Source organism: Ambystoma mexicanum, chromosome 5q (assembly GCF_040938575.1).
Source record: "Ambystoma mexicanum isolate Mex_15411 chromosome 5q, UKY_AmexF1_1, whole genome shotgun sequence".
NCBI classification, from domain to species: Eukaryota; Metazoa; Chordata; class Amphibia; order Caudata; family Ambystomatidae; genus Ambystoma; species Ambystoma mexicanum.
Genome location: NC_090933.1, coordinates 996,296,915 through 996,873,630, shown reverse-complemented (window position 1 = coordinate 996,873,630; position 576,716 = coordinate 996,296,915).

Below are 576,716 nucleotides of genomic sequence, written 5' to 3'. Positions count from 1 at the left end.
TCTGTCACTGCTGAAAACTATAGTGTTGCCTAAGCTGCATGCGCTGGTATGGTGAAAACATATAATCAAGAGGTTCTGATGGTCCCAGATTTTGAATGATTTTACTTAGCCGCCCAGGCCCAATTCACAGCACTCTGCTATGCATTATCTCTTTTCACCACCTTGTAGAAATTGAACAATTCAGAGCAAGGCCGCTGAACCTGTGCTCTGTGATGATCGGTGATCAGTATGAGGATAACTGTACTTTTGATTCTTTCCAGTAAGTGCCTAGCCTAGACGATTAGAGATAAAGGGTCCTTACAGTATGAAAGCACAACTATGGGGGTTCCCAGGAAAAATAACCACTCAAGACAAGAGTATACAATTCAAATGGGATTCCAAAGTGTACACTTATTATGGGAGACATGACTCCTGAGGGGAAGTGTGTTAATATGCCGGAACTCACTGCTAAACTGGGAAATAATAAAATGTTACTACTGCAATACATTCACATGAGCACAGCTTTCAGGCGCAGGTGGCCATCATTCTCTGCAGTACCCGAAACCCATGCACTGGTGCTTACCATTACAGAAGATGCAATTAGTCATAAGCTAGTGGTGACACTATACAATAAATCTCAACAAGCCCTTCAGACCACATCCCGGGTTTGCGCCCAGTGGGTAGCTAATATTGGACTTGACCAATCTGATGAAACATGGCCACAGCACTATCTTCTCACCAAAGAGGTTTGCCTTACCGCCAGATACTGCTTGATCCAATTTAAAATAATCAACAGACCTGTAAAGATTGCTAGATTTGTTATAGAGCACCTGCAGATTTCATACATATGTTCTGATCATGTCCACGGGTGTTGGAGGTTTGGTATGTGGTAGCGGGCACATCAGCAGACATGACAGATATAACCCCAACATTGTCACCAGTGAATTACCTTTGGAGAGATAAAGTTAATGTTAATGTCTAAAAGTGTATCCCTAACTTTTTGAAATCACATTTAGCTCCTAAACACGCTTTGTGGTTAAAAGTATTGACGTATTCAAATGAAAGGGAAGAGACTTATATCTCTGCCATCCCAGCATCTCAGTGTCCTCAGCATATATGGGAAGGGTATCCGAGGTTTTTGTATCATAAAAATGCTGATGAGATTGCTGCCATTCAATGATTCTAAAGTCTGTATACAGGGACGTCATTTCACCAAAATGCCAGGGGTAGCGGAAGTGACATCACTCGATCCTTGACCCCCTGATGACATCACAGGAAGTGATGTCATTTGACCCCACCTCGAAGTGATAGCACGGGAAGCAATGAAACACATACTTTCACCCGTTGAAAAAACAGGAAGTGGCATCACATAGCATTGTACACAAAATATGGTTACGATATTACTATAATGTGATGTACATTTCATACAAGAATGGATCACCATAGCATTGTACACTACAAACGATATGGTTACAATATCACTATAATGTGATGTACATTTCATACAAGAATGGATCGCCATATGTATCGTTAAGATCAGTGTGTATAGGCCCATATTACCAAATTACTGTGAATGCAACCAGACGTCCATGACCAAATGATAATGATGTGTTATTATATAGCACTTACACGTAAGCGCTTTATTTAGAAAAAATATACACCCAATATCACCTAACCTGTGTTGGTACTCATTTATCGACCTCAGAAGGATGAAAGGCTTTGTTGAGGCATTTGAGAAAAGACTAAATCAGTGACTCACCTCCTGAAGTGTGCCTGAAATAAACCTTTATTAAGTATAGCAATTATTGTATAGAATTCCAGAAAGACACATTATTTGGTATTCCTATTATTTCTTATTTAGGGTCAGTGCTGAAAGTGTTAGACTTGTGGTACTCTTGTTCTTATTTTTTTTCTTTTTTTTAAGGGGCCTGAACAAGAAAGCCAGCCACTCCAGAACTAAAAGAGCCAAATGCTGCGGGCCACAGCCCAGGTGCTTTCATAACCCCCAACAAAAAAAACCTTTTTGCTTTGTTTTTAGAGGTTGCAAGGGAGACCTCAGAGGTCTCAATTGCAACCTCTGGCGACCCATAAATGACGCCCCTGTCTGTATACCATGTGAATGTTTGCATTATTGCTTGTACCCACTGCAACTATCATGTAGTGTAGAACGGAAGCAACAAAGTATGATACAAGACTGATGCACCACAATTGTTTGTGAAGCTAACAGATGGAAAAGTACCTCACTGAGGCCTAAATAAAGTTATTTAATAAAATAAAACACGCTGCCTCCAATAGAAACCCCAACACACTAACAGACCAGGGGTATGTCCCATCCTAGCTTATTTGATCAGGCTGATATATTGAGCAGAACCCTACTCATTTTCAGCTGCACCAAAGCAAGGCCTGCAAATAGTGCATTGTATTGTTAGCAACACCCTGAAATATTCATATATATATATTCAGTGAAAAAAACGTTGTTAAAGGGCCAATTAATAACCATTACTTTATATGTACTTAACATATTTGTTTTAACAGACAAGACAACCAATAAAACTTTTATACCAAAAGAGATAATAGAAGATCCTCTCAAACGAATGGAACTGAAAATTAATTTATTACTATAACACTTCAATCAACTAAAAGTGTGTATTGTGGACCGCATTAAAGAAAACATTAAATACCACTGTCCCACATGTAGCTGTTCCCCCTCTTCATGTCCCAGCCAACTAGCCCCAAACCCTCCCCACCAAGAAAAACGGAACAATGACATTTCCATCACTTGCTCCCCTCCCATACATCATGTCCAAACCCCTAATTCCCCTGTATTTGTTTCCGTTTCTGCTTCCCCCTCTCTTTCCTAATTTTTCTACTGTTAAACAATACTAACATTTTAAATGTTCTTAGAATATACACATGTCTTATTTTTTTTTAAAAGGCAGTCAAGGTGTCCGTGGACAGCGCCCGTACTGTCCGTAATTAAAATGGAGGTGTCCTTAGAACACACAAGAGGTCCACCTGTCTGTATTTAAACAAAATGGGGTTGTCCTAAGGACAATATACCCGTTCGTTTGTAATTGAAATGCCGATGTCCTCAGAACACACAAGATGTCCGCCTGTCCGCAAAGTTTTGACGCACATTTATTTTATTTGGGGAGTTCAACATTGTTTGTAGAACACCCACACCCACGCACATGCGCATCACACACTTGGGTCCTAAGAAATCTGCGCCTCTCAGCAACTGTCCGCCGCATGTGTGTCACACTTTTAATTAGTTCGGAGACCCAAACACTGTCCGCAGAACACCCGCACCCATGCGCACAACCGGCACTGCACATTTGGTGTCCTGCGGACAGTCGTCCCATTTGCGAATGTGTCCGCGACGTCATCATGTGACCGCGCACACACTGAGCGTCTGTCCTTATTTCCGGACACTGTCCGGGTCCCCGAACATTTAAAACAGTGCTTTTTGAGCAATCCAAGGTATTTTACAGTAAAAGTTCACCATTGCACATGGCACAGACGATGTCCCAACCAATCTACATACTTTTTGAGCCCGTTTTTAGTGTTCAAAGTGTTCGGGGATCGTGCGCATGTCCGCGAAGAGCGCCCCATCACCCCTATAAAAGGCCACACCACAGAACTGATCCTCATTCTCCATCTGAATTTCCAAGATTTACAACAGGACAATGGTGCAAGTTGCTGTTCTTGGTCCCTAGTTCCCAGGTCCTGGTTATTAACCTTCCAAATGGCATCCCAAATTGCGTCTGCTGCTACTGCCTTTGCATCAGCATCCCCACCCCCTCCACCACCACCACGTCCCCAAGGGCCTGCAGAGGGGAACAGGCGTGAGGATGCAGAGGAGACGGATGAAGAGGATGAAGAGGATGAGTTAGTGGAAGTCCCTACTACTAGCACTCATCGTGAGTCTTGGTTGTGGCAGTTATTTACCACCAATGATGGAAAGTCAAAAGCTCATGCAAACAAGGTGAGGTGCACTCAGTGCTGCATGGTGCTGAGTCGTGGCAGGCCTGGTTCGTATAGCTATGCTACTACATCAATGAAGCGACACCTAAAGTCGTTTCACAATGGTGCTATTCGTAAGGTTGTACCTTGCGATAAACGTAGTAGGTTGAGTTCCTCTACAGCATCCTCTGTTTCCGCTCCTGCCACCACAAGAGACACTCCTGTGGGACAGCGCATCCCTCCAGCTGCCTCACAAGCCATTCATGATGCTGTTGACCCTTACCTTTCGAGGATTAAATATTGTGCATGTACTGCAATGCAGTACTCTGCAGGGGGGAGAACCTTCGGAGTGTTTTCAAGACTGCGGTCAAGGAGCACCAGAAGAACTGCTACCTACCTAAGTAAGGCCCACCCAACATCTGCCTGTCTCTACCTGCCCTTTCCTATCCCTGTGGTATGTGTCCCTTCATTACCCTCCTTTCCCCTCCTTTCCTTCTGTGCCGTGTTTAAAAACCCCAAAAAAATAAAACAACAAAAAAACAAAGGATGTTTTCAGAGCCGCCTTTCACAGTTTAAAAATAGAAGTGACAAATAAATAGTGGAGGGCCCTGTGCATTTTTAGAAGTCCGCAGACATCTAAAATTTGTGCAGTGCTGCCCTGTCACAACCATTGCACTTTTCTATCGGAGGAAGTGGTAGCTCTGAAAAGTGCCTTTTTGTGGTGTTTTTTTGTGTTTCAAAAACGTCAAATGGTCAACACCTACTGCAAAATGGATTGCTCTAATTCCAAAAAAGGTTGCAATGCATTTTGTATATTTTGCAGAAAAATCTGATTGCCAGCATAAGTAAGATGTACTCCATCTCTGCAAAAAATGTGTGTGCTACGAAACATAATGTTTTCATTCTGAAAAGAGAACATACCAACATCTCTCAAAAAGGCACAAACAGCCTTGTTAACATTGCGCCTTGCTTTCTCCATTTGTGGACCAAATGAAAAAGAACACAGCCACATTTGTCTTTGCGCAATACAGGAAAAAATTACCCTGAAGTTTGGATACATGCCCATGACTTTCCCAAGTCCTTCTTTCATTGCAAATTGAAAAAAAGATTCCAGACACATGTCCTAAACTGTTCCCTCCACAATGAATAATAATAATGTCTGGATGACGTGTCACCAAAGAAGCACAGAGAGGTACCAAATCCACCCACTTCATTCCACACACTCCATGCCAGTGCACTTCCGCATGAGAGAATCCAAGATGTGCAGCCACTCCACAGTGACCTGCATGCACCTCCAACCAATTTATCCATGAATCTCCCAAAATCCAAACAATCTGCTTTCTGAAACACACAGCCATATCTATCTGCTCTTCTATCAGGAAAAAGACCTACTGACAAACTCTCTCCTCACACAACACACCCAGTAAACCTTATTGACCAATCCCTTGCCCTCCTCAGTTTCATTTGCATGCCACTCAACCCCAAAAACCATGTGTGTAATACGTGCTGTCCTTGAACAACCGCGCTGTCCAGGTCCAAATCGAAAAATCTGAGCGTAGTGGATGAAACATTAATTAGTGTGCCCCATATCCCCTTTGAGGTTGGCTCTGAAAAGAGCCTTTTTGGGGTTTTTTTTGCAGATGCTTCAGAAACACCTTTTATTTTCTATTTTGTTGGGGGTATTTACCTCCAAAAATCTTGACATTAGCTTCTCCAAAGAAACCCTTGTGTTCCAAAATAGCATGGCATTTCCCATATTAGATAAAGAAATGCCATCTTCCTTAAAGTAATCAACATTAACAGGGTCAATGTTGTCCTTGTTGCAAAACAACATGCCCAATCTAGTCATAAAACCGAACATGCCTCGGTTGACTAATCACCTAGCCGGGCACAAGAGCAGGTAAGGCTGGGGTTTCCGGTATCTATGTATTACATGAGCTACGGCCTCGTACCCACTGAGCTTAGCCAGATGGACTTAGTTCATACTCCAGTCCCTCCTGTTCAATTTTTCTTCAAATGATAATTTTTGGTGAAGGTGGGGCAGATGTGTCGATTTCCCTAAATAGGGCCTCATTTAATTCTTTACAGTTAGATCGCCGGGGATGCCTCTCGGTCTCATAGATTTCCCCCGCTAACCTCAGGAGTCTGCAGGACGGCTCTGCTCGTGCTTTAAGGTAATAAATTGCTCTTGCGCGTGATGCCATACCTCTCAGGGATATGAGGCCCAATTCAAGCCATAGGTACTGAACTGAGCAAGACAGGCCCAGCCCCAGCACTGCACACCAGAAGTGGCCCTCAAGAATGTTCAACCACTTCAAGTCTTGCATAGCCAGTCCCTCTAGGACATAGAGATTCTGAAAAAGACTGTCCAGTGTGTTATAAAATTACACGCAGCCAGGATGAATACATACATCTTCATTCAAGCACACACACAGACAATATCATTAGAAATGCTCCCAGATCAAACAGCACCACTGCCTCTATATCAAATCCGTCTGCTTTATTACCCACACCTTAACAAAGGCATACATTGAATGCTTTTCCGTACAATGTATGCCATTTACCCTGTAAAAATAGCACAAAATGCATATCTTTATTTCTTCTATCTCTTAACATCCATTAACATAACATTAAAAAACAAGTGTGCTCTATACGTTTACTATTAGACTCATTCGAAAAACATATTCAACTAACAGATTCTAAATAAAATATACAGGATGCACATAGGCAAAGAATAGTGCAAAACAATGTCTACATTAACAAAACTGCTTTAAACACACATATGCACTAACTTCTTTCTTTTACACTTTCAGTGAACACCTCGTTCCTGAAAGGCAGCAGTGTCTGAAGTACGAACAAGGACTTAGAAGAAACCTACTCTTTCCATAAAAAAATAAGTACACAACTAACATAATGTTCTGTTACTTAAACACACTAGCATTTTAGTGTTGTAGAAGAAACAAATATATTAACCCTTTACCATTAGATGTAGTATTAGTGCTTCCCCTTGCCAGCTACATACTTTATATTGTCATCTGAAACCCACTATATTAACACACAAATACAAGAATAGCCTCCCAACTTGATGTTCCTGACCATTGCACAATCACACACCTCCACAATCATACTTACCATCATACTCAGACAATCATGCACAAAGCACGCATACACTGCTCAACATCTGTGCAGGTGATTGGAGTCACACCACGAACACAGAACCATATTTTAATGAACAAGCATATAAATAAAAGCAAACAAACCCAATTGCCATACATAGCAGTGGACGAGGGTATAAAAACATTATGGAACAAGATACTCACAAAAATATCCCCAAAAAACTCAGTGTCACCTCCCCAATCTCCTGAACCAAAACGTCCAGTCTACAAACGGCCGTGAACATCAATGTGTAACATTGCCAAAAAATCTTTCAAATCTTTACGCCAGTTCCTCAATCAGTATGTAAAAAGCAAAGACAAATTCAAAATGAAACTACTACAAAATATGGATGCCTGTCCAGTGAGCAAATACAACAGGACTACAAGGACATTCATTAGCCTGCATTTCAGGACCTATTTCCAAAAGCACCTTCCATCATATCAAAATGATGTCAAAACATCATTCAACTATAAGCAATATACTCCAAAAACTCTTGATTGATAAAAGTCCTGCTTTAGCACTAGCCAACTTAAATAACAATCTACTACATGGTACAGCCAAACAACTACTCGAAGAAATAGACCATATCCAGAGAAAATATTTTGGAATTGAAAGCCACTTACAAAATACAATAGATGTACAACAAACTAGCAACTACTGTAGAAAAAGCAACCTTCTATTAAACACATGCAAAAAAGAAATACTAAAGTTTAAAAGTACCTCCGCTGAAGTAGTGTGTGTTGCCGCAGGACTTCTTATAAAAGTACAACACAAACTAGAGACATAACATACAATATAGAAGACAATGAAGATTCAAAATGGTTCCAATTAGCTCTCTACCTTATAGCAGATAACAAATACGAAGTTACTGACGACCTTAATACTTTGCAATTACTTTCAAAACTTGACACCAACCAAAAGCCTGCACGTGCTATCACAAAAACTCGGAATTATTCCCACTACCAAAACCCTGCACCAACTAAATTTATATGAGAGCATCATAATTCAAACAGTGCACCCATTTCAAGCAATAATACACCTTCAACCAAAAACAGCAAAAAGTACCTCACTCTGAATTAGTCAAAGGCATTCGTGGCAAAGTAGTTTATTTACCATTAGACCTCACAGAAAATGTACACACTCTAGGAGTGCAAGAGCCAATAGATCAATCTTTAATTGTCTTAGTAAATGGCGTTCCTACAAAAGACAAAATAAATTGGCAACCACTCGTGGACTTACATAAAGTTAGGCAAGCCTGCACTATCTAAAAAACAACAATGAATACTACAAAGAAATTAATATTGAAGAAAACCTGAGAAAAACCATTGAAATAATTCAAGAGTCACCAGAAACTGGTCAATTTGAACTTCTAAATCCTACTACACAATCCAATATTTTAGACAATTATGCAATTCATCCTTTACACTCTAAAGACACTATAGATGATGCAATTGAAACTTACCAAATTCGACAACCCAAAGGATCTCCAATCAGCATATGGGAAAAAAGTATAGGCACACGGGCCTTTCCGCTACTCTTTCCTACTGGAAAAGGAGGAAGGTACAATGATAGACCCACACAGATAAAAGCATCAGAATATTGCTCTCTACGAATGTATTCTGATGACGCCAGATTCAGACAAAATGTGGAATACATATTCCACCTTCTCTTTGAAAGTGAACTAGCAACTCTATGCTACAGAGTTGCACACACATTAAAATCAGGTCCCCATTTTCCAAATATGTCAGCTATGCAATTATTACAAAAAGTGCAAGAAAAAGATGAGGTTTTACAGTCAAGTATTACAAATCTTTTGGCAAACATGCGTGGTACAAAGGAATACTGGTTCTGAAGTCACGGAGATGTACGCTGTATTATAAGAAACCTTGGCCCATCCACTTGGTTTGTAACATTAAGTTGTGCAGAATATGCATGGGAAGATTTACAAGATTTCCGACGCATAGCAAACAAAAATAAAACAAACATAGATATAAAAACATCAGGAGAACTCTGCTCTCTAGATCCTGTAAATGTATCAAGATATTTCCATCATCGCTTCAGTGCTATGCTACACTTTATTTGTAATAAGACTGTTCCTCCCATCGGAGAAGTTCAACACTTCTTTTGGAGAAAAGAATACCAAGCCAGAGGAGCACCACACATCCACATGCTATAATGAATTAAAGATGCTCCTAAATTTGGTCAGTACAGTGATGCCACTGTTTTGCAGTTCATCCGAAAATATGTCACTTGTGAAATCCCTTCAAAAACAACACATAGTGACCTTCATGCACAAGTTTTACAATTTCAAAGACCCAAATGTGGGAAATATTGTTGTCGCAAATATTTTAAAAAAAGGGAAATACTACACCAAATGATGCTTTGGTTTCCCTAGATCAGTTTCAACAACAGGTCACGTAAACAACTTCATGTCTTCAGTCAGACATAGGGCCTCATTAAAAGGTAGGCGCTAAGGGATTACCGGTAAGGTCACAGGTGCCGGTAATCCCTTAGCGCCCTACTACGAGGTCCCTCAGCGGGTCCTGTCCTTAACGCCTGGTCTGACCAGGCATTAAGGACGGCACCCACTGAGGGACTTCAGAGCTAATAACGATACCGCAAATTGCGGTACCGTTATTAGCTCCTTCCCCATTCCCATTGAGCCCTATGGGGGCTCAAATGGGAATGGGGAATGGTATTTGGAATGGGGATTTACTGGGTCCTCCAGGGTTGGAATGACCTGGTAAGTCCCCATACCACCTACCCGGAACCCGGTATGCTGTAAGGGAGTAGCCATGCCGCTAATAGTGCCATGGTTACCTCCTACCGTGTAATGAGGCCCATAGTGTCAAAGGTAAATCACCTAAGAACACATATTACATAAAAAGAACGGAAGAATCAAAATACATAAATGATTACAATGCAATCATTGCCCTCCCATAGAATGCAAACATAGATGTGCAGTACATTGCAGACAATTCCACTGCAGTTGCACGATATGTCACAGCCTACTTAACCAAAGCAGAGAAAACAGAGCTTCAGGACCTCTGGGACGACATATCATCTGACAAAACACTACCACAGAAATTGTACAGTTTAGGCATAAACATGCTGCTCTCTCTTAGAGAATGTGGCTGATATGATGCTGCAGACAGCTTAACCGGTACTGCCTTGTATGGAAAATCTGACAATATAGTATGGCTAAGTCTTGGTCCTGCTAAATCTAGAAAGAGTTCTCAGATCATATGAGGACATAGAAACAATAGCCAAAAATGATCCTAGCAGTCAAGACATCCTGAAAAACAATTTACTAGACACATACTACCCAAACAGGAGTACCACTTTGGAAACCATGTATCTACTACGTAGCCCAAAACTTCACATACAAAAATAATCTTAAACCAGATGAAAAGAAAGGTAGATACTGAGTGCTAAATTGTGAAGGCAGCTTAGTGTAACTTGCCAAATGCAGCTTAATTAATCATATCAAATTGTCATTAAAAACTCAACATAAAGAACTGTATTACATGTACCTGCTACAACTTTTTAAACCTTGGAGAAAAGAAGAAGAGTTACTGGTTTCATATGACTCCTATGAAGATGCTTTAAAAGCAAATGAAAGCACTATAACAGACATAAACTTTACATAGTACCAAACAATGTTGCACAATGTACAGCAACACGAAGAAGAACTCTAGGCCCAACTACAAGTGGACACTCCCGACAGTAGTCAACCTTCTGTAACAGGAAGCCAAGAGCAACTTGGACAGCCACTAATAGCAAATGAGGCAGAATTAGCCATGACAGAAGTAGAAAACACCATGTGTCAGTATGAACAAGCTACAGAAGAATTTGCTGTACTGAAATCACAACTGAACAATGAACAGCGTAGCATTTTCCAAGAAATAACAAAACAAATTGAACATGGTGTGGAACATGAAAATAAAAACTGTACCTGCCAACTACAAACCTATACTGCTATACTTGAGTGGTGAAGCTGGTTCAGGCAAAGCATTCTTAATCAAAATCATCAACAAGTTCCTTCAACAATTGACAAACAACAAACTGTCAGCTGTTGGTACTGCCCCCCACAGGTTTAGCTGCCTACAACATAGGCGGTGTCACTTTACACCGATTACTACTCCTTCCAGTAAAACACCAAAACACATTAGACTATTACAAACTTTACACAGAAGTTGCAATGGAACTACACAGAGTTTTCAAACAAATGGAAATGCTGCTAATAGATGAGGTGAGAATGGTCTCCAACCTAATGTTGGCTTTGATTCACCTCAGATTACAAGAGGTCCTCAAAACAGACTATGACAGCTCTTTGGAGGAAAACACATTATTTTTTCAATTGACACCAGTGAAAGCTGAACCTATTTTTAAAACCTTAGGGCACAAACTGTGCCGTAAAACTCTGGGCAGCATAGGAAATGTAAACCTTTGGCAATATTTCCAATACACAGAATTAACTGAAAACATGCGCCAGTCTGCAGACCTCACATACGCCAACATTTTAAAAAGTATTAGAGTTGGTTTACTATCTCAAGAAGCACAATCAATATTAGAAACCAGGCACATCCATACACTCTATGGCCATAACTCATGTGCTACTGATGTCATGCACCAATTAGCACACCAAAATGTCAATTTTATGTCCTTGATGCCAACTCTTGCAAACTGTTCCAAATTCAATGAAACAATGTTGAAAATAGAAATTCATCCAATAATTCAAATTTGCTCCACAGATAAACTAGATGAACATGGTATGACACTACCCACGTGTCAACAGGCCACAACAAGACTAAATACCTTAGAAAACTCTATCTCCAACACAGCTGGTTTGGCGAAAATATTAAAATTATCTTTAAACTGTAGAGTAATGCTTAAACGTAACCTTGTCGTGGAGCAAGGACTAGTTAATGGAGCACTTGGTACAGTTGTTGGCTTTCAACCATAGCCATGTGACAACATTCAATTGGTCAATATTCGCTTTGACAAACTATCAGAAGTTAAAAGGATAGGACGCTCAACAGTCTGCTTCATTCTTTTGAAAGACATATATGTATGCAGAGAACAATTTTCACTAACTCTAGCATATGCAGTGACCATTCACAAATAACAAGGTCTTACTCTAGATAAAGGATTAATTGATATTGGGAACACAGTCTTTAAAGAAGTCATGAGCTACGTAGCACTATCACGCTTACGTACACTTGACGGGCTATTTCTAATCAACTTTGATGCAAGTAAAGTAAATGCTGATATTCCTTGCATTCTAGAATACAATTGGCTGCGTTCACTCCACACCCCCATCTGAAAAACTATCCTGTTCCACAACAAGCGAAATGTTGTAAAAGAAAACTACTTCAAACTGAAATGATACAGGATATCACTACAATTCCTCCAAAGAAAAAAAAAGAAACTAATACTTCTTCAAGTACCACAATCAAACAAGAATCTAATGGTCAAAGTCACTCTACTTCTCTTTAAAGAAGCAACACAAACTCCAAACAAATGACTTCCACACAGAACTATCAGGTCCATTTAAATTTTCTAATGTAACTGCTGTAAAATGCTACGCAAATGTACCAATAAATATTCTATTCCAATTGCCACCAATTATTGAGATCATTTACTTACAAAGTACAGACCAATTGTGTTTGTAAATGTTAGTCCTTCATATAAACGCAACCAACAATCCTGACAACACTTACAGTGTTCATGGAATAAGACTAGAATTGGACTACTGTGCTGGAATTGTCAAATTCACTATACACTCACAAGAATATCCACAAGAATGTCTAATGTACTTAGTACAAGTACTGGAAAACAAAAACATACCAATAAATGAAATCTTTAAGATTTCATACATGTGGAAACATACATACACTCTCTGCAACCATGTCGCACAGAAAGAAGTCCCTAATGAACGCTTTGTGTATGTATCCATACCTAACTGTGAATCCATTCCATTTAAGCAACTTGTACAAAATGCAAACCATGGCAGATTATGTACTACCTGCAATTCAGATAATCGCTCCACCTTACAAATACATACACATAGTAAATACGTAATAGTAATGCTTTTATGTTAAAATGCAGATGGTACCAAAAACAACTGTATGCTGACTGGATTCACACATGGTCAAGTATCACTTGGTAAGAAAACCTTCACAACAATAGGTATAGTCTACCACGCAGGAGCCACAGCCAATGCAGGTCACTACACTGCAGAAAAAGAATTGTGGATGGTTCAAATGTAATGATCGTACCATTACTCTAAAGCAGAGATTGCCAGCAAATCTTGTAAACGCGTACTTAATATTCTTAAAACCAAACTTTAATACGTAATCTATGTATGAACATAAGCAAAACTTCAACTTCAAAACTGTGCACAGTTAGAATACACCAACAGGTATCTAACTGCCCCAAGATTCTGCAACAAGCAAACACATAAATAAATACCACTAAAATCAAACAAGGAATATACAGTTGGAATATGCCAACAGGTACCTAACTGCCCCAAAAAATCTGCAACAACCCAGCAGATACATGAATAGCATAAAAGTAAAAATAAACAATTAGAATACTCCAACAAGTATCTAATTGCCCTGCAATGTCCAACAAGCCAAAGATAGAATATTAGCAAGAAACAAGAAATAAACAGTAAAACAATGAAAGAAATGTATTATACCACACCATAAAAGGTTTCTTTTTAATCCAGCATGGATTTTTTTTCCCACAGACCCAATGATTTTGAAAATAAACACAGAAAATGAGCAAATTGCACAGTACACTGGTTTGAACTATAGTACTTGTTAAGTACAAAATATGAGGATAAAAAATATAGAAATGTCTATTATGCAATGCAATAACTCATTATGAACTACCTGCTCTAACATATTATTATCTTTTCTTTTATCACAGAGATCGAAAAAGTATGTCTGGTCCAGTTATCCATGTCATGAAAAAACTGCATACAACCACAGAAAAACTCAACCAGTAAGTATCCAATAAATAAACTCAGAAACACTGCACTCCTTGTTAGAAATAATCTACAATCTTAACTGCATAACCTAGCCAAACCTTCACATACAAACTCTACAAATGAAACAGTACACAAACTTTTGGTTTGTGGACATTTGATGGGTGTTTTATTCTAAGGGTGTGTTATGCTGCGTTGGTTGTAGCCAGGGGCTAGAGTCTTGGGTGCATGGCCTACAGCCTACGGGCTTCGGCCATGCACCCAAGACTCTAGGCCCTGGCCACAACCACCGCAGCATAAAACACCTATAATACCAAACATTTTGACTGTGGTATGTGGGCTGCTTATAGATGAAATTAATTATAATCAATGCTGTACTAACAACCCAAAACCAACATCATACTGAAGTAATATAGCCAGCAGTGCATTCATTATGTCCTCGGACAACCGCTACGACCGTGGGCATGGTGAACACATAAAGGCACCTGCCACCTAAACAAATTCAATATTCGACCCATCTCTTACTCCTCAACCCTCGTCAAGCACTCCTGCAGACCAACACACTCCCCAAAATTGCATTTTCCCTCTGTCGCCACTGCGCTGTCGGAGGATCCAAGATGGCGGGCACATTGAAACAATGTGACGCGCCTCACGCCTCACTCCAGCCAATCAGCGAAAAAGTTGCATGTCCGCGGACATGACGCAAGCTGATCAACCAATCGGTGTCCTGTCCGCGACGCGAACAGGGAAGTGTATCTAGGGGGGGACATAGATATCACACATTTTTTGCCTTACATTTTGGCCATTTAAAAAAAACTACTGGACGGTTTTACACCAAATTAACAAAAGTACACTTTCGGGACTAAGCCTCCTCTCCTGCCACATATTTGGTGGAAATCCGTCCAGCGGTTTGAGCTGTAGCCGTGCGCAAAGTCTTTTCCCATTATGTCTATGGGAAAAAAAGAAAAGTTGTAACCCCCCCTATAACTTTGCCCCCCTGAACCAAACATCACTAAAACATGCAAAAATTCAGAATGGGCCATATACTTTTTTTTTGCAAAGTTTGGTGAGGATTCGTCCAGGGGGAGCGAAGTTATAAGCCACCCAAAAAGTGCTCTTCCTATGGGATTAGCAACTTAACCATAACTACACAGCCACTACCGTAGCTGTGTGGTAAATATATATATATATATATATATATATATATATATATATATATATATATATATATATATATTCAGTGAAAAAACTTTGTTAAAGGGACGTTATGGTTAAGTTGCGCTACTAAAAACCTATGAAAATCAGTGAAAAAACTTTGTCAAAGGGATGTTATGGTTCCAAGTAAAACCGAAAAACCCTTGAAATTTGCCAGTTATGGTAAGCTAAGCAACCATAACTCGCGCCACCACTGTGCACTGCTAAGACTAACACCCAGGACATCAAAGATGACATCACAAATGTCATTGATGACATCACTGATGACATCACATGTGTATGTACTTTTCATGAAATATGTGTACAAGGGATTCTTATTATAATTTTGCAAAACAAGTGTCAAGGATCATTGCAATAAATATCATACCCTAATTAGTGCATTGAACGATGCATTGATAAAAATAGCATTCTATTATGGGGTCCTATCTAGTATATTAAGCTACTCATACAGAAACATAACATTGTGTGCAGCGTACAAGATGAAGGTATAATATTCGTAATGTTAATATGTTGAATAATGAAATGATAATTGTTTTCTTAATAGATTTTTGTGTACTGTGAAATATGTAATAAGTAGCTAATAAAACACATGTATTACATAATTGCATTACTATAGACAAAACACAAAGACACAAGAACACATACCAATATGGGAATATACAGGGAAAATGAAGTTAGCAAAAAAGCACAAGTAGTAGCAGAAACAATTCATAACTTAACTGATTATTTTCATGCAAATTATTGCTCTGTTTCAAAGCTGCTATTTACCCTATGTATATGTATCACTTGATGTGATTGGACCCTAAGGAAAGTAGTGTGAGTACAAAGTATACAAATATAATCATATACAGGGAAAATAAAGCCATAAAAAAAAACTATCAGAAAGTGCTCATTATTCTATTGATTATCTTTATGCACATAAAGGATTGCTGTCTTTCAAGCTTGTGTCTTCCCGTATGTATATGTTTCATATGATGTGACTGGACTCTAAGGGAATTACTGTAAGAACCTACTTGAATGATACGTCTACAAATAAAATAACATTTTTAGTTTGACTGTTACTGAAGAAAACCATGTGGCCTAGACATGTCAGCAAAAGAAAAAAGAGCAAGCCAGACATGTGATGTCATCAGTGATGTCATCAATGACATTTGTGATGTCATCTTTGATGTCCTGGGTGTTAGTCTTAGCAGTGCACGGTGGTGGCGCGAGTTATGGTTGCTTAGCTTACCATAACTGGTGAATTTCAAGGGTTTTTGGTTTTACTTGGAACCATAACGTCCCTTTGACAAAGTTTTTTCACTGAATTTCATAGGTTTTTAGTAGCGCAACTTAACCATAACGTCCCTTTAACAAAGTTTTTTCACTGAATTTCATAGGTTTTTAGTAGTGCAACTTAACCATAACGTCCCTTTAACAAAGTTTTTTCATTGAATTTCGTAGGTTTTTAGTAGTGCAACTTAACAATAATGACTTTCACTTTATATACATATCATATGGAACTGACTGAATCTCTTCTACTGTACTTGATGTCCGCGAACTCATTTAATGTTCGCGGACATGTTCGAAGAACAGTACCACTACCTAAAAAACTCTGGGGGGGTATGTTTGATTGTTATATCATAACACAGGAACATTTAACACATTCAAAAAAAAGCACACAAACACATTATATGTACTAATACATAATAAATGTAACCTGTATATACAACACACTAACCATTCATTTAAATGCACTATGTTCTAAAATGGAATATACCACAAGAAAATAAATTGGCTTCCAACATAATTACCTCACAAACACAACAGAACTGAGAACAAGAGCAGACCCACTGAGTACATAGGACATATCTTACCTGAAATAGTAAGTGTACTTAATTTTATTCATATATTTATAAACTTTCTGTACTAGATACAAAAATATATTATCTTTTTTTTTTCTCTCACAGAAATGTCTGGTACTCTGGAATGGCTAGAGGAACATTTCCCACATGAAGAAATGTTACAGGACAGTGAAACTAAAGGTAAACACTTTATAATATAAACCATTTAATTATTATTATTTTGTATACATTTAACATATATATATTTTTTTTGTACAGAGCATGACAAAATAGAAACTACCTCTGAAGAAGCTGTTATGGAAAACACGCTTGACAACATAAAAGAAAAAATTGATTTATTGTTGACCAATTTTAATAATTTGAAAACTTTTGTTGAAGATCATTTTGAAACAAAAACGTCATACCATTGCCCCACATGTACTTGTCCCCCCTCACCATATCCCAGTCAATTATCCCCAAACCCTCTCCATAACCCAAAATGTTTTGATGAGACTTCCATCCCTTCTTCACCTAATAACAATCATGATGAAACCCCTAATTCTCCTGTTTTTGTTTCTGTTTCTGCCTCACCTTCTCTGTCATAAATTATTAATATATGTTAAATAAAGTTAAATTTTTATATTGTGTTGTAAATAGTTTCGTTTTTTTTTTTAAAAACAATGTAGGTGTCCGCGAACAGTGCAGGTGTTCTAAAATGTTCATAAATAAACGAAAATGGAGGTGTCCTGAAGAACACTATACCTGTTCGTACTGTTCGCTAGCAAGATGAAACTATTCTAAGAACAGACGCGGTGTCCTGAAATGTTCGTAAAAAAAAAAATTAAAATGTCCTAAAGAACACTTTATCTGTCCGTAGTGTTTGCTAGGAAGTTCAAACTGTTTTAAGAACACACGCGGTGTCCTGAATTGTTCGTAATTAAACAAAAATGGAGGTGTCTTAAAGAACACTATACCTGTCCGTACTGTTCGCTAGCAACTTGAAAATGTTCTAAGAACACAATTGGTGTCCTGAAATGTTTGTACATAAACGAAATTGAACGTGTCCTGAAGAACAGTATATCCGTCCTTACTGTTCGCTAGCAAATTTAAACTGTTCTAAGAACACACGCAGTGTCCTGAAATGTTCGTTTCACGTGTGACGCAATTTTAATTACTTCAGGACCCGAACAGTGTCCGTAGAACATCAACGCGCATGCGCTAGCCAATCTCCGTGCATTTGGTGTCCTGCGGACATGCGCTTCTTTCGCGGACTTGTTCACGAACGGATCATATGACCGCGCCCACGCTGATCGCGTGTTCTGAATGAGGACACTGTTCGGGTCCCCGAACAAATTAAAAGTACATTTTCAATTAATCCATAATATTTTTCAATAAAATCTTACCATGGCACAAGTCCCACATAGTAATCCTGAGTTTCTACATACCTTTTGAAACTTTTAAAACTTTTTTTTGTGTTCGATCTGTCCGCGGACAGCGCGCATGTCTGCGAACCGCGCACAAGCACCCCTATAAAAGACCACGCCCTAGAGCTTATTCTCATTGTGTTTCTGGCTATTCTTCAGAGCACAGCTATTTCTCCAGCAACTTGCTGATTACACCATCGAGATGGCATCCCTGGCTGCAGAACTGCCACCTGGTGCTGCACCTGCTTCAGCACCACCCCCACCCCCTCCACCACCACCACCTCCCCAAGGGCCTGAAGAGGGGAACAGGAGTGAGGATGCAGAGGAGGAAGAAGAGGATGATGAGAATGAGGTAGAGGAAAACCCTACTACCCGCACTAGGCGTGAGTCTTGGGTGTGGCGGTTATTTACCATTCATGGTAATGTTCCTAAGGCTCGTGCGAACCGTGTTACCTGCAATCAGTGCAAAATGATACTCAGTCGCGGGAAGCACGGTAAGTACAGCTTTGGGACCACTACTATGAAGCGACACCTGAGGTCATTTCACTCTGGGGCTATTTGCAGGGTTGTACCTTGCGAAGAACGTAGCAGGTTGATTTCCTCTACTTCATCCTCTGTTTCTGATCCTGTCACCACAAGGACCACCTATGTGGGACTGCATCTTCCTCAAGCTGCCTCACAGGCCATACAGAATGCTGATGACCCTTACCTTTCGAGGGTCACAGTTATATGTATGTACTGTGACACAGTACTCGGCAGGGGGGAGCGACTTCGTAGTGCTTTTGAGACTATCGTCTCAGAGCACGAGAAGATCTGCTCACTACCCAAATAAAACCCACTCTACATCTTCCTCTCTCAGCTCGCCCTTTCTTATCCCTGTGGTTGGTGTCCCCCCCCTTTACCTTCCTTTCCCCTCCTCTCCTAGTGTGTCGTGTATAAAAAACCCAAAAAAATACAAAATATCAAAAACCAAAAAAAAAAATAAGGCTCTTTTCAGAGCCGCCTTTCACAGTTAAAAAAAAGAAGTGAAAATAAATGAAGCAGGGCCCTTTGTGTTATTTTAAAAGTCTGCGGACAGTTCGCGAACATTTAAAAAATTGGGTTGCTACCCCATCACAAACATTGCAATTTTCTCTGGGAAGAAGTGGTGGCTCTGAAAAGAGCCTTTGGGTGGTGTTTGTAAGTCAAAAATGATAAATGCTTAACACCTACTTCAAAATGGTTGTTGTAATTCCAAAAAAGGTCGCAATGCATTTTGTACATTTCTCAGAAAAATCTGATTGCCAGCATAAGTAAGATGGACTCCATCTCTGCGAAAAATGTATGTACTACGAAACATAATATTTTTATTGTGAAAAGAGGACATGCCAAAATTTCTTAGAAAGGCACAAACAGCCTTATTAACATTGCGCCTTGCTTTTTCCATTTGTGGACCAAATGAAGAAGAACGAAGCCACATTTGTCTCTGCGCAATCCGTGAAAATATCACTTGAGAATTAGGAAACATTTCCATAACCTTCCCAAGTCCTTCTTTCATAGCAAATTGCAAAAGAATTCCAGTCACATGTCCTAAACTGTTCCCTCCACAATGAATTACAATTATGTCTGGATGTTGCTCTGTCTCCAAAGTAGCACAGAGAGGTAGCAAGTCCAACCACTTCATTCCACGTACTCCATGCCAGTGTACTTCCACATGTGGGAATCCAAGATCTACAGCTACTCCACAGCTTTCTGCATGCACCTTCAACCAATGTATCCACGAATCTCCCAAAATCCAAACAGTCTGTTTTCTGAAACACACAGCCATAGCTATTCTGAGAAACTCTCTCCTGGCACAACACACCCACTAAACTTTCCTGACCAATCCCTTTCAGTGCTTATTCTCATTTGCATGACTTCTGAACCCAAAAATCCCTGGATGTAACTCCCGATGTCCGTGAACTACCGCCATGTCCGTGGACATATCGTAACATGAACAGCCCTCTACCATTTCCACTTCACTCTCTCTGCCATTCCCTCATTGGATGTAGCTAAAATATCACATGACCATGCACCAATCACATTCAAGACCTCTAGATCTAACTGCATCATCATAGATCAGCACTGCAAATGTACTGTGAAGCCCTCTGAGTACAAGTGTCATATCATTGGCAAGCACCATCTACCAGAAATACTGTACAAGTCTCCAAGATTTCTACTTGCAGCTCCATGCATATCCATATGCACGAACACAAACTTCAGGTATGCATATTTTCTGTACAGTAGATGAACACATTTTCAAACAGACTTTTACCTTGTGTAATCTGTAAAATGAATTTACTGTATTTTTTTCAATATCCTAAAATCAACTATCACTTATAAACCTTTATACTATTTACTTTCTTTATACACACACACTCAAATCATGTTAAACTAACATTTTTTAAATGAAATATATAGACTACATATATTCAAACAAAATTGCATGCAAGCACAATCTATGTTTAAATCTTTAAAAAAATACTTATACAATTTCATATTTTTTTGTTTTTATTTATTTATTTACTTAATTACTTTAATTTAGACATGACATTGAGGCGCTATTACCTAGAACAGCTTACATACAGAAATAGTAGTATTCACTGGTATATTATAAATTTCACAAGACATAGTAAAGATATTTGTTTTTGCTACAGTTAGTCATTCAATACAATTTGTTCATTAAGAACATATCATATGTTCTGAACTGATGCAATGTATCTTATGTAAATAAATTAGTTTAATGGTTTTAAAGAAGGCACTGATGATTTCAATTAAAAAAATGAATATCTAAATTAAAAACAGCGCTATATACAAACAAAGTTACTAATTTGAAGCTTTTACAATTGCAGTGAAGACCAGTCTACTGAAAAGAAGCAGCCGAATTCGAAGAACAAAGAAGAACTAAGAAGTTACCTGTTAATTTAAGAAAAAAAGTAAGTAGAATATCACCATAATATTTGTATTATTAATCAAACATACTGTAACATTAATACAAGCTATTTTGGTGCCTAAAAATAGAGATTGTGTACCAATTTGTCCAAAAATCTCCATGTCTTAAACAGCGATTTACAGCCAGAATGGCCCACAAATTCCTATTTTTGGACACATAAATTACCCAACTGAACCGCTACAATTTTCATATTATAGAACAAACAACTGTTTTAATTGTATACATTAGATTTACTATTTGTACTTTTCCACACCACTAGCTTACTTTTTTTTGTCATCTGAACCCCAGTTTAGTAACACATAAATTCAAGAATACCTATCCCTACTAGTTGTAGTTCCCAATGCACAATCATACACCATTACATACATCTTTATCATCTTACTCAAACACTCATGCACACAGCACACATACTTTCCAGAACACCCCAACCCATATCTTCTTTATTTTTTTCAACAAACCCTAAAGAATGCCTTCCAAAAGTCAAGTCCGTAGAAAGCAACGCAAAAGTAGAGCAAATGAAAATAAAAGCGTCCAACATAAGCATCCATCTCTAGCAGAATTTGTAAAAAAAGTTGAAACACAACAGCTAATACAGTCATTTAGTGAAACACAAGAAGTTTCAAGTACAAAAACTTTGCCTCCTCTATCAAAATGTAAAACAAACCAAAAAACAATTAACAGAAAATCAGCTATCACTACAGATAAAACTACTTCTTCAAATTTTAATATAGTGCAAAGTAAGCATACCAAGAAAAGTATTGTAGCCAAAATGTACCGTCACAAAGTCCTTCAAAATCTTATAAAAACAGGCGAGAAATCAGGTTCAATGCTTAAAACCTATCGTAGGAAATTAATCTTAGAAGCGTTGATGGACAGTGCAATTCTTCTGAAAAGAAAGTTATTTATTTTACTGTTAAACAAAATGAAACCACTAACAAAACTAATAACTAAATTACAAAAAAGACTTCTCAATAAGCGAAATGACAACAGAAAGAACTTCTTAAGTATCTGCGGAGGTGAATGGAATCACACTACGAGCACAGAACCATATTTTAATGAAGAAGCGTACAAACAAAAGCAAACAAATACAATTGCCATACATAGCAGTGGTCGAGGTTATGAAAAAGTGAATAATACCATAATGGAACAAGAAGTACTCCTTACAAAAATATGCCCTGAAAACTTAGTTACCCCTCCATTCAACTGAATCAGAACGTCTAGTGTACAAATGGCCATGCACGTCAATGTGCAACATTCCCAAACAATGTTTCAAATCTTTACGCCAATTCCTCAATAAATATGTAAAAAGCAAAGACAAAATCAAAATTAAATTACTGCAAAATTTGGATACCTGTCCAGTGCGCAAGTACACAGGACTACAAGGACATTCATTGGCCTGCATTGCAGGACCTACTTGTAAAACCACTTTCCATGATATCAAAAGGATATCAACACATCATTCAACTATAGGAAATCTAGTCTATAAACTGTATTATGCTAAAAGTCCTGCTTTAGCACTAGCAAAGTTAAATAACATCCTTCTACATAGTACAGCAAAAGACCTACTTGAAGAAAATCACCATATCCAGAAAAAATATTTTGGAAGTGAAAGCCATTTACAGAATGAAATAGCTTTAAACCAATTAAGCAACAATTCTAAACATGGCAACCTTTTGCTAAACACATACAAAAAAGAAATACTAAAATGTAAAAGTACATCAGCTGAAGTACCAAACCATGTATGTGTATGTAGCAGTAGAACTTTTTATAAAAGTAACACAAAAACTGTAAACCTATCATACAAAATAGAAGACAATGAAGATTCTAAATTGTTTGAATTAGTTCTCTACCTTGTAGCAGAAAACAAATACGAAATAACTGAGCCCTTAAGACTTTGCAGTTACTGCACTACAAAACTTGACACCAACCAAACTCCTTCATGTGCTATCACAAATAATTTGGAATTATACCCAGTACCAAAACCCATACAACAACTTAATTTATATGAGAGCATCATAATTCAAACAGTGCACCCATTTCAAGCAATAATACGCCTTCAACCAAAAACAGCAAAATTACCTCCTTCTGAACTGGTAAAAGGCATTTGTGGAAAAGTAGTTTATTTACCATTAGATCTAAAAGAAAATGTGCATACTCTAGGAGTGCAAAGTCCAATGCAGCAATCTTTAATTATCTTAGTAAATGGAGTACCTACAAAAGACAAAAAAATATGGCAACAGCTGGTAGATTTATATAAAGTTAGACAAGCCTTCCAATATCTTAAAGAGAATAATGAATATTACAAAGAAATTAATATTGAAGAAAACTTGAAAGATACAACTGAAATAATTCAAGAAACACAAAAAGCTGGTCAATTTGAGCTACTAGATCCTGCTACAATATCAAATACTTTAGACCATTATACAATTCATCCTTTGCACTGTAATGACACCCTAGAAGATGCACTGGAAACTTACCAAATGTGTCAAACAAAAGGATCGCCAATCAGCATATGGGAAAAAAGTATAGAAGCACGTGCTTTTCCTCTACTCTTTCCTACTGGCAAAGGAGGAAGGTATGATGAAAGACCTATTCAAATATCAGCTTCAGAATACCGCTCATTACGGATGTATTCTGAAGATCCCAGATTTAGACAAAATGTGGAATACATATTCCACCTACTCTTTGAAAGTGAACTAGCAACTTTATGTTACAGAGTTTCACACATATTAAAATCAGGATCACACTTTCAAATATGACAGCTACACAATTATTAGAAAACGTGCAACAAAAGGATGAGGTTTTACAATCAAATATTACAAATCTATTAGCAAATATGCGTGGTACTAAAGAGTACTGGTTTCGACGTCATGGAGATGTACGTTGTATGATCAGAAACCTAGGCCCACCCACTTCGTTTCTTACATTAAGTTGTGCAGAATATGCATGGGAAGATTTACATGATTTCCTACGCATATCAAATTAAAACAAAACAAACATAGATATACTAACACCTGGAGAACATTGTTCTTTGGATCCTGTTAATGTTTCAAGATATTTTCACCATCGCTTAATTGCTATGCTACATTTTATTTGTAATAAAACTGTTCCTTCCCTTAGAGAAGTGCAACACTTCTTTTGGAGAAAAGAATACCAAGCCAGAGGAGCACCACATATCCACATGCTTTTATGGATTAAAGATGCTCCTAAATTTGGTCAAGACAGTGATGCCACTGTTTTACAGTTTATTGAAAAATATGTCACTTGTGAAATTCCATCAGAAGCCACAAATAGTGATCTTTATGCACACATTTTACAATTTCAAAGACACAAATGTGGAAAATATTGCCGTCGCAAATACAAAAACAAAGGGAAATACTACACCAAATGCCGATTTGGTTTCCCTAGACCAGTTACAAATGCAGGTCAAGTGAACAACCTCATGTCTTCAGTTAGACATAGTGTTAAAGGTAAGTCACCTAAAAATACATATTACATAAAAAGAAAAGAAGAAGAAAAATATATCAATGATTATAATGCAATCATTGCCCACTTATGGAATGCAAACATAGATGTGCAGTACATTGCAGACAATTCTACTGCAGTTGCATGATATGTCACAGCATACTTAACTCAAGCAGAAAAGACAGAGCTCCAAGACCTCTGGAATGACCTGTCATCAGATAAAACAGTATCTCAGAAAATATACAGCTTGGGCATAAAAATGCTCACCCATAGAGAATGTGGATCATATGAAGCAGCTGATCGTTTACCTGGTACTGCATTGTATGGTAAATCTGAAAATATAGTATGGCTAAGTCTTGGTCCAGCTAAATCTAGAAAAAGAGTTCTAAAATCATATGAAGATATAGAAACAATAGCCAAACATGATCCCAACAGCCAATACATTTTAAAAAACTATTTATTGGACACATACTACCCAAACAGAAGTAATACTTTGGAAAACATGTGTCTATACCACATAGCCCAAAACTACACATACAAAAATAATATGAAACCTGATGAAAAAAAAGGTAAATAGAGAGTAACAAACTGTGAAGGCAGCTTAGTTAAACTCGCTAAACCAAATTTAATTAATCATATCAAATTGTCATTAAAGACTCCTCAACATAAAGAAGTATATTACATGTCCCTGCTACAACTCTTCAAACCATGGAGAAAAGAAGAACAATTACTAGATAACTATGACTCATATGAGGATGCTTTCAAAGCAAATGAAAGCACTATAACTGATGTAAACTTTACACAGTACAAAACAATGTTGCACAATGAACAGCAACACGAAGAAGAACTCCAAGCCCAACTAGATAAGGACACTCCTGACAGTAGTCAACCTTCTGTAACAGGAAGCCAAGAACCACTGGGAGAACCACTAATAATAAATGAGGCAGAATTAGCTATGATAGAAGTAGAAAACACCTTGTGTCAGTATGAAGATAAGGAAGACTTAACTATACTACAATCAAAAGTAAACAATGAGCAAAGTAGCATTTTTCAAGAAGTAACAAAACAAATTGCACATGGTGTAAAACATGAAAGTAAAGAATGTTCCTGCCATAATTATAAACCTATACTACTGTACGTCAGTGGTGAAGCTGGTTATGGCAAAACATTCCTAATCAAAATCATTAGTAAGTTCCTTCAACATTTGACAAACAACAAAATGTCAGCTGTTGTCACTGCCCCAACAGGTTTAGCTGCCTACAACATAGGTGGTGTTACATTACACTGATTACTACTATTACCAGTAGAACACCAGAACAAATTAGACTATTACAAACTTTCTGCAGAAGCTGCAATGGAATTATGCAGAGTATTGAAACAAATGAAAATGCTACTAATAGATGAAGTGAGCATGGTCTCCAACCTGATGTTAGCTTTGATTCACCTCAGATTACAAGAAGTACTCAACACAGAATATGAAGAGCTCTTTGCAGGAAAACACATTATTGTTTTTGGAGATCTGCTTCAATTGACACCAGTAAAAGGTGAGCCTTTTTTTAAAACATTAGGACACAAACTCTGCCGTAAAAGTGTTGGCAGCATTGGAAATGTCAACCTTTGGCAACATTTCCAATACAGAGAATTAACAGAAAACATGCGGCAATCTGCAGATCTCACTTATGCCAACATTTTAAAAAGTATCAGAGTTGGCATACTTTCTAAAGAAGCAGAAGGAATATTGAAAACCCGGCACATTAATGCACTTTATGGCGATAATGCATGTGCTATAGATGTTATGGAACAATTAGCCCACAAAAATGTCAATTGTATGGCCTTAATGCCAACTCTTGCAAGCTGTTTCAAATTCAATAAAATCATGCTAAGTAAAGAAATGCAACCAATCATGGAAATTAGCGCCACAGACAAACTAGATGTACATGGTATAACACTACCCATGTGTGACCAAGCCACAACAAGACTAAATAGTTTAGAAAAATCAATCTCAAACACAGCAGGCTAGAAAAGATATTAAAATTATCCTTAAATTGCAGAGTAATGCTTAAACGTAACCTTGATGTGGACCAAGGACTAGTTAATGGAGCACTGGGTACAGTTGTTGGCTTTCAAACATACCCACGCGACAACAAAATTCAGTTTGTCAATATACTCTTTGACAAACTTTCAGAAGTAAAAAGGATAGGACGCTCAACAGCTGGATTCCTTCTCTTCAAAGATATGTATGTACGCAGAGAACAATTTTCTCTAACTCTTTCATACGCAGTCACGATTCATAAATCACAAGGTCTTACCCTAGACAAAGCAATGATAGATATTGGTAACACAGTCTTTAAAGAAGGCATGAGCTATGTAGCACTATCACGCTTACATACACATGACGGTCTATTTCTATTCAACTTTGATGCAAGTAAAATAAACGCTGATATTCCTTGCATTTTAGAATACAATAGACTTTGCTCACTATACACCCCCCACCTAAACACATATTCTGTTCCACAAAAAGTAAAACGTTATAAAAGAAAAATAAATCAAATGCAACAGGATGTCACTGCAAATCCTCCAAAGAGAGTAAAAGAAACTAATACTTCATCAAGTACCACAAGCAAAAAAGAATCAATTGGGGAAAGTAAACCAAGTACTTCTTTAAAGAAGGAAGACAAACTCCAAAAAAAGCAGTTAGATACAGAACTACCTGGACCATTAAATTCTCAAATATAGTTGGTGTAAGTTGCTACGCAAATGTAGCAATGAATATTCTATTTCAATTACCACCTATTGTTGACAACATTTACTTACACAGTACAGACCCATTGTGTTTGCAAATGTTAGTACTTCACAGAAATGCAGCAAACAATCCTGACAACACGTATAGTGTTTTTGGAATAAGACAACAATTGGACTACTGTGCTGGAATGGTGAAATTCACTATAAATTCACAGGAAGATCCACAAGAATTTCTAATGTACTTACTACAAGTACTGGAAAACAAAAACATACCTATAAATGAAATCTTTCAGATTTCATACACGTGGAAACATACATGCACTCTCTGCAACAATGTGACACAAGAAGAAATCCCCAATGAACGCTTCATATATATATCAATACCAAATTGTGAATCCATTCCATTTCAGCGACTTGTGCAAAATGCAAACCATGGTAGATTATGCTCTACCTGCAATTCAGATAATCACTCCACGTTAGTAGTAAAAACACATAGTAAATACATAACACTAATGCTTCTACGTTACAATGCAGATGGTACCAAAAACAACTGCAAGCTGACTGGATTCACACATGGTCAAATATCACTTGGTAAGAAAACCTTCACAACAATAGGTATAATCTACCACGAATGAGCCACAACCAATTCAGGGCACTACACTGCATATATAAAAAAGAAATGTGGATGGTTTGAATGTAATGATAGTACCATTACTCTAAAGCAGAGACTACCAGGAAATCTTACAAACGCTTATTTGATGTTCTTAAAACCAAAATTTGATAACTAAACTGTATTTAAACCCTAAGTAAACTTGTGTTAAAAAAATATAAACTGTTACAATACTCCAAAAGCTATCTAACTGCTCAAAGATTCTACAACAACTAATCAGATAAATGAATACCACTAAATTAGACCAAAGAAATATACAGTTAGAATACGCCAATTGGTATCTAACTGCTCCAAAATGTTATAATATCAAAACAAATAAATAATATGTTACTGCTCCAAAGAAATACAACAAACCAAAGTATTAAGCATTAGCCAGAAACAACAAGTGAACACTGAAAACAAACAAATAAACTGTAGCATAACAGAAAAAGTTGTTTTTTTAATCCAACATGGATTTTTTTTCTCCCACAGACCCAATAATTTTAGCAACAAATACAGAAACTGAGCAAATTGCACAGTACTCTGATTTGTAATCTACTAAATATGAGGGTCCAAAAAAAAAAGTATTTTGATTATACAATGTAATAAGTCATTACACCCAAGACTCTATGCCCTGGCAGCAACCATCACAGCATATCACATCCATAGAGTCAAACATTTCAACTATGGTCTATGGAAACTTTTAATATCCGCGGACATTATGAGTGTTCTTAGAACACTTTCAACTTGCCAGCGAACAATACGGACAGCGTTTTCAGGACAACCCCTACGAACATTTCAGAACAACGCGATAGTTCTCAGAACACTTTCAACTTGACAACGAACAATACGGACAGTGTCCTCAGGACACCCGCATTTTGTTTATTTGCGAACATTTCAGGACACTGCGAGTGTTCTTAGAGCACATTCAACTTGCCAGTGAACAATACGGACTACGCCTTCAGGACACCCCCTACGAACATTCCAGGACACTGCGAGTGTTCTTAGAAACGTCTTCAGAACACCCCCATTTTGTTTATTTGCGAACATTTCAGGACACCGCGAATGTTTTTAGAACACATTCAACTTGACAACGAACAATACGGACAGTGTCCTCTGAACACCCCCATTTCGTTTATTTGCGAACATTTCAGGACACCATGAGTGTTCCAAGGACACATTCAACTTGACAGAGAACAATATGGACAGCGTCCTCGGGACACCCCCATTTTGTTTATTTGCGAACATTTCAGGACACTGCGAGTGTTCTTAGAACACATTCAACTTGCCAGCGAACAATACGGACTACGCCTTCAGGACACCCCCTACGAACATTCCAGGACACCGGGAGTGTTCTTAGAAACGTCTTCAGAACACCTCCATTTTGTTTATTTGCGAACATTTCAGGACACCGCGAGTGTTCTTAGAACAGATTCAACTTGGCAGAGAACAATACGGACAGCGTCCTCAGGACACCCCCTACGAACATTCCCCGGACACCGCAAGTGTTCTTAGAACATATTCAACTTGAACAACTTGAACAACTTGAACATATTCAACGAACAATACGGACAGCGTCCTCAGAACACCCGCATTTTGTTTATTTGCGAACATTTCAAGACACTGCGAGTGTTCTTAGAACAGTTTCAGTTTGCTTGCGAACAAAACGGACACATATTGAGTCCTCAGAACACCCCCCATTCAGTTTATTTAGAACATTTCCGAACACCCGTGATGTCCGCAGACAAATCGAACACAAAAAAAACGTCTAACACATAAAAAACACAACTTTCATCCTATCTCATACACTCCCACCCTCCCCAAACACTCCTACACACCAACACACTCTACTAAATACAAATTTTGAACAAAGTTTCACCGCGCTGTCCGCGGACGACCGCGAATCCAAGATGGCGGGCGCTACCGAAAATCTGACGCGCTTCACGCTCCACGCCGTCCAATCAGCGAACACGTTGCATGTCCGCAAACACCACGCAAGCCGATTGGCCAATCAGGACACTGTCAGCGGAGCGAACAGGGAAGTCTGTCCGCAGACCGAACACAGATATCACTATTTTTTTTTTACCTACTTTTTGGTCATTTTAAAAAAAACTACTTGATGGATTTTCACTAAATTTGCAAAAGCACGCTTTCGGGACCAAGCCGCTGCTCCTGTTCCAAATTTGGTGAAAATCCGTCCAGCGATTTGGGCTGTAGACGCAAGCAAATTTTTTTCCCATTCAGTCTATGGGGAAAAAAAAGTTTTGGGACCCCCCTATAACTTTGCCCCCCCTGGACGAATCCTCACCAAACCTTGCAAAAAAATTCAGAGTGACCCAAATACTTCTTTTGCAAAGATTGGTGAGGATCCGTCCAGGGAGAACGAAGTTATAAGCCGCCCAAAAAGTGCTCTTCCTATGGAAACACCAACTTAACCATAACTACATGGCCACTACCGTGGCCATGTAATGTATATATTACACAGCCACTGTAGTGGCTGTGTAGTTATGGTTAAGTTGCTGTTTCCATAGGAAGAGCACTTTTTGCAAAGTTTGGTGAGGATTCGTCTAGGGGGGGAAGTTATAGGGGGGGTCCCAAAACTTATTTTTTTCCCATTGACTGAATGGGGGAAAAACTTTGCACACGGCTACAGGCCAAACCGCTGGTTGGATTTTCACCACATTTGCGGCAGGGGCTTGGTCTCAAAAGCGTGCTTTTGTAAATTTGGGACAATCCGTCCAGTAGTTTCCTTAAAAACGATCAAAAAGTATGTCTCTAAAAATTAGTGATATCTATGTCTGCTCCGCGGTCACACTTCCCTGTTTTCTCCGTGGAGAAGATTTCAATTGGCTATTCCGTGGCGTGCTGCCTGTGACACTGTTGCGCTTTCACCGATTGGTTGTGCCACAGCGTGAAGTGCATCATAATCTTTTGATATGGCCGCCATGTTTACTTCGTTTTCTGTTGTACGCGCTCATCGCCGTAAACATACATAAACGAAGAAGACACCAATGCACTTGTTACACTTATGGAACACTATTTCAAAAGGTGAGCGTTAATAAGATGTGGCAGTACAAAGTCAAACATTGATGTATTCTTGTTACCACTGTCGTACGGTACAGTGGGACTTGCTACTCATTGTACGAAATGAACTTACTGCGTCCATGTTAAAATACATAAATAACATTACTACGGTCAGACTGGCGGCCTACAGTTTAACATTTAAGCCAGCCACCTGCACTATTTCGTACACACAGCATTTCTGCACCTGTACGGGAGTAGCGGTTCTCATGAATAGCTGCTGATATGTTGTTGCAAAATGAGAATGTATTTCCATTCGGAGTGAAGGTCACTTGATTTTCGCTTTTCAATACGAGCTCAGTACAGCCACACATTTGTCGGCACCCATAAGGGTCACTTGTTTTTTAACCTTGAGCTACAGGGAAAAAGTACAAAGAATGCAGGGAGTAACAGTTAGAAAAACATATCGTTTGATAAGGTTATGCTTCAAAAACGTTTGTACCGACCATGAAATACCAGTTCCCGAAGAGGCACTCTTCCAAATACAGTATTGGCTGACTGTTCTGAACACAATGGAGGCGGTCCACATCACGTAAGTTTATTTTTGACGCCTATATACCGAACTGGCTTTATTTACTTTCGAAAAGAAAAAATGTATTTTTCCTAATGAATTACAAGGGTTCTGTGCCATTGAAATTTTTCTTTTCTTTTCTTTTCCCCTATGGAGATAGCACATTGTCGCCGTTTGTAGGGTTCCACTACATTTCCCCAAATTTAATTAATATTTTGTAAAAATAATGAAGTTATGTTCAGAGGTTGCGTATTGATACACGTTTCATTTCCCCTTTCACCGCTCAGCTACTTCCAAACAGAAATTTGATTAGTAATAAGACGGTCCACCTTTCTGTGCTGTTGAAATGTTTTTTTGACATTATGAAGATAGCACATTGTCGCCGTCCATAGGGTCCCACTCCATTTCCTCCTATTGCAATAATTTTTACTGAAAATGTTATTTATTGCAACTTTGTTTTGTTCAAAGCTTGCTTATTTATACATGTTTAATTTCCCTTTTCCCCCTCAGCTACTTCCTTCCCTATTGTGATTGTCACGGATTGCAGCTGCCGAGTGACGGGTTTTTTAACCGTCAAATGCAACTGTTCGTCATCGGTTGTATGTGCGTCATAATTCAGTGGGATGACCGTGTCAGACCTCTATGCCCTTACGCTGCTACTGCCATAAGAAGTAACATTCCATCCTTTCCGGTGGTGTAGATCACAGCGATTGACTTCGTCTTGCAAATCAATGTGCGAGGAAAATGACTACTGTGCCGGCAACGCTTACTTTCTGTGTGGGAAAACAACAACGTGGCCATTACCATTAACATTTTCATTGTCGACCAAAGAGACAAACTTACTACTTTTATGGAAATGTGAATAGGGCGATCATTTCACACAGTTTATTGTGAAACAAACCTACTTTACTAATTCCATAGGGCGATGATTTTGCTCAGTTTATTGTGAAATAAAACTACTTTACTAATTCTTAAATGTTAGTGTTTTTTTCCAATTTACTCTCCTATTTCAAAATGTGGCGTGCTAAGTTGCAGGTCCTAATGTGTTCTTTTGTAGGTGATGCATCATGGCACGTAAGTCCTTATGGACGTATTTGGTTACGCTGCCAAGGAACGTTATGGAGAAAGGTATTGCATACCACTTGCTTTGACTACGGGAGGGTCAGGCCAATCTCATATGCTTTAGTGCCGTCAGGCCAATTTCTGTCACCGTCAGGCCACTTTCTGTCACCCAGATGCCCCATTAACCAACATTAGATCAGAATGATTGGTATCTTTCTGAAAGGGGATAGATGAGTTAAGGTGCACTCAAAGTGTTTGCTGTACAGAAATGTTTGTAATATAATACATGGTTACACCCTCCCAATACACATATTTTCACACCTTTCGACCTGTGCCACTTACGAAATTATGTGTGGAAAGGTGAGTGGTAATGGTGTTGCTTGCAGTATTTCTGACGTGATTGCGCTTCTCATCACAGAGACAAAAATTACTGCATGTACAACACATGTATGTAAAGGTCATTGACAGTGACGGAAAAGCTTTGTGTTGTGCATGTGGTAGTGTTTTGCTCTTTAACAAGTGTTGTCATGTACATAACAAATCAACGGTATAGCGTCCGTCTCTGAGGGGTAGGTTCTATGTATGGTTAGTGGCCACAATGTCGGGGAAGTGGGAATTGCCCATTACTGGAAGGGACAAAACATTACTTTGAAGTCGCCATGTCCACCAGGGACTGGCTTTCTGGTAAAGGTCTTGGTCATAACAACACATTTCTCAAGGAACAAAAATGTGGTGCTGCCATTACGGTCACACGATTTCATTATTGCTTTCTGCAGGCTGTAATGGAAAGCAAAGAAGGGTTTCTATCCACATCCTTTTTCCATTTCTATGGTGGCCATCTTGGAAAAGGATTTGTTTTCTTTAGCCGGGAACGCCAGAGGCGTTCTGGTTGAAGACAAAAAAAATCCTCTTTTTAGTGCTATAAAATCTCGATTGCTAATGGCATTCATCCCCCATTTTTGGGGGAGGAATGGGGGATAATGATCCAGAGACGTCATTATGCACTCTTGCTTCTATTGTACTGCAAACTTGCCCTGTGGAGTTCTGCGCCGGAAATTTTGCAGTTACAAGTTCCTACAAGAATATACATGAGGTAAATAGAGAATTTATATGGCATAGAATGTTGCACGAGAATTCAGTGATACTAAAAATTTGGGTTACTTCTTTTTTGAGAAACATTTGTGATTTATGTTAGTGCGGAGAAAGGTTGTTAACTTGTTTTGGTCCTTTTTTTAATTGTTTCCTGCTACTTTTTTTTATGGATCTATTGTGAAATGCTTTTAGGGTCAATGTACATTAAAGAAAGCTGTTAAATTGAAAATATATTTATGGGATATATTTCATTGAGATTATGTATATGAATTGAGTCAATCCCATTAGTTGTTACCTCATTGTTTATTTGGCTTTATTATCTTTACTATCTTACTCTGTGGTTTTTAAAAAGATCTTTTATAATCAATTATGACTCATATTTTAAGAAATAATTGTTTGGGTTATTAGTTTTAGATTTGTATGCTTTTTGTTCTGATCTAGAATCAATTGTGTTTTAATCCATTTAAGTTAATGTGTTTTCTTTTTTTGTATTTTGCTGTTCTGTTTCATATTCTGTAAATTTGTATAATGTTGTTTTTATTTTCTCTTTTTTGTAAAGGTTTATTATAAACCAAGACAAATAAACAAATTAAAAAAAAATATACAATGTACTTCTGCACTATCAACCAGGCACACGTTATTGTGAAGTGTGTATGAGTTTTCAAACACGCACCCATGCTGTGCGCCAGCATATGATAATGTAACATTCTAACATAGCAGTCATTTAGGCTGAATGCTGGAGACATGGCACTGTAACGCAGCGTGAATTACAAAATGTAGTACAGTGCACACGGACAAAGCCAACGGGATGGTACCTTCACACTAAAAAAAGATTCAGGTGTCAATGTGTTATGATTTCAATGTGCATTTCCGAATGTAAGTAGTGCAATTACGTAGAAGTTAGCATTACATACATGGAGAGATGATGGTACCTTATACAAGGTGCAATGAATGCACAGATGACACAATATAGAAATGCACATTTACGGGCCCTATGTACTATTTATATGTGCGGTGATTTATGAAGCAGTGTATGTTGGCAGACTGTGTGTGCGATGGCTCTGCATATGTGGGTGGCAGGGCCATTTTACGCACTTTGGTGTCTTTGGGCACAGATATATTTCAGGCTCTCATTCATGAAACAAAAGGAATTACTTTACAACTTCTCCAAACATTGTAAGTGTCGTATGGTTTTCACATTGTATCTCCATTACACAATAAAAAAGAGAAGCAGAATTTTGAAATTTTAAGGAGTACAGCAGACTTTGAAATAAAGTTGCCGAGTTGTGCACTGTGTGCTCCACTCTATTGTGTGTTCTATACATTCCAGTATAATGGTGTACATAACAACAAAGATTAACTAATGGCCTAAACGTTGCCAGTGGCATGCGGGGAGGCAAACCTTACAGAAGATAGGACAGTTACGTAGGACGTATGGATGCATTTTTGTGTTTGGGTTGTTGTGATTGTGCAGATTATTCGGTGGGTTACTGTACTATAGTGCTTTGAATGTGTCCAGTTATTACAGGCTTGGGTGCAGAGGGCATTCAGCAGGTTGTCCATTGTGTGGAAGTAATGTAATACTATATGAACTGAAGTGGCTAAGGGGTAGGTGACTGTGTTATGTTTCGGGTTTGTGGTAAGTGGGTAGATGTTTCTATGCATGTTGTATTGTGCTATGTTAGTTGTGGCCAGGGTCTACAATATTGAGTGCATGGCTGGAGCCGGTAGACTGTACGGTGTGTAGTGATGAGTGTAGGCCGTGGGTACAAGCAGCACAGTGTAATATAGCTGCACATTTTACATTGTGACATTGGTATGTGGATTGCAGAAATATGTGGACACATTACACTTTGCAGATTATAAAGAAGTATGACATCAATCATTTTATACTTACTATTTCTATTGTGCAGGGCCTGTGCAGTTTTTGGAATTTGGGATTTGAAATGTTGTAGTAATCGTTGCTTCATTATCTGTGGAAAAAGAAAACATAATAACATGTTAGAGCAGGTATTTTGTTATTTTGCAGTTCAGTGCATGGCAGGTATTTCTACTCTTTGTGGACCCTCATAATGAGTACTTCAGAAGTATTATGCTTCAAACAAGTGTACTGTGCAATGTGCACAGTTCCTGTGTTTCTTTGCGTAATCATAGGGTCTGTGAAAAAAAAAAATCCATGCTGGATTTAAACAAGCCCTTCCAAATGTTCTTACCTATGCCTTTAACCTGATGCTTAAGCGCCCATATACCTCTGGGTCAGGAGCGCTATACAAAATAAATAAACAAACAAACAAATGTATATGCTGTTACGTTGACAGTCCATTACAGTAAAGTTTGCACTGATTATAGCAATGTTTAAGGTGCACTGTTGCAGTAGGAGGAATTGCAATGGTGTATGATTTCTGTTTTTTACGTGTTGTAGTATGTTTACAGTCATATAGCAGTTGGTGTATTGTAACTGTTTACCTGCTTCCTTTTTTTAGCAGTATTTCTTTATGCGTTTGGTTGCTGCAGATGTTTTGCAAGTATTGTGCCATTGCACTGTGATACTGCACAATTGTGAGGGCAGTTACGTACCTGTTGGCGTACTGTAAAGGTTCATAGTTTGGAGGTTTTTGAGGATATGTTTGTAGCATTATGGTTGCTTAAGATTCTTTCAGACTTTTAGCGGAGTAAAGAGACTGTATTGCTGGTAGCAATCCACCTGGGCAGCTGCCCTTCCATAATTTGTCACACAACAGCTGACGGGCGACTAAGTCGAAAGCCTTTTCCAGGTCCACGACCGCCAAGTATATATTTTTTTGAGTCACCAGAGCCTTTGTCTTCTGGATATTCAAGAGAAATACATTCAGTGATTACCCAACCTGTTTGACAAAGCCTGATTGATGGAGGTCAAAGCTTGCAGAGTCAGAAATCCACTGCCTCAAGCTCTTGAGCAGCAGTGACACATAGATTTTACCAATGACATCTAGCAGAGCGATGGGCCGGTAGTTGGCAGGATTGTCCCTGATGTCCTTTTTAAAAATTAGGACTATTATAGATGTTTTCCAAGAGTCCAGGACCTTCCCCAATATCTTGATCTTTCCAAAGTGAACCTCAAGAAAGAGTGCTCAGGCTTGAGGTTCTGCTTTGAGCATCACATTAGTCAAACCATCGGGTCCCAGAGCTTTTGAATTGCTAGCCTTGGTTATTAAACCATAGATGTCTTTGTTGTCAAATCCCAAGGTCCCTGGGTTAACTATGGAGATAGGCGGGACCCGACAACTTTCCTTGGGCTCCTAAATTGTCTGTATAGTGTTTCACCCATTGTTGCTCGGTTATTGCATTGACTTGGATTGCTTAGGATCTCATTGGGTTTATTAGCTTCTACATGTCGGCTACGTTTTTATTTCTTATCTGAGATAGCATGCTTTCAGCATCAGCTTGATCCAACCTCCAATTATACTTCCACAACCAGTTGCGGTATTGCAGATGACGTTTCCTCAGCTTCTCTCCCATTAAATGGCCCTTCACTACCTGAATATGTCTAACGTCGGCTCTAAGTAGCCTCTTTTCTTTCATAACGTCCAAGTTATATTTATGTTTTGGAGCAAAGTCGATTTTATTTGTTCTGCCCACCACAGATGAAAAACCTAACAAGAATCTGGGATAGTTAATGTACTCCTTAGAGGTCAGGCCCGCTGAGACCCTCCCCGTTCCCCATAGTCTTGTGGGGGGCATCTCTATCTCCCTAGATGTCATTAGTAATCTGTTTCGGTTTTGAGAAACCTCCAAATCAGGGGTGAAAAGTTGAAGCCGGATTGGTAGACCAACATACATATAAGAAGTTGTGGTCACTTCTTGATGTGTCTCTGACTTCAAATCTCTTGACATAACTTAGAAGGCTCTCATTTACAAAGCCATAGTTAGTTGTGCTAGACTTTCCCTCACCTTTCCCTGTGATTTTTACTGGGATGTCACGTTCCACCTGACCATTCAATTTGTTAAGGTTTCTCTCTGAGGTTTCTTGAGCCCACAACCTTATCTTAGACCCCTCACGCACAACATTGCCGCCCCCCACTCTCGAAATCTGAAAGATTGAAGTCACCACACACTATAATGTCCGAGCCAGGATGGGCTTCCAAGCATTTGTCTAAAGTGTCTGCAAAGGTGTCCATAAAAAGCTTGACATCCTTGCAACCAGCCTTTCAATAGAGATGACATATTATGTATGAATCCCTTCCCTGACAATGGGCAACTTCAATAGTCCGTATATAGGGGTCAGGGTGTTCAGTTCCCACCACCACTAAATTACCACCCAGCTCCACTGCCAGCAATAGGCCCAAAGATTGTGTACCTTTAGGCACCTTTATGGCCGAGTTTAGTGTAACTGAATAACCTTCCATTATCATGGGCTTGCACAATCAAGTTTACTGTAAACATATAACCGTTACATTTCTTACATGGGGTATTCCTAATCCAAAGAGTTACTTAAAGCCCCTGGTGTCCCATGAGATTAAGGTTATTTCGCCCTCCCTAGATGTTACTTCATGCTAATTCTTTGGATTTTTAACCACCAGAGCTTCAAACAGCCATGACCACGAGGTCTTGTTATCGAGGCCCCTGTTAAACATATCTCCGGGAGAAACGTTCCTCTGCTGCTTCTGACTACCACCAACTGTAATAGTAAGTGCCCGGGGCTGGTCCTCTTTTCCTGTTTGGGTCGTGACAGTTCTCACCTCCTTAAGCACCTTTGATCTTTCGGGTCTTCCCTCCTCACTGAGATCATCAACTTGCTGATCTTGGCTTTGCACAGTCTCACCGCCAACCTTTCCACACATCCCCTTTCTCTCCACCCCCTCTCTTACAACTTCGATCGGAGGGGCGACCAGGTTTGTTAGGTCAAACCCCGGTGAAAGCAACCCTGCAAACTCATCTAATAGTAATCCTTTCACATGGTTAGATGACAGATAAATATGCACTTTATCTACACAGTTGACGTACGAAAATGCCACCAAATCAATGTCCCATGTTTCAATAGGCCTCAATTTCAGGATACAATTAAAAAGTCTTAGTGTATTATATCTGTTCAGAAGAAGGCCATCTGACAGACTGAACAGATGTTCCAGAGGGACACCATTCTTAAGTTCCTTCAAGGTCTTGGGACGACCACCACTGGCACCCCCTCTGTGTCTGTCTGTTGGGTACATGTCATTCCCACAGCCAAGGTTCAGACACCCATCCTGGGCTGTGGCGATTTTAAGATCTTGAATGTTCCGTTGATGTTGGGACACCTTTGGGTCAGAACTGTTAACGAAGACCCCCATTTGGCCACCTACCGACCCCCCTGATTTAGCACTTGATGGATTTAGTCATGCTTCTTGGTCAACCTGGTCTAGTATATTTATAAGACTGTTTTGACCACCCGTAGGGCGTTGTGCTTTTGCTCCATCAGCAGGAAGGGCTCCCCGATACTCAGTGATTTCTTGGATGCACCCTCCACCACCTTATGACTTTTCCCATTCGCTTCACCCTCAATAGGTGTTTCAGAGTGTGGGGGGACTCAGCCCTCCACTTCCTGTGTTGTGTCAATGGTATTAAGTCCCACAACATCCCACACCACCAGGCCCCAGACTGATGTTCCTTAGAGGCCAATCCCTTTGCACTAGCTGAGCTGGCTCAGACTACTCCGTTGAGTCACCCTGCTGTGCTTGATTATTCCAAGAGGTGTGAGATAAGCTCAAGAGCTTGACTGAGGCTGTTGGGGATGGTGCCCACTCAGATATTTCTCCGCCCTGTTTGATGTGAACCAAGGTGCTTCCCTGCGATCCTTCCTTAGGACCAGACACCATCCCCAATGGTGGCCTCCCAAGACTTTGCACAGGGCAACTTGGTAGGGATAGGTTCCTCAGAAATGTCCTTGCACTGTTCGATTTCTTTTGTTGCCAGGGTTTTTTATTTTTATTTCTATGTTAAGTGGTGTTGAGGGCGTCTCGTGATCTGCTTTTTTGGCTTTTTCCTTCCGAAATTAGGATAGTCATTATACACGGGGTCAGCCATTTCTCCTCAGGTTCATTTATAGCCATCAGGGCTTCAGTAGCCTCACATAGGGCTAACCTGTCAGCTAATTTCCTGTCGGGACCCCATTGGGTCAGACTGCTTCCTTTTGTCACGACTCCAGTCCTTTGGGCCTCCACCTCCAGCCCTGTAGCCGGACTCTGGGTTGCCAGATAAGCCACCTTAGCGCCCGAGCCCTCCAGCGTGCATGAGTCCTCCCCAAGCCGGAGTTCATAACCCCCTGCAACCAATCTCTCCACCCTTTCCACCTGCATTTGAGAGAGGCTACTTACTTCCACAGACTCTGGCCCAAGCATCGATTTAAGGAAGTTTGCATTTGCCTCCAAACTTTTCTCGTAGGCTCTTTGGGCTGAGGTCACAAAATCCTTCCAAAAACACCAGCTTAGAGTGCATCATGGCTAGCATTGGTGAGTGATCTTTTAAGTTGTTGTTAAGAGCCTCGTAAAGTTTCAGAAACAGGGCCAGCGATATGTTTAAAGCTGACAACATAACCACGTGCAGGCCTCCGCTCCCCGTTTCTTCTCTTAGGTTGCATTTGGCGTGGGTGTAATTGGTCCTCCTTTTTTTCCTTCTGCAGTCGTAGCAGGGATAGTGTAGACACTGAGCTTTCAGAGGAAGATAATGATAGTTGTGGTGGGCTCTGACCTTGGGTCCACTCGTCTCTCAATATGACAGATGGCCTTCTCAAGGACTGATGCTCAACCGGCCCCAGCCCAGAGAAATCTCCACTAGCTAGAAGTTGTTGGAGCACAGGCAGACCACCTGAGGGGGTGCCTGTTTCACTGCCACCACCATCTTCCAAGGGGCAGTCCCCCACTTCACAAAGGACCACCCTAGAGGACTGCATCTTCGCAGACTCATTGCAACCATTTGGTATGGGAACTGCTTCAAGAGGCTTACCCAAAGAGTGGGAGACCTCCTCTGGCCAAGCATGATAGAGCTAGATTTCAATGCGACCCTCCTAGCACTGTCATTGTCCTGACTCCTCTCTTTCGAGACCGCTGAAGGGTGGGGCTTCTGCAGGGCTGACGTCCCAACCGCCAAATCATCCTCCAGAATGTTTTTGTCTATAGGCCATTTGGAGCCTCCTGGAAGTTGAGCATCACAATTGGGGAGATAGAGGATACACTTTATTTTTAGGATAAATCTTCATATTTCCAGAGTGCACAGCGCCTCGATGCATATCCCTTTTCACCATTGCCGCCAACTCAGAAGAACCCTATCGGCTATTTCACTGCAGACGGACTCCTCACTGTTTCCCAAAGGTTTTTTGAAGAAGAAGTGTTTTTTCTTCATCCAGTCACTGTCCCCATCTGAAAGGACCAGTCATTTCCACTTAAACTGGAGTGATGAGCTCAAGGACATATGGTCCTCCCTCAAACACCTACTACTTGTTGGGGGAGCATCCCAGCTATCTCTCCCCTCTTTTTCTCCCATTTCCTGAGATCCCAAAATCCTGTCAGCTTCAGGTCCTTTGATGACTTTTTCTCCCCTCCTCCACAGCAACAGCGCTAATTTTTCCTGGATTATTTTTAAGTCCAGCATGTCATTATTAAGAGCCCCCCCTGGCACACCACTCTCATGCCCCTCCCCACTTTACCCTGCTGTGTACACACAGATGGGCATTGTTATTTGGGGCATAGTTAGTGGCATATCGTATAGCTACACGTCCCTTACCTCCACTTGTTTCCATTCTGCTCGCATAGGTGCCAAGCCCAATTTCTTTGGGAGGGCTGAATCACTAAGGAGGCGGAGCTAGCCTCTCATGCAAGGGGGGCCTCAGTTTTCCAAGACCACAATCCAGAGTAACTGGGTTCACGACACAAGGGGTCGAGGGGCACTCAACATCCGGCCCCCCACAGACCACAGGAGTCCAAACACTGAACACAATTCTCGCATGCTCCATGCTGGAGTGGAGTTTTTGGAGGGGTGGGTCTCTGAGGAATCAGTGAAGAGTGAAGAAAGACTCCTGAGGCAGCAGCTCAGCACAGCAACTCACTCCATAGACCTGAGACCACACACTCAACACACTCCTCAGAACTGTAATTGTGCAAACTGTGTCCAAAGGATTCAGAAAAAACAGGTGGTCTTGCAGATGCTGACTTTGTGTAATCTGGGAAAAAGCACATTTTGACAGATTCAAAAATGCAGCAGTAAACATGGGAAAAGATACATTGACATGCTGTGCTTTGGAAAAAAGGAGGAATTGTGACTTACATTTCAAAAATGAAGCCAAGCACTTTGCATTTGTTCATGATAAAAAAGGACTTATTTTCATCATATAAAATGACAACATTTTAAGGGAAAGGCCTATTGCATTTTTCTGTAAAAATTAACATTGATTTATATGTAAATGTGGAGTATGTGTAAATAAGAAAGTGAACTTATATCTGTTCAAACATTATGTAAAGAAATGTTGTATTGTAGTTACAAACAGCAGGACTAGATGCGATACAAACATGTTGTGTTGAACTCATCTTTTCAAGTGAAAATGCTATTTTGTTAGAGTTATGTGTGTAGCTTGTTTTCCAAACTGAACTGAAAGGTCTGTGCCTCTGAAACTTTGACCTCAAGATCTTTGGGCTGGGCCCACAAGGAAAAGCAGGCCTGGTTTTCAGTTTAAATGCTAAGAATGACAAATAATTATATCTGAAATGTGGGGGGTTCAGATAAGACCGCCAGGAGAAATGACCTTTAAGGTCAGGCCTCCCCATTGACCGTGCATTAGTGGCCAACAGAAATGACCTTTTTAGGGCTTACTCGACCTCAAGAAATAACCCAGAGCCACTTATGGATATTCAAACACTGTAGAAACAGGCCCTGCTAATAAACAGATGTCATGTCAGGAAACAGAACCAAAGAAAGAATTATTGCTGTGCCCGAGGTTGGTTCAAATGGGTTAAATTATTTGGTAACCTCTTTTTGCCAAACCTCTACAAAACCAAAAGTTCTTACACATTACATTCAAACATTTGACAGGAAAAAAGAAACACCTAGTAGCCAAGACCCTGAATTGATTCTGTGTTAAGTTAAACAAACAGGTGACTGTTAGACAGATACAATAAGAAACAGTCAAATAATATGTGCTAGTGCAGAAGTTAACGATTTGTTAAAAACATCTAAATACACATGTTCAAAATTCATGAAGTATTAAACCGGAACAGAAAGAGGGAAGGAGAGGGAAGGGGGAACAGACATGTGGAAAACGGCAAAATTTACAAGTACATAGAAAACCTAAATAAAAAGACAAAAGGTGGAAACTAAACCAATAAATCATTTCCAAGTCTAGTTAACAGAATGCTGTTGTAAGCACACAGTATGTAACAGATAATCTAGGTTGTCACTTGTCAATCCTGATTGTATTATGGACATAGGTTCAAACATAGAGAATCAAAAACAGAAGTTATTTCCTCTCATCAGAGTCATTTTCTTGTCTAAAGAACGTGAGTGGTAGATGGATTCAAACCGTCAATGTGCCTCGGAGACAATTTTGTTTTGCGAGATTAAATCTGCCAAAGCAGTGGGGGAAATGGATAGAAACAAGGGCTTGCGTATTAATGTAAAGGCTGTATTCCGAAGTCCAGCAAATACAGTGTAGATGTATAGAAAAAACCTTTGAGCCCCTCGGAGATATTGCGTTTCGGCGGGATAGACACATTTATGGAAAGTAAAATGTTCCGCCTTCATCAGGTCATCAGTCAAGGGACCCTGCGATACAAAAACAGAAAAGAAGAGGAAATGGTGTATCACGAGTCACGTTATCTTGGCGGGTGTTTAAAAACATGTCAAAAGTATGCTTAGCTTAGTAAAGAAGAAGAATTTCTCTAGAAAGAACAATAACAAATACTCAGCTCCATGCTCTCTAAACTGTGACAACCTTGCCCACAGGAAGAGAGAGATGGGGTTAACAAATCTTTCTTGCCACCCATGCAGGCGTACCCCACCACGTGCATTGTCCAACAAAGGTTGCATGTCCCATTGGCCACCGTACATGCTAAGATGCAATTAGTGTTAAAAATAAAAATACCAATTCAGGAGTTAGTTATATAGGGGTGCTGAAAGAAACATTGCCTGCACCTATTGCGTAATCCGGAAAGGACAAACACAGGGCAGCCGCCTGGAACAGTGCGAAATGCCAAAAGCAATCATTGGTTTGGACAGCTGGATGTCTGCAAATCTGCATGGCTGCAGGCAGAAGTGATAATAAATGAAAAGAAACTGACTAGTAGGTCCCAATTTTACATTGTGTTCGTGTGGCAAGACAAAATTTCAAAAAACGGGACAATCCTGTAGAAAGTTACCTTGAGGTGGTCTGAGCCCGTATATGCTTGTATCGCATGCAGACACCACACTTTGAGAATTTCGCGGGGGCCGATGGAGAGATGAACGTTCAGGCGATAGTGCCTAAGCAGTGCATCACATTAAGGAGAACCTGCTGAGTGGGGAAATAAGAATAGCAAGGTTGCTTTCTTATTTGCTGGTGCTCCCTTGGCAGTGCAGGAAGCCGGCACTGTTTTTCCCCATAGGGAAAGATGGAGAAAGGGAAGTATTAGCTAGTTTACCTGTAAGTGAGTGCTGACAAGTGCGTCTCTGCAGCCGTCTCTGCTGGTGTCTGGCTTCACGCAGCCCAGTGTTTTGCAGAAATGCAGAAGTGAGCTCACCAGTCAGTGTAGGGCTGCAGGGAGAAGAAGGGGATGCGGCCGGAATCTGATGTGCCTATTGGTGCACGTCACTAATGGGAGGGCTAGTAGTGTCGTCATTCGCAGTCCATTATATCTGAAGATGTAGATGGGCTGTTCCATACGTCACTTTCAAGACATGTATGGCGGCACCCAAGGACTTGTCTGCTCAAACTACATAAAGGTATAGAAAAACAAACAGAAACCGTGTGTGGCGACACCTGAGGACTCATTGGTACGAACTGCACAGAGTCTGGAAAGGTAAACATAAAGACTGTGTATGCGCACAGTATAAATGTGTACAGTTAGGGCACCAAATGTGAGCGTTTATTGAAAAAAATGGATATTGTTGTCCCATACATTGCAAACAATACTAAATTAAGGGAATACACCAGCCAAAAAATGCGGAAGGGGGGTGAACGGACATAGAGAAAAAAAAAAGAAAAATGTACCATGGGTAATACGGTCAAATAGCCGATAAATGGGTTGACATCAAGATCTTTAAATGCATGGCACTGAGAATGTGGTGCAAAGAGAAGTGTATCAAGGATTGGAAGCCCAGTGTATATAATGTGCTAAAGTCAAATCATGGCAATTGTTGGAAGGGTGATGGACCAACACAGGGGCACATTCCCCAGTGGGTGCAAAACTACAGATACCTCAAATATTGAAATGTTGGTGAAAGCACCAAGATATTTGGAGTGGGTGCTGTACCACATGCAGTCGCAAAAACGTCAGATTATTTTGCAGTATGCCAGTTTGTTTGGGTGTGTGATCACTCCCAAACAGATTCATGTTAGAATTGTTCATATATGTGGATCATCATGTTCACGTCTGGGGGATGAATAACTCATTAAGTCCATTTTCATGAGTGTCCATCCTGTGTATCCATCTACTTTCCAGGTTCAGAAGTCTGGTCTGTATATTCAGGCCAAAATGGATTTTCTCCAAAACCCACCACAGAAGATCATCAGCTGTATGATGGTTAGTCAAATAGTGTGCTACCATGGGTGATGTAGTATGCTTACACCGGATCCTGGAGCGATGCTCTGAAATCCTGGTTCCTACCTTCCACATGGTTTGACCTACGTAGCGATAGCCACATAGGCATTCAATGCAGTATACTACCTGGCTACTTTTTCAGTTTGATTGGTGTTTTAGGGTCCAGTGTCTTTCATCAATTGGGAAAGCTTGAATTTTCCCTTGTAACCCTGCAAACAGAGCACGACCCACAAGGGTAGTATCCTGTTACCTTACAGAGATTCCAGAGCCCTGAGCGGGGAGTGTCCCGAATGTACATTGAGTGGACTAAATGTTCTTTGATATTCCTTGCTCACTTAAAGGCAAACCTAGGTAGCGGCTCATCTGGCAATTGTAGTTTAACTATCGGCCAGTATTTTTAGATCACCTTCTTGATATTGAAAGAGTTTTGACTATGTGTGGTCACGCATGTGACTCTGTCTAGTTGTTCCTGATCTCGAGGCGATCCGGGTTCAAGGAGTGTATTTAGGCTGGTAAATCTGGCTCTTTTCCTGGCAGTTGAAATTAGTTTTCTTGGATACCATCTTAGCATGAGTCTGTCAACCAAAGTGTCAGAATTTGTATAAAAATCCTGCAGCGAGGAACAGTTTCTGCAGACCCGCAAGAATGGTCCGTATGGGAGGTTTTGTTTGGCATGTCTGGGATGATCACTCCTGTAATGCAGAAGGGTGTTGCGGTCAGTGGCTTTCTATACAAATTGCATTCAAGTTTCCCTTCTTGGCAGGTGATTTGGAGGTCCAAGAAATGTACTGAGTTCTTGTCATACCCCATGGTAAATTGAATGTTGCTGTTGCACGTATTCAGCCACTCTTGGAAGGATATGAAGGATAGTTTGTCACCGGTCCATAGAAAGATGATGTCATCAATATACCTTCGCCATCCTAAGATATTTGTTTGCCATGGATTTGTCTGGCTGTAAATGTATTTCTCTTCAAAAGAGGCCATGAAGGGAATGGCCAGCCTTGGGGCAAAAGTGGCACCCATCAAAGTCCCCTTTATTTGCAGAGAAAAATGATTATTAAAAGTAAAGATGTTTTTTCAAAGACCTAAAGTCTTGAGTTTGATTATGAACTCTGACTCGAGATTGGGTATTGTCAAAAGTTAGGTGTTCATAAATGCAATTTATTGCAGCCTCCTGTTGAACGAACGTATATAATGATTTTATGTCCATAGTTACCAAGTATTGGTGACCAGGATCAATGTGAAGCCCCTCAAATATTTGAATTGTATGCGAAGTGTCCCTCATGTATGTTTTGGTCTTAATGCTCATGGGTTTTAGGAAAAAATCCACGTACCTGCAGACAGGTTCTAGTACCGACCCGCAGCCCGACACTATGGGCCTCACTGGTGGAACCTGGGCATCTTTATGGATCTTCGGGAGGGCGTACAGACATTGAGTATGCCCTTGAGATGTCATCAAAAAGGCTGCTTCTTTTTCTGTTATCCATTCGGACTATCTCTGAAATTTCTGTTTTAATTTTATTGGGGTCCTTCTTGAGTGGGCGGTAACTAGTGTGGTCATCCAAAAGGTTCATAACCATCTTGGTATACTGTTTGTTGGTCATAAGGACAATACCACCACCTTTGTCCGCTGGCTTGATTATTAGGTCCCGATTGTCAGTCAATTGTTTGAGGGCTATTCTTTCACCAGCCGTAAGGTTCTGCGGGCAGAACTTTTTCTATTTCTCTTAATCTTGCGGGGTCTGACTGTCAGTCGGAGTAAAAGACGATGGTGGGTGTAAACCCGTGTCTAATTTACTTTCTTGTCTGCCATTTTCTTAAAGAACGCACATAGTCTCAAGGTTCTGAAAATCGTCGCATTTCAACTTACATTGTGTACCAATCAGTATCAGTTGTAGGTACAAAGGATAAACCCTTAGACAAAACAGAAATGTGCCATGGTGTAAGGGTCATTTCTGCTAAATTAAATATTGGTAACAAATGATTATCCGGGATTATGGTTGGTGTCTCTGCTGTCTGAAGCGCCTGTGTTGTCCCGGGTAAGGCATATTCCAAGGGGGTGGTTGCAGGGCTGGCCCCCACCCTACTCCTTGTCCTCCTCTGCCTAAAAAAGGGAACTGTGAGGGCAGGGGTGATTGGAACTGCGTTTGACCAAATTGTGGTAAGTATGGTTGAAAATAGTAGTTTGACCCATCTCCGGATGAGCTACTACTTGAGCCTGAGAAGGTTACCCTTCTTCTCCCACCCCTCCCTCTTGTTTGGGATGCACCTCCCTGTTTCTTCAATGAATTGATGTAATCATCGGAAATGTAGGGGTAGATGACCTCAGTATTGAAATCCTTGATGTCTTTGTTGAGCTTGTTGGTTTTCCTAGTAAGCGTGTTTGACTTGAACAGCTCAAACTGTCTATTAATCTCATTCAGTTGCTCTTGAGCATTGGTAATTAGGGTATTGGCTTTGAATTTAGTTTCTTCTGTTTCCAAAAATCTTGAGTAGTTCTGCACTTATGCGTTTGGCGGTAGTTATAGTCAGCACCATCAAATCTCGACTGCACTTGGTTGCAATAAAACTGAAATTAGTCGTTTATTCCTTATCCTCTAAAAAGAGTCAGGGTTCATTCGAAACAACTAAGCCAGCAGGTATAATGCTGGATTTCAAATATTCCCTAAGGAAGTGCAGTTTGGTTCGGAAGGTTTTCTTTTTGAGTTTCAATAGATCTTCGGTGGTGTTGGTAGAAACACTCGGATGATGAGGATCCGGAGGATCAAAAAAGGAAGGACCACAAATTAGTTCAGAAGTTTCCTCTTCAGAGTCGGTCAGAGGGCACTTTATGCCATAGTAGCTCACTCAGCAGGTAGGTTGGGTACAAGCGGTGGGAGCTGGTGCATGGGTGTGCGTATTGTAGAAAGAAGAGTTATAAAGAAAAACAGGATTATCTCTAAATAGATCAATCAAAATGTATTACCTCCGATCAGGGAAAAGCTGTTCTCTAAATAAATCCCCTATCTAGGAGGTTCCTGAACCGAACAGACAACTATTGTTGTCCAAAAAAGAATCATTAATACCTAATCACCCTTGGGTGGGGTCGGTTTGCCCTTCGGAAAGCAACAGCAATATGGGGCATGCATATACTGAACCAAAGAAAGAATTATTGCTGCGCCCGAGGTTGGTTCAAATGGGTTAAATTATTTGGTAACCTCTAAAACATTACATTCAAACATTTGACAGGAAAAAAAAAACACCTAATGCCCATATATACAGTAAGAAACAGTCAAATAATATGTGCCAGTGCAGAAATTAACTATTTGTTAAAAACATCTGTGTCAGGTCACAGAACAGAAATGAAACTTTAAAAAAAAGGTGTGCGCTACATAAGAAACCATGAACTCCCATGTAGTGCAGTGCCATAGATTAACATTGGGCTACCTTTTCTTTAATTAAAAGAGAATTGTGTGTCCCAGTGAGCTCAACCTGAACTCATATTAAAGGGGACAAGAAGCATGTAGATACCATGTAAATATACATTCTGTGTGATGTACACAATTTGAGTTATGAAGAAAATGATGACTCTGGCCTTCTCATAATTCAGAGTAAATGTAAAGTTGGCATGGTGATAAATTGTGAGCTTAAGGTTTGAAAAAATCGTAGCTCCTCCTGGGAAGGACATGCCGAAATAAGATTGGTATTTGCAGACTTGCCATAAAATGTAGAACTCAAATATATATATATATATGTGCTTGCAGTTATCAGAAAAATTAAGGTAGCTGTTACATTGTGAGATTGTTAGGAACACTGAAAGGTTAAACCCACTTGTCATTTTGGGATGATGAATCTTTCTTCTCCCTCAGCCTCCATCATCCACGCCACCCAACTCTGTGTCCTATTAGCAGGCAGTGGGTGTATTAGGGGGAGGGGGAAGGGAGAGAGTGAGCCAATCCGTATTGTGGGAATTATGATAATAATTGTCACCAGCCCTATAAGAGATCAGTTTTCAATCTGAGGGGGCTTTTTTTACTTGACTTTTCCACTCTATTCCTAGAGGTAGGCTACTTCTGGACTCTTGTGAGGAAAAACTAGCAGAGAGGCAAGGAGAGCTACCAATTCCATTTGGGTTAATCTTGCCAGGAGAAAGGCTGGTTATCTGAAAAAACCTTAAACCTTCCATGGGAGACAGAGACGGGGAAATCTAAAAGCTAGCTGGGCCTGCCATTTGAGGAGCCAGAGGGAGGCTGGGTGCTGGGGACTATCCTAGACCAAAGCCTTTGAAAAGATATGTTCTGTCCTCAGAGGAGCCCTGCTGTTTCCTTGGCCGCCCCACAATTAAGGCCTTCATGTAAGTAGATTAATCCAGATGTCAACAAAAGTGTGGTGGGCCAGCCTTAATCTCCATCTCGCATAGCGGTTAGGGGGGGAGGACTGGGGAGACACTTGGCACATTTTATTAAATGAACTCTAATTAATTCCCTCATAGAAAACCACCCTTTCCATTTAATCTGAATTGTTTTGGGAACTGCCTGCCTTAATCCTTCCCATTAAATTGTGCGGGTTGAAACTGTGTAGACCCTTAGCACATTACATACAATTTCAATCAATTAATTCCCATATAGAAACATCCCAGGATGAGTGTTGTTAGAGTTCAAAACTAACAAAGCTCATGCCTTGTGTGTTAGAGCCAGTATAGCCAATAGGTACTTGGGTGACTAGTTTTCTGGAACCTCTGACTTTCGTACACAAGGGAGTGTCCTTAATCCCAAATATGTATGTATGTTGAATGTAGAGTGTGTTAAACCAATGTTCCCATTCATTTCAAACAAGAATCCTAAAGCATTGCATTTCCATTATATGAGTGGTGAAAAACAACATTTCTCACTTATTCACAATTATCCTGGAACCAGAATTCCCAAAGGCTTGCATTGCACTTTATTGTGTGTTGAAAACTGATTCCAAAACCCTACCTTTCTAATAAAAAGCCAAAAATGATTGTCCTACTGTTTTCCCACTCCCTGTACCTTGCCTTCACATTAAGGGGTCATATATAACTGATGCCTGTGGGCGTGTGTCATGTACGTGTGTGGGTGGTGCCTTTGGTGTCAATGGAGGGCTTGCTGCATTAAACTACTCCACCACGTTCCCTCGCATCACGCTCGAGCGGTCTAGTTGCATTCCAAGTTGCAACCTCAGAGTACTTTCTCTTTGCTGTGGTACCAGATGCTTGTGTTTTTCACTTTGTTCTGCACCAGAAAGCCCTATCCTTTGTTCTTTTCTCTTTCTCTCCTCGTCGTCAGCCATCCCAATCCTTGTTGGTGTGGTGCATCCCTGCGACCACTTGCTCTCTGGATTCTCTCTGTTTTTCGCTATCCGCTGGTTTCTACGAGCTCCCAGGTCGCAGCCCGCCTTGCTACCCTTCGCTTCACTTTCTATACCTATTCCCTTTCTCCTGTGTCTGTGGGGTGCTCTCCCTGTCATCCCGCACACTCCCTCCCTCTCTCCTGGTCCTCCGATTACATCACCTTATGCCCGGAGTTCCGTCTCTTCTCCATTTCTTCTGATTCCATCTCCCATCGGTCGGACCCCGCGCAGAGCCAGTCCTTGACCTGCTCCCTCAGCACAGAGCGGTGCCTACCTTCCGGTTGGAATTCTCCAATCAGATACAAGCCTCTTCTGGAGTTCTTTGGAGCTCACGCTACTCAAACAGCCCTCCTGTCAACTGGATTTTCGTTATGCCTAGTGAGGCCTTTCCCCACGTTGTCTATCTCAGAAGCAGGCCACATAAAAAAGAAAGACTACCATTCAAGAAGATGCTCTGTGAGGACCAGCTTGGACACCAGCAAATCAGGTGAGGAGGAGGAGATCAGTGATTTAGGGGAAGAATCCAAGGGAATTACAGTTGCTGGGAGAAAAGAGCCTGATAACAAACTAAGCAATCAATGTGTGAGTTATATTGTTGTATTGGTTCCATTGCAAGAAATATGATGTAAGGTGATGACTGTGCATCTCTAAATCGTACCTGTGTTTTGTAGTATCTGAAAGTCCATTAGAAATATGTCAGTCAATTGGTGGAAGTCATTTGAATTTGTGATATTGTGTAGTGTCACAGTGTTAATGTCTGATGTGTATTTGTTGGTTCTCTTATTCTTTCTTAAACCTTAAATAAATATATATTCTTGCTATATACCGGCCTGGTTCGTAGCTCATTTGTGCTAAAGAGGGTATTTGCTGAAGGGTACGATATAGGTTGGAGACCTCACTAAATTTGAATCTACAAAGTGCTTGTTGTGCACCACTTGGCTTGGGGCGGGAAGGAACACCCCGAGTTGAGAGTGACCACCCAGTAAATCCGGGATTTTTTTGAGAGTCTTCATTTGTGACAGTTACAGTAGCAGCAGACTGTTCATTTGGGTGTAATTGCATTGCAGTGGATGGCAAGTTGTGTTGCATTGTTAAGGGGCCATTCAGACCTATACCCTGGTTTCATGGGCGGTGTATAGATAAAAAAAAGTGATGATTTTAAGTTGTCATTGTGAGTGGGAACTAAGCAGGAACAGGTATCAGATTTGTGCCCCTGCATAGAGAGAATATAAGGTTGCAGAACACATTTCAGAATGAGCACTGTAGAAATCAATATGGCCAGGAAGCACCTCCTATCCAAATTATTTATCAAAGGTGAATGGGTGGAGGAAAAACATGAAATGCGGCAAACCAGAGTGATGTTGGAGGTTACCTCTGCAAATGTTGACATGTGGCAGGATAATGAGCTCTTACATCAGGCCCTGACAGCCTTTACATGACACAATCTGGCAAAGACAAGAAAATTAAAATGGCTCAGCTCACAGCATACATGTACTGATCATGGAAGAAAGAGACCAGAATAGTGTGCCCTCTGTGCAAAACCAGGCAGAGCTTTTGAATCAAGGCCAGAAAGAGCTGAAAGAATTGGAAGTGAAAGCCCAACAGAGCCAATATTTAGAGTTAAAATTAGAAATTCTAATTGAACAGCTTAAAGATTAGTTGAAAACACAGCATCAAGAACATGTGGATAGAGAGACTCAATGTTCTGTACTGCAAGGTGAGTATAAAGTATGTGTTGAAAATCGGAACGCAAGTCAACACAAATTAAATGAGCAGGTTGTTCATAATACAGCTTGTTGAGAGGACATTTTCACATTTCAATCACAGGTAAAACAACTGAAAGCTGAAAACAGCCAGTTAATTGGCAAAGGGGTTGGCTCTCAAGGTGAGTTCGATCAGATGCACCAAGATCTGAACACCTTGAAACAACACAGAAAGCAGTTGAGTGAAGAAAATAACACATTAAGTCAAGAGAATAGTGCCTTGTTTCAGGAAATGCATCAGTTAAGGATGATGTGGAGAAAATCGAGTCATGTTCTTAGGAACTGGCTGACAGTAGGTTACAAAATGCACAATTAATGGAACATGTGACGCAAGCAGAGATTTACCTACAGCAGACAACATAGGCCAAAATTGCACAATGGGAGGAGATTAGTCTCCTGAAAAAGAAACACTCAGAATATACACAGATGATGTAAGCCTCACAGAAGGAAAATGAGTCCCTTTGTGAAGAGAACAAGGGATTAAGAGAGTGATCAATGGCACAAAGTAAAGTGCTAGATGCTAATCGAGCACTGGTGTCAGAATAGAAAACTCATGCCTCTGAAAACCACTAAGAGATAGGGACTGAGAAAAACAAGTGTGAGAGGTTGAAAAGTGGAATAGCCAAACATAAACAGGCTTTGAGGAACCTAGGCCAGTCAGGGTATGGAAAAGTGCCCTCCGATTACAGCATGATGACACCTCTACCAGGGACCTCAAGCCAGCTCAAGCCAGCTCACCACCTCATATGTACAGAGTGCAGCTGACATCATTCATACCACTTCTCAAGAACAGGGAAACATGAAGCAGCTTGGCTCACCCAGGCCTAGTCCAAATGATCCAGAAGGCCAGTCCTTATCTGACATCGATGAGGGTTCAGGGTTACCAAGTAGAAAGGAAGGTGGCCAGACCAGTGGGGTCTGGGAATTATAAAATACCCTGGCATGTACTTCTGGCCAGGAGGGCTCCTCTGGTGAAAAGATCAAGGAGTTGGGCTGGCAGAAAATGAAGTTACAAAGGGACCACCTGGTCTGCTTTTCAGAATGAGAAGAAGCAGAGTTTAGGCCTCAAAAGAGCGTCTTAAAAACCTCCATACATTCAGGGAGGTGGGGGGAATTCCCCACCATACCTAGAAGGAGGGATGAGGAGGATGAGTACTCTGTGGTGCGAAAAGGCGAGTTCGAAGGAAATGACCCCTGGAGCACACAGCACCACAGGAGAAACCCTGTAATTCTGGGAGGTATTCAGAGTCTCGTAGAGGTTGGGAGTGACCAGAGAACAGGGAATGGACCACCACCAGTAGCACCTCTGAATCAGAGCATGAGTGGACTCAGGTGCAGCAGAAAGGGAAGTCTGCCAAACAGAAGAATGGTCTGGTGAAACCTGCAGTGTGGGGAAAACCAAGCACTTAGAGAGTTTGTGCAGGAGCTGACATGATTATTTGATTTCTAGGTGGGTGAACACCGATAGCAGGGAGTTCATCAATACATATTTTTATGCGCTTCCAAAATACATAATGACCCAACTAGTAAGGGATTTCCATGAGCGTAGGACCCTGGATTGGGTGATAGAACATGCCACCAGAATCTATGAAGTCCAAAACCCCTCTGAAAATAGGAATAACCTAAAAGAAACATACCATCAAACATACCTGCTCCTGCAGAGGTAGCAGAGGCTAAATATATTCCCCCATTGTACTAGGAAACAGGGAGGCCTAAAAAGACTCCTCCGACCAATAAGCAAGACGAGAGGCAGAGTACACCCTTGGATCCAACGCAGTTGGGTTGTAGGCAGGCAGGATACCAGCCCAACGCTGCATCTGACCCTGCCACCTACATCAGTCTAAGATACAAGGGTAACAGACCTATCCAGGGGTATGTCCATACTCCCCCAGTGCAGAAAAGGGGGCCCAACCAGGTAGGTAACGCCCAGAAAACTTCCCTCAAAACCTCCCTCAGGAGGGAAGTAATACTCCACGGTGTCCAGTTAAAGTACCGAATTCAAAAGGATTGAATAGCAAAGGTTCGACTCAATTTGACCTAAAACACAACGGTCGAATAATTTCTTTTAAAAATATTATTTTTTTGGGTTTCCGTTTTGGAAAAAAAAGTGGTTTTTACCACAAAAAAGGGGGGTTTTGGGAGGACCCCCCAAAAAAAGAAAAAAAAGAAAAAAATTTTAAAAAAGTAATTTGACCCTTTTGGTTTTCAGTCCTTTTGATTCAACCCTTTGGTCATTCGATCATATGCATTCGAAACTTTGACCTAGAACCATACTCCACCACCAAACCTAAGCTTTTTTTCCCAGATACCCCCCCACACCCTAATTTCCAGAATAACCCTCCTCTCTCTCCCTGCTTTCACAGCAATAGATTCCCAAATCTGGCAGAAGCAAGACCTAGGATGGAATGTTATCAGGGAAACTCTCAACCTATTCTAGGAACAAAGATATGAATCCAAACTTCCCTACCAACCAGAAAGAATGTCACAACCGGAGCGACAAGTCCAACAATTAGCACATGAGGTGGGTCACATGTTGAGGGCTCAGCAGAACCCTCAACTGGAAATTGCTGCCCAGAATAACTTAGCACCCTGGTCTAGTGCCCTGGGGTTGCAATGACAGGAAGAAAACTCTGACAACCAACAGGATCCAGAGGAGGGGACCCAGGAGGAAAGGGGGATGCGAAGCCCTAGAAGAAGCTTCCTTTCCCACCAGAAGAAAGCCCCTGGAAACCTCTGAGCCTGAACGTGAATCTTCTACCCCTGAATGCTGGAACCTAAAGAACAGAGGGTAAGTAGGACAAATCGAACGCCAAAGACACCCACTTTGTGGAGAAAGTCTACATCATCCCTTTTGAAGGAGAAGAATCCCTGGAGGATTCAGGGAAGAATTTTCTTTCTTTCAGGGATGCAGGGATCCCTCCCAAGGACAAATGGGTCACAAAAGAACTTGATTTCGATGAGGTAAGTATGGAGACTGACCCAGAGCAAAATGTTCTTAAACCCAAACAATGTCACCCAGATGATCCAGAAATCCCATAGGTATCCTCCCCCAAACAGGTTCAGGAAACTGTCCCCACAAAAAGAGGGACAGCAAAGAATTGGGAGGAAAAGGGGACTTCCCAATCCAACCTGTTTCGGGGTGTAAAATCTGTTTTACAGATTCCCGGACTCCGACACAGAAAACTGTTCAAAATCACAGTGCCGGAGATCAATATAAAAAAGTTAAGCGCCAAGCTTGCCCATAATGCACATTTTCTTTGAGGAGAGAGAAGGAATATTTTATGCTTCCGTCAAGGTACAGGGTCAGCGTTGGTGGATACTGGATCCCAAGCCACCCCCCTGTCCAAAAGGGCCTTTGATGAACTGAACTCAGGAAGGGGGAGAGTCACCAATTCCCTCTAAAACCTATTCCCAGATAACTCCAAAACTTCGATGGGAGTCATATTTCGGTCGAAGGGACTGCAGATCGGGAGATAGAAATTGGGCGACATAGGGTGGAACACCCAGTGATAGTCGTGACTACAGAGAGCACACTTTGTCTATTGGGGAATGACCTTCTTCAGAGGTTGTCACCTCTGATTGACTGCGTGAACAAGGTCCTCTGGACTCAGACTAAATTAAGACAAAGCACACATTATGTGAGTATGAATGGAACATGCCACATGATCGAACAATGGTTCGACAAAATAGAATGCCATTTTAGGAAAATCAAGTCCCAGACATCACTGTCATCAGGAGAACAAACTGGTGATGGGAACCCTTCTCTGTTCTTGAAAATCAACCTCCCTCCCAGTTTTAAGTGGCATTCCACACTGGAATGGAATACTCTGAAATGTTATACTATTCCAAAATCAGATGAAAACCCTAATCCCATGACTGACAAAAGATGATGAAAAACCGTCTCAAAGTCAGACCAACATCCAGATAAAGGTTGAACAGCTGTTTTTCCCCATTCAGATAAATGAGGCGGAGGAGCCTGTTGTCACCAGAGTATGACTAAATAAGGGAAGAAGCTTCATCAGCAAAGCATTATTCACAAAACTCCCAAAAGATCAGACCATTCCCCCATTTCAATTGATTGAAAAATGGGAAGAAGGCCTGGAAACCCCAAATTCCAAACATCTCCTGCCTAGCCGATGTATGATAAAAATGTCCATTGGTGACAAAAGCATAGAACATAATTGTTGGGTCGTGAGAGATGTCCCTTCCACCTTCTACTTAGGCAGTGACATTGACTAAATCGATTCTCAACTAATTTGGAGCTAATTAATAACAAAGTCTGGTCCCAACTGAGGGGTAACCCTGTGGGCTTTCACAACAGTGAGAAGGTATTCCGGTCAGCTCAATTGCTCCCTTATGCAGTTGAAGTTCAAGTGAGATAAGAGGATACCCTCCCAGGATAGGTGTGACTATTACAATTCCCCTAAAAATTAAGCAAAGACAAGGCCTCAAAAATTGGGATGCCTATATAAATTTGAATGATCATCTCCAACAACAAGGTTTGTATTTACATCTGACATCCCTTGTTGACCTAGAACATGACACCATTCAAATCTTGGTGGATAACACCAACCCTTGAAGTATCACTTTGGGTGTAGACAACTTTATTGGAATTTCGATTGATGCCCAACATTATTCTATTGATTTACCAAATTAGATCATTGGACCAATTCCAAATGACTGCTTCCATATCAACAACGGTATTCCTCCAGAACAGATTTTCACCAGTCAAAGGGGGAATTTCTTGGTGTACTCTTTCTGCCCTTATGGTGTGGAAGAGGTTACCTGTGACATCAGAAAGGATGAGGTGGTATTCTGAGTAAACAGTGACTACCTCCCATCCTTGGAACCTAATGTCCAGGCCAACACCATAACAAGTGATCTCTCCACCCAACTGGAGGATACCGCTAATTGCTAAGCCCAAGGTCTTTCCAGGCTTTAAGCAGATGGTCAAAGAACAAATCCATCTTGCTGATGCCAGTGACACTGAGGAGCAAAAACAAAAGCAGAAACAGGTGTTTCTGGATTTTCAGGATATCTTTTCAGTGGATTCACATGACTTGGACGCACAGAGATACATTCAACCACTATACACATGGACCCTGAGATGGCTCCAGTATTTGTGAAGCAATACCACTAACAGAGATTATTAATAATGTATAATCCCATGGGATAATTCATCTAATCCACAGTACCTTTAGCAACCCAGTACTGGGGATACTCAAACCCAATGCCCAATGGAGACTTTTCGCAGACCTAAGGGTGTTTAACAAATGTGTCCACATGTTGAGATGGCCCCTCCACTACATCGATCAGGAACTGGCCCAGATTCAAGGGTCAAAGGAGTACACCGGCATTCACCTGACCAATGGTTAATAGACAGTACCTGTGAGTAGGGAAGACCAGTATGTGAGTAGGGAAGACCAGTACAAACTTGCTTTAACCTTTGGGGGGCAGCAATACATGTGGACCCAAACCCCCTTTGGATACATGGACTCTGACAATAAATTCAACATCTTCCTACATAAGATTATGCCCGATTTGGGCGAAAGGGGAAACATGGCCTATGTAGATGATGTCTTCATCAAGACCTCAACTGTGGAGGAACATATAGCGGAAATACAATATGTTCTAACCCAGTTGTAGAAAGCTAGAGCAAAACTGTCAGTTCAGAAGGCACCGTGGTGTAAGACCTGTGTGAACTTCTTAAGGCACAACATCACCTCTGAGGGTCTTGGTCTCCAGGCGAAAAAAGGTGAAGCGTTATTGAAATTGAAATACCTTACTACTCTGCGAGAACTAAAAAGCCATCTTGAACTCACCAATTTTAGTACAATTATCACAGAAGACTATGCAGAGTTCACTCGACCTTTAGTCCATTTATTAAAGTCTGGGGTCAAGTGGGAATAGTGTCCGGAACAATCTGAGGCAGTAAGACAACTAAAGAGAAGCATTTCCCAAGACTCTTGTTTGGCTTACCCCATAAAGAACAGGGAGATCTTCTTGGAGACGGGGTTCTCAGAAATCTGCTTAACAGTTGTATTATACCAAAAGCATGACAAGGTCAACAAAGTAATCTTGTACGCAAGCAAGACTTTGTCCTCTATGGAGGAAAAATCGAATGATTGCAAAAAGGAACTCCTTGGAACGGTTTGGGTATTTAAGAATTACCGCCCATTCATCTAGGGCGAGCACCTCATAGTGGAGACTCCTCACCAACCCTTGCAATACTTATAAAGCAACTGAATCTGAACAGGGAATGTAAGTAATTCCAGAATAATTTCCTGGATTCTGTCCATGCAAGGCTTTCTGTGGAGGTCAGATATGGCCGAAACAAGAAGAATCCTCTAGGGCAAGGATTGTCTGACTTGCATGACTGTGCTCAAGAAAACTGTCTCGAGGACGAAAGTCTAAGGACCATGGACAATATAGAGGCGTATCTTACTTCCCCGCACAAAGTGTATGAGGAATACATGTGTCAGGGGATGGGTGCTCCTACCATGTGGACAATCACGGGAAAAAGAACTAGTGGCTGGCATTGGCAATGCCTGAGTGAATGGTGTGACGGAACACTCTGCTGGGTACAAAATAGGTCAGTAGTAGTCAGGTGGCAGGGTTGATGGCAGTACATCAAGCTATTATCACCGCAGCACACCACCAACTCAAACAACTGGTCGTAATCACTGACTCTGATTCTGTAAGGAATGTGTTTGTGGAACACCTAATTAGCTGGAAAAATTGAGGCATGCTGTGTGCAAACAAACCGCTAAAGCATGGGAAATTGATTCAATAAATTGATTATCTGACAACCTCTAATGAGATGACCATTTATTGGAAAAAGATCAGAGGTCATTCCAAAATAGAGGGACCTGACAAGAGTGGAAATTACTTGGCAGACAAGTTGGCAAAAACCGGAGCCATTCACAGGGATCTCATAGAAACCGAATTCCTGTTGGGGGAAATCCAGGTCACAGTTGTCAGCAGGTCCCAAACCCATGCCAATAATGAACTCCCAAATGCAGATCCGATTACTGCACAAAAGGAGGATCCGATTATTGGGAAATGGTATCAACATATTGAAGACTTTGTGAATTTTCCTCTGATACAATCTGATTATGTCGGGAAAGAGGATCTCCGGGTGTTGATGACATTTTCCAAAATGTTCAGAATCCAAGACAGTTTGTTGATACGGAGATCCCTTCCTGGATGTGATCAATTGGTGGTACCTACCTCATTACAAAGCCAGATGTTAAGTCACCCCATAGGGGGTTTCATACAACATTAGAAATTGTGCGCAAGGTTGCATACTGGTCCCATGTGGGTCTGGACCTCGACAGCTTCTTGAAGGGGTGTCTTGTGTGTACTCAGTTTCAGACAAGTTCCCTCACACACAGACCCCTCTTACAAAAAAAGGTGAATGACACTGCCTTGGTCAGGTTTGCAAGCCAATTTAATTGGGCCAGTGATTTGCTTCTCTAGAGGAAACAAGTACATGTTGACTGTAAAATGCTTGTTTACCAAGTGGGTAGAATGTCTTCCGTGCCAAAAATGTAAGATGGAGACGGCTGCTGCACTGATGATCAACCACATCTTCTCTCATTTTAGCCTTCCCCAAAGGATTGAATCAGGACAAGAAAGTAATTTTACCAGCGAGGTGATGACGAAGATGTCGGCAATACTAGGAGTAAAAAGAAAACTCCACATTGCCTACCACCAACCCTCAAGCGGGGGAGTTAAGAGGTACAATAAGACAATTGTGAGCATCTTGAAGAAATTTTTTGGTGGATTCTGGGCCTAGTTGGGACATCCGATTAATGCTTGTCCTAATGGGCATTAGGTCCACAGTATCTTCTGCAAAAAAAAATTCTCCATTTGAGCTCATGACTGGACGGAAAATCATGCTAACTCGGCATCTGCTCTCCAGAACTTACCCTGATCAATGTGTCCACTACCCACGAGTATATTGAAAATGTAAGGAAACACCTTACCTTCAGCATGCTTTTGCTTATGCTCAGCACAATTTAGAAAAGTCAACAGAAGGAATGAAAGCCTACTACGACTTAAAAACTACCAAGAAGGAGTACGAAGTAGGACACAGGTTCTACCTGTACAATTTCCAAAGCAACCAGACCAAGGACTCTTGGTGCAGTGGCTTTGAAATCATTGATAAAGTGTTCTCAGTTTTCTATAAGATCTGCATCCCTAAAGGGGAACTGAAGAGAAATGGGTCCCTATCAATCCGTTGAACAGCTACCACCCCAAACAGGCACTACGACTGATTGAAGAGCCCACTGAAGGTAGAGCCCAGGAACCATCTGAAGAGTGAAAGGAAAGAATGGAAACCCAGATTGAGAATATCAACCATTCACAGGGAGTCAAGTTTTTTTTTTTTTATTTATTGTTCATTTAGTTCTGATTTTCAAAACTTTAAGCACATTTAAGAAAAGAATACATTATAATTCATTTAACAATACTAAGATTCAAAATACTAAAATTCAAACTAAATTTCCATGAAAGAAAAACATACCAACACATCCTATTGCATTTCTACATTAAAATAATACAATTTACTCAGTACCATAAAAAATAAGGTGAAAAAATATGTTTATAGCCTTACTAATCCTAATTTCTTTCAGTCTTCCCAATACGTATTAAAACTTGGAAATTGCCATAGAATACACACTTCTACAGGTCTTATTTCACCATTGTTTACTCAAGATACCTAGAAATGGTAAGTGATCTTCTTTTGTACCTCCCTCCATATGTCATATACCGCTGTTCTAACTACCACTTATGTTGCACCATGTATATTAGACCAAAGAACAGTCTACCAGATTACTAATAAACTTTGCATTCCCTGTATGTAGAGATGCTCTAAAGTATTACAGCTTGTCAAAACGTGGCGACAAGTTTCAATCTCATTATTACAAAACCTGGATAATCTTTCCACATAGGGAGTTTTTGACCAAGAACCTATACCAAGAACCTATAAATTCCATAGTGGGTAATACGTTCATACGCCAGCACAATAAAAACCATTAATCGATTTTCTGTAATAAAAATGCCCAGGTAATTATATTTTACTCAAATGCAGAGTTTTTGTTTTAGCTATGTTAATAACCATAGCATTATCCTCTGCGTATTTTACCAGTGCATTTAACGATCTTTGCAAACCTATTTGCGTTTGTTCTAATATGATAATATCATCGGCGTAGGCCAACCACGGTATCAGACATCCTGGGAGGGACATTTTTTATTTGAGCAAATATTGTTTTCATGTCTGCAGTAAGCAAATTGTACAGAATCACCCCTAAAACACAACCTTGCTTTAGGCCCCTATTAGTATTTTGAAATTCCAAACAATGTCCTCGCAAGATTCAGCCGTATGGCGATGGATGTATTTGTGTAAAGTAGTTGTATATAGTACAACAAGTTCTTATCTCTACCCCATTTTGTTAATTTTTTCAAAGACTAGCACGAGGAATAAGGTCAAAAGCCTTCGAAAAGTCTCCACAACTACTATAAAGAAACAAGCTGTTTGTGTTCTCTGTCTCTGCCCTCAAGTATTGTATCCCACATATATTAGTCAGGGTATTATGAAGTTTCTTAAAACCTGTCTGATACAGGCTAAATATTTCATTTTCCTCCACCCATTTAGTAAGTTTCCTATGTAATATACTAGCAAAGATCTTTCAGCTCATATCCATTAAAGATATTAATCTGCAATTTTGAGCATCATTTCTATTCTCTTTTTAAAAACTGGTACAAGAATGGCTTTATCCCAACTCTCTGTAATAGCACCTGTTTTTTCTATATGTTTGTAAAACAATGCAAGTATCCGGGCCCATAACTGAGTTTGTGCTTTTAGTACAATATTGGATATCCCATTGGGTCCTGGTGCCCGGGAACTCTTTAGTCTCAATATCAGGTTACTCAGTCTTTCTTCATCTATATCAAAAGATGACATATTAAATATAGTTTTATCCTTCTTAATTTGGATATAAGTAGCCTCTGAGTTGTAATACAGCTTAGCTATATATTCTATCCATTCTGTTACGGAAATGGGATTCAACTCAGTAGGTAATATATCCCTCTTGTAGATGTTAAACTTTGACCAGAAGATTTTGCTATCATGCGCTCATAACCACCCAAACAAAAGTAACCAATTGGAGTTATGCGTTCTCAATTTATGTTGTTTGCGCCAGTTTTTGTATCTTGTGGCTAATTTTCTCATTTGTAACTGTTTTTCTATTGTATCAATTCCTACATTATTTTTTATTAGGTTTCTATCTGTACGATATGCCTTCTTTTTATCTGCAATCTTAGAGTCATATGGTTGCCTAACTTTGTTTCTGATATTATTATAGGCCCTTTCTGCGCTCATTAATATACCATGAGTCTTTGCGTATCTTTGTATCAGTTTTATAATATCGCCTTTTACAGAAGCTAAATCCTGCAGATATCCATTTTCTATTTTCTTGCAGTATCTCATTAATGCTCTTAATTATATTAGCTGACCAATTTAATTGCAATCCACTAGGCTCACCGCCCACTCCCACAATAGTTTGTCTGCAGATTTTCTTTTCTTTTAACAGGCCTTGTATTTTCCAAATCTGACTAGTATGGTCACCCAATCTATTAGTAGTGATCACTACCTCATCATATTTTATCTTTGTATCCAGGTCGGTAATAATATAATCGATATGCAACCTCACTTCACTATTTGACCATGGTGCATGTGTCTTTGTGCCCATTCATAGTTTTGCACTTTAGTAAGACCAAATCATGCCTTACCAAAAATGTTACCCCGTTGTTGGCACACTTTTGAGTCCAGTTATTATAATCATGCGCATTGTTCACATTCAAATCGCCAATCAATCAAGCTATTATAACAGTGCACTTTTCAAATTGAATAAACCATTGAATTATTACATCTTCTATAATCTGAATAATCACTTCTCCAGGGATCGTATGTGTTAATTAGCAAAATGGGATTTGATTGATTCCATGCTAATCTAAGAATGGTTGGTAGAACATATAATATTGGAGACTCTGTTTTAACTACTTCCAGGGAATGCTCCGGTCGTGTGCCAATAGCTAGGCCTCCACTGGGTCGACCATGTTCAGACTTCTTTGCCAAATTGTGGCCTATCTGATAGCCATCTAATTAAAAAGGCGCTTAAAACGAGGTCTCTTGTAACAGAAACACATCACCTAATCTAATGATCTCATGACCTTCGGAATGAAAAAGAAATGAATTATAACCTTGCGTATTCCAAGATACCCAAAATAATACATCAGCTGTGGTCACATGTCAATTTGCTCCATTGTTAATGCGAGTAGGCTGCCACTCTTCTTCTTCACAGGTATTTATAATGGCTGCATCTTTTTCTTTCTGCAAAGCACGTAGCGAATCACTCTCTGTTGTAAATTCCTGTGAGATCTTAGTACTTGACATTTTCACATATCTTCTGTCATTAGTTTGTACCATCCTTTTCTTCTTATGTGTTCTGATCTTGGTGGTCGTGCAGATTAATGTACCTCCGTCCTCAAGTACCGCACAGACAGAAATGATACACTGCCTGTGCAATCTTTGAGGCCACAGGTGTGTTGAGCCGTCAATCAGGTAGCAGGAACGCCGGAAGGACCCCCTGACCACTGTAAGGCAATGGGTGAGGGTTAAATAGGAGCAGTGCGGATGGTACAGGTAACAATCAGTAGTAACAAGGCTTACCCAAGTGTGCTGTAGGCAGTACCCTAAGAGTGGCGAGGACAACAGTCTGCTGATGGTGGTAGAAGAGACGTTCTGCACGGCTCGTGGGTGTGTCACACCTGGGTCTGATGTGATGGACCAGCAAGGCAAAGGAAGTCGAAAACAAGTTCCAAGATTCAAGGTTCAAAGGGGTTGATCAAAGGCAGTCCGAGAGAGAGTGTTCCAAGGTCGAGGAGCCGGGGGAAACAAGGCGGGGACCCAAGAGGCAGAAATCCAAGGAGCAGGCAAGACAAGTCCGTTGAGCAGTCCGACGTCGCACGGTCCGTGATCAAAAAAGGTAAACCAGAAGCGCTAAACAATCCTCAAGAGATCAGCTGTGAAGCATTGCACCTGTGTTGTCAGGATGCTTTTGAACTCGTTAGGCAGTCACGTGATGTGTCCCACGGACGTGCGAGGCATGACGTGATCACGTGGTCACGAGACGCCAGATGTTCGGGGTTACTATGGGAGTCTCTGTGGGCGTGGCCAGCCGTGAGTGCGCTTCCATGGCAACTGCCAGCGAAACGAAGGACGGTAGACGCCGGGGCTGCAGGCTGGTGTCCTCCCACGCTGGGCGAAATGCCGGTTCCATCTGTGTGCAGGGACTGCTCTTGCGGGTAGGTGTGGTGCAGTGCGTGTGATCGTGTGATTCCTGGTAGGGCGAGCAACGGGAGACGTGACATTATGACAAAGAATCAAGGTTGTTATCAGTTATCATAGAGGACTGTATATCTATATATGATTTTTGTAGATGGCCTAAGTTCTGATTACCACTTTCTTTCTCAAAGGTTTGTAATTTTGGAGGCACCTTTTTTTTCTGTGGACTTCTTAATATCGTACTACGTACAGATCCGTCTACTAATGTGTTTGTTACCTTTGTTAGTCCTGGTTGAATGGGCACTTTTTAAATAGTTGGAGTAACTCTGTGTTTGTCTATTGCCTTTGTTTTCCCAACTTCCTTGAATGTAGCCCTATGTCTTTTCCTTTGTTTCATATCATTTGACTGTACTGTACTTGAACAATCCATGCAAATTACCTTAGTAGGAGAGACAAAGATTTGCTCATAGTCCCAGAGGGGCTATGTCTCGGTATCTTTCTGTCGATGGATAAAAGGGCAAGGAGCTAAGTTCAGGAAGCTTTAACATCATACATGAGAATTCAGGATTATGTTATTGGTTTAACCAATTTCTTTTTTGGTATATGTTTAGGCATATCCCGCGTTGATATTATTGCATCAAGGTTTTTTAAAGATAAAGCTAAAGCTGTCTTCATATCAGCTTGATCTTTAAGTAAGATGGATGTCAAATGAGACAGCGCATCCACTTTTGCCGTAATACCATCCATGCCTTTAAGTATAATTGCTTCTCTGGTTATTTTTATAAATTTTTATTTGCAACATTTTGTGGTTCTGTATCACTGCTCATATCAAAGGAAGTTTCCTCTGCCTCTGATGAAACCAGTGCCACGAGGACAACTGAGTCAGAGAGGTTTATATCTATAATGTTGTCATCCTGTGCTGTTGCTTGGGCTCCGTGTGTCCCTCCCAGAGATGCACGTCTCAGACCAACCACTAACTTTAGGAGAGAGTTATCTATTGACCCAAAATGTGACTGATTCTACTGTGTCATTAGGTGACAAAGACTGCTCGGCAATGTCCGGGGATAAAATGTTCTTCTCCACTGAAAAAAACTCAGAAATAGCAGGTTGTTGGTTTGTACTTCAGGTATTTCGAGATAGAAGAGATTTCTTTTGTTTGTGAGAGGTGTTAGATCAATTATCTCTCATCCCACATTTGGCGCTAACCACGGCGCTACGTAATGTAGCTCTACAATTTGGTTGTAATTTTGTTTTGGTTAGAGCACAAGCTCGAGGGCCCATTTTTTATGAATACTATATCACTCTTACCTCTTTCCTTATGATGAATTTGGCATCTTATCTGGCAACAGCAACAAGCGACAACAGCACAAGACACAGGACACTCCTACTCACTCACAGACACGACGCGTGTGCTAACACACTCGTGCTATGTTTTTCTGTTCCACCCCTCGATGAAGAAGATGAATGCTTTCCAATCACTTCTGCCTGATTCAGTCAAATTAGCAGATTGAATATTGGCGCATGGCGGCTGTAGCATTAACACGGAAACCCAAACACTGTTGTCGCCAGGAAAGGCGAGCACTGCACTGGTTCGTGACCTATTCCAAGAAAGATCAGAACGCAGCCACAGTAACACAGGACACTCCTGCACATTCACGAGCATGATGTGTAGTAAAGTAATTTATACGCATAAAGAATGTATAAACATCCGGATGAGAAAATAACATATGTAGAAATGTTCATGTAAAGGAAATTAATCTCAATAGGCCTCATTACGAGTCAGCTAGTCCGGAAAGAACGGTGGTGGTAAATCTGCCACCACCGTTCTTTCCGGACCAGCTGATTAAGAGTCCTGCAGGCGGGAGGTGTCACTCCCGCCAGGTCTGACCTGGCGGGTTTAACACCACCCGCCTGCAGGCGAACATGGAAACACCAGCACCATTACAGCATGGTGCCGGTGTTTCCACTTCCCCATTCCCATGGAGTCCCATGGGAGTGGGGATTAACAGAATTCCTCCTCCGGAATTACCAGGTCACTGGGGTTGTAATGCCCCGGTTATTCCGGCAATCACGGAGGCGGAATGGTAATACAAGTCCGGCAGTAAACTGCCAGAATTTCCGGCACATTAACCGCCAGACTCGTAATGAGGCCAAATGTGTTATGTGATGTTGCTTTGTTTTTCAAATTGTAGTCCTATTTAAAGGGGAAGGAAGTACTGTATAATATACTTAGACTCTCTTTTACTCTCTGCAGACTCAATAACTCCTTACCTTCACAGCTTGGTGGTAGGAGGTCATGAACAGCTTAACTCAGTGCATTACTGTGGCAAAGCCCATGAGCACATACATTTTATATGATAAGGGATTCACAATGAGAAACAAAATGGCATTATGGGGTACCGAGATAAGCTGGTCATGACATCCCACATCTGTTGAATTTCAAGGCTTATTTTGTATTAAATCTGTGCAACTTAATTGCACCTTAACTAAAAAAAAAACAGTGAATATATATAAAAACATTTTGATTTATTTATATATTATAGGATGGTACTAGCTGCCCCATAGTTATGGTGAAACCTTTCATCTATAGGAAATGCAAAACCTCTATGTCTAGTAATGCGTGAGCCACAGGAAAGATCACCCTGGTATTTCACCCTCCTAAGCTAGGGGCATGGCCCCCAATAACTGGAAAATGTTGTGCAAATCCATCTAACAGTATAAAAGATATAAAGGGTAAATTAAAGGGTGTGTTTTCCACTTTTTTGTTCATGTTCCCATAGGACACATGTCAAATTGCTACTCAAGAACACAGCCCAAGCTGCACCAAATAAGATACAGATTGGGCACAAAGTGCTCAAAGGTAATTCTTTGTTGGTTTGGCACAACTCCGTCCAGTATTTTTTGTATTTTTCTTATTTGGCACCTTGTGGGGTGCTCTTGTACCCAAAAAGTTAGTTATATCTCCCATGATGCAATACTGGTGCAAAGGTTTTTAATCTCTGAAAATCTGCCATTACCTGATTTGAGAATCAAGTTTTCAAATCGATATTGGAAAGTGCTTTAAAATGATATACGTGGTGTAAGTTGGGCAGTTTTGAGGCTAGGGAGCATGTAGGCAGTACAAGAAAGGATCATTGTGAAGGTATGGGGCTTGGGGACAGTGTCAATTTTAATGTTTTTAAGCATTTTTCCCAGTTCGAGAATCGGCACAAACAGTAACAAAAAGTATGAAACTTCAAAACTATAATATATGCACACGTGGCAATCACTATGATTTCTAGTTAGGGTAAGATGGGTATTTTAAGTTAATTTAGGAAGCACTTACTTTTTTGATGTAAGAAAGTAGAGGGATTGCTTCCTAATTTAACTTAAAATGTATGGGAGAGGGAATAAGGGTGGTATTATTGTCTCAGGGTGTTCAATTATTTAAAAAAAACATTTGTTTCATTTATTTGGTGAAAATAAAGTGCGTGACTGAGACACGTATTCTGAATGGAGGAGCGTATCACGTGATTCGTGTTGCCAAGATTGCCTTGATAGTTCTCAAATCAGCATGAACGGGAAAGGGAAAGAGTAAATACTTCATAATCATACTGTGGGGTGAAAATACAGCCCCAGAGTGACAGAGGTTTAGAGGCAATGCTAGGCCCCTAGAGTGAGAGTGAGGCTGGCTGATGTTGAGGCCCATTGGAAAATGCATATCATTTCCAAACTAAAGCCGACAGAAGGGTAGAAAAAAGGCCTTCCCTCAACTTTGTCAAAATGGAAAGACACTCAGCTGAAGGAGAGTGTGCTTCTGAACTGTAATATTGTGAACTGTGTCCAATGAATTCCAAAAAGACAGGTGGTGCTGCAGATGCTGACTTTGTGTAAACTGCGAAATGGCACATTTTGACAGCAGCGCACATGTGAAAAGGTAGATTGAAATGCTGTGCACTCGAAAAATACAAAGGAGGAATTTCATCATATAAAATGACAACATTTAAAGGGAAAGGACTATTTCGTTTTTATGTAAAAATGAACATTGGTTTATATGTATCTGTGGCCTTTGTGTGAATAATACCAAAAGTGAACTTATATCTGTTAAAACAGTATTTAAAGAAAGATGTTATTGTAGTTATAAACAGCAGGAACAGATGTGATACAAAAATGTTGTGCTGAGCACATCTTTTCAATTGGAAATGATATACTGTTAGAATTATGTATGTAACTTGTTTTCCCCACTCAACTGAAAGGTCTATGCCTCTGAAACTTTGACCTCAAGACCTTTGGACTAGGCCCATCAGGAAAGACGGGCCTGGTTTTAAGTTTAAATGCTAAGAATGACATAGAATTAGATCTGAATTGTGGAGAGTTCAGATAAGCCAGCCAGCAGAAATTACTTTTACGGTCACGCCTCCCCATTAACTGTGCATTAGTGGCCAACAGAAATGACCTTTTTAGGGCTGACTCCACCTCAAGAAATGGCCTTCAGATGGCTCTTCAAACACTGTAGAAACAGGTCATGCTGATAAACAGATGTTTGTGTCAGGTCACAAAACAAAAATTAAACCATGACCTCCCATGTGGTGCAGTGCCATAGATTAACATTGACCCACCTTTTCTTTAATTACAAGGGAATCATGTGTCCGAGTGAGCTTATCCTGGACTCATGATAAAGGGAATAAATAACCAGTCGGCACCATATAAATATGAATTCTGTGTGATGTATACAATTTGGGTTATGAAGAATATTATGATTCTGCCTTCTCATAATTCTGAGGAAATGGAAAGTTGGTGTGATGATAGATTGTGAACTTAAGGTTTGAATCTTGAAGGGTCAGGTTTGTAAATATTTTAGTTCAGGAGCAAATCGAAAAAAAAATTGGAGCTCCTCCCAGGAATGGTATGCCAAACTAAGATTAGTATTTGCTGACTCACCATAAAATATAGAACTCAAATATATATATGCGCCTGCAGTTACCTGAAACATTAAGGTAGGTAGCTGCTACGTTGTGAGATTTTTAGGAACACTGTAATGTTAAACCCATTTGTCATTTTGGGATAATGAATATTTGTCCGTCCTCAGCCTCCATCATCCACACCTCCCAAATCCTTGTCCTATCAGCAGGAAGTGGTAAAATTAGGGGAGAGAAGGGGGAGATAGAGAGCTAGCCAATCCGTACTGTGGGAATTATGACACTAATGGAGTGTCACCAGCCCTATAAGAGATCAGTTTTCAATCGGAGAGCCGCTTTTTTTTACTTGACTTTTCCACTCTGTTCCTGGAGGTAGGCTACTATAAGGCTCAGAAAGATCCTCCCTTTGGCTCTCCTCACCTGGGTCATCTGTGGAGCTGTCCTAGGTGACCAACTTGTTCTTTTCTTCTAACCTTCTTGGAACCCTCTTCTTCCTTTCCTTTCTTTTCTTTCTTCTCCTTCTTTCATTTGGGAAGATAAGAACGAGCTCCCCCAGAGGCCACCTTGTCCGAGATAGGTACTACAGACAAGGGAAACTCTGAGGAGCCACCCCCAAACAGGAAAAAAATCCAATGTATGCAGAAAAAACCATGTGTAGTGTAAAGGTACAGCAGGTTGTTTGATGGTCCAAGAACATCTGCGTTAACTGGGAGAATGTCCACTACAATGTGGATGAGTAAGGAGGTTTGAGAGAGTATGGGAAACAGAAGAAGATGGTGCGGAGTGGAGGCAGTAGTAAGAAGGGAAGAACAACCCGACCGCATCCCCAAACAGAAAGTCAGAGAAAATAACACAGGCACAGCGGACTAGGTCAAACAGCCACCTGTGTGAGAGAAACTGTACAGAGTCCAAAGAGAAAGAGAAAGAACACTGAGCGTGTTGGCTGACTCCATGGGTTGGTAAACAGGGAAGGAGTCAAGCCCAAAAAAGAAAGAAGGAATCCCAGAGAAGAGAAGCAACGAAAAGAGAAACAAGAATAAGAGACTCCACGGGGACCCACATTAAGTGTGCAAGTCCAGTTACTGCAACAACGTAGGAATGGAAAGGGAGACAGACCAGGAAGCGCCGGATCGGTAGAGGAAGAGAAGGAAAGGCAGGAGCTGGTAAGCACACTCCATGAGTGCGGGGGTAACACAGAGCGAGCGGCATACAAGGGTACCTGCAGATGCGGGGGAGGACCAAGGTAAACAGATGTGTATCAATCGAATAGAGTGTAGCAAGCCACGAGCGCATAGAACTAAGAAAGTTGCAATGCTCGGAGTGGGGGTGCAGCTTGTCTTTAACGTGCCAGAGCAGAACAAAGACTAGACCACTCGCACTGGAGGAACGTAACAGCCCTTCAATGGAGCTTCCAATGATGCCATGCCTTCCAGGGACGAAGCGTGACAGCATGTCCCCTCTTTATCGGGTGCCCCCCCGGCTTACCCGGATGGTGTTTGTGAAACAGGTGGATAAGACGAGAAGCATGCATGTGGCTTCTGGGTTCCCAGGTCCTTTCCGCTACTGAGTTGCCTTTCCAGCATACAAGATACTGTTAAGTGCTGTGCTTGTCCCTGAGTCCAAGAATATGTCTACCTCTTATTCTTCATGTTCTGGATCCTTGGGAATCGGTAGATTAGGAACTTGACGTCCGTGGGGATCTGGTTGATAGGCCTTAAGAAGGGAGGTGTGGAATACTGGATGTACTCTCTTCAGCTTTTGTGGTAGGCGTAATCGAAAGACAACCGGATTGACCTTGGAGATAATGGGAAAAGGGCAAATGTACCTGGCCGAGAATTTCCCTGGACTTACCCAGCGAGGAAAGTACTTGGTAGACTACCACACGAAGGTACCGGTGTCCCAGGAAGGTTTTGTCGTCTTCTTCTGTCTGCGCATATCTTGTTTCTTGTGGAGGGCCTCCCTTTGGGTGTGTTTCAGATCATCCAGATGTTGGTCTATAGTGGGAGTAGTGGTAGGTGTTATCCCAAAGAGAGGAATGTGTCTGGGGTGAAATCCAAAAGTGAAAAGGAAATGGCTCACTCCTATAGCTGAGTGCTTTGCGTTATTGTATCTGAATTCGGCCATTGGCAGAAAGACCACCCACGCTTCTTGTTCCTGGTTGCAAAAAACACTGGCGATATTGATCCAGGGTAGCGTTAAGGCGTTTTGTTGGGCCGTTGTTCTGAGGGTGATACCCGGAAGATAGCGCCCGCTGGATAAGTTTAGTAATCCACAAGTGTATAGAACTAAGAAAGTTGCAACGCTCAGAGCGGGGGGACGTGTCCTGTTTTTAATGTGCAAGAGCAGAACAAAGACTAGACTGCTTGCACTGGAGGAACGTAAAGCCCCTTCAATGGAGCTTCCAATGCTGCCATACCTTCCAGGGACGAACCGTGACAGCTACTTCTGGACTCTTGCGAGGAACAACTAGCAGAAAGGCAAGGATAGCTACAAAGGCCAGCCGGGTAAACCTTGCCAGGAGAAAAGCTGGAAACCTGGAAAGGCCTTAAACCTTGCATGGGAGACAGAGAACTGGGAAATCTCGAAGTAGCTGTCCCTGCCATTTGAGGAGTGAGAGGAGAACTGGGTGCTCATGACTATCCTAGACCGTAACCTTTGACCAGTTTTGTGCTGTCCTCAGATGATCCCTGCTTTTTCCCTGGACACCCCAAAACCAAGGCTTCCCATGTAAGTAGATTAATCCAGATGCCAAAAAATGTGTGGGGGGAATCTCCCAGCCTTAATCTCCATCCTGCATAGCGGATAGGGGGATGGAAAGGCGCAGACCCTTGGTACATTTGATTAAATATAACTCAAATTAATTCCCCATAGAAAACTACCCTATCCATTTAAATGTAATTGTGTTGGGCACTGCCTGCCTTAATCTTTTCATTCAATTGTGGGGGAGGAGGGTGAAACTATGTAAACCCTTTGCACATTAAATAAATGTTAAATCAATGTATTCCCATATAGAAATATCAGGGGATAAGTGCTGTTAGAGTTTGAAACTAACAAAGCTCATGCCAAGTGGGTTAGTGCTGGTGTAGACAATAAGTACTTGGGTGACTCGTTTTTTGAAACCCTTGACTTCGGTACAGAAGGGGGAGTCCTTAGTCCCAAAAAGAGGTTATCCTAAAACTCTGCATTTACATTGAATGTAGTGTGTAAATCGAATGTTCCCATTAATTTCAAACAAGAATCCTAAAGCATTACATTTCCCTTGCATGAGTGGTGAAAAACGAAATTTCTCAGTTATTCCCATTTATTCTCGAACCAGAATTTGCAAAGCCTCGTTCTGCGCTTTATTGTTTGTTGAAAAAAGATTTTTCCCAGAGAGTTCATTTCCCAAATCCTGCCTTTCAAATAAGAAGCCAAAACGAATGTCCTACTGTATTCCCACTCCCTGTTCCTTGCCTTAACATTAAGGGTTCATATATAACTGATGCCTGGCGGTGGGGGTTGCTTGGAGAAAAGAGCCTAATAACAAACTAAGCAATCATTTTGTGAGTTATATTGTTCTATGGGTTCCATTGCAAGAAATCTGATGTAAAGTGATGACTGTCCATCTCTAAATTGTACCTGTGTTTCGTAGTATCTGAAAGTCTATTAGAAATATAAGTCTGTCAATTGGTGCAAATAATTTGAAATTGTGTGTCTAGGGCAATGCCGTTGGTGGTTGGTGTTTTGGTGACAATTCTATTATTCTTTGTCAAAACTTTAATAAATATATATTCTTACAATACACCGGCCTGGTTCCTAGCTCATTGGTGGTAAAGAGGGTATTTGCTGAAGGGTATGATATAGGTTGGAGGCCTCACCAAAGTTGAATCTGCAAAGTGCTTTGTTGTGCACCACCTGGCTTGGGGGGGAAAGGGACGCCCCGAGTTTAGAGCAACCGCCCAAAAAATCGTGACAATACAATATAGAGATGTGGTCAGCACAGTAACTGATAATTAAGATACATTTTTATTAGAAAAGAAAAATGTTTTGTTTGACTTGTAAATTAACTGAAAACGTGTGGGGAGGTAGGATATGGTGGTTATTTTGTTTTCACCCTTATTTAGGTTTATTAATGTCACCGAGATACGATTGCAGCTTTGTCATGTCTATATTGTGGTTTGTTTTGATATGAGAAGGTTTTCAAGTAATGTAAAGTTTCGATTCTCGATTTAGTATATTCCTCTGCATGGTTGTCGAAGTTTGTGTTTATACTGAGTTTGTAAAAGTTGATTTTAGGATTTTTTAATGTTTGATTTGGTTGAAGGGATAATATGATGGGTATAAAGGTGGTAGATGCGTGTTTTTAGTGAATGGAAAAGTGTGTATGGAGATGAAGCCACAATATGTTGCATGATTTCTCAATTTGTAAGGAGTTACTGATGAAAAGAGTATACAATATAAAACCTCTACCTCATTTAGATGTGCTAAGTACACAATACACGATGTGTAATATTATTTATGTTTTGTACATTGAAATTGAGATCTAATAAAGTACTGGGATGAGTAAGAGGGAAGACAAAGACGAAGGGATGCAAGGATATTAGTTCAAGATTTGTGTTGAGGGGAGCAAGTAAAGATCAGACAAAGGAAAGGATCAGTTTTACATATTGAGGGTACTGTGCTTATCAGATTTGAATACTATCTTGTGTTTGTAAAGAACTTTGATTCATATTTCAAACTGTAGATTTGATGTTAGAAGATGATAGTGTTGTGTTCACTTTCTTATCTTTACATTTAAACATGTTGGCTCTTAAAAGAGCCTTTGGGTTTTCAGTGTGTTTATAAATACTACTCTGAGAGGCCTTCAGATGGCAGTGTGTACTGCCATGTATAACTCTATAATGTAACTCTATATGCAGTGTGTTACAGCCCAGAAGAGTCAAGCATTAATTTATATTGGAAGGAGAGGTAGGGGGCAGGCCCTGGTGATTACCCTCAACTTGCACGCAGGCACATGGTCCATACAGTCGGTGTCCATATCCAGTGAGTGGTTAGTGAAAGATTTAACATACAAAAGCATTGCTATCATTGATATACTTTAATACTTATATTGCATGTGTTCATTAATGCGTTTTAAAATTCTTAGCTTGATTCAGATTCGGTTATACTCATCGTGCTGTGCATAGTCTTGAAATAGATAGCTCTAACTGCTCGCTACGTGCATATGATGTTGTCAACTAGCCCTAGAGCCGCTGATATCAGAAACAAAGAGCTGTTGAATGAATTACCCCCAGTAACAGTAAACCGGTCATTAAGTATGCATTGCAGCTGCATTTACTAAAGCAGACCTTCCTTTGGAGGAAACTGGATGCCTTTGTTTACCATGATAAGCACCTGAAGACAATGACAATGGCATGGGGGGCGCGGTATAAATCACAATAACATAACATTATGCCATCAGAGGAGGTTGCCATGAAAATCACATGGCAGAAGAGTGGTAGAATGACTGGCTGTGGCAACCGTAGAACTATTCAAATCAAACTTGTATTCAACACGTGTTGGACGGCAAACTGCGACCATTCATCTTTGGAAATTAATCATATTTAAGGAAATCGCGCATTTTTTGTTCTTGTAATGAAGTGGACTGTTACTAAAGATCACCATGGGAACAAGTTGAGCGCAGTGGCTTTACCAGGAGTTATAGGTAGGTGGGGCACACCGAGGGCCACAGGCAAAATTCGGGGGGAGCGGCACCTATACATTTCAGTAAGAATGGCCTATATCATTAATGATTAAACACACACCTGTGAGCATGCGTGTGTGCATATATGTAGATTTATTTAAAATTACAATATCGAAATTGTTTCTATCCATGAAGAAAAAACACATAGATACTGCATCCTTTTAAGTCGTTTAGTTTATTATTTTTAAGTCGTCAATGGAAGGATGAAAGGGTTCGAACCTTCAGATCACAGATAGATGTCATCAGTGAACACTGAACCTGACGCTCTGCCTTGCCAGCTATTTCTTCTTAATGTGCATGCCAGCAGATTTTGGAAAGGCCTTGACGCAGGGGATTACCTTTCTTATTTCTAGAAATAGGATGAATATGTCATGAAAGAGTTGTTATAAACGCGATAATATTAATGTTCTATTTTGTATTTAAAAAGGAGTGTAGGGGACCGAGCACAGGAGAGGGTGGTGTATAGGCATAAAACATATTTTGTTTTCTTTTTAACTGCAGCTTGACAAAGAAATCGCAGTGCGAGTAGATAGGGTGATGTTTTAAACCCTTCCCTCTAATATGTGCCAGCTTACAATTTCTAAGTTCAAATTTCAGCAGAGCTGCATCAGCCTTTCATCCTAATTAAGTTAATACATTGAGTACCATTACATTTAGTAGTGTAGCACAAAAGATGGGATGACATCTAAGTCACAGAAACGATTAAATGTGGGATTTTTGGCGTACACAAAAGGATAACGCGGGCCTAGATTGAAAGCGTTGGGGCTGCGGCATTCTGACCGCCTGTGTTATATAGACAAGCACTATACGGCATCTAGTCCTTTGTGAATATAGTACAATGGTACCAGCCAAACTAAACGCCAAATGAGGACAGCGCCCAGAACAGCACCAGGATTCCGGCTTCTCACTGCTGAGGGCCACAGTGGGTGTTGGGCATTATTAAAGGGGGCCTGAATCCCCGCCCCCTTTCCCCACACCCTAGAGGCACTAGCTGTCCCTTCAATAAATAAACTGCCTGCAAAAGTAGCTGTGAGACCTCCACAGCTGGAATGCGGAAGCAGCCATGTTGGTCACTTCTTTTCTATCATTTCCTTTCCAGGCACTTTTAAACTTCAACTAAATAATGCTTAGATGCTAGTGGCACTAAAGAAATTCCAGCGCCTAGTAACCATATGACGAAACATTTAAAGAACCAGTAAGCACCTCCACATTAGTATCATTAGGAAAATATAAACTAAAGAGTTAGGGGCCGATTCATGGAACAAACGTGTGCCGAAAATCTTCGCGCAAGCAGGCGCAAGCGGAAAAAAACAGGCGCACGCGTGCGATTCATGGAAGTCCCTGCGCTTGTTTACCTCGGGATGTGCGCCAAACCCGTGCATGGCGCACACGTCACTGCAACATCCCGAAAGACGTGCGCGACGCGCACAGTGAAAGCGCACAACCTCGGCGCATACACTAGAAAGTGGGCGGAACACGGGGCGTAACGCGCGGAATGGGGAACAACTCGCGAAAACAAGGGCGTAACTGGGGATATACTGCAGGGAAGCAGACGGAACGCCCACACGCACCCGAACCACACGTATTCATGGAATCGAATAGGGCAAAGCCACGCACAGCGAAAGACACACACAAGCCAATACACGTCCGCCACACGAAGGCAGGCGGTAGCGTCCCTGCGCATTACAAAAGTGGCAACATACAGCAATTGTGCGAGCGGGGCACGTGTATTTCGGGGTTGCGCGGGAAGTTACACACGCGATTGAGCGGGGTACGTGTATTCCGGGGGTTCGCGGGAAGTCACACACGCGATCTGGCCACGTGTATTTCAGGGGTTCGCGTGAACTTTTTCACGCGATCGGGCCTGGGGGAGCGGGCTACGTGTATTTCAGGGGTTCGCGTGAACTTTTTCACGCGATCGAGCCTGAGGGAGCGGGCTACGTGTATTTCAGGGGTTCGCGTGAACTTTTTCACACGATCGGGCCTGGGGGAGCGGGGTACCACTCACCGTCTGCCTTGCGTGTAGAAGAACGCGTAGCCAACACCCGCTGTGAAGTAATAGCGTGTGAACCCCAATGGATGGAAAACACACGCACTGCACGAAAAGCACGTACAGAACAGTGTAAAGGCACGCGGGATCTCCAAGCCCTGCCAGGGCAACGCCCGTGCGCAAAACGTCACAGATGCGCTTATGCTGTAAGGGCCTTTGGTCCAATGAAATCACGTACGCGTGCTGACGCGCTTACGCGCTAAGGGCCTTTCCTCGATTTTCACGCTGACGTGCAGGATTTTCACGTGCCAAATCACTCCGTATCAAGCTGGCCACGCGAAAACAGACGGAAGACCACGCTCCTGCCCAGAAGGCCGAATTACTGCCCCCCAGTGCCCCGAGCAGCCTCCCACGTGCCATCTGCTGCTGCCTGCCTGCCTGCCTGCTGCCACCGTGCCCTGCCATTTGGTGCCTGCACATCAGCCATCTGCAGGGGTCCAGTTGCTGTGTCCACCCCTGCTGGAACAGAAGACTCCCGACTCAGATAACATCGCTCCACAGCCCAGCCCCAGGACCCAGTTGCCCACCCACTCCTGCCCCTGGGGTTGCCATGTCGGGCACATCCACATCTGGCACCAGTGGCAACCCCCGGCCAGAGGGGCAGAGGGGCACCAGCTTCACTGCCACCGAAGTTGGTGTCCTGGTGGAGCAAGTCCTGGGGCAGTATGATGCCCTCTTCGGATCGTCCCGCGCCAACAATGAAGGACGGGAGAAGATCTGGGCCGACTGTGTGGTTGCCATCAACGCGGAGGGGGTGGCAACCCGCACCATCCAGAAGGTCAAGAAGCGCTGGGAAGACATGAGGTCCAGGACCCTCATGAAGGCCCGGCGCCTCGTGGAGGGGGGCCGGGGCCGCATGAGTTCCATCCAGATGGGGGTCCTGGAACGCGTACACCCAGCGCTCCACGCCCAGGTCCTTGAGAGGGAGACCCGTCCGGAGTTGAGCGGTAAGTGGCCAAGCATTGCTGTGTGAGACAGGGCATGTTGCAGTGTGCTGGTTGTCTGATACTTGCCTGTATGTGTGACATAGGCCATGTACGCATGTATGTGTGCAGGGACATCATGGTAATGCATGTGCGACCAGTAATGTGTGAACCGCACGGTTGTTGCATGTGTTGAAATGCGACATGGGGAGCCCTATGCAGATTGTACACATGAGAGCATGGCAGTCTCTGTTCCTGGACATGGGTGGGGGTGAGGGATGGGTGCTGATGCCAGGTACATATATGGTGTCCATGTCTGTGTGCCTGACCTGCGTGTCTGTGACTTGTGGATGCCATGGATGCATGACACATGTCTGTGACAATGTACAGATTCACTGATGCAGCCTAGTCATCCTTGTATCCACTGTGATTGGGGTGTACGGGGCCAGATGGATGTGACTGAGGTGAAGTGTGTGCATGTGATAGGCATGAACCATGATGCATGTGAGTTCCATTACATTGTATGTTTCGAGAGTCCATTGGACATGTATGGAAATGTCCATGGCATGCACCATGACTGTCACTGTGTGTGTTTTGCCTGGACTGACACATGTGTTGTGGAGGGACATGATGGAAGTGTACTTTGACAGTGGCACTCATCTGCTATTGCTTCCTGTCTAGGGGACCATTGTACAGTACCCTGATGCTTGTGTTCTATGTCTCCCTCTACGCAGCGGCTAGTGAAGAAGAGGGCGGAGACGGCGCTGTGGAGCAAGGCGGCGGGGATGCCCCCACGGCTGCAGCGGAAGGGGTGGGTGAGCCCCCACAGGGGCCTGCTACGGCGGAAGACGGTGAGGAGCCATCCAGGTTGGTGGTTTCCACAGAGGAGGAGGAGGCCGCCACTGAGGCGCACATGGGGCCTGGTGGGGGCATCCCTGCTGGTGCAAGTGGTGCAGTCCAGGGGCAGGGGCAGGAGGCAGCACAGGTCACCGTGGAGGGGCCTGTGCATGTTGCTGTCCCTTACCCTGTGGGTGCACCACCATGCACCAGCAGGGATGCCCCGTCCCAGGCCCATCCGCAGGTAGAGGGGATGTCCATGTCATCTGACTCCCCTCCACCTGCGGACGAGGGGACCCCTGGCCGTATGGAGAAGGTCCTGATTGGAGTCGCGATGCGCACGGCTGTGATTCGTGATGTCGTGCGTGCTTCCCAGGAGGAGCACGCACGTCATCACGAAGAGCACCGTGCCGACGTGGCCCAATTGGGATCGTCCATGTTCGGGGGTTTCCTGCATGTGTCGGCCAATCTGGCGGCCCTCTCCTCCTCTGTGGAGACTATACGCCAGTCGTTCTCCTTGCCGTCTTCCGGCCCAGATGCCACCAGGGCCCCCTGTGGACCTGCCCTGACCAATGCAGCCAGCTCGGTGGGGATCCCATCCCTGCCACAGTCGGGAGTCAGAGGTCCAGCAGGGGTGGACACCACAGCAACTGTACCCCAGCAGATGGAGGATGTGCCGGCATCATCAGGCAGGGCACGTGCACAACGGCGTCGGTGGATTCCATCAGCCTGGATGCCGTCGTGCTGGCAGAGGCAGTGGCGTCGGAGGCAGCAGCGGAGTCAACGTGGGAGGCATCATGGCTCGGGGCCATCAACATCGGAGGGGCAGGCATCGGCCGGAGGGCAGGAGGACCCAGGACGGGAAGTGTCTTCCGTGTGGCAGCGGTTGGGCCAGCATATAGGTGCGGAGCGGCGGCGGGCGGAAGAGGCGCGGCTCACAATGGTCAGGGCGGAGAACTCCATGCGGAGGGCCCTGAGGCGGGCCGAGTGCCTCGAGGCAATCCGCAGGGGGTTGGAGGAGCAGATGGCGTCGTCCCTGCGGACCCTCGGGGCCATGGAACAGGACCGCCTCCGGGACATAGACGAGGAGTTTGATGATGCCCTGGCCCGGAACCCCACGGAGTGAGCCGCTGGACTTGCCCGCCGCCTTTGTATATAGTTCTTTAGTTTTAGGTTTCCTTTGTTTCTTATTATGATTTGGAGTCGACGGACACTGCTCCACTTTTTGTATATAGTTGAATTTAGTTAGGGTTTTTTGTAGGTTTCCTTTGTTCAGTTGGGCTCATGGACCCTTGGATGTTTTGTACATAGTTCTTCATTGGATTGATTTTATTTTTGATGTGACTTTGGACAACATTTTTTTGGATTTGGATTTGTAGTTTTTATTTTTTTAGACGGACATGCAGCTTCTCTTTTTTTCATTGCCATTGTAGTTTGTTTCATTTCATTTGCATTTTTTTTTTAATACAATTTTGTTTTCATACTTCACTGTGTGGTATCATCTCATTGGTTTCATGCATGTCATGTTGGGTGTTTTCCCATTCAATTGCAACCATTTTGTGTGACGGACATGGGTTCATTTGCTTTATGAACATTGGGGGTGTAACATGTAATTTCAATTTCCATGTGGGTGAATGGGTTACTTGGTAGGGCTTTTTGGCTGTGGAGGCTGACCATAACGCACATGATTGGGGATTGTGAGGACCTGGTGGAGGCTGCCCATGGTGGCTGGGGGGTGGGGGTGGTGGGAGACATGGGTGGGGGCCTGGTGGAGGGTGCCCCACACTGCTGGGGGGGTGGGGGTGGTGGGAGACATGAGTGGGGGCCTGGTGGAGGCTGCCCATGGTGGCTGATGGGTGGGGGTGGTGGGAGACATGAGTGGGGGCCTGGTGGGGGCTGCCCCTGCACTGCTGGGGGGTGGGGGTGATAGGGGACATGAGTGGGGGCCTGGTGGAGGGTGCCCCACAGTGCTGGGGGGTGGGGGTGGTGGGGAACATGAATTGGACATGGGTGGGGGCCTGCTGGCAGGTGCCCCACAGTGCTGCGGGGTGGGGGTGGTGGGGAACATGAGTTGGACATGGGTGGGGGCCTGCTGGCAGGTGCCCCACAGTGCTGGGGGGTGGGGGTGGTGGGGAACATGAGTTGGACATGGGTGGGGGCCTGCTGGCAGGTGCCCCACAGTGCTGGGGGGTGGGGGTGGTGGGGAACATGAGTTGGACATGGGTGGGGGCCTGCTGGCAGGTGCCCCACAGTGCTGGGGGGTGGGGGTGCTGGGAGACATGGTTGGGGGCCTGGTGGAGGCTGCTCCTGGTGACTGGGGGGGTGGGGGTGGTGGGAGACATGGGTGGGGGCCTGGTGGAGGGTGCCCCTGGTGGCTGGAGGTGCAGGGGGACATGCGTTGGTGGGCAGTAGTGCAAGTTGACATGTGGGTTGGCTGGGGGCATGGCCATGGTGGATGGGTTGCCTGCAGGACATGTGCAGGGTAGGCCCCTGTGGTGTGAGCCACCTGCAGGGGCCGTGGAGGGTGTAGAGGGAACACCTGGGAGGGCCCGTGCAATTCACGTTTGGTGCTCCCCGCGCACCCCTGTAATACACGTACCCTGATGGAATCACGTGTCGAACTTCCCCCGCACCCCTGAAATACACGTACCCTGATGGAATCGCGTGTGGAACTTCCCCCGCACCCCGAAATACACGTACCCTGATGGAATCGCGTGTGGAACTTCCCGCGCACCCCTGAGATATGCGTATCCTGCTCGCACGGGCCCAATCGCGTGTGGAAATTCCCGCGCACCCCTGAAATACATGTACCCTGCTGAAATCGCGTGTGGAAATTCCCGCGCACCCCTGAGATACGCGTACCCTGCTCGCACGGGCCCAATCGTGTGTGGAAATTCCCGCGCACCCCTGAAATACACGTACCCTGCTGAAATCGCGTGTGGAACTTCCCCTGCACCCTGAAATACACGTACCCTGCTGATATCGCGTGTGGAACTTCACGCGCACCCCTGAAATACACGTACCCTGCGGAAATCGCGTGTGGAACTTCCCCCGCACCCCGAAATACACGTACCCTGATGGAATCGCGTGTGGAGCTTCCCGCGCACCCCTGAGATACGCGTACCATGCTCGCACGGGCCCAATCGCGTGTGGAAATTCCCGCGCACCCCTGAAATACACATACCCTGCTGAAATCGCGTGTGGAACTTCCCCTGCACCCTGAAATACACGTACCCTGCTGATATCGCGTGTGGAACTTCCCCTGCACCCTGAAATACACGTACCCTGCGGAAATCGCGTGTGGAACTTCCCCTGCACCCTGAAATACATGTACCCTGATGGAATCGCGTGTGGAACTTCCCGCGCACCCCTGGAATACACGTACCCTGCTGATTTCGCGTGTGAAACTTCCCCCGCACCCCAAAATACACGTACCCTGCTGATATCGCGTGTGGAACTTCACGCGCATCCCGAAATACACGTACCCTGATGGAATCGCGTGTGGAACTTCCTGCGCACCCCTGAGATACGCGTACCCTGCTCGCACGGGCCCAATCGCGTGTGGAAATTCCCGCGCACCCCTGAAATACACGTACCCTGCTGGAATCGCGTGTGTAACTTCCCCTGCACCCTGAAATACACGTACCCTGCTGATATCGCGTGTGGAACTTCACGCGCACCCCTGAAATACACGTACCCTGCGGAAATCGCTTGTGGAACTTCCCCTGCACCCTGAAATACACGTACCCTGATGGAATCGCGTGTGGAACTTCCCGCGCACCCCTGGAATACATGTATCCTGCTGATTTCGCGTGTGAAACTTCCCCCGCACCCCAAAATACACGTACCCTGCTGATATCGTGTGTGGAACTTCACGCGCACCCCGAAATACACGTACCCTGATGGAATCGCGTGTGGAACTTCCCGCGCACCCCTGAGATAGGCGTACCCTGCTCGCACGGGCCCAATCGCGTGTGGAAATTCCCGCGCACCCCTGAAATACACGTACCCTGCTGGAATCGCGTGTGTAACTTCCCCTGCACCCTGAAATACACGTACCCTGCTGATATAGCGTGTGGAACTTCACGCGCACCCCTGAAATACACGTACCCTGCGGAAATCGCGTGTGGAACTTCCCCTGCACCCTGAAATACACGTACCCTGATGGAATTGCGTGTGGAACTTCCCGCGCACCCCTGGAATACACGTAGCCCGCTTGCTGTGCTGGTACAGGGTTAGCGCAGCCCTTTGCGCTGGATTGGGTATATTGATGGCTTTTCCCTGCGCGAGAGGCGTTCTTGGGGGCGTAACTGGCGCTGCTGCTGGGTCGCTGCACCACTGTGCGCCACGGCTGGTTTTGGTGGCTGGAATCCATGAATACGCTGTGCGCGGAAATGGATTTTAGCGCACGCGGCTGGCGCAGGGATTCGCACGCGCACACTGTGCGCCAGCCGCGTGCGCCACTTGTGCGCTGGATTCTATGAATTACCCCCTTAATCTCAATACTCAAAAAAGTGGTTAAGGCGACACCTCGTTGAAGCCCTTAGCAAGTGTTCAATCATCAAGAAGAATATGGTCAGGCGCACCATCTGAACACAAAATCTCCGGGGAGTAATGCATTCATTCATGGAAATCACAACTTATTTCTTTGTATCATGCTGTCAATTCCGACAACAAACAGTGATTACTCTTCCAGGTCATTCCCAATACTGTGTTAGGAGGACATTCTATTAGGCTAAAGGCAATCTTCATTAGCATGGAATCCCCAGGTTACCATCACAGCAGGCATATGGCACGGTATTCAGTGGAGAGATCCTGACACCGATGGCTCATAGACACATATGGCAGGCAAGGTAATGGGGTCACGAAATTCATTAATGGAACATGCATCAGGCATATGTCAGTATGCAACCGGTAACCGCACCCTCTAAGTAAATGGACAAAATGTATGCCCCTTTTTTTATGCAGAAAACTATCAGGTCCCTTTTTGTCCTCCAACAATACCAATAAAGGAGGCATTGACAAAAACTAACATCGATGACATATATCTTCCAAAGCACATACAGTCACCAACAGCACCAAGAAAGCCACCGATCCTCGATGTGTCTGCATCTGTGAGGGAAATGTCCAGATAGGTTCTTTGGTGGAAGCGCAATGTGTATGCTGCTTCAGTACTGGTTTCTGCTTCGGTGGTTTTATTTGATTTTCTGTGTACGACAGTACTATGACTTGAGTATCTGTGGTTGTATGAGTTGATTATAGGCAGAGTTTTTCAAGGAGAGCCTATCCTGCCTGGGGGTGTGCAGGCAGCTTAGGGTTTCCCGGATTCAGGTGCCACTCATCTCAACCACCAATCAGAGAAAAGGTCTGAGTTCTTTCAATGAAACTTGCAGCAGGACTGCCGAATGTACTTAGGGGCACCTGAACTAAACAGAGAGGTGTTCTACATTTTCCCCAGCATGAAGTGCATTTGGGTGGGTAGAAGAAATGGTTACAATCCCCCAATATCATTTTCATGTAGGTGTGTGTGTGCTTTTATCTCCTACCAAAATGAAAGGCGACTTTAAAAGGAGCCATAATGCTCAACTCCCCATTTTTAATCCACGAACCATGCAGTGAGGTGTTCAATGTGAATACGAGGATTTGAACATCTGATTCATATATATACCTGCAGGCAATTTACAAAGTAGCTGTTTTAAAGTCAAAGGGCTTGCTGTGGGCACTGCCCTCTACTTGTTAAGTTCCACTGCCAGCCACAGTTAGGGTACATCCATGCTTGGCAAGATGACCTGTGGACCATTGCTGGTGTCTGACCTGCTGTGAGCTATGGTCAACTAGACGATTTCAGTACAGAAAGTATGAACTAAGTCTACTCGGGACACAAAACTCATATCAAATTACTACCCTAACAGTGACAGTAACCCCTCTTTGCTTGCAGTGCTATGAAACCACATAAGCAGCTCTAAGCACTGTATAAAAACGGTACATTGACAACAAACTGGTTAACAGTCCAACAGTCTCTGTTGTCCAGATATTGACCAAGCTTCTCTTGAATGAGGAAGATTACCTCAAGCCTCTCAGCATAGATTAAAATACGCTCCAATTCTGCAAGAATAAAATACAGATGTTGATACTAAAAGAATTGTAAAATGCAACGAACAACTACTAATGGCAGCACTTTTGGCTTTGCCACACCTTGTTCTGTGTGCCTTCATGCTTGTGGTCCTGTTAGCCTCTTCTCCTTGAAAGAGATTTGTCTTTTCCATGCTGTTCACACTCCTCGTTGCTACACCGCCCGAGAGGCATTGAGTGCAGTCTTTAGCAAGGGGATGGGGAGACCTGACACTTAGAGAGCTGTGGTGGCAGACGATTTCAACGAGCAAAAAAGCACACATGTGTCAGGAAGCGTTTACGTGAGTGCATGGCCCCACAAACACACCTGGTATGTGTGTACACTCTCCTTTGTTTTTTGGCCCATTCTCCCTGCATCTGACCCTGTGTTCCTCTGCACAGACCTCTTCTTGTCAGGTCTAACTGCCCTAAAGTGGAGCGAGAGTGTTCAGGAGATGTTGTGTACATTGGACACAGTGCCACTTGTGTTTTTGCAGGCTTATATATCCTTGGAGGGGTCATTGTTCCTTGATAAACTTCAGTACTTATTGTTATATTACTATTCCCATTTCTAAAGCAATTTAACATTTCCAAGCACTACATTTTTATAAATCTCTCATGAATTCCAGAGCGCACATTCCTTGCCAAGGCACACTGCTCTCAATGTAACAATTGAATGCAATGCAATTTCATCTTCAACTGTTCAACATGGCAAATTGAATTATAAACTGTGATACAATTATGAGAGATGTATATTTTTGTCTGAAGTACAATATCTTTTTAATAATTTGTACATCCAGATTGTTATGTGCAGCCGCACCCCTGACACAGACTGCACACGGACACGTCCTTTCAGTTCGGGCTCCCCGGTCACTCTGCGCAGCCGGGAACACCCCCTTTATTTATACTGCATGCAGTGGAGTCCAACGTCACTCTGCCGGGTGCGTGCAGCCCTTAAAGGGGCAGCATCACACTCCTCCTTTTTCATAAAAAGCAGAAAACATGAAGAAAGGATAACTACCTACTACATGTATAACTTCACTGCAAACATAACCCCGGAGACCCCTTTAATAACAACCACCATGATTTCCTGGATGTTCTTAACCCAAAATGACAGTGACTATTCAAGCACATAGTCAGTGAGACGGGCAGGTTTCCCTCACCCAGTCCTCTGGGGGTACCTCCTGCCAGCCTCCTGGATCAGAGTCCCTTCACCCATCAACTCACGGGGCTGGAGGTCCAGGCAGGCTCACGGAACCACCGCCCTTGTCCGGTACCTCCAACATGTGTCCACTGGGTGCAGTCTCAGTCCTTTCTTCGCCCAGCCATTTGAAGAAACTGGCATTTCGGGTCACGGGCACAGTTCCATCAGATGCAGTCACCATTGACCCTTTTGCCGCCACCACATCCAGGGGCTCTGGCTCGTAGGCCATGGACAGCTTTCCTTGAGAGTGCCGGTTTCTAACCAGCACCTCATCCCCGGGAGCCAGCCTCTGAGGTCTCAATCCTCTCCTGATTTCTCCTGCTCTGTCCTCTCTCTTCGCTCCCGCTCGACTTGATCATTGTCAATCACGGCGGGCTCCTGCTCACCTGTCTCTGGCAGAATATCTCTCGGACACCTCTGAAACATGGCTTCTGCCAGGGTCACCCCGGTAGATGTGTGCAGCGTGGTTCTGTACCCATGCAGGAACTTATACAGGGCCCTCTGTAGAAACTGGCCCTGCCAATGGGCAATGCAAAACACCTTGTTTAGAGTTCGCATCATCCTCTCCGCTTCCCCATTTGCCCTTGGCCACAATGGGGTCACTTTGCAGTGGTGCATGCCATACTCCTCCATCAATCAGGCAAAGCTTTCGCCCTGAAAGGGTGGGCCGTTGTCAGAGCACAGCACCCTGGGCAGTCCATGAGTGGCGAAAATGTTCTCGATCAACACCACCACCTTGTCGAACGCCACCAACTCGATGATTTCCACCTCTGGGTAGGGGGACCACTTGTCCACCACCACCAGGAAATGCGTGCCTCTTGAAGTGGAGCCAAAGTCTGCATGCACCACCTCCCACAGCTTCGTCCCTCGTGGCATGGTCTCGATCTCTGTCTCTTTTAGCACCGATGACGCCGCCTGGCACCAGACACATGACATGACACCACAAACTCCTCCACTTGCCGCTCAAGGTGCGTGAACCAGACTTTCTGGTACAGGTGTGCTTTGGTCTTGGCCACGCCTTGATGTCCCTGATGGGCCAGCTCGATCATCTGTTGCGTTCTGCTCTGATGGATTACGATACGGTCTCCCCTCAGCAGTAGGCCAGTCTCTGAGAAGGTCAACTCACCACGTACCCTCCGCAGTTGTTCCAGGGCCTACTTGGCCTGCTGCGTTCTCACCACCAAAGAGTCTATCACCATCCTCAATGAGTCCTGCTGGATGGCCGCTTTGAGGATCAGGAAACACTCGTCCATCGCTGACGCCTGTTCCAGTTCTTTCACCGTTATGGAATTGGGCATGGCCGCCTCCACCACGTGCCAGACGTGCTCATCAGCTTCACCGCACACCTGGACTATACCCCACCAGTGTCCTCCTGGGGGTGTCTGGAGAGATAGTCTGCATCATTGTTGCTGCCTGGCCTGAACACAAGTGACACCCCGTATTCCAACAGAGCCAGCATCCAACATTCTATCCTCGCCGTGGTTTGGAGGACGAACCCACCAATGTGGGCAACAGTGGAGTGTGATCTGTTACCACCATTACCGGCCTTCACAGCTTGTATAGTCTGAAGTGGGGGCAACCCCACAACACAGCCAGTGCCTCCCGCTCAATTTGGGAGTAACGCTGTTCCGTCTCCGATAGTGCCTTACTAGCGTATGCAACAGGACGGACCTCCTGATTCGCATCTACTTGGGTCAGCACCACTCCAAGCACAAACGGGCTGGTGTCCACCACTATCTCTGACTGATGGGCCGGATTGAAAAAACGCCATAATGTCCTCCACCGTGAGAGCTCCCTTGATGTCATCAAACGCTGCCCGTTCCAGCGGTCCCCACTGCCAGGTCAAATCTTTCTTGGTGAGGGCCCGCAGGGGCTCAAACCGGGAGGCCAGGTTCTTAATGAAGTGGCCACAATACATGACCATCCCCAGGAAACTCCTAATCTCCGAGACATTCTCAGGGGGGCGGGCATCAATGATATCTTTCACTTTGCGCGAGTCTGGCGACATGCCTCCCTCTCTGAAGACAAAACCAAAGAATTCAATAGTAGTCTTCAGGAACTCACACTTGTCGTGGTGTAATGTAAGACCCAGTGACTGGAGGCATTCAAATGTCTTTGCCAACTTGACCAGGTGTTCAGCTTCAGACTTGGCAAACACCAAGATATTGTCGCTTATGTTTAGCATGCCCTACAGATCAGCCAGCGCCCCTCGGATGATGTTCTGAAACACATATGCCGCTGAAGACACCCCGAAGCTTAGACTCTTGTATCGGTATAAGCCACGATGAGTGGTGAAGGTGGTGATATACCTCGACTCAGGATGCAGCACCACCTGATGATATCCAGCACGTAGCTCAAGTATCGAGAATAACCAGGCACCCTGGAGCTCTGTGATGATATCATCTATGGTGGGCGTCAGGTGTTGTTCCCTCTTGATGACCTTATTGTTTAAGCGCATGTCGACGCATTTCTGGACAGAGTCTGGTTGCTTCGGTTTTCTGGCAACGACAATTGGTGAAACCCATGGGATCGGCCTTCCACCTTCTCAATTATGTCCAGTTTAACTAGATTGTCCAACTCCTGGTCCCCCAGGTCCCGGAGGTGAAATGGGACCCGTCTATGTTTGAGGGCAATGGGCTGAACAGAATCATCAATGTGCAACTTCACCGGTTCACCATTCATGTGCCCGATCCCCTCAAATAGAGCCGCATACTTTTCCAACAGTACCTGAATGTCTTCAACATAGACTGAATAGACAAAGCTCACAAGGCCCAACGCCTCTGCAGCTGCACAGCTCAGAAAGGTGTTGCTGCTGACCGGCGTGATGTAGAACCGGGCTCTTATCGCTGACTCGCCATGTTTCACTTCTGCGACGAATGCGACATCCAGCGGAATTGGCTCCACGCCCCTAAAGGTAAATATGCGCGCCTTTGGCGTTGTCATGCGGGGCGGACATACCATAGCTTGTAGTGTTCTTGGGCCATGACATTCACCGATGCACCAGTGTCCACCAGGACGGGAACAGATGATTTGTTTACTTGCACTTGACATCGGGGTTGTCGCCTTGTGTTTGCTACCAGGACGCCACACTGGAGACAAAGAAAACATTCTCTTCTTCGTTTTCCACTACGTCATCCAGAGCTGAATTTTCCTCGGCTTCATCAATCTGGGCGACATTCAATGGGTGCTGCTGCCTGAAGAAACCCGCCCTCACTGGACCTCTTGGGACCACCACTGGAAGTGGGGCCCGACACATCCGGGCGGAATGGTCCGCACCACCACACCTGCCACAGGACTTTTCCGCTGCTGGGCACTCCGCAGGGTGAGGCAGGTCATACCCACACTTCAGGCATGAGTTGACTGGGGCTGACCCTCTCTCACGTGGACCGCTCACTGGGCGTCTGGTCACGGCCCTCCGCAGAGATGTCCTCCGGTTTAACAGGGCGTACCCCAGCCTCCATGTGGGATGCATGTAGTTCAGATCCCTCTTGGCATCGCTCCAGCGCCAAGATGCGAGGAAGGGTGATGCCCAGTTCCCTCAGGACTTGCCTGCACAGTTTTCCAGATGCGCACCCCTGGATCAGTTGGCTCCTAATCATTGCCTCTGGATTGTCCCACGCACAGGGCACCACCAACCTGCGCAGTCTCCCATAAAAATTGTCCAGCGTTTCATTGACCTTCTGTATAGATGCACCTATGATGAACCTCTCATAGTCTGCGTTTGCCAGTGGAAGGAAGTAATCATGGAGGGCATCCTTCGCCGCAGCATAGGAGCGGTCACGAGGTTGAAGAGACAGAAATACCTCATACACCACCGGCCCAGCGCAGTACAACAAAGTAGCCACCTTGCTGTCATCATTTGTCTCCATCCTGGCCCTGAAGTACATTTCAAGTCTGTCCATCTACATATTCCAGCGGGGTCCCAGACTGGAAGGCGCACCTGAGATATCAAACTCAGCATTGGTGGATGACCACCTGGAGGTCTTATTCCAGGGGGTTGTTGTGCAGCCATTGTAGGGGGCTGCGCCTGAGGCTGAGCAGGTAATGCAGGGGGCTGCACCTGAGGTAGAGCTGGCGCAGGAGGTTGTTGGGTGGCCACTTGTCCATCACCATCCATGGCAATGAGCGCACAAGCACCCTTATTGGATCACAAAAGGGCAACAACTCACACCACCTTCCCTGCAGCATTTATGTTCCTCCACTTCCCAGGAAGACTGCTGACCCAGTAGAAAAATCCTGCAGTTCAGGGAGCACCAACCACGATATGCCCCCCACTATGCACAGTTCATTCACCCAGGTGGGTGGAAGTCCCAAAAATTGAGCTAGGTGGGCCCCGGGATCATCCCAGTATCATAGCAGGCTTCCCCTGGATCCTCATCTTACACTCAATGAAACATGATCAAAATTTCTGAAATTCTCATCAAAAACCACTTAATGTGGTGTTAGCAGCCCTCTGCTGCTAGAGGTTCCAACAATTGGCCCTGAATGGCCCACCAACACTTCAAAATGAAGCCGCAAACTTCCTATGCCCTTTTCACAAAATAGGCGCTGACCCCGTGGTCTGCATCATCTCCTTCGGCATTATCGAGCAGTGAAACTTTCATCGAAAGAAAAAAAAATCTCTGCTAATGTCACCGCCCGACCCGGGATGCATTTCCGCTTTGTCACCACTGTTGTGTGTTACCCTGCACCCTCGCGGGTGACCGTGAGCCCCACTCCTGACACAGACTGCGCACGGACACATCCTTTCAGTTCGGGCTCCCCGGTCGCTCTGCGTGGCTGGGAATGCCCCCTTTATTTATACTGCAAGCGGCAGAGTGCAACGTCACTCTGCCGCATGCATGCAGCCCTCAAAGGGGCAGCATCACACAGATGAGAAAAGTATTGCCGTTGACACTTTGAAATAATATATAATGTACAATAAAAGTGATTTTATTTTTTGTGAGGTAAATCGACACACTATTTCTGGTTCATACATTCTCTCCTTGAATGTATCTATCTATCATATTTATGTTTCTTATTCATTCAGCCTGGGACCTTCCCCAAGTAAAATAATATTTATGATAATAGCAACACACGTGCTCTTGTATATAATTTAAACCCCTTTTCTTCCCCAGAGCAGCTGCATTGTGTGGTATAGGGGACTAATAGAACACATATCAACATCTTATTTTTTAACGATTCTCACTACAGCTAAACTAGAACTTTGTTGCAAAATACATGCAAGGAAGCATAATGATATAATTGTATTTAGTCCAGTAACCTGAAAAGTACCACATACTTGGTAATGCAGACTGTCACTTTGCCTATCCATTATGTCATGTGTCCTTCTTCATTCGGGTGAAAGCAACAGAATGTTCCCATCAGCTGCACTTCCTCAATCACTGAGGAATCGTACAAAATGGTATTCACACAAATACTGTTAACCTTTCTGTTTGCTTCTACTAGTGATGGTCAAGCCAAATACCTGGCTCTGGTTTGGCTTTAAGTCCTCTGAAAATCAAGAGCCAAGCACACACCGATCCAGACGTGCTATCCTTGGCAGAAGTGGGAGCTTGGAGGAGGCAAAATAGAGACAGACTGCGAGATTTGGTTAGAAGGCTTAGGGAGGGCAGGGCTATATGAAGCAAAGACAATAAGGGTGAACAGATAAGGGAGAGACAAATAAGGCAGAGAGCAGAGACCAAAAGTAGGACATTTAGTTCCCTCTATGAAGCCTGAGTCAATATGTGTTCAATGGTACTAGGGTGACTAATGTTCCTAGGAGATATCACACACTTAGAAAGAGTTTTTTTTTGTGTAGCCCATTAAACCCAATAATTCTGAGATGCATGTACGAAATATGTAGGTGATATCCTCTTTTTGAAACATCAGTCCGCTAAATGTGGGCCAGAGTGCAGCAAACACTGTAATCTCAGAATACAACAAACTGTCTAATCTCGCTGTGAAAAAAACATGAACATAAATCTTGGTCTGAGATAGACTCCAACAGAACTTATTGAAATTACTGATAATTAATATCAGTAATTTTGCCCCAATGAAATGCACATCTCACACTTGAGAATAAGGTGTCCTGTTAATTTGTCAGACTATCCTCTGCCCTTTTTTAATTTGCATTTGTTCCTGAGAATCTGCCCCTTTCTCTATGCAATCCATCTAAAGGTGCCAAACATTCCACAGAGAATGTATGCACATGCAATAATGTTAGGCGCTCAATGGGTTGAGCAGGTATCACAAAAATCTACAACCCATAATCACGGGTTAAAATCCCAGCAAGGCTATCCAGCCATTATTCTTCAGAGGTTGGTCAAATGAGTACCATTACATTGATGAGTAATAACAGTGATTTCTGCAACACTTAGAAGTGGGATGTACCATACATGAGGCACAAAAACAAAAGTGCTCTTATTCTATCACACAGGCCACTGTCAGTCTCTGTGACTACTGTTCAGTGGTGTGTTAATGAGCACTGACATGGTAGGCTCTAGATAATTAAAATGCAGTCTTTATATTGTATAGTATGATGATGGTAACGACAACATATTTTATTATGTCACTTCTGTTACTTACTACACAAGGCTGCCTAATTAACATGACTGTTTTTCTATTGGATTAGGTGTGTCTGGGTTCTACATTTCTCAACCCATCGAAGCTGAAATGCGTATTCACGTGAAGATTCTTGCTTAATTTTAGATGTATTACTGTTCCGTCACCCCTTTCTTGCGTTGACACTTCAAAATAGTCTGCAGCTCAATTATGAAGCCTGGCAAGCTTTGGATTTGGCTTGCTGTGAGATTGGGAGTGAGTGATTTCATGAACATGAATGGGTGCAATCTGAGTTGATTGAAGAGAGGAGTTAGTCACCACTTCTCCCGCCCAAATTATATTGTGTACTTCAATAGACACAGTCTTGAGCAGGATTACAAAGATGCAAAGGTATCACGTAGTCAGAAATTCAGTAATGTTAATTTGTATATTTAGGAAGTGTGCGTACCCTGACAATATTGCATCCCCCCTGCGAACCTGCAATATGACAAAACTCCCCAGACTTAATCTAACCCCAAATCTGGTACATAGATCAGCTATTTAAATGTGATTAATGATGCTTTTGCAATCATTTAAATTGTATTGGACTACACCACAGTAATCACGCATGCTGTACCCTGTTCAATGCAAAAAGGGGGCCAGAGTTCATAAAGACAGGGTTTCGCTAGGCAATACTGTTTTTAGTGCAAGCAGCTAATGTTAATGATGTGAGTTAATCAGTGTTAACTCTTTCTGGTCCAGGTTTGCTTGCAGACAATGAAAATGTATCAACAAACACTGGAGGGTAAGTCCAATAATCATTCATGGGGTGTGAGGTATCATATGACAACACTATAACTAGCAAGGAGTAGACCTCTTACCAATTTGGTTTCTATAAACAGAAATACATTTTTTATAGAAACATATAGGTAGATATAGGTAGATATAGGTAGATATTGTTATATCCGCCCTTTGCCCCGCTACGCGGTGACGTAGGGCGTCTGACTAAAAGCCCCGCCCCCGCGCGAGGGAGGCAGTTCCGGGCACAGACCCTAGCAGCGTGTGTCATGTTGTTCTTTCTCGCTCTGGCTGGAGCTGCGTCATTGAGGCCTATTGCTGCGGCCTACCACGCTATGCCTCCGCGCGGGGCAGGAACATAACACTGGCGACGAGGGAAACGGGACCCAGCACAGGCGCTCGGCACCCAACCATCTCATCCCTCCTGCATCGCACGACTGACACCTCCTTCCAGCGTGCCGATGGCACCGAGTGTCGACATGTGGGCCGACCACGTACGAAACACGCACGTGCGGCCACGGCTGTAGACAGTGGAGGACAGGCAGCGGCCCTATCCGCATACAGACTTCAAAGGGCAGCCTTAACTGGAACCGTCAGGGGACATCGTCACACAATATGGCGACGGGCACGTCCACTCCCGGCCCTGGCACGCCGTCCAGAATCGCGGCGAACCTGCCACTGTCGCCACCGCCGGTTCGCCCACAAAGCAACTCGACCACGATGATTCAACCTTTCGATCCTTTCACAGATCCATCATCAGTTGGCCCCCGCTGGCAGCTATGGCTCCAAAAATTTGAAATGGCCATGGAGTGCAAAGATGTGACATCGTCAAGGAAGATGAGGTCGCACCTACTTCTGAACGTAGGGGACGAGGTGCTACGCATTTTCAATGCGCTCACCATCGCGGATGGCCTGGACGTCTACCAGCGAGCGAAGGACGCATTAACGGCCCACTTCCTCCCACAACTAAATCCCGATTACAAGACATTCATATTCTGCACCACTTTTCAGATGGAAGAGGAGACGTTGGATGCATTTCACACCCAGCTCAGGAAGTTAGCGATGTCATGTGAGTTCACGGACGTTGAGCAGGAGATCCGAACACAAATAATCAATGGCATCCACTCCGAGAAACTACAGAGGTTGGTGCTGGGTGAGAGGGGCATCTCTTTGACCCACATTTTGGAGTTAGGCCGGCAGAGGGAGCTAGCGCACACCAGGGCTGCCAACATGGGCGTGACTCTGCACAAACTACAGCCGGCTCTCGCGTCGTCCATGGTGGCCCGGGTCACAAAAAGTCAATCCACAAGGAATGAATACGGTGGAAACTACACACCGCCCAGATGGCAACCACGGACCCCGGGGCCCACAGAGTGTGGGTGGTGTGGTGGACCGCGTCACGGACGGCGAAATTGCCCGGCACAAGGCACAACGTGCGGGGCATGTGGCAGAAAGGACCACTATACAAAGGTGTGGCGCTCCCAGGCGCTCCATTACCGCCTACGCAAAATCCTCAGGAGAGAAGTAGTACAAAGAAGAAGAAACAGGGAGTCACGAGGCGTGTCGAAGCAAACAACTCCTCGACTGAGGAAGATGGTGATGACATCACAGGGACTCCATTAGACCCTGGCAGAGAGCAGCAGATCAAAGGCAGAAAAGTCTACCTAGTGTCAGCCCTGGATCGAGGACGAGGGACGCAGAAGAGAGGGCTCTGGAGACGGAAATGTCAGGTCACCATCCAAAACCAACAGATATGGATGACCATTGACACGTGGGCCTCAGCGAATGTCATGCCCACGTCCACGTTCAAGACACTGCAACCGCAACCGTCCCTCAATAACACGGACACCCTCCTGTTTGCATATGGCTGCAAGAAGCCGCTGCCAGTTGTCGGCAGTTTCCGCACGACCCTCAGCCATGGGGAGAACTACCTACCGTCAAAAGTCTACGTTGTGGACGGCAGGATCAAATGTCTCCTGAGCGGCGATGCGGCGGACGACTTAGGGCTCATACAATTCATCAAATTGGGGAAGCCCACGAGGTCGAGAAGCTCCTGGCGCGACATCCGAACCTGCTGAACGGGATTGGGTGCCTGAAGGGAAAGACAATTAAACTCCACATCGACAAGTCGGTTCAGCCAAGGGCCGTCAGGCACCGGAGGACCCCCGTCCACATGCGCGAGCAGGTCGAGCTGGAACTGAAAGCGCTGGAAAAAGCCGGCATCATTGAGGAGGTAACAGAGCCGACACCATGGGTGTCCCCGATGGTGGTCACCCGGAAACCCAAACAGCCGGCGAAGGTCCGCATCTGCATAGATATGCACCTCCCGAATACCGCCATCAAGAGGGAGCGCCATATTACGCCAACCCTCGACGAGATCGTGGCTGATCTCACGGGATCCAGAGTCTTCTCAAAAGTTGACCTGAAGGCAGGATACCACCAGCTGAAGCTACACAAAGACTCCCGGTACATAACGACTTTCTCCACGCATTTGGGTCTGCAGAGATACAAGCGTCTGAGCTTCGGCATATCGTCAGCAGCCGAAGTCTTCCAACAGACTATACAGGAAGTCATCTGGGACATCCCAGGTGTCCTCAATGTCAGTGATGACATCCTGATCCACGCCCAGGACAAGGAGGAACACTCGAGGAGGTTGGAGATGCTGCTGGACTGGTTGGAGGCGGCGGGCCTACCCATCCACGAGGAAAAATGCGAGTTTTTCAAGACAGACATAGCTTTTTTCGGCTACAAATTCAGCAGTTCTGGTGTCTCGACGGACCCCCAAAAGATTGCTGACATACAGGCCGCAAGCCCACCCCAGACTCCCACTGACGTCCGCAGCTTTTTGGGGATGGCCACGTACTGTGGAAGATTCATTCGAAACCTGGCCACACTGTCGGAACCCCTCTGTGAACTCACGAAGCTCAATGCGAAGTGGGAGTGGGGAAAAGTTTGCCAAGATGCTTTCGAGAGCATAAAAGAGTCGCTGTCCGCAGAGACAAAAATGGCGTACTATAACACTGCCCTTCCGACGGAGCTCTACGTCGATGCCAGCCCTGTCGGCCTGGGGGCCATCCTCATGCAGGTCACCAACGAAGGCGAGAAGAGACCCATCGCCTATACGTTGCGTGCTCTCACGGCGACGGAGCAGAGGTACTTGCATATCGAGAAAGAGGCAATCGCCGTACTATGGGGGTGCCACCATTTCCACCTGTACCTATATGGCCGCAAGTTCACAACCATTACGGACAACAAGCCCCTCCTCCCCATCTTCATGGGTACCTCATCACACCCACCGGCCAGAATAGCCAAATGGCTGCTACACCTTCAGCAGTACAACTTTGAGATCCAGTATCAACCGGGATGTGGCAACCCGGCAGACTTCCTCTCCAGGCACCCGAGAGAGGCAACGCCACAGGAAGTCCAGGTGGCCGAAGAGACCGAAGAGCACATCTGCCAGGTGGTGCGAGCAATGAGGCCGAAGGCGGTCAGCACTGAGGACATCGCAGAGGAGACATGCAGCGACCCTTGCTGCGATCTGGTGAAAGACGCCATCATTTCGGGCGACTGGAGGTCATTCATGAGCAACACGCATAACCGGACGGAGGAGGCAAAAGCGTTCCTCACAGGAATGTTCACCGTCCGCCAAGACTTATCGATAACAGACCAGAAGCTGTTGCTCCGCATCGTCATCCCACCAGGCCTGCACGACCGGATAGTGGCACTCGCCCATGAGGGCCACCAAGGGATGGCTCGAACAAAGGCGCGCTTCCGACATCGAGTGTGGTTCCCTCGCATTGACGAAAAAGTCAAAACTCTGGTCAACACCTCCTGCCGTGCTTCATAACCGGAGCCCCACCAGATCCAGAACCCATTTTATCGGCGGAAAGGGGCTCTGGCAGGTGGGACGCAATAAGCATTGACTTTTGCAAACTACGGGAGGGCATGTACCTACTGGTGGCAATCGATGACCACTCTCGATACCCCGAGGTTGAGGTGGTGGAGTCCACAGCAGCGGACGTGGTCATCCCGGCCATTGAGAAGATGTTCGCGACACATGGACTACCAACCACGATCAAAAGTGATAATGGAGCCCCCTTCCAAGGGGTGGAGTTCAAACAGTACCTGCAAGATCTAAACATCCGGTACCACCACATCATGCCCAGATGGCCACAGGCCAACGGCAACGAAGAACGCTTCATGAGAACACTCAATAAAGTGCTGAGGCTGTCCAAGGCAAATGCCCGCCCGTGGAAGGTTGACCTCTATCGATTCCTGAGGAACTACCGGGTCACCCCGCACTGCACAACGGGCGTCCCCCCAGCGGATCTCATGTTCGGCACCGTCATCAGGTCGTCCATCCCACACCACCCCAGCAGGGGACCGGACAAGCTAGACGAGGTGCGCACTGACCGACGACGCAGGGACGCCAACACAAACATGAGCACCAAGAGGAGGTCGCGACCATCTGACCACCAAGTGGGTGATCAGGTGGTCATGTTACGGAACCCGTCGAAGTCCAAAATGGACTCCCGTTACGAGACTCTCCCATGGACTGTTTGTGAGACACGAGGGACCATGATAACTGCACAAAGGGGACATCGCCAGGTGATGCGCAATGCATCATGGTTTAATGCGGTGCCGCACAACCTATGGACGGATGGGGAGTGTCCCCAAGAAGATGAGGAGTCTCAGAGGTTTGAGGATGGACCCGAAGATTTCCAAGGCGAAGGACACATGGATGACAGAACGTGGGAGCAGGGGAGCGAACCGGACCTGGGTCAGCCGGAAGTGGAAGGTGAGAGATCCCCTGAGACTGTAGCAGCCGCCCCACGGGGTGGACGGTATGGCCTGTGGGATGCCATCTTGCCGCCACCTCTGCTCAAGGACCATGTGTGGTAGGTTGGACTCTGGACATTTAGAAATGGGAGTGTGCAACTGCGATTCTGTTATGAGTAGGAGCAGTAACATTTGTGTTGGTGTGTTATTGTCGTGTTTTGTTTATAATAAAGGAGGAATGTTATATCCGCCCTTCGCCCCGCTACTCGGTGAAGTAGGGCGTCTGAATAAAAGCCCTGCCCCCCCGCGAGGGAGGCAGTTCCGGGCACAGACCCTAGCAGCGTGTGTCATGGCATTCTTTCTCGCTCTGGCTGGAGCTGCGTCATTGAGGCCTACTGCTGTGGCCTACCACGCTACGCCTCCGCGCGGGGCAGGAACATAACAGATATTTTCATGAATAATGTCTGTGAAGTACATCATGCAATTTAAAACCATACACAATATGCACACAATTTCACAGATATACTGTATAAGGAAATAAACTCTTAGAAACAATGAACAGAAATTATGACATTATGCAAATCATATCAAACCCTGTGAGAGCACCATCCCCACATACAAAATAGACACATACATATATACAGTGCAAACAACTTCGAAGTTGAAACATACTTCGAGTTACAACCAGGAAGTAGTCAAAATTAAGAATCCAGACTACACAAATCCAATCTAGGACTAGTTTCAAACAACAGGGTAACTCTGTGTACTTGGTGTTACACTAATTCCCCGCTTTTCCTCATAACACATTGTTGTGGATCTGACCATATTCATTCACATCAAGTGCATCTTACGTTCAGCTGTTATATAATTTGATGACATAGTCTTCTTCAGGGTAGATCAGATTGAAGGGGTGATGTGTAGCATGGAGAATCAATCTGTAGTCAATGTACAGGAATAGTAATAAATATTTCTATTAGGTATGTAAGTGTTTATTATAGAACATATTATGAAACTTGGCAGAGATTATCATAGGATGAGGTGAGTCTCATCAATTCATACATTTCATTTTGTGTTGAACCTGTGGGGTGCATTTAAAGGCCCAAAACACAAGTCCCTTTCACACGAATAACAAGATTTTAAACACTGAAACAAAAATGGCCTGGCTTTTGTCTTTGTTTTTCAAGTAAAGTTAAAAAGCCATGTGGAAAGGGGCTTATCTGTCCTTACCAATGGACATGCATCATTTTAATTTACAAAAGGAGGAATCAAAGATCCCTGTCACATGGAAAACAGGATTTTTAAACATTGAAAACACAAATGGCCTGCACATGTGTGTACAAATAAAAACGGCTTTAAAAAGCAAAAGTGAAAAAAATATTGCTGCTCACAGAACATTGTCAGGTAAACAAAACATGATGTGTGGGTTGACAAAAGCAAAGTATATTATGTTTCACCTACACAACTCCAATGACATTTGAAGAGACACTTTGTCTGCATGGAAAATGTCAGATCAAGGCAGACCTTGTTTTAGTTGTGGGCAAATCTTCACAAAGGAAAACTCCCACTTCCAGCCTGGATGTCACATCTCCCATCTAATAAATAATGACCACCCAAAATAAAAATGTGCTGCTAAAGCCATCAAAATTCAATGTTCTCCATACTTGCTGGTTATAAAAGCAGGGACTTCAAGGAAATTCACCCTTGGCTGGAGCACGACTGATATATGTGAAAAGGGAGTCACCCACTTCAAAGAGCAAGCTTCCAACACAAAGGAGATTGATGAAGGTACAGGCTCAACCAGTCAAAACAAATGGTAAGAAGGCAGAAACTGCCATTTGTCCCATATGAAAATTAACAATTAATTTAAAAGTACTATTATCATTTAGGCCTTTTTCTCAGCAACCATAATGTGATTGATTTAATTTTTGTTCAATTTTTCATGTAATTTCCAGGCAATTTTAGGGATATAAAATGCATCTACCTGTGACTCTGGGAACTGTAATGGCCAGATAGACTAGGTTTCTGGCTGATTTGAACATGTTCCAAATGTGAGAGTTGGTGAGCGGGTGGAAAATGAAATTAAGTATATGCTTAATAACTTACATCTTCATAAATGCTGCGCTTTGTATGGTCACAACAGAAATGTGCCATGTGGCTATACTACATCGTACGGATTTGGTGATCAGCTTATCTAATTCTCCAGGATCAGCTGAAACAGAAAATATGTTTAGTATGGCAGTTACTCCTAAAATTATGAAGATGTGATACATAACTAGTTTTTGCCAACAGGTTGAAAGTAGAACACAGGGGCAATTACAAATGGGAATTGCCATATGGTGCTCCAGACCCCTAAACCAATCCTGACTTGGAGGTGGGGTTGGGTGGAGAGTGAATGGCAACTGTCCAATCCTAGAGGCAGGGACTATTGCATGGTATGTCCTCAAGATTGGAAAATTAGTGATGTCATTACTGCTATATAAGGGGGACTGCACTAGGACAGCGAACACACAAAAACCGGGGAAACAGAAAAAGGAGAAAGACAGCAGGACAGAGAGAATAGACAGACCATCAGTAAGGCTGCAGAAACTTACCATCTCACAGCTGTAAGAAGACACCTGAGGATATTGTTGATGGTGCATCTGGTTGGCTCTGTCTATTTCTAGGAAGGCCTCAAAGCTGACCCGGTCCTGTGGTCGAGAGCGGGAGGCCATCTTTGAGAGTGAAGTGACCAGACCCCTGCCCTATCTTTCCAGAGTGTCCTGGGATGCAGCTGGCTTTCCTGAACCTTAAACAGAGGCTTGCTATGTAACTAGAACTAAGCCCTGGAAACCAAAAGGTGGGGGGTGTCTGTTTGCCTAGAATCCTTTCCTTTTATGGGGGCAAAACGGTGTAGATCCTTAACCTATGTAACCAAAAATGTTATGTAATTAATTCCCCATTTGGCAGAACACTACAGGGTGAATTTTGTTGAAATTCAAAATTAATAAATTTAACTTCCCAGTGTGCGCTGAAAACTGTAGCCTATAATTTAATTGGGTAATCTTTGCTGTCCATCTGACCCAGATGTCATTAAGAAAGAGGGGTGCCTTTGTTCTAAATCAGTCCAAACTTTTTATCCAGCTTCCTCAACACAGGCCTTTTCAGTAAGTGCGTTCTAAAATCCAGAATTCCCCAAAGCATTAGATTTTTTCTGTCTGACTTCCCATCATAGACCAAAGCAAGGGTGAAATTATATTATTGATCAGTGTAATTAGTTTGTGAAGTAAAATTGGCAGAAAGTGTACAATTGTGTTTGTGCTCTTTTTAACAGAAGTTGATTGTTTTGTGCCACGGTAAAGTGGTGTTTTCGATATTTTGTGCTAATTTCTATTACTGTTAATTTAAATAAATACCAATATATTTCCCATACAGCAGCCTGGTTATTAGCTCATTGTTAGCTCAGGGGAGAGGGATCCAAGGGGCATGATATGTGTCTGAGATATGGCTAAAAAAAAGAATTTGTTAGATAGTTTGTTGCATAACCACTTGAGTGGGGAGGGAAGGAACTCCCCGTGTTGAGGGTGGCTTCTCAATAATTCGGGTGTGACTGACATCAGCTGCCCTAGCAGGAAGAAGACCATGTGACTCTGAGTCAGCCAAGCTTGGAGGCGGGCCAGACTGGAAATGTGGATTGGAAACTAAAGTAACTGTATGTTTTGGGAAAAGACTTATGAAATATTGTGCCCAACTGACAAAAATATGAAACTTAGAGATTATTAAAATGAAAAATGCACTCACAGTTTAAAACTAATCTGAAATCTGTGCTACATTCAGAGACTGAACCACGAAATGTTTAATATTGTAGCTATTGTGATCATGCTAGGAACATGAGAAATTACAGGAATATGCCCAGAGGGTATGTGCATGTATGTATAAAAAATTGTACAGATCTGAAAATGTGTAACCAACCAAAAGCGTGAAAAACTGTCATTTATGAACCAAAACTCATAGGAACATGAGACTTTGACAGAAACGTACCTTAGGCAATCTATTATGTTAATATGTATTATGAACAAGTTGTGCATATTGGAAATATGTTTTCTGGGAAAAATAGTTTTGCTGGGTAAAAGCAAAGGGAAGGGATTTCCTTTGGACCCTAAACACAGTGTCATTCTGACACATGATGACACATCATGACACACTGTTCCTTTCTCAAATCAAGAGAGGGGGAATTCTCTGACCTCTCAGATCCTTAGAGGGTTGGCATAGACAGTCAGCCTTCCCACCCACTTTTGAAAATGGATAAATAGGGACTGTTGAGGACCCACACAGACACACACTTTCACTCATCAACTGATCCACTCTGCAGGAAGAACCCATCGCTAGAACCCATCTCTAGAACCAGACTCCAGAACACTGAAGCAGAGGCCTAACCCAAAAAGCTGAATCCTTTTCAGCAGGTCTTTAAAATCTTGCAACCTGATTTAACCCCTATACTTCCACGGGCCTAATCTAACTAATTCAACAGCCTGGTTGAACTGTTTTGCTGCTTCTGGCCAAAACCCGTGATAGAACCCAAGATCCAGATCAGTCCAGCAGAGCTGTAACCCAGAACCCGTCAGATCCATTCCAAGAGGCCGTGCAGACCTGAGTGCCTTGCTGAGAGCAGAACCAAGTGCCTGAGACCTGTCCGGTGGCGAGCGAATCCCAGCCAAACCCTTGACCAGATCTTTGACGGGTCCATTTTAAACCAGAGTTGTGAGTATTTAGCGTCTAAATATCGTCCATCTAATAGTCAGATCTTAGTTTAAAGTAATGCATTCAACCCATTCCAACATATCCAGACTGCATTGTAGAATATCTCTGGTCCATTCTGAATCCTTTCTCATCCATCTAATCATGTGAGAATTGTTAGTGTAAGCCAACCTGTTTGTAATTCAAAGCGGAATTTCATTTGAAATCTTGACTCCTTTTGAAAACAATCGACCTCTACTAAAACCTCTAACTTTTGAACCGTATGTGCTAGGAACAAAATTTAAATGTCATTTTGAAGCTAACATCCTCAGCTTTCACAAACCCAACATGACATTGCCATTCCTTATAGATTTTCTGTAATCACGTTTCTCACACGCAGAAAAGTTGCCTCAAATTTGCATTTGGCTAAATTTCACCACATGTAAAAACAGCTATTTCTTGGTTTCAATTTATGAATTTCGTCTTCAATCCGCTGATCATTCTACAATCGTTGCTAGTGCCTACCTGAACCAATCCAAAGCAACTCTCACTTGTTCTGAAGCCATTTAGTGTATTAAAGTCATTTTTAGCATTTTTCCATACATTAGTAAACCACATCTAAAAGCAATTGACCTGTTTTAAAATCATTACTGTTCTGCCTAAGCTTGCTGGGGGGAATCAGGATTGAAACTGAAATTGTTGATTGTTATTCCTGGAACCTGTGTGCCCTCATTCCATCTATTCATATTGCATATTGGGAGAAGTGGGAAATAACAGGGGGAAAGAGTGATTACATTGTCTTTGGTTGAATTCATGTCAAGTTTATTTCTGTGTTGCATTCTTTCATATCACTGCATTTCATTCAACCCACACAAAGTATTCCCTGCCACATTAATCTTCCTATTCCTACTCCTAATTGATTAAATAGATTGTTGATATTGTAATATTACCCATTGCTGATCATTGTTCAGATTCATAAGTGTGATATTCAGATATTATTCATATTCATAAAAGTGTAATCTATATATTGTTCAATTCTTCAAATAAATCTTTTAATTTGCAAAACAAACCTACTTCTTGTTTCATTGAGGCCGGGGGGATTCAAAGATAGGGACGTTATATAAGGGTACATCATCCGGAATTTAAAGAATTTTTGACGTAAAAATATATAAATAAGGGTTTCCATTGGGCATCCCATACTAGGCATTGACTTAGTTGGAGTGCTGGATTGAAATCACTTACAACCAACAGCAACCCCAGACACGTGTTTCGGCCTGTTTGGGCTTCGTCAGTGAGGTGGAGCTGTGCCTCTATAAGAACAGTGAGTTCAATGCAAAATAACTCCCCCATCACTGTCCCAAATTTAGCCAACTGATATGCTTTGTCATTCCCCTCTTTGTTTTCCCCTGGTGTCTTCAGATGACCTTGTATCTTTCTCCAGTGAATGACCATGTCATTCTCTGAAACAAGATTATCGATGGCCATCCTTTTTCTGTGTTTGAGTGGCTTTTTTGCTACATGTGACCATTCCACTCAGCTTCCACCCGGTAAGTATTAAGTATTCTAGAAAACAGTTTCGGGCATAATCAGAATTGGTAACTAAAACTATTTCTTTACTTTTATTTTCTGCTGCTGTGGATATTGCCTTATAAATTGCAGCCAATTCTGTCACTTCTCTTCTCTCGGAACCAAACACAATTTTTTCTCCTGGGAAACCATTACATTTGACCCACACATTCACTATTCCTGCCACCAATTCTTTTTCAGAATCACCCCCTACATATGCACATCCATCCATATATACGGTTGGGAGATCCCTGCATGCTTCTTCATCAAAGGTAGGTGTGATGATTGTTCAAATTCAGTCACATAGAACTCTAATTCTGCATCATCTGTGGTGCCCACAGATGCCAAGTCATGTAAGTCTGCCAGCCCTTGAGCAACTGGACTCTTTTTATTCTGCCCATATCTTACTTCCACTGGACATCCCTGCAGTGCCAATGTCCAGGATGTTACTCTTGACTAGGTTAAGTTCCCTGATCTGAATTGCAGGGGCTGATGATTAGTCTCAACAATTACCTGTTTCCCCTGAATAATGGGATGGGACTGTTATAATGCCCACACAAAATGTTGTTTCTATCTGTGACAATGCTTTGCTGGCATGTGTATGGTTTTGTTATTTGAATAATGTTTTTGATATAAGACTGCTGACATACACTGTGAACCCTTTCGATATGAAGAAAACTTGGTTCTTCTTTGGATAAGCTAAACATGGGCTTTTATCAGACAATCTTTCAATTTGGCTACCGAATCACATTGTTCTTTTCCGCATTTCCAGGGCACACCCTGCGTCAATAGTCTGGTTAAAGTTTGTGTGATTACTGCATAATCTTCAATACATTTCCTGTTGTAACTTGTCACACCTAACAAACTCCTCAAGCCCTTCATATTTTGGGTTTAACCCTTGCTGTGTTACTTCATGTCCCAAGCAATTTACACTTTTCTTACACCACTGCACTTTCTGCAATGACACTTTTGCACCAGCCCCTGCAGCCGTCTGAGCACATGTCTAATTTCATTGAAATTACTTTTTATGTCTTCATCAGGATATAATCCACATAGATCACAGTTCCCCTCTCTCGGTAGCATCCAGGAGTGCTTTGTTCATGAAGTTCCCAAACTCGCTATCACTAGTTGAGTAAACAAAAAGGCAAATAGATTTTGTATTCTTTGGCTAGGGGCACACACCAATACCATGCTGTTAGATCCAAGGTTGTAAACACCTTTGACACATGGATCTGGGCAAGGCCTTGATCAATACATGGAAGCAGCCACCTTGACACAGGAACCCTCTTATTTAGTTCTCTCAAGTCTGCACACAAATACCATTGACCACTGGGCTTCGGCACACCTAAAATGGGAGTATTTGATGTACTTTGGATGGGTCTAATGATTCCGCTTCACTCTAATTGTTTCATTTTTTCTGACAAGGACTCTAAACAGGCCAGGGATCACCTATATTGTCACATAAATACAGGCTCCCTACCATATCCTTCTGGCAGTGTAGCAACTCAGTATTCCCACAATCATGGGTATCTTTGGCAAATACCTCTTTGAATATTCCATGAGTATTTTCCTCAACTGATCTTTCTCTTCTTCATCGGTGCCAGCATCTGCAGCTTGAATTTGCTTATCTACCATCATAGAGAATACTGGGAAATCCACTAAAGCATGAATCTCAGTGCTTCCTTCTAAATGTGATGCCACTCTTAAATATCTTGGAACATTAGCCTCCATTTCAATTTGCTGTTTTTCATCTTCATGTTCGCCCACCTGAAGCAGGGTGCAGTCGTCCTGATGACAAAATATCACAACCTTTGGTTCATACGTGCATACTGACTGAATTTGAAAAATCCCTTTTGGTTTAGAATCTAAGGACTCAGGCAGTTCACCCTGTGAGGTGACATCACTTTCAGGAATATTCCCAATGATTGGGTTGTTTAAATGATATGATATGATAAGTCATTTATAACACGCCTGTACACAATTGTTTCAAGGTGTGACAAGACAAAGGAGGGAAGGCAGAGTGAGGACGAAGCAAATAATCTTATTAAGCCGTGTATCATTCAGATCATGCAAGTGCAATATACAAAGTGGAGGTGGCGGGGAGGGGAAGTGCCAGGGGGAGGGAAGGGAGAAGTGCAATCAGGGCAGCATTGCTCTGAGTAAGTGCAGCCAGGGTAGCATGGCTCTAAGTAAGTGCAAGGAGGCAGGGGACTGTAGGGTTCCGGATACAGCCCCTAAGTGCGTTGTAGGCCTGGAGGCAGTGCAGGGGCTACTGGTCGTGGAGGGGCCTGCTAACCAGTAAGACTCTGGGGGTACCCAGACAAACAGTCAGCACAGCAGACAGGTAGGTCAGCAGAGGAGAGAGAGAGAGAAAGCAGAAGCGAAAAGAAAAGGAAGTTCTTGAGCTGCTTCCAGAACTTCAGGTGGTCTGGCTCAATTGTGAGACTTTTGAGAGGGGCAGGGAGGCCATTCCAGAGGGAGGCACATGCAGAGGAGAGAGATCTGCGCCCCACACTCTGCCTGGAGAGGCGTCTGACCCTCAGAGAGTTGTTAGTGTGCGCCCATGTCCCAGAAAGCCTTGTGGATGAGGCAGAGGGTCTTGAACTTGATCCTTGCAGCCACCTGCAGCCAGTGTAGAGACTTCAGGGCTGGAGAGATACGGTCCTTGGGCTTGAGGCCAAGGACAAGTCTTGCAGTCCTGTTCTGGATTAGTTGCAGTGGGTGGAGAGTAAAGGAAGGCAGGTTGAGAAAGAGGTTGTTGCAGTATTTCAGCCTAGAGAAAACCAGGGTCTGTAGATAGTGAGCTTTTGGGGGAAAGTGAGAAGAGGAATAATACCTCTGAGGATCTGCAGCTGGTAGTGGGCCTTCTTGGCAAGGTATGTGATGTGAGGAGTGAAGGAGAGAGTGGAGTCGAAGATGACACCAATGATTTTTGCTTCACAGGAAGGCGAAGGAAGAGGGCTCAAGGATGGCAGCCAGGGTGAGAGAGGGAAAGCAGGAGCAGGTCGCAATGAGAAAGATCTGAGTCTTACTAGCATTAAGGTAGAGATCATTAGAGGTGCACAATTCCTGAATCATGGATAGACAGTCAGGAATGAGCGAGAGAGTAGAGGAAGTGGACGGGAGCCTGAAGGGGTGCTCGGTGTCATCCGTATAACACTGAAAGTTAAAGGAAAATGTAGGGATAAGCTAGGCCAAAGGGGCAAAAGTTAGAGCCCTGGGGAACACCATATGTGGAGAGAGGGGTGGTGGGGAGGGTCGGTCCAGGAGGAAGGAGATCAACCAAGCCTGGGCCTGATAAATGATGCCCAGGTTCTCACGGATACGATTGATCAGGATGGCATGATTGACCTGTCAAAAGCAGCGGCGAGATCAAGGAGGATGAGTACAAAACGAAGGCTAGAATTGAGAGTAGTGAGCAGATCTTCACAGGTGTTCAGAAGAACAATTTCTGTGCCCCTGGCTGCTCTGAAGCCAATCTAATTGTCATGGAGAACACCTACAGATTCACAGGAGTTTGCCCAGGAAACGAGTGATAGAGTTCAGGTGGTAGTTTGCCAGACAGAAAGGATCGTCAGAAGGCTTTTTCAGGAGGGGGTGAACAAAGGAGTGCTTGAGGGGAGAGGGGAAAGTTTGAGTGGAAAAAGCGTGATTGCAGACATCGGCCAAGGCTGGAGCAAGGGTTCAATGTAGTCCTTAATGGTTCTGGAGGAGCAGTGGAGCACCTGCTTGGACGACACTTTCACAGATCAGACTTTTCTAGAAACATCACCAGGTGTGGTCGGAGAGAAAGAGGAGGAAGGAGGAGGAGAAGGAGAGGTTGCCAAACAGGGACCAAGAGAGTTAGAGGAAGAGGAGAGAGAGGACAGGATATCCTGAGTTTTAGTGGTGAAGTGTGAAGACAGAGTCGTACAGAGGGCCTGGGGGGAACAGGAGAGGTGGAGACTGCAGAAGGATTGGCCAGCTCCTTGCAGATTTTAAAGAGTTGTTAGAGGCCGCCGGATGCAGGCTCTCTTCTTGGACAGGACAGAGAGTCTGTATTGCCTTAGAAGCAGGCGGCAGGCCAGTTTGTCAGAGGATGCACCCTATGCCTTCAACCTCCTCTCAGCCACCCCATACTTGCGTTTCAAGGTGGCAGGGTCAGAGTCATACCAAGAGTTGCACTTGGAGGTAGGCTGCAGAGGGATTCTCATGACAGGGGTAAAGACATCCATAGTGTTGGAGATAGAAAGATGCAGGTTAGAGAAGGGTGTGTCAGAGTGTGAATCAGCCACAGGTGTAGGAGGTACAGAGAAAGAAGTGGCAAAGGCCTTTAATGACACAAGCTTCATTAGCCGAATAAACGAGAAGGTTGGTGGAAGTGCCTGGGGGATAGAGAGCTTCAGGTAAGAGCAGAGTAGTACGTGGTCAGTCCACGAGAGAGGAATGGTGAAAGGGTACGAGAGGGGGATGTCTGAAGAGATGAGAGCATCCAAGGGGTGCCCGGCCAAGTGTGTTAGACCAAAGGGCAGAATGGAAAGATGGAGAGTTTCATAGAGGTTGCAGAAGAGCCCCAAGGAGGGATTAGGAGCATCCATGTGGATGTTGAGAGGAAGAGTCAAGGAGAAAAGAGGAGCCGTCAACCTATTCTGAGAGGAAGATGGCGACCTGGCCAGGTGGCCTGTAAATGGTGGCCAAAATAAGAGAGAGGCCAGGAGAGAGACAGAGCCTACAGACCAGGCACTCAAAGGTGAAGTAAGCTTGCGTATAAATGACAGAAGCAGGGACCCATTCTGGGAAAATCAGGGCTACTCCACCCCTGGGACAGTTGGTTCTGGGTTCAGAGAGGATCTTGTAGCCATCAGGGAGGAAAGTGTCAAAACTTGTGACAGAGCTGGCCATGAACCATGTCATGGTGAGAGCAATGACATCCTGGTCAAGTCCAGGTCAAGTCCATCAAGAGGGTGTCAGGTGTCAGAGGAGTGTTTGACAGCAGAGTGAGAGTTGAGAGTAGCAGCGTGGAGCAGATTGCCACATTTGAAAGACTTCTGTGCAGTGTAGTGTGATTCTTGCATTGTCATCCCTAATGGTGTCCCTTCTTCCAAGTGAACATCCTGATATCCTTTGTTATCTAGCATTATTTGAATGTGATCCCTAACTTCCACTGATGGTGTGCATTCAGATGCTAGCCCTTGCTGCCTCATGGATTCATTGAGACATTCAAATGCATTTGGGCCCCTTTTCTGTCTCTTCCTGTACTCTTCCTGTACTTTAATGCAATTGCAAATTGCCTTGTGAAAGCAGGAATGGTGACATCCTTATTCACTCGAAGATCAACTGCATATAGCATTCTTTGTGCACAACAGTAGGCTTCTCTTCTGTCCTCAAATTCAGGTTCTGCTCCACCCCGTCTAGACCAAACCTTTTGATTCAAGAAATCTAAAATCATACACATTCTGCACATGATGTTATTTACCTAATGGAATTTGGATTTGGTTCCACTTACAATCCATACATTGTGATGCATGATTTTGGACACTATTGTGATTTTCAACATGGATCTCCCTCTAATTCGTTGTCTCAAATCAGGGCCAAATTAACCAAAAATTTGTTTTTTTTTATTTTGAAAGTTAGTGTGTCTTCACTGTCAAACATTTGCCTGAACACTTTCTCATCAATAAAATTCCTTTCCTGTTCCAGGGCCAAAACTGCCTCAATCATTTATGTGCATGCAAATTCATTTGTGCAGGTATACAGATGTGATCTTCCTTCAATTGTATTTAGGCAATGGATGCAACATACTTTTCCTGATCTAGCCCTGGAACAAGATTTTGTTCACAGTCTACATCACTTAGGTATAACCGCAATGTGTTTTCATCTATCTGTGTCTGCCAGTATTTTTTTGGGGTCCAAGTAAATCTCTAACGATTGTTTTTCTTTTTCACCTTGCATTCCACCCAGGCACATGAGAATGACAGTGAAGCTAGGTACACAACCATTCTGGAGATACATTTACACTGCCCTCTAGTTGATCTTGCAATGGTATGACATTTGTTTGCATTGCTAACTTGGCTCATCACTTTGTTAGGTTTCAGTGGGCTTTTGGCCAAATACCAGAATACCACATGTACCCATTCAATGAGGGGGACAGTCTCTTGAGACAAATTGTTCCTAATAGGAACATGGTCTCCTCAATGGTTGTGACCACCGCCTCTTTCCTCAGTCTATGTTTCCTTACCTTGATATCAACTTCAGGTCCACCTTCCTCCTGCATGTCTTCCCCATTGAAATTGTGCAAGGGGCCATCAATTTCTCTGAATTTCAGCATGTCTTGTGGGGGTCTCCCTTCATTTATACTGTCCAACAGTTTCCTTGACCTCACAGTTGCCTGCACACCAGTATCCACCATTGCAAAAACATTACATTTCTCCTCAATGGTAACAGGGGCGTAATAAATGTCTTCACATTCAACTATGCGAAGGAAGTGTGCATTGTTGTTAATCTCAGGGCTTATTTTCTTTAGGCCTGCCCTGCTTCTTGCTGAGCAAAGGGGCATATGAGATTACATTTTACCCCCTTTTTGTTCATCTCTTTTCCAATTTCTCTGTTTATTTTTGTGTCCTGAGAATTCATTTGGAGCTTTGCCACTGATTGCCCCCCTTTTATACCAGGGCAGCCTGTGTTCTCACCCCATTGCCATATCTCTGAAAGAAATAAGAAACACCAAAGACCACCTACAATTCAGAAAATTACTAAAAACTTGACTCTTCAACTTCAACATCCCCGATTCAAACTGAAAAACCGAAACAACCGAGCAGGAAACACAAACAAATGGATGACAACATTTAGGATGACACTGGTAACACCCATAACTGACTAGAGAAACTCCCACTACAACAAGAGAGACAATGCTAAGTCGAATAGGACACAACAGACACCCATGAGGACAGAAATCTGCACCCCTATCCAACTCCAGACAATAACATCACCCACTTCATAATTGCTACCAGGTATCATACTTGGATAGAGTTGTGTGATTGTCAGCACTTGCCACACTTGAACTAAGTTATGAACATTGGCATGGGCACCGACCAAATTGAGTTGTAAATGAAGGCAGGTGCCGCCCCTGGATGTAATTGCAAGCGTTTGCATGTGCCAGGTTTCGAAGGGGCGGGGAGCGATAACCTGCATGAGTAACTGAATAAGATGATGAATGCCAACCAGCCAACACATACGGATGGAGTAGCCTTGGCTAGCCGGTGCTGTGCACCGACTGGATTGGGAATGCTCTCTGGGCCAGGTTTGAAGGGACGCACATACGCCTGCCTGCCCGCATACAGACAGATGTCACAGAGGTGATCGAGGACGAACTTGGGCGAGGTGATGAATGTGAGTGGATGCCATGTGTGAAAGGGACTGTGAGTATCGAACGGCCCCAGATCAGGACGGAGACGCAGAGATGCTCACGCACCCCACCTGGAGAGAATATCGAAATTTAGCTCCTCACTTCCAAACAGCAATGCCAATTAACCAATCCACTAACAATTTCAACCCTCTACATACACCTCTCAAACTCTAACCAAACACAACCCCAAGCCTACAACACAACAATCTACACAAACTTCCCTACACTGCAACAACAAAACAAACCACACATAGACTCGGACAACAGCACACAATGACTACCGACTGTAAAACACCCCAAGCCCAGCCAACGGACTCACCGGGCTGAGGCCACCAACAGCACCTCACTGCTCTCTTGCACTTTTCCAGCTTATTCCCACTAACTCACCCTCACCCCTCCCTTTTTCAAGGCCACCAGAGCGCCAGGGGACCACTCCGATAGTGATAGTGCGCGGTACAAATATCCTTTAACATTAACATTTGCATTATGTGGCAGAACATCAGCATTTGGTGTTTGAAACTTACCTGTCTCTTGTACCATACTTGTCAACTCTGCCTCTTGGAACATCTGTGGTATGACATACTCCTCGGGGGACTCATTTCAACATGAGTTTTGTAACATTTTCATTTCTGTGGCGATATGATCACTATTAGAATTGGCAAGCAATGAAACCCTTTTATTTGTTTTTCTATTTTCACCTACTATTTGATTCAGTTCATGTTGCATGCTCTTTTTAAAATTGTTTTCTGACCCTTTGCTCTTTGGGTTCTATGTGTGTATTTCTCTTTTCTCCTTTCTCATCTTCACATACCTGAATGGTTTGGTTCAACTCTATATTAAACAAAGGGGAACCCGCGTCCCTTGCACGCTGTCTTGGTCTGAATCAATCAGACAAATAAGTTGTATATAGTATGACAAGCCTGGGTGATTACTCCTAAAAAGCGGGGTAATGTTTTCACAATTTAGAGTGTTAATGTTGTTTTGGAATACAATTGTGTTCATTTTATGTCTGTAAATGAGAAATATGGACTGTTGGTCTTTCCTAAAGTACTGTATTAGACTATTGCTAAACACATTATTAAGACATATATTTTCTTGAATATTTTTTGTAGATATTGTTGAAAAATCAATGTGCCCCTGATGAAGAGTGAAAATACGTGAAACGCATTGGCCCAATTGCACAATAAATTCTGAGATCTTGTGTTATCACAAAGTTGTTTATGGAATTTCTAATGTAATATTTATGTGTTATCAATATTTTTGCTTAGATCATCTACTATTGTATAAAATAACCACACGTCGGAACCATTACCCCGTTTTTTAGGAGTAATCACCCAGGCTAGTCATACTATATACAACTTATTTGTCTGATTGATTCAGACCAAGACAGTGTGCAGGGGACGCAATTTCCCTTAATAGGGAACTCATCTTTTGTTTAGTTTATTCTCTCAGCCTAGATGCCAAGTCTGTTCCCCTCTCTCCTGCACCTTAAAACTCTAATTACGATAATCTGAACCAATGACTATTCTTTTAATACTAATAAGTCAGATCTAAATAGGTGTGCTTTGTGTTTATCCTCATTTGCAGTTCAACTCTATATTAAACCACACTCCATTATTTTGTGTGTTCTTACTTCTTATATCATCATTATTTACATGTGTTCTTAGTTTTAATAGGCTATGCAACTCAGTTTGTTCATTTGATGGTGGATCATTGTCAGATGGCTGATTAGTCATTTGTTGATGCCCTGTGCAATGTCACTCTTAAGACATTCTGCATTCTCACTAAGCTGCTGTTTTTGGCCTGCACACATTTCTGCTGAGCCAACATTTTCACTTGTGCCTCTAAGCACTGTAATCTGTCCTAATTGATCAGGTCTGTTTTGTCTCCTTTTAGGAGACTGATTTTTGTTTGTGTTTCCCTTGAAGTCCCGGGACAAAGGAGGTGGAGAACATACGCAGACCGTCCTCTGTCCATGGTCAACCTGTGGAGAGGCCTGAACAAAAGGGCAAGATCTATATGTTACATTTAGTCTCTGATTTGGTTGATACTGCTCTCTTTGGTGATTTCCATTTTCAATAAATATATCTACATATCTTGGCCCTGTCTGATTGGCATATACCATTGTAGGGCTAAGCCTACTCTGGTCTCCCAATGCCTGATAGGGTCCATTATGCTTTTGAATTTGGATGTTATTAGGGCCTAACATATCATAGTGAAACTCCACCTTTGGTTAACTACCAAGATACTGAGAACTAATGTAACTGTCTCTTTGGCTGGGATCTATAGATTGAAACGCAGCAGCCTGGGATGGTGATGTCTTTCCCTGCATGGCCATACCCTTCTGGGAATGTTGTGTGTCATTCTTTATTTAAGCAGTCTCCAATTGCATGCCTAAAATTTTAGGGGAAGATTCTTTAACTTTTTGCTCACTTGTCTCCTTCTTTCTACCCTCATCTGAGATTATCTCATAGACGTTGGTCACCTGCTCGAGAATACATTGCAAGCTTTGTCCTCTAGTGAATTCACAAGCTGGCTGGGCGATGACTTCTCATTGCAGGCCATAGAAGAAATGTGGCCTTGAATTCTACTGAGCCAGTGTCACAGCTAGTGAACATGAAAAAGCTCTTTTTAGGTTTTGCAAGAAGTCCTGTGACGATTCATCTTATTGTGCTGTCAAAGAATATGCTGCCTTTTTCACATCTTGGATGGAGCGATATGTAGAGAAATGGTTCCTACCCTCTCAAATTCATCCCATGATAACTTCACTTGTTAATTCAAACTCGGTATAAAGCTAGCAGAACTTGGTTCCATCGTGAGATGAAAACATCTACCATACTGGGCCTTAGGAATCTCCAGAGTCCAAAATAATTCGACAACTGATTCCAAATGTTCCTCAATAGAAACATCTGAACATTTCTTAAAAGGTTTGATCAGACTTCATATTTTTCATGATTATAAATGGGCTATAATATGCCTCATTCTGACCCCCCCCCATTCTCTGCTCTGAGTAAGCAGGTCCATTGTCAAGAATTAGAGATTAGCCAGCTCTTGCTGAGTGAGAATCGGCTGGCAAATTTCCAAGACTGTGGCTGCACCCAGCCACAGTGAGCGTAATGCCCTGCTGCCTACGGGGATTCGAGAACAACTGCTTCTGACACCCGAATGTTGTTGTTTTATGTCCCTAAACTGCACGTATAATTCTTGCATTCCTCATAAAATGCAGAACTTTTTTTTCTCAGTTTAACAATTCATTCATTCATATCAGTGACTATCATTTTGTAATCTTCAATTGCTTCCAACGTTCTATCATCTTTACACATCAACCTGAATACCTCATCTTCCAAAGACTGTCCTTAGAGTATTGACAACTACGTGTTTGTAGTGCTTGCACCTATGATAAGGCAATATCTCTTATTTTTTCAAATAAATTGTACAATACTCTTTAGAGGATCAATTTCCCCTTCACATTCCACCATATGCCTCTCTTTCTGTGCAAACTGCATGTTTAAATTATCATATCTGGTCTGTAATAGTACAGTAAATTCACCCCATTTTGAATTCTCTTCTAATTGTAACATTTTCTCAGGCATAGTTGCCAATTCACATTGCAAATCTGCAATGATCCCACCATCCTTCGTTCTCAGTTCAATTACCCTATGTAAAGCAAACCATGCTTTCGCACCAAGGTGAATCAGGTAATCAGTTTGTGTCTTCCGGTCCTCGGAATTAAACAGTTTCAATAAATATGACTGCAATGTGGTCCTGTCTACAAATAGCTGTTCGGGACATTCTTCACTTAACTCTGACACTATTTGCTCTTGCCAACTTGCAATATTTTACTGCACATGGTAAAAGTGGCCTAGATATATTTCCCTACATATTTGGTGTAAAATGCAGGCACACTTTGGCGAGGTGCATTTGCTGGGTGTAGCCTCTTTGCAGCATGTTCATACTGTGTTGTGCTGGAGGCACTTTACATTTATTTTTCTTCTTTTTGAATTGATTCAGTGACGTTGTGTGAAAGTGACAGTGATACATTGCATATATGACAGAAATGGAAATATCTGATCTCTGCACATACGCAGAAACTAGTTCTATACTTTAGCAAATTGGACATCAGAGACGATCTCGGGTTGGTGAAAGTGTATAGCCTCTGAATTAGATAAGGAATACACGGAGGCACTTTATAATCTTTCTGCAGACTAGGACAAGTGCACGCAGAGAGAAATATCAACATTGCATGTTAATTGAACACACGTAAAACAGAGGAAGAAAAGCATGACCCAGTTTAGCAGAAAAAAACGCTTACACAATCTGTCAGTGTGTTTATATTTCCAGTTACTTTGGCATCAGCTCGCTTGGCATCCACCACCCCAGACAATGATTTTCCCTTTTGCCTTCAGTGTTGGTAGCTACTCCTATGCATACTTTTTATACGTAACCTTAGAAATGTGACTGAAAAACGTTTGCAGTGCTGCAAAACACTCCAACACACCACCCCTCCAACCCAATGAATTTCTCTTTTCACATGGGCAAACAGTTTCCAAAAGAGCAAATGTGTGTGTGTCCCCTTCTGTTTTTTTGTCCTGATTTGGCACTCTCTTTTTTATCATTCACACTCACCAACAGCCCAGCACCTGGTGATTCTTCCTGCATCGAGGGACCCGCTTCCATCTCTCAGAGACTTCCTTTTTCTCTCTACTCCCACTATCAGCTGCTTGCAGGAAAACAGCAAGATCTACCAGACCCCTCCTCTCTGTTGTCCGGCCCAGAAAGCCTGCCATCTCACAGCACAGCGCTGATACAAACTCCTTGAATTGTCTTTTTATTCCCCCTTATTTCCTCTTCATCTAGCTTTTAAGCTCTCTTTTCTTCTTCCCCTCTGCCTATATTGTCATAAAGATCCATTTGTTTCACCACCCACTTTCATGCATTTTGTTGTGAGATCATCAGTCAATCATCACCTCCCCTTTTAGCCAACACCCAGTAACTTTTCAGTTCTTGTGATCTTCTTCTTCAATGACCCTTGTACTGCACTTTTGTCCAGCACAGATGAAATGTCTTACATGGCATCCTGACATCTTCTCTGACTTTTCCTGTTTGAACAAAGGGATTGTTCTTGCCAGTGCACGTTCTTCAGTTTCATTGTGCTCTGAGCCCAACGTTCGCAAGACACACTGCAGCTCAGCTTTCAATTATCATATTTAACATGATATTAGAGTGTGAATGCCAATGTGCCTACAGTCTGCAGTATGGGCTATGGCCTAAGCACCCACTCTTCTTCCCCCAGTCTAATATCCCCATGCTAACAACTAATGTCAGTATTTGTTAAGATAAGTAATTAGAAGTGTTAGTATTTAGTTGTGTTAAGATTGTTAGAACCCTACACTACTCTATGATAAATCTCAAATCTTTAGATTGCCCTCCATGCCTCACATTAGCACTAAGTCACACACCTTCTAAATGTTGCAACATTAGCATAATTTTAAAATGGTGCACATTACCCCTATTTTAGTCAGTGGTGCCGCTGAAGTTAGTGTATTGTTTGAAATTCATGCAGTAATTATCTCAACAATTATGACAGAGTTTTGGATTTAGTGTGACAAGCTCAAAAGGACAACCCTGTACAAGCCTCACACCAAATGTACAGTCCAGAGGATGAAAAGATGCTAGATGTACGCCATGCACATGTCAGAGGAGTGGGTTTGAGTAGGAAGGATGCACTGTTGGAAAGGGTGCAGGGCTTTTGTCTCTTTCCCCATGCTATTGCTAACCTCTTTGATTTGCGGAGGAGAATGAAAGGCCTCAGGTGGGTATGATCCTATTGGTTGGGACATTACAAAATGGTTTGCATGGATGATAGAGGATAATGGGAAAAGTTAGAGGCCTGCAAATGAGATCCACGGCACAATGAAAAAAGATGTGCCAAGTGTGCAGACATAAGGGTTGGTTATTTAGTGAGGGTTAAAACACTTCCAATCAGTCACAAGGAAGACACAATCTATGGTGATAAAGTGCATGTTATAATGCTACGGAGCGATGTGTGGAATTTGAATAGGGATACTATGGTTTAGCTGTGACACAAACGTTTTAAAAAAAGGGACGATTAGGATGTGAGGTGTGTTAGGGTACTTTCTGCATCTGTGTGTTGTGTTTGGGTAATGTTATTGGTATACCATACCAGTGTTTGAATCATCGCTTAATATTGATATAGTGAAAACATGTCATGGATCTGAAGGAAAATAAGAACATCATAATATGGACAATAGCTGCTTCTAGTCGGACTTAATTTAATTTGAGCAAGTCCTGCCCTGCCACTATAACATAAGGCTCCTGTATTTTGAACTGGTTCATAACTCGTTTATCCAACTGTTTACCTGTAAACCCCAGAGAAGAGTCCCTGAGCAGGAATTTATTCTCATCAGTAAATGCCTGGGATACCACTTAGGCCGATATTTATGTCATCTGCTTGTCTCAGATATTCAGATCTTCACCTAAGAGAAAGCATTAGAAGGAATCCGCAAAATTTGAATGTACCACACCCAACCTCTTTGGTGACAAAATGCTTGAATTTATGTATTTTAGTAAGCAGAGCCCATTTCCCCTTGGATGGTCTACCTTGTTACCTTTTGAAACTATTTTTAAAAGTCCCAAAAAAAGAAACATTCTCCAACTTACATACTGGATGTGAGAAAGTGTGATTCTGCATCCTTTCAAGACCGTCTTGATGGTGACGATCTGCGATTATGCTAACGACTGCACCAGATGTCTGTCTACCAGAGTGAACTGAAACCTGGGGCCAGATTATCTAAAATGTACACGAGTTCTAAAAAGTTAGCAAATGCTTTGATAATATTGAATGGAGCAAACAGGTTTTGTCACAATTGGTATTATCTCAAAACATGTGCACTGGGGCAAACATAATTCATACTGTTCTTTGTATTATGTTTGATGTGCAACATACAAAGAAATATATTTGCTACATTTCTTTTCATGGTACTCAGCAAACATAGTAAATACGATAGTCGGTTTCCTTTTTGCCCTTGTGAAAACATTTTTAGATAATAAAATTGAGGCTAATTTTGTTTGCTCCTTTCCCAATTATCTAAGTAGTAAAATCGGTGCTAAATTACTTTGCTCCACTTTATTGCACCAGTGCAAAGCTTTGATAATCTGGCCCTTGGTGCCTACTCCCCTAGGCCCATGGGGACCAACTAAACCAATATTACTGCTGGTTCCCTGCATGGACACGGACATGAGTCAATAGCGTTGGACACCAAGCAGACATGCAACCTACAGGCTAGAGAAGTACAGCTGCTAACGATCAGAACTGAAACTCTAAAGGAAACCCCCAAGTGATTGCAGGCACTCCCAGGAGTGCCTCTCCTCCCTGTACTAACATTACTGAGCTCAAATGCACTTTCTTCTAGCAGGACTGTGCCTCCATTGGACCAGACATCTTGGACCTCATTTCACTTTCAGATGCTCTTCTCTACCAAGTCTTTGCCTCCATTGTTACCTCAGCTGACCTTCTTGCTTGAAGATCACTGACTGATGCACTTCTACCACCAGGTCACAGTGGAAAACCAGCAGCAATCACCTGCAAACATGAGTGCTAGCTGGCAGTGGTCAGTACAGGCTGGAGATTTGTAACTGTGAAGCATGGTGCATTTGGATAATCTTCGCAAGGTCCCACAAGTGTTCTCAAATGCAATATCCCTTTTGTAACATTGTCCTTATCTTTAACATATTGGTCAACATTACATGTTATGGGACCACGTAACATCAGGAACAGTATACCGATCAGTTAATGAGAAGTCTGGCCATCTCTTCCTGATATGTCCTCATATAATAATCCACAGTTGCGCAGATGCAGGCACAGAAATACCACTGAAGCAACCTAGAAAAAAACTCTATTTTAAGGATAGTGTTGACATTGGGCAAATCTCTATGAAGACATGTGCTTATTTAATGTATTACTCTGTATTTTTGTCTGTACTGTGTTGCACCTTTAAGAAATACATGTTATGGATCGGGCAACGCTACAACTAGATGATCCAAAGAATGTAAGGAGCAGAATGTTTGCCTAGATTTGGAAAGGTGACACCACTCCTATTCCTAGAATTGACACAACACTCGAGATTTTGAGATATGTCCAATGTTATGATAATTGCATTTCGTAGTGTTTTATTTATACTTTGTGTTCTTTCTTTCTCATCAGTCATTGTGTGTGATGTGTCATCTTCACTCATTTCATCAACCCATGTGTTTCCCCACAACATGTCTGAAAGATTTCAGAATCTTTGCTATTTATTAACTCCTGACGCTTGCTAATTTACACACTCCTCTCTAAGAGCCTTAATTTGGTCATCTTACTTACCCCCACATTCAATGTTGTGCTTCATCGAATTATCCATTTTTAAAGTATGCATTTCTCAGATACAGGTCTGTATCGACATACCAAACATGCCTGGAAATGTAGAGAAACATCCTCAAATCAATGTAGCCAGAAAAAATACACACTTGGTACAGCAGGAGTAGGCATAGATAAAAAGGGGGCTGGTAAAGTGAAAGAGCGTAATGAATGAGTGGGGGGCTGATACATGGAAATATAAGAGGCAGTTTGTTGATAAATGTAATCAAGGAGAACAATTTGGCTTCCATTCGTATAGGAAAACAGGCATAGATTAATTAGTTAATTATAGTGGTGTAGAGGTGCATGCGTCCATCTGTTTGACAAACCCTATGTATTTCTTGATAATTGTGTAGGGTACACAGCTGAGGATCTTTAAAGAAATCCTTACCAGTTTATCAATCATGCCCCATCACAGAACTAAATATGTTGTTTTTGTTGCATGCAATAGTGGCATTATTCCTCAAAGGGTTTCTGCACTCTGCACCCCTTCTAAGGCCCGTATTAAACATTGTGTAATGGTGTTTTGTGTTAACAACATAACATAGTATCTTGAATATGTCCAGTTTTAGAAGAAAGCTAATAAAAATGATTGATAACAGAAAGCATGGTTCCATCATAAACATTTAGAGACACTTGTTAGGTGCCATTAAGTGCTGTTAGGTGTCCCAGTCAAGACCTATATGTCCCCTCTACCCAAACCCCTGGCCTGCTGAATCCCACCGACTGAATACTGCTCCCACCGCCCCTTCCACCACATGCAATCCCACCAACTTTGCCTCTTCTCTCTTCCTTTGCCTGCCTCTAATCTGCTCTATAATGGGGGTTTCACACCGCACACCTTTGCATTTCCCCCTGCACCGCAAACGCCATGCTCCCTCCCTTTACCGACCCCAATGCTTCGTTCACATCTTTCTTCACCACCCCCACTCCTCTCCTCTTCCCCCTTGTGCCTGCTCCTTCTTACAGCCTGCCCCATGCCCATGATCCCACTCCACCACCCCATGCCCCAAGGCTCTCCTTTCCTCTTCCTCCTCGGCACTCTGACCCTCTTCCTGTCTGTGAACATTGAAAACTGGTCAGGGAAACATGGACAGCAGGCAAAGCTTTCTACAGGCTAAGCTTGACATGCAGAGCAGTCTGCATGCATGCTGTGATTCTGGTGAGTCATGTTCGGCAAGAATGGATTTGGTAAATCCATTCTCGTCGCCACTGATGATAAAGTCAATTTCACAGTCTGTCCTCGATGTGAGCAGGACCGTTGCTCAGCAGAACACAGTAAACAGAGAACAGCAAGATTGTGTCCTGCTTGAGTTGACACAAGACAAGTACCAGCAGAAGGCTAATGCTAAATATTTCCCACCAGAGTACAGAGATGCAGATGAGCGATTACAAATTTCCCACATATAAAAAGACACTTTTACTATACGAAAGAGAGCAAAGGGATTATTACAAGGGACGTAGGGGGTCATTATGAGTTGGGCAGTACGTGAAAAATTTGGCAGTATTGCAATGAACTCCATTTTACAGCTCTGATGAATTAGTGATTCCAGAAAATGGGTGAACATTACGACAGCGGAATTAGCACCGTCGGAATTACCGCTGGCACGAAAAGCATGCAGAATTAGCCCCAGTGGTCATTCTGCCAGCAGAATATACACCAGCATCAAAAACAGTAATTCCACTGTATTACACGTGGAAATACTGCGGAATTACCTCTAACATGAGAGGTAATCCCACAAATAAGAAAGTGCAGTTACCTCCCCCCAAAAGGTGAAGGTAAACACAAACAAATGAATCAAATGAAGCCACCAGTGCACCCATTGGACTCTGAAAGGGTATATAAGGCCACCCCAAGTACACTTACCAACACCATTCTGCCACTAGGTGTTGCAAACCTGAAGATTCAAACCTCCTGCTCTACCCTTAGCTGCAGAGGCATGAACAGCAGCACCACAGAGGACAAGCAGCAGGCGCCTTGCAAAGAGAGCGCCATTACCCGGCCAGCCCATCACCCTGGGCACTAAATTACATGCTGATAATTGCACTATACTTCCTACCAGGGAGACCATAGCATAGTTACTAAACCTGATACAGGATGACCTACAAAGCAGGATAAACATCAGAAATGAAATACCACGACCGCTGAAGCTTGTGTCGATGCTACACTTTCTCACCACATGCACCTCCAGCAGCACACTATGGACATGCTGCATGGCATGTTGCAGCCCACGTTTTCTGCTTAGCCAAGTGTTGGAAATGCTTATGAACCATCCAATGCAACATATCGCTCTGCCGACCACCCCGACCCAAGTAAATGCACATTTCTAAGCAGAAGTTCACTTCCCTAACGCCATTTCAGCTCTGAACTGCACATGTGTGGCATCAGAAGAGGTATACAGGACCAGGAAGCAAGAGCATTTCATTTATGTGCAGGTGACTTGTGATGTAGACCTCACATTGACACACTGCTGCACCCTTCTCAAATGGTACAAGCACCATCACAAAACACATACATGCTTCACGAGTGGAATTGTTCCTGATGATGGAGGGGACAACTATTTTATGTCAATCCAATGCGTGCCATGACACACCCGTGTGCATGAAGGACCTGGCCTGACACAACAAATAAGAAGCACCACACCACAATACACTGCCCTGCAGAGTAACCCCATACATGACAGAAATGCATGATCCCAAATTTAAGATTTCAACGAAGAGTGAACTGCAGGTATCACAATGCACAGGGAGGCCATACCTACACATGCAACAGCACAGTGTTCTAGTCCACAATGCCAGCAATAACTGATAGGCAGGGATGACATTTGTGGTGCAAACCATGCATGTAAACCCAAGAGCAGGAACACTTACACAAAGTGTACATGGTTACCAGTACTCTCATCAGAGATCGTGCATGAGAGCCCGGCAAAGACAACAGGCCTCATTACGAGTATGGAGGTAGCCATGGTGCTATTAGCGCCATGGCTAGCTCCATACCGGGCTCCAATACCGAGTTCCTGCATTGAGGAATTACAGGGTCATTCCGACATTGGAGGACCCGGTAATTCCTCCTTGCAGGAACCCATCACCATTCCCATTTGAGCCCCCATAGGGCTCAATGGGAATGGGGAGGGAGATAATAACGGGCACATTACAAATGGCCCGTTATTAGCTCCCTCTTCCCCTCGCGGGACCCGGAAAGGACGTCTGGTTTTACCAGACGTCTGTTCCAGGTCCCGCAAAGGGAACCTCGTAATAGGCGCTCCCGTAATAAAGGGAACCGGTCCTGTACCGGCACCCTTCCTTACGGGAGCGCCAGGATCGTGATGAGGCCCAACATGTTAATTGCAAATCCAGTTACAGTGTGTGCCTGTTAGGTCTGTTTTTTCACTGATGTGTGAAATACAAGATTCCCCATGTGACATAGCCCATTTCCCTCCTGTAGTACATGAAACATCAAATAATGTAGGATAGACAACCACAGTGATCCCAAATGTGCCATAAGTATAGTAGAAGACTGTTTATCAATATGTAATTACCAATTGACACACTTGCTCATATTTCTGTAAACAATACCTATGTCCATTACCTTTGCAAGTGACTCTAGATATCCTAAGCACCCTTGGCTGATGACATCCCACCACCCCAGAACTCACTCAAAACACAGGAGGAGGCCTATAACAATCCACATATAAGGACCAGGCTTTTCATAGAGCACTACTTTAGCCTTCTAAAGGGACAGTTCTGATGTGTTCTTAAGAAGTTTTTCATACTTCATCATTACTTACCTTCCTTGCATACAATAACGTATTCAATATAAAGAAGGCAAGTAGTGATGAAGTAAGAAAAACCAGTTCACAAGAATAATGCCCTAACTTTATTAATCCAATCCCTATGCTGAAGGGGGCCTTGTGCCCAAAAGTCACAAAGCTTCTTCTAGGAGAAGGTACAAATGTAGGAAGAGGATTTGAGGTGGTGAAAAATATTTCAGATAACTTCTCAACAATATTACAGCTAAGTAAGATTGTACTTCTAACCTTTAGAGCAGCTTTTAGAAAGAATTTACAAAATGTGATGTAACGGAATAAACCATTTATTCTAAGGTTTATTATAGGGGAGACAGGGCCAGATGATTGTATTGCAAGTAGTCACCCCCTTACTCAGAGTTTCCCTAGTGACTAGGAAGATCGACTGGGATTCACTGATGAAGGTTTACCCACCATTTGATCCAATAGAAGATGCCCAGGAGTTGTGGGCGCAGAGGTGATTATGGTTGGTTCCAGGAGCTGTATACAACCCTTTTTGATGAGGAAATGCAGCAGGCACTGGTGCAAGCCTCTTCAGGACATTCTACTAGATGGGGGAAAGCTGGATCCAGGTGACAGTCACAGCACACGGGTGAATTTAGGCAGATCTCCAGTCATGGTCGAAGAAGGATTTACAGGATAATATCCCTTAAGGCTGGGAAGCTGAAACTTGGCAGGAAGGTGACTGGTGGGACATGCTGAAGACCACTGAAGTTCTGGATGAAAACGCAGAACAGCAACGCTTCGTTCCAGGTAGCCCACTGGAGAGTTGGTCTGAACACTGGGGTCCAGGGGCAATTGTGAGGTCTCAGGACAGTTGGATCTCGAGAAGGCATCAGGACTGATTGGTTCCCCCAGTCCAAAGGTGGAAGCACCACAGAAAGCCTTCACAGATCAGGTAGTCCAACAGGGCTTCAAAGGGCCAAATGCAGGAAGGGTCACCAGACCTGTTCGGGAGTCGTCCAAGGATTTCAGTCAACTACTTTTCTGCACAGGATACTTGGCTTCAACACTGATCTGCAGAAATGGCTGCAGGAGTCCTCTTCTTATCTTATATCTTGGCTGGAAGCAAGTCCAAGCCCAATAATGGTAAGGATCTGCACCATTCAAACAGGCATCAGTGGTACAATCAGGGGCCACTGTGGGTTTCACGCATGCATGCATCAAGACTCTCTGGAACCACAGATGTGGAATCGGACCAACCAGTCCCACATCCTTTGTTGGTCCCACACAAATGGTATGCACTATCCTGAGAAGACAGCAGCTTTCCCAGGAAAATGCATGACCATATTAGGGATTTCCTTACCTGAGAAGGCAGAAAGAAGGCCAAGAAACAATATGGCCAAAGAACAAGTGAACAATCCCATGGCACTAACTATGCTTAGTAGCCAGACACTGTAAATGTGAATGTTGTGGGATGTTTTACCCATGCATCCAAGCCCTACCATAAAACTGTGCATTACTGGCATTGAAAACATCATGATGGCCAGAACCCCCCCAGAGAGCGCACAGGGAAAGCATGAAGAATAGGCTGCCACCCATTTTTGCCTATGTTGTGAGCACATGAGGGCACTGTCTAAAACCACCATTGGGCTACACACACAGTAGCCTGAAACCATTGGGAATGGCAATGCTGATTGCCAAAAGCAACCCAGAACTGTGGGGAATTCATTTTCTTAATGTCAAAATGGATGCAATACTGGGGCTCACCACTATCAGAAAGCCAGCGTTTTAAAACCACCAGACTTTTGTGTAAAACTGAACAAATGAACCCAAACCAGGCCAAGGAAAGACTTGCTAAGAGGTGGATACAATGTAAAACTATATTCTGAAATGACTTGAAGGAAGTAATTATTTAATGTATATATAAAAAATAGCTGGGAATGTCAGCAGCTTAAGTGAATTTGGGTTTAAAGCCACTAAAATCAAAATGTTTAGAATAAATGAGTGACCTACTTGTGAGTGTCACATAGGTTGCAATTGTTTAAATGTCATATTGTTGAACTTAGAATCAGCATTCTAGCTGCATGTGCAAACATTGTAAGTTGGATTTGAATGTAGAAAACTGGGAACTAAAGGGACATTTAGCTGAAGCCTGGCTGAAGAGAGTGAATTCTGCCCGGCAACTACCCCCGACAGGAGGGAAACCTGCTCAGCCACTCTTCCCAGGCCTGGCTGCATTCTGCTGCCCCTGCCAAAAGGAGATGACACCTCTCTGATTGAATTAGGGGAGTGGCACCTGGGGACTACAGGAAACTAAACAAAGCACTGTCACTGGCTCAGGCAAATGTTATATTGGGGGGGCCGTAAAGTGGCTTCCTCTTGGGAGAACCTGGGAAAGACAGTGCCTGTGAGAAGCAGGCTGAGCTTGGGGGAAGTGGATAAACCAGAAATCCCGCCATATGCGGACTTGTCAGAATTATATAAATAACATCATCATTCTTGCGATTTTTCTGTGCACATTTTAGAGGTGTTAGGACCCTGTGGTATGTTCTTGGGAATAGTAGCAGAAAAAAAGGTTGTTACTCCAAATGTATGCATGTTAAAAATCTGACACTTTATCATCTGAAACCCATATCCCTGGTGCACATTTGTGTAAAATCTGGAAAGGTTTAGAGGTCGTTATCTGGATGAAAAGGGGAGAATTCTGTCATAAGTGGACACGACATCGTACAAAGACAGGGATCGGATGGTTTGGTGCTACAGAAAATATGTTAACTGGACCTATAATATTAGAAAAATGGTACATAGATAAATATGTGTTTGGGTCAGAAATAGATTTGTGTGCAATTTGACAAGGGGAGGTTCCTCTGACCATAAAACCTACAGCATCACTCTGACACTCCATTTCTTTCCCCCAATCAAGGAAGAGAGGAGGAACTGGCAATGATAAGTGAGAGGGGCAGGCTTAGGTAGGCCCAGGCACACACCCATTTTCAAAACACATAAAAGGAACATTGAAACCCAGGTAGAGACATTCACTTTCCACTTTCTTGCGGGACGCTTTGCTAGGAGACTTCAGACTTCACATCCAGAGATCCAGACTTCAAATCCATCAATCTCCAGAGACCAGACATTAACTCCAGAATTTCTAGCAGAGAGGCCTGAATCCACAAGCTGAATCCTCTTCAGCAGGCCTCAAAACCAACCAAACTATTCAACAGCCAGGCGAGCTATTTGAATTCTTTGCCAAGAACTTTTGCAAGAACCTGTAAAACAGTGCTGTATCCGGAACCAGATAGAACCAGAGAACAGATCGCTGTGAAGAACTGCTAGCAGAAGTCCAGCCAATCCTGACCCGATCGGGGACGAAGTCGCATTCCTGTCCAAAATCTAGTGTGAGTACCCAGCTAGCACTGTGCCAAAACCAATCTCATAATTTAAAATAATCTAATCCAAAATATTTTAACCTCTTAGAACTGCCTCCTAAAATCGTGTCATTCTGTCATTTTTAAAACTGAAAACTGTCATCTGTCATTCTGAGCTTTAAAATTTAAAATCCGAAAAACTACCTTTACTAAATCGGCCGTATCTCCGGAACCGTTTGTGCTAGGAGCGAGTTTTAATTGTCATCTTAAAGCTAAGATTCTAAGCTTTCCAATGACTTCCCACTCCTTACAGTGCCTCCGTAATTGCGCTCGACGCACGCGACTAAATTTGCCACGATTTGACATTTTGCTTAATTTCAGCCACGTGTAAAAATATTTGTCCTTGCTTTCCTTGCTGAAATTTGTGTGCAACCTGACAATCATTTGTAGAGCATTGCTAAAGTGATCCTGAATTAATTTAAGTATCTTTCACTCACCCTGAACCTCCTATAGGGAATTAAAAGCAATTTGAGTATATTTTTCAGTTCATTGCCACCACATTTAAAAGGATTTTGCCTGTGTTTAAAACTCCTACCTGTTTTCCTCTAAACCTTCTAGGGGGGAACTGAATTATATTTGATTGCATTCCTGAGAACTGTGTGCTGTCCTCCCATCTCTTTACATTGCATTGCATAGAGGAGGGGTGGGGGTGTGAATTGTCAAAGAAAAGTGATTACATTGTCTTTTGTTGAAGTCATATCAAGTTTATTTTCTGTACTGCATTTTCATTCATCATTGCATTGTCCTTGAAGCCATAAAAGCATTCTCAGCTACTTCATCCTCTCTATATCACTTCTAAGCTATCAAAAAGAGTGTACCACTGTAACATTATCCATTGTTGATCACTATCATCCTCACAAGTATATTAATTTTCTATAAAAGTGTGATAGATATATATTGTTTAATTTTCAAATAAACCTTTTGAATTTGCAAAACAAACCTACTTCTTGGCTCAGCGGAGTCGGGGGGATTCTGAGAGAGGGGTGTTATATAAGGGTTGGCATCCAGAGTAAATGAACTGGACATAAAAATACATCAATAAGGGCTAACATCAGCATCCCAGACTAGGCATTGACTTAGCTGTAGTGTTGAATTGAAGTCGCTTACAAAGTGGGGGCTCGGAGCTGGGAGATTCTGGGTTAGATTTACCACTTGTGCAGCTTAATACAGTGTGTCAACTGACCGGATACACATATCCGGTTAGATCACCACGCTGTTTTACACTGTGAAAGCACCCCTCAAAGGAACGCTCTAAGGAAACGGTCTGTTTTGCAAAATAAAATACAAACTTCTGTAAGTCAGGAAGGAACTCAAATTCCAGAATGACGACACTGGTAGACATCAAAATAGCCAGAGAGCACTTCTTACATAAGCTATTTGTAAGAGGTGAATCGACTGAGCAGGGCCAGGATGCGTGGTTGCAGGCAATCACACGACAGGTCACTGCAACTGGGTTAGATATCTGGAGAGATCAGGGTCCCTTACATGTGGCCCTGAGTGAACTATACATGGCTCCTAAAGCTAAAGATGAACACGACAAGATGGTTAGTATAGCAGCATATTTGTATCTATATATGGGAGCCATGCAGGACAAATGTGCTGAAGGCCAAGATCTGACAAATAGGCAACAGATTGCGTTAGAGAAGGCCCAATCTGACCTGGTCCCTTCTGAGCAGAGGATGCACAGAAGACAGGAGTCAGAAAATGAGAGCAGACAGTATCTCATTAAAATCAAAGAGGACATGTGCATCCTGCAACAGGAAAAGTCTGACCAGGATACCAGATTTCTGGCCTTGCAGAAGGAGTACCAAGAAGGTTTGGACTCCCTACTGCAGAGCCAGAAAAAGCTGGAGCAACAATTAGATTTCAATAGGTCATGTGCTCAGCAGTTAGTCACCCTGCAAAGTCACCTAGATAGGGAAAGATCAGAGAGCAATAAACTGATCCTGAAAGACCTGGATACCCAGGCAGAGTTTGATCAGGAGCGCCAGAAAGCTGGTGCCCTTCAAAGGCAAAGGGGCGACCTGGCGGCACAGATGCAGACTCTTAGTCAGGAAAGGGACACCTTAGGCCAGGAAGTCTGCGATTTAAAAAGAAAAACTGAAGAAAATCACTTGGCCCTCCAGGGGCTGGGTGACCTCCAAAAAGAGCATCAGAACCTGTTAGAGCACACCAGGAGGGTGGAAGAGGCTCTGGCAAGAAAGGAGCAGGCCAGTAGGGATGGGATCAGGAGGTAACCCTCCTGCAGCAAAGACTGGCCCAGTACTCCAGGACCAATCAGGAGGCACAGAGAGAGAATGAGGTTCTCTGTCAGCACAATGATAGGCTCCAGCAACAGGTAGCCATGCAGGAGAGACTGATAGAGTCTAGCAAGGCCTTAACTGAGGAACTGAAAGCGCAGGCTCTTGCATTGCAACAGGGAGCAGGGGCTGATAGAGATGAGGTTCGCTGGGAAAGGGAAATGCCTGAGCATAACCTCAGGAGCCCTAGTACCAGAGGCCTTCATCTCTCCCAGTCCCTGGACTCTGCCACCCTCATGTCCCCTGGCGCACATGAGCACAGGGCCATAGGGATGGCAGATTACTCATAGGCCAGTACCACCCAGGAATGGATGGGCGGGCATCCGGGTATGGGCACCTAAGTACAGTGCAATTTAGTGGGGAACCCCAGGAGAGTAGGCCCACTTAGGGCATCCTGAAAACATCTGCCCAGTTAGGTCAGTGGAGGGGTACCCATTAAATCCTGGTAGCAAGGAGGGAGCTGAAGACTCCTCTGAGCCTCACAGGACACAGGAGACCAGGTCCCCACATTCTGCCAGCTATTCCCAGGCTCGCAGAATCCGGGAAAACCTGGAAGATCAGACGGGCACCTCTGGGAGCAGTGCTTCTGAATCAGAGGATGAATGGACCAGGGTTACCCGAACCAAAAAGGCCAATAAGGTGAAAAGGGCCTTGCTTAAGGACCCCTTAAAACAGATTAAGGCAATCAGGAGTGTCATCACGCCTTATCATAAGAAAGCCAAGTATCTGTTTGGGAACACTTGGAGCTCTATGAGCAAATAATGGAGACTTTCCATTTGAAGGACAGCAGTAGCTGCATCCAGTATGTCAAATGGACATTCTCCCCTGAATACTCCAGTTTCTTTGCGAGGCTGGAGGACCAAAACCATTCAAGATGGTGCACATATAGGGCGGCCATCTTGAAACATTTTTCTGTACATAGAAATCCCCAAGAGGCTTGCAAGGCAGCCTACAATTTGCAATGTGGGGAGGATCAGGCCCCACAAGAATTTGTGCAAGAATTGAAGCGTGCATTTGCGCAGACCACCAGAAGGGTGCGCACGGACAGCAGAGAATTCATCAACACATTTTTCCATGCTCTTCCCAAATACATAATGACCCAGCTCGTGAGAGATTTTCAGGAGAAAAGATCTTTAGACTGGGTCATTGAGCAAGCCACCCGGATCTATGAGGTGCAGAAGCCCATAGAAAATAAAAGTAATGCGCAGAAAAACCCCAAAACCAACAGCACCCCTGCTGCTGCCAAGGTGGCAGAGGTAAAGGTTGCCCCCGTTTTAGATTTGGAGATGGGAGGGCCTAAAAACCTGCCTGCACCAAATAATTCACAGCCCAAAAGGCCCTTGGGCCAGTCACAGACAGGGAGTCGAGGAGGTAGTCCCACAAATGGGGTCCCCCGCTCCCCTGACTATGTAAGTCCCCGCTACAAGGGAAACCGACCAATCCTGGGTTATGTGTGGACTCCTCCAGCCCAAGGGGGGGGATCCAGCCAAGCACCTGACCCACGGAACTTCCCTCCTAACTTCCCACAGGAGGGCAGAACAAGAAGAGTCCCCTCACGCAAGGTCTGGCTGACTTGCATGATTGTGCCAGAGAAAACTGTCTCGAGGACGAAAGTCTAAAAATCAAGGACAACATGGAGGCATACCTTAATTCCCCACACAAAGTCTTTGAAGAAGACAAGTGTGAGGGAATGCCCACTGTCTATGTGGATGGATGCTCTTACCATGTTGACAACAACGGGGAGAAAGAACTGGTGGCCGGCGTAGGGAATGCATGGGTGAAGGAGTTTCCAGAACCCTCCGCTGGATACAAAATTGGTCCCCGAAGTAGTCAGGGGGCAGAGTTGATGGCTGTGCATCAGGCCATCCTCACTGCTGTCCAACATCAACTACACGAAGTGGGCATAATCACAGATTCGGATTATGTACAGAACGGGTTCGTGGAGCATCTGGTTAATTGGAAAACCAGAGGCATGTTATGTGCTAATAACAAACCTCTGAAACATGGGAAGTTAATCCAAAATATTGATGATCATCTGGTCACATCGAATGGGATGACCATCTACTGGAAAAAGATCAAGGGTCATTCCAAAATAGAGGGACCAGACAAAACTGGAAATGACTAAGCTAATCAGCTGGCCAAAACCGGGGCCATCCAAGGGGATCTAATAGAAATAGAGTCCCTGTTGTGGGAAATCCAGGTCACTGCTATCACTAGGTCCCAGACAAATGCTCACAATGATCTTTCAACTGCACAATGGAGTACGGAGACCCCTGATGCTGATTTAATTACGGCTCAAAAGGGGGATCCAATAATTGGTAAGTTTTACCAACACATTGAGGACCCTGAGAACTTTCCCCTGACGGATACCGATTACATTGGGAAAGAGGACCTAAGAGTGTTGAGGAAATGTCCAAAAAGGTTCCGAATCCAAGACGGTTTGGTGGTAAGGAAATCCCAAGCTGGCCATGATCAGTGGGTGGTTCCAACCTCATTCCGAAGCCTGATGTTAAGTCACTCCCATGATGCGGCCACCGCCGGTCATAGGGGGTTTCACACAACCCTTAAAATCTTAAGAGAGGTTGCATACTGGCCGCACATGGGGCAGGACCTCGACCAATACTTGAAGGGGTGTCTTGTGTGTGCACAATTTCAGCCAACATCCCTCACACACCGGGCGCCTCTCCAAAAGAGGGGGATGACACTGCCATGGTCAGATTTGCAAATCGACTTTGTAGGCCCTGTGATTTGCTCGTCTAGAGGAAACAAGTACATGTTGACCATTACATGCTTGTTTACCAAGTGGGTGGAATGTCTCCTGGCCCCAAATTGCAAGGCAGAAATAGCAGCTGCCCTGATGATTAACCACATCTTTTCCCGTTTTGGCCTACCTCAAAGGATTGAGTCAGACAGAGGTAGCCACTTCACCAGTGAAGTAATGACAAAGATGTGGGAGATACTGGGGGTCAAAAGGAAGCTACATATTGCTTACCGGCCAGCTTCTTCTGGAGCAGTAGAGAGATACAACCGAACCATTGTGAGCATATTAAAAAAGTTTGTGGCAGATTCTGGGCCAAGTTGGGATATCCGATTACCTGTGGTCCTAATGGCCATCAGATCTACCCCTTCATCTGCAACTAAAATGTCACCATTTGAGTTGATGACCGGATGCAAGATGGTGCTTCCCCAGCATTTGCTCTACAGGACCCAAGAGCAGACGTTGATAAATGCCTCCACAACTCATGAGTATGTGGAGAATTTAAGGAAAGACCTTCAACATGCGTTTGCCTATGCTCAGCGGAATCTAGAAAGATCAGTTGATAGCATGAAAACCAACTACGACCTGAAAACCACCAGGAAAGTATACGAGGTGGGGGACCGGGTCTATCTATACAATTTCCAAAGGAACCAGGCCAAAGCGCGAAAATGTTTGCCTACATGGAAGGGACCGTTTTAAATTATAGACAAAATCTCCCCTTTAGCTTACAAGATCTGCATCCCCAAAGGCAGTTCGGCAGAGGGGGAAGACAAGTGGGTCCATATAAATCAGCTAAAGTGTTGCCATCCTAGGCACACTCTGCAACAACTGGAGGAATCCTCTGGAATCCCAGAGGGGGCCACCCCAGATCAATAAAAGCTCCAACCCTAAAATATTCCACATACCAAAAATATAGTAACCTAATGTCAATATTTCCTGTTATATCTTGTTTTTAAAACAAGACTGAAAAATATAACCGGATGTATAAAATGTATGTGTTCGCCACACCATTAATAGTGGTGGAGAAATGTCTACGAATAGGTATTGCCACTTTTGCTTCATCATCCTAGGAGAGATGAAACCACGGAGACTGACAAGCAGGCGACCTGGGGACCGGGTGCGAAGATCCGAGGGGCCCGGGGTACCGCACAATATTCCCATCAGGACAGGCAAGGAGAACCGATCAATCCAACTGGATGGAGGAAAAGATGCTGAACTGTGCCATCTACGGAACTGGAAGAAGATGAGGCGAACATCCCAGATCTTGCAAGTTCCATCAGTGAAAGTTCAGAATGCCCATCGCAAGAGGGGGGGCTTGTGGGATGTTTTTACCCATGCATCCAAGCCCTACATAAAACTGTGCATTACTGGCATTGAAAACCTCATGATGGCCAGAACCCCCCAGAGAGTGCACAGGGAAAACATGAAGAATAGGCTGTCACCATTTTTGCCTATGTTGTGAGCACAGGAGGGCACTGCCTAAAACCACCATTGGGCTACACACACAGTAGCCTGAAACCATTGGGAATGGCAATGCTGATTGCCAAAAGCAACCCAGAACTGTGGGGAATTCATTTTCTTAATGCCAAAATGGATGCAATACTGGTGCTCAGCAGTATCATAAAGCCGGCGTTTTAAAACCACCAGACTTTTGTCTAAAACTGAACAAATGAACCCAAACCAGGCCAAGGAAAGACTTGCTAAGAGGTGGATACAATGTAAAACTATATTCTAAAATGACTTGAAAGAAGTAATTATTTAATGTATATATAAAAAATAGCTGGGGATGACAGCAGCTTAAGTGAATTTCGGTTTAAAGCCACTAAAATCGAAATGTTTAGAATAAATGAGTGACCTACTTGTGAGTGTCACATAGGTTGCAATTGTTTAAATGTCATAGTTTTGAACTTAGAATCAGCATTCTAGCTACATGTGCAAAAATTGTAAGTTGGATTTGAATGTAGAAAACTGGGAACTAAAGGGACATTTAGCTGAAGCCTGGCTGAAGAGAGTGAATTCTGCCCGGAACTACCCCCGACAGGAGGGAAACCTGCTCAGCCACTCTTCCCAGGCCTGGCTGCATTCTGCTGCCCCTGCCAAAAGGAGATAACACCTCTGATTGAATTAGGGGAGTGGCACCTGGGGACTACAGGGAACTAAACAAAGCACTGTCACTGGCTCAGGCAAATGTTATATTGGGGGGGGCGTAAAGTGGCTTCCTCTTGGGAGAAACTGGGAGGGGCAGTGCCTGTGAGAAGCAAGCTGAGCTTGGCGAAGTTGATAAACCAGAAATTCAACCATGTGCTTTGGAAAACCACACCCCTTTGGGGCCAGAGCATGATTTTAAAAAGATGGATAATTCACAGTGCGGACTTGTCAAAATTATATAAATAACATCATCATTCATGCGGTTTTTCTTTGCACATTTTAAGAGGTGTTAGGACCCTGTGGTATGTTCTTGGGGATAGTAGCGGAAAAAAAGGTTGTTACTTCAAATGTATGCATGTTAAAAATCTGACACTTTATCATCTGACCTAATAAACTTCAAAGCTTGATCCCGATTAGCAGATAGTCCCATGGGCTTTGATGATTCAGAAAAAAGCATTTAGGTCAGCTCAATTGCTACCTTATGCAGTTGAAATTCAGCTTAAAGAGGAAGTCACCATCCCAGAAAGGCGCCGACAATTCTCCCTGGAAGTGAAAGTTAAAAAAGGACAAACATTGAAAAACCCTAATGCTTATATTCATCTAAATGCTTCTCTCCAACAGCAAGGGCTAGGGGTAAACCCAACACCATTAGTCAACATAGAACATGACACCATTCCAATAGAGGTGGATAGCAGCGACTTAAAGAGTATTACTCTAGCCGCAGGCACCATTATTGGAATGGCGGTTGATGACCGACATTTCTCCATTGATTTAGGAAATGAACTGTTAGGACAAATCCCCAAGGACTGTTTTGACAGTGACAGTGAGGACAATACAACACCAGACAGGATTTTCACCCGGCATGGGGGGAACTTCCTGGTGTACAGTTCTTGCCCTTATGGTAAGGAAGATGTGACTTGTGACTTCAGGAGGGATGAGGTGATTTTCCAGGTCCATGACGGCTGCCATTCCCAACTGAAGCCTCCAGTCCAAATCAGCACTCGGACCAGGGACTTCTCCACCCAGCTGGAGGAGGCCGCTGAGATAGCCAAACCAGAAGTCTTTCCAGGCTTCAGGCAGATGGTGGAAGAGAGAGTCAACCTAGCTGATGCCTGTGTGACTTTGGAACAGAAGCAAAAGTTGAAACAAGTTTTCTTGGATTTCCAAGAGCTCTTTGCGGTAGACTCATATGACTGTGGTCGCACCGACATTCACACAACAACAATTCCCACGGACCCTGGCATGACTCCAGTGTTTGTGAAGCAATATCGCTTGCCTCTCGCATCCATGGAGTCCCTTACTGAAATAATTAAGAACCTTGAGTCCCGGGGAATAATCCGTCCAGTCCACAGCACCTTCAATAATCCGGTGCTGGGAATATTGAAGCCAAACGGCCAGTGGAGACTCTGCGCCGACCTTAGGGAGCTCAACAAACGGGTCCATACTTCCCGATGGCCTCTGCCCTTCATTGGCCAAGGGCTGGCCCAGATTCAGGGGTCACAGGTATTCACAGCAATAGACCTGACCAATGGATACTGGACCGTGCCTGTCAGTAGGGAAGACCAATACAAACTGGCTTTTACCTTTGGGGGCCAGCAGTACACATGGACCTGGACTCCCTTCGGATACCTCAACTCCGGCAATGAATTCAACATTTTCCTACATAAGGCCATGCCCGACGTGGGTGCGAGGCGTAACCTGGCTTATGTAGATGATGTCCTCATCAAAAGTTCATCTGTAGAGGAACACATAGCAGAGATCCGTTATGTTCTGACACAGTTGAGGGCCGCCGGAGCAAAACTTTCCTTTCAGAAAGCACAGTGGTGTAGAACCCGTGTTAATTTCTTGGGGCATGCGATTACTCCTCAGGGTCTCTGTCCCCAGGAAAAGAAAGTGGAAGCACTTCAGAAACTGAAGGATCCCACAACTCTGCGAGAACTAAGGAGCCTCCTTGGACTGACTAATTACAGCAGAAAGTTCATTGAAGGCTACGCAGAGATCACTAGACCCCTGATTCATCTCTTGAAGGGGGGGGGTCAAGTGGGAATGGGGTCCAGAACAATCGGAGGCAGTAAGACAACTCAAGAGAAGCCTCTCACAAGCACCCTGCCTAGCTTACCCTGTCAGAAACAAGGAGTTCTTCCTGGAGACCGGGTTCTCTAATACGTGCTTGACTGCAGTATTATACCAAAAGCATGACAAGGTCAATAAAGTAATCTCCTATTCGAGCAAAACTTTATCCTCTGTGGAGGAAAAATTCAACGATTGTGAGAAGGCACTCCTGGAAACGGTGTGGGCATTGAAGAATTACCGTCCGTTTATCCAGGGGGAACACATCATAGTGCAGACTCCACACCAGCCTCTGCAATATCTCCAAAGTGACAGAATATGGGCCGGAAATGTGAGTAATTCCCGAATTACTTCCTGGATTCTGTCAATGCAAGGCTTTCCTGTGGAGGTCAGATATGGGCAAAACAAGAAGAGTCCCCTCACGCAAGGTCTGGCTGACTTGCATGATTGTGCCAGAGAAAACTGTCTCGAGGACGAAAGTCTAAAAATCAAGGACAACATGGAGGCATACCTTAATTCCCCACACAAAGTCTTTGAAGAAGACAAGTGTGAGGGAATGCCCACTGTCTATGTGGATGGATGGTCTTACCATGTTGACAACAACGGGGAGAAAGAACTGGTGGCCGGCGTAGGGAATGCATGGGTGAAGGAGTTTCCAGAACCCTCCGCTGGATACAAAATTGGTCCCCGAAGTAGTCAGGTGGCAGAGTTGATGGCTGTGCATCAGGCCATCCTCACTGCTGTCTAACATCAACTACACAAACTGGTCATAATCACAGATTCGGATGATGTACAGAACCGGTTTGTGGAGCACCTGGTTAATTGGAAAACCAGAGGCATGTTATGTGCTAATAACAAACCTCTGAAACATGGGAGGTTAATCCAAAATATTGATGATCTGGTCACATCGAATGGGATGACCATCTACTGGAAAAAGATCAAGGGTCATTCCAAAGTAGAGGAACCAGACAAAACTGGAAATGACTTAGCTAATCAGCTGGCCAAAACCGGGGCCATCCAAGGGGATCTAATAGAAATAGAGTCCCTGCTGTGGGAGATCCAGGTCACTGCTATCACTAGGTCCCAGACAAATGCTCACAATGATCTTTCAACTGCACAATGGAGTAAGGAGACCCCTGATGCTGATTTAATTACGGATCAAAAGGGAGATCCAATAATTGGTAAGTTTTACCAACACATTGAGGACCCTGAGAACTTTCCACTGACGGATACTGATTACATTGGGAAAGAGAAACTAAGAGTGTTGAGGAAATGTCCAAAAAGGTTCCGAATCCAAGACAGTTTGTTGGTAAGGAAATCCCAAGCTGGCCATGATCAGTGGGTGGTTCCTACCTCATTCCGAAGCCTGACGTTAAGTCACGCCCATGATGCGGCCACCGCCGGTCATAGGGGGTTTCACACAACCCTTGAAATCTTAAGAGAGGTTGCATACTGGCCGCACATGAGGCAGGACCTCGGCCAATACTTGAAGGGTTGTCTTGTGTGTGCACAATTTCAGCCCACATCCCTCACACACCGGGCGCCTCTCCAAAAGAGGGGGATGACACTGCCATGGTCAGATTTGCAAATCGACATTGTAGGCCCTGTGATTCGCTCGTCTAGAGGAAACAAGTACATGTTGACCATTACATGCTTGTTTACCAAGTGGGTGGAATGTCTTCCAGCCCCAAATTGCAAGGCAGAAACAGCAGCTGCCCTGATGATTAACCACATCTTTTCCCGTTTTGGCCTACCTCAAAGGATTGAGTCAGACAGAGGTAGCCACTTCACCAGTGAAGTAATGACAAAGATGTGGGAGATACTGGGGGTCAAAAGGAAGCTACATATTGCTTACCGGCCAGCTTCTTCTGGAGCAGTAGAGAGATACAACCGAACCATTGTGAGCATATTAAAAAAGTTTGTGGCAGATTCTGGGCCAAGTTGGGATATCCGATTACCTGTGGTCCTAATGGCCATCAGATCTACCCCTTCATCTGCAACTAAAATGTCACCATTTGAGTTGATGACCGGATGCAAGATGGTGCTTCCCCAGCATTTGCTCTACAGGACCCAAGAGCAGATGTTGATAAATGCCTCCACAACTCATGAGTATGTGGAGAATTTAAGGAAACACCTTCAACATGCTTTTGCCTATGCTCAGCGGAATCTAGAAAGATCAGCTGATTGCATGAAAACCAACTACGACCTGAAAACCACCAGGAAAGTATACGAGGTGGGGGACCGGGTCTATCTATACAATTTCCAAAGGAACCAGGCCAAACAGCGAAAATGTTAGCCTACATGGAAGGGACCGTTTGAAATTATAGACAAAATCTCCCCTGTAGCTTACAACATCCGCATCCCCAAAGGCAGTTCGGCAGAGGGGGAAGACAAGTGGGTCCATATAAATCAGCTAAAGTGTTGCCATCCTAGGCACACTCTGCAACAACTGGAGGAATCCTCTGAAATCCCAGAGGGGGCCGCCCCAGATCAATAAAAGCTCCAACCCTAAAATATTCCACATACCAAAAATATAGTAACCTAATGTCAATATTTCCTGTTATATCTTGTTTTTAAAACAAGACTGAAAAATGTAACCGGATGTATAAAATGTATGTGTTCGCCAGACCATTAATAGTGGTGGAGAAATGTCTACGAATAGGTATTGCCACTTTTGCTTTATCATCCTAGGAGAGATGAAACCACGGAGACTGACAAGGAGGCGACCTGGGGACCGGGAGCGAAGATCCGAGGGGCCCGGGGTACCGCCCAATATTCCCATCAGGACAGGCAAGGAGAACCGATCAATCCAACCGGATGGAGGAAAAGATGCTGAACTGTGCCATCTACGGAACTGGAAGAAGATGAGGCGAACATCCCAGATCTTGCGAGTTCCATCAGTGAAAGTTCAGAATGGCCATCGCAAGTGGGGGGGCTTGTGGGATGTTTTTACCCATGCATCCAAGCCCTACCATAAAACTGTGCATTACTGGCATTGAAAACATCATGATGGCCAGAACCCCCCAGAGAGTGCACAGGGAAAACATGAAGAATAGGCTGCCACCATTTTTGCCTATGTTGTGAGCACAGGAGGGCACTACCTAAAACCACCATTGGGCTACACACACAGTAGCCTGAAACCATTGGGAATGGCAATGCGGATTGCCAAAAGCAACCCAGAACTGTGGGGAATTCATTTTCTTAATGTCAAAATGGATGCAATACTGGTGCTCACCACTATCATAAAGCCGGCGTTTTAAAACCACCAGACATTTGTGTAAAACTGAACAAATGAACCCAAACCAGGCCAAGGAAAGACTTGCTAAGAGGTGGATACAATGTAAAACTATATTCTGAAATGACTTGAAGGAAGTAATTATTTAATGTATATATAAAAAATAGCTGGGGATGTCAGCAGCTTAAGTGAATTTGGGTTTAAAGCCACTAAAATCAAAATGTTTAGAATAAATGAGTGACCTACTTGTGAGTGTCACATAGGTTGCAATTGTTTAAATGTCATAGTTTTGAACTTAGAATCAGCATTCTAGCTCCATGTGCAAAAATTGTAAGTTGGATTTGAATGTAGAAAACTGGGAACTAAAGGGACATTTAGCTGAAGCCTGGCTGAAGAGAGTGAATTCTGCCCGGCAACTACCCCCGACAGGAGGGAAACCTGCTCAGCCACTCTTCCCAGGCCTGGCTGCATTCTGCTGCCCCTGCCAAAAGGAGATGACACCTCTCTGATTGAATTAGGGGAGTGGCACCTGGGGACTACAGGAAACTAAACAAAGCACTGTCACTGGCTCAGGCAAATGTTATATTGGGGGGGCCGTAAAGTGGCTTCCTCTTGGGAGAAACTTGGGGCCAGAGCATGATTTTAAAAAGATGGATAATTCACAGTGCGGACTTGTCAAAATTATATAAATAACATCATCATTCATGCGATTTTTCTGTGCACATTTTAAGAGGTGTTAGGACCCTGTGGTATGTTCTTGGGGATAGTAGCGGAAAAAAGGTTGTTACTCCAAATGTATGCATGTTAAAAATCTGACACTTTATCATCTGAAACCCATATCCCTGGTGCACATTTGTGTAAAATCTGGAAAGGTTTAGAGGTTGTTATCTGGATGAAAAGGGGAGAATTCTGTCATAAGTGGACACGACATCGTACAAAGGCAGGGATTGGATGGTTTGGTGCTACAGAAAATATGTTAACTGGACCTATAATATTAGAAAAATGGTACATAGATAAATATGTGATTGGGTCAGAAATAGATTTGTGTGCAATTTGACAAGGGGAGGTTCCTCTGACCATAAAAGCTACAGCATCACTCTGACACTCCATTTCTTTCCCCCAATCAAGGAAGAGAGGAGGAACTGGCCAATGATAAGTGAGAGGGGCAGGCTTAGCTAGGCCCAGGCACACACCCATTTTCAAAACACATAAAAGGAACATTGAAACCCAGGTAGAGACATTCACTTTCCACTTTCTTGTGGGACGCTTTGCCGGGAGACTTCAGACTTCACATCCAGAGATCCAGACTTCAAATCCATCAATCTCCAGAGACCAGAAATTAACTCCAGAATTTGTAGCAGAGAGGCCTGAATCCACAAGCTGAATCCTCTTCAGCAGGCCTCAAAACCAACCAAACTATTCAACAGCCGGGCGAGCTGTTTGAATTCTTTGCCAATAACTTTTGCAAGAACCTGTAGCAGTATCCAGAAAGCAGTGCTGTATCCGGAACCAGAGAGAACCAGAGACCAGATCGCTGTGAAGAACTGCTAGCAGAAGTCCAGCCAATCCTGACCTGATCGGTGACAAAGTCGCATTCCTTTCCAAAATCTAGTGTGAGTACCCAGCTAGCACTGTGCCAAAACCATCTCTTAATTCAAAATAATCTAATCCAAACTATTTTAGCCTCTTAGAACTGCCTCCTAAAATCGTGTCATTCTGTCATTTTTAAAATTGAAAACTGTCATCTGTCATTCTGAGCTTTAAAATTTCAAATCCGAAAAACTACCTTTACTAAATCGGCCGTATCTCCGGAACCGTTTGTGCTAGGAGCGAGTTTTAACTGTCATCTTAAAGCTAAGATTCTAAGCTTTCCAATGACTTCCCACCCCTTATAGTGCCTCCGTAATTGCGCTCGACGCACGCGACTAAATTTGCCGCGATTTGACATTCTGCTTAATTTCAGCCACGAGTAAAAATATTTGTCCTTGCTTTCCTTGCTGAAATTCGTGTGCAGTGATCCTGAATTAACTTACGTATCTCTCACTCACCCTGAACCTCCTATAGGGAATTAAAAGCAATTTGAGTATATTTTTCACTTCATTGCCACCACATCTAAAAGGATTTTGCCTGTGTTTAAAACTCCTACCTGTTTTCCTCTAAACTTTCTAGGGGGGAACTGAATTATATTTGATTGCATTCCTGAGAACTGTGTGCTGTCCTCCCATCTCTTTACCTTGCATAGGGGGGGTTGAATTGTCAAAGAAAAGTGATTACATTGTCTTTTGTTGAAGTCATATCAGGTTTATTTTCTGTACTGCATTTTCATTCATCATTGCAGTGTCCTTGAAGCCATAAAAGCATTCTCAGCTACTTCATCCTCTCTATATCACTTCTAAACCATCAGAAAGAGTGTACCACTGTAACATTATCCATTGTTGATCACTATCATCCTCACAAGTGTGCTATCAAATATTAATTTACTATAAAAGTGTGATAGATATATATTGTTTTATTTTCAAATAAACCTTTTAAATTTGCAAAACAAACCTACTTCTTGGCTCAGCGGGGTCGGGGGGATTCTGATAGAGGGGTGTTATATAAGGGTTGTCATCCAGAGTAAATGAACTGGATATAAAAATACATCAATAAGGGCTTCCATCAGCATCCCAGACTAGGCATTGACTTAGCTGTAGTATTGAATTGAAGTTGCTTACAATGTGCACGCTAAAAGTACTGCAAACATTTTACAAAAAGTAACTGCTGCCACCAGCTTGTCTTTAGACATATATAAAAGCAAAACATCCCCAGTGTAAAAGATTAGGGTGATACAAAAGTATCCCTACTGCACTGTATGATTTGGTGTGCACTATTAAAATGTTACGGAAAAATGAAAACAGGTAAAAGGTAAAAAGACAACAGCAAAACATAGTTTACCTGCACTGATAGTCTGAAGCACTGATCAGTTTCCCCATGACAAATGAGCAACAAGCCAGGGGAGTGAAGCTGAAGAATTTACTTCCCTGTGAAAAGTCAGGACAGGTTCAAAAATAAAAGCAACATTTGAGGTTCATAGAATATGGAGGGAATGTTGCCTGAAAGACAAATCTTTCCTAACACTCACCTACCCAGACTAGGGACAGGGGGATCTAATCCTGAGTGGGTTTCCTGTTCCAGTCCGTTATACATTCTGAACAGGCCATCAGCATTCCTATGTTATGCATCTGGCCTATGCAAAATGGTAAAGTCAAAGCCTTGAAGACTTATGGACCACCTTAGAATCTTAGGATTCTCCTCCTTCATGTTCATTAGGCACTTTAAGGTATTATGGTAGTTTGCACAATGAAGTCAGTCCCATAGAGGTAGGGTCTCAGCCTCTGAAGGCTCCACACTATAGAAAAACTCTCCTTTTCCAGTCGCCCATCTGAGCTCTTTGTCCTTAAGCTGGCAGTTAATAAAACATATAGGATGTTCCCTGCCTGTGCCATCTAACTGTGAAAGGACAGCACCTATTCCAGTGTCAGAGGCATCTCTCTGCACAATAAAAGGTCTCTGTTAATCAGGTAACCTGAAAACAGGTGACTGACAAAGAGAATCTTAGAAGGCCTTCTAACACTCCTCCTCAGACCAAGAAGCTTTCTTAGGTTTCTCTGGAGTAGTGAGGGCAGTCGGAGGGGCAGCTATGGGGCTATAATCTACCATTGAATTGATCTCAAACTGCTTTGAATCTCATTTTATATGAGCCTGTAATTCGGTGGCGGGGAGCGTTACATGTACACGGCTCAGAAGTTTCATCATTTGCATGGCAGAGAGCAAAAGCGAAGGGCAAAATGTGGTGTGCTCTACCATTTTACACTCTGCTGTGCAAATTGAGTAAATGCTGCCTTCCATGTACCCATGCCAGGCAGCGTTTACAATGGATCCCTATTGAGCCTGCCTGATTTCTGTGGTGCAAAAAGAAGGTAGGCTCCATAGGATAGGGATCACCAGCATTTGCACCCGCATTAATATGCATGCGTGCGCAAATGCTGGATTATTTATATGGCGGAGAGGAATGAAGCAGCAGAAACATAAGTTACAAACCTCCCCTCTCTGACATATAAACAGATGAAAATGTGGCATAACATTAATGAACAGAAGTAGGCTTTTACGCCTTTTATTAACGTTGAATTGACCCATTTTGAGTATATCTAGTCTTGAATGTGAGTGCATTTTGTGGTTTATTAGCGAAAATATTAATGTGGTTGTCCATTGCTACAATTTGTACTAAGTCTTGGCCTTTTCAACCCAGACTCTTAACATGTATGTGAATACACATGCAATGTTCCCTTAGACCTTATCTGCTGACTGCAGTGAATTTGGCAATTTTAACCCTTACACATTCTGCCATTTGTTATGTAAAGTAATATAATCTTACCATATGTCTAACAGAAAAGAAAACACATGTGGATATTCATATTACAACACCTATTTAAAAGTGAAACATTTACACAAATACTTGAGTATGTGTATTGCAGAATGCTCCGTTTTCAACCTGTCAGCGTGCAGTGAATTGAAGATTAAATAAGAATACATTTCTGGAGATTATTGTAAACTCGGCACTGAACGTGATTCGACGGTTAACCCCTCTTCAAACAGTCAGTTTTGGAAGCGGCAGAAGAGGGTAAAAGAAATCTCCACTCAGAGTAAATAACGAGAAGGAATGATGTTCCACGTGGCAGGACTCCCAATGAGCAGGTCATAACCTCCCTCACACGCTCAATTGTGCCGCGTGCTGAATTTTCAGCAGACAGGAAAACAAATGGGATAATAGAGAAGGAGTGGGAACGAGAATTTAACGAAGATCATTGTTTGAAATTTGTTACGGGCAATGTTGAATGTTCATGGCTGGGTAAATGTGCCCTGACTGAAGGCCACAGGAGACACTGAGAAGTCTGAAAAGAGTTAAGTGTTGAAGAAGGTTTTCCTTACCACTTTGGATGAGTAGGTGTACCCAGGGTACTGAGAGAAACGTTGATAACTATGGCAAACTGTGGGCAAATTCATAGCAAAAGCATTGCTGAATGCAGAGTGCTGTTGGCCAGATTTTGAGGCAGAGACTGAGAAGAGCCTCAGAGCGTCAGTTAAATGAAAAGACAGTGGTACGGGACAGATTGTACATGCTCAGCTGTTGGTGTTCTCTGATCCCCCAAGGGCGTGTGGGAGGATGTTGGGATTGACATTCTTCACCCATTGTAGATGGGACAGGTAGAAGGGTGGTTCATCATTGCCCTGATATATTTGTACTTAAGGTGAGTGTAGGTAAATGTAGTGCAATAAACTAGTTTACGCGTGATAATCACATTTTTAAAGGAAGTGTTTGCACGTGAGTGTACAGATGAGTGTCCCCTCTGAGTGTACTCATGGCCAATGGTATGTGTAGGGTGATAACAGAGTTTTGGCTGAAGAGTGACAAGCACAAAGGGACAGCCCTGTAGCATCATCAGACCAATTGTACAGTTCAGAGGATTAGAATATGCTAGATGTAGACCATGCACATATCAGAGGAGTGTGTTTGAGTGGGAAGAATGCAGTACTGGAAAGGGTGCAGGACTTTTGCCTCTTTTGCCATGCTATCAGAGTAGTTATCCCCTTAGATTTTTGGAGAAGAATGAAAGACCTCAGGTGGGTATGGGACATTAAAAAAGTGTGCGCGTGGATGATGGAGGATAAGAGGAAAAGTTAGGGGACTGCAATTGAGATCCAAGGCACAGCACACTGAAAAAAGTTGTGCCAAATGTGCAGACATAAGGGTTGGTTTTTTAGTGAGGATTAATACACTTCCAAACATGCACAAGGGAAGACAAGCTCTATGGTGATCAAGTGCATGTTGTAATGGTACTGAGAGGTGCTATTTGTCTTGAATTGGATCATGTGTGTAATTTGAATAGGAATGCTAGGGTTTAGCTGTACCACAGAAGTAAAATAAAAAGATGATTAAGAAATGAAGTGTGTTAGGGTACTTGCTGCATTTGTGTGTTGTGTTTGGGTAATGTTATTGGTATACCATACCAGTGTTTGAATCATCACTTTATATTAATATAGTGAAAACATGTTATGGATCTGAAGGAAAATAAGGATACAATAATGATATAATAACATGGATAATAACTGCATCTAGTATGACTTCATTTAATTTAATTTGAGCAAGTCCTGTCATTCCTCTACAACAAAAGACTCCTGTATTTTGAACAGGTTTATAACTAGTTGATCCAACTGCTAACCTGTAAACCAAAGAGCAGAGTCCCTCAGCAGGCATTTATTCTCATCAGTAAATGCGTGGGATACCAATGAGGCCGATATATATGGTTATGGCATCTGCTTACCTCAGATAGTCAAACCTACACCTAAGAGAAAGCATTAGAAGGAATCTAAACAATTTGAATGTGCCACCCCCAACCTTTTGGCTGACCACCAAAATGCTGGAACATAGTTCTTAGCGAATATTAGTATGCAGGGCCCATTTCCCCTTGAATGGTCTAGCTTGTTACGTTTTGAAAAGTCCTAAAAGAAAGAAACATTTTCCAACTTACACACTGGATGTGAGAAAGTGTGATTCTGCATCCTTTCAAGACCCTCTTGTTGGTGACAATATGCCATTATGTTCGTTATTGACTATGTAAGACTTACCTGCATTACATTACATTTCATTACATGGTACTGACTACACCAGATGTCCTTCTACCGGAGTGAACCCAAACCTGGTGCCTACTCCCCTAGGCTCAGGGGGACCAACTGAACCAGGAAATATTGCTGGTGGTTCCCTGCATGGACACAGACTTTAGGAGGCAAGAGCGCTGGACACCAAACACATATGCAACCTACAGGTTACAGGCGTACAGCTGCTAAAGATCTGAACTGAAACTCTAAAGGGAAACCCCAATGACTGCAGGCAATCCCAGGAGTGCCTCCCTGTGATAACATTACTGCTCTAATCTGCACTTTCCTCCAGCAGGACTGTGCCTCCATTGGACCAGATATGTTGGACCTCATCTCTCTTTAAGCTTCTCTTCTTCTCTACCACCTCTTTGCTGCCATTGTTACCACAGCTGTCCTTCTTGCTTGAACATCACTGACAGTGAAACAAGTGTGAGCCAAGTGTTGGAGGCAGTTTGGCAGGAAGTTTCTGGGACTGAGTGTATGACTTTGCCTGCGCGGTGTAATCTGCTGATGCTACATTTGCCTGGGAGCCCGGCTCGGCGTTCAGCAAGCTACTTCTTGGAACTGATAAAACCCTCTGACATGTGCGAATGTGTGCGCGAAGCAAGTGTGAGCCAAGTGTTGGAGGCAGTTTGGCAGTTCATCAGCTTCAGGGAGCAAGGGAAGAGAATTCTCTGGTGCCTGTTCTTGTTAAGGTAATCCTCACAAGCAATACCCCTAGTGACCCTGATATTTTCTGTGGGAAATGTTTTTTTGTGATCTTGCCTTTGCAATCAACACACTTTTTTTGCTCACGTACAGAAATGGCGAGCATATCTATTAGCAGCATAGTCAACCTTCGGCGCATGTGATTTCTAAGTGCACAGTGTGGGTTAATTACTCTCCAGATTCTTTCACAGCACCTACTAGGGTAGAACAATCGGGTAATCAAATTTTGAGCGAGCACCTACTGGCACACAAAACAATTGGAAATGCAGAGCCAACCCCTGTCTTGAACGGGGTTGGCTCTGCAGGGTTGGCTTCAAAAGAGGACATGGTGAATGAACGCCACACGAATTTGGGTGTCCTCGAAGCAAACCCAGAACCTTGTAGGGAGGCCATGAGAAAGCAGAAACAGTTTGCCTCGGCTCTTATGACGCTGATAGCAGGCCATAAGATCACAGGGATGTGTATGGGCCTATGGAGGTGAGACCTATTGCCACTAGTGTGGCTGTTGTGAAAATTTCGATTGCCAACATTAACGATCACAGCCTTTTGGAAGTCACTGAGAGATTGCAAAACATTAACCTTACCAATGACACTGATAAGGTTGATGTGCATCCAAATAGTATGTGAGACAGTTCAATCTACTCAATACATGAAGATCTTCACTGATGGACCCCTACTTTGCTCATCAAATTATTATCCTCGACTAATATGCCCCTGGTCCAAAGTCTTAAGGACAGGTCTGATGTTCCTTTTCATCATACATTGAAAGATGTGGACTACAGAATTAAGCTGACTTCCCCAAATATTGTGGTGCTAAATGTTGTCCTTAGCGCATTTGTTGAGCTATATGACAACATTAGGGATGAGGTGAGAAATCAAAGGGAATTTGGAGGAACTAGATCTGCGCACCAAAAACTTCCTGTGTCCTGAAATGGGCATTGCCATTCAGAAGGGTATTAATGCAGACTCAATAACTCCTGAACCGAATGTGATCATTATAGAGTAATTATCACTTGAATCCGATCCTCCAGTACTAGTAATTAACGGAGGAAGGGACAGCTCACCTGATGATGATACAGGTCTTGACTCTCATGTGAAGATGGAACCTAGTAGTAGAGTTATATTACAATCTGGCCCTGGAAGGGCAAACAATATTAATCTAGAGGTGGTAATTGCAGCTCACGTACATGTTTGCATCATATACACAGCACAGAGAAAGCAGCGATAAAACATCACAAAAGGAATTTCTCCCCACTTTTAGTCGACAGAAAACTATAGAGACATGTGCAAGCAATCAGAAAGAATCTGTAATGGCAGATACCTCATGTCAAACAGTACAAATTCCTAAGAGTTGTGCCACACAGAAAGGTGATATTTGCTTACAAACGATTATTCTCTCCGCCAGCAGCAGTGGTATAAATATGAATTGAATGAAGGTTGGAGTAATAAAAAAGCTCAGGTCAGGCCAAAAGGCATGCGGATTACAAACTATATCTGCCGGTGAAAGGAGAAGTCTTGCCAATTGTGTGTTAAGTAAAAAGCATGATCTAGCTACGCAATTGAATCAGAATTTAGGGCAAAGTGATGAGTTTTTAATTGAATCTGAACCAGAGTCTGCAATCAGATGCAGTCCCCGGTGCACTAAGCATTGCGGTGTGGATTCTAAAACCGCAAAGTCTTAAAATCCTTCCTTGTGAAAAATGAAATCCGGCAAGAGCATATAGATTTTACTGGTGGTGTTACCAAAACAAACTTGAATAAAGAGATCTATAATGTTAAGTTTGGAACTAAAGGACTGTCCATCGGTAATCACAAGTTATGTCCAACAACTGGGGGATGATATGAGAGTGTGAGGGATGCAAATAATGGCATCTATACGCTACTGTGTCAAAATAATGCTTATTCACATGACCACTACACTGGGACATACACATTGTGAAGTAGTGAGGGCTTTGAATGCTAAAGATCTGCCTGAGGAAAGCATATGTTCCACTGTTACGCAGACTCGAGACTTATTAGTACATCATTTGGTTTCTAGAGGAGTTATTGGAAATTTAAAGCAGGGGGGGGAATCATGCAATGATGGGGAGCCCCGGTCTATTAAAACCTGGTGCACTGAGGACCTGGGTCTTCCCCTTTAGACCATAATACTTGAATATGTGTTGAACCCTAATCACAACTCGGACATAATACTACATTGATCAAACACTTATGCCCTATTCAATGAAATGCCAAGACTACACCTAATTTCAATGAAAGACATGGCATGTGTAGAATTCATTGATGAGAATAGAGATTCTGGATGTGCATCAGTCAGGATTCAGGCCAGGAAATGGGACTGAGACAACACTTATCTCAGTCTGGGTTGACATCTTGAGGGCTACTGGTGAGGATGATATCAGCATGCTGGACCTATTGGTAGCCTTCAACATAGTTGACTTTGACATCCTTATTTCGAGACAGTCTATGATGGTTCAGGTGTCCAAGGAATCCCTGAAATGGTTTATTTCATTTTTAACTAATCCTATGTGGGATATTTTGATCCACACCACTGTGCCACATTGCATCCCTTTGCCAATGGGCAAAGGAAACTGTCAAAAATGGAGGAAATAGCCCCGTGCGCGCCAAATCTGCAAAATTGCGCATGGTGCATAAAACACCAAAATAGCTGCACACCCTGCCACACACACACAGGCAAAGTCGGTGTAAAAACAGGAATCGCTGCTGTCATCTGTCATCTTTCACTGTCACTTGAAACAAGGCCACAGAAGGGCTAAAATCCGAAAATGCCCTTAAATACAGTTTCCTGATCAATGGCAACCCTCAAAGTGCTGTTTTGGTGCTAAATTCAGTCATTTTCCCCAGTGAATTATTGAAAGGAAAGTGTGCTGAAATCATGGATTCTCCAAGCAGTCATAGGAATCCAGGCCTCACTGACTGACAGCTACATCAGAAAATTAGCTGTGAAACCCAGTTTAAAAGTGTTTCTGTTTCCTGATTAAAATGGGAAAAAATCGCCTATATTTATGAAGGGCTAATTCTGTTAAAATGTCCAAATCCCTTATAAGCTGTGCTTGTATTGTATATGTGAACTGAAAAGACTTTAATGTATAGGAACCCAGTCTGGAGCGAATCAACATTTTAATTCTTATCTGACAGTGCCTGGCCTGAGAAAATTCACATGTCAGCTTAACACTCAGTTGCCACAGGAAGGCTTAAGTGATGTTAATGGTTCCTGCATAATGAAAACAAAGAAAGCCTCAGACCTTTGTCTCCTGGCTGACCCAAGGACAAAGGGAGGCTTGGACACCCACCTTCCTAAAGGAGGGGCAGGATGTGGAGGAGGTTTCTCAGTGAACTTCAAAGGATTGGCCATTTGCTCACTTTGAAAGTAAGAAAAAAAACCTGGCCTGGATTTTGAATGGAAATTACTTGTTTTTGCTCAGAACTTGATGACATTGAACATGACAGCCAAAATAAGTAGACAAGTGAAAAATTCAGACTTATAAATCTTAACTCATACTAGACAGTTGAAGATGTGGTAGGAGTTTGTACTACATAAGGAACCAAAGATACACTAAAACACTGATTATGGAAAAACTATTAATATTGCAAGCTTAAAATTGTATGTACATGATACCATGATCAGCGCCCAGAGATGTATCAAATTAGAAATGATTGATCCAAAGTGTTATTGGTAAAATTGATAAAAATCCATAGAATTACCAATGCAGCTCTCACAAAGATGGGAAGTGAATGTAAATGTAGATAATTGAGTATACACTATATGTGTACAATTTACTGAGGATACATAATGGTAGAAATGTACAATTGTGCAAAAGTATGTTTTGGGTAAAAATCAAGGTTGGAGTTCCTAAATTCTGTCATAAGATGACACCTCTGTTTAGACTGCCAACCAGGACAAAGCACACACCAGTAGCCACTCACAGACATGGGGTGTATTTTGAAGTTCTGCCCACATCATAAACTGGGGGTTGGCATTTGTAATGTATAAATATAGAAGTTTCACTACACAAAAGACACACTGCTTCCAGAATACCCTGCTTCCAGAACCCATCCAGATGTCCGCGCAGCACCTTATTCCAGAACTCTTCAACTTGTAGCTGACCCCAGAATCCTTGAAAGATCCAGATTTCTTTGCAGAATCTAGACTCTAGCATTGCAAACGTATTGCTAGCCTGACCCAATTTCAACCAGCCCAAACTTGAAGGGATTTAATTCTGATTCAGCTTGGCTTGCTACCATTAAGGCTCGCCCACTGAAAACTTGCATCCTGCTATCTACCGTGTCCAGTAACCAGAAGGGGCCCTTCCAAATCCAGGCTAAGATGCAGTCCAAATTGACCAGAACTGCCTTGCTGATCCAATCCCGCTAGAGGTGCCCTGCTGCCAGTAGACCAGATCCAATTCATTGACCAGAGCTGACGGTCCCATTTAATAACTTCTTCTGTAAGTATTAACAGGAAGAACAGCGACCCTTAGTATATCTGCATTGTATTATCCCTATCTCAAACCCATCCCATCTTTAATTCAGAACTCCAGTATTATTAGAATCCTTCTTGCGCTGATTGTCTCACCTGTGTTCCAAAACTATAACTCCCTAGTGATTTTGAATAACTAAAGTAAATCCCAGGAAGAAGTAGAGTATCCACAACGGGACAGGTTACGCTGATCATGTGACTGTAAGATCCATCTGTGGCATTCTCAATTTCATAGTCATAATATAATGACCCATCTGTCATTTTCTAAAGCACATTTCTGTTTTCATTTTCGCGCCTATTTTGCAAAAACGCCTCTCACTAAAACCTCTATAACTCCTTCAGAGTTCCTTTAAAGATAGAAACGAAATTTCAACTCTCACAGATACTTAACATCCTTAGCTACATCCACAACTAAAACCTGCATCGTAAAACAGTCTATTTGACCAGTTTATTTTCAATATCGCATAGTAAAACTTTGCCTCGAATTTGCAAAAAATTAACAAGTTTACACGTGTCATTTCCCCATTTCAAAGTGCTTTTTCCATCTCATCCTGATCTCAAGTGAATTGTTGTTTATATAATAGCTCATGTGTGTTAAGACCTGATTAGTGTTGTTTTTCTTAGAATTTCTAGCCATTTAAATATTTTTGCACCCTTTTGCAGTATTTCACAAAGCCATTTTTCATATGTCATTTTCAAAGTGTCATTTGCCAAAATAAGGTTTCCACTCTTGTTTGGGAGGGAGGATTGCCTATAAACTTTAGACCTTGTCTTTAAATCCTGAATACCTGCTGATTACTCACATTGGTGTATGATTGCTCATTTGTATTTAAACAAAACTTTGCAGGGGGAACATTAACCTAAACGCTATCTGTGTGCAAAACAAACTGTTCTTTTTCCCTGTGTTTTCTATTTTGCCTCCTTATAAGTGAATTCAATTGCTTTGCTTATTTCTGAATAGTATTGTCACCCTTTGGGTGATTGCTGCCCCATATATATATATATATCTATAGTAAACCTTTGTGTGATTTGAATATTAAAAAAATATATATATATATATTTACCTTTACAAACTAGCCTGATTCCTGGTTCAGTGTTACCTGGGGGGTATTTTGAGAAGGGTGTGATATGAGTGGTATATCATTCAGAATATTGAACTTATAGACAAAAATAAAACAAGGGTTTCATTTGCGCACTACATGCTAGGCAAGACTTGGGTGTGTGCCTGATTGAAATCCCTTACACCTACTCAGCAAGTTAAGTTGGGTTCATACCGGTCTGATTTTCTTCTGGCCAAATGTGGCTTGCCCCGGGGTTCTTCCTTGTCCCCATTACTGTTTAATGTTTATATACGTCCACTGGTGAGTATTTTCTCTCAATTGGATTTTCAATACCACTGGTATGCTGACGATACACAAATGCATGTCCAGCTAAACAATGGATAGCGTGTTATCTTGTGCAGGTAAATTGAAAAGTTGGATGCTGGAGAATAAGCTTAAATTGAATCCTTCTAAAACTGAAATCATTGTATTTGGGCCCCAAGAAGAAACGTGCCAATATTTTACAGTGTGTTTCCTGTCCAGTGCTTTTTGAAGTCCCTGTCAATCTTTTCATCGAAGGTAAAGAATATTGGCTGCATTTGGAAGGCAAGCCTCAATTGCAACCTGCAGGTAAACAAAACTGTTAAAACTATCTATTTTCACAGTAACTTATTGAAGCCTCTGCTACCTCTTAACTCAGAGAGAGACCGTTTAGTGGTAGTCAGGATATTAGTTCATTCTAGGTTAGATCATTGTGATGCCCTGTTCTTGGGGATCCCGAAAAATCAAATGCTGCGCCTGCAGGTTTCTCAGAATGTGGCCATTTGGCTTATCTTTTCTCTACCTAGGAGAACACCTATTTCTCAGTTTTGCAGGAGTCTGCATTGGCTTCCGGTACAGCAAGGGTACTGTTTAAGACCCTCTGTCTGGTTTTTACGTATCTTCATGACCTGCTCCCTCTTTTCTCTCCTCAAACATTGCTGTTTACCACCCAAACCATTCCCTTCGATATCTTTGGGACAACATATCTTGGTAGTTCCATCAGCCATAACTATCTCTTGGGGTAATAGATGTGTTTTATCGGCAGGCCCACAAACCTGGAATCTGCTGCTAAATGATCTTCAGAAAGTTGAATCCCTTGTTGGTTTTAGGAAAAGATTGAAAACGTTCCTTTTTTAATAATGGCCTATAATGACTGTTTGGCTTTCTGTTCAATTACTTACACCACCTGTGCCCAGATGGAGTCTCTGCTTGGTTCTACGGGACATGCACAATATAAGTTTAAAAATCAAATGATATTGTGGCACTCTCCATTCCATCTCGTGCGGTATACACTATATTTCTCGAGGAAGTTTAACCATTGAGATCATTAGGATATGACTAAGACTAACTCTCTAGTCAAGGCAGTTACAACAATTTCCAATAGATTAGCCTATAGTTAGTTAGGCTTCAGTTCAGCAGGTGTCCCTGATCTGAAAACACCATTAACCATTCAATTCTGTATGCAATCTTTTAGTATTGCATCACTACCCTTGTTAGGGTCTAGTTTATCCTGCACGTCGTACCACGTTTCCTATACTCGGCACGCTGTGCAGGATAAACTACACCCTAATAAGGGAAGTGATGTAATACTGAAAAATTGCATACATAATTGAATGGTACATTTGTCATTGCGGAGCAGGACAAGGAAGTGTACTCAATGATTTCAGCTACGGGACACTGTCTGAACTGGAGCCTAACAAACTATAGGTTAATCGATTGGAAATTGTTGTAACTGCCTTGACTAGAGAGTTATTTGATTATACATTTCGAGGGCATGATGTTAGGGGTATGACAGCTCTGTAATAGGATGGAATTTAGCGTGTGAAATTGGGGGAAATAAATCCAAAATATTCAATAAGACTATATTAGTCGATTTCAAGATTTCATGGACATGACAGCTCTTTAATATGTGTTAACATACTTTGTGAAATTTGGATATCAAATCCAGGATATGTTATATATGGTAAAGCATAACATTATAGCGTCTGTCTCAAATTCTTGTGCACCTGGACCAAATGGGCTCTCTAATAGAGTGCTTAAAGCAGACTCTTTGATCTCGCCACTGATTTTGTATATCCTGCCCACAACATGAAATAGATCTCTAATCGTTCCCACATATAAAAGAGGGGATAGGGTAAACCCCCTTAGCTATCGACCGATTGTCCTTCTGGACTCTGAAAGCAAAATCATGTTTGCCTGTATTCTGCAGGAGATAGAGAAATGGATTTCTCAAATTAATAGGCTCTCAGGATTTTGAGAAGGGGGGTTGGTACAGATGCGAATGGCCTATTTATCAACTCCTTAATCAAATGTGCAGGCATTACGGGTGCAGATCCTCTTTATGTTGCTTCAGTGGATCTAAGTCTGTCTTTTGATACAGTAGATAGAGCAATCTTGAGGACGAAACTTCAAAGTTGTAACTTTCCGGGGTCCCTTCTCGATTATTCTTGTTATTTGTTTATGTTTATGTTTATGGATTTGCAATGCGCTCCCGGTACCCAAAAGTTTAAGGGCGTAGACAGAAAACAACACAAACAAAAGACACATAGCCTAAGAGATCTGATTTATACTAAAGAGGACTGGCCTAGATGGGTTTAGGAGAACAGGAAAGTCTTCAATTTCTTCTTAAACTCTTCCGTAGAGACAATATTTCTAAGGGCAGGAGTAAAAGCATTCCATGCTTATGGGGCTTCTGTACTAAATGCTCCATTGCATGCTTTGTTTGTGTTACATCGTGCTGTTTTTAGAAGATTTGTGTTATCAGATCTCAGAGATCAAACGTTGGGTTTTTTCACAATGGCTTCTTTGAGATAAACTGGCATCTGACCCCCAATACATTTGTGTGTTATGAGTAGCAGCCTAAAACATACCCTAGCCTGAATACATTTGTGGGTTGTGAGTAGCAGCCTAAAACATACCCTAGCCTGAATAGGGAGCCAATGGAAGCTACTTCTTGCTTCCATCACATGATCTCTTCAGTGAAGTCCTTTATCGACCCTCACTGCCCCATTCTGGATAACCAGGAGCCGGTGGAAATCTGTCTGAGTGATGCCAATTAAAAGACTCCCACAATAATCAAGTTTGGAGCCAATAATGGCTCTGACTATTGTCTCTGCATTTTTCTTGGAGATCAAAGGACGAAGATGGCGGAGCAACTGTCACGATTCCTGCCCCCAGCCCTCCGGCATATCAGGCTGGAGTCAGGTCACGGCCACCTAGTCGGCCCCTAAGGACCTCTCCATCTCCCCAGACACCTACTTGGACTCAGACTTGGCGCCTTTGGCACCAAGCTCACACACAGTCCTGAGATCCACTTAGTATTGGACTTGCAATGTATTATGGGGCAATGGATGCCCCCATGTAATTCATTTCCTTGAACTGGATGAGCAGTCTAGTCTTTCGGGTGTGGTTCAGCCCAGGGATACCTGGGAAACCTACAGACTATTTAAACCACACCCAGCCTGAGAAACATGCTTTGCGTTTCTCTGCACCTGCAACGTGACACTCACTGTGCTCGGATCTCCTGAAGAGGCCCACTTCTTTCTTCAGCGCCAGCGCACCTGCAAGAATAAGAACTTCATTGCCAATACTCAACCAACTTCTGTCCAGCTCTTCCCAGTCTTGCAGTCTTGCGGATTCCTACGGCAGAGTCATCTCCATCTCAGAATGCCACGCCCTACCAAAGGGGAGAAGAATAGAAGAAAAGACGTTAGTAAGCATTCTGCAATACTTAGCTCTCTTGAATTTGCAAATAGAGTTTAATGCTTACCTGAACTCCTGTCGATCGGACAACTTCTGCTCCGGAGTATCCCGCCAATCTGAAAAAGGGGAAAAGAAACACCAGGTTAGCGCAAAACATTTAAGAGGCGCCGCACATCGCACTTTCTCACCGCAGCTCATCTCCTCAGCTCGCTTGCATGCTGGGTTACTGCGGCACCTAAAAGGACATGAAAAAGACAAACATTGGTTAGGGCTAAGGAAGCCAATAAGCATCACGCTCCGCATTCCTACTTACTTCAGCAGCGCATCACCATCCTCAAGACCTTCATCACCTAAGGAAAGAAAGACACAGTGGGCCTCATTACGACCCAGGCGGTAAGTTACCGCCTGGGCCGTGACTTTACCACCATGGCGTAAACTACGTTTACGCCATGGTGGTTGGCGGACTTACCGCCCCATTCCGAGGTCGGCGGGGCGGTAAGTCCCCAATCCCCATTTACCCTTCCCCATTCCCATTTTTGCCCCATAGGGCATAATGGGAGTGGGGAAGGTGTTAATTACGCCACCGTAAATTACGGTGGCGTAATTAACTCCATGGTCCCTTAGCGCCATGGATTTTAACACCTGCTAAAAGCAGGTGTTAAAAGCGCCATGGCGCTAAGGGACCTCGTAGTTGGCGGTAAGGGGTCGGCGCAGCTAACGCTGGCGTTAACCCCTTACCGCCAGGGTCGTAATGAGGCCCAGTATTAAAGGGACTAGAGCCATCAGAACTTTTGTAAGACTCATTCCAATTACCGGTCGTGCTGAACCCGCATCAAGCCCCGTCCGCCGGGCCCGTGCCAGTGAAGCAACTAGGCACCCTCCAGCCCGCATCACCCAACGCACCGCTGCATCAAAGGCAGGACGGAGATCACCCCACATCAAAAAACAAGGCCCAGTGCTTGGTTGAGCAAGTCCAGGGAAGGGTTCGAAGTGGTCGGAAGTCCGGACCAGCTGAGTGGCGTCCCCGTGGATATCAGGTGAGCATTACAGCAACTTGATAAAATAAGAAGATGAGGAGACCAAATTATTCACATGACCCTTCATGTTGAGGTTCTTATCCAAGGTGATCCCTAATGTCTTCATCTTCTTCTTTACTTCAATGGTACAATTATCTATGCTAAAATATTTGTATATCGGGCCCAGTTTCTCCAGTTTGGTGTCCGAACCAATTATCATAATTAGGTTTTGGCACTATTCAGTGCCAGCCCGTTTGCCACCATCCACTTTTGGATTTTCTGATATACTTTATTAATGTGTATTTCATCATCACAATGAGAGCCTTGATTGGAATAACACACTGCGTATCAATGGCGTAGTTGGCGAATACAATCCCTTCTTGTTCTAACATAAAAAAGGACAGGATCATGAAGATATTATAAAAGCACAGGGATATGCAAGCTCCTTGCAGGACCCCATACACCTGTCGGGGGGAAATTCTGCCGGGGTCAGCTGGCCGTCCGCGGACCCCCGGGCAGGGAGGCCCCAACTCCTCCCGCGTATCCCAAAAATGAGTATGAGGCACACGCAAGAAGCAAGGTGGTTCTGCTGTTTATTAAAAAACGGCTGGGATGGGTCAAGGATCGTACGCGTCCGTCCTGACTCCCTCTGTCTTTTCGTGGGGCTCGCAGGCCCTTTTTACCTCAGTATGACGCGCTACTCGCGTCACCTGGGAAAGTTAGCAAAAACCTATCGCCACTCTGGATTGGTTCCTCGAGTGGTAGGGTTAGTATAGTATACGTATAGAGAACGCTGTTAGTGGTTGAGGGTCAGTCAGGTGGTATACTTGGGTTGTCCCTTCAATTAGATACATGAAAATTGTTACATGAAGACCCCTGAGGATTGGCTAATGTTAATGGCGTCAGTGATAAGTGCCCCATGTTCTGATTTGTCCACTCGCGAGCCCCCCAGTCTGGGACCATCGCTGTTCCCAGCTCGCGGTGCATCTGTCATTTGCAACAATGTATAACTATGGGTATGTGCAGACAATGCGAGGATTTGTTCATATGCTGGAGGGCAGACTATTCCCACCGCCGCAGATGTCCATTGAGTCACTTCATTGTTGCTGCCTGTGTCTCAAACGTGGGATCCAGGCGCCTCCTTCCTCCTGGGTCTGGCACCCTGTCAGGTTCGGCTTGGTCACGTGAGGAGAGACCGTGGTTGAGGCAGAATTCTGCACATTTAATATTGCATTTTCCACTGTGTGTCTGGCTTAGTTTGCAGGTGTGACCTTGGCTTTGGCTTGTGGCATGCGAGTTTGCAACATTGTGCCCTTGACTGTCTGCTCTCGCCGGGCTCACTCTGCAGGGTCAGCAATTGTACTCTTGCTCGTTCAATGTTCATGGAGGCTCTGGCTTGCGGCCTACTTGGGCCTGGTGCATAGGTGGGGATGTTTGATGCACGGCGCTTTAGGTTATGGTATCATATTGTTTTATCCCCAGTATCATGTCTTCGTTATATTTCTCATTGCAATGTATGGGTTAGGAGAAGTGTCAGCAAGCATTTTAGATGAGTTTGTTGTGCGTCTTGCGTTTCTGCATTTTGAAAAACCTATGTGAAAAATAATAAAGATGTGCGTCAGTGGGTGTGCCCGTCACCTAGGTCATAGCACTGAATATGTTCTTCGTGTGGATTGGTGTTGGAGTGTCCAGTGTGCATGTTTGCACGGGTGTGCTGACCATTGGCTAGGTCGTCATGGCATCTCTAACGATGTGTTTATTTACTGTTGAATGGTTCAATCGAGTTCATCCATGCCGCAGGTGTCGGCATGGGCAGGGCAGGCTGGTGGGCACATCCGTATGTTCCTGTACCAGGGTATTTGGTTGTCTGGTAGATGGGCAAACTCCTCTCGTGGTGGGTGTCTGGGCCGCGATCCTCTAGGCCAGGGGCGTGAGGGGATTGGTGGGAGCCTTTTGTTCCATTTGCCCACTTCAGTCCCCCCTCTGGTCGACTTGTCGACCACAAACATATCTTTTTCCTTATCTCCTCTCACTCTCCATATTTTAGTTACTCCTCCCAAGTGTCCATAGTAGTTGACATGGTCTTCAAATGACCAATACATATATACACAGGTTCCTCCAGGTGTGCAGTATACCCACTTCCCTATGTAGCTTTTTGGGTTTCTTGGGCTTTCGAGCTTCACAGAAAGTGGGTCCAGGTGGTTGGTGATGATCTGTTTGCGCAGTTTTTCTCTTTCTTTTATTATTGTGTCCGTGTGCTGGCCATCATCTGCCGGCATCAAGGGGTGCATACCAACCATTTCGATCATTTTGTCTGTAGTGCGTGCCTTCCGGGCCTTCCAAAATCGTAGTATGATCAGTGCAGCTCCAGCCAGTATTATGCATCCAACTATAATCTTCAGTCCGTCCGACAGCCAAGATGGCATCCATGACCATAACATTGAAAACCAGCTGTCATCCTTCTTCACTCCTTTACTTTCTTCCATCATTTTGGAGTGCATCTGGGCCAGTTGTGATACTGCTTCTGTCAGTGTACCATTGTCAGCATCATTAGCAGGAATGAATGTGCAGCATGATTGTCCTATCTTTGCGCAAACTCCTCCTTCCATTGCTGTAAGGAGATCTAATACATATCTGTTCTGTAGTGCTACCATCCTCACTGCTCGCAGCTCCTCTTTTATTGCGTTGAATCCATTTACTGTGGAATTAATTGTCATCATTAGCTCCCATCGAGTTAACTGGAGCCATTTTGCGTTTGCGTAAGCTTGTAGTCCCGGATGTATTATTGACGAGAAGAACATTGCTGCTCTGCTGAATAGTCTGTGTTCTGGTGGGATTGAAGTGAGTGCTGTTTCCGACCTTCCCCTTAGGTAATTTCCTGTCAGAGGTTCTCCTTGTCTCTTCTTTCTACTCAGGACATCGTTGTTGTTGTTGTTTTCGTTCTCTGATCCCTTCTGAGGTTTTACAGATCTCTTCTTCCTCTTGTTTCCTTCATCCATTTTAGGGAAGTTCGCCACGTTCACATGTTTCTGGGGCACCACTAGTGATGGTACATTAACGTGTACCATTGTGCATATACCATTCCACAGAGGGGGCAGTGTGTGGTATGCCTTGTTTCTGCAGGCCCAGTAATGGTCCATTAATACTGCTGTTCCTGCTCCCCCCTCAGGTAACTCTGTCACGCTTGCACAGTTGGTGTTGTATCCCACGTCCACGTCTCCTCTATGTTGGTAGCATACCTTAGGTGCAGACAGCGGCAGTATGCTTATTGGGTCTTCATCCTTCTCCATCCATGTCAGCATGGGTACGTACTTGCCCCAAATCGTCCAACATCTGTGATTGTGTTCATCAATAGTTGTAATATTTTCTCTTGTTACCATGTTGCTGCCAATCACTCCTATGTCCCATTTGTTGTCCATGTACACCTTCCCTGTTATTGTTACCAGTGGTCTTTCCCAACATCCTTGTTTACCAGGAACTTCAGTGGCGTACCAGTCACATGGTAGGTATTGTAGTGTTACTTTCTTTGTTTCTCCCTTTTCAGGACCACTTGTCATGTATCTGAATGCTTCAGCATGCAAACTGCTCTTGTGGTAACTCAAATAAGTCTTGAGGAAGTTGTTTTCGTATGGATATGTGTCTCGTGTTTTCCACACCAGTTTCACCACCGTCCCTTGAAATCTCCCTTTCGTTTGGAACAGTGCCAGGTATATTATACATCGTGCTGTCTTCATCTATTTCCGTGGCAACAAATGTTCGGGAAGCGCTCATGGCGTATGGGATCAACAAACAGACGTAGCAGCTGTCTTCTGTTGTCTGCTTACCTATTTGGGTCATGTGTTGGTACCACATGTTGTTCGAGACGTGTGCTGAATATGTTATGTAATTGTCAATACCTTTATTATCTGAGTATGTGCTACGTTTTACTCTATTTCCCTTATGTGGAGGCTTGCTAGTACCACCTGACGTGACACCTTTTGCAGCCGTGGGTGGGGGTACATTAGGTTCGGGTACAGCCAAAATATTGATAGCATAACTTTTCTGCCATACAGAGGCAGCCAAAAACCCAGTGATCATCAAAATCCCTATCATTTTTATTACAGAAGCTAGTCTCACGGGCATTTTGCTCTTACCTTGCTGCAGTCCGGCAGCTTATTCTTGCGACGTTAGAGTTGCCCGCCTGAACATTCTCAATATGCTTGTTATTAGTGTTAGTTGTTGTTTTCAAGCTCTCCCTATCAAGTAGTCGTTCAGTGCCCAGGCGAAGAGCTGTTCCCACGCCAATCTAAGCGATCTGTCTTTTAGGGCAAGCAAGTGTTGGTGAAGATGGGGCATTGATTGTTCTATGGCCAAGATAAATGCTGTGTAGTAGACACATACCCTCCTTCTTTTTAGGTACTTTGGCCTTTTTATGTGATAGACAAATTGGTGTGATAGGGCTTCAGGGTAGCTATCGTCTGAGGGTAGCATCTACTCCTGGGCAATGAACTTTGTTAGTTATCTGTTTTCTTAGCAATACAATATTACGCGGTACCTGCATGTGCGAGAAAGAAAGAAGAGAACATTCAAGTGTTTCCATGTGTATATGTGCAAGACAATGACCTTCAATTGGGTGGTTACTGTAGTGGGTAGGGGGTCGATGGGCAGAAGGTTTGGGCTCAACTGGCGGAAGTCTCTTTACTCTTTGATCGTGTGACCATGGGGTGGGCGGTATAGGAATTACCAGTTTCAGTAGTTGTCTCTGGGAAATCTGGGGGGGTGGCAGGGTATGGGGACACTTAGGTCGTCAGCTGTGGTAGAAGTCTCTTCCTCCGCGGGTGACGCTGTCGCTGTTCTTCCAATGGCCCTGTCGGTGACGCTAGGGCGGGTCGGGAGTTTGCAGATCTTTACGTCATGTAGGTGATTCCAAGCACGCTTATCCTGCAACTTTACTGCTCTCGTAGATACCTCCTCTACAAGGTGGGGACCAGTGAAGCGTGGGCTGTTCCACTTTCTATTGAAATTGCGGAGTAGCACGTGGTCACCTTTAGCAATTTTGCATAGTTTTTCCTTTTCCGGTCCTTGGTCCTCGTCTTCTTGTTGGTAACTCTTAGACCCGCCCCGCATACACTACACTAGTAACCAAAGAAGACACATATTGGTACATTTCATCACCAAGAACAGTTGCAGTGTTTTCATAGTCTGTGAATGCCCTTGATGTTGGCGTTAGAGGAAGGCGCATTTGTCGTCCGGTCACCACCTCATGAGGAGTGAGGTGGTGGTCGGAGCCTCGTCTATTCCTCAGCTCAAATAGAGCTAGCGGAAGGCAACACAACCAACTCTTCTTTGTTGTTTGCTGTATCTTTGCAATTGCCTCCTTCAGTAGGCCATTCAGGCGTTCGCATATACCGTTGGCCTGCGGGTGATATGCACATGCAAATTTATGCTTGATGTTCAGTAAAGATGTGATGTGCTGGAACATTTCATTAGCGAAATGCGGGCCGTTATCCGACCGCAGTACCTCGCACACTACCCACCTGGGGAAAACCTCCCTCACTAGAAATTTAGCTGCTCTAAATGCATCTGGATGTGAGCAGGGTCCTGCCTCAATCCACCTGGAGAATGGGCATACTACTACAATCATATACCTATTTCCTTGACATACATTGATCATATCAACATAGCCAATATGAATGTGCAGGAAGGGTCCCTCTGGCCGGGGTATAGTACCTTTTATCACTTTCAGCGTGTGACCGGCCGTAAACTGTTGACATGTGAGACAATTGCTGATAAAATTTGTCACATGGGAATTTAACTCGGGACAGAACCAATCTTCCCTAATTCGTGCTGCAATAACTTCCTTGCCTGTGTGGGCTGGGTGGTGGAGTTGGCTCAGGGCGGTGTTCAATAGTGCCAATGGCATTACCATCTTTCCAGTGTTACCCTGGCGCCATAGTGTGTCAGTTGGTGACATTGTACATCCTCTTTTTACCCATATTTCTTTTTCTGCCATTGGTGCAGCCGCTTGTAACTCCATTATCTGTGTGGCTGGGAGATGGGTGTACCCTTCTCTTATCAACATCTCTTTAGCTATCCCCCTCCCTCTCCCTTACTCTCGGGGGTTCCATATCTCACCAAAATATGCGGCATACTTCGCATGTGCGTCTGCTGCTGCATTTCCTTGTGAGATATGATCTTCTCCATTAGTGTGTGCAGTACATTTGACGAAAGCTAATTTTTGGGGGTCATTTATTACTTCAATTAATTCAGCTAATAAGAGAGCATGTTGCACTGGGGTGCCGTCAGCTCTCCTAAACCCTCTTCTCCTCCATTTGGACAATCCTGAGTGGACAGTAGACGTGACATATGCGCTGTCAGAATATATAGTTACTCTTTTGTCAAAGCTTTCCTTCAACGCCAAGATCAGTGCAACCAATTCTGCTGCTTGAGCAGAGTAATGTTGTGGTAATTGTACGCATTTCACCGCCACATACACCAATTCCTCTGTCATTTTTACCACTGCTGCCCCAGTTCTCCTTATCCCATCACTTTGGTCTATTGTTGATGACCCATCAATGAACAAGAGCTCTCCTCCATTTAGCGCGTCCTCTTCAACTTTTCTAGTACATGAGTACATTTCGGTAGTCTGCGTACAATCATGTGCATAGTCGCCTTCCTCAATCACTTCCGCTATAAACCTTGCAGGATTAACTGTGCTGCATCTAACAATTGATAATTCTGGTCTAGATAAGATGATCTCATAACCTGACGCCCTCTGTGTGGTTAGTGTGGACTTAGGCTTGTTCAATATTGCAAATAGTGCATGTTCCACAAATAGTGTGGTTGGGCACCCCATTGTAATTGATGATGCTTTCTCTACCGCGAAGGCAGCTGCGGCGAGACCTTGTTCGCAAAGGAAATGTCCTAACATTACAGGATCTAATTGACCACTGTAAAATGCTACTGGTTTGTAACCCATGCTTGTTTTTGAGCCAACACTGCTTTCATTACTGCTGAGTCGCAATGTGAAAATATAAAGAATTGTCGTTCATAATCTGGGGTGACCAGTACCGGAGCAGTTGATATTGCATCTTTCAGTTCATCAAAGGCCTCTTTCATTTCCATTGTCCACCCCAATTTTTTCTCCCCTTTGTTAACTTCTCTTAATGCCTCAAGTAGGGGTCCTATGTATGAGCTGTAATCAAATACCCATGCTTAATAGTAGTTTCACAGTCCCGGGAACTGCTGCAGTTCCCTCACTGTTTGTGGCAACGGCATTTTTGATATGGCCTGTGCTCTTTGTGGTGCAATCTTTCTTCTGTATTGGGATATGAGCTGGCCAATGTTTAGTACCTGTTCCTGATAGTACTGTAACTTCTCTTTGTCTACCTTGTAACCCTTTTCAGCCAATATTGTCAGCATCTTCAATGAGTCCTCTCTGCATTGTTTTTCGCTTGTGCTGCAAACTATTATATCGTCAACATACTGCAACACTGTGCTTTCCACTTCAATGTTTCCCAAGACCATCTGTATTACTCTGTTGAAAATTGAGGGTGACTCGCAGTACCTTTGTGGCAATCTGGTGTGTTTCCATGTTGTGTTCCTGTACGTGAAGCTTGTTAGATCTTGTGAGTCTGGATGCAGGGGTATTGAGAAAAAGGCATTTTTGAGGTCAATCACTGTAAATCGTGATGCCTCTGCTGGAATGCCACACAATATTGTGGCCGGGTTTGCTGCTATGGGGTATTCTGCTTCCACTATGTTGTTCAAGGGCCTGAGGTCCTGGATGAAACGCCAAGACCCTCCTTTAGCTTTGCACACTGGATATACAGCTGTGTTACATGGTGATTCTGATGGTACCAATATGCCATTGTTTATAAGGGCCGTTATTGTTTCATATATGCCCTCATCTGCCTCTTTTGATAGTGGGTATTGCTTCACTCTAGGGAGTATTGCACCTTTTTTCAATTTTATTCTTACTCCCCCTATACTCTTTATGCACCCCACGTCATAGGGACTAGTAGTCCATAATGATGTTGGGACTTTTGCCATATCCTCCTCAAAGAAGGGAACTGGGGTGGATGTGGGTGCTTCAAGTGCCATTGCAATTTTCTGTGCCACTTGTTTGTATGTTACTCTTAGCCATATGTCTACACTCATCATAAATACCATTTCACCTTCTTCCTTTTCTTCTGAAAAGAGCTCCTCGTCTGACACCTGGGTGAGCCTGCATCCCTCTGCTAGGGATATCACTGCCCTCCATGCTCTTCCTTCTCTGTCTTGGGCATGTACTGCAATATAATCAGCAGTTGCTATAATGCTCTCCATGCTCACTGAAATCACCTTTCCTTCTGGTTCATTGGCTGGTGTTTCTGGTCTAAACAAATAGGCTGTTGGTCTCCTCCAGATCTTCCCTTCTATTCCTGGCATCCATGCGAATGCCATGTCTGTTCCATACTGGAACAGTTTGCCATCTACTGGCTCAGCCCTAATCACTGTCTGTCCACAGTATGCTTGCATAATTTGTCGTGCAGTGAGCATGTTTATTCCTGGAGTGGAGCAAATTATGCCGTCCTCCGTAAAGGAGATCGTCATATTCAACCTGCTCATTATGTCTCTCCCCAGTATGTTTACTGGTGAGACCCTAGAATATAAAAGCGGGACGGACATGTCATAATCCCCTATTGATAAGGGAATGTTATCAGTAAAGGGAACCAACCCCCTAGCCCCAGAGAATCGTTGGGTGTTCATGGCTTCACCTGACATCTTAAATTTACCTTCCCTTATGCAAGACCGGGTCGCCCCAGTGTCAACAAGGAATGACAATTTTTTGTCACCTATCGTTACCTCTATGCGTGGTTCCTCCGCACTATTAGGTGTTACAGACAGGATGGGACACACCAAGGCCGTCTGTGGGCTGTCCTATTGTGGGTATAATGATTGACCACTTCCTGTGTAAGGGTTGTGTCCCAGGACCGTCACCCTTCCCAGTTTTGTTTGCTGTAGTTGTGTATTGGTAGAGGTTATTTTATAGTCTTGAATTTGGGCAGGTTGCTGTACTTGCTGCACTTGACGTTGTTGTGTTATTGCTACCTGTTGTTGTGGTAGTGAATATGCCTGTGGCTGTTGTTGTGTTACTAGTTGTTGCTGCACATTTCCCGGTTGCAGTGTCTGCTGTTGTTGGGTGTCTTGATGTTCCCTTGTAGGTCCTTGTTGTCCCTGTTCTCCCCATGATGGTGTGCCTGGTCTCATTCTACATGTGCGTGACATGTGCCCTAGTAATCCACAAATCCAACATACCGGTGGTTCCCTGTTCTGCCATGGAAAGCTCCCTGAATTGTCCTGGTATACTGGTTGCCCGGAGGGGTAGAAATTTCTGAATCCTCCCTCTTGCTGTTGTGTGTTATAGCCGTATCCCCTCCCCCTCATCATTCCTCCCCTTCTCCTGTTGTAATTATAATATCCAGCTCCTTGCGTTGAGTATCCTCCTCCCATGTTAGTCGTGTATGGTTGGGGTGGTGGCAGCTGTTGTGCTACAATCTGTGATGATTGTATTTGGGAGGGATCTTGTGCAGCCACTACTTGTGTGGGGTTTTGAGTCATTGTTGCAGTTGTAGTTATTAGTGCACCTTCCATCGTGTATTTAGTAAGTTTTTTCTGTACCAATTTAGCCTCTTCTGCTTTTCTATCCTCTTCCTTTTGTTTCATCTTTTCTTGCCATGTCCTACAATGATGTACTATCGTCAGTTGTATTTCTGGCCATGCTTTTGCTTCCATCCCCACTACCTTCTTCAGTTGTTTCTGAACTGCTTCTGGGAGCCCTTGTATTAGTATATGATAGAATATTGCTGGTGTTTTGTCCCATTGTTCTCTAGTTTCCATACGCCACTTCTCTTGAATTTCCTGGATATAATCAACATGATCTTCGTTCTCACGCATCTTGCGTGAGGTAATTGCTCCTATGTCTGATGTGTCTGGGTACTGTACCCTCAGCGCTTGCCATAATGCATTTCTACAGTTTGCGAATGGTGCCCCATGGTGTGATGTGTTTGTTATTGTGACCCCGGGGAAGCCTGCTCTCTTCCAGATGTCATCTTCTGCATCCCCCAATATTGATATTAGAAGGCCCTTTACATCCCCCACTGCCAGTTTCTGTCCTGCGGTGTGTTTTTCCATTTCATATATCCATTTTCCCGCACCTCCACTTAATGATGGGAGCCTGCACTTTATATTTTCCTTGTCTGCATGCTTCCAAGGGACGTATTGTGGTCTAACCCCTCCCCTCTCCAGAAGTGGCATTAAGTTGTGTCCTGTTTGACCCCCTGAGTTCCACAAAATCGAGTCCGTGCACCCCTCCTCTTCTTCCGTGTCTTCTACATCGTCAATTGCGTCCATATTTCCCCTGCTCGTAACTGTTTCTCCTCCATCTCTTCCCCTTCTTTCATCATTTCCTTTATTTAATGTGGGTGTGTGTATTCGTTCTCCCTGCCTGCGTCCAGGGAGGTCTCTAAGCCTGCTTGCATAGGGTGTCAGTTCGTGGGAGAAGGGTGCGAGTTTAGGTGGGCATGTTGCACGTAATGAGTGTGGGGTGGTGGAGCATGTTGGACGGGATGATGAGGGGTAGCTGCACATGTCTGCCTTCCCGCCATTCCCTGCTCTTCCCCCTCACTTCCCTCCAGTTCTTCCTTTCTCCTGCAGGCCCATGGTGATTCTCTATTTGTCCGGGTGATGTATAATTTATCTAGGCTTTCCCTTTCACTATTTCTTCCTTCCTTCTCCATTCCTTCTTCTTCCTCACTACAAAAGTCATTCAGGAATGGCAACCCCCAATCTGTCTTTTTCCCCCTTATCGTTACTGTTTTTAAGTCTATTAGATCCGTTCCTCCCGTTTCTTTTTTACCAATTGCTCCCCTTTGTGCTGATGTTGTTGCTACTTCTGTGTCTCTGTGTACATACCTCCTTACTTCACTCTCCCCTCTCCTATCTTCTCTTTCCCCTTCATTTTTCTCCGCTATTTCTCTACCAATTTCCTCTCTTTTCTTTTTCAATTCCTCCATTACTTCACTACTCATCTTTTCCAATATCCTTTCATCATCTTTCTTCCTTTCCCATCTCGCTCTTTCCTGTTCTAATATACTCTCTATCATCCTCCCTTCTTCGTATTTCCTTGTCGATTCTGATAGTAATCTCCTCTTCCATATTGCCATTTCTTTTTCTTTCTCTTATTCCTCTCTTTTCCTGTCATGCAGTGCTGCTCTGGATACCCTTTCTGCTACTGCCTTTACCCTTTCGGCTTCTCTCTTTTGCTCCTCAGTTCGTTCCCTCATTTTGTCCAATTCATTCTTACTTTCTTTCCTTTCCCGTGCTCTCTCTTTCCTCTCTCTCGAGCTGCTTGATCAGTGTATTCAGCTCATCCCTTAATTCTGCTAATCGTTCCTCCAAAATCTCTTCATCCTTTCTTTTCCCCTCTTCCCCTTTCATTTCACTGTTCCTGGTATTATCCTCGTCCATTTTCCTTACTACCTCCTTCTCTTCTCCTGTTAATGAACCTCGTAATTTTAATAGTACCTGCGCAGCTACCCACTCATCATGTCCTATTTCCGCGATCTGCTCTTCGCCAGTCCTCCCCTCCCCTGCGGGCATCTTCCTATGAGCTGATCCCGTCGTACTAGTCCGCTCCCCTCCCGTGTGGCCACCTGTAGCTGTATATGGTGGCGGGCTGTACGCCGGGTTCGAGTACCCCTCAGCCGTCCTTAATTGTTCTCTTGCTATTTCTCCTAGTTCTCTTAAAGGATACAACCCCCTTCCCTCCGTTTTCACTACCTTCGCTAGGGGTATATCGTCGCTCTGTTCCTTTTTTTATTTCATTTTCGTTTGAGTTGTTACTCTTTTCTCCCCCCTCTTGTCCGTTCCCCGTCTTTTGTGTGCCTTCACTCTCTTATTCCCCATTCTCTCCTTCCTCCTTAATCTCCGCTTCCGTTGTTTGCCCCATAGTGAACATTCCGTTTGGTCCGGGTCGGGACCCTTGGAACATCCTCCATAAATTAAACACCTCCACGTGGTGTGTCAACTTCTTCCCCTTGTATGTGTTATGCAGATGGGTTAATAGTGAATGTTGGGTATATGGATCGAAACTGCCATTAGGCGGCCATGGTGTCATCATTTTGTTGTCCGTCCCCTGTGTCCATTCTATGCTGTATTTGATCGGTTTCTCCCTATGGGGTGACAGTGTTTTACATATATGCTGCAGCGGGGTAGTGAGGGTGTTTCCCCACCCTCCCGATCCTGTCCCGTGTGACATAGTAGCACTTCAATTGTTATTCTCCCTCTATATAGTAGTGGTTACCTTGCTAATAGTGTACGCTATACAATTTCAGATCTTTACCTGGCCCCGTAATTTTGGGGACTTGCGATTGTCCGCTAAAACAAAATAGTAAAATATAGCATTTGCATTTGTATATTCTTTTCTTTCTTTTCTTCCTTTACCGAACACCTTTACGGCCCCCTGCGGCCGAGGCACACGTAGCCCCCTGCGGCTGCGTGCCCTGTGTGACGTTCTTGTACAGCCGTCCCACTTTCTTTTACCCCTCCTCCTCTTGCTTCACTTGTCGTGGCGGGCGTTCTCCATGCGCGGCCACGTCCCTCTTTTCACCTTGCCCCGATCTACTCGTTAACGTTTATCTCCGTCTCCATTCCCTTACCATTATTCAATGGGAATGGGGATGTAGCTAAGAACGGGCCCCCTAATAGCGGGACCGTAACTAGCTCCCTGGTACCTTAGCGGCTCCCACTAAGGGCGCCTAGTAGGGACCTTGGAATATGGAGGTAAGGGATTACCGGCACCGGCACGCTTACCAGTGCCGGTTATCCCTTACCTCCTACCTCGTAATGAGACCCAATATGTCCAAGGAAAAAGTGAAAAATGTCATGGCACAGCCATTTTAGGGAACTAACTATTTTTAGTAGCCATACGCAGTAAACGTGAATGTGCACACTAAAAGTACTTCAAAAATGGTAAAAATGTAACTGCTGCCACTAACTTGTGTTTAGGCATATATAAATGTAACCAAAAATCCCAACTATAAAATACTAGGGTGATACAAAAGTATCCCCACTCACTGTATTGTACGATTCAGTGTGCACTGTTAAAATGTTACCCAAACAGGTAAAAAGTATCAAGAAAAAATTGAAGCATAGTTTCCCAGTACTGATAGTGTGAAGGGCTGATCTGTTTCCCCATGACAAAGCAGCAAAAGGCCTAAAGGAGTGAAACAGAAGGCTTCACTTCCCTGTCAAAAATCAGGACAGGTTAAAAAACAAAAGCAAAACGTCTGAGGTCGATAGAATATGGAGGGAAAGTTGCCTAAAAGAGAAATCTTTCCAAACACTTGCCTGCCCAGACTAGAGACAGGGGGATCTAATCCACTCCTGAATGGGTTTCCTGGTCCAATCAGTTATACATTATGGATAGATCATCAGCATTGCTATGTTGTGCACCTGACCCCTGCATAATGGTGAAGTCAAAGCCTTGAAGACTTATGTCCACCTGAGTATCTTATGATTGTCCCCCTTTATGTTCATTAGCCACTTTAAGGGCTTATGGTCAGTTTGCACAGTGAAGGGAGTCCCATAGAGGTAGGGTCTCAGCCTCTGGAGGCTCCACACTATGGAAAGACATTCCTTTTCCACAGTCTCCCCCCAGAGCTCTCTGTCCTTAAGCTGGAGGCTAATAAGACATATATTATATTCCCTGCCTCTGTCATCTAACTGTGAAAGGACAGCACCTATCCCAGTGTCAGAGGCATCTGTCTGCACTATAAAAGGTCTCTGGTGATCAGGTGCCTGAGAACAGGGGCCTAACAAAGAGAATCTTGGAGGTCCTTCTCACACTCCTCAGAGCAAGAAACTTTCTAAGATTTCTCTGGAATAGTGAGGACACTCAGAGGGGTAGTTGTGGTGCTGTAGTCTACCATAACGTTTCTGCAGCCCAGTAAGGCCTAGAAAAGCTGTCACCTGCGTTTGGGTTTTTGGGGTTACCCATTCTTGTGCAACCTGTAAATTGCTGGGAAGAGGCTGAATCTTGCAACTACAACCTCATGCCCAAGGTAGGTCACTTAACCCTGACCAATCTGGCACGTGGTAGCCTTCATGGTCAGGTGGGCCTTCTGAAGAGCCTGAAACACATTTCAAGGTGTCTTACATGTTCCTCCAAAGTGGGGCTGAAGACTGCTTTATCATCCAGATATGCAGTGCAGAAATCATCCAACCCATTTAGAACATAGTTCACCAGCTTTTGAAATGTGGCAGGTGCAGTCTTCAGACCAAAGGGCATTATCCTGAACTGGTAAAGACCCTCAGGTGTAAAAAATGTTGTCTTCTCCTTGGCATTTTCTGTCTGACAATACCCTTCAGTAAGGTCAAAGGTGCTAAGGTATTTGGCAGCACCTAGCTTGTCCACCAACACATCTGTCCGTGGAAGGGGGTGAGCATCTGTCTTGGTCACAGCATTCCGAATTGAGAGCTTGATAGTCCACACATAATCTCAAATCAGATGTACCTGCTTTTGGTACCAAAATCACAGAACCCCTAAATACAACATTTTGTTGACCTCAGACTTTATGTGGGATCTCACTTTGTCTGACATCCCATAGCTCCTACATTTGGTAGGCACACGGTCTCCATTATCAGTGTCATGTTTGTTGTGAAGTGATTTGAAGGGACAATCTGACACCCTCAATGGAGCCATCAGGAGGGCTGCATTGGATCAGGTCAGAGGGAGGTTTGGATTCCTCCTCTTCCCTATCCAAAGCCAGAAACAGGGCTCCCATTTCAGCCTATTCACAAGAAACACTTTTGGCACCTGTCCAGATCTCCCAAGGTCCACCAAATAATAAACCTCACCCGGCCTTTCAACAATACAGTAAGAACCTGGCCACATATCCTATAGGGCCCTTTACCTTATATGGTTCATGATCAGAATTGGCTGTCCAAATAAGAGTTCAAAGGGGCTGACTCCAACCCCTTGTTGAGGTACCTCTCTGTTGGCTAAGAGTAAGCTTGGCAGCAGGAAATCTACCTTTCTCCTCTCTGGCTCCTCAAGAGCTCCAGTCATGCATTTTAGAGTTATGTTGATTCTCTCAACTAGGGAAATGGTTGTGGATGATAAGCTGATGAAAACGTATAGGATACCCCACGTTCCTTCCACATGGCCTGCATATGCTTGGACATTAAGTTGCTGCCTCTGTCAGACACCCCTTCTTTAAGGAAGCCAACCTTAGTAAAGATGCCCAGTAATGCTCTAGCAACTGACTTGGCAGTTACTGTCTTCAGTGGCATGACTTCAGGATATCTTGTGGCATGATCAACTACCACAAGGATAAACCTACTGGCCAAGGTTGTAGGAAGATCAAGGGGAACAACAATGGCAATCCCTACTCTTTCAAATGGTATACCCACTACAAGTAGTGGTGCCAATGGAACCTGGATTTTTGCACCACTTATACAAGAAATCTGACATGCATGCACAACCTCTTCTTTGTCTTCTTGATACCAAGATGACCTGCAAGGGGGACCTCATGCGCCCCTTGCAGGAGGAAGGGTCTCACCTCAAGGGGAACCACCAACCTCTTGTGGTCTCCTTTGGAGGACACTGTACAGGAGCTCACCTTCCCAATACATGTTGTGCTCCCCAGGGGCTTCACCCTCTAACTGGGAGTAGGCCTGTCACTTTAGGCCTTCAAGTGATGGACACTCAGGTTGGCCCTTAATAAACTCTTCGTTTGAGTAACCCCATTCTGCAAGTAAACTCTGCAGTTCAGTGTGAGGCAGCCTTGGTCTGAGACCTAGTGAATGGGCATTCTGCAGATTCCCCCACAAGACCTAAGTCTCTGAGGCCATTCCCTAACAGAGGTTTTCGAGGGACATGCGTCTGCACAACAACAGGTATCGTGACAACCCCACCATTCACAGCTAAAGTGACAGGCATAACTAGAAACTTGATAAGGGAGACATCAGCTAACGTTGTGGACATCAGAGAGGCTGTCATGATGCCTACCCCCGGGCATCAGGTCCAAGCCCATCAGCTCCGGGAGCAGGCATCCAGATACTTATTAAAACCCCAACTGACCCGGCTGGGGGCTGCTTGGGTTCAGTCCTGGCGCCTTAGTCGCCAGGCTCATCATGGAAATCAGTCCTGGCGCCATAGGCGCCAGGCTCATAGACTTTACTTACCTGATGCAGACCATGCTGCTAGTGAGTCCAAGCCAACGTGAGGCCTGGATGGGACTATTTTTCTACAGGGACTAGTTTTTACTCGGGCGTGGTTCTAGGGAACTTCTTACCTGGAACTACTTTGGAGGCTATTTAAACCATGCCCGAACAACAGCACACGCTTCGCGTTATTCTGCATCCAGCAGCGTAACTCTCACCGTGCCTGCAGTCTGCATCCAGTCTTCTGCCACATCCACCTCGAATCTGGAGCTCCTAAAACCAAGAGGAAAGAAAAGGACAAGATTAGAAAACAAACTATTTCGATTCCTCACCTGATTTTGGATCCATCTCGCCTCCGGACCTGGAAAGAACATCATTTCTGTATACGGCGCATCTCCAGCTACAGCGCCGCGTCATACTCACCAGTCATACTCGCAATATCTTTCGATTCGGCGCTGCCTCCATCATTTCTTCGCCGAACTCCGGCACCTGAGGGACAAAAGAAAACAACAAGGTGAGCCGAGAAAACCAACAAATAAAACACTTATCATCATAGACTTACCTGATTACCACCAGAGGCATTATTCTATAACTCTCCACATCTTCATGTGCCGCACCTGCAAAGGGAGAGAAAACAACACGTTAAACACCGGCAACATTTACCGGATGGCGTCGGGTAGTACAGACTCTTACCTGAGCGCCACCAACTGCCACAAGGGGTATCTTCTCACGATCTTAGTTGCAAGACAAGGAAAGAAGGGGGACAAGAGTGAATCATCGTACATATTGAACTCTATGAACTTGATACTTACTGAACCTTGCCAGGAACCTCAGAGTCAATACTCTCCAGAACTCTCCCACGTCTTCAAACCAGTGAAGTAACTGGCATCAACGCGCCCCTGCAATCCACGCAGGATGGAGAGCTCATCATTTAAAAACATAAGGTGAGGTTCCTAAAAGGGGATATCGGAGGTGACTAGAAGGGAGAACGAGAACAGTGGGAGGGGGCTATCACTCATATCCACGGGTGGCTAAATCCCTTCCTCCACTTGCAGGAGAATACTTCTACGGATCAAGCAGATGAGATTAGGCGGGCCAGTCCAGACAGTCATCTCGGCACTACGTATTACGTTGGTGGAGACCGCAGCTGTCCGGGTCCGATCGACGCCCCTGTGGGAACCAGGTGAGCGTAACAGAACGCAAAGCCTATCTACAAATCCCCACCCGGGCGTCATGGAAACCTCAGAAACTGACCAACTAGCCCTATTGTTAAGGGAATTTAGGGCAGAAGTGCACTCTGCGCGCCAAGAAACTAATGCTCTCAGGAGAGAACTGATTGTGTCAAAGGAGCGCACTGATGACCTTGCTAGACAATTGCTGCAAAACCAAGCTGGGCAAACACCATTACCTGGGCTCGGGGGGAATCCAACTCCTGTTTCATCGAGCAATCCTGTGGAAGTGGTTCTACCAGGGAGCATTCCTTTAGCTCCACCCAAATGTTTTGCAGGGGACCCGAAAAAGTTTGCTGTGTTTATGAACCAATGCCGATTGCACTTTTTATGCAGACCTGGAGCTTTTTCGAACGACCAAGCCAAAATAGCCTTTGTACTATCATACCTTAGTGGCAGCGCAGCGGATTGGTCAATTTCACTAGTCAACCAGGATGACCCTCTTCTTCGGGATTTCCAAGGGTTTCAATTGAGCATGGAGAGATTATTTGCGAGACATTCACAGGGACAGGCCCTGGATAACAAACTCTTATCCTTACGACACGGTAACCAGGATCTACTAACCTATATCGCAACCTTCAATAGGTTGGTGGTGGAAACCGGATGGCCAGAGGTAAAACGAATTACATTATTTCATCGTGGAATTTGGGGTGAACTAATGATGTTTTGGCCCAACTTGTGACCCCACCTCAGGATTGCGCAGAATATATAGACTTAGTGGTCCAGTTAGACCACCGACTTCAGGATAGAAAGGCTGATCAAGCTAGGTTTGAGAATCGGGTTTTGGTTAAACCCAATGTTACCCTCAAAGGAACAGATGTACCAGAACCGATGCAGATCGGGGGGGTCAAGGGACCCTTAACTCAAAAGGAAAGAGAAAGGAGACGGCAGATGCAATTATGTCTGTACTGTGGGGCCTCAGGGCATTTTCTACGGGATTGCCCTATAAAACCATCCAAAAAAGTAGTCGGAGTTGCTGATAAAAATCAAACTGAGCCTGATTCGGGAATCGACCATGCCCGACAAGCATAGAGGTCCGCTTGCCGAGCTTGAAGAAGGATACTCAGACCTTGCACTTCATCAAACCAATGGTCCTTGTGGATCCAAGGCAGCCATCACGCATGCACGCAGTAAGGGCATACATTGATACCGGGGCCATAGGAATCTATGTGGACCACACATTGGCTACTAGGATGAATCTACCTCTCTGCAAAAAGACCACTTCGGATGTCATCACCATAGTCGATGGAACTGAAATTGCCTCTGGGCCTGTAACTCATTCCACCGCAGAGATGACATTATTGGGTCAAGATATTGTGTTTGATTTAATCAAAGCCCCGCAGTTCAAAATAATACTGGGGATACCTTGGTTGGAAACACATAATCCTTGTATTGATTGGCGAGAGAAGAGAATAACCTTCCCGGATTGTGCACATACTTGTTACCCAGAAAAACCCTTGAACCACGGCATGGCCACAGTTGCTACTCCAGTCATGCAGTTACCTCAGGAATATTAAGAATTCCAGGATGTTTTACAAAAAGAACAGTCCAACACCTTACCACCTCACAGATCATACGATTGTCAAATCGATCTCATACCCGGTGCACAACCTCCATGTAGTAGGATCTACGCCCTTACAGAACCCGAAAACCTTCACCTGCGACAATACTTGGACCAATACCTTGCTAATGGCTTCATTCGTCCATCCAAGTCTCTTGCATCTTCAGCTTTGTTCTTCATGCCTAAAAAGGAGGGTGCCCTCAGAAAGTGTATAGACTACCGCGCATTAAATCAGATCACGTTTAAGAACCGATACCCATTGCCTCTGATCCCCGAATTACTAGACCAAGTAAAGGATGCTTGCATCTACACTAAATTAGATCTCCAAGGGGCATATCATCTGGTACGTGTAAAGAAAGGCGACAAATGGAAGACTGTCTTTCGCACTAAGTACGGGCTATTCGAATACCAGGTGATGCCCTTTGGGTTCTGCAATGCACCACAGCCTTCCAGTATTTTATGAACAATGTCCTTTGTGAACTCATTGACGTATGTGTTGTCGTATACATAGACGATATTCTAGTGTACTCCTCCTCAGAATCAGACCATGTGAAGCACGTTCATGCAGTCCTTGAGAAACTATGCCAGCACAAGTTATATGCAAAATTGGAAAAATGCAGTTTTCATGCTACGGAAGTTGAATTCCTTGGATTTATCCTGACTCCAAAAGGAGTCCGAATGGACTCTCGAAAGGTGGACGCAATTCTCAAGTGGCCATCACCCAGTTCAGTTAAAGGGGTACAAAGCATGCACGGATTTGCTAATTTCTACCGCAGATTCATTCCGGATTTCTCACATGTTGTACACCCTATCACAGCACTTTTGCGAAAAAACAAACGCTTCTTGTGGACCGAAGAAGCTGAAAAGGCCTTCCAAGAGCTGAAAGCGAAATTCACGTCTGCACCTGTCTTAAAGCATCCACGCCCTGAACTTCCATACATAGTTCAAACTGATGCATCCAGTTTAGCCATGGGAGCTGTCCTGTCCCAGAAGGATCCTGAAACCGGTCAACTTCACCCAGTAGCATTTTGGTCCAGAAAGTTCTCGGCACCCGAATTAAACTATGTGGTTACAGATAAAGAGTTATTAGCCATCAAATCCGCCTTCAAGGCTTGGCAGCACTATCTTCTCGGTGCCAGGCATACCATTACTGTAATCACCGATCACCGAAACCTGTAGTATTTAAAAACAGCCAAGGCCCAATCGTCGCACCAACTTCGATGGGCATTGTTCTTTGCCGAGTTCGATTTCGTGATCACTTATCGACCAGGCTGTAAAAATGGCAAGGCAGATGCCTTATCCCGAATAGGGATGGGAGAAGCATATGCAAACCCGGAACCGGTGCCCATAATTTCAGAACAAAGAATTCTTGGCATCACTACTCTACAGACACTAGAGGATATTCAGGTAAAGATCCAACAACTCTTCGATCCAACAGCCCTGTAGGACAGGTAAAGAAAGGCCCGGACTACTTGGTCATCATTGACCTACCTTATTATCAAGGGCGATTATTTCTACCACATAAGGAACTACAAGAACTAGTCATCTCCAATTATCATGACACCCTGATGGAAGGGTACCCAGGTATCGCAAAAACTGAAGCTAAAATTAAGAGACAATTCTGGTGGCCTACCTGGCGAAAAGACGTAAAGTCATTTGTGATGTCTTGTGGCATTTGCACCCAAAACAAAACTCAGAAGTAAAAACCAGCTCGCCTTTTACAACCTTTGGATATTCCACCTACACCATGGCACACCTTATTTTTAGACTTTATTACAGATCTACCTCCATGTAATGGATTTAACACCATTCTAGTTATTGTGGATCTTTTTTCCAAGATGGCCCACTTTATTCCTTTAAAGGGATTACCTTCTGCTTCAATTCTGGCCAAGGAGTTCCTCGAAAACATTGCTCGAATACACGGATTTCCTTCCGTATTGGTCTCTGACCGAGGTAGTCAATTCATTTCACATTTTTGGAAGAAAAGTTGTCAATTGGCGCAAATCGACGTGAGGTTATCAACCAGTCACCAACCCCAGACCGATGGTCGGACGGAGAGGACCAACCAGACCTTTGAACAGTACCTATGTTGCATGCTACACCAGACCGAAAGTAATTGGAAAGATATTTTATGGATTTCCGAGTATGCATACAATAACTCTGTACATTCAGGAACCGGACAAAGCCCCTTTTATACCATATATGGACATCACCCTCGAACCTCAGAACTAGATTCGCCTCAGCATTTCGAAATGCCCGCAGTTAGTCATTTGCCCTCAACTATTACACAAGCCTTTAAAGAGGCAACAGAATATTTGAAACAAGCAAAAGAGAAATATAAGCAAAATGCTGATCAACATAGAAGTGAAACTCCACAATACCAGATTGGGGATCAAGATTGGCTGGCTACAAAACACATACCTCTGAAGGGAACTCAGACTTTTAACCCTAGATATTTGGGACCTTACACCATTAAGGATAATATCAACCCGGTGGCCGTCAAATTGGAATTACCCTCTAATATGCAAATTCATCCTGTCTTTCATGTTTCACTTTTAAAACCAGTTCAACCAGGAACAAGATTAACCAAACCACCCAACCCCATCTTGATAGATGGAGAACCTAAATTCGAAGTAAAAAATATCCTGGACTCCAAGATGGTTAAATCAAAACTTTTTTATTTAATCGATTGGAAGGGCTACGGACCACAAGAAAGGTCATGGGAGCCTAGTGACCACGTTCATGCACCTCGGTTAGTGAAGAAATTCCATCGGGACTTCCCAGACTAACCAGGGCCAAGGGGAAGAACAACTTTAGGAGGGGCCTTGGGGGGGAGTGCTGTCATGATGCCTACCCCCAGGCATCAGGACCAAGCCCATCAGCTCCGGGAGCAGGCATCCAGATACTTATTAAAACCCCAACAGCCCCGGCTGGGGGCTGTTTGGGTTCAGTCCTGGCGCCTTAGGCGCCAGGCTCATCATGGAAATCAGTCCTGGCGCCATAGGTGCCAGGCTCATAGACTTTACTTTCCTGATGCAGACCATGCTGCTAGTGAGTCCAAGCCAACGTGAGGCCTGGATGGGACTATTTTTCTACAGGGACTTATTTTTACTCGGGCGTGGTTCTAGGGAACTTCTTACCTGGAACTACTTTGGAGGCTATTTAAACCACACCCGAACAACAGTACACGCTTCGTGTTATTCTGCATCCAGCAGCGTAACGCTCACCATGCCTGGAGTCTTCATCCAGTCTTCTGCCACGCCCGCCTCAAATCTGGAGCTCCTAAAACCAAGAGGAAAGAAAAGGACAAGATTAGAAAATGAACTATTTCGAATTCCTCACCTGATTTTGGATCCATCTCGCCTCCGGACCTGGAAAGAACATCATTTCTGTACGCGTCGAATCTCCAGCTACAGCGCCGCGCCATACTCACCAGTCCTCGCAGCATCTTTTGATTCGGCGCTGCCTCCATCATTTCTTCGCCGAACTCCGGCACCTGAGGGACAAAAGAAAACAACAAGGTGAGCAGAGAAAACCAACAAATAAAACACTTATCATCATAGACTTACCTGATTACCACCGGAGGCATTATTCTATAACTCTCCACATCCTCATGTGCCGCACCTGCAAAGGGAGAGAAAACAACACGTTAAACACCGGCAACATTTACCGGGCGGCGTCGGGTAATACAGACTCTTACCTGAGTGCCACCAACTGCCACGAGGGGTATCTTCTCACGATCTTAGTTGCAAGACAAGGAAGGAAGGGGGGAGAAGAGTGAATCATCGGACATATTGAACTCTATGAACTTGATACTTACCGAACCTTGCCAGGAACCTCAGAGTCAATACTCTCCAGAACTCTCCCACGCCTTCAAACCAGTGAAGTAACTGACATCAACGCGCCCCTGCAATCCACGCAGGATGGAGAGCTCATCATTTAAAAACATAAGGTGAGGTTCCTAAAATGGGATATCGGAGGTGACAAAAAGGGAGAACGAGAACAGTGGGAGGGGGCTATCACTCATATCCACGGGTGGCTAAATCCCTTTCTCCGCTTGCAGGAGAATACTTCTACGGATCAAGCAGATGAGATTAGGCGGGCCAGTCCAGACAGTCATCTCGGCAGACCGCAGCTGTCCGGGTCCGATCGACGCCCCTGTGGGAACCAGGTGAGTGTAACAGAGGCTCTGGCCAGAAGCTCAGAATTTACCACTGTGCCATCCACTACAGTTCTGCTGGCCCGAGTGTCCCTAATGGTAGAGGTGTCTACACCATCTACTAGCACACTATCCTTGAAATAATGCTTAGTGTTATCAGGTATGGAGGCATATGCCTCAGCAACTCTCAGCTCCCAGGATCCCAGGGAAACTAGAACTACCTCAGACCCTATCCCACAGGGTAAGGGTTCCCATGTAAGTATTTCTTCCTCTTCATAAGGAACTGCCAGATTCACAGAGTAGACCCCCAAGGTCTTACGCTTACATTTGGGGTCCCCTCCACGTGGTTGCTTGCTCCACAGGTTACACAACACCAACTGGATCTGTGAATGTAGGTAGGCTTATAGTGTCCACTTTCATGCTTGGGATAGTTAGTTCTACTACCCTTTCTATCCTTATGTGACTTAATCCCCTTATAAAACCTGTGAACCTAATGGGAAGAGGTTTTATCAGTAGACCCATCCTCTTTCTCTTTTTGTTTATTCTCCACCTCATGTTTACCTGAAGCCTGCCTGTCCGTATGGGACACTCTATGGGAAACCCAAAGATCTGCAGCAATGGACAGCTTCTTAGGAACTAACTCCGTAGAATCAGCCAGATGCTGCTTCAGCTCAGAGGAGCAAGAGGCAAACAGGTGTTCCAGCATGACCAGATCGATCATGCCTTCAAACGTTGTTACTTTATAGCCCTCTACCCAGCCACTTAGGTTTTTCAAGGAATCTCTAACAAAAGGCATGTAAGCATTATTTTCTTTTTTCTTGTATTCGCTGAATCTCTTTAAGTATTGGGCAGAAAATTTCCCAAACTTTAAGAGGAGACCCTGCTTCAATTTGTCAAAGTCCACTGATGAGTCCAGAAGGAAAGCCGGACACAAAGTTGTCATAATTTTGCTTAAAGACTTTTGTTCACAAAAACTGGGTTGCTAAAGGGCCTGGTCTATGAGGGATTTCTCTATTTATAACCAAAACTAAGGATCTGTCTTTATCGAGATGTCAAACTTAACAGTCCTTGTGTCCAAAAGTTCTATCCCAACCCTCACACTAGAAATAAAACTATATGGTGAAAAGGGAAATGTAAATAACATGGTGATGCAAAAAGTGTTCATAAATGAAAATTAGAACAGCGCCAATATAAAAGTTCTCCAAGATAACAGAATCTTGGTTCTAGAGGTTAATTCCCTTCCCCTAGATTCTTTGATACAAAATCAATATTCAATGGTCTAACAGTTATTTGTGTCTTTCTTGGCACATAACAATACTGTTAGTTACAAAGATTCTTATCCTTGTAGTTCCTTCTTTAAAAACGTCCTTCTTTATTCAACCAACACAGTCCTTGCTGGGGACTTCCTGTAGATTTGCAGCTGCCTGGTATACTTCTGTTAGGGAGAATTCTCAAAATGTGCTAATTGCCCTTACCTTTTGAGACCCCCAGCAACTTTGCAGGAAGATGAAGGAACCAGAAGCAAGGTGGACAACCATTGAGCGTGAGTGCTTTGCTATTGTGTGGTCACTGAAGAAGTTTAGACCATACTTGTATGGATCTACTTTTGGTGATTCAGACTGCCAAACAACCCTTGAGATGCTTGATGCAAATGAAAGGGGGAAAACTCTAAATTAAGATGGTCAATCAGCCTGCAAGGGTTTGATTTTACCATTGAACACAGGTCTGGGTGTCACCACCAAAATGCTGATGGTCTCTCCAGGATGTTTGACCGATTGGAGTAAGGAGATTCATCCAGGAGTGAATTAAATCCTCCTGTCCCTTAGTCTGGGGGGGACGAGTGTTGGGGAGAATTCTCAAAATGTGCTAATTTCCCTTACCTTTTGAGACCCCCAGCAACTTTCCTGGATTTCTAGGATTTGATTTTTCTACCTGGGAAGAGTGTGAGCCTTTTTCTCCCACTCTTCCATGTATTTTGATGTGTGTTTTACTTTTGTGTTCTTTGGTTATGGAGTTTTAAATCAATCCAGACTTCCGAAGGTTTAACTACCTTCTCTGGGACTGACTACTGTCTCCCAGTGCATGTAAAGTTAAATTGACTTTACTAGTCTCTTTAAATTTACTGACCCAGCACACACTATCTTCCTATAGAGTATTTGAGAGGTTGCCTATCTTCCCCTGAGTCAAAACACTCATGTAACAGTCAAATGTTACCCTTTCCTACTTTAAATGGCTGGTGGCAGTGGTTTAGATCAAACTACCATGATTTTTCCCGGCCACGAACAACGGTAGCTAAAAATCGGATTAGCCATGTTTTTCAATATGGCGCCGCAGACCTATCTGTAAAAACCGACTCCAGTCAACTTTTTTAGCTTCTTTAAATTTAATAATTAAAATAGACTTGCTTTTCATATTCAAAGTGATGCCCCAAGAGACCTGCATCAGTTAACATCAATGGACTCCAATTCTCATAACCACTCAAGTAATAGGAAGAGGAGGAAGAAGGGAACAATGCAGAACAGAACAAGCCAGAAACAGAAACCAGAATGACGTGGAAGTAGTCCAGAGCCGGTGAGCCTGCACAAGCAAAGTGGGGACCCCAGGGCTTTTTCGGCAACTGCGCCAAACAGAACTTGCAGATAAACTGCTGAAGGCCCAAAAGAAAATTGAACAGGAAACATTAACTTTTCCACCGTCTGATCATTTGCCTATACCTAAATCTCCTAAAATAGGCAATTCCAACAATCCCCCAGGCAATTTCAATTTTATAGAACCCAATTTAACCGAAATGGCGGAGTTACTAAAAAATATGCACCCCACAAACTGCCCGTGGGAAATCTTCCCCTTAAAATACATATTGGAGCATCGAGAACTGCTTGCACCGTTCCTTTGTCGGTTTGTTAGTTCATCTTTCTGTACTCGTTCCATCCCCCAATCCATTAAAAATGTGGCATTTACCCCTTTGCTAAAAAAACGGCTGGACCTGTTAGATGCGGCCAATTTAAGACCTATTACAAATAACGTGTTTTTCCTTAAGCTTATTGATAAGGCAGCCACCACACAGCTCCAATCTTACATATTTAATACCAGTAAATTGCATTCGAAGCAATCAGGCTTCCGGAGCTTCCACGGAACTGAGACCGCACTGCTGGATTTACAAACACACATGCTTTGTAAACTAGAACACAGCAAGTCAGGGCTGCTGATGCTATTAGATCTTTCGGCAGCCTTTGACTTGCTGGACCACAAAATTCTGCTCAATAGGATGGCAACTGTTGGAGGTCTCTCCAGTAATGCCATTCTGGTGGGTCGCCAGTCACGTGTTTATTGGGGCGACTGTGCTTCTGAGCCACAGACAATAACATGTGAAGTTCCCCAAGGGGCATGTCTTTCACCCTTATTGTTCAACATTTATATTTTACCCTTATGTGTTGAGTTAGAATCCCTGGGGATCTTTTTCTGTAATTATGCAGATGATTTTCAGTTGGTACTGAACATAACCGGGAACTACGATGTTGATCAACAAACCCTAACTGTAGCATACCACGTCATAAAACAATGGATGTCAGCAAATTGGCTTTGCTTAAATGCTGCCAAAACTGAGTTGGTGCTCTTTGGTTCTCAGCATGCTCAATCCAAACTAAACCAAAAATATAATTGCTTCTCCATTGAAGGCAATCAAATTAAGATTGTGCAGAAAGTCAAGACCTTAGGCACTTACATGGAGGAAAGTCTTGATAGTGAGGCACACGTCACAGCCATCTCTACCAACACCAACTACCATTTAAAGGTACTTAGACAAGTAGCTCCGTTAATATCAGTGGAAAACCGTATAAAACCCGTAACAGCAGTGATTCTGCCACGTGTGGACTATTGTAACGCCTTACTTGGAGGAGCCAATAAGGCTGATATGCAACAGTTGCAGAAAATACAAAATGCAGCCATGTGAATCATCTTTCAGATGAAAAGTTTTGAACCCACTAGCGCTGCAAGAAAAAAACTCCACTGGCTCCCGGTGGCAGCCCGCATTCAATTCAAACTGCTTACTACATGTCACAAATGTATTTTCGGTAATGCTCCCCTATATTGTAAGGAGAAAATCAGCATCTATCAACCGAACAGATGCTTAAGATCAACGGAAGGCTCCCTGTTGGCACTGCCACGGATAAAAAGATCCCGTGGCCTAGGGCGGGTCTTCCATGTTTAGGGTGCACAAGCCTGGAACACCCTATCACCTTGGATACGTAAGATAGAAGATAACCTTCTCTTCCGCAAACAGTTGAAGACAATCCTGTTTAGCTAGGATAAATCTCCAGTTTTCTCGTGCTACTTCTGTCTTTCGGCGCCTGGATGCCTGCGGGCTTTGGCGCATTATTAATCTGATTAACATAACATAACAAATCATTCTGGTTTCCATTTCTGGCTTGTTCTGTTCTGCATTGTTCCCTTCTTCCTCCTCTTCCTAGTACTTGGGAATGGGGACCATGCTAACAACGGGCCCTTTAATAATGGGCCCGTTGTTAGCATGCTGGTCCTTTAGCGGGTCCCGCTAAGGGCACCTGGTAAAACAAGGTGCCCTTAGTGGGACCGCTAATGGACCTCGTAATGCGGCGGTAAGGGTTTGACGGCTCCGGCACCTTTACTGGCGCTGTTAACCCCTTACTGCCAACCTTGTAATGACCCCCAATGTGTTTCCAGGTGCCACAAGAGAAAAAGGGGGTGTGGGGTCGGAACAAGGGTATTAAAAACAATAACAGTCCTACTAGGCCTTGTGACATTTGGATTGTGCAAGTGTTGCAGCAAGAATTGCAGGGGCAGGGGTAAGGGGAATGGGGGCAGGGAAAGAAGCACCCAGGGTTAGGCAAGTGCTATAGTGAGCCCAAGAGGGAAAGTGCCGGGGTATGACAGGGATCACCGGCTAGTGCATGGAAGGGAGGTGGACCGGACTCAGGGCGGGTGCCAACCCTCCACACTGGTCAGGGAGGGGCCCGAAATGGCTGCGCGAGGTAGGGCGGGTGCTGAGGCAGACTAGACAAGGGGGGCCTGATGCTCTGTAAGACTCATAAGGGACCTGGGCTGCCAGTCACAGCTGACAGATTGGGGGCTTAACACAAGAGGGCAAGAGGGAAGGAAGAAGAGAAGAGCAGGGTCTTGTGCCACTTCTGGAATTTAAAGAGATCTGTCTCAAGTCTGAGAGATGCAGGGAGGCCATTCCAGAGGGAAGTTCCTGCCAAAAGATAGAGATCTACCCCCCACTCTCTGCTTGGAGAAGCGACAGACCGAAGTGCTCCAGCCACGAGGTATTTAGGGAGAGAGAGTTGGATGTAGCTGGGTTCCAGGCCCCAAAAAGCCTTGTAGTTGATGCAGTGTCTTGCATTTGACCCTTGCAGCTACTGAGAGCGAGTGGAGAGATATTAGGGCTGGAGAGATGCAATACCTGGTCTTGAGGCCAATGAAAAGTCTTGCAGTCCTATTCTGGATTAGTTGGAGGGGGAAAAGAGAGGAAAGTGCCAGATTGAGGAAGTGGCTATTGCTGTAGTCCAGCACAGAAAGGACCAGCACTCTGGAGACATTGAGCTTCTGGGGGAAGGTGAGGAAAGTGAGACTGCCTTTGAGGAGGTAGAGCTGAAAGTTGGCCTTCTTGGCAAGGGCCATGATGTGAGGGGAGAAGGAGAGAGAAGAGTCAGGGATGACCCCAAGGTTTTTAGCCTCACAAGAGGATGAGGGAAGGGGATCTAAGGAGGGCGGCCAGAGAGTGCGAGGGAAAGAGGGAACAAGCGTCCAAATGAGAAGGATCTTGGTCTGACTGCCATTAAGGCAGAGATCATTGGCCATGCACCATGTCTGAATAGTGGTCAGGCAGTCAGGCATGAGAGAGAACAAAGGGGGTGAAGAGGAGGGAAGCTTGAAGGAGAGCTGTGTGACATCAGCATAATACTGGAAGTAAGGAGAGAAGGTGGGGATCAAGTGGCCCAAAAGGGAAAGGTAGATGTTGAATAGCCACAGCGATAAGATCGAGCCCTGAGGGATGCCACAGGTAGAGTGAGAGGTGGAGGGGAGGAAACGGCCCGTTGAACCTGGGAAGGTCAGTTTGATAGGAAGAAAGGCAGCCAAGCCAATGCCTGGTCCGAGATGCTGAGTGTATCTCAGAGACAATTTATAGAGTGACATGATCAACTGCATCAAAGGCAGAAGAAAGATCAAGGAGGATGAAAATGGAGGGGTAGTTGGAATCAAGATTGGGGAGCAGGTCTTCATGGGTGGTCAGGAGAGCAATGTCCATGCCTATGGATGCTCTGAAGCCCTGAAGCCCGGTGGTCATGCAGACAGCCATCAGATCCAGTGTGGTGGATCAGTTGGGGGATGACCAACTTCTCCAGGAGTCTGCCCAGGAAAGGGGCGATGGAGATAGTTTGCTGAGCAGAAAGGGTCAGCAGACAGTTTTTTAGAAGAGGGTGCACAATGAAGTGATTGTGGGGTAGTGGAAAAGAGCCTGTGGCAAAAGAGTATTTACATAAGTCAGCTAAGGCAGGGGTGATGGGGGAGATGTTGTCATTGATGGTTATGGAAGAGCAGGTGAGCACCTGTTTGGAGGAGACTTTCATAGAGAGTACTACTTTAGAGACCACATCCAGTGAAATGGGAGAGAAAGAGGAGATTATAGGGGATGGAATAAGGGGGGCCAGGGGAGGATTGGAGGGATAGGGGTGGGGAGGGAAGGAGAGGCGAGTGAGGACAGGGTGTCATGGTTTTGGTGGTGAAGTGGGAGGACAGTGTGGTGCAGAGGGCCTGGGAAAGTGGAAGAGAGGTGGAAACTGCAGTAGGATTGGCAAGTTCTGCAATGAAATTGGTGGCCCCAGAGATGCAGGCTTGGACATGGGCCCTCTTCTTAGAGATAATGGAGTCAGGCGGATGGCCAGTGTGTCTGAGGATGTACATGAGACCTGCCACTTCGGCTCAGCAACTCATACCAAGAATTGCACTTGGAGGTAGGCTTCATGCAGATACTCATGACAGGGGCAAGGATGTCCAGAGTGTTGGAGATGGAGAGATTAAGGTTAGCAAGAGATGAGTCAGTATGAGAGTCAATAGTAAGGGTGGGAGGAGGAATAAAGGTGGCTGCAAATGCTGTGATTGACACTTGTTTCATCGGTCGAATGACGGAGAAGGAGACTGACAGTGCGGCCAGAGGCATAGCCAAGGTGGCCGATAGCTCCAGATTGGCGGAGAGGAGAGCATCGCCAGACCAGGAGAGAGGTATAGTGAGGAGGTTAGAAATAGGGATGTCTGTGGAAATGAGCGCATCCAAGGTGTGCCCGGCTGAGTGTGTCGAACCAGAGGGGAGAATTGTGAGGGAAAGAGAGCCACAGACATCTCAGAAGAGTATAGTGGCCACATCAGGAGAGTCAAGAGGAATGTTGAAATCTCATTTGACCTTTGGAGGAGGCAGAGAGAAAAGAGGTCGGCCCATTCTGAGAGTAAATGGGAGATGGGTGCTGGGATCCTGGAGATGGTAGCGAGAGTGAGGGAGAGGGTAGGCGAGACACGAAACTTACAGACGAGGCATTGAAAGGAAGAGTAGGATTGAGTGGGTATGATAGTAGCAGGGACCCATTCAAGGAAAATAAGGGCCACTCAGCCGGTTTGGCCTGGGATTGGAGAGGATATTGGAGCCATCAGGGAGAAGGGTGTCTATAGCAATGATGGAGCTGGCCTTGAACCACGTCTCAGTGAGAGCAAGGACATCAATGTCAAGGTATTCAAGGATGTGACAGAAGTCAGAGGAGTGTTTGACAACAGAGTGAGAGTTGAGGGTAGCTAAGTGAAGCTGAGTTTCACCATTAAAGGTTTTCTAAGGAAGGGTATAGGTGCGGGCTGCAGCTCTCAGAGTGGAAATGGGTGCTAGAGAGGTGGTGGAGGGGGCGGGGAAGGAGAAAGGGGGAAGTTATAGAGACATGGGAGACGCCTATCCAGAAGGAAGAGATTGTATTGAGATCCCTGGTCCATGACAGTGCCATTCAGGTACACATTAATGATGCACCTAGATGATATCAAGTGAGTCAAGAGCACTTCCCATCTGGTTGCACCATTAATGGGTGAGGAAAAGAAAGGCAAAAGGACATAGTGATAGCCTGCCTGGAGGAAGCATTGACATAGGTGTCAGCAATGGACAGTCCGGGATTGGAGTGCATTCTTAAATGTTTTTCTTCCTGGCTTTGAGAGAGAGGTAGGAAAGGAGATTGAGAAACAATTAGAAATGATAGGAGAGATGGAGAGAACTATAGTTGAATAAAAAGGGGGAAGCCCAGAGGGGAGGGGTAGCTGCACAAAGCACTAGGAACTCACCAGGCGGCCTAGCAGAAAGTCAGGAAAGAAGGAGTCAGATGTACAAAAAAACAGTATATCAAAGGTTATTGAGGGAGTTGCATTTCAAGATACAGTCAGCATGTAATTTAGGGCAGCAGATTCAAAAACAGCCAGATTCGAATTTCAGACATACAGGCGAAACACAGCAATTTGGGAAGGCCGGCAAAGACCATAACAGCCAGATTCCATGTTCAACATACAGACAAAATGCAGCAATTTGAGTAAGGCAGCAAACGATCATAACAGCCAGATTCGAATTTTAAACATGGAGGCAAAATGCAGCAATTTAACTAGGGAAGCACAAAATTAGAACAGCCAGATTTGAGTTTCAAATATGTAGGCAGAAATGCAAAATGCAGTTCTAAATGAAGGGAAATTAGAAATGGAAAAGGTATTTTTGGATCCTTTACTTTTTAGAGCAGGGATGGAGATTTGGACAAAGGGGTTTTGGGAAAAGGTTTCTCTATTTTCCCTAAGGGGGGAATTGATGCATGGTAGTAGGCCATTAGGGTGTGTGGTATCACAGGGTCATGGGCAAATGGGGAATACCATGTTTCATTGAATGAAGCCTTGACATCTCCCTGGTGGCTATCTCCTCCCATGTGATCCTCCCTCATATAACTGCCCCCACTGTCAAGATCAGGTAGCGGCTGCCGTCCCCTGGCGATGGGAGCAGGCTACCACGCGGGGAATCCATGATGACTCCAAAGAATTTGTCACAGTCCTTTCTGTCAGCTTTTGCCATTTCCATAATGGCACTGTAGTCAGAATGGGGCAGTCTGCTGAGCAACCACACAATCTTGTCAGACCCACCCACTTATTGCACCCCACAAGCATACTTAAAAGTTGAAAGCCAATCCATAATGTAATTCTTCTCATCATACGTACTGAGCAGATCTGTGGGAAATCTAGGATGAGAAGAGGATCCAGAACCATTTCCAGACCCTCTGTAGGAGGAGCCTTCGAGACCCCTGTAGTATGGCCAGCCCTGTCAAATTCGAGATTGGCCTATTTAAAATCAAGCTCTTCCTGACTGAGCCTGAGCTTCTCTCTCTTAAGCTCCCACATGACCTCAGCTTCAGAGGTTGTCAGGGAAACATTGGTAGACTCATCCACTTCTTCCTGTACACTTTCAACAGTGGGAGTTACCACAAATACATTGCTACTGCTGGGGTCTGCTCCAGCACCTACCAACTTCAATTCACAGTGTTCTGTGTAAGTAGCATTAGGATACTACACCAGTGGACAACATTGGGGTACACAAGACCTTATCCTCTCTGCTGTAACACCAATTTGTAATGATGGATTTCTAAAATCTGGGCTGGTGGACAGATTTCAGGAGGCCACCCTAGTTATAGTGAACAGGGGAACTCTGAGAGGTTAGCCAAACCCAATTAGGGTAAGCATGGAGAGTATTCAATGCTTAGTCTCAGGAGTGAGTGAGTGTGGTCAAGGGTCCACAATGAGTCCACACAGTGAAGCACACAGCAATTCCACTTAGACAATGTAACACAAAAATACTATAGTTATTATAGGTCCACAACAGACTAGAAAAATGAAACAAGCAAGTAGTATTTTCACAGAAATCAACCCTATAATGTAAAATCATAAGTGACGATTTTGTGTAACGTTTTTATGTAATGATTTCTGTAATGCTTGAAATTGGGGTCCTTGTATGTCCTAAAGATATGGGTCTGCTGTCATTCTGTCCCACATTTCTCCAACTTTGCTGGTATACTGTTCAACTTTCCGATTCCCCAAAGGGACAGGGGTGTGAACAAAGCGAGCCGTTGGTAGAGCATCCCTACAAGCGACCGAGCTGCTGAGTTCAACATGCATCAGTTGCCAGGGGGGAGCAAGCATTTTGAGCCCTTTGGGGGGTTGGGCACCAGAGGTGCCAGGGGGGCAGAGCCCCCGAGGTTGGGTGCCTATCCGCACTAGTTATAATTATAATGTATATAGATCCTCATTGGCAGATGGTTTGATCACATTGCATTTACACATGTCGGCCCATTCATGGTGTTGGTGTATCCCACGTGAGTGTATTGGATTCTGGATGTTTCTTGGATGAATGTGGGTACAGAGGTTTATTTTTGGCACATAGCCATGGCCTGCCTTGATTGGTGCAGCTATTGATTGCATGTGGTCCCATACCCATATATGAAATGCTACATCAATTTTCAAGGTCATGTGGACCTGGTGTTCCACCTTGGATATCAAAGGTATTTTGTTGCTGTGCCATTGGTCACATTGCCATTTGGTAGGCCATTAACCTGTAATTTGTGCCAATCTGATTAGGCAATGTGATGAACCATATGGATTCCTCACTAAACCCCTGCCTAAAGTCTCCTCCCAGGTAGCCAGAGAAAGGCAGACGCTTTCTCTTCTTGACCTTGGTGGTGGTGTTCTGTGGGAGGATCACCTGGAAGGAGCAAGGGCCCAGCGGATTGAGAGGATTCTGTGGGGTGAGACGTAGAATTTCTCTACCTCTAAGGAAGCCATCTCCTCCATACCAAAGTCTCTAATGGCTTGTTTTCGTGACAATCTTTTTGTTCCCCAAATCTAACACCTAAATGTGGGTAAAAACACTTCGGAAAGACTAGAGACTTATAACACTAAAACCTTTCAAAACTCCCAGAGGTACAGTGAAAGGAAATCTGTGAATAAAGCAGATCAAACCCTTAAGAACTTTATTCCTCTTTTCTATCTAGTCTGATCACTGATCCTTATGATATTTCTTTAAAGAATATTGTGGGGAACAGAAATGAGGTTAAGAATGAAAATTAAACCCGAAAAACTAAGTTTATCATTAGGGACTTCAAGTCCCATAAACACTGGGACTAGGAAGGATGCTGCTAGAGTGGTCAGATTCTTAACAGAAATGACCCACACATGAAGGAGACTGGGAGGTTTAAAAGGCCCCTGCAGGAGCAGGCCATTGTTGAACAGAACGATCAGAAGGAGAATTGTGATCGTTGTATGCAGCCGACGCAGAAACTGGTGGAGGGAGAAAACACTGGGACCACTGTTAAGTTGAAGTTGACAGTAGCCGGTCCGGAGAGGGTCTGTGTCTCTAGAAACCAGAAGTGCAGAGATTGCGCAGCACGAGGCATGCAAGAGGGAGGATTTCCCTCTGAAAGCCCATTTTGGAGAGGCTGCGCGGCAGGAAGTGAAAGTGATTAAAGCTTTCCTTCCCAAGAGGCTGTCTCTGGTGACTGGTGAGCACCAGAGAGCCTCCGGAGCAAAGTAAGCTCCTTTCTCAAGTGCTGCGGGTAACGGCAGACCAGGTGTAGCCAGTTGCCGGGTCACGAGGAGCCACTAAAGTAGAGCACACACGAGCAGTGGGGGGATCGGGCGTGCATGCCTTACCCGCAGAATTCACGATAGTCAGATAGTGACTCCAGAGTGCTCTGACACTGCTCGCATGTACGAAGCAAGTGTTTAAGAAGAAGAAAAACTTGCATATGAGAGGAAGTATGATTAAGAGAAATTTTGAATGCCGAACTATAAAAAAGCAGTGCAAGTCATATTTGTTGTTAAATGGCTGTTCCTTTAAGCATATAAGCTTGTGGCGAAGCCAGTAATGCAATGGGGCTGTATGTGTAAAATCGAATACATACAACCATTGCCCAAGCTAAGAGAAATTTAAACCACAGCAACTTAGCTCCACCTGAAATTGCCAAAGACAAAAGGGCACTAATGAGAGGTCCATAGGTTGTGAAGCTTGTTGCCCATATTGTAAGAAACATATAGTAAATGCTGGTATAAACACACATTGTCAAATCCAAGGGAGCAACAGAATAAGACTCTTTCATTGTCAGTATTTGGTTGCTTATGCACTGGAGAAACAAGAGTGGCAAGAAGGCTGCCCTTCTGGAAAAGGTTATTCAGAAGGAGAGGAGCGTAATTTGCAGAAGAATATAAAAAGCACCCATGTGAATCTTGTTCTCCTGAAGAATTGCTAACTCTTTGATGTTGCAAAATGATAAACATTGTGAAGCTGCTGTAATGCTATTCTAAATTGAAGTTAACCACAGAAGGACTTACTGTTTGTGAAATGCTGTTTGGCAGGGGAGTATACCCCAATGGCAACCCTTTGAATTAGTAGGCCTTGCATGAGATTAAACCAGGTGTGATGGAGGTAGTGGGCCTGTCCTGGAAGTAAGCAAAGTAGAAGTTATATATAAAGTGGTCCTACGAAAGACAATTTATGTTGTGTGTGATGCTGAAAGAACTGCATAAACCTGCTATATATGAGTTACATTTCTTCAGAAATATTCAAAAGTGGCAAACCACCCTGACAAAGACAATCATTGTTGCTTATGTGAAAAAGATAATTCTGAAACTCGAACAATTCAGTTGTGGCAAATCATATTGACAAAGTCAATTATGGTTGCTTGTTAAATGTTAAAGGTATTTGTATGCCGCATCATCACCAACGGATTTGGTCCCCAGGCGCTCAGGTGGATCTGTAAGTGAGAAAGCGGGTTGGGTTAGTAAGGTGAAGAGGGAGTAGGATAGTGAGAGAAGAGGTGTCCTGTTGGCAGCTTCAGTACGGTTTACACTGTGTGCTGAGCTTTGGTGCGAATATCAGATCGAAGTTAGGCCTTATGTGATGTTGGTGCAGCTTATCTGTTGTTTGTTTTTGATGCAGTGGGTGAAGTGCGTGCGTCTTGCTGTGCAGAGGTGGTTGTGTGGGTTTCTGTATGAGTTATGTATGCAGAATTTTAAACTACTTTTGGTTAGTGGGTTATATGTCACAAAGCTGACCTTCACAGTTTTGCTAAGTGCTTTGAGTTAAGAATCGTGAGTGGTGGGGCAGAAGCCCACGTCTTATAATACACTACATTTCACCATACAGTAGACAAAGATGGAGGCTATAACTAGAGTTGGGAGTCCTGTAAGGTGGGACAAGGTCCCGGTTCCACAGTAAGTGGGTTTCCACATATGATAGGCAGAGATGGAGACTACACCGGGATTCGGTTACACCAGGCTAATATTCACAGTTCTAAGTGTGGGACTTGCTAACCTTCACAGCGCTTTCTATATGCAACGCAGGCTAATGTTTATAATTCTATCTAGGTGCGGCACATGCTAATATTCACCAATATATCTAGATGCGGTGCACGCTGATGTTCACAATTCTATGTAAGTGTGCACAGGATAATATTCACAATTCTAAGTGTGGGACTTGCTGACATTCCCAATTCCATCTGAGTGCAGCGCTTGCTAACCTTCACAGCCCTATCTAGATGCAACGAAGGCTAATGTTCACAATTCTATCTAAGTGTAGCACATGCTAATATTCACAGTTCTAGGTGTGGGACTTGCTGACATTCACAATTCCATCTGAGTGCAGCACTTGCTGACCTTCATAGTTCTTTGTGGATGCTACGTATGTTAATATTTACAATTCTATCTACGTGCGGCACGTGTTAATATTCACCAATCTATCTAGTTGCGACACAGTCTGATGTTGGCTATTCTAACTAATGTGGTACATGCTAATATTCACTGTTCTAAATGTTGGACTTGCTAAAATTCCTAATTCCCTCTGAGTGTGACACTTGTTAACCTTCACAGTCTTATCTAGATGCGACGTGGGCTAATGTTCACAATTCTGTCTGAGTGTGGCACATGCTAATATTCACGTGTGAAGAAGATAATTCTGAAGCTCGTCATTCTTGCTTAAGGAAGAGAAAGACCCTTCTATGTCTTTCTTTGGTACATCATGAGAGTGTTGGAACTTTCTGTTGTCAAGTTGAAGTTACAAAGAACTGTGTTTTAACTTTGTTACAAACAAGGAATTCTCTATTTCGTTTTGAACTGTGGAGCAGCTTCCTGCTTGAATCTTGGGAAGGGGAATTCACCCATTTTATAAGAAGGCATTGTGGTCATATTAAAAATTCAATTCTTATATTATTGGTATGTTGTGTGTGAGGGACAGATATCCTTTGTTAGAGTATTTCCTTTAGTTTATTTTAGGCACGGAAATCCTTGTCAGGGTAGGGATAGTGAGGAGTTTATCCAACCTTGTAATTTAATAAAATGGCATCCTTTGAAAACCCTTCACAGAGTTGTCCGCCTCACATTTCTGACCCCTCACAGCCGCCAGCCTCATCCATACGCTAGGCAGACAGGTCATGCATTGTCATTGGAGAGGTGACATTCATACTCACCAGTCTCAGGTTGACTGGATGCTCCGACTGCAGCTCCTCCTATGCCCTGCTTGCCTTTTCCTCCCATGGTGTTAGGTTGTGTGGCTCCACTGTGCCGCCTCCTGTAATAGCTGTCTTTGACTGGTGGATGGAAAACAGGCTGCAGATCCTGATTTTGTGATCCTTTCTTTGCTTCCTGTAGTCCTCTTTGACACAGGATACAGTGCCAACTGTCACCACCTTATACCTTATTTCAATGCAGATGTCATTTTTCCTCTGGCCTGAGGTTTGCATTGGTTTGCTTTAAACAACTCCTTCTCATGGCTCATTACCTTTTCTGCAAAGCTATGTAGCTCTGCCTCGCTTAATTTAGGCTTTCACAGCCACATATGTGACATTTTGCCCTTCCCTTTATCCAGGGACATTTTTGGCACAAGTTCTGCCCTCAGATGTGAAATTGAAAGATGAGAATTTTCTCACTGTAGCTTGCAGATTTGGACACAGCAGAAGTGATTTTCCAAAGTCTTTACAGATGTAGCCCACCTTATAGCAGATTTTCCGTGTTCCTCCTCTGTGCAACAATTAAGATTGCAGCCCCCCCTACATTATGTTGCTTTCCACTCCAGAAGAGAAAGATGAGAATCAGGATTACTCCTGCAGTAATTATGTAAAACATTGGTGAAAAGCCATTGCCAAGTCTTAAAATAAAGTCTAGAATGTCTGATCCTGTAAGGAAGACAGAGTGTGGGACCTATTCTGTGGATGTTCGTAGAATTAAAGTGACTCCCCACAAGATTTATCTTTTCAGGATTGTGCTCAATCCATCAGACCAGGTTTGAGTGTCTCACAAGATGGATTTTGTCAGGTACCTTGCGTTATGAGCTGCTTCTTAAAACATCTCAGCTGTGCTGGCAATTGTTATTTTGAGGTTCTTGAGGTATGCCAACATCAGTGACAGTAGTTCACATTGCAGATGCTTGAGTTTGGCTTTGGTCACTGCAGTTTCACTGGTTCAGCCTGAACTGGTGAATGGAAAATTACTCCACACAGTTGACCACATGGGAGACATTGATCAGGCTGGCAATTCCCACATGCACAAACAGAATGTAGCATTGAATTGAATGATGTAGGACCCATTTGGTAGCAAGTAAGACATGGTCAGAAAACAGTCAACCGGTACTGAACTCATTGTGCAAACCATAGAATTTGAGGACAGTTCATAGTGCTGCGTTTTTGTGATAATTTGGCATTTGGTGCATCATGTGTGCACATCACAAAGTGCATTATCAAGGGCAGACGTTGCAGACAGACTGCAGGTAGCGACAGTGACTGTGCCAGGGATAGTGATATTGAATTCCACTGTAATATTTTAACATCTCAAATATGCCATCTAGAGGTAAAGGTTATCCATTACGCAGTAGCGGTTGTCCTAAACATCCCTTTAAAGAACAGGTGAAAACTTGAAAGCCTGGGAGTTGTATGAACCAAACATCGAATAAGAAGGACTTGGGAGTTTAAACTGTGCCAACAGAGCCTTATGACCTATCAGTTACTGACCTACCCGATAAAAGTAAAATCACAGATTATTTTTATGCGTGCAGTGACGGCATGGTGAATCCTAATATTGGTGAGGAAGATATTCATACGAATCCAGTGGAGATATCTTATGGGTAGGAAAGTGATGTATCCAATAGTTCTGCTGTAGCACATGTCGATCATTTGTTGTTACCTCCTATTGACAATGATTCCCTGCTGAATCTTTGTTTTAGCTTACATCGGAAGTCAGTGGGGTGTACCCTGCTGAGCTCTTCACCACATCACTCATTTCCTATGATTAACAGTATTGGTTTACCAAATTCTTCGCTTCAACATTGTTCCCCTATGAGTAACAAAACTTCCTTGCTGAACTCTTTGCCAGAGACACCCCTGTAAGTAAATAACATTACTTACAGGGGTGTCTCTGGCAAAGAGTTCAGCAGGGAATGATTGTCAATAGGAGGTAACAACAAACAAATTGCAACAAGATCTGGAGACCCTAATAAGTCATAGCCAATAGACTTATTAGGGTCTCCAGATCTTGTTGCAATTGCAAATGGCATTAAGACCAGGGTGTGGACTGTGATTCTTCCTCTAGCTCTGAGTGAGATATTGATAATGAGCAGAGTGAAACATTGTTTTTTATGAAAGCTCTCTTCACGCTCTGCATAAATAAGTCAAATAAGCAAAAGGAGCACTGTAATGTGATCAGTCAAATTGTTCATGTTAAACTCGCTAATAGCATGTAGGAGTCAATTTCTGAATGCAATACGAATCTGAGCGAACCTGACATTGTTTTGGAGTGCGATATTTTAGATAATCCAGGCATAATTGAGATGCCCTTAGCTCAGCATAGTATGCAACTGGCTAGGGACGCCTGGGGTTATCTCAGCCTGAGGAATTTTCTCCTCCATTGTCTGTTTTAGGAAGTTTGCCTGAGGGAAGTAATAAGGTTAGTTCAGTAACCTTAGCTCAATTAATACATAAAAGAAACAGGAAAAAGAATAAGAGTAGGAGAAATAAAGCACGTTTAACATCTTAAGTGTCAGTAATACAAAAATCAGTCAAGAAAAATTGCTCTGGCAATTATTCCCTGAAGGGATGTTGAATGTATTTCTATAGACAATACATTTGAATTAGTTGGTGGCTCTAAAAAGAAACAAAAGTTAAAGAATGTTAGGGGGTCTTCATCAGCTGTCCCTACGAACAATTGGTTTAAGAGATCAGTGATAAATGGTTTGCTGAATGTTTCCACAACTTTGAAAAGCAGTTTTTTTGGGGGATGTTTCTGCTTCTCCTAGTTGCTCCAATATCATTGCCTCGGGATTGATCAAGTCTGGTAGTTGTATACTTCAATTTATGAATTTTTTTTACAACTAATGAGAGTCCTTGTCTTAGTAGACAGAATTTGTTAAAACCTCTGCACTGCATTCCAGAGCTGGATTGAATTCCTACAGACGATATTGATTTAGTTGAGATACTATCATCTTTGAACTCTGACAACTGGGCGAAGGTTCATTTGACATCTCCCTTTATAGCTGAATATGTTGTTTCCTTTTCATACTTTTTCTAAAAAATAGGACTACAGATGTATTTGCCCCCTGAACAAGGTAATGATTACCATGTTCTATTGGATGCTAGAGGGAAATACTAAGAAGATGGATGAACATTTGATGTATTTGTTGAAGTCAGTATTTGTCCAATTTGCCCAACCATTGAGTAGCCAATCAAGGGCTCATGTATCTGTTCCCTCTTTGGATGATCAAGAGTTAACACAGTCGATTGATATTGGTGGCTCAATGAAAAAGACATCTCTATTCACCATCTCTTATTGGAATACTCTAGGGCAACTCCCAGCGATCAGACCAAGAAAATACAAACCACTAGGGAAAAAGACTAGGTGCACCCACTTTTGAGAAAGAAAAGAGTTTTATTTTGTATACAAAAGAAAAAGGGTGACATACAAGATTCATATTATAAACACACAAATCTCATTCTTTAGCTGTTCCTGGCACCAAACACAGATCATGTTGTTCTTTGTTTTCCTCTTTACCAGTTCCCCCTCCCCAAAAAAGAACTTAGTGTCCCACTAATCAATCCAGTTCAAGAAGGATTTATGGCCTGTTTCGCTGCACATGTGGTAGTTCAAATAGAGTGACCATCATTCTGGGGGGCGCTAGTGTCTTCAATCTTGGTTCATGTTTTGCATCCCAAGACCTCTGCCTTCGCTCCCAAGAATATGACCTTGGTGCTAAGCCCCAGCCCTTCACTTCTTCGTCTGTTCACATTCCTACCTAATTAATTCAAAGACCTTAACTGATGTGGGGGCATATTTGTGTTCTTTGTCGTGCCTGGGAATCGGGATGCAATGGTGAGATGAGAAATGAGGCCTTATTGTTCTGTGTTGTCTATGAGCACATGGCCTGCAAGGATTCAGGCCTACTCGTAAATGCAATGTTAGTTATCAAGCAGGAAGGATTTTGAAGATTTGCCAGCCCTATGAGAAAGATAAGAGTGAAACCAAGATAGGACAGACACTGTGAGACCGAAGGAGTGTCCTCAAGTGCTAACATCCCCTCAACTCCACCAAACCCCCAGGCAGCTCCCATAAGTCCTGACATCGCCCACCATCCCCACTCACCTACTCCACAAACCCGAGGCAGCCCGATCAAGTCCTGACATCACCCACTACCCCATTGACCTCTGCTCCAACCCCCAGACAGCTCCCTCAAACCATGACAGCACACATGTGGGATAGGGTTTTCAATAAAGAAATAAGTGTTCACATATAATAAGTCAGGATGTGATTGCCAGGGGTCTCCCTTCCCCATGTTTTCAGCACGGGACAAGGTGGGTCTCCTGAGCACAGTACACACTCGAGCTTTCCCAGAAGGGGCCGACAGTACCGCTCCAGCTATCAGGTTCTCTGATGGTTAAAGTCTCTTTTCCATCAAAAGTCTCTTGCCTTAGAGGGCCTGATAGTTTCAACAAACAAATACAAAAGTTCTGTTCCACAAATGGTTTTGGGTGACGGCTTCACCCCTGGTTCCCCCTCTTCTGGGCGCAGACCCCTCACAGCCATACTTAACAAATAAATTAGCCAAGTCCTTTCTCAACGAACTATGGGTGATGACTTTCCACCGCTGGATCTCCCTCCTTCGGGTTCAGACCCCTTTTCAACCGCCAGCCTTCCTTCTTCAGGTTCACAATGGCTTTTCTTGCATTTACTAATCACAATGGGCCTCATTACAAGTACACCGGTCTGGAGTTAACGCCGCCGGTAAAACCATACCGGCACCGTTTCCACGTCTGCCCAATCATGACCCGCGGCCCCAGAAATAGCACCTCCCCCAACCGTCACCGCAGAGTTAAGGGTCCCGTAAAGTCCACCTGCACGGAAACCCCTCCGTTACCGGCAATACGAAACACCACGAGCATCACAGCTAGCGCAGACACGGAAACACCACCAGAAAAATGGCGTTAAAACCGGGATAACGATGGCGGTACAGCCGCCACCGTGAACATGACGTTAAACAGTGCCTGCTGAACTGAATCAGGGCACAGGTGCACCAAATCAGCCCAGCTGGACCCAGCAGCACACTGGGAGACTACAAAAGTACCACACCTAGCCCAACACAACACAGAACCATGCAGGCAGCAGCTCTAGTAGCACTTGGACTGGGCCTACTCAACCAACAGGCAGCACTGCACATGATGGCAGTAATGGTGCAGAGGAGGAGGCGGAGGAGGCGCAGGCGCCAACCAGCCAACCCTGCACCTATGGCAAACCCCATTGTCCAGCCAGCACAACCCCGCAGGCAGCCTGCAATACCACGCATCAGGGACTCACCCTGGAACCTTACCCCAGGACAGATCCACACACTATACCGGCTGGACCGTCCAACAATCCTGTACATCACTGCCATGATTGAGGACAACATCAGCAGCCACATAGACACCCCCACCGCCATCCCCCCCTCCTGAAGGTTGTGTCTGTGCTGCATTTCCTTGGCACTGGCACCTATCAACACACGGTCGGTGAGCTTCACGGCATATCACAGCCCTGTTTTTCAAAAATCCTGGTACAGGTACTGGATGCCCTGTTGCGCCATGTGTCGGAACACATAGCCCTACCCCGTACCCTCCCCGATGTCATTGCCACCAAGTTGGCCTTCCATGCCATAGCAGGCATGCCAAATTGCATAGGTGCAGTTGACTGCACCCACATTGAGCTGACAGTACCACATGCAATTGAGATGGTGTTCCAAAATAGTAAACAGTATCACTCGTTGAATGTACAGATGATATGTGATGCCACGCTACTGATTACACACTGCTGCGCACGTTTCCCTGGCTCAACCCATGACTCAATGGTACTGCGGAATTCGACGTTGCCACTGTACATGGAACGCTATGCTGGACAAAGCACATGGCTATTAGGTGAGTACAGCTGACAATGCTCCGACCCTGTTGAAGTGGTGAGTGTGTCTCCAGTCCAATGAGCAATGTGAGTGTGCCGCTGTGACTGCACATGCCTCACCCCCCCTGCCATCAACCAAATAGACAGCGGATCCCAAACATCACAAAGGACGACATGATAGGTCAACACAGAGTGCCCGTACACACCCTGCCACATGACACACGCAGCCGATACTGTTGCTGTCCCATACACTTTGTGCCACTGCAAACACCCACGCACAAATGGAACAATGCCCTCCCAATGCACATGATGCCTGTAAATGAGACGCCCTGCATTAACTACTTCATTACAGTGGAGTGACTCTGCCATGTGTGCACATCACTGCACTACGCCATACTCACAATCAAATATCACCCGCAGGGCAGAGTACACATGCACGTAAATGTGTAGGTCAATATCCATTTGGCTACATCCACTGTGATGGCCAATAAACACTTCCAACCACTGCATGGCACACATGCATGAATGAACAATGATACAAGATAGCACAGCATCAGATGGACATGATACCACAAACACTGACATGTCCCCCCATCTACATCCCATGTAGGTGATGCTGGATATGCACTCACGCCATGGATGATGACACCTGTACGGAGACCAAGGAACAGACATGAAGAGGCGTACAATAGGGCACATGTCCGCACACGTGGAATGATTGAGAGGACATTCGGACTGCTGAAGGCCCGGTTCCGCTGTTTGAGCAGATCTGGTGGATCACTGCTGTACAGCCCAGTGAAGACGGTTAAAATCACGCTTGTATGTGCCATGATGCACAATCTCTGCCTGCGCAGGAACATCCCAATGCCCCCAGACGCAGATGAAGAAGATGGGGATGGAGATGGGGATGGGGATGGAGATGGAGATGGGGATGGGGATGGGGATGGGATGGCACCACCTCCCCCTGGGGGTCCACTTGATGGCCAAAGAGCACGGGATGAACTGATTTGCATTTATTTTTGAGACACAGCACATTCACAGCAATGCTGGACATGGTGATGACAATAAATGATTTGTAGTACTGCAAATGAAATGATAGATGTCCACACATGTATGTTTTGATTTCAAATGATGATATATTGATGAATTAACAACAGGGAAGGAGGTGCAATGGTTAGGGAAGCTGTACACCCGTGCCCACCCACCACCCAAACGTACCCACCCCCACCCAGGCCCCAATGTTCAAACACCCAAAACAACCTCCCCCACCACCCAAACGTACCCACCCCTCACACCCTTCTAGTCCACGTGTGTCCTGCAGTGCCCCACACCACATGCCATCACTTCTGTGCGCCCTGATGTGCCTGTGCATCCTTGCCCGAGAGCCCCGTTAGCCGACTCGAGCGCCTCCTTGGACTGGCAGTAGTGGAGCTGGATGGGGTGGTGGTATTGGATGGCACAGAATCAGGTATAGATGCCATGCGTGCAGTATTTGCCTGTTGCCCAATCAACATGGACTCTATGAGCCTGGAGGTGTTGACATTACCCTCCCGCACATGGCGTGCCAGGGTGACAATAGTGCTGGCAAAGAGTCCAATGGACCTTGATAGGCGACATACTGACATGCTGTAGCACTCCCTCTGCAGCCTAGATTCCTCGAGCTGCCTCTCCACCAGCTGGGTGGGGGTAGCCTGCTGCTCCTCCATACGCTGCATGCGGGAATTAAGCTCTGCCATAGATGGGGTGGATGACCTCATGAGACTTCGGAGTGATGTGGGGCTAAACTCCAGCTGATGGAAGGATCCGATGTCATCAAATGTGGGCATCTCCCCCTGTGGCCCAGTATCAGAGTGCTCTGCCGGGGCACTGTTGTCACTACAGGCTGCCTCCTCTGCAGTGCAGCTGCCTTCTGTGTTGGTTTGGGTGGGCATGATGGGTTCCCATGGCACCTGTGTTGCCTCAGGCAGCGTGGAGACGCTGGGGATGTTGGTTGTGGTGGCCGGCACATTTGTTGCAGTTGGTACTGGGGGCAGAGATGCCGAACTGCTGGCAGCATCCTCTTGTGCAGGGGCGGTGGCTTGGACACGTGCCGGTGCAGATTGCCTGGCCTGTTGTGCAGTATCACTGTCACTTGATATGGCTGTGGGGACACAGAGGACATGCAATTAGTGTTGTGGTGGTGGCAGATGGGTGCATCACATGCATCATACAGGTTGATCATTCAATAGTGTTAGTTACATGGATCTGATCGTTGGGGGTATGCATTGTTGTGATATTGGTTGCCATACGGATCATGATGGGTCCTTTGGCCCAGTCATGCACTGCTTGGGGGGGGTTGTTAACGGGTCCTTTGGCCCAGTCATGCACTGCTTGGGGGGGTTGTTAATGGGTCCTTTGGCCCAGTCATGCACTGCTTGGGGGTGGTTGTTAACGGGTCCTTTGGCCCAGTCATGCACTGCTTGGGGGGGGGGGGGTTTGTTAATGGGTCCTTTGGCCCAGTCATGCCATCAACATATTCTCATGTGGCATTCAAGTTTCACCACTTACCAGCATCTGCAGGTGGGCTCACTCCTGCCTCAGCTTCCCCGATCCCATGGATGCCCTCAAGGTGGAGGACTCTGCTGCAACGCTCCTCCCATGCTTGCAGCCTCAGTGGGGAAGGTGGTCCTCCACCTGTCCCGCTGCTGCGTTGGCGGTGTGTGGAGATCAGGTTCCGAACCCTCAGCCTGAGGTCGTCCCACCGCTTGTGGCAGTCCTTGACGCTCCTCACAGTCACACCCACAGCGGTGCACTTGCGTGCTGCTTCCGCCCACACTGCCTTCCTCAGCTGCTGTGTGGCACGCCGTTGATCGGCACTGAACAGCATCTCTGCATGCTCAACTATATGCTCCACCAGAACAGTTAGCTCCGCCTCACTAAAGCGCTGTTTGCGCTGCCTCTGAGCTGGAATCCTGGCAGACATGCTGGTGGTCCCTTTTGCCTTCTCACAGTGTGGATTCTGCTTGTGCGGACTCTGGATGGCAATGGATTGTGCTTTATATGATGGCCGCCTCTCTGTTTCCTGTTTTGGCGATCATGGTATTTCCGGTTCCATGTCCGTGGCGACGGTGGCGGACACGGGTTTTGCGCTACTTGTGGCAGCGCAATGTCCATTTCTGTGGCTTTTTCCATGATGGCGGTAACAACGTTTCCGTGTCCGTGTGGTGCGCGCGACCGACAGCACGTAATCGGACGTTCTTTCCGCAACCTTGCGGACACGGAAACTTTGTTATCGCCGTCACGGAATCACTGCGGTACAAACCTGACAGGTTGTGATGAGGCCCATTGTCTTTTCAAATATTTCACTGTGGACATCCCTCCGCCGGGTTAACTCCTGTCAACAGAATGTTTATGGGACTTCTGACTTCATCCCTTCTTGTTAGCATCCCTCCGCCGGGTTCACTCTTGCCAACCTTTACAACACAGTGTTCATGTAAAACATTTACCATGGAGGATTTGTTCCCCTTCTCTTCACAACCATCTGTTGGTCAAAGTCTTTTGATTGTACGGAGGATTTGACAAGACCCTGTATGACCACTTTGACCCCCCCTTTGCCTTTTCCTAAGGCCTTCTGGTTACTGTAGTTCAACAGCAGTGTCATCGCCTAACGTTTCTCAAGTGAACACCCACATGGTGTTTGATTCTGTCATGCTGGCTTTCACCCTTCCTTATATCAATAGATATGTGTTAATTCAAAGTTCAATTAGCCACCTGCTACTTTTGTTGAACACAATTTGGTTTCTTTTTTGGCTCTCCCCTCGACTCACCGGCTGTGATGAACTGCTTTGCTTTCTTGTCTGTAGAGTCAAGGCCGATACCATTGGGCCATGCGTCTCTCTTCGGCTTGGCTGTCAGCAGAGGAGGCGCCCGGGTGCTATTGACATCTGCTGCAACACACACTGACTATTGTTTGTGATATTACGTTTCCTCCTATTAAGGCTTCAAGGGTCTCTGTCGATAAGGGCATGGTCATTTCTCCCCTTGGCATCCCCTCGACTCACGTCAACTTTATCGTCCACTTTAAATGCCGTGCTGAGTTAGCTATCACGTACTGCGGTCTTCCTTGTTTATCCTGTGTTTTGTGCTCCACCTTTTATTTCTGTGGGGAAAGGAAAGGGCCGTAAGGTGTGTGTGTGATTCTGGTCAATTGCCTGACTCTGCCTGGCCCTTGGGTTAGGACATGTCAGGTAAACAGCTTTGGATTTAGTCCATTGTTTTCTGTGGTGTAAAAAAGTGTTTGTGTCAGAAGAGAGGGGGTTTAGAGTGTCAGAGTATCCTATGGGATATAGAGAGAAAGAGGTGTTGTATGGGATTATAAACCTTGTGCTAGAGGAGTTTGTAGTGATCTCAGAAGGATGGTTTTTGTAGGGTTTGTGAAATGAGTAGTTGTTGGTCACATTCGACTGGGCATTCAGAAAGTGACAATCAGAGGGACGGGATTGGTAGGGTTTATGAAACACGGGGATAGCCAGGATCGTGAACTGAACTGAGGGGATTGTGGGGGTGGTAGTATTTTATCTGAGCAGGTTAGGAGTGTGGGAAATTATAATCAGAGGGACGGAAAAAAGAATGACTGGGAGCATTTGAGTAAGCAACAGAAAACCAAGGATTCTCCAAATTGTGATTTGTGAGGGTAACAGAGTTTGGGCTACTTGTTGGTTTACCAGAGGTGTAAGGGTGCTTGGATTTTACTAAGGGAGCTTCTTTGGCTGGACCTGAGGTAGAGGTGGACTATCCAAGAAAAATCTCAGGGACTTCAATCTTCTCTCCTTCTTCCTTGGTCTAGTACCGTGTCTCACCTGGGGCATTCCTCCAAGCATAACCCCGGGCTCCCCTAACCAGGTGATCCTCCCTCGCTTGTCCACTACCAGCATTGGGATCTGAAAGCTGCGGCCCTTCCCTGCCCACCTCAATAAGGGACTCTGAGGTCTACTTGGGAGAATACCCTCAGGTTTTTCACATTAGGCAACACTACTGCATTCGGAGCTGCCTTTCCGGCACTTGTATATTGACAATGTTGACATGCAAGATAGATTTGCCTTATATAGGTATATGATTGTAGTGGCATACCATCGTTCACATTGACTTGAGGCAGGACCCTGTGCACATAATGAGGCAAAATCAGCAGCTACTTTTCTGGAGAGGGAGGTGTTCCCTGGGTGGAGAAAATGTGATGAATTGAAGTCAGACAATGGGCAATAATGGCCTCTTCAAGGAGGTTGCCGCCCTCCTGGGGATAACACACCATCTATGTTCAGTGTACCACCCGCAAGCCAACAGTTTGGTTGAACATTTCAATGGCTGGCTTGAAGAGCACTTGGCCAAGCTGACAGTGACACTTGGCCAAAACTGGCTGCATTGCTTACCGCTCACTTTATTTGCATTACACAACTCACCTGGCGCGGATCATCACTTGACAGACGCTAACAATTCAGCTCAGAAGAGGTAATAAAATGCATATCTCATCAGGTGTGCCTTCGCGCAAGCCAGCCGGCTGCAGAATTATCACCAACAGGCACACAAGAAGAGGACAGTTTTCAACCACCCTGGTGACAAAATCGTCATCAGGAACTTTACCCAGAAGTGGAAATAGCCTTGCTTCATGGGACCATGTGGTCTACCGAACACCTACTGCAGTGAAAGTGACTGGCCGAAGGCCAAGGATCCACATTTAAGACGTCCACAGAGACAACAGCGCCTGCTCCCACAGAGAAGAGGATCACAACTTGAGGGGCAGTGTTTAGGCAGCCTTCATTGACTTTGGTTTCTGCTATTAGGTTATACAGGAGGCCCATGGATGAGATGGGTGATCTACCTCGCAATAGTGTTGGTAATAATAGAAAGCAGAAGACTAATGTTTTGTGGTTTGTTTTGTCATTTTTGTGTGCTCTTCTGTCTCTTTCTGTTCTCTGGTTTCAATTATATAAAGGATCAGGAAGCATTATCAAAAATAATGACAAACCCATGAGGACAAAAAGAAGCTTATTTAATACAGATGTGTTTCACAATGGCATTGGAGGCAGGCAGGACATGGCATCTGGGAATGTGTGCTTTGATGATATGAGACGGGTGGGGTGAGTGAAGGCAAATTACACTTGGTATGTGTGCTCTCTCACCCCACATGTCACAGGGGCACCGAAGGATTTTCTTCCCCAGGAGGTTCCAGTAGCAGAGGGGAGGTGCTTAATGCCCCTGTCACTCTGAAAAACAAGGGGCAGTGCCTGTCCACTGGATTGATGAAGGTGAAAAGGTGTACGCAGACAATTATATACCGTTTGAGGGAATGGCCAAAAAGGAAGCCACCATTATACTGGAATATATTACAGAGGGGGTGAGAAGAGGGGAACAGCAGTTAATGCATAGCAAGGTTCAATGCCAAAATGCAACAGGCCAGGATATTCCATGGTACCATACAAGGCCAGCACACATTAGTTATATAGTCAATATAGACTATATTAGCAATCTGGCCTCTAATAGCTCATACTATTGTTTGTTTTTAACAGTTCAAAGACTCAACGCTGATATAACTGAAGGAAAGGAAGACTAAAGCTGAACTTCCGAATAGCCTATGTGACTAATACTTTTTCTCCTGATGAATGTTCCAGACTAAAAACAGTGAACAGAAACATGTTGAGAGCTATACCCTGTATACATTCTTGTATTAGGGTGTATAGAACATTAGTTGTAAACATCAACAACCTAAACAATAATTAATGAGTTGTTCTATACTTGTCAATTAACTTACTCTCATTAACAAGAGTACAATCAATAGGAAATATATTGTCACAGACTTGTTTTTATAATAGTTTTTATTTGTACTAATGTATGAATGTTCATGATTTATTCACTGTAACTTTTAAAAAATGTGTTTAATAAATATTTGATATATTTTGTCTACCTTTCGCCAGACTCTTTGAACAGTTTTTCAATTTCCATCTACCTTTACTTTATACTTCAAATGTATCCTCACCCGGAAAAAGTTAGGGATTTCAATAAAGAATGTGTGTCTATAAGGACTCACTTTAGAGTGACCATGCAGGGCCCTTAATAAGGATAAAAGGATCTGTCTATCATAACGGGAAATGGGGAGGTGGAATGGTTCAGTGATGAGCAGAGGGATTAGTAGGGTTTAAAGAAGATGTAGTGGCAAAAATGAATGACAGTTCTAGGGCAACATGGAATAAATATGTTCATGATTTAACATGGATCGATGAGAGACATCAGCCAGTGCACATAAAGCCTCTTATACTATTTTTCCCGGTGGTAACACATTTGAGGTCTAATGCTGGATGCATCATGGTGATGAGTATTCCAGCACTGATGAGCGGGACAGCAGCAGTGATGGACCACTGGTGGGCATGTGTGACTCAGGAGCATGCCCAGTTCCCTGCCAACTGGGTGGGGGCTCTGCTCTCTTGTCACATTGCACAGCCTGGCCCTGGTAGTGCCCTGTGCAGAGCTGATGCCCTTCAGCGACCATGTGGTGGTGCTTAAAACAAAAGTGGCAGGAGAAGAAGAGATGCAAAGGGCCAGAGCACAAATACTGAGAAGAGACAGGCCCAGCAAATCATCCGAAAATTTGACTGACATCCCATCCAATTTTTGCCTTTTTTCTAAGGCATCGACATTCTTCATGTCTCTTCTGCTTCCATGGGTCCAAGTGGTCACAAATGCAAAAGGGTTGCAAGTGACCAGACACAAAGTCTTGCAATTAGCAAACTCGACTGAGAAAGGAATAAATGAGATAAGAGAGGAGCTAAGAGCAGTTCAATTGGTGGCAATCAAGAACTTCTATATCTTTGACATGTTGACCGCAATGGAGGGTGAAATCTGGAACAAGATTGGCTTACACTTCCTGAGACATGGCCAGAGAGACAAGTGCAGTTTCATTGGACAGGTAGTTTGACTCTCTTTTTGCTTGGGTCCCTATGTGGTAGGCAAACATTTTCATGGGTACTATCCCGGTGCTCGTGCAGGTTCTCATCACCTTCAATGTGGGCCAGCTAATAACGTGACACTGTAAATGCACAAAGGGGAGGAATATGATGTCCATGAATGTGGGTGTGGAAGGGGACAAGACACAAAGCAAGTGCTTGGATTTGTCCCAGCATGCAGTGAATAAGTGTGATGAAGTAGGGGTGATTACAATGCCACCTGCAAATGTGGAGGAGTTTGACTTCTTTTGGGTGGCCTGTTTGAAGGATGGCCAAGAGTTTGTTGTAATGTAATCTTCCCTTCAGCAGTATGAGGAACAAGGGAGGAGCGTGGACAGGGAGATGAGGTTGTGGACTCCCAAGACGAAGTACAAATATGTGATTGACAGGGGAGGGGACAAACCTAGAGGTGGGGACATCATGGACAGCTGCACAATGTAATGTATGCGTCATGTGTACAGGTGCAGCTAGAGAAGTCCATGGGGAAGAGCGTGGTTGGGGGCACCAAGAGGGGCATGGGGAAAAGGGGCATCCTAGGGATAGAAATGAGGGGCAGTGGTAGAGGGTAGAGGTGGTAGTAGAGCATGTAATAAACAACATAGCAACCATATTGGAGCAAAAGCCATAGGTAAGTAAAGCAGTGGTCTTTTCAAAGCCCCAGGCCAAGGGACCGGAGCTAACATGAATTTCTCAAAGCGCTCAGCTGCTGCAGTGTGCTGAAGAAATGTTGCAGGTTGGCGTTCCCAGGAGAATGTGGCTGCAGGGAAATGAAACCAAAATATACATTCAATTACAGTGAGCCAGGCACCAGGGCACTCACTGGGAAATGTAGAGAAGTAACAAATAAATGCAGGCAAATAAAAAATAAATCACAGTGGGGTGTGGCAGATGGAAGAAATATGCAGGGGATTAAACCGTACAGTGGTGCGCTAAGTCTTCTAATGTTAACCGGTAAGCAGCAGCGGCAGCACTCAGATGAAGATCCCCTTGCCTCTGCCCAAAAAGACTCTATAATTGCTACTTGTGCTGTCACTTGCGCTACACCCTCAGATTAGAGATAAGGCTTGCAAATTGTCATCCACATTTCATTCTGCCCTCTGCTCTTTGCCTAAGGCAAAAATAACTAATTTTAAATTGGCCCATAATGCCTATCCTTGTTATTTCTCACCTCCAAAATATCTATATGGCCACACCTCAGACAATTGTGCTCTCCTGAGATCAGAATCCTCTACAGTCCAAAAACCAGAGAGAGAAAATGTAAGCCTTCTTATATCTCGCTGCTAACCTATGGCATTCCCTATCAACCACACTTTATCATATATCTGCACACCTCTAATTTTGCAAGGATCTGAAGACCAGATCTTGCAGAACTGACTTTCCGCGGTTAACCTCTGCCGGGCTATATTTACTAATATCGTACTCTATTTGTCAAAAGCCATTTGGGGCATCAAGCATGAAAACAAATAAAAATGCCCACATATACTTTGGCAATGATATTTATTTTTCTATTACCCAAAGACATCGGTCTTATTTGTGCACCTTGAAAAGGGGGTTCCGTTTTTTGTTTTTAGATTTATTTTGATAATAAATCAGAAACTGTTTTGTCTCTTTTTGTTCCCAGAATCCAGTCCTTTGTGCCATTTCCTTTGAGACCTATCCCCTTATTTATATGATGATAAGGAAATGTTCCTCGTGAGGATCTGTATGAAAGATGACCCGCATGTTTTGAACGTTGTTCCAGTGATATATATTTCCATTGCTACTAACAGCAAATGTACAACTATTATGTTTGTTTTAAATTCTGTTTGTTTCACAGTTTTGTGATTTGTAGGTTTAAAGTCTTTTAAGAAGAACATTTTATCATAAATGATAGTATGTTTGCAGCCAATAAGTTAAATGAAGAATTATAAGAGAATGAATGATGAGATTAAGATATGTGTATGCATGCACTGTGTGGCAAACTGCTCTAAAACAAGGGGAGAGAGTAATGCGGTAAAATAATGTGTATGATTAAAATGCTACAATAATATTAAAGCTGTACTCCAGTGATATTCACACGATCTGACATCCTGAAGTGCGCAGAGTCCCTGGGACTCTAGGTCCGCTTCCGCCATTCTCCCCCATGGCTTCTCTTGCTATCCATACCTCCATATCACCTATTCAACACGCCTATTTAAAATTCTACAGCCATCCCAAATAGAAGGCTTATTCTACTCCGTAAATTAATAGGATAGAAAAATGGCGGTTTGCCATTCACCTCAAAAAGTAATGACTGCATGTTAGATGTCTCCAAAATTATTTTGAATTGGTGTAGTAGCGCTTTTACAATATGTCGTGCGCTGAAAACAACCCAGAACGCTTCAACCTAGATAACATTTTATATCCAGCTGCTGTTATGATAATTCTGTAAATATCAATTTAGAAGGCTAAAGTTTAATTAGCATGGAAAGCAAATATGTTTCAGCTCTCATGGTTGTCTCGATAGTTTGTGCTACACAGCAGATTAGCAATATTGCTGTTTCTCAGTTATGGTTATGAGTTTCATAATTAACCTCCTGTGGGCTGTAGATGGGCTCCAGCGACAGTAACCAAAGCTTATACATGAATCTTTTATCACAGTTTAGACAACAAGACCAGAAAACTATACTATAGGAGGGCAATGTTGTTTTGTTTCTATTACATTCATGTTTTTCACTTGTACTTAAAATAATGATAAACAACACCCTGGGTGATTAGCAGCATTGTTTGACAAGTTGGAATGTTATATCAGGTCATGTACATTCAGTAAGTGCTTAATACAGATTGGGGCTAGCATGTTCTTAGTGAAATAAGCCTTAAGGATGCTGTTTAGATGTTGCTGTGTTAGGAAAGCAGGAAAGACAAGAGCTGTTTATTGGATATTTAAGGGATATTAGGAAAGCGGAATTAGAAGTCTGAATCAGGTGTCTGAAAGGTGCAAGGACAGGACAATCCCCCTCCAGAGAATTTGTCACAGTATCTGAATGTTCACTATTTGGATGAATGTGTTATGCTTTAAGTTTCTGGGGGCAAATTTGATAAAAATACAAATTGCATGCACAGGATCTCCGACGTTTGCACGTGTGTGTTGTGGGAGTCCCATGCATGCAATTTTAAACTTTTGCAAGACAGAGCACAAAAGGAAAGAGTAAAATGAGGCAAAATTGCGTTTACTGCTTACTTTTACTCTCTGCTTTGTTGTAAAAACTAAATAAAATGCAATATAAAAGAAGAAGTAAATACTGCCTGCACATTATGCTTTGCAGACACCGTTTACTAATGGATTTCTATGGAATCGCCTGCTCCCTAACAGGTGCTGATGTCAGATGGAATCCATTTGTTTTACAACTGCATGAAAATATCATGCAGGCATAAAACCAAGTGCTAATGTAAGACAGCTGAGATGTTGGACAACTCTGTGTGGACATTGGAGACTGGATGCTGGCTGGAAAAGGGGGTGATTTGGGGTGGATTGAGTAGTTCAAGATGGCTACCGCCAGAATTATCGTCCCCGCGGTGACACAATTACCTGCACTGGTAATACCGGCCCCTGTAATATCGACAAATTTGTGGCAGAAAGGGTATTACCAGTGAAAGTTGCCAGTAATTGAGGCTGATGGCGGTTGATGCCAGTAATACCAGTCTGGGGTTATTACCGTTACCGGCAGGGTGGTGTGTGCACCCATGCAAGGTCATAATATGGCAGTACTTCTGCTGGTCACCCTGCCGTTAACAGTAAGACCGCCAGGCCGGTATTACCGTCATTTTACCAGCAACATCATTATAAACCTGATTGTATGGTAATGAGGTGCAGATAGACATGGATCATATAGAATACACGCTCCAGAATATTGACTACTGTGCATATCTGCCAGCAAAGAAGAGAATTTGTGTAGCCCCATTACTGTTCAGGAACTAGTGCAGACAATCTCACAAATTCCAACTCAAAAACTCCTGGGTACGATGGGCTGCCTGCTGATTTCTATACATTTGTTGACCGAATGATTTCTGGGAAACTGCTAGAGACCCCGAATGCATCATACAAAAAAGATGCCTTACCGCAATCCATATGAGAAGCAGTGATAGTACTAATGTTAAAGGAAGGGAAAAACCCTGCTCTTTGTGAATCATATAGGCCGCTATCAGTGTTGGACGTGGATGATAAGATCATTAGCTCTATATTGGCCGAACAGCTACAAACAGTACTGCCTCACTTAATACATCCTGACCAGATTGGCTTTGTGCCATGTAGGAATACCTCCCTTAACTTTAGCAGACTACAACACGTCATCTCCCAGAGTAATGTATGCAGGGAGGAACTGGCATTGGCATCCTTGGATGCGGTTAAAGCATTCGATTTGATGGAGTGTAAGTGGATGTTCATAGCGCTGAGCAAATTTGGGATAGGTGAAGGACTCCTTAAATGCATCCATCCTATATACACGGAACTGTGGCAAGGGTTAAAACGGGAGGTAGAATTTCTGGAGAATGGCCAATCAAGACCAGCACGAGGCAAGGCGGTCCACTCGCTCCAATTCTGCTTGTAATGGTCTTGGAGCCACTTACTGCAAATTTGAGGAAGGGATTTTGAAGCAGCTATTGAGGCGGGGGACAGGCAACACATGATTTCAATGTATGCCGATGATATACTGCTGTGTGTCAATACTCCATGAGCTAATCTCATTTATCTATCCGGCATCAAGATGAAATGGAACAAGTCTTTTCTGTTTCCCCTAGCTGCACTAAGAAATGAAGGGAAACAACAGGAGATGGCCCAACCACTGATCTTGGCTAATGTATCCCTCAAATATCTGGGGATAGATGTTCACAACGTGATGCGGGATATCTATCTCCATAACACGGATAGGGCCTTACGTAAAAAGGCTCCATCAATAGAACTTTGTGTGGGAACTGCTGCTTTCTCTGAAGCGGTGGGTTGCGCTGACGAAGTTGGTCTTTTTACCTAGAATGCTGTATTTTTACAATAATGTAATGCTTGAGGTTCCCCGCACAGTTCCATGTGTTAAAATTGTGGCAAAAATTGCTGTTCACACAAAAGATTGCGGCAAAAAAGGCTGTGGTATTGCAGCTGCAATCAATGTAATGGATGAGGGTGACACCCCCGCAATCCCCGGACCCATTATACCATTTAAAGGGAGCAGGGGAAACCCCTGCACCCCACTCCCCTTAAATGGTATAATGGGGTACACCTTTAACGGGTCAATCCACAGCATTTTTTCTGTGGCTTTTTTGTACAGATGACTTTTTTTGCCACGATTTTATTACTGCATACCCCCCGCACGCACTACAATACATTACATAGCATGATGAGAGGTCTACTATGGGCGAATTCTATGAGGAAGGTAGCAATGAAAACTTTACTGAGATCCCATGGAAAGGGAGGGTTGCATCTCCCTAACTTTGAAGTTTATTATCTTGCGGCGCACTGACGATATGTGGTGTTATGGCTGGCTGATGATATTAACCCTAAAATTTGATTACTGGCTTCTCTGATAAAGCCATCTACTATGAAGGAAATACTTTGGAAAGACTCCAGTGACACTGTTAAGTTCCCCATGTTGGCACAATTAGGCAAGACAATTTGTAAGCAAGCACTTAGGGTGCTAGCAATTAAAAACCTGTACTCGCCTTGGTGAAACACATTCAAAGGATGGATACAAGCTTGAGACCTAAGATAAAAGCATGGGAGGATCTGGGGATAGCCATTTAGGAGGATGTGTTTTACCAGGATGCCCCTTTGCTGTTCATAGAATTTAGGGATAGCTATGACCTGCCACTGGGACAATTCCTGACATATGCAGCTGTGATGAATTTTGCGATGTAGTGACACTTATCAGAGAATGTCCTTGGAAAGGTGTTATTGAATATTGTACTGTAAAATGTTTAAGATATGCCCTCCGGTGAAAACTATGGTGATCATAAGTAACCCATGATAGTGGCAGGATAATTTCTAAAATATAGCCATGCCTGAGTTTAGGCATAGTGCATGGTACTACTTATCATTATGACCACCAGATACCAAAGATTACAGAAATGATCTGACAAGCTGTCGGTTGCCGCAGCCACATCTAAGTAACCAGCAGATTTGTCAGGAACCATCTGCCTCATTACGAGTGCAGCGGTAAATGGTAAAGTGGGCAGTAACTCTGTTACTGCCAAATTTACCACTACGCCAAGTTACAAGTTCAGGCCTGGAGTGGAGAATTTGCCTTCAGGAAAATGCTGGAGGTAAATCCCCACACTGACCGCCACAAAATTGGCTGAATTACTGCAGCGGAAACTCTGCTGCGGTAATCCAGCCCAAAAAGCCCCATTGGGTCCTAGGGTTGCTAGAGAGACCCTCACTCTTCCTTTTCATGGTGGCTGATAAACCATGGGACAGGTGTTCCCCTTCATTTTTTTGAGGGGTCTCTCTTTGAGGAGGGGTCAGAACCTCTGCAAGTTCCCTAAGGTCTGTGATAGCCTTGTCCACAAAATGCTGGTGTCACTCCATCTCACATTTCTCAAGGATACTCTCATATGCAATCAAATTGAAAGTGTCCACGTTGCTACCTGCAATCAATCTGCAATCAATCTGTTCAGATATTTTAGGGATTGATGTGCAAACGTCTCAAATGTGTGTCCTCTGTTATTGATGAGTTCTCTGAAGCTCCTGAGGTACTGTACATGGGTTGTGCAGTACTTCCTTATAATGATGGCCTTCATTTTCATTCAAATGGGCCTCTCCTCAGGATCCAACTAAATTATCACGACAGTACCAACCGTCGATAGACAGCTAATAAGGGCTGCAAAACACAAATCTTCTTCCACCTGTGGCATGCGGAAGGCAAGCTTCAGTCCCCCAAACCAATCAATTTTGTTCTTACACATCTCATAAGGAGGGACTAAGTCAGCGCCTAGGCTTCTCTTGGGTGCCACCACTGGAGGTATTCCCTTCACCATTGAAAGACCTCCTTTGTTCCCTTTGCTGCTATACTGTCCCCCATCCACTTCCACATCCCCAGAGAAATAGGATCTTAACCTGGAGGCTCAGCACTGCTGTTGGCCACCAGTGAAAATTCCAGCCACCAGTTCCCCCAAACCCTGTGCCGCGGCTTCCTCAAAAGCATTGAGACATTTCAGCAGTTCAGTCTTTTTTTGCCTTATTGCCACAGCGGAGACCCCTGGCCTGAGAAAGCACTTGTATTTCACCTACTGACAAGGTAGTGCTGAGCTCGTATCAACTTCCACTGTGCACTTAAAAAATATGCCTTGGCAATGAAACATGCCAAATGTACACACTTATTTCATCACTTATTTCATCTGACTAGGCTCTAAGCATAAACAGTTCCAAATCCCAACCACTACCCACCAATGTGACAAATTGACCTTTGCTCAGCACAAGGATGAGTTGAGGCTGAAGCTCCTCTAAGCTCTCACAATTCTACAAACCAAGCGCCAACAGAATTATAAAGGTAAAACAGGCACAGTTCAGAGAAATACCCCTTTTGCCTTATCTGGTAACTTTTGCCGAGGGAAGGAAACACTCTCAAGAGGAGTGTGAATGTGGTTCGAAAGCAAGTCAAACAGCAAAGTTTAAAAATACAAAATAAATGAATGCCCAATTAAGGCTCGCTACAAATATATACTTTAATCAAACACACCATTTAAAACAATAACTAACGAGAAAACACTATAAAACTCAACTCTGCAAAATGATCACAGAATAGGCAAAGATAGAATAGACCAAGCACTCTGGGCAATGAGACAGGAGAGAAAGGCCAATAAAAGAACACCATTTGCGAAGGATATGTTCTTTAGGTTGCAAAAGGGATTACAATGATCTTTCCAGCCTCTAGGGACCAAAGATGGACCATGGTTGTAGATATTAGTTAATAATACCTTTGAAAAGGCCTTTGTGGTTCTACAGTCACGAATCACGGCGTAGATCACTGGTTATCTTTAGTTCAAAGATGCTGCAGTTGCGATTCACCAGCAGCAAGATGGTGTTGAGTCGCGGTCGAATGTAAGCTAGCTTCAGTCTCAAGTCATTTACTCGAGCCATGCGGATTGGCCGGTCATCAGGTTCAGTTTGGCGGTCGAGGATTGACAGCAGTCACGCTGGTACCAGGATGTGTAGGAGAGTCAATTCTATGCAGGGCTTGGGGTTGCAGCTCGTGTGGCTCTAAGGTCGGGTTAATCAACTTATAGTAGCAGCGATGAAGAGTCTGATGCTTCGGAAGGGAGCACACACAATTCAAAGCAGTGGTGCTTTGTTGGTTCGAGCCGAGGCAATGACACGCCTCAGTGGCATGGTGTGGCGGCAAAGAGAGTCTAACAGGCAACAGCATTTCGAAAAACAATTAATAGCAAAAACAGCAATGAAGGGTCCTGATAGTTCATTCGTTGTTGGGAACACTTGAATCAAAGCTCACAGTGGGTTGATGTCAAAAGCAAGGTTTTGGCTGTTCTGGCTTCCAGGTGCTGTGAGTATAACTACAGGGTCTCAAGGGCCAAGGCTAGTCCTTTCTTGGGCTCAAAAACACTAGGGAGTCTGACAAACACTTCAGGGTTCTTGCAACAGTGCGTGGTCCCAGTCAACAGGGTGGCTGGCAGAGATGCCATCTTGTTCCAGCAGCAGAGCTCAACCCGAATGGTCCCTGGGGATGGTTAGGGGACAGAATTTGCCTCTGCCTTGGAACACCTGCCATCACCACCCAACTGGTGGACTCTAGAAAGAACTGCTCTCCTGGCAGATTCAAACAAAATATATAAGACCCCTTATTTTAAAGGTGAGAACCCAGGAGTGATTGGACTAAAGCTAGCCTGCTTTAGGGGTCCAATCTCTGTGCTTGAGAGGAGTGGGCTTTGCCCTTCTGACATCACACCCGAAGTGCTTTGTACTACACAAAGTGAAAGGGACAGGAAAGAGAGAGAGGCAGAGAGAATCATGATGGCAGAAACTTCTACAAACTTTACAGATTTCTCCCTGGCTACACTAACACCACCCTCTTCCCTTCTCAATGGAATCAAAGGCCTTTGTGGATACAGCACCATGGTGCAAGGCCTAGCCCTTTGTGAATGGGCATTCCCTTTGATTCCTGTTTCCAGGTCTGCTTCCTGTGTAGTGGCTCTTTTAAAAGGATGCTACCTACCCTTACGTAATAGGGGCCATCCCCAAAAGGCTACAGTCTGGAATTAATTAATATAATCTTTCAACAGCTGACCTGGGCCCACAGGGATGAGACATCTGTATATCCCTTTATTGTGGCTGGGATAATTATGAGTGATGCTGGCCACCTAACATAGGTACTGCTTATATTTACAGTTTACCGTGCCACCAGGACAGTATCCTCAGAATTATGCAGTTTCTGGAACAGGGGTACCTATCCTAAAGGCAGCCCTTGCTCTGCAGATACTTGGCTGTCACTGCAGTTGTCAAGGGGGTACCTGTGACCTCCAAACCTGCTCTGTGCAACTGGTAGAGCAACTGGTAGAGCAAAGCTGCAAATCGGGATAGTGATGCAACAGGGCTCAAATACACACTGGCCCTCATTACGACCCTGGCGGAAAGGGTTTACGCCAGCGTAAATCATGGCGTACCCTTCCGCCTTACTACGAGTTCCCGTAGCGCCATGGAGCCTTTTTCGCCTGCTTTTTCCGGGCGGAAAAATCCATGGCGCTACGGGACCTTGATGTTAATTACGCCACCGTAATTTACGGTGGCGTAATTAACGCCTTCCCCACTCCCATTATACCCTATGGGGCAAAAATGGGAATGGGGATGGGTAAAATGGGGATTGGGGACTTACCACCCCGCCAAGGTCGGAATGGGGCGGTAAGTCCGCCAACCCCCATGGCGGTGTTGGCAGCTTTGCGCCATGGTCCATGGTGCAAATTGCACCATGGATCTCCGCCAGGGTCGTAATGAGGGCCACTGTGCTTTTGGCATGAAGCTCATGAAAGAGGAATCTGATCAGCAGATGTTCCTTTCAGAGATGGAATTACCTGCATTATTTAATTATTTAACCAAACTAAAAACAGGGTTTTACTGCCCTTGCCAGATGGCAATTCATCACAGTCTTTTCGAGTGTGGTGCTCTCTGCACCTTTCCTCACTCTCCCAATGACCCCATAGTCATTGTGTTATCTATACCCTCCTCCTTACATTTGTATTGTGCTGTCATGTTCTTCATAGTGTGTTACCCCCCTTCTCTTACTATATGCAATGTTTTGATTAGCTGAATAGGTCATTTGGGGATGCCAATAGAGAATGGATGGTTTTCACATTCTTGCTATATCTCTGATGTATACAAATGTATAGCTAAATACGACTGTCGTGCTGTGATTCTTTGATTATTACTTGTAAAATAAGAAATACATATTACTTAGAGACACCCGCCAGACCATCCATTCCTATTCCAGGCAGTCCCTAACACAACATTCATCCATAACCTGCACCAAACATTCGATTCACCTTCACATCCAGACCACCATGTCTTCAACATTCTATCAGCATTCCCTCATCCTAGCAAGAGGCATGATAGCACACTTCTCCCCTCTTTACCCGACAGCAATAAACACTAGTCATGACACAAAACCAGGAAGAACACAGATACCGTGTTCCAAGACGAGTATACCATGGGCAGGGAAGGTGATTAAATAGAACCTGTGTCTCTAGCAAGGTGGACATCATTGGGCAGCATTGTCCCTGGAGACTTGTCCACTATCACCAATCTCTTGGCTAGCTGGTGGTGGTTTGTATACTCTGTCTACAACTGGTAAACGTGTTATATTATGTCAGCTTCCTATAGTTGCCTGTCGGTGAACAACATGCATGTGCTGCAGCACCTCCTCTTGCATGCTACTTGAAGAGGAATGGGCCTTGTGTGGTCCATATGTCAGTGGTGAAATTAGCTTTCCTATACAGGGACATGTCCAATGCCTTTGTCAGTGCAAGAACTATTGTGTCATACAACTGAAGTGCATCCTTGCATGCCAGAAATCTGTGGCTGGTGATTTCCTAGCAGCAGCAATTGCCATTTGCTTCCTCAGAGATTCACTTTCTAAAAAAGGAGTATGCCGGAAGGTCTACTGCTAACATTATAATGGTACATACTCGAGGTTGGGAGTCTTTTTTATTTCTGACTGCTAAAATGATGCTCTGTTTATGGCTGGATCATATTGGGGATGCTGCTAGTTCCAGTAGTATGACTCGGAGTGCTGGTACAAGTAAAAGATAGAAGTTCTTTGCACTATCACCCAACCTACAGGGACTATAAACACAAAAAGCAAAATGTTGTCACGTGTCTGTGGCTTCGCAGAGAGCAGCTGTGTGTGCCTGCCACACTCTGGTGGGTGTTGTCACGTCATACGGACAAAAGTAGATGAGCTGCCCAGAATAATCCATGACTTCTCATGTGATATTTTATGACACAGAATGTAGGGGTAAAATGCATCTGTCAAACCTGCACGAATAAAGTTCACACCGTAGATATTCACTGGAGAGGAATAGGTCTTGCTGCCTGTTAGAAGGAGAACAAACAATTTACTCAGGCAGCTTAGACGTACAATGCATGGAAAATGGTGATGATCTGGGTGGTGCTGATGTGGTGGGGGTGGGGGGAGGATAATGCATTGCACTCACACTCTATGACCCATATTAGGAGTGTGCTCAATTTGTGGTCTCCTTCTTCGCCTCTGTCAGGATCAATATCAAATTCCACAACACTGGAAGGGATGAAATATGAAATGAAGACAGGTATGTTCTGCACATCAGAAGTGGACTGACCCAGGCCCTTGTCCTGTCCTACTGCTGAGAGGTGCCACTCAATGCCTCCAGCGCATCCCTTAATGAAACAGATTCAGAAGTTGGATTGTCAACTTTCACCTGTAAAGACCGAGGCAAAACCTGGAGGTGTGCTCTGGTCTGAAACATGTAAATGTGATTTTCATTTCCACTTGTGACTGAATCTGATGTTAGTTTGGGTGGCCTTGGAGCTGCCTGTGATAATGTGCCAGACTCCAATGAGCCAGTGACAGCATTCAATGTACTAGCAGTAACCATCATTCATGCTTTCTGAATGCTTGATGTGCTTTTAGACTTGTCCAAAAGGCTACTTTGGTTGTTGCCCAGAACTACATTGTCCTACACACAACGTAGACATGCAGCGGCAACTGTTTTGTGGATAACACTATTACATTCCCCTGTCTTCTACACGCTCATTAATTTCAACCATTGATAGCATATTAATTAGTGTGGCTTTTGCCTCATAACAATTTAACATTCCCCAAAAGTAGTCTGTAAATCAAAACCAAGTGTAAGTAGAGTTCTCTCTGTGAAGCTGCAAAGTATTCAATGATGCTTCTGATGCACAATTGTACAAAAACAAATCACATACCAAAACATCATCCTGATTGCACAGCTTACCACCACCACCTTTCGAACAACATACAACTCAAGATGTAGTGTCAAAATAAAGCGCAAACAGAATAGTGAGTGTTCTTTGTAATACCCTGTCTTCAATAAAGGGCCAGGTACATGTTCATCAAGCAGGGAGTGCTCTTTCCCACTGTCCCCGTCTATCACCAGCACCTTACAACTATGTACCACTCCTTTACATCAGTGAGAACATCGAAGGCATGCAAAGCCTAAAATAATGTCTGTAGTTCAAAGAACTCCAGCAAGCGGTGTTGTGTCATGTGTCGGATCAACCTGCGATACCACTGTTCACGCCCACCCACCTTCCAAATATGATACAGTTCCCCAAAGATGTAGTTTAGTTATAAAGAGAGACATGTTTAGTGCTTCGTATGATGTGCTATCAAAGACGAATCTGACATAAAATTGGCAAGCAAACTCCATGCAGGCAAAGAAGCAGGTCTCAAATTGAATTAAAAGACACATCCCCACCTGTGAACTAGCCTGCTAAATCTAAATTAAAAAAAAAAGTAAAATATATTTTCTTCCATAATCTCTGTAAGCATATGCAACTCTGTTCTGTTCTGGTCTGCCATACCTAAATTACGATTTACAGAGAATAACTCTACTCCTGTTCTCTAAATCAAAGATAAATCTTACATATAGTAAGAGGAACTCTGGCAAAGCCCTGAATAAAATACTCATTTTTAAAACAATGATGCTACTACCCCTGACTTCTAAGTACGTTTTTAAACAACAACTACCACTACTCTCTTTAGTGTCTACGCACTTACCCTAGACTGATGAGAGGTTGCAAAAGCATTTATCGTCCATAGCTCGACAACTAAAAATACCGATTCTGCTTTACATAGACAGCTATAACATTGAATAGTAGAATGTGTCAATTGCCCGGAAAAGGTAGATTCGGGGTCCAACTCACCCTAATCACTGATGCCTGCCCATCTTATACCAAGCTAACTGTGCCAGTTGATTGGAACTTCGTCAAGTAGAGCAGCAACCAGATTGAGCCAGGCATATAAGCAAACCCTATAATGGTAGCTGGATTAATATGTTTGCATGTTCCTGGCCCCAAAGGTGCCTCCATAGTGGGCAGATGCCATTTAGCAAAAGTCTCTATGATGCTACTAAGCAATGTTCAATCAAAGAGCACAGTCAAGATATAGACCAAAACAAAGCATCATTACCTTTACTGCGATTTGTAATGACAGTAGGATTCATGTAAAAAGTTATTGAATAGGACTGAAAATAATCTCTCTAATGAGCCCTAAAAAATGCAAAGCTGCCTTATAGTGTCTTTGGCTCGCTTCTGCTAAATGATAGATGTTTTGAAGCTGGGCTTGGTTTCCTTACCTTTCCTTGCACTTCTCACAGTCCCTCTGCCCAATATTACAGGGCTGTAGGTTTTGGCAGTGAATGCAGATACCCAGGGCCAGGTTCTCAGGAAAAGAGTGCAAATTAAAGAAATGCAGAGGGTGTGCCTTTTTTCATGTGCTCTTGTTTGAGAAATGTACAGGTCACCTTATTCCCAATGGTAATCTGTGCACTTGAGTGGGAGGGCACAGCAGCAACAAAGATGTACTAGTCGAGCCACCATGTCCACTCTTATGTCGGTAGCACCTTTCTAACACTAACTTATTACAGGCTTCCAGCATGCTAGTGGGTACTGGGAGTGCTTATCACAGTGAAGGGTCATTGAAGGGTACGTCACATTGAAAGGTAAACAAATACAATAAAAAGCATTTCTATCCCTACTTGAGGGGTAGATATGCAAATGGTACAGCAGTGATTCATACTGTTGCTGTTCCACTTAAAGAACATGCATGAGGCTCAGGAGTGACTATTTCATGTGCACCTCACCCCTTGCACCACAAATAGTTTTGAGACTCTGTCCCACTGTTTTCATTGACATGCATGTATATGGACGATATGTGCAAACGCACATATCTGTTATTAACATTTCCTCCTTTGTGTTTTGGATTTTGCAAGTGGTTTGTAAATGAAAAGCCATGTTAGAATGTGTGCAAATAAGTTGTCCATAAATGCTAGATGGTGTTGCTACACATGCACCGTTCACTCTTTGTTTTTAATCAGAAAGGTACATTGCTGTTCCACTTTGATATATGACATGATATAATATATGATATGATGTGGTATTTATAACGCGCCTATACACAAGTGTTTCTAGGCGCGACATTTTGGCAAATTCAAATGCAGTCTTCAATCTATCCACGTTGTCTGAAGCCGAATCATCAGTTCTATTCCAAGGGCGAGTAATGGATGTCTTGTGTGCTTTTCATTTGCACAGGCCTTATCTAACACTGAAGTCCAGTGTATCGAAAGCTTGGCTCGTCACGTGTGCAAAACTGCCTGTTGTCCGCACTGTTCCATTTTGACAATATAACTTTTAATTTTCTGCTTTCCATTATGGTAATTAAATATTGGCAGGCGACTAATACAGCATTAGTTGCAAACCTCAGCAGTATAATGTCTTAGTGCATCACTTCAAGTGATAAAGAATGTATATATTTTGTGTAATTTGTAAACCTGCGTAATAATCTCTTATAATTTAACACTATACATCTAAATTCATAGTTCTTAATTTGTAAGACATTTAAGTATATTTTCCGCCAATGTCCTTTACAAAAAAGATACGATTTGATTCACATAATTCCACCGATAGGCAAGGAATTGAATGTAAGATTGCCCTGTGCATTGGCTAGCCAACCCCTCTGGCTCTCTCGTTGCCCATTGTGGCTCAGGGGTATGCTTTCAAATCATTCAAAATTATTCAAACTAATATTCTGCTGCTATTCCCATACCCATATGGCACTGGACGTGTGGTGAGGATCAGAGGAAAAATTAGAGATACCGTGGTTGCAAAAAATAGAAATGGCCGTGCATAAACGTACATCCCAGTACATGCATAGATCAAACTGCTAGTCATTAAAAGGAAGACGCATCGTTTCATTTCTCCAAACGCTGGCAGCGGGTGGTGCAAGACTAAAACCCACACTAGACAAGGCAGCATGTTGGGCAAACATAGCACTATCCACTATCACCGCCTTGGAAGCAAGACGACACGAAGCAACACAGGTTCGATCCCCGGGTCCTCGCTTAGAAACCTCTGGGTATTTAAGCGCGTTATAAAAACGCAACTAAGACAAAAAAAAATAACAATTACGCAACAAAACAAACAATTCCTGTAAAAGCGCTTTAAAAAAATGCAAATTAAAAGTTCTGTTGCCAGCTTCAAGGTGGAAGGTGGGCACAACTCGTGCCATGTGACGGTTGCATTCATTCAAAGGGAGTTCCAGAATGTTCAGATTCAGCCTCAGATACACAAGCGTTATTTCAGTCGAAAGCAGCCTAAAAAGCATAAAACAGATCAAGTTAAAACGATCAACATCACCTGTTATCGTACAAAAATGAATGTTTATACAAGAACAGACTTTTGTTACTTTCCCTCGTAGCCTCAAAGGTAGATGTATCAAGAGCTCAGCTAACCATCGGACAGCCCACTAATGTAGAAGGTGGGGAGGCTGGGCAACATTGGCTACATTTCATAGATTTTCAAAAGTGGTACTAACAGATGTTTCCTTATTCTTTTATACGTGAGATAAAAATGCGCATTTACGTGTCAATGTTTCCAGTAAAAAATGGGCAAAAGCTCAATGTAATATAACGTGCAGCACCTCCTGCCATTACAGAGCTGGGCTACATCCAATTAAAACTCATGGTGATGATATATAAAACGATTCTTTCAAGTACTGCACCAACTAAAATAAGGTTGAGTTCATGGGTTAACAGAAATAAAATAGTATTCCTGATTAATTATTTTTAGCTAATGCCACTTTCATTTTCTTCGCACACCCCATTAACACATCCTTCTTAATCTAATTTCATGAGCAGTCAGATTACAACTTTAAAATCAGTCATCTGGTTTATGCTGGCGATTTTAAACAGTTAATTCTACACTTGTGCGAACCAAAGTATTTAAAAAGATATAGGGCCTCATTACACTTTAGGCGGTAACCACGGCACTATTAGCGCCATGTTTGCTGCCGGTATTTTACCGTGTCCGCCTTGGTGGATGGCGGAATTACCGCCCTACTCCAAGGTGAGCGGGAGCGGTAATTCCCCATTCACCAAGGCACTTCCCCATTCCCATTTTTGCCCCCATAGGGCATAATGGGAATGGGGAAGGTGCTAATTACGGTACCGCAAATTGCGGTACCGTAATTAGCTCCGAGGTCCCTTTGCGGCACCCTACTTTAACGGCTGGTAAAACCAGCCGTTAAAGTCGGGTCCCGCAAAGGGAACTCGTAGTAAGGTGGTAGGGGTTTACCGGTACCGGTAAGGGCACCGGTACCGGTAAACCCCTACCGCGTACCGTGTAATGAGGCCCATATTCTCAAATGGCCAAATGTGCCCAATAGTTTGTTTGTGTTAGCATGGTTCAATAACAAAATCATCAGTTAAAAAACGAAGCCCTAACTCACGATGGCAGCCAGAAATATGGGCTAATTCTGGAACCATCAACATTTTCATTTTAATAACATCAATTTTTAACACCCTACCGTTTCTCCCCCTTCTTAGTAAAACCCCAAAACACACACCCATTTGGAGCAACAGTGATAACCTTTGATCACCTATAGGGATGGCAAACATTGAAAGTTCGACACAAATCTAAAAATGCCAGAAATTCACTGCCTCATTCGAACACGTGGTTTTACAATATGTTCAGAATATGATAACTTCTGATAAATTTCATTCTGAGACAATCCAGCGTAGTCATCATTGATATCCGGATAATCCTGGCCACAAAATTACGTGAAGCGCTCAGTTGTTTCCTATTACAAACCATTGTTGCTGACTTATTGACATTTACTGTAAGCCTTAGTTTTGTCATATATTTACTTTACAAATTAATTAATTACTGCAGAGATCTACCATGAGGTGCAAATAACACACAGATATCTACAGTAACCCCAATGGAATGATCATACCATCAATAGTAGGCACATCATTTCTTAGCTAGGGAATACATACACATTTAAATTAATTGAGGCAAACACACAGCCTTGCCAAACACTAGCAGTGATTAGAAAATATTTTGTTTACGAAAACGAGTGGCCAATATCTAACCACAGCTGTATTGTTCTCATGAAAAGACCAATCAATGTACTGTGTAAGGTGTGGGAATTTCCTAGTTTGCGTAACACAGGCCATAATTTAGCTCTGTGTTCCATATCAAAATTTGTGGGAAGGTCCACACGGTCTGCATACACTGATTCTTTTTTTTTTTTTACTAAATTAGGACCGGGATAACAGGCGACATAAGTTAAAGCCTTGATGTTGAGGGTCCACACCTATTTTAAAAATCCATCTGTGTGGTTGACAATACATTTAGATTTTTATTCCAGTTGGTTATTCCAGTAGACTGCACATTTGAGTACATTTTCAAGGAGCAGTCAAGTCATTAAACTGGTAGCTAGTTGCTGATAACGCTCAATCACCCCTTTTAAAAGTGGGGACAATTATTGCTCCCCCTCATGAGGCTGGGAAAATCCCAACTTAATCATTTCATTAAAAACTTGACAAAGATAGGGACCCCAAACATATTGCTTAAAAATCGCATGGTATGAAATCAGGCCCTTGGTTCATATAATGCCTTTAAAGATTTTAATGACTTCAGTTGGACTAAAAGGATCACACATTTCTTCTTTAAACTCAATCAAGGAAGAATCCATAAGGTTATTGGTAACAGCATTTCCATTAATTTTGCACTTCAGTGTGTAAAGGGCGGTAAAATGTTTGACCCATACATGATTTGGTATATTATTTTTAATAGTAGTGTTAAAACCTGTGCCATTACTAACCAATTCCCTTTGTATTCACTATGGATTTCACTAATTAATGAATGGCTGTATGCTAAACAAGTTGTTCTAATACGATTTCTTATATAACGTTAGTTAATCAATCTTTCCACTGTACATAGCTTTGTTTCCCTACTGCTGTTCAGAGTAAAAGATCTGGCCTTCCTTTAATGGTTTCAAAACGGAATAATTGCACTTACGTGCAGTGCCGATCACCAAGCTTCTTCCTACCAAGTTACTAGGCAACAGTAACTCAGCCCGGTCACATGACCGTAGTTTCCAAAAGCACAAGCAGCACGGCTATTGGTTTAACCAGCCGCACCTTCATTTCGCCCAGAGAATCGCTGCCTGCAGGCAGAAATCACCGTGCAGGAACGCATTCAGGCGTGTCATGGTAAGCGCTCTGTGATTGTTCAGGAGATATTGCTTTATCACGTTCAGCAAGCACTATCAGATATCTGTGACAATATTCCCTACGGTTTTATTTACCCTTCTGAAATAGATGACGCTCGTATTTCACGGATATTAGACTTGCAGCTTAACACTAGTTTCGGGATAACGCTTTCCAGCACTCTCACCAGCGGTAAGCAGTCTTTAGCATTTTATGTTAATACTTGCCGGAGCACACATTTCAGATGCCACCATCTCTCGGAGTATTTAGTACTCAATAGCATGTAAAATATATTTATATATATATTTATTGCAGGCATTAACCGACTCGAACAAATCCACCATACTGAGACGACCTATTGGGCAATGTTAACCATTTCAAGGTACAGCACACCAACTGACTATTTACTGCCTCCTAGGTGTAACGACTTCACTAAAACAACAACAGCTTCTTAATTTCTTCCAGTATACAGTATGTGGCAACTAAGTGATCATGGATTGTGAACACTAACCAATATTTGAAGTTCAATTCTAATTTTTTGTTTTTGTTTTCTTTTCTCCTCTCTCCCCTTCACCCCTTCTTTTGTCTCCCACCCTACTCCTCCTCTACACGTCATGTACTATATGGTCAATGCAATTTACTTTAATTCTATTTAATTTTGTAATTTGGTTTTTTGAAACTCTGATCTAACATTTGACAAATGCATTTCAACATGTTTTTTGAACAGTTACACATAATTTTAATGTGCATACGCCCTGAGGACGGCCCAGAGAGGGCCGAAACACGTGTTGGCGTGTAGTGTTGTATCTTTTTGTGAATAAAATACTCACTATATAACCCACGTGAGAGTGGCATTGGACTAACTACTTGTACAAGGCAAACCTTAGACCACTATTCTGATTGGGAAGCGCAGACTGGCAGGCTGCTTTTACCTTACCTACAATTCCCAAAAGAGCCTGGTATTTTGACTGGAGTCAGCACTGACCAGTTCTTCCCAAGATGCATCTCGCACTTTCTCTTTGCATACATTCAATTGCACTTTATTGGTCTTCCTTTTACTATTAATTTCTGATTTAGAAGGTTTTGAATTTTTAGAATTCACTAAGAGTTGTTACTTAGCATGTTTGACCATTCTTATTTATCCAATAAACTCTGTACTTAGAACTGGTAAATCTGCAGTTCTTGCTCAACGTATAGCCTATGTTAGTAAGTAACCCATCAAACATATTTAACAAAATGAACAGGTCACCTACATTGACTAACTAACAATGAGTACAATTTTTATTTGAGCAGAAAATTCCCTCCACCCTATCCCATTTAAAATAGCATTTACAATTAGTTGCAACACTGTCCAGCGTCCTGGTAACTATGTTTAATTAATTGATCTTACATATTCCTCAATGTAAATAAAAGCATAGAATGATCACTGTCTAGATGAATATCCACGATAAGGCCAAGAACATGCCTCCAGTAACTCCTAATAATAATCAAATAAGCTGTCATTGTGGATACCCAACTCACATGAAATATTACTCTTTCTGGGATTCTGAGAAGGATCCATTTAATAATTGCAGGTTCCAATCAATAGTGAGATTATTTTAATTGAAGCAAGCTATATAATTTCAGGTTCCAATCAATACTCAGATTATATTAACTGAGGAAAGCTATATCATTTTGAGGATCTAATATAACTGACTGGGGAATTCACAAGCAGCTATATTATCTTCCCCCAGATTGTAGGGTATTTTGTGTAGATTTGGGGCGTAGCGGTATTTTCTTACCACCAAAAATAAAGTAATTCAGCAATAATCACTCCTTGCATTCAGATTGGGTTTGGTATTATAGTAATATAGTGGATATGCATTATTTCAGTACACAGATACATTTAGTTGGTATGCATTTCGTTGTGGTATAGTGATGAGCATAGTTTCTTTGTTTTATTTGTGGCTCAACATACAAAACCCCTTTCTTTTGTTTAGACTGTTCTTGTGATCTCTAGAGGCCTCAGGCTTCTACATTATTCAAGAACACCACATTTTCATATGGAATGCCACTTATGGCTGTTATCACTGATTTATCTACACCAGTGAGCTATGCTTCCATAAAGTATTCACAATAACATATGGTATAATCACTAATTTATTTTCATTAGTGAAACTATTTCCAGAGGCCTCTATTTCTGCTGACTCATATACGTCCAGCAAACTATTTCATTATGTTCCCCTCAGGAATCACACACACATATATACACTGAGTGGAACCACGTAAAATTGCTCATAACATTACTTTATCTGCATAGAAACTTGGCGCTTTAAGCATCATTCCCTCTATGGCATAATATTTATTTTGAAACACCAAATGAAACAGAAACAAGAATACTCTTAGGTAGACTGTGTTATCACAATTTCATTTTAAAATGATACATTACCATTCGTGAGACAATCCTCTTCTGAAATAAAAACATGAGAAAGACAAAATGCAAGAACTCTACGAATTTCATTTCATATTTGCACAAGAGAGAGAAAAATTACTTCGTTTGCTTTGCCTTCAGCTGGCAACATTAAAATGTGTCATTTGAACACAGTGAAAAGCTATAGCTACACTGCCTGTCTGAAATAGGTCTCATGCACATATCGCACCCTCACTTTCATACAAGATAATTACCAGCGAATTGTAGCTGTTTAGCACACGAACTCCCCGGACTGGTCGCTTTCTTTAAATAGCTCAAGTCTTTCCTTCAAAGCACCCAGCGAGGACATGCAGTTCTGATCTGCGGTCTCTCAAGCCGGTGCTTATCGACTGGAATCTTCAGTCTGGGAAAGTCAGCAATGGACTGGGAACGGCACCTCTCAATCAGGAAATCCCATAGAAACTCCAGCCAGATCTTCCCCGGAGCTGTGTAAAATGTCCTCTGCCTTTCTTCCTCCCCGAAATGTACCAAGAGACCTCTGTTTCAGCCCTTCAGGTGACGTGTCACCAATGAAAATGCACAATAATCTATCCTCCTCTTTTAACAATGGCTTGGCTTATATGGTTTAGAAACTGTATCTACTCATTTCCTGGCATGCAGATTTCGCATCCAGCTAACACAGTGAACAGAGAAAAGAAATGAATCCAAGTGCACGTTTAAATGACTTTCAGAGCCTGTTTTTTTCCACCTCATTTTGCACTGGAGAACACATTATGATGTTAATAAATTAAGATCATGTTAGTACTGTTAATTATATTAGTTCATTAATCCTCCAATGTGTCTCCTGCAACAGAGGCATTTCAGGAGAAAAATAAATGGTGAAATTGCTTGTACCGCATTATAGCAATACATTAATCCCATACAATGGTGCTGTGCTCCCAAAACACGCTAAATAATCCTACATATCCCCTCCTTTTTCTGAGAATTTTGGCAATGGTCCAAGCCACAATTGGAAGAAATCCAACGTGCTTCCTTTCTTCTTTTTTAAAACGTAACAATCCAATACAATTAATATTCAGGTGTGAAAAATGAAAATTGAAAAATCACTGTTCAATCATCATAATATTGAAATTCATTTTTTAGTCCATTAGTTCTTATAAAATGTTCTATATTTTTCTTCCCAATGGAAGTGTCCATAGTCCAGTGTCTTACTTTTGTACTTGAGTTCAATCACAAAATAATAAAATAAAACAAATAACTAAAACAAAGAATTAACATAACAGATTAAAATAATTAATTAAAATAATAAATACATGGAACTCCATACTCCAGGACACTTGTCTGCCTCTGATATGTCCCGACCAGCAATTTCTCATCATTTGGTTCATTCGGGTACTCTTCCATCTTGGCACTCTTGGATCCTTTCCCCATAGGAGTCATCACTTTTTGGCATTCCGGTTACTTTGTCTTCACCTCCACCCAGAGGCAGGCATCATTCGATCTTCATTCAGGGGACTCCAGGACTCCATCGTCTCCCGTGACCTCCGGTACAAATATGTTAATATTCTAAACCAAATAGAAAAGGAACAAATTAAGTACATAGCACAATACTAACTTCACCCTTTTGCCAAAAATAAAAAACATGCTTTATATTCCGCCCTTTTTCCTCTTGCTTTCTGAAATTAAACATAGGTTAAAGAGAAAACAAACATACATAAAACATCATTCAATATTTAATACATTTTCACACCAATTCCATACATTTTAGCTTCCATTCTTTCACATATATTACAGTGTTTATGTGCCATTATCATAATCAACCATCTTTATTTAACTTCTCTGCCACTACTATTGACTAGACCCATTTACTTTACCTTTTTATGTTCAAGGGACTTTATCTGCTTCTACACGCTCAAGTTGTTTAATCTCATGTTTAGGGTGACATGGTTTTATTTGATTTACATGAACAAACTGCTCTGTTGGTGTTTCACCTTCAATCTTCAAAATTGTATAGACCACAGGAGAGACCTTATCTATAATTCGATATGGCCCCTGCCAGGCTGCTAGAAATTTGGAATTTTTCTGTTTACCTTTTCCAAAATGAAATTTATACACCTAATCGCCTACACAATATTCCTTTACTGACGTCTTTTTATCATAATATGACTTTGCACTGTCAGCAGCTCTTTCTAAATTTTTCTGTACAAAAGCAAATGCATGTTGTAAATGCTTCCTCAGTTCATTAATGTATTCATGAACTGTGAAGGCGCTCACAAGTGTTTGCTCAAGTGTCCTGTAAGGCAGGTGTTGTGGTAACACCATTTCCCTACCTGTCAAAACTTCATGAGGGCTAATACCTGTTGCTTTGGCAGGAGTTGATCTGATTGCCATCAGAACCAAAGGTAAGCGTAAATCCCAGCTGGAACCTGCTTCTGCCACGAATTTCTTTAAAATGTCCACAACAGACCTATTGCTTCGGTCAATTCCACCTGAAGAAGCCGCCCGATATGCGATATAGCTTTCTCTTCACACCCAATATTTGCCATACCTTACTCATTAGAGCACTTGTAAAATGACTTCCTCTGTCTGATTCTATTCTTTGTGGCAACCCAAATCTTGAAAACACACGGTTCACCAGCAATGTCGCTGCTGTTTGCGCACTACAGTCTGGTGCAGGAATACACTCAATCCACTTCGACATCAAACATACCACACTTAAAATATAACGGTTCCCCCTACTCGACCTCTTTACAGGCCCTACGTAGTCTATTTGCAAATCTGACCATGGAAGAGTTAGGCCTCTTTTCATTAATGGAGCTCTATGCATTGGTGAAGCAGGTTTAAATTGGGCACATACTAGACATCCTCTAGTATATAATTTTACATCTTGGGACATATGTGGCCAATAAGCATAATCTTTTAGTATTTCCATTGTTTTCTGTGAGCCTCTGTGGCCTGCAGTTATAGCATCATGCGCATGGTGTAGCATTAACCCTCTGAATGACAGGGGTACCACCCACTGTATTTGTCCTGTTATGGACTCTCTAATCATGAGTCCATCTTGTAGTCTCGTTCGTTTTTTATTCATTAATAGCGCCCTCAACTCTTCTTTTCCCATACAATAATTTTCTGTTAAAGGGTTTTTTTCAGGATCTATCAAATGATTATAATAGATTCCCAAAATTCGATCATTCTTTTGTGCCTCAATCAGATCTTGGTATGGTGTATCCATAACTCCACTGTACCACTGGTTGATCTGTCTCCTTTGGTGCTTTAGAACGTGTTACTGCATCAATTTGTATTTCACCCAGTAAATGTTCAATAGGTAGCAATTCTCCCATCACAGCCCCAATTTTAGCCAGGTGATCTGCCTTATCATTTCCCTCCTTATCCTCTCCTGCAGTTTTCAAATGGCCACGAATTTTCCTCCAGCATATTGTTAAATCATTTTCTGACACCAATTTGTCTATAGCTTGTATAATTTTTCCATGTTTAAGTGGCTTTTTATTGTATGTAATCATGCCTCTCGTTTTCCAGCCAGGTAAATATTCTACAAAGCTATTTCGTGCGTAATCAGAATCAGTCACCAGGACAATTTCACTGAATTTATTATCAATTGCAGTAGCAATTGCTTTATAAATGGCTGCCAATTCCGCTACCTGACTGTTCCTAGCACCAATTCCCATCCCTATACTCGGGACACCTTCACACTTCAACCAGACATTCCCTATTCCTGACACAAATTGTTTATCACTGTCATTTTCAATGTGAAAGGCACAACCATCAACATATACAGTTGGCAAGTCTTTGCATGTTTTTTCATCAAAAGCTTTATGTGGTGATTGTTCAAATTCCTGGCAATTAGGTTCCACTTCTATTTCATTTGATACTGGTTCAGATGCACAGTCAAGTAAATCTGCTAAACCTTGAGCAATTGGGCTTTTTTATTTTGGCCATATCTCACTTCTACAGGAAAACCCTGTAATGCTAGCGTCCATGAAGTGATTCTGGACTGTGCTACCTGACCTAATTCTTTTACTCTCTAAAAATTTCAAAGGTTGATGATTTGTCTCAATAATCACCTTTTCTCCCTGAACCATGGGGCGGAAATGTTGTAGCGCCCACGCAGTGGTTAATAGGGCCTTTTCACATTCATTGAATTTAATTTCAACTTGGGAAAATGACTTACTTGCATATGCAATGGTTTTGTGATTCAAATCATGTTTTTGTGATAACACTGCTGACATACAATGTTCAGAGAAACCTATTTCTATAAAGAAATCCCTGTCCTTTATGGGATATGCTAAACATGGTGCCTTTACAAGACATTCCTTTAATTTAGCCACTGCCTCAGACTGCTCTTTTTCCCATTTCCAGGGTGTATTCAGTTTAAGCAGTTTGGTCAATGGTTGAGTGATTTCAGCATAATTTTCAATGAACTTTCTGTTATAGCCAGTCATTCCTAATAGACTTTTTACCCCTTTCACATTTTTAGGATCTTTTAGTTTCTGTATGGCTTCTATTTTCTTCTTTTGTGGATTTAGTCCATGTTCAGTTACTTCATGGCCTAGAAAATTCACCTTTTTCTTGCACCATTGTGCTTTTTTGTAAAGATACTTTGGCGCCTGCTTTCTGCAATTGGCCAAGAACATGTCTTATTTCATCAAAATGGCTTTTCAAGCTTTCATTATTTATCAGGACATCATCCACATAAATTATGGTTCCTCTTTCTGCTGCATCTCAAAAATATGCCAAATTCACTCCCACTATTGACATACCCGAATGGAGTTCTAACCCATGCGTATTGAGTCTTATCAAATGAAAAGGAAAATAAATTCTGTATGTCCTCTGCCAATGGCACACACCAATATCCAGAGGTGAGATCTAATGTGGTGAACACTTTTGAACCATGTACCTGAGCTAATCCCTGATCAATGAATGGCAGTGGCCATCTGGATACTGGCACTCTTTTATTTAACTCTCTCAAATCTGCACACAGTCGCCATTGACCGTTTGTTTTAACACACCTAATATAGGTGTATTGGATGTGCTATGAATGGGCCTGATGATTCCCCGCGACTCCAAATTTTTAATAATCTCTGCCAATGATTCTAAACATGCTAGCGGTAGTCTATACTGGCGTACAAATACTGGGCTTCTGCTACACCCTGTCGGAAGTGTGGCCACATGTAAATTAGTTAGCCCACAATCATAAGCATCTTTTGCAAATACATCTTTAAACTCCATAAATATCTTCCTCAATTTATTCCTATCCTCCTCTTTGTCACATGCATCCGCTAACAAAATCTGCTCCTCTACCATTTTGGAGAATTCTGGAAAATGTTCTGGCATGGGAATATCGGCGCTTTCCTCTAATTGTGTGCCTGTGTCTCTTTGTAAAGTTGCCACATTTAAATGTTTTGGCATATCAGCTTGAACTTCAATGGGCTGATTTTCTATTTCATTTTCATTTAAGTTAAATGTTATGCAATCCTCTTGATGACAGCACACTCTCTCGCTTGAATCATAAGGGTACACAGAATGAATTTTAAATATCCCTTTGGGCTGAGAGTCCAGGTATTCTGGCAATTCGGCCTTAGCATCTACATACTTTTCAGGGATATTTCCAATCACCATGTTATTTAGATCAGCCGTGTAATGTGATTTTTGTATGGCCATTCCAACTGGGGAGTTTTCCTCTAAATGAATATTCTGATAACCTTTATTATTCACCATCATTTTTACAGACCCTTCACCCACATCTACCAATGGAATGTATTCATAATCCAGGCCCTGCTCTTTTATGGATCATTCAGACACAGAATGCATCAGAATCTTTCATCTGCTGTCCATTTTTGCATTTCAGTGCTATTGCAAACTACTTTGTGAATGCAGGGATAACAGTATCTTTCCTCATTTGTAATTCAATTATATAAGGGACCAGCTGTGCGCAATGATAAGCCCTTCTTCTGTCTTCAAATTCAGGTGCCGGCCCACCAATGCGTGACCATATCTTTTCATTAAGGAAATCTAGCAACATACAGATTCTGTGCATGATGTCATTGCCCATGTAAAAGTCATTTTGTGTTCCACACACTATCCAAACATTATGGTAAATTGTTTTTTGTACAATGCTAATTTTCAGCATGCATCTACCTGCGATTCGGTTTTCAAAGTCTGGACCGTCCAAACCAGAGACATACTGGTTTTTAATCCTACATTTCGGGATCTCCTCCCTTTCCATTATTTTTTGCAACAATTTCTCGTTAATGAAGCTCCTTTCCTGTTCAAGCGCTAAAGTGGCTTTTATTGTTTTAGAATAGTCATTTATCCCAACATGAACCCATGGTTGTTCATCTTCCATGTGTATTTCAGCAAGAGTGGTAATGTGTTTTTCTGAACCTACTCTAGGAGCAGTATTCTATTTGCATGTCTCCTCTATTAAATAAAAACGTAAGGTGTGCTCATCTATGGCAGTTTGCCATTCTTTCTTTCGGTCTAAGTATATTTGTACAGGTAATTTTTTATTTTCACTCTGCATCTTGTCTTGACACATTAATATAACAGTGACGCTAGGTATGCAACTATTCTGGAGATACACCTCCACTGCATCATTTGTTTTTGCAACAGTGTGACATTCATTTATATTGCTGTTTTGTGATTTTAGTTTCTTAGGTCTCAATGGTTTTTTGGTTAAGGACTACAGTACTCCATTCACCCCATCTATGAGCGGAGATAATCTTTTCAGGCAATCTGTTCCCATTAGAAATGGAATATCACAAATTGATGTGACCAATACCTCCTGTTTCATTCTGTGTTTACCTATCTTTATGTCAACCTCGGTGGCGCCTCAATAGGCACCTCCTCCCCATTAAAATTATGCACTGGACCTTGATTCTCCTTACTGTGATCTGATTCTGCAGAGATCTCCCTTCATTGATACTCTTTACCAATTCTTTAGACATAATTATGGCCTGTGCGCCAGTGTCAATCATTGCAAATGTATGGCATTTTTCTACCCACAATGATGGGAGCATAATACCTGTCTTCAACTTCCTCTAATACACATAGGAAATGCAAATTCTTACTGATTTCAGGGCTCACCTTTCTCAGGCCTTTTTCACTTTTGGCTAAGCACATCGGTAAAAGGATAGACATTTTTCCCTCCATTTTGTTCATTCCTGTGTGAGAGACTTATACATTTCCCCATGTTCAGAGGTTTTTTGGAGTGTGGCCACAGTTCGCCCATCCATCCAGGTATCATCAGAGGTCACACTACAACCCTCCAACTGAACATGTGTAACAACATCACTTGGCAATTTGTCATTGTCTAATTCTGTGCATGTGTGATTATCCAGTATGGTACCAGCCCTTTTAACCTCTTCAAAAATATGTGGTTCAAAGAATTGTTCAGGTGATTGACCTGTACCCTCCTTTTGAGTATTTATTTTTCCTGCCTGTGTTTGGTCATTGTTTGGATTGCCCAGGGAAGGAAGTATAGCATCGCCACTTACTCCCGGTTCACTGGTATTCCCCATGCATGAGTCATTTTTCTTAAACCTGTCTCTTTGTTCTTTTGGATTTTCAGGTTTTCCTATTTCATTTGTACATATCACCAGTTTGATTTAGTTCTAGGTTAAACCGTACCTCTCTTTTAGAAGTATTTGCATTTTCTGTTACATGTTCATGTACTGGTATTTTCACTTTTAAATCATTAGGCATCTCAGAGTCATTATGCAAAATTACAGTTTAGGTCGCAATGACCGAAAAAAAAGGTCAAAACGACCAAAAGTTCTAAAAATGCTACCACCCAAGGATCGAACACCAAAAGTTTGATCCTCTGGAGGTAGCATTAAAAAAAAACAGGGGCTGCTGGGGTGTCCCCCGCATTGCCCCGCTCACTATACTTTATGGTATAGTGAGCGGGGGATGCGGGGGACACCACAGCAGCCGTCCGTGAAAAAAAAAAAAAACAAGAAAAGAAAAGGACCCTGCAGCGCCAGTTCCCAATCACAGAAGTGAAAGGGAACTGGCGCTGCAGGAACCAGCGTGAAGGTGAAGGTAAGTGGGGTTTCTTTATGTTGGTGGTGTGGGTGGGGGTATGCTGGGGGGGGGTGTTATGGGTGTGTTGTGTGTGTGTGTGTGTGTGAGAGAGAATGTGTGTTTTAACAAATTATCGGGGCTGAAATGTCCGAAAACAAAGTGTTCGAACTTTTGGTCATTCGAGCACTTTGTTTTCAGATGTTTCAGCCTCGATAATTTTTCATTTGGTCAAATCACTTGGATTCCAAAATTACATCAGAGCAAACTGTCTTTTCGGTGCTGCAGGTATCATAAGTACTTAATCACTTTTCAGAAGCCCCCTGATCATTGCTATGGCCATCTGCCCCCTTCTTTGATTACTGTATTTGTGTTGTGCAGAGCTTTCCTATTTGCTCAGCCAACATTTTCACTTGGGCCTCGAGGCACTGGAATCTTTCCATCTCCTAAGCACCTGGGGCTGATGTAACTCTGGCTATTACCAGGATCATGTGATTGTAACATTGGTGCAGTGTGTGATGACATTTGTTGATTACCCCTCTGTTCCGGTGCCAAATTATTTTTACTTGGACTTTGAGCAGACTCAAGGGACATTTTGGCTGACCTGATTTCCATCACTGTTGCTGAGGGTTCTTTAGATTTAGGTCTAGTATCTCTCATTTTATCACTTTCTCTACCCTGACAATAGAGTACCTCATATAGTTTTGTGCTTTGGTGTACAATCCATTCGAGGGACTTGTCACGGTCAAATTCACTGACCAATTGGGATGTGATGTCTTTCTGCAGCCCATAGAAGTAGGCAGTTTTAAACTCATTGGAATTGGAGTCAAAAGATACATCAAAGCGAGAAAATGCTCTGTTTAAGTCTTGTAAAAACTGGTGAGGGGATGTATTAGGCCCTGCAGTGATTGTGTAATCGACTTTCTTTGCCTCCTGCAATGACTGGAAAGGAATAAAATGACGCCTGATCTCTTTTTCGAACTCCGCCCATGTCATATTCTGCTGTTCATTCAATCCTCTTATAATACTAGCCGTCGGGGCATCTAAAGTTAAATGAAAATATTGCCTGTACTGTTCCTTAGGTATCTGTAGTGCTTTAAAAATGTCATGAACCGCTTCTAAGGGATCCTCAATGCAGCATTCCCCTCCTTTTTTAAATGGTTTGATCAGGGCTTTAATGGATTTCATTATCTTTATGGGGCTACTTGTTGCAATGCATGGAATTGCACTACTTGGTGACTCAACCCTGGCTCCAGGTGTATGGGATTGGTGGCGGCCCCCAATGGGAGTATCAAATCCCCCAAGGGCGCTGCAACCAAGTTGAGTCATCGGCCCAGTCACTGGGGCACTAGCCCTTTGGGTAGAAATAGAATTCACCTCAACTCCATTGAATGTGGTACCCTGCCGCCTCTCCTGGGACATTGGAATGCACATTTGCTGTTCTAAGTCCTTACACTTTTTAAGGAGCCTGTTTGCTTTGTTTTGTATATAATTGTTTTCATCACTCATTTTATTAATTACCTCCTGCATGTCGCACATTTGCATTTGGCACTCATTAAATTCTTTATTCCTCTTGTCTCTTTCTTGAAGCATTTTAACCATGGGCCTCATTAGGACCCTGGCGGAGAGGGTATTACGCCAGCGTAGTGCATGGCGTACCTCTCCGCCATACTACGAGTTCCCGTAGCGCCATGGAGGTTTTCTCCGCCTGGTTTTACCAGCCGGAGAAAACCATGGCGCTACGGGACCTCGTTGTTAATTACGCCACCGTATTTTACGGTGGCGTAATTAACTCCTTCCCCACTCCCATTATACCCTATGGGGCAAAAATGGGAATGGGGAAGGGCAGAATGGGGATTGGGGATTTACCGCTCCGCCGAGGTCGGAATGGGGCGGTAAATCCGCCAACCCCCATGGCGCTATCGGCGGCTTTCCGCCATGCTTCGCGGTGCATTTAGCACCGCGAAGTCCGCCTGGGTCGTAATGAGGCCCCATGTCTTGTTCCGCATTTTGGAGGTCACTTTCTTTCTCATAATGTTCTTTTTGTAAAATCTGCATCTCTGACACAACCTCATCTTTATCTTGTCTAATTTGATCCACCAATGCTTTTAAGTGTACCAATTCTTGTTCACTGTCCTCAAATAGTTTCTTGCTTTTGGACAATTGAACATCAAAATCTCTGCATTTTAACTGCATGTCTTTTTGGCATACATCCAATTCTGCTCTTAACATTTCCTGATTTTTACTTGCCCCATCTAAGTCAGTCTTTAACCTGTTAATTAGCTGGGTGTCATTTTCTTGCATTCGCAGGGACATATTGAAAATAAACCAGATTTTGGCGCATAGCCGTATCAAACATTCTTTCTCTGCATTTTTATCGGCTGCATTTAATAACCTTAGAAGGCAGACCTGAATTATGCTGCCTTCTGCAAAAATATTGTCTAGTTTTTCTTTCTGCACCTCACCCTGAATGCGGTCATGCCATTCTGAGGTACTGTTTGATGACCATGTCCGATGTGCGAATAACTTTGCCTCTAAATATTGCACTAGGTCTGAGAATGTGGTTTCCCTTTGAGACATTCTGAAATTCGTTTTAGTGACACACTGCTATTATGAAATGGGTTGCCTTTAATGTACAGATGGCGGTGTGAGACACACTTGCCACGCCCAGTAGGTGCTCTATGATCACTTTCCCGGCCTGCAACGCACCATAAATATGTAGGGTATTTTGTGTAGATTTGGGACCTAGCAGTATTTTCTTACCGCCAAAAATAAAGTAATTCAGCAATAATCACTCCTTCCATTCAGATTGGGTTTGGTATTATAGTAATATAGTGGATATGCATTATTTCAGTACACAGATACATTTAGAGGCCGATTAATGGAATAATTAGCGCGGCGCAAGTGGCCAAAAACGTGCGAATCGCAGTGGACTAGCGAAAATCGCAGTGCACATCGATTCATGGAAGGCCGTGCGCGAGAAAACCATTGGATGTGCGATAATAAAGTGCGCGGCGCACGTTAGCGCACAGGCCATCTAACTGCGTGCGCCAGGCCACAGTGAAAATCACACAGGCCACAGCGAAAATCGCACATAGCGCGGCGCACGCAACAAATGTAAGCGGAACACGGGGCGTAACACTCGGAATGGGGAACAACTTGCCAAAATGTGGGCATCACGGGGGAAGTACAGGGTACAAGTGCGCGGAACGCCCACACGCTCGCCTACAACACGTATTCATGGAATAGAATAGGGGAAAAAAGCGCACGCTCAAACCAGCGCACAGGCACAAACACGACCGCCACAAGAAAGAAGGCGGTAGCATCTCTGCGCCTGGAAGAAATGTGCGCCAAAAGGTGCGCCAACAAACAGCACCTATATACAGCCATGATGAACGTCCTATACTGTGGCCCTCCAGGACAAATGACGTGCAAAGGGCTACCCACAAACACGGACACCCGCTGACAAAAAATACGTGTGCGTGTATACCGGGGTGCGCGGGAAGTCTCACACGCGAATTGGCAGGGCATGTGATTTCCAGGGGTTTGCGGGAAGTTCCACACGCGATTTGTCAGGGTACGTGGATTACAGGGGTGCGCGGGAAGTTCCACACGCGATTTGGCCGTGTGCGTGGATTCCAGGGGAGCGCGGGAAGTTCCACACGCGATTTGGCCGTGTACGTGGATTTCAGTGGTGCGCGGGAAGTTCCACACGCGATTTGGCCGTGTACGTGGATTTCAGGGGTGCGCAGGAAGTACCACACGCGATTTGGCCGGGTAGGTGGATTTCAGGGGTGCGCGGGAAGTTCCACACGCGATTTGTCAGGGTACGTGGATTTCAGGGGTGCGCGGGAAGTTCCACACGCGATTTGGCCGTGTACGTGGATTTCAGGGGTGCGCGGGAAGTCCCACACGCGATTTGGCCGGGTAAGTGGATTCCAGGGGTGCGCGGGAAGTTTCACACGCTATTTGTCAGGGTACGTGGATTTCAGTTGTGCGCGGGAAATTCTACACGCGATTTGGCTGTGTGCTCCCAGGTATTCCCTGTACACCCTCCACGGCCCCTGCAGGCAGCACACACCACAGGGGACTACCCTGCACACCTGCTCATGTCACCCAGCACCCCCACCCCCCAGCATCCAGTGGCACCCTCCACCAGGCTCCCACTCATGTCTCCCACCACCCCCACCCCCCAGCCACCAGGGGCAGCCCCCACCAGGCCCCCACTCATGTCCCCTATCACCCCCACCCCCCAGCCACCAGGGGCTCCCTCCACCAGGCCCCCACTCATGTCTCCCACCACCCCCACCCCCCAGCAGTGCAGGGGCACCCTCCACCAGGCCCCCACTCATGTCCCCCTGCACCCCCACCCACCAGCCACCAGGGGCACCCTCCACCAGGCCCCCACCCATGTCCCCTTTCACCCCCACCCCCCAGCAGTGCAGGGGCAGCCTCCACCAGGCCCCCACTCATATCTCCCACCACTGCCACCCCCCAGCCACCAGGGGCACCCTCCACCAGGCCCCCACTCATGTCTCCCACCACCCCCACCCCCCAGCCACCAGGGGCACCCTCCACCAAGCCCCCACTCATGTCTCCCACCACCCCCACCCCCCAGCAGTGCAGGGGCACCCTCCACCAGGCCCCCACTCATGTCCCCCTGCACCCCACCCCCCAGCCACCAGGGGCACCCTCCACCAGGCCCCCACCCATGTCCCCTATCACCCCCACCCCCCAGCAGTGCAGGGGCACCCTCCACCAGGCCCCCACTCATGTCTCCCACCACCCCCAACCCCCAGCAGTGCAGGGGCACCCTCCACCAGGCCCCCACTCATGTCTCCCACCACCCCAACCCCCCAGCAGTGCAGGGGCACCCTCCACCAGGCACCCACTCATGGCCCCTATCACCCCCACCCCCCGCCACCAGGGGCAGCCTCCACCAGGCCCCCACTCATGTCTCCTACCACCCCCACCCCCCAGCAGTGCAGGGGCACCCTCCACCAGGCCCCCACTCATGTCTCCCACCACCCCCACCCCCCAGCAGTGCAGGGGCACCCTCCACCAGGCCCCCACTCATGTCCCCTATCACCCCCACCCCCCAGCAGTGCAGGGGCACCCTCCACCAGGCCCCCACTCATGTCTCCCACCACCCCCACCCCCCAGCCACCAGGGGCAGCCTCCACCAGGCCCCCACTCATGTCTCCCACCACCCCCACCCCCCAGCAGTGCAGGGGCACCCTCCACCAGGCCCCCACTCATGTCCCCCTGCACCCCCACCACCCCAGCCACCAGGGGCACCCTCCACCAGGCCCCCACCCATGTCCCCTATCACCCACACCCCCCAGCAGTGCAGGGGCAGCCTCCACCAGGCCCCCACTCATGTCACCCACCACCCCCACCCCCCAGCCACCAGGGGCACCCTCCACCAGGCCCCCACTCATGTCTCCCACCACCCCCACCCCCCAGCCACCAGGGGCACCCTCCACCAGGCCCCCACTCATGTCTCCCACCACCCCCACCCCCCAGCAGTGCAGGGGCACCCTCCACCAGGCCCCCACTCATGTCCCCCTGCACCCCCACCCCCCAGCCACCAGGGGCACCCTCCACCAGGCCCCCACCCATGTCCCCTATCACCCCCACCCCCCAGCAGTGCAGGGGCAGCCTCCACCAGGCCCCCACTCATGTCTCCCACCACCCCCACCCCCAGCCACCAGGGGCACCCTCCACCAGGCCCCCACTCATGTCTCCCACCACCCACACCCCCCAGCACTGCAGGGGCACCCTCCACCAGGCCCCCACTCATGGCCCCTATCACCCCCACCCCCCCGCCATCAGGGGCACCCTCCACCAGGCCCCCACTCATGACTCCCACCGCCCCCACCCCCCAGCAGTGCAGGGGCAGCCCCCACCAGGCCCCCACTCATGTCTCCCACCACCCCTACCCCCCAGCAGTGCAGGGGCACCCTCCACCAGGCTCCCACTCAAGTCCCCCTGCACCCCCACCCCCCAGCCACCAGGGGCAGCCCCCACCAGGCCCCCACTCATGTCTCCTACCACCCCAACCCCCCAGCAGTGCAGGGGCACCCTCCACCAGGCCCCCACTCATGTCCCCCTGCACCCCCAGCCACCAGGGGCACCCTCCACCAGGCTCCCACCCATGTCCCCTATCACCCCCACCCCCCAGCAGTGCAGGGGCACCCTCTACCAGGCCCCCACTCATGTCTCCCACCACCCCCACCCCCCAGCCACCAGGGGCAGCCTCCAACAGGCCCCCACTCATGTCTCCCACCACCCCCACCCCCCAGCAGTGCAGGGGCACCCTCCACCAGGCCCCCACTCATGTCCCCCTGCACCCAGGTCCTCACAATCACCAACCATGTGCATAATGGACAGCCTCCACAGCCAAAAGGCCCTACCAAGTAACCCATTCACCCACATGGAAATGAAAATTACATGTTACACCCCCAACGTACATAAAGCAAATGAACCCATGTCTGTCACACACAATGGTTGCAAATGAATTTGAAAACACCCAACATGACATGCATGAAACCAATGAGATGATACCACACAGTGAAGTATGAAAACAAAAATGTATTAAAAAGATATGAATGCAAATGAAATGAAACAAACTACAATGCAAATTAAAAAAAGAAAAGGTGCATGTCCGTCCCAAAAAATGAAAAACACCAAAACCCAAAAAAATGTACTTCAAAGTCACATTAAAAATGAAATCAATCCGACAGAAAAAAAATAAAATCCAAACACCATTGCTCCATGGAGAAGAAAAAATAAAATTAAAAAATTAAACAATACAATGAAGAACTATGTACAAAATATCCAAGGGTCCATGAGCCCAACTGAACTAAGGAAACCTACTAAAAACCCTAACAAAAAAGCAACTATATACAAAAAGTGGAGCAGTGTCCGTCGACTCCAAATCATAAGAATAAACAAATGAAACCTAAAACTAAAGAACTATATACAAAGGCGGCGGGCAACTCCAGCGGCTCACTCCGTAGTGTTCCGGGCCAGGGCATCATCAAACTCCTCGTCTATGTCCCGGAGGCGGTCCTGTTCCATGGCCCCGAGGGTCCGCAGGGACGACGCCATCTGCTCCTCCAACCCCCTGTGGATTGCCTCGAGGCACTCGGCCCGCCTCAGGGCCCTCGGCATGGAGTTCTCCACCCTGACCATCGTGAGCCGCTCTTCTTCCGCCCGCCGCCGCTCCGCACCTATCTGCTGGCCCAACCGCAGCCACACGGAAGACACTTCCTGTCCTGGGTCCTCCTGCCCTCCGGCCGATGCCTGCCCCTCCGATGTTGATGGCCCCGAGCCATGATGCCTCCCACGTTGACTCTGCTGCTGCCTCCGACGCAACTGCCTCTGCCAGCACGACGGCATCCAGGCTGATGGAATCCACCGACGCCGTCGTGCACGTGCCCTGCCTGATGATGCCGGCACATCCTCCATCTGCTGGGGTACAGTTGCTGTGGTGTCCACCCCTGCTTGACCTCCGACTCCCGACTGTGGCAGGGATGGGATCCCCACCGAGCTGGCTGCATAGGTCAGGGCAGGTCCACAGGGGGCCCTGGTGGCATCTGGGCCGGAAGACGGCAAGGAGAACGACTGGCGTATAGCCTCCACAGAGGAGGAGAGGGCCGCCAGATTAGCTGACACATGCAGGAAACCCCCGAACATGGAAGATCCCAATTGGGCCACATCGGCACGGTGCTCTTCGTGATGATGTGCATGCTCCTCCCGGGGAGCACGCACGTCATCACAAATTGCACCCGCGCGCATCTCAACCCCAATCAGGACCTTCTCCATACGGACACGGGTCCCCTCGTCCGCAGGTGGAGGGGAGTCAGGTGACATGGACATCCCCTCTACCTGCGGACGGGCCTGGGACGGGGCAACCCTGCTGGTGCATGTTGGTGCACTCACAGGGTCAGGGACAGCGACATGCACAGGCCCCTCCACGGTGACCTGTGCTGCCTCCTGCCCCTGGCCCTGGACTGCCCCACTTGCACCAGCAGGGATGCCCCCACCAGGCCCCATGTGTGCCCCTGTGGCGGCCTCCTCCTCCTCTGTGGAAACCACCAACCTGGATGGCTCCTCACCGTCTTCCACCGTTGCAGGCCCCTGTGGGGGCTCACCCACCCCTTCCGCTGCAGCCGTGGGGGCATCCCCGCCACCTTGCTCCACAGCGCCGTCTCCGCCCTCTTCTTCACTAGCCGCTGCATAGAGGGAGACAAAGAACACAAGCATCAGGGCACTGTACAATGGTCCCCTAGACAGGAAGCAATAGCAGATGAGTACCACTGTCAAAGTACACTTCCATCATGTCCCTCCACAACACATGGGTCAGTCCAGGCAAAACACACACAGTAACAGGCATGGTGCATGCCATGGACATTTCCATACATGTCCAATGGATTCTTGAAACATACAATGATATGGAACTCACATGCATCATGGGTCATGCCTATCACATGCACACACTTCACCTCAGTCACATCCATCTGGCCCCATACACCCCAAACACAGCGGATACAAGGTAACTAGGCTGCATCAGTGAATCTGTGCATTGTCACACACATGTGGCATGCATCCATGGCATTCACAAGTCACAGACACGCAGGTCAGGCACACAGACATGGCTACCATATATGTACCTGCCATCAGCACCCATCCCTCACCCCCACCCATGTCCAGGAACAGAGACTGGCATGCTCTCATGTCTAAAATCTGCATAGGGCTCCCCATGTGGCATTTAAACACATGCAACAACCATGTGGTTCACACATCACTGGTCGCACATGCATCACCATGATGTCCCTGCACACATACATGCATACATGGCCTATGTCACACATACAGGCAAGTATCAGAGAACCAGCACACCGCAACATGCCCTGTCTCACACAGCAATGCTTGGACACTTACGCTCAACTCCAGATGGGTCTCCCTCTCAAGGATCTGGGCGTGGAGCGCTGGGCGTACGCGTTCCAGGAACCTCATCTGGATGGAACTCATGCGGCCCCGGTCCCCCTCCACAAGGCGCCGGGCCTTCACGAGGGTCCTGGACCTCAAGTCCTCCCAGCGCTTCTTGATCTTCTGGACGTCGCGGGTTGCCACCCCCTCCGCGTTGATGGCAACCACACAGTCGGCCCAGATCCTCTCCCGTCCTTCCTTGCTGGCGCGGGACGATCCAAAGAGGGCATCATACTGCCCCAGGACATGCTCCACCAGGACACCAACTTCAGTGGCAGTGAAGCTGGTGCCCCTCTGCCCCTCTGGCCTGAGGCTGCCACTGGTGCCAGATGTGGAAGTGCCCGACATGGCAACCCCAGAGGCAGGTGTGGGTGGGCAACTGGGTCCTGGGGCTGGGCTGTGGAGCGATGTAATCCCAGTCGGGAGTCTTCAGTTCCAGCAGGGGTGGACACAGCAACTGGACCCCTGCAGATGGCTGATGTGCAGGCACCAAATGGCAGGGCACGGTGGCAGCAGGCAGGCAGGCAGGCAGCAGCAGATGGCACGTGGGAGGCTGCTCGGGGCACTGGGGGGCAGCAATTCGGCCTTCTGGGCAGGAGCGTGGTCTTCCGTGTGTTTTCACGTGGCCAGCTTGATACGGAGTGATTTGGCATGTGAAAATCCTGCACGTCAGCGTAAAATTCGAGGAAAGGCCCTTAGCGCGTAAGCGCGTCAGCACGCATACGCGATTCTATTGGACCAAAGGCCCTCAGCGCGTAAGCGCGTCTGTGACGTGACCCGCACGGGTGTTTCCCACACAGCACGTGATGACAGAGCACAAGTGGAAAGACTGCACGTCAGAGTGTCATTGCGTGTAATTGGACAGCACGTCAGAGTGTCATCGTGTGTAATTGGACAAAAGTGCGCGTACACGCAATTGGCCTATGTACGTGTATATCAGGGGTGCGCGGGCACTTACACACGCAAGTACTTCAGCGCACCTGTATCCCGGTGTGCGCAGGAATTTCCACACGCTATTGGACTGGTTACTGGATTTCAGGGGTGCGCGGGTCACACGCTCGCCTACAACACACGCAACGCATACATTTGCAAGCGCTAACAAAATAACAAGCTCAGACCCAGGATGAACATACCGTTCCTAGCAGAAGTGGACGTGGGCTACCAAAGGAGGAGGAGGAGGATAGTCAGGGCCAGAATATTCACACCCAGAACCAGCCTTTTCGGGATGCCTGATGACCAGGTGTACGGGAGGTACAGGTTTCCACCACACATAATACTGGACCTGGTGAGTGAGTGGGAGGATGACCTCACATCACCCACCCTGTGCTCCCAAGCACTCAGCCCCCTGGAGAAGGTCCTCAATGTACTGCACTTCTTAGCACCTGGATCATATCAGCGGACAAGTGCCATAGTGGGTGGGGTATCAAAGGCCACCCAGTCACGCTGCCTACACCAGGTCTTGAACATCATCACTGCACGCCCATCAGTCCGCAGGCAGATATACCTGCCCAGAACACCTGCAGAAAGGCATGCTGCCGCCCTGGATTTTTAGGGTGTGGCACGATTCCCCAAAGTGCTAGGTGCCATTGACTGCACCCATGTGGTTCTACGTCCCCCCAGGGCATCAGAGCACATCTATAGGAACCGCAAGCACTGGCATTCCATCACCGTGCAGGTAGTATGTAATGCCAAGGGAATCATCACCTCAGTATATGCCAACTATCCCGGGTCCACCCACAACAGCTTCATTTACCGAATGTCCACCCTAAGCCGGGACCTAGAAGCTGGGCGGCATGGCGATACATGGCTGCTTGGTGAGTATGAATGCCACTGCACATGCATGCATGTCAGATACTGAGCAAGGTCACAACCCCACCAATGATACCAATCACCACCTCCACAGGGGACAGTGCCTACCCTCTCAGCTCCCACATGATGACGCCAATTCGGAACCCCACCACGCCACCCCAGGTAAGATATAACACAGCCCACATTACAACCCGGGGCATAGTGGAGCGCACATTTGGAGTGCTAAAGTCACGCTTTCGCTCCCTTGACCGTTCTGGCGCGCAGCTGTTGTACGCTCCCCCAGTAGTGTGCAGGATCATAGTGGCAGCATGTGTCCTGCACAACGTTGCAACATGCCGGGGCCTGGCCGTGGACATGGTGGTGGCCCCACATCCCCAACCACATGCACAGCCGCTGCACATGGGAGGGGAAAGGGCACGGGGGGAGGCAGCCCGTACACAGCTAGTGGCTAATTACTTCACATAGAAATCACACCCCTGTGGAGTGCACACTGCCCTGGCACATTCCATCTGACAATCAATGATGACTCAACCTGACACTGATCCTGAATGTCTGGAGAATCAACCGTGAAAAACATATCAGCCTGAGATTGTTCACCTGGAAGTGTTACAATGTGTGCATCCCTACCCACACAGACACCACCAATGCAGTTTTGTGAAGAAACACATTCAAGCAGCTAAAATGAATACCCACTTGCAAAATGCAACAAGAGGACAGTGCCATGTCAGCCAACCCATCGCCAGCACCGCCCCACGACACACCGTGCCTTGTCATGCTATTTGCAGGTAAACAAAGTAATCCCCACAACATGACACTAGTGTCACAATGTACAGTGTCCCTAATTGAAACTTGCAATACCTGAAATGCTCACAGTAATGCAGGACCAACAACAAACTTGAGCAGGTGCTACCATTAACATGACATCACAAATGTAATAAATTAGTAGTCTCACCACCTGGAAATGCCTGCACTCCCACCACTACCAACTGTGCAGTGTTGGCGCCATGTAGAGTTGTAGGTGCACTGCGGCCAACATGGACCGCATCTCCAAACTAGAGGGCCTTGTGTAGACATGAGGAAGGGACCTGCAAATTGGGAGGTAGACACAGATGATGAGTTACACATCAATGCAACATGCAGTGTACAACACAACAGCAATATGCACTAGGAATGTATACACAGTATTGACTAGACTACCCACACATGTAGTGGGAGTCCAATGTCACCATGTACGTCAATGTCACTTGGGCACACCCTTTGCAAGCCCATGCAAACGGGAAGCAGGAGGGGTGTGTGTGACTCAAACCCAAGCATCTGAACCAAATACATGACAAGCCTGCATGTGCCCAGCCACAATGCAGCGTTTGCCCACAGGAACCACGGAAGGCAACAAATTGTCCCAAAAAAATTGGGAAAAAATAATTAAAAATAAAAATAAAAAAAATCAAAAATGGCCATTGATGGGCCCGGGGGGGTTGGGGAGGCCACCCAGGAGGTCCGAGGACAGGGTGCACACCAAAACCCACCTGTGTGGATCCTGGGAAAAAAAACACCTCCATGGGCTCATGGCCCACACGGCTACCCTATTGTGGGAGTATCACTGCTGTCGCTATTATCACCCTGTGCAGCTGCATCTGGAGGTGGTTGCACTATGGGAGGCAGCCCACGCAAGGCCCTAGTCTGCTCCTCCATGGCTGCAAGCATGCGGGTGTGGTAGGTCTCGTTCTGGAGGATGAGTGTGCGGAGGTCCCCATGCAACAACTCACGGGATGCCCGGACCTCCGCCCTCGTTGCCTGCATCTCAGCTGAGAGCGTACGGGTGAGACGCTCCAGCTGCTGTTCTGTCCTTTGGTGTGTTGAAGCCTCAAGCTCAACAAGAGTCGTCCTGAGGTGAAGGAGCTCCTGTCTCAGGGCTTCCCTGTGGCCCTGGGACTCTATGGAGATGGCCTCCTGCAGAGTCGCCAGTGCCGCCCGCCTGTCCCTGTTGGACGCCAACATGTCCTCCCTGTGTGACTGGCAGATGGAGTCGGTTGCCTGCTGTAGTCGCTCCATCAGCCTTTCAGGGGGGACAATGGAACTGGCCACCCTATCCATGGCCTGAGCCATCATCTGGGATGATGCTGCCTGTTGGGTTGCCATACCGTAAATGGATTGCTCCCATGCGGTATTGCCAGGTGGCGTACGGCCACCACGTCGGCGGGCACCACACCTGTCTGGGGCAAGGCGAACTGCGCCTTGCTGTGCCGGCACTGCCTGAGGCTGCAGGACTGCATTCCCCCTCTGATCTGCTGGCCCAGGAACAGGATCAGATGTCGCGAAGTGTGACCCTGCATCTGTAACCACCAAAGGCGTAGCTGCCAACACTGACATCCCCATTGAGGGTTCTGACTATGGTGCAGGTGGGTGGGACAGAACAGAATCCCTCCCTGGAACACTCACCTGCGACGGCACGTAAGTCTCATCATCCGAATCAACACCTGAGTACAGCTCGGGGGAGGTGCAGCCAGAGACACCCCTTGAGAGCACGACCTGCAGCACTTGTGGGTTCTCACCCACCACCACACCACGTCCCTCACTGGTGGTTGGTCGGCCCTCGGACCCCTCCTGGGTCTGCACCATCTCCACAACCCCAGCAGTATCAGGTGCGTCTTCCCCTGCAAAGACATAAAAACAAAGAAATGGAAACAGGCATTAGCACCATGGCACACAATGAGGGCTGAGAAGCAAGAGAACCAGTACTTGATTGACACATGTCCCACATGACTAAAACCCTCCCATGCATGCACCCTCACTGCGTGTGAAGGGGAGGCAAATGGCACACATTGATGACACCAAGATGGGAGATGAACACATTTTCTGCATGCTGCCTGGCAGTGGCATCACACATTGGCCTGTGATTGCCAGGTGAAACACACATGCCATCACACAGATGGCATGTACCATTGCTATTGAGTGAAGATGGAGAGGAGGGCAGCACCTATTCATTCAGTCCAGTTCCCGCATGTAATAGCTTTTCTAATTCAAACAGGTCAGATTTTTCTCCTGGAGCTGCCAGTCCAAAATGGTCCAATTGCACAGGGACATGTGTGAACAAATGATATCCAGGTAACAAAGTCACTCCACTTTACCATAGCCATGTCAGACATGTGACTAGAGGACTGCGAAATGCCTAGTAAAAGTGGTGGAATGCAAACAATCTGACTGAATGAACAGTGAAAAATAAGCAACAATGTTGTGGCAAGGTGACACTTCAAGGGCAACTGGCGTGCAGTTGGGCTAGATGTCTACTGTTGGCAGAGGGGATACTGCTATGGCCAAATGCAGCTGCGCAGGATGTATTGCATGAAGCACATGGCTGACCCATACGACTCAGGCGCACACACTCTCACCTGGCACACAAACAGAAGCCCTCACACACACACCATGCACATGGATGACACACACATGCATGTGCACTCACCGGACAATGCCTCGTAATCAGGCAGATCTCCCACGCCTTGGATCTGTTCCTCCGTGATGTAGGTCCCAGCGTCTGACTCATGTGGAGTGAGTTCCATGTCTACTACTGGAGACCCACCTCCAGTCACTAGAGTTGCGGCATGACTTGAGGCCAGTTTACTCTTTGCCCTGCGCTTTAGGTAATTCCAGCGCTTATAGCAATCATTGGCTGTGCGCCTCACGATTCCAAGGGCACTTACGATGTCCGCAACGGTCTGCCAGTGTGCCTGGCGTTGTGCAGGTGTGGTCTTGGATCCTGCAACAATGACCATCTCGTTATCATGTGCGGACACATACTCGACAAGTGCATTCAGTTCGTCATCCGTGAAGCTGGGCTTCCTCGACGGGCCGGACTGTGTAGCGGTGTCTGGGGCATCAGCCTGTGCCGGACGAGCACTCTTCCTCTTCCGCTTGGAAGGTGGTGGTGATCCTGAGTGTCCTGCGCCACTCTGGACACTAGGGGCAGGAGTCCTGGTGGACACTGTATCAGGAGTGTGGGATTGCACACTCAGCATGGGAGTTGGTGCAGGCATTGGCTCAAGTGTAATGGTGCCAGGGGGAATGTCAACAGGATGGACTAGGACCGACATTGTCCTGGCTGGGTGTGTGAGAGCTGGGGTGGATGGAGCCGCAGCTGCCCCTGCAGCCTCTCCGCCCTGCCTACTTGGGGCAGCAGATGACCTTGCTACCCCAGATGCACGTGGCATGATGACATCAATGTGCACCAGCGCACGTGTCATAGGCCTGCTGACCTGGAAGTCAGCCATGGAGTCGGCCAGGTCTGGTGCCACAATGGGCTGGTCCAACAAGGGCTGAGCATGGATTGTGTCAGCCACATCAGCCTCAACGGGAGGGTGGACAGGGGGGATTATGGGTGCCCTTGACTGGTCGTCCACACATGGGGGGACAGGCTCACCCTGCAAGTAACGACCACGTCCCCTACCGGATCCACCACGGCCACCACTTGTGGCTCTTCCACCTTTGCCACCCTTACGGAATCCTCGCCTCCCAGCCATGGCACTGTGCGTATGGGAGTGGCTGTAAACTATTGTCCTGGGCAATTGGGGGTCAAAGGGGTTGGGTACCAGATGGTAATTGTACCCTAGTACTCTAGCAAGGCTGAATGTAACCCCTGGGGAAAGATGACGGGTCACGCTACGCACAGGAGCCCCAAAAAAGGGAGATGACGTGCACGCAACCCCTCCTAGACCACGTGTGCAGAAAGAAAAACCTGCACTACGCTGTGGCACCCAGTAACACAAGAATGAATGTATGCGTGTCACACGCAGCCTAGAATGACCTCTGAAGGGGTAGGTGACACACGGGGCAAGCACAGATGTTAGATACGTGCGTGACTCACCGTCTGCCAGGTAAAAGAGCGTGAAAAAGGAGCGCGTTTGGTTGGCAACACCCCCGCCAAAAGAAGATTTGTACGCTGTCTGAGGAGACAGGACAACAGTAGAAGGGAACACTGTTTGAGGGAACAGGCCCAGGTAAACCAGTAAAAGAGAAAAAAGAGAAAAAGCTGTCAGAGGTAACAGGGAATACGAACTTGAAACGCTGTGAAGTAAATTGCGTGTGAAACGACAAGAAGTACAGAATTCACCCACTCGCTCTCCACGAAAAGCACGTACAAGGAAATGGTGTTCTACACGTACCATTTATACAGGCCCACACATCCAGCGTCACTTACACGGCGTGTACGCGCTAGGGCCATTTCCACCAATTACACGCTTTGACACTCGGACGTGTCTTTAATTTTTTTAACACGCAACATTTTCAAACGTGTGCCCAATTCAACGTGCACGTGACTTCATAGACGCGCATACGCTGGCGACGCCTTTACGCGCTTAGGGCCTTTGGTCCAATGACATCGCATATGCGTGCTGCCGTGCATACGCGCATGGCCCTTTCCTCGTATTACACGCGGACGTGCAGTTTTTCATGCGCGCTGAAATGCGCATGCACGTCTGTACGCGTCACGTCACAGGGGCGCTTGCGCTTGAGGGGCCTTCTGTCCAATGAAAATGCGTATGCGTGCAGATGCGCTTACGCGCTAAGGGCCTTTCCTCCAATTACACGCTGACGTGCAGATTTTTCACGTGCCAAATCACTCCGTATCAAGCTGGCCACGCGTATGCACACGGAAGACCACACTCCTGCCCAGAAGGCCGAACTACTGCCCCCCAGAGCCCCGAGCACGCTCCCACCTGCCATCTGCTGCTGCCTGACTGCCTGCTGCCCACGTGCACTGCCATTTGCTGCCTGCACATCAGCCAGGGGTGCTGTTGCTGTGACCACCCCTGCTGGAACCGAAGACTCCCGACTGGGATTCCATCGCTCCACAGCCCAGCCCCAGGACCCAGTTGCCCACCCACTCCTGCCTCTGGGGTTGTCATGTCGGGGCAAACACCATCTGTGACCACTGACAACCCCCGGCCAGAGAGGCAGAGGGGCACCAGCTTCAGTGCCACCGAAGTTGGTGTCCTGGTGGAGCAAGTCCTGGGGCAGTATGATGCCCTCTTCGGAAGTTCCCGCGCCGACAAGGAAGGATGGACTCGGATCTGGACTGACATCGTGACTGCCATCAACGCGGAGGGGGTGTCAGTCCGCGACTTACAACATGTCAGGAAGCGCTGGGAGGACTTCAGGTCCAGGACCCTGAACAAGGCCCGGCGCCTCTTGAAGGCAGCAGATGCCAAGGGGCGCCGGGGCCACTTGTCGGAAGAACAGATGAGGGTCCTGGAACGCATATCCCCAGCGCTCCAAGTCCAGGTCCTAGAGAAGCAGACCCGTCTGGAGTCGAGCGGTGAGTGTACATGCATCCTGATTGTGAGCAGTGCGTGTGGTGATTATTCGGTAGTGTGCAGGTTGCACATCTGTTTGTATGGGGTCGAGTATGGGTGGGGGTGTACAGGGCCGTGGGGCTGACACATGCGAGGGCTGTAATGTGTGAGACATGGATGGTGCTTGTGTGTGTAGGCTTGCATGCCAAATGCAGTTGTGTGGGCACACATGTTTGGATGAATGTGTATGTAAGTAGACATGTCCGTGATGTCACGCATGTATGTTGTTTTCAGCTGCATGTATCAGCACTGTGTACATGTGCATGTGTGTGTATTTGACAAGGGTGCAACAGTGATGCAACATGGATGCATGTGACAGCGGTATGTGGAAGCCTGATTGGCAGATGTGACATGGTTGCCCGTCTGAACAGTGCGACACTTGGCAGAGGTGTACACATGCATGCAAGTGTGGTGGTGTGTGTACAGGTGTGGTGCACTTCCTGTGTTGCATGTGATGTCGGGCTCACCTTTGGCTGCTCATGCTGTTGTATGTGTAGGGATGGTGGTGGCAATTGCGATATGGCTGTGGTATGGCTCATGTGTGCGAGTTGTAATGACATGTGTGTTGGGGATTGTGATGACATGTCTGAGGTTTGCCAATGCCACTCATGTGCAACTGTCATGTGTGTATGTGTCCATTGTACAGTGCCCTGATGCCTGTGTTTTGTTTCTCCCTGTCTGCAGCGTCAACTGATGAAGAGGGCGGAGAAGGTGCTGTGGAGCACAGCGGCGGGGATCCCACCGCCAGCCGGAGATGCAAGGCCCGGCTCCCCTCCCGTGTTGTCATCTCGTCGGGGAGTGAGGAGTCTGGTGCCGTGTCCCAGGCCGCAGCTGCCGGGGGGAGGTCCAAGAGGCGGAGGTTGGAGTTGGACTCCTCGGCAGCAGAAGGGGCAGCTGGGACCCCACAGGGCCCAACAGGGGAAGATGGCACGGAGTCATCCAGGTTGGTGGGGGGTTTGGTGGAGGAGGAGGCCGTGCAAGCACCTGAGACGGGGTCTGGAGGTGGGGATCCCACTGCTGCTAGTGGTGCAGTGCAGGACCAGGGACAGGAGGCAGCACAGGCCACCGCAGAAGTGCCTGTGTGCTATCCTGTCCCCGATCCTGTCCCTGCATCATCTTGCACCAGCAGGGATGCCTACGTCCAGACCCGTTTTCAGGCAGGGGATGAGCTGACGTCAACTGGCCTTCCTCTGCCTGCGGACGTGGCTATCCAGGTCCGGGTTGAGCCTGTCCTGGCTGGTGTGGCGTTGCGTCAATGGGCCATGCGAGGTGACCTGCAGTCTTTTCATGGAGAGACTGCACGTCATCTCGAATGGCTCGTTGACCACGTCAGCCTGCTGGGAGAGGTCACCCAGGCCGGATTCCTCTGTCTGGTGGGGCTTGCTCCGACCCCTTCCTCAACTGGACACCCTACGCGCCTGTCGTCCTCTGTGCCATCCACCTGGGTGCCCTGTGGAGCTGCCTCTGATGGTGCGGCCAGGCTGGTGGAGGAGGCATCCCTGCCACAGTCGGGAGTCGGACGTCCAGCAGGGGTGGCCACATCTACGACTGCACCCCAGCCGGCGGAGGATGTGCAGGCAGCAGGAGGCAGTGCACGGGCAGAGGCAGAGCAGCAGCAGCAACATGGTGGGAGCCATGAAGGCTCGGGGCCTTCGACATCGGAGGGGCAGGCATCGGCCGGAGGGCAGGAGGACCCAGGGCAGAGAGTGTCTTCCGTGTGGCAGCGGTTGGGCCACGCCATAGATGCGGAGCGGCGGCAGGCGGAAGATGCGCGGCTCACAGTGGTCAGGGCGGAGAACTCCTTGCGGAGGGCCCTGAGGCGGGCCGAGTGCCGCGAGGCAATCCGCAGGGGGTTGGAGGAGGACACGCCGTCGTCCCTGCGGACCCTCGGGGCCATGGAAAAGGACCGCCTCCGGGACAACGAACAGGAGTTCGATGATGCCCTGGCCCGGAACACCACGGAGTGAGTCGCTGGACTTGCCCGCCGCCTTTGTATATAGTTCTTTAGTTTTAGGTTTCCTTTGTTTGTTCTTATTATTTGGAGTCGACGGACACTGCTCCACTTTTTGTATATAGCTGCATTTTAGTTAGGGTTTTTTGTAGGTTTCCTTTGTTCAGTTGGGCTCATGGACCCTTGGAAGTTTTGTACATAGTTCTTCATTGGATTGATTTTATTTTTCATTTGACTTTGGACAACATTTTTTTGGATTAGGATTTGGTGTTTTTATTTTTTTAAACGGACATGCAGCTTATCTTTTTTTTTCATTGCCATTGTAGTTTGTTTCACTTCTTTTGCATTCTTATTTTTTTTAATACAATTTTGTTTTCATACTTCACTGTGTGGTATCATCTCATTGGTTTCATGCATGTCATGTTGGGTGTTTTCCCATTCAATTGCAACCATTGTGTGTGACGGACATGGGTTCATTAGCTTTATGAACATTGGGGGTGTAACATGTAATTTCCATTTCCATGTGGGTGAATGGGTTACTTGATAGGGCTTTTTGGCTGTGGAGGCTGACCATAACGCGCATGATTGGGGATTGTGAGGACCTGGTGGAGGCTGCCCATGGTGGCTGGGGGGTGGGGGTGGTGGGAGACATGAGTGGGGGCCTGGTGGAGGGTGCCCCTGGTGGCTGGGGGGTGTGGGTGGTGGGAGACATGGGTGGGGGCCTGGTGGAGGGTGCCCCTACACTGCTGGGGGGTGGGGGTGGTGGGAGACATGAGTGGGGGCCTGGTGGAGGGTGCCCCTGCACTGCTGGGGGGTGTGGGTGGTGGGAGGCATGAGTGGGGGCCTGGTGGAGGGTGCCCCTGCACTGCCGGGGGTGGGGGTGGTGGGAGACATGAGTGGGGGCCTGGTGGGGGCTGCCCCTGGTGGCTGGGGGGTGGGGGTGGTGGTAGACATGAGTGGGGGCCTGGTGGAGGGTGCCCCTGGTGGCTGGGGGAGTGGGGGTGGTGGGAGACATGAGTGGGGCCTGGTGGAGGCTGCCCCTGGTGGTTGGGGGGTGTGGGTGGTGGGAGACATGGTTGGGGGCCTGGTGGAGGGTGCCCCTGCACTGCTGGGGGGTGGGGGTGGTGGGAGACATGAGTGGGGGCCTGGTGGAGGGTGCCCCTGCACTGCTGGGGGGTGGGGGTGGTGGGAGACATGAGTGGGGGCCTGGTGGAGGGTGCCCCTGGTGGCTGGGGGGTGGGGGTGGTGGGAGACATGAGTGGGGGCCTGGTGGGGGCTGCCCCTGGTGGCTGGGGGGTGTGGGTGGTGGGAGACATGGGTGGGGGCCTGGTGGAGGGTGCCCCTGCACTGCTGGGGGGTGGGGGTGGTGGGAGACATGAGTGGGGGCCTGGTGGAGGGTGCCCCTGCACTGCTGGGGGGTGGGGGTGGTGGGAGACATGAGTGGGGGCCTGGTGGAGGGTGCCCATGGTGGCTGGGGGGTGGGGGTGGTGGGAGACATGAGTGGGGGCCTGGTGGAGGCTGCACCTGGTGGCTGGGGGTGTGGGTGGTGGGAGACATGGGTGGGGGCCTGGTGGAGGGTGCCCCTGCACTGCTGGGGGGTGGGGGTGGTGGGAGACATGAGTGGGGGCCTGGTGGAGGGTGCCCCTGCACTGCTGGGGGGTGGGGGTGGTGGAGGACATGAGTGGGGGCCTGGTGGACGGTGCCCCTGGTTGCTGGGGGGCGGGGGTGGTGGGAGACATGAGTGGGGGCCTGGTGGAGGCTGCCCCTGGTGGCTGGGGGGTGTGGGTGGTGGGAGACATGGGTGGGGGCCTGGTGGAGGGTGCCCCTGCACTGCTGGGGGGTGGGGGTGGCGGGAGACATGAGTGGGGGCCTGATGGAGGGTGCCCCTGCACTGCTGCGGGGTGGGGGTGGTGGGAGACATGAGTGGGGGCCTGGTGGGGGCTGCCCCTGGTGGCTGGGGGGTGTGGGTGGTGGGAGACATGGGTGGGGGCCTGGTGGAGGGTGCCCCTGCACTGCTGGGGGGTGGGGGTGGTGGGAGACATGAGTGGGGGCCTGATGGAGGGTGCCCCTGCACTGCTGCGGGGTGGGGGTGGTGGGAGACATGAGTGGGGGCCTGGTGGGGGTTGCCCCTGGTGGCTGGGGGGTGGGGGTGGTGGGAGACATGAGTGGGGGCCTGGTGGAGGGTGCCCCTGCACTGCTGGGGGGTGTGGGTGGTGGGAGACATGGATGGGGGCCTGGTGGGGGCTGCCCCTGGTGGCTGGGGGGTGGGGGTGGTGGGAGACATGAGTGGGGGCCTGGTGGGGGCTGCCCCTGGTGGCTGGGGGTGGGGGTGGTGGGAGACATGAGTGGGGGCCTGGTGGGGGATGCCCCTGGTGGCTGGGGGGTGGTGGTAGACATGAGTGGGGGCCTGGTGGAGGGTGCCCCTAGTGTCTGGGGGGTGGGGGTGGTGGGAGACATGAGTGGGGGCCTGGTGGGGGCTGCCCCTGGTGGCTGGGGGGTGTGGGTGGTGGGAGACATGAGTGGGGGCCTGGTGGAGGGTGCCCCTGCACTGCTGGGGGGTGTGGGTGGTGGGAGACATGAGTGGGGGCCTGGTGGAGGGTGCCCCTGCACTGCTGGGGGGGTGGTGGGAGACATGAGTGGGGGCCTGGTGGAGGGTGCCCCTGCACTGCTGGGGGGTGGGGGTGGTGGGAGACATGAGTGGGGGCCTGGTGGAGGGTGCCCCTGGTGGCTGGGGGTGGGGGTGGTGGGAGACATGAGTGGGGGCCTGGTGGAGGCTGCCCCTGGTGGCTGGGGGGTGTGGGTGGTGGGAGACATGGGTGGGGGCCTGGTGGAGGGTGCCCCTGCACTGCTGGGGGGTGGGGGTGATAGGGGCCATGAGTGGGGGCCTGGTGGAGGGTGCCACTGGATGCTGGGGGGTGGGGGTGCAGGGGGACATGAGTGGGGGCCTGGTGGAGGCTGCCCCTGGTGGCTGGGGGTGGTGGGAGACATGAGTGGGGGCCTGGTGGAGGGTGCCCCTGCACTGCTGGGGGGTGGGGGTGGTGGGAGACATGAGTGGGGGCCTGGTGGAGGGTGCCCCTGCACTGCTGGGGGGTGGGGGTGATAGGGGACATGCGTGGGGGCCTGGTGGAGGGTGCCCCAGGTGGCTGGGGCTGGGGGTGGTGGGAGACATGAGTGGGGGCCTGGTGGAGGGCGCCCCTGCACTGCTGGGGGGTGTGGGTGGTGGGAGACATGGGTGGGGGCCTGGTGGAGGGTGCCCCTGCACTGCTGGGGGGTGTGGGTGGTGGGAGACATGGGTGGGGGCCTGGTGGAGGGTGCACCTGGTGGCTGGGTGGTGGGGATGGTGGGAGACATGAGTGGGGGCCTGGTGGAGGGTGCCCCTGGTGGCTGGGGGGTGGGGTGGTGGGAGACATGAGTGGGGGCCTGGTGGAGGGTACCCCTGGTGGCTGGGGGGTGGGGGTGGTGGGAGACATGGGTGGGGGCCTGGTGGAGGGTGCCCCTGGTGGCTGGGGGTGGTGGGAGACATGAGTGGGTGCCTGGTGGGGGCTGTCCCTGCACTGCTGGGGGGTGGGGGTGGTGGGAGACATGCATTGTTGATCAGTAGTGCAAGGTGACATGTGGGTTGGCTGGGGGGCATGCCCATGGTGGATGGGCTGCCTGCGGGACATGAGCAGGGGTGCAGGGTAGTCCCCCGTGGTGTGGGCTGCCTGCAGGGGCCGTGGAGGTTGTGGAGCGTACACCTGGGAGGACCCACACGGCCAATTCACGTGTAGTACTCCCCAGAACCCCTGAAATACACATACCCTGCTGAAATCGCGTCTGGAACTTCCCGCTCACCCCTGAAATGCACGTACCCTGCTGAAATCGCGTGTGGAACTTCCCGCGCACCCCTGGAATACACGTACCCTGCTGAAATCGCGTGTGGAACTTCCCGCGCTCCCATGGAATACACGTACCCTGCTCGCACTGGCCCAATCGCGTGTGGAACTTCCCGCGCACCCCTGAAATACACGTACCCTGCTGAAATCGCGTGTGGAACTTCCCGCGCACCCCTGGAATACACGTACCCTGCTGAAATCGCGTGTGGAACTTCCCGCGCACCCATGGAATACACGTACCCTGCTCGCACTGGCCCAATCGCGTGTGGAACTTCCCGTGCACCCCTGGAATACACGTACCCTGCTGAAATTGCGTGTGGTACTTCCCGAGCACCCATGGAATACACGTACCCTGCTCTCACTGGCCCAATCGCGTGTGGAACTTCCCGCGCACCCCTGAAATTCACGTGCCCTGCTGTAATCGCGTGTGGACCTTCCCGCGCACCCCTGGAATACACGTACCCTGCTGAAATCGCGTGTGGAACTTCCCGCGCACCCATGGAATACACATACCCTGCTTGCACGGGGCCAAACGCGTGTGGAACTTCCCGCGCACCCCTAAAATACACATTCCCCGCTTGGCGTTTGCTGTTTGCCAGCCCGGTGAACTGGTCCAGGGTTAGCGCAGCCCTTTGCGATGATTTAGCGATTTTGATGGCTTTTCCTTGCGCGAGGGCGTTCTTGGGGGCGTTACTGGTGCTGCTGCAGGGTCGCTGCGATTCTCTGCGCCACGGCTGGTTTGGGAGCCTAAAATCCATGAATACGCTGTGCGCGGAAATCGGTTTTAGCGCACGTGCCTGGCGCAGACAATCGCACGCGGACACTCTGCGCCAGCCGCTTGCGACACTTTTCTGCGAAATTCTATGAATTATCCTGTTAGTTGGTATGCATTTCGTTGTGGTATAGTGATGAGCATAATTTCTTTGTTTTATTTGTGGCTCCAACATACAAAACCCCTTTCTTTTGTTTAGACTGTTCTTGTGATCTCTAGAGGCCTCAGGCTTCTACATTATTCAAGAACACTACATTTTCATATGGAATGCCTCTTATGGCTGTTATCACTGATTTATCTACACCAGTGAGCTATGCTTCCATAAAGTATTCACAATAACATGTGGTATAATCACTAATTTATTTACATTAGTGAAACTATTTCCAGAGGCCTCTCTTTCTGCTGACTCAAATACGTCCAGCAAACTATTTCAGTATGTTCCACTCAGAAATCACACACACATATTGTCATGCGCCGCCTCCCGTGGACATTATGGTTCAGGCTGCGGCTTGGGGGCCGCCATTGTAGAGTTCCGCCACGTTCCCGAACGTCGCTGTAACAGTCTAGTGTTTCTTTCTCTGCGAGCCGGAACGCTTATCAGCCACGCCCCCGGCACACAGGGTGTTGCAAACTGCTTGGTCAGCTCCCTGACTGCTTTCTTTCGGTTGTGCTGACGCTAGTTTTCTTCCTTTGTCCTTTTTCTCCTCTGTCGCCCTTCGGGCTGCTTCTTACCTTCCCGTTCATCGGGCCCTCTTGTTTTTCCTTTCTTCTTTGCTCTGACTCCTTTCCGGTTCTTTCTCCACTCTGTTGTCTCTCGCTGACCGTCATTATTGGCTACCTCACCGTTCCTTCGGAGCCTGCCTTCCACCCGGAATCCTTACGACGGACCTCCGCTGTTGCTGTTTCACCCGGAATCCTTACGACGGACCTCCGCTGTTGCTGTTCCACCTCTGGGGTTTTTTGTGCCAGACGGCTTTTTCCCCAGTTTGTCCCTCCCGGAAGAGGGGCCGCAGGTAGTGCTATTCACAGCAGTACACTGTGGCTTCCTTTCGTGAGAAAGACACTTTCTCAGAAAAAAAAGAAAGAAGAAAGAAGGAGAAGGATTATTGTGCTAGAAGACCACAAATATCATCTATTCAAGACCAATCTTCAGGTGAGGAGGAGGAAAGGGGAGAAAGGTTAAGGGTGGAGATTGAACATTCTCAGAGGGCTGACACATATATACACTGAGTGGAACCACGCACACAGCTATTTATAATTGCTCACAACATGACTTTATCTGCATAGAAACTTGGCGCTTTAAGCATCATTCCCTCTATGGCATAATATTTTTTTTAGACACCAAATGAAACAGAAACAAGAATACTCTTAGGCAGACTGTGTTATCACAATTTCATTTTAAAATGATACATTACCATTCGTGAGACAATCCTCTTCTGAAATAAAAACATGAGAAAGACAAAATGCAAGAACACCACGAATTTCATTTCATATTTGCACAAGAGAGAGAAAAATGACATTGTTTGTTTTGCCTTCAGCTGGCAACATTAAAATTTGTCATTTGAACACAGTGAAAAGCTATCGCTACACTGCCTGTCTAAAATAGGTCTCATGCACATACCGCACCCTCACTTTCATACAAGATAATTACCAGCGAATTGTAGCTGTTTAGCACGCGAACTACCTGGACTGGTCGCTTTCTTTAAATGGCTCAAGGCTTTCCTTCAAAGCACCCCAGCGAGGACATGCAGTTCTGCTCTGTGGTCTCTCAAGCCGGTACTTATCGACTGGAATCTTCAGTCTGGGAAAGTCAGCAATGGACTGGGACAGCACCTCTCAATCAGGAAATCCCATAGAAACTCCAGCCAGGTCTTCCCCGGAGCTGTGTAAAATGTCCTCTGCCTTTCTTCCTCCCCGAAATGTACCAAGAGACCTCTGTTACAGCCCTTTAGGTGACGTGTCACCAATGAAAATGCACAATAATCTATCCTCCACTTTTAACAATGGCTTGACTTATACGGTTTAGAAACTGTATATACTCATTTCCTGGCATGCAGATTTCGCATCCAGCTAACACAGTGAACACAGAAAAAAAAATGAATCCAAGTGCATGTTTAAATGACTTTCAGAGCCTGTTTTTTTCCACCTCATTTTGCACTGGAGAACACATTATGATGTTAATAAATTAAGATCATGTTAGTACTGTTAATTATATTAGTTCATTAATCCTCTAATGTGTCTCCTGCAACAGAGGCATTTCAGGAGAAAAAGAAATGGTGCATTTGCTTGTACCGCATTATAGCAATACATTAATCCCATGCAATGGTGCTGTGCTCTCAAAACACGCTAAATAATCCTACAAGAGCCAGTCATTCTAGCTCCATTGAATATCCAATTTTACTAATGAAATATCCACAAAGTACATTAAAGGGACAGAGTCATTAACGTAAGTGAGACCTTACTGAACTTTCACATTTAAATCACATACATTGTTTTTTTAGCGAGTGGAAAGTAATAATTTATATCCCACAAGATTTGTTAATTAGATAAGACACTCCTTAGTATTAAAATATCTGCAGAAGAAAATTGCTTTCAATTATAGCAAATGTTGATAACCTAGCCATGATTGGCAGTGCCCCCCACCCTTCATGTCCCTTAGGTTAGGCCTAGCCTCATGAAAGAAAGTGGCATAAACTTCTAAATATGGAGATTCACTAGACCAAGTTTCTTGTTAGCTTAACATATTAAATGTTTTCAGCAAACACACTGTTTCAGGTTTATCAAATGTATGAGCCAATACCAGCCATATTCTATGTTAAAAAAGGAAACAGTGGCAGATTAAAAGTTTATAAAAACGAAACAGGATTGAACATGTGGATGGAGGGGGCAGGGGTACCAAAACGCTTTCTTCTTTCTACCAAAGAAGCAGATATTAAAACACAACCGACAACTTTGTTTTGAGGATCTCCCCTTGGATCAGTCTCATTCCTATCAAGTCAGTCTACTTCCTCTAGTATGGACGTTGGACCAACTCAATTACTCAGCAGTATTCAACAGCGCTCATCACTGTGTATCGCTTTCTGTTGTTTCATTGTATGCCACTTGCACTGTATCTCCCATCCTTGTACATCTTGGGCATGTCCTTGGACAGGTTGATAGATGAACCTAAGAGGGAAAAGGGTGATCATCTCCCTTATGTGGCTAAATTAAAACTTATAAAAACTGTGTCATGGCCTGATTTAAAAGACACTCAAGACACCAGGTAGTTGTGCCACCCGTCCTGGAACTTACTTTGAATTATAAAAACAATATGTAGAGTGAACATTAACAATTATTAAATGTAATTATTTTGCCAGTGGTCAGATTCTTTTTTTCTGATCCCACAGCAGGTGATTGTTGGAAGAGGCTAGAGTGCCTGTTGTGTTTCGTGCTGCCAGTGTGGCTTGATGATCTCTGTGATGTCTGCAATACGTACAGGAGGCTGCCGAGTAGTCCCCTTCTCTAGTGTTGGCTAGTCCCGCGCTGTGCGGTCAGCGCAGTGTCTCAGTGCTCCTGATGATTGTATACGAATTGTTCGAATAACAATTGACCTTCTGCACAATTGACCGAATTTAAATGGTCAATTAGGATATATATGCGGGTGGAAACCCCCCACAGCCCCCCAACCAATCCAACCCCCACCCCAACCCCCCTCCCAATCCCCTTATATTATTATTACACCAACCCAACCCATAATATATATTAAAATGACCATACGGTCAATTGTGCAGAAGGTCAATTAGGACCCCTATTATTCGAACAATTGTGTCATTCGAACAATTGTAAACAAACAATTCGGGTAATACCCTCCTGATAACCCAGAGCCCAGTCCTCGGTGCATTGGAGCTATGGATTCTTGGAGTCTTGGAGCCAGAGGTGCCAGGGGAGTTGAAGAGAGACTCAGGCGTACTTGAAATATTCGGTGTTCAGAATTGTGCGAGTTGAGGCTCTGTTGGAGCCCCGTGAGTAGAGGGTGTCTGAGGCTCCACAAGGTGTTGTAAAGGAAACTGTGTCTGCAGCGGCTCACTGATTAAGGAGTAGAGGATGAATTGGCCCCAATGGAGCACACAGGGGGGGGAGACAAAAGACCTTAGATCCCCTCCTGGGCAGATAGGTAGGAGCTACTCAGGTTAATTTCACACTATCTCATTTTAAAACATTCTGCCAAAGTCCCTTGTAAATTCTCAGGTTTTTGGTGAATGTTATGCTGCACAGTGTCTGCGGGGTCCTCCGTACCTAGAGGTGGACCCTTTGAGCTGTGCATGCCTAAAACACATTTTGAAATAGTTAATTACAAAGTGGTTACTTACGTTGTAACTAGCTGTTTTTAAGTAGTGGAGGTGAGTGACTACTACTCTTCCAATCTGTTGTGCCTTCCTATGTATAACCTTAGGAGTAAGGCCATGACTAACAACACGGAAAGCACAATGCTCCACACATCTAATTTACTTGATCTGGCAAGGGCTCTTCCTCTACCGGCTTCTCCGCCCGATGCATATATGCCATCTAGAAGTGCACTGGGTGGCCAGGTGATCTAGCCACAGACAAATAAACAATCTGTTAAAATAACTTCCCAGAGCCCAAGAATTATAGGCCGCTCATGAAAATGGACGTAGACAGTAAAATATTTGCCTCCATTCTATTAAAGCATCTGGAACATTGGATCGAATCTACAGGAAGAATACAATAATACCAAATTGGATTTAGGAGACAGCTGTGCACTTCTTTGAATGGTTTTGTCCTGCATTGCCTACAAGAAGTATCCTGAGACAATAAATGTAAGTCTACTAGCTTTTCCTGGCATAACATATGCTGTTCTAGCATATCTTAAAAATCAATATCGGTTAGTAATTCGTAGGGTCACTTCTGTCCCCCTTCTGAAATGTTGGAATTACCACCGATCACTTCCAGGAAAGGTACATAGGTCCCTGTGACTTATAAATGGTCATTAAAAAGGCTGAACGTATAGGAAGCTGTCTTCTTTTGAATTTGAAAGGCATAATTGTATCAGATGGAATGAGAGGTATGCGTGGCATGAGAACAGTATCCAAATTGAATCCATCGATTACACGGGCCTCTATGATGTTTCTTTGTAGACACGTAATTGTCAACCTTGTTCCGGTGCAAAGTCCTTATGATGGCATAAGATTGTGAAGTAGCATAATCACAGCACCTACTGTTCAAGGGGCTGTCACTATGTTGTGATTGTGTGAATGAGTCTTGTAATTTCTTAATCCCTCCTGCTACCATTGTCTCCCATATTTGACATCCACCTATTCTTCTGCATATCTTGGGAATGTGTTGGCACTATATATACCTACTACTCATTATTGTAATCATGGAACATCAATGAAGTAATCAACATTTTGAGTCGGAAGGTTAGCTCAGGGGCAACGCGCTCGCCTTGGAAGCAAGACGGCGTGGAGCAGGTTCGATGCCTGGGTCCACGCTTAGAAACCGCTGGGTATTAAGCGCATTATAAATAACCTATCATATCATATCAAGTGATTATTTGGTGAATATTCAGCTTCCTGTTTGATCTTCGATCTAGGGCATCAAAACCCCCAAAAAATGAAGGGTACACACTGTAGCCAGGGCACACTGCTCTGTAACAGTGAGCGAGTCATTTTAAGCTTAATAGTGATTGAGAAAAAAAGTACAAAATGTAATTGTAAAAGTGTTAAAAAGAATAATGTACCACAGCATGAAACATTGGTGCCACAGACACAATGTAATAATTAATCACATTGTTTTAAATCGAACAATTAACACGGTTTAGAAATTCTCACAGTTTATTAGAGAGAACTTTCATCACCATATGTATAAATACGAATGCATTACTTTCAGAGAGTGCCCTTATTTGCCATGCCTCCGCCTATAACCATGGCGTGCTTTCCAGTCACACAAATCCAGAGCATATGAAGATGGAGTGATCGTGTTAGCATATGTGCCACTGTGGGGTGTTCCAGTTAATCCTGCTTCCTTCCGCTCAGCTTGTTCTCTCACGTGGATGTGACCCAGTGTATCTCTGCTCGGATACAAGCACAGAACGTACAGAATCACAGAGTGGCCTACAAAGAAATGTCAACAGCAGAGCAGCGTCAGGGTGGAGAAAACGCTTCAAGAGGAAGGGGGGGAAGAGCTAGCGAATATTCAGGACGTCTCGTTTAAAGTTTGTGCTACTCTCTAGCGAAACCTGAATGCACAGTTGTCAAATGAATACAATGAACTATATACAATGTAAACTGCGAAGAATGAAGTACAATGAAAATCGAACTATCTCAGTAAACGCACATTAAAATAAAATACAATAAAACTTTTTAAAGCAGCTATTAGAGGGTGCTCGAACTGCATCCTCCCCTCTCCGAGTTCGAGCAGTCAGATACTCATCGATTAACCTCTCTAAAAATCTCTGGTGACAAGGGATTATTTTTAGGTCTTTCTGGAGGGCATCCAAATAATAACGCACTACAAGGCCCTCCTTACCATGCCCTCTCTTCCATTTTCCTTACATATGGTATCTGATGGTGGCAGGAGCTGCCTGCTTCTCTGCCTGTAAATATCTCCCCCGATCCCGTCTTTTCCCCTCTAGGTGGAAAGGTTTGATGATTGAGCAGATCTCTCCTGAGGAGGGCAGGCTACCGACACCAGCTGAGCCTTGGAGTACTCTCTTTACACAGCAACATTCTGCCCTGGAAATAGCCAAAACGCGTTTCTACTTCCAGGTAAGCCAGCTCACCCATGCTAGAAATAACAAACACTTGCAATGCCAATAGTTTTGGTGTTAGCAGTTGTTTATTTTATTTTAGATGTATTGGTGAGAATGTGGCAAATGCATGGGCTCTACCAGCAATTCCAAACGTGTCTGCAAGTTAGTGTGTGCAGGCAAATCACAATAGCAATACACATAGTAGATCCACATAGTAGTTAGACGTGTTACTTTGTGTACTCGTCAGTAAATATTAACTTGCAGAGATGTTTGGAACTTTTATAATGGCGTTTCATGATGATTGAATGGGTGGAAGGAAGAAGAGGTGAGCTAGGGTGAGTGTGTTGGTGGGAACACAGAAGGATGGGATGGACTGGATTTATAAAGTGTTGGGTGGTGTGGGAAGGTTAGAGAGTGGTGTGGAGTGATGTGATTTAGAGTGGTGTGGTGTTGAGTGGTGTGGAGTGAAATGAGGCTGTGTGGAGTGGAGTAGAGGGATCTGGGGTTGGGTGGGGTGGTGTAGAGAAATGTGGGTTTGGGAAGGGTGTTGTAGAGTGGTATGTATGGTGTGGATATGGTGTGGAGTGGACTGGGGTGATGTGACGTTGAAAAGGATGGAACAGTGTGGCGTGAAGTGGGGTTGGGGGATGTAGCATGGAAGTGAATGCTGTGTTGTTGAGTGGAGTGATGGGGTAGAGTACAGTGGTGTGGGGTGGAGTGTGGTGGTGTTGACAGTCATGAGGGAATGTATAGGATACGGTGGCGTGAAGTGGAAGAGGCTTAAATGGAGTGGTGTGGTGGAGAGTGAGGTGGAGTGGTGGAGAGTCGGGTGTGATAAAGTGGGATTGAGTGTAATGGGGTGGGGCAGGGTGTAATGGTGTAGAGTGGTATGGTATTGAGTGCAGTAGTATGGGGTGGAATACATTTGTGTGATGTGGTATTGTCTTCAGTGGGCTTAGATGGAGAGGTGTAGAGTAATGTGGGGTGACGTGGGGTGACGTGGTGTTGAGTGGTGAGGGAAGGTGTTGGGAAGGGAGTGTTTGGGTGGTGTAGAGTCGTATGGAGTGGTGTAGAGTGGTATTGGGTGGGGTGGTGTAGTGGGTTGTTGAGTGGTGGAGTGATGTGTGGTGGATTGGGATGATATGGGTGGAGTTGTGTGGGGGTGGGTAGGGTGGGGTACTGTGGTGTGGTGCAGAGTAGTGTGGGATTCAGTGTGATTCAGTGTGGTTGAGTGGAGTAGTGTGGAGTGATGTGCGGGGGTGTGGAGTGGAATTGTGCGGGGGTGTTATGGAATGGAGCAGTGTGTATGGAGAGGTGTGGGGAGGTGTGGATTGGCATGGACGTGTGTGGGCTCGGTGGTGTGTGAGAGTCTGGGTTTGTATGCAGTAGAGTGTTGCGGGGTGGAGGGAAGTAGATTGTTGTGAGGTGATGTGGAATAGTGAGGACTGATGATGAAGAGGCATACGTAGGGCATGGTGGTTGGGGGTGAAGTGATTTGGAATGGTGTGAGGTGTACTATGGAGTGGTACGATATGGGATAGATTGAAGTGAAATGGGTTGGAGATGCGTGGTGTGGGGCTATGAGACTGACGTGGTATAGGTTGGTACAGGGTGGGGTGGAGTGTTGTGGTTGGAGTATTATTGTATAGAATGATGGTCTAGAGAGGTGTGGGTTGGGGCAGTGAGGATGGAGTTTTGTGGAGTGTGATTTTCTGTGGGTTACAGTGGTGTAGAATGGGATGGAGTGGGGTTGAATGGTGTGGTGTGAAGAAGTCTTGGGTGGGTTGGGGTATATTGATGCAGGGTTTTAACAGAGCTGAATGATGTGGAGTGAACTGGTGATGAGTGGGCACGTGTGGGGTGATGTGATGTGGAATAGTCTGATATGGAAATGTCTGGTGTAAGGTGAAGTGGGTTGACAGGGAAAAGGGTGGAGTAGGGTGTTGTGGGGTTCAGTGGTGTGATGGGGTTAAGTAGAATGGTGTTGGCCAAATGTGAGGTTGAGTGGTAATGTGAGATTCGGGATGTGGTGATGTGGAGTCAGGTTCAATGGACTTAAATGGAGTGCTGTGATGTGGTGGAGAGTGGGGTGGAATGGTGGAAAGTTGGCTGTGGTGGAGTGTGGTTGAGTGGCAATAGGTGTGTGGTATGTTGTGCTGGAGTAATGTAGAGTGGTGTTAATTGCTATGGAGTAGTATTGCATTGTGTGGATTGGGGTGGGATAACGTGGGATGGAGTGATATAGAGTGGGTGGGATGGTGTCGGGTGGAGAGGGAGGGTTTGGCTAGTGTGGGCTGGTGTGGGGTGGTCTGGTGTGCAGTGGGGTGGAGTGGAATTGTGTGGGTGGAGAAGAGTGGGGTGAGGTGGAATAGTGTGGAGTGGTGTGGTATTGTGTGACAGTGGCGCAGTGTGAAATGATGTCAGGTAGTGTTGTTTGCGGTCGAGTTTTGTGGGTGAGTGGTATGGGTTGGAGCAGTTTCTATGGAGTGGCGTGGAGTAGCATGGGGTGGTGTGGAGTGGTGTGGACTGTGGTGTAATTGTTTGGGTTGATGTGGGGTTGAGTGGTTCTGTGTGGAAGGGAGACGAGTGGTGTGGGGTGGGATGAATGGTGAGATACACACACAACCAGTTAGTCTCACACATACAGACCCTCACACCTACACACTTACAGACATGTTTGCAAACACACAGAGCCAGTCAGTCTCATGTACAGAGACTCACTGACACATACACACAGAGCTTGAAATACAAACCCATACATATACTTATTTTATTTTACTGACAACATGCATATATACAAATACTTCTTATTTTACTTACCTACACATGCGTTAGTATCTTCTCACAGTCCTGGTGTCCCAATAGTAACACCCTCTTACCACTGTTGTGGGTTTGCAAGTGTTTATGGGCCTATTTCTAAGGGAAATCAGACTTGCTTACATTTTCATGGAAGCAATCGACAATAGAAAAAGTCCCAAAACACATGTCAGAAACGAAGGTGATGTCCAGACAGCAGAAATGGTAGGGCTATTAGAGACGCACGGGCCGCGGTGTGACTGGCCAGCATCAGAGGGCGCCACTTGCCCTGGGGACCCTGCACAACAGGTGCTGTGAGGATCCCCGCTATGGCAGTGGGTGAGAAGGCAAAAGAAAGAGCACTATGCCAGCACAGGATGAAAGCATGTCCTATCCTGATAGGGAGAATCATTGTAAAACACCCATGCATTGGTTTAAATGGCCATGGGACACAACAATGTAATTTTCGGATGGGGCAAGCTCATGCCCAGTTACCATGTCAAACAGATCTTGCTTCTGAACACCCATGGTTCTTTCTCTTGTTAACAATGCTTTGCCACATATTTTATTTTGCAAATCTTTGCTATTCAAGCAAAATTAACAGTTGTCCTATTCCCTGTGGGAATTTTAGACAGCAAACCAACTTGCCTTGCTCTATTACTATATTCACTCCAATAGGCTATTTATTAGATAAAGCATGGGCCTGCACTCCCTTGTAGGTTGCTTTTATCATGGGTGCTTATGTTTTGGCCCCCGTGTTTGTAAGTGTCTTGTAGGATTGCATATAATGAGGCGTTCCATTCTGTTGCAGGTGATTTTACGTCCACCATATGTTTTTGCACTCTAGTTATATCATGAATTTGTCAATTTGAATTAATAAATGCATGCTATTTGTCCATTATTGATCCATTTATTTTTTGACACTCTTTATGGATGAATGGGTTGTCTATCTTTGTATGTGTGCTTTTGCTTTATGGTTTTGTGCTGTTGCTGTGTTTGCTTCCAGCACATGCGTACTTGCTTTGTACCTGCCCATACCTCTTCATGCTTCTGCAAGGCCTTTTTTATTACCAAAAACTGCCTGAACTACAATCACGTTTTTTGCATGCTTTTTGTATGCTGTGTAATCATAACATAGAGGTACATATTGGGGAGTAGATGTTAGGTTATACGGTTGTTTTATACTCGCTGGGTGTATATTTTGCATTTTGAATATACAGAGAGATCAGTGGGTTAATTTTTCATTGCAAAATCCTTGCTCCACCTGGAGATTGGTCTGATTCTAGGCCGGGCAAACCAAGCCTTTTGTTCTTTCAAGGCTGGTACTTTAGGCTCCTTACAATTGGCTGATAGTATAAATTGTAATTTAGAGTATTACGAAAAGGTGGCATGGGTTACCTGCTTGCTGGACTTTCACTTTGATTTCCATATTTGGGAATGTTCTGAGAGGAACTGCTTCACAACCAAACTTCACCATCTTTCACCAAACTTCACCATCTTTCACCAAACTTCACCATCTTAGAGTAACCCAACTTTATTAGCATTCACCAAACCAAATAGAGCAAAGGGCTCTGGTGAGAAAATGCATTGACAGAATATGCCAAAGTGCACTTGCACCATGCAAACGTTCTTGATACTTCTCCAGAACTGTGCGAAGTGAGGAGGCACACATGGAGGAATTGGCTAAGGCCTGAATCTCAAGGGTGGAACAAGAAATGATATGCCGCGCTATAAAACTAACGATGCGAAAGTGTTAGGATAAGAGGCAAGCCAGAACTGTAATGTGCAGCCATGGGCAGAGGGATCCAATCAGATACGATGATCAAAGCAGGTGGAAGCTGAAACAATTATAGCTGAAGCGGTTTGAATAATAAAAAAGAAAAAAACGAACACTAAAATAGGAAGGGCATTGCTGTTAAAATGTCGCCATGTAACTTCCGTGAACACAGCTATTTGACGAAGATGAGCAAATGCCACACTCAGAGGATGTAGAGCATGAGTGCGATTATGCCCACGCCTCAGGAGAGCAGCCCCGCTGATCTGTAGCATGTATGTTAGCAAGGCATGACGTTCCTCGTCTAGGGTCAGTGCAGGAACACGGAGGAAAGTGCATAATTAGGGTTGATGTGAGGAACACAATCCCCTTGACAAGGTACATGCCGACAGCCAGAAATAGATCATGTGGCAGCTCCGGAAGGAAAGTCACCTTCACGTGGATGTGTAACGCGTCCTTCCCATTCCCCCACACGCACTTCTCATCCACGCGTCCCGGGCCTTGCCTGTAGAATGGCATCAGATCACAATAATACTACTTCTACTTTTTTGTAACAAATAATATTGTATTGAGGAAGCATATTTATGTCTAAACACAAAATATGTTAGATGTTACAATTAAAACACAGAGCATGGCTGCGCCTGAACCACTTGCTAAATGCTAAGGGCCTGATTCTCATCTTGGCACAGTGAGCGTGCTAAATAGCACAACTCACTGCGCCATTTCTTGACGCCTAGGCACCACTGCTATTCTCATGTGGGCCTCGGCGTCTTTGCAAAGCACGACAGTGCTTTCGCTGTAATCCGCCTGTTTCTAATGCAGAATCGCGGCAGCATTTTCGTTAAATAACGTGGGGAATCGTTATTTAATGAAAATGCTGCCGATACACCTTAGTGAGCAGCTTCAACATTGCAGGATGTTGAAGCTGCTTACTTTGGTGTATAGGAAAGTATTCATATACACCTGTGTGGTGTATATGAACACTGTCATGTACACCAAACCAAGCAGCTTCAACGTTGCATCAACGTTGAAGCTGCTTGCTTTGGTGTACATGAAAGTGTCCATATACAACACGGGATTATATGGACACTTCCATTTACACCAAACAAGGCTTCTTGTGGCACTCCTCCAGGCTAACGGCACCAAAAGGGTACCGTATATGTGCGCTAGTTTAGCGCACATATTAAACTGGAGGAGTGCTACAAGAATAGGCTTCCAAAAAGCCAGTTTACAAATGTGGCGGTTGCTAGGTTGGTTTCCAACGCATCCTAGCAACCGCCACATGTATTCCGAAAGTGGCGCATTCCTTCCGACTTTGGAAGAATGCGCCACCTTCAGAATAGGTCTTAAGTACCAAAAAGGTTGTTAACCCTTTTAACGTCCTTCTCAGTACTTAACACCTTGATGAGAATCAGGGCCTCAGTCAGTATTTGCTCAAACCTGAGATTGTGCCAGAATGGGTTTGAATGATTGACTCTGGGTATGAGAATTTCCAACGAAATACGATATTTGTGAACGTGTTTTTCTTGTGAATGGCGTGGGTTTGGCATAATGGAGATTTTAAACACTTTTGACCTGATTTACAAAGCGTTTTCCTATGGGATTGCACCATTATAAAACACTCAGGCCCTCTATTCCTATAAACTACACACTATGACAAGTGGCAATTCGAGAATGTAACAAACAGCTAGAATATTGTGAATGGAGGCTTCTCTGCAGAGGTGATTGCCAATAACTGGCACATTACCTTTATATTGGGATGGTTCATTCCAGAGCCCATGTTCAGGAGGATATCACAGCTTGAGGTTGTTTCACAGCAAAAAAAGTGACACCAACGTAGCAGGAAAGTAGCCAGGTCTACAGAACTTTAACCGTCTAGGTTTGCTATCAATCTCAGCACACTTGCAGATATGTATAGAGCTTAAGAGGAAGAGGTTAGCACATACCAAATCTTGTGATCACCCAGACAGCCCTTCTTAAAATATTTTCAGCAGTTGGTGTATATAGGGTCTGATTAACAATAGGTGCAATCCCATTGAAAAATGCTTTGTAAATCTTGTAAATCAGGCCCAATGTCTACTCCTAGGGATTAACCCTGGGCAAACATGTCCATCTCGCTCACCGACAAGGGCATAACATAGTATGTTCCACACCAGGAATACACATGCTAACTGCAAGACAGATTGTCCAAGCATATTGTGGGAACACAGTACAGAGGGGAGTGCCATCAGGCCCAGAGATGTTCCAGTACGGGACAGACGTGGCATTTGCATGGATACCAGGAACAGCAGAGAAAGTATGGAGGATGCCAGTTGAGTACCTGGTCAGACCAGAGACACCACTAGATGAGTAAGAGGGAGCAATTGTATCTATAGACATCGTGGCAGTTGTGGCAAGAGAGGATTGGGTTGCAGTACATGCAACATATGACCAAGGGATAGCATGGAGGGCGATAATTGCAGTGGCAGAGCGATGCAGGCTAACACAAGTAACAGATGAGGAATTGTTTTTAAAAGAAAGAGTGGAGACAGAGATGGTGTTGGAAATGAGTTTGAGGTTCTGGTTACAGATTACAGAGAGGCTGCACAAAAAAGGGCATTCTGAGAGGTGGATTTGGCCAAGGTACCCAACAGCTTATGGACCACAAGTCCCTATTATGTGGGGTGCATAAAAAGCATTGGGGGAGTAAAGATAAAATTAAAACCTGGAGCGATACAGCCACGAGTGAAGAAGTACCCCCTGACCAAGGAAGCAGGTGAGAGCATTTATGAAACAATCAATGTCCTCATTGAGAGAGGCATCCTGGTACCATCAGAATCTCCATGCAATGCCGCAGTGTACCCCGTATGAAAGGCGAATGGGGTCATGGCGTTTTATACAAGACTTGCGCCCTCTTAACCACATTGTAGAGGCAGAGTATCCGGTAGTAGCAAACCCTGAAACAATTCTGTGTGGCATTCCAGCAGAAGCCACCTGCTTCACAGTAATTGATCTAAAAAATGCCTTCTTCTCAGTACCACTAAAGACAGACTCACAAGATTTGACCAGTGTTATGTGTCGCAACCAGAAGTGGAAACCCACTAGGCTGCCACAAGGGTACTGCACGTCGGCATCTAGCTTTAACAAAGTAATACAGATGGATCTGTGAAATATCCAGACTGAGAGCATGGTCTAGTAGTACGTAGATATTTTGATTTGCAGCAAAACAGAAGAAGAGTGCAGAACTGACTCAGTACACATGTTGACAGTGCTAGCAGACAAGGAGTGCAAAGTAGACAAAGACACACTCCAGTATTTTCAAAAGTAAGTACTGTACATTGGACAGCTGATATCTAAAGATGGCAGGCACATTGACCCAAAGAGAGCACAGACAATACAACGCACACCACAGCCTTAAACAGTGAAGGAAATGCAACAATTCCTCGGGTTGTGCAACTATTGCAGAGCATTGGTCTTTAATTATAGCACATACACCAGACCACTCTTAAATGCACTGAAAGAAGTTCAGAGAGGAGCAATAACACTGGTTTGGACTGTTGTGGCTGAATAGAATGTGGAATGCAAGGGAGTGAAGACTCGAAGACAATGAGGTCAGTCGGCAGTCATAGAATGAGAATAAAGGAGTAAGGACGCAGAACAATGTGTCTTGTGATTATTAATTGATGGTGTGCTGAGTACTTATAAAGGTGTCATTTACAACATAACAACTGGCGATGAGAACGGAGAGATAACCCACGCTAACGCTACTGTCTGACGAGGGGAATCAGCTGGAAATGATAGCCTACGGAGGTGGCCAAAAAGAAATCAAAGCCTGAATCGCAAAAATGTAGATAACGGGAGCTACTGAAACAATCCAACAACTAAGAAGCTTGAGGAAGTTGGCACCCAGCTGGGATGAAGTAGTGGTGGTAACCCAAAGCTCTGCAGACGCTGTCAGGTGGGAGAGCAACAGAGACGGTAAGGAGCGCAGCGCAAGCCAGTCTGTGCAAGACGACGCTAACACCTAAAAGGACGAAAATTATATTACTTATAGTGTCAAAACATTGAATCATGCGATACTGCGCAAACAAATCTTGAGCTACATTATTTGAAAATAGTAAACAGCTTATTGGCGCATGAGGCATTATTCAATCTTCATAGAATTGAAATTCGGAAGCGAGCCAACAATAAGACTAGAATACAATGCTACGCTTAAAATTAGAAGAAAGGACATAAAGACGGGAGGAAACATAGCAGCCACTTTGGTTGGGTCTCAGCTATCAAAGTCATAAATATCGCCATGGCAACACAATGCAAATAAAGCATATCTGTTATCGTAACGCTACCGCTGGAAAGCAGACAACTTCAACTACATTCGTCTTGGCACAGACTGAACAAAGGAAGTAAAGCAAAATATACTATACAAAGTCAAATTACAGAACTGGAAATTACGCAAATGCAAGAGCTGTCAAGCATTAAGGAAATGTTACACACTAACACAATTGCTGATAAAGGCACACAAAGACACAAGTGCAATAAAATCTGCGTGCAGTGAAAACATTATAAAAATAGAATACAGAGTAACGAGCAAGACGGAGCTCAAAACCTGACGGGGTGCCTAGCTTTAACACAGCATCTGAGGTACATGAGACGCGGAATGGCCATTACGGCATTGTAAGGAAGCAACTTGAGAGAGGAGACCGTCGCACTACAGCAGTAAGGGGACCCCTCTGAGCACCAGCTTTTCGCCAACACGGAGAAAGAGACCGAAGGCGAAGAGGGGGGAGAAAGAGAGAATGTGTACAGGCCACATGCCTCGCACACACAAAAACCACAGCAGACTAATGGATTGGCCACGGCATAGAGGGGAAAATGGACAGTGCACGCACAATAAACAGGAAGGCGGAGGAAACAAACAACTCAACACGGACTGAGAATAAAAGTTCAGCAGAAGGATGTAAAATGGTGATCTTGATGGCATGATGTAATGAGAATGCGAGAAAGGGAAATGAGACGTCCCAAGGAGGGGGTCAATGAAGAATACTGCCCAAGGAGGGGGCCATTGAAGAATACTGCCCAAGGAGGGGGCCAAAGAAGAAGATTACCCAAGGTGGGGGCCAGAAAAAAGATGCCCAATGAGGGGGGCCAAAGAAGAATACAAGGAAGACTATTGCCCAAGGAGGGGGCCACAGAAAAAAAAGAAGAATATTGCCCAAGGAGAGGGACATGGAAAATATGTGATAGCCCAAGGAGTGGGCCACATGGGGAGTGGATCACTCAAAGGAAAAGGCTATAGAAGAATATGCTGATGGAGAGGGCTGGATGAGATGTTAAATGTAAGGAGAGGCAGACTGGGACTGCTGGAGACAGGTGTACCCAAGGATGAGGAGTGGCCTAACAATAAAACAATATTAGCACAGAGAAAATGGAAAGAATGTGCTTCAAGAAAATCATCATAATAGTCCACAGGTGGAATCAAGAGTGGTTAAACTAAACACAGAATGCATGAGCAAGAATAAAGACCAGGTAAATGAAAGCAAGCAGACGTCAATATATAAATAAGGAGAACAGAGAAACATGAGACAAACACAGGGTTCAGGAAAGGAAAGAGAATAACTGAGAAGAGACCCCAAGGACTCAAGAAGGTGAAAGGAGGTCACAATGGAATATATGTAAAGGAAATCCATGTCTTGTTGAGCAGATGTACGCTGTGAACTCAATAAACAGATGTATAATGTGAACTCATATGATAAGTAAGGGGGAATGTTGTGGCTGAATAGAATGTGGAATGCAAGGGAGTGAAGACTCGAAAAAGGGAGGTCGGTCGGCAGTCATAGAAGGAGAATAAAGGAGTAAGGACGCAGAACAACGTGTCTTGTGATTATTAATTGATGGTGTGCTGAGTACTTATAAAGGTGTAATTTACAACATAACTTGGAACAATAACAATGGGATGTACAAACACCCTTTATGTGGAGCACCCCCTGTTTATAATACTGCACAATCCAGAGAGCACCTTGACAACACAAAGAGCATCATGGTCTGCCTCAGGTCAGGTCTGGTCATAGTCATCAGGTCTACCTATTTCCCAGATGGATAAAGGCTGGACCCTGTTCCCACACCAACGCTCTCCGAGCTGCAACATTTCTGGTCCAGGAAGTATTCCCAAAGTAGGGATTTTTGAGGTCTGAAAAAAGCCCTCACTTCGCCATTCCATTGTTCAACCACATTGCTACCCTGCTAGAAATCAAACACAAATTTGCATGTGCGTACCACCTGCAAGCAAATGGGATGTGTGAATGATCAAATGCCTCCAGAAGGAGTGCTTTGCCAAAACTCAGCAGAGCACCAAGAAAAACGGGCTTCACCGTTTATCATTGGCACTATTCGCAGTGCACAACAAGCCAGGGTCCAACCACCATTTAACACGCCACGAGGTGCTGACGGGACGTTGCATGCATCTCTCACTGGCTCCTCCCACTAGGGCACTAAAGGGCTGTGAAAATGTTGCTGAAGTTTTGGGTCAAGAAATGTTTGATTATGTCCCTTCACTGGTTTTTAGCTCGTCTTTTATCTTTCACCAGATACAGCGGACCCAGCGCAGGCCAGAAGACATTATGCAAGAGACGGATGGTGACACAGAGCAGGCAATGCATACAGAACCTTTAGTGCAAATGGGTGACCTTGTTCTTTTGAAAAACTTCATCCTGTGCTGGAACGCGCCCCGGTTTACAGGACCTCACGTTGTTGAGGCAGTAACAGAACGAGCTGTAAGGTCAGAGAGAAAGAGTGTCTGGAATCATTTGCAGGACATCAAGCCCTACAAAGCATCAGCCTTGCCCTGGAGTACAACTGCAGAGATCAACAGGGCCAATGCTACCACTACCAATGCTCCACATGAAATCACAAATATAACCGATGCTCCTGAACTAGAGACTACTGGCCACCATATAGTCAGGCGTTCCCAAACCGCTGAAATACCCACAGCAATATTGGCGCAGATAGACCAATAAGAAATACTGTTCTGTCCCCTATCAAAAGCATATGCCCATTATCAGAACTACAACTTGGCTACGTGTAACACGATTTAACTTTCTCTTTTTCTCGCACACGCAGGTTATGCACATTTGACAGCTGTAACACGATTTAACATATATATCTCTATCTCGCATATGCAGGGTGCTGCGACTTGATATAATTGTTAGAGAGGTAGCTTGATGTTGCCTCCCATTGATCGCCCAAAGCATTTTCAAACCGATTTGTCAATGCTATAAGAGGACCCAGACACTTTAAAGCACGTTCCCTGAGATATACATCCTGTTATTCATAGAGTATTTGACCCAAACATACCCTCAACTTGAACATAGTGCATACCCAGTCCTGCCCACTTTACGAGACCCGTCCATACAGAAGATTTACTGTATGTTGCAGTTTATTACACGGTCACACTGAACTGACGGAGCGCCTTTCACCCCAAACAAAGTGGCGCACAACAAAGCACTATTATTCGAAATCAGTTTGGTAAGGCTCCTAACCCATCTCGCACCCAAACCCAACAAATACTCAGTGCCACAATGGACTAGGAACCAGGCTGGTGTGTAGTAAGAATATATATTTATTAATTTATTTCAAGCAAATTTGACGGACTAACATCAGTCACCAATGCTGTGGCAACACAGGAACAAAAATGACTTCCGGAATGGCATCAACACAGAGATAATACTAAAATATGCAGTCACAATTTCCCACAGCTTTCTTTTCAGATCACTCACCAATACAGAAAAAGAATAAATCAAGGCACACAGTGATTGCTTATGTGGTTATGATACTTTTTCTCCCAGCAAGCCCCACCCTCCAAACATCAATTAGACTTGACCCCTCTGAATTGAAGGCCAATGGCAGAGTGGTAACACAATGGGAAAATAATGTTGGGTTCTAGTACAAAAATGCACTCTTTGGAAAAGAGATTCAAGGGGAAACATTGTTTTGCACTAATTGCTACACATGCATTCTGAGGGTAAGAAAAGCAAATGGAAAAATCGTGTTGCCACGCATAAAAAGGACAGGCAGAGTTTTGGTGGTTTGGGTCAGAGCACAATGGGAACAAAAAGTGGCAATTTTGTTTTTTCCACCACACATGCAAAGGAAATACAAAGCATCACACTTCTGATTTAAAATAAACAGGAATTTTGTTTTGCGCCCTGCACACTCACTTGGAACCAGGGTTTTGACATTAATTCTTTTGAATTCAGGACTCCCCTTTCTATACCGAAGTCAGGGGTTTTCTCGCAAATAGTCAATCAAATCCTTATGTCTACACCAGCTCGAAACACACTGGTAGGACCTTGTTAGTTTCGAACGCTAACAAAACACATCCCGTGATTTCTTTAGGGGAATTAATCAATTTACTTTGAATTAAATATGCTAAGGATCTACACAGACAAAGAGGGTATTTTGCTATGGGGAAATATCTAGAACAATACTTGGGAAAAATGCAGGGCCTATACAGTCTATGGCTTTGGGATAGTTTTACTTACAGAAGAGGCATTGTAGTGGGTATCAGGGAACAGCAGGGCACCTCTGGGACAGCAAGGGTGTCAGTCAAGGATAGTCCCCTCTAGGGGTCCCAGTCAGCTTCTATGTCTCCTTGTCCCTGTTTCCAATGCAAGATTTGGGGGCCTCTCTGCTTGGGTGTTTCTTGCAAGAGTTCAGCAGCAGGTTACCTCCTGGAATAAAGTGAAAAAGCCCAGTTCTGATTTAAACTGGTCTTCTTATAGGGCAAATGACATCACAAACTTGTCATGATTCCCGCAGAAGGGATTTGTTGGTTCCACCTGTGTGCTAATAGGACAAGGAGTTGAGGGGTGTGAGTAAGGAAAGCTGTGGGAGGAGAAAGCTTTGTCATCCCAAACTGACATGTGGGTTTGGCGTGTTTAAACTCTGAAAATCTATCAACATGGCAAGTACCCTCATTTTTTAAATCTTTACATGTATGGATACATTGTTAAGAACTACAGTTTAAGGCAAATCAGATTATGCTAATCTGAAGTCGGCACGCCATTCCTATGCGGAGATACCGTTTTTCTTCATTTACTGAGCAGTCGCATCAGTGAAAAATATCACATTTCATAGTTCCCATGTTAATTTTGTCCTTCACCATCAAACCAACTTTCAAATCTCTCAGAATAATGGGAAGGCCCAAACCAAATCTTCCCTAATAATTTCTGTTATGTTTATCACATACAAATCGTTTTGGCGTGGTTCAAAGGGGATTACTGTCACCTTTAATAAAAGTCTGGAATGAGCATTGTGGCCTATATGCAGCCCTTTTTATGCAATAAAATGTATTTTTCTAATAATCAAACCCCAGCCTCACAGGCCTCGCTCACTCTCACCCCCACCTTCTTTCCTCTAAGTTTTATTTATCCTTAAACAAGTGATTAGCCAGATGTTGGCTCATGTTTATCTGAGCCTATCCCTCCTTGGCGTCCCAATGGTCCTGGCTATAGCTTAATGCACATTGTATGGAAGTTTTGACCTCAAGGTCACTTCTGCTGAAAAAACAGGCAGGGCTTTATCTATTTCCACTGTGGTTTCCATTAATGGCAGTGTATGTCTTAGTATTTTTAAGCAATGAACCTGAATGATTGTTGACAACCAGACCACCCTCTCTGGGACAAGCAGAGGGAAGGTCTTTGAGGTTAAAGTTCATGTCAGCAGAAATGCCCAGGTGCATGTACAATCCTGTAAGAAATGACTTTTAACTCACACACAATGCATTTTACATGAAGCATTTTAAAAGGCATACAGGCCTTATATCCATGTGTAATGTACTTATTTAATCTCAAAGTTGCAAATGACATGACTATCACTTCTGGATTGCCCATACACAGGCCAGTTATATGAGAAAACCATGTTCACCTTGAAACCAAGTCGGCACTTCTCTTTGCATACTGTCATTTGTGTTGGGGAAAATGAAGTTTATAAATGCAATAAGCTTGGTTTCACTTGAGATTTCTGATCACAATCTGGTATTACATTGAAGATACATGCTGCTATTGGTCACTTTAAGTAGAAAGTGTAGCTTTCCATGGATTTAGTAAAACAGCATTTTCAGCCATATGTATTTCTCTTTCCTTGCTGAAATGCATTGCGCCTAACTTTGCACTTTTGAACTTTTAAGCACACTTTCCTTCATTTGAGATGTAGGCCTGCTTTTGGTTCAATAGGCCTCATGTCTGACATCACCATTTCCGTGCTGGCTTTAGACTGCGATGGAACTACACCTCAGCCAGTTTCCTTCAAATCACTGTACCCTCTTTATTTCTGGCATTCAGGGGCTATATTTTGCCCCACACATTCCCCCTCCTGACTCTTTGATTACAGTGATACAGAGAAAAGAGCAATGACAGAGTGGGGTTTTGGTTTCCTTGTGACCTGTGTTCATTAGAGGAATCTCCCCGTCCCAGCACATCGCTCTTTTCCCTGTCCTGAGAGAGTGGCACTATGGCCTGCACTTCACTCTTTTGGGATTTTGGGTTTTGGTCCCAGACCCCTCCCTTTCCTGTAGCTCCACCTCCGGCCTGTAGAGGCAGTGAGTTATTTAATTTGCTGAGAATAAAAGAGAAGTTAAGTATTTTATACAGTACTAATTTCCCTGGTATGAATGACATACAAATTGATAACAAAACAACAAGTTACACATTACTTTTCACTTGACATATACAATTCAGAACATGTTCATTACTTTTGGTACATTCCTGATACGTATCAGTTATTTTACTCCCTGTAAATCTGTGATTTTCTCCATCTGGGTTTCCATTCTTTAATTTTATTCTTCAGATGGTTTCTGAGCTCTACCCTCACTGGGATCTTCAATCAGTCGCAAAGTCTGTCTGGGATGACATCTTTTCAACTGATTGATTTGGACCCATTTCTCTTCCGTCTGTTCTCCTTTAGGGATGCAGATCTTATATGCGACAGGTGAGATTTTAATCAACAATTTCAAAAGCACTCTGCCAAGAGGGGAGGAGCTTCCACTCTTTGGTCTGGTTCCTTTGGAAATTGTATAGGTAGACCTGCCTCATACTCTTTCTGGGTTGTCTTTAAGTCATAGTGGGCTTTCAACCACTCTGCCGTCTTTTCTAAATTTCGCTACGCATAAGCAAAAGCGTGCTGAAGGTGTTTTCGCACATTTTCAATGTACTCATAGGTCGTAGATGTGTTGGTCAGGGTCTGCTCTTGTGTTCTGTAGAGCAGATGCTGAAGTAGCACAATTTATTGTCCAGTCATGAGCTCGAATGGAGACATTTTTGTCGCAGAAAATGGTGTAGACCTAATGGCCATCAGGACAAGCGGTAATCGCATGTCCCAACTAGGTCTAGAGTTCACCACAAACTTCTTCAAGATGCCCACAATTGTTTTATTGTAACTCTCAACTCCCCAGCACAAGGCTGGGTAGTAGGCAGTGTGGAGTTTTCTTTTTACCCCTAGTATCTCCCACCCCTTTGTCATCACCTCTCTGGTGAAATGACTTCCTCCGTCCGACTCAATCCTTCAGGGAAGGCCAAAATGAGAGAAGATCTGATTGATACTTAGGGCGGCAGCTGTCTCTGCCTTGCAATTTGGAGCCAGAAGACATTCCACCCACTTGGTAAACAATCATGTCACAGTCAACACGTACTTGTTTCCTCTAGAGGAGAAAATCACTGGCCTGATGTAATCGACTTGCAAATCCGACCAAGGCAGTGTCATTCCCCTTTTCTGTAGGGGAGCTCTGTGTGTGAGGGAACTAGGCTGAAACTGAGCGCACACAAGACACCCCTTTAAGTATAGGTTGAGGTCCTGACCCATGTGTGACCAGTATGCAACCTCTCAGAAGATTTCTATGGTTGTATGAAACCCCCTATGACTGGCAGTGGCTGTGTCATGGCCGTGACTTAACATCAGGCTTTGGAATAAGGTAGGTACCACCCACTGGTCACAACCAGATATGGATCTCCGTACCAACAAACTGTCTTGGATTGTGAACATTTTGGAAAACTTCATCAACACCCGAATATCCTCCTTCCTGATATAATCGGTTCTGTCAGTGGAAAATTCATGGGGTCTTAAATATGATGTAATATTTCCCAATAATCGTGTCCTCTTTATGTGGAGTAATCAAATCTGCATTCTTTACTCCACTGGGCAGTTGAGAGTTAGTTTTGGCCATAGGTCTGGGACCTGGTGAGAGCAGCAACCTAGATGTCCCCCAACAGAGATTCAGTTTCTAGGAGATCCCTGTGAATGGCTCTGGTTTTGGCCAACTGGTCAGCCAAGTTATTTCAAGTTTTCTCTGGTCAATCTATTTTGGAGTGACCTCTGATCTTTTTCCAATAGATGGTCATTTCATTAGAGGTGACCAGATCATCAATTGCTTAGATTAATTTCCCGTGCTTGAGCGGTTTGTTATTCACACACGGCACGCCTCGATTTTTCAAATTAATCAGGTGCTCCACAAACCCATTTCTGACATAATCTGAATCAGTGATTATGACCAGTTCTTTGAGTTGGTGTTGCAAGACAGTGAGGATGGCTTCATGTACCACCATCAACCACCTGACTACTTTTGTGCACCTATTTTGTAGCCAGCAGAGGGCTCTGGGGCATCATTCACCCATGCATTCCCAATGCCAGCCACTAGTTATTTTTCCCTGTGATTGTCAACATGGTAGGAGCACCCATCCACATAAACTGTGGGTATCCCCTGGCACGTGTCTTCCTCATAGACATTTGGCAGGGAATTAAGGTATGCCTTCATATTGTCTTTGATCTTTAGACTTTAATCCTTGAGACAGTTTTCTTGAGCACAGTCATGCAAGTCAGCCAAACCTTGCGCTAGGGGACTCTTCTTGTTTCGGACATATCTGACCTCAACAGGAAAGCCTTGCATGGACAGAATCCAGGAAGTAATTCTGTAACTACTTAGGTTCTGTGTTCAGATTCAGTCACTTTGGAGATATTGCAAGGGCTGGTGAGGAGTCTCAACAATGAAGTGCTCCTCCTGGATGAATGGGCAGTAATTCTTCAATGGCCACAGCGTTGCCATGCATGCCTTTTTGTAATTGTTGAATTTTTCCTCCAGAGCGGATAAAGTCTTGCTCGCGTACAAGATTACTTTGTTGACCTTGTCATGCTTTTGGTAGAATACTGCCATTAAGCAAGTATCTGAGAACTCCAAGAAGAATTCCTTGTTCTTTATGGGGTAAGTCAAACAAGGTGCTTGGGAAAGGCTTCTCTTAAGTTGTTTTACTGCCTCAGATTGTTCTGGACCCCACTCCCACTCGACCCGGCCTTTAACAAATGGACCAAGGGTCGTGTGACCTCTGCTTAGTCTTCCATTAACTTTCTACTATAATTAGTGAGTCCAAGAAGGCTTCTTAGTTCTCGCAGAGTAGTAGGGTATTTTAATTTCAATAATGCTTCCACCTTTTTCGCCTCTGAACTGAGACCCTCAGGGGTGGTTTCATGACCTAAGAAGTTCACACAGGTCTTACACCACTGTGCCTTCTGAAAGGACAGTTTTGCTGCAGGCTTTCTACAACTGGTTCAGAACAGTATTTCAGCTATGTGTTCCTACACAGTTGAGCTCTTGATTAAGACATCATCTACATAGGCTTGGTTTCCCCTTTCGCCCAAGTTGGACATGGTCTTATGTAGGAAGATATTACATTTGTTGCCAGAGTTTATGTCTCCAAAGGGGGTTTGGGTCCATGTGTACTGCTGCCCGCCAAAGGTAAAGGCAAGCTTGTACTGGTCTTCCCTACTCATGGGTACGGTCCAGTAACCGTTGGTCAGATCAATGGCGGTATATACCTTTGACCCTTGGATCTGAGCCAGACCATGATCGATGTAGGGAAGGGGCCATCTTGACATGTGGACCTGTTTATTTAACTCCCAAAGGTCTGCGCAAAGTCTCCACTGGCCATTGGGTTTGAGTATCCCCAGTACCGGGTTGTTAAAGGTATTATGGACTTGACGAATTATCTCACAGGATTCTAAGGTTTTAATAATCTCCATGAGTGACTTCATAGACATGAGAGGCAACCGGTATTGCGTCACAAACACTGGTGCCATCTCAGGGTCCGTAGGTATGGAGGTGGAATGAAGCTCTGTGGGTCCACAGTCAAAAGAGTCCACAGCAAAGATATCCAGAAAATCCAAAAACACCTGTTTCAGCTTCTGCTTTTTCTCCTTAGTCTCACAGGCATCAGCTAGATTGATTCATTCTTTGACCATCTGCTTAAAGCCTGGAAGCACATTGGGTTTGGCAATTTTGGCAGCATCCTCCAGATGGGTGGAGAGATCTCTTGTTATGGTGTTGGGCTTGACGTGAGGTTTCAAGGATACAGGTAGTCACTGTTGACTCGAAATACCACCTCATCCTTCCTGATGTCACAGCTCTACTCTTTCCCACCGTAAGGGCAGGAAGAGTACACCAAGAAATTCCCCCATTGCCAGGTGAAAATCTTTTCTGGAGGGATATCGTTGTTAAAATTGTAGCAGTCATTTGGAATTGGTGCAATGATCTCATTACCTAAAGCAATAGAATAATGCTAGGCATCAACCGCCATTCCAATAAAGGTGTCTGCGCCCAAAGTGATACTTCTAGTGTCTCTTTTATCCACCAATATTCAAATGGAGTCCTGTTTTCCGTCAACTAGGGGTCTCAGATGTAAATACAAACCTTGCTGTTGGAGTTGAGAATTCAAATTTATGTGAGTCCCTGGCCCTCATTACAACTCAGGCGTTAAGGGTTTAACGGCGCCGTCGGCGCCGTTAACCCTTAACACCTGATTTCCACCTTAACGCCTGCTTTTAGCAGGTGTTAAGTACCAAGGCGCTAATCGCCCTTGGTGCTAATTACGGCACCGTAATTTACAGTGCCGTAATTAGCGCCTTCCCCACTCCCATTATGCCCCATGGGGCAAAAATGGGAATGGGGAAGGGTAAATGGGGATTGGGGATTTACCGCCCCACTCACCTTGGAATGGGGCGGTAAATCCGCCATCCACCATGGTGTAAACAGAGTTTACACCATGGTGGTAAAGTAGGGAACTTACCACCTGGGTTGGAATGAGGGCCCCTATGTTTGAGATTCTGTCCTCGCTTAATTTTTAGGGAAATTGTAAATTGTTGCACCTGTACTGGGATGGTGACCTCGTCTCCTACTTGAGCTTCAACCTCATATGGCAGCAATTGAGCAGACTGAAATGCTTTCTCAGTGTTGTCAAAGCCTATGGGGTTACACCCCAGCCGGGACCAGGCTTTGTTATTAATTACGTCCAAATTAATTGTGAATCGGTTGAGAATGTCACTCCCTAAGTAAAAGGTGGAGGGGACATCTCTCACAACCCAACAATTATGTTTTATGTTTTTTTTGCTGGTGGACATTTTAAGCATACACCTGCTAAACAGGAGATGTTTGGAATTTGGGGTTTCCAAGCCCATTTCCCACTTATCAATCAACTTAATCATGGGAATAGTCTGATCTTTTGGGAGTTTCCTGAATAACGCTTTGGTGATGAAGCTTCTTCCGTTATTCAGGCAAACTCTGGCAAGAGCAGGATCCTCTCCCTCATTGACCCAAATGGGGAAAAACAGTTGTTCACGCTTTATCTGGCTGTCGATCAAACTTTGAGCTGGTGTTTCATCATATTTTGTCTTGGGATTTGGGGCTTCTTCTGGTTGGGGATTGGTATTCAATTTGAGTATTTCCTTCCAGTGTAGAATGCCACTTAAAACTGGGCAGGAGGTTAATTTTCAAAGATGGAGAAGGGTTTCCATCACCAGTTTGCTCTCCTAAAGAGAACACAGTGATGTCTGAGACTTGATTGTTCCTAAAGTGGAATTCTATTTTGTCAGATCGTTGTTCGATCATGTGACATGTACCATTTAAACTCACATTGGGCCTCATTACGAGTTCGGAAGTAGCCATGCCCTTAATAAGGGCATGGCTGCCTCCAAACTCGGGTCCGGGTCCATGGTCCCTGAATGGGCAAATACCGGGCCATTCCGACTTTGGAGGGCCCGGTATTTCCCCATTCAGGGAACCTGGACCACCCCCATTCCCATTTGAGCCCCCATAAGGCTCAAGGGGAATGGGGGGCATGTTAACACCGGGCCCGTTAATGACGGGCCCGTTGTTAACATGCTAGTCCCTTCGCGGGACCCGCAAAGGACCTCTGGTCTGACCAGATGTCCAGAGCGGGTCCCGCAAGGGGACTCGTAATTGGGTGGAATGGGTTTAACGGCACCGTCACCTTTACCGGCGCCATTAAACCCATTCCACCAGTGTCATAATGAGGCCCATAGTTTGTACTTCGCTTTAATTTGATGCAGTCAGTCAGGGGTGATAACCTCCGAAGGAAGTAATTCCCCAGTAGACAAGGTGTGCCCTCTGGAGTGGCAAATATCACCGGGTATTTCACTGTATGTTGCCCAATTTTAATCTACAGATATGCAGTTCCTTTGACGGAAATATAATTCCCATCGAAGTTTTGTCCAGGAAGAGGTGTGGGGGGGATTTGGTGATTCTCCCCCCTTCCTGAATTTAGTTGTCAAAGGCCTTTTGCGACAGGAGAGTGGGTTGGGATCCAGTATCCACCAGCGCTGATAATGCATTTTGACCCCTCACCCTGATGGAGGCATAACATTTTCCTTCTCTCTCTTCAAGGGGACAAAGAAAATGTGTGTTTTGTGCCAGCTTGCCAGTAAAATTTTTTACATTAAACTCCAACACTGTGTGATCTTGAAGAGTGTCCTGTGTCGGAGTCCGGGAATCTGTAAAGAATATTTTGCACCCAGCAACCAATGGGATAGGGAAGTCCCGTTTTTCCCCTGACTTTTTGCTGTCCCCCTTTTCTGGGAGACAGTTATCCGACCCTGTTTGGGTAGACGATCCCTCAGTGCTTTCAGGGTCATCTGGGTGACATTGTTGGGGTTTAAGAATGTGTTTCTCTGAGTCAGTCTCCATAATTACCTAGTCTATCTAAGTTAGGGTCTTTTGGGACCCATTTATCCTTGGGAGGGATCCCTCCATCCCTGAAAGAGAAAATGTTCTTCCCTTAATCCTCCAGGTATACTTCCCCTTCGATTGGGATGATGCAGACTTCTCAATTTCTCCTAGGTTCCAGCTTTTCAGGGGTAGCTGATTTGTGTTCAGGTTCAGAGGTTTCCTGTGGTTGTGTCCTGGTGAGAAAAGAAACTTCCTCTAGGGCTTTGCATCTCCCTTCTGGAACCAGTTGGTTGTCTGAGATTTCTTCCCGCCATTGCTCCGAGACACCGGACCCAGGTGTTGATTTGTTTTGGGCAGCAATTTCCATTTGAGCGCTCTGCTGAGCCCTCAACATGTGACCCAGTTAAGACATCCTTTCTGGTTGGTATGGGGTCTGGATTCATGCCTTTACTGCTCCCGTAAAGGGTATGATATGATATGATATGACATTTGTAACACTACTTTACACAAGTGTTTCAAGGCGCGACGAGGCAGGGGGGGACAAGGGGAGACAGACAACGATCCTACTAGGCCAGGTGTCATTCAGATTGCGCAAGTGCAAGGGTAGAGGGGAAGGGGAAAGTGAGAGGGGAAAGTGCAGTACAGGGTTAGTAGAATACAAGATAAATAATAAGGGCCCGCTGGTGGCAAGTGCAAGGTATGTGCGGACAAGTGCTGGGAGGAGGGGCTGTAGGGACACAGAGACAGTCCCGCAGTGCAGGGGTTGCCAGGGAGGTAGTGCAGGGAAGAGTGGCTGGGCCAAGGACCGAGATCGGTGAGTGGTCCAGTTGCAGATTCAGTGCAGTTTCAGTGATTTTAGCAGGGGAGAGGGGGAGAGAAACCAGAGGCAAAGAGGAAGGTTTTGTGGTGCTTCCGGAACCAGAGATGGTTCTCCTCAAGTTTCAGGGAGGCAGGAAGGCTGTTCCAGAGGGAGGCCCCTGCTTGCGGAGAGAGAGCTACCCCCAGCTCGTTGCTTGGAGAAGCGGCTGACCATGAGGGAGTTGGAGGTAGATGAGCGAAGATCTCGAGAAGGAAGATATTTAGATAGAGAGAGTTGAAGGTATTTTGGCCCAAGGCTCCAGAAGCAAAAACAAAGAGGTGATGGCTGGAAGGTTTAGACTGAATCTTAACCACTGGCATTGCTCGGGGCAACCCTCCAGACCATCGTTCTTCGCCTGCCAAGCCATTACAGAAGGGGAAAGACCATATGCAAATCAGGCCTGGCCCCACCCCAAAAGGGGAAGTCAAGCCCGAACTGCTAGGTCACATCCCTTCTGCACGAGACCACAAGCATCCCCAAACATGTTTCACCCTTGTTGGGGCTCATCAGTGAGGAGTAGCTTGGGTCTCTAGGCCCAGCAGGCACGGGACCCACGTCTGGGCATACCCGTCCCACTCGGGGTGACAAAGCAAAAACAAAGAGGTGATCGCTGGAAGGTTTAGACTGAATCTTAACCACTGACATTGCTCGGGGCAACCCTCTAGACCATCGTTCTTCGCCTGCCAAGCCATTACAGAAGGGGAAAGACCATATGCATATCAGGCCTGGCCCCACCCCAAAAGGGGAAGTCAAGCCCGAACTGCTAGGTCACATCCCTTCTGCACGAGACCACAAGCATCCCCAAACATGTTTCACCCTTGTTGGGGCTCATCAGTGAGGAGTAGCTTGGGTCTCTAGGCCCAGCAGGCACGGGACCCACGTCTGGGCATACCCGTCCCACTCGGGGTGACAAAGCAAAAACAAAGAGGTGATGGCTGGAAGGTTTAGACTGAATCTTAACCACTGGCATTGCTCGGGGCAACCCTCCAGACCATCGTTCTTCGCCTGCCAAGCCATTACAGGAGGGGAAAGACCATATGCAACTCAGGCCTGGCCCCACCCCAAAAGGGGAAGTCAAGCCCGAACTGCTAGGTCACATCCCTTTTGCACGAGACCACAAGCATCCCCAAACATGTTTCACCCTTGTTGGGGCTCATCAGTGAGGAGTAGCTTGGGTCTCTAGGCCCAGCAGGCACGGGACCCACGTCCAGCCATCAACTCTTTTGTTTTGCTATTGTCACCCCGAGTGGGAAGGGTATGCCCAGACGTGGGTCCCTTGCCTGCTGGGCCTAGAGACCCAAGCTACTCCTCACTGATGACGCCCAACAAGGCTGAAACATGTCTGGGGATGCTTGTGGTCTCGTGCAAAAGGGATGTGACCTAGCAGTTCGGGCTGGACTACCCCTTTGGGGGTGGGACCAAGCCTGATTTGCATATGGTTTTTCCCCTTTTGTAATGGCTTGGCAGGCGAAGAACGATGGTCTGGAGGGTTGCCCAGAGCAATGCCAGAGGTCAAGATTTATTCTAAACCTTCCAGCCATCAACTCTTTTGTTTTGCTATTGTCACCCCGAGTGGGAAGGGCATGCCCAGACGTGGGTCCCTTGCCTGCTGGGCCTAGAGACCCAAGCTACTCCTCACTGATGACGCCCAACAAGGCTGAAACATGTCTGGGGATGCTTGTGGTCTCGTGGAAAAGGGATGTGACCTAGCAGTTCGGGCTGGACTACCCCTTTGGGGGTGGGACCAAGCCTGATTTGCATATGGTTTTTCCCCTTTTGTAATGGCTTGGCAGGCGAAGAACGATGGTCTGGAGGGTTGCCCAGAGCAATGCCAGAGGTCAAGATTTATTCTAAACCTTCCAGCCATCAACTCTTTTGTTTTGCTATTGTCACCCCGAGTGGGAAGGGTATGCCCAGACGTGGGTCCCTTGCCTGCTGGGCCTAGAGACCCAAGCTACTCCTCACTGATGACGCCCAACAAGGCTGAAACATGTCTGGGGATGCTTGTGGTCTCGTGCAAAAGGGTTGTGACCTAGCAGTTCGGGCTGGACTACCCCTTTGGGGGTGGGACCAAGCCTGATTTGCATATGGTTTTTCCCCTTTTGTAATGGCTTGGCAGGCGAAGAACGATGGTCTGGAGGGTTGCCCAGAGCAATGCCAGAGGTCAAGATTTATTCTAAACCTTCCAGCCATCAACTCTTTTGTTTTGCTATTGTCACCCCGAGTGGGAAGGGTATGCCCAGACGTGGGTCCCTTGCCTGCTGGGCCTAGAGACCCAAGCTACTCCTCACTGATGATGCCCAACAAGGCTGAAACATGTCTGGGGATGCTTGTGGTCTCGTGCAAAAGGGATGTGACCTAGCAGTTCGGGCTGGACTACCCCTTTCGGGGTGGGACCAAGCCTGATTTGCATATGGTTTTTCCCCTTTTGTAATGGCTTGGCAGGCGAAGAACGATGGTCTGGAGGGTTGCCCAGAGCAATGCCAGAGGTCAAGATTTATTCTAAACCTTCCAGCCATCAACTCTTTTGTTTTGCTATTGTCACCCCGAGTGGGAAGGGTATGCCCAGACGTGGGTCCCTTGCCTGCTGGGCCTAGAGACCCAAGCTACTCCTCACTGATGACGCCCAACAAGGCTGAAACATGTCTGGGGATGCTTGTGGTCTCGTGCAAAAGGGATGTGACCTAGCAGTTCGGGCTGGACTACCCCTTTGGGGGTGGGACCAAGCCTGATTTGCATATGGTTTTTCCCCTTTTGTAATGGCTTGGCAGGCGAAGAACGATGGTCTGGAGGGTTGCCCAGAGCAATGCCAGAGGTCAAGATTTATTCCAAACCTTCCAGCCATCAACTCTTTTGTTTTGCTATTGTCACCCCGAGTGGGAAGGGTATGCCCAGACGTGGGTCCCTTGCCTGCTGGGCCTAGAGACCCAAGCTACTCCTCACTGATGACGCCCAACAAGGCTGAAACATGTCTGGGGATGCTTGTGGTCTCGTGCAAAAGGGATGTGACCTAGCAGTTCGGGCTGGACTACCCCTTTGGGGGTGGGACCAAGCCTGATTTGCATATGGTTTTTCCCCTTTTGTAATGGCTTGGCAGGCGAAGAACGATGGTCTGGAGGGTTGCCCAGAGCAATGCCAGAGGTCAAGATTTATTCTAAACCTTCCAGCCATCAACTCTTTTGTTTTGCTATTGTCACCCCGAGTGGGAAGGGTATGCCCAGACGTGGGTCCCTTGCCTGCTGGGCCTAGAGACCCAAGCTACTCCTCACTGATGACGCCCAACAAGGCTGAAACATGTTTGGGGATGCTTGTGGTCTCGTGCAAAAGGGATGTGACCTAGCAGTTCGGGCTGGACTACCCCTTTGGGGGTGGGACCAAGCCTGATTTGCATATGGTTTTTCCCCTTTTGTAATGGCTTGGCAGGCGAAGAACGATGGTCTGGAGGGTTGCCCAGAGCAATGCCAGAGGTCAAGATTTATTCTAAACCTTCCAGCCATCAACTCTTTTGTTTTGCTATTGTCACCCCGAGTGGGAAGGGTATGCCCAGACGTGGGTCCCTTGCCTGCTGGGCCTAGAGACCCAAGCTACTCCTCACTGATGACGCCCAACAAGGCTGAAACATGTCTGGGGATGCTTGTGGTCTCGTGCAAAAGGGATGTGACCTAGCAGTTCGGGCTGGACTACTCCTTTGGGGGTGGGACCAAGCCTGATTTGCATATGGTTTTTCCCCTTTTGTAATGGCTTGGCAGGCGAAGAACGATGGTCTGGAGGGTTGCCCAGAGCAATGCCAGAGGTCAAGATTTATTCTAAACCTTCCAGCCATCAACTCTTTTGTTTTGCTATTGTCACCCCGAGTGGGAAGGGTATGCCCAGACGTGGGTCCCTTGCCTGCTGGGCCTAGAGACCCAAGCTACTCCTCACTGATGACGCCCAACAAGGCTGAAACATGTCTGGGGATGCTTGTGGTCTCGTGCAAAAGGGATGTGACCTAGCAGTTCGGGCTGGACTACCCCTTTGGGGGTGGGACCAAGCCTGATTTGCATATGGTTTTTCCCCTTTTGTAATGGCTTGGCAGGCGAAGAACGATGGTCTGGAGGGTTGCCCAGAGCAATGCCAGAGGTCAAGATTTATTCTAAACCTTCCAGCCATCAACTCTTTTGTTTTGCTATTGTCACCCCGAGTGGGAAGGGTATGCCCAGACGTGGGTCCCTTGCCTGCTGGGCCTAGAGACCCAAGCTACTCCTCACTGATGACGCCCAACAAGGCTGAAACATGTCTGGGGATGCTTGTGGTCTCGTGCAAAAGGGATGTGACCTAGCAGTTCGGGCTGGACTACCCCTTTGGGGGTGGGACCAAGCCTGATTTGCATATGGTTTTTCCCCTTTTGTAATGGCTTGGCAGGCGAAGAACGATGGTCTGGAGGGTTGCCCAGAGCAATGCCAGAGGTCAAGATTTATTCTAAACCTTCCAGCCATCAACTCTTTTGTTTTGCTATTGTCACCCCGAGTGGGAAGGGCATGCCCAGACGTGGGTCCCTTGCCTGCTGGGCCTAGAGACCCAAGCTACTCCTCACTGATGACGCCCAACAAGGCTGAAACATGTCTGGGGATGCTTGTGGTCTCGTGCAAAAGGGATGTGACCTAGCAGTTCGGGCTGGATTACCCCTTTGGGGGTGGGACCAAGCCTGATTTGCATATGGTTTTTCCCCTTTTGTAATGGCTTGGCAGGCGAAGAACGATGGTCTGGAGGGTTGCCCAGAGCAATGCCAGAGGTCAAGATTTATTCTAAACCTTCCAGCCATCAACTCTTTTGTTTTGCCAAGGCTCCAGAAGGCCTTGTGGACAATGCAGAGGGTTTTGAACTTAATCCTCTCAGCCACTGGGAGCCAGTGTAGTGATTTCAGTTCTGGAGAGATACGGTCCCTGGGCTTGAGGCCAAGGACACGTCTTGCAGTCCTGTTCTGGATGAGTTGCAAAGGGAGAGTAGAGGCAGGCAGATTTAGATAGAGGCTGTTACAGTAGTCCAGCTTCGAGAGAACCAGGGCTCTAGAGACAGTGAGCTTCTGGGGGAAGGAGAGGAAAGGAAGGATACCTCTGAGGAGGTGTAGCTGGTAGTGTGACTTCTTAGAGAGGTCAGATATGTGAGGAGAGAAAGAGAGTGTGGAGTCGAAGATGACCCCGGTAGCTGTCCCTTCTCCCAGAGTAGCTTGGGTATTGGGAGTTTCCCTGAAAACCCTCCATCCTAGGTCTCCGGTCTCCCTGATTTGGGAATTTGTTGTCCTGAAAGCAGGGTGAGAGAGAAGGGTTGTTCTGGAAATTGGGGTTTGAAGGGTATCTCGGAAAGAAACTGAGCTTGGGGGGGTGGAGTAGGTCTTCCCTCCTGAGGAAAGTTCTGAATGAAGTTTAGAGGGAGGTTTCCTGGGGCAGTACTTACCTGGTTGGGCTCCCTATTGTGCCGGTAGAGTCCATACATACCCCAAGATCGCTCTGTTACCCTTGTATCTGGGACTGACATAGGTGGCAGGGTCAGATGAAGTGTCGGTCTGATACGCTGCTTGGCTACCACCCGATTGGGTTGGATCAGAGGGTCTCCTCTGCCTCTCATTCTGCTTATTAGTGTTAGCGGGGGAGTATTTTTAGCCCCCCCCCATTTCCAGATCCAATATGGGGGTATTTTTCACCTCTGCCACCTTTACAGCAGTTGGCGTGTTTGACATGTTGGCGTGTTTAGGGCTATTTTTGTTTTCAGAGTGCTTTTGTACTTCATAAATCCGGGTGGCCTGTTCTATCACCCAATCTAGGGTATACGCTCATGGAAGTTGGGTCATAATGTATTTCTGGAGCGCATGGAAGTAAGTGTTAATGAACTCCCGGCTATTTGTGTTCACCCACCTAGAGGTCTGTCTAAACGCCCACTTCAGCTCTTGCATAGACTCTCTAGGTGCTTGGTCTTCTCCACACTGCAGGCTGTAGGTCGTCTTTCACGCCTCCTGAGGGTTCCTTTGAATGGAGAAATGCTGTAAGATAGCCGCCTTATAGGTGGACCATCGTTCGTGCTCTTGGTCCTCCAGCCCTGCAAAGAAGCTGGAATATTCCGGGGAGAACTTCCATTTGATGAACTACACAGTATTTTGATCCCTCTTGATACCAAATGAAGTCATCATTTGATCATAAAGTACTAGATGCTCCCATACTGAGTATTTGGCGTTCTTATGGTAGGGAGTCATAAAGCTCTTTATGGCCTTTATCTGCCAAATTGGGTCTTTCACAAGACCTCTCTTGTGTTCGGCAGACTTTCTTTTCTGCTTGCCTTCTCCCCTTTTCGCAGACCTGGTTGAGTCCAGCTGCCTCATGATTCCCTGTTCTCGAAAACTGGCAGGCAGGAAGTTAGCGGCACCCTGTACATGTGAGGTGGTGAGTTGGCTTGAGATCCCTGGTAAAGAGGTCATCACTCCATTATTGGAGGGTGCTTTTCCATAATCTAACTGGTCGGGGTGCCTCAAAGCCTGTCTGTATTTGACTATTCCCTTTTACAACCTCTCAGATTTGTTTTTCTCAGCACCTATCTCTTGGTGATAGGTAGTGGCCTCCGTTTTCAACTCTGATACCAGTGCTTGAGTAGCTTCTAGCACTTTATCTTGTGCCAATATTCAGCCTCTGAGTGCCTTGTTCTCTGCACAAAAGTGCTCATTTTCTCTCTGTGAGACTTGTATTGTCTGGGCATACACAGACCTCTTATGTTTCAGGAAACTAATCTCCTCCACTTGTGCAGTTTGGCCTGTGTGGCCTGTTCTATGTCAACCTCTTCTTGCCTCACATGTTCCCTTAACTTTTCATTTTCTAGGCTCATGTCAAGCAGTTCCTGAGAACATACCTCACTTGTTTCCATGTACATCCTTAACTGATGCACTTCCTAAAGCTGGGCACTATTATCTTTACTCAATTTGCTATTCTCTTTCTTGAATTACTCTCTCGGTTGTTTCAGAGTGTTCAGAACTTGGCGCATCTGATCGAATTCACCCTGGGAATTGACATCCCTAATGACTAACTTTCTATTTTCAGCTTTCAGTTGTTTAATCTGAGTTTGAAATGCGAAAATGTCCTCTAAGCAGGTTCTATTGTGAACATCTGCTCACTTAATTTGTGTTGACTCGCGCTCAGCTTTTCAACACCTTCTTGATACTCCTGTTTCAGTGCAGAACATTGAGCCTCTCGCTCTAAATTTGCTTGCTGTTGTGTCACTAACTCATCTTTTAGTTGCTGAATAATGTTTTCGACTTTTATCTCTGAATTTTGGCTCTGTTGCGCTTTTTCCTCTAACTGTTTCAACTCTCACTGTGCTTGATTCAAAAGCTCAGACTGGTTATGCACAGAGGCTACACTATCCTGGTATCTTTCTTCCATGATCATCATATGGAAGTACGTATATGCTGTGAGCTGAGCCATTTTAATTTGCTCATCTCTGCTGTTCTGTGTCATATAAAAGTCTGTCAGCGCCTGATGTAACAGCCCATCTTGTCACATATCAACATTTGCAGAGGTAACCTCCTGCATCATTCTAGATTGCCACATTTCAAGCGCCTGTTTTGCCCATTCACCTTTAATAAACAATTTGAAGAGAGGGTGCTTCCTGGCCATATTTATTTCTGTGGGGTACATTCTGAAATGTGTTCTGCACCTAATACGCTCTCTATGCAAGGGAAACAATCTCAACCCTGTTCCTGCTTAGTTTCTACTCACAATGACAACTCAAACAGCACTGTTTTATCTACATACCGCCCTGGAAGCCAGGGTACAGGTCAGAATGGCGCCTTCACAATGCAACACAACTTTCCATCCACTGTAATGCAATTACACCCAAACGAATAGTCTGCTGCTACTGCACAGTCACGAATGAAAACTCACTACCAATCTCGGCACAAGTCCCCAGTTTTGTTTCGGTTTATTACGCAGTCACACTCAACTCGAGCAGTTCCTTTCCTCCCAATCACAGTGGCACACAACAAAGCACTATTATCTAATTCAGTTTGGTAAAGCCTCCAACCCGTCTGGCACCCAACCCCAACAAATATCCAGTGCCACAATGGACTAGGAATCAGGCCGGTGTGTAGTAAGAATATATATTTATTAATTTATTTCAACCAAATCTGACAGACTAACATCAGTCACCAATGCTGTGCTAACACAAGAACAACCATGACTTCCGTAATGGCACCAACACAGAGATAATACTAAAATATGCAGTCACAATTTCCAGCAGCGTTCTTTTCAAATCACTCACCAATACAGAAAAAGAACAAATCAAGGCACACAGTGATTGCTTATGTCGTTATAATACTTTTCCTTCCAGCAACCCCCAACCTCCAAACATCAATTAGACTTGACCTCTCTGAAGTGAAGGCAGGGGCAGAGAGTGGGAACACAATGGGTAAATCGTTTTGGGTTCTAATAGAAAAATGCACTCTTTGGAACGGAGATTCAAGGGGGGAAATCGTTTTGCACTTATTGGTACATATGCAATATTAGGGGAAGAAAGCAATTGGAAAAATAGTTTTGTCACACCTAAAAAGAACAGGCAAGGTTTTGGTGGTTTGGGTCAGAGCACAATGGGAACAAAGGGGCAAATTAATTTTTTTCTACCACGCATGCAAAGTAAAAGACTTCACACTTCTGATTTAAAAAGAAGGGGAATCAATGGGGAATTTTGTTTTGCAGCCTCCACACTCACTTGGAAACAAGGGTTTTTCTTTTGAATTCAGGACCCCATTTATGTACTGAAGTCAGGGGTTTTCTTACCAATAGTCAATCAAATCTTTGGGCCTCATTACAAGTCTGACGGTAACCGTGCAATATTTACCGGTGCCTAAGTTCCTGGTAACACCGGGGTATTACGACCCCGGCATTCTGAGAAGTCAGGCGCCGGTAAATGTTAATCCCCATTCCCATTTGAGTCCCATTGGACTCAATGGGGATAACGTAAGCACCGGCACCTTTAATAACGGTGTCAGTGCTTCCTTGAAAGTCTGTGCATGGGTGCCGCTCCACATGGCAGGTCTGACCCTGGCGGGGGGATGGCACCCGTCTGCTGACTCGTAGTGTGCCGGTCCGGTAACAACGGTGCAGGTAGGCTTACAGGCACCATTGCTACCGGAACGGCACACTTGTAATGAGGTCCTTTATGTCTATACCGGCTCGAAACACACCGGTAGGAGCTTGTTCGTTTTGAATGCTAACAAAACACATCCAGTGCTTTCTATAGGGGAATTCATTAATTTACTCTGATTTAAATATGCTAAGGATCTACACAGACAAACAGGGTATTTTACTATGGGGAAATATCTAGAACAATACTTGGGAAAAATGCAGGGTCTATACAGTCTATGACTTTGGGATAGTTTTTCTTACAGGAGAGGCCTTGTAGTAGGCATCAGGGAACAGCAGAGCACCACTGGGAAAGCACGGGTGTCAGTCAAGGATAGTGCTCCTCCAAGGGGTCCCAGTCAGCTTCTATCTCTCCTTGTCCCTGTCTCCACTGCAAGATTTGGAGCCTCTCTGCTTGGGTGTTTCTTGCAAGAGTTCAGCAGCAGGTTACCTCCCGGAATAAAGTGTAAAAGCCCAGTTCTGATGCAAACTGGTCTTCCTATATGGCAAATGACATCACAAACCTGTCATGATTCCCGTGGAAGGGATTGGTTGGTTCTCTACACCCACCTGCATTCTAACAGGACCAGGAGTTGAGGGGTGTGAGTTAGGAAAGCTGTGGGAGGACAAAGCTTGGTCATCCCAAACTGACATGTGGGTTGGGCATTTTTAAACTCTGAAAATCTATCATCATATCAAGTACCCTAATTTTTCAAATCTTTACATGTATGAATATATTTTTAAAGAACTACATTTTAAGGAAAATCATCTGATGCTAATCTGAAGTCGGCATGCCCTTCCTATGCAGAGATACAGGTTTTTTTTATTTACTCAGGTGCCGCATCAGTGAAAAATATGGCATTTCATAGTTCCCATGTTAATTTTGTCCTTCACCCTCACACCAACTTTCAAATCTCTCAGAATCATTTTGGCAAGGTTCAAATGGGATTACTGTCTCCTTTAATAAAAGTCTGGAATGAGCATTGTGGCATATATGGTGTCCTTTTTTATGCAATGCAATGTATGTTTCTATTAATCAAACTCCCGCCCCAAAGGACTCGCTACTCTAGCCCCCACCTCTTTTCCTCTAAGTTTCATGTATCCTTAAACATGTGACCAGCCAGATGCTGGCTCATGTTTATTTTAGCCTATCCCTCCTTGGCCTCCCAATGGTCCTGGCAATAGCTTAATGCACATTGTATGGGAGTTGTGACCTCAAGGTCACTTCTGCTGAAAAAACAGGCAAGGCTTTATCTATTTCCACCGTGGTTTCCATCAATGACAGTGTATTTCTTAGTATTTTTAAGCAATGAACCTGAATGATTGTTGACAACCAGACCTCCCTCTCCGGGCAAGCAGAGGAAAAGTCTTTGAGGTAAAAATTTCAGGTCAGCAGTAATGCGCAGCTGCATGGACAATTCTGCAAGAAATTGGCTATTAACTCACATACAATGCATTTTACATGAAGCATTTTATAAGGCATGCAGAAATGCAATAAGCCTGGTTTCACTTGAGATTTCTGGATCACATTCTGGTATTACATTGAAGATAATGTACACGCTACTATTTGTCTCTTTAAGTAGAAAGCGTAGCTTTCCATGGATTTAGTAAAACTGCATTTTCAGCCACATGCCTTTCTCTTTCCTTGCTGAAATGCATTGTGCCTATCTTTGCACTTTAGAACTTCCAAGCACACTTTCCTTCATTTAAGATTTTGGCCTGTTTTTGGTTCAATAAGCCTTATGTTTGACATCACCATTCGCTGCTGGCTTTAGACTGCAATGGGACTCCACCTTAAACAGTTTCCTTCAAATCACTCTGGCCTCTTTATTTCTGGCATTCAGGGGCTATATTTTACCCCACATGTATGCTTGGGAATAGCCATGGATGTCTTGATTAGAGGCATATCGAGATGTTTGAAAAGTCCAAGCGACAATGCCTTGAATGATGGAAGCATTGAGGAAGTCTTGAAAGGTGGGTTCTAGTCCTCGTTGTTTTGTTATGACTTTTTACATGTTCGGCAGGACAGTTCTTCTGGAGAGCATGCTGAATTACTTGCACTGTCTGTAGTTCGGAAGTTCTGAATCAATAAGGAACTAAATACTGTCAATGCTGTATTAGTTGCTTTACTGTGTGTTGTTTCAAATGTTAGGATTAGTGGAGTTGGTCCTACATTGTACTTTCTTACTTGGCTGGTGGTGGATATGTTAAATTTTGATGATGAAGTGTTCTGATGAAAACACAAATATGTCATAAATGGGATCATTGATGTTATCAGTGTGGATCTACATTGAAAAACTGAACCCCAAAATCTGGAGTTACAAAATTGCAAAGCCCACTTGTTTGCATTTTGTAACGCGAGCTTTTGGGATTTTGGTTGTTCGTCCCTCACTTTGCATTCAGTGTATTCGTTGGACACCGCTGCCACTTCCACAGCCCATAATACTGAACTAGGGGAGCGGAGGACACCTCCCAACCCCAGCGCCCCTTGTTTGGTATTATGGGCTTCAGTCTTTTTTACCATGCCGAATGCGCACCATTTGCTCATTCAGCTTTTTTTATTCGACCTTTTCGGCCAAAACGATCATTATGGCTGTGATATCAAAACCATGTCCTAATCCCTGCATGTATTGACCAGAGCACTTGGACTGTAGCATCACCACTTACACACTACCATCCTATTAATATGCACAGGGTATGTCCATGGACCAGTTGCTTCAAACATTTCTGGGCCAAGCCCCTCTTATGTATGCACAATTTTGTAATTGGTCTCCGCGCTCATCCTTTGTCTTGGGGGTGGCTAGCAGAAGAATGGGTGGGTTAGTGGACACAGGACATGCCCAGATCCCCACTGCTCCTTTTGCAAGAATCCATCTGACTACACCATACATCAAACATCTTCGTTTGGATAGGTGATGTTTGGTGTTGTGAGGTAAAGTCCTAGAAAGTCTCCTTCCAAACGAGTGTGTTAGGGCCCTTTTATGTGACATTGGGACTCCTAGGAAGGCACATTTCACAGATTGAAGACCAATGAGATTGTCTATGCTCTGTGAGCACTGCATATCAAGCAAAGCCTGTGAGAGTACCCAAGTGAACTACCCCTCTCCAGCCTACCCACACAGCTTGGCCTACATAATTGATCTTTTGGTACTGCCACTGGGAAGTGAAAAACATTCTGCCTGTGCATATGCCCTGCAAACACATATTCTGTGAGGGACTAAAACAATACCACTAGGTGCATTATCTACAGCGGGCATGGTCTGTGGCAAGGTGTTACTGTTGCTACACACTGAACCTGATCTGGAACGGAACTCCCTACAGACTAACCCATAATGCATGCAGTCTTCATCATTAAACCATTGATAATGCAATGGGTCATATATGTATATATGTAACCAGTGATGATATCATCAGTTCGTGTCAATTGCAATGCCATCTGTATCGTCAATTGTGCAAGGTGCACACACTGAGGGATATGGGGATATTTGAAAAGAAGCTGAAAGGGTGTGTATTTGCAATTGTGATCCTTGTTCATAGTACCTCCTTTTGCAGCCAGCACTAAAAAATCGTTTGGATGGGGGTAATGTACTCAAATGAGCCTTCCCACTCTCACCTCCCACCCTATCAAACAAAAGAAAGTATTGGAAAGTAATGTGGGAAGGAACAATGATTTGCAACCAAACTATTGAATTTCGTTGGGGACACACATTTCCAATCCTGGGCTTTATTTTATCTCGATTTTACTTTAGTGCCATGCTCTCAAGTATGTAATGCTCCATGCCAAGAGCTGCACGCATTTGTGGAAATTCCTGACCAGGTGTTTTCCCCAGTATCCTCAAAGTTTATTTTTCAGTTGAAGACCCGCCGCCACCGCTACTCACCGTAGCCTTGCATTTATATCCTGGCACATACCACTAGCAAATGGGTGCCACCATTTTCTATTCCCCATCCAGGCATTAGAGACCTTTGATGATGCTGGGAGCAAGCATGATAAAGGGCTTCAAACCTTTCCTAGGGCAACAGTTTCAGCAGCCTCATTCTTATTTTCTTACATGAAGCACACGGATGCTACAGTTCCTGCACTTGTCAATGCTTCTGTGTTGTGCTTGCCTTTGTGTTTCCTCCAAATTAGCTCCCAAGTCTCCCACTCAGAGGAGCTCCATTCCTCTTTGGCTCTCCTTTCCCTTCTTCTTGATATGCTCTGCTTCTGGCGCTCTGTTCTACTAGACACTGTTGTCTTCCCTCTCTAGGCACCTTGTTGTGATCCCTTCCTACTTTCCATTGGCAGTCTGGGTTATAACGTGAGTGTGTGTGTGTGTTTGTGTGTGTGCGTGTGTGTGGTTGTGTGTGTGTTTATATATACATTGTTTGAGTGCATATATGCACAGGGGCCTTTGTAGTGGGGAGGCAGTGCATGCCAGGAGAGAGAGAGGAAGAGAGAGAGAGAGAGAGAGAGAGCGAGAGAGGGATTTGAGGTAGTAAAAGGTGGGACATAGGGTCAAGGGGGTGGGCAGGGCAGCCACAGGAAGGAGAGGGGCGAGTACCCACAATTACAAGGATACAAAATCACAAAATGCAACAACCAAATTGAAGTCAAACAAATTAACCACTTTTTTGCAAAAGATATTTCATTGGCAGTGAAGACAATTTTTGGGAATGCTGCAAGGCTACATTTTACAGGCAAAAACTAGCATAAACATATATTTTTATAGTGCGATTACTGCCATTATTTGGTTGAGCCAACACAAGTGTGTTTGTACATGGCAATGCTGAAAATGTTGGAAACAGTTACACGAGTTTGTTCATACACTGGCAATAATGGCATATAATGGCAAAGCCAGCAAGATAGTCTATTAATTTAGTGACAGCATTGATATTGCTGTACACGGCAACATGATTGTTTTTTCACAGTGGCAATACTGCCATTATGCGCACAGTCAAAATGAATGTGTTCTTACAGTAGCAATATTTATATTATTGCTAGAGTGGAAATACTGACACAACTAGCATGAATATATCTTTCTACACAGGTACAATGGTGGCATTTGTTATGCAAAGGCACCATGGACTCTTTGCTGACATATCATATATTATTTCATGTTTTGTGATCATAATTTGCACCGTGCACCACTGCCATTCGCATGGTTTACGGGTGCTCTGGCAGATCTGAAAGAGAAAGGTTGGATTATGGACAATGTTGGCACATTGCGGTGAGTGCAGTCCATCTTGCCCAGGCTGAGACCCCTGCCTGCTGCGGACGATCTTCCCGCCTCTTCCTCCCAGCCCTGTCTGATTTTTGCAGTGAACCACCATCACTTATTCCCAGCTTGACCCCCCCCCCTCAGCTCCGACGTGGGCACCCGGTCCTCAGTGCCTCCTGTGACTCCCCAGTCTTTGTCATTACTGCCCGCCCTTCCTAACGACTGTGTGATCCTTGCTACTGTGGGCCTCTCATCGGCTCAATCCCAACTGCCCTTATCACAGCTTTTTCTACGCAGCTCCTGCCCTGTTCTCCAGTCTTCAACACCCCTCAGAGCCTCTCCATACGCAGTTCCAGCGCTGTCTCTCTGGACTCTTGGACCCTTCGGATCCTCTTCCTACGCTGTTCCTGTGCTATCACTCTGGTCTTCTGTGCCCATCGGAGCCTCTTTCTGCATTGTTCCTGCGCTGGCACTCTGAACTTTTGAGCCCATCTGAGCCGCCTCCTGTGCTCCTCACGCGCTGACACTCTGGTCTCCAGTGCCCAATGGAGCCCCTCCCCGTCCTGATCCAGTGCTGGCTCTCTGAACTTCATTGCCCATTGGTCCCTTTTCCTGCGCTGCTCCTGCTCCTTCTTTCACCTCGTTTGAGTTTCTCTACAAATCCTTCTCCTCTCGTCACAGCATCTCCTTTCTAATCATATATCGCCCACCTGGCCCTCTCTCTACCTTCTATGATGACCTTGATCACCTCCTCTCTCTCATCTCTCCCTCCCCCTTACTGTTCTCGGCGACTTCAATCTTCACTTCCCTCCTCCCCCTCAATCCTCTCCCCTTTCGTCCATCCTCGACTGCTACCTTCTTTCCCACCTTCCTTCATCTCCTACTCACTCCTCTGTCTCCACTCTTGACCTTATCTTTAATTCTTCCTACCCCTCATCTACTGTCCCTACACTTCCTCTCCATCTCTCCGATCATGTTTTACTCTCCTTCTCCCTTACCCCCTTCCCCTTCATTCACCCCCATGCCTTCCCCTTCTATTTTCTCATGTCGCGATGTTCGTAACTTTGATCCCTCCCTCTTTCTTGAAACTTGCTCTTCTTCTCTCCCCTCTCCCCATGACTTCTCTTCACTATCGGCCAATGACGCACTTTCTACTCTCTCCTCTTCTATCTCCTCCTCTCTTGATCTACTCCACCCCATCCCCTTCTTCCGTCCAACCCGGAAACCCTCTCAACCTTCGCTCTCCCCTCAACTCCTCTCCATGCGACGTCTGCTACGACGTCTTGAGAGACCCTGGCTCAAATCTCCTTCACTTTCCAACAAATCCTCCTACTCTACTTCTCTTATCACTCCCTCTATGTCTCCTGCCTCTCCTCAGCCAAACACTCCTACTACTCTAACCTTCTTCATTCCCAAGCCTCCCATCCCCGCCGCATCTTCCAAACTCTCTCTCGTCTTCTCTCTCCTCCAACCCCTGATCCCTCAACCTCCTCCACCCTCTCTCCCTCTGACTTCGCAAACTTCTTCTCCTCCAAGATTCTTGCTCTTTGGCAAAAAATCAATTCCTCGTCCTTCTCCCCCACGCCCCCTTCTCCCTCCCCACCCTCTACTTGCATGACTGTATTCTCCCCAGTTTCCCCTTCTGAAGTTTCTGTCCTCCTCTTCAAAGCCCACCCCTCCTCTGCTCCATCTGACCCTGTCCCCTCCCTTTTTATTCCTAAAATATACCCTCTTCTTATTCCCTACCTAACCTCCTTTTCAACCCCTGCCTTTCCTCTGCCACCTTCCCCTCTGCTTTCAAGCATGCCACTATCATTCATTCCGATTCTGAAGAAACCTTCAGCTGATCCCCTGCTCACCTCTAACTTCCGTCCTATCTCACTTCTCCCATTCCTCTCTAAACCTCTTGAGCACCTTACCTACTCACAGCTCTCAACCTTTGTCACTCATCTCTCTCTCCTTCCCAGTTCTCAATCTGGCTTTCACCACAAACACTCTCCTGAAAATGCCCTCACTTACATCCTTAACTCCCTCCTCTTTGCCCGTCACGCTAAGCAATCCTCTGTCCTTATTTTTCTTGATATCTCTTATGCCTTTGACACTGTTGATCACCCCTTCTTCTCAACACTCTCTCCTCCTTTAGTTTCAAAGGTTCTGCACTCAACTGGCCATTCTCGTACCTCTCCTCCCGCTCTTTTACAGTTTCCTGGGGAGGCTGCTCTTCTCCCACCCACCCTCTCGAATACGGAGTTCCCCAAGGCTCGGTGCTTGGTCCTTTCCTATTCTCTCTTTACACCTCCCTCCTTGCCCCTGTTAATTCTTCATTTGGCATTTCTCACCATTTCTATGCCGATGACACACAGCTCTTTCTTTCCTTTTCTACCTTCTCTCCTGATCTCCACCTTAAACTTTCCTCCTGTCTTACTGCTATTTAAAAGTGGATGTCTTCTCGCTTTCTTTCCCTTAACTCTGACAAAACTAAAGTAGTTTTCTTCCCTTCCAACTCCCTTCCCTCTCCCTCTCCTCCTCCTTTCATCAGTTGTCCTCCCTCTAATCTTACTTTCTCCCCCCACGCTCGTAATTTAGGCTTTCACTTCGACTCTTCTCTCACTTTTTCCCATCACATCTCACTCACCTCTCGCGCCTGTCGCTACCAGCTCTATAATATTCGCAAAGTTCGCTCCTCCCTTACATTTCATGCTACTAAACTTTTAATCTCCTCCTTTATCTTCTCGCGCCTCTTCTACTGCTCCTCCTTACTTTTTGGTCTACCTGCTTCACATCTTGCCCCCCTCAAATCTATCTATCACTCTGCCATCCGTACCCTCTGTCTCCTCTCCCCACGAGACTCCATCTCTGCTTCCCTATCCTCCATTGGCTGGCTCCCATTTCACTCTCAACTTAAATTTCATTTTCTCTGCCTAGTCTTTAAATCTCTCCACGATCTTGCTCCCCCTCATCTTTCTTCCCTTCTCTCTTTCTACGCTCCCTCTCGTTCCCTTCGCTCCGCTGACCACTTCCTCCTCACTGTTCCTCCCTCCCCTTGTGCCTCCTCCCTTTTCCGCTCCTTCCAACTCCTGGCCCCCCTCCACTGGAACTCCTTACCTCTCTCAATCTGCTCTATTCCTACCTTTTCCTCTTTCTGCACATCTCTTAAGTCTCTCCTTCTCCATTCCCCGCCATGATACCCCTCCCTTTTTTTCTTGCTCCCCTTCTCGCACCCTTTCCCTCTTCCCTCCTTAAGCCTCTCCCTCCATTTCCCCCAACCCATCCTCACCGCTTCCTTTCCCTCCTCCTCCCGCCTCCCTCCCTCCCTCTTCCACCTAGAGCTATTCCACTTCTCTCCCCTTCCCTCTACCTAATCGCTCTACATACTGTTTTGTTGACTGATTCAAGTTTGTTATGCTTCTATTGTTACTGTTATTATTATGTTAATTGTGTCCTGTTTTTGTTATATGTGCAGCGCTTTGGTGTAAAGCGCTATATAAGCCTAATAAATTCAAAAATACATACAAATTATGTTAGTTGGGAAGGAGAGGGAAATTAAATATAGTGTTGCTGTTGTGTTACTTTGTGCAGATTGGAAATACCCTGAGCTCTGCCCGTGGGTTCATTTATTGGTGGCATGTATCAATGCCATGGATGCATTTGTGTCCTGAAGGGAGCCTTAGGTACCTACAGTGCTGGGATGCATTGGCCAGGCCTGATTTGTTTCGTTGAGTACAGAGGTGTAGGATTCTTTTGTCTGTTGTCTGTGTCAAGGGTTTTTCAACTGCTCTGTGCGAGTGGCTTAGATGGTGTGAGTGTAGTCTGTTTGTGCATGGAGGCTGAAATGGTTCATGTGGGAAGGTTAATATCTATATGGAGTGACCATGGATATGTGCATAGTGGTGGGGGGACGGTATGACATTCCTTTAGGGTGGTGAAGCAGAGGAGTGGTGCTGTTATGCCTTTTTCTTGAACAGAATGGTCAACACTCAGACATTTGGTAGTTTTCTTGTTCCCCAGAACGGGTTGTTGGTTGTAATAAAATGTCAGTTGACTTCAGGCTGCCCAGCAGTTTATGGGTTAATTAAGTGCTGAAAACCGTTAGAATGTTGCTGAAAATAAGGCAGTATTTGTGCATACTTCCTTTGGGAGAGTGTTTTAGAGTTTGGCAGCCATGTTGGATAAAGCTGATAGGTCATGTCTTTGTCTGGTGCGCCGCATAACTGCTGGAACTTAGTCTACTTCTTCGATTATACTGGGAAACTATCTCAGATGTATTTGGAGTAATTGCCTTGAAGAGCTCTGTGGCCAATTTAGCTGCTTTGAGGTGTATTCTCCTTTTTATACACTACCGGTAGAGAGTTCTCGTTGCGATTGTTATGTGATCGCTTAGTCAAGTCTGATAGATGTAGTAATGCCTCTGGTGCTATGTTTGGTGACACATAATGATTTCGGTTTCATCTGGGTTGAAATGTAGGTTGTTTGATGTCAAACATAAACCTCTAGAAAGACTCTAGGCGACTCATAGTTGGGAGGATTGTGCCCAGGAACAGAAACTATAGCATATAATAGTTATCTCAATAACAGTGCACTGTATAGGTAAACAGAAACTCAATTTAGATTAAGAGGTATCAGATTAATAACACACTTGTCTAAACTTAACAACAGAAAGGTTCTAAATCCAAAGAGCACAACAGATTACAGAAAGACATTTTATTAACATTCATATCATAGAATCGATCAAAAATACATTTATACACTCATGAAAGTTACATGTTTGATGTCATTCATGCTTGTCCTGTGGTTTCAGAGACAGTAATTACTTCAACGTAATTTACTATGAAGTAATTACAAAGGCCCTCATTACGACCCTGGCGGAGTGGGATACCGCCAGCGGTAATCGCGGCGGACCCGTCCGCCGTACTACGAGTTCCCTTAGCGCCATGGAGGTTTTCTCCGCCTGGTGTTACCGGGCGGAGAAAACCATGGCGCTAAGGGACCTCGTTGTTAATTACGCCGCCTTACTTTACGGCGGCGTAATTAACTCCTTCCCCACTCCCATTATACCCTATGGGGCAAGAATGGGAATGGGGAAGGGTAAAATGGGGATTGGGGATTTACCGCTCCGCCAAGGTCGGCATGGGGTGGTAAATCCGCCAACCCCCATGGCGCTATCGGCGGCTTTCCGCCATGCTCCGCGGTGCATTGTGCACCGCGAAATCCGCCAGGGTCGTAATGAGGGCCAAAGTAATTAATTTGAAATTACTTTGAATAATATAGGTATTTGTGGGTTAAGGGGAGAAAGGGGGTGGGGAGGGTTCTGGGGCAGGTGGTAGTCATGCAGGAGAAGAGGGGTATGTGGGGGACCCCCCAATTAAAAGAAAACAATTAGAGTAACATTTCAAAGTAATTTCTTCAAAATAATTACTGTCGGCAAAATAACATGTAACCCATCCATGTGTAAACCTGGGCTATGCAGTTAATGAGGGCATTGTCGGTCTGATTGTTGCTGGGAATTTTGAAGATGACTTGTGTGACATCCACATAGATATAACAGGTGAGTCTGTGTTTTTTCTATGTGCCACAAAAGTAGAGCCATGCATATGTTAAAAAGATGGTGTACAGAATTGATCTTTGCTGTATTCACCAGTGATTTTGCATGAACTGAAAGTGGGAAGCTTGTGATTTTTGTTCTTCATCCATTCCATTTTGTGTTGTGTAGTCCAACTTCTTCCAATGTTTCACCATTAAGGATCATCGAGTGATGGCGTCAAAAGCTGCTGACATATCCAGGAATTAGTAAGCTGACATGATGCTGTGCTTGCCTTGCATTTCAGGTATTTTAATATAGATATAAGTGCTGATTCAATTCCTCTCATTGGTCTGAAACCTACTTTCAGGTTATGTAGAATGTTGTTGGTCCAAGAAACCTTCCAATCCCTAGTATTCTCAATCACTAGCTTCCCTGAAGAAAAAGTATCGGCAGCTGATAAGTCTATGGAGAAAGCAGCCACGCCCATCTTCTGCAGTGAATATAAACACTGCCTTTAAATACTGTAAAGTCGCAATCTTTGATGCAAAATTTAAATTCCTACACAATTCAGACATCACATAATAGGCAGAGAGAAAATGTTGTCTCTATTGCCAATTTCTTTAATCCCAGCTGTAGTTCAACATCTATTGTGCCTTCAACCACTCAAGCCAATGCCTTCATTTTTTTTATTAACAACATTGGAATGATTCAGGATAGAATTGACCAAAACCTGGCATAGGTTGACTCCATCAAAATCATGACTACCACTTGTTCACAGATGCATACCCGAAAATGTTATAATGAAAAATATAGAATTTCTTTTTATTTTTATTTTGGGGTTCCTGCCCAAACCCCATATGCTTTTAAAACCATCCTAGCCTCCTCCCCATCAGTTTGACCCCTTACCCCACTACCATATACATTTTAAACAATACATTCGATATGTTTCATTATACCATTTTCGTTATAACAGCATTCTCTGTAATTTGATTCGTTAAAATCACTGCATACCGTTGCATTGACCCCTGGACTCTCTTGCCTGCTGTTGACACATGTGGTGGGTGGGTTTATTCTTTCCTTATAGCCATTTCTCCACGCTCTGTTGATGACAAAACAAGTAACACGCTAAAGAAAGACAGAAGTGTGGACTGAAACCAATCCCACCCTAGCCTTCCCTCAGCTTGTGACATTGTGATGGCTTCACTTAGACCCCCCCCATGCTATCTATAACACAGGCTGGAGTAGGGTCAGCATATTGAAACCCCACCCTGGTCTGGATGAGAGAGAGCATAGGGGGCAGGGTGAAGTCAGTGTAATCTATGCCATGGTGACCCTTTGATGTCTCACTGTGCTCAACCTGCACTGCATATTTACAGTGGGGATGGCTCTCTACAGTGCTCCCTACTACACATACAAAGAGCCACCATTCACACAGGAAGCCTGCTTGCGAGCAGCAGCTACAAAATAAAACGTGTTGTGAAAGAAAGCATTGCTTTTAGTGCAATTTGTTTTAACTTCTTGTCATCAGTAAACCACCTAGTATTTCCTTCATTTATAATAGGTGGGGTAGCACACCTGCCATCCCTTTAGGCCAGCCACCCCTGCTACGCAGGTTAGCCGTATGGGCGGCCCCCAGATTTTGGAGAGCAAAAATGGACACAATGGTTCTTGAAGAAAATGCATAGGGTCTGAGTCTGTTAAGTGCACTAGACTTGGCTGGTCATCAGAAGGAGCGTGGTTAGTGTAAGGATATAAGATAGTAGCAGTGAGGAGTTAGTTGAGGGATGAGTGGGGTTGAGGAGGTAGAGAGGAGTTAGTGTGTTGTTTCCTGGCTTTTGGTTGTAGATTTCACTTAGATCCGGGTGCAGGCCAGTGTCGCACAACAGAGTATCCATCTATCAAATTGGTTTCCCATAGATGGCAGTACAAAGTGTTTTGCAATTGCGAGTTTCTGGGGAACAGATTTAGTCATTTGCTATTGTTTTGAATTTCTTTCAAAGTGGCTAGTCCAAAAGCCATGTCTTGAGTTGTTTCCTGAAAGTCAGGTTTGGGTAGGGTATTCTACAGTTTTGTGGACAGAACTGAAAAAAGAGGCTTCTCCTTGCTGTTTCTTGTTGAAGTCAGGAACCAGTACTAGTGCAGCATTGCTGGTCCTAGGTGTTATGGAGGGAGTGCAGTGTTGAAATGTACTTCTGAAGGAGGAAGTGCCCCTTGAATGGTATGCATGATTGGTTATGCATCATGCACATGGTATTGAAATTAACCCCTTTTTTGATGGATAGCCAGTGTAGAATACACAGTGCTGGTGTTGTATGTTAGGATTTCTTCATTCTGATAAGCAGTCTTGGTGCTGCATTTTGACCTGTTGCTGATCATGTTGAAAAGGGAAGGTGGAGCAGCAAAGAGGAACATTGCAGAACGAGAATGATGGGATGCTGTGCCCAGTAGCAGACCATTTAGAACTATGACCGAAAGGAAACAGAAATATAAAGAAGGGGAACATTTCCTACCTCACCCCTCTCCTCACATGTATGGATGCCCCAGTTTCATGTGTGGACAACCTTTTTCTGGAACAACTATAACTATTTGTGGATAATAGGCAGGGTCAAAATTATCAAAAGAAAGCAGCCTTTACCTCCATGGACTAGGGCTCTGTAAGGGATTATCAAGACCAGGAGTAAACAATGACTCCAAGTAGTTCCAGCATGGGTGACACTTTTAGAAAAGTTGGCACAAATTCAAAATAAGTCTCTCTGGATGAATTGCTATATTACATGTTCAGTGGCATGCTTTGAGATAGATCACAACATACGGGATGGGGACCTTGGAAGGGTACTTCTCAGTCCAGAAAGACCAACAGAGAATAGACAATGGTATTGGGGCACCTTGATCAATTTGAAACCTGGGGTGCTAATCAACAATGGTTGTCGACTGACCAGGATGAATACAGTAGGATGCAATTTGGCCAGCAACATTTAGCAACACTCTACAGTCCTCTGGTCTGGAGCTGTTGAGGCGGCAGACTAGTTGGGATGTGGTCTGGGGCAGTGGAGTAAGGATGTAAAGGGATGTGTAGGTTCCTAGAGAGTCCCCCATACTGGGATATTGACTCAGTGAAAGCCGCCTTGTAACCACTGCTTACCTGGACTGCGCCACACACCTGTCTGTCTTGTACAGCCCTCCCAAACCTGTGAAAAGGCAGCAGCAGTACAGCAGAAGCATATTCACAGCCCATTATTTAGGGTGCCCACAGGGTTACTGTGTGCTGTTTCGCAACAACTCAACAATCCCAAACTATCATTCCCTTTAGGTTCTGTTTACCATCAGAGGGGTCAAATCAGAGGCCAGATCAGGAGACAGAAAGGGGTATTTGGCATATCAGACGTTTCGTGGAAGATATATTTGATAGATTAGGAAGAATTATGAGTTGGTAACATGCTATCCCAATAGGCAGAATGTGGAAGGTTGATTGTTATGATATGATATGATATGGCATTTGTAACGCGCCTATACACATTTCAGAGCGGCTTTGATCGAACACACCAGACAACGCCCTACTTCACACCTCCCCTGAAATAAGCATAACTACCCAAAGCCTGGAGCTCCATGGATGAGAGTTGAAATGCGTGGTAGCCTCAAGGACTGAGGTTCAGCTAGAGTGCTGTGAATATGGGGGTTTGTGCGACCCTGACTTCCGTTATCCACTCCGTGCTCCTCCTTAAATGTCTGAAGGTCATTTAGGAACAGTGATGTCTGAAGACATCAAATATGGCTTTTAAAGCTACTACATATCGATCATGCATCTGCCAGCAACAGGATGTGGATATTAGATAGCTTTGATCACACATTCACTACATGGACACCATTGCCAGTGCTGTAGCTGCTGTGCACACTCCTTCAGCACATATAAGCAAGGGGAAAGAGTGAATGATGAACTGCAGCACAGCAGCATATTCACTTCTCCCCAGAACTATATTCTATTTACAGAGTGAAATGCCTGTGTGATACATAGAAATGTCACATAAACATAATTGTACACATCAGTGTATTTTTCATTCTAGTTTTGTAAAGTCAAAAAGGCAATAGAATGGTATTTCTTGGAAATAAAACCTATTAAAACCTACTGAGCGCCTAATTTTTCTCACACTCAGTCTTTCATTTTCAGAGACAATCATCTTTGGTGGGGCCTGCCCAGTAAAGAAACTGGACTATATCATTAGTGGTCTTCTCCTTCTCTGGTTTTAAATGTTACAATCATGGTTGTTTTTGCCAGGAAAGAAGAGGTGTGTTGGTCTTAGTGAGAGATTTTGTGAATCTGATAGCTATACATGTGCTTTCACATCTCCAATGAGGAGGATTTGCTGAATGGACAAGGTTTTAGTACTCCTCCAGGCACACTCATGCCTTTATTATTCAGGGGTTGCAGACTGAATACCACAATCCCGGTAATAATGATGGTAATTGCTTACACCTGTTACAAAGCACCCTAAAACTTGACCCCCGGTGATATTGGTGCTATTTAAAACACCAGACCTTTTAATTTCCAAGCATAATGAAACATCTCTGGAAATGTCATACTCAATATAATCTGGTGGGCCTGCTTCCTTGCCTAATTACAGGCCAATAATAGCTTCCATGTATGTACTTACTGTTTGCTCCACACCAATGTATGTACCATTTCCAATATAAATCTTCTTGTTCTCACTAGGTTATGTATAATGATTTGCTTTTAGTATTACTGTACAGGTTCAGATAGGGTGACATGCCCAATCTCATCTCCCCTGATATACAATCCCACCCCACAATTCTGGGCAAGGAAACAGTGTGTTTCTCGAAATTCAAAATATATTTGAAAGAATTGACTCAAATTTGAAACCAGGGTGGACTCCAGATTTGAACTATGGAGACCCCCACAATATTATAGACCCATAAACCAATAATCAATCAAATAAGAGGTTCCTTGCTATATGTATAAGTATGAAGACATGTATGGTATCTGAGAAAAATCACTTGACCAAACAATATTTAAAACATATGTTCCTTTCACTTAGCTCCCCCATATAAGTGTGTGGTTATGAATGAATTGGCTATGTGCAGATCATTTAAATGTAGACAATGGCCATCTTAAATATGACTGCACGGGTTTGAATTCGGAAAATAATGCTCTCGGAAAAGTGCACTCTTCTTTTTTTAGAATATGTTTGCGCAGTTTTTATAGAACAAGTGTAGATAATGTTCAATGTAAATGTGTGTGTGTCTGTGTGGGTGTGCATGTTGCTTTAAATACACATGTGTGTGCATCTTTAAATACACATGTGCATGTGGACTGCTTTCAATCTATTCGTATTGAGTTTTCATTCAAATTAACAGGTTTGCTTCCCCAGTAAAATGTGTACTGTTAAACATCCTTTCCCTATCACATTATGCATGGGTCTGTGTGGGCATTCAACGATAAGGGTTTGCAAGGGTTTAATACTGTGCACTATTTTATAACAATTGGATGTATTTTCTGTTCTAATTCTGGTTTGTCACAAACATATAAGTATTACTATACTCAACCCAGCATGCAAAAAGGGGCATGATATCACATTAGGCCATAGTATGTCTCAATTACGCTATCACATGTGTGAATCTGTGTCAGGATGAGAAAGGATTCTATTTAATGGTGCTTAAATTAGCAAAATTTCTCTGCACCCAATTTCTATTCAAATATGGCCAGTTTTAAGTTGCATCCTGTTATGTATTTTTAGTTTTAACCATATTTAGAGTTGAGATGTCTGAGTGTAATAACCAGCCATGTAGCCTTTAATATGGGAACCTAGTGTAATGCATTTGATATATTCAGGCAATAAGTAGGATTCGCAATTAAGTGCAGAAAATAATGTTAGGTGTGGATTTCCGGGCTTCCCAACAGACCCAGTGTTGGACTGGGACATAAAATTGTCTCAGACACCAATGAAAAAGTGTCAGTTGATGGTAGCAATGCATTCCTTTCGTGAAAGCCTGATTGAGTAGCACCCAAGGGGGTGGGTAGAGGGTTGGTAAAATGGGATGCAAAATGTGCATTTTAAAGAGTATTTATTCAGTAACAATGGACAAAACTACTAGCTGCATTGTGAATTAATTTATCAAACAGGCCCACAGGGGCCAAAAAAGTCACCAAGTTTGACCCAAAAATTCACCCACAATGTAATTTTGTGTTTGTGGGTCTGACATGGCCCTATTGCCTTATAGACCATTCTGAGACTTTCAAGTGCCTCAGTTATAGTAAGCATAAGTAAAATAGCAGTTATTGTTACAGTACTTCCTGCAAGGCTTCTAGCCACAGTACGATAAAACAGCGGCTCGTAAGAAGACAGCGGCTCGTAAAACTGGGTGAAAGGTTTTAGACAATCTGCATTGGCCTTGCTTTTACCATAAAGAAGCTTTTTGCTTCCTTGAAAGATGCTGAGCACTGATAATGGGCAGATGATCTAAACAGCTTTTTTCTTCTATTAGATAGCATGCTAATAGGGGTAGTTGACAGCTTATGCTCAGACAGTATGAAAGGGCTGACTTTGGAAGAACAAGAAGGAAATTAGCTGTTCTGACGGGGCTGGAAAACGAAGATAGAAGGCAGACGAATGGCTGGGAGAACATTCCATAAAGAAGCACAGGGGCCATTATCCTCTATGGAGAAGGGAGGGTTAGAAGTCCCTCCTTTTTTCTGGTTTGATTTTAAAGCCACTAAATTAAATTGTTGACTTTAATGAGGCATTTGAGTGCCCAAAAGATTAGGACTATTTGCGTTTGAGAAGAACTACTATTTTTAATAGAGCTGCATGGACATTAAACCTTACCCATAGCAATAAGCTCACCGCCTGTTCACAATTGACTGCTATTGGCTGACAGCATGGACACATTCAATTCACACTGCATACTCTTTCCTTTTTTTGCTGTTTTTTGTCAAAATAGACCATGGTGATTCTGATAGGTGGTATTCAATGTTTTCTCCAATTGGCTGGAATATTTTGGGAATTTTTCTTGGATTGTGCAGACCACTCCAGGCATCTAGTCCTCTCCAGCCCTCATCTCCCAAACTTCTACAGATAGTGAGTCTGAGAGGTTTCACCCATCGTTGATATCACATTGAGAAAGGTATTGAGGTATTGAAAAGGGCAGGTGCTTCGATAGAGATTGCCCAGCAAGATTTGATGAGGTTGCCTAGCAAGATCTGGTGAGGCAGGCAGTTACTTTTAAGGTGGATATGGTGTCTCTGAGAAGGTGGATTAGTCTTGAGTAGACTTAGAGGCAATGACAATTATTGCTGCATGTTCATTAATAACTTTGCATATTAAGTGTGTTATGTTTAGTGACAATATTAGTAGCAATGTTTCTATATTATTTATTTTATATAATTAAAAAATTTACATTATACATGAGAGTGTAAGAACAATCAATGAGTAATCATTACTGTGAAATTCGTAAGAAGAATTTCGAATATGAGCATGATGTGTGGGGCATCTATTTAAATGTACTGTGTATTGATATGTTATATAATCGAGACTAAGGGTTACGGGAAGGTAGGATGAGTGGACTATCAATAAAATATATTGTGCCATTAGTAAGCCTCTCCTGTGCTCAGGAAAGAGATTAGCTGCCCACTGCAGTGGGTAGTGCCTACTCTCTTTACTGATCCACAGTGACAGGTATATGATTAGCCCTACCTTTACACCTACCAGAGCTCCTGTTGGTGGGCCCTGGACACTGCCCTGTGGGTGGAGAGAAGGTTCTGAACCTAGGAATGATAACATTCATGTCAAACCCTAAAAACAAAATGCATGAGGTTTTAAGGAAATTACTTCTCACTTGGTACTCAATTTAAATGGGAGAAACAGGGCACCATATTTAAAAGACCTGTATCTTTGTCACTTTAGCATTCCCTTTTCATCAAGCCCTCTATTACTGGAATTTTCCCACTGAAAACATACTGGGCAATTTGGATTTAAATTTCGGTTTATCTATCTTTTTAAATGTAGCTTCTCATTTGGAAAAAAATGTTTGGACCCTCTCACTGCAACAGTTACCCTTAGCAAGGTCCTCCCTCTGATGGCTGCTTAAAACACAGGCCTGCCCATCTCTGCAGTTTGCCTTCCAATCAGCCTCTAGGTCTCAGCTCTCCTCAGCCATCTCTCTTCAGTCGTATTCAGCCAATCTTCAATGTACATCTCCCCATATTAATTAATAACCACTTATTCTGTGTGTATGTTGTTATGAGGTGTGCTTAATCCAGTCCACATGATCTCCACATTCAGGGGTAAACTAACTCCTAATGTTAACATGTTAAAACATTTTAAAATGGCGATTTCATTTTTTAGTGGGCCAACTTTTGATTTTAATGTGTGAGATTAATAAAATCAGTATCATCAGATTCTGTAGATCACTGTGAACAATCCCATGTGCGAAAAATCATGTGATAAATATTTTCAGAGATGAGTGTTTTTCCCAATTATCTCCAAACATTTTCATGATGCCCCACAAGAATGTTATGTGTGGTGAAAAGACATAGGGCCTCATTATAGCCTTGCTGGTATCCTAGCAGTAAACCCGCCAAGATACCGGCAAAGGTTATTACTGTTTTCGGCACTCAGTCCGGCAGCATTGCCGCCAAATTACGAGTGCCGGAGGGATGGAGTTGATCCCCATTCATGGAGTCCCATAGGACAATGCCGGTGCCGGTAATGAGGGCTTTTATTTTTTAGCTGGAGGTAACCGAGGTGCCCCCAAAAAACAAAGGAAAGACAAGGGGGAACGTTTCAACAGCCCTGGGATTCTTACCCAATGGTTGGCTTGCGACTGCTTCTGAACTAAGGAATCCCGTTGCCACCATGCTGTTGTCCCTTTAGGGAATGAAAACACAATACTTTATACCGTTTCAGCACTACAATCAATCTCACCATACACAATCACTCAATTCATTAGAAATCTTTATTAAATTGATATATATAAAAAATACAAATTCCTACCAATTTTTAAAAACACCAATGCAGAATAATGTCTGCCATAAAACAAGGCTTTTTTTTCTTTTTTTTCTTTTTTCAATCGCCCTAAGTGCAATTAAATCTTGCTGACCCTTAAAAAACAATTAAGAAAACCCTCCAGTGGAAAAGATCACTCTCCCACTTGCTATCTAAAACTAACAGAGACCCTGTGTAATACCAAACACTTCTGTCGAACACAAAAGACAGTATCTAGTTTACAGGTTACTTTCTAAAGGCATCTAATGTCTTCAGTAGAGTGCCCCACCAGCACACCCGCAGTCAGTCAGTTCAAGTAAAGTGCTGGTATTCACAAATACTGGCACTTTTTTACCGGACCGCCCGACTTGTAATAAGGCCCATATTTCCTACAATCTGCAACACATTTTGTGTTGATCGGACCTTGCATCACAGAGATAGACAGGACTTTTCTTCCATTTGTAAATCAAGACTATGCAGACTTCGTCCCCAAGATGGCACTGTTGATACATGGGAAATTGACTCTTTTCCATTTTAATTAAATAGAATACTCAAATAATTTTGAATGCATTGCCATCATAGGTTGTCTTGTGACTTTCATTAGTGAGTCAATGGTCGAAGCAGGATTGAAGCAGAGAAATCTACCATGAACATAATAACAAGGCCTAGTTCATGATCTGATGGAGGATAGCACAGGTGCCATGTGCTGGTCTTGGATGCAAGACCACACAGCACAACAGAGTTTTGAAACCCGTATCCGTGCTTAGAAACCAAACTCAGGTATTAAGAGCATTTTAAAAATAAACAAATAAATAAATCATGGCATACCTGAACTGGGGCTTCTAGTGTGAGGGGAATTCTTGGACAGTTTAAATCAGACACATTATTCTTAGTGAGGTGCATGCAATGCTGAATGAAATGGGAGTTTAAATGATACTTGTTTGGTAGGACATCCTTTTACACTACTTTAGTTAGCATGAAACATATGCAAAATACTAGCATTTAAAATCAAATTACTGATTTGTAATACACAAGTGGAATTTCTTTAAGGTTTAAAAACTTGTAATATCTGTCATTGGGCACAATTCGGACATTCCTGTGAATTTTCTGTTCTTAGATACTAAAAAGGCAATAGTTGAAGAAATTAGCGAATTCCATTTGTGTCTTTAAAGTATGAAATCAGGCATCTTGTATTGTCACATCAAAAGTGTTCTGTTTACACAATCACAGTTGCCGCCCTGTCATAAAGCTTGACAATACACTGTATTGAAAAGGACCTTAGAATAGGTTCCGGTCTGAAATTCACTTTTTAAAGAGCTATACTACTTTCATTACAGTGAGGAAAATGTGAAATCCAATAGGAAGCATAATTTAGCGAATTGCGACTATTTCGCTAATTTGGAAAGTCACGTTATTTTAGATCATTATTTGTCCCTTATTTTTCTCTGGCATAAACATTCCTTGATTAATATGCCAAATCTATTGAACATGCAGAAACGCACTCATGGTCTTATGCAATAGTGTTCACTCTTCCTGAAACCAAACACGTTCTGGTCAAGAAACATATTATTGAGCAACACCCAGCAGAGAAAATCCTTACATTGATCTTTTAAATTTCAGAAGAGCTATAAGCTTCATTGGGATATTTTAGAATTAAAATGTAATTCAAAAACCCAAAAGAACATCATGTTGGTCAATTCCCTTCAAAATTGTCTTCTTTTGTCTTGCCAATGAAGTGATTTATCAAGCCATCAAACAAAGCTACATCTTTATACATTGAAAGATCTATATGGATGAATAGTTCATAGGTTTCACTGACTCTATATGAATCAATAGTGAATCTAATCCAATCTTGGGCATATTTCTCTTTACAGAGACCCTATGATTTTGAAAACAAAGCTCTATATGGTCCATTGTTTATTGCTAATAGTTACTTTACCCATGCACTAGTTAGAAAAAGCAGTGTGTCAGGACTTTACCTCTTGTGTCAACCAACATATAGCCAATTACAGATTACTTTTTTCCACGCAAATAAATAAAATCAATAACATTTTTGGGTTGCATGGTATGCCATGAAGCAGGCAAAGGGATTCTCCTATGGAACACCATTGAATAACAAATGTGATTTGTGCTGCATTAAAGTTAAAGTATTTGTGAGTAAGGTACATTACCAAAACTAGTAGGGAAAATGTTCAGTAGGAAAATTCCATTCTTCTCCTATCTTGTTTGTGTTGGGAAGCTTACATATAACAAAGCACAAAACAAATCCATCATTTATCCGATTAATCTTCTGCTAAATGATTAATACTCTCACTTTTTCTGCCAACACTGACAAAGAAAACAAAAGATTCAATGTAATTAGGCCTGCCATGCTCCTATCCCTTACCAATGCATAGCCTCTTAGAGGAATGTTTCAGACCTAAACCATTGGATGCCCTCCAAGGCCAGTGTTTTTAGTAGCATTAACACGTCAACACTTATCAGTGATTTAATGAGCTCATTGTCACCTAAGTACATGTTCAATCATGCTATATTCCAGAATATAATTGTTAAATGTGTGCACAAATACGGGCACCTCCCATGTATCTTCTACTGGAAACATAGGTATATGCATGGGATTCTTGACTATATACTTGACCTGCTCCAGTCAAATTAAAAGAAAGTCAATCTCTTTGCATCTCCAATCCATTAAGAATTTTGCAGTTCTTTCTTATATATTATGTTGATTTTATTCACACCAGAGTGTAACCTATATCAGAGTTGTTGTTTGATCTCTTCATCCCTCTATTACCCAATTTGGGAGATTTAATTTTTTCAATTGTTTTTGGTTTTGGTTATTAAGAAGGGAAGTAATAAATATTTCAGTTCACAAATCATGTAAGTGGCACTATCATCAAGAACAAAATCCATACATGAATATATGATGCAAGAATCGCAGTACATCGTACGGTACAAGTATGTACTGTAGTTTAAAACTCAAGAATCCAAAGTTAAGACAACCACTACCTATAATTTTAACATTATACTACAATTCATGCATCATGCAACATCTCTGTAATATACATCATTGTATACATTATAAAAATATGATTGTAATACATTGTTTCAAAAATGAAATATAACAAGAAAAAATGTATCTTAATGTAATGTACAGGGTATTGTAATGAACAGTGTATTTGACCATGTTCGTACTCACTAGAGGGGCTCCCACACCCTTGCTTAACTTATTGTAACGTAGCTCTCAAGGTCAGATTCTCCCTGCTCCTAATTGCAGTGCTGACATTAATTTCTGTTTCTCATGTACATGATACCTAATTTGCTTACTTCAGATACCCATTTGATTAACATGGTGTTGAGAGTAATCAGCTATAATATGACTCAGAACTGTCACTGCAGTCTACTGTACATATAACTGCAGGCCCCAAGGCACATTTACTATCCACATTCACACATGATTTTAGGTCGTACATACTCAGTGAAATCCTCGTTATAATTGACTTCATAGCCTGCCATATTTGTGTAAGTCAACAGCCATGTAGATTGTCACCCTTTAGCAGTGCCATTCAGATCTTGGACTCAGAGATCTTCAGACATCCTCTGTCCACACACTGCTTTTTACCACTCGCACCTTTATCCAGATATCTTGTCTAATCTACACTTTAAGATGTTGCATCTTTTGACAGCAGCTATGATCCAGTGCTACCTGAGTGCTTTCACGTTAATGGTGATTAATGACCACAGAGATAATCTGTTGCTACTCCCAACAGAGCTAGCTCTCCACAGAACTATGACTAAACAAGCCACGGCATTATTTAAGAGCTCTCCCCTTGCTTTAATTCCTGAAATATTCCATAGCAGCGTAAAAGCAGACTTAATGATTCCCATCCTGACAAAATGTATGACTGAAATATTTCCTCACAGCCCATACCCGCCCTCATCTTAATGGGAGCTCAGGTGGTCAAGCACTGGTCCTTTCTTCTACCATCAACTGCACCATTCTCCCCATCAATATCTACCTTAAAGGCAAGATCATGATCCAAACGAACAACATAATATGAAAGATTTTGATCTTTGAGGTAAGTACCTCAATAATATGGACTACATAGTAATTCAACCAGACATTTTATGAACAAATTATATTGGTAATACTAGGCCAAGTCCTAGCAGAGCTGATGTTGTTCAATAAACACTAAAGCCATTATACTGTGAGCTGTTCACACAGACCATTAAACCAGACTTGCCAGGCACCAGACTATAGAAATGAGTACCTTCCTCCTACCCTTCTCTAGGCCCCTAGTGGATGCCAGACATAAGCAGACAAGCTCTCAGTGCTGTCCATAATACCAAAGCCAGTAAGTCAGAGGCTATTATACTTGGCAGAAACCCACCACCCCTTTCAATCTCTGCTAGATTGTCACATTGACCCGCAACTCTCCTGGGCAGAACCCATGCTCCAACACTCAGCCTCAAACCTTTCCAGAAGAGAAGCAGTCATTAAACTATTGGAAACCACTTTCCATGAAACAGCTCCAACTCAAAATACCCTCAAACATGCTAGATTATGTTTGATGTGATCATCCAATAAGGTTAATAACCTATTGCTTCATAATATCTGGTTGCATGGGGCAACCTACCACATTTTATTGACATTTATTTAGGTTGGAGGGGCTGCCCCACACCTAGTTCTACCCACCTCCCCTCTTACCTTTATCACCTCCCAAAACCTACTCTACCAGCCCCCTTTCTGAATACCCCCAATGCCGTCTGCAGTACAATATGGTAAGTTGCCCCTCTGACCAATGTGGTCAGTCATATGTAGACAGATGGAGGGATGCCTAATCTACGTAACACTATCACTGATCATGACAGCCACCACTTTGGCATCATTGAGTCATCCTACTGTGACACATTCCCCCCTCTTCTCTGATCTCCTTTCTCTTAATTACAACATTGAGTGCCAAAACAGAGATGCAAGCAGGCAGATGAGGCTGCTTTGTTCTATGCTGACAATGTGTCTTGCGGAGGAATCTCTGGTCCAGTGTAATTGTCAATTAACCAGTTATCTGTAAGATGTGCCTCCTTTTGAAAACCCTGGCTCATGATAGCCAATATCTATCACTCACCAAAGAGGGAGCTGTCTTTCCCAAAGTAATTAATCATGTCTCTTTGCTTTTACCATCTCACTCTAGCCACATCAAACTCCTATGCCAACTTAACATCAGGGTGAATGCAGTTAATTTGGCAGCCTGCACGCAGAGTAGATCACAGTATCGCCTTGTTTTTTTCACTAAAATCCAGGATTAGCTATATTGGCTAATAGCCCCTTTCAAGGTCTGACTATGTCTTGATTCTAGTGAACACTGAATTAATCTTTCGTCATGAATGAAGCACCTCCAGCTTGTTAAATAAACAATGGATGAGCAGAAGACTTCATCAAATCCTACCCCCTCCTCGATATACTCTTTGAATATTCATTAACTTTTATTCTCATTTCAGTAGAATGTGAAACTACTCCAGCCCTGACATTGTTGTCCCTAACATGCAGTGAAGTCCCATGTCTAGCAAAGCAAACACAATAAGTTTCAATCTATGCACATCAAGAAACTATGGAGAACACTGAGCACCGCTGAAGAAAATACAAAACATTTGCTAACCATGGAATGTGTCACATCCATCATACAGACTGTAAGGCTGTCATACTGAGAGCAAAGGTAGAACACAATCAATGCTGTATCACTGCTGCTTTCAAATTAAGGAAAGGATTGGTTTTTGATCTTCTGCAAGAGGGACTTCCCTAGCAGGGATCTTCTAAGTGTTCACTATTGTTTTGTGTTACATAAATGGACTGAAGTACCTGATAATAAGGATTCATGAAACAATGGCCCAAGACAGGAATAATTGTACACAAGTGGCACCAAATTATTTTACTAAGCAAGCCTTTCACTCTGTTGTAAAAATATAACACCCTACTCATCACTTCTATTGTTGTGTTCCCACTTATTCACCTTCCACCAAATCCCCAAACGGTTTATTCATCACTCTACTTACTGCTTACTGTCACTCTACCCCACTCTTGTTTAACTCCTTTAATACCCTGTCTCCTTTGAACATTCCTCCTATGTTTTCCATGTCGCGTGCCATCCTTCTCCTCACACCCCTGTGCTTCAGCCCACCCTGAAAAATCCACAAGGCTGACTAACACATTTAAATATGTGATATTTGACATGACTGACCACTTTCAGCTCTCCTCTCACCTAAAACTCTCTGTCCCTCAGGCTAAGCCCACCCCAGCACTGCCACCTATCTTCTTGGTCATTCGGCCCATGAAGCGAGTGTCAGTGGATGACTTTGGCTCTACTGTCTCTCCTCCTCCTACTCCTGCAGCTGACTCACATTCATACACAGCTTTCTTGTACCTCCATTTTTCTATCTCCAACACCCTAGACATCCTTGGCCCTGTCATGAGAATCCGTCTGAAGCCTACCTCCAAGTGCAACTCCTGGTATGACTCTGACCTCGCCACCTTGAAAGGCAAGAGCAGGATGGCTGAGAGGAAGTGGAGGGCTTCGGGCGCATCCTCTCACAAACTTGCCTGCCGCCTGCGCCAAAGGCAATACAGACTCTCTGTCCTGTCCAAAAAGGGAGTCCACATCCAAGTCTGTGTCTCTGCGGACTCTAACAACACAGCCAAACTCATTAAAATCTGCAAGGATTTGGCCTGATGCAGTCTCTGCCTCTCCTGTTCCCTCTCAGGCCCTCTGTACAGCTCTGGCTTCTCACTTCACCAATAAAACTCAGGACAGCCGTGAAGATCTGCTCACTAACCTTGATTCCAGTCTTCCCTCTATCCTTATCCTTCTTGACCTTTCCTTTGCTTTTGACATGGTCAATCACGCCATCCTGAACTGACTCCATGATAACCTGACTCCCCCGCGACTAAGGTCGATAGAGAGACTCCTAGAATCCCCTGTTTTGCATATTAAAAAGTAACTTTGGGTCTCACCCTAAGTTACTAGGGTAATCCAGGCGTGGACCCCCTGCTCACTGTTCATAGAGAGGCACATCTCCATCTCACTGATGCGTCCCAGTCAGGCCAAAACATGTGTCTGGGGTTGCTGTCGGTACTCTTTTTCTGAAGAGAATTAACTAACATTTCGGTACTGGACTGCACTTTGGCAGGATAAAGACTGATGTATTGTGGATATTTCTCTTCTGTGAAAGGGATAGTGAGCTGAGAAATCTGGTTGAGACTCCCCCGTGGCTAAGGCTGGTAAAGAGACTCCCAGAACCCCCTGTATTGTCACATTGAAACATACAAAGGCTGAGCAGGGACTTTGAATTATGGGGCACTCTTGCATCACGGGGGCTTCAGGGATGCATGTTACTCCCCTGAATTCGTTCTCAAAATGAATAGCTTGTTAAATGTACAATTAAAACTTGGGGCTGTTTTATTCCAGCAGTTAAATCCTCTGCAATATGCATCTAACGCTACAGGGGCTGCTTTTACATTGATGGTATCCATGCAAGGAGGTGATTAATGGGCAGTTTCTAATAAATGGCTAATACACAAATAACATTTTAGGCGTCAGGAGCTTGAGGGCAGAGACATGCACACAAAGCTGAGGAGAGAAAAGTGCACAAGAGACAGGAGTGTAAGGAATCCTGCAGACAAGAAAGGATAGACAAGAACTACAGACAGTAAACAAATGAAGTGAACAGAAAGGGGCAGGGAGTACAAGTTAGGTTCCCAATTGAGGTGTACGCAGAATGAGGGAAGAGTTTCCCACAGGATCAGGGGAAGCTCTAGCCTTCTGTGCTGGTTACTATTACAGGGCCCCACTCTGAATGCTCATGGAAAGGAGAAACTGGAGTGGGTGTCTGTCTCTGGACCCTAACGCACACATAAGGAAACAGTACTCACAAGACTGAAGACTATAATGGTCCAGCAGGAGCTGAACAGTGAATGCCTCCTGAAACAGGAACCAGCACACTATTAACAAAATGGCACAAGGTACAATACTGACATGCGGCAAGGGAAATGGGGAGGGATTACCTGTTGGGAAACCTAGCAGCCAAACTCTGAACAAAGGAATTACACAAGCACAAGTGAGGACAAGAACAGTAACAGAAACATCCAAGGAAAGAATAGGAAGGTTCAGGACAGAGAACCAGACGAAAGAGGAAAAGCAAAAAGACAAGAATCTGAGTGCAAGTGTACAGGACACTGGAACTGCAGACTAGAAATTATGAACTAGAATCAAGGAGCAATGGACTGAACTGTCGACCAGGAACAAGAAAGCTCAGGACTGAAAATATGGACTAGAATAGCAAGGACTGAACTGCAGACTGGTAGCAAGGAATTTAAGGTACTGTAACTCTGGACTGGAATAACAAGGGCAGGACTGCAGACAGATAACAAGGAAACTCGGGACTGGGATCTAGGAAGCTAAAGCCAGGTAACACAGACTATGGGCACAGAAGAAGGAACTGCAGGCAGAGAGCAAGATCATTGGTGGTAGAGAGCAAGGGGTTGCAGACAGGGAAAAGAGGACTGCGGGTAGGGGAGCAGGGCTGCAATACAGGAAGCACAGAGGTGCAGGACAGAAAGCAGGGGAACGAAGACAGAGTAGCAGAGCTGCAAGGCAGGGAGCACAGCACACTGGACCAGGAGCAGGTTCTGAAAGCAACATGACACAGCAGACATCCAATGATCAAAGCACAAGGGACTGGAAGCAAACTCAATGCAAGAATCCTGTGCTCCTGCTGGCAGCTGCTTAGATACCGACCTGCCCTGTGCTAAAGCAGGCTCATTAGCAACACCTGGAGCACCACACCTGAAGTTAATCTGCCTCTTCCCTCTCTGGTCCTGGGAAAGTGAAAGCAGCACTGATGGTTACGTTTCTGGGGATTGTGGTTCTTAGTCTGCTGCATAGGAATAGCTGTGGAATGAGAATTGCCACAAGGTGCATTATGGGATAAGAAGTTTATGAAATTAAGCAATGATGTTCCAAGTCTTGCAAATGGAAAGTAAAGACAAAAATATGAATAGGTATTGTCCGGGGCGGATTATGGTGATTAACTAGTCCCAAATAGTCCACAATGGGTGGCAGGACATTAGGGGCACCAGTCATGGCCACCATGGGGCGGTGAACGGGTGCAGTGTATAATGGTGAGGAAGCACATTGTTGTGGTATAACGAAATCCAGCTGGGATCACAACCTGTATGGTGGACTCAGGTTGGCATAAACTACTGGGAAGCAATCGATGGTCCTTAAGCAAAATATAATATAAATGCCAGTGTGTGGTTTTCTAATTTGAGTGTCCACAAGCATTTGTGCTCTGTATGACTGAATGACTGAACAATTGATTAGGTTCACAGGCCTTCAAGGTCGCTGTATGTATTTTTCCCCTCAAGAAGTTCCTAATAGCGAATTACAAACATATAAGGAACAAAACATATTGGGTGTAAATATGAGCATCCACAATGATGTGGTTACGAAATAACAAATCCATGTAAAATAATTAAGCAGAATAGTACACTGCTCCTACACACAATTCAGATCAGTACTTATAATAGATAGAGTGCAATGATTAGAGTGTAACTGTGAACTTTTTACATATATGTTTTTACTTTAAGGAATTGATTGTGAAATTCCAGTTTCTGGCTATTTGTGTATGATATTTATTGCTAATTGCTGTATTTTGTGCAAGTCACTTTTGTGATGGGATGGACTGGTCTCTTTGTTTAGCACAGATCACATTCTGATGCTTTTATTATGTGTTATTTTGAATATACAGAATCATTGAATGATTTATTACGTGTTTCAATGTGAAGGTTGAATACTCCTTTACAAATAGGTGCCTCACTTGTGCTGATGTTCTGACGAGGTTGATTTCTCCATAGAAACACCTGTTCAATTGTTTCCCTTGAGAGTTAGAGGTTGAGGACTTTAGAGTGTGTCTTTGTTTCATAACACCAGTCATTGCCACCAATCATTGAATGCCACATTTACAAAGATGAATATCATGGATGAGAACACCTCCTGGCTACCTGATCTAGTTGAGGGAACGGAGGCATCCAATATTTCTATCCAACTTCACACTTATGACCATGTGATGGTGTTGTTTTACATGCATGAGGTGTGGTCAGCACGTGTACACAACAAATGGCATTGAGGAAGGAAAATAAGTCACTTTAGCCATACAGTATACAGAAAGCAAAAAGAACACTTTCTGCAAAAGAAACAATTTCCGTGGGCCTCCACCTTGGAGGGGGACCCACAATGATGCCTGATCTAAGGCAGCTGCCATTGTTCACCAAACACAAATAGCACACATCAGGTTTTGTTATGGCATGCTACTGAGGCTAAACCTATTGCCTGTCTGTTGTTGACAAGTACATTCCACTCTGATTAATTCACCCTGTAATGATTTCTGTTTTCACTGTGGTATACATAGTGTGTGCATTCACTAGAGCACAAATCCTGTAGCACCCTCACCTTTCCATGGGGATCATATTGATCATGTGCAATAGCCAAAGTTGAAATGCATATTGATAAATTTGAGTGCTGAAATGGCTCAGAAGATAGCTCAGTGTGTTAAGCACTCATTGCAGAGATCTGTGTTCATATGCACGATTACAAAACCAAATTCCAGCAAGGCTGACTCAGCTTATCCTATGTTTGAAGTTGATAAACCTTCATCTATATGTACTTTGTTTTAGAGCACAACAGGTGCTATTATCAGCAACATACTTGCACCAGATAGTGGTTGCTATAAACACAAACATAGCATCGGTTTCTTCAGAAGGGTGGTTGTAAAACCTAGGCGGTCATCTCTGATGTTGAACATAAAGTGTTAGTCTGAAGAGGTGATTAAGTAACCAAATTCCAGACTGGGGAACAAAATCATTCATTCCCATATGCCTTTGACAGCATATTATACAGTGATCCTGGACAAATCATCTTATATCACTGACAGTACTGTGCTTCTGTGAAAAGGTTTGCCTTCTCACATGCTGGTGCCATTGTTTAGCCCATTACCTGATTTTGTATTTGTATATACGCCTTTTGGGTGGAAGGAGTTCTAGACAGAAAAAACCAGACCAGATATCACAGGCCTCTGGCAATCATATTTAAAGGTCTGCTCATTTGACGCTAAAAAGGTTTGCTTTAAAATGCAAAAGAGAAACCCAGATACAATCTTTTCAGATCATATCAGTGAGATTGAGACAATGAAGTTGGAATCTTTCCCATTTTGCATAATATGCTTCTATAACATTTTGTCATATTGGTTTATGTGATTTGTTTACCTTACAAAGCTGTTCTATAACATTGGATAATTTTAGTTCATGGTCAGTACTGGTCGCAAATGACAGTGTTGCCTCTTAATCAATTTGTGATCCTGATCTCATTTAATCTTGCATCAGTCTCTAAACCTTTCAAACTGTTCACCCTTCAGAGTGATTTCGTTTTCAGGGTATGATCTTCAAAAAAGTATCACTCATGGTGTCACTGGCTGTGTTGCTGCCTCTATAATAATAGAGCGCATTTATATACTGCACACATCAACCACTTGTTTCTTTGCTCTCTAATGGCAGCACTACTTGAAAATCATGTCCCTCTTCTAATCTCGCTCTTTCAGGAATCTGACACATTCCTGGTAGCTTCTAATCTTCATTCATATGTATGCTATGCTATGTGTGGCTTTCACCTTGCTTCCAATTCATCTCCTATATCCATGATTAAGCATGTTTGTATTTTGTGAGGTAACTCATCTGAGTCATCAGTCTATTCTGAATTATGTGCACCTTTTCCATACAATCTGTGTCCTGCATTTATACTATGGCCCGGATACCATCCTCGTGGAGGCTATTGATGACAAGTGGCCTGTACCTATGCTTGAACACAATTGTGTCTTGCAACCCTATTCTGGATTAGTTGAAGAGGACAGAGTATCCTCCATTTCTGCTGCATATGCTTGAATTTTGAATTGGGTGTTTAAAAAAAAAATCTTTGAGTGACTTGTATAAAAATAGCACCTAGTGTTTTTGTGGGATTGCCTACCACCGGCCTAAAACCTTACTGAACCTCCACCTGCCTTCCACAGCTGCTATGCCGCCTGGTGAGTTTTGTGCATTGTGCAGCCTCTCCATCTGTCCCTCTTTCATCCACCTCAATGGCGCTCTCCTACTCCATCTCACCCATCTATTTTAACTGTTACTCAATCACCTATCCCTTCTCTCTCATGAAGTCGTGAAGAAAAAAGATAAAAATAGATCTCTTGTAGTCTAATCCTTGCCTACCTATTGCTGACACCTACGTCAGTGCTACTTTCAGACAGACTATCACTCATATTCTCTTCTCTGGCCCCTCTCCAGATCTATGGACCTCCAAACTGATCTCTACCCGCTTTTTCTTCTTCACACATTAATGGTGACACTAGATGGGAAGTACTCTTGGCACACTTCTCATCCTCTAGGTTTATCAATGATGTCTATCACAAAGGCACTGTAATGGCCCAGGGTCCTCAACCCAATCTTTTTCTCTTTGACCGGCACCTGTCGGCCTCAGCAACTTCCTACCATCTCCTGCAACTCCTCCCACCTCTCTCTCTGTACCTTGTTCACCACCTTTGATAGTTGTACCACGCCCATGTACTCCTCTGTGGAATTCTTCAAAGGTGGTGACCAGCTACACTTTTCCACTCTGAACGCTCGTTCTGCTGTCAAACACTCTTCCGCCATCTGCCTCCTTCTTGAAGACTTTGATCTTGATGTCCTCGCTCTCACCGAGACGTGGTTCAAAGCCAGCTCAGTCAATGCTTTTGACTCCCTTCTATCTGGTGGCTACAATATCTTCTCCAAGCCTTGGCCCAAACGATCTGGTAATGGAGTAGCCCTGATCTTCCCTGAGTGGGTTACTACCTCTCTCAAATGCACAAGCACGACTCCTCCTTTGAAAGTCTTCTCTGCAAGCTTGCAGTCTCTCCGACTCTCTCTGTTACCCTTGCCACTGTCTACAGGCCCCATGGCCCTGTGTCTATCTTCCTCTCAGAATGGGCCCACTTCATCTCCTCCCTTCTGACCTCTACCTCTAAACTCCTCCTCCCTGGAGACTTCAACATCCACCTTGACTCCACTGTTCCTGCTTCTTCACTCTTCCGTGATCTCTGCACCTCTCTCTGCCTCACTATTCTCCCCTCTGGCCCTACCCACTCTGCCGGACACACTCTTGATGCCATCATCCCTTCAGATCTCCTGCTCTCCAACCCTCTCACTACCCCTCTCTCCTGGTCTGATCACTCTCTCCTTTCTTCTCATCAGGGACCTCACAGCCGCCTGACTGAGCCTCCACCAGCACTGCCAGCCTCCTTCACGATCATCTGATGGATGAAACAAATATCAGCTGCTATGTTTGCCTCCACCTTCATCCCTCCTCCTTCCCGTCCTCTTTACTCTCCCACTGATTCTCTCCTTTCCATGTTTCATCGTGTTATCACTAATACTCTTGACATTCTTGCACCTGCCATGAGGATGTACCTGAAACCTGCTTCCAAGTGTAACAACTGGTACGAATCTGACCTAGCTGCTCTGAAACGCAAATGCAGAGTTGCTGAACGGAAGTGGCATACCTTGGGCTCATCGTCTGACAAACTGGCCTGTCACTTACTTCAAAGGCAATGCCGTCTCTCTATCCTCTCCAAGAAGAGGGCACACATCAAGGCCTGTATCTCTGAAGCCTTTAACAACATGGCGGAACTCTTCAAAATCTGCAAGGAACTAGCCAATCCATCTGCAGTCTCCACCTTGCCTCTATCTTCTCAAGCCCTCTGTACTGAATTAGTCACCCATTTCACCTCTAAAACTCAGGACATTCTGACTTCTCTCTCTTCCTCCCCTTCCTCCATTCCTCCCCCTGCCCCACTGCCTCCCTTGGCCTCTACTCCACCCCCACCCACTCTCTCCTCCTTCTTACCTATCATAACGGATGAGATCTCTAGAGTAGTCCAGTCTATGAAGGTCTCATCCAAACAGGTGTCTCCCTGTTCTTTCAGAATCATTAAGGACAATATCGCCTCCCTCGCTCCTGCTGACTTCTGCAAGCACTCCTTAGCATATGGCTCTTTCCCTTATTCTCTCAAGTACTCCCTTATGTACCTCCTCCTAAAACAACCCAACCCATTTTTTTCCAGCCAACTACCACCCTATCTCTACTACACCCCTCCTTGGGAAACTTCTGGAGAAGTTGGTCTTCCCCCAACTGACCCAACACACTGAGCTCGCTGGTTGTTTATATGGCCATCAATCTGGATTCTGAGCCTCTAGAGGCACAGAAACTGCTCTCTTGAACACCTGTGAAGAACTGCTCACAAGTCTTCACTCTAACTTTTCTGCTGTTCTCATCCGCCTTAACCTTTCTTCTGCCTTTGATATGGTCAACCAGTCTATCCTCATAAAGCAACTCTGAGATACTCTTGGTATCTCAGACCAGGCTCTGAATTGGCTGACATCCTTCCTCACTGACCACCCTTCCCAGGTGCTCCTGGGCTCCTTCTCCTCCCCTACCACACTCTCTAACTGTGGTGTTCCCCATGGCTCTATCTCTTACCTTTGATTTTCAACATCTACCTTGCACCGCTTGCTCACCTGATATCTGCCTTCTCTCCTCATTTCCAGTGTTACACAGATGACATACAACTTCACCTCCTTAGAGGCATTCTCCCTTTCCTCACCTTCCCCCAGAAGCTCAATGTCTCTAGAGCTCTGGTCATCTCCAGGCTTGATTACTTTGACAGCCTCTTCCTCAACCTACCTCTTTAATCACTCCATCCTCTTCAACTAATCCAGAATAGGGTTGCAAGCCATGGGACCGTATCTCCCCAGTTCTAAAATCTCTCCACTGGTTCCTGGTTGCTGCAAGGATCAAATTCAAGACCCTTTGCATCATCCACAAGGCTGTCCATGGCCTGGGACCAGGCTACCTGCAGCTGTCTCTAGCTAAATACTCTCCTTCCAGATCCCTTCGATCTTCTGGCACCAACTCTCTGCTGATCAAACGCTTTCCAAGCAGAGAGGTGGGGGCATATCCCTCTCCTCAGCTGGCTCCCTTCTTTCGAACAGTCTCCCTCTCTCTCTCCATCTTCAACTGGACCACCACAATTTCTGCAAACAACTCAAGACCTTTCTCTTCTCCTCTTCCTTCCCTCTCCCCTTCCCATGCCAACCATCCCCTCTGTTGCTGAGATTGGTGGCCCGGTCCCTCAAAAGTCCAATTGTCTCTGCCCTTGCACTTAGCCGTTGCCTCCCCAATGGGCACATCTGGCACTTCCTCCCTTAAGGGACCCTAATTGCACTTACCCCCACAACCCCTTTTTTCTTTTTCACTGCACTTGCATGCTCCGAATGTCACAAGACCTAGTAGGACCACTGTTCCTTTCCATTTATTCATTGTCATTTTCATTATTTATTAGCACCCTTGCTCCCTTCCCTTGTGCCTTGTGGCGCTTTGAAACACTGTTTTGCCCTATAAGCGCCTTATAAATATCCAATAAGATAAAAATAAATAGGCGCAACACAGTGTAATCCATCAGTAGTGAATGTCCTAACGAGAAAGGATATACACCCTTGTGGATTGAAAGATCTTTTGTTAAGATTGTATATATTTTATGAAAACAGATCTAATGCTGTTATATCAACCACCGTGTTTTCTGTGCCCATGACCCGTATCTGTCAACAACTAAAAGTGCACATTGATTTCATCTTTCGTTTCCTATTCCAGAATGTGCTCACAAACCAGGCTGCCTGGAAAAGCCTTCCAGGACATGTTTCACTGTAGTGGAAACGTCGACCTTCAACCATTTTCAAAGGACTGACACAGAAAAATTCCAAATATAAACCCATGACCTTGAACGGCATCCATCTTAGTTCTTAATGCACATATTTTTCCCTCTAAAAAAAATGACATCCTCTTCACCATATTTAAAGACAAAAAATAGCAGTGGACTTCGATAATATCATGTTTACCTTTCATTTTGGCTCGTGTTCGTGTGTCACAAATAAACACAGAACCCGCGTTTATCTCTAAAACAATGAAGCCGATATCCACAGATTTTCTTTTAACCTCAAATCCATTTCCAGCTGCAATAAAGCACTAATTGTCACAGAAAAGTATAATACAACATTACCTTGATGTCCATCCGTCTCTTCTCAGTACTTACCAAGTAAGGTTTCAAACATGCCACAGGAATTTCTTCCAATCATTTGCTCCAGCCACCACTGTGGCGAGCCCCCTCCCCTATGTACCACTGCATATAAAAGACCAGCCCATCTCAGACACCTGCTGGTTTTCTATCATATTGTTTCCTGGGACCCTGGCTGGGCTCTCGTCTGGAATCATGGATTGCCATCCACATATTCACTTGTTGGCACACTTGAAAGGGAGTAGGAGGGTAGGTTGAAACTGCTTGTTCCTGGGGGCCCTGTCGGGCTCGGTTCCAAGTTGAGCATATGAGGCAATAAGTTGTCATGAACTGTGCCAGGGACCCTCAAGTTGTGGATCAAGTGAGCAGATTGTAGCAGGTTCATCGATGTCCCCTGGAGGACCCTAGGGTATGGACATTGATTTCGGTCAGCACACATGCTGGTGTCTTAGAACCTTGCAGCTGGCATCAGGACCATTATAGTTAGTCATCTGGCAACCTTTTGAAGGGGACTTTAATACAGATGAGTAGCTTGATTGAGCCTGCTTCCTGAATACCCACCCCTCAAGCGACTGTACGAAAGCAATGTGCTCATATTGAAATTATGCAATCCAGATGACTGTTCCAGGCAAAATCTGTCTGTAGGGACTGGGATGCTGGAAATGCATTGGAGGGACAGGGCCTCCATGTCCTTGTCCTGTACTCCCTTATCATTTGTTGTCTCTGTTGATTCCTGCACAGGGGTCTATGTGGGACTCAATCCAGATGACTGTTCCAGGCAAAATTTGTCTGTAGGGACTGTGATGCTGGAAATGCATTGGAGGGACAGGGCCTCCATGTCCTTGTCCTGTACTCCCTTATCATTTGTTGTCTCTGTTGTTTTCTGCACAGGGGTCTATGTGGGAGTCCTGGCAATGCAGCTCTTCCTCCTTTTGGTTGTGGTGAACAGAGACCCTTGGGATACCCGTATGGCACCCATGGGTGGGGGTACAACCCTGTACCCCTAGTGTATGTTTTTTGGGCACCTGTGTGTGCCCACAGAGCAAGGTATGGGCTGGTGGCAGCTCCATGCTGAATTTGACAGATGCTCTGAGTATCCTCCATTTCGGGAGATCCAGGCCCTGCCATAGCAATCAGTGGATTCCTCAGACAAGATGGTCCCTGTGGCCTCTTGGTTTCTATTACATGTTACCTTGATTTCCCAAAGTCCTGGGAAGCCCTGACTCTGTCCCTTCCCCTGACTGGCTGTTGGGTGGAAGAACCATATATGGTATTGTGGGAAAGTCCAGGCCAGACTGGCTGGAGCCTTCCCAGTGACTGTATGTTGTGGGTTCACCCTTAGGGTGGGACCTGGGTGAATGGTGTGTGTGACCAATATGCACTTCATGTTATGGGTATCTGTTATCTGTGTGGTGACACAACGAATGAGACATCCCTGCCCAAATCTGACATGAATACAGTGCTGAAAAGCAGGGTGCTTGCCCCAATCCACATTCCTTGTTATGGGTGTATGGATGGAAGTAAATGGCCGGAATGCACTGTGAGCTTGATTGGCTGCCTGCCTGCATGAATGCCCTTCTGAATGATTGGCTGCCTGAGCTTGGCTCAGCAGTGTGAATGAGAGATAGAACAGTGTATATGGGGACCTCTCACTTACCAGAAATGTTCAGAAGCTGAAGTTGAAACTTGAAGCTGCTTGTCCTTGAAGCACAGCTGGAAGAAGAAGAATTGCTGCTGCTTTCCTTTGACCCAATCTGAAAGCTGTCGAGTCTGTCAAGGACTGACCCAAGAGAGGACCTGGCTAGGACACCTCTTCCTGAGGTACAGGGAAACATTGTGCAAAACCTAATCTTCACCAAGGCACCCTGGAAGCCAGTCCCGAAAGACTGTCGACTGGAGACAGGGACTGCCGAGGAATCCTGAAGTGAAGCACCTGAACATAGAAGTACACCGTCGTCCACCAGAGTTTGGAGGTCTTCAATAACCTCTGAAAGTCCATCGCCATCACCGTCAACCACTTTGTCCCGTCAGAGAAAGTTGGGGTCATTGACGAGACGAGGAGAATCGCCACCCAAAGTCTGCAAAGACACAGACCATCGAAGATCTGAAGCCAGCCTTGGTCGAGTCCGGACCGTCGGCGCCAACACCGACACCCGACGCCCACTGCTGGGCCTACATTCTTCATCTATCTGCTTTGTGGCACCAAACTCTTGTCATCGAGGTGCATTGCACGCCTCGTCCTCGCACGATGTCCACAACCGATTTCGGCGAGCACTGCAAATGTCGAAGCTGCTCTCTCGACGACAGTGTTCACATTTTCTACGAGAAATGTCGACGGCCTTATGGATCCTGCTTTAATGGGACTTCCACCATGAGGGATCCATTGACAAACCGTTGAAGAAACTTTGCTAAACTCAGGTACATTTGGGTAGTAGAACATTTTAGCAGGGAGCAAGACAATTTTAAACATATATCGACTGGGCTTGTTGATACACTTTATTTACAGGTTGCCCAGGTGGGGGGATCCTCACACAGAACTGTGTCTTGGGTAGGGACAAAGTATTCTGCCATTTTTAACCTAACTGGTCTTCCCTCCTATGTCTGATGTTGATTCACTTTACTATTTGATGTGTATGCCATTGGAACTGTCAGCAGTTGTTGCATTTTAAAGGAGTCAATCGTGAACTGTGGTACCACATAGACATTGTACATATTTACCATATTAGATTTGCCAAAGCACAAAGGGCCTCATCACGAGTTTGGCGGTAACCCTTAAATGTGGCGGTAGCGCTATTACCGCTGCATTTAAGGGTCCATCAGATCATGGCTTTGGCGGATTTCCTCCCAGCTCTGAGCTGAGGGGAAATCCGCGTCAAATTTTCTGATTTTCGGCGTGATTACCGCCAGCAGGAAATCCACCAGCGGTAATAGCGCAAATTTTCCCCATTGGGTCCAATGGGGAATGAGGAATTCCTGAATGGGCCCAATGAGGAATGGGCACTAACCGTTCCGCCAAACCCGTGATCCGGCGCTAATAGCGCCGGGGGGGTTTGGCGGTAGGGCTATTAGCGCCGGCGCTAATAGCGCCAGCGTTACCGCCCAACTTGTGATGAGGCCCAAAGTGTGTTATTAACTGTATATGTATAGTTGAACCTTATTTATATAAAGAACTGTGTTATCACATAACATAGTGTGTGGACATACCTTTGTGGGGGCTTGGGGACTACACTGTACTTAAGAACCAGCCCGCATCACCTCCTGAGAGCTTAAACCTTGGTTGCTCGTCCATTGCTACCACATGGAGAACCTTGGTTGGGGTTCTCTGTGCTTCTACTCTGCCATATAGAGGCCCAGAGTACAGCTAACCCCCTACAGTCTTTACAGGGACCTACAACCAACATGCAGTTTTCGCTGCAGGTGCTCTCTGGAAGAACTCAAACAGTTAGTTGCTCAAAGTCCTGCATTGTAAGAGAGATGTCTGTTGGCACTTTCATATTATATCTGGCTATAAATAGTCTCAATTCAACCCTGTTGTGGTACTTCACAGAAGCCTATACAAGCATGGTGGAGGGGATCATGGTACCATGATTTGTGTACTGCTTTGTTATAATGGTGGGTCCTGAGGAATCCTGTTTCTTGAGGTACCAGGTTGGATCCCAGCTATCGTTGCTGATGAGATGCCCATTCCTCTAGTGCAGGTGTTGTTCCTTGCGATTGGCACATGATTTATTTTGTGTAGAGGTCCGAGTAAGCACTTACAATGCTGTTGCTCTGTCACCTCCACTTTCCAAACTCCTTCTTGACAAAGGCTGTCCTTTGCATGGAGTTCCAAGTCGTTTTGGATCTACTGGGTTGAAAATATTTTCTTTGCACTTTCTTTGGTTGAAAATGCAGAGGGAGAGCACCGCAACCCTCCCCTTATTCCCTTACCCCACCCCATATATATATTTAATACAATTTGACAAAATATCGACCAAAAAAAATGTAATAGGTCTAATGTTTTTTGACCAAGTATGCTAATACCTTCCAAGCCAGCGCTTACTCTGCCACTGCACTGTCACCTCCTGAATTTCAGACTCTGCTGAAAGTTTAGATTACATTGACTACAGTTACATGACTGATGGTCAGAGACAGGGTGATTCCATGTATTCTAGATGTGCAGGGCTTTCTCCAGACCTTAGAGAAGGATCTATCAATCCTGTTCTACATATGTTTGGAGTGGGGAGGGGATTTGCCTTGTTAAGGATTGGGCTTTTCTTCCTGCTATTTTGCACAGTCAGATCCAAAACAAAGGCACTTTGGGGATGAGGCATACTGGGACCTTTTGATTGTTCTGGTCTATAGTAGTATCCCTTCTTGTTGGTATGGTACATACCATAAATATGATGGACCTTTCCATTTGAACTGATACCTGCTTTCACTGTTAACAATATTACTCAGTGATTTGTACAGTGTCTTAGATTGTGTTCCTCCAGTTTCTAAGCACTGTAATGTTTGTGGTCACAATTAGTGTTCACTCAGTGTATCAAATCCATCTCTCATGAAATTGTTCTGTGTCCAAGTCAAGGATGTTGATCTTGAGCTACCCGACTGGTATAATGCTCACCCTGCATGAAAGTATGTGGAAGGTGAGCTTTAGAATCAGAACTTTCAAAAGGCCTGCATTTGGATTTTGAGCTACCTGGATGGCCTGTTAACTTCATCATGGTGTCAGTCAAATTGGAGCATCACTCATGTTTCTCCCATTTGGTCCTGTTTTTGCCCTGGGTTCGCCATGCTTCTGGCTTGCCTACATTTGACTTACAATAGGCTTATTGATGCGTTGATTTTTGTTTCTGTCTTTGAGGGTTCTGTTCTAAATATCAGTACGTTAGTGTCACTTTTCAAACACTCTGACTGTCAACCAATCAGAGGTACAGAAATTGGTGCCTTCCTTTGTGCTTTATGGATTGCTATTGTTGTAGGACTACATCTTCCAGAGAGCAATCATCACACAGCGCACATCTGCCGAAAGCGTGCTGCATCACTTCCAATAAAACAGAAGTAAATTTAGGGTCTGCTCACTGCAGCCCACTTCTCAACACGTTTCGCTGGTTGTTTAATGTGCTTCCTGTTTATCTGCTGATTCCTGACCTCTGGCTTGATCTTGGCTGATGTTTTGTCCTACATAGATTTTGCATACTGATATTTATGCTTATCTGATTGCCCGACCCTGATCTCTTCTTTGTGGCTACCGGTGTACCTTGTTTTGGATTTGGCTTTTGACCTTGTTGTATTCTGGACTGTGTTTGAAACTTCCTTGAAACTGGTGAATTGTGGACCTTTGGATGGACTCATTCCATGGATGGTTGAACATTGAATTGCAATTCATGTTAGTCCCTGGATCAATTAGATTTTTGGAACTGTGACTCCTGATTCTTGATTAACAGTCTACACATTTCTGTGTCTCATTAGGGAGGTCACCTAGGTGCCCACTGTTCTGTTCCCTGTGAGTTGGAACTTAACTAACAGTCTGGGAGCACCGGCGGTGCTGGGAGGGCCTGATAAGGGTTTCTTGACAATAAGCATGTTTACTGAGGGACCCTACCCAGTATTTCGACCTATCTTCCATTCAACATATTGACCCACAGGAGCTCTGTTACTTGGGGTTACTGGGTTTCAAGGAATATCTACCACCCACCTGACAGTTAGCAGTGGATTTCGTTTGAGAGGGCAATGGCTTCTTGAGTGATGAACCTTTTTTATATTTTATAACTTTGTTATTGGTGGATGTCCCAAATTCCAGTTCATCAGAATATATATGGTACCACTGAAACAGGTTCATGAGCCTATTCCCTCCACCCTACAGTACTCTCCACCTGTAGTGAGGGGCAGTATTCACGCTTCCTGTAAATATGAGTTTTCTGGGCACCTTTCAGAAATATACTTCCCTTAGCTTGGCTGTGTTCCTCTCACCAATTTTATTCTTCTTTAGAGTTTGTGTTTAGCCCTGCCTCATTCCTCAACTTGCCAGGCATTGCTAGGGTCCTCCTGTTTCAATCCCTGTCTTGTTCCTCTGGAAGCTTTCATGTTTCAAGTTTCAAGTTTAAATAAGCTTGATTTTGGAATTCTCCCTCGCTTTTGGTCAGTAATGCAATTCAAATACATTTTTAAAAGTGTACATTTCAGATAAAATATATCCTGACCATGAATCAAACACATCTATATAAGGCCAATGCCCTGTTTATTTACCTATAGCTCAACCAATATTGATTTTTTAATAAAAATGTGCTACCATAAATACGTATAAGAATTAATAGACCAGTTGGCACCATCACGAATAAACTTGTTAGGGCTAACAAAAGCCATCAAAATGGTTTAACCCAGAGTTAACCCAGCTGAAAAGAGAGAAGAGGAGAAAAGAGGGCATATGGCTGAAAAATCCCTTGCAGTCTAACAAGGATAACTGGAAGGACACAGAGAGACTCTACTAAAAATGTATTATTGAAGCAAAAAAAAACATCTTCAATGACCAGATTATACCGACATCCAATTCGACAAGAAAGCTATACGAAATTCTAAAATCTATGGAGAAACCTAAGGCCCTGTCTCCACCGTTCCTACCATCACAGGAAGATTGTAAATAATAAAGAAAGCAAGAGAGATAATAACAACATCGCAAGCCACATCATAAATCCAACTAGACCTACCAACTCCGGTTAAGTTACAGAGCAACCAGGAAAGCTTTGAATGTTGCCCTTACACCACAGAGTATATGGAGAGGCTACTGGCATCCATGAAACCACATGTGCAGAAAATATTCTTCCTCTGAAAATTATACTAGACAACAGGAAGATTTTCGTGCCTTCGCTTATTAGGAGGGTGAAAGGCATCTATTAGAGACAGAATGATACCAGAGTCTATCAAGACAGTCACCATTACACCACTGGTGAAAAAACCAGGCCTGGACCAGAAGGACCCGGGTAACCTCTGACCTGTAACCAACTGTAACTTCTTACTAAAAGTTATGGACAAGGTGGCCACTGCACTGCTCCAAACCTTTGTTGAGGCAAAGGATATCCTGCAAAGATGACAATCAAGATTCAGAGCACCTCATAGCACTGAGACAGCCATGTTGGATTTAGATACCCATATGCTGAGTATCATGGATAAAGGCAAAACAGGTCTGCTAATTCTATTAGATCTAAGTGCAGCATTTGACCTATTAGACCATCAACAGCTCCAGTAGGCACTGCAAAATGTGGCTAACTCTTCCACAGAAGACACCATATGGGTAGTCTCATTTCTATCACAAAGTCAAAAAATTCACTGGTGGGAACAATTCTCAAGTGAAACACCCATTAATTGTGGCGTTCCGCAGGGTGCCAGTCTATCTCACTTCTATTCAATCTTTACCTGAGGTGTCTCTGCATAGTGCTCGATAACATCAGAGCTTATTTTACGAACTATGCAGATGACACCCAGGTTGTGGTAGTGTTGATTGGTTGCTACACCAGTGATAGTAATTGGGTGGCAGCCCTATACAATAACATCAAAGCCTGGATGGAAAGGAATTGAATGTGCTTAAATGGAAGTAAAACGGAGCTGATGATTTTTTGGCTCTCATCAAGCCAGAACCATGCTATGACTCCCCTATTCCAGTGGCTTGGAAAGTGAAAACTCTGGAGCTATTCTTAGAAGTATCTATGGGCTCTGAAGCGAAGGTTACGTATCTTAACAAAAACGGGCAATGCTACCTACGCCTTCTTAAATCCATCCGACCCTACTTGAGTGAGGAAATAGTGCAACCATAGCTAGGGCCACCATACTATCCCGGCTAGATTATAGTAATGCACTTATGCTAGGCGCAACGAAGGGGTGCTTAAACTAGTGCCAGATTATTCAAAACAATGCCATCAGAATATTAAAAAGAAAAACAAGGAGAGAGCACATTACAGCTGATAGAATGGCTCTCCACTGGCTAACCATAGAGGACAGGATACACTTCAAGACCAGGACTGTCGTTCATAGATGTCTATTTGGTCAGGCCCACAGCATGTAGCTAGGCGATCACTAAAATCAGAGGCACTGGGACAGATCGCATGCCCGGTCTACAAACGGTCAACCGGCCTGGGTCGAGCTTCCCTGTGAAAGCAGCCCAAAATGGAACAGCCTACCGATGCACCTAAGGCACGAATCGAACCACACAACATTCAGAAAAAACATGAAAACATACTTATTTAAGTGAAGGCTCTGACCCAGTAATCCTGTACTGTCACTTGCCAGACAATATTGTCCCGTTGTATATGTAAGTCCATTGTCTTCATGTGTGCGCCCCGATGCCCGAGGGCTTTCTGCGCAATATAAACAAATAAATAAAAAAATTAAAAATACCATGTAATTAAAGGAAGCAGGCTCTATCATCCCTTTGTTGAAGGCCACACCTGCACACTAATGGTTTATAGTTCATAGTATCCACTTACAACATCTGTCTACTGTCCTTAGCTGATTCATCCCACTTCACATAAATAGATTCCTCAGTTTGGGATTAAGAATGCTGGTCAAATAGCGTTTCCAGCCCAACCACATTTCAGGGATAAATATCTGTCATCAATAAGACTCTAGATTCCTCTATAAATCTGCTTTGAAGGCAGCTTGTGCACAAACATGTAACTCCCTCTTTAAGCACCTGGAACTCTTTTCTGTTCAATAACTGTTCTCCCTGTTACTGTGGAGCAGTAATTAGGGGGTGACAAATCTAGTTTCTCAAGGACTCCAATAACATGCTTGACCCACAACACACCCTCTCATGTTCCTTACCATCCCTCGCATCAAGTCTGATGGTCGCCTACGTTCACCGTCATCTTCAAATACTCTATTTCAGCGTTTCACTTAAGAGCCATCAACTGAAGCATAACGTTAAAATATCAACAAATGCCATACTTCAAGCGCATACTTTAAAATGCATGTGCCTAGTAAAGGAAGTATGGCAATATCCCCTTAAACATCTTAAATAAAAGTGGGAAACACTACACAGTCACATCATAAATAGAAAAATAAGCTGAACCACAGCCCGGTGATAAAGTGCACCTATTACGTAATCATACAATAAATAATGTTCAAATAACAATACGTTGCATTATAGGATGAAGGACTTAATAACCATTCCTGAGAATGGAGCCCATGCCCCAAAATTCAATGGTTAAAGTGTGAATGCTATTTAAAAAGGGCAATCCCCATTTATTGTAAAAATATTACGGTACGCAAGCAAGGCAGTCATAATCAAAGTATAGCATTCCCTGTGCCTATATCAATAAGGTTTAGCTCTAGATGTATGGTAATAGTAATGGTAATAGTAATGGTAATGTAATGGTAATGTTTATTTATAAAGCGCCTATAGACAGACAAGTGTTTCAAAGCGCTCAAGGAGGGTGGGTACATGGGGACAAACAACCGTCGCTCAGAGCCCTTGAAATCCTGAGATCATAATAATCTGCACACGCAGAGTAAGTGCATATAATACACTTAACAGTTGACACAAAGCAAATAGGCATGACGATGATTCTGACATTTTACCAAGTGCAATTAAGGGGTGAGGACAAGGGAGAACAGACAGCAGATCTTCAGGCACGGTGCATTCAGATCGAGCAAGTGCACAGATAGTCACAGGGAGGGGGAGGTCTAAGTGCACCAAGTCCGGGATGCTGGGGTAAGTGCAGCGAGAGACACTCTTAAGGGTTATTTCTCGAGTCCAGTGAGGGTGGGTGGGGTACAGGGCCCTGAGGCAAGTGCGTAGAGAGGACTGGTGGGGGTGCCTGGGACCTGTGAGAATCTGAGGTACACCAGCTGACCAGTCAGCAAGCTGTAAGGAGGAGGGGGAGAGAGGGAAAGAGCAGAGAGCTATGTAAGCAGGAGGGAGAGAGAAGGAAGAGAAGAGGAAGGTCTTCAGGAGTCTCCAGAACTTCAGCAGATTAGTTTTAAGACTGAGGGCGGCGGGAGGCTATTCCAGAGGGAGGCACCGGCTGAGGATAAGGTCCCCCCTCCAAATCTCTGCTTGGAGAACCGGCTCACTCGCAAAAGGTTGGAGGTAGATGAGCAGAGGTCTCGTGAGAGACATAAGTACATTAGCCACACTCTTTGGGAGCCCTACCGATCTCTTTAAGAAAACATTTTCCACTCTTAGTAATTTCTGACTAGAGCTAAATTCACACAATTCTGCCCCGTATATTGCCCCTGTAAAACATTTTTTGCTGTATACATCAACTGCTGTTGCTATTGATCTCTTTCCCAGAGTGTCACAATCCCACTGATTGTGATGTTCTAGCCAGTAGTTCAACACTCTTTTCTCTTTGGTCATTTCATTCACCATCTATGTTTAATCTATATCCTAAGTAATCAAACTGCTTGCATTAATCTTCCTCTATGTGTATTCCTTTCAGCTGAATGCCATACAATACTCATCGTAATCGTATTTCTGATGATAGTACCTGCTTAGATTCACATGCTGTGCATATAGTCCAACATCTAGTGGTAATCGCTGAGTATTGCATATTTTTTTCGAAGATCGAAAGGGAAGTCGACATGCGCGTGACTGTAACACTATCCCTAACGTGACGTGTAGTGTTCCCAAAATCCCTCACGCGTCCCACTGGTTGTTTTTTTTTTGTTTTTTGCTGTGAGGGAGCCTTATAATCTGCGTGAGCGAGTACCTAAGAGAGAAGGTGTATGTTCCTTCTACTCCAAGAGGGGAGGAAGGGTGGGCGCATGTGAATCTAAGCAGATACAATCTTCAGAAATATGATTACAGTGAGTAATGTATGTCTTCTGATGCTTGTGGATCTGCTTAGAATCACATGCTGTGTATAGACTAGCGAGCAGTACCCAGAGATGGTTTTGGAATAAGTGAAGAAACAGTAGCAAAGATATGTCTTAGCACTGCTTGTTCCACCTGAGAATCAGACCTAGAGTATCAATCGAGGCAGTAGTGTTATGTAAAGGTGTGTTCAGAGCTCCAGGTTGCTGCATTGAAAATGAAATCTAGAGGAACATTTGCAATGAATGCAATGGTAGCCCCTGTGCCCCGAGTCAAGTGAGCTCTAGGCATGAAGGGTAGATCACTCTTGGCAAGAGTGTAACACAGTGTTATGCAGTTTACTATCCACTTGGAAATAGCTGACTTAAAGACAGGGTCCCCCTCTCTGCCAACTGACACTGATATTGAGAATGGTTTGTTTTTCTTGGTTGCTTTGTCTTTTCCAGATAGTAAATTACCGCTCTCCTCACATCTAGTGTGTGAAGGCTCCTTTCTACCACTTTAGTGGAGCTCTGGAAAAAGGTGGGTAGTTCTATGGGCTGGTTTACATGGAACTTTGATATAAATGTGCGTGCAAAGCACGGGTGTGTGCAGAAAACCACCTTGTCTTTGTGAATCGTGGTGAAGGGGTACTGAACTGAAAGGGCCTGCAGTTCACTAACTCTCCTTATAGAGGTGATCACCATTAAGAAGGCGGCCTTGTAGGTGAGTGCCTTAAGACTAGCCTTGTGCAATGGTTCAAAGAGAGGTTCCATTACTCTGGTAAGACTAACATTCAGGCCCCCATGGGAGCTGGGTTGGCTATAGGGGTATGAAGTCTCTTTAACCCCTCAATAAAGGCTTTAATCACAGGAATCTTACGCCACAAAACCCTGCTCTGGGACATGGTATATGCTGAGAGAGCAGCTAAGTGGACTTTAGGGAATTGAAAAACAGTCCTGAATCTAACAGGTGAGTTAGGTACAGGAAAATATCTTTAGGGAAGAAATCAATAGGATTGATGCCCTTGGTATTACACCAGCAAAAAAAGTGCTTTCATTTACTGGAGTAGCAATTTCTGGTGGTAGGTTTCCGAGCCTCTCTGATTCTGTCCATGCATCTCTGAGGGATTTAAAAGGTGCCCGAACTCTGTGACTTCAGGGGCCAGGCTGCTAAGTTGATTGTTTGAGGCATGGATGTAGTGTCTCTCCCTGAACTCGAGACAGTATGTTGTATGGGAATTACAGCTTCCTGGGAGGGGCGACTGACATTGCCATGAGATGGGAGAAACAAGGCTGGCGGCCCACGTAGGGGCCATGAGGATCATGTGATTGGTTCCTGGTGCATCTTGTGCACTATTCTGTTGAGAAGGGGAACTGTGGGAAAAGTGTAGGCAAATCTCCCGGACCATGTTATCCAGACACTGTTCCCCCTGGAGCGGTTCTGTGGGTCTCTGGAGGCGTAGTATGGGCATTGGGCATTTCACAGGATGGCGAATAAGTCAATCTCTGAGAATCCTCATTCTGAAAAGACGTTGAGTAAAATTTCCTCTTGTAGCCACCACTCATGCTCTCCGGATAGGGGGAAGTCTCCACTGTGTACGTCTGTCTGAAGATTCCGTTCCCCTGGAACATGTTGTGAGAGGAGGAACATGTGTGTTGAGTGCCCACTTTCAGATGTTCTGGGACAGTCTGGATAGTCCTAGAGAGTGCCCCCTTGTTAGTTCAAGTGGTACATGGCCGTAGTACTGTCCATGAGGACTAGAACGGTCTTCCGCTGGAGGTGTGTCTGGAAAGCCTTCAGGGCCTTGAACACTGCTACGCTACTGCTGGAGACCACACACTGTGTGCTTTCTGCTGGAGACCCCCCACTGTGACAGAGATGCGTCTGTGGTGAGAGTGGCTTCTACTGCAGGTGTGGAGAAGGATTTCCCATGCAGAAGGTTTTGCCTTGACCACCATTGCAACGACTGAACGAGAGCTGCTGAGACAACCACTAGATCGTCCCACTGACCACTGGCGTGACACCATTGGCTTGAGAGCCATGCTTGCATGGGGCACATGCGCAGATGCCATTAGGAACTAGGTAGACGCAGGAAGCTATCAACCCCATCAGTCGCATGGCTTTGCATACGGTCACCTGGTGACTGGCTACATAGTGAGGGATCTGGAACAGCATGTATTTGACCCTCTCATTGGAGGGGAAGACGAGCCGGTCTTCTATCGAAATTAGAGCCCCCAGAAACTGTTTGACACGGCTGGGGGTTAGACTGGATTTCTTTTCATTGATAGAGAATCCTAGGCTGAAGAGGATATCTACCGTCTTCTGGGTATTTGTCTGGCATGTTCCGTACAAATCCATTGTTATGAGCCAGTCGTCGAGGTAGGGATAGACTCGGATGAACTACGTCCGCAGGTGATTCGCCACTACCACCAGTACCTTTGTGAACCCTTGGGGCTGAGGCAATGCCGGAGGGGAGAACCTTGAACTGATAGTGGGTGTCCTCTATCATGAACCTTAGGTACGTTTTGTGCGCTGGCAACATTGAAATTAGAAAGTATGCATCATTCATGTCTAATGTTGCCATGTGATCCCCCTACTGCAGCAGTGCGAATACCTCCTGAAGTGTTGTCATCCTGAACTCTTGAGGTTTGACATGCTTGTTCGCAGGGTGCAGGTCTAAAACAGGGGGCATGGTGAAATCCTTTTTGGGTACAAGGAAGTACACTGAATAGATACACTCATTTACCTGGAGGAGGGGGATGACTTTAATGGTGCCCTTAAACTTCTTCCAGCAGGATGCGCAGGTGTTCTGGCAATTGGCGTCTGCTTCTTGGTGTGTCGTTTACGAGGTTAGGCCGAGAAACCCAATACAATGCCCGTAGGCAACTCTTTAGTACCCAATGAATTAAAGTGATCCCCTCCCGGGCATGGATGAATGAAGAGAGGTGACCCCTAACCAGGGAAGCATGGGAGGGGACCCGTACCGGTGAGTCACTTGGAAATGGAGGCCTCTACCCTTGCCCCTACGAGAGCCTCTTTGCTGGTACTGGAAATTGCCAGAGGAGCCCTGACCAGAGGACCAGGGGGTGCCCCCGAGCTGTATTGACCTTGGGGCGAGCGGGAGAAGGATTGGCCACAGAAGGACCAGCGGGCGTTGGGGCTGCCGCGCTGGTGAAAAGGTTTAGCCACAATCTGGCTAGGTGACTTTTAAGTCTTGTGCTCCTTTTTCACCGTTTTCAGGGCGTTGTTAATCACCTTTCCAATAGGTTGGATTCCTCCACAGACTTGTTCATTAAGGAGGCTTGTGTCTCAGGTTTGAACCCTGAGTTCTTTAACCAGGCATGCCTCTTGAATAGGGGTCCCTGGGCAAGGGTGCGTCCAGTGGTTTCAAACGAGTCCAGAGTCTTCTTCAGGATATTCTGGGTCACTTGTCTGCCTTCTGCCACCACCGCCAGCAGGCGTGATCATGTAGGCCCTGGAACCTCCTCAAGACCATCCTGTACTAGGCCCCACTGAACATCTCTGTAACTTGCAAGTAGTATGGTGTTGTTGACAATACTTGTGGAGTAGGTGCAGAGGCAGTGACCTGCTTAACAAGGGTGACTTTTTTTGCAGTCCTTGTCCGGACGGGATTCTGCTGAGGACAGTGGTACCCCTGCCCTTTTGTGAGTGATCATTACAACCAAGGAGTCTGGTGTGGCATGAGCCCTAATGTAGAGGGGGTCAGAGGGAGCTGGCAAAACAATTCTTCCACCCAGGAATTGATTGCCCGTGTAAGAGACTGGGACAGCAAAGAAGGGGCCACGCACCTTTTAATAGAATTTAATAAGGGGATGGCTTGGCTAACCAGAGTTTCTCCTTGATGATGTCCTCCATAAAGTCAGGGTCGGGGGCAGCTTCGTGCATAGCAACCTTGAAATGGCCGGCTGCTCTCTTTAAGAGGAAGTTGAACAGCATTTGGTCGTTAACTGGAGACAAATCTCTCTGCAGAGGAGTAGTAGGGGGATCCAGACAGATGACGTCTGGGTTAGTGTTATATGGCGTTGAGTGCCACAAGCCATGGTACTCTGTCTGATTCCAGAGTGGGTCTTGCTAGACCGGGTTTTGATCATAAAGGTTGAACCCTTCATAAGAAACTTCCTGGGTCAGGTCATGGGGACAAAGATATAATCGTGGTGTCCCTGTGGTTCCTCCAAAGAGGAAAACTGGGCACCAGAGGAGGGACGCTTCTGAGATTTCGAGGAGATGGGGCAAGAGTGCACTTCCCTGGGTTCTTCAGGGCTCTGTCCTACTGATATGAAAAGTAATTGAACTCAGCCATCTTAGCCATACACTCTTCAAACCTCTCCCTAATCCATTCTGAGAAAGCTGAAGGATAGGAGGTGGGAAAGGCGGCATAGAAGGGGAGGAAACCTTATGCAATGCATTAGAAAGAGGCTTGCGGACAGGGGGTTCCTTTGTAGTCCCTGACCACCGATAGGGTATCTGAAAGCTTCATGCAAAGCTTTAGAAGCTGTATCGACGGCGTAGAGGGTGTTGGTGGGCGTGAAGGCCTAGCCGTGGTCACTGACACCACCAAGTCCTTCAGTGTTCGAGCGCCTTGGGATGGCAGGTCAACGGCAGTGACTTTTTAAGAGGACCGCCCATTGCAGAAGGAGTCTTATGCCTATTTGCATGCCGCCGGTGCGGTTCCGAGGAGGGCGGCGAACCGCGAGGTTCGGAAGGTGCCACTGACATTTTTGGCTACCGGCTTTAAGGACTTCTTTGGCGACCCTGTCAAAGAGGCCTTAGGCATGTGGGCTTAAGTACACATGGTGCGTGAGTGCCCTTGTCACCGGGATGTGACTTCCCCAATATAATTTTTTGTTTGTTATTGTATTATAGTTCAAAAATAACTTTTCACAAAGTAAAACATAATTACAAAACAGCAAAATGAGCATATACATTAAATTCAGCAAGACAATAAATACAATAAAAATTAGAAAATAAAATAAAAAGGAAGACACAGAGGTAAAACCAAACATGGAGTGATATATACAATAGAATAGCAAAAGTGAGCACCTTACGCAGTAGTACCAAAAGCAAGAACATCGATATTCTCAAGACACATGAGCAATTTAACCTCCTCTTCAAATTTACAGAGGCGTTCTTTTGCCACTTTCCATATCTGAGTGATAGCAATGGTCAGATAGTTACTCCTCCCGGAGAGACAGCGCAACCAGAAGTTTTCACTTTTAATATCATTATATTCCCAATCAAGTTTGGCAAAGTATTTATCATAGGTAGATCTCATCGAATAGCAGCAAGTGAGAACATGTCTAATAGTTTCCACCTTGTAATTGATCGCACAAAGTCTGCATGTCCTTTTTTCAATCGGTAGACCTATCCATGTTCCACGGATCCCCAGTTGAGACGGTTAAGTCTAATATCCATGAAGATTCTACGATTGGTCTGAGATGGCATTAGTAAAAGATATCTTTGAGGTTCTTTATACCTAAAGGGCATCATAGCAAAGGTATGTAAAGAACTCATGGAAGAAACTTTATCATAGCTAGACACCCAGTCCCACTTTACAATGACATTTTTTAGAGATTTTAACACCACACCTTCACCATGCTCCCACCTGGGTGTCCAACAGATTTTTTCAAACAGTTGTAAATTGTGTTCTTTGAATTAGTTAAGAGCCTCCATCTTACCTTCCTCTAAACCTTCCTTAGAATGTATGGAAGGGTTCCAGGACATGCAAATTTAATTTTCACATAAAGTTTGGCCCTATTATGTGGCCAAAGAAATAAGCCCCACTTCCAGGTGAACCGCCTGTACAGGTGTATAGTTGTTAAGGCCAAGCAGTCTACGCCATATGATACCTTCAGTAATGTCAGCCCAATCAGACCAATCCGCAAATGAGGTCTCCAATGCATACAGAAACATGGCCACAAGCTTTTGTTTATATATATTAACAATTCCAAGCAAGCTGTATCGTGCCGTTTTTGCTGTAAGTTTGGCCATAACTTTAGCTCTTTTATTCTGTTGTACCAGCTTGTTGATAGTACCTCTATCACCGCAGAGCTCATGACCCAGATATTTATAGGAGTTAACTTTCCTGATCACACCCAATGAGCAAGGAATTCCCAACTTCTTACAACTATTCTGACCCACAGCCATGAACTGGGTTTTGTTGAGGTTAATAGTGAGGCCATTAGCATTTGCATAATCACATACAGCGCTGGCACAATATGATGCCACTATATGTGTTATCGAAGATAATGATGTCATCTGCGTAACATATCCAGCCGATTTTATGTGAGCCCATTTTGGGGAAGGCATTCATCTTAGATTTGAATATTCCACCAAAATCCACCTTGAATAGGTTGTAGAGAGTAGGTTCCAATGTACAACACTGTCTGACCCATTTAGCAATAGCAACAGGCTCAGACAGAGAACCCTCATTGTCTATGCGTATCCTGGCCTTATTTTCATCATATATCATTTTACAGATATGTAGGAGATAAGATGGCATACCAAGCTGCTCAAGTTTAGCCCACAGCCTTTCACGCTCAACTGAGTCAAATGCTGAGGAAAAATCAACAAATAACATGTAGAGAGGCAACCTATTCTTACCCTTAGCCTGTTCAATGAAGGTACTGACTATGAAGATATTATTCTTGGTAGAGCACCCTTTGCAAAATCCAGTTTGGGCCCTATCAAGGATATGGTTACTGTCAATCCACTTCATTATTTCACGGAGGACAATTGTACAGAAGATCGTACTGGACATGTCGGTAAGAGCAAGGAGCCTATAGTTCTCGGGTAAGCTCCGGTGACCCGACTTAAACACAGGGATAATATGAGACATCTTCCATGAAATTGGCATGACACCAGTATCAATCATTTTCTGGAAGATAATCCCAATATATCGGTCCAAACCTCTGGATTATCTTTAACAATAACATTACAGAGGCCATCAGGCCCAGGCGCTCTTGAAGTTTTAAGGCCCTTAATTACCATAAGAATATCTTCCCTTACTATAGTCAGGGTATCAGTGGTTCTTTTAACCAAAGTTATTGCATCTCCCTTAAATTTATTAGCAAGGTAGATAACCCACGTGTGGCTATTAATGGGGATAGCCAGCTCAGAATTCCCAGTTTTACCTAGGGATCTAAAACTAGCCCAGAATTTCCTATTGTTGCCATCAGGAAGTAAGCGTACCATGTATTGCCAATTAATATTATTCTCAGAAACCAGGTATCTTCTTATTTCATTCCGATATCTGTTCCTGATCTTACTCTTCTCATTACACACCATCACAGGATCTTTACCACTGGAGTCACACAGGCAAAGCTTTCTGCGCTTCTCCCTTTTCATATCTCTAATTACTCTATCATATACTCTGATTTTATTAGGATTATCCCTATAGGGTCCATGCTTACATCCAGAAGGCATAATATCATGTAGATGTTTAGATAGCCGCATACTAATATCATCAGCAGAGAGGTAAAGAAGATGATCAATATTAATATCTAGGCACCATTTTTTAGCCTTAGTTCAATTTACATTAGACAAACGGACCCTATTACCATGGTTAAAGATAGTAATATCCTTGGTTGCATCGGCATCAGTAACCCTATTATCCCAGCTAACCGTACATTGTAATAGGGAATGATCACTAAATTCATTAGCCAAAATATGGAAACCAGTGGTGTTATGAAATAACGTATCACTCATACAGATGAAATCAAGCATAGAGGAATGGCAACCATTTGTCCTTGTAACAGCAGTATTATTGTAGTCAGGACTGCTTCCATTCAGCACCACTAGATCCATCTCCTTAATATAGATAAACCATCTTTCAGCTTTCGTCATATCTACCAGATACTAACACAGGATATTAGAATTGAAATCACCACCCAATACAATATTGGTCAGGCCATCAGTCATACATTTATCAAGCAAACATTCATATATACTCTGTTGGATAGCAGCTTTAAATGCATTGCCCGGAGGGTCATAAATATTTATCCGTACAATACGCTCCCCATACTGCAAATGCATCTCAACAATCAGTACATTAGGATTGGCAGAAACTAATTCACATTTGGAGACATGTATACAGTTAGATACCAATGTTAACAGTCCCCCAAAGGGCCTGCCCTTTTCACCTTTGCTTGCAAGGTTGTAAAATACTGTGAAACCATCAAAAACAGCCTCCTGCGTGAGCCATGTTTCCTGTAGGAGGACAATATGGCCATTAGATAAGAGATCATATGAGCCCAGTTCTGAGAATAGATGCCAATGTCCTCTCGTATTCCAGGAGATTAGTGTGGTATCATCTCAATGGCTATTTTGACCCAAAGGTAGAAAATAACAGAACCATTCCCAATGTGATTTTATTACATCATTATTAGTCACTTGGCCATAAATGTACGTTAGATTACTGGGATATTCATGATTAACCTTATTAAATAGGCAGTCAGATCCCTCTTCATTAACATCCAACACATATCCACATTGTTTTAACTCATTTTTATGTTCCCTAACAAGACATACAACAGCTTCAGCGTAGCAGTGGACTCGAGTAAGCAACCCCTGACATGGTTGAACAAACTTAAAATCCCTGCTTTTAAGTATTCTTAATGGAAGTTGTGCATTAATAATCTCAAGAAGTTTACCACGATTAATTAGCTTTTTGGTTTTATTAGTGATACCTGAAATAGAAAACTGTTTTTTTGGTAAATACACAGACTTAGGATGTATTGTTGCAGAATCAGTTAATGGTTTCCTAGTGTTTGCAAATACTTCCATAGGTAGTTTATTAACCACATCAGAGAACTTAACTTTAGATTTCTTTTTTGCCACATAATACACAACGGAATCATCCGTACTCTCATCCGAGCTATCAACAGTTGAATCAGTAGTATCAAAAGAGCTATCATCAGGTATGCTAACTGACCCCTCTGAGGGCAGATTGTCAGGAGTTTTAGAAGCTTTTAATTTAGGCTCCTCTTTACCAATAAGCCAGGTGGTAAAATTCCCACCATTTAAAGCACACCTTTTTGCCTTCCTGGCAGCTCGCTCTCTACCTCTTTTGGTCTTGGATTTTATCCCTTCTGGTACCTGCTAATTGAAATTTTCAGACACTCCAACAACTGTCTATTTTATTTACCACATTTTGCCTCCTTCTCCGCTCTCTCTTAGACAAATGACATTTGTCCAGACTCTCACACTCACTACCAGCAAGAATATCAACCAATGCGGATTCCAAATTTTCAGATACCAATACAGGTGTCACCTCATTAGCAGGCACCTTTTCCGCCATGGTACACCCAACAGCACAGAACTTGGCACTATCTCTGCCAAATCCTTAAGTGCATCTGCATTATTTCTAACCTGAGAAACAATGACATAACACAATCGTAGTAGCAAAATTGGTAGTGGTATTATGAGTCTCCAAATCTTTGAGTTTGGCTTCAATATTACATTTCATACAATCAGAGTTTGCTACTAATGAGATGTTTTCTTGTGTTCCCAATTCAGCCAGACTATCCACTAATCCTGTAAGTTTGGGAGAACAGGAGAGTCTGTCATTGATGACAATAGGAGGAATACTAGAAATGGTTCCTTCAGATATTAAAATAGCCGGGACAGCAACAGCCTTTACTGGTACAGGGCTATGATTTTTCCGCCTTTCGAAATCTGTAATTTGGCCTTCCAGGCTGTAACAAAGGTTCAACAAGGAATTATTATTATCAAATTCCAGTGAGGTACACGCCACATCGCACATGGAAGTTGCTGCCTCAGCTGGTTCAGAATGGATATGTGCAACCGCCATTTGGTCACAAAAGAAATCTTCTTATCCTTATTTGTCACCATCTGCGTGCTTGTTTCCACCATCTCCACATCTTTATTGTCATTCCTACTCTTTTTTCCACCCTTGAGTTTAGTTCTTAATTTCATAATAGAAAAGTAAAAACACCTACATAAACAGGTTAGGTTAGCACAGGGTAGAGGAGATGTATAACCTTAGTCACACAGAGATATAGTAGAAAGAATTCCACACAGCCAATATATTGCAAGATAAAGATCGGGTCAGAAAGTGCCAATTGCTCTAGACCGCACGGGTCAGAAACTGGTTCAAAGGTCAAAGATCAGCAATCACCAGTTAGCAACAGAACAGTATCTGTGCTCTATATCCAGGTATAACCACAGCTTAATGGTTACACCCCGACCAGGCAATAGAAACTAGCTCAAGGATCATAGAAATACACATTGACAAGGGGGTACCTGGGAGTCTCTCTGCCAGACATTAGTCCTGGATACAAGAGACTTACCCAGAGAAGAAATATCCCAATCATATCAGTCTTTGTCCTGCCCTGGGGCAGTCCAGCACCGAAATGCTAGGCAATTCGCCTCTGAACTAGAGTACCAACGGCATCCCCAGACACGTGTTTCAGTCTGGTTGGACCTCATCAGTAGGGAGGAGCTGTGCCTCTCTAAGAATAGTGAGCAAGCGGTCCATGTCTGGATTCCCCTAGTAACTTGGGGTGAGACCCAAAGTTACTTAAATATGCAAATTGACAAGGGGGGTCCTGGAAGTCTCTCTGACAGACATTAGTCCTGGTTACGAGAGACTTACCCAGAGTCTTTAGCTCACTATCTTTCACAGAGAAAAAATATCCCAAACATAGCAGTCTTTGTCCTGCCATGGGGCAGTCCAGCACCGATATGCTAGGCAATTCTCCTCTGAACAAGAGTACCACCAGCATCCCCAGCCACTTGTTTTGGTCTGGTTGGACCTCCTCAGTAGGGAGGAGCTGTGCTTCTCTAAGAATAGTGAGAAAGCGGTCCACGTCTGGATTCCCCTAGTAACTTAGGGTGAGACGCAAAGTTACTTAAATATGCAAATTGGCAAGGGGAATCCTGGGAGTCTCTCTGCCAGACATTAATCCTGGTTACGGGAGACTTACCCAGAGTCTTTAGCTCACTATCTTTCACAGAGAAGAAATATCCCAAACATATCAGTCTTTGTCCTGCCCTGGGGCAGTCCAGCACCAATATGCTAGGCAATTCTCTTCTGAACAAGAGTACCAACAGCATCCCCAGACACTTGTTTCGGTCTGGTTGGACCTCCTCAGTAGGGAGGAGCTGTGCCTCTCTAAGAATAGTGAGCAAGGGGTCCACGTCTGGATTCCCCTATTAACTTAGGATGAGAAACAAAGTTACTTAAATATGCAAATTGACAAGAGGGGGCCTGGGAGTCTCTCTGCCAGACATTAGTCCTGTTTACGAGAGACTTACCCAGAGTCTTTAGCTCACTATCTTTCACAGAGAAAAAATATCCCAAACATAGCAGTCTTTGTCCTGCCCTGGGGCAGTCCAGCACCGATATGCTAAGCAATTCTCCTCTGAAAAAGAGTACCAACAGCATCCCCAGACACGTGTTTCGGTCTGGCTGGACCTCATCAGTAGGGAGGAGTTGTGCTTCTCTAAGAATAGTGAGCAAGCGGTCCACATCTGGATTCCCCTAGTAATTTAGGGTGAGACCCAAAGTTACTTAAATATGCACATTGACAAGGGGGGTCCTGGTAGTCTCCCTTCCAGACATTAGTCCTGGTTACGAGAGACTTACCCAGAGTCTTTAGCTCACTATCTTTCACAGAGAACAAATATCCCAAACTAATCAGTCTTTGTCCTGCCCTGGACAGTCCAGCAACGAAATGCTACGCAATTCTCCTCTGAACAAGAGTACCAACAGCATCCCCAGACACATGTTTCGGTCTGGTTGGACCGCATCAGTACGGAGGAGCTGTGCCTCTCTAAGAATAGTGAGCAAGGGGTCCACATCTGGATTCCCCTAGTAATTTAGGGTGAGACCCAAAGTTACTTAAATATGCAAATTGATAAGGGGGTGTCCTGTGTGTTTCTCTGCCAGACATTAGTCGTGGTTACAAGAGACTTACCCAGAGTCTTTAGCTCACTATCTTTCACAGAGAAGAAATATCCCAAACATATCAGTCTTTGTCCTGCCCTGGGGCAGTCCCGCACCGAAATGCTAGGCAATTCTCCTCTGAACAAGAGTACCAATAGCATCCCCAGACACATGTTTCGGTCTGGTTGGACCTCATCAGTATGGAGGAGCTGTGCCTCTCTAAGAATAGTGAGCAAGCGGTCCACGTCTGGATTCCCCTAGTAACTTAGGGTGAGACCCAAAGTTACTTAAATATGCAAATTGACAAGAGGGGTCCTGGGAGTCTCTCTGCCAGACATTAGTCCTGGTTACGAGAGACTTACCCAGCGTCTTTAGCTCACTATCTTTCACAGAGAAAAAATATCCCAAACATAGCAGTCTTTGTCCTGCCCTGGGGCAGTCCAGCACCAATATGCTAGTCAATTCTCCTCTGAACAAGAGTGCCAACAGCATCCCCAGACACGTGTTTCGGTCTGGTTGGACCTCATCAGTAGGGAGGAGCTGTGCCTCTCTAAGAATAGTGAGCAAGGGGTCCACATCTGGATTCCCCTAGTAATTTAGGGTGAGACCCAAAGTTACTTATATATGCACATTGACAAGGGGGGTCCTGGGAGTCTCTGTGCCAGACATTAGTCCTGATTACGAGAGACTTACCCAGAGTCTTTAGCTCACTATCCTTCACAGAGAAGAAATATCCCAAACATACCAGTCTTTGTCCTGCCCTGGGGCAGTCCAGCACCGAAATGCTAGGCAATTCTCCTCTGAACAAGAGCACCAACAGCATCCCCAGACACGTGTTTCGGTCTGGTTGGACCTCATCAATAGGGAAGAGCTGTGCCTCTCTAAGAATAGTGAGCAAGCGGTCCACGTCTGGATTCCCCTAGTAACTTAGGGTGAGACCCAAAGTTACTTAAATGTGAAAATTGAAAAGGGGGGTTCTGGGAGTCTCTCTGCCAGACATTAGTCCTGGTTACGAGAGACTTACCCAGAGTCTTTAGCACCCTATCCTTCACAGAGAAGAAATATCCCAAACATATCAGTCTTTTTCCTGCCCTGGGGCAGTCCAGCACCAAAATGCTAGGCAATTCTCCTCTGAACAAGAGTGCCAACAGCATCCCCAGACACGTGTTTCGATCTGGTTGGACCTCATCAGTAGGGAGGAGCTGTGCCGCTCTAAGAATAGTGAGCAAGGGGTCCACATCTGGATTCTCCTAGTAATTTAGGGTGAGACCCAAAGTTACTTAAATATGCAAATTGACAAGGGGGGTCCTGGGAGTCTCTCTGCCAGACATTAGTCCTGGTTACGAGAGACTTACCCATAGTCTTTAGCTCACTATCTTTCACAGAGAAGAAATATCCCAAACATATCAGTCTTTGTCCTGCCCTGGGGCAGTCCAGCACCAAAATGCTAGGCAATTCTCCTCTGCACAAGAGTACCAACAGCATCCCCAGACATGTGTTTCGGTCTGGTTGGGCCTCATCACTAGGGATGAGCTGTGCCTCTCTAAGAATAGTGGGCAAGGGGTCCACGTCTGGATTCCCCTAGTAATTTAGGGTGAGACCCAAAGTTACTTAAATATGCACATTGACAAGGGGGGTCCTGGGAGTCTCTGTGCCAGACATTAGTCCTGATTACGAGAGACTTACCCAGAGTCTTTAGCTCACTATCCTTCACAGAGAAGAAATATCCCAAACATACCAGTCTTTGTCCTGCCTGGGGGCAGTCCAGCACCGAAATGCTAGGCAATTCTCCTCTGAACAAGAGTACCAACAGCATCCCCAGACACGTGTTTCAGTCTGCTTGGACCTCATCAATAGGGAAGAGCTGTGCCTCTCTAAACTAGTGAGCAAGGGGTCCACGTCTGGATTCCCCTAGTAACTTAGGGCGAGACCCAAAGTTACTTAAATATGCAAATTGAAAAGGGGGGTCCTGGGAGTCTCTCTGCCAGACATTAGTCCTGGTGATGAGAGACTTACCCAGAGTCTTTAGCTCCCTATCCTTCACAGAGAAGAAATATCCCAAACATATCAGTCTTTTTCCTGCCCTGGGGCAGTCCAGCACCAAAAAGCTAGGCAATTCTCCTCTGAACAAGAGTGCCAACAGCATCCCCAAACACGTGCTTCGGTCTCTTTGGACCTCATCAGTAGGGAGGAGCTGTGCCTCTCTAAACTAGGGAGCAAGGGGTCCACATCTGGATTCCCCTAGTAATTTAGGGTGAGACCCAAAGTTACTTAAATATGCAAATTGACAAGGGGGGTCCTGGGAGTCTCTCTGCCAGACATTAGTCCTGGTTACGAGAGACTTACCCAGAGTCTTTAGCTCACTATCTTTCACAGAGAAGAAATATCCCAAACATATCAGTCTTTGTCCTGCCCTGGGGCAGTCCAGCACCAAAATGCTAGGCAATTCTTCTCTGAGCAAGAGTACCAACAGCATCCCCCAGACATGTGTTTCAGTCTGGTTGGACCTCATCAGTAGGGATGAGCAGTCATCAACAGAGGGACAATACAGCTAAAACGTATAAACATGCGCCACAGGGAACAAACTGCTTCTAAACTGCTACCAGAGACCACCGGATCGCCAATTTCTGGTCTGTGCAATCACTTAATCTGGTGCCAGACAGTAATAGGCAGAGATGTTACCAGGCTCTCCTCTTTGTCTCCTCGTGTCTCCGTATCAACATAGAATCAGCAGGCAGAATACCTGGGAACACGGCAACCACTGCAGTCAGAGCCCCCAATGACCACAGGGACCACAGGGACCACAACGTCAGCGACAGCTGAAGAAGTGTGCAACAGCACCATATAGCAGCGCATTACAGTGTAAAATATCCACATAGAAAAGCACAGCCACACGGCTGCTCGAACGCTCGAGCCATCAAACTGTCTAGGAATTAGAGGAAAGGACCCAGAAAAAGCCACGTACACGCATGCCGAAATCAGTCAAGCTGTCAAGCCCCACCTCATGGAAGAGAAAGGATCAACAGAACAGAGGGGGCCGCTTCTGACAGCAAATCTACGCTCTGCAGAAAGGTTGATGGCTACTGAATCGTAGCCATGGCTGCCGATAGATTCCTTGACCGAAGCACCGGAAGGGGAAAGGTTTTTGGCCTGCATAGCGTAGGCCGCCCTCCGCTTAGTCTGACTGTCTTTCCAGAATTTAAAAGGAGTCCTCTCCATAGCAGAGGTTAGCAGCAGACAGACTGAGAAGCGAACGAGAGGGGTGAAGGAAATGAATTCTCAGAGAGAAGGAAAAACAGGGCCACACTCTCCCTACTGTCAAGGTCAGAGCTGAAGGCCCAGGCCACCCGATCAACAGTCGGCGAGCAGTTGTAGATGTAGTCAGCGACGGCAGGAAACCCACGATACAGCCGTCAACAAGGTTGTCGAAGTTGACTAACGATCCTAGACCGTGGGAATAGATACAGAAATATAAACTCTTACGAGCTCTGCATAAGCAACCAACTAAGTTTGCGGAAACAAACGATCTGGACGGACCTTGATACATGTGGGATTTTGGGTACACTACACATCACGTTAGGGATTGTGTTACAATCCCGCCCATGTTGATGTCCCTTTCGAAAGATGCAATACTCTGTGATTACCACTAGATGTCAGACTATATGCACAGCATGTGATTCTAAGCAGATCCACAAGCATCAGAAATCTACTTTTCTTACATACTTAAGGCGACATACTATCAATTTAGTTTTAAGACCATTAATTTCCAGCCCATTTTTTTCACAGGAACTGGAGAATAATGCTCGTTTTCAGACCATTAGGGGTTATGTCCAAATCATTAATAAATAAACAAAAATGTGTGATTCAAATATACACCCCTGCAGGACACCTCTCCTAATGGGGGAAAAGGTCTGTACATTCCCTATTTCGATTAGCTCTGACTTTAGCTTTACTATTACCGTAAAGATTGATGATGCTCTCGAGCAGCCTACAGGGGATACCCATGCTGGAACCCAATTTTCCATGAGCTAATGATGTTGTTCTTCTCTCGAAATTCTTACAATCTATTCAGTAGGAGCCTTCTGTTTGTTTTGCCTATCAAGTCCAGTAAGGAGATTGCTCGGTAGTTGCTTGGATCTGCTCTATTATTTCAGCTGTTTTCCAAGACTATGGAATTAGTTTACGACATTTAACGGCATTGAACAGCGTACATATATAGGGTGTCCAAGAAAGGATTTTGAATTCAGATAGATCGACTGGGATCAGATCGGGGCCCAGCGATATCCATTGTTTTGAGTCTCAATCACGCTTCCAATTTCCTCTATTGAAAATAAAAAGGCCTTCTGGATCTATGATGCTAGAGAGGCCAACAAGGATCATTGTCCTGCAAAACATCATAGAAGGGCTAAAGTGCTTACACCGGCAACTTTGGACACCGCCTCAAGCTCTTTACCACTATTCTCAGATTCCAAGTGATGGAATAACTTCCAGAATGCTTCATTATCTCTCTTACAGATTGCTTGGTTAAGATCTCTCTCCTGCTTAGCCTCAAATTCCACCTTCTTCCGATCAATGACGTGTTGTTATCTTGCAGCTTTCACAGTCCAATAGTTCCCTTCCTGCTTAACTCCAATCCATATAATAAGATACATTTTTGCCATCCTGCATTCTTTATCATACCATTGTATTGATTGATGTGTTCTCTTTCTTAAAGGAGCCTGTATTGTAACAGATAAATGACATTAGTGATTTCATCATATCTTGAAATATATTATCTCAGATGGCCCATCTGCTGGATTGTCCAATGTATTTTCTATGAATGGGAGAGCATTATTATATATAGATATCATTGTGTTATTATCCTTTAAATGCTCCCAGGGGATTCTGATTTTGTTTCTCTTACTATCGTTGTCAGGTGTATGTATTTATTTTTTTATTTATTTGACATTTTCTTAAGTGCATCTAACTCTGAGGCATCTGGGCGCTGGTTACGGAGGAGTGGCGATTACAGTAGTTACATGTTGCATAAGGTTATAGTCATTACAAGTTGCATTAGGTTACACCATATGAGAGCAGTTGTATGGTAAATTACATGAAAGTTAGGACATAGTAGGTAAAGTTTACATAATATGAAAGTAGTTACATAGTAAAATACATGAAGGTTAGGACATAATGGATAAGGATCGATGGGAGTCCAGGAATCATAATTATGCACAAAGCGCCCCAATATGGTCATATATGCCGAACCCAAAATTCTGCACTCAGTAAATAAATGTTTTGCTGTTTCTAATACACCAGGGGATTTACATATTCGACAGATCCTATGCTGTACTGGAATCTTAAGCTTTGCACCGCAAAGAATTTGCAAAGGTAAATGGTTTGTCCGTAGTCTCAATAAGAACTACCGGACCGCTGGACTAGGGCACCGTCTCAAGTATCTTTGGGTTTAAAAAAAATTATGAATGACATTTGAGACATACTTATAGGTGTACAACGTTGATAAATGTGTGTAATCATTGGTCCAGTCCACACCCCGACCCAAAACCGGCCATTCTTAAATGTAGCTGGCATAAGGTGTCTAACCCTGAGTTAATTACCTCTCTTCAAGCTCAGTGTGGTAAGGTTGATTCTTGCTCCTTGGCCACGATGGATGCCTCATTTACAGCAACTGCAAATCTGTTGACTCCTCTTAGGCTTTGTAAGCAGAAAATGTGCCCCTCTGAATCGTGGTTTTCGTATGATCTTAGGGTGGGAAAAATAATTTGTAGGCAAGCGGAGAGAAAGTGGCGGGCTAGCTATTCTATAAAAGCTACATCTGTCTTTCACCGCTCCCTTTTAGCCTACCATAAAGCAGTCCTCAATGCCAAAAAAGTCTTCTTTAGTCATAAGTTCGAAGGAGTTGTTATGCAACCTTAAGGCCCTGTTTAAACTTGTTCAATCTTTATCCACTCCTATTAAGGGGGGCAGTCAGGTGCCGCCCTCGCAGGATCTCTGCGACTCGCTCTCCTCCTTCTTTCAGACTAAAATTATGACTATTTGGGAAAATATTGTTGGTGGGGTGGGGCAGCTGTCTGTTGACACTGTCCCTGATGTTGTTCCTCCTCCCAAATCCATTTGATCTTTTTTTCCTACCTTTTCGGATTCAGATATCCTTGAGGCTATTCAATGTCTCAAATTAGCTTCCCCGGGTGAGCCCATTCCTTTGGCTCTCCTAAAAGAAATTTTGGGTGACCTGATCTCTCACATTACTGTATCAGTAAATGCCTTGTTCTCTGAAGGGGTCATCCCATCCACTCTTAAGCACGCCCTGGTGATTCCACTGTTAAAAAAGCTGTCTCTGGACCCTGGGGTGCTTTCCAATTTCCGGCCTAGCTTTTTTGATGAAGGTATTGGAGGCGTTGGTTTCCCATCTTTTGTCTACTTTCTTGGAATCCTCTGGGTACTTTGACTCTTTCCAATCTGGATTCTGGCCTCGGAGGGGCACGGAATCAGTCCTGAACTCAGTGCTTGATGATCTGGCTCGCTTGGTGGATCAGGGTGGTGTCGGAGTAGTGTTGTTAGATGTATGGCAGCACCTTGAGCAGCCAAGCGTTCCCCGCTCTCCTGGCGTTTGAAGCATCTGGAGCATACTTGAGCTCGCTTTTGTATGGACAACTGGTTAACTGTGTACTGTGTACTTTGTATCCTTGTGTTCTTAACTTTAATCCGATAGATTGGATTTTACTGGTTTTATAGGGGTTCCTACTGGTCTTTATTTGCATTTTATCTTTGATCTCAGCAAGCCCCAAGCAGGTTTTTTACTGTTGGATTTGCTAACCTCAACCTCTTTTCTTCTTTCCCATTATGGACCCGTGGAATTGTTGCTCTCGCGCAAATCACTGTGCATTTGTATTTTTATTCTGTGTAATTTATCTTGTACTTGCACCTTGTACCCTGCACATTGCATATCGCACCTTGCATTTCAGCATTCTCACTTTTGTGTGCTTATATATGTGCGTTTGCATCTGCACACTTGAACGTGTGTGGTTGTGCACCTGCATTTTTTAACTTTATATTTGGCTGCAGCAACAGTAGTCTGATCAACAGCATCATATTATATCTTTGGTTTTTATTCCTTGGGCCCTTGTGCACCGTATGTATTTTGCACATTCTGTGCACTTGGGCAATCTGAGTTCCGAAGATGGCAAAGTCCAAGGCTAATTGTAAAATCTCACTAGGAATTGACCACAAAAGGTTTTATAAGCTTTTCAAACCTATTCATGAGGTTAATGTGTTCATTTTAGAAATCAAAGGTTTTTTCCTCTTATATAGACAGGGGCTCAGGGATTGTTAAACCCAATTGTGCAATTTTGGATGAGGGTATTGATGCAATAGATTCGGCAGAGCCGGGGTGGCAGAGAAAGTGTTTCCTACCCATCTTGGTGTCCAGGAAATTGGTTCTAGGAAATTGGGCAATAATGATCCTCTAGATCAGTATTTGGTAGCGAGTCCCCCCGGTCAAGAATGAGCATAGAATTATTGTAGCCCAATGCATGGCTCGAAGCCATCAGGCTTCTCCCCACGTAACACGGTGGAAGTTCGGTGTGATTAAGCCAGGATCCAGGATGGTTCAACTTTGGGGGGTCCATTAGTAGACTTAATTGATTTGTCCTCCAGTATTAGCCAGGGGATCTCCTGGCCAGTATACAGGGGGGATCTCCAGGTGACTGCAGCTGTTGATTTATCTGGCCCGTTTCAGCCTGCAGCTCTTGATGGAATGTCTAGGCTGGCCTTTATCTCACCAGATATCCCCTCTGTAATAAGTTCTCACTTTTTTTGGATGAGGACCATGGGACAAAGAGTTACCAGAGCCTTGACTGTGAAGTATCATTTTATGCGAATAATGATAGGGTGATGAGATTTTCTGAGTAGGACCCCCTTCAGCATCCCATTGACGAGCTTTGCGTGACCTGCCCTGTACCCCAAAACATTGGGGAATGTCTTGGGGAAAAGGCCATCCTGACCTGTGGTTCGACGTGGTTCGACGGATGGTCTCCCTGGATGCTAATGTAACCTCAGTATTGGCCTCAGGGATTTGGTGTGCGAAGTGGGGAAGCTCAAGGAAATAGTGGTAACCCGTACAAATATAACTATCACTCAGGGGGAACAACTGTTGAGTTTGCGTGTGTTCCCACCTACCCAAACATCTTCTGGATTGGATGGGCATTTAGCAGGGGTTGCATCTGGCGGACAGTGACCACAATCCATTGCTCTTGGAAGTAGAACTAAGCTTTGGGAATTGTAATAGGATAGCATTGCCCTATTGCCCTTTAAGCCAGTCCGAGCCTGGTCTCCCTCCCGAAAGCATCTCTCAGTAAGTGTACTCTATTAGGATTGTTCACATGATTTTTCGAGTTTCTCTCAGAATCTGGCCAATAAAACTTCCCCAGGAGTCTTTTCCAAGACCAGATTAGAGCCAGTCTCTACATTCGCAAGCATGTTCTCCTTCCGGCAAACTCTGCCAAAATACTTGTGTACTCTCTCTTGGGTGCTGCAGGTGCTGTTCAAAGAGACATGATTGTACCTCTACAGGTGGATTGCTCGATTTTTCTGTTATTGTCGAACTTAAGCCAAACTTTGGGTTGTTAGGTCTTATTTCCAGGCCGAGTCTTCCCTCGGTCTGTACGTCCGAATCGACTGATACACAGGTGGCAGGGGTATTCTGAGCAACCCCCTCCTCCAAGGTACACCCTTCAGTCACCATTGGGTCATTCTCATCTGGCTCGATATCATATTGCAGATCTTATGTCCAGTGGAGGATCTTTCTCACTAAAGCAGCTGACAGGCAATTGAATGTCTCTGTGTTGGTTAGGTTTTGTAAGAATGTATGTGATGAGACCCATTTCTAATTTGCGAGCTTTTATATATTTTGACTGCTTACATTTCTCACCCTGGCTTTAGTCTATTCGTTCGAGCCCGCACCAGAGGTCCCTTCCAGTGGATTGGCCCCATCGAGGGTGACGACCTCATCCCCACTGTTTTTTACCCTTCTCACATCCTCTTTTGGGTCATCAGGAATGATAATTGGGGTGGTATTAGCGATTGTGGTATCTGCGGTACATGTTCTCGCAAGTGGCAAGAGTGAGGAAGAGGCGCGTCCCCCAACAGTTTCAATTTCAATTTAATCTAAAAAAGTAAGAGGTTATGCACCTTAACTTCCTCTCAAATAGTGTCATAGAGTTCCACAAAGGAACTGAGTGCCATGTTTAGTGCTGGTACTGTCAGGGAAGTGAGACGTATTCGATCGTCCACCTCCAACCCGATCATCACGTTCTACTGAGGCCCCAGACATATCGCTTTCAATCACATTACTCAATTATGTTGGGCTTCCAACTTCAGAGGCGTCACAAGTACGCTGTACCACACTAACCGAATGACATGCTTCATGATATGAGATTCAGCAAATTCGATCATACTAGGGTTGTTAACGTGTGATCGGTCTATATAGGCCAGTGCACATATTTGGTTCATGGAAAGAATTTCAGTACCATAGTCGGACTTTGGGAAGAAATGTGTAATTTCTGGGTCCTGCTATGGGTGACGCCATGTTAACGACAGGGTGTGCGATTTGTTCGTTGAAATGTAATCAAATCTTGTTTTCATCAAAAGTGGAGTTTGAGGCAACTGAATCAATGCAATTCCTGCATTCACTACCAAAGTTGTGCCGGGGCCCAGCCCCTAGTCGCCTTCTGAAATGTTGTTGCGAGAACGGCCCCTCCGCGCTTCTTGATAGTTACCTTTAGCCAGGGCTTTATGTTCACGTTGACCTTCCAAGGCCTGATGTAAGGCTTTTTGACTTCGAAGCCCCGCTTGTCCAGCCATTGTGACGAAGAGCACAACCCCACTTTAAAATGTACAAGTTTGTAACCGTGCCAGGGTGTCTTGTAGTATAATGTGCACGTTGAGGAGTGGGCTCTGTTTGTAATCTGTTTGTAATATCGCGGGGGTGTGGGTGGAGAATGGAGACTAGAGTGAATGATGTTGACAAGTTATCAACAGTTTGTTGGCAGTTTGTTGTCAGTGTTTAACACATTTACGTTGTTAGATGGTCCATGGAGTTCAAAGAGTAAAGGCAGGGCTTGATTCACTCACCCGTTGGAACGTTGGAAAAATCGAGGTCAAGTTGCATGCAATACTGTGCCACCCGTGCTGGATAAGCGCTGTTACTCTACCAAGGCCACAACATGCTGGCTTGCACAGCTAGCACAGCAGACCTCAGTAGACCACTCATGCCACTGCCGCTCTGTGCTCTGCCTGGTAACGATGTTTTTATGGGCTAGTTTCCTAGTGAGTCTATTTGTGGAGATCCGATGTAACCACAGTTGCTCGTAACTAACCTTAGCTGCGAGCAACTGTGGTATGAGACTGCTGCGCTGCTTTCCCATCCTTCCATTGGCGAAGTGCAGAGAACGGAGGGGCACTATGTCACAGCTCTGTGATGTAAGTATGCAGCCACGAGTGAGTCTAGTCATGGAGATCCGATGTAAACCCAACAATGGGAATGAGGATGTAATAGGCATTCCCACCAGTAACAAGATGGGACAGGCCTCCACGAAATAAGACACATTATACACATTTCTTGTGTACCTGAGAGTCACGCTATCGTCCTGATCAAGGCCGCTAATCTAATACACCTCACTGGGTGACAAGGCAGCTGAAACACACCAGCACTGCTTTAATTAAGGACAGGCCTTACACAACAAAGGAAATTAATTACTATTATGAAATTATAACTTAACAGTGTTCGGATTTTGTGTTTAAAACAGATGATATGTTCTTTTTTACTGTAGAGAATATTATGTTGAAAGCTTTTGGGCTTTTTGGGCCAAATGAATACATGAATGAACTGTTTTTGAAAATATGTTCCCTTAAAAAAAAAGGAAGAAGTTTATAAGATTGTTTAGTACTGAAACAATAAAATAGATTTTTTATGAAATATTGAAAAGTCTGTTGAGTACTGTCCAGAAAAAAAAAGACTTAGAGGGGAGTGTGACACAATACAGTCTTGACTATTCTCTGTTAGTTGTAGGCCATAAATAAATAAAGTGGAGCACTGATGGAGAGATGAGAACCCAGCTCTCGAGGCTGCTCCCTTTTCTAAGTCATGCATGATATGATCTACACTAACAATTCTGTAGTTGGCAATCAAATAAAAAGAATATGTAAGCTTAAACACCACATTGTATGTTTCAGTACACCAAGTAAAACAAAAGGGGTGATGGCTGGAAGGTTCAGAATGAATCTTAACATCTGGCATTGTTCTCGGCCACTAGGTCTCATGCAGAAGGGAGGTGACCAAGCAGTTTGGGCTGGACTGCCCCTTTTGGGTGTGACCAAGCATGATTTGCATATGGTCTTTCCCCTTTTGTAATGGCATGGCAGGTGATGAACAATGGTCTGGAGGGTTGCCCAGAGCAATGCCAAAGGTTCAGATTAATTCTAAACCTTCCAGCCATCACCTCTTTTGTTTTGCTGTAGTCAACCCGAGTGAGATGGACAAATGGTCTGGAGGGTCCCATGCCTGCTGGGAGTTGAGACCCAAGCTACTTCTTATTGATGATGCCCAATAAGGCTGAAACATGTCTAGTGATGATTGTGATCTTGTACAGAAGGAATGTGAACAAGCAGTTTAGTTGTACTGTTCCTTTCGGGGTGGGACCAAGCATGATTTGCATATGTTTTTTCCCCTTTTGTAATGGGTTGGCAACTGAAGAAGAATGATGGTCTGGAGCGTTGCACAGAGCAATACCAGAGGTGTAGATTAATTATAAACCTTACATCCATCAGCTCTTTTGTTTTACAATAGACCAGCTACAACCAAAAAGTGATGGGTGCAAGGTTATGAATACATCTAAACCACTTGTGCTGCTCTGGGCAACCTTCCACACCACTGTTCTTTAACCCATCTGGGACATTGCAAAAAGGGTCCAGCCATATGCAAATCAGTCAGATACTGCCGGCAATGGGAGAAGCCCAGCTCGACCTGCTCGGCCATGTCCCCTCTGCACAGAAACGCAAGCAACCTCAGACATTTTTCAGTCTTGTTGGGCCTCCTCAGCGAGGTTCAGTTTGGTTCCCTATGTCTCAGTTAGCAATGGATCCACGTCTGGCCATACCCTTTCTCACATATGGAGACAAACTACAACCACAAAAGTGATGGGTGGAAGGTTTTGAATGAATATGGACCACTGACACTGCTCAGGGCAACCTTCCACACCACCTTTCTTTAGGTCATTTGTGGCATTGTAAAAGGGGTTAAGCCATATTAATTAATTAATTAATTTATATTTATTTATTTTGTTATTTGTAGAGCACACCCAGCCCTAGGGCATCTGGGTGCTACATTTCTTATGGACATTAAAAGCGTTGCATTAGTACAAATCAATAGATGTTACAAACAGGTGTTCATCCGCATGAGGTATGAGTCTTACAATTGAAGGTACGACTATTATTCAACCATTCTAGTCACATTAATTTGACGGATCATGAACATCAAGGCATTTTCATAAGTAGTTACCAAGCAAGTGTGAAGTATCGGTGCATAGTCTATGTAGGTAGGAGTCAATGGTACGTGCGGTTTAGAGTGGGTGAAGTTACTCATGTGAAAACAACCATGTTTTCAGGCTCTTACGGAAGGCCCAGTAGGAGGATTCAGATCTGAGGGGTGGGGGTAGCGCATTCCAATGTTTAGCAGCTACCACTGGGAAGCTGTTGCCCCCTGCTTTCTGGCGTTTGTATTTGGGAATGGTGAGAAGGTTTGTGTAGGCTCTGTGGGTAGTCTGTTGGATTTGTACTGTGAGAATTTATTGGATAGGTATTTCGGGGCTGACAGTGAGATACATGTGTGTGTCAGTGAGAGTATGCAAATCAGTGAGGTGCTGCCACCAACGTGAGCAGCCCATCCCCAAACTGCTAGGCCAGGTCTCCTCTGCACGGAAGCACAAGCAACCCCAAACATAGAACAGGTGTCATCTTGTGGATGACATTAAGTACCTACTCTGCAGGGCAAAGGATAATTAGACTTTGTTGCGGCTTATACCTTGTGTATGGACAGTCCAGTTTGGACTATGGAGAGAGTAGAAAGGTGCAGTTTGTTTGCTTTTAGGTACATTCGTTATCAGTAGAAAAAATGTATATGTGGGAGGCACCTCACTGAGATGCAAGGTACTTTGTTGTGTAATGAAGCATGTGTCACTCGATCTTAAAAATGTCAGTGTCCATTGCTATACTCTATAATGTTTATAGTCGAAAAAGTATTCACTCTAATGGAACCCTTTGTTTATGTCTCTTGAAATGACTGATCTAATATAGAAAGGTTAATCCCACAAATTAGTCTCTTTTGCTCTGGTGATGCCATGGTATGGGCACTTTTAGATTTTCTGGGCCAATTTCTCCTGAAAAATGGTTGAGGCAGAATGATCAAGCAACTGGCTTGGCTATTAGACTTCTTAATGGGGGAGAGCAGCATATGTAATATGTGATTGTTGGTAAGAATAATCAAACCGAGCTCCTGCAGCTTTTCACTTTTCAGGCAAGGTTTCTAACCTCTGGCAGACCAGTGCTCAGTCATTTTTGTGTGCCTGATCGCACATGAACCTATCTCAGCCCAAGATGCCTACATCTATAGCATTCCTAGGCTCTGTAATAACAATGAGATAACTAGTATAGAACCAATAGACCGCAAGGGATTGACACTATAGTGTTGATATTTCGGGTTGTGTCAATATATGGTCATGCAATGGCAATTTTAGGTGACGAAATGTCCCTTTCAACAAAGTAATTTGAAATCAGTGAGAAATTGTCATTTTACCTGTCAAATATTACAGGATTCAATGCATGTTTAGATATGCAATGCAATGCAATTTAGAGTACACAATTGTGTAATTTGGTTGCAGTAGGATATTTGGTTTAAGGATATTTTAAATATGTAATTCTTGCAAATCAAAGCCGTCACGATTTTCGGACAGGAATGTATCGATATCGTGCCCCACAATGGTTGACAGATGGTAGAAAAATTGCAAGCAGCATAAAGCATATGACATCTATGCATTTCTTCTATTCAGAAATGTCACCCCAATGGGATGGAGATGGCTCCACACATACTAAATAGAACATTGTATTACATTGTTGCCTTTCAAAGTATAATAATTGTATGTGGCAGTGGAAAATGAAAGTAGTCGTGATTACCATTGTAAAATAGCGAGGTGATGAATGACAGATATTCCGCTGTAGTTAAAAGATTGGTTCAATAATCTCTTAGCAAATTATTTTGTAAAGGACAGAAGGTTTTTAGTTTGATGAAATTGCTTACGTTAGGTGTTGAAATCAAATGTGCGGCATATCTGTTTTGTACTTAACTTTCATCATTGAATGCATTTATTTGTTGTGTATAATCATCATACGTCTAAAACTATAGAACTGCAATATACATTTGTGATTTAGTTCTAAATGGTATATATGTACATAAAGTAAATTTATCGAACTTAAATAGTCTTCCATCCGCAGTAATTAGCATATTTTAATAGTAACACTATATAGTTCACGTTTCCCAGATCTTTCTCTGTCAGACTCCCTCAAACTATAGAGCATTGAACTTGACCTGTTCTTAAAATGTCATCCTTTTTTTGAAGCTGTGCTGTCACAGAAGCAATTGTCCCTATCATAAATAATGAGAAATATGAACGTGTTGCTCACTACAGAAATTCATCAAATTGGTGCATGAGGGTCTAATTTAAAGCTATGGTAACCATTCTGTGATCACTAAGGAGTGGCATGGGCTGATTCCAAAGTTTAGATTCATTTAGTGCCTTTTACTCATGTTACTTATGACCACTAACTCCAGCTTCTTTGGAAGAAGCGAGCAAGCTCCTACCAATGAATCTATGATGTAACATAATGCTTCCACTTTGGGTGTCACATTGTTGAACCATGTCAAAATTGCCTAAAGATCCAAAGTTTTCTTGGTATCATTGTTTTCAATATTTTGCCTATCTCTGTGCTCTGTACCTCAACTCTAACCCAATGTAAGTGTGCAAACGGCCAAAATCCATCTGCGGATTCAGACCATGTGTTGACATTGGACATCTTCACATATACATTTATCTGGCAAATCCTCATCTACAAATCTTAGTTCAATAGACTTTGCTCAGAGTCACTATTATTTTCTTCACAGATTCCATGTAAAAGGCTGAGTTAGCACAGTTGTAGCATCTTTCTCGGGTTGCCTTCCAATGTTTCCAATACATATCAAATCTTTGTTCCTTTCTTACACTAGAATTGGCTGGTGCTTTCTTGCTATCATCTGCTTTTCCTTCCAGTGCTTTTACAAAATTGTCCAAGTACTCTTCCTGTGCCCTATCATCACCTTTACAAACATTGCAATCGACTTTCAGGTGCAGTACAGGCACGGCTCCCAACCTGGCATTGGTGGCTATAATTCATCGTCTTTTCTATATGCACTATCATCTCAGAATATGAATTTTATGAATGTATACATGGGCGAATCGAATTGATATCTGAGATGACCCAGAAATGCCACTAAATCCACTGTGCCTCTTACACCACTTTCGGAATGGCAAAAAAGATCTGTGAAGGATTGCCATCTGGTAAGGGTTTGGAGGCATGTGAGGAATTGACTTCTACCCCACAGGAAAACAAAGTTGAGAAAAGGCTAAAGTATCAACAACACAGTCCCCACACATCTACAAAACAAGAGTGAATCCAACCAAAAAGGTACGCATGGCAAATTTATGAGATACACCTCCATCACCTTTTGTGGTAATGTGGGTGGTGAAATTCTAGACTCTCAAGAGGGGTGTGAATGAAACAGTAGTAACAGAAAAGAGCAAAGTATAAGAGTCCAAAATAAATTAATAAATTAATGTGCAACCAGGCTTCTCAGTACTGTTTGTGTGGTTCGGATCAGGCTCAGATGTGTCAGTTGTGTTATTCCAGATAGGGAACAGGTGTTGAGCGAGAGTCGAGCTGACGTTTGTTGCATTTCGAAGTACTGTGCATCGTGAGTGCCACCAGGGTTGGTTCGACAGTCAGTTTGATGGCGAAGATGCTGGTGACTGGATACGCAGTTTGTGGTGAGTAGTCTGATGCAGCATTGAGGGTTATGGTTGATGAGGCCACCAGGTTCATTTAAGCTGGTGAGGAAGATTGAGCAGCAAAGATGCCAGTGGTCTGATGGGTTGCATGAAGTGGCGTTCAGTGAAGTGCCTATTGTAAGCATCAGTTTGTCAGTCGACCCTACTGTAAACCATGCCGGTGACTGGATGTGCAGTTTGTGTTGGGGCACCTCGCTGCAGAGTTTGAAGATTGCAGTTTGATGGGTCCCCCAGGGTCTGATCAACAGTCCACAAAGAATGGCAATGAAGATGCTGGCTATTTGAAACACTGTTCGTAGGTAGTGGGTGCAACAATTACCTTCTAGTTTGAGCTGAGGCATTCAGCTGGCACGGTGCGCAGAGAACTGGTTTGAGAGTGCAGAACAGCAGCTCGAACATTGGTTGAGTGCCAAAGACAGCTCCAGGAGGTCCTGTTGGTTGGAATGGGTGAAGCGGTTTAAAACACAGCCTGCAACCATCCAACGGTGAAAACACAGCAATCCTGACTGTCTTGACTCTCGGGTTGCTGTGAGTCCCAATCAGGGAACTCAAGGATAAGATTAGTCCTTGTTTTCAGGATCCCAAGCACAAGAGAAGCTAGCACACACTTCCAAGGGTCCTTCAACCTGGTGAGGTCCTGGACAGCTGTGTAGCTGTAGAGATGTGTGTTTTACTACAGCTGAAGGTCACACCCAATGTACCATGGGGATGGCTCGCGAGAAGAGCTTGCCTCTGCCTTGTACACTCAGTCTTCTCCTCACTAGCCGAGGACTTTGGAATATCAACCCTCCCAACAGAGGTCCAATGAATTGTTCCTTAGGTGTTGGTTCTAAAGTGAATCAGCCTAGAAGTGGGATCCCTTTCTTTGAATGGTATGAGTCTACAGGCGATTGGACTAAAGTAAGCCCGCTTTAGGGGCCACTCCCTGTCTCTGGGACATGTGGGCTCTGGCTTCTGACATCATACCCAAAGTGCTTCGTGTTAAATAAAGTGGAGGGGACAGGAAGGAAGACAGATATAGATAGAAAAAAGATGGTGGTGTTCCCCTTGTCTGCTCTAACTCTGCACCATTCCCTTGTCAACAGCACCAAAGGCCCTTCTGTATACAGCAGTCACGTGTGAGGCTAGTCCTTTTAGGATGTGTGTGCCCTTTGAGTCCTATTTTTCATGTCTGTTACTGCTGGGAGGCTGGTCCTTTGTTGAGTGGTGTTCCATGACCTCACAAAAGATCAAAAGAGAGGCATAGCCGTCCAGTCTCCTGCCCTGTCACTTGGCAGGGCCATGCAGTCCGACCAGAATATGCATAACCCTTCCCTTCCACAACTGAGCTGGGGCCACAGTGCTGACTGGTGTTTGATATATATTTGATGAGGGTTTAATACGAATGAGAGATACTAGCCACCTTACCATAAACTCAAGCATGACTTATATCTAAAGTTTACAACTTCCACCAGGACAGTAACTTTCATAGTTACTTGGTTTGGGAACAGAGGTCCATATTTTAAATGCACCTCCTGAGCTGAAGTGTGTTGGTTGTCACTGCAGCTGTTAACCACCTTGTGCCAATGGAGACTGCAGATCAAGATAGCCATTGAGTAGAGCTGAAGTGTACACTATGCTTTTATTCTGAGGTTTGCCTAGAGGGGTGTTTGGTTAGTAGGCCACCCTTTCTGAGACAGAATTACCTGCATCATATCATTATTTCTACAAATGAAAAAGTCAGGGCTTCCAAACTCTTGCAGGTGGGAATACTTCACTGGTCACACAAAGGAAAGTCAAACATCAAAAAAATGATAGCAGCACTCGAACTGAAATATTTCAAAATACAAAACAGTTTTTTGGGGTACAACTACAGGGAAGAGTCACACAGCAACAGTTGTTATAGTGGTGATCCATCAAGGAGAGGGGCACACATTGACAATTACTTGAAGACAATGCCAGCTATGAGAGCTGCACAAGGCAATAATGTACATTGACAGCCTTTCATGAGATAAGCACACACAGAATCACTTTCAGGGAAGCACACTTTGCTGTGCATGTAGATAGTCAGGGCCCTAGTTTCTGCTTAACCATACATTGTCAAATGTGGGCCTCTCTTTGATGAGGTCTTGCTCACTTTGCATTGGGCTGGTGTGCCTTCAGCTTATGTGATCACGACAGTTATCACAGTACAACGAGATCTTTCACAAAATTCAATCTTAAAAATGTTTACTGATGTTGTTGTTACTTGCTGTTGCTTTTATATTTAGAACGGTAGAATACTTTGATTTGAGTCCTAATCATCGAGTAGGTTGGGCTAAAGGGTAAAAGGATGTGGTTGATTTTCAAATGTGACTATGTTAACTTCTATAGGTTTTTCTGAAAACATTAATTGCTGGGATATTGACGTTTGATATTCTTTCTGTCTGTTTTCACAAAACACATTAAAAACATACACATGTCTCATTGCTCAACAGCCACTCCTAAAAACGTTTACCCTGAAATGTGGGTCCACAAAGTCACATGATGGGTGCAGCTGGACATATAAGGCAGCACCTTTCAAACAATAGGAGTCATCTTCCAGGTGAATCGGATCTCAAAAAAGTGTCAGCAAAAGGGATCACCTGCTCTTTTTCCCATCTGCCTCATTTTGGGGCATTTGTATGGAGGAGATAGGGAGCAGGCGGACATACATGTCTATCTCCTTTTCCCGTTGCGCCACGCAAATGTGGGCGCATTAATGCTAGCATGGATTTTCATACTGCTGTTAATGCAAGGGATTACTATGGAATCTTCCTGAAATTACCAACCGGTAAAAGAGGATGAATTCCATGGGAATCTTTTGTAAATACGGCCTGTAATTTGTACTTTGTTGGCAGCATTTATGCTGTCCCACTAACTAGGTGGAACAGTGAACAGTAAAGCTGATTTCACCCATGTTTTACTCCTCGATTTTCCACGAGGAAATGTGCATGGAGGGAACCTTTTCCACAAAAGTGTACAACAGGTAGCCACGGGCGTGTAAATAATGTGGTGGTCGAACTTGACCCCTGCTAAGTCATACCTCACAATAAAATAAAATTAAACTGAAAAAACATAATTGGGCTGCGAGGATTTCCTCGGCATATGATGGCTGCCCCTGTGGAATTAAGGATGTAACTATCCATATGATGTTATACATCTGAAACTGATGGCTGCGTCTTGAACATGATAGGATGATAAAGGCAGGTGAGGCTGAAACGAGGACCTGTGCTGTGTCAGTGCTTAGGTATCTGAGGACTTTCCTTGCATTTTGAGTTTTGCAACTGGTTGGAAATGCGTAAGAGTATATGATGCCAGTGTCTTGGCATATGATGTATGTGAGCATGTGAACATGTACCTGTGCCTATGTGGTGTTATTTCGACATCATATTCTGTAACTGGGCATTTGGGCATAATGCGGCTATAGCTGGCTGTAAGGCACTGCATTTAGCATAGAATAAAGGCAATCCTACTGCCTGGCTGAATCAATGTGTGTCTTATTAGTGCAGCTGTTCTTTCTCTCAACTCTGTATCGACAAGAATTGAGTTTCACTCCACATATGTAATGACTGCCTTTTTGTTCTCACTAGAAGCTTTTAGCAAAGTTGCTCAGATGTATTGATCTTCTAACACCCTATGCAACAATTCATCTGTTTTAATTGTATATATGTTTACACTAAAACTCAATAAACACATAAGAACATGTAAATAAAACACAGTTAGCCGCAGAAGAATGATATGCACAGGACACATTGGTCACTAGGGAGGTGATTTGCAGTACTGACGCCAAGAAGGCTGCAGAAAAGGTAAACATTCAGAACACTCCTCACCTTTCCCCTCCTAGGCCTACTCCCATTTAACATGAGCTCACTCACACTGCAAGATTGAGTCATTTATGATTTGATTTTGAGGTTCCAAACCCTGAGATTTCTTAAATGTATTTATATGTTAATATTTCTTTGTTAACATGCAATATGGATTTAAAAAAATTGAATAAAGATAAAAACAGAGCACAGCCCATGCCAGTAGCTCTCAATTAATTCCATTCATGTATAGTGAGGAAAACTACCAATTTGTACTTTAACTTCATGCAAAACAATTTGTGAGAGGATAATATGCAGACACTTGTGGAAACCATATGAAGATTAAAGAGCCAAACGGGTAAATTTAACCACTCTCTGTAATAATAATAATGTTAATGTACTTTGGTATTAGGATACAGTTAACACCAGCGGTGTCACATCCATAATGGGTGAGGAGGCACAGCCCCACCTGAGCCCTCGCCCAGCATGGATGAACTGCGCCAGCCCAGTGGAAACACTGAGGGAGTGGAAACACTCAGCGCTCCCTCAGCTGCTTGTTGAATTCCTGTCCGCGGGAGTAATTGTCTATGGCACAATCTCAAATCTGATGTCCGAGCATATAATATGAAATGGACCTATGAAATCGAGCATCATTTTTACCGCAGGAATCCAGGGAACTGGGGCTGTGGTGCTAGGGGAAATGCATGTGCGGAGTGTCTTGTCGCTGCACTGGCAATCTAAACAGTTGCTGACATAGACGTTGATGTCTCAATCAATACCTGGCCACCAGAAATGTTCCCTAACTAGGGGGCTGTTTCCTGAGATGTCAGGATGGCCCACAGGTGTATTTTTGAAAGATCTTTGGCTTCATCCCTTACAGTGGTATGTTCCCATCCACCTCCATAGGAAATGCTTTGCTAAGATCATCTCCTATGGTGACAAAATGTTTTAGGCCACTCTGTAGCTTCTGTTTGGAAGGCTAACATGCCTGAAGCTGTCTTTGAAGCATACATGTATGTTGGGGAAGTATACAATACAACATATCTCTAAAACCACAAGTTTTTGCGTATACACCAAAAAGGTAACTTCATCAGAATTTGGGGTTAAGTGTCACAGAAAAAGGTGCCCGAAATGCATTTTTGGAATGAACCTGGCCTGAAAATACTCTGAATCACCTGTATATGAGCTAGTTCCCACAAAGCAGCCTTTCGCAAACTTTGTCAGTTTTTCAGAAAGCGGTTTAAGGTGTTCCAGGCCACACCCAAATCAATAGGGTGTGCATGGCTTGATTTTGGAATCATTCTTCTGTAAGCAGAGGCTGGAGATTGCCCATCACTTGTGGAAATAGCGATAATTGAGGGATACCTAGATAATTGATAGGATTTAGTTGGGGGACAGGAAGAAAATTGAAGTAGGATTTAGTTGAGAAAAAGTAGACTGTTAAAATACCTTGCATGACAGTAGTGATGGACAATATATTTTGTAGATGTAGCAATATATTTTGAAAATCAATATAGGATGAGACAAAATCATTAACATTGAGATATTACAGGCCCTGCGGTAGCTGCCCTGTCGGAAGAGCAGTTTTTGGACGGCTTATAAGTTATTCACAGTTCAACGACTTGCACAAAACTTTGCGAAAAATGTATATAGCCACATCTGAATTACTTTACAACGTTTCATTTGGTTTTGTAATGGGGACAAAGTTATAGGGGGATCCTAAAACTTTTGAAATCCAGGTAGAGATGAATGGGAAAAGGTTTTGCTCATGCCTGCTTCCCAAACCGCTCGACGGATTTGCACCAAACTTGCAAGAAAAAATGCAACATTACGCTTGTCAAACAAATGAAATAATCACTGGGGTGGAGATGGGGTGGAGATGGATGATGTGGATGGGATGGGATATGGGCATACAAAGCAACAAATGTAATGTTTTTTTCATCTCTGATGCAGCGAATATCTCAGATGTTCAAGGACATTACCGTGATGTTCGGGAACTTGACAAAAGTTTGAGGACATCCATGCATATTTCTACAGGGTCATTGAAGAGCTTATAACTGTATCAAAATGAGGTCAGGAAATAAGCAGTATCCACAGGTTTCAAAAACCTGAAGAAAATTAGTGTATTTCTCAAAACAGATGAAGAAACAATTAGCAGAACACTTGCGAACAATAAAATGTGTGAAACTAATTTTATTCAATAAATATTAAAAGACCAACAGGTGGTTAGCACAATTAACACACACAATAATGTATACACAATTACAGAGACAATTCAAAAACGAAATATATATGCTAAGAAAGTCAAAGATAAACCATTAATGTAAACAATCACTATAAAGTGCATTAGTGTCTCTTGTCTAGCCCATTGCAGACTAGGACCTAAATTAGCTCGGGTCTGTGAACTAATATCAGATCGCCAAATAAGAGATTTCTTAAATATAATGCTCAAAACAGTTTATACATATGCACTTAGGATATTACCAAGGCTAATGCACGACATGCTTCAGTTCTAACGTCAATTAATGGATGAACCTTCCTCAGAAGCTAGTGATATGAGTCACATGATGATTGAGGGTTTCAAGGATTAATAACCCCCTTGCTTTTCATTATAAACGGAGGTTGTTTCTTTGTCCAAACTTCAGGTTTTTGCAACAGGGAGATACTGACAAAGAAAGGTATGTATTAATGCTATTGGTCTTATAGGCAAACAATTGCAAAGCCCTCTAAAGTACAAACAAGGTTAGTAAATTAAATAATAAATTCCCTTGGGGTACGAGTGGTCGAGTTCTCCTAAAAATATACAGATCGGGTGCCAATTCCTAAAATAGGAAGTTAATCTGTGAACACATCAAAAGATAGTGTTAGAGAGTTCAAAGAGGTTTCTTAGGTAATGTAGCAATAGACTGTGCCAAGACTCATGGTAAATCCTAATGTGATTACCTAATTTACAAACTACTTCTTTAATCCCCAGGGGGCAACTTAAATCTGGACAATCTGTGGGCTGGTTGAGCGGGTGTCGCTACAGAGAGTAAATAGTATGAACATGGAGTATTTACTGGATTCCAATGAGCAGATGTCTACAGAAAGTCACATAATTTAAACGTGGTAGAACCGCTCACCTTGATGAATTGGCGAGAGCGACATAGAAATTGCGGAAAGCAGAATAACTCTGCATGTCTAGAAGTTATGCTCTATTTAATGAAAGCAAGGAGAAGATATAAGTTCAAAGGTACTGTCAAATACAAATATTCCTTTACAAGCCCAAGTCATTAGGACTTACCACGAAGCCAGAAACACTGAATGTGCCAGAGCCATCTATGACTGTTTCGGATAAATGGTGTGGGAGTTGCTAGGCAACCAGTCGCTTGCCTAGCGATTCTGCAGGTCTTCTGCTAAGAATAAAAAATGTAATATAAGGCTGTGTGCTAAATTAACAGACATCACTAAAAATGACAATAGACTAGAAGAATTAGCCATTAGAGACACCCGACTCGGTATATCGTATAGGTGGCAGATTAGTAATATTCCGACTAAGACCTTCATGTCGGGCGACCTCTGATAGATAACAAATAAGCACTTGACTCATACAAAGAATCATACTAGGCTGTGTGAGCAAAACCTAGTACTTCTGCGGGCTCATCTGGGGTCTCATGTGACAGACTCTCACCAGCTACTCCGTGTTCTGTTCTGTCCGCAGGGAAAGAATCTATCTTTGCTAGCCAACATCTTTAAAAAACATCCTGTGTAAGACTACTCTCACACGTTGCCGCTTAATGTTTCGAGGATTGTAGCAGCTCAGTAACTCAAAATAAAAACTGATTTGAGTTATTGAGCGAAACAAATATGTTATTATTAAAACAGAGGTACAATATAGTTTAAGAACAGTTTTCATGAGTCCTAGATGGAGTGATTAATTAGTAAGCATGTAGTTCAATATCTGTTCTGCAAGAGCGGACCTGAAGCACATGTCCTTTGGGAAAGATTAGTTGTAGATAGTTAGAAGCCAGTGTGTGGATTTATAGAATATCTCTGGAGGCTCATAGGGATGTCGTATGATGCCTCAGAATTGCTGGTGATGATAACATGCTGTTATAGTCATAATGTGTGCATTCATAAACGATTTAAATGATTAGCTCAGGAGTTTCATAAAAGTATAATATAATGCCATAGGAGTGCTTGTAATAATGACATGCTGTTATTATCAGAACATTCACAAGGGATCGAAAGGGTTCAACCGAAAAGTATAGAGTGGTTTGAATGATCACATTGTCAAGTACCTGAATGGGGACCTATGGTAGCTCACTAACAGGTGCACATAGGCTGTGTTAGAATTATTTTAATGAGATAGGCCTCCACAAGGCTATAGAAACACATTCATTTAATTGGGTGCCATTCAATGGCTTCATTAAGGCCATTGCTATAACTTTTATTTTGGAGGATTAACACATGTTCCTGTCTAAACAGTTTTTCTTCCTTAATTTTAAGATTCTGTCCTTGTATTGTCTACAGGACTGTCCATTTGAAGACTTCCCAGCCGTGGTTGAGAGCTTCAAAATGTTTGACCATGGGTGCCTGCTTGATTTTAAGATAACTCCTATGTTCAAAAATTCTCGTCTTGATTTGTTGATTTGACTTACCTATATACTTACGGTCACAAGGACAAGTGATAAGGTAGATAACGTGCTCAGTGTTACAATTCGAGAAGCAATTCTGTTTCCATTGCCTTGCAAGGCCTATATCACACCAAGTAATTTAGTGGTAAGCTTACATGCCCCACATTGACCACATGGGTGATGTCCCACTATCGGCTCTAGTCCCCAAGTTGATAAAATAGTGGGCATTTTGAAGTTTGCTTTTGCTCAAACAATTCCCTATTGAGATATTTTTCTTATAGATGAACAAAGGGGGTTCAAAAAAGATGCTACTTCGCTCAAACACTTTCCAGTGTTTCTTCATGATATTTCTAATGTTCAAACTCTGGTTAGAAAAAGTGGACACACACACACTAACTGATTATCTAAGGCTTCATTGGTTTCTTTTCAAGTTGGGTTTCTCGGTTATTATTGAATGCCCTTTTGGCTGATTTTGTGACCAATTCATTGGGATAGCCACAGACTCGAAGTTTGGAAGATAATACTCCAGCTTCAATTTGGAAAGCATCTTTGTTGCTACTATTGCATTTCAGACAGAGACATTTTCCATAAGGTAAATAATCTTTTAGATTTTAAATATGATGGCTATTGTTATCAAGCAGCAAGTATTTCCCCATGGGTTTGTGAAATGGTCTCTCCAATAGGTGTCCATTATTGTGATAGACAGTGATGTCCAAGAAGTTGGAGTATTAATTACTGAGAGTTATAGTGAACTTAAGGTGTTGACATTGGGCATTTAGCCATTCAAAAAAATAGTTGGCTAGCTCTTGCGATCCTTCCCATACCACCAGAATATCGTCAATGTAATGTGTCCACTCTTTTATCTTAGATTTAAACGTGTTATTGACGGAGTAGATTGTCAACTTCTCAAAACTGGCCCCCATTGCTGTACCCTTGATTTGTTTATAGAAAAAAAAACCTTAAATTCAAGGTAGTTGTGAGTTAAGGTAATTTCCACACACCACATTATGAAGGAGTTAGGTACAGGGTCACTATCAGGTCTATTCCATAGAACCTCTTCAATGGCTTCTAGAGTAGCCTGTTGGGGAAAGCTTGTGTAGAGAGATATTACTTTACTTTACTTTATTGCATTTGTATAGCATGGACATAGACCCTAGGGCATGAGGGTGCTTCAAGACATAGACAACAAATAACACAGATCATAAGAAATATATTGGTGGGAGCTAAAAAGAGAAGTTACCTTATGTCCAGGCTTGTAAGAAAATTTATCTCAGAATTAAAGCAATGTTCTCAAATTATTTTATGACTTTTGTGGCGTCTTTTATATACAAAGTCATATTAATGATGAAACCTTTGAGATAATGTCTCTGCATTGTGAAAGAAATTTAAGGGCCACATTAATGGCAGCCACTATTGGGAGACTGGGTGGATTAAGTAAGGTTTTATATATTTTAGGGATGCAATAAAAAGTTGGGATGGTTTAATTAGTATTGACCAGAAATTCAGCTTCTTGTTTGCTAAGTCATCTGCGCCCTCTGCTTTTATCAGTCTTTGCTCTATAGTAAGGAGTGTTTTGGTTGGATTTTCTAGCAAAACTAGATAAAAGACAGTATTGTGCAGTTGACAAAGACATTCATTGATGTAATCCTTTTTATTCAATACTACGATTCCCCAGCCTTTGTCAGATTTGTTTATAACAATTTTGTCATTGGATGCTAAGGATTTAATGGTGGCTTTTCCTGCCTTGGTAACATTCTGGAAGACTTGTGTCTGTGTGGATTCTAAACGTTCTACCTCTGCCAGAACCTTTTTTTCAAAGACTAATGATTCTGGGGAATGAATATTTATCAGCGGATAAATGGTGTCATCTTTTAGATACAAAGTCATATTACTGATGAAACCTTTGAGATAATGGTCTGCGTATTGTGACAGAAGTTCAAGGACCGAATTATACATTTTATGTTAGATGTTTTCTTCATAGCAGAAGGACAAGTGAAATTGTAAGAAAGCGACTGGTCATCTAGCAACTCCCATGCCATTTATCTGAAAGAGTCACAGACGGTTCCTTCATGTTCTGTGTTTCTTGCTTTGAGGTAATTCCTAATGGCTTGGACTTGTAAAGGAAGATTTGTATTTGACAGTACCTTTGAACTTCTCCTTGCTTTCTTTAAATAGAGTAGAACCTCCAGACATGCAGAGTTATTCTGCTTTCAGCAATTGCTGTGTCGCTCTCGCCAATTTCTCAAGGTGAGTGATTCTACCATGTTTACATTTTGTGTCGTTCTGTAGACATCTACTCATTGGAAGCCAGTAAATAATTCTTGTTTATACTCCATACTCTCTGCAGATACACCTGCTCCACCAGCACAGAGATTGCCCAGATTTAAGGTTTCCCCTCTGGATTAAGAACTTCAACTACAAAAGAAGTAGTTCCTAAATTAGGTAATCGCGTTAGGATTTACCATGGGCCTCATTACAAGTATGCCGGTCTGGAAATAGAGTTGCTGTTATTTCTGTACCGGCACCCTTTACCGGACCAGTGTAGTCTGAGTCGCGATGTCGGTGTTACCGGCATAGCCAGGGACCCACCATGCCTGATGACACCATTGCCGGTAACAGCGCTGACACGCGGCAGCCGTGCCCGTGATACGGCATGGTGTAAGTAAATCCATATTAAGAGGTGCATGGACACCCAGCCACTGGCATGTACATGCCAGTAATAATGGGTATAATGATGCCGGAAACACCAGCATCACAGACCAGGCGCTAGGAAGATTCGGGTGTGTAGAAACCTGCCACAGGTGCTCACAATCAGCACAGGAGGAGCCAATGGTCTGTGGCATAGCACAAAAGAACCCCTCCCACACCTCACACTCCTTCCAAATCCACAATGCTAGCATTAGCACTAGCAGTACTGGAGCTGGAGGAAATGCCCACAGAGCTACTCATTGAGTAGGCAGTGAGGCAGAGGATGCAGCAGAGGCGCATGAGGAGAAGGAGGGCCATCATGGCCCAGCAGATACCCAATGTGCAGCTGCTTGTAGCCACCAACCCTCGCCTAAGGGCCACCCCATTCAATCTCACCCCGCTCAGATCCACAGCCTGTTCCGGCTGGACAGAGACACCATCTTCACTATAATGGACCTGATACATGATGACCTGGTGAGCCTAATAAATATCCGGACAGCCATCCCCCACTTGCTGAAGGTAGTGTATGTGTTACAATTCCTTGCCACTGGCACTTATCAGCACACAGTGGGGCAGCTGCCTGCAATCTCCCAACCATGTTTCTCCAGTGTGCTCTTCCAGGTGCTAGATGCACTTTTGTCCTGTGTAAGCAACCACATCCGCTTACCACGGACTACAGAGGAGGTGAATGCAACAAAAATAGCATTCCATGCACTTGCAGGCATGCCTAATGTAATAGGTGTGGTCGACTGTACACATATGGAGCTGGTTGTCCGGTGTGCTGTGGAGGTAGTGTACCGCAACAGGAAGCTGTACCATTCCCTCAACGTACAGATGGTGTGCGATGCCCACAAAATAATCACACATTGCTGCGCAAGATTTCCTGGCTCCAAACATGACTCCATGGTGCTGCTCAACTCCACGCTGCCCCCCTACAAGGCACGACACGCTGGACATCATACCTGGCTGCTGGGTGAGTCTAACCACAAGGCCATGAGGAGTGTTGAATTGGGGGTCGGGGCAGTTAACAGCATAGGCCACCTGGCTGCTGGGTGAGTCTAACCACAAGGCCATGATGAGTGTTGAATTGGGGGCGGGCAGTTAACAGCATAGGCAACCTGGCTGCTGGGTGAGTCTAACCACAGGCCATGAGGAGTGTTGAATTAGGGAGGGGGCAATTAACATCATAGGTGTATTTGGGCCTGCAGAAAACTCAAACCACATGTACCAGAATGCACCACACATTAGTGACAATGAATGACATTAAAAAACACAGTAAAGTAAATACACAAGTCATGATGGTCAGCCAGAGATAAAACTATCTGCCGCACTGAAAAGAATTGTGACTGCACACACATTTCACAGGTACACCGCTGGTCAGTACACTTGTCATGTCTCCTTAAGGGACATCCTCAAGTAGAATGCGTTTAGTACAAATTAGCAAAATGCAACCATCCTTATTTCGTAACCCTTCACCCCTCACACATACTACCAATCGATATGTGACCTCGTCATATGTGTTACGATGTAGATGGATGTGTACAAGAAGTCCTGTAGATGTAGACTGCATACCGTGAATACCACTAAATAAGAAATGTAAATCATGTGAATGTCTAAAGTCCCACTGTATAGGCACAGTCCACATTCATTGGTAACACATTAATTACATTTACATCCATTGGTGTCAGTTGTACGGGATTTGTCAGAGGGCAGGTTGACAGTGAATGGTCCATGTGACAGTAACTGCACAAAACCCACCCCCCACATGCATCTGGCCTCGGTTTCCTTAGGGGTACATAGGAAATAACCTATGCCATGCAAAGTAATAATTCCCTGTGTATGGTAGTCTTCTCAAATGAACCCTGTACAGCCTATGCCAACATGGAACGACCACAAAAATAACATATACCCTTTCCCTTGATCGTGTGCAGGTGATGCCGGGTATCCCCTGATTGCATGCCCATGACCCCCAACAGGCACCCCCACAACAGGCACGAAGAGGCGTACAACCATGCACATGTACGCACTCGCTGCACCATCAAGCAGACGTTTAGCCTGTTGAAGGCCAGGTTCTGCTTCCTCAGCAGATCTGGGGGAGCCCTCATTTACGGCCCAGAGAAGGTGGGCAAAATTGTGCTGGTATGTGCCATGTTGCACAACATGCGCATCTGGCGCAACGTCCCTCTGCCCCCTGACATGGACATGCTGAAGGATGATGAAGATGGGGATAATGCACAACGACGCAATGGCAATGATGGACGTGCCACACGGCAATAATTAATTCAACACTACTTTTGCTGAACTATTACAAACATGGCACTGGACATGGATCACACTGGGCACTGGACATGGATCCCACTGGTCACTGGACATGGATCACGCTGGGCACTGGACACTGTACATGAATAAATGCACTCACACTGAATAAGCAATGTCCAGTCATGTTTTTTGAAACCCCAGGTGTATTGTGACATGAATAACTATGTACGCATGTGATTGTCATTGCCTACCACTACAATCCCGTACTACTGATCCCCCACCCCCACCCCAACTATCGCCAGACCCCCTCCCCAACTATCCCCACACGACCCCCCCAACTATCCCCACAACCCCTCCTCAACTACTCCCCCCCACATGTACAAGAACCTTGACCTATTTACGGCCCCTTTTAGTAGGAGGGGGTGCCCCTATTCCAGGTGATTGAGCCGCTGGGAATGATGCACAGGGCTGCTTTGCATAGACCTGGAGGCTGTTGTCCTCGAGGATGGGGCCAGTGGTGTGGTGATTAGGCGTTGTTCGTCAATTGCCGGAACCAACACGTTGATTGACACCGCCAGGGATGAGATGGTACCATTGCCTTCCCTCACATGCCTTGTCAGGTGGTATACCCCTTCTGTGGCTCTGCCCAGCAATCGTGTGGTGTTCCGTGCAGTGCCCAGCATCATCTGGCAAGTGAGTTGTGCCTCAGCAAGGTATTTCTGCACCATGGCATGCATTGCCTGCTGCCGTTCCTCCATCCTGGTGAGGCGCCCCTCAATATGATATGATATGATTTGATAGGTTATTTATAATGCGCTTAATACCCAGAGTTTTCTAAGCACGGACCCGGGGATCGAACCTGTGGTGCTCCGTGTTGTATTGCTTCCAAGGCGAGCACATTGCCCCTGAGCTATCCTCCTGAGACAGATGTCACGTAACTTACTTAGCCCAGGTTGTGGTATGGGTGGTGGGCTCGGAGGGCCCATGGGACTGAATTCTGTACCTTCCCCATAGCTAGGGTAGCTGTGTATGTCATGCTCACTGTCCTCCACAATGCTGTCAGCTCCAAAACCTTGTGGAAGTGGTGCAGGTTCATCCAGCTGGGAGGGTGGGCGGGGCAACAGCTTCATCCTGCTGGAGGGGGGCCAGGGAAACAGCTTCATCCTTCTGGCAGGGGGAATGGGGAAACAGGTTCAATCTACTGGTGAGGAGCTCAGGAAGCAGGTGCCTCCTGCTGGCAGGGCTGCTTGGCTGCATGTGCCTCCTGCTGGCGGGGCTGCTTGGCTGCAGGTGCCTCCTGCTGGTGGAGGTGCTTGGCTCCAGGGGCCTCCTGTTGGCAGGGAAGCTGGCCCAAAGGTGTAACACGCTTCCTGGCTCGAGGCGGTGGGTTTCCTGCAGCGGGGCTGTGCCCTGGTGCCCCGGGATGTGGTTACCTCTTCCCTGTCATTGTCAAATGTTGTGCCTGCGGGGGAAACAGTGAGGCAGGGCATCCGTGATGGGTGTGGATCCACCAGACAGACATAAATGCTAGTACTTTCAGAATCATGTGCATTACATGGACATGGTGGAGGGCATGACATGGTGCACACATGCATGTGTGGGGATGCAGTGTGGGTGCATGTTTGATGTGTGGCCATGGTGTACACAGTGCCTGTTGACTGGGGTAGTGGTTTTTACAGTTTTAGGTTTTATGGCCATGCCACACGAGCTCTGTGATATGTTGTGTTTGATTGTGAAACAGATGTATTTCACTTGTGACTGCTGGCTATGGCTGTTGCTGCGTTGATAATGAGTCAGCGTGATGGGACATGGTGGGTGCGACAAGTGTGCCACATGTGTCATTGATGTGTGCATCTTGTCATGACGTGACTTTGGGCATGTGGTAGCATGGCGGTTACGACAGCAGTTGGGCATTATCTGGGTGATGTGTGTCTGTGTGCATGCAGATGCTACTTGTGTGGCTGATACAGGGGACCTGTGGGATGTGTCAGTGGTGTTTGTTTTCGGGTTAAGGGCAAGTGCATTGTGCATGTGTGCAACGAGGTTGATGGTGGGTGGAATAGCAGCAGGGATAAGGTTCCACAAACTTGAAATATTGACCTAGCCATTTGCATTGGGGCTCCAACTCCCTCTATCGCCTCCAGATGCAGGATGGTACTGCACGTTTCCTCCCACGCCTGCAGTTTGATAGGGGATGGTGGTCCCCCTCCTGTGGCCCTGCCCTGGCTGTGCTGTGTGGCAAGGAGGTTGAGCACACAGAGACGTAGGTCATCCCACCTCTTCTTGCAATCTCGCACAGTTCGGGGTGTTGTCCCCACCGCCAAACCTTTATGGGCAACCTCCTCCCATATTGCCTTCTTACAGATTTGCATTTGGCGCCCCAGATCAGTACAAAACAATTCATCTGTGTGCTCAACCAGGGTGTTGGCAAGCATGTTGAGTTCAGGATTAATGAACCTTGGCTTGCACCGACGGACTGCAGGTTGCCTTGCAGACATGTCTCTGGGTGTTGGTAGCTGCTCAGTTTTTCACTCACACTCCTGTGCACTGAGGATTGCAATGGAATGTGTTTTTGGAATGGCTGGCAGTACAATTCCTGTTCCGGCGATGATGTTATTCCCAGTACCAGTAATACCGGTACTGGTAACAACAGTGTTCTCAGAGCCGCAGATGGATTTAGCATCAGCGAGGATGCCGGAATAGGCGGTTTTGGGGCCGTTACAGGCATACCGGTGCTACCGTTTCTGGCAGCCCAAAATGCACGTGCACGCTGTCTCGGAATCTACTGTTGATTCCGACAGCACATGGACATGGTAGCACCGGCATGCCGGAAAGTTTGTTTTTATACCAGCAAACACGTAATGAGGCCCCATGAGTCTTGGCAAAGTCTATTTCTACTTTACCTAAGAATCCCCTTTGAATTCTCTAACAATGCCTTCTGATTTGTTCACAGATGCACTTCCTATTTTAGGAATGTGCACTCTATTTGTATTTTCTGCGGCGAAGTCGACCACTCATACCCGAGGTAAATTATTATTTCATTTATTAACCTGGTTTGTACTTTAGAGGGCTTTACAATTGCTTGCCCTTTCTGTAAACCAATAGCATTAATAGCTAACTTTCTTTGTTTGTCAGTATCTCAGAGTGCGAACGCCTGAAGTTTGGACAAGGAAACAACCTCTGTTTCTAATGAAAAGTGAGGGGGTTATGAATCCTTGAAACCCTCAATAAAATTGTGACCCATATCACCAGCTACTGAGGAAGGTCATCCATTATTTGATGTTAGAACTGAAACATGTTGAGCATTAGCCTTGGTAATATCTTATTTGCATAACTGTTTCAAGCAATACATTTAAGAAATCTCTTATTTGGTGATCTGAGATTAGTTTGCAGACCCAAGCTAAATTAGGAACTAGCCTACAATGTACTAGAAAAGAATCATTACTGCATTGTATATTGGTTGTTTACATTGATTGTTTATCTTTGACTTTCTTAGCATTTAAATGTTGATTTTGAATTGTCTCTCTAATTGTGTATATATTATTATGTGTCTTCATTGTATTAACCACCTGTTGGCCTTTTAATATTTATTGAATAACATTTGTTTCACTCATATTTGTTCTCAAGTGTTTTGCTAATTATTTGTTCATCTGTTTGAGATGTACACTAATTTCCTTCAGGTTTTTGACATCTGTGGATACTGCTTATTTCCTAATCTCAGTCATATTTTGATTACTTTTGTATCCGGGGAGAGGTTAGGATGGCACATATATTTCTTTTCTATTGGTACTACCCGGTTTTCCCCTTTTTGTTTGATGTGTTATAACTGTATCAACATTCAATTAAACTGCATGAAATTGTGTGATATAATTTTAGACCCACCTTTAAATGTTTTTACAAAGTTTGGTGCCATTTCGGCAAGAGCGGGCACAATTAAAGGTGGGGGTCCCAAAACGATTGAATGGCTTATACATTTGGTGCCATGTCCCGGTTAATCTAGCCACTGGCCAGGGCCACCTGGCAATGGCATTGCGCCACCAGGGCCTGACAAAATTTGATGGGATTTTGTCAAATGGGGAAAAAATTAGATGGGTGACCCTAACATTTTTAGATGGCTTATAACTTTGGTGCCATTTGATGAATCTGCACAAATGTTTGCAAATACATTTTAGACCCAACGTTGAAGGTTTGTACAAAATGTGAATGTATTTTGTCAGTTGGGGGCTCAATTATATCACTATTTTTTGTACCTATATTTTGACACTTTTCCAAAAATAAAACCCATACTGAAAGCATGCTTTTGCAAATATGAGCATCTTTTATTTTTGAAAAGTGTCATAATGTAGGTACAAAAAATGTCATATGACTTTAGCGACTGAGGCGTAGCCTGTGGCCATTGCAGTGGCCAGATTGTCTGGGGGATGGCCAAATAAAGATAATTTTGGCACTTGCCATGGCCACCTGGGTACAGAAGCGGGCCACCAGGCCACATGTTTACTATGTGGTAACATGTTTTAAACTGGCATAGACTTGAATGGGAAAAGAAATCCTGAGCAAGGCAATGGGGTTAAAGTGGGCATGGCCATCAGGGACCAGCTATGGGGCAGAATTTTCCATCAACGGGAATAGACATTCTGGGAACTGCAATGGGGTTGTCTAGTCTGATTTGCTTATTGGGGCCTGTGTCATGGTGGATGCCCATGCCCCATGGATTGTGGAGACTGGCCATGGTTGCAAGCCATGAGCACTGACTGTTGGTCACATTATGGGGATATAGTGGACACTGGACAAGGATGCAGGCTAGGTGCAATGGATAACGGGGGTGGTTTGGTGTGGCTTGGAAATGGTTGAGCCTCATGCCCTAGGCAATTCAACAATGACTTACAGCCCCAGCCTGCACTGCTGGAAACAACACATCAGTATGTGTTGCAAAAAATATGCTTGTTAAAGGAGATGTATAATCCTTTCATATATGTTAAAAGAGGAATAATTAATAACGTGTATACAGTGCTGTAACATCATGAAGCATTTCCACTGCAAACCATTGAAATTCAGTGAAAAACATTGCTCAAGGGACGTTATGGTTACATTTCACTAATAGAAACTTATGAAATTCACAGAAAAGCCTTGTTAAAGGGACATTATGGTTATGTTGCACTGGTAAAAACCAATCAAATTCAGAGGAAAAATGTTGAAAATATGTTATGGTTAGGCTGTACTAATAAACGCCCATGAAATTCAGTGAAAACACTTCTGTCAATGGGATGTTATGGTTACAAAGTAAAATTTTAAAAAAACAAGAAATATGCCAGTTATGCTTTGCTGTGCAACCATAACTAGCGTCACTGACATGCACTGCTAAGACTAACACCCTGGACATCAAAGAGATGTCAAATGTGTTTGTGTGTTTGTGGCATGGCGAATCGTTCTTCCTTATTCAATTCCCCACCTTTTCACGTTTCTGCACCAAAATTGACATAGTTACCTGTTATGACCCTCCAGACATTACTGGCTACATGAAATGTGGACCCCCAAACCCCTTTCCATGGATTTCAGCACAAGTCAAAATTTGTTTGTAGCTTTGTGGCTTGGCAAAGTTCTGTTCCTTATACAATTCCACACCGATTCACCAATCGGCCACCAAATCTTGCATAGTTACCTGTTAGGACTCTCTGGACATGACTGGCTACATAACATATGTACAACCCAGCCCTTTCCCTGGATTTCAGCACCTTCACACATGAGACGGTTGCCTGAAATCGGCAAAACATCAATGTGGTCATAGAAGGACCGGTACTGAAACGAGGAAGAGAGACCTTGAAAACCACATTTCAAGGCCCGGTTTCTGAGATATTTGAACCGCAATGCACCACAACAAACTGCACCACACCAGGGTGAGGCGTCAGGTGGGGAGAGAGCACTGAGGGTCCCATTATGAAGCAGCACACCAACTCTTGTCTCCACCAAGTCTGCTCTGAGGTATGTCAGCCAGCCACACACGCCTGTTTCAGTGCAGTTTACTTCAGGGTGCAAAGCACATTAAGCGATAAGTGAACCAGGACAGCCACCTACAGGATCATTGATTTTCAATAATTGATGAAAGTGATATCATGTCTGTCTATGGAACCCATTCAGAGAATAGGTACTTTTGCTTGGTAAAAGCAAAATCAGATAACCAATAGCAAACATCAATAGATAATAAAACCCAATTAAAATCTAGGCCCTCCGCCTGCAATAAATACAATAAAAAAGGCACTTTGGGTCCACTCTAATGTCCCTTCAATGCTGTAGACCTCTATTATCCTATATCGTACATGATATGCAGTCTCAAATATGCAGCTCTACTTATTAATTCTGCTAGATTATTTAAAAGCTAAGTATCATCACTGATGCCTAGTAGGAGAATCCTGGAACCAACTTGGCTACCACATCTTTGCAGCCACACATGATTAGGCAGCAAGCTCTGCCACCACATAAAACATTGCTGCTGCGGCAACATTGTTATAAATGCTGAGCCCCAGGGATGCTTCCCACAGTGATACTACACCTTATTGCCAGGTCATTGTGATGGAGGAATTGGAGCAAGGAGAAAAATATTACAGGTCACATGGCAGAGTGTACTTGCTCACTACCACCCTAGCCATAGGGGTTTCCATTCACTGCATGCTGTATTCTTTTGTCTAAAACCATGATTTTTTGATGGTTTAATAGTAAATCCATTAATCGTTGGTAAATTCACAGCCAACATCACTTTTCAGGCAAGACTTTGCCAGAGTTTCCAGCAATGTCCTCTTTGCAGTGGGGTTGACAGTAGATGACTAAAAGGGCATGATAATTCACATCAATATGAACGTGTTGACCAGTTCATAGAGCATGGAATTGAAGTCTGTAACTACGCACTGTGCGATCTTCCTTTTCCCTGCCAGGAAAAAGGTGTCAGGATCTCTAAGCTGTCTTGTCGGGAAGTAGCGTATAAACTTGGAATGAAGATATTCAGCCACCTGATCATGCAACGCCTGGTGTACCAGACAGAGGGATTTAAAAAATAATGTGCTGGGCTACCGGCAGCCAGTGTAGAGACCGCAGCACAGGGGAAATGTGAGCCCCATAGGGGGAGCCTGTAGCTACTCTGGCCGCCATATTCTGAAAACTCTGCAATCTCTGAATAAGCGCTTTAGGCTGAGCCAGATAATGTGAGTTGCAGTAATCTAAATGAGCACCAAGGCTGCATCCATAGGCGGGCAAAGGTGAGCTGGGATGAGGGGGAGCACCCTCTTAAGTATTTTTAGATGGAAGTGGCCCATCTGGCAGACTGCCGCCACATGGGCTCCCATAGAGAGTGAAGATTAAATAACTACACCGTGGTTCTTGACCTTGGCAGATGGAAATGGAATAGGCCCAGAGAAGAAGGCCAAAAGGAAGACACCCAAAGTGAAGGATCATATGGAGAACCATCCACCAGCACCTCTGTCTTGTCTCCATCCAGCTTCAGCCAGTTATGGCCCATCCATGCCCCCATGGCAATCAGGCACTGATTCAGGCACAACGACATCTCAGTCTGATCGTGAGCAAACCGGATCAGGATCTGAGTGTCGTCAGCATACGAATAGCAGCTGAGGCCGAAGGAGAGGATGAGGCACACAAGAGGCAAGATGTAAATATTAATGAGGATAGGGGACAAGGCAGATCCCTGAGGGACACCGCAAGCAAGTCGGAAAGAAGCAGAAAGAAAGGGAGGGAATGAAAGAATCTGGGTTCTGTCGGTCAGGAACGAGGTGAACAAGGCAAGAACCTGGCCAGATATTCTCATCTGAGTCAGGCGGGTGAGCAAGATGGGGTGGTCAATGGTATCAAAAGCCACAGGAAGGTCTAAAGGAATAAAAGCATCAACCCCACCAACATCAACCAGCCTGGCCATGTCATCCTGAACCGACACCAGCACACTCTCCGTCCCCCGGCCAGGTCTGAAGCCAGCCTGTGCGGGGTTGAAGAACCCTGTGGACTCCATGAATGAAGAAAGAAGAGGAGACACCAGTGATTCCAAAAGCTTCATGAGGAATAGTAAGAGAGAAATCGGGCGATAGTTAGATGGTAGCAGGGGATCAAATGTCGGCTTCTTAAGGAGAGGAATCACTGTCACAGCCTTGAGCTCAGTAGGACTGCAACCCTGCTGACAGGATACATTTACTGCCGCTGTGATCTCCGACAGCATCTCAACAGAGATATCTTTCATCACTGTCAAAGGAATGACATTAGACGGTGAACTTGACTTGATGCACTGGATGGCAGCAAGCACATCACTCTCAGAAAAAAACAGGAAAGGAGGACCAATCGATGGGAATCGTCAGGCTCATAGGGGTTTGGATCAGCATCTCTGAAGAAGGGGTAGACATGGTCAGCTTGATATTGGCATGGATTGTTTTGATTTTTTCAATAAAAAAGAGTACCAGAGAGTTGCAAAGCTCCTGTGTGGGACTAACAAACGGAGACAGTGTGGAAGTAGAAGAAAGAGCTCTAACCACAGAGAAGAGTGCCTTTGACGGCATAATGAGGATACAATTTTATGGGCATAAAACTTTTTTTAGCTAATATAATCACAGCCGAATAGTCTGAGGCGCAGGATTTATAGTGTTGTTTAAGACAAGGATCATATGCTCTGCACCATTTACGTTCTGCCTGCCTTAAGGTAAGACGAAGTGTCCTAAGGTCCTCAGTGAACCAAGGTTCTGGAGGCAGCCGGCGTGGCTGAATAAGCCGGGAGGGAGCTACCCGGTCTGCAGCTTCAATCATTGCTTGAGCAAGTACATGCAAGGTCGTTCATGGAGCCTTACTGAATATGCCCTTAAATGTTGCAACCTACCAGGTGGCTTGGTATTATGCTGTAATTTATGCTGTAATTTAACCCTGTTGAGCAGGCAGGTAACCAAGTAGTGGTCGGACCATAAAACTTGCTCAGGTAAAAGGGCAGTTACAGAATGTTCATACGCCAAAACCAGATCTAGGGTATTACCCAATTTATGAGTAGGACCCGAGACCAATTGAATCAAACCCAGGTCAGCCATACTATTAAAGAAATGGCTGAGACCGGGAGTTTGAAGGTTGTTAAATTTCAAGTTAAGGTCTCCAAGAACAACCAGACGGGAAAATTTGGTGTGAAGATCAGCCACCAAGTCGATGAAAGGCTCAAGAAGCCCAACATGTGAGCTGGGCGGCCGATAGTTGGCCAGAAAATGGCCTATATATGAAGGAGCGAAAATACAGCGAAATAAAAGAGCTTCCATAGGTATAAAATGGCTGAGCTCCAGTCTCGAAACTGCTAAAGCAGTTTTAAAAATAACTGCTATCCCGCCTCCCAGTTGTGGACCTTCAAATACATCAGGAGGAATTCATCTGGACCCTGTTCATAATGCAGGTTTCTGCCAGAGTTAAGGGTAGGAGCTCAAAGGCTGTGGAAAGTTCTGCTCCCTACCCATCCCCAGGGCAGAACGGGGGTGACTCTGCTGAATTCTAAGGCCTCCCATTTCACTAACAAAACTCACCCGACTGTAAAAGCAGAGACTAAATAGGACTCACCTTGCCCTGGAGCCCCCTGCAGTGTGACTAACTGCATCCAGTGGGAGTCAGGCATCCAAGTCCTCTATTTTCATTGCTCAAACCACTTGGAACCGTATTTGAATGACATTCTCCTCTTTCGAACCACCAGAACCTGTAGTGCTGCTTTTTTCAACTCACCTTCAAACACTGAACTGCTGCTGCTGCATCATTGAACCGGCTGAATGATAATTATCCAAGTAGAGCCTCATCACCTATCCAGCTCAATCCCCAGCACATGATGCAGATGACATAACACTGCCCCATCATCGAACCACGCATCAGTCCACCAGGCATTCGCATTGAAGCTCAACTTGAACCACTGGATCAACACTCACTCACTGACCCAAACCAACGGTCCTCTTTATTTTGAAGGACCCTTGGTCGTTGAACTTGAGCACCAGAAGAAGCATTGACCTACAGCGTTCAACACCACCTTCAAATTGCGTGGAACACTGCTCAAACCTAGCTTGATGCTGACTCACCACTAGGTATGAACGCAACTCAGTGCCTTTTCACCCAGTTCAACCCACAAGCATTGGACCTTGAAACCTGGTTTGACCCCGTCAAACTGCCTAAGAACTGCAATCAGTTATTATTGATTGCTCCTGTCCCCTTGGTCCATTTATGTGGCTTAGAGAAAGGTTAGGGCCCTTGTTGCATCTTTTTTCTGAATGAACATATCCTTTCAGATTGACACCACTGCATTTCTCGCTAATTTATCCACAGACCTTACTCATATTTGTTCTTCATTTTCTGACTTCTTGTACAGAGGTGGGTTGTCATAGTGTTTTTACTAATTAGGTGTATGATTAATTGTTTAATTAAAGTATATATTTTTACAGAACCTTGATTGTCATTCTTTTATTTTGGAACTGTTGTACAATTGCTGTTTGAGTTGCTGCTGTATTACATTCCCACCCCTTCTAAGAGTGTAGTGTTCCCTTAGCCCATATTACCATAAAAGGTGAAGGAGGTATATCTCTTGAATGTGACTGGTTAACCTTTATGATTGGGATCAATGTTGGTTTGTAGTAGTGTGTAGTAGTGTGAGGGTTGAGTAAGCGATTTAAGCACTGCTCACCCTTGTAATCCTGCAGAGCATAAGTCATTTCACCACAGTGGGCAAAGGAAAGAGACTGAGGGCAGTACTAGATCAAAGGGTGCCAAGAGTAGAATGGTAAGGGATGGAAGCAGCCAGACAGATGAGCTAGTCTGAGTAAAGCAATATGGAACGTGCCATACTTGCACCCACTGGATCAATTTAGTAGGGGAACTTGGGTGAATGAGCACACATGTGAGTGCCTCCAGACCGTTTTGGACTGCATGGACCTCCAGCTCTACATGCTGAAAGCAACATTGGCAATGTATGCCGGCATGCTGGAACTGATGATCACTTTGCTCCTCCCTTAAGTAGGCAATGTTTTCAGCCCAGGTGGCACGGAGCCAATTGAGGCAGCACTGGTGCTGCTGCCTGTGGTTAAGACTTTTTCTCTTGCTGACATGCACTACATGAGGTATCCGCAGCATGTGCCTCTTCAGATGTTTTGCACTGTACCTCACCATTGACTATGCATGCTATGTTTAGTGCTGAAAGGAGATGTATACCAAAAATCTGTAAATCCAAAGGTCGACAAGATCACACATCTCAAGGGACAGGGAGATGTACTACTACTCACAGGAGGGGACCGAACAATAATGTGTTGCATCAGTTTCCATTTGTTTGTCATTTTCTTGTCTATCTTGCCCCTTCGAAAGGACAAGGGTGTCATTGGTGGATTACTACAGAACACTTGCCACATATTCATCAGTTCAAATGTTTAATTTGATTTAACAAGTAGGGTTTGGGGGGATGCCTACAAGGCTGCATGTAAAACAAACTACAACACATGCAGGACCAAATAAATGTGATGCAAACAGCAGCAAACCCAAGTGTATGCCGCTTTTCGCCCTGCACATTTGCACTCTGCCGTGTGAATGCATAAACGCTGCCAGCCTTTACAATGGATCCATGTGGAGTCCATGCTCCATAGGTATCCTCAGCATTTGTGTCAGCATGAAAATTCATGTTGGAGAGGAAGGGAGGTGGCAGCAACTGAATTCGCATTCTGTCCCTATTCTCCACCACACAAAGTGAGGAAGATGGGGCATACAATGAATTGAAAGTGTAAAAGTGCAAAGGTCCGAAGCAGGACTCTAATGCTTTCAATTCATGGTGCGCTGAGCCGAACAAGAGTACCCATATGTCTCACATTTTTTATGCAGATTCAACCTGTTGGCCAAGTGGACCTGTGCTCTGGCTCCTGTCCCCACAGATGCCTGGGTTGTCTCTTAACTTATAGTATGATGATGCCTGTATACAGGCAGTTTGCTTGTGTATGCTAGCAAACACACACTTCGCTCTCCAGTCCACTATTCTTTCACCTTTGGGTGCGCATCCTAGGGTTTACCCACAATGTTGACATTGTCTTTCTTCCATTATAGTGCCATTCATCACCTCCATCAGATGTCAGGGATTCATGTGCTTCTGTCCCATAAACCTGTTTCCTCCTCATTGCTCTCCTGTATGCGGAACCCTCACTGCTGCTTACAAAGGACATCCGGAATTGTGCTATAGCAGGTGGCCCTACCTGATGGGTTGGCTCCGGAGCTAAGTGTTGGTGTTGAGATGGGAAACTTGAGGGCTTAGGAGGATCTGTCATATCTCGTTAAAAGAGACATTTCCTTTGGCATCAGTGGAAAGGAATTTGTTGCATCATGCCCACACATTGCAAGATGCTGCCTGTTGTTCTGCTTACCGTTCTAGTGACTGAACAGCTTATATGCAGTGTCAGGCACGTCCCTCATTACGCATTGGCTGCAAACCACAGAACCCTATATAGGAATGCACTATCCATGGCAACGGCACGTTTGCTATTTTGTTGGCAGAACGCTTGTAGGTCCATAACTCTTCTATCTCTGTCCCTTTGATACTTAGTTACCTTCTAGTTCTCATTTCATCTGTTTCACTAACCTTTCCTTTCTATCTTTTAGTCATCAAGCACTCCCAAGCATTACCGTTTCCAGCAGTGTACCCGCGCCCGAATGCCTAACTCCACTAGACAACAAAGATAGAGGCTGAGCCAACGCTCTACAAGTCCTTTGCATGAAGAGTGGCAATTTGTTCCCATTACAATCCCTTTCTGAGGGTTAAATAACTCCAACTAAATATCCCAATGGTGATGCATATAACCTCTCATAAGGAACAAGTGTCGCTCGACATCATGAAGGCTGCTCATTATCCTGTGATATTAGGATTGCCTTAGCTATATTGTCATAATCCGTTCATTAACTAGAGTGCAGGATCCTTGTTTCTGGGATCAGAATACTGCGTGTCACACTGTTTATCGCAAGATTCTGTGGGGATCCATTATTCCACATCTCCCAAACTTAGTCAAACCCCTGTGACATCTATTGATAAGCTTCATACTATTCCTGAACCTTATCGAGAATACAAAGAATTATCTGTGCCCCGCCAGCTTATCAAGGATGCTGTCCGAGACCTCTCTCCTTTCATTACAAAGCTTATTAACGTGTCCTTTTGCACCGGCACCATCCCCACCAATATTAAACAATCCTGGGTACTTACACTCTTTAAAAAACCCACCTCGACCCATCCACGCCAACCAACTATAGACCAATCAAGACTGTACCTTTTTCCTAAAAATCTTGGATACGGTCGCTTACATACAAATCCAGAAACACCTGGAAGTACACCATCTATTAGGAGCTAGACAATCAGGCTTCCGTTCCCAACACGGAACCGAAACAGCACTTATCGACCTTAAGACCCAAGTCGATGAGCTTAGAGATAACGGTAAAGCCGCCTTACTCCTCCTCCTAGACCTCTCGGCTGCATTCGACCTGGTTGACCATACCATCCTATGCAACCACCTTAACACAGCCGCTCACTTCTCTGATGAAGCAATTACCTGGATCAGATCCTTCCTAAATGGTAGAACTATGAGGGTTTTTTTCACCCACAGCAGCTGCAGACCCTATACTTATCACCTGTGGCGTGCCACAGGGCTCTTGTGTCTCGCCCACATTGTACAACATTTTTACCAAGCCACGTTTCGATGATCCGGATCATCTCGGTATCACCTACACTAATTATGCAGATGATACCCAGATCCTCCTCCCACTTCTGGGGATTATGAAATGGATTTGGCCTTGGTGAATAGAGTGTACGTCATCATCCAGGCATGGATGGCCGCACATGGACTATGCCTGAATGATGATAAAACCGAACTCATCATCCTGGGCACCACCTCTAGCCTAAAAAAACTAGGACCTGACTATTCCTCATTCATAATCGATGGTAACAGCATCAAAGTAGGACAAGAGGTAAAAACGCTGGGTTTTTACCTAGACTCAAGCCTCTGATTCACTAAACAGGTTAATTCTTTAGCATCCTCCACGGCCTACACATGCAAACTGATCCGCACAGCTAAGCCATTTTTCTCTGATACTGGTTGTACGACCTTGGCCAGAGCCCTCATCCTGTCTCCCCTGGCCTACTGTGATGCCCTCTATCTAGGTTCTACCAAAGCCATTACTAGAAAAATCCAAACCTTACAAAATGAGGACCCTAGAGGGGCATTAGGCATCTCTAGAATAGACCACATTTCTGAGAGTAGCCGACAGAACAACTGGCTCCCAATCAACAACAAAATTCTCTTAAAAACGTTGTCACTTACTCACAAATCTCTCAACAGCGCTGCGCTCATCTACTTGGTCGACAGATTCCACAGACAGACTTCCCTGAGACCCTCTAGAACAGCTTACAAAGATTGCCTCTCTATTCCTAATTTCAATCGCTCCACAATAGGTGGCAACAGCTTCCCAGTGAAAGGACTAACACTATCCTGTGGCTGAAAGCGAATGATCATTAAATGCAACAAGTAGCCAAGTTTACTGTGAGGAGTACCGCCCTTCTACCCAATTGCTTACTTGCACACACCCACCCTATTATCACCTACATATTTATATACTAACGATGTCAGCAAGCTGTTTGCTTCATTTATATTCTTGCTCTTGTACTATATGTTTGTAATAGGATTTGTTTTATACATATCTTGTATTTAATGCCTGTATGTATATAAGTACGCTGTTGTAACTAAGCTTCGCATATACATGTACCTGCTGTGCCCTGTTACCCTAGGTATGTTCGCGCATTATGAATAATAAAACAAACAAACAAACAAACCAGGATGTCTTTATGGACTCACAGTTTAAAGAATTGCCTCCTTATCAACAAAACAACTGCAATAACACTCTCCTATCTGATAAGTCTGTGCCTTTCAAACGCATGTACATCATATGGGAAAAGGAACGACAAGTACTTAAGGAATACCTTCAAACCAATCTAAAAAACATATTGTTTACAGAATACAAGTCACCTGCAGGAGCATCTTTGTTTTTCATTCCCAAACAAAAATACTGAAGAACTGCACCCATTTATAAACTATAGAGGATTGAACAAGATCACTATACCGGACAGATATCCAATGCCACTGATCCCAGATATCCTAGAAGGAGTCAAAGAAGACACTATATACACCAAACTCGATCTCAGAGGGGCTTACCATCTGATTCGTATTTGGGCCGGAGACGAATGGAAAGCAGCATTTCATAACTCTTATGGCCATTTTTAATATAGAGTAATGCCTTTCAGTTTAGTCAATGCCAGTAGTTCATATTTCCCCGCTGAAGCCAGATATTCCTGATCAGTTCCAGATAGGTATTGTGCCCCGTCCCCCTACTGTATCTACCGATTCCTGGCCAGAGTTTGAGGTGTCTGGTATTTTTGATTCAAGATATTTTCAGGGTCACCTTCAATACTTCGTTGATTCGAAAGGTTATTCCCAGCAGATGGTTCTTGGGAGACAGCATCTGCAGTTCATGCCCCTCGTTTGCTTTGTCTGTTTCACAGACTGCAACTGGACACGCCGCCGGGGTCTCCCCATTTGAGGAGGGGGCATACTGTCATATCTCTTTATAAGAGACATTCCATTTGGCATTGGTGGAACAGAATTTGTTGCATTGTGCCGACACCTCTCAAGATGGCGCTTATTGCTCCGTTTACCGTTCTAGAGGCTGAATAGCTAACGTGCAGTGTCAAGGACGTCCCTCCTTCCGCATTGGCTGCAGAACACAGAACCCTAAATAGGAATGCAGTATCCATGGCAATGACTCATTGCTATTTTGTTGTCAAAACGCTTGTAAATCTATAACTCTTGTATCTTTGTTCCTTTGATACTTAGTTCCCTTCTCTGTTTCATTTCATCTGTTTCACTAACCTTTCTATCTCTTAGTCGTCTCGCAATCGTGAGCATTACCGTTTCCAGCAGTGTACCCGCAGTCAAATGCCTAACTCCACCAGACAGCAAAGATAGCCACTTGCTCAACGCTCTATGAGTCCTCTGTACACAGAGTGGCAATTTGTTCCCGTAACTATTCCTTCTTGAGGGTTAAATAACTCCAATTAAATATCCCGATCTCATCTTTGTGTACAGAACGTGGCAGCCGATGGAGAATGCTGCACACTTGGCTTTCGAGAAGAAGAGAATTCCCTGACAAATCTTTAATGAAACTGACACTATTCCAGATGCATAAGGAGATGGAAAACATCACAGACCTCTCTTGCTTCAGGGTTCTTTTCCTCAGAGGGTTGCCCTGGAAAGACTGTCTCCTCAGTTTCGTTCTGGGGTGCTTATATTTTCAGGACTACTTCTTATGTAAAACTCCTCGTGGCTGCTGCAGAACCAGGTCAATCTTGGGATATTGAACCTGTTGATATAACGTACGGCATTATTGCAACTGAGAGGTCTGTTGTTTTTCAGATTTACGGGGTAATATAACATCTGCATTCACCACCTCTCGGAACACATAGTGCAGCAGGTTGCTTCCCATGCACCCTGGACTTCCTCAGTCTCCGCATTTAAATTCCTAAATAGTGTCTTTATCACAGGAACCAACAACTCAGCTCTGTCAGTCTCTTCCTAAACCCCTCTGGCTACCACTCTTGTTATTGTAATTGTAATATTCATTTATAGCATGCCACATGCAGTAAGAACTGTGGCAAGGCGCACGCCAACCATGCTAGCAATTGGATCCATTGCTAAACAGAAATTCCCTGCAAGGAACCTTGAAGAGAAATAACAACATGACAAGGATATAATTGCCTTTCAGAAGTACAGAACATTATCAATTTACTGCACCTTCTCTGGTAGGGCATTCCATAATTTAGGAGCAACAAGTGGAATTCTACGATCTCCTCTATGTGAGGAAGTGGAAGAAGGAATAATAAGGAGCATTTAATCTTGTGAATGTAATGCTTGCAACAGAGTATATGTGTTGATTTTATTCTGCGGATATAGGGGGACAGGCTTATGCAGGAATTTAAATGTCAAGCATAGCATTTTAAAATAAGTCCTTCTTCCGCCGGCAACCAATGGAGAGAACTTTGCAAGCTAGAGATATAATCACGACTGGACAAATGGAAAGTTAGGTAAATGGCTGCATTTTCAACCTTTTGCAGCTTGGAAAGCTGCAAACATGAAATTCAAAAATATAATGCATTGCAATAATCCGGTTTTGTATTGATCAAAGAACATATTACACTTGACAAATGTTGGATCTCAACTAAGGGGGTCACTCTTCTGAGCAGTCATAGTTCCAAGAAAGCAGCTTTAACCACTTGACTTATTTGAGCATCTAGTGTCAAATAATGTTGCAACTAAAAGCTAAGATGATTTACTTTCATGTCATGGTGCATCAGGAGATCAAACAACATTTGGATGGAGGGTAGTCCATCTGGAGTGTGACATTTTTTATTTGGTTCAAATACAATGTCCTCCGTCTTGCTAGGATTAAGTTGAAATGCATTATGTAACATCCAAGATTCAACTTCATCAAGACACTGTGCCAATACCTTACATCCAGAGTTACGATCTGCTAGTTTAATTGAGATTTGCCTGCATATGCATGATGTCCAAGAATATATTTCTTAAAGTTATCATAAACTGGCCTCATGTGTACATTGAATAGCTATAGGGATATGGGCTATCCCTGTTGGACTCGCCACAACAAAGATTTTTTGGAGGATACATGAGATTTCAATGGTACTCTGTGTGTCCTATTTGTAGGAAAAAAAAACAACTGGCTGAATGCTGGTTTTGAAATCTTAAACAAACTATCTAGCCAAGGGATTAAGGTAGCATGATCTACCATATCAAAGGTGATAGTCAAATCAAGCATAACAAAAAGGGTACAAGGACCATTGTTTGCAGATTTTAAGATAACTTCTCAGTCTGCCAGGATTGCAGTTGTGGTTCCATGTCTAGGATTGAAGCAAGATTGGAAAGTGCTCAGAATAGAATCAGTTTCATCAAAGTCTTGAAACTATGGAACTATCACGTGCTTCAGTATTTTTGAGTGCCACAGAAGTCTTGCAACTGGTCTAAAATTACATGGACCTGAAGAATCAAAAGATGGTTTCTTGAATAAAGGAAAGAGTGTAACTTACTTAACCTGGTAAAGTACCACGCCTTCTTCTAAAGATGTGATAATAAATCTTCTAATAGATTCAACAATTGCATCTGAAAAAGATCTAACAGTCAGGGCAGGAAGAGCGTCTCCAGGATGAAGAGTACGTGTCAAATTCTTAAAACCAACATTCGTCCTCCTGTGCCTATTCCTTCTGCCTGATATCCACATACGTTTGTTTCCTCTCCTGATTCGTCTCTAAAAACACTTCACTAAACAAGTGCAATACACAATAAAATGTCACAAATGGGAAAACAATGTTAAATAACACCAGGAAGTCAGTTGGGCCTCGAATTAGGAGACTGAATATCACCAGAGTATAATGGGCCCAGTGTGGCCTGCTCAAGCACTGCAGGAAGATTGGTGGTTTTGATTTGCCTGCTGATGCATGTCCCAATCAAAATATATCTAACTGACCCTTGGGTGTGATTTTGGGCTGCTTGTGGTGAGTCGCACAAAAATGTGTTGTACTGCAGAATATCGATGGGGGTATTTCACCTTTGGTGCAAGACTGGGCTTGGCAGGTATCACATATCAATAGTTGGGAGAAGCGTGAGAGAATTTTGGAAGGGGTTGTGCACGGAACTCTAGCCACTCTAAGCCATGGCACAATTTCATGGAAAGCAATATTATGCCCACCTTGAATATTTGACTAAAAATAAAGCATTGTGTATTAAACCTCTGCAATTGGTTTGAACAGCAGGTAGCTTCTTGGGGTTCTCCAATATGATACTGTTAAATGCTTGAGAGTAGAGGGTACAGCTCCTCCTGAGAGCTGTTCTTATACCCTGCATGGGGAAATGTGGGATGCTAGGAACATTGCGCATAGACGGACATGTCAATCGCCAAGTTAAATTATTAGAACTGGAAAAGAAGGAAGATAAGGTTGTTTAATTATCACAGAAAATATCCTGTGGACATACCAAAGATGTTTTTTAACCTTAAAACAGGCCTGATTCATGGAAGTGATTTATAATGGCGCAATCCCATAGAGAAACGTTCCATGAATCAGGCCCGTAACAAACTCCCCTCCTGCTTTGTGACATGTCCTGCTCTGAAGGACAAGATCTGAAGAAAGATTCCTTGGTTTGGTAAATCATCAAAGGGTAAAGAAACACCTGAAAGACTTCCATTGAGATGATATGACATGATGAGTCATTTATAATGCGCCTGTACACAAGTGTTTCTAGGCGCGACAAGACAAGGAAGGGGAAACAAAAGGAGTACAGAACACGCGATCTTACTAGACCTTGTGTCAATCAAGGGGAATGGGAGAGGAGAAGTGCAAGGGGGACTTGATACTTGATTAGAATTTGTTTAAGTGCTCATATTATAAGGCATTTTCTTTTGTAAGAGGGTAACAGGACAAATATCTATATTTATGTCATACATTGTTACCTAATTGTCAAAGCGTTGCATTTAGAACAAGGTTTTGCTCTTCAGCTGCTGATTGGGTACTTGATGGTCTGGTTAGAACATTGAGACATTTTGGGTGTATATCTCCCTTAAGACCTTACACATGATGCTATACGTTTTTATAATTTTTGAATCCAGGTCACACTCTCAAAGATCTTCAGTTTGTACAGTTCTTACATCACAGCTATGGGGCATCTAGATGTGGCCTGTGCAGCGGGCAGGACGAAACAGTGCGTATCCGTCTGATTAGCAGCTCTAGTCAGCACTTGTCAGGAGGAGCTGCCACTGGCAGATGTCTTCGTATAGACCATTCAGACATGACACTGAGAGAGGCACTCAGCCTGGCCTACACAACAACCTCCCACATGTACTGCCTAGTGGACATTGTTAGACATGCTCTTCTGGTAAATTGTTCAGTCACTGATTTGTTGCTGCATTGCCTGTACCCAGTGTCCTAGGCCTGAGTAGTATGATTAGTTGTTCATTCGGATTTGGCTGTGTTAAATTGTAGTAAGAGTAAGTCGAATGAAATATCCAAGTTAAAGAATCGTTCACATGGTTATGTGTATCATTATTTTCTAACAGCAGGTCAGGGGGTGTTTACTTGACAGTTCAAATGATTGATGTGGAGCAACCTGTCCTTGTGACTCGAGTGGTGTGGAAGTACTCATCTCATATGCAGCATTAGAACCAGAGGTAGTATGAGGACATACGTGGATATAAGTGTGTATTACAAAGTGGTTCAGAACATCACACGAGAGGAGCAGAACACAGAGTAATGCATGGGAGATTGTAAACTGGCTATGAATGCTTGAATTGTGTTTTATTATTAAAAGCAAGTTGGGACATCAGATATCACTTTAAATAAGAAGAGCACTTGACTAAGCTGCAGTAATAGATTATAAGGACTCATAGTATGTCTCTTGGTGCTTATCAGTCAATCAGGATCCTTGAAATGTCGATAATAATGAATGACATTTTGCTTGCCAATGATCCTGTTGGTTCTGCCTGTAAGATTACAACCTCCTTCAGCTACCTGGTTCAATCACATGCATCTTCCTCTCTTCGTCTGGGCTCTCAGACTGATCAATTTGTTTTTTGATCTCCAGCGAATCCATGTCTCATCTCTTGCACCAAATTTGTTTCTGACTTCACCTCACTGCATGTCAATGGAACATTGATTTTGTATTCACTTCCAAGAGTAAACTCTTTGAAGATACTTGTTCTGTTTCTCTGGATAGCGGATATCATGTTCACTCGCTAAGTGTTCTACTTTTGCATTTCTTTAAAAACATGTCATGCCTCCCCCCATGTTTTAGTGCTATCAGAGTTGGTCCCAACTGGTGTGGGCAAAGCAAGAAGCTTACTGGTCAGTATCACATGTTATTGGCATTCACTGCACTTGAGACCATTTTGCCTGGGTTGTAGGCACACAGGGGCCATTATTATATCCTTAAACACTGGCATACATGTATTACCCTGGGTGGAACATTCAGCATAAGGAAAAAGCAATTATGCTCGGCGTCCAGGAAATAATCAAAGATATTGTGGACCTCGTCCTGTGCCAGTTACATTTCTCTGTGGTCACGGTCTCTGTATGAATAGGTCTGTTTTTTAAACTTCCACGCAGTCAACAGTACTGCCAGTGTGTGCCTCCCGCTTCTGGGCTAGCATTTGTTGCAGCTCCATCTTGGTAAGACATTACTTTTCCAACATGCTCCAGGTCTGTAATATCACGCTGGCTCTTGAATCATTTTATGACTTGCTATTGATGGTCGTGTTTATATGCATGGCATATGACTGTGATCCCCAGGTTGCACCAGTATGGAATAAAACATTAGATACTTGAACGTTTATTAGGTCTGTGCCTAACTACAATTGTTTTGATTGTGATGGTCAGCGGGGTGGAACCAATAGAGTGGGCGAGTAGGGAGAAAGAGTGGAAAGGGGAGGAGGCATGGGGGCATGGATCAGTGAGGATGAGCACAGAGGGAATGAGATGGTGAGTAGATAGAGGTACATTCAGATGAGTATTGAGGAGCAAGACCGTTGATAATTTTGAATAATAAGAGAAGCAATTTGAAAGGGGAGGAGTTGTGCACAGAGAGGGGAGTAGTTGTGCATGGTGCCTTTAGGTAGAGGTGGGGTAGGACCTGGGTAGGTTGCAGAGAGTGCAGGTAGCAGAATTGAGGACTTTGTCTATAGAGAAGAAGGAGTAGAGAGGAGGTCCAAGGAGTTGGCTCCAGTAGTAGTCACGTTTTCAGATATGGAGAGTGGAGATTAGTGTTTTCATAGAGTCGTGAGTAAGAAAGGGACGCATTTTCCAAATAATGAGAAGTTTAATTCTAGCATCAGGGTAGGTGTTAGTGATGTACTATTGCAGTCATAAGTCGCTATCAAAGAGGAGCCTAAGGTTTTGTTTCCTAGAATGTTTTTGTTATACTTTGTTCTCTTGACAGACTTGGCTTGAGGAAGGAATTAGAAAGATCAGGTCTCTCAGGGTGCTGCTTGTTACTGGTTGATTGCTCTGGAACTACATGTGCCAACATTAATCAGTTTCTACCCAGTACCTTTGTTAGGCTTGCTTGAAAAATAAGACTTTAATAAATAAGCATTCAAGTGTCTTAATGTACTCTATCTTAATGTATCTTCGTATCCCAGCATTCACTTCAGTTCCACAATTAGGTTAGTGCTCACAGTAGGCTTTGTCAGTTGCTCAGGGTTTCAATAACCAGTGGTCTTTATTGTTGTTTCATCTCATATGCTGCAACTTTACCCATTTGGTGTCTCCTCTTTCTTTCCGAAACATTTCACCTTAGCCTTCCTCCTCAGAGGGTTACACATCTGTGCTCCTTCATATACTAATGTGTCAATCTCAAAATCAAATTAACTCTCACCTCTTGTTCAACTTTGGATACACTTTATGCGTCTGACAGATTCTTGTTCACCAATTCTGGGTTCATAACCCTCCCTTATTTTTTCTTCCACACTATGTGACGTTTGCAACGTTCACATCCACAAACAGACAACATAGTCTAGTCAACCAACTTCCAATTCACTCCAGCTTCTTCGCCATAGCATATTCTCCGACTATCACCCGGCTGAGCTTCGATCTCCACAGATCAAAGTCAGGTGCAACTTAGTTGGATGGCTTTCTTCTCCCATCAGGTTGATGTTCTTCAGACTACACATGCTGACACTCATCTTCTTTCTAGTGTCTCCAACGCCAGTCTCCATCTGGAGATATAGAAGGGTCCATGGCCTCTGGGGTCAATCTCATTGCTCAATGTGAAAGACAGAATTTGTTTTCCCACCGCTGTTTCTCAGTGAGGACTGCCTCACAACACAAAACATTGCATATTTCTAGGACCACATAAAGACCTTTGCCTGAGGTTTGATGCCTATATAGAGATGCATACACTCTTGTGATCTTGCAGTGTCATTATAATACACATGTAAAGGTGCTTTCTGCCATATATATGGGTATGCTAACTAGTTTTATGATGTATATTTGATGTACCTTTGTGAAGGAGAGGTCATGATATATGCTCAATTGACATTAAACCCATTAGAGATGAGACTTAGGTGTATCTGTTATAGCAGTTTTAGATATATTTTAAAAGTGAACAAACATATTTATGAGTGGTACTGGATCATGCTGTGAGAATCTGTTGTAAAGATGAAGCTGGTGAGGAGTGCACTGATCCATGTGGACAGGACCTGAGACTGCCTCACAGGAGGGAAATGGTTTGCTATTTTATATTTTAAAACATTATTAATACTAAATTCCATTGACCTCGCAGCACAAAGAAACACAGCATTCATCTGTCTTCTTGAATTAAGTGAGTTCAATCAACTGTCCGAACTCGTATCAGGTATTCCTGCTTCCTTTAAATGCTTGATCGGAAGAACTTTGGAGAAAATAACCTTTTGGAAGTGTATTAGTGTTCCTTGATCTCATTATTTTTTTTGTTTTGTTTATTGTTTTGGTTTAAAAAAAACGTTACAATTCCATACAAAGAAAAAAAAGACATTAATGCCATTATAGAGTTTAAAAAAAAGATGCAAAAGAAACATCAGATCTCAATGCTTTACAACACACAATGTTAAAAAAAGTCATTCCACATTCAATAATAGTCTTAAAATCTCCATTTAACTTCTCCATTTACCTTAAAACCTTGCATCCTATCATATTTCAGGCATATTTCGCCCTAGTTAACTCTAAAGCTTTGAGAAAGGCTGCAATTTCAAGTCCATCCTTTGTACTATTAATACAGATGCATCAATGCGATACTTGATCAACTGGCAACGTCATCCAAATATGCAAAATTTGCTCATGTATCTTTCTTATCTCTACCAAGGCCAAACAGTCCAAGACCTTGTGTCTACATGTTTCAACCAGGCCTGCAAGTCCACAGAACCTGCATTCCCCCTCATTCTCCCCTATCATTCCCCTCTTTAGAAGAATTTCCTTGGTTTCTATTAAGCTCCTCCTTAACCTAAGGAGTTGATTGTACATACATTTGTTTGGGAATTGGAACATTATATGCAAAATAGTTCCCCTTGGCTTATGTTTAGTTGCGAGTTGACACAAGGAAGGGTAAGTATGGAAACGTTCCAGTGTATTACACCAGTCTTTGTCAAAAAGGGATTTTTTAACTTTTCCTGTGTTATTTAATATCAGATCTATATCCAACCTCAACTCATCCAAGACATTCCCACACTCCTTTTGCAAAACACATAGAACATCATCCTTCTTGCCTGATGACCTTATTATTACTAGATGTTTTTTAGTTGATCATAGAACATGTCATCCATAGGGTTGTTTTTTGCTAACAGTGATAGCTTTTTTCAACATACTCTAGCCTTGAGTGAGATCAGCCCCAATTCAAACCGTATTGCTGACATTGGTACTGCATTCGGTAGTTCTAGGTACCGTCTCGCAATCAAGACTTCCAGGGACAACAAACCTTCAATAAGGGGGTGGGGGGCAGAACCCTTCACCACCATACAATAATTTAAGCCAATTTTCTCCTCATAAAGCTGGATGGCTGGCTTGATCAAGATCCAGCCAAACCCCATTCATGCAACTTAGAATGAGTATTTTTCGAGCCACCCTATCAAATGCAATAGATAGGTCTAAGGAAGCTACAAACAATGACCCCTCCTTTGCAGCCCACGCAGACTGCTGGAAGATTCTCAGTACTACTGAATTCAAAGATTTTGAGTGGCCCTTTCTAAAGACTGTTTGAAGTATTGAGAGCCTCTTTGAGTCCCTGACCCATTTAGTTAGATGACCCAAAAGAACTGTTGAAACAATTTACACTCTGCATCAATAAGTGAAATTGGTCTGTAATTCTTGGAATAGTTTCTAGGTCCCTGTTGTAGATATGGGCTACATTAGCCAGTTGCCATGAAGATGGGAACACCCCAGACCTCACAATACCTCTAAATCTGATCGTCATGATCTTACCCCATATTCCTGGTTCGGCCTTGAATGGGCATTGGACAACAAATTCCAACCTGCTGCTCGCGAGTTGCTACATCCCCTAATCAAGGCCGTGGTCTAATCCAACTTAATAGGCAGCGATCTCTCGTCCACCCATCCTCCAGCTTCTGTTTCCGGGGTCCCCGTAGTGACCCATCCCTGCTGCCATACAATTCTTCAAAAAAAGCAACCCATTGCTGCTCTGATACAGCATTCAGTTGTTTTAGAGAATGCCCAATATCCCCCGAATTTACCATCTGCCAGAAAGCTCTAACATCCCCCCTGATCAGGACACCCAGCATTGATGTTTTGAGCTCTTAACACTTTTGGAATTTGCATCAGTCTCGAGAGGCACATTTCTTACCCTTCTTAACTCCCTTCTCATCCTCATTTTTGCCTCTGCTAAATCCTCATCGAATGCATGTTTAGGATTACTCATTCCCTGGCTGTTTCCATTTCTACCCTTATATACTGCCTCTTGTTGGAATGTATTGAGGATCCCATTGAAAGCTTCTGTATAAAAGACTTTCATTTTCCACTGCAGATCCGACTGTCCATATAGGGTCCCCAAATAGGTATTAAGACTTGTGTAGTTATTTATCACTTCCAGTATATTTCCCTTGGCATTCAAGATTAACTCCCTTGGATCCCCAAATCTGATTTCAGCCCTTCTTACAGCAAATTCGGCCCTCAATGTGCAGTGATCACTAAGTTCATTTTCAATAGTTTTAAAATCACTGCATTTCTCAAAATAATCGAAGTCTGTGCAAATATAGTCGATGTTGGAGGATGAGGACCCCCTATGCCATGTGTGCATTCCTCCCTTTCCCCATCAAAGGAATCATTCAGCACTACCAGACCTACTACTTTCAACATTCCCACGGATTTTCTCCCAGCAATTTGTTTAGGGTCATTTCTTAAACCCCTACCCCGATCATTTACAGTTAGACTGTTTGCCTTCAGGTCACTTGCGAGTATAACATTACCCATCACTGTCCTCTCCTGACACTGTGTGATAGAGTCCATTTGAAAGGGGAGGAGTTGTGCACAGAGAGGGGAGTAGTTGCGCATGGTCAATAATTACTCTAAATTGACTATTCCAGAATGCCAATATACATTTATCACAAGTAGGTTAATTTTTAATGCTTCACTGTGCAAGGCAACTGCCATGTGTTTGGAAAAATCTAGATGAACATGATGAGAGATGCATGAAGGGGCTAAATCACGTGCAAGTCTCCTGGGAAAAGTGTCCTTTCCTTTGATTCATCATCAAGCATTGTTTTCACCAATCTCAAAGTGGATGCATGTTATGGAGAGTGTTCATTTTAGTGCTTAATTCCTCCCACCTCAGAGACCCCCAGCTCTTTTGCTGGACTTTAGGACTTTTCAATTTTAACCCTGGAGTGAGTGAGCCCTCTTTCTCACTCTCTCATGTGTTTTGACCTGATTTGGATTGTGTATCCTTTGTTTTTGGAGTCTTACAAACTCCGTAGGCTTCTACGTTTTGTGTGGTGACACAAGCACCTTCAGTGCAGTGTCACAGAGAAACCATTTAGATTTCTCATAAGGTTTAAATACCTTTTCTTGGGTGAACTACAGTTCCCAAGATTAGTAAAGTGAAATTGACTTTACTTACCTTTTCCCTAAGTAGGTCCAGCACACCCCATCGCAGTGCTGGGGGGGGGTTACTTAGTAGCCCCTTTTCCTACTTACTCATTTAACATTTTTTATGTTACCCTCACTACTTTAAATGGCTGGTGGCAGTGGTTTCAGTTTCCTACCATTGTGCTTTTCTACCGCAGGCTGAATCCTCAGCTGCTGATAGCATCCATGGATGATCATTGCGTCAAAATTGCCCCGGTCTCCTTTTTTTGCCATTTCTTGTTAGTGAGGTCTTTCTTGGGTTTAACTCTGCCTGCCAAACCAGGTTTGAGCCCTTTGTTCATTTTGCCTTTGGCGGGCATCAGCACTGAAACCTGCCTCTGGCTCCAGTGTGTCTGGAAGGGCAGGAAGTGAGGGAGGTGCCTGAAAACCCCCTTTTCTTTGTCTCCATGGAAACCTGAATGCACCCAGTCATGATTGGCTCTCTGGCTGTCCAGTGTCACCAGTCACCAGTGAGTCACAACTAGTCTGTGCATGAATGGGAGACACCTGCTTAAAAAGCAAGGGTTCTTGGACTGAAGACAGAGTCGAACAATGGGAAGAACAACCTGATGAAGACCTCGAGAACTAAGCTTGCTGCATCCTGCTGGACCTTTGAACTGCCGGTGAAGCCCTGCTGCTGTGCTGAAACCTCCTTTTTCAAATCGACAAGAGAAGCTCCAAAAGGGATGACTTCTTCCCTTGGGTTAGTGAGACAAACTCTGCTGGAACACCTTGACCAACTGGCTGTACTTCTTTGCTGCTGCAGGAACTGAGTGCCAGGAGTCGACAAATCCGTAGATGAGTGCAACGTCTGGAAGCCGGCAAGAAGCTCCAGGAGTCTCCTCAGGACCCTGCAGAAGCAGGACGACACAAGCTCGAGTCACCTCACCAGAGTACAGGACTCAAGGAGTGAAGGAAGCCCAACTGGTAGACAAGATCTGCGTGGTGCTGTTTAGCGCATGCTGAAACCGTGAAATTCTGCTGAACTGAAAAGAGCCCGTGGCTGTTGGCAACCTCCGAATTGCTGTGCACGAGTCTTCCAAACGTCCTCCCTCTTATCCCCACGACTGAGGCCCAGGAACACCGGATCTGCATCACTGCAACCAGACAGAAGCCAGCTGGGCCACTCTTCTTCTAACCTAAGATACTGTTCTGACTTGGAGTACATGTCAGAATTCTTCCTCACAAACTTGACCACGTAGTGTAGAGGAAGAATTATTTCTATCAATATACCTCTCTGAATGGATTAAGGAACATCCAGAAAGATCGATTAATCGAAAGACTGGAATCCTTGGAGACCTCGTGGCTGTGAAGAAAGATACATTAATTAATAAGGAATATTCTATAGCAAAACTTCCTAACCTCTATGTTAGATAACGGTATGGACAGGTAAGAATAACCCTTGGACAGCCAACGTGAGGGAAAGGTCCTATCTACCCGTATGGATTGGTGTGACCCACTTTCCCGAACAAAAGGAAAAGAAAAATAAGAATGAAGCAAGAGTTACCGTACGTGAAGTCAGAATAGATCCTCTAGATCTCTCCCAAGATGCAGCTGAGGCTGAGTTCGGGTCTAGGTCGTCAACGAGTCCCACGAGGTGGTTAGGATGGAAACACAACACTCCCACGTAGCAGCGGAGGCTGGCAAGATCCCGCGGTGCAGCTGAGGCTGAGAACTCCTAATCCCACGATGCATCGGAGGCTGGTACTATTCCGCGGTGCAGCAGCGGCTGAACCTCTCCAAACCCGCAAGGAGGCGAGTGAGAGAAAGAAAAAGAAGTCAAAACACGGAAAATCTGAATTCAAAAGGCGTCAAAAACAAGGGGGTCAAGAACAGCAAGCCGAAGTCCAGTCCGAATCAAAACACAAGCGGGCGGTAACAGAACCAGGGAGCAGGCAAGTAGCGAGTCCAGGGACGAGTGCCGTAAGTCGAAAAAACCAGAAGTTCCAGGTACCAAGACAGACTAGGGAAATCCAAAAAGCAGGTCCGAGAAAGCGTAAGCAGAATCACAACAATGCACGAAATGAAGCAGTAAACCAAAGAAAGCTCATTCAGAAGCACTGAACTTAGGACAGGGCGGAGTTTAAGAAGAGGAAGTCATGTGACTAGTGCTTTCTTCCTGAATACCGACTCCCTCCCCTTGACAACGGCTTCCACCGTTGCCAAGGTAACTTCCAAGCCCTTCTGCGTGAATCGGGTCGGAAATGCAGGATTCTTTTGCTGCCTTTCCGTTTTACAATAGGTTTAGCGAGACACTTGGTGAATAGCGGGTTTTTTGGAAACCGTTTCGAGTCCCGTGGCGTGACAGTACCCTCCCCAAAAGGTAGACCCCCTCTCCGAGAAGCCCAGAAGTCGGCAATCAAGCGTGGGGCATGGATATGTTCCACGGGTTCCCAAGTACGGTCCTCTGGCCCATAACCCTTCCAATCAACGAAATACCATCGAACGCCCTTGGACACCTTAGTAGAGAGGATCTTGTGAACCTCGTATTCCTCCTCGCCCTGTATCTGTAGAGGTAGCGGACGTGAAGGCAGGGAGGTGTTTGGATAGAAAGGTTTCAGAAGGGACACATGGAATACCGGATGTATCCGCCACTTCAAAGGAAGGCGCAGACGCACCGTCACTGGATTAATTAATGCAGTGACCAAATAAGGACCCACATAACGAGGCAAGAGGGCCCTTCTCCCTGGCAAGTGCAGATTTTTCGTAGATAACCACACCTTCCCACCCACAGAATAGTTAGGGGCTGGAGAACGATGAGCGTCAGCATAGTGTTTGGTGCGTTCCTGAGCCAGTTCCAAATGTCGTTTAACCTGACTGCGGATCGGCACCAAACGCTCCACACAAGAGGCTGCTGCGGGATGGTTAGAAGGACAAACAGGGGACATCGGCAAAGACCTAGGATGACGTCCAAATAATGCAAAAAAGGGGGAGGACTGAGTAGAGGAGTGCAGAGAATTATTATATGCAAACTCCGCCATAGTAAGGACTGAGAGCCAGTCGTCCTGATATTGATGGGTCAGACATCTTAGGTATTGCTCCATGGTGGAATTCAAACGTTCCGTTTGTCCATCTGTCTGGGGATGATATGAGCTAGAATTCCTGTCATCAATACCAAAAGAGGTAGTCAAGGATTTCCAAAAATGAGAGGTGAATTGTGAACCCCTATCCGAGATGATAATTGAGGGAAGACCAAAGAAACGGAAGACATTCTTTAGAAACAACTCCGCCAACACCGGAGCAGTAGGTATCCCATGACAAGGTACAAACAAGGCTAACTTGGTAAAATAGTCAATGACGACCCAAATAGTATCGAAACCGGACACCGAAGGCAGTTCAACCACGAAGTCCATAGATATCATATACCAAGGCTGGTCTGGTATGGGCATGGATTGAAGTAAACCTACTGGTTTAGCATGGGTACTTTTACACTGGGCGCAAACGTAACAACGAGCGATGTATTCAGTAACATCTTTACCCATGGATGGCCACCAACACCATCGATGTAATAGATCCATGGTTTTCTTAGTACCGGGATGTGCTGCCACCTTAGAATCATGGCACCAACTAACTGCTTTCTTTCGGGTAGTCTCGTCTGGCAAGTATAACAAACCTTTGGCATACGGAAGACCCCTGAAAATATCAAGACTCAATCGTCTAACCTCGTCTGGACTTTTCTGCACCCAAACCAGTAGTTCAGAACGAAGAGTGGGTTTTAGAGTACAAGCACATACCACCTGATGGGGTAGAAGCAACTGCTTCTCGGGTCGGTTCACAGAAGGAACACCATGCATACGTGACAATGCATCAGCTTTGGTATGTAGAGACCCAGGTCTGTATGTTATGGTAAAGTTAAACATTGAAAAGAATTCATGCCACCTTGCATGTCGAGCCGTGGAACATTTAATCGATTGTAGGGCTAGTAAGTTCTTGTGATCTGTGAATACCTGGACTGGTACTGCTGAACCTAATAAGTGATGTCGCCAGGTCGTAAACGCATCCCTGATGGCCAACAACTCTTTTTCTGTTATGGTATAGTTGCTTTCATAAGATGTTAATTTTCGTGAATGAAAAGCGACTGGGTGCAACCCATGAGTATCTGGGCATACCTGAGACAGGATCGCACCCAGAGCTATGTCAGAAGCATCAGCTTCAATCACAAAAGGAAGGGAAGGATCAGGATGTTGAAGAATGGAAGCGGTTGTAAACGCTGTCTTGAGATTAACAAAAGCATTAGTACAATCCTCTTCCCATATAAATGACTTTTTACTGCTTGTGAGAGCAGTTAAAGGAGCCGCCACTGTAGAGAAGTCCCTAATGAATCTTCTATAGAAGTTTGCAAATCCCAAAAAGGATTGGAGAGCCTTTAGTGATTTAGGGATTGGCCAATCTAACACTGCTTTGACTTTAGATTGACTCATTTGTATTCCCTTGGACGTGATATCATACCCAAGGAATTCCACTTCCGTGGCATGGAAGATACACTTCTCCAATTTAGCATACAGGCGGTTCTCTCGAAGCCGTTGTAAGACCTGGGTGACATGTTGTACATGAATATCATAACTGGCTGAGTATATCAAAATGTCATCCAAGTAGATTACAAGGAATTGATCGATCATATCATGAAAGACATCATTTATGAAGTATTGGAAGGTAGCAGGGGCATTACAAAGTCCGAATGGCATAACTCTGTATTCAAAAAGGCCATATTTAGTTTTGAATGCAGTCTTCCATTCATCCCCACTACGAATTCTAACCAAATTGTAGGCTCCTCGGAGATCTAATTTGGTAAAGATAGCTGAAGAACCCAGCTGATCCAACAAGACAGAGATTAGAGGAATAGGATATTGATTCCTAATAGTGATTAAATTCAGAGCCCTGTAGTCGATACATGGACGCAGATCCCCTTCCTTCTTTGGAACAAAAAACAGGGGAGAAGCCGCGGGAGACCGAGAAGGACAAATAAACCCAGACTGAAGAGACTGGTCAATGTATTCTTTGAGTACTTGGTCCTCCTTGTGCGTCAATGAATAAACCCTCCCGGAAGGTATCTTGGCTCCGGGAATAAGATCTATGGGGCAGTCATAGGGTCTATGAGGTGGTAAAACCATGGCACTTCCTTCATCAAATACGTCTTGGAATTCAGCATATTCTTTAGGTAATTCCCCTGTGAGCACTGCTCCGATGGTGGACGTAACCTCCAGCAATGGAAGACATGGGTTATCTACTGGAGATTTCGACTGCCAACACTGGTTTTCACAATGTTCAGACAGGAATTCAATATTGTTCGTGAACCAATCAATGGTTGGATTATGTGTTCGAAGCCAGGGAATCCCTAGGATTAACTTGAGCTGTGGGGCTGAAATAACATCGAATCCCATGGTCTCAGTATGCCCCTGACAAGTTTCCATAACCAGGTCAATGGTTTGATGGGTAACCATACCAGACAACAAGGAAGAACCATCAACAGCATTAACAGCCACTGGTTTGTCCTTCGCAAGAACAGGTAAGGCTAACTCCTTGGCATATAGTGAATCGATATAATTTCCTGTGGCACCCGAATCAAGCACCGCAGTAGCTGGAATCGACTTCCCAGGAGGGAACAGGAACATAACTTGGATAGTGAAAGGCATTACCAAGTTGGAGTCCATAAACAAAGAAGGACTCGACAAACGGACTCCTCTTATTGTCGAGCTTTCCAGTTTCCCTGTTTCTTTATGGGTTTCTTAGTACACTGTTTCAAGGGATGATCGGAAGCACCACAATAGAAACATAAATGATTCTTTCGTCTGTTTTCCCTTTCTTCTGGAGAAAGGGGTCCCCGTGTGGCTGCTCCAATTTGCATGGGCTCAGGACCTCCTGCAGTTGGAATGGGGTTAATTGATTCTGGAGGAGGTAACCCCTTTTTCTCACCCTTTCTGGTGGCCTTACGGGCATCGATCTGCAGAACCAGTTCCAACAATCCTGGAAATGTGTTTGGAACAACTGGTACTAAAGCAAGAGTGTCTTTCAATGAATCGGACAACCCTTTGTAAAAGAGCGAGGCCTTCTTATCATCTGGCCACCCTGTCTCAGCAGCCAGTTGATTAAACTTGGCCAAATAAGCCAGAAGGGTTGAATCCCCCTGTTGTAAACTTAACAGCTCCAACTCCATAACCTGGGCCTTGTACCATGTATCGAACACTTTACCCATGGCTGCAATTAATGCATCGCAGTCAAACAGTAGAGGATTACCCTCTTCCAATAAAGGGTTAGCCCATGCTGCAGCAGTACCCCCAAGGTGGGATAACAGGAAGGCTGCTTTAGTTGCGGAATCAGGGAAAGAACCTGGGCGACATAAGTAGTGTAACCGGCATTGATTCAAAAAGGTCCTGAAGTGTTTAGGATCCCCATGAAACCGCTCAGGAGGAGCTAGCGGAAACTGTGAGGTGACATAAACCGGCCCTGCCTCGGCCTGTGCGGCTGCAGCACCTACACCCGAAGTGGACGGAGGTGGATGAGCCGGAAGGGAGGGGGGATGCATGGCCGTTTGTATCTCTAAGATCTGTTGTTGGGTCGTGGCATGTGCATTAGCCATGTCAGTGCGCAAATCTGCCACTAACTGAAACAAATTGGCCAGGGTCTCGTTAGGTTCCATTTATGAGGCTTCTGAATTTGTCAGAATTATTCCTCACAAACTTGACCACGTAGTGTAGAGGAAGAATTCTTTCTATCAATATACCTCTCTGAATGGATTAAGGAACATCCAAAAAGATCGATTAATCGAAAGACTGGAATCCTTGGAGACCTCGTGGCTGTGAAGAAAGATACATTAATTAATAAGGAATATTCTATAGCAAAACTTCCTAACCTCTATGTTAGATAACGGTATGGACAGGTAAGAATAACCCTTGGACAGCCAACGTGAGGGAAAGGTCCTATCTACCCGTATGGATTGGTGTGACCCACTTTCCCGAACAAAAGGAAAAGAAAAATAAGAATGAAGCAAGAGTTACCGTACGTGAAGTCAGAATAGATCCTCTAGATCTCTCCCACGATGCAGCTGAGGCTGAGTTCGGGTCTAGGTCGTCAACGAGTCCCACGAGGTGGTTAGGATGGAAACACAACACTCCCACGTAGCAGCGGAGGCTGGCAAGATCCCGCGGTGCAGCTGAGGCTGAGAACTCCTAATCCCACGATGCAGCGGAGGCTGGTACTATTCCGCGGTGCAGCAGCGGCTGAACCTCTCCAAACCCGCAAGGAGGCGAGTGAGAGAAAGAAAAAGAAGTCAAAACACGGAAAATCCGAATTCAAAAGGCGTCAAAAACAAGGGGGTCAAGAACAGCAAGCCGAAGTCCAGTCCGAATCAAAACACAAGCGGGCGGTAACAGAACCAGGGAGCAGGCAAGTAGCGAGTCCAGGGACGAGTGCCGTAAGTCGAAAAAACCAGAAGTTCCAGGTACCAAGACAGACTAGGGAAATCCAAAAAGCAGGTCCGAGAAAGCGTAAGCAGAATCACAACAATGCACGAAATGAAGCAGTAAACCAAAGAAAGCTCATTCAGAAGCACTGAACTTAGGACAGGGTGGAGTTTAAGAAGAGGAAGTCATGTGACTAGTGCTTTCTTCCTGAATACCGACTCCCTCCCCTTGACAACGGCTTCCACCGTTGCCAAGGTAACTTCCAAGCCCTTCTGCGTGAATCGGGTCGGAAATGCAGGATTCTTTTGCTGCCTTTCCGTTTTACAATAGGTTTAGCGAGACACTTGGTGAATAGCGGGTTTTTTGGAAACCGTTTCGAGTCCCGTGGCGTGACAGTACATACCTCTTTGTCTGTAGCATTGCTATTCACAGTTGATCTCAGCTCTAACTTTCAGAAGGGTAACAGCTTGTGACCCTACAGTAATTTTTCTTCAACAAACTCTCTAACTTTGTGCAAGACTTTTACTATCTAAGAAGTGTCTCAGCTCCATAGACTTTGCTCCAATCGACTTCGGCTGTCCTGGCTCCCTGCAGACTCTTCTATTTCATTTGACTTTGAAACTCCCTGTCCCTCATAGGTGATGAATTGGTTTTAAACTAATATTGCTGGGAAATGTTTTTTATCTAGACATCATTGGAAGATTTAAAGTGCTCACATGCTATGATAACCTATTTAACCTTTTTCCTTCCTCTAACCTTTCCTTTCTACAAAACCTCAAAATCCAAAAGTGTACAAGTGATATATAAATGCCATTACTGTCCTAGTTAGTTAAGTCACCTCAGGGTGTCGGGAGTTTGTATGAAGCATCTTTAAAGAGTATCTACTTGCTTTGTGGTGAAAGCACTTTGGAGTGTATTTGATTGCTGCATATATTGGCCTTTTTAAAGAATGCATATTTAAAACTATTGTTAAATAAATAAATACATATTTTAACTGCAAACCTTTGGGTATAAGTGTTCCTTGACTACTTGTATCGGTAGATTTCATTACTACAGCTCTACATCTCACATTTACCCCTCTTTAGATAAGCCTAGCTGCTCAATCACACTTCCAACTTGTGTAGTACAGGCCTATACCAATAGGTGGGTTATCTAATACCAAGAAGACAAGTGTTGTGTAGTCTCCCACAGGGTTACTACATCAATTATTACCTAACAATGCACACTACAGCTGTCCCAGGAGACATACACCCTTCAGGATCCTCAGACCTAACTGGGAATCTGCTGCTACTAATTCTGCTAGTTTCACCAAGATCAGTAAAGTCACTCACTGAGCTAAGGCTGTGCATGAATGGGAGACACCTGCTTAAAAAGCAAGGGTTCTTGGACTGAAGACAGAGTCGACCACTGGGAAGAACAACCTGACGAAGAACTCGAGAACGAAGCTTGCTGCATCCTGCTGGACCTTTGAACTGCCGGTGAATACCTGCTGCTGTGCTGAAACCTCCTTTTTCAAATCGACAAGAGAAGCTCCAAAAGGGGCGACTTCTTCCCTTGGGTTAGTGAGATGAACTCTGCTGGAACACCTTGATCAACTGGCTGTACTTCTTTGCTGCTGCAGGAACTGAGTGCCAGGAGTCGACAAATCCGTAGATGAGTGCAACGTCTGGAAGCCGGCCAGAAGCTCCAGGAGTCTCCTCAGGACCCTGCAGAAGCAGGACGACACAAGCTCGAGTCACCTCACCAGAGTACAGGACTCAAGGAGTGAAGGAAGCCCAACTGGTAGCCAAGATCTGCGTGATGCTGTTTAGCGCACGCTGAAACCGTGAAATTCCGCTGAACTGAAAAGTGCCCGTGGCTGTTGGCAACCTCCGAATTGCTGTGCAGGAGTCCTCCAAATGTCCTCCCTCTTATCCCCACGACTGAGGCCCAGGAACACTGGATCTGCATCACTGCAACCAGACAGAAGCCAGCTGGGCCACTCTTCTTCTAACCCAAGATACTGTTCTGACTTGGAGTATATACCTCTTTGTCTGTAGCATTGCTATTCACAGTTGATATTTGCAGTAGCTGCTTTTCTAGAGTTGATCTCAGCTCTAACTTTCAGAAGCGTAACAGCTTGTGACCCTACAGTAATTTTTCTTCAACAAACTCTCTAACTTTGTGCAAGACTTTTACTATCTAAGAAGTGTCTCAGCTCCATAGACTTTGCTCCAATCGACTTCGGCTGTCCTGGCTCCCTGCAGACTCTTCTATTTCATTTGACTTTGAAACTCTCTGTCCCTCATAGGTGATGAATTGGTTTTAAACTAATATTGCTGGGAAATGTTTTTTTTCTAGACATCATTGGAAGATTTAAAATGCTCACATGCTATGATAACCTATTTAACTTTTTTCCTTCCTCTAACCTTTCCTTTCTACAAAACCTCAAAATCCAAAAGTGTACAAGTGATATATAAATGCCATTACTGTCCTAGTTAGTTAAGTCACCTCAGGGTGTCGGGAGTTTGTATGAAGCATCTTTAAAGAGTATGTACTTGCTTTGTGGTGAAAGCACTTTGGAGTGTATTTGATTGCTGCATATATTGTCCCTTTTTAAAGAATGCATATTTAAAACTATTGTTAAATAAATAAATACATATTTTAACTGCAAACCTTTGGGTATAAGTGTTCCTTGGCTACTTGTATCGGTAGATTTCATTGCTACAGCTCTACATCTCACATTTACCCCTCTTTAGATAAGCCTAGCTGCTCAATCACACTTCCAACTTGTGTAGTACATGCCTATACCAATAGGTGGGTTATCTAATACCAAGAAGACAAGTGTTGTGTAGTCTCCCACAGGGTTACTACATCAATTATTGCCTAACAATGCACACTAGAGCTGTCCCAGGAGACATACACCCTTCAGGATCCTCAGACCTAACTGGGAATCTGCTGCTACTAATTCTGCTAGTTTCACCAAGATCAGTAAAGTCACTCACTGAGCTAACCGATCCTACTTATGAAAGAGGAAGTTAATTAAACATGTTAAGCCACACTGTGGTGTTTTAAATACGTTTGGTGAAAGATGCACTGTACAATGCCCACAGACCAATCTGCAAACGGACTCAAGTGACAGTACTTGCTTAGGCTCATCCCTAGCTGCTCGTCGTTCATGTGGATGTGAGCCTAGAAGGACTTGGACTTTATGAATGCAAACTGATCCCCAAAATCTTATATGGGGTGGAGGTTTTAAAACCGTGGGTGATTAACAAGCTGGATATGTTGGAGGCGAGGATTTGGCATAGGATATTAAAACTCCCTGACTGTGTTCCTGCCATGGTGATACGATCTGAACTGGCTATTACATTTTTGAAGGTGGTTGCTAAATGGAAACTCCTGGTATTCTATCATAACATTTTGGAAGAAGCCCAAAGATTCATGTCATTGTGAACTGCACCATTTATGGAAGTTAACAGAAAACAAAATGTGGTTAGCAGCTTTGCATAGATGTGTACGAATATGTTGACCGAGTTTGATATAAGGAGTCATGTTCTGACTCAGAACACATGCAAAGTAATTCTAGCAATATACTGTAAAGATTGGGTGGATACATGCGAAATGTCCCATAAGTACGTCCTTCTCTCCAATTAAGAAATGGACATAAAAAAATTGTATTTTAGCTCTTTACCTTAAGAAATCAACAGACAAGTTCACTCGTTCAAACTTCATGAGATTCAGGCTAACTGTATTACCCACAAGAGAAATAGTAACCATTCAAAAATTGTTACAAATATATTGTTTTATTGTCGTTTTTGTGAAAACACAAATGAAATTGAGAATGTATATGATCTGTTGATGAAAAGCCCTGCCCTAATGGGCATTGGAATGTAGTATTTTAAAGATTGTGTGCTTAGGCTTGATATTATTGATGCAGATTATGTGTCCAGAAGACGCTATGCTCATACACATATATCTGTCTCCTGTTTTATAGATGTGTAGATCCAGGAAATCTATTTGGTGGTGGTCCCAGTGCATTGTGAATTTAATGTGAGTATTCCTTAGGTTGATCCAACCAACTGTGAAATTGTTGTAGTTCCAGAGGTGTCCCTTGCCAAATCATGATCACATCATCAATATACCTCTTCCAAAGGGAGATATTTCCACGGAAGGGGTTTCCAGAAGTGAAGACATGGTTCTCCTCATATTTGGACATGTATAAATTGGCGATGTCCGGGGCGAAAGTAGCACCCATACTCACCCCCTTGGTTTGTTTGTAGATTTGATTCTCAAAGATGAAGACATTTTCGGCCATTGCTAGTCTTGTGCACTCGTGAATGAAGTTTGTGGGGGTCGAGTCAGGATCTTCTCTGGTATTTAGAAAGTCACGTATGGCTTCCAGACCTTCTTGTTGAGGTATAGAGGTAGGCCGTGTTTAAAGATGAGGCACACCTAGCCCTCAGATAAACGGCTGAAACACCTGGTGTAGACGCACCACTCCCTTAACTTACAGCATATCCATGCTATTTTACACAAGCCAAATGATTTTTGTGTTTTGTGCAATTGTTCCATATGTTTTTTTAATCTTACTTTGAATATGCACATGACATTATGTGAACCTCTCGACAAATCCTAAAGTATTTTTGGGTCCTTGTTTACACACACACTGTGTTGGAGTCCATTCCAAATATGTTTTGGTATAGTGTATGTTAAATGTACCATGTCTTTTTTCTGTGTAAGAAAACTCTGTTTTCTGACGTCTTTGATATATATAAAAAAAAAGAGAATTCAACTCCATAATACAGTAGTGAAGAGTTATTCCTTCCTTGTATATGCTGAGGTCTACAAAACTCTTCCTTGGGAGTATATGTGTATGAGCATAGCGTCTTCTGGACCTATTTATTTATATATTTGTCTTGCACTAACCCTCCTGGGTAGAATAGGTTCCATACCAGGAGCCCTATTTTTAGTTCCTGCAGATTATGTGTGGCAATGGATTTTAAGTGGTAACTGTATGTCACTAATCAGAGCTGTTTTAAGATTTTGTATTCAGCTGAAACTCATTTAGTATAATCATTTTGGTAGCTGTATTGTATTATAGAAAGTTTGATTGGTGATCATTGTGTAATTGATTGATCATTTTATTAACCAAATGCAATACAAAGAAACAATAGGGGAGTGTGACCTGTAGGTTTTGTCAAACAAGGATTATCCACACCTGAAAGACATTTTCCAGCACACACGCTGGAATTCTAAGCCTTGAAATGGGCAGTAATGTCACATGACTATTTTTATTGGCCTAAATTCACTATCAGAACTAACAACAATCCACTGACATGCTTCTTAAATTCAACCAACCTGGGCAGTTTAGGAATCAATGGCATGCCACCATGACCCCTTTCGATGTTCATCTGCAGTACCATCTAGGAAGAACTAACATTACTGTTGATACTTTATCATGAAGACCACATGTATCTGACACCTGGAACCAGGCAGACAAGGCTGGATTACCAGCACCAGACACCCTCACAGCTCTGAAATGTATGGGAGAGAAGTTAGAAGCCACGCCGATATTGTACTGTAATACCATGAACATGAACACTTCCATGATGTACTACTGTTCGACTAGAGAGGAGATGTACATGGTTCAACTGACTGAGCATGTCAGATGTGTTGAAATGCAAAGATGCAGGTGGTCATTTAACTGATGTGAAGTGTGCCAATGTATATGTCTGCATTCTTGTGAGAAAATGGAGGAGGCTAGTAGTGAAAGGAGGTATTCTTTACAAAGAGAGCAACGACCATGATAGACAAAATGGTATTATACTCTATGCCAAGCCAAAAAGGCACTTACATAACAAAAAGACACTGGAACTACTAAGTAGAAGGTTCCTTTGGCCGCACTTAACCAGAGGCATCTTAATATTAAATAACGTGTAGATATAAACCACAGTGTAATTGGAGCAGTGACAGAAAAACAACATCCAGTGCCACAGTGGAGGTACTGGACCGCTAGATCTGATCTGCATCGATTTCACATTCCTAGGGCTGGACATGAACGGAATACAGAACACTCTTGCAGTAACATATCATTTAAAAAGGGATAACTAGAAACCGTTATATTATCATAGTGATATGCGAGCAACTATTATGTGCACTATAGATGGCAAGCACTCATTCATTCCAGCCAGTGGTCATGCTTTAAATCCACATTGTCCAAGCAGATGCTGAAGCTTGTGTGAATAGATACATCCAAGAATACAGTTTATCATCCCCAAGGGGATGTGCAAGCCAAGAAAAGTAACACCTCTCTCTTCTAAATGCTGGGTACTCTAGTGCCAGAGCATAGGATGATACGGAGTGAACATGCTGCCAAATGGTCCCATACGCATAACTGCACAGAAAATAACTTGAGTGGGTACTCAGAGTACGCCCTAATATCTAGATTTGAAGCCAGATAGCCTGTTGACTAACGTCCACAGGATATTTGGCATCTGGTTTGCCCATATACCTACCAGGAGCATGTGCATCAACTCAGAAAGCCCCTTGATCAAGCCCACCCAGATGCTGCTGCTTCTGCTGGAAGAAGAATGCTGGAAGAAATATAGTCAGGTGAGAATAGGAGCCTTCTCTTCTTGCATCTGAATTACCCAACCTTACCTTCTATTGAATGAGAGAAGAGAAAGTCAGATGCAAGTGCAAAATATCTGATAGACATCAACTACTTCCAATTATAGTGCATACACACGGATCATACCACAACTAGTCAGCAGGTAATTTAACCAAACGACCTTCTGATCAAAACCAAAGGAGCACAATCTTGTTCAGAAATGTCCAGATGCGCTCCAACCACCTAGAAGTGCAATCCAGAATATCCGAGCATGGTGAATCTTCTGAAGGCTCTGATTTCCACTATCATTAAGGAGTTGTACCTTTGTACTATATGTCAGACAGCAGTATCTCTGTCCTAGACCGAAATCTTTAAAATGTGTCCTCCGTGCTGCACATATTTGAGCCAGAAAGACCTATCGTCCCAAGTGTACTGGAGGTATAATCATTTGGTTAGTCTGAATGTAACTCAACCAATTATTTAACATCCCCCCGGTATACTTAGAACAGTTAGCAGCAAAGTAACTTCCATCACTTGGATCAGTTATGAGTCACCTGGTGCTCGGTGCTCACTGTGATGTAGACCTACATGTAAGATACGACATGATATGATATGATATTTATAACGCTCTTAATACCCAGAAGTTGCTAAGCACGACCCTGGGGATCGGGCCTGTGTTGCTCTGTGTCGTCTTGCTTCCAAGGCGAGCACTTTGCCGTTGAGCTGTCCTCCCGAGGTAAGAACCATCGATTGCCAACCCTGCAATATGTATAACTGATTAGAACCCTTACACCAAATAGCTGGTGCATGAACACAATGTACACACTAGTGGTCTGAAAATGTATGTAAGCAGTTCATTATAATCATATCATCATGGATCATAATATTTTGAAAGATGACTGCTGTAAGACTCACAGGGAAGCAGTATGCTCTTTACATTCCTGGGATGCATTCACCTGTAACAATCCTTCCATCTTGACAGCCCTCTCCACCCTAGTCACTTTAATTGTTTCATCGGCTTTCACAAGCTCAGAGGAAAAAAGGACTGGGTCTTAAGGTACTCTGCAGATCACTGAGCGCAGTTGGGGGGTCACTGACAGCTAACCTGAATTAGTAGGTGTAACACTGGGGGAAGACAGTGAGCGAAGGTTCCTAAAAACATGGTCAGCAGCCATTGGGCTGATTAGGTTTGTTCACCTGCAAAGTGACAAAGAGCCAAGGAGTCTGTGGATGTATGCTGTTTGGCGATGCTAACAAAAATGAGGAAGGGCTTTTGATGTCTCCTCAGTTAGAATGCCTGAAGGGACCACTTACATAATGTAATGGAGTAATGCAGGTGACCTAAGATGCCTGTTAAGATGTTTTCTGACTTGCCAAGATCTGCTTTGTGGACAGAATTGAAGGAGAACAGTAGCTGAGCAGCGGGGGAGGAGGGTTCCATAAGTCGGTCCCTTTGGGTTACTGGCCAGAATAAGATTGCAACCCTGTTGAAGATGTCCGTGTCCAGGTAAGGCTGCATGTCCATCATGCGTTCATTTTGTTTTGGTGAGGAACTTGTAGTGATCTGTATAGGTATGTGCATGTTCTGTGAACTCAGAGGCTGCATGGGATGTATGGAATCATGGTATGATGTATGTGGAACTGAGTGTGCTGAAGTGACTGTTGGTGGACTCGGAGAGAGACAGAGGAAGCTGAAGGATGCTTACTTACCACTCTCCTATTTCTGAGCTATACCTGTAACTAAAACGTATTAAAGAATCATTCCTTTTGTACTATCCTGGTCTGGAGTGGTTCCTGCTTCATCTATTGCTTACCATATTAACTGGAGGATTGTGATGTGTCTGTGTGCCTGTAATGTGGAGTAGGCCATCGAACATTGATCCCAAGAATAGATGACTGCGTTAGAGCTTTGCCCCAGATGTTCTCGCTTAAACTCATCTGCCACCAATCCCTTGCAGAATAGAAACTCAACACCCGGCACATTTAGCAGCAGAGGATCTCTGTGCCTGCTGCAAATCTTGGTAAATTAATCCTTCTCCTGCTGGAGTTTTGCCAAACACCTAAGGCCTGTTCCCTTGGGTGTATTTTACCCCCACCAAGTATCCTTTGTCTCCCCCTCTGCCATTGATGCCTCTGTCTGAAGAAGTCCACTCTTTCTCTCTCTCTCTCTCTCTCTCTCTCTCTCTCTCTCTCTCTCTCTCTCTCTCTCCATTTGATGCTGCTCTCTGTCTCCCCTGAGCACATTTTGTTCTCTATGACCCTCACTTCCTAATGATCCTCGCTTTTTCCCTTGATGCCTGAATGCCTCCTCTGTCCGTAATGTCTCCTCCCTCTCATTCTCCTCTCACACTATCCAGAAAGTACCCTCCCACCCCATCTCTCTTTCATGCCCTCTCTCACCCTTTCTCGCTCCCTCACTATCCCACGCTCTCTCCCCCACCCTGTCTCTCAAAGCCTGTTTTGCACACCCTTGCTCACATAAAAAGTCAAAATCACTCTCTCATGTTCACTCAACCACACTTTATTTCTCAAATGTTAGTCTTCTGAATCCACTGATCCATTGCTCGTGCACCCTCACACTATCACTCTTTCACCTTTGCTCTCTCACCCTTGCTCTTGCACCATCATGCCACATCTTCAATCTCAACCCTGCACCCTCTCACAACCCTGCACTCTCTCTCCCACCCACTAATGCCCTCATTAATACCCACTCACTGCTTCATTTGCACCCAAGACCTCTCATGCAATCCCTTGCAACTTTTCTATTCCACCTGAAACCTTTACTCAGCCTCCCTTGCACTTTATCTGACTCACACTTGCATCCTCACGCTCCTCCTCTTACTCTCGTCTTCACCATGCCTTTGCTCTTGCACTCTTATTGAAAGCTGAACATGTTTTCATGGCACATTAAAAAGATATAAACATGATGCCACAAGAATACTACAAATAATACGATTTTGGGAGGGGCCATTTCAATTTTCCATTCCCTGCCACAGTTTCACTGAGAGAGTCTGATATACGAACATAAACAATAGAAGGGAAAAATAGGACCACACTGACAGTGGAGTAACTTTTCTGAAAATGTTGGGGGGGACATCATGACAACTGAAAAAAGGGGTGGGTGGAGTGGGCAGACGTTGGCAGTGAGGGATAAGACTAAAGTATTACACAACAGAGTCCATTGCCGACACGCTCGGTCATAACTTTCATAAGAAAGACATGCCAGTCTTCTGAAACTTATAACACCACAGTTGGTCTTTAGAATTCACTGCATTGCCAACAGTAAAAAAGCATGTTCCCCCTATACCTAAAGAGGGCCTGCAAGCAGGCTGAAGGGAGCTGGTGTCTGATTATTGCCACCAGGGCACCGACTCAAACGAGCATATGGACATAATATAAAATGGATGCCTGCAAGAACAGCGCATTAGGTTACTTATTCTGTTTCATTAATTACTTGCAACATATTTTATTTGATTTTTTAGATGTATCGACAGTTTATACAAATAGAGCAGCAAACGCAAGTGTTTAACAAGTAAAAGAAACTGTACAATTCAATTGGAAATAAATGAAACGACCAAATCAGCAAGCAAGCAAATGTGTTTTGAGATGAGAAGGGAAGTGTGGAAAAAAGGAGAGGAGTGCATTCCAATGTTTAAGGGCGAGTGAGGAAGAGGAGCAAAAGCAAGACATGGAGGAATCGTAAAGAGAGAAAACAGAAGCTTACCCAAGACTGAACCCTGGTTGAAGATGCCATTTTCAGAAATAGTCAGTGTCCAAATGTAGCTTGGCAGCGTTCATTTCCTTGAATGAATTGCTGGATAATCTTGTCTAAAGACACCTGATCTAGGCGTCTTTGATGCACATGGCAAACATCAACGCTGTTCAAACGAGTTTGTGTCAATGTGGAGCGCAGCCATGTTTGTAGGCGACGAAGAGCACTGAAACTCCTCTTCCCTTCACATGTGCTTACAGGGATGACCATTAGCAGCCCAAGAAATCTTTCCAGCTCACCAAAATGTCTCCTAACATCACTCGTGAGTTGTTGAAACTGGCTCACAGCCTTTTTTGATAGTGGTGCAAGTCCTTATTTTTTTCCTCAGACCCCAAAATGTGTGTTGCATTGTATTTAAGCACTTTGAAACACATTGTGTATAGGCGCTATATAAATAAACTATCATATCATATCACATTATCAATAACTCTCTAATGGTGAATTGTGACCTGCAATTCTCCTTTGTGCAATCGCAAACTTTTAGTTTTGTGGATTGGAGGGGTTTAAGAAAGCTGTTGCATTTGGACAGCATAGGTGGGGTGGACATCGCAAGAAAACGCTATCTGCGACCACCTAACCCCTGGAGTCTTTACCTGGGAATAAATCACTGCATAATAGTCACTCAGGGGGACCCGGCTCTGAAGATTCAGCACTAAGAAATAGATTGCAGGCTGGTAAGAAAGCATTAGATACATATGATAAATGGGCAACTCAACTGCGGAGGGCAAAGCGTGCAACAGACACCTCCAACAAAGTCCAAACTTACACCTGCAGCAAAACAGGCTGCAAAGTATCAACCTTTAGAAAGTGCTTGTCTGTTGAAGTCTCTTTCTCTTTTTTTTTTTTTATTGATAAGAACTCCTTTGTTCATATCATCCAGGCTGAACTACACTAGCGGCCAAACTACAATGCAATGTTTTTTTGTTTTATAAACAGGAACGCATTTTGCAATTTTTAATAAAACCATGGATGATTTATGTGCATAAGATAATCAATTTTGAAATAAAGTATTATTTCATGTTTAATAATATAATTTTAGGGATGCTGAAGTGCACGCCATACATAGAATAGTGATATGATATGATATGGCATTTATAACGCGCCCAATACACAAGTTTTCAAGACAAAGGGAGAGGGAACAGAGGGAAAACAGAGAGGATCTTCCTAGACCAGGTGACATTGAGATCGCGCAAATGCATTATTAGTACCCAACTTTTGCAAATGCGTTCAGCTTTATATGCATAACGTCAGGGTTGGCAAGGCTTATTTAACCCTATGGAGATAGCGCCATAGATGCAGCCTCATGGGGATAGCGCATTGTGGGCTGGTCTCTCGTGTACGGTCGGTCTTGCTAGTGAGTGCCTGATAGGGCACATGTTAAAACAGCAAAGATGAAAGCTGATGCCTGGCTGGGCGGTTATGAATGAATCTTAACCAATGAGTGCCTGGAGTCATGAAACGCCAACGGTGTTCAGTATAAATCACATTAACATAATGCAACATAACAATGGCAATTGTGTTGAACAACAGTCCAGATGATTGTTTTCCAGCCTGTGGGAACGACCATATGAATATCATTCTAGTTGGTCCCACCCCAAAAAGGGCAGTCCAGCCTGAACACCTAGGTCACATCACTTATGCACAAGACCACAAACACCCCAGGTATGTTTTAGCCTCATTGTGGCTCATCACGTCTTGGGCTTCTTGTGGTCTTGCATCCTAAGAATACCACCAGTGTGATCATTAAGATCTGTGCCCGTATGGTCCCCGGCAAGGTCTCCCTATCTCAACAGGCACGTTTTGGGCAGATTAGTTGGCCACCAAGCACGTGCACTGGCTCACAATATTCTCCTTCCCAACAGGGCAGATTCGCCCAGGCAGATTGTCGAAGGGCAGTTGTAAAAAATGAAGCCTGTTTGCATGTATTCCGGTCTCGGCATTCGCCCCACCATAATCAAAAGGGTGCTAACACTGAAACCACATGCTTCACCAGCACGCTAATTGCTACACTTGTCTATGAACGTACAGCAACAAAGACTTCCTACTGCAGTCCAGATGCCTTTGAGCGTGGCCCAAATGGCAATCATATACATTATAAAACTTCATTTATACTTTTAATCTGGCAGTTTCTCACAAATGCCATGTCCTTAATGGCCGGTGTTTCCAAGCTGCAGCTACCAACAGCCAACAGCACATCCAACTCTCTTGCCTTTTCCCCAACCAATCCACTAACTGAGCCCTCCCAGCCCTGCTTCCTTTTCAGATCCGCCAGAAGGCTGGAGACCATGCACATGGCAGCGGTGTGCAGTACATCGCAACAGCATCCCCACGCCCTCTGCAGTGGCCCTCACTCTGCCTTGCTGCTGCGCGTGGCAGGATTTCTGAAAGTCTGCTTGGCTCCTTCCCAATGAAAGATACATCTCAAGCAGAGTTTTTGGCACTGGCCCTCTTCACGCCTCTCCAAAATTCGTTAAGCTGAGCCCTTGCTGCAGTGGACGGTTCTCCAGGCACAGTAGGCACAACGTGGGTTGTGCCTATGCGGTCAGGGGCTCTGCCCTAGCAGCCAGGGCTTTACATGGTCTTCTATAGTTCAGTAACACTTTCGCAATTCGATCGCTGTCGAGCAAAAAAACAATGTAAAAACTGTTTACAAAAAGTGATTCGACCCACTTTTCTCAAACGTCGGAAATCTTGCTTGATACGGTCACTCGCATTGAGACCTTCTGCAGGGGCTGCTCAGAAACATTGCACAGCTGCTCACCGCGAAGCACTGCAGCCTTCTAACAGTAGCACCGATCTACGTTATCGAATACATCGTGTAGTATTCACTTTTGTGAGCCATTTAAAAGCACCATCTCGTTTCACATTGTCACACACTTAAGATCATATATAAAGGGCAGCATGTTGTGAAATAGTTGCACGAACCTGAACTTTAAAATAAAACAAGCTCTTCGGGTACCGTCAAGCTCTTCGGGTACCGTCGCCAGGAAGATAGCATGTGGAGCCGGTGGATTAACTAGGGCCAGTATAGGTTCCCTGACACTAATTATTACAGAAAAAGGTGGAACTTGTCAGGACCCAAGACCGTTCACAGAAAACATGCTTCCACTATAACAGCGCGCAATAGAGCTTCTTGCAGAGTGCATGTGGAAAGTCAAAATAACCAAACAGAGTTTAGTACATCATATCATATCAGCTAAGCTATGTTGTTTAGCTGTAAACCAACCATGACCATGTTACTGACTTTTCAATTATTATTGGGGGAGTAGGGGTGGGATGGTGGGCAAGCAAGACTGCTCTGGTGAGGCGGCCTGTGCACTCCCTTCCTCTCGCCCCGCCATGCCTCGCCAGAGGCAGAGAGAAAGGTAGCCACACACACGAGGGAGAGGGGAAGGGCCGACTCCTTAGAAATATGGGACAGGGACCAGGGCAAAGAAAAGCATGCTGCAATAAAACAGGGAGAATGAAACTCTTCTTACCTGCTGTGCTTTGCGATCACTGATTCCTCGTTTGGATGCCCGCAACAACAACAAGGCCGCAAGCAACTTGCAAGGCTTAGGCACGGGCACCGTCGGTAAAAGGCACACACACCGCCTGTCACCGTGGGGGAAAGTGAAACTGTCTGCTTGGTGTGCATGTGCCTCTCAGGCACCAGGGTGCCTCAGAGAGCTCGCCCTCACCTAGAACACTCCAGAAGGTGCGACCCATGCGCATGCACACGCGCAGCAGTGGCATCATCATTCACCCCACACCCACTGTGACGTCCCAGTTGAGTTGGTGCGCATGCACGGGCCTCGTTATGGTCCCACGCATGCGTAGTTTAATAAAGTGCGCCCGGGCGGCAGTTCCCGCCGGGACGCGGAGCAAGCAGCATCGCATCCCGTGTATTCTTGTGTGGTCCGTGTCTGCATGTGTGCGTGGGCCCTCACGGCCAGATACAACACCCACCATAACGAATTTCATTGGCTTACAAACAGCCAATGAAATATTGTATACTGTAGTATCCAGAAAGAAAGCTACAAACTGGGCCAGTCCGCCGCGTGTCACAATGTGGCCCCCTGGCCTCCTGCCAAAAGATGGGGGGGCAATAAGGCATGACACAAAAGTTGGGTGGGACAAAACCCCCAGTCCCTCCCTATAATTACGCCCATGCACACTGATAAACTACCATATGAGTGACCCTTTCATAGAATAGACCTATCATGAATTCCCATTATATTCTTCATTGGTAAGTCAACTTTAACTGAACAGTTGAAGCAATCATGATTTCTTTTAACTGGATTGTATGGGAATCTTGAGCTACATTAATGGGACATTTCTCATCATCATCAAGTTTATTTCGGATAAGCATAGAAAATCTATTGAAAAAGTGTATAATACAAAAATTCCAAAATTTGAGAATGAGTAAAAAATACATCCATAAAAAACAGTATTAAAACAACCAGGCGGGATTACAAATACATTTCATTCGATATTGTTAGCTCATTACGGGTCAATGACTGCAACAAACATTTCCTTTGATACAAAGCTTTTTTCAGGAACAAGAGTAAGGACCAGGCCACACAAGGTGAATTTGCGCTCAACAGATATATCAATGCTGGCCGATACTGCACAAAGCCCTGTTCCTGCAGTATTGGCCAAATGAAACAACTTATGTATGCCACATAGATAGGCCAAAACTAGATCAAGTGGGCTAGATCCTCATAAGGCGCATCACTTAACGGGCAGGATCGGTCTGCACCACCCCGGACCAAGCTGCCACCACAGCCCTCATATGGATACAGTTGAACCTAGTCCGTGACAAAAGTACACGGTCTGTTGGGGATTCAGCCCAGAGCCGATAACCTTGAACACCCTAAGACATTATGGTAATCAGACCATGATTCTTGTACTTCAGGAGTTCTAGGCCTTCCCTGTTCAGTCTTACAGATTCGCACAAGCCTACAGTCCATCAGCTTATCTCACTCCGGGATAAATTGCTGCTCGGGGAGTACAAATGCATAAGACTCATCCCCCTCAGCTGTAGTTTGATTTTAAACAGCCACAGAATCTTGTTTCTCAAGTCCATATTGAACAAGAAAATAATCAGTTCCTAGGTTAAAGTGGCATTGTCATTCCCCCATAACCTGAGCCAATGTAATACTGGTTGCAAGGAGATTATATCCTCGATTGGTGTGCACCCCAGCTCCATGTGAAGACCAAAGTTATTGGCAAAGGTGGGCAGCACCATATTGACAGGTGAATGACCCCACAACTCCATTCCAAATCTGTCCAGAGACACCGCTTTCCCCTTGTACAACTGTAACAGCAGGGCAATTGGTTTAGCCTTAAACATGCACATTGCCCTTGAGTCCCCACCCAGCACCTGCTTGAACTTTGAGGCTTGTTTTAAAACATGAGCCATAGCACCAAATTTTGCTGAAAATCTGACACCCAGTTAGTCAACAAATTCGACCCTTGGGATAACAGAATTTCTGCAATATATGGTCTTGAAATGTATTCTTCTCCTTGCCTTCCAACAAACCATCACTGGGGATTTTCCTGCATTAACCACTAAGTCCAGTAATTCCATGTAAGTGGCATACTCCGAAATGAGTGCCTGCAGAGCCTTTGGTGTGTGTGCCATCAAGACAGATTCATCTGCGCATACTAGTACTGGTAATGATCGTCCTGCCAGTTTTGCAACATCGAGGAGAAACCCTAGGAGGTGATTAAGGAGCCCATTTATATACAGGCAGAAAAGAAGAGGCGCAAGCACACATCCCTGCTGAACCCCTAATTCGACAGGGAAGGGGCATGTACATTGCCAATTGCCCATTTACACCACTCCTAACACAAACCTCTGTGGAACCATGTAACCTGGCCAAAAGATCTACTAGCAATCCCTGGACATTTCTTTTGAAGGTGGCCCTAATTAAAAAAGAAAAAACATAAAAAAGAAGAAAAGACACTTGGATGTCGAGCCAGATTTCCATACATGGATAAACATTCTTGTGTGTCTACTGCTATAAGGCTGGGTGTGGATAGTGATTCTCTGTGATCTGCGTAATAAGGGGTATTTTACTGAAGAACTGCAAATGTGGCATGTGCCCCCCTCCTACCATGTGGTATATAGAGATCCTGTCAAAGAAAGTGCAATGTTTGATGCCGAATGTTTTACTTTTACATTTTTACTTATGTACTTTTTTCTAAGGGTTGACTGGCACTGTGTTGTTCAAATGATATGTTTTCTTATGGGTACTTGATGCTTAAAAACTGGTAAAGGTTAATTCCACCAAAAAAGATAAGATGACAAGACCAAGATAACCCTTCAGAGCTAGCACAGAAGAATTGGTTATGCTAATAGAAAGGAATAGTACATACGTGGCTTCCAATGAATTCAACCTTCTTCTCTTAAAGAAAAGCAGGAACCTTGGGCCTAAACATTATTAAATTAACTATAGAATCCCATTTTTCTGATATGAAAAGGAGAATAAACAAGCATTAAATTACCAAAACAACAACTTAAATCTCCCATTCCCTGACCCATCTACTATCACAGTGTTGGATTTTTGTTCATTCATTCCCATTTAGTGATTCAGTAGACCATATCATCCCACATAATATAAACAACCCCTACTCACCATGTGGTCCAGTCCAACCTCTGCTATTAGACATCCAGGAGGACAATCATGTAACAAGCCCCTTTGCCAGAGTGGAGGTGAACTGGTTACCTAGGACTAGCTGACATATTAGAAATTATTTGAATAGGGTCAGCTTGTCCATTTTCACTACCATGTGTCTTCCCTTCCTGAACGAAGACCTTTTCTAAATTCAAATGGGGATTTTGTGGAGTGTGGTACTGGCTTGATGCTGGATACCAATTGACAGGAAAGCCTTGGGGAGCAGTGCTGTGTAGTTATCTTCTCGGAATCCATCTGGGACCAGTCTGACCTTGTAATGCATGGCTGAATCCAGGCTGAGCAGCACCTGTCAGCGGTGGCTTGGCAGTCCATCTTGTCAAAAGGGAAGAAGAATGGCCCTTAATTTACAGATGACTCTTACACAGTTTGAGGAAGACTGGAAGATGAGCTAAATATTTCCCAGAGACTGGAAATTAAGAGAATGATGATGCCACCCAGACCAACTCAGTGAAGGAATCTTGGATCAGGGTGTCTTCTCATCAGATACCCGCTTTTAGAATTCTGCTCTGGTTGTCAGTAATCCCTGTCAAAAAGTCCTAATGGTTGACAATGACTGAACGTATCTGGCAGACGGCTATCCCAATTAGGTATCTGGTATCTCCTGTGTCCACTAATAACAATTTCTTTATCTTTAAAACTCTCCTCCCTGAGCTTTTATCAGGCTGAACAGTCACTGTGGAAACCATGTCATGCATTACGTATGGCCTCATTTTAGGATACATTCTCTCAAAACAAATGCCTATGTGAGTACAGACACGAAGCACCATCTGCAGTGCTGTGTGTCCAGCCTTGCCCTGTGCTTCATTGGCTGGTATTGCTTGCTTTCTACCATCAACAGTATTTACCCACTCATGTTGGTTGCCACATAAAATCTTGCCAAACGGTTCCAACGACATGGAATTGCTTCAAACCTTTTTATTTGATGAACCCCCACATGAGTTACCTAAGCTAAACTCTAAATATTGTTTACATTTCTAACATTACTTTTATAAGGGGTTCTAAATTCTACGTATGGTCACCTAGGTACCCTAATGGGAGGACTGTCCCCTGATTGGTCACTATAAAATACCCTTAAAGAGACCTACACGCATTTGCAAACATTTATCATCGATGTTTATACAAATGTATACCCCACTGACTAAAATTATAATACAGTTCAGTCTAATTTTTATTTTATCCATTTACTATTTTTACATCACGTATGTCTTGGTGACATGTGATTTATCTATTAAATAATGTGTATTCTCTGTATTTCCTGTTCAACAATACCTCTGGTTGGGTTGTGGCCAACCTCCCTAAAAGAAAGCAAAAAATGGCTAAATGTTACCTGAAAGTGATCTGGATTACCTCAGTGTAAGTTATATGGTAGGGCCAGGTTATTGCTGGATCTTAGCTGGAACATTTTATTCCGTGTGATGGGTAATTTCCATTCTGAAAAGGCCAACAGCCTCATTAGGGGACAGCATTAAGTTAAAGGAGGATATACCCAAAAGGAAAGGGTGAACTTGTTCTTAATATTGAATGTGTTTACAGATAGATGGGAGAATGTGTGAAGATGGTGTATTAGCTATATGGACATGTCATTGTATCATCCTAAAAGTAATTATCGTGTATAACGTTTACGCAGAATGTAAGTCTTTAGCTTTTGTCAGTCACGAAAAACAGGTGTTGAAATACCCAATTTACTGCAAATCAGTACACAGCAAACAATGCACTAAAATATTTATTTTATAAGATCCTCTTAAAAAATACACAGGATAGATGACCTCCCATATCCAGCTGACACACATTTCGACTTTCACACAAAGCTGGTCATGGAAGCCATTTTGTGACTTTTCAAATCTTAAACAGTTATCAACAGTAACATTGACAGTACAAGTATGATATATCATTGAATGCAATTACATCATTTAAAAAAACATACATATAAATATCAAAGATATGAAAGTTACAACATTATCATCTTTTTAAAAATTGTATTAGTATGTTGGTATATTACAAACCTTTCACTTTCGTCATTTCGTTTAACAGGAAGAAGGTTTTAAAATAGAGAGAAAAAGGTGAAGAAAGCAAGAGAAAAGAAAAAAGAACACACAAAATTAGAATTTTCCCAGATCAGATATTTTGTTCCAAAATTGTTGAGCAGTAAAAATGACCGATTTTTGCACTCCCAACAGTAAAGAGTTCCAACGATGATCCGCAGTCAATGGGATCGTATTCATGGAAGCCAAGCCCGATATTTTGCTCTAATCACCATCAGAGCCAGGCAATCAATAAACAGATGTCTTAGTGTTTCTACATGGGTGAATTCTTCACAGAAGCGACAGGACACTATCAGATTTGTCAGTTGTTTCTGATGTGACAGAACCTCTCTAGTGGGGAGGAGATTCAGCCTCAAATGCAAAAAGAGATCTCGAAACTTCGCACAAGGATATTTTCTTAAATACCCTGGTAGTTGGTTCAGGGCATGACTTTCTACAGTGCAGTTGATGGAAGGTTTTCTTCTCCTGGGTTTCTATACAGTCCATCCACTGGATATTTTGCTGGATCTTAGTCAGATTGTTCATTAAAATATCAGCTGAGCTTCCAAGAGCTACCAGCCAATCCTGGCATTTGGCTTTCCACCCATTAAGAAGTACATTTTGGTGGGCTGTATCGGTTGATCTCAAAATGTCCAGAGGAGGGAGCTCTTCGTCCAAGAGGATTTTTCGATATAAAATTTCCAAATAATCATTCAATACATTGATTGGGTAGCTAGCTCGAATACTATTCTGGCTACCAGGAAGGATTGCAGCAGCAAAAGTACTTTCCTCCAAAAGTATGCTTCTAGGAGATCCCAAATTCTGCATGTTAGATTAAGCGCTGCCTCCATTCTGTATGTCAGAATAGGAATTACCTTTTGACGAAAAAAGTCAGAACAGGTATCATGGAAAATGTTCCATCTTTTCTATGGAGCACAAATGCTTCTCGTGCCAGGGATCTGGCCTTTATTTTTAGATTCTCCTGCCACTCATGTTTGTTGATACTTGAATTTATCCAGACTCCTAGGTACTTAATTGTAGAAACTTGTACCAATTTAGTTGTCACACTCACCTGTGTCTCTGCAGGAGTGATGGACGAGCCTCCTTTGACCCCGAGTCTTCACTTCCCCTGTTTCACCCGGAGGAATACCTTGATCTTTAGTAGGGTGTGCACTCCACCCTGCATTTGCAGGGGCACAATTCACTCATGTGATTGGTGCCAATGTCTGTAGGCTGAGTTCAGATGCCAAATGCTGTTTTATTCACTGGCTAGAAAGTCCTTCCCACAAGTGAACATTGCGCAGAGAATGTTGAGTGTCCAAAATTGTCCGTATTGTCTTTGTTTGCCAGTATTTTTGTGGGTGAGTAGCGCTGCGTGTAGAAGCTAGCTGCTGGTAGGTTTGCGCAGCACCTTCAATTCGAGAGTCCCTGGTAATGTCTCTCCCTTTCCCTTGCAGGAGAAATTATGTGGTATTAGCGCCTCGAGTCCGGGTTCAGCACTACTGGAGACTTGGTGGTTAGGTAAGTTTGCACGGAGGCTTTTGGTAAGTATGCACCGCGTAGAGAGAGAGGGCGCAATGAAATAAGTATCTGTGTTATTGGGGCTAGCGCAATGAATAATGTCTCTTCTTTCTTTTACAGGGGTTTGTGCGCTCATACAACTAACCTGGATTCCAGCGCCGCGGGAGGATTTGGTGAGTATGCGCAACGTTACTGATGTGCGCGTCTTAACGCAGTTCTTCTTTGTTCTTACAGGTGCAGGTGTAGAAGTCCCCTTTTGACTGGAGATAGCTGCGGTGTGGAGTAAGAACCAGGAAAGCTGAAACAGAATGATCTGGAGCGGGTAAGCAGAAGTAGGATGATCCGGAGCAGGTAAGCAGAAGCAGGATGATCCGGAGCAGGTAAGCAGAAACAGGATGATCCAGAGCAGGTAAGCAGATACTGGCTGATCCAGAGCACGGCAAGTGTGTTGCTGATACAGCTCACAGTAAGCAACACGAAGCACTGGAAGAATCTTGGGTGTGGCTTATATAGCCAGCCACACCCAAACACTAGAGAGCTCATGAATTATCATGCGCTTCCTGTTTGGCAACAGGAAGTGGTAAACAGGAAGTTACTACAAACACTTGGAAGGAATGAAAGGAGGGATTTGTTATGGGTTCTTTGTGTGCCTAAGCCAGGCCTGACAAGCCTCCACCCAGCTTGTCCCTACTACCTGCCTGATACCCATGACATTAGTTGAACCAAGGAATATGGAAAACTTCCTTTTGGTGGTTCTTTGTAGGTTGCAAAAATACATAATTTGGGGCTTGGAAACATTTATGGCTAGCCCATTTTCCAAGAAATAGGTGTCCAAAGCCTTCAGTCTTCTTCGGAGCCCAAATAGAATTTTGTCCAATAGGACCTGGTCGTCCGCATAGTTCATCCAAGGCACAGACGTTGCATTCAAAATCCTCACTTCCTTTTGGCTGACATCCAGATCTGAGGTGTAAAGGTTGAACAAAAAGGGTGCCAAAGGGCACCCTTGTTTTAAACCGTTTCAGGTGTCAATTTTCTTCAAACAGCGCTAGTTCCCGGAAGTCTCACCTGCACTGAGGTGGTGGAATAAAGTGCTGGTAGTGCTGCCACCAAGTCCAGGGGGCAGTTCCATGTCTGTAATTTATGCCACAATTTATTTTGATCAACACTATCTAGGCCTGTTTAAGGTTGTTGTTTTAGAACTAACCGCCTCCATCTTTAATAAGTAAAGGACAAAACGATTAGCATTTGTCTCCACTCCTTTAACAAAGCCAGTCTTTCTTGGATCATTCCTTATAGTTTGTTTGGACTCAGTAGTCAGACGGCGGAGAAGAACAGAGGCAAATAGTTTTCCTAGTGGATCAAGTAGCGCAATTTGGTGATAGTTTGCTTGAATAAATCTATATCCTTGCTTGAAGATTGGTTTTTCCAAGAATCTGAAATCTGTTTGTTATCCATTATTGCTGAAAAAAACAATGAGCAGAAATCAGCCCATGCATCCGATTGGCTTTCAGAAGACTGTTAGATAGGCCGTCCAGACCGGGAATTCTTAAAGTGTTTAGTTTTTTAATTAAACCTAGGATCTCTTTCCTAGTCAATATTCCACTTTCCTTTTTTTTGGATTCTCTGCATAACCCGATGCGGTTGACGATCTTGCGTAAAGAGTACCAAATGGGTCATCCATAGTGATCCTGGAACTGCTGCTGTCAAAAGGTTAGATATTCTATATTTCCCAATCAATAATGACCATAGTTATCGTGTATTGAGAGTGGCCAGAGAATTCAGCATTGTTTCTGCATTCCATTGTAAGCGTTGCGCCTTGGACATGCGAAGCCAGTTCTTAGACTTTTGTTTCCTTTGCTTAACACAGAGGGCCTGGTCAATCGCTCGAGTGGCCTTTATTCTCCTTAGGTCAGTTCAATAAATCTACCTCTGTTCGACCACCTCTCTGTTATAAGCATGATCATTTTTGGAGACAGCTTTAGTTCTTATTCCGGCTGCAACTTTTTACGGTTCCAATACCCAGTCATATTCGTGCCTTTGGCAGCCCATTGGGGAGTTTGTCCGATAGTTTGCCATCATCACCAGGACATCCGATGGGTGAATTTGCACCCTGTTATTTCCATTTGTTGCATTTAGTTTTGGGAGTTTATCATAGAGCTACCTTGTTGTGTACCTTTCCACGTCAAAGCCAGCATACAGTGATCGCTATGTGACATTTCAAGAACCTTCAGGGACTTCATTTCTGGAATCATATCCAGCGAGGCAAAGTTGTAATCTAAATAAGCTGCCGAGGTTGCTTTCCTCCAGGTGGGGATGGGTGAAATGTCCTCACACAGTTGTCCATTAAGGAGGAAAATTGACTTTTCACAAAGTTCTTTCAGACAAATGTGTGCTTTCTTAGCGAGTTGATGGCAGGATACCTCCTCTCCCTTATTATCAAACAGCTGGATGTTCAGGTCTCCAGATAGTAACACCTCCAGATTTTTATAGCGTACTTATAGGTCATCAATAGCTGAGAGTAGCATTTCAATGGAGACAGCATCATTAATGCCCACTGGGTTCCAGTATAAATTACACACTGCCAGAGACTTTTGCTCCGATTTACTCCCATCCAATATACAGACAATTGTGATCTGGATGAATGGGTTAGGATTTATTACCTCCTGGACTCTGAATTTTCGGGCAGACTTAAACAGAGTGTGAAGGCCTGGCGATGGACGCCCTGCATTACCCAGATAAGCAGGATTTAAATAAGGTATATACCCATCACATAGCGGAATCTTTCGCAACCGTGTTTCTTGGAGGCAGATTAAGTCGTAAGAGTGTAAATCCGAATTTCCTTTCCTCAAAGAGATGAGTAAAACCTCTTGTATTCTAGGAACATAAGGTCAAGAGAGAAGGCCACAGCTCCCATGACTGCTAAACTGGGGTAGAATGTGAGCCAGACAGACCCGGTTGGAGGTATAGGCCTCCCGATGTTACACTAAAAGCCACCATGTCATGCATATTGATCTTTCTGAGTAAGGTTGTGTGCCTTGTGTAAAATTTTACTGATAAATGATGAAGACTTTCCTTTCCCATTGCATCACCATTTGTCATCCTTTCACTTGTTGGGCGGGGGTTATTTAGATCGCTAGGAAGGATCCCATTTGAACTTCTAATATCTTGGGTAGTGCTTCCCATCATTTTTGCTTCATTTCTCACAGGGTTTCTAGAGAGTTCAAATCCCAAGGGTAAAAAATGCTGCACTGCTGTCCATTAAAGCATTTTAAACCCAAGGCGAAGATAGATGTGGGGTAACCCAGTCCATTCTCACTTCATCCACAAATTTGACAATTTTGATATCGTTAGAGTGGATACTTTTTCAAATTTGGAATGAAGTGGATGAGTTTTAGGACATTAGCCCTGTTCAAAATCAAGCCATCTGGCAATCTTAAAATGCGTTCAATAGTCACTGTGCAATTATCCAGTGTTTGTCTTGGGAGATAAAATTTCAGACAAGTTACCTCAGGTTTGTTGCTCACAGTCTGGTCTAACCCCACAGCTGAGTTTTTGCTAGAGCTACAGCGTTTTTGCTCAAAGGTCAAAAACGTTGCTTCATGTAAGGCTGCCAAAACATCCCTCATTGGTGTAATTGAGGGCAGAATAATACTTAGGTTGGAGACTTTCAGATCATCCTCTGATATGTCCTCCATTTAAATGTCTTTGATGTGAGCAGGTGGGTTTCCCTCTACCCCCTCCTCCTCCGACATATCTACTAACAGGTTCATTAAAATGTTCCTTTGCTCCAAATCTGAGTCCAGATCTGACTCCCCACCATTATTCAGATCATCGTCTATTTGTTGAGTTTCTTTGGTGTTAATTCCCAGCTGTTTATTCATTACAGTAACTCTCTTCATAGTAGGGTCATTTTCGCCAGTGGCGTTCTTAAGTTTTGCAAAAAAGCTCTGGAGCTGTTTGATTTTGATTTAGGGCCATTGGATACATTTTCGACTTCTTCTGCGCCACATTGGCCAATACTGATCCAGCTGATTGTTTTTGAAGATTGCAAAAGGCTTTTCAAAGGCACTTCTTCAATGGGGGTTGCACAGATATTGGCCCAGACAGGTCCTCATTATGATCTTCTGAAAGATTGTTTGTGGACACATCATCTATTGTTATCAAGATTCGGAACTGGTCCGAGAGCGGTGGCCCCGAGGCCCCCTCAGAGTCTGTAGAGTTAGGCTGTGAGGGATTGCTCTGGCCATTCATAATTGGAGTCTTCTAAACTTTTTTGGTCTATGCTTTCCATTACTCCCTCAGGGCTCAATGTTGTTACTATGCCATTTTCCCGATTTGCGTTTTTGGCCTTGGGTTTTGTCCACACTGGCAGATAGAGCTCAGGGTTTAAGCCATGCTCTTTGATTCCTGTGGGCCCGTGGATCGCACTTCCGGTATGATTTGGCAGAGGGTGTAATCCATGCCTCATCAACTTCATTAAATCAAACATTTGAGGCATCAGTGTTGATTTATCCACATGATCCCCCTTGCAAGCCTGCAATTGTGCCGTTTCCTCAGGCTCTTTTTCAAGACGAGACTGGATTTTTATTGTAAAGGCTTCCATATAGATCTGCTTTGAATGGATCATCGCAAGTAAAGTTGCTTGATACTTCACTGTCTCACTTAGAGATTCAAATATTTTCAGAAATAGAGATTAAGATTTCATCAGAGCTGCTATGACATTATTTTGAACTTCCATCATAGTCGGTGGCTTATTCAAAGAAACTACTGTCTCATTATTTGGATCCTGGTGCCAAATTGAAGCGACGGACCCATTTACCTCATGTCTGATATCGGACAGATCCGAACTGAAGGAGGCTGTTTTGCTGGAAAAAGATCTTCCTTCCATGCTTTCAAATCTTTCAGAGGATCATGTTCCATTGCTGGTCGCACATCGTGATTGACTATTTGATTCTGCGATTTTAACCTTCTCAGCTCATGGAAGCTAGTAGAGTCCGAGCAGTTTACAGTCTCACCCAGGTTGATGTGCTCAATAGCGTTCTTCAGCATTGACTTGATGGTAGCATCCATCAATCTCTGTGCCCCCTTTGGGGCAGGCGTACCAAACACATGATTTCTTATTTGTTTGGAGTTGATTAAGGAGTGGATTTCTCCAATGTCCAACGATAATCTTGATGCCCACACTGATGGAGAATTAAAAGGGAGTTCTGGGGCAATGAGGGTTTCCAGATGTCAGCGAGCAGCCCCAACCACACTTCAATTCCTTCACCTGGTCCCTTGCCTGTTACTACTCCCACCACCTCCCCCACCAACCTCCAAGGACATAGCGTTGCCTCCTTTCATGATCACCACCACCACAGGAGCATCAGGGAGTAATGGGGAGGGAGTCGATATCACCTGGGGGAGGGAGGACGAAAGCACATGATCTCCGTTCCTACCCTCCCAGGGTTCAGAGGGTGGCGGGATGGCCATCATCCGTTACGCGTTGTGGCACTGCCAAATGCCAGAAATCTCTTCCTCCTGAGGGAAATTGAGGCTCGAGCCACACAAGTCACAGATGTCACACAGTTGGGGTGAGACATGTAGTAAGGTCTGAGCAGCATCGTTTATTTCCATGTCTAAAATGCCATGTATAGCGTGTGAATTGTAGACAGATGTGTTCACCTGAATTAGCAGTGCCGCAAGTGGAACTCTCTCCACCATCAAGCCTCAGGCATTCTGAAGTATGAAAGGACGAATCAACGCCATCTATGGGCAGGTCAATGTCCTCTGCGGGCCCTGTAGGTGTGGATACACACATTCGCACTTGCTGGCGAGTTCTTGGCCCGGTAAAAGACATCCAAGAGTCAGTCCTCAGGGGCCTCAACATTGACTCCGGGTTAAGTCTGGAAAAATTCCATGCAACTCTTACCCTGGCACTTCACGCTGGGCAGGGTTCTTCAAGCAAGAGGTGGAGACAGAATTAAAGTGACAGTGTTCCAGCAACACAGGACAGTGTAGCAGTCAGCAGTACGACACGCCGGTACCGCCGGAATAACACCACGCAACTCTTGTGCCGGCGCTTCGCACTCGTCAGTGTTCTTCAAGCGAGAGGTGGAAATAGAATTAAAGTGACAGTGTTCCAGCAACACAGGACAGTGTAGCAAGCAGCAGTATGAGATGCTTGTACCACTGGAATAACTCCACACAACTCTTGCACCGGCACTTCATGCCTGGCAGGATTTTTCAAGCGAGAGGTGGAGACAGAATTGAAGTGACAGTCTTCCAGCAACACAGGACAGTGTAGCAAGCAACAGTATGTGTCACGACCCTCAGCTCTGATCCCCACTGGCAAGCCCATTGGCCAGGTTGAATCAGACTTCGGATCGCAAATAAGGACTGGCATCTGCTTCACAGGCCCTCTTGGGGCCAGTCCTGGCATCTTTGGCGCCAGGCTCATAAACAGGGAAAGACATCTGCTTAAGGAACTACTTTATTTAGGCTTTCAGCCAACATGGAGGCATCCACATAGCTTGATTCCTAGAACCAAGCTATGCGGTATAGTGTTTTGGGTGTGGTGGCCTAGGGACTACTTTACCTGGCCTACTTTGCAGAGGCTATTTAGACCACACCCGAACAAGACAATACGCTTTGCGTTACTTTGCTACTAGTAACGTGACGCTCACCATGTCCAGCTTGTCACAAGCCTGGCAAGATCCAGACCTGCAGAAAAAACAAAGAACATCGTTAGCAGCAGAATCTTACCTGCAATCTCCATCCTTCACTGCTCACAGCTCCTGGGCAGCTTCATTTGGAGGGTTCACCGCCCGGATCGAAGGACCTGAGAAAGGAAGAAAGACATCATTAAAGAAGGTAGTAGAGACATTTCAACCACGAATTGCTTGGAGACTTACCTGGCTGGTTGTTGTTTGACCGGTATAGCTCCGGAACTCCACCCGCGCTGGGAGCACACCACGACCTATGAAAAAGGGAAAACACAGGTCAGTGAAGACAAGACATCGCCGCGCTGGGCAAAGCGCCTACTTACCGCATCATAGCGCTATTGTGCGCCATCATTTACCGGCAAGAACCAGCCTACCCAGTTCGCCAAGTGGCCGCTCCGCGCACCTAAGGGAGATAAAAAGAGACATTATCGAACAGAGAAAAGGCATGCAAGAATAAAAACGCCATAAACCACAATAAGACCTACCTGAAGGACATTACATGGGCCGCTGTTAGTGAAGTAACTGGACCGCACGTGCCCACGAAAGACAACGTGCCCCTGCCAAGAAAGCAGAACGCAGAGCCCACCAACTTCGAATACAAGGTGAAAAGAGAACCCGGAGGGGCTGGAATCACAAGGGAGGTGGGGGAATGCTTACCTTGGTCATCCAGTCCTAAACATAGTCTTCATTTCCAGGGGGAATTCCACAGAGAACCGCACCAGGGAATCCTTGAGAAGGACACCAGCGACCAACTGGCTGGGTGGCATCCCCGTGGATACCAGGTGAGCGTAACAGTATGAGACGCCGGTACTGCCAGAATAACTCCACACAACTCATCTAAAAATGTGATTATCACTTGTATGCCATACAACAATTAAAAAGGATGCTCTACATTGCAACAATGATGTAATGTCTGGTCTTTACATACTAATTAATTGCTTTAATTGTGGCACATATAATATTAATGACTGAAGACAGAAAATAAATATTAGATCTGGTAGGGGACACAGGAAACTTGCCTGCGACCATCAGCGACCATCATAAACTCTCCATCACATTCTCAGGAATACTCCAGCGTTGAAAGAAAGAAGAAGCTCCTCCTATTGAAATAAATGGCGCAACAACAAGATTAAAGATAACTCAATCTCAGATTAATGGTTTACCCAACTGTCTCAAAGAAGCAACAATGGAAGACAAAAACAAACTAAATTACGAGTGGCTACTCATACCGTTCCAACAAAAAGTAAGCCACAAAGGAAATACCAAAAAAAAACCACAAACATCAATTCAACAGTGAAATCGCGAGCAAAAGGAAAGAACTTCGAACAATCCTCAAATTGTTTCGAAGAGAGAGGAATGAGGACATCATCAAAAAGATTAAAATGGGCAAACAAATTTACTGTAACTGGTAAAATCTCAAAAAATGATTACTTTACAACACAACGCTGAAACAATGCTTGCAACATTCAAAAACTGAAATTTAAAAGAGCTGTGGAATCTCTTAAACAATAATGTTCAACATCAAAAACTTCTGATCTCTAATGTCTCAGAAAGCAAATGGATACACAATTTCTCTACTCTCTACCAACCTCGATTAACAGAGCCTTTATAAAATGAATCTCAACAGAGAAAGAAAAAAAAAGGAACTTCACATGGGCGAAAGATGACATTCACTCTTTGATCAGCAAGCTAAATTCTGTATGGGTGACTGGCCCCGATGGCTTGTCAAATGCAACCATCAAACAAGCCCCTATCTCTTCAGCTGAATAAATTGACAACTTGGGCCAAAATCAACAATAGATTTGCAGTAAAACAGACCGTTTCACTGCCAACGTGGGCACAAATGTCAACCTTATGATGTTAAACCTCCTCAAACATGAAGCATTCTTGAACAAGGCCCAAGTCTATGTGGCATGTGTCGATCTCCACATGGCTTTTGATGCAATCAATAGACAAAAACTTTGGAATAAACTAACTGCTTGGAATTGTCCAGACAAGATCACTGAGCCCATAAAGCTCCTATATTCAAACACTTCCATTACAGTTAGACTAACACAGAACGGGAATGTATCAACACCCATAAAGACCTGGAATGGTTTGAAGCAGGGCTGCCCCCTCGCAGTAACCCTCTTCAACCTATTTACAGCCGATGTTGAAAAACACATGCAAATGGCCACTTTAAATCCACCAAAGATGAATTCAATATCGGTCCCTATAATGATGATTGCCGACGCAATCGTCCTGTTGGACAGAACTCCAAAGGGCTTGCAGATGAGTCTAAAGATGATGGTATTGTATATGAAGAACAACGAACTGCATATTAACTCCAAAAGAAAGAAAATCATGAAGTTAATCCCATTGAGATTAGCAGACATGTCACTTGTCTTGAAATAGAGGTCAGTTATATAATGCTTCCATGCATCTTGGCTCACATTAGTATTTTCCCTACTATCCTCATCCATCAGATACTGTCTATATAGGTACCAACATTTTTTTGAATCATGGGTTTTACATATCTTGTATAAACACCTCCAATTTGCATTGCTGGTGTTATACTTGTAATCCTTGATCCAATTTTTGTAATGAGTCTTTATGTTTTTAATTCTCTTACTTCTCTCTTCTTCATCCAAGTCACATGTCTGCTTAAGTTTACAAATCTCACCCAACATTTCTTTTTTCCTATCATAGATCATTTGATCATATTTATTGGAGTGATTTTTGCCCCTTATATTTTTCACAATAACCTTGCTGTTTAACCTCCGAATTATACCCAACAGATTAGTTATTGGATTAAGACCATTCAATGCAATATCCTGCCCCTCAATGGGCAGCCGATCAAACAGCTCATTAAAGATGATTAGATTTTTATCCGACCATGTGATCCTATTTCCGGATGCTGAGAATTGTATGTCCATCTCATTGCTCACTTCCCAACATTTACTTTCCGGGCCCTTAGTAAATGTGCCCCTAATGAGTGTATGGTCACTCAGGGTGGTAGTAATATGTTCAAAGGAGATAGTGGATAGGCTTAATTGTTTACTTACAAACATATAATCTAACCTATAGCCTACCTTCCCATTAGTCCAAGTTGCCCCCACTCCTGGACCCAAGTGAGGTTCTAGATATTCTAAATTCCAGCTGGTCATAAGGTTCATCCACCGGCAACCCTGCCTAATCTGTGTATTTAAACCCGCCATCAGGTTACCCTCTTGAGTTTCCAATGATGCGATAATGGCCGTATCATCCCACAATTCTTTGCATCTATTCATCTCCTTTACGGCGGAATCACAGTGGGCATTGAAATCTCCCACTATACAAATATCAGACTCAGGGAAATCCCTGGTCCAGCTTTCAATAGTATGGTTTACATATTCCCCAATCTCTAGTATATCTTCCCGCCCTGGTTGGGAGTATATATTAATGAGAAGGAAACTCCCTAATTGGTTTCCCCTGTCTATACTTGCGCACATAACATTAGGTAGATTCCCATGCATCTCATACTGTTCAAATGATAAATGATTTTTTACCCCAATACATAAACCTCCATAGGGCCTGCCTTTTTCACCTTTGTGGGCAGCTTTATTCCAAATACTATATCCGTCTAATAAAATTTCCCCAGTTACCCAGGTTTCTTGTAGGGCAAAGATGTCACTCTCCATCAACATTTGTATGCCTTCCTTGTGTAGTAGAGATTTAAAACCTCTACTATTCCAAGATAGGAGGTTGAATGTATTATTATATGCCTTATCTCAATTCTGGATTATAGTGTTTGCCTCCTGGGAGTTAGCTTGTACATTTTTGTTTCTTAGTTCCATATTAGTAGGAGTAGCTCCCACCCCTTCCGCGTGTTTATCATTCCAATCGTTATGAGTAGCAGAGTGGCAAATCACAATTTCATACTTATTGCCCCATATTCCATCAGAGTATTCTCTTATGAGGTCCACAAAGACAGCAGATCTAAATTGGACAATAACCCAATTTTCCCAGCTTCCATATTCAGGTAGGATAATAGTTTCAATATTCCCTGAATTAATATTTTGAAGCTGCGGAATGTGAGATAATTTATTCAGTAGCCAGGCCCGATTAAGAAAAGGGCTTTTATCTGTCGAGGATTTTTCTATAATTTTAATACTTTTCCCCACTATAAGTTGGGATTCTTCATTTGTTCCCACAATATTTACCCTACTTGTTTTTTGCTTACTGTGCATGGCCAGTCGTTCCATCTCTTTGGAATAAATTTCCTTCTCCCTTTTAGTAAGGAGCCCAATATTACTATTATATGGGATTTCAACATATTTAAAATTATTATCAGTGGGTACCATATCCTCTAGTTCACTTTCCTCAATAATATCGTCCTTCCCCTTTAGCCAATTTTCTAGGCCCGTACTTTTGATTGCCACTTTTTTCCTTTCATCCAGCTTCTTTTGATGTTCCATGATTTCATAGTGGTTCCCTACTTCTACACATTCCGAGTCTAATGGGGCGGTGTTAGCAAGAGACATGGAGTTTCTTTTCATAGTTTTATTCTCTTTAGTCTTGGCCATCACCATCCTTTTACGAGGTGCTTTCTTATTTTTCCTATTTCGCCTAGTGCGCCTCTTAGAGCCTTGGGCTACCCTTATTTCTATCTCACTCACACTATTATTAATCTCTTCTACTAGGTTTTCCCTAAGGTTGAGTTGTTCCATATGGGAAATATTAGTCGGTGTTATAATATTCTCAATTTCTTTTTCAGCCGCCATAACCAACTCACTCAAATCTCCTATAACCTGATTTGGCTCCATGGTATGTCTTTTCTCCTTGTCAAAGTCATTACCACAGTATTCCTCTATCATAATCCCAAGTGATCTAGTATTATCAATATTCTGTAGTACCATTGATTTTATATCACTATGTTCTTTAAGCAATTTGGTGCAGATGGTCAAGAGGACATCCATCATAGTAGTTAGGGCGTCTAATTTCTCACCTGATATAAGTGAGTTTTCACACCCCCTACTTCTATTGCTTTTATCATCACTTTCAAAGTGGTTTCCGTTAGAGTTAAATGATTCATCATACGAGTGTGAGTCCTCTTCTCCTTGAGCAAATTTATTCAAATCTGGGGAAGCTGACAAGTTGGACCCGATTTTGTTATTCATATCTGTATCTTCAACCACAGAAATTTCCAAATTAGTACCTGTCCCCATAGATTGTCGCCTAAAGTTATGTACTAATGTCAATAGTGAATTATTATCTATCATAGAGCTATTAGTGGGAGGTGAGGGAGATTGTATTTTATCAGATACCATTACTTTTTCCTTAATGGTTAAAAAACTGAGTATTTTTGGTTGGTCTAATACACCTTTACCATCACCAGTAATTTCATTCTTACCACCCTTCTTACATTTTCCCCCATTACCAGGCTTCTGAGTGGCTAGTTTGGTATTTTGTGCAGGTATGTTATTCTTCCCCTTTTTAGATCGTGTACTTGGGGCCATATTAGTATAGCACCAAGTAATAGGTATGTACAAGTATAGAATAAAAATAGCTAGAAGAAGTTAATAATAATATTATATATTATTTATCCTTAAAGAGTCACGTCACCGTGAAAACCAACAAGTAAAATATTAGATCAGGCCTACTATAGCAAAGTCTTAAGTATACCTATACCCAAAGTGTACTACATCTGTTTATAGTAAATAAAAGTGGAAAGGGGAAAAATCCTTCGCAATACTGGGCAGCCGGTACCATCAATTGATAGGTAAACAATTTAAAAAATAAGTGTTAACAATTAAATACGACTTTTAGGTTATAAGTTAAGATCACATAACATATTAAAAAAGAAATGTCCAAAACATTGGATGAGAAATAGTAAGTTCAATCCAAGTCAGTATAATGTCAAATTGTTGGCGAAAAGGAACCCACCCGGAAAGGGAGCGCCCGACAGCTTGAGGAGCGGCCTTAGTCCTACTCTCCCCCCCACCAGGTAGTGAAAGAGAATTTGCCTGTAGAAGTGCGGTTAGCTTACTTCGATTCCTGGGTGTTAAAAGTTTATTTTTCGCACTCCACAGCACGTCCAACAGCCGTATAACAGCCGACGCCCTTTACCCCTAACGGGCTTAACGCCGCTTGGGTGGATGGCAAAGGGTTTAAAGGCTGAGGTGGATCACGTGATGGATCACGTGGCAGGCCCTAGCCCCGCCTCCTCAGCACAGCGTTTTCAGTGCCAGCACCTGCAAGAGCCCCCTCACAGCTCGCAGTGCAGGTTAGATCCACAAATAAACAACAAGCGTTTTTCTTTTCCTTTTCCCAAACTCCAAAGCACTTTTCCCAGTCAGCAGGCACGCCGCTCGGGCGGATGGCAAAGGGTTTAAAGGCTGAGGTGGATCACGTGATGGATCACGTGGCAGGCCCTAGCCCCGCCTCCTCAGCACAGCGTTTTCAGTGCCAGCACCTGCAAGAGCCCCCTCACAGCTCGCAGTGCAGGTTAGATCCACAAATAAACAACAAGCGTTTTTCTTTTCCTTTTCCCAAACTTCAAAGCACTTTTCCCAGTCAGCAGGCACGCCGCTCGGGCGGATGGCAAAGGGTTTAAAGGCTGAGGTGGATCACGTGATGGATCACGTGGCAGGCCCTAGCCCCGCCTCCTCAGCACAGCGTTTTCAGTGCCAGCACCTGCAAGAGCCCCCTCACAGCTCGCAGTGCAGGTTAGATCCACAAATAAACAACGAGCATTTTTCTTTTCCTTTTCCCAAACTTCAAAGCACTTTTCCCAGTCAGCAGGCACCATCAGATATGAAATCGCCACCCAATCCCTCTCTTCAATTGTTCTTTGAAAAAAATTCGACCTTTACCGCATGGAAGAAAGATCTGGAAAAGCTCTTGATAAATGAGGCCATATCTATGGAAATGCTACTGTTACGCCCACAACATGCCAAAATGAAGTTGCAACGCAATGATTGGGCCAAAACCACTCGAGCAAAAGCAGTGTATAAAATGAATATACACTGTGACCTCGACACACAGGCTTTAAATGAATTGCCACACTACTTAAATGTGTTTCCGGACAAGTGCATCAGGTCACATTTCTTAAATTGCGCCTGAATACTATACCAACAAGATACAGACTTGCCAAAATGAAACAAATTCCCATTTCAGACCAATATTGCCGATTCTGCCTTAATCAGACAGTATAAGAGACATTGCAGAACATCATTATGGACTGCCCAGCACTCAGCGAAAAGAGAAACATTCACTTTCAGATCTCAGTGAAACAAATGGCCCCGGAAGAAAGATGGGCGATCATCATTTTGGGAAAGGATAAAAAAAACGATCTACACCATCGTTCAGTTCTTGAACAACATCCTGGGCCCCTACACAAGCTTGATATTTTTCCAGCTAATGGAACACTTATTGTTTTATGTTTTATTTTCCACCTAAGTCAACATTGTTGCTTTAGATATGTTATAATGATAAATGATTTGCTAATGAAAGATAACGAGCTATCAATATAAATTAAGAGTTTAAAATTTAAACTGAACCATTTTAAATTAAATAGAAAAAAAATGAAAGAAATATAAATAATATAACTTTCAATTCTCAAATCCATAACATAGAATCGAACTTACTAGATATCAGGGACCACATAGGGATTCATTGGTTCTGACAGTAGTTTATAGTAAAAATAAAGATACATTAAATGTAATACATTTTAATAATGTTCAATAACAAGATGGAACGGTTAAAATAGTCTAGTGTATAATACCCTATAACCAGGAACCTAGCAACCAACTAAACCACAGTTTCTCCATGCACAAGTTATTTCTTTGTATGGAATTTGGCTTTTAAGTGGTGGATAAAACAGACTTATGACATGTAAGGTAGAATTCTTTCTGATGGGGCATGTGTGTACTTGAGTTGCCACAAGTTTAATATTTAAATCTAGATAATTAATAAATACATGAGAGGTATGTGAATCTCAACTTGACATCATAAGAATTTAATTAATCTACATACTCCTTCACCTGCTGCCGCCGGTGTCATTATTTTTCTGACGCCCGTGAATGGGTAATTACTGGGTCATTACGGTCTTGCCGGACCCTATAATTGCCCATTCGCCGGCACTGTAAATAAATTGTCCCCATTCCCATTGAGCCATGGGAATGAGGAGGTTGGATGCACCGGCACCATTCAAAATGGTACTGGTGCATCCGACATGCTCTGCTCGCGGGTGCCGGTCAGACGTGGCGGCGGGAAGGCACCTGTAAGCAGAACTTGTAGTTTGCCGGTCTGGTTACAATGGTACTGGTAGCTTACCAGAACCGTTGTTATCGGACCGGCAAACCTATAATGAGGTCGTATATCTGGGATCACCATCTGGGGTCTATTACCTTTTTCCACATTTGTTTTTTGCTCAGTTTGTTTTTCATCTAAAAAACTCATTGCATTTTTATTTTATTCCCTATTATTTAATCCCTATCCATAAACCCATCCCTGCCTTTTTATCCCTTTACCCACCGCTCCCTTTTATTTTCGATGAGCTTTTTGTATTTATATTTTTGTTAAAAAACTCATTGGAAAAAATCTGGAGGCAAAACAATTCTATGCCTACCTAAGATATTGCCCCACAGAATCCCTTGAATTTAATATATTCAAAATAAGTAATTACTGAATGAGCAAACATCTTTTCACATAATACGGTTTGGGAGGAAATAATAGGTCTAACAGTTGACCTCTTCAGACTTGTGTGTATTTTAGGGATCTGTCATGTGCAGGGTGTTACTGAATGAGAAACTGTAATACTCCCGCCTCTTTCCAATTAGCTATAGCTTATGTAAATACATTGTTGAAGACCAAATCACTACTCAGCACTCAGCTTCTATTTCATAGCATACTGAGTCAGAGAACAGACATTATCTGTTGATACAATGTTTTGTTCATCGCAGCAACATGACCTTCTTATCAGAAGGTTAGATCAAAATCAAATATTTGTCTTTAAGAGAGCAGTTTGCTTGTCTTTCTCTTTGGTTAATATTATAACTTTTATCCTGACCATTATTATAATTGAGTGATTGCATATCTTTACATACAAATTCAGCAAAGGTATCAGTGTAGTCACTCCAATCAGAATGGGGTTAATAATAAGAATGCAGGCACAAAACTAATGCCTGTGCAAGATTAGTCACTTAGTCTTAATCTGATGGATGATTATTTGTATTGTCTTGCATGTTATTCATATTCTCATGAGTTATGTGCCATCATACTTTCAATGTGGCCAATTCATCAATAGTGGTTGATTCCAAGGTGGCACTGGAATCCAAATATGGGTTTATTAAGGTGATTAAGAAAAAAACACTTTTGTAAATTCAAATTTCATGTACCTGCCAAATTAAAATCTTTATATAGAGAAACACAGAGTCCCTTTTGCAGGGCAGCACTCTCAATATCAGCAAGTACATAGTTTGAATATTAACTACTATTTCCTTCTCTGATTCTTTTCTTGTTAGACTGTTGATGTATTTTAGAGTGTTTTAATCATTTCTGAATTCACAGCTTCTTGTTGTGACCCATTGTTCCTTCTTATATTTGTGGATGTTGTTTCCTAATTTTCCTCATCTTGTTGATACCTTTTTTAGTTTTGTATTCAACCTTTTTTTCTTGTTGGCATTTGATCCCTCTGTTGTTGCAATCTGCGCATGTCTAATTCCTTTTTAGAAAAAGTGGTAGAGGAGGTTCCTACATATGCGAAGGCACCTTCTGCAACATCTGAATATTCTACTGCTGGTAAGTCAGTCATTTGAACTTGAGAAATGCATGTGAATAGATCTGAAGGTCTCATTGCACTACATCAGGGGGACATATCTTCAACAGCCACAGGAGACGTAGTTGCCCCATTCAAAACCCTTCAATCCATATAAACAATAAATGTCAATTCTGCATCACCCCCTCATCATATCCTTTAATCCGATATATGTTAGACAAAAATGTTGGCACTGTTGATTTCTCACGGTCTTGCCATTCCCTGGATAATACATTTTATATGGCTCTAAGTACTGGGTTGTGTTATGCTGCATGAGCATCATATATGATCAAGTGTCTCCATGTGTTTCTTCTTTATCCAGTGGGAAGAAAGTAAGATTTATCCAAAACATGTGCTGGAATATTTCACATTTCCAGTGTTAAATCCTCTGCAATTGCCTATTAAATAGCAGAGTTTAGCACACCCTTTGATTGTGGTAATCCCAGTGACTGCACCTCGTCTGCCCCTGTGGGCTCTTTCCTGTCATGCGTTTCCTTTTGGGTGTATGCGAGCCCATCACATCCAGGTGTCCATTTCACAGGAATCCATACATTGGCTCTTGTCCCCTGTTATCTGATTGATTTTATGTATCAGCCACCTGGCCATGTCTGTAAAGACCCTCTGAGCACAGGTACCTCTGCATTTGCTCCTATTTTCATTACCCCTCCGGCTCTCCCCTCTTATGACTGAGGAAGGACATAAAGCTTGAGCACTAGAATTGCACCATAACCATCTGCTAGAGGTCCAACCTATTGTGGTATGCTCACACATCAAGCAGTACACTTGCCTCACTGCCATCGTGTACCTTCTCCGTTTCCCAAGTCTGGACACAGGCACTGAAGTTAGAGCAGAGCAGTGGGCCTCCTCCTTCATGGGCTCTATGGGTTCAGTGAAGTCTAAATGAAGAGCAGATAAACAAACTACTTCCACCGCTTCCAGGCGCTGACCAGGAATGTGTAGGCCATCTATCTCACCAACTAACTGCCAGGAGGACCAAGGCACTGACCAAGAATGTGTAGGCCATCTATCTCACTAACTGCCAGGAGGTCTAGCTATAATGAATATTTTGCCAATAAATGATTCAGCGCATCTAAATTCTCTTCTGCAGGTGTGCCTCGTTGACCTGCCTCAAAACACAAAAGAAACAGAAAGTTCCCGGTTCCTATAAAGTTATAATAGGTTCAGACAAGAAGCAGGCATTAGTTTTCAGGGTTTTGGGGTTATAGTCCTAATGATATAGATATGCTCTCAGTCTGTGAGCAGTGTGACGAAGGAGGATACAGTGAGCTAATGTTGGTATTCATGCAGTTAAGGAATAGTTGTTTAAATAAGTTGAGTAATGAATTGGAACATTGTGAAGAACTCGCCATGTGTATTATAAAAAAAGTGTACGCTTAGCGGCAAAGATAACCCAAGCAAACTTGGACAGGTGTCCACCCAGGTGGTTACGGGCATGAGCACAAAAAAAGGCAAAGGGGTTGATATATTTAATGTCATATTTAACATTACAGTTATACCAATAAAAACGCATATTACCTTATGTTTCCTGACTATACCCACCATGGCACGATTTATGGCAGTAGGGATGACATTAGGAATGACAACAACATTGCTATAGCGAGAATGAGGAGCACAAAAAATTACAAATATTCACCATAGAAAAGCTAAGCATTCTTAGTTATTTACAAGTCTTATTTTAACGTGTAAACTTTTAAATTGTTCAGACTCACCCTTAAACTATTTGGCAATCAAGTGCCTGCCTTATCTAAATTGGAGTCATGTTGTCTGTGTTAAAGTCACAAATTAAGCTTTCTCTAAATTCCCTCTCCGCTGGAGCTCAGGTTGTTTCCTGTCACAGCAATAAACATGGAACAGAGAGTGTACCTAGAATGAAACAATTTACTGTCTCAAATCTTAGTAGGAAATTAATATTTATGCTCGCCAGGGGAATCATGGCCAGTAAGCTGAAGAGCGTTTGATATGCAAGGCTGTAAACACAATTTCTGAAAATGCTGATGTAGTTAAGCACACAGCAGGGTTATGACTTGCCAAATTATGTGTTTGTCATTGAAAAGCATTATTTAGGAGCCATATTACTTCCCGTCATAAAATATATTTGTCAGAACAAAGTAAGTCGATTTCTACTGGGTCCTGGTTTCTTTTCCACAAGGCAGACCGGTATTGTAGATATAATCATACTGAAAAAATGAATACAGTCCCTTGAATTTTTAAAAGGCAAAGGTTAGTTGTGAATTGGATAAAGCAATGTCTATGTTGCAAATAAGCAACAACTGTGAGACATCATGCAGGGTCCGCATTCACAAACCAGGCCTTTGTATTGTGGTAGCCTGAGAGTGGCAGTGGTGCACAGGGGACCGCATTCATATATAAATAGTGAGCACATGTCGGATATTCAGTAAGGCACTGGCTACCCAGAGCCCTCTATTGTGTCAACAGGCCCTCTACATCTATCCACCTGGGAGATCAATCAAAGTCCTGTCAATCGTTCCTGCTCATGAACATAAGTCAGAAAGCTCCAACTCCACCTATCAAAAAATGGAAACTAGGACGGTAAAAACTCTGCACCGTGAGGGGCAAATACGATAAAACCTCTGCTCTTTAGTCAACATCATTCTGGAACTCCAGAAACAGTCCTCTTCTTCAATCTCATATCACCTCTCATTCACCCGACTAACAGACTCACCACTCTGTCTTTTTACACAGCACACAGCAGCCTTTTGCCTTCTACCAATACACTAGCATCTGCATAGCAACCCAGACCTGAGTGCACGGTCTGCCACATATTCTGCTCTATCACACACAAGTGGACAACCTAGTGTCTCGATGCTGCCATCTAATTGACCTTGGGTTCTCCCCTCCAGATAACAAACACCAGTGCCATGGGCCACAAACCACAAAGAAACATACTGGAACTCAGGACCCGTGTACTTATGGCCTTCAACTGATCAACACTTCAGGTCCTGCATTTGCACAGCCAGCTATTGCAATAACTCCCCCACCTCCCCACTCTTCCATTGCAGACCCATGCAGAACGAGGATGCAAACATGTCAGAGGTTTCCTATAGAAGACCATTTTACTTTACATTACATTACACATAAAAGAAAAACTCTTAGAATTAGCTTTAAAGGAATTATCCTTTACAAAGTGTGTTTTTATTTAGATCCATAATACACAGGTAAACCTATGCATCAGTACAGCAATGCACATGCCGTTCTTAAGTCATGAAATACTGGAAGCTTGAATGCGGGATGGTGTCAGAAAAGACATGTAACTTCCTTGCACCTTGCCTTGCATTTAACCAAACCTAGGTAAGGCAAATTCTGGTTGTGGAAAAACGTGTTAATTGCATGCTTTTGCGAATCACTGACTCACATAATACAGCATCATACTTTCACCATCAACGTCTTACAACATCGTCACTTGATGAGTCAATGCAGTACTTTCACAAATTCATCGCACATAAAGCAGCTGCATGCATGACATGTCTATAGATTATAGATAGATAAACTTGATGTAATGTCCCCTAAAGGTATGAATATTGAGTGGGATCTCCCTTGTTTTCTCTGAGAGTGGTTTGGAACTTTTAATTAATTTAATGCTTACCTTATGATTCACATTATTGATAGTAACGACATGATTGAACAATTCACCATTTGAAAATACTTTCTTATGCAATGCCTTGGCTCTGTATCGTGATTTTTTATATATATACACTTATGATTTGGTTGTAGATATCAAATGTAAAGCAGTGAGAATGCTACGCCTTATTCCTATTGATATTCTATTCCATAAATTAGCTCATTCAGTAGTCTGAATGTATTGTCCATCACGTTACATGAGTAATGTGCATGAGTATGGCAATGGGAAGTTTGTTCACTGTTAAAGATGACCGATTGGGTCGTGATAAGCGATATTGTACTTTGGCGTCATGACGAAATACGTTAGGTACCGCCATTTTGATTGTATATCTCAAGCACGAGTCAGAACGTTGTTTTTTCCAGCTTGTTCTGCCTCGCTACTCGAAAAAGATGTGATATTAGGTAAGAGAATCACCAAAGGGTGGGATGTTATGATACCCCATTGATATCAGGACAGTAATTGATTTTAGATATACTTTCTACAGTCTTCACTTGAGGATTCTAAAGTCTTGGTCATCAGCATATACCTTTGATTGAAACCCACGTTCTGGGGAACTAATTACTTTAGAAATGCTTTTTTATTGTTTTGCCTGATTCCCTTACAAAAAAACTGATTTGCTTTCATTATTCGTTCTGGAGATTGTCACCACAAGACCATGGATTCTAGAAGATAAAAGTTGGTAAATGAGATACATCTTGACTTGGTTAAAAGAGCATAAGTATTATTGAGATTTAATGGTCTACATCTGTTTATATTTTTTTAGGAAGACAGTTTAGGCTTTCCCTGAAGAAGGATAAGATAACTATCTGAAACGTGTTGGAATTTAGAAGATCTATACATATCTGGATCTGTGTCTGGAGAATAAGATGTCAACATGTTGACTGTTTTGTGAAACATTTCATAAAATTAGCGTGTATGTTTATTGAATTACTAGATTGTAATCTGTTGTTTTGAACCTGTTTGCTAGAACTTCCATACGTGCTTTATTTATGGATTAAAAAGAGCAAGCACAAGAAAACAATGATGATTGGAATTAAGTATTTAGATTAAAAATTGAGTTATGTTTTTTAAATTTCTGAAATAGTTCAATAGGAGATAGGAATGTTTGATCCAATTGGAACACTGTTGCGTTTCCCATTATGTTTAAAAGACCTTTGTCTCAATGTTTTAGTTGTCCTCTAGCCGCAGACTTTACCCAATGCACCTGAAATAATTTTGAGGATAGTCACTTTCAAATTTAGCTTATTTTAAGCCATATAAAAGCTATGCACCCCTACCTCTACATTTCATATATCTATTAATCTGTCACGTTGCCATTTCCAACCACTGTGCATTCCATAAGCCTATTGATTTAACCTTCACACAACAGAATGCCATGAAAGCCAGTAGCAATGTTCTGGTCCCCCACCACATTCTGAAACTAGCCTCTCATGAGCGTTGCTTAAAGTATACTCTCATACCAATAAGAACAATGAAAGGCAGAATATAATTTGAGATAAGGCACTAAATAGGATGAGAACAGGCTATATGGTGATGGCTTCTGCACTTTTCCAGATCTCCCTATCCACAACTGCAGGATTCTCTGCAAGAACAAGGAATCAGGCAGGGATGGAGCAGTGGCATTGGCATCACAAAATGTAGCATCAGTAATGAGACCCCTTTATCGGTGGTTCTCTTTCTCGGGTCCCAGACCCCTCTGTATTGGCTTCTTGGGTCCCAGACCCCTGTATCTGTGTTTCTCTTTCTCAGGTCCCACAGCTCTTCACATTGGTTTCTCGAGTGCCCTTGAAGTCCTTGGGCTGCCCCTGTACCTTCAGTATGGGCTCCCGGTCTCTCACCTTGCTCTCGGGCCTCTTTGCGTCTTCTGATGTTTCTTCTGCCTTGTTTCCTGTTCCTGGGAGCCCGGCTGCGCATACCTGCTGGACCATCTTCCTCAGCGCTCTTCCGTGTCGGGAGGCTCAGCCTCTTCTGGCCTTCAGTCTTCGATGCTCTTCCAAGCAGGTAGGGATGCCATTCCTCCATCTGCCATATCCCGGGCAGTAGCTGCAGGTTGAACTGTTCAGTCTGCACTGTGCTTGCCTTGCATGCAGTGCCTCGGAAGAGGGACTGACCCTCTCTTCCTGAGTCTCTCTTCCGTTTCTATTCTACTTGGACCAATAAGTTACCGGTAACCACTAGAATGCTTATTGTGATTCCTAGGAGTATGTCTCGTGCATCTGCTCCTCCTCTTCATCCCAGTATTTCTCAGAGTCTTCTCTGTAAGGTATACCTGCCTCCACTTTGTCCCAGTACTCATACTATGGGTCTGCCCTGGGATGTCTGTGCTCTTCCTCATCCCAGTACTATTGATATTTTGTATATGGTACAGGAGGGTAGGGTGAGGGGCCCTGCTCCTGCCTATACTGTGTTCTCCCTGGATAGTCATCCCAAGTCCCATAGGGGGGATCCCCCCATGAGATCCTCCTGCTGATTATGACCCACAGGTGGACTATCTAGTAGCGGCCTCACCTCCCTGGCCTGCACTATCACTATTAGTCTGTTAAATGACTTCGCATAGCATTTGCTCTTACTCTCTAACCATTCCTATGTCACAGCAATTTTGACATGTGTGTTGAAGACCGTTCCAGCAGAAAAATGGTACAAGCAATGGTTACAGACCTAGACTCCCCAGGCTTCTCACAAACGTTCCACAAAATCACTCCCAGTCTTGACCTAAGATTTTCACAGAATATTTCAACTAACATCTTTGACCGCACACTGTACTCCCTGATTGTCCTTAGAATAGATGTTGTTTTTTACAACCTCTCGGCTAACAATTTGTCCACCGTACCCTCCAGCCTTGATAAGAGACCTCATAATGCTTACCACCACGTTATTAGAACCCAAGGAAAGCCACCAACACATGTACTTCACCCCACAGAGACAGCTGTAAAAGAGGCCTAAACATTGTGGCCTTCCTTAAATGCTGCAGTCCTAAACCCACTAAAGCCAAAACAGATAACGGTTTCAAAGAAGACTTCTTATCTACATAGCAATACAAATTCCCATCAGATCACACTACCTATATATTAAAGAGGTTAAAGTCAAAAAATGCTCATGAGCAAAGCTACTTCCAGACTATATCGCTGACCCTAATTAGCCTCGGAGGTACTCTTCTATATATTCCAAAAGTGTGTTCTACTATCTCAAGTGGCCATTTCCTTGTCACCCTCACAACAATGCTGTTAAGACTTGTAGGTTTGGTAGTTTTTCCAGGCAAATCGTTAATACCTCAGATTCAGCACTGCTTTCCACCATTTGTCATCATCCAGACAACATCATCACCTCCACCATCCCTACTCTTTTATACTCTTTCCAAGTTATCCCAAGTGCCGATAACTATGGTCATCAAGCCACTATACACATTAAAGCCATTGTGCAGATGTCTTTGTATCTATGGATGCTGACCTGTTAATTGTGATGGAGGAATGCACACATCAGCAACTTATATCCCTGATTTCCTTCACTAGGAACATGTTTTTCTCACAGAAATGTTTCCAATGCCTCCACCCTATCTCGAGTTTAAGAATGGATAGGAATATACAACAAACTATTTGTTTTCTTAAGTCGATGCAGCACACACAGAACATTACCAATAGCTGGATAGTGAGTGTCTTGATTTAACGTGTTAGCATATTGATTATACAAATTCATTAAACAACACTTCCATGAAATATGCTCATTGTGGTCACATGAAAATGACCCATAATCATGAAGTTCAGTTCACATGGCTGATACAATCAAATAAGCATGAACACAAGAAGCTGTCTGAATGAGCACATGGGTGCAGCACTCAAAGACACTAAAATGATGGTCAATGTTCATGTAAGGAGACATTACAGCCAAAGGCGCCCCAGTTAAGGGTAATATGATATGATATTTTATGTCTATCGCGCTCGTACACAAGTGTTTCATAGCGCGACAAGGCATGGGAGGGGAACAGGGGAGAACAAAACAGCGATCTTACTAGGCCCAGTGACATTGAGAACGTGCAAGTGCATGGGAGATGGGGGAGGGGAAAAGTGCATGGAAGGGGGGAGAAGTGGAAAGTGCGAAGCAGAGGAGAAACAGATAAATAACAATAAATAAATAATAAAGACAACTAACAATTTTAGTGCAGCCAGCAATTCGCAAGTGCTAGGTGTAAGGCAGCAGAGAGGGTAGGTCTGATAAGTGCAGGAAGAAAAAGGGAGGGGCTGTATGGGTACAGATACAGACCCCAGTGCAAGGGGTGGCCCGGAGGCAGTGTGGGAGGGTGGCAGGGTGAGCAGGTTCCTGGGCCCGGAGGACAGAGGGGGGCCTGGTGCATGGTGCAAAGAGAGAACAGATCAGCAGGGGAGAAGGGGAGCGAAGGCAGAAGAAAAGAGGAAAGTCTTGAGGTGCTTCTGGAACCGGAGATGGATATCCTTAGGTTTTAGAGTGGCAGGGAGGCTGTTCCAGAGGAAGGCACCAGCTGAAGACAGAGATCTTCCCCCAGCTCGTTTCTTTGAAAAACGACTGACCCTGAGGGAGTTGGAGGTAGAGGAGCGAAGAGCTCGAGAGGGGAGGTATTTGCAGAGGGATAGCTGAAGGTATTTTGGACCCAGGCCCCAGAAAGCCTTGTGTACAATGCAGAGGGTTTTGAATTTAATCCTTGCATCCACTGGGAGCCAATGGAGAGATTTCAGAGCTGGAGAGATACGAAACGAAAATCCGCCCAAGACTAAGGTATGTATAACCCGCACCACATCTGTGGATGCATGCCGCAGACACGGCTCCCCATTCATGTACTATAGAATGCACTATGACTATGCAAATACGGTCTATCAACTTGCATAGTCTTCCAAACTGAAACCCCTGATGTAACTCAACACCTCTGCCATTAGTATGCAGCAACAACCTACAAAAAATAAAGTTTGGTCTAACTGGGCACACATCAAATCTCCCGCACTAGCACTCTATCCTAATCCATCTACAGCACCCACCCACGTGCCTGACCGTGGGGCTGCTTAGTGGGGCCCAGCCAGCCCTCCTAAATCCTAACCTGGCAGAATGCACACACACATCTTAAAGTTAACTCTTAGAATCTCCCGTACATGGTCTTCGGTCGAGAGCACATTGAGGCCATACAAATGGGGAAAGTATGCTATATAAATGATGATTACAATTACAATTATGATTACTAATACTTCTGTCACACCATCCCTATCTGATCACTCCTTTGTTTCCACCACCATCTACATTCCACCCTCTGACCACTCCTTAACACTTTCCTCACCTATTACTAAAAGGAAATGTACATCTGCTGTTATTGCTCCCTTCCTCTCAGGCCTACAGTTCCAACTCTCCTTCTTCACACTTGATGACTCTTCCACTAACACTGCCTGCTCCAATTTTCAAATCCTAGTATATGACTCATTCTTCTATCACTTCCCACCGCTAAGCAAACAGTTTCGTTTCACAAAACTCTCACACGGTATACAAATAGCCCAGGGATAATTTCAGACAGAATTGAATCCCTTTTACAGGCTATTCAGAATTGATGGACATATGTAGCTGACATATATTGTACAGATGATGATTTAAAGGAACACTTAGAAATGGTGGATGTAATCGATAAGGAATCTAGCAGCTAAATGTTACATTTTCATTTTTAAAAAGTCAAAAATAGCCCATAGAGAAATCATATTTCTGAGGTTTTTACTATTTGATGTAGGGAGGAGATATGCCCCTAATTCCTGGAGAAATGTGTCTACGTATACTTAAACAGTTGCAGGTCTTGCTTGGTCATGTGAATTGTGGGTTTTCAAATGTTGTAGACTTTGCAGCATTATTGAAACCGCTATATGAATTGCTGAAAGCTAACTTCAGTACAACTGACTGGAAGGGGGAGCACACACACATTGTGCACCACATTTACCAGGAAATGATTTAGAGCAATCCTCTTCAGCACACAAACAGAGAGAAAGATTTGAAAGTGACATTATTGATTGGTCTAAATGCCTTTACATGTGTACCATGTTATCATGGTGAGACAGAGCCCATAGCATACTATTCAAATGTTGATACAATTCCAGAGCAGATGTTTTCTCCGGAGAAGAAGATTCTGGAAGCAGTACAAACTCTGGAAGCAGTACAAACTATAGTGCAGAAAGAACACAGACTAGCTGCAAATAAAACCATTCACATAAACACACACCATTAGTGCAGTCAGACACAGCAATATGTGCTAATGTCTTAAATGCCAAAGCACTACGCTCAAGGTGGGTTCAATGGGTGTCCAGTCAAGCTTCATATGACATGAGATATAATTGCAAGCCAGAGCTGTAACAGATGTATGATCCTGAATGGTCTCTAAAAGCAGACGTAGGTGCAGCAGTCCCAGACATCCCACGTTGGATGTTTGCAAGTGTTTTATACTGTGATGGGAGAGCTGTTTCTGCAGTTGGAACACACTCTGCATGTACTGCTGCCTGTGCTACTGTGAAAGGTCACTTCAACAATAATATTGCTCTTGGTGCGCAGTCATTTTGGACATACACTTCCAAACCGCAGTGAAAGTCTACATTTATGTGAACTCAGTTAGAAAGCAGATATGAGTTCTGCAACAGTTGCAATATTATATTATGAAGCAGATGAGCTTACTATGAAGGATAGTTTCTGTATTGTTTGCTCAAGGACGGGCTGAGAGGGGAATCAGAGGTGCGCAGGTGCATTGATAAGGAGTGCTGGCAATGAGAGCACGAGTGATGAGCTGGGTTTTTCCACTAATGTTGGGATTTGTCCACTCTTTCCTTCCCATGCTTGTTGTCTGTCCTTTGGCAGGGGACAGTTTGCAATTTATGAGGGGTGGGGATTTATCCCCCTTAAGAAGAAAGGTATCCTTATGAGGAGACAAAGAACTGGAACCCCAGGTGATGAAGTCTTGATGAGAGGGATCACGCTCTGCTCCAGACCCCGTTAGCATGTGTAATCTCCCTGCCTACCTGTCTCGGGACTGGGTAGTTTTGTCTTGGCTGAGATGAAGTTCTCTCTTGCAACTACACTATCCTTTGTAGCTATCCTTGTTTGTGTATAACCAATTGCATTTATGCCGTAGTTATCTGTGTGTTTATGGAATATGATTAAAGGGGCCTGTAACAAGTCCATTATATTTCCACCCTTGGTTGCTCTATGTGTGTTTTATTGCCTTCCTTTTGGTCTGTGTGATAGGGTGAGTACTTCTGAGATTATTACATGTGTCTGAAAAGCAAAACAATCAGATAAGGCTGCTGAGTTGCATGGCCTCTTCCTTGCACTGCAACACATTGCTCTACATACGCCCATGTTAATTGTGTCAGATTCAGACTATGTATGATATGATATGGTATTTGTAGTGAGAGGCTAGACATTTGACTTACAATTTTTGCAAGCAAACTCCTTCAGAGATACCAATAGTAAACATATATTGTCAAACCAACTTTGGAAAAAGGTTTGGGGCATAAAAGAGGCAAATTCTCTCATGTATATCAGTTATATATGCAAAATCACACAGAATGCATTATGTGCTTAGTGCAGGCAGTGCACTTGCTGATCAGTCTCTTAGACAGTGGACTACAAACGTGGTGGTGGCAGTGTTGACATGTTCTGCTACACATATAGATGAGGACACACAAGTATGCTTGAAAGCAGATAGTCCTAACCCACAAGGGTACCCCAAATCGTATACATACAGTGTAAGTGAGAATACAGTTATAGTCACTATCCCTAGGTCAAAGCATGGTCATATTGATAGGATACTGCCAAATGAGCAGGACAGTATGAAACTACTTTCTGCAGCCAATGCCAGTGTATCCACAAACAACTTTGGAATGGCAGATACAACAGAGCTCTTGCAGGACAGATATTGGTGGGCAGTGCTTAGAAAAGATCTATAGCAGTACATAGTTAATAGTTCCATATGCTTGCAAACAACAGTGGACAATTCCAGAACAACAAAAGAGGCTACACTAACCATGGTGACATTGGCATTTGAATGCATGTATATGGATCACATGGGTCAACTAAAATCAGTTAACAAATATAAATATGTGTCAGTTGTGGTAGCCTCATGGGCCAGATTTACCTAGGTAATTCTCCAGAAGAAACCTGACTGTAAAGGGATCATAAAAGGATTGCTTTCCTTAGTAGCTGTGACAGGACTGACATTACTCCAAGGTGACAATGGGCCAGCCTTTGATGTCAAAGCTCTAAGAGAAGTCCTGTCAAGCTGAGGATATACCCTGCACTGATCAAACCCATTCAGGCCACAGTCTATGGGGTGGTTGAAAGAGTGAATCTCATAGCAAAGCAAACATATCTTCTGGAGCTAATTGGGTTAATCATGTACCATTAGGGCAGCGTAGCATTAATAACTTACCCCGCCTTTATCAATGTGAGGTTAAGAACCCCATATGAGTTGCTGCTTGGCATTCCCATGTAAATCCCTGTCACCAAGCCACACCAGATGCTTCTAACAAATCTCCTGAGTGAGTCAGTTCATTGTGAGGTAACTTACCACAAACACAGCACAAAGACAACTCGCCCAGCACCTTGAAGCGTGGAGACCCGGCGCTTGATAAAATACATGGGACAAAATCACTTGGGCCATGCTTCAGACTTCCTATGAAGGTACTGCATCTCATTGGCTCAAGTACAACTGTCCTGCCAGTTTGTCGCCCCAAAAAGGTACTCCTGAAGTCTCTGCAGAAAAGTGTAAGTGAGCTCCAGATGGTTTCTCCCCTGTTCCTGAGGTAGAAGAATCTCTGTCTTCAACAACTTGACAAGGAAGCAAGAAGAGAAGACGTCACTATGATAAGAATAAATCAAGAATCTGCCTCTACCTCAGAACATGGTCTTTCCAGAAGAGTTGAACCAGAAAAAAAGCAAAGTGCAGGATCAATCCTGAAGGTTTTGAAACATCCAAGGTGCTACAAGGAATGTAAGACAATCGTTGGACAGCCATGTTGTTCGTCATTTCGCTGTGGATAAGTCTTCTCATCTTTTTTGTGTTATTAACCTCAGGATCCTTTTTTGACTCGAACAGAGATTTGCATAACCAGCAGACAGATGAACATGTCGATTTTCACCTTTCAACATACACTAAACAGGAGCGAGGTGCAGGTTGACATGGGTGGGGTCTCTACACAAATTAGTATATAACCACTTGCGTTAGGCAACTTATTGATGTGCCAATACAAAACCTACAGTAGTCCTAGTATGCAGCCCCAGGCACGCACACAATCAGGGATTGATGAATCTAGGATAGTGCCCCCTACAATTAATATTTCTTAACACCCAAATGAACATGTTGAGGGGTAAGATGGAACCATTTGTTTAAGAAGCACTGTTAGAGTCTCAGACTGAGTTGGAAAATGTAGATGGCATGTCTGATCATTTTGTTTTGTAAAATATTTTGACACCTTCCTATTTTATAAACAAAAACCAGTGCAGTGGATACATAAACCCCACCGGAAGAACTGTTCCTTTCTCAGTCTCTACACTTGAGTTTAAGCCACAATTTCCTTATGTAACAATAGAGCAGGTAAGACCCACAGAAAGTAGCAGGTATGCGTGCCTTACTCCTAAGAGAATGGTTAGTTTGCATGGTCCACATACTCTATGGTATATGATAAAACATTGTTTGCACAAATGACAGAAAAATCGTGGCAAGACTCTTAATGCAACATTTATTTATGTATGTATATATTTATTTATTTCTAGGGCACCGAAGCCTGCAGGCATCAGGACGCACACACAAACACAGGAAACAGCAACAAAAAAGACAGGACTGGTGACCAATGTGGGAAAGAGAGTCAGAAGCAGGGCGGGTTCTATTCAGAGAGGCATGGCTGTAGGGAGCATTAATCGCAAAGAACAGTTTTCAATCTCTTTACCTGCCTGAGCTCCAAAGGCAAGGTATTCCAGATTTTCGCGGCCTTGAAGGGGAAGAATCTGCCTAGACAACTGCAAAGAGCAAATTTAGGCATGTTGACCATTGCCAATGCCGAGGAGCGCAACTTCCTTGGCGGATCATAAAAGGATACCAGTTCTTTAATATAGTCTGGTGCGGAACCATATAAAGCTCTATGGGCTAGAGAGGTAGCCTTATATTCCAGTCGGGAGGCTACAGGGAGCCAATGGAGATCTCACCGGCTATCAGAAATCAGAAATATGATCTCTTCTAGTTCTCTTCATGATAATATGAACTCCATCATTTTGAACAATCTGCAGGACGAGGATGTTTTTCTTGTTGGCCCAAATTAATAATGCATTGCCATAGTCCAATCTGGACATCACAACTGCCTGGGCCTATGAGGAGTAACTGGATGGCGACAGAAAGGGACACAGGTTTCTCAGCAACCTAAGGTAGTAGGAACCATTTTTTACTTTCTGGTTGATGTGAGCATCTGCACTCAGAAGGGGATCAAGATAGAAGCCCATAGTTTTAACACTCTGTGAGACCGGAATTGGACAACCACGAATGGAGAATGATCGATAGCTGGGATCTAATTTTGCTCGAGCATGCTTGGTGCCAAGAACCAACAGCTCAGTCTTATCTCCATTCAACAACATCCACTTGTTGCTCATCCATGTCTCAACATGAAGATAGATGGTCTGAAGAAGGACGGCGTTCTTGGCATAATCCTCTGATAACTCAAGAACTAGCTGAGTGTCATCAGCATAGTTCGAGAAATATACTCCAAGGTCATCCAACAGGTAACAGAAAGTTTGAATATAAAGTTGAAAAGAAGGGGGGATATACAGGTTCCCTGAGGACCCCACAGGATATGGCGGAAGAGGGAGAAGTGGCCTCACCCAACATACTCAAGAGGTATGATTCTGGAGAAATGATATCGCCCATAGGATTGAGTCTGGAGCACAGCAACCATGTTTCTCTAAGGCGAGCAGGAGTTGGTCATGGTCAAGAAGATCAAAAGTTGCTGGAAAAGCCAGCAGAACCAGCATGCCAGAGTGACCCCCATCCAAGATTCTCAACATGTGTGTCTCCAGATCTAAAAGAGCGGTCTCGGTACCCTGGAGGTGTCTAAAGCCAGACTGTCTGGAATGCAGGATGTTAGTCTTTTCAACAAAGGCTTGTAGTTGGTTAGTAGCACATGTATCTCATCCAAAACAGGACTGCAAGACTTGTCCTTGGCTTCAAGCCCAGGGATTGTATCTCTCCACAACTGAAATCTCTGCACTGGCTCCCAGTGGCGGCGATAATTAAGTTCAAAACCCTCTGCATTGTCCACAAGGCCTTCAATACCCTCAACTCTATCTTCCCAAATATCTTCCTTCTCAAGCTCTACGCTCATCCGCCTCCAACCCCCTCAGGGTTAGTCGCTTCTCCAAGCAGTGAGTTGGTGGTAGATCTCTTTCTTCTGCTGGGGCCTCCCTCTGGAACAGCCTCCCTGCCTCACTGAAACTTGAGGAGAACCATCTCCGGTTCCGGAAGCACCTCAAGGCCTTCCTCTTTGCTTCTGCTTTATCTCCTCCTCTCCCCTGCCGATCTCCTGGCTGAATCTTAAACTGCAGTGGTTACCTGGCTACCCTCTGATCTCTGGCCCAGGTCCCCTCCCCACCAGCTGCACACCTGCACTGCCCCCCTGGCAATCCTTGCACTTGGGGACTGTTTCTGCATCCCTACAGCCCCTACTAGCACCTGACACCCAATGTCTGCACTTACCCCTGCACCTGCCACCAGCTGGCTACACTTTTATTTATTTATTTATTATTTATTGTCTTATTTATTTTACTGTTATCCTGTTTACTGCACTGCCCTCTCCCCTTGCCCCTCACACTTTTTCCCTTTCCCCCCTCCCCTGCACTTGCGCAATCCCAATGTCACCTGGCCGAGAAGGCCGACTTTCTCTGTCTTCCCTCTGTTTCCCCTCCCTTGCCTCGTCGCGCCTTGAAATACTTGTGTATAGACACGTTATAAATGCCATATCATATAACATCATATCACCTTGAGGAGAAAATGACAGTCCTGGTTTTTAACCAGAGGGGTGATGGTTGATTTCTTTATGGAATCAGTGACTTGATTACTGGCAAAGGAGGAGTTGACAAATCTTATCAAAAAGGGTGCAAAGATTTCCTTGTAGTCCAAGAACAGGTTAGGAGGAATGGTGTTCGCTGGACACTGTGAGGGGCGCATATTCGAGAGGGTGGCCATCAAGTTGGCAAGAGAGACAGGAGCGAAGCTAAACATATGCTCTGATTTATTGATCAGAGGAACAGGAGGAGGACAGAAAGGTAGATGTTTATCAGCCGAGAGTTTAGCTCTGATTCTGTCCCACGCCTTGCTCACCTACGCTACGAAGGCAGTCTGTATATCAGCAGAGACTTGGACCGTGGGAGCTATAGTGATGGAAAGAGAACTGGGTTTCTCTAATGACTTCACAATCTCAAAACGTTTTTTAGAACTGTTGTTTGCTTCCTCTATTTGTTTCTTATTCTGGGGGAGGTGAACCTAGGCAGGTGCATTGAATTGACACTTTAAACACTTTAAACTTACTGCCTCATCACGAGTTTGGCGGTAACCCTTAAATGCATCAGTAAGGCTATTACCGCTGCAATAAAGGGTCCGGCAAATCACAGGTTCGGCAGGATATATCCCCATATCTGAACTGGGGGCAAATCTGCTGTGATTTTGCTGATTTTTGGCACTTTTACCACCATGCTAATACCACCTGGCGGAAGTAGCACCAAAAATTCCCCATTGGGCCCAGTGGGGAATGGGGAATTTCTGAATGGGCCCAATGGAGAATGGGGACTTACCATTCTGCCAAACCCATGATCCGGTGCTAGCAGGGGGGTTGGCAGTAACGCCCAACTCGTGATGAGGCTCTTAGTACTTAAATACCTGCTTTTGATGCTCTTGCTCAACTGCACTCATTTCCAAAATACCTGTAGTTTGTATGATATTTCTTTTATTCTTTTATTCAAATTTCAAAGCCAAAGAGGGTAGTCTGTTGGACAACTGATCAGCTAAACAAAGCACTACGGGAAAACAGAAGTGTACACATTGCAGATGCTTCAGGCATTCGAGCAGCCTGGTATATACAGATCAATGAGTTCTATATGAAACACACAGGCATAGGTGTAGGTCCCTATAGAGCATCGGCTACATATAACACTTCACAAACCAATGCCATTTCGATAGGCAAAGTATGCCAATTGATGGCTAAACAAGCACCCTTAAATCAGCTTATTAGTGAGATAGAAACATGGGGTAAATCAGGTGAATGGTTAGCAATGCCACATAAGAGAGGTCACCGACAAAATGGTAGAACAAAAAGATTAAGGAAATGCGGTGATTCCTCATACACCAGGAATGATGGAGTGTTACAAATCCAATGCCTGACAGATCATTCAGTAGAGAAGAGCGTCCATGCAGCTGTGGTAGTTGACATGGTGCACCTAATCCAAGAAGACTTGAAATCCCTATAAAAGGGTCAACAAGCTACTATCAAGTTTCTAAAGATTACTGACTTCTTGGACAAACTGTCTACAGGAGATCCAGGTTGAACTACATACACATGGTCAGTGCAACTGAAGGATATTAACTTGTCTAAACAAGCTCAGCAACATATCTCAGAGCCAAACTATACTCTGTTGAGTGTCTTCAAATAGGCCTTCTATGGATCATCCTTATGGGAAAAAGATTTCATGTCATGGATAATCCATGGGATATTGAACATTTCAGTACCAAGAAGATCATATTTAGTGTGCAAAACATTAATAGAGCCTTTGAGTCCCCAACTTCAAGTGGAAGATCACTTGGTAAAATGTGTTTATGAGGTACCCTCCACCCATGCTTGCATAACACAGGAAGACTATACTGTTCAACAGTATGCTTTGAATAATTGTGTTGTAACAGTCCATGTACGATGACAGGACATCTGGTGATTAGCATCACCAGCACCACAGAAATATTTGTGGATGCATCAAATAGAGCAATGTGATTGGCCAAAGCATCTCCAGGAGAAAGGACCTATTTGGCCAAAATCAGTACAACCTGTAATGGAAAGATCCTTCCTGCCAAATGTGAGTTCAATCCTAGGAACCATTAAGCACAGCCTTTCCATAGCACAATTATTCACCAAAAATAATGTGTGCTAGTATGTCCTACAATGCACCCAACACACACAGATTTTGCTTCCAGTGCTAACCATATGGCCGCTGGCATCCAATCACAGACCAATTGCCAACTGGCAGACCGACCAATCAGCACTCAGATGTCTAATATTAGGAAAAACAAGATGGCGACCAGAATTGAAAGATCACTGTGACCTCCCATCTCGTTTCCAGAGGTCTTGCTGACATTGCAGGTAAGCCCACCTCCCCCCTGCCATGCTCAACATACTTGGCAACCACACATATACCCAGCTGCCCACGATAGCCACCACCACAATTAGGCATGAAATCATAGTAGACACTTTTTGTTCCGCCACTCTGAATCATAATTATGACTCCTAACTATATGCACGGTAAACTCCATGCTTATCACATCCAGCCCCAGATGCTTACCACCACTACCACCATTGGTTCTAAGTCACCCACAGGCAAGATATACTCATGCAGGCCCTTCCCATCCCACCACCCACTGGGTTCAATCTAACCACTGCCCACCTGGTCACTTCTCCCAGCAGCGATGTTATCCACCCCACACCCAGCACATTACAGGGGATGCAATGTGGTCTTGCACTTGCTATTGCTACACCTCAATGCACACACCACCCACACTACCTAAATAGCATGCACCCTGCCCGCATATCGTAACTCTCCACCATGCTTGGACTATTCAGGAGCTAGTCCCTCTCTAGTTTCCTACCCCGGAAACCCATCATATTACAATTCATGCCCTGGTTTAGCACTAGCTACAGTCACACCAGGGTTATACCGCATGGCAGGTCCACCATCCTGGTGCCATCCCTCTGTCTTGCTCGTGCCACCACCATGCTATACCCCATGAGCTAGCACCCACTCATTCCACCTGGTACATGTTTAGACAGGGCGGATCCATCTACTGCTGACCCTTTATTATAGCAATCCAAGGTGACCACCTTAGGGGATCCATGGTTAACAAGCAGGATCACCACCCCCTCACCATGAAACCAATTGCAAGGGGGACATAGGCCCAAACCCGCCACATCCATAAATTACCTTTAAAAATTAGCAGATATTAGATGACTATTTAGCCAACTTTAGCAAAGAACTCAAATTAAAGAAACAGAACAAATTTAGAACAGACACATTGGACTACAAATTCAAGAGAATGTATACCTTTCACAAAAAAACATGACCTTAAAAGTACGACAAGCCACATGCAAATGCAAGGGGAAACAACATAGGAATGCAAACAAGATCAAAAAGATTGGGACATAATTGATGGACCTCGTTGTTAACCTATGCGATATGCCCATCTCTTATGACCTCCAGTCAGCTCTCAACAAAGGCCTATACTTTAATCCAACAAATACTTCATAATAATGCCAAACTAACCTGGATATCTTTAAACTTTGTAGAAGACTAAAATTAAAAAATGTATTTGCAAATCCATCTAAAAAGAAGAGCCAAGAGCAAGTACTAATCCCATAAGAACTATCAGTAACCCATGCTGAAAATACTATAACACTACTCAATTTACAGGAAAAGCCAGAAGAATATAGCATCCAAAACTTTACGGATGAACAAGACATCATAATGAATCTGTCAGAAGAAACAGCGCTCAAACCTTGTTCAAGATTAATTCCAAACCTATCACATGACAATGTGATAGACCTCTTCCAAAAAGCTGTATCAAAAGACCTAAGGGAGAACAGCATATCAGGTAAAAAAACTAAGATCAACCACAATCTGTCCCTAAAAGAGAAAACAGCTTTAACCAAACTTGGAAATGACAGAGAACTAATAACCAACATGGAAGACAAAGGAGGAAAAATAGTCATCATGAAAACAACAGACTATATGCGAGAAGCAGAACACCAACTCAATGACAAAATATGCTATGTAAAATTACCTAACAGCCCACTTCCACAACTAACACAGAAGTGGCACACAATGAGTAAAAAATGGCACGAGGAAGGTCCACTAAGGGAGGACGAATACTAGTATATAGATATCGACTTCCCGATAATAGCAAACATCTACTTTGTTCCAAAAATACACAAAACATATCACTGTTTTCCGCCTTGCAGACCAATTATCTACAGCATTGGTTCCTTAAAAGAAAGGATATTGCAATACATTGATCTCCACCTACAGCATTTAGCCTCAAATATGGCATTGTTCATTAAAGACACCAAACATGTGATACAACAATTGGATTCAGTATCATGGGAACCAAATTTTAGACTGGTAAAACTGGATGTAACATCCGTCTATACTAGCATTCAAAGGGCATCCGCACAACTGCTCATTTTCTAAAATCACGATCAATCTCAAATCATTCACAAAATCAGATGATCATTGAGATGCTGGAATTTATATTGAATTACAATATTTTTTGTTTCAATAATCAAATCTATCGCCAGCTACAAGGAACAGCAATGGGAGAAAAATGTGCCCCAACCTATGCCAACCTTTTTATGGGACACTTTAAAACCAAGCATGCTTGGCGTCATCCAGCCTTTACCGAACACAAAGACATAGGGCCTCTTTATGACTAGTGCGGAATGGGTTTAACGGCGCCAGTAATGGTGCCGGCGCCATTAAACCCACTCTGCACTATTACGAGGTCCCCTCACGGGACCCGCTCTGGACGTCTGGTTTTTCCAGACCAGCGAGCTAACAACGGGCCTGTAATTAACGGGCCTGCTGTTAGCTCCCTCTTCATTCCTATTGAGCCCTATGGGGGCTCGAATGGGAATGGGGAAGGACCGGGCCCGGGTTCCCTGAAGGAGCAAATACTGGGCCCTCCACAGTCGGAATGGCCCGGTATTTCCCCATTCAGGGAACCCGGACCCGGACACGGTACTAAAAGCACCATGGCTGCCTCCAAAGTCGTAATGAGGCCCTCAGTGTTCTCGGGTCGGTATATAGATGATATCCTAATCATCTGGGATGCTGATAAAATCCCTCTGTCAACGTATGTTAAATCTCTAAATGATAACCAATATAATATAAACCTTATTATGAATGAAAATAAAGAAAGAATCAGTTTTCGAGACCTAGAGCTTTACGTAGAGAAAGACTCAATCAACACAACTCTGTTCATTAGACCTACTGCAGGCAATAGTATCTTTCATGCAAACAGCAATCATCCATATCATATCAAAAGGAACATCCCATTTGGAGAGCTCCTCAGAATTAAAAGGAACTGTAAAAACAATAGTGAATACTTAAAACATGCAGACAAAATGATGGAAAAATTTAGGCAAAGGGGCTATGCTGAAAAGAACCTCCAAAAATAATTTTGTAAAGTCAACAAGAAAGGCGTAAGTGAACTACTTAGAGACCAGCACCAAAACGCTCCACAAGCAAAAAAATCATCAAAAAATAAGAATCATCACCAATTATAGTTCAGATGCACTTAACACAAGGAAAACCCTAAAAAGGCATTGGCACATCCTAAAACTCGATCAGGACATCAAGGTGTTTTGGATGAAATACTGATTCGAATATTTCGGAAGGTTCCAACCATAAAGAACATAATAAACTCATGTTTCTTCACTCTTATTGAATCAGCCAAAACCATCCAAGCAATGTGGAATCACACACCTCCTCAAAGAAACCATAAATGGGGTAACTGTAAAATTTGCATACAAATCATACAAAGGAAAAAAGACAATACAACTACCCAGTGGCAAAATAAGAAACATTTTACAGTTTATCAACTGCAATGCTCCATTTGTTATCCATGGCATCCAATGTCAATGTGACCTTCTATACATTGGCAGCAAAATACGACCATTGAAATTGAGAATTATGGAACATCTAAAAGCCATCAAGAACAAGGACCCCAAATACCCATTGGCAATCCACTTCCATAAGGAACATCCAGATCATAACCCTGACAAAATGTCTTTTTTTGGCATAGACAAAGTTACCTTGCCAGCCAGGGGTGGAAATAAAGAGCAAATACTGAAAAGGAAAGAAGCCAAATGGATAAACCTAATGGACACATGAAATACTGGTTTAAATCAGAACAATGAAATGTATAATTAACTATAATTGACAAAAGACAGACCAATGCTGTCTTATGCCATAACAACTATTCGCTGAAATATACCCAGCAGTAACAGCCAAAAAACCTACCATCTAACTGCACAACAAGCACTACTGGCATTAAGATCAAGATATAGGAGCAACTAATCTCAAATCCCTTAAATATTGAAAAGTAAGAACAAATATTGGTTAAAACCTTGAGAAATATATAATTAACAATAACATTATTTAATGACACACAGTAATTGCAGGTAGTCAAACTATCACCTCTCTCCATCCCAGTAGAAGCACCTTTCAAAGTTATACAGGAGTAGCAATAAAAGTAATGAAATAAATATGTTGCAGATCTTGACAATTACACATTTAGGCAAGCTATTACGATGAATAGCTGTATTCTACTTATGTCCCCAATCCAAAATGGCAGACTCTTGGTAAAACACAATGATGTCATCACGCAACGTGACGTGATGATGTCACTGCCCTGTGCAAATAAACACAGCAACCATTTTGGATCATTCTATACAGATCACACGCTTTTTGAATCTTGGACAATTGAATCCAAAACGCTGACAACTCTACATAGGTAAGGAATATAACTATCCAATTTTTTGTTCCCTCCACTTTTTATATATGCAACCCTTTCCAGCAAGAAACCTGCATCTCACATAAGATTTAAAACACCAACACTAAAGAAACTTCTCCTTACTTACAGGATTACTCTTTCCAATAACAAGCAACAACCATTTTGCAAGCTTATAAGAAACCTAAACACAGGCATGGTGAGTGGTCCTTTGCTTTATTGACAATAATGTAACCCTTTGTTATGCATAATAGTGAACCAATAGAAATATACTCTTGCTATTATCATCCATCAAGTAGCACTATCATCACTAAAACTAGAACATGCCTCTTTTAAATTTTAGAAATCCCTTACAAATCCTCCTGATGATCCACTTTCGCTATAGAAGGGAAACATGTGTCGAGGTTGAAACGAAAGAGAGGAATCTATTGAGGTTGAAACAAACAGAGGAATCTATTGATACAAGAAGTTCTGAACACAACATTCATGAGAACCAACCTATAGGAATTCAAAGGACTAAAAGAGAGAAGAGATTAAACTAAATCAAAATCAAAAGGATTCCAAAATTTTGAGAACCATTCTAAGGAGACAGAGACTATTCAAGGTCAATTTGAGAATCTCCAAATATTGGGAACCATCCTAAGGAGACAGAGACTATTCAAGGTTCATTTGAGAAAATATCAAATTAAACCCATTACTTTGTAGAACACGGATGACGTTCTTTTGAACCCAAAGAATTTCGGATTACTCAATAACTGTTTGATTTTTCAAGATAAGCAAATATAAAGACGCCTTCTCAACACCCTTGAAGTTTGTATGAGCTTTATTTAAAACACTTATAGGTGGCACAATTTGGATGACCTAACCAAGTAACACCAAACCCACCACATCTGGACCTTGCGCCAGCCTTACTGCACCAGACTATTCCCAGCCCCCCAATACATTACACATTATTATTCCTCCTTCTCCTTAGTTGCTATCCAGCCTCCTCAATTCAGGAATATATATCAGCATTACCAATCACGGTAAGAACATGCCCATTGCCTCACTGATATCTAAAACCATGGAGTTAAACCATATCTAATGCCAATTCTCTCCTTCCTTCCTTCCTTGCCCCTTGGTGCACCCTCTGCCTACCATCATCATGTCCCCTATTGGCCCATATCTACCTTGATTATTAGAATGGTCTACTGTTCCAACTGTTCCTGTGTGAAACTGTCACATCGCACTCACTTCACATGACTATACTGGTGAACTGATATGTATATCTTCATGTCACCTGACAATGTACAATGTCCCAACTCACACTGCTACTCACCATATCACCAATATGGCAAATTCACTATGCCACAATAACACAGCCTTGATAAAGACCTTTTTTTCGAAACACATGTTGGCTTTCTCTATGTGATTGACTCTACATGTGCTCTAAGATTGTCGCAACTCAATGCCAATAAAACCAACACTGCACTCAAACCGAAGTAGTAAGACTCATCATTCACTCATGCCTGATGCAATATTAAGAATGCAATCAATATTTTTGTGTTAATATGCCATCGAAAAAATACTTGAATATTATGAGAAATTGTAAGCCTGCACATTGTATGTGTAGATGTTGATATCATAGTCTTACAATAACCAAAAGGTATTTTCTGAGCCAACATTCTATATTTTGACTGTGAAAGCTGGATCCCAATGGAACCAACTTTTTTGTTATTTTTTTGTTTTCTTTTTATACTGGGGAGCGAGGAAGGGAAGGGCGCAGACCGCCAGAAAATAAGAGGAGGATGGAGTAGAGAAGTAATAGGGCTGCTGATGAAACTAAGGGAGGGGGCAATGTTTCTCATGTGCCTTCACAGCTGCCTCAAAGGCACTGCTGAATTTCTCCCCTCTGCAGATGAGCGTGACACAATATATACATAGGACAGTTGTCCTCAGAAGGTAGGGGTCAACTGCCTCTTGTATATATTGTGCCTGCCAGGATGAACCCTATGCCCAACTGAGATGGAATGAGTATGGGCAGTGGTGGAAGTGGATGGTGATGTGGAAGAGGTGCTTCAATGACCCCTGAGAGGAATTGTCTCTCCAAACATGGTGGATGAAAAGTACAGGTGTGGCGGCATGAGCATGGATGTGGTGAAAAAATGTCCTGCCTCTTTTGCCCATGACTGAGTCTGACTCCACACTCAGTGCAGTACACACAGCCAGTGCAAACTTTCGCCACTCCTCCTGTGGTTATTAAGAAATATTACATCCAGGATTCCATTCCTAGGGCCTTTCCCCAGATCATCATCTTCCTCTTGTTCCTTCTAAAGCTCATCTGCTGCAGTGCCCCTGTTGTTACCCACTCAAGGTCCGGGTGGTGGTGGTGGGGATAGTGGTGGCCCCTAAGGGGGATGAATGGCCATAACAGAAGCCAGTGTAACAAAACTGACAGCTCTCCAAATATTGGTCCCATCAGGAAAGAGCCAGATTGAGAATGTCTAGAAGAAATTGGTGGGTCCCCTTGGAGGCACTATTTGCAGTAACCTTTTCCCCATCCACAGATTTCAGAGGCTGGAAAAACGTAGGAAAAGTTGTACAAAGTATAGAGAACAACAAGTAATGGTTGTAGCATGTGTTCAAAGATTTCACAATTCATAGAGGTCTAGCAAAATGTTTGTATATCTGTTTGCAAAGCACGGACATCGACCGTGAACAGGTCATCACGCTGAATGGGCGCAGTTAAATTAAGACATTAGCAGGCACTCGCAGCTAGAACAGGGCATTCATGAATGGCAGCCCTCAAACAATGACATCAAACAAACATATCAATATGACTGTGCCTCCGTGCAAACATGCACAAACTAATTAAAAGTGAGCCATGGTGCTGTGAACATTGATATCTGTTTGCGAACCTCAGCTCCCAGACAGTGATGCCTCTTGGATGTTTCAACATGACCGCGGCTCCACATTGAGGTTTGCGAACTGATTAAAAGTGTATCATGGCACCACGGATATTGATATCTGTTTGCGAATGTCAGCAGGCATACAGTGATGTAATCAAATTGACTGCAGCTCAACAGTGACATTCACTGACTAATTAAAAGTGCATTATGGCTCCACAGAGGTTGCCACATTTTCGTGAACGCACCCAGGGATGACAGACAAGTCTGTTGACCGCCTACATTGTTACATTGTATGGGTGACCGACCTTTCAATGTTAGAAGCTTGCATTTCAAATACAGACGTGAAGATCTTAGCCTTTGAAGACATCCTGTTAATAGTGCATTTAAATGAATCATTGCTCATGTATTCTGGAATTTATATTTTCTGCTGGGTGTCAAAGGACTGGGAATAAAGTCAGCGGACACCAAATTGTGATTGAATAAAACATACGTAGATCTCGTTACAATACACAACTAGGGTGGGGAAGGAGAATCATAATGGGAAACAAACATAGAGGAATGGGGAAGTGATATTTGTTCATATTGGGGGATTGAGGGATACACACTATGATCAGTAATGTACTCTGTAATTGATTGGGTTGATTGCTGGTAGTAAGGATCACATGAACAGGTTCAACAATGATAATTCTAGTTTTTAATGATATGACTTTTTACATATGTACATGATTCGTCAAGCTGATTTTTACTTTCATTAGAATGGAGACATAATTGATTTGCTCGATTTTCTAGATTCTCTAATCTATGTTCAATATTTGGTAATACTAAGTGTTCTTCTTTTTCTTGTACAGGGAATTCCTTCCCTGTCCTACTGTTTTTCGTGTTCTTAATTGTGAAACATAAAATATACATAATACTTTAAAATTAATGGTTTATGTGTAAATCACGTCAAAGTAGATTATTTTATGATGAAATACATTATTACCATCCACAAGTTTATTGATGTCGTATTTAGGAAAATAGAGACAATACCATTTCTACTACAAGTGTGTGTATGGACTTCTGCTGGCGGTTCTTCACATCGGTCTGGTCTCTGGTTCTGCTCTCAGCACTGCACAGTTCTGGTCTCTCTGGATCTCTGGTCTCTCTGGATCTCTGGTCTCTCTGGATCTCTGGTCTCTGGAGGTTGGTGGATTTGAAGTCTGAAGTCTCCCGGCAAAGCGTCCCGCAAGAAAGTGGAAAGTGAATCTCCCTACCTGTCCTGCACTGTCTGCTTTTATGTGTTTAGAAAGTGGGTGTGTGCGTGGCATAACTGAGCCTGCCCCTCTATACTTGTCATTGGCCCAATTCTCCCCTCTCCCATGATTACGAACCCCCCCAATATAACATTTGCCTGAGCCCAGGACAGGGCTTTGTTCAACTTCCTGCAGTCTGCAGGTACCCCTCCCTTAATTCAATCAGAGAGGTGTGATCTCCTTTTGGTGGGGCCAGCAGGATGCAGCCAGGCCTGGGAAGAGTTGTTGAGCCAGTTCAACTCCTGTCGGGGGTAGTTGTCAGGCAGAATTCAATTTCTTTAAGCCAAGCTTCAGCTAAATGTCCTGTTTGTTGCCAGTTTAAATCAAACTTACAATTTTTACACATGCAGCTAGAATGCTGATTCTAAGTTCAAAACCATGACATTTAACAGTTGCAAACTATGTGACACTCAAAAGTAGGTCACTCATTTAATTTAAACATTTCGATTTTAGTGGTTTTAGTCCAATTTCACTTAAGTTGCTGACATCCACAGCTCAGCCAGTTTTGTTATAAACATTGTTTTGGGCTCTTCATCTTCCCAGATTTTGTATGCACACAAGAATACATTCTGCCAAATGTCTGCTGGTGTTCATTGAGATTTTTGAATATCTTGTGATGTTTAAAATATGCATTTTGAGCTTGCATTCAGGGAAACAAAGATGATTTTAAAGCGCTTTTAAGCTAACAGGCCTGCTATTTTTCCTTTGACACCACCTTTCACCCTTGGCGCTTCCGGTCCATCATGCTGGCACTGGTGGGTGGCAGGTTAGACAACCATTTTGGTGTGTGCACAACCGCGCAGTTTTCCTGGTTCTGGGATGGAATGATGGGCGGCGACAGCTCATCCCCACATCTACCCCGTCTAATAATTCAACATGGGTCAAAATCTTTGACAAACTTTAGTGGCAGGGACGTTAACGTGAGTAAAATATTGTTAAAAACATTTGAAATGCTACAAAAAACTTTTGTTGCAGGGACATTAAGATGAGATTAACGCAACAAAACCCTGGAAATTCAGCTAAAGCAGCCTTAACCTCGCGCACCCTGTTGAACAGCCTATTACCACAATTCTGACATCACTGATGACATCACTGGTGATAACACTAATTACAGTGTATATAACTGATTACATCAATAATGGTATTAGACAGAATGTAATTAATAAATTAACTCATAAAATCTTTGATTATCTTGATATCAATTTAGGCCGTGTATTTGGCCATGATGAAGGCTGTATCACTGGCCATCATCAAAGGCCATAGCTAGGGGCCAGTTAGTGTTGCAAAATACCAATGTGCATGGTTAAAAGCCATGCCTAGTAGCCCATTACTGATTTAAAATATATATTGGGCAATGCCAAAAGCTGTAGTCCGTAGCCATGGCTGAAGACCACAGCTTGTGCCCATTCATATGTTAGAACTAGTGGTACCAACCTGGGTCTGTAGCTGACATGCACATGGGGTCTGCTATAGCCTTGTGTATGTTTTATTGTGTCATAACTTCCTATTTCTGAAAAATCGGCAATCTCCCAAAATCATCTTACTGAGAGCACTGGGCCGGACCCCGCTCCACCACCGTGCAGGACCAATGTGTGGGGTTGGTCAAATATCACTATCGCCAGTACATCCCTGACTGGTTTACCGACCTTGTGACCTAACTTCCTCTTTTTCGAAAAGTCGCAAATTCTAGAAATATCCCTAAATTGCCTATACTGATAGCACTGGGCCGGACCCCACCCTGTGCATGGTGAATGGGTGGGGATGGTCAGATTTCACCATCGCCAGTACACCCCAGACTGGTATGCTAACCTCGGGCCAACATGTCAGCCCACCAACTGTTGTGGACCTGGAGCCAACAATCACAAAATAGTAAATCTCCCGAAACCGCCTATACTGATAGCAGAGGGCTGGACCCTGCCCTGTGGAGGGCACATGGTTGGGGTTGGTGAAATTCCACTATCACCAGTGCACCCCAGATTGGTATGCAGACCATAGGCCAAAATATCAGCACACAAACTGTTATGGGGATGGAGCCAACTCTGAACATACAAACACACTTTCACAAATATATGAATAGATATACAGTCAGCACAGCCAATGGCAATGGCCACTAGTTAGTATTGTGTTGAAAACCATGTCTAGTGGCTGGTTAGTAGATATAATATACAATGAGCATATACATTACAATATACAATGAGCAAGGCCGAAATGCATAGCCAGTGGCTAGTTGGTGTTGTATAATACACTGTAGGCACTGTTAGTATTTTAAAATATACAGTAGACAATGACAAAAGATGTACAAACTGCTCATGCTCAAAGGTCTTGTTTAATAGCTAACTTGTATGTTAGAATATATAGTGGTGACAGCAAAGGTTGTGGCCACTGGCCAGTATTGTGATAAAGGCAAAAGGTAGTAGCTGGTTAGTGTATATAATATACAGTGCACACGACTGAAGGCTGTAGCCAATGGTGAAGGCCAAAGTCTATGGTTGGTGGCCTGTTAGTATTTTAAAATATGCAATGCATATGGCTGAAGGGTGTGTCTTGTGTCCATGACTGAAGGCCATGATTAGTGCCCATTAATGTGTTAAAATATATTTGGCCATGCACACTGACTATGGCTGAATGTCATGCTTAATGACGGTTACTGTTGCAATGTAATTGGACATGTGATCTGCGATGTCATCATTGTGCTCATAGGCTGCGGAACAGGGGGCACACAGTTAAGGTGGCTTTAGCTAAATTTTCAGGGATTTTTTGTGTTAAGTTCTCACCTTAATGTCCCTACAACTAAAGTGTTTTCCTTGAATTTCAAGGTTTTATTTAGAATATATTATTCACCTTACCGTCCCTGCAACTAAATTTTTTTCCTTGCATTTCAAGGGTTTTGTTATTCCATTGTTATTCCACAGATAATTGACTGTAATAATACAGACAACTGGGATAATTAATAGGTATGTAAAAAAAAGAAATCACACAAGCACATTCCCCCAAATAAACCTTTTTAAACAACTTTGTTTGAATACTTATTTAACTTTATGAAGTATTTTAATTTATATGTATTATACTTTATAAAGTACTTTCATTTATATGTATTATTAATGATTAAGACGTTTTTAAAGTGCTATAGTGACTGTGCACAAAGACTACACTCTTATCTTATAATTTGTTTGAATAATTATTTAACTTTATAAAGTATTTTCATTTATATGTATTATTAATGATTAAGACGTTTTAAAAGTGCTATAGTAACTGTGCGCAAAGACTACCCTCTTATCTTATATTAGAACTTTACTATAGTACCTCCCACACATATATCTACATATATCTATTTTTGTTCACACATTTTTTCTTTCGCACAGCTACCAATCGGGCATTGTACCCACAGCTACATTAAAAATAACAAATTTTTCCTGTGTTTTTATTGTATATTTTTAAAACTGAAAAGTTGGCCCTGAAAAGGACCATTTTGGGGGATAGGGAAAAAAGAGGTAGAAACTGGGAAGAGAAAAACATTAGGATTCATACATATAACAAAGGGTAAGAAAAAAAGGAACATACATTTTTTGGCACATTTGATATTTGTTTGATTTTTCCCTAAAGAATGGGGTAAAACAAAAATAACCACTTAAAAATATGTGTAGCACTGGCAATTGGCCTGGTGTTCTGAAACAGTCTTGCCCAAACTGTCTAGTGTGGCATCTCCCACCCTGATCCAGCTGTGACAGGTTTTGCACATTACCAAACAGTTTGAAAGATCGGTGCAGGCAGGATGGGATGAGGTTGGGTGTTAGTTGGTGGAAAATAAGCAGTGATAGTATTGGAACACTGTGGCACAGATGATAAATACTGGTGTGCAGATTTTGCTCCACGCACTTTGACTTTATGTTTCACATTAGCCTTCCAATATGATTCATCCACTTCATCCCAATGTGCGCACACAAGATGTTGAATCAATGTTGAGGTTCCCAAACTTTGTGACGGCTTGTTTGAGGATCCCCTCCACAAAACCTTACTGCAGAAGTTGCACATCACTTCCTCGATCTCCTTCTTGCTGTGTTGGTCATTTACCAGAGAATATTGCCAACTGTCAGCAATTGTTTTCTGCACGCATTACTTTGTCCGTGAAGCAAAAGCCGAAGCCACCAACGTCACCTCATTCGCGTTGGTGGTCGAAGTCGTTTTAAAATGCAAGACAGTGTAGGAAAAATTAAAACTAAAAAAACACAATGCAAAAAGGACTCTACCATTTAATATAAAGACATTTTTAAAAAAACAAGCAAAAATTAAAAAAATGGGTGGCGCTAGAGAGACCAGCAAAATGGCTGCAGGCCCGGGAGCTCCCGGATGACCCAGGTCAATCTTGTCTTAATCCTGCCTCGTCCGCACAGTTGTATGTCTGCCGCGAGACTCGTGCGATGTGAGAACCCAAGGTAGCCTACTGGAAGCAATTTTGAAACTCTGAGGTGCCCGGGAAGCAGACTTACAGACCTTGCAGGATCAATGTACTCATGGCTCCTCTGCATGGTGTGTTGAGAAGCGGCTGAATCTGATGAAGCGGGAGGCTGTGGACAAGAGGCTTTACCTGTGGTGGTCTGTCACATTGGTTGGCAACGTGGGATGGCATCCAATACCAGAGAGAAGATTGCAGCAGGTGCCGCTAGTAGGGTGATTGCAGGACACGATAAGTGTGTCACCAGAGGAGCTGATTTGACGGACAGTGATGCCGGGCCGCCTGAAGGCCGGCGTGATCCAACACCAGTACGGAGGACTGCTGAGGGTGCTCTGTTGACCCGAGGAGTGTGGAGGAGGCTGGAGATGAGGCTTGAGGCGCCCGGATCCGGCCAGTGAACTGCTGTTGGGCACCTATCAGGGCGAATGCAACATGGCAGGGGGAATATAACAGACCAGAAACGCAGCCGCAGCTTAGTGATTGCTCTGTGGGAGAGGTTGGTCCCTCTGAGCGAAGCGCTGTAGTGGGGAGTTGATCACGGAAGACACACAGGAGCAACCAGTGGAGTTAGTGCGGGGGTGGAAACAACCCTTGGGTACAAAATCCAACCCAAATCTCTAAAAGACACTCGGAGGGGGTCCTGCTTTGGGGCATATTTTACTGGAAGACACCAGCTCTGTTGTTGACTCGTTCAATCTGTATGCGGGCACCCTGGGGAATCAGCCTGGCCGACTGGTACATCTTGTGGTAGATGTGAGAAATGTTGGGAGGTGCTTAGTTCTTGACACAGTGCGTGGGGTGTGAAGTGGTACCGGTACACAACTGGACCCGGAACTGAGTGAATAACACAGGCAGAACAAACCCGGAATCTGAACTGGGCACCATGTCCAAAACACTCAAAGTGATTAAATTGCCTTTTGAGTCCTCACTTTTTGCAAAACCGCCACCTGTGAGGAAGGACTCTGGGAGGGTACCCCTCAAACTACACTGTCAGATCTATGGGGAGTATTGAGTGACATTAAACAAATGCTATGCCAGGTCCAAACAAGCATTCAATCCGTTGACCTTAAAATGGACACTCTAACCTGCAAGGTGGATCACATGCAGGTCTGCCTGGATAGACATGGTGAGCCTGTGGATGAAGTTGAGGGCAGAGTGTGTACGATTGAGGATGGAACCAACTCTGCAATGAGAGACCTAACAGAACTTAAGAGAACGTTGAAAGAACTAACAGACAAACAGGATGACCACGAGTCCAGATCCCAAAGAAACAACCTGCGGATAATCGGGGTATCTGAAGCAGTAGACCAGCGCAACATGGAATCAATGGTGAAGGACCTACTGAAGGAGGCTCTGGAAGACGAGGGATTCTCTGCTTTCTTTTTTGAGGAGAGAGCCCATTGCATACCGAGTGGCAGGAAGCCATTACCGGGCACCCCAGCTCACCCATTGATAGCCCAGCTTTTGAACTACAAAGACAGAGACATAGCCTTGCGGAAAGTGAGGGAGAAAAGTTCTCTGAGGTACCACGATGTGCAGATCCGGATCTTCCTGGACTTTTCCGATAAAGTAAAAGCATCCAGATAAACTGTCATTGATTTCAAGAGGAGACTTAGAGAGAGGAGCATTGAATATGCAATGTTGTTTCCCTCCAAACTCAGGATGGAACACAGCAGCCGGGTGCTGTTTTTGCACACGCCGGGAAAAGCAAACTCTTTCCTGGAGACCTTACCTAGAGTCCTGCGGAGAAAAGACAACAACGCCTAGGGGGGACCCCCTTTGGGGCAACTCAGAGTAATTACAGCAAAAGAACACTGACTGATGTTGATGACACTGGCGGATGAGACAACAATTGAGAACTGGTTATCGGGATGATTTGGACCTAGTGGGTCCCAAGAGTGAGCAAATGTGTATTCTTTGATCGAGCAGGGTGGGGGGGACTGGCAGGTTGGGGTTGCTGGTGGGGAAGAGGGGTCGTGGGGAGGGTGGAGAGGCACAGGGGTTTAGGGAAGCTGGCAGGTTTGATGGAGGGTTTTGATGGGGTTAATGTTGGAGACACACAGGAAAGTCATGAACTCCTTCCACTGACAGAGCACAGTAACGTCATAGTATTGGCATCAATGCTAATGAAGCAATATATGGATATAAGGATGACAGGGATGCTGAAGGGCTGGGTCACTTAGGAGCATTACTTGGAATGGTCGTGGGCCTGAATTGCCCATCTAAATGTCGCAGGGTATTGATGGATATGCAAAGACACCACATGGAAGTGGCCTTTCTACAAGAGACACATCTAGTACCGGGGGGCGGGGGGAATAGAAATGTGGGCGGAGCTAGGGGTTCCACTGCTACTACTCATCCTACTCCTCATATTCAAGAGGAGTAGGTATCCTTATACACAGCTCCGTCAGGTTTTGCTTGACCAATATGGTGAAGGACTGTGATGGGAGAGGCCTGATAGTGCAAGGAATCATACAGAGTCAATTATGTACACTGATTAATTATTACGGTCCCAACCAAGGCTCGGTGGAGACCCTAGAATGGATTGTCATCAATTAGAGAAACTACCTGGGGGGGGGGAAATAATTTGGCTGGGGAATGTGGTCATAGAGCCCAACCAGGACTGCACTGAGGGGCAAACCACTTTGCACCAAAAATGACATGTACATTACAGGATATGTGTTGGGCTTGGGAGGTCCCAGATGTCTGGAGAGCCCGAAATCAAGAAACATAAAAATACACATTTCACTCCTCTGTCCATAACTCGGCGTCCCATTTGGATTACTTCCTGGTCTCTCATTCACTGGTGGGGAGGGCATCTGAGGTTTCTATCCTCACACGCACCCTCTTGGATCACGCCCTGGTACTGCTGACCATTGAATTAGTGGGACGAGAAAGGGGGAAGACTCCTTGGATGTTTAAAAGTGATGGCTTGACAGATGGGGTTTTCAGAGAGGGGTTGACAACAGCTATAGATGCCTTTTTCAAAATAAATGTAGGATCTGTGGAGTCATATGCAACCCTGGGGGAAATGTTTAAATGCGTAATCACAGGAGAATGCATCTCCAAAGAGCCTGGTGTGCTTAAGCAAATCCGCAGTCAATTTAGAGACATGGACGCTCACATACGTAGAATACAGTCAGAGACACCTACACCAACACTATTAGAAGAAGCAGAAATCAAGGAACAGCTGCAGGTGTTTAGTGAATTGGCGCATAGAGAAGTGAAGTTACTCCACGGAAGGGCAGCGTGCAACAATATGGGGAGGGACAGTGGCCAGGGAAGCTTTTGGCAAGGGCTGAGAGACCTGAGGGTACCACAAATTGGGTTCTATCCATCAAGGACACACAAGGGGTGGAGAGATTTGCTAATGTAGAGGTAGTTCGAGTTTTGCAAATTCTACGGTCAACTATATTCGTCCCAAATACAGGACTCCCAGCAAGAGGTAAAATACTATCTGGATCAGGTTGCCTTATATTGGTGCACAGACGAGGAAAGGGAGTGGTGGGGTCTCCATATGTCTTTGGAAGAGGTTCTGGTGGCTATTATGTCTCTCCCATCATAGGCAAATCCCAGGGCCGGACAAGTACACCGGCGAGTTTTGCAAAGACTATGCTGCGAAACTGGCCCCATATTACGAATGGGCCATTTTTAGGCATTTTGAATATTGTAATATATTTTTAGTAACTTGATTTTTAGATACGTTTTATGCGCTCAATTGTGTAACTATTGCTATCTGGGGAAGTTATTTATTGAATACTCTTTGGGAGCATTATACTTACATTTTGTTAGCCTCTCTGAACCGAATGCTAAGTAGCGTGTTGCGAGACTACATCCCCTATAATTCCAAAGTGTGTCGTGGCCTGTAACGCATCATTCCGGCCCGACACAAGCTTTAAATGACTGTTTGCGGCCTGGTTGCCGGCAGTCGGCAGAACAAGCAGCTACTTTTATTCCTCATCAAGCTTTTCAGATCCATTTCCTGTAGGTAAGAGCTTTCTCCTTCACCATGAACCGGCAGATTTATACAATGTCGTGTTTGAGGAAGTGAAATAATGGAAGGGGAAGCCTGGACCTAAGACCCCTTAATAAAATCAGGTTGTTGGGGATTGATTGTAAGATATCAAAAAGGGTGGTGGAACAGGCAAAAGGGACAGAACCTACAATCATTAAAGCTGCATTGGTTAATGCACGGTCCGCTGTGGCCCATGCAGTAGAAGTGGGGGAACTTATACAGGAATACGATCTTGAACTCATATTGCTGACTGAAACGTGGTTTACAGAGGGGAGCGAGTCTATACTTCATAAACTTGTCCCAGAAAATTATCTCATCCAGAAAATTGATCGGCTGCACAAAAGAGGTGGGGGGTATTCCCATTATTTATACATTGATGTTACCCGATCATGTACGGATGAACTGAATTGAGGAGGAGATGCACAGATGGGGGAGTTTACGATCACATTGTCCAATTCGAGCTCAATAAAGGTGATCCTGGGCTACAGACGACCAGGCCCAGTAGGTAACTTCTTGGAATCACTGGACTCATATCTGACATTAACTGGGAGCAAATATAATGAACTCCTGTGTCTTGGGGATTTGAATTTTTGGCTGGACAGTTCCATTAACCCAGATTCAGTGGCCTTAAGGGAAACCTTAGAGAACCACGATTTAAAAGTCCTGATGACCTCGATATCACATAATAAAGGTAATTGCTTGGATCTGATAGCCTCTAGGGCGAGGGTTACTTGCTTTTTAGAAACACTCCCAATTCTGTGGTCAGATCACTGTGCCCAGTTATTTGGGTTTATGAGGAGTGAGTCGCAGAAGGGAAAAGGAAGAGAAATGCCACAAACTTGGAGGCGGTCCCGGGCTGAACTGGATACAATTCCATATGGAGAAATACAGGCTAGATAGGATAACATTGATATCTCATCTACCTGCAAAGAATTTTTCAATAAGGGGATGGGTATCTTGGAAGAAATATGTAATAAATATGCCCCATTGAAATTAAAAAAGACCAGGAAGTCCAAACGCTGATTCAGTCTTGCTCTTGCTCTGCTACAGAAACAGTTGTGACAAGCTAATAATACCTGGAGACTCACTAAAGTGAACAGCAAGGCTGCCAGAGCAACGGAAGTTTTGAAGACAAACAAAGTAGCCCTGTTTGAGACAAAAAGGAAATTCCTATATGACGAGATTAAGGGAACAAAGCGGAGGCAGTATTTGAGGTTGTCACAAGGTTTAGCAATCCTTTTTGCATGGATACGACCATAACACCCTCTCAGGACCAAGCAAACAAATGTAACTGCTTCTTCAAAGAAAAGATAGCAATAATCCAGAAGAATACAGCAAAGGCAAGGTGCTCAAGGCTAGAGCTAGAGGTGATGGGAGGAAAGGAACAAGGGGAGATGAAGCAGGGGGAAGATGATTTCCACTTCCAAAAAGTGGATGAGGAAGTGATCTTCTCACTTGTCAGTCAATTGAAGCCCACCAATGACCTCTCATGAGTAATGGCGGCATGCACAGACAAACGCTTGGCGAGGAACATCACGCTTTTTGTCACTACATTTGTGAATAAGTCCCTGTAGGAGGGCCAGGTCCCAAAAGCTATAAAGAGAGCACTGGTCAAACCCTTGTGAAAGAAATCTAACTTAGACCCGGAAGTCCTGAAAAATTATCGGCCAGTGGCTAACTTGATGTGGCCTACAATAATTTTAGAAAAGGTGGTCTGTAACCAATTTCAGATGTTTATGGACAGAGAGAGGTTGTTAGACAAGCTACAATCTGGGGTACAATGGTACGGAGACAGCCCTTCTACCTGTGCACAACGACGTGTTAGAGGCTGTGGATAAGGTGGGGTCAACGGTGCTGTGGATGCTGGACCTATCTGCAGCCTTTGATACTGTGAACCACCCAATTATGTTACAACAGATTGGGTTGGTTGGGAAAGCATCTGAATAGGTAGTAAAATGGTTCGGATCCTTCCTTAAAGATAGGACACAAAGAGTGATTTTGGAAGGTTTCACCTCAGAAATGGTGGGTCTGGAATGTGGGGTGCCCCAGGGCTCCTCCCAGTCCTCCTTGATTTTTAATTTATATTTTCGGCCGGTGTTCAACAATTTTGAGAAGTATGGTCTACGGTTTCATTCAAACGCAGATGATACTCAGATTTACATTGAGATCCAGAACATTGATGATGTCTTTGAGAGAATCAATAGGTGTATGGATGAGCTCAATGAGTGGATGACCCATAATCATCTGCAGCTGAACGCATCTAAGACAGAGATTCTATTGTTTGGCCCAAAGGATAAAATGCTCTCAGAGTCTTCCCCCACTGATCATAGGGGAACAACTTCACTATTTGAAAAAAAATCAAAAACTTTGACTGTATATGGCATGAGAACCTGGGCAGTGAGGCCCAGGTAGGGGCAAAGGTGAAAGCAGTTTTTTACGCACTGCGATTATTAAGGAATGTGATCCCCTTTATCCCTATAGAGGATAATACAGTGGTGGTGGGCACAATGACCAACCCTCACCTGGACTACTGGAATAGCCTGTTAGCAGGAATTCCATCCAAACAAATAGCCAGAATGCAGAAGGCAGTCAGAGTAATATGACACCTCGGAAAATGGGACCATATCACGTTAGTGTGGCGATCCCTCCACTGGTTGATGGTGGAGGATAGGATCACATTTAAAGTGGCTTGTTTGGTCTATAAATGCTTGAGAGGGCTTGCTCCTGACTATCTTGCTGAGAGGATCATGCAATATCGCCAAAGTAGAAAGCTCCAGTCCAGAGAAACACATTTTTGACTTGTGTCCCACGATCTAAATGCATCTCCAGAGGAGATAGAAGATTTGGAGTACTCGGCCAAAAATCTGGAACCAACTTCCACTGGAGATAAGAACGTGTGAGGCACTGGACCTTTTTAAGAAAAGGTTGAAAACCTTCCTATTTAGATACATTGAATTTCTGTTCACAGTCCAACTCCTGCATTTATCATGTGCTGATTGCTAGTTATCATCTGTGCCCGAACACAGTTTAATTTGTCTGGTGCGCGTAATACATTCTTCAAAATCAAAATCAAATCAAATCAAATGTACTACCAGAGAGGCTCGCCTGCCGGACTCCCTGAGTGAGGCGATGGTAGTGGTGTTACTTAAACTTAAACCAGACAAAAAAGCTGACAGATGCTCGTCCTATTGGCCCATCTCGCTCATCAATCTGGATAACAAGATCCAGGCAAAACCACCAGCATCCAGACAGGCCCTGCTGATGCACAGAGCAGTGAAGGCAGACCAATCCAGGTTTATTTCTGGACGATCCACTTTGTACGGGTTGTGTAGGATGTTTGGGATGTTATCAGCCGTACCACAATATGTCCCAGCAGTGTTCGTGCTCTTAGAGGCTACGAAACCATTTGATTCTGTTGAATGGCCCTTTCTGTTCACAATATTATGTAGGATGGGAATGGGGGAACACTTTATCTTGCTGGTCTCATTATTGTACACATTGCCTGTGGCCAAGATCAGGTGAACAACCAATACTTCCCTAACATAGTGCTGGGAAGAGGCACCCGGCAGGAATGCCCCCTGTCGCCACTGATTTTTGCATTGGCGGCAGCAATTAGGGAGTGCCACTTGCACAGGGGGTCCAACTCTTCAAACACAGAGTGCTCATCTCATTATATGCGGACTACGTGGTACTCTTTGTCACTGACCCCAAGCAAAATCTCGATCCAGTTATGTGTGACATGTTGGCGTTTGGGGACTTCTCAGGGCTCTGTATTAACACCACCAAATTGGTTCTCTTTCCGCTAATGGACAGTGGCTATCAGTACTTATTAGTGAAAGGTTATCCAAGTAACTGCAAGTGCTTCTGGTGACTTAACCCTTCATTCTCCACCCTTTTTACTCACTTTTAACCCAATCCTCTTTTCCCTTGTCTTGTGATTTGTTCAGTTATTTGTTTTACTTTTTACTTTTTTTTTACCGTTTAAATTTCTTGTGGCATTGTATTTTTAGTCTTGTCATTTTTGTTGTTTTATATTTTCCTCCCCAGTTAGACATTTCAACATGTCAACAATGATAGAAGCAGCAGCAATGAGGTTCATGTCATCTGGGTCCCCAATCCATCGCCACCCCGGAAGAAAGCAACTGGAATGAAGACCACTGCAGACAGCTGGCGTTATTTCAATGTGAAGGAACACTGCTCTAAAAAAGAGTCGGTGGACGTGCAATGGACATTGTACATGAAGACACTAAGACGTAGACCGTCAAATGTTCTGTCACAAAGCCTCAGAACATCAGTGATGATAAATCATCTTGTACTAGTCCACTGTGGTGATGTGGAGAGCATCAACAAATTAAAATGCATGGGGCTCATGCATTACATGCACATAATCAGAACTACCTCCAGCTCCACCATCCACCGGTGCCATGAACCATCAACTTCTGCAGCCGTGTCAATTCCACCTTTTCCTATATTACCGGCTCTCAATGTTTCATATATGGGAGTAGTATATTCTCTATGCCACCAATGGGTAGCCATGGTAGGAGCCACAACAAAGGATTAGGACAAGTTCATATCTGAACACCAGGTTGATTGTCATCCTTAGTTTTATTTAAGTGGCAATTCCCCCCATTATTGGAGAAAATAAATATATATTTATATATATATATATACATATATATGTTTCTTTTATTTTAGTTCCCTTTGTTATATGTTTCATCCTTATGTGTTTTACGTCCCTGTTCCACCCCCCCCGATTTCCTTCCCACAAAACGCCCTTTTAAGGGCCACCCTCTAAGTTACATAAATAGATGAAAATAAACACAGACTGCAAAAATATATTACAATATCTATTGTAATATATTTTATGAAGTTTCAGTGACTGGAATCTCCAAAAATGTTTACTTATAACCGCAGTTATAATGTTTCCGGATGGGGCTGTGGATAGAATCACTGCATTTGTTGCTGACCTTAGCCACGTCTACAAATACCTGCACCAGATTGGCGGGTGCTCTAGCCGTGACCATATATATTTATTTAAAAAATATATACAAATTTGTGTGTATACAAATGTGCACTGTACATTTATATTATATTTGTAAAATGTCTTACCTAATACCTTTGTATGTTGTCATCTTATGTATTGAAAACCAGTAATTCTGTATAACATGAATTTCATAACACAATAAAAAGAAGGCTATTGATCTTTTTTTTTCCATAATGGTACTACGTGAATACTGAATGTATTCCTAGTACACAACCAATAAAGGTTGGATTCATTAATCATGCTATGGCGGAAAAAAAACATCTTGTTGGAAGGGAATAAAATGACTTTTCACTTATATAAAATATTTAACAATAAATATAAATATACAAATTATATACTATCTCACATTCTACAAGTATCTCTATATGACAGGTTTAACAAAAATGTTAACAAGTGCATAAATGAACATTTTGTCAAAACAAAGCTTAAAAGAATTACAGTTTCAAAGAGTATGGGTATCTCGAGTGCAGTATAAATGAAATAAATGCTGTATGAGTACAATAACTACACTAACCATTTAGGTAACTACAAACTTGGTTTTGCATCAGCAAATTATAAATAGAATTGCCCACAGTGTCAGTTTGTGCAACCATAAAGGCATTTCACTACAATGATGTATTTAATATTAAATGTTGTCAAATTTGCAGATTCATTTATGCAACCTTAACCAGGAAACCAAGACATATAACCTAAGTATGTAATCAGTTATACAAATAGATGTATGAAGACATGCCAACATTGTAACATGATTTTGAGTGTAAATCGTTTTAAAATATACTCATACCGATATTTCAAATGATAGGTAGATAATAAAAATGTGTTTGTATGTGTAAATGTATTAACACTATCACAAGCTACACTAAGAACCTAACAAATGTCATGTCCATATGTCTTGTGAAATCGATGGGCATCCTTTCTTTGGCCACAAACACCCATAAGAAGTTTATGATGACATTTCAAAATCTACACATCATATTTGAAATTTTTAAAAAAAAATGGGAATTGTTATTTAAAACAGATAGTTGTGTTCAGTGTGCAATCATGTTTTTATTAAATCAATCTTCATTTTAAAATATAATAAATATCACTACATTGACATTAGAATACTTCTTTTGAAATTGGTGTACGTCCTTTTTTTGGCCACGTACACACTTAAGAAACTAATTACAATTTTGTACAAACTACTAAAAAAAACAGAAAGGTCCATGATGTAATGACACAACGACTTTTCTGAAAACTTCCACACTGCAAATAGAAGATCTTTAAACGTTGAATAAACTAACACTTAAAGTGGGCTATTTTCATTTTTTTATTGAACTGCCATACTTCCAAAACGCATTGCCTGCGTCCTTATTTTGGCCACCTACACAAATAACAAGTAAGACACAATCCTTATCTAAAAATCATATTAGTAGTTAGATGTAATTTATTTTAAAAACAGTGTACTTTATTTTTGTTGTATCTACATCCCACTGTTTACTTGTTTTAGATGTACACAGTCATGAATTCTACACTTCCAAACACTCAGATTAATGTGTATGGAACCACTTATGTAACATGTTATTTATAGGGAACACTTGTCCATATTAAAATATACACTGTTTTACACAACAAGACAGATGTAAAAGTTTGCAGAATGCTGTTTTCTCTTTTAACATATGTAATCCTCACAATGTTATCTCTACATTTAATTCATACTGATTTTAAAATACAACCAAGTAGCAATCTATCTTCTACTTTACATAAAACACTCATAGCCTATTCTTCCATTTCAAAGGTTTACTTTGCATGTTTATATTCACAAAGAATATGCAACATATATTTTAAAACTTTGGTTCTAAAAACATTAAGTAAGTATTCTTTATACCCTTTGGCAATCTAGCTTGGTGTGTGACTATAGAGTCATTACAGACAAGCCAATGTACTTCTGTATGCACCCATATTGTAAAATGTCCACAGTTAATGGATGCCCCATCATTAAAAATAATTATACATGTCTTAAAAGTTGTCTTACTAATATAAACTTGACTATTTACTAAATTAATGGCTGACCAACTCCTGCTTTTATCATGTACTGATTGCTAGTTATCATCTGCACCCGAACACAGTTTAATTTGTCTGGTGCGCTTAATACATTCTTCGAAATCAAAATCAAATCAAATGTACTACCAGAGATGGTCACCTGCCGGACTCCCTGCATGAGGCATTGGTAGTGGTGTTACTTTAATCAGACAAAAAAGCTGACAGTTGCTCATCCTATTGGCCCATCTCTCTCATTAATCTGGATAACAAGATCCTGGCCAAACCACCAGCATCCAGACTGCCCCTGCTGATGCACATGGCAGTGTAGGCAGACCAATACGGGTTTATTCCTAGATGATCCACTTTGTACGGGTTTTATAGGATGTTTGGGCTGTTATCAGCAGTACCACAAGATGTCCCAGCAGTGTCCATGCTCTTAGAGGCTATGAAAGCATTTGATTCTGTTGAATGGCCCTTTCTGTTCACAATATTATGTAGGATGGGAATGGGGAAACAGTTTATTTCACTGGTCTCATTATTGTACACATTGCCTGTGGCCGAGATCAGGTGAACAACCAATACACCCCTAACATAGTGCTGGGAAGAGGCAACCTGCAGGAATGCCCCCTGTCGCCACTGATTTTCGCATTGGCAATAGAACCATTGGCGGAAGCAATTAGGGAGTCCCACTTGCAAAGGCGGGTTCAACTCTTCAAACACAGAGTGGTCATCTCCTTATATGTGGACAACATGGTACTCTTTGTCACTGACCCCAAGGAAAATCTCTATCCAGTTATTTGTGACATGCTGGCATTTGGGGACTTCTCAGGGCTCCGTATTAACACCACCAAATCGGTTCTCTGTCCACTAACGGACATTGGCAAGCGTTATATAGATGGATGGGGGTTTCAATGGCATGAGGTATGTACTCGGTACTTAGGGATAAATATTGCTTGAGCCCTGACTATCTTGTATGAGCACAATTATCTGAGTGTAATAGAACAGCAAAAACAGTGGTGGGGCGGTAGAAGAATGTACCCCTTAATCTCTAAGGAAGAATCTCTTTAGTCAAAATGGTGCTGCTACTGTGGTTTCTATACTTGTTCCTCAATGTCCCGCTAGCACTTCCTGGAGAGTACTTCCTGGACCTGAGATCCATGATATTGGGATTCATCTGAGATGGGAAACAGGCCAGAATATCATGGGGAAAATTGGTTATGCCATTGAGTGAGGGTGGTTTAGCATTGCCAGATTTTGGAAGGTATTATTATGCCACTCAAGCAGCGTTCCTAGTCTACTCGTTTGGGGGCCAGGCAGACAGAAGGCATGCAGAGGTGGAGAGAGCGTTGGCGGCACCATTTATCTTGCACTCAATTATCCTGACCGCACCCGGCAGAACATTCAAGGAAAATGACAAGGTGGAACTGACCTGCAGGGCGTGGTCTCGAATTGAGCGCAAACATAAAGGTGATGTCATTTAATCCCTGGACCTGGTGGTCAGTTATATACCTGGAATACCACTAACCAGTGAAACACACTATGTTGCTTTTATGAGGTGAATGAGAGTGACCTGCTTTTGAGATCTCTTCCCAAATGGCCAATTCATCACGCTGGAGGAAATGCGGAAAAGAGGGGAGCTCACCTCTCTTGATGTGTTCCTATACTTCAGGTTGAGGAATTCAATAAAACATATGTTCTCCACTGGTAGACTCGATTCTTTACAAAATGCTTCGTGGAGATCGTAATGTGAGAGGGGTCTCTGTCATATACGGCATGTGTCTTAATACTAATCTAAAAGCAGGCACCTCCTCTTGGGTGGCGACGGTGTGGGGAGGTACCCTATTCCCAAGATTAGATCAATGGCACGCTGACACCTTGTATTGTAATGATATGGAGACAAGATATGGCAGACTACTGTACCATCAAGCCAATCCTAGAGACATTTGGGACCCATACATTCACTACTTGATCACTCAATCCCATAACACGGTGGGAAGCCCCGATGCAGACCCATAGTAATACTAATGCTGATATTATAATGTAGACCGTCGACCCCTGGGGTGGATGTGATGATTCATGTTGGAAAGACACTGCGAAACGCATGCACTTTGCCCACTGTAACTCTGCATGTTGGGATGTGAACTAATACTGGAAAGCTCCAACGAACTGCATACTGGAACAATGCACTTAGACTTACTGTGCTGTTTTAGTTTTGTTATTGCTTCTTCCTTGTCTGTATGTCAGCGATTCTGTGCTGGTTGTGTTGAAAAACTATCAATAAAAACATTTTTTTAATTGTTTGTAAACCTTTTTTAAAAATTACAAACTACAAAGCACAAGACAAAGAACAAGGATATAGGAACAAGAAAGGTAACCAATGAATGGATAAAAAAGGTCCTGCTTTTTAAAAGTTCCTGAAGGCTTACAATGAGGTTCACACAACAAGAGACAAAAAGCAATGTCAGAAAACAAGAAAGAGGTGCTTGGGAGGGGGGTTTAACCACGGTTATGCGATATAACCAACCGGAATGTATTTCCAGTACACATGGGTTTGCCCAAGTGCAATGATGTGTTCATGCCTACATTTTTGTCTAATCGCATGGCTCAATGAGAAGACGCGCCTGCACATGGCAATAGACGCATCAAAAAAGGCCCAATCACATGAGTTTAATTGAAGCAGCTTTGTGGCTTCGCACGTGTTTTGCTAGCCACTCGGATCCTGAGCTATGGTTACACACCTAACCGCGTCAACGAATGGGACAGTTGCCCGTTGCGGTGTATTGACGCGGCTATGACCACACCATATGATGAAATCCATGCGTGTGAAATGACCCAATCGGACTTCATGCTTCATGACATGGCCAGGCGTCTTCGTGCCTGGTGGGCCAGCCAATCAGATCACGTGCTGTGGTTACATGACTACACATGACTAATATCTGCATCACAAACAGACCAATCACATGCTTCAGTGTCTTAACACAGCTATGCACGTGCTATATGACGAAATCGGCACGTGTACAATTACCCAATTGGGTGTCATGCTTCACTGACATGGCTATGTGTCTTCACGCCTGTTGCGCCAGCCAATCGGATCATGCGCTGCGGTTATGGGCCTGCACATGACTTATAACCACATCAACAAACAAACCTATCACACAAACTGATTTATTGACGCAGCTATTCCCACATTGTATGACGGATCCCTACATGCAAAGGTGACCAATCAAGTTGCTGTTATGCTCACCTGGTCTCTGCGGAGGCATTGGGGCACGGTTGCAGCCCTCCCGGGGGTGAGGTCGCTCATGTCCGACTTCGCCCTCTTCGCTTATGTGGTGACTGGTGGTAATAGGTGATGCTGCGCAGGACTGCTCCTGCATGGTGAAAAAGGGGCATGAGTATGCCATCTTGTGCGCCTGATCCCCTTCCAGACCTCTTCTCCCAAACCGTGGTACCCATGGGATGTGCTGTCCCTGGAAAGCTCACCTGTTGATTAGTTTTGGCAAGCACTCCGTCCTCCTGCTTCTGGCAGGGGCGTTTGTATGATCTGGACCCAGTTCCTTCACTGGTCCCTTGCACGTGGTAGTCCAGTCCTGTTGCGACTAAGCCACTATACTTCAGGTAAGTGTCCCTGTTTGCCTTTGTCTTTCCTCATCTGTTTTTGTTGTATTGTAAAGGTCATTGTCTTGTATTGCTGTCCATTCCACTTTTGATGTTTGCTCTTTTGCTTTCTTCCCTTGCAGGTGATGTTGACGGCCCAGCAGAAGCTGCGGAGCTCGAGGCGGCAGCCGGAAGGAATGAGGAACGAATCTACAGTGGTACAGTAGCTGTTAAATTGTTAAAAAGGGGGCGTGCAGGGTTCAAATGTGGTGCGGCTCAAGGACGGTGTTCTAACCTTGTCTTTCTTCTTCTTCACAGGGTCCAAGTTTGTGGATGCAGAGGGTGATGCTGCGGTGTCGGGATCGAGATCACTGGATGTCAGGAGATGAGTCTGCAGATGAAGCGATGAAGCACAGGTTTCCTAGAGGTGAGTATGCAGGAGAACACCTGGTTTCAAAGGTAAGTAAACTGGTCCAAGCGGCGGTGAGCGCCACGTTGCACGTGAGTGCACAGTAACGCGAAGCAACGCCTTAAGGATGGAGTAGCTTTTATAGCTAAGCTTCTGAAGCCACGCCCACCAGGTTCAGCCTGCCTGCCACACCCTGCCACACCCTGCCATACCCGATGAGTCAGCACATGAATACCAGGCCTACGGAGCCACACCCGATGAGGCAGCACATGAGGATGTTCTCTGGAATAAAGGCTTTCAGCTCCTGGAAAGTTCTTGTAAAATAAACGCACTTCTGCACTGAAATAAAGTAAAAGCACTCCTGCACTGAAACAAAGTTTTCCTGCTCACATCTCTATATGAGCCTGGCGCCAAAGGCGCCAGGACTGAGTCCAACCACGGCCCCTGTGTTTATGGGTCCCAAGGGACTAAAGTGAATGAAGTGACCCATTGCCCCCGTCACTAGATGGTGTGGTTTATATGTTCTGGGGCCTGTGGCCATGACAGCTGCATGGCACTCCTTAGCAGAGAATACTCAACATACCTACAAAAATTAAGTTTATATTGATCATTGCCATCAGTACTTATTAGTGAAAGGTTATCCAAGTAAGTGCAAGTGCTTTTGGCCACTTAACCCTTAATTCTCCATTCGTCTTACTCACTTTTAACCCAATCCTCATTTCCCTTGTCTTTTGATTTGTTCAGTTGTTTGTTTTACTTTTTTCTTTTATTTTTAACCGTTTTAATCTTGTGTGGCATTGTATTTTTAGTCTTGTCATTTTTGTTGTTTTATATTTTCCTCCCCAGTTAGACATTTCAACATATCTAACAATGATAGCAGCAGCAGCAGTGATGATGATGTCATCTGGGTCGCCAATCCATCGCCACCCCGGAAGAAAGCAACTGGAATGAAGACCACTGCAGACAGCTGGCATTATTTCAAGGTGAAGTACCACTGCTCTAAAAAAGAGTTGGCGGACTTACAATGGACATTGTACATGAAGACACTAAAACGTAGACCGTCAAATGTTCTGTCACAAAGCCTCATAACATCAGTGATCATAAATCATCTTGTACGAGTCCACTGTGGTGATGTGGAGAGCATCTACAAATTCAAATGCATGGGACTCATACATTACGTGCACATAAATCAGCACCACCTCCAGCTCTGCCATCCACCGGTGGGATGCCACTGACAGTGAGTGAATCATCAACTTCTGCAGCAGTGTCGATTCCACCTGCTCCTATATTACCGGCTCTCCATGTTTCAGTTATGGGAGTAATATGTTCTCTATGCCACCAATGGGGAGCCATGGGAGGAGCCTCAACAAAGGATTGGGACAAGTTCATATCTGAACAAAAGGTGGACTGTCATCCTTAGTTTTATTTAAGTGGCAATTCCCCCATTTTTTGAGAAAAGAAATATATATATATATATATATATATATATATATATATATATATATATATATATTCAGTGAAAAAACTTTGTTAAAGGGACGTTATGGTTAAGTTGCGCTACTAAAAACCTATGAAATTCAGTGAAAAAACTTTGTTAAAGGGACGTTATGGTTCCAAGTAAAACCGAAAAACCCTTGAAATTCGCCAGTTATGGTAAGCTAAGCAGCCATAACTCGCGCCACCACCGTGCACTGCTAAGAGTAACACCCACGACATCAAAGATGACAACACAAATGTGAAAATGGAGGTGTCTTAAAGAACACTATACCTGTCCGTACTGTTCGCTAGCAAGTTGAAAATGTTCTAAGAACACAATTGGTGTCCTGAAATGTTCGTACATAAACGAAATTGAACGTGTCCTCAAGAACACTATATCTGTCCTTACTGTTCGCTAGCAAGTTTAAACTGTTCTAAGAACACACGCAGTGTCCTGAAATGTTCGTTTCACGTGCAACGCAATTTTAATTAGTTCAGGACCCGAACATGTCCGTAGAACATCAACGCGCATGTGCTAGCCAATCTCCGTGCATTTGGTGTCCTGCGGATATGCGCTTCCTTCGCGGACTTGTTCGCGAACGGATCATATGACCGCGCCCACGCTGATTGCGTGTTCTGAATGCTGACACTGTTCGGGTCCCCGAACAAATTAAAAGTACATTTTTCAATAAAATCTCACCATGGCACAAGTCCCACATAGTAATCCTGAGTTTCTACATACCTTTTGAAACTTTTCAAACTTTTTTTTGTGTTCGATCTGTCAGCGGACAGCGCGCATGTCCGCGGACCGTGCACAAGCACCCCTATAAAAGACCACGCCCTAGAGCTCATTCTTATTGTGTTTCTGGCTTTTCTACAGAGCACAGTGAATTTTGCTGAAAACTGCAGATTTCCATTGCATCTTTGATGGCATCCCTGGCTGCTGAACTGCCACCTGGTGCTGCACCTGCTTCAGCACCACCCCGACCCCCTCCACCACCACCACCTCCCCAAGGGCCTGAAGAGGGGAACAGGAGTGAGGATGCGGAGGAGGAAGAAGAGGATGATGAGAATGAGGTAGAGGAAAACCCTACTACCCGCACTAGGCGTGAGTCTTGGGTGTGGCGGTTATTTACCATTCATGGGAATGTTCCTAAGGCTTGTGCGAACCGTGTTACCTGCAATGAGTGCAAAATGATACTCAGTCGTGGGAAGCACGGTAAGTGCAGCTTTGGGACCACTACTATGAAGCGACACCTGAGGTCATTTCACTCTGGGGCTATTCGCAGGGTTGTACCTTGCGAAGAACGTAGCAGGTTGATTTCCTCTACTTCATCCTCTGTTTCTGATCCTGTCACCACAAGGACCACCTCTGTGGGACAGCGTCTTCCTCAAGCTGCCTCACAGGCCATACAGATTGCTGATGACCCTTACCTTTCGAGGGTCACAGTTGTATGTATGTACTGTGACACAGTACTCTGCAGGGGGGAGCGACTTTGTAGTGCTTTTGAGACTATCGTCTCCGAGTACGAGAAGATCTGCTCATTACCCAAATAAAACCCACTCTACATCTTCCTCTCTCAACTCGCCCTTTCTTATCCCTGTGGTTGGTGTCCCCCCTTTTACCTTCCTTTCCCCTCCTCTCCTAGTGTGTCGTGTATAAAAAACCAAAAAAAATACAAAATTTCAAAAATTAAAAAAAAATAAGGCTTTTTCAGAGCCGCCTTTCACAGTTAAAAAATAGAAGTGAAAATAAATGAAGCAGGGCCCTTTGTATTTTTTAGAGGTCCGCGGACAGTTCGCAAACATTTAAAAAATTGGGTTGCAATTTTCTCTGGGAGGAAGTGGTGGCTCTGAAAAGGGCCTTTGGGAGGTGTTCGTAAGTCAAAAATTATAAATGCTTAACACGTACTTCAAAATGGATGTTGTAATTCCAAAAGAGGTCGCAATGCATTTTGTACATTTCTCAGAAAAATCTGATTGCCACCATAAGTAAGATGGACTCCATCTTTGCGAAAAATGTTTGTACTACGAAACAGAATATTTTCATTGTGAAAAGAAGACATGCCAAAATCTTTTAGAAAGGCATGAACAGCTTTATTAACATTGCGCCTTGCTTTTTCCATTTGTGGACCAAATGAAGAAGAACGAAGCCACATTTGTCTCTGCGCAATCCGTGAAAATATCACTTGAGAATTAGGAAACATGTCCATAACCTTCCAGAGTCCTTCTTTCATAGCAAATTACAAAAAAATTCCAGTCACTTGTCCTAAACTGTTCCCTCCACAATGAATTACAATTATGTCTGGATGTTGCTCTGTCTCCAAAGTAGCACATAGAGGTAGCAAGTCCAACCACTTAATTCCACGTACTCCATGCCAGTGTACTTCCACATGTGGGAATCCAAGATCTACAGCTACTCCACAGCTTTCTGCATGCACCTTCAACCAATATATCCATGAATCTCCCAAAATCCATACAATCTTTTTCCTAAAATACACAGACATAGCTATCTGTTGTTCTCTCAGCAAAATCAGTATATGAGAAACTCTCTTCTGGCACAACACACCCACTAAACTTTCCTGACCAATCCCTTTTAGTACTCATTCTCATTTGCATGACTTCTGAACCCAAAAATCCCTGGATGTAACTCCCGATGTCCGCGAACTACCGCCATGTCCGCGGACATATCGTAACATGAACAGCCCTCTACCATTTCCACTTCACTCTCTCTGCCATTCCCTCATTGGATGTAGCTAAGAAATCACATGACCATGCATCAATCACATTCAAGACCTCTACATCTAACTGCATCATCATAGATCAGCACTGCAAATGTACTGTGAATCTCTCTGTGTACAAGTGTCATATCATTGGCAAGCACCATCTACCAGAAATACTGTACAAGTCTCCAAGATTTCTACTTGCAGCTCCATGCATATCCATATGCATGAACACAAACTTCAGGTATGCATGTTTTCTGTACAGTAGATAAACACATTTTCAAACAGACTTTTAGCTTATGTAATCTGTAAAATGAATTTACTGTATTTTTTTCAATTTCCCAAAATCAACTATCACTTATAAACCTTTATACTATTTACTTTCTTTATACACACACACTCAAATCATGTTAAACTAACATTTTTTAAATGAAATATATAGACTACATATATTCAAACAAAATTGCATGCAAGCACAATCTATGTTTAAATCATTTAAAAAATACTTATACAATTTCATATTTTTTTGTTTTTATTTATTTATTTATTTACTTAATTACTTTAATTTAGACATGACATTGAGGCGCTATTACCTAGAACAGCTTAGTTACAGAAATAGTGGTATTCACTGGTATATTACAAATTTCACAAGACATAGTAACGATATTTTTTTTGCTACAGTTAGTCATTCAATACAATTTGTTCATTAAGAACATATCATATGTACTGAACTGATGCAATGTATCTTATGTAAATAAATTAGTTTAATGGTTTTAAAGAAGGCACTGAGGATTTCAATTAAAAAAAACAATATCTAAATTAAAAACAGTGCTATATACAAACAAAGTTACTAATTTGAAGCTTTTACAATTGCAGTGAAGACCAGTCTCCTGAAAAGAAGCAACCGAATTCGAAGAACAAAGAAGAACTAAGAAGTTATCTGTTAATTTAACAAAAAAAGTAAGTAGAATATAACCATAATATTTGTATTATTACTCAAACATACTATAACGTTAATACAAGCTATTTCTGTGCCTAAAAATAGAGATTGTGCACCATTCTGTCCAGAAATCCCCATGTCTTAAACAGCGATTTACAGCCAGAATGGCCCAAAAATTCCTATTTTTCGACACACAAATTACCCAACTCAACTGCTAGAATTTAGATTTTATAGAACAAACAACTGTTTTAATTGTATAGCATTAGATATACTATGTATACTTCTCCACACCACTAGCTTACTTTGTTCTGTCCTCTGAACCCCAGTTTAGTAACACATTAATTTAATAATACCCATCTCTAGTAGTTGTAGTTCCCAATGCATAATCACACACCATTACATACATCTTTATCATCTTACTCAAACACTCATGCACACACCACACATACATTGCAGAACACTCCAACCCATACCTTCTTTATTTTTTTCAAAAGACCCTAAAGAATGCCTATCAAAAGTCAAGTCTGTAGAAAGCAACGCAAAAGTAGAACAAATGAAAATAAAAGTGTCCAAGATAAGCATCCATCTCTAGCAGAATTTGTAAAAAAAAGTTGAAACAAAACAGCTAATACAGTCATTTAGTGAAACACAAGAAGTTTCAAGTACAAAAACTTTGCCTCCTCTATCAAAATGTAAAACAAACCAAAAAACAATTAACAGAAAATCAGCTATCACTACAGATAAAACTACTTCTTCAAATTTTAATATAGTGCAAAGTAAGCATACCAAGAAAAGTATTTTAGCCAAAATGTACCGACACAAAGTACTTCAAAATCTTATAAAAACAGGAGAGAAATCAAGTTCAATGTTTAAAACCTATCGTAGGAAATTAATCTTAGAAGCGTTGATGGACAGTGTAATTCTTCTCAAAAGAAAGTTATTTATTTTACTGTTAAACAAAATGAAACCACTAACAAAACTAATAACTAAATTACAAAAAAGACTTCTCAATAAGCGAAATGTCAACAGAAAGAACTTCTTAAGTATCTGCGGAGGTGAATGGAATCACACTACGAGCACAGAACCATATTTTAATGAAGAAGCGTACAAACAAAAGCAAACAAATACAATTGCCATACATAGCAGTGGTCGAGGTTATGAAAAAGTGAATAATACCATAATAGACCAAGAAGTACTCCTTACAAAAATATGCCCTGAAAACTTAGAATTACCCCTCCATTCAACTGAATCAGAACGTCTAGTGTACAAATGGCCATGCACGTCAATGTGTAACATTCCCAAACAATGTTTCAAATCTTTACGCCAATTCCTCAATAAATATGTAAAAAGCAAAGACAACATCAAAATTAAATTACTGCAAAATATGGATACCTGTCCAGTGCGCAAGTACACAGGACTACAATGACATTCATTGGCCTGCATTACAGGACCTACTTGTAAAACCACTTTCCATGATATCAAAAGGATATCAACACATCATTCAACTATAAGAAATCTAATCTATAAACTGTACTATGCTAAAAGTCCTGCTTTAGCACTAGCAAAGTTAAATAACATCCTTCTACATGGTACAGCAAAAGACCTACTTGAAGAAATTCACTATATCCAGGAAAAATATTTTGGAAGTGAAAGCCATTTACGGAATGAAATAGCTTTAAACCAATTAAGCAACAATTATACACATGGCAACCTTTTGCTAAACACATAAAAAAAGAAATACTAAAATTTAAAAGTACATCAGCTGAAGTACCAAACCATGTATATGTATGTTGCCGTAGAACTTTTTATAAAAGTAACACAAAAACTGTAGACCTATCATACAAAATAGAAGACAATGAAGATTCTAAATGGTTTGAATTAGCTCTCTACCTTGTAGCAGAAAACAAATACGAAATAACTGAGCCCTTAATACTTTGCAGTTATTGCACTACAAAACTTGACAAGAACCAAACTCCTTCACGTGCTATCACAAATAATTTGGAATTATACCCAGTACCAAAACTCCTACAACAACTTAATTTATATAAGAGCATCATAATTCAACAGTACACCCATTTCAAGCAATAATACGCCTTCAACCAAAAACAGCAAAATGAACTCCCTCTGAATTGGTAAAAGGCATTTGTGGAAAAGTAGTTTTTTTACCATTAGATCTAAAAGAAAATGTGCATACTCTAGGAGTGCAACGTCCAATGCAGCAATCTTTAATTATCTTAGTAAATGGAGTACCTACAAAAGACAAAAAAATATGGCAACAGCTGGTAGATTTATATAAAGTTAGACAAGCCTTCCAATATCTTAAAGAGAATAATGAATATTACAAAGAAATTATTATTGAGGAAAACTTGAAAGATACAACTGAAATAATTCAAGAAACACAAGAAGCTGGTCAATTTGAGCTACTAGATCATGCTACAATATCAAATACTTTAGACCATTATACAATTCATCCTTTGCACTGTAATGACACCTTAGAAGATGTACTGGAAACTTACCAAATGCGTCAAACAAAAGGATCGCCAATCAGCATATGGGAAAAAAGTATAGAAGCACGTGCTCTTCCTCTACTCTTTCCTACTGGCAAAGGAGGAAGGTATGATGATAGACCTATTCAAATATCAGCTTCAGAATACCGCTCATTACGGATGTATTCTGAAGATCCCAGATTTAGACAAAATGTGGAATACATGTTCCACCTACTCTTTGAAAGTGAACTAGAAACTTTATGTTACGGAGTTGCACACATATTAAAATCAGGATCACACTTTCAAAATATGACAGCTACACAATTATTAGAAAAAGTGCAACAAAAGGATGAGGTTTTACAATCAAATATTACAAATCTTTTAGCAAATATGCGTGGTACTAAAGAGTACTGGATTCAACGTCATGGAGATGTACGTTGTATGATCAGAAACCTTGGCCCACCCACTTGGTTTGTTACATTAAGTTGTGCAGAATATGCATGGGAAGATTTACATGATTTCCTACGCATATCAAATAAAAAACAAAACAAACATAGATATACTAACACCTGGAGAACTTTGTTCTTTGGATCCTGTTAATGTTTCAAGATATTTTCACCATCGCTTCATTGCTATGCTACATTTTATTTGTAATAAAACTGTTCCTCCCCTTGGAGAAGTGCTGCACTTCTTTTGGAGAAAAGAATACCAAGCCAGAGGAGCACCACATATCCACATGCTATTATGGATTAAAGATGCTCCTAAATTTGGTCAAGACAGTGATGCCACAGTTTTACAGTTTATTGAAAAATATGTCACTTGTGAAATTCCATCAGAAGCCACAAATAGTGATCTTCATGCACACATTTTACAATTTCAAAGACACAAATGTGGATAATATTGTCGTTGCAAATACAAAAACAAAGGGAAATACTACACCAAATGCCGATTTGATTTCCCTAGACCAGTTACAAATACAGGTCAAGTGAACAACCTCATGTCTTCAGTTAGACATAGTGTTAAAGGTAAGTCACCTAAAAATACATATTACATAAAAAGAAAAGAAGAAGGAAAATATATCAATGATTATAATGCAATCATTGCCCACTTATGGAATGCAAACATAGATGTGCAGTACATTGCAGACAATTCTACTGTAGTTGCACGATATGTCACAGCATACTTAACTAAAGCAGAAAAGACAGAGCTCCAAGACCTCTGGAATTACCTGTCATCAGATAAAACAGTATCTCAGAAATTATACAGCTTGGACATAAAAATGCTCACCCATAGAGAATGTGGATCATATGAAGCAGCTGATCGTTTAACTGGTACTGCATTGTATGGTAAATCTGAAAATATAACATGGCTAAGTCTTGGTCCAGCTAAATCTAGAAAAAGAGTTCTAAAATCATGTGAAGATATAGAAACAATAGCCAAACATGATCCCAACAGCCAAGCCATTTTAAAAAAAAACAATTTATTGGACACATACTATCCAAACAGAAGTAATACTTTGGAAAACATGTGTCTATACCACATAGCCCAAAACTACACATACAAAAATAATATGAAACCTGATGAAAAAAAAAGGTAAATATAGAGTGACAAACTGTGAAGGCAGCTTAGTTAAACTCACTAAACCAAATGTAATTAATCATATCAAATTGTCATTAAAGACTCCTCAACATAAAGAAGTATATAACATGTCCCTGCTACAACTCTTCGAACCATGGAGAAAAGAAGAACAATTACTAGATAACTATGACTCATGTGAGGATGCTTTCAAAGCAAATGAAAGCACTATAACTGATGTAAACTTTACACAGTACAAAACAATGTTGCACAATGAACAGCAACACGAAGAAGAACTGCAAGCCCAACTAGATAAGGACACTCCTGACAGTAGTCAACCTTCTGTAACAGGAAGCCAAGAACCACTGGGAGAACCACTAATAATAAATGAGGCAGAATTAGCTATGATAGAAGTAGAAAACACCATGTGTCAGTATGAAGATAAAGAAGGCTTAACTATACTACAATCAAAACTAAACAATGAGCAAAGTAGCATTTTTCAAGAAAAACAAATTGCACATGATGTAAAACATGAAAATAAAGAATGTTCCTGCCATAATTATAAACCTATACTACTGTACGTCAGTGGTGAAGCTGGTTCTGGCAAAACAGTCCTAATCAAAATCATTAGTAAGTTCCTTCAACAAATGACAAACAACAAACTGTCAGCTGTTGTCACTGCCCCCACAGGTTTAGCTGCCTACAACATAGGTGGTGTTACATTACACCGATTACTACTATTACCAGTAGAACACCAGAACAAATTAGACTATTACAAACTTTCTGCAGAAGCTGCAATGGAATTACGCAGAGTATTGAAACAAATGAAATTGCTACTAATAGATGAAGTGAGCATGGTCTTCAACCTGATGTTAGCTTTGATTCACCTCAGATTACAAGAAGTACTCAAAACATACTATGAAGAGCTCTTTGCAGGAAAACACATTATTGTTTTTGGAGATCTGCTTCAATTAACACCAGTAAAAGGTGAGCCTATTTTTAAAACATTAGGACACAAACTCTGCCGTAAAACTGTTGGCAGCATTGGAAATGTCAACCTTTGGCAACATTTCCAATACAGAGAATTAACAGAAAACATGCGGCAATCTGCAGATCTCACTTATGCCAACATTTTAAAAAGTATCAGAGTTGGTATACTTTCTAAAGAAGCAGAAGCAATATTGAAAACCCGGCATATTAATGCACTTTGCGGCGATAATGCATGTGCTACAGATGTTATGGAACAATTAGCCCACAAAAATGTCAATTGTTTGGCCTTAATGCCAACTCTTGCAAGCTGCTTCAAATTCAATGAAATCATGCTAAGTAAAGAAATGCAACCAATCATGGAAATTAGCGCCACAGACAAACTAGATGTACATCGTATGACACTACCCATGTGTGACCAAGCCACAACAAGACTAAACTGCATATTCATGGAATAATTAGCGCGGCGCAAGTGGGCAAAAACGTGCGAATCGCAGTGGAATAGCGAAAATCACAGTGCAAGTGTGAAAATCGCACGAAAAGCAGCGCACGTCGATTCATGGAAGTCCGTGCGCGAGAAAACCAGCGGATGTGCGATAAAAAGTGCGCCGCGCACGTTGGCGCACAGGCCATCTAACAGCGTGCGCCAGGTCACAGCGAAAATCGCACAGGCCACTGCGAAATTCGCACATAGCGCGGCGCACGCAACAAAAGTAGGCGGAACACGGGCGTAACACTCGGAATGGGGAACAACTTGCAAAAACGTGGGCGTCACGGGGGAAGTACAGGGCACAAGTGCGCGGAACGCCCACACGCTCGCCTACAACACGTATTCATGGAATAGAATAGGGCAAAAAAGCGCACGCTCAAACCAGCGCACAGGCACAAACACGACCGCCACAAGAAAGCAGGCGGTAGCATCTCTGCGGCCGTAAGAAATGTGCGCCAAAAGGTGCGCCAACAAATAGCACCCATATACTGCCATGATGAATGTCCTATACTGTGGCCCTCCAGGACAAATGACGTGCAAAGGGGTACCCACAAACACGGACACGCTGACAAAAAATACGTGTGCGTGTATACCGGGGTGCGCGGGAAGTCTCACACGCAATTTGGCCGGGTAGGTGTATTTCAGGGGTGCGCGGGAAGTTCCACACGCGATTCCATCAGGGTACGTGTATTTCAGGGGTGCGCGGGAAGTCCCACACGCGATTCCATCAGGGTACGTGTATTTCAGGGGTGCGCGGGAAGTCCCACACGCGATTACAGCAGGGCGCGTGTATTTCAGGGGTGCGCGGGAAGTTCCACACGCGAATAGCCTGGGCGCGTGTATTTCAGGGGTGCGCGGGAAGTTCCACACGCGAATAGCCTGGGCTCGTGTATTTCAGGGGTGCGCGGGAAGTTCCACACGCGAATAGCCTGGGCGCGTGTATTTCAGGGGTGCGCGGGAAGTTCCACACGCGAATAGCCTGGGCGCGTGTATTTCAGGGGTGCGCGGGAAGTCCCACACGCGATTACAGCAGGGTACGTGTATTTCAGGGGTGCGCGGGAAGTTCCACACGCGAATAGCCTGGGCGCGTGTATTTCAGGGGTGCGCGGGAAGTTCCACACGCGAATAGCCTGGGCGCGTGTATTTCAGGGGTGCGTGGGTAGTTCCACACACGAATAGCCTGTGCGCGTGTATTTCAGGGGTGCGCGGGAAGTTCCACACGCGAATAGCCTGGGCGCGTGTATTTCAGGGGTGCGCGGGAAGTTTAACACGCGATTTCAGCAGGGTACGTGTATTTCAGGGGTGCGCGGGAATTTCCACACGCGAATAGCCTGGGCGCGTGTATTTCAGGGGTGCGCGGGAATTATCACACGCGATTTGGCTTGGTACGTGTATTACAGGGGTGCGTGGGAAGTTATACACGCGATTAGGCTGGGTGGGTCCTCACAGGTGTTCCCTGTACACCCTCCACGGCCCCTGCAGGCAGCCCACAAAACAGGGGACTACCCTGCACACCTGCTCATGTCTCCCACCACCCCCACCCCCCCAGTCACCAGGGGCACCCTCCACCAGGCCCCCACTCATGTCTCCCACCACCCCCACCCCCCACCATCCAGGGGCAGCCTCCACCAGGCCCCCACTCATGTCTCCCACCACCCCCACCCCCCTGCCACCATGGGCACCCTCCACCAGGCCCCCACTCATGTCTCCCACCACCCCCACCCCCCAGCAGTGCAGGGGCACCCTCCACCAGGCCCCCACTCATGTCTCCCACCACCCCCACCCCCCACCATCCAGGGGCAGCCTCCACCAGGCCCCCACTCATGTCTCCCACCACCCCCACCCCCCCAGTCACCAGGGGCACCCTCCACCAGGCCCCCACTCATGTCTCCCACCACCCCCACCCCCCAGCATTGCAGGGGCACCCTCCACCAGGCCCCCACTCATGTCTCCCACCACCCCCACCCCCCTGCCACCATGGGCACCCTCCACCAGGCCCCCACTCATGTCTCCCACCACCCCCACCCCCCCAGTCACCAGGGGCACCCCCCACCAGGCCCCCACTCATGTCTCCCACCACCCCCACCCCCCAGCAGTGCAGGGGCACCCTCCACCAGGCCCCCACTCATGTCTCCCACCACCCCCACCCCCCTGCCACCATGGGCACCCTCCACCAGGCCCCCACTCATGTCTCCCACCACCCCCACCCCCCCAGTCACCAGGGGCACCCCCCACCAGGCCCCCACTCATGTCTCCCACCACCCCCACCCCCCAGCAGTGCAGGGGCACCCTCCACCAGGCCCCCACTCATGTCTCCCACCACCCCATCCCCCTGCCACCATGGGCACCCTCCACCAGGCCCCCACTCATGTCTCCCAACACCCCCACCCACCCAGTCACCAGGGGCACCCTCAACCAGGCCCCCACTCATGTCTCCCACCACCCCCACCCCCCCAGTCACCAGGGGGACCCTCCACCAGGCCCCCACTCATGTCTCCCACCACCCCCACCCCCCACCATCCAGGGGCAGCCTCCACCAGGCCCCCACTCATGTCTCCCACCACCCCCACCCCCCTGCCACCATGGGCACCCTCCACCAGGCCCCCACTCATGTCTCCCAGCACCCCCACCCCCCAGCAGTGCAGGGGCACCCTCTACCAGGCCCCACTCATGTCTCCCACCACCCCCACCCCCCAGCAGTGCAGGGGCACCCTCCACCAGGCCCCCACTCATGTCTCCCACCACCCCCACCCCCCTGCCACCATGGGCACCCTCCACCAGGCCCCCACTCATGTCTCCCACCACCCCCACCCCGCAGTCACCAGGGGCACCCCCCACCAGGCCCCCACTCATGTCTCCCACCACCCCCACCCCCCAGCAGTGCAGGGGCACCCTCCACCAGGCCCCCACTCATGTCTCCCACCACCCCCACCCCCCTGCCACCATGGGCACCCTCCACCAGGCCCCCACTCATGTCTCCCACCACCCCCACCCCCCCAGTCACCAGGGGCACCCTCAACCAGGCCCCCACTCATGTCTCCCACCACCCCCACCCCCCCAGTCACCAGGGGCACCCTCCACCAGGCCCCCACTCATGTCTCCCACCACCCCCATCCCCCACCATCCAGGGGCAGCCTCCACCAGGCCCCCACTCATGTCTCCCACCACCCCCACCCCCCTGCCACCATGGGCACCCTCCACCAGGCCCCCACTCATGTCTCCCACCACCCCCACCCCCCAGCAGTGCAGGGGCACCCTCCACCAGGCCCCCACTCATGTCCCCCACCACCCCCACCCCCCACCATCCAGGGGCAGCCTCCACCAGGCCCCCACTCATGTCTCCCACCACCCCCACCCCCCAGCAGTGCAGGGGCACCCTCCACCAGGCCCCCACTCATGTCTCCCACCACCCCCACCCCCCAGCAGTGCAGGGGCACCCTCCACCAGGCCCCCACTCATGTCTCCCACCACCCCCACCCCCCTGCCACCATGGGCACCCTCCACCAGGCCCCCACTCATGTCTCCCACCACCCCCACCCCCCCAGTCACCAGGGGCACCCCCCACCAGGCCCCCACTCATGTCTCCCACCACCCCCACCCCCCAGCAGTGCAGGGGCACCCTCCACCAGGCCCCCACTCATGTCTCCCACCACCCCCACTCCCCTGCCACCATGGGCACCCTCCACCAGGCCCCCACTCATGTCTCCCACCACCCCCACCCCCCCAGTCACCAGGGGCACCCTCAACCAGGCCCCCACTCATGTCTCCCACCACCCCCACCCCCCCAGTCACCAGGGGCACCCTCCACCAGGCCCCCACTCATGTCTCCCACCACCCCCACCCCCCACCATCCAGGGGCAGCCTCCACCAGGCCCCCACTCATGTCTCCCACCACCCCCACCCCCCTGCCACCATGGGCACCCTCCACCAGGCCCCCCACTCATGTCTCCCACCACCCCCACCCCCCAGCAGTGCAGGGGCACCCTCCACCAGGCCCCCACTCATGTCTCCCACCACCCCCACCCCCCACCATCCAGGGGCAGCCTCCACCAGGCCCCCACTCATGTCTCCCACCACCCCCACCCCCCAGCAGTGCAGGGGCACCCTCCACCAGGCCCCCACTCATGTCTCCCACCACCCCCACCCCCCTGCCACCATGGGCACCCTCCACCAGGCCCCCTCTCATGTCTCCCACCACCCCACCCCCCAGCAGTGCAGGGGCACCCTCCACCAGGCCCCCACTCATGTCTCCCACCACCCCCACCCCCCACCATCCAGGGGCAGCCTCCACCAGGCCCCCACTCATGTCTCCCACCACCCCACCCCCCAGCAGTGCAGGGGCACCCTCCACCAGGCCCCCACTCATGTCTCCCACCACCCCCACCCCCCAGCAGTGCAGGGGCACCCTCCACCAGGCCCCCACTCATGTCTCCCACCACCCCCACCCCCCTGCCACCATGGGCACCCTCCACCAGGCCCCCACTCATGTCTCCCACCACCCCCACCCCCCACCATCCAGGGGCACCCTCCACCAGGCCCCCACTCATGTCTCCCACCACCCCCACCCCCCAGTCACCATGGGCACCCTCCACCAGGCCCCCACTCATGTCTCCCACCACCCCCACCCCCCAGCAGTGCAGGGGCACCCTCCACCGGGCCCCCACTCATGTCTCCCACCACCCCCACCCCCCTGCCACCATGGGCACCCTCCACCACGCCCCCACTCATGTCTCCCACCACCCCCACCCCCCACCATCCAGGGGCACCCTCCACCAGGCCCCCACTCATGTCTCCCACCACCCCCACCCCCCCAGTCACCATGGGAACCCTCCACCAGGCCCCCACTCATGTCTCCCACCACCCCCACCCCCCACCATCCAGGGGCACCCTCCACCAGGCCCCCACTCATGTCTCCCACCACCCCCACCCCCCACCATCCAGGGGCAGCCTCCACCAGGCCCCCACTCATGTCCCCCACCACCCCGACCCCCCAGCAGTGCAGGGGCACCCTCCACCAGGCCCCCACTCATGTCTCCCACCACCCCCACCCCCCAGCAGTGCAGGGGCACCCTCCACCAGGCCCCCACTCATGTCTCCCACCACCCCCACCCCCCTGCCACCATGGGCACCCTCCACCAGGCCCCCACTCATGTCTCCCACCACCCTCACCCCCCACCATCCAGGGGCACCCTCCACCAGGCCCCCACTCATGTCTCCCACCACCCCCACCCCCCCAGTCACCATGGGCACCCTCCACCAGGCCCCCACCCATGTCTCCCACCACCCCCACCCCCCACCATCCAGGGGCACCCTCCACCAGGCCCCCACTCATGTCTCCCACCACCCCCACCCCCCCAGTCAACATGGGCACCCTCCACCAGGCCCCCACTCATGTCTCCCACCACCCCCACCCCCCACCATCCAGGGGCACCCTCCACCAGGCCCCCACACATGTCCCCCTGCCCCCAGGTCCTGACGATACTCAATCATGGCAGTAATGGGCAGCATACCCAGCACAAACACCCAGGCAAGGATTGCATCCACCCACATAGTGAATGCAATTACATGATACAACCCCAATGGCAAGTATGTAAATGAACACACACACATACACAACGGGTGCAAGTGAATGTCAAAACCCATATCGTGACATGTTGAAACCAATGAGAAAATACCACAAGTGAAAGTAAAAAAAACATGTATTAAAGATGAAAAATAAGTAAACAAATCAAACATACAACAATGGGGATAACTAAATAAATGGTCCATGTCCGAGAACAAATGTAAAAATAAAAAAAACAAAGTAATCCAAAAACAAATGTCGTCCAAAGCAATGTCATGTGGAAGGAAAATAATGAAAAACCATTTCCTCATGGTGAACACAATAATAAATAAAAAAAATGTTTCTTCAAAAAGCAAACTATATACACGAATGTTCCAGGGTCCATGAGCCCAACACCATAAATGAAACCTACTACTACCTAATGAAAAAAATATATACAAAAAAGTGGCCATTGTCCGAGCGGTCCAAAAAAATAAAAATAAAGAAAGGAAACCTAACACTAACTAACTAAATAACTATATACAAAGGCAGCGGGCAAGTCCTGCGGCTCACTCGCTGATGTTGCTGGCCAGGGCATCATCGAACTCCATGTCGATGTCCTGGAGGCGGGACTCTGTCCTGGCCCCGAGGTCTCGCAGGGATAACCCCATGTTCAGCTCAAACTCCCTGCGAGCTTCCTCGAGGCACTCAGCCCGCCTCAATGCCTGACGCATGGAGAACTCCGCCCTGACCATGGTGAGCCGCTCCTCTTCCGCCCGCTGCCGCTCCGCACCTATCCGCTGGACCAACTGCTCCCACACGGAAGACACCACCATCCCAGGGTTGCCCTGCCCTCCGGCCGATGCCTGCCCCCCTGATCTTGATGGCCCCGAGCCATGATGCCTCCCACGTCGAGCCTGCTGCTGCCTCCGACGCCACTGCCTCTGCCAGCACGACGGCATCCAGGCTGATGGAAACCACCGACGCCGTCATGCACGTGCCCTGCCCGATGATGCTGTCACATCTTCCATCTGCTGGGGTCCAGTTGCTGTGTTGTCCACCCCTGCTGGACCTCCGACTCCCAACTGTGGCAGGGATGGGATCCCCACCGAGCTGGCTGCATTGGTCGGGGCAGGTCCACAGGGGGCCCTGGTGGCATCTGGGCCGGAAGACGGCAAGGAGAACGACTGGTGTATAGCCTGCACAGAGGAGGAGAGGGCCGCCAGATTCGCCAACACATGCAGCAAACCCCCGAACATGGCCGATCCCAATTGGGCCACGTCGGCACGGTGCACTTTGTGATGACGTGCGTGCTCCTCCCGGGAAGCATGCACGGCATCACGAATCACAGCCATGCGCATCGCGACCCCAATCAGGACCTTCTCCGCACGGCCAGGGGTTCCCACGTCCGCAGGTGGAGGGGAGTCAGGTGACATGGACATCCCCTCTACCTGCGGACGGGCCTGGGACGGGGCATCCCTGCTGGTGCATGGTGGTGCACTCACAGGGTCAGGGACAGCGACATGCACAGGCCCCTCCACGGTGACCTGTGCTGCCTCCTGCCCCTGGCCCTGGACTGCACCACTTGCACCAGCAGGGATGCCCCCACCAGGCCCCATGTGTGCCCCAGTGGCGGCCTCCTCCTCCTCTGTGCAAACCACCAACCTGGATGGCTCCTCACCGTCTCCCACCGTAGCAGGCCCCTGTGGGGGCTCACCCACCCCTTCCGCTGCAGCCGTGGGGGCATCCCCGCCGCCTTGCTCCACAGCGCCATCTCCGCCCTCTTCTTCACTAGCCGCTGCGTAGAGGGAGACAAAGAACACAAGCATCAGGGTACTGTACAATGGTCCCCTAGACAGGAAGCAATAGCAGATGAGCACCACTGTCAAAGTACACTTCCATCATGTCCCTCCACAACACATGGGTCAGTCCTGGCAAAACACACACAGTAACAGGCATGGTGCATGCCATGGACATTTCCATGCATGTCCAATGGACTCTTGAAACATTCAATGATATGGAACTCACATGCATCATGGTTCATGCCGATCACATGCACACACTTCACCTCAGTCACATCCATCTGGCCCCAAACACACCAAACACAGCGGATACAAGGGTAATTTGGCTGCTTCACTGAATCTGTGCATTGTCACACACATGTGTCATGCATCCATGGCATGCACAAGTCACAGACACGCAGGTCAGGCACACAGACATGGCTACCATATATGTACCTGGCATCAGCACCCATCCCTCACCCCCACCCATGTCCAGGTACAGAGACTGGCATGCTCTCATGTTCAAAATCTGCATAGGGCTCCCCATGCGGCATTTGAACACATGCAACAACCATGTGGGTCACACATCACTGGTCGCACATGCATTACTATGATGTCCCTGCACACATACATGCATACATGGCCTATGGCACACATACAGGCAAGTATCATAGAACCAGCACACCGCAACATGCCCTGTCTCACACAGTAATGCTTGGACACTTACCGCTCAACTCCAGACGGGCCTCCCTCTCAAGGATCTGGGCGTGGAGCGCTGGGCGTACGCGTTCCAGGACCCTCATCTGGATGGAACTCATGCGGCCCCGGCCCCCCTCCACGAGGCGCCGGGCCTTCACAAGGGTCCTGGACCTCAAGTCCTCCCAGCGCTTCTTGATCTTCAGGACGTTGCGGGTTGCCACCCCCTCCGCGTTGATGGCAACCACACAGTCGGCCCAGATCCTCTCCCGTCCTTCCTTGCTGGCGCGGGACGATCCAAAGAGGGCATCATACTGCCCCAGGACATGCTCCACCAGGACACCAACTTCGGTGGCAGTGAAGCTGGTGCCCCTCTGCCCCTCTGGCCTGGGGTTGCCACTGGTGCCAGATGTGGAAGTGCCCGACATGGCAACCCCAGAGGCAGGTGTGGGTGGGCAACTGGGTCCTGGGGCTGGGCTGTGGAGCGATGTTATCCCAGTCGGGAGTCTTCAGTTCCAGCAGGGGTGGACACAGCAACTGGACCCCTGCAGATGGCTGATGTGCAGGCACCAAATGGCAGGGCACGGTGGCAGCAGGCAGGCAGGCAGGCAGCAGCAGATGGCACGTGGGAGGCTGCTCGGGGCACTGGGGGGGCAGTAACTCGGCCTTCTGGGCAGGAGCGTGGTCTTCCGTGTGTTTTCGCGTGGCCAGCTTGATACGGAGTGATTTGGCACGTGAAAATCCTGCACGTCAGCGTGAAATCCGAGGAAAGGCCCTTAGCGCGTAAGCGCGTCAGCACGCATACGCGATTCAATTGGACCAGAGTCCCTCAGCGCGTAAGCGCGTCTGTGACGTGACCCGCACGGGTGTTCCCCACTCAGCACGTGATGACGGAGCACACGTGGAAATACTGCACGTCAGCGTGTAATTGGACAAAAGTGCGTGTACACGCGATTGGCCTATGTACGTGTATTTCATGGGTGCGCGGGCACTTACACATGCAAGTACGTCAGCGCACCTGTATCCCGTGGTGCGTGGGAATTTCCACACGCTATTGGACTGGGAACTGGATTCCAGGGGTGCGCGGGTCACACGCTCGCCTAGAACACGCGCAAAGCATACATTTGCGCACTTTGACAATAACAAGCTCAGACGCCAGGATGAACATACCGTTCCTAGCAGCAGTGGCAGTGGGCTACCAAAGGAGGAGGAGGAGGATAGTCAGGGCCAGAATATTCACACCCAGAACCAGCCTTTTCGGGATGCCTGATGACCAGGTGTATGGGAGGTACAGGTTTCCACCACACATAATACTGGACCTGGTGAGTGAGTGGGAGGATGACCTCACATCACCCACCCTGTGCTCCCAAGCACTCAGCCCCCTGGAGAAGGTCCTCAATGTACTGCACTTCTTAGCCACTGGATCATTTCAGCGGACAAGTGCCATAGTGGGTGGGGTGTCACAGGCCACCCAGTCACGCTGCCTACACCAGGTCTTGAACATCATCACTGCACGCCCATCAGTCCGCAGGCACATATACCTGCCCAGAACCCCTGCAGAAAGGCATGCTGCCGCCCTGGATTTTTACGGTGTGGCACGATTCCCCAAAGTGCTAGGTGCCATCGACTGCACCCATGTGGCTCTACGTCCCCCCAGGGCATCTGAGCACATCTATAGGAACCGCAAGCACTGGCATTCCATCAACGTGCAGGTAGCATGTAATGCCAAGGGAATCATCACCTCAGTATATGCCAACTATCCCGGCTCCACCCACGACAGCTTCATTTACCGAATGTCCACCGTAAGCCGGGACCTAGAAGCTGGGCGGCATGGCGATACATGGCTGCTTGGTGAGTATGTATGCCACTGCACATGCATGCATGTTGGATACTGAGCAAGGTCACAACCCCACCAATGATACCAATCACCACCTCCACAGGGGACAGTGCCTACCCTCTCAGCCCCCACATGATGACGCCAATTCGGAACCCCACCACGCCACCCGAGGTAAGATATAACACAGCCCACATTACGACCCGGGGCATAGTGGAGCGCACATTCGGAGTGCTAAAGTCACGCTTTCGCTCCCTTGACCGTTCTGGCGGCCAGCTGTTATACGCTCCCCCAGTAGTGTGCAGGATCATAGTGGCAGCATGTGTCCTGCACAACGTTGCAACACGCCGGGGCCTGGCCGTGGACATGGTGGTGGCCCCACATCCCCAACCACATGCACAGCCGCTGCGCATGGGAGGGGAAAGGGCACGTGGGGAGGCAGCCGTACACAGCTAGTGGCTAATTACTTCACATAGAAATCACACCCCTGTGGAGTGCACACTGCCCTGGCACATTCCATCTGACAATCAATGATGACTCAACCTGACACTGATCCTGAATGTCTGGAGAATGAACCGTGAATACCATATCAGCCTGAGATTGTTCACCTGAAAGTGTCACAATGTGTGCATCCCTACCCACACAGGCACCACCAATGCAGTTTTGTGGAGTTACACATTCAAGCAGCTAAAAAGAATACCCACTTGCAAAATGCAACAAGAGGACAGTGCCATGTCAGCCAACCCAACCCCAGCACCGCCACACGACACACCGTGCCATGTCATGCTATTTGCAGGTAAACAAAATAATCCCCACAACATGACACTAGTGTCACTATGTACAGTGTCCCTATTAGAAACCTGCAACACCTGAAATGCTCACAGCAATGCCGGACCAACAACATACTTGAGCACGTACTACCATTAACATGACATCACAAATTTTACATATTAGTAGTCTCACCTCCTGGAAATGCCTGCACTCCCACCACCACCAACTGTGCAGTGTTGGCGCCATGTAGAGTTGTAGGTGCACTGCTGCCAACATGGACCCCATCGCTAGACTAGAGGTCCTTGTGTAGACATGAGGAAGGGACCTGCAAATTGGGAGGTAGACACAGAAGATGAGTTACACATCAATGCAACATGCAGTGTACAACACAACAGCAATATGCATTAGGAATGTATACACAGTATTGACTACAGACTGCCCACACAGCTCATGGGAGTCCAACGTCACTGTGTAATTCACTGTCACTTGGGCACACCCTTTGCAAGCCCATGGAAACGGGAAGCAGGAGGGGTGTGTGTGACTCAAACCCAAGCATCTGAACCAAATACATTACAAGCCTGCATGTGCCCAGCCACAATGCAGCGTATGCCCACAGGAACCACGGAAGCCAACAAATCGTCCCAAAAAAATAGGGAATAAAATAAATAAAAATAAAAATAAAAATAAGAAACAATCAAAAATGGCCATTGATGGGCCCGGGGGGGTTGGGGAGGCCACCCAGGAGGTCCGAGGACAGGATGCACACCAGAACCCACCTGTGTGGATCCTGGGAAAATAAAACACCTCCATGGGCTCATGGCCCACACGGCTACCCTGTTGTGGGAGTATCACTGCTGTCGCTATTATCACCCTGTGCAGCTGCATCCGGAGGTGGTTGCACTATGGGAGGCAGCCCACGCAAGGCCCTAGTCTGCTCCTCCATGGCTGCAAGCATGCGGGTGTGGTAGGTCTGGTTCTGGAGGATGAGTGTGCGGAGGTCCCCATGCAACAACTCACGGGATGCCCGGACCTCCGCCCTCGTTGCCTGCATCTCAGCTGAGAGCGTACGGGTGAGACGCTCCAGCTGCTGTTCTGTCCTTTGGTGTGTTGAAGCCTCAAGCTCAACAAGAGTCGTCCTGAGGTGAAGGAGCTCCTGCCTCAGGGCTTCCCTGTGGCCCTGGGACTCAATGGAGATGGCCTCCTGCAGAGTCGCCAGTGCCGCCCGCCTGTCCCTGTTGGACACCAACATGTCCTCCCTGTGTGACTGGCAGATGGAGTCGGTTGCCTGCTCTAGTCGCTCCATCAGCCTTTCTGGGGGGACAATGGAAGTGGCCACCCTATCCATGGCCTGAGCCATCATCTCGGATGATGCAGCCTGTTGGGTTGCCATACCGTAAATGGATTGCTCCCATGCGGTATTGCCAGGTGGCGTACGGCCACCACGTCGGCGGGCACCACACCTGTCTGGGGCAAGGCGAACTGCGCCTTGCTGTGCCGGCACTGCCTGAGGCTGCAGGACTGCATTCCCCCTCTGATTTGCTGGCCCAGGAACAGGATCAGATGTCGCGGAGTGTGACCCTGCATCCGTAACCACCAAAGGCGTAGCTGCCAACACTGACATCCCCATGGAGGGTTCTGACCCTGGTGCAGGTGGGTCGGACAGAACAGAATCCCTCCCTGGAACACTCACCTGCGACGGCACGTAGGTCTCATCCGAATCAACACCTGAGTACAGCTCGGGGGAGGTGCAGCCAGAGACACCCCTTGAGAGCACGACCTGCAGCACTTGTGGGTTCTCCCCCACCACCACACCACGTCCCTCACTGGTGGTTGGTCGGCCCTCGGACCCCTCCTGGGTCTGCACCATCTCCACAACCCCAGCAGTATCAGGTGCGTCTTCCCCTGCAAAGACATAAAAACAAAGAAATGGAAACAGGCATTAGCACCATGGCACACAATGAGGGCTGAGAAGCAAGAGAACCAGTACTTGATTGACACATGTCCCACATGACTAAAACCCTCCCATGCATGCACCCTCACTGCGTATGAAGTGCAGGCAAATGGCACACACTGATGACACCAAGATGGAAAACGAACACATTTTCTGCATGCTGCCTGGCAGTGGCATCACACATTGGCCTGTGATTGCCAGGTGAAACACACATGCCATCACACAGATGGCATGTACCATTGCTATTGAGTGAAGATGGAGAGGAGGGCAGCACCTATTCATTCAGTCCAGTTCCCGCATGTAATTGCTTTTCTAATTCTAACAGGTCAGATTTTTCACCTGGAGCTGCCAGTCTGAAATGGTCCAATTGCACAGGGACATGTGTGTACAAATGGTATCCAGGTAACAAAGTCACTCCACTTTACCATAGCCATGTCAGACATGTGACTAGTGGACAGCGACATGGCTAGTAAAAGTGGGGGAATGCAAACAATCTGACTGAATGAACAGTGAAAAATAAGCAACAATGTTGTGGCAAGGTGACACTTCAAGGGCAACTGGCGTGCAGTTGGGCTAGATGTCTACTGTTGGCAGACGGGATACTGCTATGGCCAAATGCAGCTGCGCAGGAAGTATTGCATGAAGCACATGGCTGACCCATACGACTCAGGCGCACACACTCTCACCTGGCACACAAACAGAAGCCCTCACACACACACCATGCACATGGATGACACACACATGCATGTGCACTCACCGGACAATGCCTCGTAATCAGCCAGATCTCCCACGCTTGGATCTGTTCCTCCGTGACGTAGGTCCCAGCGACTGACTCATGTGGAGTGAGTTCCATGTCTACTACTGGAGACCCACCTCCAGTCACTAGAGTTGCGGCATGACTTGAGGCCAGCTTACTCTTTGCCCTGCGCTTTAGGTCATTCCAGCGCTTATAGCAATCATTGGCTGTGCGCCTCACGATTCCAAGGGCACTTACGATGTCCGCAACGGTCTGCCAGTGTGCCTGGCGTTGTGCAGGTGTGGTCTTGGATCCTGCAACAATGACCATCTCGTTGTCATGTCCGGACACATACTCGACAAGTGCATTCAGTTCGTCATCCGTGAAGCTGGGCTTCCTGGACGGGCCGGACTGTGTAGCCGTGTCTGGGGCATCAGCCTGTGCCGGACGAGCACTCTTCCTCTTCCGCTTGGAAGGTGGTGGTGATCCTGAGTGTCCTGCGCCGCTCTGGACACTAGGGGCAGGAGCCCTGGTGGACTCTGTATCAGGAGTGTGGGATTGCACACTCAGCATGGGAGTTGGTGCAGGCATTGGCTCTAGTGTGATGGTGTCAGGGGGAATGTCAGCAGCATGGACTAGGACCGACACTGTCCTGGCTGGGTGTGTGAGGGCTGGGGTGGATGGAGCCGCAGCTGCCCCTGCAGCCTCTCCGCCCTGCCTCCTTGGTGCTGCAGATGACCTTGCTGCCCCAGATCCACGTGGCATGATGGCATCAACGTGCACCAGTGCACGTGTCGTAGCCCTGCTGACCTGGAAGTCAGCCATGGAGTCAGCCAGGTCTGGTGCCACAATGGGCTGGTCCAACAAGGGCTGAGCATGGATGGTGTCAGCCACATCAGCCTCAACGGGAGGGGGGGAGGGGGGGGTTATGGGTGCCCGTGACTGGTCCTCCACACATGGGGGGACAGGCTCACCCTGCAAGTTACGACCACGTCCCCTACCGGATCCACCACGGCCACCACTTGTGGCTCTTCCACCTTTGCCACCCTTACGGAATCCTCGCCTCCCAGCCATGGCACTGATGTTAATGTGCGTATGGGAGTGGATGTAGACTATTGTCCTGGGCAATTGGGGGTCAAAGGGATTGGGTACCAGATGGTAATTGTACCCTAGTGCTCTAGCAAGGCTGAATGTAACCCCTGGGGAAAGATGACGGGTCACGCAACGCACAGGATGCCCAAAAAAGGGAGATGACGTGCACGCAACCCCTCCTAGACCACGTGTGCAGAAAGAAAAACCTGCACTACGCTGTGGCACCCAGTAACACAAGAATGAACGTATGCGTGTCACACTCAGCCTAGAATGACCTCTGAAGGGGTAGGCTATACACGGGGCAAGCACAGATGTTAGATACGTGCGTGACTCACCGTCTGCCTGGTAAACGAGCGTGTAAAAGGAGCACGTTTGGTTGGCAACACCCCCGCCAAAAGAAGATTTGTACGCTGTCTGAGGAGACAGGACAACAGTAGAAGGGAACACTGTTTGAGGGAACAGGCCCAGGTAAACCAGTAAAAGAGAAAAAAGAGAAAAAGCTGTCAGAGGTAACAGGGAATACGAACTTGAAACGCTGTGAAGTAAATCGCGTGTGAAACGACAAGAAGTACAGAATTCACCCACTCGCTCTCCACGAAAAGCACGTACAAGGAAAACGTGTTCTACACGTACCTTTTATACAGGCCCACACGTCCAGCGTCACTTACGCGGCGTTTACGCGCTAGGGCCATTTCCACCAATTACATGCTTTGTCACTTCTGCGTGTAGGGCCATTTCCACCAATTACACGCTTTGTCACTTCTGCGTGTAGGGCCATTTCCACCAATCACACACTTTGTCACTTCTGCGTGTAGGGCCATTTCCACCAATCACACGCAATTACACTCTGACGTGCAGTCTTTCCACGTGTGCTCTGTCATCACGTGCTGTGTGGGAAACACCTGTGCGGGTCACGTCACAGACGCGCTTATGCGCTGAGGGCCTTTCCTCGGTTTTCACGCTGACGTGCAGGATTTTCACGTGCCAAATCACTCCGTACCAAGCTGGCCACGCGTACGCACACGGAATACCACGCTCCTGCCCGTAAGGCCGAACTACTGCCCCCCAGAGCCCCGAGCACGCTCCCACCTGCTGCTGCCTGACTGCCTGCTGCCCCTGCACTGCTGGGGGGTGGGGGTGGTGGGAGACATGGGTGGGGGCCTGGTGGAGGGTGCCCCTGGTGGCGGGAGGGGGGTGGGGGTGATAGGGGACATGAGTGTGGGCCTGGTGGAGGCTGCCCCTGCACTGCTGGGGGGGGGGTGGTGGGAGACATGGGTGGGGGCCTGCTGGCAGGTGCCCCACAGTGCTGGGGGGTGGGGGTGGTGGGAGACATGGGTGGGGGCCTGGTGGAGGATGCCCCTGCACTGCTGGGGGGTGGGGGTGGTGGGTGACATGGGTGGGGGCCTGCTGGCAGGTGCCCCACAGTGCTGGGGGGGGGGTGGTGGGAGACATGAGTCGGGCATGAGTGGGGGCCTGGTGGAGGGTGCCCCTGGTGGCTGGGGGGTGGGGGTGGTGGGAGACATGAGTGGGGGCCTGGTGGAGGCTGCCCCTGCACTGCTGGGGGGTGGGGGTGGTAGGTGACATGGGTGGGGGCCTGCTGGCAGGTGCCCCACAGTGCTGGGGGGTGGGGGTGGTGGGAGACATGGGTGGGGGCCTGGTGGAGGCTACCCCTGGTGGCTGCGGGGTGGGGGTGGTGGGAGACATGAGTGGGGGCCTGGTGGAGGCTGCCCCTGCACTGCTGGGGGGTGGGGGTGGTGGGAGACATGGGTGGGGGCCTGGTGGAGGCTGCCCCTGCACTGCTGGGGGGTGAGGGTGGTGAGTGACATGGGTGGGGGCCTGCTGGCAGGTGCCCCACAGTGCTGGGGGGTGGGGGTGGTGGGAGACATGGGTGGGGGCCTGGTGGAGGATGCCCCAGCACTGCTGGGGGGTGGGGGTGGTGGGTGACATGGGTGGGGGCCTGCTGGCAGGTGCCCCACAGTGCTGGGGGGTGGGGGTGGTGGGAGACATGAGTGGGGGCCTGGTGGAGGCTGCCCCTGGTGGCTGGGGGGTGGGGGTGGTGGGAGACATGAGTGTGGGCCTGGTGGAGGCTGCCCCTGCACTGCTGGGGGGTGGGGGTGGTGGGTGACATGGGTGGGGGCCTGCTGGCAGGTGCCCCACAGTGCTGGGGGGTGGGGGTGGTGGGAGACATGGGTGGGGGCCTGGTGGAGGCTGCCCCTGGTGGCTGGGGGGTGGGGGTGGTGGGAGACATGGGTGGGGGCCTGGTGGAGGATGCCCCTGCACTGCTGGGGGGTGGGGGTGGTGGGTGACATGGGTGGGGGCCTGCCGGCAGGTGCCCCACAGTGCTGGGGGGTGGGGGTGGTGGGAGACATGGGTGGGGGCCTGGTGGAGGCTGCCCCTGGTGGCTGGGGGGTGGGGGTGGTGGGAGACATGAGTGGGGGCCTGGTGGAGGCTGCCCCTGCACTGCTGGGGGGTGGGGGTGGTGGGAGACATGGGTGGGGGCCTGGTGGAGGCTGCCCCTGCACTGCTGGGGGGTGGGGGTGGTGGGTGACATGGGTGGGGGCCTGCTGGCAGGTGCCCCACAGTGCTGGGGGGTGGGGGTGGTGGGAAACATGGGTGGGGGCCTGGTGGAGGATGCCCCTGCACTGCTGGGGGGTGGGGGTGGTGGGTGACATGGGTGGGGGCCTGCTGGCAGGTGCCCCACAGTGCTGGGGGGTGGGGGTGGTGGGAGACATGGGTGGGGGCCTGGTGGAGGCTGCCCCTGGTGGCTGGGGGGTGGGGGTGGTGGGAGACATGAGTGGGGGCCTGGTGGAGGCTGCCCCTGCACTGCTGGGGGGTGGGTGTGGTGGGAGACATGGGTGGGGGCCTGGTGGAGGCTGCCCCTGCACTGCTGGGGGGTGGGGGTGGTGGGTGACATGGGTGGGGGCCTGCTGGCAGGTGCCCCACAGTGCTGGGGGGTGGGGGTGGTGGGAGACATGGGTGGGGGCCTGGTGGAGGATGCCCCTGCACTGCTGGGGCGTGGGGGTGGTGGGTGACATGGGTGGGGGCCTGCTGGCAGGTGCCCCACAGTGCTGGGGGGTGGGGGTGGTGGGAGACATGGGTGGGGGCCTGGTGGAGGATGCCCCTGCACTGCTGGGGGGTGGGGGTGGTGGGAGACATGAGTCGGGCATGAGTGGGGGCCTGGTGGAGGGTGCCCCTGGTGGCTGGGGGGTGGGGGTGGTGGGAGACATGATTGGGGGCCTGGTGGAGGCTGCCCCTGCACTGCTGGGGGGTGGGGGTGGGTGGTGACATGGGTGGGGGCCTGCTGGCAGGTGCCCCACAGTGCTGGGGGGTGGGGGTGGTGGGAGACATGGGTGGGGGCCTGGTGGAGGCTGCCCCTGGTGGCTGGGGGGTGGGGGTGGTGGGAGACATGAGTGGGGGCCTGGTGGAGGCTGCCCCTGCACTGCTGGGGGGTGGGGGTGGTGTGAGACATGGGTGGGGGCCTGGTGGAGGATGCCCCTGCACTGCTGGGGGGTGGGGGTGGTGGGAGACATGGGTGGGGGCCTGGTGGAGGCTGCCCCTGCACTGCTGGGGGGTGGGGGTGGTGGGAGACATGGGTGGGGGCCTGGTGGAAGCTGCCCCTGCACTGCTGGGGGGTGGGGGTGCAGGGGGACATGAGCAGGTGTGCAGGGTAGTCCCCTGTTTTGTGGGCTGCCTGCAGGGGCCGTGGAGGGTGTACAGGGAACACCTGTGAGGACCCACCCAGCCTAATCGCGTGTGTAACTTCCCACGCACCCCTGTAATACACGTACCAAGCCAAATCGCGTGTGAGAATTCCCGCGCACCCCTGAAATACACGTACCCTGCTGAAATCGCGTGTAAAACTTCCCGCGCACCCCTGAAATGCATGCGCCCAGGCTATTCGCGTGTGGAACTTCCCGCGCACCCCTGAAATACACGCGCCCAGGCTATTCGCGTGTGGAACTTCCCGCGCACCCCTGAAATACACGCGCCCAGGCTATTCGCGTGTGGAACTTCCCGCGCACCCCTGAAATACACGTAGCACGCTGGGAGACATGAGTGGGGGCCTGGTGGAGGGTGCCCCTGGTGGCGGGGGGGTGGGGGTGATAGGGGACATGAGTGTGGGCCTGGTGGAGGATGCCCCTGCACTGCTGGGGGGTGGGGGTGGTGGGAGACATGGTTGGGGGCCTGCTGGCAGGTGCCCCACAGTGCTGGGGGGTGGGGGTGGTGGGAGACATGGGTGGGGGCATGGTGGAGGATGCCCCTGCACTGCTGGGGGGTGGGGGTGGTGGGTGACATGGGTGGGGGCCTGCTGGCAGGTGCCCCACAGTGCTGGGGGGTGGGGGTGGTAGGAGACATGAGTCGGGCATGAGTGGGGGCCTGGTGGAGGGTGCCCCTGGTGGCTGGGGGGTGGGGGTGGTGGGAGACATGAGTGGGGGCCTGGTGGAGGCTGCCCCTGCACTGCTGGGGGGTGGGGGTGGTAGGTGACATGGGTGGGGGCCTGCTGGCAGGTGCCCCACAGTGCTGGGGGTGGGGGTGGTGGGAGACATGGGTGGGGGCCTGGTGGAGGCTGCCCCTGGTGGCTGCGGGGTGGGGGTGGTGGGAGACATGAGTGGGGGCCTGGTGGAGGCTGCCCCTGCACTGCTGGGGGGTGGGGGTGGTGGGAGACATGGGTGGGGGCCTGGTGGAGGCTGCCCCTGCACTGCTGGGGGGTGGGGGTGGTGGGTGACATTGGTGGGGGCCTGCTGGCAGGTGCCCCACAGTGCTGGGGGGTGGGGGTGGTGGGAGACATGGGTGGGGGCCTGGTGGAGGATGCCCCTGCACTGCTGGGGGTGGGGGTGGTGGGTGACATGGGTGGGGGCCTGCTGGCAGGTGCCCCACAGTGCTGGGGGGTGGGGGTGGTGGGAGACATGAGTGGGGGCCTGGTGGAGGCTGCCCCTGGTGGCTGGGGGGTGGGGGTGGTGGGAGACATGAGTGTGGGCCTGGTGGAGGCTGCCCCTGCACTGCTGTGGGGTGGGGGTGGTGGGTGACATGGGTGGCAGCCTGCTGGCAGGTGCCCCACAGTGCTGGGGGGTGGGGGTGGTGGGAGACATGGGTGGGGGCCTGGTGGAGGCTGCCCCTGGTGTCTGGGGGGGTGGGGGTGGTGGGAGACATGGGTGGGGGCCTGGTGGAGGATGCCCCTGCACTGCTGGGGGGTGGGGGTGGTGGGTGACATGGGTGGGGGCCTGCTCGCAGGTGCCCCACAGTGCTGGGGGGTGGGGGTGGTGGGAGACATGGGTGGGGGCCTGGTGGAGGATGCTCCTGCACTGCTGGGGGGTGGGGGTGGTGGGAGACATGAGTCGGGCATGAGTGGGGGCCTGGTGGAGGGTGCCCCTCGTGGCTGGGGGGTGGGGGTGGTGGGAGACATGAGTGGGGGCCTGGTGGAGGCTGCCCCTGCACTGTTGGGGGGTGGGGGTGGTGGGTGACATGGGTGGGGGCCTGCTGGCAGGTGCCCCACAGTGCTGGGGGGTGGGGGTGGTGGGAGACATGGGTGGGGGCCTGGTGGAGGCTGCCCCTGGTGGCTGGGGGGTGGGGGTGGTGGGAGATATGAGTGGGGGCCTGGTGGAGGCTGCCCCTGCACTGCTGGGGGGTGGGGGTGGTGGGAGACATGGGTGGGGGCCTGGTGGAGAATGCCCCTGCACTGCTGGGGGGTGGGGGTGGTGGGAGACATGGGTGGGGGCCTGGTGGAGGCTGCCCCTGCTCTGCTGGGGGGTGGGGGTGGTGGGAGACATGGGTGGGGGCCTGGTGGAGGCTGCCCCTGCACTGCTGGGGGGTGGGGGTGGTGGGTGACATGGGTGGGGGCCTGCTGGCAGGTGCCCCACAGTGCGTGGGGGTGGTGGGAGACATGGGTGGGGGCCTGGTGGAGGCTGCCCCTGCACTGCTGGGGGGTGGGAGTGGTGGGTGACATGGGTGGGGGCCTGCTGGCAGGTGCCCCACAGTGCTGGGGTGTGGGGGTGGTGGGAGACATGAGTGGGGGCCTGGTGGAGGCTGCCCCTGGTGGCTGGGGGGTGGGGGTGGTGGGAGACATGAGTGTGGGCCTGGTGGAGGCTGCCCCTGCACTGCTGGGGTGTGGGGGTGGTGGGTGACATGGGTGGGGGCCTGGTGGAGGCTGCCCCTGGTGGCTGGGGGGTGGGGGTGGTGGGAGACATGGGTGGGGGCCTGGTGGAGGATGCCCCTGCACTGCTGGGGGGTGGGGGTGGTGGGTGACATGAGTGGGGGCCTGCTGGCAGGTGCCCCACAGTGCTGGGGGGTGGGGGTGGTGGGAGACATGGGTGGGGGCCTGGTGGAGGATGCCCCTGCACTGCTGGGGGGTGGGGGTGGTGGGAGACATGAGTTGGGCATGAGTGAGGGCCTGGTGGAGGGTGCCCCTGGTGGCTGGGGGGTGGGGGTGGTGGGAGACATGAGTGGGGGCCTGGTGGAGGCTGCCCCTGCACTGCTGGGGGGTGGGGGTGGTGGGTGACATGGGTGGGGGCCTGCTGGCAGGTGCCCCACAGTGCTGGGGGGTGGGGGTGGTGGGAGACATGGGTGGGGGCCTGGTGGAGGCTGCCCCTGGTGGCTGGGGGGTGGGGGTGGTGGGAGACATGAGTGGGGGCCTGGTGGAGGCTGCCCCTGCACTGCTGGGGGGTGGGGGTGGTGGGAGACATGGGTGGGGGCCTGGTGGAGGATGCCCCTGCACTGCTGGAGGGTGGGGGTGGTGGGAGACATGGGTGGGGGCCTGGTGGAGGCTGCCCCTGCACTGCTGGGGGGTGGGGGTGGTGGGAGACATGGGTGGGGGCCTGGTGGAGGCTGCCCCTGCACTGCTGGGGGGTGGGGGTGGTGGGTGACATGGGTGGGGTCCTGCTGGCAGGTGCCCCACAGTGCGTGGGGGTGGTGGGAGACATGGGTGGGGGCCTGGTGGAGGCTGCCCCTGCACTGCTGGGGGGTGGGGGTGGTGGGTGACATGGGTGGGGGCCTGCTGGCAGGTGCCCCACAGTGCTGGGGGGTGGGGGTGGTGGGAGACATGAGTGGGGGCCTGGTGGAGGCTGCCCCTGGTGGCTGGGGGGTGGGGGTGGTGGGAGACATGAGTGTGGGCCTGGTGGAGGCTGCCCCTGCACTGTTGGGGGGTGGGGGTGGTGGGTGACATGGGTGGGGGCCTGCTGGCAGGTGCCCCACAGTGCTGGGGGGTGGGGGTGGTGGGAGACATGGGTGGGGGCCTGGTGGAGGCTGCCCCTGGTGGCTGGGGGGTGGGGGTGGTGGGAGACATGAGTGGGGGCCTGGTGGAGGCTGCCCCTGCACTGCTGGGGTGTGGGGGTGGTAGGAGACATGGGTGGGGGCCTGGTGGTGGGTGCCCCTGGTGGCTGGGGGGTGGGGGTGCAGGGGGACATGAGCAGGTGTGCAGGGTAGTCCCCTGTTTTGTGGGCTGCCTGCAGGGGCCGTGGAGGGTGTACAGGGAACACCTGTGAGGACCCACCCAGCCTAATCGCGTGTGATAATTCCCACGCACCCCTGTAATACACGTACCCAGCAAAATGGCGTGTGATAATTCCCACGCACCCCTGTAATTCACGTACCCTGCCAAATCGCGTGTGATAATTCCCGCGTACCCCTGTATTACACGTGCCCTGGCTAATCGCATGTAAGACTTCCCGCGTACCCCTGTAATACACGTTCCCTGGACAATCGCGTGTTGAACTTCCCGCGTACCCCTGTAATACACGTTCCCTGGACTATTGCGTGTTGAACTTCCCGCGTACCCCTGTAATACACGTACCCTGGCTAATCGCGTGTAAAACTTCCTGCGTACTCCTGATATGAAGGTTGCCCGCTTTGCGTTCCTTGTTTGGCAGCCCTGTAAACTGGTCCAGGGTTAGTGCAGCCCTTTGCGATGATTTAGCGATGTTGATGGCTTTTCCTTGCGCGAGGGCGTTCTTGGGGGCGTTACTGGCGCTGCTGCAGGGTCGCTGCGATTCTCTGCGCCACGGCTGGTTTGGGAGCATGGAATCCATGAATACGCTGTGCGCGGAAATCGGTTTTAGCGCACGTGCCTGGCGCACACAATCGCACGCGGACACTCTGCGCCAGCCGCTTGCGACACTTTTCTGCGAAATTCTATGAATTACCCTGTAAATAGTTTCGAAAAATCAATCTCAAACACAGCAGGCTTAGAAAAGACATTGAAATTATCCTTAAATTGCAGAGTATTGCTTAAACGTAACCTTGACGTGGACCAAGGACTAGTTAATGGAGCACTGGGTACAGTTGTTGGCTTTCAAACATACCCACGCGACAACAAAATTCAGTTTGTCAATATACTCTTTGACAAACTTTCAGAAGTAAAAAGGATAGGACGCTCAACAGCTAGATTCCTTCTCTTCAAAGATATGTATGTACGCAGAGAACAATTTTCTCTAACTCTTGCATACGCAGTCACGATTCATAAATCATATGGTCTTACCCTAGACAAAGCAATGATAGATATTGGTAACACAGTCTTCAAAGAAGGCATGAGCTATGTAGCACTATCACGCTTACATACACTTGACGGTCTATTTCTAATCAACTTTGATGCAAGTAAAATAAACGCTGATATTCCTTGCATTTTAGAATACAATAGACTTCGCTCACTATACACCCCCCCACCTAAACACATATTCTGTTCGACAAAAAGTAAAACTTTATAAAAGAAAAATAAATCAAACAGAAATGCAACAGGATGTCACTGCAAATCCTCCAAAGAGAGTAAAAGAAATGAATACTTCATCAAGTACCACAAGCAAAAAAGAATCAATTAGGGAAAGTAAACCAGGTACTTCTTTAAAGAAGGAAGACAAACTCCAAAAAAAGCAGTTAGATACAGAACTACCTGGACCATTTAAATTCTCAAATATAGTTGGTGTATGTTGCTACGCAAATGTAGCAATGAATATTCTATTTCAATTACCACCAATTGTTGACAACATTTACTTACACAGTACAGACCCATTGTATTTGCAAATGTTAGTACTTCACAGAAATGCAGCAAACAATCCTGACAACACATATAGTGTTTATGGAATAAGACAACAATTGGACTACTGTGCTGGAATGATGAAATTCACTATAAACTCACAGGAAGATCCACAATAATTTCTAATGTACTTACTACAAGTACTGGAAAACAAAAACATACCTATAAATGACATCTTTCAGATTTCATACATGTGGAAACATACATGCACTCTCTGCAACAATGTGACACAAGAAGAAATCCCCAATGAACGCTTCATATATATATCAATACCAAATTGTGAATCCATTCCATTTCAACGACTTGTACAAAATGCAAACCATGGTAGATTATGCTCTACCTGCAATTCAGATAATCGCTCCACGTTAGTAATACAAACACATAGTAAATACATAATACTAATGATTCTACGTTACAATGCAGATGGTACCAAAAACAACTGCAAGCTGACTGGATTCACACATGGTCAAATATCACTTGGTAAGAAAACCTTCACAACAATTGGTATAATCTACCACGCAGGAGCCACAACCAATTCAGGGCACTACACTGCATATATAAAAAAGAAATGTGGATGGTTTGAATGTAATGATAATACCATTACTCTAAAGCACAGATTACCAGGAAATCTTACAAACGCTTATTTGATGTTCTTAAAACCAAAATTTGATAACTAAACTTTATTTAAACCCTAAGTAAACTTGTGTTAAAAAATATAAACTGTTAGAATACTCCAAAAGCTATCTAACTGCTCAAAGATTCTACAACAACTAATCAGATAAATGAATACCACTAAATTAGACCAAAACATACACAGTTAGAATACGCCAATTGGTATCTAACTGTCCCAAAATTTAACAATATCCAAAAAGATAAATCAATACCACTAAAATATATCAAAAAAATAGACAGTTAGAATACGCCAATTGGTATCTAACTGCTCCAAAATTTTATAATATCAAAACAAATAAATAATATGTTACTGCTCCAAAAAAATACAACAAGCCAAAGTATAAAGCATTAGCCAGAAACAAGTGAACACTGAAAACAAACAAACAAATAAACTGTAGCATAACAGAAAAAGTTTTTTTTTTATCCAACATGGATTTTTTTTCTCCCACAGACCCAATGATTTTAGCAACAAATACAGAAACTGAGCAAATTGCACAGTACTCTGATTTGTAATCTACTAAATATGAGGGTCCAAAAAAAAAAGTATATTGATTATACAATGTAATAAGTCATTACAAAATACTAATACTAACATGCTATTTTCTTTTATCACAGAAATTAACAAGAAATACATGTACTCCGGTTACTAGACCAAACATTAAGTATACAACAGTAAGGAGAACCATAGCAGCATATCACATCCATAGTATCTAATACCTTTGTTCCTTATACATTTGTTTTTCAACCAAAGTTATAAGCAAATATGAATGTGATATGCTGCGGTGGTTGTTGCCAGGGAATAGAGTCTTGGGTGCATGGCCAAATGGCCAAGACTCTATGCCCTGGCAACAACCACCACAGCATATCACATCCATAGAGTCAAACATTTCAACTATGGTATAGGGAAACTTTTAATGTCCACAGACATTATGAGTGTTCTTAGAACACTTTCAACTTGCCAGCGAACAATACGGACAGCATTTTCAGGACACCCCCTATGAACATTTCAGAACAACGCAATAGTTCTTAGAACACGTTCAACTTGACAACGAACAATACGGACAGCGTCCTCAGGACACCCCCATTTTGTTTATTTGCGAACATTTCAGGACACTGCGAGTGTTCTTAGAACACATTCAACTTGCCAGCGAACAATACGGACTACGCCTTCAGGACACCCACTATGAACATTCTAGGACACCGCAAGTGTTCTTAGAAACGTCTTCAGAACACCCCCATTTTGTTTATTTGAGAATATTTCAGGACACCATGAGTGTTCTAAGAACACATTCAACTTGACAGAGAACAATACGAACAGCATCTTCAGGACACCCCCTACGAACATTTCAGAACAACGCGAGAGTTCTTAGAACACATTCAACTTAACTGAGAACAATACGGACAGCGTCCTCAGGACACCCCCATTTTGTTTATTTGCGAACATTTCAGGACACTGCGAGTGTTCTTAGAACACATTCAACTTGCCAGCGAACAATACGGACTACGCCTTCAGGACACCCCCTATGAACATTCCAGGACACCGCGAGTGTTCTTAGAAACGTCTTCAGAACACCCCCATTTTGTTTATTTGCCAACATTTCAGGACACCGCGAGTCTTCTGAGAACACATTCAACTTGACAGAGAACAATACGGACAGCGTCCTCAGGACACCCCCATTTTGTTTATTTGCGAACATTTCAGGACACAGCGAGTGTTCTTAGAAGACATTCAACTTGTCAGCCACAACCCCCATTCATATTTGCGAACATTTCAGGACACAGCGAGTGTTCGACAACGTCTTCAGAACACCCCCATTTTGTGTATTTGCGAACATTTCAGGACACTGCGAGTGTTCTTAGAACATATTCAACTTGACAACGAACAATACGGACAGCGTCCTCAGGACACCCCCATTTTGTTTATTTGCGAACATTTCAGGACACCGCAAGTGTTCTTAGAACACATTCAACTTGTCAGCCACAACCCCCATTCATATTTGCGAACATTTCAGGACACAGCGAGTGTTCGACAACGTCTTCAGAACACCCCCATTTTGTGCATTTGCGAACATTTCAGGACACTGCGAGTGTTCTTAGAACAGTTTCAGTTTGCTTGCGAACAAAACGGACACATATTGAGTCCTCAGAACACCCCCCCATTCAGTTTATTTAGAACATTTCAGAACACCTGTGATGTCCGCAGACAAATCTAACACATAAAAAAACACAACTTTCATCCTATCTCATACACTCCCACCCTCCCCAAACACTCCTACACACCAACACACTCTACTAAATACAAATTTTGAACAAAGTTTCATTGCGCTGTCCGCGGACGACCGCAAATCCAAGATGGCGGGCACTACCGAAAATATGACGTGCTTCACGCTCCACACCGTCCAATCAGCGAACACGTTGCATGTCCGCGAACATCACGCAAGCCAATTGGCCAATCAGGACACTGTCCGCGGAGCAAACAGGGAAGTGTGTCCGCGGACCGAACACAGATATCACTAATTTTTGTTTACCTACTTTTTGGTCATTTAAAAAAAAACTACTGGACGGATTTTCACCAAAAAGCCGCTCCTGGTCCAAATTTGGTGAAAATCCGTCCAGCGGTTTGGGCTGTAGACGCGAGCAAAATTTTTTTCCCATTCAGTCTATGGGAAAAAAAAAAAGTTTTGGGACCCCCCCTATAACTTTGCCCCCCCTGGACGAATCCTCACCAAACTTTGCAAATAAATTCAGATTGGCCCAAATACTTTTTTTACAAAGTTTGGTGAGGATTCGTCCAGGGAGAGTGAAGTTATAAGCCACCCAAAAAGTGATCTTCCAATGGAAACACCAACTTAACCATAACTACATGGCCACTACCGTGGCCATGTAATATATATACATATATATATATATTTCTTTTATTTTAATTCCCTTTGTTATATGTTTCATCCTTATATTTTTTACTTCCCTGTTCCACCCCCCCCCCCGACTTTAGTTCCATGTCTTAAAATCACAGCAGAAATGGCTGTGAATACAAAATATCGCGGCAAAAATGATGTGTTTTTTTGCGCCACAATCATGGAAACAATGCAGGCAACAACCCTGCAACCCCCGGACCCTTTATACCATTTAAGGGGAGTGGGGGACACCCCGCAACCCCTGCTTCCCTAAATAGTATAATGGGGTACACCTTTACTGGGTCAAACCACAGCATTTTTGCTGCAATTTTTTTTACCAGTGACATTATTGCCGCGATTTCATTACCTGATAACCCGATTTCCTTCCCACAAAATGGCCCTTTTAAGGGCCAGCCTCTAAGTTACATAAATAGATAAAAATAAACACAGACTGCAAAAATATATTACAATATCTATTGTAATTTATTTTATGCAGTTTGAGTGACTGGAATCCCCAAAAATGGTCACTTATAACCACAGTTATAATGTTTCTGGATGGGGAAGTGGATACAATCACTCCATTCGTTGCTGACTGGCTGGTGGCTGGTGCTGTAGCCGTGTCTGTATATATTTATTTAAAAAAAATATACAAATCTGTGTGTACATTGTAGATTTATATTTAATCTGTAAAATGTCTTACCTAATACCTTTGTATGTTGTCATCTTCTGTGTTGAAAACCAGTAATTATGTATAACATGTATTCCATAATACAATAAAAAGAAGACTATTGATCTTTTTTCCGTAATGTTACTAAGTGAATACTGAATGTATTCCTAGTACATAGCCAATAAAGGTTGGATTCATTAATCATTTTACAGAGGAAAACACTTCTTGTTGGAGTGGAATGAAATGACAATTCACTTATATAAAATATTTAACAATAAATATAAATATACAAATTGTATATTATCTCACTTTCTACAAATATCTCTTCATGACAGGTTTAATTAAAATGTTGACAAGTGTGTAAATTAACATTATGTCGAAACAAAGCTTAAAAGAATAACAGTTTCAAAGAGAATGGGTATCTAGAGCGTAGTATAAATAAAATAAATGCTGTATGAGTACAATACCTACACTAACCATTTAGGTAACTACAAACTTGGTTTTGAATCAGCAAATTCTAAATAGAATTGTCTACAGTGTCAATTTGTGCAACCATAAAGGCATTTCACTACAATGATGTATTTAATATTAAATGTTGACAAATTTGCAGATTAATTTATGCAACCTTAACCAGGAAACCAAGACATATAACCTAAGTATGTAATCCGTTTTACAAATAGATGTATGAAGGCATGCCAACATTGTAACATTATTTTGAGTGTAAATCTGTTTTAAAGTCTAGTCATACCGATATTTCAAATGATAGGTAGACAATAAAAATGTGTTTGTGTGTGTGTAAATGTATGAACACTTATCACAACCTTATCACAAGCTACACTAAGAACCTAACAAATGTGGGCATCCTTTCTTTGGCCACAAACACCCATAAGAAGTTTATAATGACATTTCAAAATCTACATATCATATCTGAAATAAAAATAAAATGGGAATAGTTATTTAAAACAGATAGTTGTGTTCAGTGTGCAATCATGTTTTTATTAAATCGATCTTCATTTTAAAATATAATAAATATCACTACATTGCCATTAGAATGCTTCTTTTCAAATTGGTGTACGTCCTTTTTTTGGCCACGTACGCACTTAAGAAGCTAATTACTATTTTGTACAAACTACTATAAGAAACAGAAAGGTCCATGGTGTAATGACACAGCGACTTTTCTGAAAACTTCCACACTGCAAATAGAAGTTCTTTAAACATAGAATAAACTAACACTTAAACTAGGCTATTTTCATTTTTTTACTGAGCTGTCATACTTCCAAAACACATTGTCTGCGTCCTAAGGCACAATCCTTCCCTAAAAATCTTATTAGTAGTTAATTGTCATTTTTTTTAAAAACAGTATACTTTATTTTTGTTGTATCTACATCCCACTCTTTACTTGTTTTAGAGGTAAACAGTCATGAATTCTACACTCCCAAACACTCAGAATAATGTACATGGAACCACTTATGTAACATAGTATTTATAGGGAACACTTGTACAGAAGCATACAAATACCCGCCCTAGATTGACTGGTGCTGTAGCGGTGACTGTATATATTTATTTTAAAAAAATATACAAATCTGTGTGTGTACATATGTGCATTGTAGATTTATATTTAATTTGTAAAATGTCTTACCTGTCCATATTAAAATATACACTGCTTTACATCACAAGACGGATGTAGAAGTTTTCAGAATGCTGTTTTCTCTTTTAACATATGTAATCTTCACAATGTTATCTCTACATTTATTTCATACTGATTTTAAAATACATCCAAGAAACAATCTATCTTCTACTTAACATAAAACACTCATTAGCCTATTCTTCCATTTCAAAGGTTTACTTTGCATGTATATATTCACAAAGAATGTACAACATATATTTTAAAACGTTGGTTCTAAAAACATTAAGCAAGCATTCTTTATACCCTTTGGCAATCTAGCTTGGTGTGTGACTATGGAGTCATTACAGACAAGCCAATCTACTTCTGTATGCACCCATATCGTGAAATGTCCACAGTGAATGTATGCCCCCTCATTAAAAATAATTGTACATGTCTTAAAAGTTGTCTTACTAATATAAACGTGACTATTTACAAAATGCATTACTGGCGTGTTCATTTTATTACCGTCTACACTGAATCATTGAAACATAATCAATACATACTTATTAAAAACTAAATTACAACCACAGTCACTGCATTGCATGTCATGGAATGCTTTAGTTAGAAGATCAGTAAAAATGTACACTTTCTAATCTGGGATAGGAACATATGAAAATCTTTCAGAAATATCTTTAATAGTTTAGTCTTTCTTACATTGTAGACGTATATGATTCCACTCGTAACTAATTCCTACATATGTATCTACACTAACATTTTCCTGCAGTAATAATATAATGAAGACAGTCATTAAGAAATGTGTGACTATCTTCCTGCAAATTTTGTGAACATTTTTGATTTCTGATTGCTACAGCTGCTACATTTCGGATTGACACTGCTGAATGTGAATTGTGTGGTTTTTCATCGACCGATATATTTTTAAGAGGTTACACACATAGCTTCTTCTCTGTTGTGGAAGCTATTGCTTACATCAATGGTGTAATTTGAAACAACATACACAAAGCTGCATTAGGATCGCATTGAACTCATGTTTCATTATTAAATCTAAAATGGAAGTATATCATAGTTGAGTGACTTTCCATTTCCCTTATTTTATTTGAATGTAGTTTCACCGGTTCCTTATGTTTCCTGGATAAGTGCTTAGCAGGTACAGGTATAAGGTTGAGGTGAGGACCATACAGTACACGTAACCTATTATATTCTTCTATGCAAAACATATCAGGTGGCAGAGGTGGCCGGGGTCAGGGACATGCAGGGACATGCAGCAGAAGCTGCTGCCCCCCTGCAGGGGTAGGGGACATGCAGAGAGAGCTGTGCTCCCCCAACATGGTCAGGGACCTGCAGGGGCAGTTGCTGTTGCCCCCCAGGTTCAGGGAGCTGCAAGGGAAGCTCCTGTCCCCACACCCCAGGGTCAGGGACCTAAAGTGGTAGCTGTTGCCCACCCCAGGTACATGGACATGCAGGGGCAGCTGCTGTCCGTATCTCGAAGGGTAAGGGACATGCAAGGAAAGCCACTGTCCCCACCCAGCTGCCGTTGTGCCCACCCAGGTTCAGGGAGCGGCAGGGGAAGCTCTTGTCCCCACCCCCCCAGGTTCAGAGACCTACAGTGGTAGCTGTAGATCCCTACAGCTACAGGGAAAGCTCCTGTCCACACCCAACATGGTCAGAGACCTGCAGGGGCAGCTGCTGTCCCAGGATCAGTGGTTGATTCCATGGCCCAGGCCACTAGTGGTCCAGCATCTGGCGCCCTGAGTGGTCCCAGCCACACAGGGTCTGCACCACATGCCAAGAAGGCAAAGCATGCACAACATGAAGGGGCTCAACCCCAATGCACGGCACAGGACAGCCCCACGTCAAAGAAGAGGAGCTTCAATGATGAGGAACTCCAGATCCTTATCTCGAAGGGTAAGGGACATGCAGGGAAAGCCACTGTCCCCACCCAGCTGCCGTTGTGCCCACCCAGGTTCAGGGAGCGGCAGAGGAAGCTCTTGTCCCCACCCCCCCAGGTTCAGGGACCTACAACCGTAGCTGTAGATCCCTACAGCTACAGGGAAAGCTCCTGTCCACACCCAACATGGTCAGAGACCTGCAGGGGCAGCTGCTGTCCCAGGATCAGTGGGTGATTCCATGGCCCAGGCCACTAGTGGTCCAGCATCTGGCGCCCTGAGTGGTCCCAGCCACACAGGGTCTGCTCCACATGCCAAGAAGGCAAAGCATGCACAACATGAAGAGGCTCAACCCCAATGCACGGCACAGGACAGCCCCACGTCAAAGAAGAGGAGCTTCAATGATGAGGAACTCCAGATCCTTGTGGACTATGTGGACACACACCACTGTGACATGTGAACACAGCCAGGGAGCACAAATACCCCTGCTCACCGTATGGTGCATTGGCCACGAGTCACAGATGACATCAGCGCCTTAGGTAATGAGAGGCGCAATGCTGCTCAGGTCATGAAGCGATGGAATGACCTCCACCGTCACACCAAACAGAAGCTGGGTAGATCAGGTGCAAGACATGGGAGGCCTGGCAAATTACGAGGACACATCTGGTGAATGACCAAGCATGTGCATCCTGCGTATGTGTATGTAGATTAAACAAAGAAGTATGATTGTGTGGCACTTGTGCCTGCATTTGAATGATTGCCCTGGGTGAACCATGTCATGGTGTACTGACTTGTGCATAGTGTACTCTAGAGTGCATACAACCCGTGTGTCGTACATCCATTGCACATGGCATTGTGACAGTAGTCATCACCCACCAGCATACACAAACAACATTTTCAACATGCTACCACAACGTGGCATCTGGTTAGTAGCATCTGTGATGTCAGTGACTCTGCTCTATTACATAAGTACTTCTGTCTGAAGCACATGTTACACATCATGCAGTGCATGGTGTAGATAGTCCATCCACACATGTACATAGGTGGTTCCTTGCTACAGATAACTTCCATGTAGACTACCCGCTAGCATCACAGTGTGACATTGCATTTCTCAACACTGTGCACATCCCCAGTGCAGCTATGGCAATGACCCTGTAGTCAAATATTAGTCAGGATTCATCCATGTTAACATACCACACTCAACACATACTCCATGGGTCCATGCCCCTGTCCCCCTTGTGTGTCACTGTCCCTTCATCCTATTTTCCAGTGCATGTAATCACTCTCTCCACATCAGACACCTGGGACTCCAAACGCAGGCCATGTCCACATTGTGTGCCCTCCCTGTTCCAGTTCTACACAGGTGTGGCATGTAATTGATGTGCACTTGGCTGTGAATATGTGTGTATGTGTACACATGTAATGTAATAGCGTGTTACATAGCCACATGACGATGGCCAATTGGTGTGTATTTGTCAATAATTTGCTGTGCCATGGGACAGAATTTGCTTTCAGAAAACCATATTTGATGTCAATGTGTCCACTTGCTACATGGTCAGGAACATGGGATGTTGTTGCAAGTTTGCATATGCTATGATCTGAAAGCTTCTAGTACATAGTGTGTGTATGCGATTTCTGGTATGGTAACATGCAAGGAAATGTGTTGCAGGACAGCATTGTGCTACTGATGTATATTGTCAACGCAATTAACATGATTCTTCATGTCTTTATATATCCTTGTGCATGTGATGAGGGACTAGATGCAGGGGAGGAGGTAGAGGAGAAACAGGATTCTGAGCCGGAACAGACCAGCAGTGGAGGACGTGGTGTGTCAGCCCATGAAAATCCACTGGTGCTAGAGCCCATTCAGAGAATGTCTGGTTCAACACCGACTCCTATGAAACCAGTAGCCCTGGTGCTGAACCGGATGTCCAATCCTCTGTGCTGTCGGAGGTGAGTGCACCAAGTGTTGGAGCTGTAGTTGCCCATGAGTCTGTAAGGAGTCAGGTGCCCTCACTGGGCCAGTCAGTGGTGTCACATCCGCCTGTGGTGGTTATGGCTGAAAGGCCATGCTCCACAGTATTGGTTTTCAAGGGAGGGATGCAGTCCTGTAGCCACAGACAGTGGCATCACAGAAAGGGATATACTACCTTGGGTCAGGCAGGCGTGGGCCATGCACACATGGTGGATATGTGCAGGCTGGGGAGACAGTGTGGGGACAGTCGATTTTGCGTGCTGCGCAACAACAGGGTGCTGCCTATGAGATGTTGGCTCAGCACATGGATAAGGTGGCAAGTTCCATAATACTACCAGAAACAAACTTAGAGCACGAGCTGCGGCCATTGCGGTCCACATGCCGCTCACACAGGCTGCACATGGAGGCCAACAGCAGGAGCCGACGGGCCGATCTTTGGTCTCTGCAGGCATACCTACTTGCAGAGGGTCGGGCCCACAGGAAACCCTGAGGCAAGAGTTGTTGGCCGTCAGAGCTTCAATGGAAGTGCAAGAGGCAGCCCACAGGACATAGTTGCATCTCCTGTTGGTATAACAAGAGATGCTACTATTGAGGCAGACCATCTCGGAGGAAATCCGTGCATCCCATAAGGTGCTGCATGAGGACCTTGGAGGCTTCATGTTGCAGATCCATTCATCAGTGTCCCACCTGGCTGATGCCAGTGAGGAGCAGGCCAGGGCACTACCTCGTCAACCTCCCTTACCACTACCACCTGCTGATTCTACCCAGGAAGGTAGCCGCAGCAGAGACATGCCTCCCAGTCTAAGATAGCCATGCGGTCCATGAGCCCATGGAGGGAATGTTTTTTTTCAACATCCACCCATGTGGGAGCTGACGTGCACCCTGCCCCTCCCCCCTCCTGGGTGCCCCCCCAGTCCATGATGGACATTTTTATTCTTGTGTTTTTGTTTTTTTACACCCCTCTCACCAGATGTTGGCATAGCATATTTTGTTTTGCCCTTTCCTGGTTGTGTTATTTTTTAATTTTGATTTTGATTTCCCTTGAGGTGTGCCATTTACCCTCAAGAACACATGTGCTGTGGTGTACATGCAGGCATGCCTAGTGAAGTCAACTAGCATGGTTTGCATGGTTATGCACAGGATGGCATGTGCAGGTCATTATTGGTTTGGTGTTGCGTTGCAAGTGTGTGCTGTGTCAATGGTACTTCACAATGGCTGTTTTAATGTGTTCTCCCATATTATTTCAGTACTCTGTGATGTAGTGGTGACTGCTGTCCCGGGGGATACACCCTGCACCATTTGAAGTTCATGCCTCCCATGCCCTTCACCAGACACTGTCTTTCCTGTACCAGATTAGGAAACTCAGTTCCTGGTGAAGGTGATGTGGGATTGACACCATGCAGGCAAAGTCAGCGGGTAAGCTTTTGCACTGTCTTGCATGTTGAGCATGTGTCAATTGTGTGCATGTTTGCAGCATGTGTCAGTAGTCTTATATATATTTTGCATGTTGACATGCTGTTATAGTAATTTGGGTGGTCACTGTGTTACCTACCTATGTGTATACCTTTATGGGCGCAACTACTGGACTGTACAGTACGTCATTGTACATCTGAAGACCAGGCTGTGTACTCCTTGATCTGTCATTTCCTTGGTATTCCCTCTCTGTGTCAACACTGCTAACCCCTTCGGCCATCATACAATTATCAGTAACCCATTTTGGTGAATCGAGCATGTACATTTTTTAGTGCAAATCAATAGCAGTCTGTTTGGCTATTCTGTCAGCAAAAGCATTTCCTTTTCCTACAAAGTCCGTCACTTTCTGATGTGTGGCGCACTTCATTATTGCTAGTTGTGTAGGAAGCGCAAGTGCTGATGGCAACCAGACTATCAGAGTGCCATGTTGAATTTTTGTTCCATGTGAGGTCAAGAATCCTCTCTCAGCCCATATTCGGCCAAAATTATGAACCACCCCAAATGCATATTGGCTATCTGTGTATATGTTTACAGTAAGCCCTTCAGAAATGTCACAAGTTGTGGTTAATGCAATAATCTCTGTAGCTTGCGCACAGTCATGCAGAATTTGTTTCCTCTCCACAACAGTGCTTGATGTGGTGATTGCATAAGCAGCGATAGATGTACCATCTGGTAGTTTAAAACAGGAGCCATCACAGAATAGCTCCTCTTGTGGATTCCTTAAAGGTGTATCAATTAAATCAATTCTGCCATTTGTTTCTTGTTCTGTAATAAAGAGGCAATCATGTGACATTTCGTCACTGCAATCCTTCTCTTGTGGAGAAGGCAATAGTTCAGCCAGATTCAATTAACACATCTCTTAATTTGAATATGCAAAGCAAATAGAATCAGCTCGTACCTTGTTAGTCGAGCTGATGTGAGATGTTGCATCTGCGTTCTGTTTAATAGAACGTCTGCGGAGTGGGGTACCATCACAGTTAAAGAATGACCCAAAACCATACCCTCACTTTGTTTTACGGATGCATCAGCAGCAGCTACAGCTCTCAAACATCTCGGCGAAGCGTATGCAACAGGGTCTAACGTGGAGAATAAGTAGCCGCACGGCCTATTCTTGCCCCCAGGTTCCTGTGTCAAAACAGCCAAAGCACATCCATCACGTTCATGCACATCGAAACAAAGCCTTTTTCCTAATTTGGTGTGCCCAACACTGGTGCTGAACACAACGCAGCCTTAAGCAAATCTCAAGCATTCTGGCAATCCATGTTCCACAGTAAAGGCAAAGAAATGTCCTTCTTTGTCAGTGCCAACATAGGTTTTAACAAAAACAAAAAATTTGGGATCCACTGTCTACAGTATGAGGCCATGCCTATTAAAGCTCTGACCTCATTCTGTGTATTTGAAACAGACATATCAGAGATGCTTTGTATCAGTTCAGGTGTCACTCTTCTTCCCTCCTTCGACAGGAGATAGCCCAAATAGGTGACCTACTGTCGACAATACTGAAACTTCTTCAATGAAGCCTTATGCCCATGTTCTACTAAATGAATTAGCAGCAACACAGTGCCCTCTTTGCAGGCATCTTCAGAATCAGCAGCTAGAAGTAGATCATCAACATATTGCAACAACATGCAAGTAGAAGGCAACTTGAGCGTGTCAAGCTGCTCTTTCAACGCTCTACTATAGATACTTGGACTCTCAGTGTACCCTTGTGGCACACAAATAAATGTGCATGACCGTTCCCCCAGGGTGAACGCAAACAAATATCAACATGCACAGGGATACTAAAGAAAGCGTTTTTCAAATCCACAACACTAAAATGTGTAGCCGTGGCTGGAATCATAGTTAGAATTGTGGTGACATCTGGTACAATCGGAAACTGTGGAGCAACAACCTTATTAATGGCGCGCAAATCAATAATAAAACAAAAAGGAATCGCATTATCCCCTTTTTTGTAAACTGGTAAATTCTGACTATTGCACACGCTCCCCGCAATTTCCTCAATTACACCTCGGTGTACAAAATCAGAGATAATACTCTTCAAAGCCTGTTCACCTTCAGCCGAAATATTATATTGCGGAAATACGCTGCAATTTACCACCTGGTTACAACACAATTTGAACTGGCTCGATTTATAAAATTCCAAAGTCATTATCATTAACTGCCCATAAACATGTTGGAACTTTATTCAATTCAGTTGGTAAAGGCATAGAAAAAAATTGTGGAACGGACGTTTGTTGGGGCGAAATCGTTAAGTATGCTTCATCTGGAGAACACGGCATTCTATTTATTTAATAAACTCAATCCCAACAAATTTTCGCCACAATTTGTCGTCAATAGAAATGGACAAGAATCAGTAAATGGTCCAAGTGAAATTGGTACCGGCCGAGAGACCGGACTAACTACTGGCGTACCAGAGAACCTTACAGAAATGTTGTTCTGCCCTGACAGTGGAATATCTGGAACCTGTGAATGATCAATAGAACACTTCTGTGCTCCTGTATCTATCAAAAAGAGATGCTCCCTATTCCCCACCTTCATTTCAACGTAGGGCCCTTTCTGATTGATAGGAATAGGTATCGGTTACAGACCCTGCTTCGGCCTGTGCTAACAGAACAGTATGTCGTCAGAGGCAAAATCCTCAGAAAAATAGACATTTGAAGGATTATCAAAAATATTCCGACTACTAACACTTTATTGCTGATTATCTTGTGATGGTGGCTGTTGCTTCTGTATAAACTGTTTCTAACCGGACCCCCTATCCCAAAACAGCCTCTGGATCGTCTACCCATGGCACCATACATTTGTATTTTATATTTGTATTTATTTATTTATATTGCGCAGCGTGCCCACGGGCATCAGGGCGCATGTTTGGAAAGGTTACAGTGAGAAGTTACAGAAGGCAGTTACATATTACATAATATAAATATACATAGAGCAAAGAAATATACATACATTTACAAAGGTAGTTATTCGTCTCAGTATATGCAGAGGTAGTCGAGGTGGCACAGCATGCAGTAGGTGTTTACCAAAGGGTGGCTGAAGCTTCGTCTTGCTCATAGAGCCATTGTTTTGCTCTGTTTTTGAAGGATTGAAGGGAGGGGACATTCCTGAGATCATTGGGTAGTGAGTTTCAAAGCTTTGCTGCCAGGACTGGGAAGCTCGAGCCTCTGGCAGTCTGGAACTTGAAGCTAGGAATGATGAGTGTGTGTGCTTGTGAAGATCTTAGAGGTCTGTAGGCTGTGTGTTGTGTGAAGCGCTCTGACATGTAGGCCGGTGCTGCGTTGTTCTGTGCTTTGTGGCTTAGAATAAGTGTTTTGAGGGCGATACGCCGTGAAATGGGGAGCCAGCGTAAGTTGCGTCTAGTGGAAGAGAAGTGGGCGCGCCTAGGTATGTTAAGAGCAGCCCGGATGGCGTTATTCTGGGTTACCTGCAGTTTGTCAATGTTTCTTTGACTTGTTCCAAGGTAAAGGGCATTGCAGTAGTCAATTTTGGATAAGATGAGGGTTCTGGCAAGGATAAGACAATTGTCCATAGATAAGAAGGGACGGCAAGCAGTGATTAGTTTGCACGTGTATGCAGATGCTGAAACTACTGAGTTGGTTTGTCTGGTGAGAGAGAGGGTGGAGTCTAGGTAGATTCTGAGTGTTTTAGTGACATTGGTGACCTTGATGATGTTACCATCCATGTTGAAGGCATCATATTTGCTGTCAAGTTTTGAGAGTTTAGATTGAGAGCCTAGGATGAGTAGCTCAGTTTTCTCATCGTTTAGGCAGAGACCGTGGTGGGCCATCCACGCCTGGATGACGGTGTAGACTGCATTGAGAGCTTTGACGTCAGTTACATAATCAACAGTGATAGGGATTAGTATCTGGATGTCATCCGCATAATTTGTGTAGGTGACACACAGATGGTCAAGAATATCAAAGAGTGGTTTAGTAAAGACGTTATAGAGCGTGGGTGATACGCACGAGACTTGTGGGACTCCACAAGGGACATGTGATGGGTCAGCAGCGGCAAGAGGTGAGAAGACTCTCATGGATCTGTTGGCAAGGAATGAGCTTATCCAGAAGGTGGCTGCATCGGAGAAGTGGGCGGCTGTTTTGAGATGCTGGCAAAAGATTTGGTGGTCCACCAGATCGAAGGCGGCGGATAGATCTAGGAGGAGTAAGAGCGCTTGTTTGCCATACTATTTGATCTTTGCTGTAGGATTGGGCATTGTGCTTGCCAATGACCCTCCTGTCTACAATATGCACATTGGTTTATGTGTATGGGACCCAGTTGTGTGCCACCCTGTGGTGTAAATTGGGCTCTGAACTGTGTATTCCCACCTCTGGCTCCTCTAGCTAACTGCTGCAATAACACTCTAGTCTTCAGGTCTCCTTTCTTCTTTTCCACCTTCTCCTTCTCTGCATTAACCCTATTTTCATAATACTGTGCCATGTGTAACACTTCAGATTGTGATTTTGCTTGCCACGCACTCTCAGAAGTCATGATCTGTGATTGGATTCCAGGCAACAATCCACGCACAAACCTATCAACAAATAGCCTCTTTCTTGGCTCTGTACTTAAATTTTGACCACTAAAATCTGAAAATACTTGCTCAAATCTGTTAAAATACTCTGTTGCACCCTCTGACTTACCTTGCATGCAAGCTGTAAGCTTATCCCATATGATTCCTTTTTCAGGAACCAGAGTTTTTAATTTAGTCACTATTCTGTCTGGCAACATCAATATCACCTGTGGTGGTTTTTCACCGGCATTCCTTTCCCCATCTGCTCATACTAAAGCATCCCATATATCACCCATCCCTGCCTGATCATCTACAGTTCTAATCTGCTTCCATAAATCAGCAGGGAGGATCACGGGAACCAACAAATCTATATCACCCAGCGTGAAAACTGACGAATGCAAGACAGATTCAATTTCTTAATGAAATCCTGTTGGATTCTTCCTAATATCTGTAACTAATTGCCTAATGGTATTCACTTCCTGTCTAGAAAACGGGACATGGACAAACTGTGAGACATAGTGTGCTTCAATAGTGGTGGCAGGTGTTCCTGCTGCAGCATTAGCAGGAATATCTACTTTCAGAACAAATGTCAGAGGAACCTCCCTCATCAGCAATTGTAAAGAAGGCAAATCTGTACGTCTATTAAGCAACAGCGCTAAATCAAGTGACAAAGAAGTCAATGCAGTATTGGGCGAAAATACTTGTTTATTAATAACCATCAAATCTGCGGGACAACATTCCTTTCTCTTCAGAAATTCATCTTGTAGATACTCTACCATCACCTGTAACACTTTCTTTTGCATTGCCAGATCATACTGACTAAATGTGTCATGCACTTCAATGGGAGAAATTGAAACATCCAAAATCCATCTAAGAGTGTCTCTTGTGCAAATGCGCATTTCTTCATTCATTGGTTTCAATGGAGGAAGAAATCGCTTCTGCACATATGAAGCTTGCCGTTCATTACCATCCATCTCATCTTTATGTAATCGATCTACCTCCCTTTTAAAATCAAATACCTTCTCTACATGCTCATATACTTTCTCTGCGGTGTCCCTTGAGCGGGCAAAGACATTCAAATCCCTCAACCCCTGTGGGACATTCATGTCTGTCAAATCACTCCATATATCAACTAAATAAGTTCCCATACATTCTATCAAAATATTCTGTTCAGGTATGCCCCCTTGATCAGAAATCACAACTAAAACAGATGATTCATCACAGTCTTTTATGTACTGCTCAGCCCATCTATACAATTCCTTCTTTCTGTCTTTAGGTACCGTGCCACGAGTTACTACTCTTGGATCAGCTTCGGCCCCTTCAACCACTACAGGTGGAGCAGAACCCCCTGGCAAAGAGGGTTCATACAATTCTTGTTCAATTGGTAGCAGAGGCAATACCACTGGAGGTGCAAACGGAATTATGGGGACGGCAACTGTTGGCATGGGTGGAGGTGCAGGAGGAGGAACAACAACGAGAAGATGAGGAACAACAACGGGAGGAGGAGGAACAACAACGGGGGGAGGCACGCTGGTTGACCTCCTCATTGGGATCCTGTTTGTTGGGCCACTTGATAGAGAAGCACAAGGAGTCCTTTGCTGGATTTCTAGGGTTTATTTTTTTTACCTGGTAAGAGTGTGAGACTTTTTCCCCCTCTTACATGTGTTTTGCTGTGTGTGTTTTCACTTTTTGTGTGATCTTGGGCACTGGAACCTCACCTACTCCAGGAGCACCACTTTTTGTGTGTGTTACACAGCACCTTCAGTGCAGTGACACAGGATTGTCTTTGAGGCTTCCCACTGACTCCATTTTTCTGGGGCTGACTACTGTCCCCCAGAAACAGGTAAAGTTGCCATTAACTTTATATAGTCACTTTAAACCACAGACCCAGTACGCCCCATCTTCCATGGAATATTGGAAAGGGTTAACTCTTATCCCTTTTTGTGTGTGCCTCTTGGAGCCTTGTTTCGCTCCCTTAACATTAAGACTTGGCTGGTGGCAGTGGTAACTACCCTAACTTTTCTACCGTGATTGTATTATATAAACATGGTATTGTTTTAGTCTATTATATTAGCCTCGAACATAAACCCGCTTGACCAAATACATTTTATTTTGGCTACAGCTGGGTGTATTCACCATTTCTTTTTGTTAAAGTATTTCTCGTGTTTTTCTCTGCGTGCCAAACTGGGGATGATTGCTTTGTTCACTGTCTTTTCGCGGTCTTCTGCACAGAAGCCCTCCTTAAGGCGCCTGATAGTCTAGGTAGTCAGGATGTGAGGGAGGGATATTTGGACCCCTGCCATGGTTCCCTTGGTAACCCGAGTCACACTCTTGTCTGATTGGCTAAGGGGACTGGCTTTGCCAGGCCAGCCACCCTGCTGTGTGATTGACAGCCACGCTGTATGAATGGGGAAAAACTGCACAAAAAACAGGTCTCTGGAACTGGAAGCGCAGAGTCGCCACTGGAATGAAAGAACCAATGAGGAACTGGAAGAAGAGGACCCCTACCACAACTGAACCGCCCGGTGAAGCCCTGCTGCAGGTCCGGATCTCCAAATCGACGACAGAGAAGATCCTCCAGGAAACTTCTTCCCTTGAGCTGGTGGGACCAACCAGTTCGCCCAAACTACAAGCCAGGACCCCTCCTCTGGTCGAATTCGCTGTACAGAGCTACAATGGGCCGGATAGCCAGGAAGGTCGGACCCTGCTTGGGTTTTTAGGAGCGCACCTTTTATTCGTTGTTTTGCTCTGCTGCTGGTTTCTTCCCTGGGTGGCGCAGGACCCTCCAGTCTTCCTACTTCATGTCAGTCTGGCAGTCGCTTCAGGAACTGTGAGCCTGCAGGAACCACCAGGAACGTCCACCTCAGCTACAGCTCCCTCTCCATTTTAAGGTACTGTGCAAATCCGGTTGTCCATTTCGTTCAGCCGAGGTGAAAGTGTTCAAAATCTTTCTCGAATTCGAGGGCTTGTTCTTCTCTTCTCTTTGAACTAACTTTTCTACCAACCAACCTCATCCGAAATCTGTGCCACGAACTTTACTGCGAACTACACTGAACTGTATTATCTTGAGCAAAAGACTTTTGAACCATTGACTTTGGTCCTAAGCCTTTTCTATCGGATTTTAACCTCGTGTTCTCTCTTGTTCAATTGCCCTGAGTACTTACCTGTTGGTGTTGCCTAATTTCTAATAACTTTGTCTTTCGCTCCCTTTTAAATTGCTGGTGTGCCATTTCGCTCCCACTTAATTTTGTGACCTTAACTTGTCTGGAATTTAAGGGAAGTGGTGTGGTGTATTTATGATTGTGATTTTTAACTTGCTTAGAATTGTGAATTGCTATACAACTGTTGAGTAAATAAATATATATTCTTTTACTTAGAAACCTTGAGTCAGTGTTTGCCTGAATCATAGTAATTGCTGTCCTTTGTGTAACTATTTGTACTGCTCACTTACTCTTGAGATAAGTCTGGCTGCTCCGGTACTGCTACCACTATAACTGTGTCGTACAGGCTTGTACCAAAGGTGAAATTGTACTGTCACTTGTAGTCTTAATTGTGTGTAGTGTTCCCAAAGGGTACTGCATATAATTCTGCCTAACAAGCAGCATCACAGTTGGAAGAAGATGGAGTTAAAATTCTCCCTCTACTAGAAGGAAATAAAATGCCAAATGAAGGTCATTGAGGAACATGAAGGTGCTAAGGAACAGTGAAGGATGCTGTCCAATCCCTCTGCATCCTTTTCCTCCTCCTCTGAGTTACGTCTTCCCCTTTGGCCCCTCCCACTCTGATGCAGAAGCGTAAGTGAAGTACCTGGCCAGAGATGAAGTGAAGGCAGTGGTGTCTCAGGTGTGGGACACCAGGGGTTTCTGGCACCCCATGGAAGGGCCCATAAATCCCAAGATTCTGCAGTATAAGCACACACACAGGTTGGGCCTTCCCTTGATTTCAAACATTCAGGCCAAGATTTTGCCGCATTGGCAGGATCCTGAGCGTATTTCCATGGCCCAGTTAATCTAAGTTCTAACCGTTGAAGGGAGCCGACTCCTTTCTTCCTGAGTCGATGGAAGTTGAGGATATACTGGCCAGTTTGGTTGGACGGTCTTCCATGGTGGCAGAGGATGTGGCCATTCGAGACATGGTTGACCACAAATCAAACTCAGCTCTAGAGAAAGCACACATGGGGTGGAACCTTGAGCTCTGTGCTAATATCTATGGTTCCTGTATGGCTGAGACTGTTCTTGGGGGTTTCAAGCAGCTTTGCAAGGTGATGAGGTTGGCTCATATTGCGCTCCTGTTTTGTCAGACATGCAGAAACAAGTGGAACCCCTCTCAGAATTATCCTTTGGCGGGGTGAGGAGCACAGCCATGGCGATGGGGGCTAGTGTTTCTGCCAGAAGTCATATCCATATACCGGATTGGAGGTCTGAAGGGTCCCAGAAGACTGCAGCTTTGAAACGCCCTTTTGAAGGCCACAAACTCTTTGGTAACACCTTGGAGGATAAGGTCCACACAGTGTTCAGGGCGGACAAGCATGCTCACCAGTTACAAAGAAAGACTGCCTCTTTGGACTTTGCAAATCATCAGGCACTGGGACCCGGGCACAGACTTCTGGTGACAAACCTAGGGCATTTTGGAGGTCACATGGCTTCCGTTCAAGTCCTAGCACAGCAAGGTCTTCCATCCAACATGAGAATTGGTGACAACCAATGCATGCCAATGGGTGGCAAGCTCCAGCCCTTTTTGCCAAATTTGGGGAAGATGGGCTTTGGATGTCGGGCTCTCCACAAGGTTCAGTATGGTTACCAGATAGAGTTCCTTTCTCCCCCAGTCCAGTACTGTTTGACCATGACTACTGTCCCCAGGAACTGAACCGAGAGGATGGCCATGTCGGCGGCCCTTGTCGACCTTTTGCACAAGAGGGTGATTGTGCATGTTCCCCAGGAGTACTGAGATTGGGGGTTCTACTCTCAGGTCTTTCTGGTGCTGAAACCCTCTGGGAAGGTTCAAATGTTATTGGACCTGAGGGCACTCAATGTGTTTGTGAAAGGGATTTGCTTCAGAATGGAGACCTTGAAGAGGATTATTCCCTTGGTGCAGCGGTGGGGACTGGTTGGTGGCATTGGATCTTCAAGATGCCTATTACCATGTGGCCATTCTCCCATCCCATCAGAAATATCTCAGGTTTTCTGTGGGGGGGTAGCAATTTTCAGTTCAGGGTCCTTCCCTTTGGCTTGAAGTTGGTTCTGAGGGTCTTTACAAAGCTGGTATCCCTACTGGTGGCTCATCTGCATTTACAGTGTGTCCAACTCTTCCCCTATCTCGATGACTGGTTGATCAAGGTGGCTCTCAGAGGTACTGTCCAGGGCTATCTCCTCTGGGTCTGTCAGGCTCTCTAGGAGTGTGGGTTTCTCATCAACTGGGGGGAGTCCCGTCTCATCCCATCTCAGGATCTGGTGTTTATAGGTGCTCATTTGTGCACCAAGCAAGGGAGGATACTACTCCCTTGGGTGAGGGCCCTTTATCTCGAGACAGTCCTCTCCCATGTCTTACGGCACGATTGGGCTTTGGCATGAGGCCCACTGTTGGTGCACAGGCACATGGCCTCTTGTGTTTTCCTTGTCTTTTGGGCTCAACTCCATCTTCGCCTCTTGGTGCTGCATCACCTCTGGAACTGGTCCCCCCCTCCCAATCCCTCTAGACACTGGTCCCAATTTCTCAGGAGTTGTGGGAGGATCTGGCATGGTGGTTGCACATGGGCTCCGTGCGGATGGGTTTTAGGTTGGTCCCTCCCATGAAAATCATCCTTAGCACTGATGCAACTGCCTTCGGCTGGGGGAATCTTCTGTGGTCCTTGACGGTGTAGGAATGATGGAATCTGGTGGGGCAATGCTAATCCTCCAATTGGAGGGAATTGGCAGCGATTTACCAGGCCCTGCTGTGATTTTCTCACTGTCTCCACATTCGGGCGGTGCTGTTCCGGACCGACAAATCCTCTGCCATGGGGGTGAGGTGCATAGTGTCCTTGGTATTATCGGACAGGATGTTCTCAGAGATCTGTCAGAGGTTTGGGAAGCTGAGGTTGGACATCTTTGCCCCCCCCTCGTCTGCCCAGGTCCCTTGGTTCTGTTCCCAATACCCTGCAGTGAGGGCTTGGGGGATGGATGCCTTGAACCTGGAGTGGCAGCAGGGTCTCCTGTATGCCTTTCCTCCCATCCCCTTCATCCCTAGGGTGTTGCAAAAGATCAGGTGGAGCAGGTCAACTGTGATCCTGGTGGTCCCCTTCTGGCCCCACAGGGGTGGTCCCCTTCTCCTCTGGATCTCTAGCAGAGACTGGATTTGAATTGTCCTCTTCAAGTGGGGCATCGGTCGGAGCTCCATATGATCCACCCGGTTATTGAAAGGGAGAGGTTGTTAGTGTCAATTCTCTCGGGCCAAGTGGCAGAAACCATTCTACATTCTAAGAGGCCTAGCATGCTTAATGCCTAGCATAAACACTGGGAGCATTTCTTGCAGTGGTGTAAGCAGTCTCATACGCAACCTCTGTTGTGATATCCTGGCCATTCTGCAGTTCCTTCAGGATGGGTTCAAAAAGGGTGTGGCAATAGCTACTCTTTGTTCCCAGTGGGAAGCTCTGAAAGCACTGGAGGGGGAGTCTAAGGGGTACCATGCAGGATGAGGGGTTGGTGGGCCGGTTCTTTGGGAGCTTAGCTTCCTTTCAGCCCCCTCACTAAAGGTGTATTCCTCCTTGGGATTTGCCGCGTGTCTTATGGTTCTTGCAGTCTGCCCCCTTTGAACCGATTGACCTCATTGATATTAAGCACCTCACTCTCAAGACCGCCTTCCAGATCACCATTACCTAGGCTCATCGATTGGGAGAAATAAGGGCTCTGTTGTGCAGGCCCCCCTTTCCGAGGGTGCTGCCTGATGTTCTGGTGTTGCATTGTAACCCCCAGTCTCGGCCTAAAATGAATTCAAAGTGTCATTTGTCTCAAGATGTGTTTCTTCCCACTTTTTTATTAAGAACCCCCTTTCTCCTGAGGAAGTGGCTTCGCATGCTATTGATGTGCGTGGCCGGTCTTGAAATATCTTGCCAGGATGGAAGGGTTTCAGAGGTCGGACAGCCTCTTGACTTTTGAGGCCGCCGGTGTGGGCACAAGGCGTCTGTGGTGTCCATCAGTTGGTGAATTAAGACTGTTATCCCTATGGCCTATTGGTCTTCTGGGTTGCCAGTTCCTCTGCATGTACAGGGTCATTCCACGAGGTGGCTACCTGGGCAGATCCCAATACTTTCATAACGCACTACCGGCTTAATGTCGGTAACCCCAGGGATGGTTCCTTTGGTGTGGGGGTGTTGTCAGTGGGTCAACTGTGATTGTTTGTTGCTTCCTTCACATGATAGATTGGTGGTGTCTGCTGCATTACTACAAGGTCTTGGTGCATCTCATTGGGCCTTACCACTTACTTCTTGGCTCAGGCATACCTCAAAGGTAAGTACAGGGACAAGGAAGAGGGATGTGGAAGTAATGGTCTGATTACTTACCAGTAATCTCCCATTACTCCTAGCCCTACTCTTCCTTGTCACAGTACTGCCAACCCCACGCACCTGCCCGTGGTGTTGGTGGTCACATGATCAGAATTTAATTTGGATTAACTGAGGATTGTGGATAAGTAAGGGGGTTTTATGCCTCCAAAGAGAGAAAAAAGTTCCTCTATGAGATGCAGAGCCTCATAAGTTGATTCTACCTTGTCCTTTGATAAACAACTGAAATCCCTGGCCTCTACCACAGCATATAAATGCAAGCTCATCAGAGCTGGTAAGCCATTTCTCTCTAATAAAAGTTGAATTATCCTGCCCAGAGCATTGATCTTCTCTAGGTTAGACTACTGTAATGCTCTATACAGTGGTGCTAACAAAGCAACTATCCAGAGATTGCAAATCTTGCAAAACAATGCACTAAGAGCTGCATTAGGCATAAAAAAAAGAGTGCACATTGCCCCGATTAGACGTCAAGACAAGTGGCTCTCCACCCACAATAAAATACAGTTATAAATGGCCTCTCTGACCCATAAAGCCCTAAACAATGCTGCCCCTAGCTATTTAACAGATAAACTGATGAGAAGAACTTCTAGCAGGCCAACAAGAGTTAGCAACTCCAACTGCCTCGTGGTACCAAGATGTAGACTAACTAAGATTGGTGGTAATAGCTTTCCTGTGAAGGCTGCTAAACACTGGATTCCCTACCTCACATGCTGAGAGTAGAACAACCTTATCTACACTTTAGGAAGAGATATATCGCCCACCTCAACTTGACGGAATTATAGTCAGATACTTCACCTATGCTGAGACAAACTGTGTCCACAAAAGGGATGGGTTGAAGGTTTTGAACGAATCTGTACCACTGGCAATGCTCTGGGCAACCTTCCACACCACCGTTTTTTAGCCCGTCTGTGCCACTGCAAAAGGGGTCCAGCCATATGCAAATCAGTCAGGTACTGCCACCAATGGTAGCAGCTCAGCCCAAACTGCTAGGCCAGGTCCCCTCTGTACGGAAACACAAGCAACCCCAGACATGTTTCGGCCTTGTTGGGCCTCCTCAGTGAGGTGCAGCTTGGTTCCCTATGGTACTGCAAGTAAGGGACCCACGCCTGGGCATAGACTCTCTCACATAGTGAGACAAACTGTGACCACAAAAGGGATGGGTGGAAGGTTTTGAACGAATCTGTACCACTGGCAATGCTCTGGGCAACCTTCCAAAAAGGCTGAAACATGTCTGGGGATGCTTGTGGTCTCGTGCAGAATGGATGTGACCTAGAAGTTCGGGCTGGACTGCCCCTTTTGGGGTAGGACCAAGCCTGATTTGCATATGGTTTTTTCCCCTTCTGTAATGGCTTGGCAGGCTGAAAAACGATGGTCTGGAGGGTTGCCCAGAGCTTTGCCCGTGGTTAGGATTAATTCAAAACCTTCCAGCCATCACCTTTCTGTTTTGTATATAACCTAAACATCTTTTCCGCCTGTAATTGATTCAACCTGTACATCTTTGTGTTCTTATTGTAATTATTTGAAACTTCTGTAAGCTTTGCACCTTCGTACTGCTGCGCCCTGTTACCTGCGGGTCTGGTGCGCATTATAAATAAATAAACAAAAAAACAAACAAACAAATAAGTAGGTCCTGTGAGGAGGAAGACTAGTACTAGGTGTAATGAAGAGTACCAGTCATTAATTAGAGCTTGTACCAAACAATGACCTCCATGCCACCATCCGCCACTGATCAACCACTCTGCAAAACTGGAGCTCAATGAACAGGGAGCAAAACAAAATAGTGTTTTGGTGCAGTCCACATACCGGGGATTGGAGCTGCAACCCTTCCAGGCCCACCAGTACCTGTTGTGATGGACATATCCATCTCGGACAGGCTTTTCTCCTCTTCTCAGCTCTGATCCCAGAGCTCATAGGAAACACCTTATCAATTGCTCTTTCTTTTTTCCCCAGCAGGCCAGCACTGATCCCAGAGCAAACTGCAGGGCAACAATTTTCTTTTCCAACGCTTTGATCACTGAGGGCACATCGTTTCACTCCCCCAGGCACGAGCTGTGGCCTCACAGGCTGTAGCAGCGGCCTGTTGAACTCCAACAATGGCGCGCATTGATAGTGCCTCTACCTCTTTATTTTTTTATTATGCTCCAAACACGAAGCACACGGACATCAAGCTCGGAGCACGGAGCAAACACACATCACTGCTGATGCGGCCCAGGAACACTAGGGGGCCTTCTTCAGCTCTGATCACGGAGCGCGGGTTTAGCACCGCCTGAGGCAGATGAGTTCGCTCCAGCAACCAGAGGGTGCCCGCTGCTTCCTGCTTCTGAAGTCTGATCACAAGAGTACATGCACTTCACCACCTTCTTGTGGCCCGGGATGACCCCAATAGGAGCTCTCTCCATCGAGGGAGGTGGCATGATAGAGCGCCCAGCAAGGCCGGTGCCGGCAACTGCAGGGTCTCACAACATACCGGGCGACCTCAGCAACCATCGCGGGTGTGGTGTCACGTGCCCGTTAGTTCTGGGTCACGTGACATGCCGGAAATAAAGGAATCACCGGGTTTATGCATCCTACCAAGTGGTCATGCCGTCCTTGCCAGCGAAGCCCCTGCCCCGCGCGCTGCCAGCGGCCTGCAAGGCACACTCCTGAAATGTCGGGCCTGCATGCAACCCCGCAAGCTGACATCACACTGGCGACGGGGCTTCAGTGAGAGCCACGCGTGACCACGCCTCCTCTCATCACATGGAGGCCGTTGCCTCTCATCGTAGAGAGGCCGTTGCATCTGCGGAGCCGCGTGATCGAACGCACACCGGCTGGCCCGTGCGACCCGCAGCTGCAGACCTGATCATTTTCTGCAGCGTGTCGGCCAGCGCAACGCCAGCACTCCGATCCATTAAAGGAACGAGGCCGCATGCAACACGCACATCAGCTGCAACGACGTTGGGAAACGTTCTCCAACGTTCCAAAGGACCGCGTATTGACACGCGTTCCAGCAGGGTCCTCACAGTCCCTTTTTTTTTTTTCAACACTACAGAACCATCTCTGAACTTGACCAAGGGGATGGTCATCCACAAACCTATCACTGCATGATACCAGCCACAGAACAAAGGGAAAAGACATGTGATCCTTTTGTGCCTTCTGGAAGGACTGTAGCTGCCCTGATATTCAATACTCAAGGCCTCAGAACAACCTACGCCAAACACGGGGAGCAGCACGCACCGGTGAGTGTACCCCTGCAACCACCCCCACAGGAAAGTAACATCCTATCAGAAACCCCGGCACCATGTCAAGTTCTGAAACTAGCCCTGTGAGGGCCAGCATGAGCTCGTCCAACAGAAGGAGCCTTGCCACGGACCACCCTGACCCAGCATTAACCACGCTCATGCCGCCGTTTGACCCATTCACCTCAGGGCAGCTATCAGATGGGAAATCTGGCTGCAACAATTTGAAATGCACCTTGATTCAAGGGACATCACCATAGCAAAGAAAAAGCGCACCTTCCTCTTGCTCAATGTCGGGGCTGCTGCCCTACGTCTGTTTAACGCCACCCCTGACCGTGGAGACGACAACAACTACGACGCGGCAAAGGCTGTGCTAACGAACATGTTCAAGCCAGACCTCAACCCCGACTATGAAAGTTTTCATTTCTGCATGGCCAGGCAGAGGGCAAAAGAAACGATGGACAAATTTCATGCTCGCCTTCGAGAAATGGCAGTATGCTGTGAGTTCCCGGATGAAGAGTTTGCCATCCGCCTCCAAATAATCAACGGTATGTCCTCCGAGAAATTAAGAAGAGCCGTACTCTCAGAGAAGAAAATTCGCCTGTCCCGCATCCTGGAAATGGCACGCCTGCGTGAACAGACAGAAGACCAGGTAGCTGTGATCGAAGCTGTGATCCAAAGGCTCCCACTTGACAATCCCAAGCCAACAGAAGACATTGCAGCTATTTCAAAACACCAGAACACTCGTACGAAGCATGGCCAGAAAACCAACATGCCGCAAGGGAGAGACAAATCCTGCAAGTGGTGCGGCGGCCCATGGCACAAGGGAGAATCTTGCCCAGCATGGGGATCCACATGCAGAAAATGCAACCGTCTCAATCACTATGCTGCTGTCTGCCTAAACCCGCCAAACCGAAACGACAAGGAAACCACCTCGCGACCTGCACAAGAGCGGCGGAAGAAATTTGCACCAAGAGAATCGTCATACCAATCAGACCGGAAAGGAAAAGCCTGAGCAGTGGACCGTTCTCAGAGGTCCCCAGACACGAGCGAGAGCGACGACAGCGATGACAGTGCATCCCCCGAGAGTAAAGACAGACGGAGAAGAGTGAACAAACGGATACACCGGGTACACCTCATATCTGCCGTTGAACCGCATCAGTCACGACAAAGGAAGAGGCCATCGTGCACAGTCATTTCAAATGGTGAGCCGCTAAAAGTGGTCATTGACACTGGTGCAACGGTCAACGTAATGCCAGTGGCGGCATTCAGCAAGCTTCACCCGAAGCCTACGCTGCACAAGAAGAAGGTCCGGCTATACGCCTATGGATGTAAGAAACCCCTGCCCGTGCAAGGGTCCTTCAAGTCAGACTTCGCCCACAAAAATACCAATTGTCGAGCTCGCATCTATGTCGTAGAAGCCGGCTGCGAGACACTGCTAAGCTGCAGGACAGCGGAAAAGCTAAAACTAATCCACTTTGCGTTCAACCTTCAACACAACGAACTCGACGACCTACTGCAAGAAACTATTTCAAGGCATCGGGTGTCTAAGAGGCCAAACAATCAAGCTTCATATAGACCCTACCATAGAGCCAAAAGCCGTACGGCACCAACGGATACCATTCCATCTGAGAGAAGCAGTAGAAAAAGAACTGGCAAAGCTTGAAGAAGCAGGAATAATTGAAAGAACATCAGGACCAACCCCGTGGGTGTCGCCCATGGTGGTAGCCCAAAAACCTAAGCAACCCAACGCAGTAAGAATTTGTATAGACATGAGACTTCCCAATGCAGCGATTGGAAGAGAACGCCACATAACCCCAACGATAGATGAGCTCATCGTAGATCTCACAGGAGCCACAATATTCAGCAAACTTGACCTCAGATCCGGCTACCACCAGCTCAGATTGGCTAAAGACTCAAGATATATCACCACATTCTCCTCTCACCGTGGTCTCATGAGGTATAAACGGCTCAATTTTGGAATCTCGTCAGCCGCAGAAGTATTCCAACACGAAATCCGCAGGGTCATCACTGGCCTAAAAGGCACCACCAACATCAGTGACGACATCTTGGTGTACGCGTCAAACGAGAAAGAGCACCACAAACGATTGGCAGCAGTTCTGGGCAGACTAGAAGCAGCAGGTTTGACGCTGAACGCAGAAAAATGTGAATTTGCAAAAGAAGAACTATGTTTCTTTGGGTACATCTTCAGTGCAAAAGGCGTATCCCCTGACCCTGCCAAGGTCAATGACATAAAGAACACAAAAGCTCCTCAGTCTGCCACAGAGGTGAGGAGTTTTATGGGAATGGCGACATATTGCGCACAGTTCATTCCAGACCTCACCAACATCGCAAGCCCACTCCGAGAACTGACCAAGAAAGACCAGAAGTGGGAATGGACATCGTCCCACCAACAGGCGTTTCAACAAATTAAAGACACCTTGTCAGCATCCACAACCATGGCGTTCTTCAACGTGGAAAGACACACCGAGCTCCTCGTGGATGCCAGCCCGGTTGGCCTGGGGGCGGTACTAACCCAGACGGACAGCGAAGGGAATGTGTTCCCCATTGCATTCGCCAGTCAAGCACTCACCAAACCAGAACAGAACTATGCCCACATAGAGAAGGAAGCCCTCGCCATCCTGTGGGGTTGCCGCCATTTCAAAGTATACCTGCTAGGAAAGAAAGCAAAAGTCTTGTCGGATCACAAGCCCCTGATCCCGATATTCTGAGGATCCCCTCCTCACCCACCAGCACGCATTGAGAAGTGGATGCTGCAGCTGCAACCCTATAACATTGAGGTGGACTATCGCCCAGGGACAGATAACCCAGCGGACTACTTGTCCCGTCACCCAAGGCCTGCCACCGAAGGAGAACAACGCCACTCAAGAGAAACTGACGAACACGTATGCCACGTGGTCGCTTGCGCCCGACCACGAGCTATGACCTTACAGGAAGTGGCACGGGAGACAGAAGTAGACACCATCTTACAACACACCACCGCCGCCATCCAGTCAGGAAACTGGAAGACCTACCTCACGTCCATGGCTCAACGCACCACATCTGCTCAGGCCAAGCTCCGAGCGCTATTCGGAATACGACACAAACTCACCGTAGCCCCTGAAGGAGTGCTCCTCAAAGGCCACCGCATCGTGCTACCTGCGTCACTTGAAGAGAGAGCCCTCCGGCTGGCACACAGTGGACACCAGGGCGTCATCAAGACAACGGCATACCTCAAGTCCAGAATGTGGATGCCCAACATTCAACAAAGAGTAGTGGAGCTAGTGAAATCCTGTGCTGCTTGCCAAGCTTCCAGGAGGCCCGAGAACCCAGAGCCGATCAGCAGCCCCCCGAGAAGCAGCAAGTGGTGGGACGCAGTCAGCATGGATCACTGCACAATTGCCGGCGAAGGATACCTACTCGTGGTGATCGACAAATTCAGCAGATATCCTGAAGAAGAACACGTAGTGTCCACTAACGCGGAGACCACAATCCTCACGCTAGAGAAGATCTTCGCGACACATGGAATCCCGAGAAAAGTGAAGAGCGACAATGGGCCCTCGTTCACCAGCCAAGAATTGCGGGAGTTCTTCAAAGACATAAACGTCAAACACCAACAAATCACCCCAAGATGGCCCCAAGCGAATGGCGACGCAGAAAGATTCATGGGGTCACTTAATAAAGTCATTCGTATCGCCAAAGAAAAAGGGCATCCATGGCTGAAGGCCGTATACCGATTCCTAAGGACACATAGGCAAACCCCGCACTCCTCCACCGGCATCAGCCCAGCAGCCCTGATGCTCGGGGTACCTATACAAGCAGAGCTTCCCATACACCCTCAGTGGGTTGCCCCGAACCAGACATCCCAGCAATAGATGCCATCCGACGGAGGCGGAACGAACAAGAGAGCATTGCCAGGCGAGCCCGTCATAGAGAGCTAACGCCGGGTGATACTGTGATCGTCAAAAACCGAGCAACGCCTAAGAAAATGTCCCTCAACTTTGAACTCCAACCATGGACGGTCAGCGCAACAAACCACAGCATGGTCACCGCCACCCGAGGGAGCGAGACTGTGATGAGGAACGTGTCACACTTCAGGAAGGTACCAGCTGAACTATGGGAAGAACACCAAATGTCCCCAAGAAGCGAGGCGATACCACCTCGCACACCCCGGGGCCAAATATCACCCATGACCCGTGCCACTGAAGCACCACACCCGCAAGAGGACCAGAGCGAGCTCGGGACCCTAAGGGCGGACGCACCCGAAAGAAGCGGCACACGATACCTTTTGAGGGAAAGGCCCAAACCATCATCCCGTCTCCAAGGATACGTAGTAGACGGGGTCTACCTCCAGAAAACCCTGCCAAGATGAACTCAAAGGTATCTCACTATGTAGTGCCCAGTTGATTTGTTGATGTTTAAAAGTTGTATAAACACCTCCAAGTTGGGGAGGAATGTTGTGTCACGTGCCTGTTAGTTCCGGGTCACGTGACACGCCGGAAATAAAGGAATCACCGGAACTGGCGTTAGAACGCCAGTCCGGGTTTATGCATCCTACCAAGTGGTCGTGTCGTCCTTGCCAGCGAAGCCCCTGCCCCGCGCGCTGCCAGCGGCCTGCAAGGCGCACTCCTGAAATGTCGGGCCTGCATGCAACCCCGCAAGCCGACATCACAGCGGGGACCTCAGAACACCTCATCACCATTGTTATTGGCCTGTCCTATGGCACACGGGCCGCCAGATCAGTGATGCGGACATGCAGAAGAGGACAACCGTTCTTTGATCACACAAGCTTGGAAGGCTGCCGGGAATCACCCAGGGACTGTCCAGGGATCCGTGATCACACTGATCAAACACACTCAGGCCTTGAACCCACAGCAATACACACAATAATTGAGTCAGAAACAGGGCTGCCTGTCACAGAGTTTGCTGCTGTATTCCAGCACGTGCTGGCAAGAGGCTCCCTTTATTGGGGGCACGTCATGATACAGTCATGATTTGTCATCTTAAAGGGGCCACCATCACACTCAGGACAATCTCCCGCTCCACCAATGAGACATTGCTTGTATTGTAACTCTGAGGCCAGGGTAGTCCGATATTGTGGTTTAGCCTCAAATGGGCTGTCTTCCAAAAGTTTCCCATTAATTCCATATTGACTGGTTCAACCCCAAAGTTTACTGTGGCTTTAATTTGGAAACGCTTAAACGTAAGCACCAAAAGAGTCCACTGTGCAATGTCCATCTACAGAAACCTCATACGTGGAATGGGAGTGTGATTCTAACGGCACCCCACCTCCTTCATAGAACTCTTGCCATCTTGAAAAGTGCAGGATGGCTAGCATGCGCTGACCTGATTTAACATTGTGTGCACCTGGGTGTCCTTGTACAGAACATGCTCGCTTTAGTTGAGAATAATTCTGCCACTCGCCAAGACATTTTTAGATGGAGAAAATAATGGATCTACAAGAGATTAAGCGTTGAGATGCCCACACATTTTGCCATGGAGAACTCCCTTAGAATGAAACATAAATTAAGTGCATTCGCTTGAGACACGAATATCGCACATAATGCCATATAATGAACGATATGCATTCCCCCCAATTCATATTAATATTTAAATACCTGACTCTTCGATGGTCGACCAGTTGGGACAATTCCAGGTGATCTGCCGTTGGTTTAATATTTATCAGAGTTGCATCGCACTCGCCCTCGTTATTTGCGTTGGAGACATTCTCCCTGGGGAGTCTGTCCTCATTTTAAAATGCATTGAGCTCTTCCAGGGGACCTAATTATAATAGGACCTCTGCTAATGGTTTAGCTGAGAAACACAAATACATTTATCATGGCACCTCTCCCCGTTATAGCTAAAAATGGCTGCTTCTCGCTTCTCTGCTTGTGCCCAGTTTTCCATTTCCCTGTAAGTACGCTGCAAGGAACTAGGCTCCAGGGACTCGTAAAAAGTTTTGCGACTACTGTATTTTCACTACAGAGAAAAAGACGGAGTTCACGTGTTGCAGGAGCCATTTAAAATGGCGCAGGTCTTAGTTGAAGGGAATCAAGGTAATGCTTGGCCACATGGTCCTTTAAGGCGCATTTATATTACCACAATAGCTTCCTATACCCCAATGCTTTCCCAACACTAATGATTAAACATGTCCTTAAAGTGAATCATACCAATGCACATATCAGAGTGGTTTGCCTGATATCTGCGCACAAAAACACAATTCAAACTAAATTTAGCATGAGTTTTAATTGAAGAGTTCTTGAACAGCCTGACACGTGTTTCGAGCTATTAGTGCAGCTGTGTGTTGTAATCAAAGGACGAAGCAGGTGAGCAGGTAAGGGGAACTTAATTCCATGGTCCCCGTAGCTCGGCCAGCAGAAAACTAACTACCCTGGAACCGCCCCTCCCACTCCTTTTACAAACAAACACTGTACATTGAAATGGAATGGAATACTAACATCAAGACGACGAATAACAAACACGAACTACAACCCCCCCCCCCCCACATACTTATGCAAACATCCTCTAGGAAGGAAAAGAAATGGAACTTATGGACATAGAAAGGAAAAACTAGCTTACCTAGGACATTGGAAAGATATAAAAACTAGCAAGTATAGTACAATATCAATTCTAACGGGAAAGAAAAAACACAACACACCACCAATGGAATGTAAAGCTCTAACGCCCTCCCCACACACAATCCTTACATTTAACGGTGGCACTCTTGTTCTAGACACACAAACCTTTCTCTCTTCTCACCTAGGACTCTCTTTGAGATTTACCGTTGCTTCTGATTCATTGTTCATACTACTTTCTTCCCCATCATACCTCCCATCAACAATTCCACAGTCAGGTACCACACTCTGACTTTGCAACTTTGCCACCTCCCCAACACACCCCTTTCTTTCATTAACACACACCTCCCCACCCTTACCACCTTGCACAGAAAGGCTCCTCATGCGCCACCATGAACCATCATCTGAACATAGATAACCCTTCCCTGTTTTAACCTACCTGTTGGGAGACATGAACACACTTGTGCGCTTGGGTACAAACCTAGAATTCTGCACCCTCACCACATTACCTACACACACGTTGGTAGCATGCTTTATCTTGCGCCTGAATGTCATTTCTATTTGTCTACGCTGCACATTATCTGACACACAACCCATATCCACCTTGGATATCAACCCACCTCCGCTTGCAACTGCCCTAAGTTTCGTCCCTGCCATTCTGACCTTCATGAGTTCAAAAGATGAATATCCTGTGAATTTAGATGGAGTGTATCTATAAACTTGTAAATCCTCCGTCAACACAACCTGCCAATTCAAATCGTTGGCAACAGCTAATTGTATAGCACCCTTAACAGACCGGTTCATTCTTCCTACTAACCCATTGGCAGAAGGACTGTAAACAGCTGTTCTGTGATGTCTAATGCCAACTCATCCACGCAAACTGTAAATGATTATCCATGACCAAACATTTAGGTACCTCTTTTCTATCAAACACCTTTGTCAAACATTCAATCACCTTGTCAGTTGTCACTGTCTCCAACGCAGTTGCCTCAACCCATGTTGAAGTATAATCCACCAATACCAATATGATTTTAATCATCTCTTAAGTACATCAATAGGTCCCATGATATCAAGAGCCACCTTGCTCAAAACCTCTGCAGGTACTTCGATCAGGATAATGGGCTGAATCACCTGGCATTTATCACTCATGGCACACATCACACAATTCTTCACCACACCCTCCACATCACAGTCCATTCGGGCCACCAATATGATTCCCTCAGCCTTCTTTTGGTTAATGATCTACCCAAATGTCCTTCATGGGCGAACTGTACCAACCTCAATGACAATGGGCGTATGAATCGGTCACCAGTGGTAATGCCCCAAGGACCTTCTGTTAATTGTTCTTTAACAAAAGCTAATAATTCTTACCTTCTCCCGTTTTCCCAACCTCTTTTGAACTTTGGTGCAAACCCTCTCTAATCCAGCATAACTAATCGCCCCCTTCACACTCTTTCAAACACTCTGATTTTTCCAAAGCAGGAAAAACACTTGCTAGTTGCATGCCACTCACCACATCATTGCCCACCATATCACTAGACGATAACATTGATAGACAGTCGGTCAAACAATTTTTCTGGCCATGAATGTACTGCAAACTAAAATTGTACTCTTAAAGATTCATCATCCACCCGGCAATCCTAGGAGATACCAACCCTCAACCCTTTGGTGTCATTATGTATGTGATCAGTTCAGGATCTGTCCGTATTGTATATGGCATACCCCACAAAAATGTCCTGAAATGTTTTAATACCCAACACGGAGCCAATGCTTTCCTTTTTATAATCAGATATCTTTTATCTGCATCTCTAAGAACTCTGGATGCAAATTTCATAGGTCCATATTGTCCTCCTTGCCACTGAGTCAAACCTGCCCCTATTCCCACCTTAGTGGCATCTACTGTGAAAAGGGTTTTGCACCTGACATTGAATTAAGCCAGAGAGGTTGCTTTGTCTACATCCATTTTCAATCCCTAAAATTCCTCTTGACATTGTTGGGACAACACAAATGGTGCATGCTTTTTTAGTAATTCCCTTATGTGCACTATTTTTTTCTCCATAACTCGAACTAAATTTCATCTAATGATCTGTCATCCCCAAAAAATGAATTGGGTTGTTCTTTTTTAGTAGGAGCAGGAGCTTCCTTCTTTACTTTGACCGGCCCCTGTTTTGGTTTTATGGCGTTGGTATTAATGTTATGCCCCAAATATGTCACACTCTGGACTCCCACTTGCCCTTAGCCAATTTGATAGTCAGCCCCTACTCCTGCAATATGCACAACACATTGTGCACTCTCTCATTGTGCCTATTAACGTTCCATCCCCATGCCAATATATCATCTTGGAAATAGCTTACCCCCAGTATATCTCCAAACAAAACCTGCATCGACCATTGAAAAACCACAAAAGTTGATGCCAAACCAAATGACATATGAAAAAACCTGTATTCAGCAAACGGGATCACAAAGGATGTAAGGAGACGAGACTCCCTATGTAAGTCAATTTGGAGTATGCAGATGGTAAATCAAAAGTTGAAAGCCATGCTGCATGACCAATAGTGGCCACCCATTTGTTATATTCGGGAGGGGATGCCAAATTACCCAGATGCTCACATTAATCTCTCTTAAA